The 576,716-nt window shown below is 41.0% G+C and overlaps 1 protein-coding gene across 4 annotated transcripts; it reads right to left on the reverse strand.

Moving 5' to 3' along the window:
- Positions 1–78,811: 78,811 nt before the first annotated feature.
- Positions 78,812–478,410, reverse strand: FAT3 (FAT atypical cadherin 3). 4 transcript variants are annotated; one of them, XM_064719053.1, is made up of 30 exons: positions 413,084–413,335; positions 411,922–412,081; positions 388,164–391,475; positions 294,951–295,265; positions 212,712–212,773; positions 186,882–187,196; positions 184,780–184,990; positions 184,267–184,335; positions 175,371–175,510; positions 165,675–165,950; positions 163,937–164,147; positions 156,226–160,299; positions 148,791–148,987; positions 147,554–147,707; positions 146,467–146,700; positions 132,648–133,037; positions 130,192–130,406; positions 129,291–129,428; positions 126,527–126,670; positions 125,783–125,980; positions 122,156–122,954; positions 114,811–114,945; positions 113,634–113,791; positions 105,569–106,037; positions 96,218–96,371; positions 94,334–94,989; positions 91,519–91,632; positions 88,545–88,604; positions 85,945–85,980; positions 78,812–85,346 (listed from the first exon to the last, which is right to left on the reverse strand). In XM_064719053.1, the coding sequence occupies exons 3-30, from the start codon at positions 391,456–391,458 to the stop codon at positions 84,727–84,729; spliced, it is 13,839 nt and encodes a 4,612-aa protein (XP_064575123.1). In that variant the 5' UTR covers positions 391,459–391,475; positions 411,922–412,081; positions 413,084–413,335; the 3' UTR covers positions 78,812–84,726. The 4 variants fall into 4 exon arrangements, with proteins under 4 accessions (XP_064575123.1, XP_064575132.1, XP_064575142.1 ...); XM_064719062.1 differs by lacking the exon at positions 413,084–413,335 and adding an exon at positions 412,729–412,749; XM_064719072.1 differs by lacking the exons at positions 411,922–412,081; positions 413,084–413,335 and adding an exon at positions 478,278–478,410.
- Positions 478,411–576,716: the final 98,306 nt, after the last annotated feature.

Here is a 576,716-nt window from a genome sequence, read left to right on the forward strand (position 1 = left end):
AGCCTTGTTACAGGTTGTTACAGACATTTCCTATGACCTGTGTCAATTTAATTTTAACAGATCTAAAATCTCAGCATTCTGTTTAACCCATCTCAACACTGCATTTCAGGAGCTGGCTGTCCTATATACTCTGAGTACTGAAACCACAAAGTGGGGTCCTCACTGGGGTGGTGAACTCCCTGGACTTTTCTCTGGAAGCTAAGAAGAAATACCAGTGACCTACAACTGGGCTTATGAAACTTTGGAAATGGACAAAAAATATAGATATATGTTGGAAACCTCTGAGAGGTAAGCATTGTCTGAAGAACTGAGAAGAAGATAACCAGGTATTTTCACTTTGGATATTATCTCTGTCCATACTTCTAAATTATTTTCTAGTGACATCAGACTGCCTATCATTCCTCTATTTTTTTTTTTAATGAATAAGTTGTAAAGAATTACTGGTGTCTTTTTCTGCATCCTAATGCTCCTACCCTTTTACAATGGGAATGGTAAAATGTGGACTAAGGCTTCCCCACTGTAGTGAAAACCTTTATGGAACAAAGGCAGTTTATAAGTATCTTCTCCAAGAAAGTGTAGGATTCTCATGAGACCCAGGGGAGCTGAAGCGGAGGTATGGCATACATAGAAAAGTACATGTAGAAAAGTATAGTGTGTGTTTCCAAACCAATGGATACAGCTTTACAATGTGCTGGTATTAACTCCAGTACTGAAGAGGATTTTAGTCATGTTTGGCCTTTCTATGATCAAAATAGCTAGTTCTCTTAAAGTCTGAGATGCCTGTATAGTACTAGTAAAACTATTACATGTTCCAGAAGAGTAGCTAAAAACAGTGATTATCTTGTCAGAAATAAAGGTTTCAGAGAAATGAGTGCCAGTATATATTGATTCTGATGGAAAATATCTAAAATCTACCATGCAATTGCTACAACAACAGGCAGCTTGGAAGAAAGGCATCATGAGCTTATGACTCATCTGTGTCCTTTGAGAGGTCAGAGAGTGTGGGACATAACTGTCTGTGGGCATTGTTTCCTCCTGGCAGCCATGGAGCCACAGGACGTGGTCAGCTGATGCAAAAACACAAATAATCTCCCCGACTTTATTAACAATTGCATACTACAAAGAGACAATGTCAGTATAGATGAAAACCCACTGAAACCTGGAAGAGGCAGATCATCAAAGCTGGCACACAAATGTGCTTGTAGCTTTCTGCACCAGCTTGATTTGCTGTATTTCACTAGTATTACAGCATTTTCAAAAGGGAACATGCTGATGAATATCTGGACAATGAAGCAGATTTTATGGCTCTGTTGATATGCTAATGTAGGACAGATATGCCAAGAAAGTAAAAAAGAGATGATGAACATTTACCACTTGTCTAAAAGTATGGATGCAGCCAAAGTGTGGTCTGAAGTATCTTAGATATAGGACATAATTTAGAGATTTCTTTGGTAAGAGCTGAGAACATGGTTGATGCTGTCGACTTGACCAGACACCCTGCAAAATCTTTTGGCTTCAAAGAGCAATTCTGCTAATCATCTTTCTCAGTGTGACTTTACTGAGCTTATCTGAAATTCCCCATTTGAACATGACACATTTTGTATTCTTTAACAGTCTTTCACACAATACCACCCTGCAATGGGAAGGCCACAAATCAAGCATCAGTGGCTGTCTCCTTTTTCTTCAAATCACTACCTGAAATGCGGGAGGCTCATATGAACTATAAGCTCAGGAAATAACTCTGGGTGATTAATTTTATAGAATGTTGTTACAATTAACATTTATCACATCCTGGTGATAAAGCTGCAAGGACTGAGCTGAACATTTGACAGCTTTGCTGATTGTCATGTTGGCTTTATCATTAATGAGCAAAAACTCTGCAAAGATCCAACTGAGTCACTGTAAAGAAAAGAGCATTAGAAACTTCTTGATGAACTTCTAGTGCATTCTCAGCATGAGGAGTCCTTAAGTGATATACAAATTTTCTGCACAAGTAGAAAATTCTGAAGAAAATAAAGCAGCAACTTTTATTTTTCCTGAATTATTTAATGCACTTATTCATTATGTTAGAAAAAAGCTTCTGAAAAACTTTGTATACTTGTAAGGCTTGGTACAAGCCATCAAAAAATGTTAGTCCTGGCTAAGGATTTAAGTTTGCTGTTACCAAAATTATACTATACTTATTTATTTTCCCCCTAGCTTTTCCTTGGTGCGGTTTTCTTTTTGTTTGGTTTAGTTTGGTTTTGTTTAGTTTCATTTAGTTTAGTTTAGTTTTGTTTTGTTTCATTGTGGTTTTTTGTTTGTTTTGTTCATTGCTGTTGTTTGGATTTTTGTTGCTGTCGTTGTTGGTTTGGTTTTTTTTGTTTTTTTTTTTTTTTGGTTTTTTAATTCATTTTCCCTTCTGATGATATCTGAAGACATTGGAGTCCTCATCCAGACTTTTATGAGACTAAATTCTCAGTTTTATTTTTACTTTTGACCAAAACTTGATATGGAGGCTTTGGCCCCCTGAGATCTATGTGAAATTCTGCCCAGACTGACATAACATAACAACAAAAAGCCTGAGAAAAGGGGATAGCTGAGTAAATCACATCCCTCTAAAGAAGGATGGAGACAATTAAAGATTGCCCAGTTTTTTATTACACTAGTAGCTATCAGGATGACTAATTGCATTGTTGTACGCCCTCCTGGCTGTTTTCTAGTCCTGTGGTTATCTTGCAAATGCTCCTGGTCTGTCAAGGCAGGACTCATCTGACCACCTCCAAGTGTTTGCATTGCAGGGATTCACATCTGAGTTAGTCACCCTGATTCCCCTCTATAGTCATGATTCATCTTGTTCTGGTTTGATGTCTGCAAGATGGGTCACATGAATGCTTCTATGGAAACACCTGGAAACACCTCTCCATTGTCAACTGAGATGTGAGAGTCTCTAGCTGGGTAAGATTTATGCTAAACTGGATCCTAGATGTTGTACAGGGTTAGATCCAGAATCAGGGCCCTATAACTCTTAATCAGTATTAGAAATTAGTTGTCAGGGTCATACAATAACTCTAAGTAGTTTAGGCTTACTTTAATGCTTGAAGCACTCAGTCAGCATTTCTTTTCTATATACACAGTATTGGGTCATATCTGTGGTCTCTGGGGTTTTGCTGACCATAGACTGCAAAACTCTCTGCTTTTAATTATAAAGGAGGTAAGGAGAGATTCCAGACCTCCTATTCCTGCACCAGATCATTCTATGTTGGACGGTGTTCTCTTCTTCCTTCCTTAGAGGACCCTGTCCCAGTTTAAATTTGCAACTACAGCATCACTATGGCAAGCCAGCAGTCTCCCTTCAAACATAAAACTGAAAATAATGTGCAGTCAGTACGAAGTTATAGGAGACTGCACCCTGACTAGATAGTACACAAACACATTTTTGTGTGTGTATGGATTTATGACATGCTCAGCCTTATAATGTGAACCTTGCAGTTTAAGGGAAGGGATTCTGCCCTTTTAATCCCCTCTCCAGGTGAGACCCCACCTGGAATACTGGGTCCAGCTCTGGAGCCATCAGTACAGGAAGGATATGGACATGTTGGAGTGAGTCCTGAGGAGGGTCATGAAGATGATCAGGGGGCTGGAGTACCTCTGTGAAGAAGACAAACTGAGAGAGCTGGAATTGTTTAACCTGGATAAGAGAATGCTCCAGGGAGACCTTATAGATAATTCCAGTACCCAAAGGGGGCCACAAGGTCATGTAGTGATAGGGCAAGGTAGAATGGCCTCAAATTGAAAGAGCATAGATTTAGACAAGATAAAAGAAAAAGAAATATAGTGAGAGTGTTGCAGCCCCTGCGGCCTCTGGACAGGTTGTCCAGAGAAGTTGTGGATGTTCCATTCATGAGTGTTCAAGGTCAGGTTGGATGGGGGTTTGAGCAGCGTGATATAGGGGAAGGTATGCTTGTCCCTGACATGGAAATTGGAAACTTAATGGTCTTTAAGGTCCCTTCCAACTAAAACTATTATGTGAATCTGTGAACATGAAAATTTTAGTCCCCATTGAATGAAGAAGCAATTTTCAGGCTGTACAATTCTTTCTGTAGTAATTTTTCTCTCTTTCTCTTTGTTGTCATACCCAGTGAAAAAAAAAAACTAAAAAAAAGATTTCCTGAAAACTAGGGTAACAAAATTGTTATGTTATTTTAATAATAGTAGGAAATAGCAAGAGTCTTTCAGCAAAAGTTGATAGAAGTGCAATTAGGAAGGAAAGTGCTTAATTTTCCCATTATATCAAATTTTATGTTCTGTTTCCTCCTTTAATTTAAGGAACTGAACCATGACATCATGATAAAAGTAGAGCATGTTTCAGCATAGAATCATACTGAAGTTTTTATTCCTCACATTCATCACATCTACAAAGATCTGAGAAATTTTTCTCAAGCTGCATGCTGTGTTTGCATGGGAAGCATTATCCAGTTGACCATAAGTCATGGTGATATCCTAATTTAGGGTAGGGTTGTGTGTAACTGTGCATACTTCCTCAATTTAGCTGTCCAAGCACCTGACGTTTGCAGGAAATTGGAAATTGAAATTGGAAAACTGGGTAGCTTGGGGGACTGCCAGGTCCATCCCCATCCAAGCCCAAGAAGGAGATTCTAGACACTTGTATGTGTTACAGACATAGGTACCTCATCCTATAAAAGCTCAGAGAGCTTTTGAACAGTGAAATTACTGAATGCAAGCTGCCTAAATCAGTTGTGTTCTTCAGCTGCTCGTGGTGCGGCACTCACAGTACCTTGACAGCTCTGCTTCTGATGTGCTAATGAATGTTCCCCACAGTGGCACCAATAAAGATCACCTATTACTATCCTCATTTGTGTTTGGGAAATGAAATATAGAAACTCAGTAGGATGCACATCCAGAGGCAGAGATCTACATGTAGGTGTTTGGAGATGAGACAAGAGTCTGAGCTCCCACAGCAATTGAAGATCAGAGAACAGTGAAAATCACCCCACAGCAGGCGTCTCTAAAGTGCTCAGTACCTTACATTCACTGCACTACTCATACACTGATTAATAGTAATATTATTAGTAGTAGTTCATCCATTGGTTAAAATGGAAACTAGACACTAAAAACAATTCAGTTATTTCAACATGGGTGTCTAGGGTAGTGTGAGACCATCTTTGACATTCAGATGCTTTGCCAGAGGTATATGTGCGGTACAGGTCAATTCTGATTCTGTGCACATGTGTCAGGTGCCCCACAGATGGTGAAGAGTCCTACCTGGGGCCAGAAGGGTCAGGGCCAACAGAAGTAGACTGGGCATGTCATTTGGATGTTGGAAATAAAATCACTGCAAACTGATGTATTTTTTTGTAGAAGGAGGCCTCACTGCATTAGGAATCAGTTTGGCTCCCTAAACATCAACTTGTGGCGCTTGAGATGCTGTAGAGGCTGCTGGTTATGAGCCTTTTCTAAGTTCTGTGACAGCCTTGGGTGTCTGTACCAGGCACAATGGCACACCCTAAATGACATTAGATGTCTCTGTGTGGGCAATTGAATCACGCCTTTCTTTTTGCCCAAGACACTGGTTTGTCCTTTTTGTTGATAAACACACTGGTAATCACATATCGTGAGGCTTACACCAGATCCCTGAGGTCCCTCTGCACTCTTCACACTCATTAAATATAATCTTATTTTTCTACTCTGGATATTAAATATATAATAAATGGGTTTAAGGTGAAGCATTTCAATCGGAAGCACATTATTTTTTCTTTCTTCTCTGGCTGGTGCATTTATACAGAACTGAGTTGGCTGAGCAGAAGAGAAGTAACTTCTCCGTGTTTGTGAAATGTCACTGTAACATCCTGAGCATGGGCTATTGCAGTGTCAGAAGAAGCTGAGTGCAGTGAGTAACTCCATTTTGTCCACAAGTGGAGCTGCAGCCATTGGTGAGCTGTGTATGACGCACTACTGACATGCCTTACTTGCGTGCTTTTGTGTGTGATGGGGCAAAAATGACTCACTGCTGTGTGGGCTGGCTATCAGCTCAGCTGAGCTTTCTAACTTCAATGCGACTTCGTAATTGACTCTGACAAGTCCCTATCTATCTTTTATATAATATTTTATAACACTACACCCTAAGGTCAAAATAAAGTTCTGCTCCTCTTGTTTAACCTTCTTTAACAGAACATAAAAAAAAGTGGACTAAACCAGCTGGAACTAAATATTATTTAGATGAATGTACTGTAAAGTAACATTTTTCTTCTTTGTTGACAATAAACTTCTTGTTTCAACTTTGTTGACAAATAAACTCTGTAATAAATGAAATAATAAACTCTGTAAATATCAGAAGATCCTTGCTTGTTAGGGAATATAAAGCTGGTCAAATGTTATTACTGAAGTGGGTGGCAGGTGCTTTTATTGTTAGCTAGAGGAGTCACTGTGAATTTGACTGTGAAACAACCAAAGCTAAACTTCACTGTTCTGTAGTGCAGGGTTGCCCTTATATCATGGTGTACCACAGCTACTAAGAATGCTAATGTTTAGAGTCAGGAAGCAAACAAAGAGATAATGACTTTGAAATAAAGTCTTCTTTATTCATAGAATATCAGAATGGTTTAGGTTGGAATAGACCTTAAAGATCATCCAGTTACAATCCCCCTGCCATGGGCAGGGACACCTTCCAATATACCATGTTGTTCAAAGTCCCATGCAAGCTGGTCTTAGACACTGACAGGGACACAGCACCCACAACTCCTCTGGGCAACCTATGCCAGTAGCTACCACAGTCACAGTAAGGAATTTCTTACTTATATCTTATCTAAACCTACCCTCTTTCAGTTTAAAGTCATTACCCTTTGCTCTATCACTACATGTTCCTCTAAAAGCTCCTTCCCCAGCTCTCCAGTAGCCCACCTTTAGTTGCTAGAACATCCTATAAGGTCTCAGAACCTTCTCTTCTCCAGGCTTAACAATCCCAACACTCTCAGCCTGTCTCCATAGAAGAGATGCTGCAGCCTCCTGATCATTTTCATGACCCTCTTCTTGGTGTCACTCCAACAGGTCCATATCTTTCCTGTCCTGGAGGTCTTCAGAGCTGGACAAAGCACTCTAGGGAGGGGTCTAACCAGAGCAGAGCAGAGCAGAGCAGAGCAGAGCAGAGCAGAGCAGAGAAGCAGAATCTTGCCTGCTGCCTACACTGCTTTTGATGCAGACCAGGATACATTTGGCTGTCTGGGATGTAAGCACACATAGAAATGGGAACATGAGGCCATGTCAATTGAGGACATGGTTTAGTGGTGAACATGATTGTGGTGTTTGGTTGATGGTTGGATTTGATGATGTTAGAGGTCTTTTCCTACCTTAACTACTCTATGATTCTGTGGTTGTCAAGTTGTGAAGAGCTGTTCATCAACCAATACCCCCAGGTCCTGGTCCTTAGGGTTGCTCTCAATCCATTCTCTGCTCAGCCTGTATTTGTGCTTGGGTTGTTCTGTATTTGTTCTGTGCTTGTTCTGTTCTGGGTGCAGAACCTTGTACTTGTTGAACTTGAGGTTTGCACAGTCCCATCTCTCAAGCCTGTCCAGATTCCTCTGGATGGCATCCCTTTCTTCCAGCACGTCAAGTGCACCACACAGCTGGGTGTCACCTGCAAAGTTGCTGAGGGGGCCCTCAGTCCACCTTCCATGTTGGTGACAAGGACATTAAACAGCACCAGTCCCAGTACAAAACCTGAGGAATGTCTCTCGTTGCTGGTCTCTCCTTGTGGACATGGAGTCATTGACCACAAAAGTTTTGATTGTGACCAATTCCTTAATGCACCAAGTGGTCCACCTATCAAATCCATGTCTCTTCAGTTTAGACACAAGGATGTATGGCAGGCACTGTAAAATGCCAATGCTGTAACCTCATCATTGAAGGCCACCAGATTTGCAAGGCATCATTTCCCCTTAGTAAAGCCATATTGTCTGTCACAAATTGCCTCCTTATTTTCCATGTGCCTAAACATGGTTTCCAGGCAGATCTGCTCCTCATCTTGCTGGGCATTACGGTGAGATTGATTGGCCTGTCAATTGAAAAACGGAAGCTGTGTTTCCCCTTATCCAGACACTGGGAACCTCAGGAGACTGTCACAGTTTTTCAAACATGGTAGATAGTGGCTTATCCACTTCCTCCAGCAGTTCCCTCAGGATCTGTGGGTGCATCTCATCAGGTCCCAAGGACTCGTGTCCCTTCAGGTACCGTAGATTTTCTTGAACTTGACCTCCTATAGTGTATGGTTTTTCCAAGTCCCTGACTTTGCTCTCTGTGACTTCAGCTGTGGCTGGAACAGTTGCTGGTGAAGATTGAGGCAAAAAATTCCTTGAGTTCCTTAGGCATTTCCATATCCTCAGTAACCAAGTCTCATTTCCTTCCAGAGAGGGCACACATTTCCCGAAGCCTTCCTTCTCTCCCTTATGTACCTGTAGAAGCTTTTTGTGTTGCTCTTGATGTCCCTGGCCAGATGGAATTCTCTCAGTGTTTTAGCTTTCCTAACCTGATCCCTAAATGCTGGAAAATCTCTGGGACTTTTCTTCCCAGGCTACCTGTGCTTCCTTCCATCCATGCTCTGTGGGCTTCCTTTTTGGGTTTGAGTTTTTCTAGGAGCTCCTTTTTCATCCACACAAATCTCCTGACATTTTCGCCTGATTTCCTTCTTACTGGGACAAATCATTCCTGACCTTAGAGGAGGCGATCCTTGAATAGTTCTTGGGCCCCACTTCTCTTGAGGGCTTTGACCCTGAAGATGCATAAGTCTGCTCTTCTGAAGGCCAGTGCAAGGAGCTGGCTGTGTGCCCTCCTCACTGCACTAAGGATCTTGAAGCCCACAATTTCACAGTCCCTGCAGCCAAGGCTGCCCTTGAGCTTCACATTGCCTGCCAGCCCCTCCTGGTTGGTGAGAACAATGTTCAGCATAGCATCACGGAACAAGGTCTAGCATAACACCTCCCCTTGTTGGTTCCTGTATTAACTGGGGAGGGACGCTGTCATCAGCACATTCCTCTTTGTCGTGGTTTGACCAGGAAGGAGTGGGAATTCTGGGAAGCTGTGGTCAAACCAATGAAGGTTTTGGGTTTGAGACTGGCGTCCGGTGTGGCCAGTGGGGTTTGGACACACCTCCGAGAATACACAGGGGTTAAAAGCAGGGCACTGCCCTTGGCACTCCCTCTTGGGACATCGGCGGCGAGGAGGTCAGATCTCCCCCCCCGTCCAGCCTTGCTGCTGGGCGGGGGAGGGACGGCCATGCGGTAGGCCCGGGGCCTGGACAGAGGTGGGGGTTGAGGGGGCTTCGGGGGGGCTTCGAGGATGGAAGGGTGGAAGATCCCAGAGGGTCAGCCCTCGGGCAGCCCCCCCCCCCCTCCCCCCAGGAGAGCAGCCAGCCAGGAGGAGAAGGAGGGAGAGTGCCCGGCCGGAGCGGCAGCGTGTGGGCAGCGTGCGTGGGAGTCGCTCCGGACCGACAGAGACTGAAAACTTTTAACCCTTTCTTGCATGATTGGGGCCTTGCAAAAATGCTAATCCTCCTCGAAGCTGAATAAGAAGGGAGATAAGAGATGAGATAAGACAAAGACCTGGCCCGAAGAATGTGGAGATGATTGGATGGGGAGAGATGATTTGGAGTGGCCTTTTGGCTGGACTTTTCTCGTGGCTATGGACTCAGTTGTTCCTGTGACACAGACTGCATTTAGGGGGAGGCAGTGCCTCAAAACCAGGAAGGTTTCTTCGTGAGGACCCCCCGGCCCCAGGGGGTTGGAAAAATATGGGGGGGACAGATGTCCCAAAGCAGAGACTGTGCCTTTTTGGAGTGAGACAAGGCATCCTTGAAAGACAACCCTAAAAGCAGCTCTGATCCATGCACGGTGGTGAGAGCACTGGGCATGGAAGGAAAATGTCACAAGCGGCAAAAGGACTTTTTTTTTCCGGGCGGTGCCGAAGTGACAGAGAAGCACACGAGGTTTCAGTGTGTTTCCAGGAGAAGCCTATGGAACGAGAAGGACTCCTTTCCTCTTCATGAACTGAAGTTTGAGTATACTAAAGTGTGGGGCCAAGGCTGGGCAGTTGTTTTGGGAGAATGTATTGGATTGGGAAAGTCAGGTGGTGGGGAGGAGGAAAATGGTTTTTTGTAAGGTTTTCAATTTTTTTTTTCTTTTCCTTATAGTCTTTCTCTATTTTCCTGTAGTTTAAGTAATAAAGTGTTTTTTATGTTTAAGTTGGAGCCTGTTTTGCTTATTCCTGGTCACATCTCACAGCAGACACCAGGGTGAGGCATTTTCATGGGGGGCACTGGCTCTGTGCCAGGCTCAAACCATGACACTCTTGGATTGCTTGTGCCCTGTTGTGCTCAAGATGTCAGATTCCCAGACACCTGAGACATTGTTCATCCATTTAACTTTACCCATCCTGGTCTTGAGTCCTCTAGTAATCTATTATCCTTTGGTAAGGCTAAATTCTCTTTTACTACCTTAGTTTGGGACTTAACGTTTAGAATGAGTAAAGTTAGAGAAGATAAATCCCATCATTAGGTGCTATTTTGAGGAGGCAGGTAGGTGCTAGGTTTTTTTGAGGTGTTTGTGCAGTGACTAGCGACTGTATTCCACAAGAAGACCATGGTTTATGACAGAAATTCTCCAGTACTACTGCAACCTCCTCCAGTTTTTAACACACCTTACTAATGTCATTTGGTATTATTACAGTTCAGTTTCTTTCAGCTGATATTAAGTACTGCTTAGCCCAAAAGGAGGATGTGGATAGATCAGAAAGATAAAAATCAGACTGAAATAATGAAGATGCATATATGTTATTCGCTGCAACATAGACAGGTAGACAGATAGATAAAGAATGGAGAATAAAAGTATTTTTTTTGGTTTATCTGTGCATATTTATCCTATGTCTCTGTTGCTGCAACTCAAAAAAACAATACACTTATATTAAAAGTAATGTGATAACATCTGAAAATTATGTCTGAGAAAGTGAAGACAATTAGATTCAGTGAGATTAGAGTGACTTATAAATTTGAATGAGGAGAGGGAAACAGATCTGCTTCTAGGAGTATCCCAGTGGCTTAGTTGAAAACTAACGATGTCATGCAGGCACTGAAATCATAAAGGTTGTTTATTATGACTGTGCCGCTAAAATGATATAAAGCTTGAGACTGTGACTGATTAATAGCTGGGTAATGAAGAGTTGCCTGCAGCCCATTAAAGAAATGATGAAAGACTGAAGTCTGCCACAAGGTTTCTGCAGCCTGACATAGATGAGGTGAAGACTGGGAGATATCCTGATCAGACTAACAGATAACTGGCAAAAACTGAACACATGGCTCTTGCATGCATATGTAGCCCAGGGCTAAAGATACTCACCAATTAAAAATGGTGTGATGAAAAATGGTAAGGGAAGAGGAAAAATGCTTGAGATAAGTACAGGGAGCAGTGTAAGTGGCTGAGAATGTGCCAAAGATCATGAAAAATTATTGCACCAGCATTAGTGGGAGGTGAGAAGAGGCCCAGAGGAGCTAGAATAAAGGCATCAGACCAGTGAGACAGTGCAAACATAGGGGCAGGGCAGGAAAGAGAGTAGGGAGTATGGCTTTTAGTTCAGCAGAAGGGAGCTGCAATGCAAGGAAAGTGAGCAGCCGTATGTGCTGGAGAGTTTATCAGCCTTGGGGCTTGCTGTACCTTCCCATCTGTACATCACCGTCTGTGCAGCTTAGGTGGTCTAATTCTGCTAAGAGTCAGGATGATCTAACAAGATGGGAAGGAGCATGGAAAAGGACATTGGAGGGTTGGTGATACTCATGAGTCAGCGGGAGAAATTATAAGTTTCAGCTGCAGGATGAAAAGAAGGCAGGATAGTTTTGATCAAGAACTTTGAATTCTGATGAGAGTGGAGGAGGGAGAATGATGTAGCGCAGTCCAGAGGCTCAATGATAGAACATATGGTAGGGAGCATGGAGACTCTTATGTTCACATGAGCACAAGCTGCTTGCCCTCTCTCCTCCCCTCTGCCCCCCTTCCATCCCACCCCCTCACCTTTCCGTCTAATCTCCAAACACAGATCTTCAGCCACTGCATCCCACCCATTTTTTGACCTATTTGCATTGTCTGAACACACAGAGGGAATTTATTCTTAACTGTGTGGGAAGACTGCTCTAACCATACAACCCTTTCTCAGGGTTTACTAGGTTTACCCAACCCAATTTGAAGTGATAATTCGCCTGCCACAGCTTTTCAGAGCTTCTCCCATGGGAAATGGGGATTGCTGTTTAGTTCTTAGACCCCTTAAGTGGTTTCCTCAGGTCTCCAAGCATCCCTGCAGGCCTGTGAGATACTGTGCTGACACCAGTGAGGAGTATGAGAAAGGCTTGAGGATCTTCCCACTTGGAACTTCAGGATCTTGAACAGGGCACATAGAACTATTCCTTTATGGTACATATGGATATAATGTAGCTGTACCATTCCATTTATGGCGCATATGAAAATTACATAATTTTTTTGCCAAAGTATTCTAGCATTTTGTTGATTTTTCTAACTGTATCAAAAGGGTGAGAAGACAAATTTGTGATAGATGAAGTCTTTTGCTAAATATGAATCCTCTAATATGAAGCTGACTGCCCCTGACTGACTGCTCCTTCTTGTGGCAAAAGCTTTGCTCTTGGTTCAAATTTACAATTTCCTCTAGTTAATTTCACAAAATTCTAATTACAGACAGAGATTTTACAATCTTTTAAGAAACCCTGATTTTATGGACTGCTTCATAATATAAACTGTCTCTCCACAGTGATAGACACATAAAGTCTGTAATTTGAATATCTGATGTCTTAATACTCTCTTTGGAAGAATTTTAAATCTCAAGTTGATTACAGTCATTCTTCCCATAGGGCAATAAAATCACTGTTCCACTTTTTAATACATCTGCTAATCAAACACTAAATATTCTCTCCAAACAAATCAGTGAGGGTCAGGAGAACATGAGAGTAGGTAGTCCAAGGGGTATTTAAAACGTCAGATGACTGTATGAGATAAGAAGGCTTGTGTGGGCTGACAAGTTTAATAAGCACTGCAATATTTAGTAAGTCTCCCTGCTTAATAGCAGTTTCTCTAATGGAATAAGGTATCCAGGAAAGTCTGTCATTACTTTGAAGTACACATTTATTTTAATCCAATTCCACCCAGTTACTTGTTCTACTCAGACTGGTCTGAAAATTTACTCTTTTATAAGATGCCTCTTCCCAAACATCTGTGATCATTGCATCTTCAGCAATTTCAGTGTGGCATCTTATGGTCTACTACAATACCAATGCCCTTTCAAAACCTGAGAGGAATTTGATTTTTTTCCTATACATATTAATAAATACGCCTACATGGATTTGACTATAATTAAAATGTCCCATAAACCTCTTTGCACTTTTTTATTGATTTAAAATATACATTAAGATAATGGCTGTCCTAAACCTAAGACAAGTTTTCATCCTGACTTTGTCTGAAATCTAACTTCAATATGACTAAAGCAGAAAAGAGGAAAAAATAATGATTATTGTAGTCTTTTCCTTGCCTTTCATGCAGTATGTAAATCTACATATATTTTCCTCCTTGAAAGAATCAAAAATTCCAGGAGAAATTTGCAGTGTGTACGTAGTTTGCAGAATAAATACTTAGAAAGAGGAACTTCTGTGCTCACCCTAAAATCTGATACAAATCATTAAAATTTTTGTTGGCCATGTGTCTTGAGCAGTTCAGCCACTTCTCAGAAAAGGATGATGGAGAAAGTAAATACTGATAAGGCTGACAGGAATGTCAAAAAATCTATTTCTAACAAATTTCAGTGAAAAGTAAGTTCAACATTGATGGATTATGAGTACAGGCTTGTACTTTGAAATTGCAGAATAAAAATTAATGCTAGATAATTTTATTAGGGTTCCAAAGCAGTAATGACTGTGATCACCCTAAGAAGCCCCTGCACATTATTGTCCAAGAATGCTTAGTGACACCAATATCTCTATCAGTTGTTTTGTCTTTCTTTCTCTTTTTCTCTTTCTTTTTCTCCTTCTTCCTTCCTTCCTTCCTTCCTTCCTTCCTTCCTTCCTTCCTTCCTTCCTTCCTTCCTTCCTTCCTTCCTTCCTTCCTTCCTTCCTTCCTTCCTTCCTTCCTTCCTTCCTTCCTTCCTTCCTTCCTTCCTTCCTTCCTTCCTTCCTTCCTTCCTTCCTTCCTTCCTTCCCTTCCTTCCTTCCTTCCTTCCTTCCTTCTTCCTTCCTTCCTTCCTTCCTTCCTTCCTTCCTTCCTTCCTTCCTTCCTTCCTTCCTTCCTTCCTTCCTTCCTTCCTTCCTTCCTTCCTTCCTTCCTTCCTTCCTTCCTTCCCTTTCTTCCCTTTCTTCCCTTTCTTCCCTTTCTTTCCTTTCTCTCTCTGTCTCTCTCTCTTTATCTGTCTTTCTCTCTTTCCTGTAATTGAGATTAAATGCTTGGTTTCTTTATCCTCTTCTCTTCTGCAAAATGGTGCTCTTCAGACTTCAGTGAGTCACTGAGGATTTTCTGACCAGCATGACACTGCAAAAAACCATAAAGAGTTTGAAAAATGTCCACAGGCAGGACTATTCTTCATAATGTACAAGATGGTAAATTATCCTTTGTCAGTGTCTTGGTAGTCCTCACTACCCAACTCACTCAGTGCTGGCCATTGTCAGGGACAGGATGATGGACATCTCAGCATGTTAATTTCCATTAGCCCAGTTTACTGTGGATCTCAGGTCATTATTTCCAGTCTCCTTCCTCACTTTGATTCCTCAAGGCTGGGATGAAGCTAACCTTGAAGCTAGTGGTAGTGAAGAAAAAGGAAAAAAATGGGTTATTTATACCCTAATTGGCTTCAGAATAAAGAGCAAAACCAGTTGGTTTGCAAGGATAGAAGCAAAGGTAAGATCAGGAATTTCACAAAATCACAGAATTTTCTTAGTTGGAAGCGACCCACAAGGATGATTGAGTCCAACTCTTAAGTTAAGGGCCCACACAGCAATCAAACCCACAATCATTTGTAGCTTTTTCTACTTTTTGCCAATGTGAGCACCCAAAATCTTGCTTATGAGTGAAGAGGAAGCACATCTTTTATCAATATGTGTATATCCAATAATTTCATTTTAGTATACTCGAAATCTTATCATTCTTATCATTGTTAGTCCAGAGAGAATCTGCACATGGTAGCTCTTCCATCATTTCATGTCCTTAAGTCAAAGCTGAATAATCTTCTATAAATATTATACAGGAAGGAAGGAGAAGGAAGGAGATAAGACCTGATGCCAAAATGGCATGGTAAAACCATAGAAGTTTCAGTTCTTCAGGAAGGTAAACAAAAGTGTCAGTGAAAACCGTGCTCCCCCCAGAAGCAGGAGCAGCTGATAGTCATTTGTGGCGAGTGGAAGATGTCCTCAGTGGCAGGCTAAGGAGGATTCCTGCACATCCCCTCTCCTCAGAGATGAATTGGGATGGGCACACAGAGTCTTACAGACAGCTTTCATCCTCTTGTGCTTCCCTTAAAATGCCAGTACCCATCTCATGTCCTGACCACTTATCCTCCCCTCCAGCCTGAACTCCATCTTCATCACTGTCTGCTTTACTTGCCTCACCTTTCAAGCAGGGATCCTGTATTACTATCCCACACCTTATTTCCCCTCTCCCTGAACAGCTGTGATCTCTGTCCCAGCCAGAGCAAAACTGCTGCCCACCAGCATCCTCACAGTAGCTCTCCAGGCAAAAAGCCTCCCTACCTATCTTTCCAGGGATAGGACTTCCTTCCTGCCATCAGAAAAGCAATTCTCTGTGTCACTTGAAGCTTGGATGAGGCCCTGGATATCCCATTTAGTCACTACTACTGATATTTAGATATTCTGTACATGTCTACCTGCTCTGTCACCACTTCCTATGTACCCTTTAATACCTGTGTGGGACTATAACACTGCTGGCTTTTAGAGGAGATCAGGAGGCAATGGGAGAGTCCATGTGATGTTCTGGTTCAGCTGTAACTTGCTTATACAGATTCTCTGGTACTCCAGCAGTTTGTCAGATTTAATTTTTAGAAATGCAGTGCATTTCAAATAAATACAAACTTCAAACCCAGCATCACAGAGCAAAATTTCCAGTTCACGAGAATATCTATGGGATGCAATAAATGAAGTTAGATTTTTCAAATTATTATTATTATTTTAAATTGCTCTGACATGTGGAGAGAAAAGAGTTTAGAGGATAGTAGTTTTGTAAAGGAAAAGTTACAAAGTTATACACTGAAGAAAAGAGAAGGAAATTCTTTTCCCTCTAGAAATAAAGTAACTGACATAGAGTGTACACTTTTCACTGTTGTTTAGGCAATGCATTTTTTATTCCTTTGATTATTTCTCCTCCATCTTTCCCATGCATCCAGGATGTTTGATAGGTCCCTGTGAGTAGTGAAACCACCCACTAATTCTATGGATTTTCATAGTCAATCAGGCATGAGTCCTGGAATTTCTGAGCAATAAATTTTCGCAGATTAGATAGCATTTGCTGTGTTCTCTTCCAATTTGGACCCATTTCCAAATTATCCTCTTCCACTGCTAAGAATCTCACTTGAGTGAGATTTGACACTTCAGTCCTCAGTGTTTCAGAGATGAACTCACAGCTGGTATAAATCTAGAAGCTTGTTCTGTTTATTTCTGTGCAACAAATGTCTGCAATAGCAGCAAACTAAACCAAGGACTAAATGTCTCTGCTGCTGCCATATTCACACTGGTATGAATGGAGCACAATAAATGAAACATCCACCTCACCCTAACCAGCTTATTTCTGTCAGCTTAGCCAAAGCAGTTCATTCCAACTATCAACATGGTACAAACCCAATTCAAAGAGATCAGGTTATACTGCAACTCAAGTTGCTTTTTAGCTACTTTGTTATCCATCTACATTGTGGCATTCAAGTTACTTGAACACAGATACGCCAGTGATTATGCTGCACCTTCTCTCGACACTCATGGGTTCTGCTCTTTTATTTAAAATCCTAAGTTTTGGAGTCAGATGAATGCCACAGAATCTTAGTTTCTTCATCAGCAGTCTTATAGGTGAAAAAAGCAAGAAAGCAAACAAAACCCCCTAATACATAACCCTATTATTTTCAAAAGTAAGAAATCAAGTAAAAAAAAATGAATACATTGTTTTTAAATGTAAAGATTTTCATCCATTCTCAAGATTTCAGGATGCTTTAATTAGATGTCACCCAGATGTCTTATCTCCATGGCTTTTTGTACTTTGAAAAGCTGTAAAATCAAAACAGCAAGGAAAAGTTATGTGACAGATATTAATCCCATCACTCAGGTACATTGGATCTGCTTATGCTTCTCTATTCATGCAAGCTGATCATGCCCAAAAGCAAACACTAAAGGGATTATAGTATCAGTGATTTAGAGCAGCGTGGGTTGGAAGGGATCACAAAGATTATCTCATTCCAACTCCCCTGGCCATGGGCAGGGACATCTCCCACTAGATCAGGTTGCCCAGAGCCCTGCCCAACCTGGTCTTGAAAACTTCCAGGGATGGGGCACCCCCAACTTCTCTGGGAGACCTGTTTCAGTGCCTCACTAGTGCTTTTGCCCTAGGAAAAACCTGCTGTCCCCCAGAACAAAGACTTGTCAGAGGAAAGGACAATGAACTAAGCCTGGCAGAAATATGCTAGATGCAATAGCTCCCCTCAGAGCTTTTCAGTGTGCAGTGGATGGAACTGAGATTACTCATTTCATGCATATTTTCCTGCAAAATCTTCCTTTTCATCAGAACTGCGCAGGAAACTCTGCACACTGCCTAAGAGATTTCCTCGTAAGGGATAATCCTCTTCACAAAGTGTAGGAGCACGATGTACTTTATGGTCTCTGCCCATTCTTATTCTTTCCCTGCCAACAATTCCTTCAGCACAGCTATAAATCCCATTAGGTGAGGTCACCAGCTCAAATAAACAGAAACATGTTCTTATGTACATTTCCCAGTGTCACCCCAGGCATTTATTTTTATGGCAGGTATTTGGGTGATCCCCAGGAACAGAAACTATGTCAGTCATAAATACTTTTGCAAAAAACCCCAAACCTGTCAGAACATTACAGGCCAGAGTTGTACTCTACCATTGCAGCAGAGCTACCAGGTGTGATAATAGCAGCCATTAGTTGCTGTTGCCAAAATTCAACCTAATTGTCACTTTGTTGATAATTTTTGGAGCCAGAGGCAAGTCTTGAGCAGGTGCCACATGAAGAAAGGTAAAACACTAATGTAAAAATTGTTTTTTTCTGGAAAGAATGTACCTGGAAAATTATGGGCAAACAAATAATTTTCACTGAAAGAAATGCCACTTGTTTCTTTAGAAACATCAGAGAGAGAGACTTTACTTAAAAGTACCCTTTTAAAATGCAATACTACTTATCCTACTTTCACCTTCTTCTGATAAACCAATGAAATAGAACATATCTGAATAGTCAGTCTTTGAAAAATGACACACCTTTAACTTTTTTGCATTGTTGATGTTTGTGGTATCCAGCTTCAGATTGTTTCTGTCTTTTGAAAATAACACGCAGCTGGGAACCCCCTCCCAGTACATACCCACTTAGTAGTGGAGGCAGCTTTTGGTTTGAGTGGTAACTATTGACAAGGTTGAAGAATTTGCATAAATGCTTTTGGATTTTTTTCACTGCTTCTGTAGAAAGTTGTCTAAGACAACAAAGGCTCATTACATTGAAATATCTGTAAGATAATACCTGTATCTGTGTGTTCTGTAAGCCCTTATGATACTTTTCTCCTGTGTTTTTAATGCATTGTAAGGCTGCCAACAGTGCATTTAATACGTAGCAGTTTCTTGCTCTTTTTTTATTGGAAATTGTTCACTATGTGCCTGTGTTACTTTCTTTCTTTGATGGAGCTCCACAAGGAATCTTCCTAGACCAGACAACAAAAGTAGAGGAAATCTTTAAAGTGCCACAACAGCAGGAACTTTCCAAGAAAAATTAGCAGACACATGTCAAATAGAAAAATTACATTCCCTTTGATTCCAGTCATGTTTCCTTGCTAATCCATTTCTTTTCTGATATTCCAGTCTTCTGGGCAGAATAAAACCCAGCCTTTTAAAAACTCTTTCTGTTAGAAAAAGGTGTTCTGTTTGTCCTTGTGGATAAATGAGTTCTCCCTACTGTGAATTATTCTTTTGATCAGCTTTGTTGCAAGTTGATTAACACTCATTTCTGGGCCAGTAACATGTCTCCAGTATACCAGTTTCAAGGTCTGAAGACTCATTGTCCTGTAAAGCTGGAGAATGTTCTGCATGCTGAATCAGAGACCCTGAGTTGCTAAAGGGGACATATTATATTTGTTAGAAGCTGAAATTATCAGGCTATCATCCTGGAAAGTCATGTTTTCAATATAGAAACACCACTTTTGTGGAGGGTTTATGCAGCCTATTAAGCTTAATTTCTTGGATTAATTTAAAACTGAGGCATCTAGCTACATGTCTGAAAGGGCACAAAGTCTGAATATTTTAAGGACAAAAAATATCTGTAAAGCATTCAAAATACTTTTCCTGTAACCTATGTAGCATATGTGTAACAGCTAAATTTATTTGGCAGACTGAGATTTGCTTCATACGCTTCAAAGCTTTGTTTCCAAAACATTTGAATTTAACATTTCTCAGTGTGTGCTTATTTGGCAAAATTTCTGAAAGCTTCAGCTATCATCTACTATGACAAAATTCTAACCTTGCCTAACATAAATGGAGTTCTACATGCAAAGAAGACAAGAAAGGAAGACCCATAACAATGAGAAGCAAATACACTGGACAGATATTTTCAAATGTGGCATGTATGGTATTCACTTCATTGTGAATACATTGTTTTAGGTAAAAACCAGCAATTATGCACACAGAAGGTAATGTAGAGAATGTCTGATAAAAAGAGTACAACTGTCATAAAAGTAATTTGCTTTCAAAATCATGCACTATAGGCTTTTTTTTAATCAGAACAACTCTGAAATTATTTTAATATTTTTCTATTTTTAATTCTAGTTAAAGCTTTTGGTCATGTTAATATTTACTTTATGTATTCAATACATGAGTGATTCAAGCCCCAGGGAAAGTGCTAATTACACCTAGCCACATCACATTGTGGTGGAAGAAGATATTGTGGGAGCTTAAACTGAGATTTATGCCTTTATAAATGTAGGGTTTACATAATACATAAAATTAGATACATTCTTATTGGACATTCTTATTATAAAAAAATCTGTAAAACAATCTTGGCTATCCGTCTGCAGGACAACTTCGTTAATGACATCCCACAGAAGAGGAATGCTGTTACTGAAAGGATGTCATTTCAAATGAATTTTCCCAGCAGAAGCTACTGCTGAATCATCTTATTTCCTGTATATTGAAACAAATTGAGAGCAAGGACCTTCCCAGTCACAACATGCTACTGGAAATTCAGTATTGGAAGCTATTCTGTGCTTTAAAAGTGCAAATAGTGAAAGATGCCTTGAGTGAAGATACTGCATGTGCTGCTCCCTTTTCAGATGAGATGTACAGGAAGGCAAGAAAGCCTTCAGATAAGTACAGTCTTTTGGAACTCAAGTGCATTAAAATGCACGAAGTCTGGAAGAGCATTTTGAAATACACCTTTAAGTAACCTAAGGAGGAAACTGGAAGTTTGCTGAATTAAACACTTGACAAGAAAACGAAGTTGTAAAGCCAGCTCTGCTATCCTCATTATGTGTGGGATGTGTGGGATCCTGGAGCATAACTGGCTTTCGGTAAGCTGCAGTGCAGCTCTCTCCAAGCGCTGTGCTGGGAAGCTGTCCAAGGGATATTGACTTCTGCTTTTCTGGATCCAGGAAACAGTACTGTCAAGTCCTGAGGGTAAAACTAATCCTTATTTAATTAAGACTTTTGATTAACTGAGTTTGGGTAAACAGGATGGTAAAGTAACCAAAATATTTTGAAAACAAATACAGGAATTGAGAGGCAGGTGCTCGTCCAGCTACTTGTCAGTAAAGATACACTCTTAGGCTCTCTGCTCCTGCAGCTTCTGGGGATAAAAATGCAGACTCCTGGCTGCAAAGGGATCAGCTTGAGCAGATATGGGAGAACACTTTGGGAGAATAGGTGTAAGGCGTCTATCAGCAGTGTTTCATAGCATTAGCTGTGCTACCAACTGTGTTAGAAGAAAAAAAATGAACCTTTCTACTGGGTCTGCTTGAGATAAAGTTAATTTCATGGCAGCCTTGAGAACACAGTTTTGGATCTGTGACCAAATCACTGATGATCATTAGCTATTGCTGAAAAGTGTTTTTCCAGTGTCAAAGCCTTTTCTTTTCCCTGCTCTCCCTTCCCCAGTAGGCTGGCAGTGGGCAAGAAGTTTGGAGGAAATAAAACCAGGGCAGATGACTCAAGCCAGCCAAAGGGCTGTTCCAACCCTATGTTGACATGCTCAGCTATGAAATCTCAGAGAAAGACAAAGAAAGTGGGATGTCTGACATTTGTCTTCCCAAATGATCATTGCATGCAATGAAACTCTGTGTTCTAGAAATGGCTGAACATTCGCCTGCTGATGGGAAGTAGTGAATGAATGCTTCGTTTTGCTTTGCTTGCATGTGCTGCTTTGCCTTTTACTTACTAAACTGTCTTAATCTCAATCCATAATTGTTTATTTGCTGACTCTACCATCACTCTTGGGAGGGAACTCCCAAGTCTGGAGCTTACCTGCTAGCTTGGGTCAACCCACCACAATCTTGCAACAAGGCCCTAAAAAGTTCTTCTCTCTGCCTCTCCCTCCAAACCCTCGCATTTAAACATTTTTCCCTTTCAATTTATACAGAATACATTCAAGAGATACTCAGTAATGGACCATAATAAGAAATATGTAATTATGCAGTTGCATACTTAATTCAGGTGCACAGCTGTGAGGACACATGCAAAGGAGGCGTTCAGAAATTAAGACTAGCATTTTTTGAGTGAGCTGCTCCTTTGATTCTGAATTGTCTAAATGTTATTTAGTACACGTGATGTAACTGCTCTGTTTGTGTGACTGACCTCTTTGGAAGGCTGTGCCAAGGGCTGTTCTCAGTGGTAGCCATGCAACCACATTGATTTCTATGCGATCACACAGGCGTGCTTGCAGACAGATCACCTCAGTGGTGTGCCCTCCTCCACTGCAGAATCACCCACTTTTTAGGTCTTTTTTTGTCACCAGAGTTGGTTGCTTCTTGCATAACTAATATGTCAGTGCATGAGTGATTCTGTTTTCCATTCTGTACAAAGGCACGTTGTCCTTAGCCCACAGCAGGTCATCCCAGGAGAGCTTCCTCCTAAATCACTTCCTTTGCCTCCTCACTCATTAGCTTATCAGAATCCTCTTTCCAATTCATCAGATAAAATTTGATTATTTTACTTTACAACAAAACAGAATTAATTTAAAATGGAAATTATGGAGAAATGCTTTGAGGCACTACCAAAGTTCCTTGACAAAAGTTTTGGAAGAGCTTAGTGTTCAGATCATTCTGAACTGTCATGTTCCACAGGTAGAAAGGCCCTACGGGCACATGTGGGGTAAATAGGCCCTTGATCCAAGAAACATGTTGATTCTTAAGGAGGGTAACAAAGGTTCCTGCTCTAGGAAAAAAGCATGCATTTATTCCCTCAGAGGACTGAACAGACCCCTGCACTCCACAGACAACAAGGTGCTATGTGCTAACTCGCACTGAATAGGTGCTTGTCCTAATGAATGACACGTAATGCATTACCCCAGCTCTGGGGTTCTCAGCACAGGACAAGACTTGGATCTGTTACAGAAGGTCCAGATGAGGGTCACAAAGACCATGAGAGAGCCAGCCCATCTCTCCTGTGAAGAAAGGCTGAAAGAGTCAGGACTGTTCAGCCTGGAGAAGAGAAGGCTCTGGGGATACCTTTTAACAGCATTCCAGTACCTAAAAAGGGCCTATAGGAAAGATGGGGACAGACTTTTAAACAGGGTGATAGGACAAGAGGTAATAGTTTTAATATGAAAGAGGGCAGATTTAAGGAAGATGCAAGGAAAAAAAATGTGGGTGGTGAAACACTGGAACAGGTTTCTCAGAGAGGTGGCATCCCTGGAATCATTCAAGGTCAGACTGGATGAGGCTCTGAGCAACATGGTCTAGTGAAAGGTGCCTCTGCCCATGGCAGGGAGCTTGGACTAGATGACTTTTAATGGTCCCTCCTAACCCAAACAATTCTTTGATTCTCTCCTTTCCCAGGAGTGGCTAAACAGGCCTGTGCTCCCAGGACTGACACACACTGATTTTTCAGGAGGGTTAGAGAGGTCCTCACCACCAGTTATTGTTATCACAGTATGTCACCACTCTCAGACTCTGTCTCTTCCTCTGTCTGTAATTTCCTGATCCTTGACAAGTAATTTGTGCCATTACTGTATCCAGCCATCTCCCCAAAATGTCTTTTCAAAATATACCTGAATGCTTTATGTTCAGTCTGAAAATGAAGGAAAATTTTATAAATACCTTGATTTCTTCAGCAATTATCTGCCAAACTATATGTCCTCAGCAGCTTTAGTGACCTGTTGGAAACAGAAAGATAAAAAACAGCAGTGAGGAGAAAATTTTAATAAACACCCATTAGCATCTAAGCATCCACCTTATAACCCATGAGACACAATTTAAATGATGGATGCTTCTGCCTCAGTCCTCATGGCCAGACTCGTACCTCACCCAGCTATGCAGAGCTGCAGGGATCAGTGTTGCCAGGGAGCCAGCTAACAGTGTCTTGGTACAGTCAGAGCCTGGGACATGAGTGCAGCAGGCTGCAGGCTGCTTTCATAGGCTCACAGCACATTGTACCTACATGGCAGCAGCTGCTCCAGCCGCTTGTCAGCCCTGCCAGTTACTGCAGCAGCTATCAGGACCAGGAGAATGCTGGCACTGGCAGGGCTGACCGTATGCATCAGAGCAAGCAGCACCAGCAGCACCTTATGGCCTTTTACCTGAGAGAAGCTATGGGATCCTCTGGATAATGAGATGTTAAAGATGAGATATAGCTTTGTCACTATGTCATCAAATCACTTAGATGGGATTTTAATGGGTTTTTTACTGGCTTTCTGCCTGCAGGGTTCCTCAAGGGCATTCTCTTCCATTCTTTGCCCCTTTATGAACAAGCTGGATTTCTACATCCTAGCTTGAGTCTTGAAGAAATTAGATGCTGATTTGCAGAGGAAGTTGCTGTTGTCTAGGCCCAAGTCACTTTTCTCAGAGAACAACGTGAACTGAGACCATATGAAAGTGATGGAATAAGGGAAATAAGCAGGAGACAAAAATAATTCCATTAGGTTCATTTTTCTAAAAGGCTTGATGTTTTGGATCAGTTCAATCAACATCAACTGTTTGAAATATGGATATATACTCCTCGAAAAACATACATGCTAGATACCAAATTAGGTGTAGAACTCACTTTTAGGAAATAGCTCTAAGATGGAAAGAAATCTATTTTTGTAGGACAGTAACTCCAGAATAACTTTAGAGAACCTGCTCTAGACTGAGTTAGGAAGACAAATCTTAAATGGTAAAGGTCAGGTAGCAGATATTGTCTGTGTTTCCCTCAGACTATGCTTAGCATCTGTGTATAATAGGCAACAAAAGTCCAAACTGCTCCAAGCTAATTTATGTCAATAAATGAAGTATAGGCATCCAGCACATGACCCAGATGAAGCAGCTCTCCAAGGATAGTGCTAAGAGCTGGTTACTGGCTCCTGCCATCAACATTCCCCAGCCTAGGAAAGAACTGCTGTCCTTTGTCTCTCCCTGTCCATCACCACACATGCCAGTTCACTCCTTTCTGTGGATTTACATGGTAATAAAATTGCCTCCACTTGGAAGTGTTAAATAATCCTGGTCATAAATTCTAAGAGAGTTGTTTTCCAAAACAAAGATAATTTCCTAGAAATGAGAATGAATGGGTGGGGATGGGTTGAGAGTGGGAAACACCTGAGCCAGGTGCAATAAATAGAATTGGCTTTCTTCTGTACTCTAGTCTTTTTCTTTGAACTGAGACCTTGCCAGAGTGAGCAGCTGGGTTTCCTGTAAGAACACAGTCCTGTTGAAGATACTGAGATAGGGTATTTTCCTAGGATAAATTAAAAAGGAAAATTTCCTAGGATAAATAAAAAAGGAAAAAATTCTTGACTTTATTTGCTATTCGTATTATGTGGCTGGGTATATAGAAACAGCAAAAAGAAAGGCTCCTGTCCCTGAACAGGAATTTGCAAGGCCAATACCAAAGTAATCTTGGGAGGTACATTTCACACGGCTGTCATTCTGTTGCCTGAATAGCTGTTCAGGGACTTACTAGTCACAACGGGCTATTTTGCTTGTCTTCCAGTTGCTCAATGGGTCTTGTGTAAGGTTTATAGCATGGGTCTTGTGTAAGGTTTATACTACATTTGCTGTGTTGGTACAGCAAATATGCTGCAGCTCTGATATCCTATTTGCAACCTATTAGTAAGGTGAAAATAAAATATGAGTCATCAATGTGCGCTTGCAGCCCAGAAGGCCAATTGTCTACTGGACTGCATAAAAAGGATTGTGACCAGCAACTGAGGGAGGGGATTCTATCCCTCTGCTTTGCTCTTGTGAGACCCCGCCTGGGTGCTGTGTCCAGTTCTGGGACCCCCAGCACAAGAAAGACATGGGTCTGTTAGAGCAGATCCAGAGAGGAGCCACAAAAATGATTAGAGAACTGGAGCACCTCTCTTGTGGAAACAGACAGAAGAACTGGAATTGTTCAGTCTGGAGAAGAGAAGGGAGCCTACAAGAAAGAGCATGAGAAACTTTTCACAAAGATATGTAGTGACAGGACAAGGGGCTCTTAACCTGGAGGAGGATAAGTATATATTGGACATGAGAATTTTTTTTAATGAGGGTAGTGAAATACTGGCGCGGGTTGTCCACAGAAGTTATGGATGCCCCATCAGATCCAGGTTGGATGGGGCTTAGAGCAACCTGCTGTAGTGGAAGATGTCGTTAGCCATGGCATTGGACTTGGACAGGATGACCTTCAATGCTACCTTCCAGTACAAATAATTCTTATGATTCTATGATTCTAGTTCACTTCTCTTCAGGCAACAAATCCTGTCTCCAGTCTAGCTCTTCATTGTTTTGATGGGGGAAATGACTTAACCATAATTTAAGTCTTGGTAGAGGTAGGAACACTGCAAAGGTAAAGATTTGAGCACATATGAAAGGAAAAGAATATCTATGAATTATGTTTTCTGTGGATGAATATGATGTGGTTTCAATCTCACATAAAGCAGATCCTGTCCTACCTATGGCACAGTTCAGCTGCCCCTCCATTCAATGCAACCCCTTGAGAAACTGCCCCAGTTTACCCCAGAAGAAAATCAGCATGCAGTTGCATCAGCCCAATGCATGGGGCAGTAAGTTGTGACTCAGAGGCAAGAAAAAATGACTAGAGAAGAAACTTCATTTTATCTATAACCTTGGAGAAAAATCTGTGCTAGATTTCTTTAGATAAGTTCAGAAACGGGAAATCCTTTATCCTGAAGTGGACTTACATGAAGGCTGCCACTGCATTTAAGAAAAGTGGCATACCAATGATCCTAAGGAATGGGGAAATCAACTTGCATTTTACAATAAGAAAAAGCTCTTCATTTGCTGTCTCAAGAAGGCCAGTGGAGCAATTCTTAGAGCAAACCCTTATACCTCTCAAGCTCTATCATACAGGCATTTTACTGCTATTCATTACATGTAAATGTCTCTTTGTCCCAACACAAACTTGCAGCTGTCAACACAGCCAACACTAACTACCAGGAAATGAATCTGTCTGAGAAGGAAACGTTGCAAGCTATCAAGTCCCCGCAATGTGCTAAAACATCCGTAGAGGCAGGCTGCCAGGAGTTTATTATAAACTATGGACCATATGTTCTTTTTGGCTTCCATAGTTTTGAACAAGGAAATGTGTCATCAAATAATCCCGAAGGGAAGGGAGAATGAACTGTGCAGGGGAAAAATCATAATGATACTTCACTGGGATGGCACCCCAACGTCTGCTTTCCTGAAGAGTGTGAAGGCTTAAAAGACCAATAGAGATATAAAAAGGGGGTTGTTACTAGAGCGTGGATAGGAATAAACTTGGCAGGAACTCCAGCATATGGCAACCTCAGGAGATGTGATGGGTGTCTGAGGAAAAGCTGTTATCATTCATGCTGGTTCAAGAAACAATAACTTTCTAATGCATGTGCCACCCCTGGATCTAGTCAAGAGAATATGTCCAGACATGTATGTATCCCAAATTTTAAGATGAAGTAGACAGGTGATCCCACTATCCAGGTTTGCTGACCATGCTGTTGAATAAGCTCCACATATACACAGTGTAGATACAATTGGTGCTGTAAAATAAATAAGTCTGATAAAATAGATCCACATAAAAAGGAGACTGAAGTGAGCCTATATTGATTTTCAGCGTGTCAAGCTGGTAACGTTTCTTTACAGGCTAATGTTTTCTATGCTGATACTGGACAGTGCAGGTATCTTTGCCTCATCCACCCCAAATTCTGCTGTTGAAGAACACTGAACACCATGGGTTCTGGCATATTTTTCTTCATTTACCTGACAGCTCATGTCACTGCTACCCAGAATTACTCTCACAGTTCAGTGCAGTGCCCTTCAGAGCTTGAACACATGTTGACAAGCAGACACTAAGGGTGAATCAACAGTGCCTCAGGTGAGGAAAGCAATGAAAAAAGAGATTGTGGGACATGGTAGGAAGCTTCAAAGCATAGGCAAGGTTAGGACAGAAGCTGTGTTCTTGCAAAGATGAGTTTGGCCAGCTGATGACAAACAGAAGCACAGTTATAAAAGACAAATAAACCAAAATATATTTCACTGAAGCACGACCTAACCAACAGGAGATAGATTTAGACTAGATATAAAGAAGAGACTTTTTACAATAAGGGTAGTGAAACACTGGAACAGATTGCTCAGAGGTGCCTTGTCCCTGGAAATATTCAAGGTCAGGCTGGATAGGGTTTTGAGCAACTTTATCTAGTTGAAGGTGTTTATGCTCATTGTAGGTAGTTTTGACTATATGATCTTTAAAGGTCCTTTCCAACCCCAACTATTTCATGACTCTGATTCTGTCTGAATCTCATCTTTTTCATATCTGCTTCATAGGATTTTGCTCTAGTCTTGGCTGAGAGAGCAGAGGGAACAGATTCTGCAGCACCTCCTCCTCTGGGGTGAATTAATTTAATTTTCCCGAAATTGAATATGTTTAGTTCACAGCAGTAATTAGTAAGCAATCCTTCTGTCTTTATCTTGGTCCACAGGCTTTTTTATTCCTTTCTTCTTATTTTTCATCCTTTTCCCCTTCTGTCCTAGGGAGGTGGGAAGTGAGCAAGCAGCTGGGGGGAGAGTTAAACTGTTAGCCGTGGCCAACCCACCACAGTTTAGCATCCCTACATGGCATACACATGAAAGACTTAACAGACTGTGTGTTTTATCTACCTTAGTTCACTGTTGCAGCTTTCAATATTTTTGGATTATTTTCTGACTTTTAGATTCTTAAAATTATGTCAAACTTAAGACCTGGTCTGAAACCTCAGTTCTATGTGTTCACCTCTGGCATTTTGTAATAAATATCAGCAGTCCTAACAAAAAAAAATCTGCTTTAGTATAAACGCTCTTAAAAATTCATTCATTAAGAACATCCAGCAAGTCCGTGCTTTGAGTCTGTGCCTATAATTTAACTGGAGGTCTCACAACAAAGTTTTGCTGTTTGAAATCTCTCCAAATACCTCTTCAGCTTTGACCAGCTGAAATAGCATTGGAGCTTCGTTTTTTGTGTGTGCTTTTGAGACCAGGATCAGGGATTGCTGTTCATTTCTCCTGTGTGTGTGTGGTGCACGATCAGTCTCTGTGATGCTACCAGGACTTCCCTTGTCCTTCAGAGCACACATAGAAGGCACAGATGGAGCATTATGCCATGGCCTTGAAGGGCCATGTACACCTTGTATTGTTCAAACTTATAACATTCCTCTTTCCTACACATGAATATCTCATATGAATGCTGCATGGGGACAGTTCAACATGATGCTTTTATTTCAAACTTAAATGCCACAAGAATCTTCTAACTAAGCATGATCATTCTAGGAAATTCCTTTCTGTGTCTTGACTCCCATGTACTCTACCTCAGAAATGTGCTACTTCTTTGTTTTCCTGTATTGGAACTAATAGAATCAACATGGTGCAGCTGTGAGAGTGACTCAGCAGAATAGCTGTGAATCTTCATACACATGACATCCTGTGACAAAAAGAATCTCACATTTTGAAGATTTAAAATGTCTTATTTTCACTAATTTTTTCCTCAAGGGAAGTTAACATTATTTTGAATAGGAAACAGTAAAACTGAAATTCGACTACACTAATCTGTCAAGATGGCAAACATGAAAATTATATCAAGAATAAGTTGCACTTCAAATTTTATTGAATTCATAATTATTTTCATACTTCCCAGGCAAGATTGAGGAGTTTCTAAAGCAAGGCTTAAATGCGAAACATATGGCAGATGAAGTGATGCTAATAACAATGGGGACTAATGAGAAGAGAAATGAATTGCTAACAAGAGTATTTTAGTTTGTAGGTTTTTCCTGAGGATTAAGGAAGAAACTTGGAATTTGAGATCTGGTGGAGAAAAATGATAGAACTCCTTCAGGATTTGAGTATTTAACCTCTAAAATCCCAGGGTGAATGGACTGCCTTTTACATTTTCTACGAGAAAACAAAACAATGATTATTGGAATTATTGGCTCTGGTTGGGCTTTTTGTTTGCTTTGTTTGGGTTTTTTTGTTTGTTTGTTTTGTTGGGTTTTTCATTTTTTTCAGAGGGCCTTGAGAGTTTGACAAAAGGCCCGACAAAACCAGTAAGATTAGCCAGCTTGAAAATATGTCTGGAGTAGCATTGGTTAAGTTTTTATCTGCAACTCTGTCTTGCTGCCTCTACAGCAATGCTCAAGGGGTTCTAGATGTTTAACAGACTTCTTTCACATATGTTCCCTCGTATCACCTCAAAGAAAGACATACAACTTCCACTCTACTTTGTGGCACCAAAGTTGCCAATTTCCAGATATTTAACTTCCATACTGACTGTGGCAGAGCAAAAAGACAGCCTGCAAACAAGCTCTGCTACAAATTTATTCTGACTTTGAGTTAGCTAGCAATCTGTGCTGAAAGAAAGAGACACCAGTAAGAAGAGATGTTTTCTCAGACCTTTCACGTTAGGTTATTTTGGCTCTTGGGGCTTTAGCATTTGGATAGGCACTAGGCTAAGGATGGAATATATCATTAGATTGGGAAGGGGCCAGCTGAGAATTCAGCTTGGGAGGCAGAACACAGTGCATAGCTGCCATGTGCAAAACCTGAGGATTTTCAGCTGCTATGTGTACCCTAATCTTCCCTATCTCTGATGTTCCCATGACTGTTTTCCAGGAGGAAGACTGATGTGTACAATCATTGCCTGTCATTCAAAAAATTTGGGAGGATCCTGGGCTCTTGCTGAGGCCAGTACCACTCAGATTGGTTATTGCTTAAGAGAATGCTCATTGGTCAGGCCCAGACCTCTCACAGTCCGAAGGTCCAGGGCCCCATCATATTCCTACCTATTGTTTAAATCACTCTAAGTAGACTCAGCCAGTGAGTTCCCTTTGGGGAGTGCCCTTGCCTCTCACCACTTAGGAGGGTAACCCTGTGCCGGTGATAATTTCTGAACTCCTGTTCACACTCCCACTTCTTAGGCTTCATGGGCAAGCTGCATCAAACTCCAGGATAAAGACAAATACCATCCAATACTCATGTGACTTCCTTAGAAAAGTGTACCTCTGACTAGTCCAAGCAAAGCCACCATTGTCCCTGCATGCCAGCAGCCCAAGCTCCTTTTAGCACCAACTATCTAGTCAATGGTTTTTGAATTTCTGGAGTACCTCATCAATATTTGCCAGATTATATTTCTTCTACCTTTGATATTCCATTCCATCATGAACTTAAACTTTATCCTCACCAAGTGCAAAGTCCTGCACCTGGGGAGAACTCCATGTACCAGTATATGCTGGAAAGCATCTTGACAGGAAAGAACCTTGGGGTCCTGGTGGACACCAAGTTGTGCATGAGCCAGCAATATGTCATTGCTGCAAAGGCAGATGGAATCCTGCCTTAGGCCAAGTATTGCCAGCCTGTCTCCTGTACTCAGCCCCACCTGCAGTATTGTGTCCAGTTCTGAGCTCCTCAGTACTAGAGAGTCGTGGGCACACTGGAGAAAGGTGAACAAGGCCACAAGGAAGACTTAGGGGCTGGGGCACCTCACATATAAGGAAAGGCTGGAACTGCTGGAACTGTCAAGCTTGGAGAAGGCTCAAGGGATGCCTTAAAGGAAGGTGCAAGGAGAGCAGAGGCAGGGTCTTTTCAATGCTGTCCACTGATCAGAGGCGATTGGCACAAACTGAAACACAGGTTCCCTCTGAATATCAGGAAACACGTTTTTTACTGTGACAGTAACTGACCACTGACAGATTGCCCAGTGAGGTTGTGGAATCCTCATTCCTGGAATTATTCAGAAGCTCACTGTATCTGAGTGACTTGGAAAACTAGCTGTAGTTAGTCCTGCTGTAGTGTGGGGGTTGAACCAGGTGATCTCCAGAGATCTCTTCCAGTCTCAACTATTCTGCAATTCTGTGGACATCTGGAAGCCTTTCCTTCAAAATGCTACCATATAAAGGCCCCACAGAGTTGCTGCCTATGGACATATGGGGTTAATTCCATGGTTATTTGTACCAAATTCTGATCATGTCATAGTGATTTTTTTCAGATTCAAAGGCTTTATCCACAATGAAAAAACCCATGTTTTCTGAAAGACTGTATTTTAGCTGCTCAGAGGATGCTTAATCACAGTGTTAGACTTATCTTGTAGTGAAAAATCCTCTTTTTGTCTGCTAGTGACATTCATTTGAGGTTTAGGCACTGAAAGTTAGTTATAGGGTAGGTACTTAAAATACTGCTGTAGGGGTGATTTGCCTCAACATAGTGTGTAATGTCATTGGAATTTCCTAGGAAAGACACCTGCACAAGGCTGGTTACCATGATAAACAGCCTGTAGGAAACCCATGTCTTTTAAAGAGGTGGTTGAAGGCTCAAATGGGTCTGCAGGTGTCAGGGTATGTGAATCCCTACACTAATCAAGACTGCAGTAGAAGACAGTCCGGTAGAGATCAGAGGAGGGCAGTCCAGATATTCACATCTAGACTTGAGTGCCTACAGCTAGTGCCAGCTGCAGTGTGCACACATTGTGTTCATGGAGGTGGTAGCTCTGTCATGGTACCTATAGCATAGCTACATATTCCTGAAAGGCTGCCTAAAGACCAGGAAGAATATCGTGACTTCTTTATCTAGGATTGGTATCTGTCATAGTAGTCAGGGCAGTTAGGTTTCTGGCTGTAAGTAACGGCATTGCAATTCCCATCCAAAATGCAGTTTGGGAGAGGGTTCACCAACCTTTATGAGGTTTCTGTTAACAAGGATATAGCCTTTTTTAGGGAACAACAGTTTTCAGGAGTCAGGGATAGCACAGCTTGTTATACCTGCTCATTGCAAATGTGTGCATAAAAGCATTCTTGAATTACAAATACATCTTCCAAAAGGTGAAGATCCGACTCTGTGTATCCTCACAGCGAAAGCTGAGCACAGGCCGAAGCAAAAGCATTTGCTTTGTGTGGGAGGAAACTTAGGCCAGTGATACAGAATTACCTCCCACACTTTGGTTGGTATGTGTCACACTTTGAAAAGGGTATTAAACATTTGATGAGACAACAAAGAAACTTCCAGTCAACTAGCATTTTGTTCTGCTCTGTCTGCACCCCCTACACTTCTCTGAATGCCATTCCAGTATTCCCCTTTTGGCAAAATTCTGAGTTTGTTAAATCTTCCATTGATCCAGTGAAGTTCCTGCAGGTCTCCTTGTTCTGCAGGTGATGCCTATACCTCTCTGTCAGGGTTGTGTGAGAGCGCTGCTCTCCCCATTCCACAGCTTCCTTCCAATGCCTGGCCTTCCCCCTGCCATGAGCCATCTAGGTGGTGTCCCACAGGTATGCTGATAGCCTGTGATTATTAGATTAAGAATGCAGGAGAGCTCAGCCTTGAAACTGTGATCAGTAAGGTGCAGAAGGTAAGGATCTGTTCTACCTTGTGCTGTTGTTCATCTGACCTAATCCTGCATCTCAAGAGAGAATGTGAGCTTGGCCTGTGTAGTCAGTGGTTTAAAGGTATTGGTGATAAATCCCTGTGTTTTTCTTTTACTATCTCTTTATGTGCTTGCTTTCCAAGAACTTACCTATTAGCCTTTTGGACCTGCCGTATTTCTACCTGCAGGGTAGAGCATATGCATGAAGTCTAAGGACAGAATAATTTTCAGGTCAGCTAGCCCACTAAAGATAAAAAATTGAACCGATTCCTTGCCCTCCTTGTTAAGTCCAAATCTGTGTATTACAAGAAGCTACTTCATTGCTCAGAAAAAAAAAAAATGTATATGCTATCACACAGGGAGAAAATTAACACACCCATCATCCTTGCAACATATTCTGTAAATCCACATCAGAATACTGACCACACTCTATGGCTTTCCTTTCCTGGCTTTGGCTGGTCCTTGGTTTTTAAGAGAAAAGCAACAGAAAAATCTAGGCCTTCTGAAGGCAAGTACTACTGGGGTAAAAAATCATTTATGCTAGTGTAACTGAAAACAAAATTTATCCCATTCTTATCCGTTTTCTCCCATCAGCCTCCTACTTCTGTGTTTCATTTATTGTCTCCCTCCTGCTGCAAGGTTTTCCTTAAATCATATCTTCCCTCAAGGCTCTGCTATGTGTCTTTTCCAAAAACATTTTGTGTTTGAATTCCTCTGGTGCATTATAATTGTCTGAATGAGGTAGCTCATTTATCATGACCCAGACCCTGTCTTTTAACTTGGAGTGGAGAAGTGGGAAAATTTATAATACTATAGATTTATTTACAAGTTTAAGCTCTGTGCCTTTTTTTCCCCCTCTGATAAATATGATTTTTGTTCTCATTAATGATCATGGCAGCATGTCACAGTTATAAGCAGTTATTTTACCTTCTGGTTACAGCAGCTCCTCTTAGCTATGGATCTCAAAAAGGTTTGCAGTCTTGTAGAACTCCATTTAAGAGACAGGTAGTTCATTATTGCTTTCTGAAAGACACTGAACTTCAATGTTTTACTGAAAATTTGTCAACAAACATACTAAAACCTTACCCAAACATTCCTTGTTTCTTTATGAGCAACATTTATGAGTGAGATTCAGCTCAGAAGTAATTTTAGGATTAGGAGGTGCTATTGAGTGCAGAGAGTTGCTGATTTAGACCAAAGCCTTGTGTTTATATAATAGAAGTCAGGTCAAATGAATCACAGTGTTGGTTGCCATGTCATTACTGAAACTTCCCAAGTTTCAGTAAGGCAGAAAGAAGACTTAAAAATGGTTATGCTTCTCTTTCCAAAGTGTTCCAAGTCAGAGGACCAGTGCTGCATTGCCAGAGTAGCCACAGCCTGGGCTGGTGCTGTGTGTGTGACTGCCTCTGTTTGACCAGCTGAGCACGACTGCTTCAGCTTTGCTGCCCTCTGCCCTGCACAGACTCCACCTGTGCCCCTGACTCCCCCTCAGGGTGTCCAACACAAACCCTGGGCTTCCCCCTGTGGAAACAGCTTCCTACTGGGCTGAGACCCACAGCCTCACATCTACTATGGATCTGACCAGGGGAAAAACCCCAGGTGAACTAAGAATGGTGGCTTTGGGTCTTCAAGGGACTAATCTCATTGAGCTTGGAAGGGACCCAGAGCCTAGGTCTGTGTAGCCTTTCTCCCTGGCTTCATGGCAAGATACTCTCTCACCAAGATGCTTCCTCAGTTTTATACAGCAAGGCAGATGTGTTCTGTGATGCAGATGCAGTCAGACAAGAGTATATAAGCAAAGCACGGGATTTTGTGTATTGATTTACATATCCTAAACATTGCAGCACTTTAGAGAAAGGCCATATGAAGGTTTCTCGACCCAGCTCTGCTCTGCTCCAAAGCTGCTGAAGATGACTAATATTTAATCAACTCAGAGAGCAAAACTATTGGGATGAGAAGAAAAATATTATTACATTTTTAGAAGAATAAGGATGTGTTTTTAACTGAGATACTGTACTTTCATGCTTTCTGAGCTTTTCTTGCAATTTAAAAGGCATTTTCAGCCCATGCAAATGTGATGTGGCCACTTAACCAAGAGTACAACCCTCAACAGTTTGAACTGAAATAATACCAGCTAAGTCAGTTGCCTTAAGCAACTAAAATTAGTATAAATCTAGTCCAAAAACCACAAAAATATGATCAAATTCTGACTGAAATTGTGGGGACTGATAACTCACTGAACAGCATTTCATATTGTTAGGTCAGCGTCAGCTGCAAGGCAAGTGAAATTGCAGGGTTCTTTTGAAATCATATTAATGAATAAATGAAGGATGTTTTTATCTGACACATGAATGATAATTTCATGGTGAGGGAAAATTGTACATCCTATCCCTCTGCCTCACACTGCTGGCTAATCAGTCCTGATGACATTGGGGATTCCCATCCACCAGCAGCAGATGAACTTAAATGGAAGGACAAGGTCTGGGTTATTTCAGGAGGATTTCCTTTTTCAGCTAAATTCCAGCTTTGCTGAAATTCTTACAGGTCAAATCTTGTTTTCTGATGAGCCAAATGCAGATTGCTGTGGTTGTCACAGCAGTACAAAACTGTCCAGGCCCATCCTTTGCTCCACATGAGATCTGAGTGAAAGAAAGCCTCAATAAACTGTTAATGTATTCACTCTCCAGACAGGTCAAATCATAACTAACCTCATGCTCACTGCTGTTACTTTGAGAGCTAACTCAGTGTGTACCATGCAACTATAATTTGATCTGATAGCTACCATACAGAGGAGGTGATAAAGGCCTGCAGAGAGTCACAGGAGCTGCAAAAGGAAGGGCTCAGGCTAAATAGAGCCCTCTTTGAGAAGGGTGGACCCCATCACAGGAAAGGCTCTGTGCACTGTGGGCACTGAGGACAGACAGGGCAGTCTAACATTGTCTGCACTCCTGGGAGCCTGGCTGTGCAGGGACTGTCAGCCAGCCCTCCGGATGTGCTGGTTCAACCTTGCCTAATGGATGAGGGGTTCAGAGGCAGCTCTGCTGATGGATGTAGAACGCGAAATAAAACACTTATTTGCCAGGAAAAGTTTCATTACACCCATGGTAGCACTCCCACTGTAGGTTTTAGTTTGGAGATCTTTTCTGCAAAGGCTGGACTTGCCAGTGTGTTTTCTGCAGGATTTCTTCTCTCTGGCAGAGACATAGATATCATTGGGAAGTACTTTTGTTCCCAGTGAATATCCTTTTGTGCATTAAACATCTTCTCTTTTATGTAGTTTTGCTATTAATGCTGTAGTTGCAATTGTTCTTTTAGTAAATTGTTATTTCAACTCATAACCCCTCACTTATTGCCCCTTCTTACTGAAAGTGGTGGGGGAAGGGGAGTGGCTTATTTGGAGTTCAATTTCCCTGCTGGGGCTAAACCAAACATATTTAATTGGTGCCCAATGTAGGGCTCAAGGGAGAAGTTGAAATAACATTTTGATTGAAGTATTTGTGTATTGGGTACAGAACTCCCTGGTTACAGTGCTTGATCTGTTCATGTGGATGCAGTACCTAGCCCAGTATATATTCCTGTGTATGCTTCTGCTGATAAAATTTGTCAAGGTGGGGAGAGGTATTAGGATTGTTTTGGTGATGTACTGTGTGACCTTAGTTTATGACATTGTGACACCAAGGACAATGAGGGCTGTTTGGGATGTGAATTCAGTGTTGTTTTCCTGTCCTGGCCTTGGCCGCTACCTTTGGCAGTTCATTAATAATAGTATCCAGCTGGTGGGGAGAACAGGAGAGGATGGCTTTACCCAGCCCTTCACCCTCTTAATCCTCGTTCAGGTCTGCTACAACAGCTTTTGAGAATTTCAAATTCCCTTTGGATGTTAAGGACAGCATAACCTTGCTGCTAAATCGGCAGTGTCTCTCTGAATGGTCTATACTGTCTTTAGAGTCAGGACAGACATTTCTAGGGAAGTTGTTCAGAGATGTGCCCCAGGGGTACATAATCCCGAGTAGCATGAAAGGTGAGAGAAAATGGGTCAGGTTTTGAAGAAGTATTCTGCTCCAATGATTCGGAAGTTCACACCTGAGCAAGTATGGGACCCTGATAAAATGGCAGAATATTTGAAAGAAAATTGCAATGGCAGTTCCAGATAGGCATGAAGCTGTGCTGGGCCCTGGCTACTGCCTACCACACACTGTTACTGTACAGCACCTTCAGGGGAGGGGAAGGAAAGCAGACCAACAAGCACCATGGCCACCAACACTGCAGCTGGACCAGAGTGACAACCCATGCCAGCAGCAGTCACTCCTGTTAAGAGGAAGAAATCCAAGACAGAATGAATTTTTTCAGGTAGTGATAAAAGGAAGCAGGATCTTCAAAACCAGTGGAAGAAACAGGACCAGAGAAAATCACCCTATCCCTATCCCTGAGGGAGGTCCTATTGATCTGTCTTCTCCAGTGCTGGGATATCATGGCCAATGGTGTGGCACTGGATGGTAGTGAAGCCAAACGACTGGAATCCCTCTACTGGGATGCTGGTATTGACCAGTGAATCAGGAGAAGACCAGAAACTTTCAGCCTCTGCAGAGAACTCTTGTCAAGTGTGAAGGAAAGATACCCATGCAAAGATGAGCTGTTAGTGCACCACAAAGGGTGGAACGACATGGCACAAGGTGTCTGGTACCTTAGGGAATTAGCTGTGCCAGAGATAATATTTTCAGATAATGAACAATTCCCTAATAATCCAGAAAGTGTTCAGTGCACATAAAACATGAGACAGAAATTCACATGGAATGTGCCAGCATCATAAGCCACCTCATTGGGAGTGATGTCATTGAAGGAAGGAGAAGGAAGGAGAACAAAAAGTGGAAACTTTGGTTGGCACAGTCCAGATATGTGAAGAAATATCTCTGCCTCGTTAAGGGCCTGTTGTAATCTTCACTGCAGTGTTGTTCTTGCCTCTCTGCTGGGGCTCTTCTCCATTCTCTGCAGCACAGTCCTTCCTGTCTTCTCAGGGGCTCCTCCTGGGCTCTTGACCCACCCCTATTTATTTCAGTTATCTTCACGAGCTACAGCTGCTGCCCAACTAAGGACCCTGCAGCTGCAGCTCGTTTGGAGTAACTCGGACCCACACAGATCTTACAATACAGCATATATTCAGGCCCCCACATTGACACACACAGATCTTACAATACAGCATATATTCAGGCCCCCACATTGACACACACAGATCTTACAATACAGCATATATTCAGGCCCCCACATTTCCGCCTTTCTTTAACATATACAATTACAATACACATACAGTTCCAGCTCTCAGGCTGCCACAGCTCTCGGCTGTCTTTAGATACATACATAGAATATATACATATCCCTATACAGTCCCAGCTCTCTGGCTGCCACAGCTCTCGGCTGTCTTTAGATGTTCCAAGGCTCTTTTCTTTAAAGGCCATATTCTTCCAGCTTTCTGCTGCTACAGCTCCTTAATTCAAAGGCCATATTATATTCTACAGTCCCAGCTCTCAGGCTGCCACAGCTCTCAGCTGTCCTATCTTCTATAGTCCCAGCTCTCTGGCTGATATTCCAAAGTCCCAGCTCTCAGGCTGCCACAGCTCTCGGCTGTCCGGGGGATTCCATACCTTCTCTAGTCCCAGCTCACTCACGGCTGTCCATTCCAAAGTCCAGCTCTCAGGCTGCCACAGCTCTCGGCTGTCCGGGGAATTCCATACCTTCTCTAGTCCCAGCTCTCAGGCTGCCACAGCTCTCGGCTGTCCGGGGGATTCCATACCTTCTCTAGTCCCAGCTCTCAAGCTGCCACAGCTCTCGGCTGTCCTTAGATGTTCCAAGGCTCTTTTCTTTAAAGGCCATATTCTTCCAGCTTTCTGCTGCTACAGCTCCTTAATTCAAAGGCCATATTATAATCCAAAGTCCCAGCTCTCAGGCTGCCACAGCTCTTGGCTGTCCGGGGGATTCCATACCTTCTCTAGTCCCAGCTCTCAGGGCTGATATTCCAAAGTCCCAGCTCTCAGGCTGCCACAGCTCTCGGCTGTCCGGGGGATTCCATACCTTCTTTCAATGTTTGGTTGTGTTTTCTTCATCACACGGGGTCACCAGTTGTTGTAACCTTCGCTGCAGCGTTGTTCTCGCCTCTCTGCTGGGGCTCTTCTCCATTCTCTGCAGCACAGTCCTTCCTGTCTTCTCAGGGGCTCCTCCTGGGCTCTTGACCCACCCCTATTTATTTCAGTTACCTTCACGAGCTACAGCTGCTGCCCAACTAAGGACCCTGCAGCTGCAGCTCGTTTGGAGTAACTCGGACCCACACAGATCTTACAATACAGCATATATTCAGGCCCCCACAAGGGCCTACATCTCTTCTGTAGAAAGACTGATCAAGGCTTCTCTTTTATTTTCTGAAAAGTTAACAATGAAAAAAATGGAACAGTAGATGCAATAACAGACTCTCCTTCTCCCTGCTCTTGATACAATCCGGCAGTCTGGAAGGGGACTGATGGAACAGGTTAGGTTATTGCAAATAATCCCACCATATATTTGGTCTGGATTCTGAGATCAGGGATTCTTCTGAAGCACAAGCATTGAGGACCAGAATTAGATACTGATGATACAACTTGTACTAGAGGGGACCAAGCCGTGACTCTGATGACACTGAAGCCCACAGGTTTGATCTGAATTCTTTATGCCTACAGAACTTCCCTAAAGAAGGCAAGACAATAATGAAGTAGCTTATGGTGGCTAATGAGCCCTCATCTTCCAAACCACCAAATGTAGCCATTCACTGGATATTTGAAATGCAAGACATGTGAGTAGAGAACATTTCATAATAAAGTGGCAAGTGGATTTTCCAGCCTTTCTTCACTACCACAGGTAGGTAATATGTCCAGTATGACACATCAAATAATGAGAATTGTTTATCTCCTCATTTTCTCTGCTCAGCGCTTGGTTTTCCTATAACTTCTGAGACATGACAGTGGTCAAAGTGGGTTTAATACAACAAAGCAAAGGTAGATCTCAGGAGTTTGCATTCAGGTTTAACATGAGGCCTTGTTCCAGGAGAAGGCCACAGCGCTGGGATGCAGGACACATCTCAGCATGTTTCCTGCAATTAGGGAGGGAGCTGTACCGAGCCGCTGAGGATCAGCCGGGCTGTGCCCTCGCTTTGCTGCTGCTCCCGGGAAGAGCAATGATAATGTTCTGAGGCCACCTACTGTTTGCTTTCAACACCTACATGTTATTGTGTAGGATGCTGTCCAAGACAGCAGGCTTATCCTGATGACCAGAAAGTATTCCCAATAGTCCTTAGGAATGTCAAGATACATCAGAAATAGAACTTGCTCTACTTTAATTTAAGTAGCTGTATAAGTATAATCATACCCGGCTTGTTAAGATGATTTTTCAAGGAAAGTAAATATTACTATCTTGATAATTTTTTACTTCATTAATATCCTCTGTAATCTTTCTCTGTAAGAATACCCTTAAAAGTGCCAAACACTCCCAGAGCTCCCACTTTCAAGTACTCAGGAGGAGTCTGGATGCACAGAATGAAATCCTAGCTCCACTGACTCACAAGCAATTATTCCCCTTTGCATGAATAGAGCTAAGTTAGGGTTTTTCACTCTCTCAGTTCATCATAATAGGAATTTGCTGATCCCATGCTGTTAAATCCATCTGCTGCCTCAAGCTTTGACTTGAAGCACAATGAATAAAAGAAGGAGAGAAAAAGGGAGGAGGAGAATCAGAAACTGTTATCCACAAAATAGCCTAGACTGAAAGCCTCAAACTGAGCCTGTGGAGGCCAGCTACTGCTGTACAAATGGAAAGAAAGCTGAAACTCCAGGCACTACAATCTTCTGCCTATTAGTAATAGGAGGATTCAGCTGACTCTCATACACAGGGACTCCCTTCCATTTACACATCCGTTACACATCCTCAGCTGTTATTTAGGCATTGACTCCCAGTTCCTGTTGTAACACAGGTCCCACTTTTCTTCCTTTTAAATGGGGTCAATTGGATGCTGAGTCCTCTTCTTTCAGTCTCAACTAGTGTGCAATGAGACATTTTGGCCTGTTCACACCAGTCCCTCTCACCAACACCAGGCTTGTAAAGGCTTCAATGCATCAATCAATCAAGCAATCAGTCAATCAGTCATCAGTCAAAGCATAAATGGCTTATTCTTTTTTGTCAATTCTGCTCCACTAAAGCACCCTTCTATTAAAACCACAGTCTCCAGAGACCTTTAGGAATCCATTTTCCCTAAGTTCTCTCTCCTCTGTTTGCTGTACCTTGGCTGGATAGCAGGTCCAGTTGTGTAGAAGCACTGCTGCTGGGTGCAGCCTCCAGATCCTAACAGAGAAGTCACCTAGCATGCTCTGCAGAGCTCCAGTCACCCATTTCCAAGGAAAATTAAACAACTCGGAGCATATATAAGCTCATATTCTTTTTAACACATTTAAAATATTATAGATAGGGAAAAATATGGAAAAATATTATTTTAAACCTCATTGTAATGAATGACCATGAAGTGCAAAAAAGCCACTTTCAGGGACTGAGAATCATAAATTCTTTATTGGTTTCTTTACTCATTGTTAAAGAATACCTTAAGAGTTGGTGGTGCATTAGTGGCTGGGAAATTTGATGTATGCACTGCCTTTCCTCAGCATCAATGCAAGATAATTAGAAGTAGCTTGCCTTGATTTTTTTTTCTTAAAGTAAAAAATGTAACAACTTTCTTCCCTATATTCACCTTGGAGATTTACAGGAAGGACCATGCTGAATTTAGAAAATGAAATAATTTCTGAAATGAATGCTAAATCCTACCTGGATACCTGCGACAATGACCTGATTGTTCTGAACTTGTAAAGACGGAGATGGCCTGAACTGTAAGACACATATTTTCTGTTTTGTAGGGACCATAGTTTTCATTCTAAGGAAAATTATCAGGAGAACAGTGTGGCCATGAGAAAGCAGACTAAATGGAAGAAGAGTGTTAGAGTTACACTGCAGGATGAGGCAGTGCTCAGAGGTGGCATAGAAAATGACAGCTTGGTGGCTTAGGCAGTGTGATGCTCTTCAGTGGTGGGCACCAAACTGAATATGCCTTAGTGATCGTGTATAAAAATTGTCAACATTAACCCTGCACAGTGCTGCCACATGCCGCAGACAGGAGCCCTTAAGCAATCAGGATACTAAAATCCCACAGTGTTGGGCTCAAGTCCCTTCTCTAGCAGAGGGAAGAGGTCAGCCAGTGGACATGAATAATGAAAACTAAAAATGTGAAAATGGGAAAATAGAACCATGTAAAATGTAAACTATGCATAAAACTAAAGACATGAAAGGGACAAAATATAAGAGTGCTAGCAGTAATGAAACCCTAGCAATGGCAAAGTCCTATTATTAGGTGATGCAATGTAAAGCTGATGTGTTAAAGGTTACGTGTATGGAAGGAAATGTTAGGAATATTTCCATTCTAATGGAAATCTAGATTTCCATTCTACTGCTATAGATAGTGATATCTCTTACTTGAACTCTTTAGAGCATTTAATTTACTTTGGCATTCCTGTTAAAAGTCAGTAGTGTATTGCAGAACATGAACTGAATGGATAAATCCTTTAGTGAATTACAGATGTGCTATCATTTCAGAGTCAACAGACTTAAAACTACTGGAGAACATTTCACTCACTTGTCTACTTCTGCAGTTACTGTGAAGCCACAAAGCCTCTAAAATGGAGCATGTGTGGAGCATGGAGCCAGATCATAGAGCCAGAGTATCCACTCTGCTTTAAGGCAGTCTGAGAGAAAGCTGTCTACCCAATTAATGCATTTTGGCAGCAAAGAATGTGAGACCCCTCCAGGAAAGACTTGCAAAATGCCCCAAGATTTACTTCATGACTGTCCTTGATATGGACCCAAGCAGGAAGGCAGATTACAGGTCCGAATCAGAAAGGAGGGTATCCCATACTCTGTGTAAAACTGTTAAATATAACATGAATCACACCTCAAAGTGAATGACTGATTCCATCAAGCATAAGCCCATTAGAAGTTTAAGCCATTGAATTTCTTCATTTAATCTCTAAATTTATTGCAGATCAAACTACAGACCAATACAGTCCCCACAACAAACAGGAATGTGCAGACAGAATGACTGATTAGGGCTGCTTGGTATTCTTAGTCCATCCAAGCTTTGTTTTAATACAGCCAACAACAAAGGTACACATGTAAGTACCAGTGCAAAGTGGTAACAGCATATAGAGAATACCAAGAACGGCAGAGTAACTCCTAAGCAGCAGTGGTTGTGAAAGCAATCCCCAGACTGTGCTGGACAAACAGATGTGGTGGTAAAAAGAACTAGTACTACTGAATCTGTAATCAGGGCAATAATTGGTAAACATAATCAGACCGCTCTTTCCATTGTGTATTTGGGATATTTAATAAACCCAGCACTGCAGCAATGCATCCTTTCAGGAGTGCTTAAAAATATCTGGAGATGATCAATAGAGGGACACAGAAATATTTGAGGGCTGAAGGAAGTTCTTCTCTGGGACCAAATCAATGAGCTTAATGTTTTTACTTTGTTAGAGCAAAATCTTACAAATTACTTCAGTCTATAAGACCATTACAGACTGTGCTCTCATGACACAGAGGAATGATGAAATTTAAAGAATTAGTGAGAAAGGAATAAAAATCAATACCAGAAGATGGAAGCAACCATTTGCAAATAAGAAATTAGGCAGAATTTTTTCTATTGGAAGCAATTGACAAAAGGAACAAGCCAGCAAGGGAAGGATTCCTTGTTCCCTGATACCTTCCTTTTTGGACTAGAAGTCAATCTGGAAGTTTTCCTTTAGTTTAGCACAAGGCCTGTCTGTGCCTAGCTGGGTGAAATGCAGTGGCTTGTGTATCACTGCAGGGCTCAGAGTGTCACTGAGTGTTTTGCCTTATACCCCTACAGTTGTGTCTACTCTTGCCTCTGTCTCCAGCTTGCCTGCATAAACACTGAGCACAGGAAACCTGGGCAGAGCCATCACTATTTATCTTGTCCACAGGCCCTCTCCTTGGATGCAAGCTGCAGGGATCCATTCAATCACCAGCACACAACTATACGTTGATCTGACATGCTACTTTCACATGTTACCAATGTACTGTTACCAATGTACAGGCATTGCTGCAGACCGAAAGAGAAACAAAATTGTCAATGCACATTTAATTGGAATAGAATAGAATAGAATAGAATAGAATAGAATAGAATAGAATAGAATAGAATAGACAATTTTAGTTGAGAAGACCTACAACAATCTTCTAGTCCCTGTGCCTGACTAATACAGTTGAAGAACTATGTCCAAATGGTTCTTAAACACTGACAGGCCTGGGGAATGGACCATCTCTCTAGATAGCCTGTTCCAGTGTGTTTCTCTCATAAAGAAATGCTTGCTCATGTGTAGCCTAAATCTCCCCTAGCGCAGTTTTGAATCATTCCTAAGCATCTAATCACTGGATATCAGGGGGAAGAGATAAGCACCTCTCTCTCTACTTCCCCTCCTCCAGAAGCTGTAGTGGCCAGCTGGTGATGCTGTGTCGGATGGGCCCCAGGATGGGATGTGCCCCTTGGCTGCCTGGGCTCACTGCTGGCTCCCACTGAGCTGCTGCCACCCAGCACCCCCAGATCCCAGTCTGCAGCATTGCCCCCACCAGGCAGGTCTTCTGCACCACTTACTTGACTTAGGACACCCCAGAATTGCCTGCTCCTGCGCTTGTAAAAGATGTTTCTTAAAGACTGACCAGCCTTGAAAAGTGAAAATGCTTCACTAAATATCTCCCTGAATAACTCAAAGCTTGCTCCTCTGAAGGCCAGGGTAGCAACTTTGCTGTCCTTTATTCTTATCTCACTGAAAATTTTAAACTCAACTGTTCGGTCATCACTATGCTCAACACAGTCTCCTACTATCACATTCTTGAATCCTTACCCAGAAACTCAACCACATCACCACTAATTGTAAGGAATGTGCAATCAAACCTCTCCCTCCCATATAGTGTCACCCCTCCTACCTCGCCTGTTCTGTCTATCCTTCCTGCAACCCTCTATCTTCTCCAACAGGATGAAAATTTACCCAGTTTTCTTTATCCCACTAGCCCCAGAAGGAAGGCAGAAAGAAGGTTACATCCAGTGTACTTATTTAAATGCTTATACAAATATAACAAAAATTATGTGTACGTACAGCCATGCAATTTAAGTGCATCTGTAACAGAAGGTGCAAATAAACTGTAATACCTGCAGTTTTATTAGCAGTCAAAATTTCTAATTAACACAAGTATAAATCATAAAGTTCTGTAATTGTGAGTTCCACGCCTTGAAAGTCACCTGGGATTCATGAATACTGTCAAGTTATGTGAAATTCGTCAGACTTATTGACATAGGAACAACTGCTGTTAATGAGCACTACCTGGTGTCTCCTCATAATTAATACTCCTCAGTCACTAGCAGTAGCACACTCCCATTCAGAATGACATTTCATTTAACCCATTTCCAAATTATTTTTACCTATGGTAACTGCATCTACAGAAAAAATCCTGCACAGAACTAACCATGTGCAGTATGCATGTACTATTTTACTCAAGACATCACCAAACTAAGGGAAAAGGACCAAACAATAAAATATTAGTTGCTAATTTATCATGCCCCTGTTCATTTTTTCCCAAGTGTTTTAGTTGCTATTATAAGAAGTCTAAAGTTAAAAATAACTGTCAATGCTAGTTCTTCTCCAGGGAGGAATACTGGCTAGGAATCTCATTTGTTTCTTAATCAATTTTCTTCTTTTTCAGAACATTCCCTAGGAAGCATTCAGAGACTGTGTGCTTGCATATACACACTGTGGCCTTTCAGTATAAAAAGGAGACTTACAAGAAAGATGGAGACTTTTCACCATGGCATGCTGTGACAGGACAAGGGGCATCACTTTTAAATTGAAATGGGGTGGAGTTAGATTGGACATAAGAAAGAAATGGTTTTACAATGTGGGTGATGTGACACTGGAACAGGTTGTCATGAGTTCTGAATGCCACATCACTGGAAGTGTTCACGATGAAGTTGGATGGGCTTTAAGCAACCTGCCCTAGTGAAAGATACCCCTGCCCATGGCAGGACGGGTGGAATTAGAAGATATAAGGTCACTTTTAACCCAAACCATTTCACAATTCTATGACTCTTTGATTCCAATGCAAAGAGGAGAAAGACTAGGAGGACATAATCTGCGTTTATGAACAGGCTGATAAAAGCACTTGCCTCGGGAAGTGGTTGACTCACCATCCTTGGAGGTATTTAAAGGCATGCAGATGTGACACTGATGGACATGGTTTACTGGTGGACTTGTCAGTGCTATATGATTGGAATCAATGATCTTAAAGGTCTTTTCCAACCTAAATGATTCTATGATTCTATGTGATTCTCTGTATGTGGAACAAAAAGACAGTGAGGCATTACTTATCCTCTAAGGAAAGGACAGTGCCTATAAATGTGGGAGTGGTTATGTGTGACTCATTAATTCATCACTTCTTTTAGCTGTTGTGCAAGTTTATTTCAACTTCTTGTTAGTGTGACAAAGTTCTCTTTGAGGGGAGTTGCTCAATTTGTATTCCATGGTCATCATTATAGCAATTTCTTGCCTGGTGCTAGGATTTCAATGCAGAATGTCAAAATAGCTAGCAGTTGCATCCTGGGCAACTCCTTTGACTTCAGTAAGATTGCATGGACAACTAATTAGTGCAAAAATTGGTCCAACTTCTGTAGTCTTTTGGGAGCATATAACTCATGCACCAATACAAGAAAAAAAAGCTGTTATTTGATAGAACAGCCACCTGGACTCCTTAATAGCAATATGAACACAACAAACCACTTGAAAAAGCGGTGTCCTTGAATTTTATTTCACAATTGAACATGTCATTTTAAGTGTCATGATTCATAGCTACTCAAATTCTGTACTTTTACAAAGAGCATTTATGCACTAACTTGTAATACAGGTAGTTAAAAATGAAGAAGTAGTGCTTAGGGTTGTTTTTATTACGATAGATAACATTAATTAGCCCTGGTATGGAGGGGAGGAGAAGCTTCTCTTGAATGCTCTACTCTGCAGTGCATTATTAATTTTCTCATTCATTCCTTTTTAGCTCATTAGCTTTTAAATGTTATAGTCTAATGGTGAGGTGAAGTTTCAAGTGTCTGTTCCCTCTGCCACCCATTTCAAGCCATCTCACAATCATTGTCATTATGGTTACTTTATATTGCGGTGGTACCCAGTCTAGGGTAGGGATGCTATCATCACAGCTTGTGGTGATGACAAAATAGAACTCTTAAAGAATTCTTTCCATATTGTTTTAGGACATTTTCGGGATAAACTGAATTAAAGAATGAATTAAACCTCAAGTAATTCTCCCTTTGTAAAAAAAAAAAAAATATTTAGCAGGTAGGACTAAGCATTACTCTTTATAGGGAGCAAGCCCAAGAAAGAAGACTATCAAAATACTAATGCAAGAATTGTGGACTGACATCCACAATGTCAGATAGCCTTTAAGGACCTTTGACCTGCCAGCTTAATTTTACAGGATATCCCTTTGATGAAGGAATTCACTAAGCCCACAGTTTTGGAAGAGATTTCCCATATGAGATTTGTACAACATTTTATGGCCTGAGGCTGTAAACAATTAATTTGCACTATTTTATTTTCTTTTATGCACCATGTAGCGAATGTCATAGTGTTCTAGTCAACTGACCTACAATATGTTAGGTATAATTGTTCAATGTACCTGTAATTCTCCCTTTGTCAGTGGTGCCTCTGTTAGGTACACTGCAGAAAGCAGCTCCTTCCAGCACTGTACTAAGGAATAAAAGTACCAGGAGTTGGTGTTTTTAGGAGGCAACTGAAATATGTGAGTTTTCTGAGAGCACTGTGACCCTGCTTTTATGTGTTAGAGTGTACTACTGAAAGGATTATATGGAATGAGAAGGGATTATTTTCAAGCAGGTATGGTTTCTCCCACACTGTGAAAAACATATGACTCACTTTGTGCTAATCACACAGTATTTCTGTGGCAGTACGTGATAGCAATTTCTTCAGTTCTTGTCAGTAATTTACCTTCCTAATAAGGTGGAGCTGCTGAAAGGGAACCAAGAATCAATAGAAGTTGAAAGTCAGTGAAATCTGAAATGTGAACCTAATGATGAATCTCTTTCAGCTTTACACCTTCTCCCATGCTTCACCCACCCCTTCAAATTCGTTTTAAAATCTCCAATTATTTTAGTTCCTCCTTAATGCAAGTCTCAGAAGAGTATCTCTGCCACATCTACCTTGCTCAGAAAGCCCAAGGAGTCCAGCTATGCAAAGCATGGCCCATTTAATGTGTGAGAGAACTTCTGGATAGCCATCACTGTGCTGAGTGTCCTGCACAGCACAGAAACACTTTTCCCATCAAGACATACCCTTTACATGCCCTGCATTGCACTATTAAAGAATAAAACTTATCTCAGGTCTTGCCAAAATCTACGCAAAGTCACAAAAAGTTGACATTTTCGAAAAAGTGTGGGGAAAAGGCCTAATGCTCTTCTGATCTTTACCTTTCACTCCTCTTCGTGTCTCCACAATAGCATTGCCATCAGCAAAGCTCCTCTTTTCTATGCTCTGTTATTTGAAAAAAATTAATATGTTTATAAAATAGCTTATCTCTCGTTTTCCCGATTCCAAACATATTTGAAGTCCACTCTACAAGCCATAATGCACAACCTGACACAAAATCTGCTCTCTATCCCTTTTACCCCCAACATCTGAAAGCTTTGTAACCACTCCTTTGGAGAACTAATGATACAGGTCGTGAGTCTGGCTGCACCTGCTGGAAGCACCGTGGCCTGGAGTGCTAGAGCATTGCATTTCAGATCTGTATCCCTGTTGGAAACTGACCTGCAAGTCTGGATTGTGGGTCTGTTGCTGGAGACTTTCCTTACATTTTTATAAACCATACCTGTTTATTGTTATCCTCTCTTTTCATCTACAACTGCTTCAGCCTCATGGGTGAGTTTTGAACAGAGCTGTTTGCACCAAACATAACAGCTGCCAAAAAAGGAAGAGTCACAGTTCTCCCTCCTTGGAGCACATTTTTTCTCTCATCTTCTGCCAGCCTTTTCTGTTGTTCTTTAAGCTTTTAATCACTCAGTAAAAATGGTGGATATTCTTCTGCTCTCTTGGCAAGCCAGGTGGATCACAGTGTGCTCCAGTGAGCAAACTAACACTGTGCTCATTCACAAGAGTGAGTGCATGGTTTGGAGGAGACAAGGGAGGATCCTTAGTGCTTTATTTGAGGGATGGGATTGAATCAGCTTGGACATCTGCTGGATGCCTTGACACTGGTTTATGATCTATCTTGGGGGCACCTTATCACATGCCTTTGAGTCCACTGCCTGGAGATAAATGGCAGTCACAAGTTCTCTATGGACATGTCCTCACTAGGACCTGGAATGCAATGCAGAGATACTAAACTAGTGAACACCTGAGGCAGTGAAGCTACATGATGTGGTACAAGGACTTGTCTGGTAACAGCAAGGCCCTGCTTCCATAATGCTGTGTGCAGGACAGGGTACCTTTCTCCCTTAGAGTGACAACACATCTGTTTGGAAAGCAACTGGCCCCAAACAACACAGCTGCAGAGAGAACTAACTGCCTCAGATGTACCAGGTCTGGACTAATCCTCATGGACAATGAGGACACTTGGAGAAGAAAACACTATACCTATTACAGTGTTTCGAGTAACACCGTGTTAGTTTGTTTAAAAATTACTTTGTTAACACAATTCTTGAAGAATAATTATTCTCTTGCGTTGAAATTGTTTTGCCTCTTTGTTGTGGTAATAATTTCAGTGAATTTCGTTCCAGCTTATTAGAAATTAAAAGTTTTCTGACTCCAGAAATGAAAAGTTCATCAGGTTCATTTGAGAAATGCAGACTGCTACATCCCAGAAAAAAAATATTGACCATGACTTCATACTGTTACTACTGCTACTCTTTAAATAAAGAAAATCACCATTTTACTTGTAAGTTTGAGCAGTGGAGGCATTTTTGTGTCAGCAGCTAATTTAACAGGTTATAAAGAAATGATAAATGTTCTAAGGGAGCTGGACCTGATGATCCTGACGGGTCCCTTCCAACTCAGCATATTCTATGATTCTATGATTCTATGATTCTATGATTCTATGATTAAGAATATTGATGCAACAAAGACCTTCAATGTATGTCTGTGAACTCTCTCCCAGATCAGAAAGCTTCTTAGTTCTAAAGGTTCTTTTATTCCCTTCCTGGAAATATCAGCTTTGTTTCTGAGTCAGCCAAGACCACCCAGGCTGATTTAATCCCCAACCCAATGCATCTTACTGACAATTTCCACGGCACAGAAGGAGGCCAGGCAGGTTCCTTTATCGGGCCAATTACTGCATCCCCAGGAGCAAGATTTGGAAGGTGAGAGCTCATCTCAAAATCAGCAATCTGGATGGTTGTCTTAATTATACAGAAAATAAACCACATCCATGCAATTCATACAGCCCAGTACTTAATATATAACTGCTGTGGTTTAAACCAAGCTCGCAACTAGGCCCCCACAGAGCCATTTGCTTTTGCATGACATTGGCATGAATTCTTCCTTTTTCCCTCTGCCCTCAAATCAGTTATAATTTTGATGCATTTGTTTGTTTGTTTGGGGGGGTTTTGAGTGTTTCTGGTTTGGGTTGATTTGGGTTGGGTTTTTGGTTTTATTTTTCATTGTGGTTTTTTTTTTTTTAATTTTTTTTTCCATCTGTGTTTTTTTGTTTTTGTTGTTGTTGTTGTTGTGTTGTTTTTTTTTTTTTGTTTTTTTTTTTTTTTGCCAGAAACCAATTGCTGAATTATAGCAGACAGGGAAAAGATAAACTTCTTGGCTGGAGAGTCAAATTTACATAACACATTTCTTCCAGACTTTTCCTTGATTGTGTTTAAAAGTCATTCTTTCTATTTGCCAGCATATCCTATCTGACTCTTATTCAGTAGCAATAATTGCCAAACATGTCTTTTTTTCTCTTGATTTAGAAAAGAGGTAGAAAGTACCCCAAAGAAAGAAACACTGCCTTTGTAATAGAGATATGGAAACTTCTGGGTTGTACAGCTGACAGGGCATTTGAGAGGTTTGGTTCATCTTGCTTGTGAACTGTGGCTTATTAGTGTTAATTGATGAACAAGCTGACAAAGAATTAGCATGAAAATCCCTCCTTCTCCTTTTCTTTCAAGCTCTTTCCCAAAATTTTTCTTTTATCTTCTGTTATATGGAAGCCTTGTCAGAGATACACACTCTGAGTCAAGGTTCATGTTAGTCATCACATTACCCACACTACATGGCAGTAGTGGAAGTGGAAAAGTGGAAGAGAAGTCTTCAGAAACTGGAGTAGAAGTTAGAAACCCCAAGGCACCTCAAACACTCCAGAATTCCTGCCAACTGGAAACATCAATGGCAAGGATTTTGTGTATTCATGAATGAAAATGGACCTTCTGGAAAAGAAGACACATCAAAGGTAACTATTTTTATTTTCATATTAATGGATTGGACACACTAGGCTTAATAGCTATATTTAAATGAAGATGAGTATGACAGCTAGACAGACACAGACATCTGAAAAGTACTGTGCTCTAAAAAGAATGATGCATTTGAAAAGCATCAACTTGATAGGAGAAGTCAAAAGAAAGGAAGGGACTGCTGCATCATTTATAACAGATTTGAAACTGCAGAGCTGAATACGCAGTTTTAGATGGTTTGCACAGTCTGAGTCCAGATGGGATATCAGGGACTCAAAGGAGAAACAGAAATGCTAAAGTTCCTTTTTTTAAGTTAAAGAAAAGCAATCAGAGTTTGTCAGGCTGCAAAAAATAACTGTTCAGAGGGAAAACAGAATAGTGCATAGTGGACTGCAAGATCAGCAAGATCGTAGAGACTGTGAAAAGGAAAAACAAACCCACATATCCTGAGAAAGGATTTTAAAAGTACAAGTTGAGTATATTTGCATGAAGAAAAAAAGAGAATTTATTTTGAGGAGAGTCACCATTACTCTGAGAAGCTGCTATTTTGCAAAAGTCTTCAAGAAGGGGATGTACATAAATAGTATTTCCAGTCAACTTAGAGAATCAGAAATCTTTGTGAGAGCTGGTCAAGATACTGGTGCTTCCAGTCCATAGAAACTACTTTGAGGTCAAATGCAGCTCTCACAAATAGGCAGCTGGGGCTCCAATCCATGGCGCATTATACAGAGAGAACTGTATCTGTACCAAAGAGGTAAATCTTACAATGGGGCATAATTCTTTGAAATTCTTTCTGCAAACAGATTACATTCTATTTAAGGGGAGCAAAGCCCATATCAGGGTTATGGATAGTCTCACCTAACCTGCGGTGTCTGCAGTGCACACATCCACACCTAAACTGGCCCACTGGGTCCCCTTCTGTGAAATGGAGAGGAAGAAAAACTTTTGTAATTCAACCAATTCACTTATTTTATGTGTCAGCACCAGGACACAGTGATTTTTTTCCTTGAATTGTCTCTGCCTGTTTGGACATTGAGGGAGGGTGGCTGGCTCAAGGATAAGCACGTGAAGTCTGATAAACCTCTCTGAAGGTCTCAATGGCAGTGTTTGTTCTTTAGAAGCACTGAAGCCCAGAAGGTTTCAATCACCCTGTCTTCTCTATTATCATCTTACTGTCCCATACAAAGATATTTTAAGGGAAACATTACATTAAACTAGTTTTTATCCACTGAGAGAAAAAGTAGTATATTATATCAAAAATAATGATGGATTAATCAGGCCATTTTCTGTGTGAATATAAATTTACTATCAATGGAGACAAGGAATACCATGGCTGTTAATGAGATGATCATCACAATCAGATTACTGTCCTTGTATTCCTGGGAAGGTTAGATTTGCACTGCAGAAAAACAGCTTTTGTGTTTGGGAGGGCATAGTGGGGCTGCTTCTTACAGGATACTTTGCATTTTTCAGGGTAAAGCTGACAAGCAAGGATTTATTGTATATCATTGGAAAAGGTGAGTTTTCCTTACAGCAATGAATTGATAAATCTGTTTCTGGTAACAGGGGAAAATGAATTACCACATAAAGAGCAGAATCAGCCATTTTGTAATGTGTCATGTTTTTGAGCAAAAATTATTTTCCCAAGTAAGAATCTTGCAATCATCTTTTCTATGACTGACTGTCCCCAGGAGTGCATGAATTTGAACATGCTGGGTACAAAGCTAGAATTTTCCTATCGTGTGCTAATCCTTCCAGCGAAGATATTTTTGTGAATATTACTGGCAGACATACAGACAGACATTGTCTTTCTACAAAGGTCTCCTTCATTTACCATGCATTTTGAAGTGTGCAAGTGGGAAGGATGGACATCAGCTCTATTGCTTCATTCTAAAAGGCTTGAAAAAGCTACGCTTGCAAATGGGTGTAAGCCCAGACTGCCAGGTAAAGCTGGCCTAGCAAACAGCTGTGGTGGTGTCAGGACTTGCTGTATTTTTTGAGGGTTTCTAGCACCTTTTTCCCCATTGGCGTGGGTGCCACTGGCCGTGTGCCTCAGTTCTCAGTTTGCTTGCCATGGCTGTGGGGCAGCAGGGCAGTCAGGGGCCTGGGCGGGGTTGTTGAGCAAGTCCCAGGAGAAAGGTCAAGGAGGCAGCTGGAGACATCAGCAGCACCACAGTAAAATTCACATCAAGTTGTACAAAAGCCCCTGGCAAGTCTGTGTAAGAACCAGGACTAATGTTGGTTAGAGGTGTTGGTTAGAGGGATCTCTGCAGGTGTTTCTCCAGCCTCCTCCCTGAAGATCACCAGCATTCAAGCAGTGTGGCTTTACTAGCTGACTTGAAAATTTTGAAATGGATAATTTTCAGACTTCTTGGACAACCTGTTCCAGTGTTGACAAAAAACCAATGTCCAACCTGAACCTCTCATATCCCGGTCTGTGACTGTTAATTTTTTATATATTCTCTTTCTGCTGTTGCTGAAAGGAGTTTCTATCTCTCCCCTAAGTCCTACAGACTGCAGTTAGGTCTCTGTTTAAGTTCCTCTGCACAGTACCAAACAATCCCAGATCCCTTAACATCTCATTATTGGAATTCTAGGTACTGGTCATTTGTATAGCCATCCTTTGGACTATTTCCAGTTTCTCCACAACCGTCTTGGTCTGGAAAACCCAAAACCAGACTGAGTTTCACAAGGTGTTTTTTCACCAGGGCCAAGGAGCTGATTTTTCCTGTTGGCCTTGCTCCTCCATGTATAACTCTGCTCTGCAGCTTGTCTTATTTGTGAGGAGAGCACAGTCTAGGTTGATACTGAGCCTTGTGTCCATCCTAACTCTCTGATCCTGTTCAACAGAGAACCAGTCTGTTTCCCATGTGTATTAATGTTTGTAACAGTGGAGTTACTCTGCCTCAGATGGAGCACATTGTATTTCTTGCAGAACTTCTTGAAATTTCTATTGGTCCCATCCCTGAATTTACCAAGGTCCCCTTGAATTAAATCTCTACTGCTTTGCATATCAAGTGCCTCCAATTTTACTTAACCCACAAATTTGCTGCAGCTTTGTTCTGCCTCATTGCCCAAGTAACTGATGAAGATAATCAACCCCTGACATATTCCATCCATTAGTGGTTGCCCACTGAGCACTGAGCCACTGATTACTGCCCTCTGATTCTGGCAGTCCAGCCTGTTTTTAATACATCTAATAACCTGTCCATGCAGCCTGTGGTTTGGAACAGTCCCAGCCAGCACTCTGCCCTGCAATGCCCAGGCACGGCCTGGCAGACACAGCAAGTGGTGGACCCTTCCCAAAAGGCCTCTGGGCAGGAAACAGTTGCATGCTAGTTGGACATAGCATTAGATATTCACATTTTTAGTTTGTTATTCAAAAGGAGAAACTGTCTCATAAAATAATTAAGGCTATAGTCAGGTCTTAATTAAGGGCAATTTTAAAGGAGGAAATTGTGGTTTTACTAAATGTTGCATTCAAGCATGGAAGTCAAGAAGGTTCAGATGAGATCTGACTAAAAATTTTCAGCGGTTCCCTGAAAAGAGAATTATTCTTTCTCAAGAGGCTTTCTTGCAACTATTTAGGTCTTATTTCTCTAAAAAGCCCCAGAGTAAGAAGACATATCTTTGTTCCTTGATATGACTGTCTATAAATCTATTCTATACTGAAAGGACAATCTAAGTGTTAAGATGCTGCCATTTCTGTCTCAAAAATGTTTCAGCATGTAGAAAACAGCAATTAGGTTTAAATTTGAATAAAAATTCAAGATATACCATTTTCTTTGGGAGGAGAAATTATGAAGATATTTTGGTTTAAGTCTTAATCATTTAGTGGGTTTTACCCACATTTTAATCCTAATTTTAATTTTTATTCATATTTAATTTAATTGAAATGAAACCTCTAAAACTTTTTTTTTTCCCCTGAAGAAAACCAAATCCAACAACATTGAAATTGGATACTTAGACAGATTAACGTTATCTAGATCTTCTTCTACAAGAAAAAAAGTTTGGCCTCACTGGAAGTGCACTTATTGAGAAAAATCCAATAATTTTTCTGGCAATTTATATTTGCTTTCATGAGCAAAGTACTATGTATTTTCTCAAGCATAACCATCTCAGATGTGTTGGTAGAGAGAATGGAGTGATGCTAACCAGAGAGGGACCTGGCTAGCCTAACTTCCCCATCAGTGTCTTTAGGAATCAGCATCTGGACATTTTGGCTCAGTCCCAAAAGGAAAGCAAAGAATGCAAAAGTGCAAAATCATTGAAGTTTATGGTAAAATTGTTATTGTATGTCTGCACAGCATCATGTCCAAATAAGTTTACTCTCATCAGGGTCTTGAAGCAGAACTCTGATAATAAAAGATAACAATCCACTGGAAAGGAAGGAAAGGAGAAACACAAAATTTGAGACTATGGGGTCTCTTGGTCTGCTACACTAATGGAGGTGATTACCTGCTGTATATATTTTTTTTCAAATATGTTTTTAAAACCTAAAAGTTTTCAGATAAAGACATCTAACTTGTAAACAGTCAGTAAGTTTTATGTTGGATAACAACACATTCCAAAATACATGGATGTCTTGGGAGTGTCTGAGGGAGAGCTGGTGAATTTTAAATGGAAAGACTTTCATCCCAAATCTGTCCTTTCAATGACTGAAATGTTCATTAAAAGTTCATTCATAAACATTTGGACTTGCTCTGAAACTAGGTGTTTTTTACAAAGAGGTTCATCAAAGGACAGCTTGTACCTGTGCATTTTTGTCTCCAGCATAAGAGATTCAATCAATAGCAGTTGCTCCAGTTTGGGTAAACTATTTGAAAATGAATCTGTACAAATGCAGAGCATTCCCAACTGCTCCAGGCTAAGCAGTCACATGGGAGTAGCTGTTCTGGCATAATGATTCTGGAAAAAATTATCTGAGTAAAGATGTTTACTTGGGAGTAAGTATTCAAGCATGAAATGGATGCTGTCCTTTACCTTCATAGCATATATTTTTCTGACTTCACTGCTGGGTGTAGCTGGATACACTATAAAACTCTCATCCAAAGATTGAATATAGGGTGGAGACACAGTAATGGGATTAGTGAGAAAAGCAAAGCTTTGACTAAAACTGAGCCGCTGCATCAGGTGCATCATGTGGCTTGTCCTTAGCTCACACATATGATGGTGAGTTACCCTTTGCAGTCCTTTTTAGTCACTGCATGATCTTGGCCATTTCTGCTTTGAACTTTCTAGTGGTCTGGGCAGCAATATCATCCCCTTTTGAAGTATGTGCTACAGTCGTAGGGTAGAGCTCCAAAGTGTTTTTCATATCTTCAGAGTGGCCAATAAAATTGTTTGGAGGTTTTTTTGGCTTTTTTTTTATCTTGCCTTTTTTAATCCCAAACCAAAGCATACTACAGTTCCTCCTCATCCTTTATACCTTTGCTGGCTCAGTGACAGAAAAGGAATTGTGATGCTCAGAAAACTTCACCATGAGTGAGAGTAGATTTGAAATTAGTAGGAATTTGAACCCCTATAATCTTTTAAATAATTTAGTCTCTTTGTTCAAGAGATATCCATGTTCCATACACTGCAGTTCCTACATGGCTCATTGCTTTTTAGCCTGAGAATGAAAATGATCCCACTAATAGAAAGTTATATTAATTTTATTAGATTGTTATTCAAGAACATTAGAAAATATTAATGTCTTTTTATAGTTCTGTTTTTAAGACACTTTCTATTTTATGTAAAAAGGATCATTAACACTAAGAGAACAGCTCTGTTTTCTTGTGCATGTTATTAAACATGTCATAATATTTCAGGTGTATTACACAGAACATTGAAATGAAAGATCTCACCTTTAAAAGCTCTTTGTACCCACATCATTATGCATGTCCAAATTTTTATACTCTTACTTACAATAAATATGAATTGAAAATATTATTCTGGAAGCTGCACAGTTAAGAATAATGGAGTAATTTACACAGCAATATACTGCTTGCCAGGAATAAGGATACCTGCACTAGTCCCTGTGTGTTAGTGATAAAATAAAATAGGAATACTAATGTAGACTTATGCTAAAATAAAATGTGCCACCAGACATTATGCATCACAGGAGATAAGCCTGTTTTCCATGCTTCCAGACTGCTCTTAACCTCATCTTACAGGTCTAGCACATTTCTCCTCATCTTTCCTTGCATTTACCACAGAGGTCACACTCTATTATGTTGTTCATTCAAGCAAGGATGGTAGAAGTCAGAGGGGTATTTAGGGCTAGGAATGGATCTAAACAGAGGTAAGTGGACATTATGATCAGAAGCTTCCTGCTCTAGGCACACAGGTACCAGCCCATCACTCCTCTGTGTGAATAAAAGAACCATAATTGGCAGCCCTTTATATAATGGACTGTTTTTGTCCTGCCTTCAGCTGCTGAGACATTAATTTGCTAAAGCTGCAGTGATTCAACAGAGCTTTGCACTTAGGTGAGACTGAAGTACTCTAGAGGCTGAGATCACCAGGAAGCATATTGCCACTCTCCATTTCTCCTTCTTAGGCATGCAGGAGTCATAGGCATATTATTATCCCTCATTCCCTCCCCACCACTGCCTGCTTCTCATACTGCCTTGAAGTTTGTTCCAGTCCTGTGATGCATTCAGCAGGTCTCTGCACAGGTTCATGTGTCATCACCAGGAGACCCAAACGTCCTCTGGCTTGGGAGAGCTGTACTTTAGCAAACCCCTGAAAGATGCAGGGTTTTTGAAACTATGCCCCAGAAACCTGTGACGAGACCTGTGCATGACTCCCATACTTCAGAAAGAAATGGAGCTCATGGTTAAAGCGAAAAATGTTTTGGGGACAAAACTCTGCTATAGCAAGAACAGTCAGAATGGGACTGCAGTGAGAAATGGGAACTGATACCTGATAGAAAACTGGTTATTAGTCCTTACTATGGCCAAGGTAAAAACCACGACCTGATTCCCCAAGGCAATCAGTAGAATGGCTTTTTTTCCTGGTTTGATATATTTTGAATTCAACAGTAGAGGCTTAAACCCTGTTTTGTTATGATTCATCCCCACATTCCCCTTCCCTTGGTTCAATACAATTGCCTCCCTCCAGTAGTCCCTCCCTGCCCAGCCAGCCTGGAAGAACAGCACCCCACACCTGTGTGGTGTGTGAGGGGGCCAGCCCAAACACCCTATGCAGCAGCTGAGCTGCCTTTCCCTGCTCCTTTAACCATGCACATGATATTCAGCCCAGCTGTGTGCATTTGGCTCTTTTCCTCCAGGTGAGTGGGTTTTTGAACATGAGCAGGAGGTGACCTGACCTTTGATAAAGAGATCTGAGCGCTGTGTTTGCCAGCGGGACGCAGGGTGACACATATGGTATTTTTACTCTGTGCTATGTCTGGTTTCTTTCTCTCCATATGTATATAAAAGAAGGGGAACTCATGTATTTGACAGATGTGCTTGATAATTCTTTTCAGTCAGAACACACCAATGTAGATATGTATTAAAAACAAACAACACCCCCCTCCCCAGCCCCTACTGGTAAACACACCTCCATGTCTACATTGTTCCCATTGCCAAGCCCCAGTGCTTCCATGGTGCTGGCAGTCTGTGCTGGAGGAGGCATCCCACCCCAGCTTTCTTTTGTCACAGGTTCATGGCCCGCAGATACTGCTGGCAGGTTCTCAGGCTTTGGATTGGCTTTCTTTTAGGCACTGGAAACAGCAGCAGCTGCTGAATGCTGAGCATTGCTGATAAAATCGTCAAACTTGCTAGCATTTTGGTAAATATTGCTCTTGGTGGAGACAATCAAGCACAGAGACAAACCCGGTTTGCAGGTGCCATCCATCCTCTCCGGCAGAGAGCACAGAAGGCAGCCCATGCCGTGGACTGGATACTAGAAGGGCTTTTGGGAAGCCCTTGCCAGGGAATGGACTACAGACTGTATGAGATCCAGGGTGGACCACCAGCTATCCTTTTGGCAGGAGTCAACACTGATGGACAGCTTCATGTCTGAGCCACAGCCCTGTCATAAACTCCAAAGGAGAAATGAGGGCCAAAAGAATCCACATTTAAAAGAATAGAGCAGTAAAGAAAGTAGAGTGTTGGACACACGGAAAAGAGAACAAGTAAGGCCTGGGAAAAGAAGGGATGTGTAGGGAAATGGAGATAAGCATCCAAGCAGCCATATCAACTTTTACTTCAATCCCCTTAGTCATATGCCCTGCCTCTTTACCAGCCTTTTTTCCTCATTTTGGCTCTTGAAAGAGCTTTAGCTATTTAGCTAGGGTGTCACCAAACAGGATGAAGAAACTTATCCAACACTAATTCGATGCAAATAAGCAGACACTTCCTTTTTAGGGTGCTGGGGACAGGGAGCATAACTCCTCTGAAATGTGTCCCACTCAACAAACAAAACCCACCCTTTTATATACTTTTTCTGCTAAAACATTGTTACGTAAGTTCTTAAACATACTATACATATTATGCCTACTCCTAAATTTAATCTTTGTACTGATTGGTTCTACTGGTTGATAAGTACATTAAGATCCTAAAACAATCATGGGCTATTTCTATTGAGGTCTACTCACTTCAATCCTTGATATTAAAATCAAGATGGGAAAGGAAAGGAAGGGTTTCCAAGCAGTATAACTGGTGAACGTGATCATCTCCACAGTTTCTTGTCTGAAACATAAGGGTCCTGTAACTTCTTGGTGGGATTTCTATGGTTACCCAGCACTCTGGATATTTCTATGCCTTATGCTTCACAATTTTCTACTTGCAATCATAGCTAACCCGTTAATATTATTTAATTGATATTTTGATAAAAATATTCATAACAAGGGAATTAGGAAAATATGGTGAATCCATGAGTGAAACGTTCCAGGGGAAGGTTTTCCCTCTTATTTTTTTCGTACGTTTTGATATCAAAAGAAAGACTTCATCAGAAGATTAAAGTGTTAGTTTAATGACATAAGAAGGGATTCCTATTGGAAAATAGAATTTGATAAGGAACTGATGCTCTAACAAGTCTGTGAGCTGCTGACAACAGTATTGCCTAAGGCACTTCTATAAACCATGTGCTGTCCATGGCAGACATACTATTAGAAGATAAAATTCTCACTTGCCTGATGAACTGGACTAGATAGAAGTCTATCTAAAAAGACAGGCTTCTAAGACTTTACATTAAAAGTTAACTGCAATTTTCCACTCCCCAAGCCCACACGGAAAAAGAAAAAAGGAAAACACAAAGTCTAGGATTTATTCCTTGCACCCAGAGATTGTCCCTAAATGTAACACTTTCAGAGGTCTGCTCAAAATTACATATTGGGTAGCCTGACTTGGAGCCATTCATGGGAGCCCTGTATAAGTAGTGAAGTACCACAGCCTTTTTCCATAAAAAATAATGAGGCAGAAGTTTCTACTGTGAGGGACCCACAGGGCCTCTCTCCTGGCCCAAGTGAAGCAGCTTATCTACTCTTTCCTGTTGAGGATTCCTTCATCAAGGAGTCTCATGGTCACCTGTGCAGTTGACAGACTGCTCTTCATGCATATGCCATGCCCTGAGGCTGTAGCAAAGAACTGTAGTCCTTACACAAGTCAGGCAGCACAGGCAGAAGTACTTAGCATTTGGCTCTTCACCTTAGGTTAGTTTCTTCTACTGTCTGAGATGGATCACTTAAGTGCCTGTGATCCATTCATATCCTGTTTGGGACCTCTCAGCCTGTGCATTCTTGGTGATCCTCCATGCCTATGTTTCTCTTTTGCTTTTGCAATGAGTCTTGGAAATGCATTTGGACAACATACAAAACCAGCTTTGTGTTGTGATATGAATGAGGGTTTGACTGTTTGTTGTATGAAAATTACATCCACAGAATAAAGTCCAAACTGTCAGGACAGACCACAGGCAATGTGTTAAAAGTGATATATTTTTCTGTTTCCATATGCAGGGAATGAACATCTCATTAATTCAGGTTCCCCCAAGAAATAGGAAAGACAAATATCATTTACAGTAATAATAAGAATTTAATGCAGGAGTAAACAAAATGCTTGTTTTTTCTTCAAGGAGTCATTTCATCCTGGCAGAAGGCCTAAACTGGTATTCTGGGAGATCCTTTCCTTGTGTATCATAAACAGCATTAATCTATGTATGCCTGTGTCTTCTTGTCTGCTGCAAGCACCCCACGGGTTATGCACTTGAATGTAGGGTTGGATCTTGAACCAACTGCCTCTCTGTTAGGGATGCTTCTGCAGAGAAATTTCTCCATTCAGAGGTGCCATTGTAGTACATTTATTTTTCTCTCCACCATATTATTTAGTAGACCCTTAGCAATTGTAACTGCCCAATGCAGATTTACCATTTAACTGGCCATGATCTGGTCGTGACTCAATTGTGATAATTGTGTCCATTTCCAAGGAAAATGCACAAATTCATTGCAAGAAACCTGAGACTGTTGTTCTGAAAATAGCACACATAAAGACACTTTGGTTCTTGAAACATTTTGCTCCTTTCCCTGCAATGGCCCCTTAGATACCCTCCAGTAACCTCTCATTCTCACAAGGGTGCTTATCAGTGTACAAACCAGAGCTGTAGTTTGTGCAGTTTACTGTGAAAATAAGGCATAGTTTTGTTTTTCTCTGGGACTTGTTAGCTGTGGCAGATCAGGGTACCAACATAATGCTCTGGGAATTTTTCATCTCCATATTAGTATATGTGTGGTGCTGAAGTCAATCACAGCAATATCTTCATTTATTCTATCTTGGATTTACTTCCAGGGCACTTTCCAGTGGACAGGGAAGGCCTTTGTTATAAACTGCTATTGTCACCCTCAGGGCAATAGCCTGGAAATGCCATCTACTCAAACAGAGTCCCCACAAGTTTTGCTGGAGGGTTTTCTGCAATGTGGTGGTTTGCTTTGGTTTGGATCCCAGTGTTTTCTGCTTCTCTTTCTTTTTGTCCAAAGTGTGTGGCGAGGAAGCTGCTTGGTTTATCTAGAATTACCAATATTTTTCTCTAACATCCTGCACTGAGAGGTTTTGTTTTTTTTTTTTTTTACCTACAGGAGTCATCCTGAGTTAGTGGAGGGCATTTAGCCTTAATGTTTTCCAGGTCACAGACTCGGTTTATTTAGTAAAAGTGACTGCTTTCCACATTTGTTGGGTTACTCTGTGCAGCAGGTGGAACACCTCTGAGTCATTCATACCTTTTAAGATACAATATATTTAGACAGTATCTCTCAAACAAGTCTTGGCAATCTCTTAGCAGTTCAGCCGTAGAGGAGCCAAAATTCTTAGTGTGCTTTGATATCTTTTTGTGTTCTATTTGTCCTACACAAATCTGTTCCATACCATAGTTTAGGCATTAGGCTCAGGTGATCTGTAGCTGAAGGAAAGGAATCCCTCTTAGCCTTCTGCCTGAGCCTCTGTGCAGCAAGACTAAATCCAGGTTATTTAATGTTCTGCTGTGGGTATGTAACCATGCCCTCCTGCTGTCCAACTCCACCTTTGCCTGGCTGATGTTGTCCAAGAACCTTGTGAAAGTTTCTGCCTCTTCCTCTTGCTTCATAATGAAACACAGCAACAAATCTTACATCTAGAACTTTCTAGTTGGGGAGTTTTCTCCTTACTCCCACTGTTATTTCAAGTTGGTGCAAGCCATCATAATTTTTATTATTTCTAGAATAGAAATTGATTTACTGGCATAGCTATTTTTCTCTCCATGCTTTCCCACTCCTTTCTGCCTTCTTCCCTATTTGCCATCCCACCCAATATGCTTATGACATGAAGTTGAGAGAGTCTTCTTCCACTGCGTATTCAACATTCTTCCTTTAAGTGCTTCCTGAAAGTAAAGTTTTTGTTTCCTCTTAGCAGTTTACTTAGAGAGAAATGGGGATGAAATGGATGTGCAAGTACCACCTAAGAGAAGAAATGAGAATTTTGTCTGATGGTAGCGACAGCATTATTCTTTGAGGAGTCAAAATGTCAAGTAAGTGGTTGAGTTCAGCCATGAGCATATCCTGCTATACTATGAAACTCCTAGTTTTACATCTGTGAGTCAATAATCAGCTGTAAGCCACCTGTTGTGTCTGAATTCTGAAATCTGCACATTTGCCCCTTCTTACCTTCTCCACTCCTGAGTACTGCAGAAGTACAAGCACATACAATGTCAGCTTCAGTTCAGTTTTTCAGCTGTCTCGGTCAAACATTTTGGAATTGGGGTTCACATTATTTGGAAAAAAATTAGCAATTGCTGAAGAGAATCTGTTTCTGATCAAAGAAGATGGTGAGGTAACTCAAGGGTCTCACTTTATGAACTTCTCACAAACAAACTTGGAAAAGAAAGATCTGGTTTTGTTTTTAAATAAGCAGGATCCACTGACGCAAAGTCTTGAAACATCCTTATAGTTTAGAATAAAGTGTACTGCTAGCAGAAAAAAACAATGAAGTGCATCCCTGCCTCCAGGTAGTCGTTGCATTTAATGATTCATCTGCTTAAATGTCAAAGCAGATGCTTGAAATCAGACTCCACTCGAACGCGGAGCAGTGGCCTTCTTGTACCCATCACCAATAGCACAGTGACTGGATTTGGTAGTTGCAGTGTCTAAAATTTCTTTTTTTTTCCTTGTCTTTTGTTTAGTCCTTTTATTTATCTTAATGCGGAACTTTAAAGGCCTCACAGAGAAATATTCTTATCCTAGGGAACAAAGAAATTAGAAGTTTGTGCTGAATCCACATTTTTAGGAAAAACTTGAAGAGAGATTATAGACAGCTGGCCTCCTAAATAATACTGCACTTTTTTTTTTTTAAAGAAATCCTCAGGTTTAAATTTAATTTCTTTTTCTTTTTGAATGACCATAGGCACTTAGGATTTGGCACTCATATATGAGACATAAGAAAACGGTGTGAGATTGCAGTTAATTTTGTTCTTATTTATCAAGAATTGTTGTCTATATATAATATTTACTTCAGAATTAGCTTTGCACTTCATGGAAAAATTTACCAGAAATTCAGCAATAGCTTAAACATCATTATTGTTTGCTGACACACACTTGCACTCATACAAACACAGAGCAGACTTGTTCCCTCAGGAGTGGATAGGGAGGAAATACACATGCTTTTATTCTCCCCTTGACCCATATGTTAACAAGAAACGTGTAAAAGGGAAGTGGGAGCTGTTTCCAGACCTGAATACCTGTGGTACCTAACTTAGCTATTGCATTGTTCAAAAATCTAGAGTGCCAAAGGCAGGCACTCAGCTGCCCTGTACACTCACTGAAAATATTCTGGTACTTCTCAAGAGTGTCAAAGCATTCCCTCCACTGACTAAATAAGGTGCCTCAGTATTTCATACCTCTGCAGACTGGTTCATCACATCTTGACACTGAGAAACAAAGATAGCAAGAACCAAGAACCAAGAAAAACTAACCACAGAGGATGCCTTAAAACAGGCCTGAATTGGACATGCTTTATGGACTTTGCTGACTACAAAGGAAACAATGAGACCTTTCAGAGATTGTTAACAGAAGAGGCTAAGGAAGGCACAGTGATGCAGTTGTCTAATAAGCAGAACTGTCCCCAGTACTGACTGAGTCCTGGGCAACCCTGCTTGTGACCAGCTGGATGTAACTCCAGCCACCACCACCCTTTGGGTTCCAACAACCAGCCAGTTTTTCACCCAGCAGAATGCCCCTGTCCAAGCCGTGAGCACCTGTCCAAGCCAATTTCTCCAGGAGAATGCTGCTAGAGACATTTTCAAGGACTTCAATAAAGTCTAGGTAGACAACATCCCCAGCATTTCCCTCATTCCCTAGGCAGGTCCCACTGTCACAGAAGGAAAGAGATCAGATTGGTTTGCTGCATAGGATGCGTGAAAGTCCCACTCCATGCAAACAAAAAAAATAAAATTCTGTTCCCAGAGACTGAGATTGCCACTCACAGTGTAAAGGCTAGAAACACAATATTCACGGGTTTGATGTCATAGCTATGAATTATGAATATTTCTTAGTCATCGCCTCCAGATTGGAATGCTAGTAAGGAAGTGCAATTTGTCCTATTCATTTACTGTGGGTGTTAATACAGAAAGGCCTTTAAACACATTTTTAGCTATCAATGCAGAGAAGATTTTCATCCACAAGCAGAAATCTGTAAAATTCCTTACTATGCTTTAAGCAGCTATTATGATGGTTTTAGTTTCTTTAAAAAAACCATTCACTTTGGCTGCTTGTGTTTAGGATGCCTGACTTTAAATTTGGTTTTCTGGGCTCTCAGCATGGCTAGAAAGTCTTTGTAATGGCATTATGCTTCAGAGGTAGCTTCAGAAAGTCTGGAGAATAATCTGCACGCACATTTTTCTGGCCACACAGGTAACTACTGGACAGGTATTCATGGGCTCAGGGTATAAAGCAGCAAACCAAGCCCCTAAGCTTGGAGAGGAGGTGGAGGGGGGGAGGCAATTTGAAGGTGTTTTTTTGGGTTTTTTTTCCATTGGTAGATGAAAGTTTATTTGCATGCAGTTTTAACTAGCCTCTTCTGTAAAGACACATGTTATTCCAAATCCTGATGTGCACACGTTTACATGAATACGTGTATATGTGGATGGGGATACAGATAACACATACAGATAGCATCCAGTAAGCTGTATCCGATCCTTTTTCCCTGAATAATAATAGCTTCAGCAGGCCAGACCTCCTCCTCTGCTGAGTGCCTGGTTCAGACCCACCCTGCTGTGTGTCTGTAGCTAAGCAGCCTGATGTTCCCTTTCTTCCTTCAAAAAGCAATCCCTTCCCTTTGCACAAGTGCATGTAGCTGACATCCAGCCCCCTCAATGACCTGATGTTTCAGCAGCTCTGGCAGCTCAGACAGCTGCACTTGAATCCATTTAGTCAGTGAAAGCTGTAATTTATTTTGGCAGCATGCCAGCCAGGTCAGTCACACCCAGGAACTCTATGTCTGAACTTCAGATGAACCTTTCCCAAAAACATGATGGCAGATGAAGACAGTAATGGAAATTTATGTAAATGAACATCAATACAAACAGTTTTACAGGGCCTAATAGATCAGAGCTGATCACCCAGACAATTGTTATACACCTTAAAACGCTTAGTTGAACACAGAGCGTATGAGCCTCTGATTCCAAGAGCATGGTTCAAAAATAGGGTTGGGATTTCAACTGTAGTGATGTAATTGATCTTGCGTGAGACAAATGTCATCTGACAGAAGGTAACCTGAAGTCAGATCACTTAGCTAAACCAAAAATCTGGTGCTTCTTGAAGAGAAATTGATACAAATTAAGTGAATACTGCCAACTTACATGCAATTTACACAGCAAATTTAGAATACAAGAACACAGGGTGACACTAACAGCCCATATGTCCTGTCTATGAAGGTGACTAGCACAAGATGCTTAGAGAAAGAACGTAAGAAATAGAATAACTCAAAGTATGTAGTGATCCTTACTGGCAAAGATGGCTGGGGAAGTCTCCTAGGGAACATCTGAACCAGAGATTTTCTTTAAACAATCTCATTAAAATAGCCATCAAGGGATCTACGAAACATTTGCTTTATAAACTTCATATGATTCTATTTTTAGCACCATTTACATTTTGGACTCCTCAACTTACCCCAAGTTAACTCTATATAAATAAAGAACTGGTTTCCATTTATTTCAAAATCATTGCTTAGGAATTTCAGAGTCCCTCTAATTCTGTATTAGGAAAAGGGGTTAATGATTGTTTACCAGGCATGTTCTCTGCACAAGTGTTCAATGTTTCCAGTACTTCCAGGTCTTTATCATAAAACATTTTGGTGTTTCTCTCTAAGATGTAATATCCTAATATATGTCTTCCTCTGTGGTGGAATGCTGCTACTGCTGTCCTTTTCTGCCCTTTCTGCAGTTCAGCTATGCCCTATGTGAGATGGAAGATCACAAAAATACACCAATTTGAAGATAAGGGTGCTTTATTGATGAGAAAGAAGTATATTTTTACCTGTATTTTCAATTACTTTCCTTAGAGTTCCCAATACAAATTCCATTTGAACAACATCTAAGAATGTAGCTGATATTTTCAGAGGAAATCTCATTTCCACAATGACTGCTGATGACTCTTAGATTTCTTTTCTGAATAAAAATGCTGAGGCCTATAAAAATATAGGCCTATATTTTAACCCAATATACACAATTAGAGCTATTTTTTGGAATGTGGAGTAGCTATCACTAACAAACATAAAATTTAATCTAACATTTTTGTAAGTGTTTGTAGTCATCTTGACTTCTGACTATCCTGAATAATTTTATAATTATTTGCACACTTTGGTACAACACTTTTGTGAAAAATTTGTGGATATCTTGAACTGCCCAGATTCTATCACAGAGCCTTCTGAAATTATTCTTTTAACTGTGATATTAAAACTCATGGCCTCCTATCTTTTATTTCTGATGTTGCAACCAAGTATTCCCTCTGAGGGACCTCTGATTTTGCACATTAGCCTATTTTCTTTGATGATTTTTTCTTGTAGGACCATATAGAAAGTTGTTTTAAGGACCCTAAGTACACCATGCTTACCAGACACCCATTACAGCGTCCTCATTGACTTCTCCAAAGAATTCGAGTAGATTTGTGACTACCAACCAATTCTCTGTCACTGTTTTGAGTTATTTGCTTAGTGCAGTGGTCAATCTTTTGGATCTGTAGTTACCTGGAGCTACCTATAAAAATTGGCGTAATACTTGCTGTCTTCCATTTTCTTGGTGTTTTATTAACTAAAGCTATAAGCTCATCACTTAGAAGTGCAGCAAATTTAAAACTGTAGAACTCCTGGGGAAATTCTAGGAAATTCAGAAACTGATTCATAATGGGGCAATCCTGGCCCACTAAAAAACATGTATACCTTTAAAGGAAACACATTTTCACTTATTGATCATATCCAGGGTCATGAGAAATCACTTCAGGAAACCTGAGATGTTTAAAGCCCTGATTAAATGTGTAGTTTCACCCCATGGTTTGGTTTGAGCACGTTCAATAAAGTGGCACAAAGGAGCTTCAGTTTTAATCCATGTTCCTCTTAGTATTTGTTACCAAGTTCTTCTTGTAAGTAGATTGAGCCAGATATTTGAGAGTTAAGTATTTCCATACTGAGCTACATTCTAATTATCCCTTCTACTGTAAGTACTTCATTTATTTGGGGAGACAATGGTATGTAACTTAGCAAAAGGGCAGCAAAATTATTGCAATATTAATAAAAATGCTCACAACAGTTGTGGAATAAACTGTTAGGCTTTAAATCAGAGAAGTAATTATAGGCCTATTATCCAATATGACTACAGCTGCTCTGTGTATTTATACACACAATTGCTTTCACATATACACCAGGAGGATTAGAATGAAATAAAATCCATGAAAGAAAGTATTTATCCAGGGAGCTGGAGTAAAAGCAAAGATTTCATTTCCATACCAAGAAAAATGGAACCAAGCAGCTGTTCAGTTATTTTGGATTCTTGTTCTTGCTTGACAATGATTAAAGATATTAAGAGCACCAGAATGACATGTCAAGATAATAAATGAGGTATTCTTGGTGATCAGCATCTGTCATCAGAACTCCTATTGCTCTCAGCAGTATTTCTGTACTTATCAGAAATTGCTCTTTCCAATAAAGATTACATTTTATTTTCAGTTTCACATTTTTTTTTCCTTTTTCCCTGAATACTGAACTTTTGCATTGCGAAAGTCTAGCTATCCAAAGAGGAAAATGAGAAAAATGATTGGTAATAAGGGACCTCACAAATTGTCCATTTTGACTGAAAGAAAATCCAAAGTCCATGTGTGCAAAATGTTTACAGGTTTTCAGGAAATCACTACCAATACAGTTATGAAGCCCATGTGGGTCTGGCATCCAAATTCCTGCATTTCTGACATGGCCATGCACAAAAATTTCTGCCATTCTTCTTCTCTCCAATGGGATATTCAATTGCATTCTAATCTTATTCACAAATTATATTTTCAAATGCCACTTATTTAGTGCTCGCATTTCACTTTGGATTGGGGTAGTTTCTGTGGGCACTGGAGGGTGCTTTAGTGACTCTAATCTGCTTTCAGAGAAAGTTAAAAACATCCAAACAACAGTAATTTTTTCTGAGGAGTAAAATTTTTATATTTCAGCCAGGAACTGGGAGAGGGCAGCAGATGAAACGCGCCCGTACACCCAGCGGCAGTTCCATAATCCGCCCCACTGCAGAGTTACCCAGCTTTTGCCTGCCCTGCATTCGCAGGACAGAGGCACTGCCACCCCATGCTTTGGGAAATAATCCAACGTATTCATCCGGAATAACAAGCCACATGATCTCCTCAGGCAAAAAGAGCACAGAGAGGAGGAATGCCTCTGCTTATCACAGTCACCACAGGCATGCTGGCTCCTGATAGCACCATCTTATCATGTCCAGAGCAGCGTCTCCCAGGCAATTTGCTCCTCTCTGTGCTCAGACAATCAAAGTAGCTTAGCTTTGAAAATAGTTTATAGGACAAAAGCAGGTGTCCTGGGATCCTGCCCTGGCAGAAAGCCAGGCTATAATTGACACCATAAGTCTGAAGACTAGAAGAATCCACTTGGTGTGAGCAACAGAAATGACATTGCAATAGGTGGTGGTGCAGAGGCTGTTCATTAGAGGGACCTGCACAGATGGAAGCATGTGGGAGGGAACCGGGCATTAGGATGCAAAGGAGAGGGCATATACAGGCAGTTGGCTGCTGAGACAACTTCTGTTTCAGCACTGGACTCACACCAACGCCAGCATCACTACCCTGGCTGGTAGAGCAGCCCACACTACTGTGACTCACCCAGGTCATGGCCAGAATATCCAACCAGCCAAAAGACTGCAGAGAAAACAGCTGCTTCAACTTGACTGTTGTTTCCTCCTGGAAACTTTTTTTAGTTAAAGCTGCCTTTTCATACACAGCCTCAATGTGGTTTCCCTGAGCTACTTTTTCCATGTATCTTGTTGTACTTTGTTTATATATTCTTCTGCCTCTTCATCCAGAGAGAAAAGCAAAGGTTAGAAAAAGGACAACAATTCAAGTAGACATTGATGCAAGGACCAGCCTTTCAGGGGAAAAATATAGAAGAATATTGATTATTCAAGAAAAAAAGAGACCCAACTAAGCATGGAGATGTCTGACTGCTGGGCAGAATGGACACCTTCTGCCTTGCTGCTCCCCGGGCTGGTGGAGACCTGTTTGCCTGCCAGCTTGCTCAGTGCTCTAGCTAGGAGAGCAGGAAAATAAGACAGCTTAGTGATTTGTGCCTTTCCTGACAAATAAGGAAAGAAGGAGCACAATTTACTCATCTTTGGCCTTTGATGTGATTCTATTACATGGAGGAGAATTCAGAAGGGCCCTAAACCAATAGGCAGAAGGATTGATACTTTAATTGCCACTGAAGCAGCTACCCAGCAGAAAAACATTTCATGGGAAAGGTTGTTTTGCCTAGGTAAATATGAGGTGATTAAATCAATGAATATTATTTCAGTGTTGCCTATCACATACTAGGAACTTGACAAAACTTTTGTAAGAGTTTTAAATTACTGCACATTGCTTCCCAACTAGAAAGGGACGTTGACGACATGAAAGACAGCTGAAAGGTCAGCTGAGATATGCTGACATGTTCACAGTCCATTAAAATGCATAACTTGGATTTTGTTCAATTTTTCAGGACCATCATAGAACAAGGATCGGTATCTCTGCATCATTTGCAAACCTTCAAATGCTTACCAAGGCATACATGCTAAATTATCTTCTTCCAAATCCTGAAAGCTTGTATTGACACTGACTTCAAGATGCACAACCCTGAAATTCGGTGAAACATATGTCCCTAACTTGCTGCAGGCCCATGCAAAACTCGGTCCCTGGTTTCTGCTGTTGAGGAGCAAGAGGCTGTGACAGTGTCTAGGTAAGCACTCACACAGCAGGTACCACAGTAGTCCTGTGGGATGCAGCAGGAACACCCAACACAGCAGTTTTCCCTATAATAAATCTTAGGATGTCATTGCTCTATCACTACTAATTCTAATTTGATGACCTAGTTGAAAGCCCTGAAAGCTGCTACAGCTGATGTCTTGTGTCCTGCCAAAAGTGTATCCATTATCCTTTCTAATATATCTGTGCAGGAACATGGAAGACCCCTTTCAGTTATCTAAAACATTTGTAGTTTGAGTTTCTAGTGAGTGCTTTTGGCAATTTGAAGTTTTTCTCTTTTGCTTAGTTTTTCTAAGCAATGAGTAATTCTCCTTCACATGATAAACTCTATTGTCCCCTAAAATTAGTCCCCTGTGAAGAAACCACGTCAAAGCAATGATCTAATGTCAAAAACACCTCTGGATCTTGAAATCAGAGCAAACAAGAAAGAAGGAAAAGAAAAATTAAAAACACCTTCATTGGCAATTTGGAAGAGAATTTATTTCTTCCTACAGGGTGTATGATGAGTAATTCCTTTGCAAATGCTAAATTCCCTCAGAAAGTGTACTGGAGAAATATTGTTCAAGTCTCATGCTTTCAGTATTGCAGTCAATAAAATGAAACTGTCCCTTGATTAAAAATATGACTTAAGAAAGGAAAAAAGCAGGTGGTAAAATAAGAAATAAATATTATAAATTATGGATTAGTGCTTATAAATTACCCACTTCTCCCTCAGTGGTTCCTAGCAAAGTTGACCAGGGCAGGAGTCCTGCCATGGTGCTCATTAGGCAGACACACTGCAGGAAGTTTCCAGACAGGATCTGCTCAACACCAAGAGGCATTTTGTATCTCTCAGGCTTTTAATTTCTTCTCTACATGAATAATACATATATTTTTTTTAAATCATAGAAGGGATTAATTTCACCACATTGTCTGGCTTTTGTTTACCATCAACCAAACAACTTTCCTGGGTGTACTGTCAGTCCTGTATCTTCAACCTGAATGACAGCTTATTTTTCAGAGATATAGATGGAGTCCTGTTTAAGAACAGACAAATTTAAGGTCAGAGTGATCTAAAGACATCCAGTGATGAGCACTCAATCCAAGCTCCAAGTAATTTCTCAATGTCAGTTCCCTGCCTTGCTACAGAACTAGCCTGAGATAGACAAAGCTTTGTTTTCTCTGGTAATTTTTAACAATCTTTGGATAGCTAAATTAGTAAGAGTCACTACAAAGTTTGAATCTCAACTCTTATTTCAGCTTTGCAGATTTTCTGAATGCTTTCCAGCTTCTCAACATTCTTTTTGCAATTTGAATGAGTCTTAATATAGCTGGCAATATCATCTACCTACTATCAGTCTTACACAGCTAGATTGCTTCTCAGCCATAGATCAAACTCCTACCATCACACTTAAAGCACTTATTCAAAGGATTATCTACTACACCATTTCCTAGCTCACTGAGACACAATACCAATGCACAGGTGCCAAAAAACTCATGCTAAAAACTATTTAAGGAGGGAGCTGCAAGGGTTAAGAAATAGGAGAAGAGACAGTAAGGGAAGCATGTGGAAGGAAACGTTGGGAAAATGGTTGGAGTACTCTTGGAAATAGGTGCTCCATGCCAGAGAAGGCACACCCAAGGGGACTGCAGCTGTAGGTGACCCATGCTGGGGCATGATCCCCTCAGAGGAATTGTGGCCCTGGGCTACTCATGCAAGGGCAAGGACAACCCAGAGGGACTGCATCTTGTAGAACAGCTTTTCTCCTAGCTTTTTGTGCAATTTGCTGTGTTTTTATCTTCTTTTCTTACCTTGTTATCTGAATCAATAATCAAGTTACTTTTAAAAAGCAATGAATTATATCAAACAAAATTCTTAAAGTAGAGACTGCTTTGAAGATCACAACCTCTCCTGTAGCACCAGCTGGAGCAAGGCAGTTCTCTGGGCTCTCATATGGGGAGTGCTGCTCCCACACTTACCTACGTCCAGCACAAGGGAACAACATGACAGGGGGTCAGAGGCTGTAGTTTCTTTGAAGAGGGTGGCCAAACCACAGCCCCCCACACTCCAATTCACCAGGCCTTTGGGTAATTTTAGAGGGGAATTATGTTGGTCTTCTGATCTTATTTCAGTTTGCTATTACTCATAAGTAATTTTTCAATAAATGGCTCAAACTTATCACTGAGCATAACAATCTGATTACCTCTGGCCTAGGAGAAATGATACTGTTTTCCAAAAGGAGAGGGCTGTAAAGCACAGACAAAGCCAGGCACTTGGCAGCATTACAGGGCTGTATTTTCCTGCAATCTTGGAGCACTGCTCTTCTCCTGGCACCTCTTGCTCTGACTCTGCTGTGTGCTGAAGAAGTCCTGCATCTCCAGGTATCTACTTGGTTCACAGCTCTAGACCATGGAAACTGCAACAATCCTAAACATCAAGTTTTTAAAGGATGGAAGGAGGAAAAATGGGTTTCTGGTCGAGCTGGCTAATGCTGAGTGCTGACTAGGTCTCTCTGCCTCACCAGCTGCACTGATGCACAGCTCAAGGGCTGCTGGCTCCATCGGGCTACGTGTGGGTGCATTCCAAAACAGGCAGCATGTGATGGCAAAACTTTGAAATGGGAAAAGGACTTGATCAGAGCATTGTCTTTTTTCTTCAGGGGTAAATTTTTCCATGTCCTGTAGAGTAACATGGTTTTTGAGGTTTGCATTAATTAATTAGTACTATTAAAAGTTAACAGTAAGTAGGGATAATGTAAAGTGATATTTCCTGAAGACCTACTAAATTAGATTTACACATAATAATTAATGAAAGGAAAATAATATTTATACATAGCAATGGAGAAATTTCAGTAGAATAGAAAACATTTTATTTCTTAGGACAGAAAGCACAGAAATAGATAGGATCACAGAAGGAGGTAAGTTGAAACCTTTATATTCTTCCCATATGTCATATATTCCAGGCCCTGGTCCTCTTAATGGCTGTCTTCTACCTCTCTCCAGTTTGCTAATCTATCTCTCTCTTGTAGGAGTAAATTCAAAATATTTATATTCAATTAAATAGTAAAGCAATTAAATTTTAATTAAATATTAAAGCAAATACATGAAACAACAATAGGAAATTATGCCCTGGAGGCAAAATCCATAGGATCTAAATAGAAGTTTATGGCTAAGATGATTATCATCTGGAGTCCTTAATGGTCACTGAAGACAAATAATCTGTTCCCAGAAGATGTCCTAAAGTCGATACTACCATTAGGTTAGATGACTTTACATCTGAGATCTCTTCACTGAACACAGAGCATCCAAGGATGACTGGCTCAGAGGGAAGCACCACCACTGCAGATATCTGAGGGTAGACAACAGCAATCCTCCCCCTGTGGCTGTATTTCGGTCTGTGCTGGAAGGCACAGATTTGCACTGGAAGCTCTGCAGGCAGCAGCTCCACAACTCCAGGTATTAATCTTCAACCCCAAATGCACAGAAACTGTTAACTCTGCTTTGCTTTTAGCAGGATGGAGAGTGACAGGAACTTGGTCTCCTTGCAACAAATCAATTCACAACTACCTTTAAATAGCATATTTAGGTTTTCCTAGGAAATAATTCCCAGGAGAAATCCTTCCTGTTTGTATTAAGGCATTGCTAATGCCCCAACAGGCGATTGCAAACACCATTCTCAGGGAGACTGCTGAAGTTACTGAAGACAACTAGAGTGACCTAGCAGAATTAATAAAATCACCATATTACCTTTTATGTGCATTAAGGCTTAAATACTCATGCTGCTTCAATCCTCTCGTGCTGTTCTGTAGAGATATGATCACCTTCTATCATTGTGTTAACACTTAATGCATTTAATTTTCTGTTATTTGAAATAAATGCCTTAAACTGACTTAGAAAAATTATATTCACAGTTTCTCTCTCTTTTTTTTTTTTTTTTAATATATATTTGCCATATAAATGACCTTAGAAACACTGCCATGTAACTGCTCAGTAGGCTGCAGCAGGCAGCTGCTCTCTCTGCTTGGCCTGAATACAGCAGCATTTTTCCCTGGAGGGCAATCTGTGACATGTCTGAGCAAGCCAAGAACTAGCCAAGTGGGACAGCTGGAAGTGGCTTCTGTGCAGCTGGTTCTTTGTACTTTCTGTCTTCACTGGGCAATAGCCTCAGAGCAGCAGTGTCCACTGATTCACCCAGTGGAATTCCGTGGATTCACCCTGGCTTTTAAAATCCATCTCTGCAGGAGGTGCTGGTGGCTGTCCAATGGCTCCTGGAAGCTCAGGTTATGTGTGCTGCAGAAAGTTATTCCAAAGGTAGTGGAAGATGCAAGTCACATCAAAACAGTGGCAGAATTACAACTCACATGCCTGTGGATAGAGACTCCCTTAACTGGCCTGCATTTGCTCATCCCTGATAAACCAACATGGACTCACAGAATCACAGAATGGTTTGGGTTGGAAGGGACCTTAAATATCATCCAGTTTCCAACGCCCTGCCATGGGCAGGGATGCCTCCCACTATCCCAGGTTGCTCCAAGCACCATCCAACCTGGCCTTGGACACTTCCAGGGATGGGGCAGCCACAGCTGCTCTGGGCAATCTGTGCCAGTGCCTCACCATCCTCTCAGTTAAGGCTTCATCTATGGCAGTGGCCCAAGGGACACTGCAAGGTTCCACTGCCCGGGCTGGTCACCACATCTTTGCGTGTCTGGCTCATTAAATCCTGTAAGGAGCCATTCTGCACACCAGGACGGGCATGGTTTCAGGTGCTGGAAGAAATTTATGTAGTATCTGGAAGCCTAGAAAAGCAAGTTTAAGTGAGGATGTGAGTTAAATATATGCAAAGAAAGACCCTTGGTACCACTGGGGAAAATACAACATCTGAAGAAGTTAAATTAGGGAGGAAGAACTTGACATTCACCTGCTGTTACAATTTCCTTGTCTGCTCTCCTATGAAACCACGCATTTCTCTCCACAGCCAGGAGTCCTCCCTGCAACTGAAGGCTGACATGCCTTCTGCAAAATGCTTTCTTCTCTGTGGCTGTGACTCCTGTCTGAGAAGAGGTAGGGGGTCTCTAAATTGCTTTCTTTGAACGTTAGAGAAGTCACCGTCATTGCACTGATGTTTTGTCCCCCACTGCATGACAGAATGGGGGCTAGGCAGAACAAAAACTGCAAGTAGGAAAGTTTTTACCAGCACAGAAAATCTGTCTTTGATCTGAAAATGAAGATTCTTAGTAAGTGTTCAGATAGGATGGATTGTCTCCTTCTTAACCTGACTCATCCCTAGACTCCTGCAGAAGCCCTCCAAGCTTTTCTGAAGGGCTGGAAATGCCACAGCCAGACACTTATCTCTGATTTTCATGTTGTTTTGTACTACAAATGTTTCTGTGCAAATAGAGGAAAAAATTCTGTGCAAAAAACTTCAGGATCATTGAAATGATTAGAGCTGTCATTTTAGTGTCTTCTTTTTGTACTTTCTCATGAGGTGTTCCCCCCTTAGATTTTAGACCACAAAGGCTTTTGGAGGAAGATGGGTGTTTTGCAGCCACTCTTCTGGTGAGACTTCATGCACCAGCAGCACTGCAGTGTTAACGAGGGGAGGGTTTCCACTGTGATGGACAGGATACACTGCATATTTAAAAACCTGTTACCAAAACACATGGAAGGAAGAAATAACTTATTTTTGATGTGAAGGGGAAAATCATTGGCGCTAGTTCTGTTTTGACAGAACACTTAGGTGCATTTTGACCTGTTTGCCATCTTCTCATCTTTTCCATCCTAAGAGACATACTGATGTAATTTCATATCTCTAGCTTTGAACATGAAACTGATGCAAGAATTTTACATCATTTAATCTTAAATATTCTCTGAACTATACTCACTTTCTCCTATAATGCTCTGCTTCATCTCACTGTAACAGTGAGCCTCGCTGGACTGCCAAGCTACTTCTGCTGCTGTAAGTATTTCCCTGACATTCTGTCAAGATCTACTGGTAATGGTGGAGAAGAAAAAAAAGAGATCCTCTACAAGCAGAAATAGAAATTTAAATAGGAAACTGACTAAAATAAGGTAGTCATCCATGCTAGGAAAAAAAGAAAAGGGTATTGAGGGAAGAGAAACTTCTAATGTTGACTTGGTATTTTTCCTTTCCACAGCTTGAACTTCTGTTTCAAGATTGCTGAGAAGGAATATTTCTGTGCTGACTGGTGGTGACTGAAACACTGCTCTGAGTCCTTTAAAGGGACACACAACGCAGGCAGCATCCCTCCTCCCCAGCAGCACGAGGGGTGATCTTGGCTGTGTCACGGCACAGTGCTCAAAGAGCTCAGGAAGGTCTGTCCTCCCTCCTTCCTTCACTGAAGCCATGCTTCACTCCATCCTGCTAGGGCAGCGTGGGCTGTGGAGCTGGAAGGTGCGATGAAGGAGGAATAGATGGGGCATCCCTGAATGCAAGGCCTGGCCACACTGAGTACCATGCCCAGCACAAGGACATCTCTTTCCAGGGGCAGTGCCAACACATATGAACTTGTCCCAGCTGTCCCACCTGCCAGTGCCATGGTGCTGGAGCACAGAGATGCCCATGGCAGGCACATTGTGGAGTGGGATGCTGCTTTACACACCCACTCCATCCAGCCCCACTAAGCAACAGATGGCTGCACTGTCCCCTGAAATTTGTCTCCATTGATGGGGTTCACTCTCTAGATGGCTACATGATGCAATGATGCCTTTTGCAGTCTTTGAAGATGTGGTTTTAATCAGGGATCTGCCTTAGCTTAAACACATCAGCTAAGCAACTCTTGGCAAGGGTGCTCTGCAGTGCAAGCAGGGGCCCCTATGGAGGGATTTCCATGTAATAATGAATTAATTTAAAGAGTTTAAAAAAGTAGCATTTTCTGCAACACAGAGAGGGAATGAAATGCTACATTCCTTCAAGAACTGGTGTGTTTTATCTTGCTCCCTCCTTTGAAAGTAGGAGAAAAATCAAAAAGCAGTCAACACAGCTGGGCTTTTCTTTTTGTTTACTTGGAAAACTTATTTTAACCATCAACTTTAGCAAATTTTGGCAGTTACAAACCTGTACACTTTTTTTTTTTTTGTTGTTTTGTTTTTATAGCAAAAGAACACAAGACAATACTGCCAACAGCAATTATGAAGGAACAATTAGTTTTCAGATGAAGAACTATACCCACTCAAAGTGATAAACCTTCCCTTTTGCATAAGGTTGAATTTGTTGTCATTGGAAAAATGACATTTCTTAATACCTACTTGAAATGGAATAAAAATCATACCTCTAGTTTTTTTGTGCAAAACACATTCATTTAAAAAAGTCAATAAAAAAATCTTCTTAAAACCAGAAAGAAGTTAAACAAAAAGAGCTGAACCCAAAGGAAAATTACAGTACATCTTGAAATTATTAAAAAGCTTTCAGATCTACAATTTTTTTCCTGTTATCTTAGAAGTTTAAACCAACTTTGATGACTCTTTAGAATTATATCAATCAAACAAACAAACAAACAAACAAAAGAAATTAAAGCAACCTGATTGGCATCAAATATCTACAAAAGCCTGGCAATTTGAAACCATTATATACATTATTTTATAAACTTCTTTTTAAACACCAAAACATACATCTTTTACAAACCAGCCTGCTTGAGACAGGTAAAATTTACAAGACAATCTTTTCCAATACAGTGCTTTAAAGAGAACTGCTTTCACTCCTAAACATCTTTGTCATCTCCTGAAAATCGGCAGTATGGGCTCATTGCATTGCTGATTAATAGTGTTTCAGGTATTCCTATGACAAAAGAATGCTACAGTTCTGAGGGCTCCAATCTCTTCCCATAATACAGTTCAAGTGCACTCTTAACACTGGTAAAGATTACTTATGGCCTTTGTGTAATACGACATATTTGCAATTATTGCTTTTCATTATTACATAAAGAAACAAATTTAATTTCATTTCCTCCCCATCCGCTCGTCCCTTGGATGATGCAGCTAATTTACCAACTGGATGGCCCTTCTGATAATGGAGATGTTAAATGTCAAGTTCATGAAACACAGGCTAAAAACCATGGGCCCATGGGTAATGGGCAATGGTCTAAATTTCTAAGGCTCAAATCACATTTTGGTGTATCAAGAGCAGCAGAGATGCAAACAGGCAAAAAGCAGTTTTTACCACATGGTAAATGATGGTAAACCATTAGGGAATGAAACTGAAGATGTAACTCTCTCGCTGGAAATCAATGAAATGCCCATTATTACTAAGTGAGTAGCTCCAAATATTGTCTACAAAGCACAAATGTACTTTCATACTGGTTCTGAAGAGCTGGCTTCCTCCATTATTAGGGATGCTTCATTTTCAAATTAAGCTTAGCAGAACTGGCCCAGGGCACCTCTACCTCCCTCTCCCATTGCTGCAGTTATTGACTGTAAGGATAGATATACTTACTATAGCATCCATTTAGCTTTTTCGATGAGGAGTAAAGTGTGTTCTCAGCCATTTGTCCTGTTCAGCCCACGTTTTTCTTTATGATGGAATTTATAGGAGACCAGAGCAACAGCTTTTATGTCATGTTCTCAAAATGTCTCTGCCTGGCTCACAGAGACAACAGACTGCTGCCTCCCCATTGATCAGCATTTCATGACATGCTTTTATTCACTCTGCTGCAGCCACACTGAGAAGGTACCGATGCATCAAGGCTCTCACTACTTCAGACTACACTACAGAATTTAGAGAAGGGGAGAAAAAATTCCAAGGACCAAAATTTAAGTTCTTTGTGGGACATGCAGAGGTGGAGATCCTGCTTGACAGATGGCAAACACAACTTTCAGATTCAGGAAAACAGTGGCAGTGAGAAGCCTTTGACTCCATCCAGCCTTTCACTAGAATTATATGTTAAAGAAACCCCTGGGATAGTTTGGGATGAAAGACATCACTAGGCTTAAGGAGAAGAGCTCTATTGACAGGAAATTATGGTTCTGTAGTCAATCTCTGCATTCCAAAGTTCTCCTGGTTGCCTAATATGCTGTATCCTATAGGAGGGTCCTAGAGGAAGGCAACTTTATGCACATCTTCAAGTGAGGTTGTCCATTTTCTCCCATGGGAGGGAAGTGATTCTACAGCTCCATGGTGTCACATTTGGCCCTTTATTCCACTTTAAGATACTGGTCAAGGACAGCAACTACATTCAGTTTCTATAGTGTTGGAGGGGGTTGCCCTATATTTTTTTTTTTTGAATATTTATAATACAAAGGTAAAGTAATTAACATACTTAAGAATGGTACATAAGCCTAATTTTTCCTTTTACACAGGGATACCTAATGTGGTATTGGCAGAATAAATCACGTTGTAGTCACTGTAAGGCTCTTCCCACTGCCAGCATTATTAAAAAGGCCAGCACTGTGCATGGCATTCTCAACTTGATCAAAATGCAGAGAACGAGCACCCTTTTGCTTAGACTCATACACCCCCGGAAAAGATCATGATTTTTGATATAAATGTGTATTTGCATTTTAACAAGTTGCTTTTTTCTCCTTCTGCTTCTTTCCAAAAAGGAAAAACTTTCTTGATCTTAAGTTATAAGCCAGTGATACTCAAAAGTACTTCATTAAGCCCATGAAATCATCTGCTACAGATAATTCTGAGAGAAAATATCGGATAGTGGAGCCACCTACAGGGATGTAGTTTGAAATACAGACACACAGGATAAGCAGAGATGTGCAGGGTAGCTCTTGCAGAACCAGGGACCTGACAGCAGCAGTGATGCAAAAATTATCAAATGGCAGAAAAAGGAAATATATTTTAGAAGCCATAATATGAACAGTAATTCTTACATTATGTTATGAATGTGTTCTCAGGTTCCAGATTAGAAGATTTTGACTTGTTTGTGTGGAGTAGTAATTAAAAAGAGAAAACAAAATGGCTTGGTTTTACAAGGGATGTTAATATGAAAATCTTACTCCCTAAGAGGTATTTTACCTTTAGAGCTGCATTTGGGTCTCATCATTAGCAAAATAGCCTGAAAAAAACCAGAAAGGCCACAGAAGTACCAATATTCACAGAGGGGAATCTGGAGATGGATTTGGAGGGGAGGAGATACTGAGGTATAGAAATCATGAATAGGACAGAGAAGGCTGAACGGGTGATCCTTGGCACCTTCCCAACAGCACTTTAATAAGTAGGCGTTCAGTGAAATGAAATGGCAACAACATCAAACAGAAAAAGTACTATACATTGTATTTATGCATATTTTACTATTAAAACTCACTACCAACAATATATTACTGAGGCAACAAGCTTGGTAAGAAACATTGATTTCTTTGCTTTTTTTTTTTTTTTTTTGTATGGCAATCACTAGGCTCCCATCGTGCTGTCCCTCATGACACTTTTGATATGTTCCAGTAAATTTTGATACTGGTGTCTCATGCTTACGCAAGAACTTTCACTACAGAAGACAGGTGACAAGTACACCTAATAACTATCTGGGGGCTTGAACAGAATTACTTGCATAATGGATAAAAATGTCTCAAACCAAAGCTGAGTAGGAGCAAACCTCATGTAAACTGCAGCCCGATGCTAAGAGAGCATCGCATTCTCAGGTCATACAAGCTCTAAAAGTGCAGCTAAATTTGCAGAATTGCTTTGCCAACTCTGATGCTCCTAACTCTTGAAGAGACATCAATCTAATTGCATTTCCATTCCTGTAACACAGACTTCATGAACAATATGAGTTATCCTCTATCCGTGCCTCTAGGTGTGCCAAACCATTTTATGGCCTTCTGGCAAATCCCTCAGTTCCTTGCAATCACAATACAAATTTCTGCATTTTTTTCTTCTCAAAAACACAGGAATAATATCAGGGGAAAGGGGTTGAAACGCACCATGAGCACATTCAGAATATATCACTGTTACAGAAGCATCTTTACGTTGAGAAGACCAAGTGGCGTTCATAAATTCAATGGACAGGACCTATTTGCAGACAAGTGATTGATAATACTTGTATGTGCAGTACATTCTCTCTACAAGTTCACTCATTTTATTCATATACCTGCATAATGAGCTGTTTTCTACTGAAGAAGTGCTGCATCATCCCAAAGAAAATATCCACACCAATCTTTCACAGCTATACAAGCTATTGGAGGGAAGCAGCAACACACTGTACCTACTCCAAGAATTATAGAAATCCTGTTTTATTAAAAGTGTTACAAGCTGCAATTATTTAAATTTCTGAATAAACCCTTCCTGTATGCCAAGAAAGGGCCTGCAATTTAATTTTGTGTGAAATTCCTGTCAGACAAGAACATGCCCCGACATACAACTGTTGAAACTATCCAGTTAAGGCGACTGATCAAGGGACAGGACAAGGAAAGCAGCACAGGAAACCTGCTAATGAATCTGTTCATTTATCAAAATGATTTAGGTATTCAATAGCTTTTCAGAATGACAGAATTATGCCATAGCAGAAATGGATGAAAACCCAACAGTAATGCAGGCTGTAGACTCACATTCACTGGTAAGGTACAGAGACGCTGTAAATGTAGTGGGGTAAAAACATTTTCAGAGCACCAAGCAACAGGTGTGTATACTCTGCTTTAAAACATTGAGTGAAAATCCAGTATTTCCAGATTGCACTTGACTACTCTGACCTCATCAATGTGAATGACCATTTACTCCAATCGGGCTGAGGGAAGCATAAAAGCATACAGATGCCATGGTTTTCTTGAATCCACAACAATATTCTGAAGTCTGCAAACAGCCTTTGGATGCACTCAAATCCTACAAAATCACGCATCCAGTGGAAAATCTGGTGACAGATCTTTGGCTACAATCCATTCATGCAGTTCCACCGACTGAGTCAGTCTACAGCAGCTGAGAACTCATACTGTGAACTCTAGGGATGGACATTTGCCAAAAGATGTTTAACTAATGATGTGAGGTTACAGCAGCCTTAAATGTAACTTAATTGCAACTAATTTTACTTCAGTAACTGCAGCATGAGGACTGCTGTTAAAGTGCTGATTGCCCAAGCAAGAAATTTAAAAAAAATTATCAGCTGGGTAGGGTATCTCAAGTTTTCAGATCCATGTTCATGTTCCATACACATTAAGAGAGGCTGTGTGTACACAGCTAGGGCAAAACCAGGCCACTCCTGAGCCAAACTCTGACATTTTGGGAAGTCCTCATGGGGAAAGCTATGCACATGCACCTGACATCAGGTTTTAAAAATGACAACCAAAGTAAGCCAACTTGGAGTAGACATAAACTGTGTGTATGTGTTTTGTTCTACACAAAGCAGAATGAAATGCTATGTAATGAACAAAAGTATAGATAAATATTTATGGACAAATAATTGGTCACTTGTCTTTGATAGGTCAATTTGTAAATGTTGCTTTTTTTAGCCATCTGATGTGTTGTATGCAGCAGCCCCAGCAATCAATTGCTTTCACTCTTTGCTGACATAAAATTTCATGCAACAGTGCATTCCAGAATGATCCATACTCATTCCTTAATACTGTGGGGAGATCATAACACTGTAACACTTTTAATAACACAATGCCAAAAAAAACCCCAAAACAACCCAACTTTGTAAGAGAGAAAGAAATTATTTAGCAGTTATTTTTCCCCCTGCCTCAAAAGCTGAGTTTTACTCTTGGTAATAAATAGAAGGTACACTTTCTCCAGATTGTCTGTAACAATTTTGTGATGTATAACACTTAAAACAATTGGTCTCTTCGTGTCTGCACATACAGTACCATTTCTGAACAAGTTAATAATGGGTTATACTGAACTTTTCTTTGCCCAATATATATATAGACACACCTTCAGCGAAATTTCTTCTCAATATTTATACTATTAATTGGACCAAATGACAAAATTAAAAAAAAAAGAAGAGGAGGAGGAAAAAGAAAGGAGCTTCCTTTACACTTGTGTCTGCTGCTGGGTCTCCACAAATGGAATGTGAACATTTTCTAGACTGAGTTCCTCCACGCTTTCAAAGTCACTCATGGCTACTTCGGAGTCATCAAAGCCGCATCCGGCTGAGACGTCAGAGGAGGAGGCGTTGAGGGAGTTGTGCAAGGGTAAGGGCACCTTACCTGCACTAGCATTTTCTGTGTTCTGGCCTGGGCCAACAGCAAAAGTACTAAATTCGTTCCCAGTCTGAGATCCCGTGGTGTCCGTCTCGTTGGGGAACGGGTGGGGAGGGAGGTATTGGCTCGGGTGGAAGTGCGGCCGTCTCCTGCAGTCAGGGCTGAGAGTACTTGCCATCGAGACTGGCTGCGAGGGCGGGAGGGCTTCGTATTGGTCTGGGTAATCCTCTGGAAGAGGAGGTGGTAACTGGTCCTGGCTCAAAAACTCCTCTTCATGAGGGGGAGGGTAGTCACTGTCGATGTCGTAGCCACCAAGGTAGTAATCTGTTTCCAGTTCTCTGGTGCTGCTGTGATGAGCCGAGCCTCCATCGGCCGTCTCAAAATTGGGCACTTCCTCAATGTCGGACAAGCGAGCGCTGGGCATCCAGTCAGAGGTATCCCAATGATACGCTGCAGCAGGGAAGAGAACCACAGCACTCTGTTAGGATGGGAACACGGAGGGGAGCAGAGTGTCCTGCATGCACCTGCCTGAGTCCTCACAGCACATTCAAATCACAGCATGCCCCACAGGCCACGGACACGGGTCAGCCATGCTCTGACCAGAGGGGTAGAGGAGGAGAATAAATTGCATTATGATGCTAACGCAAACAAGCAAAGATACAAAACACGGCCACTCTCAGGCGTTTTGCTTTTTAAGATGCTACTGTGTTGTATTAGAAACTACGAGTCCAAGAAATCAAAATGGTTGAATTACTGTTTTTCACAGCTACTTGAAAAAAAATCTTTAAATGCAGTCAGCATGCCTACAGAATCTGATCTCCCCTTCCACCTCCAATGACTTCAAGAAAGAAAGTGTGCAAGCAAATAATCTGATTGACTGAAAACTGAATTTTAAAACAAAAAAAGTGGCTGACCATTCTCATGCATCTTTTGAAGAGAATTCAAACAAAAGAGTACACATGAAGCAGTTCAAGAAAAAAACCAAATAGATCAAGTCAGTGCTCTGCCCACCCCGGCCCACAGGCAGAAGGTGCCCCAGAAAAATCACCTCTGTTGTAGTTCTGTCCTTGATCCATAACAGACACTGTCAGATACAAAGTAAAAAGCAAAAACTGGTAACTTGGAGCTTGTCACCAGCATTGTATTACATGTGAAAATACAAAACTCTGCATGCATATTTCTAAAGTACAGCTGCCATGGTGTCATTTTAGTAGGATTTTAAATTATTTATTTTAACGTACAAGATAAGCTTGCCTGCCAAATGCAGACATAGCTAAAGAAATGTTTATGTCGTGTATTATACTCCTTTTCTATCATATCTTAATTATTTACCCTCACTGAACAGATATAGAATTTCATTAGAGTTGTAATTCTTAGCACAAAAATGGGCTATCCACTATCGACACGGCTTAAAATTGCAAAGTACATTTTTCTCTCACTTGTTCACTTTGAAACAGAAAAATAAGAATCTACCATTCTCAGGGCCGGTTCAAACAAATCTGGGCCCACCTGGGCTCAGATACCATGGTGATGGGCACGGTATAAGAACCTGAATAGAATAGAATACAAAGCCATTTAATGGGGCTATCAGCTACAATGCTCCCCAACCCCACACCCACCTCCCACCTGCACTGCCATGCTAGCTGGTGGGGAGGGAGGCATTCCAGTATGGAGAGGGTGCAGGGGTGGGGGAGAGAGCAAGGAAGGAGGTTTTATGTGAGACAAGAGCGGGGAAGAAGCTGCAGCGTTTTCTAGATGGATATGCTCTTGTTCAGCCGCATGTTATTTGGCTTCATGCAAGAAGTCATCGGGCAAAGTCTCGGGACGACATCGCTGGAGGAGGTCTGCCAGGAGAAACAGGCCTCTGAGGCATCACAGCTCGTAACCTCTGTGGCTCAGACACAGGCAAGGGAAGACTTATCCAGCCCTTCACCTACTCAGACCACACTTGCCCTTGCTCATCACCACATGGTGCATGGGGTGATGGTGATTGCTCCCTTAGCTGGATAGCCAGGCAGGAATTCTCCCCCTGCTCTGCCATGTCCTGGGGTGAGGAGGGCTGGGGCTACTGCAGGTTTAGCAGCAGTGTCTGAACCGGCCCTAACCTCTCTTCTGCACTTCTCTCTTCTTTGTACAGTGGATTTTGCTGTGTTGGGGTCAGTGTGATGGCACTGCATCTCAGTTGCGTGGATCAGGATCCAGGAGAACCTCACTAATCTGCTGGCTTGCACAACCCCGGGCAGGTCCCTGGGGCAGGAGCCCCATCCTCCCATGACTCTGTGGCAGCAATTCTGCCCAGAGCTCCAGTGTGGCCAATTATTCACCACTTCCAACAGCTCTGCTGCAGAGCAGGCAATCCTAAGAATCCTAACCTGAGTTTCATATAAGGAACTGGGAAGTGGGCAAAGCATTTTCAGTGACAGTCTCTTGAAACTACTGCCAGACTGGCTTTTTCTGACCTGTAAAGGATGATAATGAGCCAGTGTGTTTGCTTAAGCTTTCTCTTAGGAAGGCAAGGTCATTTTCAGTGCCTGTGGTTTCTTTTCAAGGTTATTTTTTTATTTTTTGAATGGGACTTTCTTTTGAATTAACCTTGACTAGTTAATTTCTGGTTTTTTGACAGTGAGAAGAATGGCACTCTTACACTTCAGGATATCAATAAATGCACTATTAACAAATACTCTAGTGGCATCACTAGCTAGCAGTAAAAGTGTTTTTCAAAATTACTGTGACACTGGCTCAAGAAAAAAATCAGTAGTTTCACAAAAATAATTTACTTAATCATCTTAATGTATTATGCAGACTAGATTAGCTAAAGTATGTAAAATCTGCCTTAAATTCGCTAAGGACAGATGAAATTTTTGACTTGTGGATAACCTGAGTTGATGCTGAGTTGACATTTGCCCAAGGGTAGGAAAAATGTTGGAAAATAAATAAAAGTAATGTTTATCTATGATAACAAGACATTTCCTCAGTGCTTTATGGAAAAAAGAAAACAGTGATATCCCCGCATTACAGGTTCACTTGTAACATGAGATGCCTGAGGTTACCCAGGAGGTCAGTGGAAGAGGTGAGTGCTGGTCCTTGGAGCACACTGCCATGCTCTGTGCAACGGGCACACCAACGCCACGGGAGAGCCACGGCATCCCTGGAGCTGTGCCCACACATCCGCTGCTTGGCAGGGTTTCCTAGGAGAAACCAGCCACCAGCCAGCCACCCCTGTGCTCCCCTCTGTGGGACACCACTGGGGTGCATAGCCCAGCTCTGCTGCAGCATGGGACACGCGACAGACTTCCCGTGTCATCTCCTGCTTCCCAGTCTCTGCAGCCAGGATCATCTCAATGATATGGCTCCATTATCAGTCTATTATTTTCTCTGAAGGCAATGAGAATAAACAAGCAGAAACATTGACTTGAACAGAAGAGGATGAAGGCTTGACACCTTTTCTACCGCCTCCAGTTAGCCACAGATATTTTGTGGTACATTCCTCTGGCATTTTCATGTTTGCTGGTGAACATGCTGATCTGCAAAACCCAATCCCTGCCACAGGATTGCTGGTCAGTGTAGATTAGTGAGGTTCTGCTGGAATGTTTCACAATGAAAATAGGAAGCATTGTTGTATAACAAGAAAGAAAAAAATTTAAATACCTTCATTTTCTATAGTGTCAACTACATTGTTGACAAGCTGTATGACAGTCACTATGGAAGCTTGCAGGGGAGGGAAAGCAGAAAATAAAGGGAGGGGAAGGACAGCTTCAGGTTAGTATTTAAAACACACATCATAGGTTACCACAATAAATTCTCTCAAAAGACAGAACTGACATTAAAAGAAAAAAAAAAAAAAAGCTGCTGACCAATGCATGATTTATGCAGCTGGTTACAGGACATTTCATTTCAGATAATCCCATATATCTTCAGAGTGCTGATAAATTCCAAACCAGCATTTCCAGAAAGGCATATGGGATGATGTGTATCACCTCATAAATTCAAGCAGACTGGTCAGCTGATTCAATTAACCGAAGCAGTATCTTGTCTACCTGACACTAATTTCTAATTCATTCTTGCTTAGAGGTCTCCAGAGATGGTGCTATGTAGTCCAAGGATCATTATCTTTTAGACCATCACACCATCAGAAATGGTGTTAAGCTCAATCTACTTCCTAAGAGGAATGTTTTACTTATTTACTGTCTGTGCCATGCCATGCAATACCTCAGGGAGGTTAAGCAGCACAGCTGTAATTAGGAGGACACAGCCATGTAGGTGTGGTTCAAATTTTGACCCATGTTTGACAGAATAGTTTCACAAATGCTTTGTGTGCTCTCTGCAGGTGTTCCAAAAAACCACACTTTTCCCTTGAAACCATTAATATAGACTGTGCTGCTGTTTAATGTGGAGGCCTGTAATGTGTGGTCTTTCAGATGATCTGCATTTTGCACCACCCAACCCCCCTGCCTCTGAGAACATAAAATAAACCCAAAAATCAAAATTGAAGAGAAAGCTCTGCATGAGAGTGCAATGAATCCTTCCCTTTTCCTCTGTCTTTAGTTTTGAGAAAACCAATTGCTTGGAGCAATGTGGGGCAAAACATACTTTTTTGTTTCACACAGCCAACAGACTTGGAGATCACAAGAAATGTGTTAACAGTGCAGACATATGTTGAATATTTTCACATTTTTGCTAAATTTTGGGCATGGGATCAGGTATATCATCCAATATCCTCAGTTCTAGTGAGGGCTTAGCAAAAAGAGCCTTGATAAACCAAAGGACCCCTGTCCTGCGTCTATGATGAGCATATTTATGCCATCAACAGCAATAGTAATTATACAAAGGATACTTGCACTGGCTAATGCAAAATAAACATGATAGAAAAATAAGGGGCTCCATGCAGTTAGTGCTGCATGGCTGGGAAAAAAGATGGAGGGCAGCTGCAAGTTATTGTGTAACACAAGCCTGTCTCCTGTGCTAGCCTGAGAACCCAGCAGCATTGCTCTTGGATTTGGAGGAAGGAGTTTGGAGAAGGAGCCACTGTCCTGTCTCATCAAAGAGCGTGGATGCTGAACTGTATTTGTTGTGTTTTCACTGACAACAAATACAACAGTTGTGTTTCTAACCTCTGCAGGAACATGAGGTACAAAAAATTAAAATGACAAGAAGAGCAAAGATTCATGGCTTCAGGAGGCATATCCATTAGCCCCAAAGTACAGGCATGTGAGTATGTATATGCTTACTTATGCTTGGCTTTGCCCTTTAGGCTCTTTCACTGCAAACCTTCCCTGCTGCTTCAAGCAAACCAGAGCGTGTGGTCGTGCATCGATCTCTGCAAATGACTCAGATGATTTAGGTTTCTTCCCTTGTTCTCCCTGAGGATATGGATTTGTTTGAACCCTGAACTAGAAATGTTATCTCTAAAGGCCATATTTTAAATGCAGCCTTCACAAAAAATGAGTGGGCACAGAAGGTCCAATCCAGCCTCTATGGGTACTGTGTCAATGATTTCAATGGAGACAGGATCAGGAGTTTGAAATGTCTAATCAGAATTTGTGAGACACAAAAAGTAACAATGCTCAATAAATGACCACTTGAATAATTATTCCAAAGGTAACTATAATGTAAATATATATCATTAAATAACACTTATCCTAAAAAAAGGCTAAAGGGGTCTTTTTGGTGCAGGGGCAGAAAAGCACTGGTAAGCCTGACAAAAATAATTGTAATGCTTCAGGCACAGCAGACCAAAAGGAACTGCAAGTGTACTTTGCTATCAGTGCTTTTTCCAACATTTCAGAGTTCCCAGAGAACAGCTGCACGACATGACTGAGAAACTGAGTCTACAGACAGTTCATTAACTGGTGGCTGAGGAAACCAAGTATGATTCCTTTGTGAAAATCTTCTTCTGTGTGTCTAAACGAGGCTTCCCAGACATACACCATCCCTCCCCAGCAGAAACATCTTGACTTTTCTCAGACCCGCTGCTCAACATTCGTGGGCTGCAGGAACAAAGGTTTACTCTGAATCTGTGGACCTTTTAGTGGGCTGTGTATGGCCCTGCCTGTGTCACCCAGGGAGATAATGATGCAGGACATGAGAGGCAGGCACTGAGTATGCACTGAACAAGGATTTAATGGTGCTGTATTGTTTGCTGAGCTGTGATTGCCAGGGAGAGGCCAGGATGCTGGGGACTGGCTCATCTGCTCACTGTTGCAGCTGAGCACCCAGCAGAGTTTTGTTGGGACCGTGAATGAGACCTGGCAAATAGCACGGAAATCCCTTTAATTCGACTGGTGAAACATGAAAGTCATGCTCTTCCCAGAAGGAAAATTATATAAATTCTACAGTTTCACTTGCAACCTATTAGTCAACTTACATCTTGGCAGTGTGACTCTGCTGTATCATAGCTCTAATTCACTGTAAAGCTCAGTCCTTATACAACAGCCTCAAGCATCAAGATTATACGTTCCTATAATTTAGTAAGTGGAACACAAAGTCAGGGTTTGAACCCACGACTTTCTTACTTTTGGCACTGCTAAAGGGTTTCAAGATGTCACATAAATCTTTTAATAATATTAGAGAGAGAGATAAATAGTTTTTCCCCCAGCATAATAAAGATGAAATCATTTCTTACCATTATCATCACCGGAATCAGACTGGAAGGAGCTGAGGGACTGTACTTCAGAGTTGCTGCCTTTATTACTTCCTGAAAAACAGGTCACCTCTTCAGCGTCATCAACCCCTTTACCTTCATTGACAGCAAAGACAAAGCAAAATGGTACTCTCTAGGTATGAACATTTATCTATTTATACCACGGACACATTCAAATCCTGCCTTCTATTATGAGTCAGAATAAAATTATTTCCTTCACACAGAGGACATGACCTATTCGTCAAGAAGGCTGCTGGTGAAGATACCTAGACTTCTGAAGTGTTTGAAGCCCAAGGAGTCTTTCAAGTGGCTGACAACACTGTAATCAAGGAAGAAACATCTGTATTCAATATTGTCTTTTTAGATGGCATGTAGTCTCAAAAGCAATGAAAATGATGACTTAAGGAATGTGGTATAAACAGCTTATACAAGAGATTACAGTTACATTTATCTTTACTGTTCATTTCCTAATTTGAGAGCCTCATTAAAGGCTCATTCAATGCTCAGTAAAGTTACTATGCATCTTGTTATTCAGATCAGTGGCCCTTGGATCAGATTTTAATAGCTCCATGACTGACATATAATAGATTATGCTTCAATTTACATTGCTTTTCATCAGGGACATTCAGTCTTCACAACTGCACTGTTTAGAAATGTAACTGCAACCTACGGTATAAATTCTCCTGTAATTAAGCATATATAAATAAACACATTCAAATACACATTATATGGGCAATAATCAGGAACACAAAACATTATTCTCCATTTTAAGCACTAAGCTACCTGAGCCAATTACAAATGAAGAAGGTCAGGTGCTATCAACATGCAAGCACAGCTCTTTAACGGCCAGCTGTATGTATTTCTACCCAGCATGGCACACCTCCACACAGTAAGAGCTGATTTGCTCCTGCTGAGCAGCAGGGTATGGAGCTGATGAAGTGAGTGCTGCAGTAACAAAACTGCACTGCTTCCCACTCCATGACAGCTGAGGTCTGTCCCCCTGGTATGGCCTCATGGTGTGCTGGTAGGAATTTCTATTCCTTCCAGTATCAGCAGTGTCTGTGGCACAAACCCACGGGAGCATATAGAACAGAGCACGTGTGGGAGCTGGCGTGATGATGCTTTCAATCAGCTTAACTATATTTAAAGTTTAAAAGGTCAGACACAACACAACCCTGAAATACAGCCCAAATAAATGAAAACTAGTTCAATTTTTCACTACATGACCTTAGCCAGTGTGCTGCCTTGGATGAAAATGTGCAGATCAGGGCACAGCTATAGAATCATAAACTCCGTAAGGCTGGAAAAGACTTCCAAGATCATTGAGCCCAACCTTTGACTGAACATCACTATGCTAACCAAACCACAGCATTAACTGCCAGGCCCAATCATTTCTTGAACACTTCCAGGAATGGTGACTTTACCACCTCCCTGGGTAGCCAGTTCCAATGCTTGACCACTCTTCCAGAGCAAAACTTCTTCCTGATGTCCATCCCAAACCTCCTCTGGCACAACATAATGCTGTCCTCTTGACCTGTTGCTTAATTCCTCTCTCCATTCCTCAGTTCCCATTGCTTTCAACAATAGGGCTGGATTGTGCAGTTTTATGTGACAGTTTTGGTAAGGGCTGTGCTGCAATAGAGTTGATGATCATAGAATCATGGAACACTTTGAGGTGGAAGGGATCTTAAAGATCATTTGGTTTCAATTTCCCTGCCATGGACTGGGAACCTTTCACTAGACCAGGTTACTCAGAGCCCCAACCCATTCAGCCTTGAATACTTCCAGGGATGGGACATCCATCCCTTCTCTGAGCAATCTGTTTCATTGTCTCACCACCCTCACAATCAAGCATTTCTTCCTAACAGCTAATCCAAACCTACCCTTCTTCAGCTTAAGGCCATTCATCACTACAACAAGCTCTTGTGTCCCTCTCCAGCTTTCTTGTAAGCCCCCTCCAACAGGTACTGGAAGATGCATTAGGAAAAGTCCCTAATAAGAGAAAACACCTTTAAAAACATCATATATGGTGACGTAAACATCTCCCAGTCCAAATGACATGGTCTGACTTGCAAGGATAGATGATGCAGGACTGCAACTCTTTCCCAGAAAACTGGTATTTCCTGCCATGACAGACTATGTGAAATTGGCTTCATCTCCAGTTGAGGAATGGAGGGAGCGCTGTGTTATCAGGTGAGGAACCATCACAGCACAAATAGGGTAAGCATGGGGATTGAAAATTCCATGATGACTCTGATACTGAAAGCAGAGGGGAATGCAATGGCCTGAGAAGGTGATCCTATATATTAAGCCATATGTGACTTTCTGCTTCAGCTCACAGACACTGAAAGTAAGGAATATTAGTTCATTTCTCCCTGATGCAAAACAGGATTGCTTCTTGAAGAAGGTTTAAATATTTTTAACTCCCTTGGGAAACAAACAGCCTGAACCTAACAGAATTTATATTTAAGAATTCTACCCCAAATTGTTTTTTTCCAATAGAAAGATGATTGCATTATATCACTGAAAAAAGCTCAGAGCACTTACTCATATATGCTTTCTCAACAAGTGAAATAAATGCTTTTAGTCATACTCCATGCATAGAAGGAAAGGCATTGTATGCCTGGTTTAATTATAACCTTTCAAAATTAAACCAGATCACTTCTTGCAGAGATTTACCAATTCACATGTATTAGGCTGGAGCACTAAGAGCACCTGTGCCACTGTACCTGCTGCACCCTGAAGCAACCCTTACTGCTGGCAGGGAAGAACGAGGCCGGCACGCAGTGCTACTTACTTTCTGTGCCAGCATCCCATGTGCTCTTCCTGATGGAGTCACAGTCCGAGCGGCAGGGAGACACAGCAGGCAGGTTTGGAGCTACACTGCACACCACCACCCCCCTCCTGGCTGTCAGTATTCGAGGGGACTCCGGATGAAATGTTGTCATCTCCTGGTGCTCCACACCAAGCCCATCCACTATCTTGTCCAGGTTATTCCGTGAGTCACTCTGGAAGCATGGGGTATAGGCCATTGGCCTCACTGGCACCTGTGGAGGCCCAACCTCCTGGTAGATATTCCTGCTGTCTCCACTGTTCCTGATGTTCTTGAATTGGATGCCATTGCTCTTGTTGAGCAGGGCTGCAGTAGCTGGATCCTGTACAAGCGTGATGTTGTTGCGGGAATAATTCTTCCTGAAAACCTTCTTGCGAAAAATGATGAAAAGAACAATTAACACAACTATGACAAACAGGACCACGGCTATTCCTATCAGCTCCTCCTTGCCAACGTAGGAATGCCCAGCTTGTATATTGGGGACCACCACGGGGCGCAGGCCACAGTATTGACCCACGTAGCCAGGGGTGCAGTTACACAGAAATGAACCAAAGATGTTGACACAGGAGCCACCATTTTCACATTCTTCTCTTTCACACTCATCAATGTCTTCTTCACACCTTTAAAGAAGAAAAGGAGAGTCTCAAAAACATCTAAGAGGCAGTCCAGGCTGTGCATGATGCCTTATCTTGTCAAAGTGGTGCCATTAGTTAACACCTTGTGGTACTTTGCAAATTATCATATTATTATCATATTATTTAATGGCATTTAATTTTTTTCTACAGCTATTCCATGGGTTTTTTAAAGACAGGAAATATCCAGAAGGAAATAAGAGTTTAAAGCATCTGATAGATATCAAGAAGGAAATAATGTATCTGATAGGAAAAGGCACCTTGACCCTAATGAGGCTTACTGAATGTAATACAGAATCTGCTTCTTTACACTGTTTTTGGACTACCCTGTGGGTTTCAATACAAAATATTAGAGGGGGATTCAAGGAGAAGATAGTTGAGAAAAAATATAGTAAAAACCTCGGGATATTTATTGAAGGGAGAGGAGAGGAGAGGAGAGGAGAGGAGAGGAGAGGAGAGGAGAGGAGAGGAGAGGAGAGGAGAGGAGAGGAGAGGAGAGGAGAGGAGAGGAGAGGAGAGGAGAGGAGAGAGAGAGGAGAGGAGAGGAGAGGAGAGGAGAGGAGAGGAGAGGAGAGGAGAGGCAAAAGGATATACTGACTATGTAATATTTTTTAGGTCAGGAGATAAAATAAACAAATATTAGAGGTGGGGGGAAAAAAGGAACAGGAACCATAAAGAGAGGGGAGAATTGGAAAAAATAAGATGTAGCAAAATGCAGAGGAAAAAGTACAAACAGTAGACAAACCAGATAAGGGAAAAGCATGTTGATGGGCAAGACAGGATTTTCTATGTCTACACCAAGTCTATGATCAAGGCAAGGATTTAAGAAAATGACTGCAATAAATTACCCTTTTATGTCAGGGCTAAGGTGACTAAATAATTGATCCCTTTTCAAAACAAAGATTACATAGCAGCTTCCGCAGGTTTTACAAGATTGTTCAAAAAGCTGGCAACAGACAGGTGTATCTCAGAGAAAACTGTCTTGAGATAACATCCTGAATCAACAGCTTAGGAGGGTAAGTTAGAAAAAACATTTCTGAGCATGCAAGTCTCAGGGATTTCTCAGCTGTCATTAGCTCTGACTTGGAATAAGTGCTAAGGTTGTGGTTATTTTTTGTGAGGTGAGTCATAGCTTTTGGGTACAAAATGCCTGATCAAAAAGCCCACCATCACTGAGTCAAAATCTCCCATTGCCCACCTGGGGAGGGACACTTACGTTACTCCTGTCAGGCCATTTTTGCAGTTGCAGATGAAAGCATTGCCGATGGGATCACATGAGCCTCCATTCCGGCAAGGATTTGGGAAGCAGGCTGTGATCTCTGACTCACAATTCCTTCCTGTAAACTGGGAGAGGCAATTGCAATGGTACCCTGGGAGGTGAGGGACAGAGAGACGGAAATTAGACTCCTACCACTGAGTCTGTCTAAAAGTGACAGGATCCATTTGGGTGCTTTACACCGAAAAATAAATTGCACTGTGGGGGCAAGAGGATGTTCACACTCATTCTGGTCTGTCCATGTGGCCCACACTAATGCTAGTCAAGAGTTTGTCCATCTGAGATGCCCAGGCAACCAGAGCTCATGTCTACAACCAGAGGCTGAGGCCCAGACCATCCTAATCATCATGATTCAGGTAAGAATAAACGTCATTTGTGAACACCTTTAAAGAAGGGTATTTCAGGAAATACATTCTAGATCAAGGATGTATTTCCCAACTTTTTCAAAATGTTTGCTGATAGAGGCAATCTACTCTCCTTTTGGGGCTTCACCGATGTACAAATACATCAGCTGAGAGCTTTTCCATCTCTGCCCTTTAAAAGAGCAACACAATGGGGATGTGACTAATAAAACACCAGTTTTATAAAGTGCATCATCAAGGCACAAACTATAAACTTCAAAATACCAGCTGACCTGGGCAATACCAGCCCTAATCAGAGCTGATTATGTTCAGTACTAGTGTGCTATCAAATTCTGATTAATCACTCACATCAGTTCATCAGGCATAACAACATTCATGTGGAGGGGGACTCTGTTGGGGATTGAAGTCCCATTTCTATGTTTTTTGCCAACACAGGGCAACACCAGAATTTAAAAAAAAAAGAGATTTTAAACACATCAGTTCACCCTGCCAAGTATCAAATGACAAATATATTTTTTATTTTTCTCTACTTGTGAGTTCATATGGCTCAGTGCCATTAATAAAAGCTTTATTTAAGGTCACAAAGAAATCCAGTGAGGCAGCGCATCTCTTAAAGTTGTGAACTGCATATGGAAATCTGACGACTTTTTTGCTGGAAAAGAGCATGGAACATGTAGGCTGTGAAAGCCATGAGATGTCTAAGACATCCCTGGAAGTGGAAGACTCCTAGGTTAGAGCTGTTGAGCCAGCAAAATTTTCCTGGACATCTGTAAAAAAACTTTGGCTGATCTTTTAGAAAGTTCCTTATATAATCCAAATGTCCTAAACAGATATGTAGGCAAGGTTCAAGCTCCAGTTATGGGGTTCACATACCTACTGAATATAGCATAATAACCAACTAAAACAAGAAACCTTCCTGCCATTAAAACAGCTGCAGTTAGAGCTGAAATGGTTGAGTGCAACTCAATTCAGTGTCAAAATTACTGGCAATCAAGTTGATGTAGTGGAAATATCATCTCTCAGTGGTGAGCCTTTTAAATGTATTTTTAAAAACTTTCTATATCTATACATCTGGAAAAAACCACAAATACTTGTTTTAAAAGTTCTTCTTTCTGCAAATAAGGCAAGAATATCCAGCACAGTTACAAGGAAAAGAATTTCATGGAAACAGTATGGAAAAACCCAGCGGAGGCATAAGAAAAAAGCAATTCTGCATCAAGACTCCCACATCTTTTATGTCCTATATGGTTCAATTCGCCTTGTTCAGCTACTCTAATTGAATTCTTTCATGAGGACAGGCTTTTGAGAATAAACTTGGAACCAGACTTGATGGCATACTCATTCAAGAGTCCAATACTATTTAACTGAAGATAAATGAAACAGATACTCAAATATCATGCTGTTCTGTTGTCCTGCTACAAGAAGGGAGACAGACACACTGATCGCTCCAAGGTTACAGAGTTAAGAAGATAAATTATTCAACTTCTGGGCTTCCCAAAAGGCATGTTTAGTAAGCATCAGCAAGATGGCCTTATTTCTTTTTGTGTCTTACAAATATCTCACTCAGACAATGTGAACATTTTTCTGTACCTATAGTGATCTGTGTCTGAAGAACTACAAACCTGTGACTGTAGGTAGAATTCACAGCATGAATAAATAAGGCTGTTTCAGCACTTCCTTTTTATGACTGAACAGTGACATCTATAGTTCAAAAATTTACACTAATGTTTTTTTAAGTTTTTTACAGACTCAATGAGTTTAAGCAAAAGGAGAACATTCAATTAAAATATAAACCACTTCATTTAAAATCAGTTCTGTTGCCTTATGTAACAGCAGAATATATATGTTATTCTATTTGTTATCTGATATTTGATAAATGTCCATAACTCTAAAGTGATGTTAAAAGCCAAGTTTCTGCTGTTTTTAAACGAAGTTTTCAGGTGCCAATCGTTTGTAAGACAAAGGCCTTGAATCGCTTTCTTTTCATGTCTTTTGTTTGTTTCAGCTAAGCTCTAAGTCCTGTAATATAATCTGTTTACATTTGTTCATTATAGAAAACTTGAAGAGTATTGATCTGATTTAAAAAAAAAAAAATTACCACCAACTATAAAAGAAACATGGAATGCATTTTATACTAAGAGATGAAACTGAATTACTAGATGGGTCAGAGCCCTGTTCAGCAGTGTAAGAACAGGACCAAAATAAAAATCTGCTTCTGAAAGCCCACATTTTTCACACAATTTGATTTAATGATAGTGGAACACACATCAGATATTAGAAGACTGCAATATTCACTATGGATTCTAAGTCTAAGGATCAAAGTTAGAAATCAAGAAGGCACTAAAACAAAGCAGTATTGAATTACCATATTTATCACAGGTGCTTCCCCTCGTTGGATTGACTGCCATACACCTGCCAAGTCCAATCCACTGGCAACAGACACAGAACTTTTCTGTGACACACATGCTCAGAGCTGCAGAGCACTCACCCGGGAGGTGTCCAACACAGCAAAGCATATGTCAAAATTCATGGAGTAGGGAAGAGGAGAGCTGATATGACGGCTCAGTAGACAGCATATAGCACTCAGCCAGAAGACCTGCCAGACCTTTAATCCTTCTCCAAACCTCCCAGCAGAGGCTGCAATTTTGCAGGCTACTGAATATTTTAGCCACATGGCTGTGGACAAAGGCAAATTGTGAAGAAAACCCCTCTGGTTGGGAGTGCATCTTGGGTCCAATAAAGGCTTTTTATTATACTTTACATTTAATATCCTGCTACTGTACCATTCATTTCTTCCCTCTGGTTTAGAACAAGAATAACAAGCAAATTTCTCACATTCAAGGATGAGAAAAGGCTCAGTGTCCTGTCCTCTCAGCAAGGGATGAAAAATCTCTTTTAAACAATGTGGGACTTGATCCTGTTCACAATGAAAACACTGAAGTTTTGGAAATTCATCAGCGTTTAAGATCATACAGTCCATCTGAGCTACTTCCACAAGGAATGAGTATTTAATTCCTAGAAATGTTGATCTGCATTCTCCAAGGCAGCAAATTTTGTGATATCACCACAGTGTTTCTTCAGAGGGATACAGTGGAAAAAGGAAGCTCAGGAAAACACCTCTGAAAAGCTTTAGGTTGGGACCACAACATTCTCAGCATGTGCCATAGTAGCATGTACCCAATGGCTGACCTAAGAGCAACAAGAAGCTATGAACCACAATAGAGCCTTTTTAGGCTGTATCTATGCTAACAAGTCCTGCAGAGAAGCAGCAGTGGCTCTGTGGAGCCAAACTGGTGCTGAGGAGCCACCCTGTGTGCAGCTCAGGGCTTTGGGACAAGCTGTCCCCCAGTTCAGCCTGGGCCTGCCCTCCCAGACCTTGCCTCTCCAGTGGGAAGTGAAGCCCAGGGAGAGATGATGATCAGAAGATGTGCATCAAATACCATTCATGACCTGAAACATTATGTATACATAGGTCTACACATTGTCTCGGGCTTACTGGTTGTTTTATAAGGCTTCTCTCATGCTCCTTCATCAATCTGAGTCCCCTCTGCATAGTTAAATCTCACCTCCTCCCTGTGACTCAAACAGCTGCCCTTACTGCTCTCTTGGTGTGTCCCTACCTAGAGGAAGAGGTGTTTTTCACCCCAGACCTCACTGAAGAGCAACATGCAGTGAGACAGGACACTACCCAGCTCCCTGCCTACACCTGTGTTTGCCTGGCACTTGAGAAGCAGAGGCAGCGGCACAAGGCAGGCACAGTGCCATCAGCAGATGGGGTGTTGTTATGTAGTGAACATCTCTGCTGGTAGCATTCCCAGCCTGAGCATCTGAATGTCTGTCTATCCCAAGGTTTACTTGGCTTTATTAAAGAGGATGCTCCAAACTGCTGCCAATTTTTTTTTTTAACATGTGTACGCTCCTGTTTCTATCTATCCCATGCAAGACAGGCTGGTTTTTATCTGTTAATGTGCTTTGGCTTTTCCATTTCTCTCTCTGTGTAGTTTCTCTCCCTGCTGTGCAGCTAGATCTGACAAACTCAAGGTCCAGAAATTGCCCTGACCAGGACATTGACCACACTGTGTTACACACCAAGTTAACTGGTAAGAACTACTGAAGGTGAAGAGGATCTCTCCCAGCATTTGTATTTTGGTAGGTCTATAGTCAAACCAGGCCACCTTCAAGTACTGTGTGTTCAGCCATCCACAGTCCTGCCAGTCTGGATTTCACTTATCTGTCTTCAAAGAGATCACTGCCCCTTGCCACTTGCCGGTATGAAAATGAACCTCAGTCTTTGCTGAACCAGTGCTATGAGAAGATTGGCATGCATACACTTTTAAAGTGAGAATTCAAGAACAGATGCCTATATTCACTACATATTAAAAACATTAAGCGCCCCTAGAATTTCTAAAAAAGCTTAAAAAAAATAACTGAAGTGCATTTGGTATACTCACATCACAGTATGCTGGGTTGTTTACATGTGTGAAAAAGCAAAATCAAGAACATTAATAAGACCAAGTCAGTTCTTGTGGTATTATTACACTAATTTTTCCCTTATTTCTTTTTTATGAATTACCTGATTCTCAAAACCAGTCGTGAGTAATGTTGCCAACAACATTTAAAGCACGTGTTAAACCCACCACCCAAGTGCCATGTTGCATTCTCCTCCCTTTGGATTTTAGCTCTGTTCATGAAAAAAAGAGAAAAAATAATAGAAGAAAAGTGGAAAGTGGAGAAAGCAAAATGACTTTATGTCCCCATACTCTGCCCACAGTACTTGACTCAGAAAATATTTCCACTCAAATGCTTCATGTTCAAGTAAAATCGCCTACTCATATAAGCCATTTACTTTAATCAAAGCCAGATGTATACAGGACTGATCAAATTAAAAGGAAGTAACTATACTTATAATTGCAGGCTTTACAAGCATGAGGTTTCTCTCTGTGGTTGAAAACCTTGGTGCAGTCTTTGCATGCGATTACAGTAAAGCTTTCTATTGCTGAGATTGCTCATACTGTTACTCATGCAGATAAACATACATTTACTATTGGCAGCCCTGCAAGTGCCACACTATTATTAAGGTTGTGTGACATTTCCCATTTTAAGACCTCATATTCAGCATCTTATACCTTAACCACACTTTAAACACTTGGTTGAATTTTCTTGGGAAATTTCAGTTCAAAGAGCCAAGCTGTTTCTGAAAGTCATGTTGTTCATCAGGTTTCAAAATGCTAACTTTCTTTAAAAATAGATTTACTGACCCATACTTATGGATAGGGACTGAAAAGTCTGGCAGAATGTGGCCTGTACTTCAGGGCTGTGGTTTCCACTGTCTCCCAAGAAAATTGTCCTGAGTATGTCTCTTTCTGCTAGGAGTCTCCTCAGCTGTCAGATCCAGTGAGTGCTCATCCCCCTCTGCCAGCCCCTATTTAAGCATGCACTGGATCTCCCCATGGGGTCTCTGGACACACAGTCTCCCCTCTTGTACCACTGACAGCACTTGGCCAACACTGCTGCCTAAGAGCAAGCAGAGATTCATGCCCCTGGTCACTTTCTGCTGGCTCAGAAACCAGAGTTTGAAAGCAGAGAGGCTTTTATGTACTCTTGGAGTTCCCATCTGAGCTGTCTGTGCTCTCTCATGCAGGCTGAGATCCCCGTTCTGCTCTGTTCCATATGCAGAGAGGTCAGGCAGAAAGAGGCACTGTGGGTCAGCTTAGCCCTGTGCCAGCCCTGCTCTGGGGCAACACTTCTGTGGTCAGTCCTGAGCTCTGTGCAGCCCAGGCACAGCCCTGCCCTGCGCCAGGAGCTGGGAATGTGTCCATCCATACCCTAACAGCAGCAGCATGGACACACTCCCAGTGCATACACAGCACTTTCCCAAACAGGGCTGTGGTATATCCCTATTCCCAACCACAGTGTGAAGTGAAAGGCAATTGAGGCAGCTTTTTATTAATGGGGAACAGGGCAGTGGGTATTTCTACTCAAAGGAAGATCTCAGGAACAGAGACAGAATAGAGAATCTTAGATTCTCTATAACAGGAACACTGTTATGGAGGTTTGCGTCGTAGATGCTCAAATTATGTAAATTCTATGCAAATTAGACACGGCCTCTTTGACTTCTGGTATGTAGCCAGCAACTATTTCATGTTATAATGTTGGGTAACCTTTGCTTGACTGTTTTTTTCTTAAGTTAGCTATAGATCCCAGCTTTCTTTTTCTCTCTCCTAATTTTCTTGTAAAGCCCAGTGGGTTGTCCATAACTACAAGGATGCTAACAGTATATGAAATCTGCTTTGTAAAATTAGAACTAGAGGGTTTATTTATTTAAAAAAATCTTAAAATACTCTCTGTTTAGGAAAAGGAACAATATTTTCCGAACACTGACATAGGAGGATAATATCATAAAAAATATTAGTCAAGAGATCCTGCAGCTACTGAATGCCCTGTGATTGGGAAAAGGACCTTTGCATGGTATATTTTTGCATTCTTCCCTTCACCACAAAAGAAAAAAGCTGCCATTTTCATTCTTAAGAAAATTCTTAAAAAATTGAGTCTTTTATTTTTTTTCTTTTTTGAATGGAAGTCAGCTGCTAACATCTATGTCAGCAAGTGCAATGGTTGACGGTTCTTAAAAGCACATTGCAATCTGTGGCTCTGCTACTAGGACTTGCAATGCTGATGGGCTCTTGTGCTATTAGAATTTAATTATGTGGCCTTTCAGCACATGGAGGACACTAACAACAGAACTGCTTTGCCTAGTGGAGGCAAAAATGCCCATGCCCTCTCCTTAAGGGCTGGGCTGTAGAACCACCGACATACAGTCAGGGCCCATTGCACTGGAATTATGGCTTTATAACAATCCTTTATTTACACACACTGCTGAGACAGTAAAAACAGCAAACAGATTTTTTGACGGCAGGCAGCCAAAACATCCCTTCAGGGCACATGCCCCTCGCCGAGGCAGGAACACAGGCAAGTTAAATCAGTTCTGTGCCTGCTTTCCAGCAGCGAATTTTGTTGATGTGAAAATGGTATTTGCCATTCCAGTTATAAGATGGGTCCAAACTTCAGGGCCGCTTGTTTCTCCCTTACCCCGTGTCTCCCCTCAGTTTGAGTTGGCATGCACATGGTGCTGGGAAAAAAAAGAATTACTGTAAGGAGTTCTGTTAGAAAGGTTTCAATTTACTCATCATGAGATTGCTGAGCAATACGGTAAATAGACTCAAATAAAATCAATAGAAGGAACTGTTCTCATGCTTCCTAGGATGTGAGGCGAATGGTTAAGCTAATTTCTTAAGCAGAGACTCCGAATCAAAGCCATCATACAGACATTCCTGTACATACTACAGCCATATTTCCTACGAATTTCAAAAATCATGCTCAGCAATTCTTCCAGTGGCTGCAGCATCCTTCTGTCTCAGAATTATTTTCTTTTGCCCTTTTTATGCAGCCCTCCTTTTCTCTCCTTCCCCTGGTAAATAAAGACCCTTAAGGACAAACACACACACAGCAGCTTCTCTCCTCATGTCCCACATGAATTGCCAGGGCTGTGCTTCATTCCTTCTAACTGTCCTCCCATTTCTTTCCATCAACAGCGCAGCTGACAGCATCCCTGATGCATCATGGGAGAAGAGGTGGCTGAATCAAAACCAAAGACCCAGACGGAATGCTAGCTGAGACAGCCCAGCATGGACAAATCCACATTTTCAGGATTTACTTTATAGGAGTGGGGCTATCCAACTGAGAAAATTATCACAGTTTTGCTCAGATCTCACCGCATGTTGGTCTTGAACTGATCTGAAGTTTCGGCCTAAAAACTCTGTGTGGTGGAGGGGACTCAGAAAAGAAATATGAGAGTCAGGCTTAAACTAATGAAAACCAGAAATAATAACTATAGGTGCAAGGGAATTGCAGTGACACATTAAAGCAGAAATCCCTGGGACAGTGGTTAAATGATCCATAAAATAAGAGTTTAGGCGGGAACTTCCCTACAGACCCATGACCAAAACTCACTGACAGTAAGTGGATGGAAAGCTCTGAACTTGCAGAAAACCTCTCTGTTGAGCAACCTCCTTTTCAGAGGAAGTTTTATCCTGCCAGAAAAGGTGTGCAATGCTGCATGCTAATACAGTATGGGGAATTGGAAGGGAAACTCCTACACTGCCGAAAGAGAACTGCCTGAGAGGCAATGTTATACATGTGGGCCATTTGCTTTTCTCTTGCTAACATGCTGACTGTTCTGGTAACTGGCGCACTGCAGTAAGTCACTGGTATCAAATGACACAAACCACCACATAACCACTGGATAGGAAACTCCACCACAAGCACAGTCTAAATCGATGCCCTATAAAATCTGGATAATATTACTTAGACCTTAGAGCAATCAGGCCTCTGAGAAAGCTGTAAAATACAGTTCAGGGGGTTTATAATGGGCCCAACTTGCTATTTTCCATGCAGACATGTAATGAAATAACTCACTTCCAAAAGGACGAAGGTGTTTGAGGACAGCTCAGTAATTATTTGTGACAGCTTTGGAAACAGAGTAAGGCAACACTGCTGTTACATCTGTGATGGACATTTCAAATCACCATCTTTGTGTACAGCCCTCAATGCTGTAAGGATGCTGTAAATGGATTCTGAAAAATCCAGCTGAACATTACAGTAATTGTAATTCCATTGGTTTCTATAGAAATAGGATTATACTAACAGCCAATAAATCAATTTCCTCCTGGAACACTAATGCAATAAGAAGGGGCACCATTTCACTGTTATTTATAGAGCAAACAGCTTTTACCCAATTTGCAATACCTATCAGAGTTTTATAGAGTTCATGAGATTTTTCAAGCATGTTGCTGCATAAAACTATCTCTGGCAATAAATTACAGAGGAAAACGGGGAGGGGGGAAGCCCATAAAGTAATGAAAGCATTTACCACCAGATGGCACGGCAGTACAGGTGCCGCCGTTCTGGCAGGGGTGTCTCTCACAGGCATCGGGATACAGGACGCAGCCCAGCTTCAATTCCGTCAGGCCGACCACTTCTGCGAAGCTGCTGCGCTTGTTCTGGAGTGGCAGCTCGTTGTTGTTTAGGACCACCGAGTCCAGGCAGCCCTGGAAGCCGCTCAGGACCTGCGTTGTCCTCTTGTCAGTCAGGCTGCGGACGTTATCCACCTGGACCTGGGCGCCGAAGTAGACGGAGCTGTCCGTGCTGAGCGTCTGGAAGTAGAGGGGGGCCTTGCGGCGCTCCACGTAGCTGTCGTCCAGGGACAGGCTGGTGAAATTGCGGTTCAGCTCCAGGAAGACAGAATGCCAGCTTCCATCGTTAACGGCCCTTCCAGAAATTCCCAGGATTCCTGGACCACTACCGCAATCCAACTGGAACCAGAGTTTGCCATCAACGATCTGAAGGAAGAAAACAGAAATCAAACCACTTCAGGCGCTCAGCTGTCTTGTAATACACTCTCACAGAGAAAATGGAAGCACAGAGAACTTCTAGACTGTCTCTGCACGCTGTTAAAGCTGCTCTCCTACATGACACTAAAAAAGCAAAAAGCTGTGCCTTTATCACAAGCAAAAAAATACAAGGTGGAAAATATCAGCTTACTTTGAATTTGCCTGAAGTCAATTACTGCAGGAAAACTAAAAATACAGAAAATCATATGGGTGCAGAACACAGGTGAAAACTGGAATAATTAGATGTTTTTTACTGAACAGGATATGGACTCGAGGACCCTTGTTCTGCTCTTGGCTCTGCTGTCGAGCAGCTGTGCCTCTCTCAGCAAGTCTGAGAGCTGGTCTGAGAGCTGTGATTCTGCTCTCACTGGCTGATGTTATCAAAAGGGCAGTCAGGGCACAGGATCACCTCTTAGTGTTTGAGAGGCTTGTGGCAAAGCCAGTGGCCACACTTTCAGCTGGTGATGTTAGGTACTCTGCTCATGCAGACAATCCTGTGCTTCTATAACTTCAAGGAGCATCTCAACGAGGTGTGGATTTTCCCTTAAGCATCATAAGTTTACTATCACTAATTACAACGGTAAGATACTAGTTGACCAAAAGTTAGTTATTTCCCAAAGATGCAACACAACCTGCTCTGTGCATACCTCACAGATGGCATAAGATGCATCTTGATTTTCTTTCTTTCCTAATATTTATGCTGGACTCATGGATTTAGAGAGTTTGTAGGGGATTTGTCACTCTTCCTCCCGTCCCTCACTCATCCCAAGTCCTCGTAAAGAGTAAATCTGTGCTATCCTACTGGGGCAGGCAAAGTGCAGAATGAGGGAATGGATATGAAGTTCTGCTTTCCTGATTAGCAGTTTACCCCAAGATTTCAGGCTTCACTAACAGATGGCATATAAATTTAAAATGGCTGACAAGGTTGGAAATAATGTCTTATGGCACATTAATTGGATTCAAGTTCTCTGAAAGCCCTTCCAAGTATTTTACCTTTATGTCATGCACTAGGAAGTATTTATTTCTGTAAACCCCATTTCAAGACAGTTCTGTCCCATTATTTATCCCCCTGAAAAGTTCAGGTGCTGTATCATTTTTCATCCTTCCAGGCAGCTCACATGGTCCTCTCACTGGTGTATCTGTTACAGAGACGGACTGCTCCCCCCAGTGAGAGCAGAATTTCCACAGATGTCAATGCAAGAACCCCATAGAGCTTTGGTGGCCTGCTGAACTAGAATGGAAAATGCAGATGTGAGGATGCTGCAGTGTGTCCATCTGCCTTTGGCCATTTTTGGCCATTTCTAGTATGAACAGTCACGTTAGATGAAGACATCTCTTGGCATGTGACTGTGTGCTCAAACTCTTCTCAGACAGTTTCCCTGATATGGCTTGAAGGTAAACAGGAAAGTTTTAATGTTCAGGAGCAGACCGTGTTGTCTGCCATTATCAGCATTTTTGGTCCTTAGAGGTTGAGAAAACTACCAGGAGAAAAGCTAAAGGCAAAATCTTGAGATCTGTAGATCTCTGGATTTCCTTCTCCTTTGCAAATCCTTGGTTTCTTGACTGGCTGACTCTGAACTGGAGCTCAAGCCAAAACACACTGGGCAATCGGGATAAAACCACACCAGTCCTCTGCTCGGTGACTGCTCGGCAGCATGGACACAGAGGTGCCAGCATGGGGCAAACTCCTCACAGATTCCAGCTGCCCACTTACTCTGCATGGTATGAGCGGGTGTAGAGGAATGAATACACGTAGAAGGAGCCAAGGGAAGGAGCTAGAATTAGCTCCTGCTATGAACAACCGGCTGTTTTGCAGTCCCGTATCTGTAGGATGTAATGAAACTGAGAAGAAATCAAATCTATGACTGTAATACATGCTCAAGGGAGGGATGTTGCTTGATACTCCTACAGCTCAATCAAATAAGGCTAATGGATGTATAGAATAATGAGTCTGGATCATTTTTCATTAAAAAACGTTTTCTTAAAGGACTCAAAACTCAGCTGTAAACAGTTTCTGTAGATTGAAATTGGGTCTGTTAAAGCATATTCTCAGGAGGAATCTTGGTAAACAAGATGTCCTGATAAACAGAATTTTTTCTCTCTAGAGATGGAGCATTAGTTTCTTTCCTCCCTGTGCAACAAAACAGTCCATAAACATTGAAGGTGCTGCTCAAAAATTGTGGTCTGTCTCACTAGGAATACAAATCAAACAGAAAAATGCACGCCAATATATTACACTTTGAAAAACAGCCATCACTGGATAAGCAGATAACTTGCTGCTTACTTAAACGGCTTTTTCCTATGGAAACTCTTCTACTGATTGTGTATAATATACATACACCTCCCCTATGACTACTTATGCCCTGAAGGACCTACTGCCTGCATGTCTATTACTCTTACTCACAGAACATGTTTTTCCAATTATCTTTATAAATACAACACCACATTTAAGCACCTGGGATAAATATTACACCATTTGTATACAGGAAACTATGACCTGAAAGATTTGCCATTAAAATATGCTTTATACATCTTTCTCATCCACTTTTATTTCTCTTTACCAGCAGATGATCTGACATGCACAGTAAATATATATTGTCTGAAGGGTTAAGTTTCCTTCCTGTTATTGAAGAAACATGAGTAACCTCTAACTAGAGTGAAAGATGGAAAGGATGGTCTGATGCTTACAGTACTGGCCTAAGACATGACAGATCTGCATGGGAACCCACACTCTGCAACATTCTTCCTCTGAGATCTCAGGCAAGCCATTAGTTTCAGGTCTCCATCAGTAAAAGAGGGGTAACGTCATTTCCCTACCTCACACCACTGCTTTACAGATACATACATTAAAGACTCTGTGACATGCCCAGATATCCCTAGCAATGGGACCATAAAAGCACCTCCATTAATCAGATGGTCATGGGCCTTGCTGTAGAGGAGCTAGGAGGACGTATTTGTCCCCTGATGGACCTTGAGGAGGAGTAGGGAGAGCAGGAAGAGCTGGCAAGGAGCAGCTGCTGCAAAGGGCTCCACTCCTGAGTACTCAGCAGCTGGACTGGCCATGCAGGGAGGAGAAGGTTTTTCCACCTAACAGGTAAAATTGCTCTCCCCACTCCTAAGCACAGAGAATTCAACCATCACTCAGCAATTAATCCCTGGTGCTCCTGTGATTCCTTGTAGCCACTGAGATGTCTGGGTCACTGCTCAGTCCTCAGAGAGGGTTCTTTGATTATAGCCTGGACCTCGGGACCAAGAAAAGCTGAACTTCAAGCTAACTGAGGGACATTCAAGGAAATAATATGGGCATCCAATGAAAACCCAGGCTTTTGTTCAGGCTCAGCAATTATCCAGACAATAACCTCAGTGGCATGGTTGGTCTGGTTGAGAGCTGGTAGCGTCAGACTGTCAGTCAAGCACTGAATGTGTGCTATTGCTTTTTTCATCTATCTGTGTAGTGCAACACTGCAGAAAGCCTGAGTTATTCTATATCACAGCAGAGACATGCAAACTTTGCAACCCCTCACCAGTGCAGCCCATGGCACCAGCAGAGACTCTCTGCACCATGAAAGCAGAGAGATACTGCTTCATCCTAGCTGGGCAGAAAATTCCCACAAAGCTTCCACTTCCCAGAGCTTTCTAGACTCAGGGTTTAGTTAATCTCAGTTATAACAATTATGACAGGGAGGTTAGTGTACACTTAAGCATACATGCCACAAGATCTCACCTGTAGAGAAGTTAAAAGAACAGTGAAGACTCCAAAAGCTGATGCAATCTGTTACATTTCAATAATTTCATTCAACGGGCAGAATGGAGCCAAACACATACTGTAAATTATATTAGAATATTAGTCTGGCTAAGATGTTTGGCTAACATCCCTATTTGTGTATGTATCAACATAGGTAATAAAATGATCAAATGGTTCTTCTGAGACCACCTCCAGCTCACACAGTCCATCTGCAGTCAAACACCATGGATACAGCATGCTGCCTCCTAATCTATCTGGGGAAATATTTCGTTAGCCGAATTGCATTTCAGGTTTGTTTGTGTAAAACGGTGTGTTTAATTAAAGCATTACTCGTTTCAACTCCAGCCACAAATGGGATCATATCCAAACTTCAGCCCTATCCAGCATAAGCCATGCAGCAGTAATGCATTAAAATGTGTAATGCACACTTAGCTAAGCCACACAAAGTTTCACATTAACTGCCTGGACCAAAGAACATATGCTTGCCCTTCACTGTTTAGCTGCTACATTTATGCCATGATGGGAAAGTCTTTCTTTACCTATTTTTAATCCTTAAAATTTCACAAAACAAGATGAATCTCCATTATATTCCTTGGGGGAAAAAAAGGAATTCTCTTCTGCTATGGCCTTGTAATGCTTTAGATGGTTAAATCTTACTTTTCTGAATTAGTTGCTACACAGGTAAAAAGGAAAGAGTGGTACTGGTTTTGGAACATGCAATCTTTCCAAAGGAAAAAAAGCCAACATTTACCTGCATCTCATTTTACTCCAATTGTCTTAAAAGCAAGAGCATAGAAAAAACAAAACAAAACAAATAACCAAACCAAAACAAAACAAAACAGGCCAACCTCTCAGAATCGATGGATGAGTTGCTTTATTTGAAACAGCTGAATAAATAACACCCTTATTTTATGATATCAATAGAGTGTAGCTGGTAGGCTTTCAGCAAAATAGTAGACAAGCAGTTTGCTCTATGGAATTGATTATTCATCCAGGAAGGACACTGTCTTAAGATTATGAAATATTTGCATCCCTGGAGTTATCACAAATGTATGAGTTTCCAAAATTAAGCTGGTCATTTAAACACCAAAAGCATATTGCAGCATTAATTTTTAAACAGACTGCAATGGCAGAGACTTGCTTCAAAACAATCAATGCCACTCTGTGCCCCAACAGCACAGGTGTTTCTGCCTGTCCTCCCATGGGCTCATACCTTGTGGGTCTAAATTTCTTCCACCTCTGCCTTTATTTGAAGCTCAGTGATGGTGCTGAGCCCTCTGATGCTAATCCAGTAGATACTTAAGTAGATGCTTAAAATTAAGGTATGTGAATAGTTCCAATTGGTTTCAAACACAGGAAGTTAAGCAAGTGATTAAGTGCTTTGCTGGAGTGATGCCAGAGTGCTCAAAAGAACACAGGATTTCAACCTTTATCCTCTATTTGGAAAGCTTCTCCTCATGTTTAATTTAATTGAAAGCAATGCTCAAATGATAACAACTTCACATTTATAGACCTCTAATTAATCTGCTTAATGGCCTCATTTTTGAGTGCTTCCCTACCTCCCAACATATGTACCTGGTTAAAGGTAGCCTTACCTCTGGTTTACAAATGAAAAAATGTGTGTTTAGGAGGTCTAAGCATAACTTCCTTAAAAACACCTGAGTCAGGGGTCCCCAAAGTGCAGTCCATGAGCCAGCTGCCATCCCTGAAGAGACCTGACAGGGTCGAATCCCTTGAGCATGATGCCATTTGTCTGCCACAGAGCACGTTTTTTGAGAACTTACCCTGATATTTCTCAGTTGAAAGACATTCGCAAACTAAACTCTGACAATTCCTGATCTTTTAAGTGACACCATTTCTTAAAAAAACCTATGCTGAATGTAATGATTTTGTTTCCTTTAAACCCCATGCATGCAGAAGCCTAGTGCCAGACCTCGGAAAAGGACATACTCACTGCAAAAGTGAATCCTGCCCTACAGAAAAGCAGAGCAGGAGGCTTTGAGAAGGTAATTCCCTATGTCCTCTCCATATCAATGCACAGGACAAAGCAGAGGCTTTGCATCCATACACAACCATGGACCTCACTCATCAGATCTGTCAGGTAGCAGCCGCATTTGAAGCTCTCTACTTTCTCTGTCTTTGTTTCTTAGACTTAGAGAGCAAACCAGCTTGACACGGAGGCTGCTGACTGAGATTGGAGCACAATAACCATAGCACTTGTCGCTGCTCCTTGAAGCATTATTTTTAACTCTGCACCTTTCAAAGAAAAATAATTAGGTGATTATGTGAAGTGGGGACTGAAAACATGATTCCTACCTCACAACTAAATACTCAATTCAGTCAATTCAGGTGATTGTAAATGTGGTTCTCTTACTGGTTTGGATTTTTTTTGTTGTTTTTTTTTTTCCTGGTTTGGGTTTTTTTGTGTGTGAGGTTTTGTTTTCTTTTGTGGTTTTTTTTTCTTTTTTTTAACAATAGTATTAGCATCAACTTTTCTATTTTGGTGGCAAAATTTCCCTGCTTCAGCTGGATATTTTCACTCAGTTGTCTATGACGTGGATATGCTGTGCTCCTTAATGATGAGAGCTTTATACACAGAACTCTAGCAAAATGAATTCTCCTATTACCATTCTAACTCCAATTCAGGCCATCTCTGTATCTTCTCCTATTGTTTTCAAGTGGCACCTTCCACCAGGGCCATTTCTTTTTTCTTTTTTGGTAATTTTCTGAAATTACCAAATTGCAAACATTACCTACTGACAGATGCTAAGAGCAAGCATGATGAGGACTTCAAAGAAGGTTTTCCAACCTGCAGTTTTGCTTGTTTTGTTTTTTTAAACAAAAACACATGCTTGAAAGTTCAAACTGCATTTCTACGTGTCTCAAAGTAGAAGCTGTCTTGTGCAAATCTGAACAATGCTGACAGTTCCTGGTGAATGACAGACAGTACTCTTGCTCATGAAATACTTCTGTCGAACAACTATAAAATTATTTGCTACCCATTAATAACTCATCTAGCCACTTTAACATTACCTAAGCATTCAGCCAAAAGTACACTAAAGATTGCAAATACAGAAACAAAAGGCTCTGTGCCATTTCTTCCACTGCTGAATTATAGAATGTGGCTGAATTACAAATGTCAGTGTTTTCATTTGGTACCTTAGAGGCTATAGCAGAAATACTATATGTGCAGGCTCTTGGATGAGCCTAATACTCCCTCTCCACCCAGCATTTGCCATTCCACAGAAACAAAAGAGAATAAAAATGCATGGAAAGCTTATCAATTAAATATTGATTTGGTATCAATCTCCACTGACCCCATGACTCTCTTAAAAAAGAATCTTAATCCACAGAGTGCAGAGATTTTCATATTCAGCAGGAGACACGTTCCAAGCAGCTGGTTCCTGGAATTACCTCACTAACAGTGAGGGCATATCCTCTAACCACAGACAGGACAGAAGGGAAGAACAGCAATTCCAGCAGGCTTCGTTTTGACTACATAGTCATATAAATGGCCAAATCTTACATCTCGTGCAAACTGGCTCCTGCACACAGACACACATAATGCGCTTATAATGAACAGCGCCCAGTGGGGAATTTTCCAAGTAAAGTACCACTAACAAGCTGCTTTTCTGATCGTTGCTGCTGCTGCTGTTGTTGAAATTGTTTTCCCTGTTAGAATCAGACTTCATCTTCTCCATCTACAGCTGAAATAAGAAAAGCATTCCCAAAATCAAGAGCCAAGAGAAAATACAGAATTGAGAAAAACAACTGCAGAAAAGATAAGTTATTTTAATTACCTTCAGAATTATACAGGGATTCGCTCTGGTGTACATTATAATCCCGTTGCTTTGCAGGGTTCGCAGTCGGAGAGCCAACTTGAATTCCTCTTTCTTGCTATTTTCAGAAACACGGTATTTAATGTAGCTATTCCCAGCAAAGCTAAGGGAAGTGTGGCCTGAAACAACCATTTTGAAAAGACACATGTGCTTTTAGTGATACATAAAACAATTCCTCAACTGTTAAGTAATTAAAGAATTTATAAAGTTTATGAGAATGACTCAGAAGAAGTAAATAAAACTCATTTTTGATGAGAGAAAACAAAGCTGGCATCTACTACAAAATATTTCTGCATTTCCTTTTTTTAAACTATTTTTCAGGGGATAGAGGAAAGTTCTATTTCTCCATATTTAGAAATAAAAAAAAGGGGTTTCTCCAAGTATTCAGCACTTTTCAGCTTATACACTCCTGGAGGCACCAGTCTTGCCTAACTGATAACAGAGGGAATCAAAGATGACCACACCTGTACATCAGACAGCTGAGTTATGGGTGTCAAGTTATATGTGGGCAGATATCAGCCAAACCCTTGCAATGAGTCCCCTGCAACTGCTGCCCAGTACCACAGCTCAGAATCTGCTGTGCTTTCATCAGGCAACCAGCACAAATCCTCTGTCCTGCAGCCTGGCATTCACTGAAGTCAACAGAAAGCTCTGCTTCACTGCCTGTCCACCTGGCTCTTCATATCCCAGGGAACAACACAGATGCAGAGAACTAGCAGATGTCCTCAAACTTTCTTTTTGGGATAGCATAGTGTTTTCATTAATAAAGGCTGGAATTTTGGTAATCTAAATAGTAAGCAGAAGAGTTAATTATAGAGCTTTGCCCATGGGCAGGAAAACATCTGGCATAACATTCTCAAGGAAAAATCCTGTTTTCTCAGCAGCCTGTTTTACTGAGCTGGTATTTGAGCAAGCCAGTGGGAATTTCCAAACAGAAACTAGATCACAGCCTACATACAGCCCCTTAGCCATAAAGACAAGTATTTATAGGGCTTATAACACACACCCCCAGTGCCCGTGCTGAGATGGGTTAAGCAGTACATTTTCTGTTAACTTCACTGCTGCCTCTGCCTGACAAAATGAGAATGGCAGCACTTTACTGTCCAAGTATCTCCCCCTTTATGGCTGTGACATGCACCTGAACACTCGCCAAGCTTTCCCGGCGGGCACTGGCAGATGAACGGTCTCCGGTTGGCTTCGTAGCCCACACACTGCATGTCCCCTGGGCACGGCTTCTCCAGGCACGGATCCGTGGAGCCTGGGCACAGTGCTCCTGCAACAAGGTAAAACACTGTCAGGGATCCACAGTGTACAGCATCATCTGCTGCAACACAAGAGTAATGAAAGACCATTACTGATCGCACAATTCAGTACAAGCAAAAAATGGCTTAGTAATAATAACAACAACAAAAAAGCCCCAGCAAACCTTCATAGAAAGGAACAGCTTTTGGGCAAGTACACAGCAGAACTGCAATAGTTCTTTTCCAAAGACTGCCCTAAACCCCATGGGAACATATTATAAAAACAAACCATTATGAGCAGTAACTGGTTTATAACTGTGTGTGATAACTCTCAAGCCATTCTTTCCCACAAAGCTTCCTGCATGAGGGCTTTAGAGATACAAGTGAAAAAAATTGCTTGAAGCTAAGCACTCCTCTTCCTCCAGCACACCCATGAGAAGCAAATCTAAGGAGGTAGAAATGGTCACAGCACCAAGCCTGCCAGAGTTTAAGAAGCATTTGGACAATGCTCTCTTGGCACATGAGGTGATTCTTGGTGGTCCTGTGCAGGGCCAGCACTTGGACTTCGATGATCCCTGTGGATCCCTTCCAGCTCAGGATATTCTGTGATTCTAAGCCATGCTTGGGCTACAGTGACACCTGGATTTTTCATTCTCATACTACACAGGACATGCTGCCAGCTTTACCATACAGCACAGGCAAATTTGCCCTCTCCCTATGTTCCTTCTGACATTTCTGAGATCTTACCTCCTATCCAGCTTGCCCAGGCTACCAAAACCTGCTGTCCTTTTTTCTAATCTGCAGGGACAGAACTGTACTGACTTTTCAGTTTGCTTAAAATACTTGAGAGACACAATTATATGTAGCTTTTTCAGAACCCCCTAAATTCTTTACATCTATCATGCTGAGCATATCAAGGATTTACTATTTAAAGTCTATCAATGTCAAAAGAATTTTTTGCATTTCATGGGGTATAGCTAAAACTTCAATCTAACTTTTCGAATTGTCTAATTAAATCTCTTTTGATTGCCCTAATCTTAAAAGATTTGCACACACTGTCTATAAAAATACAAAACATGATACAACTATTGCTGCTTAACAGATGAATTTTCAGAAGTATGTGACTTCCACAACAGCTAGCCCCTTCTGGGTTGCAATAAGGTACTTGGGAGATGCAGGGTCAGTTTCTACATTTGGGCATCTGTGTATGGAAGTATGAAGACTACTTATGAAAGTAGTCTTCAAGTGCAGAAAAAAAGGCACTCCTGCCCTTGCTTTTGTTGATTTGCAGCCCCAGCATGAATGGAGGCAAAGGCAGTTGCTGGGAATGAACAGACACCTTTTCTTTTGTTTATCAAGTTAATTTATTTAAGACATGCAGGTGATGAATTCAATGACAAAAAACACCTTCCTACCTATTGCTTTCTGAATATTGGCAGTTCTTGTATATTGCAGGATCCATATTGTAGAATTCTTATCAGATTCAAAAACTAGTTTATTTTTTGAGCACATTATTTTATTTACAGTTTATAAAGGAAGGAGTCAACCTGCCATAGAGTACATCTCCAAAAGTAATGAAATAAAGAATCTTACTGCTCTCACATTTTTGTACAAGCCAAGCAGGGCTCATAGTAAGCATAGCTGAAATTACCTGACAGTGTAAGTATTTTCTGGGAGAAGAAAAATTACTACTGTAGCTTTCAGAGTGGACATGGGCTGACTACAAATATGGCAATTACTGTAAATGTCCTCCTTGATGTACAGCACAGTCAATTTAATGTTTAACATCCTCTCCTCCTTTATCAAACATTTGTTTGAGAGGTCTATGGAGTAAAAGATTTACAGTACTGCCTGTAGCACTGTTAGAAAATGATGCATGGCAATCTTTATTAATCACATTAGTAGGTAACATTAACAGGAGTAACAGCTGCAATACACAGTCACACTTTAGGCCTTATAGAATCAAGAAAAAACTGTCATAGGGTTCTGGACTACAGATTATTATTTTATGTACATGTAAGATCTGTAGAATTTAACAGAGAATGTGATGTTTGCTATACTTTGCTTTGTTTGGCTTTTTTCTTTTTAGAATAAAACTCCTAATTTCTTAGAATTCAAAGGCAAGCAACATTTATTTCTGAAATTATAATGGGTTGTTAAAAATTCTACTGCTTTTTATTTTCGCCTTGGTTGTTTTAGCTATTTTAACTCATTCTTATGTGACAAATACACAGCCTTCTAGTGTCAGCAGAGTATATCTCTTCTTTGAACAAACTTAAAACTTTAGTGAGGCTGCAATTCAAGTGAGCCTCTGTGTAGCTGACAGACATGCCATTTGGACTAAAGCCCCACAGCTCGTCACTGTGCAGCAGAAAGAGACACTGAGATTTCCAAATGTGGCTCTGCAAATTTTCACATCCCCTAACCTATGACTGTATCCTTGACATGAAGCAATAAAGGAACAGCTTCTTTTGTTATTCACCTCTGCCAGGTTTTTTTAACCTGATTCAAATTCTGATTTGTACTTTGGAGACATCCTTTCACATTCAGAAAATATATGGAAAAGATCTAACGTACTCTGTGCAACGGTGGAAAGAACTGTTTATCCTGAACGGCCAAGAATACTGCTTCTGGTAAACTACAAGGAAACCAACTTTTTATTCATCCTGCTGCAGCAGGATTTCATAGCTGTCACAAAACTTTAAAATATTCAGACTTGCTAGAAGTGCTTTATGCCTGTCTGTATGGTTATAAGTACATAAGCCACAAATCTGCATTATTGCATTGCCCCAGCTAACACACATTTTCAGGCTGATTTCACAACTATGAGGAGCAAAATTGTAAAATTGTTCAAGGTTACGTTGTCCACATCAAAGATTTACAGCCTGAGTTTAAATAAAATTATTCTAATGTTGCATTTCCACTCCAAAGAGCAGTCTATTTTCCATCCAATAAAAGATTTAAGAAATACAGGTTCAAATTGATCTTTTTTTTTCTAGGCAGGTCCAGACAATCTCGAGCATTCTCTTGAAACTCACATTAGTATTAATAAAAACTGTTCTTTACAAGGTACCACAGAAACACACGAGCTAGCATCAAGCAGTGCGTGGCAGGAAAAGGTGGAATAGACCCACTTGATTTTGACAGATCATCTTCAGTTAAATTCTCTAAAAGAAGATAAAAGTATTTCAATCTTCTAACCAATATACTGAGGCAGAAAACACTGTTCCATTAAAAGACGAGAGATTTATTTAATTCCTATTCCTTCCAAAAAGGAGCACTTCTAGGATTGTAAATATATTTTGAAAATTGAGTGCTTCAAGAATTTTAACTTCAGCCTTGTGATATTAGGTGGTTTTCCATCAGCCCAGTCTCCTGAATCTGTATGAGTACTACAAAGACTCTGCTTTTTCACTTATATGAAAAAAGCTTGAAAGGAAGGAGATTCCTGAAAGCTGGAGCTGCAGGAACACAGGGACAAAACCTTCCTTGGACAAAGGTGACATAAAACAGACTACATCCAGATCTAACCAAGTTATGTGCAGTTCTCTGTTCCCAGCACAGACCTTTTCCTTCAATTTTCCTTGCCAGGAGAATTCCAGGCTCATTAATATGCATGTGTGTGCTTCCTGAAAATGGGAAAAGCACTGTTGTACACATAAGAACTGGGTTGCTGATGTCCAGTCCTTCAAAGCATCCAGGACTCTTTGAGAGGCAATGTGTGCTCTGTGGAGCTGAGGCCAAAAATCACCTCTGAAGAACAGGTCCTGTATTAACAACAGATCCTCACAGTCTATGATTTCCTTCTGTCAGAGCATTCACAAAATACTAAAAGTGGCTTCATAAAGTCTGGATTACCTTGTTTCATGAGAAAGTGGTCCAAGGCCCTGTTCTCTTGATTAAATAATGTGGATGTGTCTGCATTTTTGCTGAACACTCTTGGGGCAATTAGAAAAATTCTTTCAAACTATTAGGCCAGAACCATATTAAACATTTTGAAATAGAATTCATCTCATCTAACTTTAGGGTATCCTACTGATTTTAGACATCTAGGGGGAGATGTATCACAATATTAAAAATACCTCCTTCTTCCCACTATCTGCAAATGGGGCCTGGAGTGACCTGGACAGATGTAGATATAGGTCCATATTTGTCAAGACTACTTCAATCCATTCTTTGCTCTGGAACTTATAAGCATACCAACACTTTTGTAAGATCATAATGCAGAACAACTCTAGAGCAAAGCAGTTCCAACAAAACCTGCTTTGCCCCTGCACCTTTGTCTCAACACAAAAGAATTACTTTGCATCATGAAAAAATACGGAATAGATTTTTGCCTCTGAAAAATGAGAATGCTGTGAGAAATGTTTTACAGGAATATATTTATCCCATTCCTCCTACATTTATTTCTCCCTGACAGATGTTTGCATACCTCATGCCATGTGATGGGAGGTTGGTAATTGCAGAGCCCCTCTGGTCACGCTGACACAAACCCCAGTTTGTGACAATATTTTTCATACAAACACAAACAGATGAGCAAAAAATCTAAGGAGAAACTGTGTTATTGGAAAACTCTTTAGTTCAATTTTATTGATTTAAAAGCTAAGATTGATGCATGTGAACTTTTGAACTTACTCTTCCAGAGATGAGCTGCTGAAACTCCAACGTTCACCCACTGCCTACTTTACAGTCTCCCTGCATTTTCACATTAGATAACTCTGTTTGCTCACAAAGGTAATCTAGGTAAGTTATGCACAGCTGGCATGCATAAATTGTGCATATCTGTGACATCTGCCAGTGGACAAAAACACTCCAAGTATGATACATATTTCAAGAATGAGTGAATTAGTTCAAACTCAAGCTTTCTGGGCCATAATTGAATCAGATCTCTGGAAACATATGCAGTATTTTAATGGCTTTTTCATAATACAAGGTATTAATATTTACTGGATGTGGAACTATTTTAGCAACAAAGGAAGTGTAATACTTTTATTACACTGCTAATATCTTGCTAATGCTGTCTTGTTAAATAAGCCAAAACAAATTGTGCACTTTTTCCAGAATTGCTGCATCTGTGCATTTATTTATAAGAACTACTGATGGAAGAAGTACTGCATTTTTCCAACTCTCTTACTCTAGTCTTTAGCTTTCATGGAAGCAAAACTACCCATACATGCTCTATTATGCTCTCACAGGTCTCTGTCATCTCCTATGTGAGAAAATACAGTGTGTTTGCCTAAATACCAAAATATTTACTGTGGCTCCTTTAATTAAAAACAGTAGAAGAGGATTAAGCATTAACTAACGAGGAGAAGGCCCAAAGCATGAATTTTTGCTTCCCAACAAGGTGTATTATTTCTGTGCAAGTGATAGACACCAAGGTGTTTACCTCTTTGGCAACTCTACCTAACTCAGCAGCTCTGGACATTTTTTTACTACAGGCTGTATGGCAGGCTGGATGTGCTCAACCCCACCCCAAATCGTGGGGATCCCCCATGGGAAATCCCCACATAGTGCCTCAGACAGGAGCAGTGGGAACCCCTCTGGCTTTTCAGCAGGACCAGGACAAGCTGCCTGCTACAAGTGTTCCCTCACAGCAGTCTTCAAGGCCATGACAAATGGCCCAGAGGCTGAGGGCCACAGTCGCTCTCAGAACCACACTGCCTCTCCAGCAGCCTGTCATCCATTTTGAGGATTGACTGGTACATGACAGAAAAATTTGGAAATCGCTGTCCCAGCTGAATTTCTGTGCTTCCATTGAAAGCTCGCTGCGCCAGGAGAGCTGCTGGGTCAGAACTGTGCTGCACTGCAAAGTCCCTTTTTTGGAGTTAAGCTAAGAGATTATGAGGCAGAGGGAATAATACATCATTATTGACTTTAATAGGTAGTGAAATGAAATTATAAACAGTGAAAATTTTGGCTGCCAGAAAACCAATTTCTGACTGTGAGGACTATCACTATCCCCATGGAGATGAGGATTTGTGATTTCTTGATACAAAAGTGAGACTAAGTTTTAATTTAGAGAATATAAAGAAGTTTGGCAGACAGTGCTCCCGCAGTGGCTCCTGGACCTGACTGGAGGATATTGCAGCATTGTCCTTTTTAAATCTGTGAAAATCCTTTACTTCAGAGCCTTTCATGTGTAACAAAATGCTGACTATTGTTATGATAGATATGTCTATTTGAAACTTATAAGACTCTTCGTTAAAAAGTGGACAGATAGTCTGCTCTTGAATGTACCTCAGATAGAGATCATGGTATTTTTTCAGAATTGAGCTTCTTTGCCACTATTATCCAAGTGCCACAGGAAGAAAAATGATTTCTGGTTAAGTTTTATGCAATTTATTCCTATTTTCATCCCCACCGAGGTCAGTGGTAAAACATGAAGACCTGCTGACTGCTGCAGAAACAAAGGTCGGTTATTGAGGGCTATGGCTGCTGAATTCTTGTATTGCTCTGTGTGTGTGCGCATGTGTGCTTAAGATGAGGGAGACTTAGATGTATTGATTTTACAGCAGCTTTTTTCTCTGCTCTTAAATGAAGTGGAATGAGGAGCAAATAGTCTGGCAAACAAAAGAAATAGAGCCAGTATTACACTGCCCGAGGTTTTAAAATCCAAGCACAGAATCATACAGAAGCTTGGCTTGTGAGTCTGTCATATGCCCATGTGAAATCTCTGCCAAAATGTGGAGCAGCCTGAAACCCACTCTGTCCCCTACTGCAGCATTAAAGGTCAGGAAAAGTGCTTGCTAATAAAATACTTCATTGGTTTCTGTGGCTGTCTGCAACAATGGGACTGAGAAAGGCCTTTCCACCTGCCCGGCTTAGGTCAGGGGTGCTTTTCCTTGGATACTGCTGGTGCATTGCTGGAGAGCAGGCTGCTCTGCTGCAGTCACAATCCAGGTTTATTCCAATGGTGGCACCAACTGATTGGGAAACTACATCCCTCCCTCTCCTGGTCCTTCCTCTCCCACTCCTTCCCCTCCCCTGGAAGCTGGCTGATTGCAGAGCCTCCAGGAAAGCAGTCATTGTCGTAAAAGGCCAAAGTTCATAAACTTCCATTTACATCAGTAAACACGAACAATTCTTCCCGAGCCTGAGAAATCAATTCCCACAAGGCATCAGCCAGTCGTGCTTTAGTGGACTGAATTGAAATGCCCCTTCTAATCTGCATCAGAGGAATAAAAAGGATCCTATCACATAATGTGCAGCGATGGGAGGGGAAGAGGGGGCAGTACTCACCATTGCACATGCAGCGCACATTCCTGTAAAAGCGGGGGCACACAAAACTAATTCGCGCCGTGCTGTAAGTCATCAGGGAATGTGAATCAATAGACAGACTTTGCTCACAGTGCTGTTCCTGACAATCCAGTCCGGAGCAATTCTTCTCCAAGATAGCAGAAATACGAATCACATTTTCCAAGTGTCTCCTCGCATTGCTAAGCTTCTGGATCAAATAGGCAGGCTTATAGAAGCCGCCGCTGTGCATCTGAACGGCGAACAGCATGTCGAGCTGGCTGCTGCCCGCCACTGGCTGAATGCTGATGATGTGCAGGCTGTCCTGCTTCTGGGAGAGCACCGCGTTGCGCAGGGTGCGCCTGAACCCGTGCATGTGCAGGCCCACAAAGTCTTCCGGGGAAACGTTCTCGAAGCGGATGGTGACCGTGTTCTGCAGCATTTCCTGCAGCAGCTGCTCCACGTGCACCACAACATCGATGGGCACCTGGAAGCGGCCGTCGCTCACGGAGACATTCAGGACGTACTTGCCGTTATCCAGCCCTCCGAGGGCGATGATCTTCCCGTCATGGCTGTTGACCTTGAACAAGCTTTTCTGCTCTGATTTTAGGGTGTATGTGAGGACATCGTACACATCCTGATCTGTGGCATGTATTTTCCCAATGACTCCCCCAGGAAAATCATCTTCCATGGTGACAATGAAAATCTCCAGTGGAATGGCAGTTGGTTTATGAATGCTCTCTTCAATAACCCTCACCTGAACATAGGTATGGGAAACCTGCTGAGGCTTCCCAGAGTCCTTTGCCTAATGTAATTTAGAAAAAAAAAAGAAAAGAAAAAATAAGAAATAAAACCACACACGGAACACAGCCTGCAACCGTAACTTCTTGCTATGTATATTCTCACAGAATCAGTAATTCTGGAAAGAAGTTCTCAAAAGAACGCTCAAATGCATTTGCCAAATACGTATGTAAAGAAGTGTCTCAGCCGTTTCTAGCAGTGGAACTTACAAACTCTTTAGGGAAGCACTGATCTCTAAGTGGATTGAAGAGAGAAATGTGTCAGTAGAATGTCTCATTACTCAAACTGCAATGTTCCCAGGATCCCACAGCTATCACTTGTCATCTTTACAACAGAGAATGTACCAACAACGTGGTACATTCAGCTCCAAACACAGTTTGGGCTCACTTCTACCCTGGAGAAGAGACTGAATTCCAGTGAAATATCAGCCTTCTGCATTGCTTGGTGTGCTCCAAAGCATTCCACACTCTGCTTAGTTTGTGTGGATGTGAGGGAGTTCAGAATTTTTCTACAGCATTCTGTCCTTCTTTACCTGAAGCAACCAAGAAACATGCTTGACATAAATAAAATTTATCACCCTCCAAAAATGAAATAGGTGCTTGTGCTGTTACTAATGATAAAATATGAGAGCAGCACTGCAGTTGGAAAGATGACTGGATGACCCAGAGCAGGTATTATAGCATCATTTGCACTATTTTTATAGAGAGCAAAAGAGCAAGTCTGACAAAAAACCCAAGGCCATCTTGACAGAAAGGTGTGCAAACTTGAATCAGGGTCCTTTCCTACAATAAGAAAAATGTTTTGTTGAAGTCCCTATTACGATATACTGCTCCACACATTTATTTGCTTCAGAGAAGAACAGAAGACTAAACTGCCACTAGGCAGAGATGTGGGACGCGTTCAAAGATCTTTGTATTTGGACACAGGAGGAAAACTTACAAGCTGAAGGAAAAAATGGGAGGATGACAACAGTAATACGGACACTACTACAAGCACATTAGAAACTCTAAGACACTCTAAAATTTATTCATCTTCACTCATAAAAGTGCTGTGAGGAGTATTTAAAAATATTTTATATATGTGTGCAGACAAAAGCCCAGGTACATAGAGAAGAGATTAGGTCTCATTCCATTTTCTATTTTAACATTAATTCTTAATAAACCTCATACAGTGGAGAAATCTGATAGTGGAAAAGAGAAAGCAGCACTCTGGCACATATGGATGGAAAGAAACACTTCTATGGTCTAAATACAACAGGAAACTATAAAATATGTTTTCACTGCAGAAATCCCTGAAGAAAATAATACTGGGAGAAATTATGCCTCCACAATCCGACAGCATGGTTTTCTGAGCATGTTGGTGCATCTCAGACATGGTGGTGTGTCTAATATTTCACTTATATGAAATACATGGATCTCTAAACCTGGTGGATGCTGCTCAAATTTAACTCTCATGCCCAGTTTTGGCTACACTAGAACTCTGGCTAGCAAATGACTCAGAAAGCAGGATATTTTACTGTTAAGGCATAGAAAGAAAAGAGAGAAAGAGAGAAAGAGAGAAAGAGAGAAAGAGAGAGAGAGAGAGAGAGAGAGAAAGAAAGAAAGAAAGAAAGAAAGAAAGAAAGAAAGAAAGAAAGAAAGAAAGAAAGAAAGAAAGAAAGAAAGAAAGAAAGAAAGAAAGAAAGAAAGAAAGAAAGAAAGAAAGAAAGAAAGAAAGAAAGAAAGAAAGAAAGAAAGAAAGAAAGAAAGAAAGAAAGAAAGGAAAGAAAGAAAGAAAGAAAGAAAGAAAGAAAGAAAGAAAGAAAGAAAGAAAGAAAGAAAGAAAGAAAGAAAGAAAGAAAGAAAGAAAGAAAGAAAGAAAGAAAGAAAGAAAGGTAGGTGATGATTTTTTATTTCCCTATAAGGCTAAAAATAGGTTTCAAGAATATTAAATGGCAAACTAGTAAAACTTTGATTTGAACTGTTAGTTAGCATCAGAGCCTGTATTTTGTGAATTGTAACCAACAATTGCCTCTAAGGATGCTACTGCTGTGAACATCATTAAATGTGCTTGTAAAGGAACAGACAGGCTGTGCTTAGAGAGATACACACCAGCAAAGAAAGTAGAGGAAGCAAGAATTTCCAGACACAGCTTATGGGACCATGACTCGTTTCAGTGAAGAGGTTCATTCCCTAGACCTGCATATTTATTGAACCCTAATACATCTTCTCTGCCAGACCTGAGAAATGTGGACAAATTACTTTTGGATTTACAGTTTTTGGCAATCAAAATTACCCTGGTTACAAAGCTTCTCAACAATTATTCTAAAGCTAAGTTTGAGCTGAACTTCTATTGCATGTCTTATTTTGACATTCTTTAAAAGCTAAGTTGACCTTGGAAATGTGATTTCATGAATTCTTGGAAGGCTTCCAAAAATTTATGATTAAATTTATGACTTAAAAGCAGAAATTATTTTCCTTCCTAAAGCAGTATTTTGCAGTGACTTGTTCTGGGGTGTATTTATATGTATATAATGCATTTTTCTCATTTTACTTCCTTAGCCACAGAAAAAAATGATGAAAATCTTAAACCATAACGGTTGCTGCTCAGAAAATTCATTTCATGCCAAGGAAATTGGAAAGGTGGCTGGCTACCTATTTATATTTATATAAAACCAGGTTTAAGAACATCAAAGAAAATATTCTGCACTGTGCATTTGCAAACTGGGATGTGTGGTATTTACTTGTAGAATACAGTGCATTAAAAACAACCCATACAGGGAAAGTACAGGCTGCCTACCACGAAGAGGTTTTTGTTTCAGTGTAGAATGCAGATGTAAAAATCAAGCCTTACCTGCACGCAGAGCACATACTCAGTTGAGACCATGTGCTTGAAGATGACTGCAGACCTCAAAACGCCATGAGGGTCCAGTGTAAACTCCTCCTCTTCATTTCCAGTGAGGATGGTGAAGGTAAAAGGGGGGCCATTGTGAAAAGAGTCTTTGTCTGTCACTACCAGCTGCAAAATGCTTGTGCCCACTGGTTTATTTTCCTTTACACATATACACAGCGTATAAAGAAAAGGATTAAAATGATACATATTGCAAGCATGAAATAGCACATTTTTCTATCCTGAATATTCAACTGAATGCTCTTTGCTGGCATTTCACAAGCTGAGCTTTGTTGACACCGCTTACGCCCCATGGACCAGGGGCAGAGATGAAGGAACCTGCCACACCTCCAGGGCCTGCTGGGCTCTCTCTGATACTCTGTCAGATCAGGACTGACTAAAAGTCAAGACTCACACCCAGAGCAAGGTACAAAGAAGTGTGAACTTATCCCAGAGCAAACATTTTGAGGTTGGAGTACCTGGTGCAGCAGGGATGAATGTTAAAATGCGTGCCAGATGCTGTGGTTAAGGAGCCTCAGCAAACAGAAACTTATCAAAAGACTCAAGAAAGATTTGTTTATATTTTCCTTTAGATAAGATCACTTGATACATGTTTTGCAGATAGATCATCAAAAGGTACTTAACTGAAACCAAATGCCCATGCACTTTAAAAGTCAGAGAAGTTTTTGATGTGCAGGAGAAACTTACTTGAATTACAGCTGTGTAGTTAGCTGGAGTAAACACAGGGCTGTTATCGTTCACATCAGAAATGTCCACATTGACTGTCACAGATGAAGACAAAGGAGGGGTACCACTGTCTCTTGCCTGGACAACTAATGAATAACCAGATATCTGAAAAAAGGTGAAAACATTAAATCATTGTGAAAACGGCCCTAAATTTTAACCCAGGTTCTTTACATTCAATGCACCACAATCCATATTCTAAGGAAAGCTGTTTGGCCTCATTACCTTCCTGCCCTTAGTATAACATTATCCTGTTTATCACCATATTGTGCCCCTACTTCTGTTTTAAAAGGCTACCAATAAACATAACAGCTTCATTGTACTAAAATAGCTGCATCAGATAAAGCATTCCTGAAACAAAGGGGCAGACAGAAAATAAGTGACAGATAATATCTGAACTCAGCCATTAGTCCTGTAAGCTTACATTTCCATCTCTCCTAGGTGTCCGCTAGGATAAGTGACCTGATTCTATTTATCTTACAGTTGGTTTCCAAGATATTATATAAATTGCTTATTAGAGCCAGCATCAGTTTGACACATACTGTTTCTAAAGCAGTGATGGAGAGCCAAGAAAAAGTTCACAGGCAGTTGGCTTAAACACACTGGAAAACATTTGGGAGTACGAGGGACAACAGTCTCTGTAGCAACAGAATATTATCCACCACTCTGCAGAAGATAAGTGGGCTTGAGTCTGCTTTTTTGCAACAGACACAAAACAGTGCAGTGCAGGCAGTTCAGTGCATCATCCACAGGCCCTCCACACACATATGTGCCCGTGTGTGAGGTGTGAGCATATGTGACAACTTGCAAAAGCTCTGTCTATGCACAGTTTATGGATGACAGTTGGATTTTCCGAACTGCATCCTTATGTTGGCTTCCTTAGGTCTTACAACTGCTTTTTACTGTACATTGCTCCTTGCTCTGCAGAGAAAGCTGCTGACACGTCTGCCCCTGAATCCTCCCACAGCGGAGCAAGAGAAGGGCAAAAACATGCTGCTCCACCCTCTCAGTGTCGGGCTGGAAAGGGGAAAAGCATGGCCCTGCAGAGGGGAACAAGACAACGTTAAAAGGGCTTTATTGAGAAGGGCATGTGAGGGAAGGAAATCCAAATAAATTTGAAAAATGGCAGCTTTTTTTGCGGTAGGGAGGAGCTCAGACCTAGCACACAAAATAAGGGGGCTCTTCTGGGATGGAGGACAAAGCAAAAGGCAACATGATTTGGGGGGTTGTATGGAAGAGATACACTGTGATTTGGGGGGGGCAAAGTGACACAGGAGGAAGAGCAATCCTGAGCTATGGAAAGTCGAGTAACTTGAGTAAGAGAATTAGAATCTGTTTTTTAACTGTAATTTCCACTGCTAGCTAAAACCAGAGAGTTTTGTAGAATCTCTCCCAGTTTTTTTTTTACTGTGTTCACTTTCATTTCAATGTATCCCAGAAAGGCAGATGGCAAAAGTCATGGTCTCTGTGTGGTTACAGCTCTGGAAATAAGTTCTCTTAAACCACTGAATCCTGGGAGTCAGCACTACCTTTGGGGATCTACAGCAGATGGGGCATCATACATAATTTTCCCTGAAGGGGTCAGAAACACCTGTGTCTAGGAAATGTGCCAAGGAAGCAAAGAAAAAGACAATATCACAGCTTATTTTAACTGATGAAACTTTGGAAAATGCAGACCTAACACAGCTGGCATTACACATGCACACTCTTGTGAGGGTAAGTGTGTGTATCTGAATGCAGCTGCACATCAGAAACTAGAAAAAGTCATATTAAGGAACTCAGCCTGTGCTTCTATTACAGCCAACTTGTAACACGCACAGCCATTGTTACTCCCCTGTTTTAGACAGTCATTGGTAAAGTCATTCTACCACCAAACACGAACAATTTCATCCTGCTTTTGTCATAATACAGAAAGAGATTTTTGCCACTGTTTTAAGAAGCAAGATTTGCTTCCAGTTGAAGAGCTTCTTCAACTGAGCCCAAATTCTGAAGGTAGCAATCTGCTTCCCCAGTTTTGTGGGTGCATTGCTGAGAGGCAGGAGGCACAGATTTCCTTATGTGCTGTAAGGTTTCTGAAGCCATGCAGCACTCTTCTGCCCTGCTAGCAGCACAGGCAACTGCATTTGTTTGTTTCTTTTCCCAAAAGCTGCTAATTGCTAGCTATGGCAAAATGGTGATAAATAATCCTGAATGAATAATGGAGTGAGCAAACAAAGCAGCAGAACCTATTTAATGAAGCACTCTTTCACTTTTGGTACAGCCTGACCACTTCACAACATCTCCTCCCCAGTGGCATGTTTTGCAGAGCGCTAATTAATGGCTGAGGTCTCAGCTCGGCGCTCGGTGCCACAATCTGGAGCATTTTGTAACCACTCTGTTGCACACACGGCTGCACGTGTGCGCTTGCACGCACAAGGGAGAGGAGGCAGCTCATTAACACAGCAGCAGCTCCTGCTGGCACCACGGGGCAAATCCAGGGCTGCTGCTCTCCCCTGATGCAGCTGATGTGTGGGTGCATGGTGGGAGGGGCAGCAGAGCAGTGGGCGTGTAGAAACACTGCGGACAGGGCTGGCATGGAAGTGGGGAAGCATCAGAAAGACCTGTTGGAGCATCTCAGGTTGATTGCTGCAGAGTATAAAAGAAACTCCTTCCACACAAGCTAGCAGCAGACTGGAGATTGATGCACATCTGTAAGTCATTGCAAGTTAAGAAGTCCCACATGTCTTACCCTTTCTCTATCCAATTTCTTTTTAACCTTCACGAGTCCCAAAACAGGATCAACTGAAAATTCATTGTCTTGATCCCCATTCACTATGGAAAAATGAATCTGACCATTGGGAGGGCTGTCCAGATCTTCTGCTATCAACTTTTCATGAGAGAAGAATAAAAAATTAGAAAAACAAATATCAAGTGATCTGTATGATACATTAATTGCTCAACACACCAAAAAAGTAAACTTCACATTCCATCAGACTAGTTATACCTGAACTGTACACCTCTAAAGCATCAATCCAATAGGTTTTTGTTAGGAGGCTTCACTTGGACCTTTTCAAAATTCTAGTCTGAAAACATACAGAATATTTTAATCTTAATATTCCATACAACACTCTCTCTCTGGATCTACAAGTTGCAAGATGATAATATTGTGAGGTTTGGGGATGGCACACTGCATGCCAGACTACACAAATACTATGTATTTGGAGCTCTGAGCAACTTGGTGCAGTGGAAGGTGTCCCTATGCACACCATGGAGGTTGGAACTAGATGATCTTTAAGATCTCACCCAACCCTATGACTCTGATTGCATTTCACTGAAAAGTAGAATTCTGCCTTTCTATTAAAATCTGTTTCTTTCTAGCTGACTCATGTAATGTAACAAAATGCAACGCCTAAAATATGCTATTGCTCTCTGACAGCATAACAGGGTTAAAAAGAAAGGCTCAGTACTACCACTACTTTCTTTTGGGGAGAAGCTGCCAGCAGCTTGGGGAGCAGTAGCAGACACAGAGTACTGTCTATAAAACGTTTTGGGGGCCTCAAGACGTAGTAATTATCATAATTAGGCAGTGCAGCAGTTTTTTAGGGGCAGGGGGCTTCACCCCACCAAAATGGCACCCTGGCCCCGCTCACCATGAGCACGGAGTCGCCGACGGCCGCGTCCTCGCTGATGACGGCGCTGTAGACGGCCTGGCTGAAGGTGGGCGCGTTGTCGTTGACGTCCGTCACATTCACGTTCACCGTCGTCACCGCGCTCAGCGCCGGCGTTCCCCCGTCCTTCGCCTCCACTACTAAGTAGAAGTCCTTGCACGATTCAAAATCCAAAGCTTCGACAATGGAAATCACTCCTTCGAATCAAAGTAGGGAATGTCAACAGCCGGCAAAAAGTAAATGATGCCACAGAGCAAGGGATTTGACTGTAGTAAACAGTACAGCATGCTATTTATCACCATGGCACACATACAACACTAACTGTAAGACTGCCCAATCCAATAAAAATGTTTATTCAGGTTTCTACTGCTGTCATTTGATTGGAGAATGATGCCAATTGCACTTGGGTTACCTCTGCAGAAAGGACCTTTACAAGGCATGCGGCAATGAATGGTTCCTCATGAAAATAGCTCTCATTATGTGAGGATCATAGATGAAGAAGTGGGGGCCATATTCACCCATTTACCATCTCATTCACAGAGCCTTTGGGAGAACTGGATGCCGACTCTGGAAATAAGCCCTGACAAGTCAACAGAAATTCACTCCCACACAATTAACTTCCCATGAATTAAATACAAATGAATAGGATATGAATACCTCTGAGAAATCAGTTGTCTATCATTTAAGTGATTAAACAGAGACTTCCCCACTAAACTAGGTTTATAATATTTATGTTACTTCACCACACAACCAAAATTAAGACTCTCTGTAACTTGATTCACTGCATACACCCAGATTCCCTCTAGGACAGAAATGATGCGATTTCTAGTGTTCTTACAAACCTCCAACAATATCAGCTTCCTAACCTTCTTAGGAAATGCATTTCAGGCCTTAATATACATTATAGCTAGGAATTTCTTCCTATAATTTTACCAAAGTAATCCAAATGTAATTTAAAGCCATTCCCTCTTCTTCACAGGTAATTTCTATAGGCATGAAAACTAACAGCATGTGTTCTCTTTTCTAGCCTAAACAGCCTTAATTCCTTCAGTCTTTCCTGTTAAGTCACATTTTACAGACCTCAGATTATTCGTCTTAATCTTGTCTGGGCTCTCTCCAAATGAATTCCACCTTTCAGCATGACTTGCTGAAAGCAGAAGCCCCAAAGAGAAGCTTCCAAGGGGCTAGCAGAGAGTTAGGTCCCACTGATAAATGGTGTGAAGTACATTATTTTTCAAGCTCTGATCAGGCATGCTACATCACCACTCTGCTGTCTAGAAACTGATCTCCTGCCTCTAAATGGATAATAATGGAGCTGTCACACATTAATGAATAATATATCGTTTTAGTTTTGGTGTTTTTTTTTTTTTTACTGTGTGATTAAGCTTCATTATGGGTTTTTATTGATTTATTTCCTTGATTTCATTGTCAAATGTGAAGTTAAGTATCCCTGCCTAGGCATATTTATGTTTAAATTTTTCTAGCTCTAATCAACATGATGAAGATGACAGACAACACACAGTTATGTTAAGTCCCTCACATGAGAGGCAGCAGCCTCTGCAGAGGGGAGAGCCATTTTTGCACACAATTCTAGAAATGATAAAATGCATAATTTTGAGATTTTTCATGTTACTGGCTATTACAGTTGCACCCAAAGAAGTGTTCTCTTCAGCATTTATAATCAAGACTGCTTTGCTCTCAGACTCAGGTGTCAGATTTGTACTGGTCATCCTGAATGCTATGAGAAGAAGGGGATCCACTACAGGAAGCCCAGAATAAACAGGTTACAGTTGATGAAATAAAAAACTCAGTAAGGATGAAGAATATATCCCGCTAAGGAAATCTGGAGAAAAGGAGCCATTTACACCAAATGTGATACCTCTGTTTGGTATTTATCATAGAGAAGCAGTGGTGGACTTCTAAAATTTGTGATGTATAACCAAAAAGATCTCAACCCAAGCCATGGCTGAAGTCAAAAGGACAAATCAGAACAACCTAAGTCAGGGAAGCTGCATATAGCTACATAAATGGCAATCATGTATTAGGACTGAACTGGTCCTAACAGGTCCTGGTAGCACTGGGTGATGCTTTCTAAGGGGCAGACAGTTGAGGCTGTACTCAGCTGGTAAGCAAGTGAACACTGCAAATGTTCAGAAGTGTTTTGCACAGTTGGCTAATAGGTTGTCACATCTATATTGGTTTCGACAGACTTACTAATGGAGAAAAGTATTCTCCACTTGAGCTGGGGCAGCCATGTGCGACCGTAGCTGACATCACTCTCCAACCTAAAATTGCTTTTTAACTGTGTAGTTAATTACACAATGACAAGATGTGAGTCTCTGGCCTTAGGAGTCTTTTGGTCCAAGAGCCTTCCCCAGAGCATTCAAGTTTTTCTGATGCTTTAATTTAGCACTGCAAGTAAGAGCCACTTTACAAACCTGTTTTTGAGTTAATCCTGAACTTCCCTTTCTCATTTCCTGATCTGATGAGATAGGCAATCTCAGCATTTGTACCAATGTCTTGGCTTGTAGCAAAAACAGAAAGGACCTCGGTGCCAGGTGAGGTGTCTTCAGGTACTGTCACAAGATAATCTCTTCTTTCGAACACGGGAGGGTTGTCATTAATGTCCAGCACTGTAATGGTAACGGTGGCAAACGAGGATAAGGTGAGCACAATGCTTTGATCTGAGGCCTTTACAGTGATATTATAGGAGGACTGAAGCTCCCTATCAAGTGGATGCTCCAAAATAATGATTCCTGATGACCGGTCAACTGAGAAGTAACCATCTGCAGAGTCTGACAGGGAATAGGTGACTTTTCTGTTCACACCTGAAAGAGAAGCAAATGGGAAAATGAAAATGAGAAATAAAGAGAAGAAAAATCTCTCCCCATCTAACAGAAACCCTAAGCAAAATCTGCTATCACACCGAGCATTCCCAGTGGGGGTAGAGGTAGGAGTGCCTGTAGGTACAGTATTGTGGAAAGTTGGGAGGTCAGGGCATGCTCTTCTCACATGACAAATCCCTGTGGATAAGTTAAGTTCCTTCCCTCATCATTTGATACTTTTTTTTTAAGATTACTGTGCAAAACTTAGATATTGAAACTTGAAAGCAGAACCCAGATATGGTCCTTGCCCAGAAGAGTTTATAGTTGAATTAGATGAGACAAGCAGAATGGTGAAATTGGAAATGTCTCAGAGCACATCTTGAAGGAATAGAAATGTACATAAGGGGAAAATAAACCCGTAGAAATACATCAGGTGGCACAGAATGTACTTGCTACCAGTGCTGCCTTGATTCCACTGTTGAGCAGAAAAATATTATCATAAGATGATATCTGTTAAACAAAAGCTGCATCAAAAAACTCCTGCCAGAATATGAACATTTTAAAAAGGAAAGTCCCTCTGTTCCCAAGCCTAAGAGCAAAAATTGAGTTGTAAAAAAGGTATCCTGTGTTTTTAAAATCCTGCCCGTATTTCCCAATACAAAGCACCTATGCACTCAACTGCTGAATATGCAGATCTATGCTAAGGTTGTTGTCAGTAATAAGGCCTGAGGGGATGGTACTGACTTGGTTTCTGCACTACAGTGGGATAGCCATTTCAAATCTAATTAAAAGTGAACACAGATATAAGCTAATTCAACTCCCTTGATGCTAGTTGATTTTGTGATTTTGTCCTGGGTGCTTCAGTAAGAGATTATAACTAAAACACAATGATCCACTAAAATTGAGAATCTCTGTTTTCAACATCTCTCACTTGAGCATTTGCTGCTGTTTTTGTGGGAGAACAGGCTTTACAAGCCTGACATTAATCAGATGAACAAGAGCTACCAATCCCTTCCAGGCATATTTTGTTAATTTAAAATTTGTGACAGTATTATTCTGCTTTCCAGCAGCAAAGCATTGTAGAAATGTCTGATCAAAAGCAGCACAAATCACAGTTGTTTTCTGCTTGATGTAGCAGGAGTTGAGCATCCACACAAGGGGGAGCTGGGAGACTCTTTGTTCAATCACACGCACATAAAAGCTAGAGCAACTACAAAGTCTCAGACCCTACTTGAAGGACATTAGGAATTATTATTTGGCTCTTCAGAGAACAAAGTTTTTATGCAGCGCTTGAGACACCAGAGCAAATTTAAAAGGTTGAAATGCCTTTAAAATACGGAACAAATCAAATGGCAAAATTGCAGTGAACTAGGCTCTTAGGGTTTTTGTGTTGTTTTAGTTTGGTTTTTTAATCACAGCAAAGCCTCTCTATTCACCATGGCATCACAAATGTGAAAAATAAAATGTCCCACCTTCAGCAAAACAGCAAGGCAATCAAGGAACTGACTCCTGTCCTATAGGGGAGGAACTGAGCCCAAAAACTCACAGGAAATTTCTTCATGTTAAAACACGAAGTCTTTGAATACCCTACAGCTGCTGGAGAGCACACTCACACCCTTTCCTTAGTCTCTTGATACATATATCCAAATACTCTGCCAGCTGACAGTCAAACTGACAAACACTAAAAGGTAGTAAAACCCTCTAGAAAGTGGATGACTTTCAGAGTGTGAATGGTTGGAGGTATCTACGTTTCCAACTGGGGAGGATCTCCTTTAGCTACACATTCCCCATGAACTTCTACTTACAAAAAAAGGACAGACATGACTATAACAATTAATGAGTTAGTAATAACAGCTGATCCTGAGGGATGCTGGAGAATGGGGTATTTTTTCCCTTGATTCAGAGCATACCACTGAGCACCCAACCTACACATGAGTTTTAAGTGTAAAACTATTTAGTATTCAGCACCAGCCACTCTTGGTGCCTGCCAGTTTGTACACAGTATCAAACACTCCTCCGAGGCAGGGGCCCTAACACACACCTTCTACTCATCTGTAACTGCACGACAGCCTTAGTCTGGTTTGCAGCTTTCTCTGGCACAAACTCCCTTTTTGATACTCACTACAGCACACCTGGGCACACGACAGAAGATTCATATACCACAGTCCTTGAGAGCACAAACAGCCAGAAAGGGAATGGCCAATGGATGCCTTGTGCCTTGAAACACCAGGAAACTTCAGCAAGTGTATCTTGCAATGGGGAGAGGGGAGAGAGAATCTGGTGCATGCGACACCACAGAGGGCAATTTTATGTACAGGAGGTAGTAACTCCAGTAAAGGCAATCTGACAAATAATACAGCCCCTCTTCTTGTATTCTACCTCCTAAAAGTGATGTCCATCAATTAACAAAATATTAATAGTGTTTTTTGTAAGCCATTACTGGTGTTCCTACAATGGAGACAGATCAGACATAGTGTGGTGTTGTGGTTGCTCACTCTAATACACAGGATTTTTAGGCAGAAATAGAGACAGTAAAATCTTGATATTAAGTGCTTTTATTTTTCCATCCTGGAAAATGAGAGAGGAACACAGAAGTTCCAGAGACATAGGTTATCTTGTACCAGTCTGGTATGATGAAGAGAACAGTCTTATTTTTCCCATGGGACATGAAAGAAAAAAAGAAAGTGCCATTTTATGCAAGAAGAGACAGAAGATTAGGTCAGAAGACCTGAGTGGGTATACAGATACCAACTCTTGGTGGCTTTTGGCCCAAATGCCAAAAAGAGAAAAAAAGGAGACATACAGAGGGAGATCTTAGCTGTGTGCTGACCCTCTCATACAGTGTTTTGAGGGGCGGAATTTAATACTTACTTTTTAAGAGTAATATAATTGAAAAACTGTGGCAGAAACAGCACTCGAAAGAAAGTGTTTGTTACATCAATAGCTGTTTCTACCGAGCTTTCTGACCCAAGGCTGGCAGAGAAATGGGCATGAGGGAAAGGTGAAGTAGGAAGCTATTTCTATTGAAATTCAAAAGCTTTAGTCCAGGGGCTACCCTCTCCTGAGAGTGAAGTGTCCACCAGTGCATGTAATGTCATCCCTGCCACAGAGGTGATGGTAGATTCTGCTATAAAGGAGATGCTTTCTGTGGAAAGGAAACAGCTGCTTCAATGCCATGGCTCCTGCAGTGGTAAAGAGAGCAATCCTCCCACACTGCTTGCCTACAGCTCTTGGGGGGGTTAATGTTTGCAAACTGTTTTGTGTCAACTCACTCACTCAAACTTCTCAGATTTCTAAGGTGCCAATCATGAACATGAGCTATTTGAACAAGGAAAGCCTTTGCAGGAATCATTATTACAATAAGAAAATAGCAGTACATTTCTTTTTAAATAAAGGAATAAGGTAACACCTTTTCTATTTAGACTTGTATTAGCATATGATAGAATATTGCCCTTTGCCAAATCTCAGGTGTGAGGAGCTTGTAAAACACACACCCGCCTAGTACCTCAAACACCATTCTTCAAACAGGCTTTTATTCTTGGTTTCTTCTGTACTAAAACAAAGGGGCACACACTGAATGTCACATCATGACAACTCCTATGTCATTAGTACTCTAAATAGCATCAGGAATATGTAATAACTTTGCTTCACAATTCAGCACTATCATTATCCTCCTTGTATAAAGCACAGAATCACAGAATCATTCCGGCTGGAAATGACCTTTGAGATCATCGTCACATCTGCACATCTTTTAAATACTGCCCAAGGTTGTAACTCAACTGCTTCATTGGGCAGCCTGTTCCAGTGCTTGACAATGCTCTCAGAGAAGAAATTTTTCCTTTTCCCCAATCTAAACCTCCCGTGGCCTAACTTGCTGCCATTTCTTATTGTCCTACAGCTTGTTACTCAGGAAAAGAGTCCCACCCTCAACTCACTACAACCTTCTTTCAAGTGGCTGTAGAGAGAGAGGAGGTCCCCCTGAGCCTCCTTTTCTCCAGACTAAACACCCCCAGCTCCCTCAGCTGCTCCTCACCAGTTTTGTGCTCCAGACCCTTCCCCAGCTCTGTTGCCCTTCTCTGGACACGCTCCAGCCCCTCAATGTCCTTCTTGCAGGGAGGGGCCCAGAACTGGACACAGGATTGGAGGTGCAGCTCAACTGAAAATGGTGGAGTTACAACACATTTTGATCCAGACTGACACCAATTAAAAGGCTGAGCATTAACCCAACAGGCACAATCCCCGTGTGACAGTAAGTTTCTGCACTGGGCAATACCTTTATGCATCACGCATAAAGTAAAAGTTACACATATTAAAAGGCACACATAGTGTTTCTCCTTTCAGTTTTCATCTGTCACCCTGAACTCATTTAATGTGCTTCCCCAAATACAGCTAAACCACTCATTTTAGTTTATGTCTGAAAAATGACATTAACTTTTGTCATCTACTCATTTTCATTTTGAAAAACCGATGAAAAGAAATGTAATGTCAAGTATTAAAAATAAACAAGATGTAGACCAGAAAACAAGCTGAAAAAAAATATTTTTCAGTTTAGCAGTGGTTTGCAGACATATAAAGCAAGCTATCTGATTATTGTGCTTCCTCTTGCCTCTTTTATGATGTGATGATTAACACTGGTGTGTACTTATGACCCTTCCCAACTACCCAAATGTTAACCCACAAGGCCAATTACTAGAAAATAAAAGTCCACAACTTCGTTAACAGCAAACAAGACAAAAGATGAATTCTAAAGCAGATTTTATAGTACTGTACTCCATCATTTTGAGATGAAAGAGAAACCTTGCCTGAAGTACCTTGTTGAACTGTAGAAGAATATATAGCCCCACAGGGAAAATATTTCAAGTGATTTTTACAGCTTAAGCAGAAAACCTGGCTGAGTTCAGTCCATAACACTGCTACCAAGATAGACTTCCACTATTCTTCCTTTTTCTGAGGGAAAAAAATAGCCCTAACCCCAAAGGCCTGTGTTCACACCACTGCTTCAATGGAGTCAGGGTACCATGGGGTGAGAGCAGGGCAGACCTGAAGATAATCAGCCCCTTACTGAAGGGAAATACTTGACAGAAATGGGAGGTACAAACTGTTAGCAGTATGGGACCATTAATGGGTGTCTAAAACCCTGCTTTCCATTTCAGCTGGGACAGGAGTTGTCTTTTTGGTGGGAAGTCAAGATCTGGATAGTTGGCTCACCCTCCATCTCTTTCCTCCCAGGGATTTTCATATTCCTGGGTACTGGTTTACATCACTTGACATATATACTTGTTTTCTTCAGTGAGCCTGAGTCAATTTTTCTGAAGCTGGGATTTTGAAGATACCTGATTTAGGGTTACACATTGCAGCTGGCAACACAGGGAAACATAACCAGAAGCAGTGGAATGCACACAGAGAGAAAGATAAAAAACACATATATACATATGTAAGCATGACTAGAACCATTAAGGTAGAAAAAAACCTCTAAGACCACTGAGTCCAACTGTTAACCCAGCTCCAAACCATACCCTCAACCAGCACATCCACGCACATTTAAAACACTTCCAGGGGTAGTAATTCCACCCTGGACAGCCTATTCCAATGCCTGTAAAGAAATTTTTCCTAATATTCTATCTAAACCTTTCCTGGCACAACTTGAGGCCATTTCCTCTCGTCCTTTCATTTGCTACCTGGGAGATGAGACCAACCCCTACCTCACTACAAGCTCCTTTTAGGTAGTTATTAAGAGCAAGAAGGTCTTCTCTGAGTCTCCTTTTCTCCAGGCTAAACAACCCCAGCTCCCTCAGCCTCTCTTCATCAGACACGTGATCAGATAGTTTGTATATTATATTTTATATATTTGTGTATGTGTATATACATAGAGACTATTCATGTACATATATATTTAAGTGTTCCAGTTTAAAGACAGAGTTTATTAACTCAATATAATCCAAGAGATACAATTCTCCCTTTTCTACTTCTTTGCCTCTATGTTGTTAAAAATGTCTTGGAAAGCTCAAAAATTAAAGAAACTACTAGAAATGAGAAAGTGTGAAGAGAGCCAGAATCCTGAAAGGTCATCTAATTTATCCCTGCACAAAGACAAGATGGATGCAATTCACCCCCAAACAGAGGCCTCTCCTTTGATCAGGAACTTGCAGAAGCTCCTTGGACCCCCCAGAGTCTCACTTTTCTTACAACTAAAAATCTTGCTCTTTTTGCTGAGATTGAATAAAATTAATAAAAGACAAGGGAAAAGAAAAAAGAACTAGGGTCAGCTTCCTTCCTCAGAGCTACTTATCTGAAAGCTGAAGACTGTTATATTTTATCATCTCAACTCTTTTTTCCCTGGCAGACCCTCTCAACTGTTTCAATATTTCCTGACTTTTCTTCCAGACTTGTGATCTCTTTTGTCAATCTCCTACATCTTCCTGGAAAATGTAGCCCACACCTTCTTGGAAGTGTTGCACCCGAAACAATACAGCCTTTAAGGTCAGGATTTGCCAACACCAATTAAACAGAAAGAATGACTTATTTTTTCCAGAGTTACTCTGGTTCACCCATCTCATAGAATATTTGCTTTTTCATAACAGTATGAAAGAATAAATACCTTCAGCCTGTGGGTCACAGCTGCACCTCTGCAGTTCTGCTGCCCAGGCAGCCACCAGCCAGACAACACCAGTGCACTTGGTTCTCTTGCCTAAACGTGGACGTCACATTTATCTTGATGTCTTGCACTGGGCTTTTTCATACCACTTTGCCAACTGTTATATACCACAGCTGCAGCTTTGGCACTATCCAGGGTAACTTGCAGCACCACTCTGCTTTCTGACATTTAGCAATACAGTCCTTATGCCCATTTATGCATTCAGGAATCAAAACAGCAATGCTGCACCCAGCACCTTTCTTTAACTTACTCCTCCAATATAAAGGTTACTACAAACTCCCCTGATAACAGTTTGGCGCAGACCATGTTTCCCTGGCTTACACATAAAAATATGGTGCAGTACAATGCCATAAAACTCACTAAATCTAAGTCATAACACTCATAATATTTATTTCAATATGGCCTCCTCACATGTTGCAGAAGGAAATGAGACTGGTTTGATGACTTCCAGTTCCTGAACACAGACTAGCTTTTAGTCATCTTGATACACACATCTCATTATTTTAATACAAGGAGGGTTACTGCAATCCCCTGACTACCCCAAAGCTTTAAAAATATGGCACTGTGAGGGATTCAACAGGGTCGTGCTGAATGTTTTGTCAGAGGTTTTCAAAATCCCCGAATACCTTGTTTATTTACCTCCTAACAATAAGTCAAGTCTAAACTCCTAAGACCCTATTATTTTTTAATTTGGTAATTTTTCAGGGCTCCAGTGTGCTGTATCTCTGCATTCCTATTAGTGTTTTTGCCTTTACTAGGAAGGCAAAATCTAGGTCTTCTCCTGAACAGCTCACTGAGTGAATTTGGACTTGCAAGTGTCTGTAGAACTGGCCAGACAACTGGGGAACGTTGGGCTTTGCCCTTCCACTCTCCTTATGGAAGACTCGACAGAAGTGCAATGGTAAAGACACCTTTCCAGGAAGAAGGAGTATAAGGAAGGATACATCATCATGGACTATTGCTATTCATTGAATAAGCTCTGAGGAACAGAGCCCAGAACCAAATCAACCACCAGGCTACGGAGCAATGCTCACTCATTCATGCCTTTTGTTTTGTGATCTTTTTTTTATCTTTTTTTTTTTTTTTCGTTGATTGGTTTGTTGGTTGGTTTTTTCTTCCATGGCTGATTCCCAAATTCTTTCTGCAAACAGCTCCAGTGACAGTGGACAGGCCTCCCTACTTAAACTATACCTCTGCACTGTTTTGGATTGCTAGAGTAAAGGGAATTAATAATTCACATCTCTTTCATATTCTGCATTAGAGACCTAACCCGGGCACTATTTTAAAAGTCTGTGAGGCAACGATGCGGGTGAAGATATGGGAAGCACCATGCATATTTTAAAGAGAATGAGTCATCCTCTGTAAAGTATCTTGTAATATTTATTTTATAAAAACCCAAACAATACCTAGAAATGCCATCTAGCTGGCCTCATTACCAAAGTTAACTACCTATTAGTTGTTGAGTTTTAGTACATCTTCTGTCCTATTATCTCTGTTATTCTTTTTATTCATGTTTCGATCCCTGCCTTCATCTTTTTCAGATCCTGAACACTCCAAAAGTTTCTAGATCCATTATATGGGACATGCCCAACATTAACAAACAGGCAAAGCAAAGGTTTGCTGTGTACTGGTTCTGCCAGAAAATGCCAAAATCAGTACCTACTTCAGCATTTCTATTATTTTGTTACTCACCATTACATGTAATTCAGAGAGCTGCTCTCTAATCAAGCTGTGACTGTCTTACACTTCTCTCTGACCCTCCTGCAATCTCACCTGGCAACACTTCACACTTCCCTGAGCCCAGCTGTGAGGCAGCTGTGACTGCAACACGCTCAGTTGCCCTAATTCCTTCAAGAGAAAATCCCACCATTGATGAGGCTGAAGTTTGTACTCAAGAATACACATGTGTATTCTTGAAAGTGGGGACCCATTGAACAGCCTGAGTGATTTTTTCCATGCTAGGCTAACCAGCATCCTGATGCCACTTTTTAAAAACCAGTGATAAACCTTAGAGAACTATCTATATTCTGGTCACTACTTTGGCAGGTACTTCATTTTTATTGTTTTAATAATTTCTTCTTTTTTCTCATTGACGCAAAGAGAGGACAGGAAGAAAAAGAAGACAAAATACACCTGCTTCCCCATCCTCTTGGAGGGAGGTACACACTAAATTGGACTGGCTGAAACCTGAAGAAGAAGTCAGATTTATCCCTAGTCAAGAAATTTATTATTTTCTGCGCAGGTGCCTTGTGAGCAACACATGGTAAGGGTAAGGGTTTGGGTGTGTGCTTTTTTTGACGAAGTCTTTATTGAAACATCAAAATCCATGAGGTCAAACCTTGCAGAAAAAATATAATTTCTTGACACAGATTTCTTTGAAATCCAACATAAAATTTTCCATCAGAATTTGAAAGAAAATGGCACTCCTTCCCTCAGTTTACCAGCTTCCCTATCAATTCTTGTTGGAGAAGTTTGGGTTTAGGAAGCAGATGTCTCATGCTAAGAAGGTCAAACCACTTCCCCCAGAAGGGCTGAGTCTCTTCTGCTGCAGCTCTTCCACTTTGTGTGAAAAGGTGAGTAATTAGCTCCACATGCCAAGAATCAGACTGATTACAGACTTGATTTATTTAAACTCTCCAGATTAAACACAAATGCACTAATCAGCTGACAACAGAATCCTTCTCATAAATCCTGGTCCAAATAACATTTAACTCTATAAAACTGCTTAAAGAACAGAGTCAAATTCAACCACAATTAACCGATATAATCTGACTGTATAAACACATCTGTGGGAGGATCTCAAATCTTATTCTGGCTTCCTGAATTAGGCTTTCAACACCCATAACTTCTCTCATATCCACCTAAGTACCAAAGCATCAAATACCAGGAACAAAGAATAGAAATCCAGGCTCATAATTCAAATCTACTGACCCCAAAACTAGCTGGATGGTTTTTTTTCAGAACTGGTGAAAAAATCTCAGACCAATCTGCTCGTGAGGCTACAAGCCCTGCAGAAACTGGGACACATCCAAAAGTCTGGGCAACCTATGCACAAAAGTGAGAAAATGCTTTGAATAAGGTAGCAGACTGCTCATTGTTTTTCCAGGTTGAATTACTCAATGTCATTAAATCTTCTGTAAGATATGGGAGGGTACTTCCTGAAATAACACTTTTTTTCATGTACAACAGATCATGGTGAGCATGTTACACTTTTATCTGTATCCACAATGCAGGTCTCTGGTTATTCCCAGAGGACCTCTGAGGTGCTCATGCTGCATAGCAGCCAACCACATCACCCTCTGCCCTTGGAGGTAGCCAAAAGTCATGTGGACTGAGTCCTAGATAACCTGCAGTAGACATCCCTGCTTGTGCAGGAGGGTTGGACGAGATGCCTGCTATTCAAAGAAGAAGCAGACCAGTCACACCAGTGACTCTGAGAAGCACTCAGATTTGCCTTCCCAAACCAAAACACGGATACCAGCTGGCTCCTAGCAGCATGCATGTTACCACATCTCCTGTGGGATGCACTGGCACGGGCCCTGGGCTGGGGAAGGGCTGTGAGGTGGGGGGGCAGCTGAGAACAGAGCAGGGCAGCCTGCACACTGCATGAACTCTGCAACCAAATAAAGGCCGCTCCTGCCAATTTTTTACCTACATGCCTGTGTTTTCCTGCACGTTGGCTGCATGCAATACAAGGTGCTGGCTTAAAGATGGCCCAGTCCATCTGTACTGGCTGGTTGTGCACGGGATGATTTGCCACAGATTTAAACATCCACTAATGGAGAGAGAGGCTGGAAGGCAGCAGTGGCAGGCAGGAGAGAGCTGCCTGACAAGGCAATTCCCATTGTGAGCCAAATTAGAATCTCATATTCATCATAAACCCAGAAAAAAATCAACTGGTCATTGAAATCACTAAACTGACTACAGATCTGGATGGCTGATGCCCCAGTGGTGATGAAGAAGACTGCAGAAGGATGGATAATGCACTATTCATTTTAGTACAATAAGTGCTCCTGCCTTTGGTAGACTACACCATTAATCATCATGGAAACAGGCCTGAGCAGGGAGGTCATTCACAAAGCACAGCATCTGCAAGTGAGGCAGGATTTAACCATCACTTAAAGCACTGCTGAGCCTGGATGATACTGTCATTCATTCTTGTACTCTGTGAGCAAGGCCACAACACCCTGTGCATGCAGAAAACACGAGCAGCCCTGGAAATGAGTATGTGCCTGCACCTCAGCTTTGGGCTCCACGTTTATCCTGAAGTTTGTTGCAAGTATGATGTTAAAAAATTGATAAAGTCCCATGTAAGTTTCCTCAGAGTTGCTGCCCTAGAATGACCCTAATTCCTTTGAAACAGGCTGATATTGCAGTTGTGTGATGGGTTTGCTCATGTAATTACACCTCAGCATTCATTCCAGCTCTTCTAGTGCCTTAATTTGAACAAAATGGAGTAATTTGGCTCTTTGCTTTGGAGACAGTGGGAGGTGAAAAATTCACTGCCTTCTGTAAACCTCTTGAAAAAATGTAGAACCAGCATTTCACTTTCATTTCTTAGTTCGAACATTTCCAAACCTGCTGGTGGTGAATAAGTCTCAAATACCATATTGTGGAAATACTAAAACTTTCCAATCACAGCAGTATAGGAGAAAGAATTGTTTTCAATTAAAACCATAAAATATCCTAACAAATAGACTTATGTATATTCTCTCTCCTTCAGGAGATCATGTAATTTAAGATCCGCAGCTGTATGTAGAGGTAATGGAAAATGAGCTTGTGTGCTACTAAACAGTTAAAACTGTTTTCTTCTGTTGAATACTGTGAAGGAGGATCACAATTTTCCCTCTGTGTGTCCAGCTGGTACAGCTAGTTTCTAAGTATGTATCCAAATTATAAATATATTAAACAGCAATTTATGGTCCAGTCCTATAATTTCACAGGATATTAAGAGATCAGGAGCTTCAACAGATTTCAAAGGCACAAGGCAGATATAACTCTATTTTTCTCTTAAATGGACTTTTTTTTAAATTATCCAGCAGTGTCTGAACACAGTATTCTCAGGATTCTGTTGTGTTTAGTTGTGGACCATAAAAGGACTTCTCTCAAGTCTTCTCTCAATGGCCTCAATATTCATGCTCCTGCCCTTACAGTACACAGCCCTTCAAGCCCAAAGCAGAGCAGGCAAATTCTAAGTCTGATCACAAGATTTTTCTTCAATGTTAAAAAATTATTTGTATGATTACTGCCTCCACTGATGTTTTCAGGATACCACTTCAAAAAGCCTTAGAGGACTATCACAGCCCATCAGGAATATCAATAATAAATTTTTTCTCTCATGGGAACATTACACTACCTGAACTCATTCCTTATCTAGCAATAGGGAATCAGTGATTTTAGTAGGTACTAACGGAACAGTAACTAGAACAAAATCCAGTTTTAGGGACTTTTTAGTAATTTACTTATGGTACACAGTATGGTTTGATTTTCAGGTCCAAGCATTAATGAAGTACATAGCCCCTTCTCATTCACCATATCCATCCCTCCCTTTAACTTCTCTAGTTTCAGAAGGAAGGTACAGCAACTTGCTCATATTTTGTGGGTTTTTTTAATTGTTAACTATCTTGTTATGTAAAGCTGGCGCTAGCGAGAACTTTCCTGACAACTTTTTATTCTAATTGTGTCCCCTCTCTCCTTGAATGTCATCCCACATACAAGAAAAATGGCAATTAATACAACAGTGGAAAATAACAACACTGTCTCTTCAGATGGTTCAGTAGTTTACCAGCAGTAATTGGCTCTTCACTGCAGGACAATATCATAACTTTAATTGCAAGTTTTCAACCATGGCACATAATGTGGCTCTTCATAGATACATTAATGAATGTTTGCTGCTCCTTTATAAATTCCTGTATATCTAAACTATCAGCCCCACAAATAACTGAGACTTCCAGCATGCACTCTACTCAGCAAAATTATTTTTTTAATTCACTTAATGAAAGATCTGCTTTTTGCATGAAACTACTCAGGCCATAGGTTTTACAAAACACCTTCAAAACATAGGAAGAAAAAAAAAAACCAAACAAAGTTATTTCAACTCAAGTGAATGACCTAAAATTTTTTCTAACATTCAGTAGGTTTTACCACTGTATTATGCAAAATGATTCCCCTTTAAATATTTATAATTGGGCCCACATTTCAAGGCTGAGGTCCTTATGTAATAAAAGATTACACTTTCAAAGAGTGTGCAGTTAAGTAACCAGAACATTTATAATGTACATTCACATTGTGAAATAGTTTTATGCTAAGGTAACCAGCTGGAACAAATGGGAGCTATTGCAGTATAAAACTCTAGAAAAGCTGTGATTAATCAGGTATAGGTCCCTGTAGCATGTAACTATATTATTTGCATAAATAGATGCATGGGTGCTCAAAATCATGGCTCAAGAAAAGAGGCAAGACCACTGAAAGAAGAAAGTTGCAATTTAGCCCCAAAAAGATCTTTCCCCCCCTATTGCTGATCAAGAGAAGAAGAGAAGACTACATGTTTCTGTGGCTGCTGCAACGCCTTTCTGTTTGTAACACCATTATGTCAAGAGCAGACACAAGCATTTTGAAGTGAAAAAGAGAAGAGAAAGAAATGTGGAGGGTAAAGAAGAATGAGGAGGAGAAAATGGAAGAAATTTAGCAATAGAAAAGCAAATCTGCTCTGCTATTCCACCAACCCACAGAATTTTCATACAATTTTTTTTTTTTTTTGCAATGTTATTCACTTACCAACATCAGGATCAGTTGCCTGGACTCTTGTTAACAAAGCTTTTGTGGCTGTGTTCTCGTAGACACAAGCAGTGTAGTGGTCAGATGAAAACACTGGTGGATTATCATTAACATCTTCTAAAATAAGATGGATTTCTGACTGGCAAAACCTGCCACCACCATCAGTGGCTCGGGCAACCAAGTTGTATGCTGGGATTTTTTCTCGGTCAAGAGGGGCCAGAGATTTCAGCTCACCTGAAATTATTTAAAAGCAGAAGTTGTCATTATTATTGTAGCAACATCATTAATTCTAAGCAGCCTGAGTGTCTCAAAATCATGTGTTCCAAAGGAATAGGAAAGAGAAAACAAAACCAACATTGCTTATTCTAACAAACAGATTAAAAACTCACAGCAGTGTCACTTCCCCTTCCTCTTTACCCAAAAAAGTGACGTGCCAATATGAGTACAGAGATGACAAGCCATTCATGGTGGCTTTAACAGCAGCCTACAGCTTTACCCAGATGAACACCACCAAGTTTTTCCAAGCCTTTGTGTCACTCCCAAGATTTATAGACTCCTTAACACAGAAACATTTCCTTTTTACCAGCATCTGCTGTGATACGACAAAGGGTAATAGTTTTAAATTAAAAGAGGGTAGATTTCGACTAGATATAAGGGAAGACATTTTATATGATTAGGGTGGTGAAATAGTGGCACTGGCACAGCCCTAGAAACCTTAACTGGATGGCTCTCGGATTAACATGATCTATTTAAAGATGAATCTCCATATGGAAAGGAGTCTGGCCTAGATGACCTTCTAAGTTCTCTTCCTACCCAAAATATCCTGTGGTTCTATAATAAATCTCTGATTTAACTTGAAATCTGCAGGGAAACAAAAGGATGGATATCCACTGTTCTGGTTATGACATCCAACCTGGCCAACAAAGATGTCCCTCTTTCTCCCTCCTGTCACCACCGTTCAAATGGTCACCCACATCTGCCAGAACTGGAACAATTGGCTGATAGCCACGTGTAACGTAACTCTGTTTAATGAAACCAGTACCCAGAGGGGTTAAGGCTATTCAGAAACATTTGGTGGTATTCTTACCATTTTCTGGATCTAAGAAAAATTTATTGTTTCCTGAACCATAAAGAGAATAGCGAATTTCACCATTGGCCCCGATGTCAGCATCTTTAGCACTGATTTTGAGAATTACTTTGTTTGGTGGAATGTCTTCAGGAAACAATGCTGTGTAGGCAACCTAGAGTCAAAAACAGACATGTAAGTTATGCTGTAGCAGTATTTTACAGTCTTTGAACAACCTTTTTGTAAAAACTATTTGTAGTGCATCTTTCTATACAGGAAACAATTTTCCTTTACACAACACATTCCTAGAAATTCAAATTACTGTTAAGTTCTGAGGTGTCACAGAAACAATGCCAGATTATGACTGTGAATAGGGCTCATCTTAGGTGCTTAATGCGATGCCATTTTATATCTTCTATTTATTCCATTGACACCTATGAAATGAAAATCTCAATGAGTGTGCTAACAGAAACAATTGTTTTTATCACCTCATCCAGCAGTTTTGAGGGAAATACAGATTGTGATTCCCCAGAGTGGTAAAGTGGTTCTTGCAAAGAGACTAATCCAACAGTGAATGATAATGTAACGATGGGAATTATATGAGTATGTGCATGCACACATACACACACATACATATATATATATATATATTTATAAATTTTCTGTGAGTAGTACCATTAAGGAACTGGGTTTTATCATGTTTTTTCTTTCACACAGACTTTTCTATTGCACTAACATCAGTTCCCTGGACAGCCTTTCCACAGAATACAAGACAGTTCGCACTCTGAAAGCTGTGGTCAGGCCACACTACGTGCATTCCAGACAACAGGATAGCAAGCTACAACCGTCTTTTCCACTGGATGGCTGGTATCTGGAAAGTTGAGGAAAGCTGGAGTTAAACTAGACTGATGACATTTCCACATGGATTGTGAAAGGAGAGCTCATTCTTCTTTGCAGGGGAGGAGTAGCTGCCCAATGCCACCTCACAACACATCATTTGCTGTAAAGCCAACTAAGGCCACTGCGTACAAGACTCCTTTGCAAGCTTTACGAGACCATTATCCTTCAATCTTGGCTTCACAGGAATGCTTTATCTTGCTTTCTCTCAGAACACTGCAGATTCCTCAACTAAGACCATAAGGATGAAAATCAGCATTGCCTATGAATGCTTTGAATACTTGCAAACAGCGAGAGACTCCCGTAGGGAGAGCATGGCTCTCAACACAGTGGCCACTTGCCATGGGTGGTGTTAACTCACCTGCTCACAAACTGGATTATTATCATTGACATCAGTGACAGTCACTTCCACAGCAGCTTGTGTCACAAAGAGGCCATCTGTGGCAGTGATGTTCAGATAATAAATGTCCTGCTCTTCCCGATCCAGAGGCCTTTTAACATAAACTTTCCACTCGTTCTGAACCAGTCCCAGAGCGAACTTCCCTTTGGGATTCCCTCCTGCAATAAGACAAGCAACACACAATGAGCTGTGGTGTCCCTTCAGAGCTCTGTTTAAACACAGAGACACATCACTAAGCAGCCATCATTTATTTCACAGCTTTTGTTGCTTCCAAACTTGCAGACTCAGGAAATGTGTAATGAAATCACACTCCCTGTGTTTATTGCCCCCTGATTGCCCTGTATGAAAGTGAACCGATAACTTTCAGTGGAAAAAAAATCCATTTAGCAGAGCTGAAGATGATCTCTTGTTCAGTTCTCCGTAAGGGTAATCAAATTCACACTGTGAACAATCAATAGTCCTCTCGGGCTGGTACAATTGTCTTTCCACTTAGTCTCGGGAGAGGATGTAATACACCGTAGCTCTTGTTACCAAGACAATTTCATTAGCTGTTGATTATGCAATCAAGGACTGGAAGTGGGTTCTATTAAGGAATCCTCTAATGAAAGCTCTGTCATACAACTGTGCCATTCTGGTGCTTATTAAAATTCCTGTTTTTAAAAAGTTTACATGACACAGGAAGACACATTAGTATTAAACAGTCCTAACAAGAGGTCATTTGAGAAACAGTTGGAAGATAAACAGTACAAATAGATTAAATGTATCCAAGAGTGAAAGCTGGTGAAAGGTGCGCAGGAGATAAAGCAGAAGAGATTTTTACTATGTCATAACACTGACACTGAACCTGGCAATGTTGCTCTTCCACATCATTAAATTGCCTGGTGTCAAAAACAGGTTGGGAGAGGGAAAGTTTTGGTCCACATCATCCTCAGGAAGAAGGGAAGGGGAAGGAGAAGGGAAGGACATGTCACATACAGAAGTGTGCAGTAATTAGGGTGGGCACAATCCTTAATGTTTCAAACAGTTATTCAGTTATTTACTCTTTTATCTGAAATGATACGGTCTCCTGCCTGGTCCATGAAGAAATCATCTTCAATCATCTTTCTGCGTGTCTGATCCAAACCTCCTGTCAGACCAGACAGTAAAATCTTTTAAACCAATGTTATGACTTTACTTTGCTAGTCAGCTAAGGCCCATACAGCTGCTTGCTCATTTCCTCCCCAGTGGGAATGGGAGGTGAATCTGAAGGGTAAATGTAAGAAAACTCATGGGTTGAGACAAAGACAGTTTAATATGTAAAGCAAAAGCTCTGTGTATAAGCAAAAGAAAAAAGAATTCATGGCAGGTGTTCAGCCATCTCCAGGAAAGCAGGGCTTTGTCACCCTGACAGTTACTTGGGAAGATAAATGCCATTAACTCTGAACATCTCCCCACTTCCTCCTTCCCTCAGCTTTTATATGCTGAGCATGCTGCCATATGGAGTGGGATATCCCTGTGGTCAGTTGGGTCAGCTGTCCCAGCTGTGTCTCCTCCCAACTCCTTGTGCACTCCCTCTCCTCATTGGTGGGTTGCCTCAGGATCAGAAAAGGGCTTGACTCTGTGTAAGCTCTGCTCAGCCCTAACTAAAACATCCCTGTGACATCACAAATCCAAATCACAGCTCCATAGCAGATTCTTCTAGAAAATTAATTCTACCCTTGCCGAAGCCAGTAAAGCCAACTACCCAGTCTTCTGTGCCCAGCTTGGTCTGTAAAAATCTATCTGCACATTTAATAATTGAGGAGAGAGCACTACACTCATAGAAAACTCATGTGCTACAGAAACTGAGTGAGGAAATATTAAAAAGCATCATGATGCTCCACTGGCTGAAGTATAATTGCAGCCAACCTGCTACTAGCTCTCTGCCCACCATATTAAGCTTTCTCCTATGGGCTCCATGCAGGAATTCAATCTTAGAACTGCTTTCTATGTTGCTCATGTTTAAAAGTGCTATAAAACTATAAAGGGAATGCTTATTCTTTCTTGTAACACGTTCAAGAATGTCAAACATGTTAGTGTGTATTTGCTTACAAATTAATCAGGGTTCTGACATGTGTCATGGGATATGTTCAAGCCGAATGGAAAGACCAGGTTCTTAAATCTTCCCCTCTAGAACTTCCACTGAATGACTGCGTAAGTAAGTAAAAAAAAAATAAAAATCCAAGGCTGAACTTAGTTCTGTTGACTCTGTTATCAGGCAATTCGTCTCTCTGATGTGCTGCTTGTGTTGTCACAATTCTGCCAGTTCTCAGGGACCTTGTCAAAATATCAACACAGAGGAGGTCTGAACTTGAAGTTGAGCTTGAAACCAATCAAAAAAGTCAAATGTCCATTCCATACCTTCTTTCTACATCAAAAAGCAGGAAAGAGGTCACAGAAAGCTGTAATTTATGCCTTCTTCATTAGCTACCAATGACAAGATAGACTGGTTTCTATTTAATATGAAAACTAAGTCATTTGAGTCAGGCTGAGCAAATCTTTCTTGTTAAGAGTCACCATTTGTGCTAGCTGTGACTGTGCCAAAAAAAGCAAGTTGTAATGAATAGGATTTCCAGAAAATTAGTCAGATAGGCATTATAATTATAAAAGGCTTTTGAATCATACAGAGCACTAAACTCATGTATCAAATACAGATATTTTCTGTTGATAGAAAGCCACCCTTTTTGATCACAAAACTAAGCAGTTTTCCCATTGATTTCTGTGATAGTCTGGAATAATCACCATTGTTTAATCTGTTGTGTCATACAAACACACATTTCTCCTAAAGAGGGTTACACAGTGTTGATGTATACTACTGGCCAGATCTGAATACAATCCAAGGAAATGAGAATCTGTCCACTGACTTGAGCCTGAATATGACTTCAAAGAAAGCAGACCCCTGCTGATTGACATTAAATTCCTTCTATTCAATTCAATGCCAGCATAAAAAAAAGCTTAACTCTCCTTTATAAAAGGCTGTAATCTTGTCATAGTGAGTTTAATGTTGTAAACCATTAATAAAAGTAGTCTTAAATATTCTTATTTTGCTTCATGATATTAATCAGGGCTTTCCTGCATATTAGTCCTTTTGTAAAAGGAAATTATTAACTGTCCTGACCAACTAGGAAGCAATAGACTCAAGGTATGGGCATCCCATTGCTAAGAAAAGAGGAAAGGTAAAATCTAATTAAAATCAGCTGGTGGCTTTTATGGTTAGCAGAAACACTACCTTGGAGCAATTCTAAAATCAGTGTTGTTTTGTTGCTAATGGAATGGCTTTTAAATCATACCTAGGAATTTGGGGAATATGTATAAAAAATGGTCCTTGGGATCTCTTTTCCCCCTTTTTACTCCACTAGAAAAGAAGCAATCTGATTGACCAAGAAACCTGTGCAATAAGCAGGAATAGTGGTTTATCTGAATGTCTTTTTTATGAGAACATTTTTTTAATTTTTTTTTTCTTCTCAGGACTGGCTGTATCTTTCACTGGTGGAAGGCAAAGGCAGACTGTAAAGTGTAAGAGATATAATGAGATATAAAACTAAAACACCACCAGGAAAATATTCTTAAAAATGGAAAGGCAAAAAAAATCCACACTGTGGCCCAGGAAACCATTTCCTAGTACTTATACATATGTCTTGATGCAGATCTCGTTCTGCAGTGATTAATTAACTTTTTCACTAATATATGCAAGCAGATTCAGTTTCCTAGGGGCATTCTAATTAATTAGTTTTTCACTCTGAATAATGTAGCTTTTCTAAACGGAAGCCTCCTGACTACATGTATTAATGGATTCTTTAAAATCTTTTGGCAGTTTTCTTATGTTCTACTTTGAATGTCACAACAGTGAAGTGCTAGCTACAAAAAACACTCCAGTAACTTTTTAGAAAGGCTTTGAGGCTAAAAGAATCAGCAGTATCTTTTATCTTTTGTTACTTGAAGTTTAAATAATGCTCTCCCTCCCTCCCTAGTCAGCAAATACTACAAAGCCAAATCAAGCTCAAGTTGAAGGAAAGAAAGAAAACAGCCAGATACAAATGAAATGCAGAGACACAGTGGTCCAAAATAAACAAATCCTGACACACATCATTACTAAAGCACACACAGAGGCCATTATAGCAACTAAAAGGGAATGGAAAACTAGAAGCCAACTGTATCATTTTTCACTGCAATGTCCCCATCTGGGAGGGGGAACTGAATATTTACTAACTTATTTATTTAGCTTCTGTCTTACATTTACGCATTTATTTAAGTACTTTCAATTCCCAGTTAGAACTCTAGGCATCTGCATTACACAAAATCAATACGTTTATCCTCCACTCCCAGTTTAAGATGTTGCATGTTTACTCAGCTTCTGAAATTATAAATCCAATTTTCCTAGCTTTACTACCATAAAATTGTAGAAACTGTTATTCATCGGGCAACACAAGGCCTTCCCAAACACTGAAATATCCATTTCTCCAGAATTCCAGTATCTCAAATACAAGATAAAAAACTAACAAAAGCCACACCTTTGCTCATGCTGGGCAATCAACCCAGCAAATGACCTCCAGTGTACAACACCACTTCTTTCTTCCAAAACACATGGTCCATCTTCCTTGTATTCAGCTGAACCAAGCTTAAAGACTGTTGACTCCCTAGCTTTATGTGTCTGAGGAAGCTTAATTAGCATCACTGAGGAACACAAAACACTTTACTGTACCTATGTCTTGGCAGCTGACATTTTTTTGGTGGCTTTTCATGGTTTGCCATTCTTAAATCTCAGTAATATCTGGCTGGGTATAGATTGGCTAGACATCAGAAGAACCCTGGTTTTAGGCAAACTGCCCCAAATGATATAGGCAATGACCTCAAATGAGCCTTCAAAAGAAAACTGCTTTGCTTCCTAAGTGCATTTGTGTCGTCTGCACTTCATATTGATTTTCTATTAAGATTTATGTATAGTGCTTTTGCTTTGTGAACATCGCCAGCTGCTACTGAACTACAAATAACCAAGAGTAAGTGCAAAATTTTTTTCCCTCACCATCAAATGCAAATGAAAGTGGACTTGACAATGGCAACTACTTGCCAGTAATCATGAAAAACAATCATAAACTGAAGGAATCCAAGCAGAAAATTTATTTATCCACACAAATGTATCTACCCCTTTTCAAGACTGACGAGAAGACTGCAATAGGCATTTGTACTTCTTAAAAGGGCACAAAGGACTCTTCAGTGATCACATCTGCCCCAGAATATTTATTTCTCTTATCTTATAAATAATGATTTCTTCTACCTATCTTCTGTGTGCTGCTTTTCTCCAGATGCATTTTCACAAAGCTGTTTTTGGTGGACACACATGACAGTCTCATAGTTTGTCTTCTTCTTCCTTTTTGTTAATGTATCATTTTTACTCAGTTTACACAGAAGTTTCTACAATTCAAAATGCCTCCAGAAAGCCACAGCTTTTGAATTATCATCTAGCTAATCTGATTCCATGAAATACACAAGTGCGCTTCCTGAGATCAACTTGAGGTAAAGTGTGAATAGACTATTTTGTAAGTGAAACTATATTTTAACATGTTTTGACATTTTAATCAAAAGAATCTAATTATTTTTTGTGCATTTCCCAAGCTCAAATGATATATTCAAAGGAAGTGGAATTTCTGAGCCCATTCTGTGCTTTAGTAATTGTATAGTAAGAAAGCTTTGGGCTTTGCCATCTAATGTTTTCAGAAGCTAACAGAACAGCAAAATATCTGTCATATTTTGAACTGTGGCAGAAACTAAGGTACAGAATGATCTATAATTTATGAGTCATATCTGACAGTTGTTATTCAAAAGTCCAGTTTTTGCTAAATTAACAGCAGTAGTATGTGAAGAAAAAACACTACCTAACTAAAGGCATAATGCATTGTATGAGATGACTGCCAGACTTCACAACAAAGTCAATGATCACAGCACACTAACATATCTTTCATTTCCCATTGTACTTTCTAGACTGTGATCCCCAAACTCTTTCAAATATCCCAAAATCTCTAGTATGAGAAATAAATCTACTGATTTATTTTTACATATGCGGGAACTGGGCCACCAGCAGCTAATGTACCTTGCCCAGAGCCTCTAAATCCTGACATTTACACACAGGACTGCTTTTGACCCTACTTCTAATATCATACAGCACATTACACTATTAACACATAGTCTCTGCAAATCTTTAAAGTGAATCCAAAATTTCAAGGTACAATTAATCAATGAATTTCTTCCGGTTGCTTTGAAAATGGTGCCACTTGTGATGTGTAACACAGGCAGTCTGTGGCTAACTGGGGTGTCACACCTCTCTCTACACACCATCTCACAGCCATTTTCATTGTGGTAGCTAACAAAAGGGTAAGAGCTTTACCCTCCAGAGCAAAATACACAAACTATTTTCCCATTAGTTAAGCAATTTTTGCCCACAGCCTGCTTCCTACATGCAGTCTTATATATGTTGAATCCCATCCAGTGTAAAAAATGTGGACTTTTCCAATAGTTTGGTTATTACTAGGTAGTAAATATTAGCTCTTGAATTGCTAAGATTGGGGGGAGTTAAAAAGTAGTTCCCTAACAAAAGCTATTGGACAATGCAAGATGGAAGGAGAAAAATAACTGTAGTACCCATCACTCTCAACATACTCACACAAAAGCTAGGCTGAATCTAGGTGAAAAGAATGATAATAAATACACAATGGGAAAGAGTAACGTTACCATGCTTTGAAAAATGTATTAGTAATGTAATCAAAATTTCCTTATGCTGTATATAACAATGCATGGCAGCTAACCAGGGCTTCTAAGTATATTACTATTTCCCTGGCCAGAAATCTGTGCTGATAATAAATGGCATCCCTCATTCCATGTAATGTAAAATTCATTTGTACCCCCCCTCCCCGCTCCCTATTCCAAATAGTGGTATTTCAAAACAGCTCTGGCATCCACTTTCCCATCTCAAAAAGAAAAATGTTATTTCAAAAGAAATTTAAATGGTTCGAAGTAAAAGGATTTTCTCTGTAAGAAGAAAATTTTCCTTCTCCCTTGTTTGAAACATTAATTCATGATGGTTTTCAAGCTGACATATCAATTATGATGGGTTGATGGCTACACTACATTGCACTGCAGCAAATCAGGAAGCATTCATCTTGGAAAATTTGGAGAGCAACACAGACACACACACACACACATTCCTCTCCCTCTTTTCAGCTTTGCTGCAAATTCTGTAAAAAAAAAAAAAAAAGGAATGTAATTGACTCATTCACAGTGATAATTTACCTGAAACCCTGCTAAACATTCACGTAAAACTGGACACATGCACAGTTCTTCAGTAAGCTGGTTATAGGAAGAAAGCATGCAAGCTGTTTCTCACCTGTAATATGGTAGCTAACCTGCCGATTGACATCAGACGTGTCTTCATCCCAGGTGCTAAGAACAGCCACAACTTCCCCTGGAGGGTCACTCTCCTTCACAGACCCTCTGTACACCTCGTGCTCAAAGACAGGCGCGTTATCGTTTATATCTGTCACAGTAACTGAGACCAAGGTGGTTGAGGACAAGGACAAAGCCTCCCCCAGGTCCGAGGCCACCACTGCAAAGGTGAAAGCAGAATCCTTTTCGTGGTCCAGATCCTTCAGGGTACTGATCCAACCACTGTTGCTATCAATGGTGAATGCTTCTGTGATCTTCTGCAGCTCCGATTCCACCGCAAGCGTGTATGTGACCTGCCCGTTCGCACTCGAGTCTGCATCGACCGCTTTGACTTGCATGAGTTTTGTTCCTATAGGCATGCCTTCCATTATTACAGCATCATAGCTAGCTGCTTCAAACACAGGCTTGTTGTCATTGACATCCAACACCTTCACCTCCACATCCACAGTCAGCACAATGTCTACTTTGTCTAACTGAATTGTAGCCGCAACTTTGAAGTGGAAGGCGGAATTTATTTCGTGATCAAGCCTCTTATCCAATTTTATGAGCCCTGTGTCCTTCTCTATGATGAAAACCCCGTCTTTGTTGTTTGCAGATAGCTCACCATTAACTGTGCTATACAAAGCACCCTGATTGGGCAAAACATGCAGAATGTCAATAGTACTGCCTATGAGGGTGTCTTCTGCCACGGTGAAAGAATACTGGGGTTGAGAAAAAGAAGGCAAAATGGTCTCTGGCGGTAAAACATGGATGTAGACAGGAATGAGGGAATGTTTTACAGGAATGCCACCATCGACTGCTTTGACAAAGAATGACAGAACAGTGTTTTTCAGTTGGTTAAAGCTACCCTTGGTGACCATCCATCCATTATCTGGATCAATTTCAAGCAGATCAGCCACTGAAACAGATGCTTCACTATACAGAGAATAGGTAATTCTGGAATTGGCTCCATCATCTGGATCTACTGCCTGCACTTGGGTCACCAGGTAACCTTTCCCAACATCTGCTTTGACACTTGCTCGGTATTCAACTGTCATAAATTTTGGAGCATTGTCATTTTCATCCACTACTATCACTCTCACAGTGCAAAACGTAGTCCTGCCACCTCCATCAAGGGCTCTCAAGAATATATCAATGTCACTTTCCAGCGGGTTCTCACGGTCTAACCTCTCAGTTGTCAGAATCTGCCCATTTGCATCAATCAAAAATCGGTCCTTGGCGAAGTCATTTATTATGGAGTAGCTGATCTGGCCATATACACCTGAATCCCCGTCTGTTGCCTTCACATGGATTACCTTCGTTCCAGGAGCAGCGTTTTCTCTAACCTCTGCAACATAAATGCTCTGTGAGAACACAGGGCTGTAGAGGTTGGCCCCAAGGATCTGAATGTGCACCTGAGCCGTGCTGGTGAACAGCCCGTCGGACACAGAGACATTCAGGCTGTACATGGGCTCCATCCTCTGCTTGCGGTGGTTGGAAAGAGTGATAACACCGCTCTTGCTGTCCATAATGAAACTGGTCCGATCATTTCCTGATAGGATGCTGTACTCCAGTCTGTCAAAATCAGAGCTGTCAGCATCAGAAGCCTGTACACAAGTCACAAAATGACCCCGAGGCGCCAGTTCGCTCACGTATGATTCATATATTAACTGGTTAAAAACTGGAGGGTTGTCATTCATATCTGTTATTGAGATACTAACAAGAACCTCGCTGCTCAGAGGTGGGAACCCATTATCAGTTGCTCTGACTTTCAAGCTGCACTGCTGTATGAGTTCATGATCCAGCATTCGGGCTGTCAAAATAAGGCCACTGCTGCTGTCTATATGGAAATAGTCAGTGCTGTTAAAGGTGTCCTGCACTATCTGGTACTGTACAATCTTGTTATTGTCAGAGTCAGCATCAGTAGCAACAACCTGCAGCACAGGAGTCCCAATCAAAGAAGCTTCGGACAGGGTAGCATTATAAGCTGACTGATCAAAAACAGGAGGATTATCATTAACATCATTAACAATCAAGTCCACGGTCACCTCAGCGCGAGCACCAGTGAGAGCATCGCTGGCTCGCACCATCAGCTTGAAAAGAGAATTTATTTCATAGTCCAGTGGGCTGATGACACTCAGAACTCCAGTATCAAAGTCGATATTAAACTGGTTGTAGGGATCTCCATCAACAATGATATAAATGATACCCTGGCCTTCTGGACTGGTTGCATTTATGCTTAAAATTGGCATGTGCATTTCTACATCTTCATTCACGGAAGCTGTATAGAAGGGCTTGTCAAACACAGGCATTGCTTTGTTTACAATAGTAATGGGGAGCTCTACCGATGCAGACAGTGATGGGTTACCACCATCTTTGGCAAGAATGACAACCACGTACTCTATATTAGACAAATCAGAATTGAAGGCTTCCTTTAAAGTGACACTGCCAGATCCTCTATCAATTTCAAAATGTCCATAGTCTTCCTTCAGCAGGTACGACACCTCGCCATTGTCACCCTTGTCTTTATCAATAGCTGTCACTCGATATATCAGGGTGCCAGGCTCAGCATCGACCTGCACAGCAGCGTAGTATGGAAGCCCTACAAACACCGGGGCGTTGTCATTTATGTCCTCAATGTAAACTCTCACCACGACTCGAGCAACACGGAGGTGATCTAGCTCACGGCTTGCTTCCACCACCAGCTCATACAGCTCCTGCTCCTCTCGGTCAAAGGGGATACCAGTGGTCTGAATTACTCCTGAGGTGGATTTGATTTTAAATTTGTTTCCTGGGTTTAATATGCTGTATTTCAAAGGCTCGTTGAGGCGGTTGCCAACAGCATTCACCACAGCGATCTTTGTGATATTGGTGCTGTTTTCTGATATAGAAGTGGAATAAAAATTTTGTGTGAAATGGAGTCCACTATCCATCGCTTCTTTTACCATTATTGTCACCATAGCAGTACTATAAAATTTTCCATCAGATACTCTTACTATTAGCATATAATGGTCTTTGGAGAGACTATTGTTTTTAATGGTGAGTACGCCTGTGCTTGAGTCAATTAAAAAATGGTCCATATTGCCTTCAATTATACTAAATGTTAATTCTGGAGGGATCTCTGAATCTGGGTCTGAAGCTTTGACTTTGAGAACCTCAACACCAGTATACGTGGGCAGGAGCAAGACTGTCTCAAACACGGCCTGGCTGAAGACTGGTGGGTTGTCATTGACATCAGTTACCTCAATGGTCACTTCAACTGGGCTCTCTGCTGTAAGCTGGGGATTCCCACTGTCCCTAACATGAACATGGAAGTGGAAGTGGGCTATTGTTTCATGATCTAAATTTGCAATTGTTCTGATAGCACCTGTGCTGGAATCTACCGTGAAATACTTTTTTGCAGTTGATTCCACAATCTGGTAGACAAGCAAAGCGTTCTGGTTGCTGTCAGCATCGGTGGCACGTATCACCAGGGGACTATTATTCGCACTGCGGACCACGCTGTTCACAGGAGCAGCCTCGCTTATGCTGCCCGAGTACTGAGAGAAGAGAAAAACTGGAGGGTTGTCATTTTCATCAACAATCTGAATGTTCACAGTGGCATTTGATGCCATGCCTGCCATATTTGTTGCCTGTACGATGAGCTGATAGGAGGAAGCACGTTCATAATCAAGGGACTTTTGACTGGTGATCACTCCAGAATATGGGTTTATAGTGAAGACTCCATCAACATTGCCATCTTTAACCTCATAAACTAACGTGGACTGGCTGATTGCAGAGAGAGAAATGACAGAAGTACCAATATCCACATTTTCATTGACCTCTGCTTGGTATTCTTTTAGAGTGAACTTAGGGTGGGAGTTATCTGCCATCGTCACAGTTATCCGCACAATTGCTGTTGCAGACAGCGCTGGAGAGCCTTGATCAGTCACTTTGACTGACAAGACAAACTGTCCCATTGTGGTTAAGTCTGGCTCCTTGAGTAATGTAATGATGCCTAAAACTGGTTCAATCTTGAATGTGTTTCCCGTGTTTCCTAAAACAAAGATATTGAATGAGATTAGAAATGAAATATGACTCACTTTATGATAACCTAAACCAGAAGCAACAAGCTGCATTTTTAAAGGTTACCTAAATAAAAAAAAAAAACAAAACACCTCCAATGTAACAGAACTTTGAAGGCCCTTTCATCCTTTCTTTCTGTTAATTAGAGAGCTCAGTAGATGGTATAGGTATTCAAGGCGTCAGAAACTCAGGTGTTGCTACCTCTATGTCTTGATTCTCAGTACCAGCACCAGAGCAAGAACTGCATGCACATTACTCCTACTGAAGTAAGGAAAAGCATCCCTAAATTACAGAAATTAGTCAAATACATGTACACCTAAGGCAAAGAAATGAGATCAGAGGCTAATAAGCCAATTACATGACTAATGGATAACAACTCAGGCTCCTAATTGAATGGGATATTAAGAAACCATACAGGAGATTACAGTAGTTCAAGACTCAAAGAACTGAATATAAAAAGGTTAAAGTGGCATTTAGAAAAAATACAACAGAGCAAATAGCATAGAAAAGAGATTCAAGCGTCTTGTGGCGCAGAGTTTTATCATATAATCTCTGAGGAGGATGAATCCAGATGAATGAGATTTAGTAGAAAATGCCATGAAATGTCTGTTACAACATGAAAGCACAGATATCACTGATAGCATGAAGGTGAAAACAGTAAGTTTGGATCACAGAACTTTTGGGGGCCTTTATTTCTTTCTGGTCTTTTTGCCAATCTCTTCCTCAGCAAAACAGATTTAAAACTTTCTGCATGTATTCCTACCATGTAATTAGAGATCACCTTTAATTGGCAATTCTTATTTTGCTGTTTTACTGAGTGCTTGCTTGAAGTAAGTGCTGCAAATATAAATGGCATATATAAGCATACAGACTCTTTTCCTGATTTTGATTCTGAATACAAACAGCATATTGAGTTACAGCAATCTCAATCACTATACCATGTTCCCTCTATTGTAATTCACATCTTCAAATCTAGAACTGTTTCCAATCTACAGTCAAGCATCCATTCAAGGCTGAGAGAAAAATATATCTCAGGTGATACACAAGAGAGGGTTTTTAAAGTGATTGTTACGGGTGCTGCACACAGAGCAATAAACATGTAAGCTGTAGCTGGAATGCGTAAATACATGAAATCCTAAATGAAGTGAGGTAATGTGAACTATTTTTAAGATATGATTCACTATGTGATGTAAATTCAGGAGGCTAATTTAAGCTACATACTACTCTATATAGTTCAATACTGGTAGTGGTTTTCTATTTATATCCTTTGCTTCAGATCAGTAAAGTTTACTAGCTAAACCAAAGTTGTGCTATTCACCCAGCAGGTGAGATTCTTCCAGAGCTACAAATTCTCATAAAAATAATGGCATCTGTCACATTTACAGACACTACAAATGCTGCTGCTGTTATTTTGTCAGTGCTTGCTAATACAAATAATTTTGAGCCACTGACTGCCTCCTGCAAGGCAAGAGCTGGTTCTTCTCCTTTAGGAATTTCTTATGAAATTACACAAAAACTACTTTCTTTACCAATTCCTCTCTTCAGAGTACTGTAAGATGTGATGAGTAATCCCCCTGAATCAAAGGGCTGTGTACAATTTGAATTCTGCAGTTAAAATCAATATCCTCAACTTTTATGGATCATATTCAGCAGCAGAATACTGAATTTTGAGTCACCTGAGATTGGGACATCTATGGATAATGAAACTGAAGGAGCGTGAGGCTTACAGTAAATGGAAGTTTGAGGTCTGACATTGCAGAAAGAGCTCATGATGAAACAGAAACAGGATGTAATGAAAAAGAGAGTCTCTAGAAATCATCTAATAGCTAAAGCATCTTTTCTAATAATAATATTTTCCTTCCTGCATCATGTAGGATTCTATTACCAGTGTAATTGGAAAAATACTCCTTAGATGTCAGGATGCTCTTTACATTGTGGTGGCACCTCTAGATGATTGGGAACCCATAATAGTAATAAGGTGTCAGGAAAAAACTAGGAATAGTCTTGAAAAACATTGCCCCAGGAACTTGATCTAGTCTGCTCACAATTTGTTCCATAAGGACAGTGTTTTCCTGTCTGGGCACGTGTAAGATTGCCCCTAATTTAAGTTAAAGGCCGCTTGAGAATACTGAGAAATAACTGCTAAGAACAAATGCAGTGCATAAAGGAAATATTTGCTTTGGAGTGCTAACATCTTCCTCATTCTAAGTTCAACACTTTCAGCTGCAAAAGACTTCACCTTCTGGTTTGCTGAAGGTAATCTCCTTTCACAGAGCATACAAGATAATGACAGAAAAAATCTTCCTTGGGTCTTCTCTAAACTTCAGGTTATAACATCCTAATTTAAGGTGAGCTTGAATTATATAAAGCTAAATCAGTATGAGATGGTGTAGATATTCTTGTGTCATTAGTTATTTGTCATTTAGCCTGTTCCTAATTGACATGAGCCATCCTAGCTGGGAACAAGTCTTTATATTAATATAGGAATAAATAATGATCCAGTAGGATCAGAGCCTAATGCTGGTAAAGGCTTGTGATCTGCCTAATGTGAGTATAATCTGAAGTGCCTGTGACTTCTTTTTATGGAAATATAAGTTTCAAGTTTTGCTAGTGCTACAGTGTAAAGATTCATATTATGAGTAAAGCCCCCTAAGTAGAAATAAAACATTACAAAATTCTAAGGTCACAAATTTCTAATTCTTTCTCTCTTTTCCCAGGCATCTCCCTCATATATCTGTCAACGGTTTCTCTCAAAGATAATTCTTAACTTCAGGCTCATGTGACCCAGAGAAATTTACATTCCTTCTCATGTGTGTCAGAGATATACTGTTCTGTTGCACCAGCAGAAGAATGCTTTTGCTGGTATAGATTATGTGCTGAATGTAAATATACAGCATTTAACTGCAAAAGCAATTTTCACCTGGTATCATCATGCCCTCTCTTAGTTTCAAAGAGACCTTGTGTCATTAAAATGCTATGGCAAAAGTTTTATCATAGCCCTGTTCTCAGTCTGTGCTTCTCTGGTCTGAACACTGGCAAAGATATCAGGACATACCAGCTGTTGTGGCATTTTTTTTATGGAGGATCCACTGTACACTAGTCTGAAATCAGAACCCTGAAAACAAGTCACTGGCTGCAGTTTTGAATAACTATCTTCTGTGATGGCTTTGAATCAATGACTTAGAGGTAACAGGCTCTGCAGCCATCTGGTGAAAATGAAACAGCCACAGAATAGCAGAATGACTAGACTAGAAAGGGACCACTGGAGAGCATCTGGTCCAACCGTCCAGCTAAAGCAGGTTCACCTACAGCAGGTTGCACAAGATCCTGTGGGGTTCTGAACATCTCCAGAGAAGGAGACTCCCTCTCTCGGGCAACCTGTTCCAGAATGAAATTGTTCTGAAAGGTTTTGGGTATAGTAGCTTCAGAATAAAATTAAAAAAAAAAAAAAACAACAAAACAACAAGAACAAGGTGTCTCCTTTGCCCGTCTGTACACGAGAAAGTAGACCAAAGAAGCTGAACTGTGTGTCAAGACAGATGACCATTACATCACTGCTGTCTGTCTGGCATAATCCATGATACTTCATTTTTGGGCTCGGTCCTAACCTGCTTCAATAGTATAGATAAGCTCTGCATTTTCTCCTTTGTCTTTGTCCAGAGCTGTGACCTGCAACACAGCTGATCCAACTGCTGCTGACTCAAACACTGAGGCTTCATACAATGGGCTGGTGAAGTAGGGACTGTGGTCATTGGAGTCTTCCACATTTATGATGACTCTGGCCAGGTTTCTTCTGTAAGGGAATTCTTGATCTCGGACCTATTGAACAAGTGCATAACACACAATTTGATAGTCATCTAGTAAAACTTCCCAAATATTACTCATCTGAGTGAATACTACTTTTAGTTCTATTTAATACAGTAAAAAAGTCCATTTGTCCCAAAGAGCAGTCTGAAATACATTCACACACTGGATGACAGATACTAAAATCAAAGAAACAGGAAAGAAGTTAGCGACATTTTTTTTCACTTGTGAGAAAATGCATTGCAACTAACTCATCATGACATGAATTTTTGAAGCGGCAACCACATGAGATCTTAAATTTTGGTAGAGATTTTCAAGAATTTCCTTTTTTATCAATATTTGCTGAATGATCATGCCTTTATCTTGCTATTGCCTTCTTTACAGCATATAAGCATGTCTGCCTAGTGCTTGTAGCTGCCAATGGACTTATATACATAGATGATCATATCAACAGTAAACAGAGCAGGAATCATTTTATGAAATGCTGGTAACTGTCAACAGAGGTGTAAGTTACCACACCTGTCTCAATCCCACTCAAAATACCTCAGCACTGCTCCACTGATAATCCTGCCACCACTATCTCCTGAAAATTTTGGTTCTTAAACAGAGGAAAAGACCTATTGTATAAGGTGGAGATCAAAACCAAGCACCAGAGAATTACCTCTCTTGGCCATGTGTTTCTGTGATTCAGTTTATAGCTATTTCTTAGTTTATAGCTATTTCTTAGTCTGCTTGCCAAAGGACTTGCAACATTTTATTTTGTGAGCAGAGACCACACTCAGCTGCTCCTCGCTGCATCTCACAGCAGCTTTTTGCTTCCTAGGTGCCCTGCCAAAGCTGCCCCGTACCTAACACACCATGAGCAATTTCTTAGAAGGCCTCTGCTGCAGAAGTCTTAAGTAGTTAAAGAAAATAGTGGACTCCAACGTTTAAACTAACATAATCTTTTTGGTTTGGTTTTTTTTTTGTTTGCCTTTTTAAAGATTATGTCCATGATATACAATCTCCACTTGAAAACAGACAGATTTATGTTCTGTAGTCTAGACACACCAAGCAAAAATTGGCAATTAACTTTTTTCTGTATACCCAAAGATTTGGAAATGTAGATAAAGGAAAGCTATTTTGTATATCAACAGTTTATGTACTGAAATAAGTCTATAAAAGTAATATATAAATGAGGCTTGTACTCAGAAAGGCTGTAGCATTCTCCATGGCAAGAAAGCAGTTATCTCCCAGTGAATAACTTCTCAAATAACTTTCAGCCTCACTTCAGAAACTCTGAAAATTACCTTGAGGGAGAGGACCAGATGCCAAGAGATTAAATAATTACCTGCTTGCTCTCCCTTGAGATAGAGAATCATATCACATTCCATACAATGGATTCACAATAAAGTTTCCCAAAAAGCCGAAATAAAAACTGCGAAATAAATACACAGCAGGGCAGGCAAGATTAAATTAGTGGCTACTTATTGCACTGAGTCCTTCACTCAAGAGAAGCCTACTCCATGCATGTCCCTGAAGCAGCCATGACAGCATTCTTACCATGACATTAAGGATGTGCTTATCTTGAGCTTCGTGGTCTAATCTCTCAGCCGTATAGAGAACCCCGGTGTTGGGATCAATTCTGAATTTCCTCATGCTGACTGTGTCGATGCTGCTGTGAATAGTGTAGCTCAGCTTGTGCTTTTCATCTCTGTCTATAGCTTCAATTTGCAGAATTTCAGTATCAGGGAGGATGTCCTCTGAAATGGTGACATCGTAGCTTGGCTGAGAGAATTCTGGGCCATTATCATTGTTATCCAACACTTTGATAAGAACCTACAGTTAATAAAAAAAAGGACATTTGAAATTATTGAAGTCCAGTCAGACTACTGAATAAGCACCTAGAGAAATGCAATTTACTTTGAATGGCTGAAGATGTTATGCTACTGCATGGTGGGAGTGAGAAACATTACTTAATATTAAATTCTTATTTTTCAGATCAAAAGAAATGGAAAGGATTTGACTTTGGAAGTAAAATGTTCCTAACTGTAAGACCTACTCAGAGCTCGATGAAGAAGCCCATATTTTCACAATCTGTAGATTGGAAAGCACTTCTACAATGGTCACAATGAAAGGTTTTGTCCTCCCTTGTAACTGCCTTGGTTACAAGGAACTTCTAGAACCATTATATAATTTCCTTTCCCCTTCACTACTAATAAAGCTATAAAATAATCCTTTTCATGTTGCTTAAATCTGCTTTTTACACAATCAAGATTCAGCTAAATCCTCTCTTTTCTGCCCAGTATATTGCATTGGGGCTTACTGGCAACGTCAAATTGTGACAGCAGGGGAGATTTCAAGTTGCTGAGACCCCTCAGATTGCTCTTACCCCACTTGAGGTGGGCACAGGAAACCCAACCTCACTACTACACCAGCACACCCCACACAGATCAATGCGTACCATCCAGGACAGCTGATCTCAGGGCACTGGTGACACAGAAGGATTAGTTTTTCTGTTACATCCTTGCTTTTCCTTCGCCAGTGATGGCTGTCTTTATTGCCAACTAATTCACTTCCCCCTCCAACATCTATTTGTCTCCTTTTTGTTGAGGTTCATGAATGGCAGAACACTAAAAATGTGAATGAATGCTGTGCTCTTTGCCTCAAATCTGTCATTAAAGCTTCTGTATTGATCCTTAAGGAAGCTAGGAGGGGGCAGAGCAGGCCATGGGGATGCTCTTGCTGCCTATTACACCCATTTCAGTATATCACAAGCTGACTCTGGTAAATACTAGGAATAACTATTTTCCAAGCTTTGCTTTTCAAAGTTATGTTATGCATGTGTTGCTCTGATGACATTTTGTGGGCTTTGCCACTGGAGAAGTCACTCCCTGGGGAAAATGTGCTTTCCACACTTTGTATGCCATAGATTGCTGTGGGTAGTGTGGCAGCAAAACCTTTGACAAACTGTGTAAAACTGAAAGCTGAAATCTGAAGAGTTGACTCTTATACAGTGCTAGAAACAAAAAGTATTTTTTGCAGAATATGCCTGTGAGAGCACAACCTAATTTTACAGCAAGTAAAACGGAACAATCTTTTTATTCAAAGGCTTTGAAATAAGAAATGGTCCAATTAATGACTTGGGAAAGGCAACACACAGGACTCTTTGGCCGGACTAGGAGACCTGATCCATCACTCATTATATCTTCTTTGTTGCTTTGTTACTTGGCTCTCTCTTAAGCAAGTACTTTATTGTTTTGCTTGATCCAGCCCTGTTCACCCCTACTTTCTTAACAGAAAAAAAATACAGCTATACTTTGACTGCAATATTGCACAAACAGATGTTGGCCTCAGAGAGAAATGAAACTTTAGATTTCCATGATATGTGGGAGGGTTTGCAGAATACTTTACCAGAAGGAACATAAGCAGTTGTAAGAAGCAGTTGTAATGAACTAGCCTGGGAACTGTTCAAAAGACAGCTGAAATAAAATGCTCAGTAAGTTAAATGGCATAAGACTTGCATTCCATACAATTTCATTTTCACCAGATTATGGCACGCCAGAGTGAAGCCTATATTAAGTTATGCTTCAGTCTTGGACAGATAGCAATAAAATTGGGGGGAAATACACATTGCTAGGCCTATAATAAAGATGAAGAGTTACTTAGCTTTTTATACTTTTATTGTCGCTGTAATATATCAAACATGTTTCTGATCTGACTGAGGAAAAAAACCCACCCAAATCTGTGTTTTAAAAATTTGTGAAGAAACCAGTTGTAACATATGAAAGAAAGCCTGTGGAGAAGATTAAAGTCTTGAACTCTAATATAATGGGACACAGAGCCAATGCTGAATCACTTTTTTAGTGTAAGCAATAGAGTTGGGGATAATCAGTATTTGATAATTAGAGAAATTTTCTTGAGTAGTTTCGATATTCTCAGTCCTTGACAGGTACCACTATAACATGACTGGTAATCAACACAGATAATTTATTTTGTTTTTCATTCATGACCAAAAACTTTGTCAAGTATCATTTTAGGCAGTCCAACAGAGAAGTAAAAACTTTTCAAATGCATTGAAAACACCAAGAGTGCTTGACTCTGCTGATGCTAGTACAGCACAGGCTAATGTGAACAAGGAAGCTTCCATGTGAGAGACAGGCTTATATCTGTGAATTTATTTTTAAAATTGGTGTGTGCAAGCTGAAGCTGCTCTGGAAGGTGATAAAAAAAAATGTACAGAAACAATGCATCTTAAAAGTATTGCCACAGAAGTGACACGCTATTTTGTTTGCATGGTATATAATCATTCCAGAGCAGTGATTCACTTCCTATAATATCTAATGCCTTTTGGGATCCCTGGCAAACTGAGAAAGCAGAAGAGGACATAAAGGTTTATCCATCCCAAGTTTTCCACTACGACTGTCCAAGCCATGGCTCCATGATTTTTGCCTTTAGTAGAGTGCACAAACTGACCAGGGTGGGACAGGATCAGCATCAGAGACCAAGGGTAATCCATGAGACCATGCAAATTAAGCCTGGATTCTCAGAGCAGCATTTCTTCCCACTGAAAAAGGTGTAAGCTACTGCCCTCACACACATACGGACATAATCATGCTTGGGGAGTGCAAGGCATGGAGGGAGAAGATAAAAAAATTGAGGCCCTCATTCACTGTCATCAAATTTACAGGGAGCTATGCACTTAAAATTGCTTTGATCATTGCCAAAAAAACCCTAATTTTTCTTTCTTTTTCTTTTCTCTCTTTCACTTCAAATCTACTGTAAGACTGATCAAGTGCCTGTTTAAGTGGCAGGCATCTTCCTCCCTAGAGATGTCAGTATTTTAATGATTTGTCAAGTGATCTACATTGAAATACACATTATTTATTACATACTTTGCACTTCAACAGCCACTTCCATCTGGAGACGGAAGGCGATGGGTTAGAGATGCTAATGAATAAAGAAGTCATTATTGATTCACAATTTCTTCTATTTAAGCAGTTAAGAGTATTTCTAATTTTTCTCAGCTGTCCCTCAAAATCCCTGAGAGTCAAATGTAATTTTAACATTTCTCTCCTTTAATAGAGGGGGTTGTATTTTCCTTGCAACAAAAGAAAGTTAAGTTATATATGGGAATACTGATTATACAGAGCTTTGTTAAACCTATAAATGGAATTCTTTAATGTTCTTAAAAATTGAGCTATCTTGGGAGTTACTTTAAACAAAACCAGGTAAAAGAAAATGGAGTTTTAGTCCCATTTAGAATAGCTATTAGTCCCTTAGTTCTTCCAACACTTCTGACGAGCAAGTGACTATCATCCCTGTTTTTTGCCCAGGAAAACAATGCCCTGCAACAAGGTTACCAAATCCCAGGTGAAGTGCAGTGGTAAAGCTGGAGAAGGTGTTTTCAGCTTATTTTTGAGCCCTTTTATTGGGTCACCTTAAAATGCCATTCTTCCTATGCAGATTTGCTACTCCAGCAGGATAACTTCTAGTAAGATGCTACTTAAAAAGACAGGAAGGAAAATGTGACACTGACATGAACACCAGGCTCACAGAAAACCTGAACCTACAAACATACATGAAGCTAAGTAAACTGAGTGCCACCAGACTGTTAATATGAGGAAAGTTTCTCAAATTCATTTCATGGCTGCCAACCTCAGGCATAAAATTGTGGAACTATTGGCAAATTTTCATAGACTTTAAAAGGGTCAGCAAAAGGGTCCTTGAAGTCTTATGCTTTAGCCAGCTGGTAGCACATCTTTCACCTCAAATCAAGAGCCACACTACTGAAGTGACGCAAAGACTCCCAATGCCTATGTAATTCAATATTTTCTACATATTTATTCCCAAATGGAAGATATGGCAAGAATGAGTTGTGTGGCATAAATATACTTTATTACTGCTTAGGTGCCCAGGGTGTTAAGCTGTGACACTACCCATTGTGCACAATCAAAGCCAGGCTTTAAAAGTTTCCCAACACATCTCCAAAAGGTGACGAATGGAAATGTTTACTATTTGTTGGCTGCTATGTAGGGATTCCTCTTTGCTGACAACTGCTCAAGACTGCTGACTGAACTACTTTTCATTGACAAACATTAGCTGCAAGTCTTTTTTTCCACGCTCATAAAGCCAACATGCAGCAAACCTGTCTCTGCCTGGTTCTCCTTGAAAGCCCATATCTTTTCCAGTGCATTGTGGGCTTCAGAAAGGCAGGCTTGCCTCCTTCTGTGGCCATTGTGTGGAGCCTAATTTATAGTCTGAACAAGCTCCTCACTATAAAAGATTTGCTTCTCCCTGCTCACTTCCTATTTCCCACAGTAAAAACAAGTTTCAAATAAAGGAATCACAGCCCTCCAAGATTACAAATTAGGCAAAGTAACACTCAGAGCATTAGCAAAGACTTTGTACTCAAAATGGTAAGTGAAAGGCCTACAGAAATACAATCAAATCAAAGCAGGACAAAATCTAATGCAGGAAGTGTCTCCAAAGCTGTTTTTAATGTTGCCCATAACAAATACCTTTGGTTTAGGCACAGACATATTTGAGTGAAAGCTGGGTAAATGCCAGCAGCTGCTTTACAGACATTTGAAGCTGGAAGAATCTGCTTGGCTAATTGCTTGGTCTGGGCACTGTGTTGTAGTACAACCTATTAAGTGCTTGAATTATTTAAACTGAGGTTACCCTTCTGCATAGGTTTTGAAACCTATTTTAATACTGCTTTCAACAGTGATACCACATAGCTTTATTTTCTACTTCCTGACAAGTTTTTCTTTCCTCCAAACTCCAACTTTAACACAAAAATTCAGCTTCCCTACCAACATCAGTGGCTACTTATTTTTATTTTACTGTGTTCTTTGTGTTATGTTAAAATTGAAAGAAAAATCTTTTGCTTCACAGGCAAGGCAGCGTTGAGATTACTAGATGTAAAAAAAAACAAAAAAAAACAAACAAACAAACAAAAAAAAAAACAAAAAAAAAAAAAACAAGGAGTGGTTACAGTTTGGAGGAAATGTTCAACAGAGCAAAAGTGAAAAATTGAATTGAATCTCCATGTCTCTTTTTCTGCCCTAGAAGAATTCACAGCCCAGAACTGCTCCTGGCAGGCTCTAATGTCTTATCTATGTTTTGGCCATGGTCCTCAAAGAAGAGCATTTCGCCATTCATTTAAGAGAACCACCCTCACTCAGAGTGACTGATCAGCTCCTCTTAAGAAAATGTTGCAAAGAAAAGGTGAGACAGAAACTCAGAGTTAAAAGTCAATCCTCAGCACAAGAATAAATTAAATTCCAAAACCTTCCGCAAGGGGAGACAGAAAGGGGCAATGAGCAGTAACTTCTGTCTGTTCTTCCAGTCTGGCTGGCTTCAGCAGAGGGTATTGTAAGCAAACATCTCTGGATCTGCAAAAACTCTTCAGAGGGAAGTGCATGTTACCCCCTGAGTGCCCACTCTACTGGTTTTGCAATAAGTGAAACTGAAGTGCCTTTTGCCTCCCAGCTTGCAGGCAACAGCCTTCATGCTCTAACACATCTTTTCTATAGCAGTTACAATGAAGAGAAAGAAGAAGAAGGAGGCAGGAAAATAAGGACTAAAATAATCTTTTTCATATAGTAGAACAGCCTCATTCCAGAGGCTGTTCTTACAAAAATATAATTATCTGCTAGGACAACATTCTCAATAAAAGTGAAACATTATAATAACTCAAATGATAGTTCAATGATCCCCCCACCCCCCACCCCGTACTCTGCTTCTGTGGGTATTTTAACAAAGCTCAAGAGTATGCACTACAAATAAGCAAATAAATGTGATTCTATTCCTCTGTTGTGCCTGTGTGTAAAAGATCTGAGTTGTTCAGTAAAAAAAGAGATTTCGGATAAACCTGACTCATGACCAGGAGAATTTCTCATATTTCAGAGTCACAATTGTGGCAGGAGTAGGCATTTAAATGCCATTAAAACGATTCCTTGTGGGGAATCTCTGCTCAAGCAAGGGCACCAAACTCTTTTGCAGGCCAAAGGGAGGTGATGGCCATGGCAGGGAGCAGAGTCACTGCACAGAGCCACTGCCCCAGCTCTCTCCAGCACAGGGGATACAGAAGCCCCAACCCCTCTGCAAGGCCAACAGCAGCTGCAGGAGTTGTGTTTCGTGGGAATTTGGAGCAAATGTATTCCTTCAGCCTTTAATAAATGACTGCATGGCCTCAAGCAATGATGGATAAAAGAAAGGGAAAAAGCAAAAGCTCTCCGTGGCTAAGTCAGGAGACTTAGCCATTCTAGAAGTTAATCACCGTGACTGAAGTTTTATACCTACACTTCAAATATATAAATCAAACAAGTCAAAATTTCTTTGTATTTTTCCTTCTCCATCCCTTCCCATCCCAACTGCTGGATGTTTCAGGCTTACATGGATGGGCAGCATGGTGAGCGGCAGTGGCTCAACAAGTCCTGGCACTTTGGTTCTCACTTTGGAGAATGTATTTCTTTTGGAAACCTTGATCATGCCCAAAACAAGTAGGCTTTTAGTGACAAAGAAAATTTGCAACTTTTTTTTTTTTTTGGTTAGTACTCCTTATGTTCTTTTTGCCTCTTTTCGCAACAGTGAACCATTATTAAAACAGATGTAACTTTTAAATCAAAATTATTTCCTTCCTCTCATGGTACAGTAATGAACCATGGCACAGTAAGGCATGAAGGAAGTGAACAGTTCATTGGAGTTTAAGGCATGCAGGAACACTGCTGAAGAAACTTCACCAAGTCCATGCCAGGGATCACGTTACCCAAACAAAAATCTTCGGCATTTTTATGCTGTATTTTACCATCTCCAACTGTATAATAGACAAAAGAAGAGATAAAGGAAAACAGCTGGGGTGAAATAAAAAGCAAGAGTGTTTCATTGCACATGGTGATCATCAGCTGTTTCATAATAAACCATCATACTTTGAGGGGGCCTTTGAATTATTTTATTGTTATTCAAAATTGCTTTATACCTGCTTCGTCTTCTACCATAACGTCCTGCAGCTACAGTCAAAAATGCAGGTGGAACTATGTACATAGAACAAAATAGTTAAAATGTTGTTTTGTCAAAACTCAGAATAAGGCCACTGAGAGCTATCAATAAATGATCTATTCTATGACATTTTTAAATTAAACCAAGCAGTATTATATTTTTTTTATTATTTTCCTAAGAGAAAATTAAGATGAGGAAGCTAATCAAAGGCTCCAAAGTACAGCCAAAAATAAAGTAGGAAACCTTTGCAAAATGGAGCAATAAATACGAAGGCCATCATTCTGTCAGTTTTCAGATAACAATCACTTTTGAAATCTCTGCTGTGAAGACCAAAAGAAACACACGCTCAGATGCCTTGGTCACCATTAAAAATTAAACAGTATCCACACAGAGAGAAGGTGGGGGAGGGAAGGGTCTGTACACACCAGTGATTATTAATGCCACACTCTTGCAATCTGAGACTATCTTACATTCCTAAATGGGTCACATCGCTGTTAAAAAGAATGCTCAGGCTTCTTTTAGAATGCAACAGCTTTACTGAAATATGTTTTTACCATATGTTTTAATTAAAAATGTAAGAGTTTCATCCAACTAGGTTTTGAGGACTGTTATATAGGTCAATTTATTAAATCAAAAGCAGCAGAAACAATAAACGCAATATCCATGAAAAGAGAAATTACTTTAATCCAGCATGTTTGAAATTCCCTAAGCTTTTTAATATTTTTTGGCTGAAATGTTTGCAAGAAAGAAAAAAGGTCACATTAGGCATTCAACACCATCTAAAATGTGGACTAAGAGTGTAGCCAAGACTGAAAAACAGCATAAAAACCCCCAAAAAACCTACTCAAGAGTTGAAGAAAATGGAAAGGGAACATAAAGAGGTCAGCCATTCTCCTTTGCCTGTCTACCAGAAGACTGGGAGGTGATTTGAGTATTGTGAGTAAGTGCCTTCCTGGGGAGAAAATAGTGTTTTTTAAAGAGTTCCTTAATTGAGCAGAGAAAGGCATAACAGGGAACATGGGCCAAATATAATCAAGCTTAAAGTTAAGGGATGTTTTTAGCAGAGATGCAATTAATTCTGGAACTGACAGGGAAAACACTGGATTTCCTACCACCTAACTTACTATCAGCTGATGTTTTCTTACCAAGGGGGGATTACTGGGAGAAAATATCAGACCTTTTAGGGCTGGGGTGTAAACAGTATGAATTCAGACTGAGAAAGCACTCAATATTTAACAATTTCTTAGGAAAGCTGGTGTTGTGGCTCACTGAATACACATTTACATCCAAAGCATTTGAGCAAAAAGGCAAGTTACCACAGAAGCATCTGCATGTGCATGCATATATGTAAACATAAAAATGTTCAGGCTTTCCTTCTGAATTATAAAAAAGGAAATAACATAAGAAACATATTTTTTTCATTTACACTTGGGGAGTAACTCAGATGTAGAATTTCAGGCCCTAAGTAATGCACAGCCCACAACTCTACCTCATATCAAACGATTTTGCTGTTTGAAGTCTTCCTGGCGTCCCTGGGACCTCAGAGTCCCTGTCCTTGTGCCATGACCCAATTCCAGACCGGTTCCCACTGAACAGACACCTGGGCTCTGTGTCAGGGTGTCTCCTACAAAGAGGTGTCAGAGCCAGCACTGCCCCAGCCCATCATGTTTATCTGACCCAACTTTAAAGGCAAGGAGCCTGATAAGCATGCCCGGTTTTAAAAGGTTCAGCGGGGCTGCTTGGCAGAAGACAGTGTAATCACAGGCAGTGACACTAAAGGAAGGATTCTTTGAATTTTAAGTTTTGCCTCTGAACAATTTCTTTTCTGAACAATTGATCTTGTGTCCCACTTTTGGGTCTTCGGAGGATGAGAGGTATAAACTCCATTTAACACAATCAATAGCAATATTCCCTGACACCATGGAAGCACTATTGTATTTTGGACCATTATGGGGAGATGCAATTGTCAAAATCTAGGCTTTGCTGCCTGTGATAGGGACTCCCTCAGCTGGAGGAAGGCAAATTACTTTCATGTGAGCAGGAAGAGAACAAAAGGAGGAATAATGCTTTGAAACATTCAACAGCCGATTCTTTACAGCCAGATGGAAATGCTCTGAAAAATATCCCCTCCATTAGTTATTGGTGCTCTCAAAGGATGAGGTTTCACCTGAATGGAAAAATTAATAACTTTTATAGCATATACATTCCAGCAACAAATGAATAACTTGCCAAGAAAGGAATGTGATATTCTACCTGAGTTGTGGCAATGTTTGTTCCATCGGTGACCTCCACAGTCATGTTATACATTGACCTCTGCTCTGCATCCAAGGGCTTTGCAATGACAATCGTGCCCACTCCCTTATAGGCGTCGAAAGAACTATCGTAATTCCCTCCTAATTGTTGCACAAAAACACAATCAAATTAGCCATTTCTTGAAAACTTCCATTGCAAGTATTCCTAAAAGTGGGCGTGTCATCCATCTTAATGGCCTCTCTTAGCACACACAGCACATCTAGTGATACCTCTTTGTTCATAAGTCATTTATATTTCAAAGCACAGTTTGTATATTGAAAAGCAGATATCACTGGAATGCACTGCCAAAAAGAAAGAATAAAAATCTAGCAGTACATTTAAGTAAACTATAGCTGAATCTATAAAAATAATCAAATGGCTATACGCCCCTAAGATGTGTGCCCTTGTGGTTTAAATAATGAACAAGAATAATTATCTTTTTGCATAAAAGTCATTTCAAGAGGGTTTTATTCTACAAATTTTATTTTCAGGAAATTATCACTGATACTTCTGGGTGCAAATACCATCATCTGAGTTTTTAAAAATTACAATTATAATCAATTTTAGAAATGCAAATAGAGATTTTTTATGGTAATACCAAGGACAACGATATTACTGGCAGCAAAGGTCAAATCCTTCCAGTGTTTTAAGAATTATTCAAATAGATCTGAAAGGATACACAACCTAAATTCTTTCCAGTGCAAAAAACCTCTCACAAAGCACTGTTCTAATACCAACATCCCCCTTTCCTGTCACACACTGAATGCTGTAGCAGTGGGAAAACCCTCCTGAGTACTGAGTGAAAGAAAGAAAAGAAAAAAATCTATTAACAAGTAAAATAAGGCTATAAATAATATAACCTCAAATATAATTTCAGATTGAAGGGTTACAAGATTTGTCAGCCACAGCTACAGTTTATAAATTTGAACCACTCATTATTTTCAAAAGCACAGCACACACTCCCTGCTGATAAGCTGTTTTCTTGCTTACTCATCTATGAAGTGTAATTTAGTATTAGTTGAGTCTGAAATTTTTGGAGGCTAGGGACAGGGAGAGGTGGGACACAACACTGCTGACAGACAAACTCTTAAGCTATATTCATAACACAGCAATTCAATGCCAGCCCTACTCCACAGAGACAAAAAGCCTTTCAAACCCCACTGGTTATGAGACTTGTGTGACAGCTGCTGAAAGCTCTTGAGATGAAGTCCACAGGTAGAAAAATATCCATCCTATTGACTTAGCTCTGGTGAAATATATATAAAGAGAGATACATGTGAATGGCTGGTAGTGTCACAAAATGGCTCTGAAAATTTTAGGGCTGGGGACTGAATAGGGAAGAGAAGAGTCTTCCATGCTCTCCCATCTGCATGGTTTGCTGAACAGGAACTGGCATTATTCTCAGAAGCAATCATGCATTCACTGAGAGAAGAATGTTTTGGCATTTAAAGAAGCTGAAGATTAGGAGGTAACACAGCAAAATCACAGCCCCTGAATTCCTTAATGTGAAGGAAGCTTCACTTCTACCTCTTGCACAGGCTATTGCAAAGAAAGAGGAAGGTGGAAGAAGCACTGCTCTGTCCATTTTTGCCTTGAAAGACATTCAGAGATGGATAAAAGAAAATGGAAGGAAAAATAATAATGCAGGTGATTGCTGCAGAGGAAAGGAAGTATTGGTGAACTTCTGGCCACTGAAGTGATCTAAATGTAGTAATTTCAGATGTGCCATCAGATTTCCATATGTTAAACAGATGTATGTACATACATATATCTAAGCCTAATAGATGAAGTTGTGGTTTTCCAGGAAAACATTGCCACTGGTCCTGTTGTCATTTATGGCAGATAGAAACATTGCTTACTCCTTGCCCTCATTCTGCAAGCTGTCCTTGATATTTAAGTAATAGCAAGGTATTTGGACATTGATTATATCTTCAGTGCTCTTTTTTTTTTTTTTAAAAGTTAGTCTGGAAGAAAAAGTTTCTTTCTCCCAATTAATGTTTTAAATTGATTTACTTGAGAAAAATTGAGAAAAATTGCACCATGAAAACCTCCTTTGAAGAAAAGAGCTTGAGATTCATGCAAGGAAATCTCAGCTGAAATGAAACTAGCCTTGGGACAGTAGGCACTTCACAAAGGGAATGTTTCATACTGATAACCATGAAAACAAAGTGCAAGTCTATACTTTGAGATGCTTAATAACCATCTTAATGAGCAATCAAAAATTATATGCTATCAACTGGCACACACTTCCAAAAAAACCTGCCTTTAAAACTTCCAAGAAGTAACATGGAAGGATTAGCAAAAACTGTTTTAAATGACTTTCTGCTGCCTCAGAGCTGGGTTTTCAGGGCACCACATAGTCTGTTGCAAATACACCAACTTCTTCAAGCCACTTCCATTAAGTGAAGCATACTCTTCCCCTAAAAGAAGAACTGAATCCATCATGTGAATTTTTTATACATCATTCACATCTTCCAAAACAGTCTAGTGACAAACAAATTAATCTTGGTTGCCAGCTACCCCAGCCTGTAACTAACCAGGCAATGCAGTTCATTTTACATTGAATCGTTTTCTATTAAACAAGGCAGAGGTTGCATCAAACACTGAGGCAGAGATGGATCAGAGAACATCCTGCTGTGAGATTTGTGATTATAATCTATTTTGGAGTGAAACCCTGAATTATTCATGATTCAGTCTTCTACATTTTAACAGACCATGGTCAGATGAAGAACCACGCAGCTGGATGAACTTCTGGGAATACTGCCTGAGACATTGGGTCCTGCCTCTCATCTGCAGTACGAGAAGCAGTCTGCAAATGGTTTGTGCTGCTCCTCGGCCTCTGTATACACTCCAAAAAGGACCTCATACGATAAATGTTTCTGAAGCTGCACTAAACACTGATGAATTAATGAATTACATTAAAATGCTATAGAAGTTAAACATTTAGAGTCTTACAGATGTGTTAAGTCTGTACAAGGCCTACTATGAAGTTAAGTCTATGCAAGGCCTATTAGAAGCATTCACCACAATAATTTTGAAAGACAGGTGCTGACTTGCAGTAAGAGAGAGGTATCATTCTCATGTAAAAACAAACAGGAGTCTTCTCTTTAAAACTCTTGCAGCTGGGAACTCCACATGAAACCACTTCCATCCGAAGGTGCCCATGGAGAGGTTGGAGGCTGAGGCCCTGGGAGGTGTCAGCTGAGAAGGTGCTGGCTTCTGGGGTGCTGGAGGCTGTTTCTGAAAGCTTGACATTTTGTCTGTACCAATCTTTTGGAAGGGAACTTGTCTGCAGTGCCATAAGCTGCCACAGCATCAGTTTTAATGATTTTACTATTGTCCATTTAATAGTTTCTTTGATCACAATCTTCAGATGAAAGAGGGCTAAGGACGATGGCATTTTGTTCAGCCACTCAGTTTTATTAATGTGAATTTTCTTTACTTATTCCACTTTCCAGCATTTGGCACATGCTTTCCTTTTTACTGTCTACTAAACCCTGCTTTCAGATACAAGATACGTAGAAGCTGTCTTTGCTAATGTGCTTGCAATTGCATTAGGAAAGAAATATTTCAAATTAAGATAATACATTGTGAGTTACTCAGGCACTTTGGGAAAATCAGTGACAAAGAAAGCAAGATGATTGCACTGACAATCTGGCTAGACAGGTTGTCCTGAGAAAGCATTTTAATACTGAATAACCCCAGAGAGATGTGGATTAGCTGTTGTCTCTGGTATCATTTCAGGCTAAAATGTAATGCTGATACATCTTCAATACAGTTTAAAGACTTCCCTTAAAATAATCTGATTAGACTGAAGCACATTGAATAAGATTTTATGGAAAGTCCACATCTACTTTAAATGCTGTCGTTGGATGAGAAGACTTATCATGTTGGAATGGTAAAAATTCATTCAGAAAAAAATTCATCTACTTTTTCTCTCCAATTGATTGTTAAGATTCCCAAAATCAGCTAGCAGATAGTTACGTCTACACTTCAGACACCTAAACTTCAGTGAGATGACTTCCACCCTTACTTTCTCGAGGTTGATCTTAATGCTTTTTCAAAAGCATTACATTTTTAGAATTAGTAACTTTTAGAACTAGCAATTTTAATGTCATCTAATACTGTGTTATAGTTTATATACAATTTTCCAATTCCAGCTGCTTTTGGTACAGCTGTAGAAACAGCCCCTGGTACAAAAGATCTTATTAACTGGCCCTCACTACAACTCTCTAAAAGAGTCTTTATTTTCAGTTTAACAGATGGTATAGTACAGTTAAGTAAGAGATTTCAGGAAATTGAACTGAGACACCTCTGAGCCAATAGACTCTAAATTGTGTACTTGGTATAGAGTTGGTTACATTTTCTGTCTGAACCTGGACTTTTACCTTTGTTCTTAGCTTATTTTTTGGCTTCAGAGTCACTATGAAAAATTTTTCTTCTGACAAAATCCCGTATACTTTAGAAAGAACTGATTTTCCTTCTTATAAAAAAGATACCTAAAAAGCCCCAAACCACTGAACTTTGTGAGGCTAACAAGAGAGGTGCAATGGAAAGGCCAAGGAAAACTTGAACTGTCAAAAGGGATTTCTGGGGGTCGGCTGAATAATTTGCCTAAGGCAAGACACAATCCAGATCTTGCATTCCCAGAGGACATGGGCTCCTCTGCATCTCTGTCCCTTTCTAATTTCAGTGTTGGGTTTTTAATTTTCAAGCATATTCTTCTTATATTGCATTTTGCTGCAAGCAGGTAATTTTTTTTCGTAGGGCTTTTCCTAAATGTGGTTCCTTTTTGGTACGATGCGGAGCGTCCCCATGTTCCTATTAGTTGCTGATACACACTTTAGGATGATCATGCTGCTGGGAAAAATAATTTTCTCCTCTGAGAAGAAAACATGTCAGCAAATCTGGAGGATCTGTAGGCAAACGAGTCCCATATGAGGACCTTTTTCTATATTTTCCAGTGGGATGATCAAAGAGGCTGGGATTGAATACTACCTCAGAAATATCGAAGATGGCAGAGAATCAGACTTGTTCAGTCTTAGATGCAAAGATGGATCACACTGAGCTCTGGAGGACATCCCCAATACAAACACTGCTAAAACCTAGTCTTCCTTCACTGGCAGGTAGCAAACAGCCCACAATATTTTGTGTTCAAACTTAATAGAGCCACGATATATGGCTATCCTCACACAAGACTCATTTGGCCCACCATGCCATTATGAACAAATGGAGAAAAGAAATAGAGGAAATGATCTGATTTAGAGAACAGTCCTCTAAGCCACATTTTCTCACTGCAGAGAAGATTCTTACTTGTCTTGTCCCAAAAAAGCTGACAGCAGTGAACAGTGATGATAAATGGGACCAATTGCTACAATTGTCACATTGCTCAGGGAAGAGAGTCAGAGCAAACACAGGAAACTAATTCACCCTTAAACTCAGAGGTGAGGCTAAAGTACCTCTAGAATTTTCAGAAAAAGAAGAAAAGCCAAAATTTTCATTTCTTTTGTTTCAAAGAAGATGAAATAAACTTAAAGACTGCCTCAAAAAGCAAAATTTCAACAACAGATTTTTTTAATCATAACATAATAAATATTAGTAAAATGACAGGCAAATATTTATTCTTTTATGTACTATATAATGTTAAGAAGAAAGTAATGCAGACTCTGAATTTTAGATAAAACTACTGTAAAGAGACTCAAAGCCTTGAGTTTGCTGTTAAGAAGCTGAAAGCAAGGGCATAAAAAGCAAGAAAGAAATCAGGAAAGTATTTTAGATAGGTCTCAGAGAATATTATTCAAAGAAGGCTAAGGAGATACATGTTTTTGACTTTAATGAAAACTTGTAGCACTATGAATTAAATGGACGATTAACTAAAATTAATAGACATTAAAATTATTGGCACTTTAGCACGCTTGGTAAAAAGTGCTGATGTGGTTTCAAAGCTTGGCTGCTGTTATAAAGGCACAGGCTGGGGGAGGAAGCAAAGATAGAGGGAGGACTGTTTGGGGAACCAGAGAGATGTTGTGCAACATGCCAATTAAGCAAGGACTAGCACCATGCAGCTTAGCTCCAGTGTTAAAACTATTCATCCCACCATTCCCATCAGTAACAAAGGAAAAAACAGAAAGGGCTCAATTTACCAGGTACAAATAAAGGTCTCTGACTTATTTGGGAGTTCCCATTGAAAATTAGTTTCTTATTAATGACTAAATAAATTGTAAACTGATAGATAAACTTATGCTTATGTCTTTCACACAGTGGGAAGTGCCTGAATTGAGAATGGTATTGAATGCAGTCTGAAAAGAGAAACCAGGTATGACATCTCAACTATTCCCAATTAAAGAAACAAACAATCACCCAAGTATCCTGTTCCTCTCCAGCCCGTCAGTGGAAGATGACTTTCCTGCCTCTGTGGCATCTTCCTCCCTTGGATCTGATTAACTCAAGAACTTAAACAGCTACCTAAAGCATATATAATTAAGGTGCAAAGTTAGGCAGACAGGACACTATAGCCAAACCTTTCCCTCTCTTTTTTTTTGTCTGGGAGAGAGTGGATGTTATGCATTAAAAAAGAGATCGTCTGGAATTCCAATGCCCATTTATTTTGAAAAGGTCATAAAGATAAAGGTCAAGCAGCAAACTCTATATTAAATCACATCTCTACATAAGCCTTCAGGGGTTTTGTTGACATTACTGTGAACTATGCACAGAGGTTCAGAATCACGATATACCAGATGGAGCAGGATCAGGTCTGGTTTTACAGCAGCACAGAAACCATCTCGTGCATCAGCACTCACATACAGCTTTCTATATATGACAATTAACTTCTACAAATAGCCCATGTCTTTCATTGGGCTTTTCAGCACTAGACCTCAATGCAGATGATGTCAAGGAACAATGAAAATAAGTGGGGTCTGACACTGGCTAAAGGCAGAAATGGTTATCTAAATATGCAGCGTTCTGTCTGTAAAACTCTCAGGATGGGTTTTGTCGACGCTCCTTGTATGCTGTGTGTCTGGAACAACAAGGTCTTCTGCATGCCCAGAATTGCTGGCTATTCCTGTTGCAGAAACTGCTGCTGTTGGGAGTGCAATTATTTGTAACAGCAGCAATATTTAATGAGAACATTCATATGGTAGCAGAATGAAAGTGGAAGGTCAGGGTCACAGATTTCTCATTAAATTGAGGAAAGCTCTCTCTCAGTGACCTCTGCAATGATGCAGCATCTTGCAACTTCAGAAGCTACAGCCTGTAGGGAAACCATTAGAATTGTTTAAATAGGGAAAATCTTCTGAAATCTCACATCAAAACCATTTGAACTAGTTTAGGCATAAAGGCCACATTATATGACAGAGGCTAAAATTTCCTAATGTTCTTCCTACAATTTCTAAAATTTCCTAATGTTCTTCCTAACAATCATCTCTGTTTGGTAGGCAAAAAATCAAATACCATTACAAGGTGTTGCTTGATTGAAAGTGACTCTTAATGAAAAAGAATTTAGCAGAAGAGCAGGGATTTCCCTCAGGGCAGCATTTTAATGAGAGTTGGTCAAGCTGCCATGGACAGGACCAGAAGTCCAGCAAAAGGTTCAAATAGGAAAAAAGCTGTCAATAACATCAATAAAGATGGATTTGTCTTGGGAGGAAAGGGTCAGTGAGGAAGGGAATGGAAATATGAACATTAGCTTATAAACTGCATGTAGGATACCGAAGCAACCAAGCAAATGGCAGGAAAACTGTAGGAAACATATGCTGTCCTCCCCCAGGGACTAGCAGGAACCTCAGAACATGGTAGTAGCTTTGGGTTTAATTTTAATATGATTGGCACATCAGAAACCATGCTACAAATTCAGAGAGGAAATGGTGCTGCTTCTGTCTTTCATCTGCACAAACTGGCAATAAAAGGTGGATGAAAATGACTCTGACAGACCCTTTCTCCTGTGGTCCCTGTCCTTCCTGTTGGCTAAACCCATCTGCAAATAACTATGTTGAAATGGGAGCCAGGCTCAATCCCTGTAAATAAAGACTGCTGATGCACACTTTTCGCTAAGTCCACGGCAAAGGCTTTTTGTTTCTCTAATCTTTCATATAGCATTTGCTTTATAACCCTTCATTTAAATAACTACACTTTGTGCAGATGAACTGTTTTACATCCAAAGGTATGCAAACACTACATAGAAGCATCTGCAAATATTAAGAAGCACAATAATTTTCTAGGGGAATTCCTCACTTTTGAGATGTTAAATGAGTTATTTTAAACAACATTAACTGAATCAGCAGCAGAAGTGGGAAAGAAATGCTTAGGAACATCAACTCCCATTTCTTTACTTCAACCAAGTGAAACCCTTTACTCCCTGTAATTTTGGCATCTAAGACATTTCCCTGCGACTTTAAGACTTCTATGGCTTTTCCTCCTTTTTACTAAAGATGCTTCTCCCTCCTTATTTTTATAAGCAATTTTATGTAAGGCAATTTTGTGGTTGAAATCTCACATCAAAACACATTTCTCTGTTTCAGCTTGCATTCAAGACAAACTTTTGGTGTCTCCATTTGTAACCCATATGTTGAGGCATCCCATTCTGTTTCACAGTTAAATGGATAGCACTGGACTGTGAAAAGTTTGAATTAATTATTTGTGATAAACTGTGGAAAATCCGTGAATAAAATGATAATAATTGGACACAAATATGGTAAAAGCTGTCATAGAAAGAAATGCAGCACATCCATGTGTCGCATCGCATCCTGTCACAGGCACTTATGAAAGATGTAATATAAATTGTCTCAAAAAAACTTGCAAAAAATAAAAGGCAGCCTGGATAGTTGTATTTTAGCAAATGTGTTTGCACTAAGGGTACCTTCTGTTGAACAGTTCTGCCCACAAGCTGTCTGTAGAATATAGAACATCTCTCGAGCATGCTTGCCACCTTGAAGCAGGGCAGTCGGAAGCAGAAAAAAAAGAACAGAATGCAGAAAAAAAGGTGAAGAAAGAGAGAAATGAGGGACAGCAAGTCTAAGTACCATAAATACATTTAGAAATGAGATTAGCAAAGTATGACAATAGAATTTAAATGACAGACAACATTAAGATTGCAGTAAATAACATAGTACGAAAAAAAACCAATTCAGCCATACAGCGCTGTTTTTTTAAGCTTAGCTAAGGAGTCATAACAAAAGCAGGAATATTATTATTAATATTACTACTGTTATCACTATATTGAAACAGCATTTTCATTAGGAAAATGGATTTAACTGGGGGTGGAGGGGGAGGTGGGGAGGCAATTCAGGGTTAGTTTTCTTGCTCTCAAAACTGCACAGCCGAATGCTTTGCTTCTGGGGCGCCCTCCTGGCACCACTGGCTCCCGACTTACCGACGATGTCGAACCACAGGGGGATGTTGGAGGGCTGCACAGAGACCACCCCCACAATCTCGGTCACTTTGTCGCTCTCCATGACAGTGAAGTTGTAAAAGGGCTCATCAAAAGTCAGGGGCACGGGCGAGGGCACAGGCTTTTTTATCCACTCGATGTGGAGACGCGCAGTGGAAGATTTTTGGGGCCGGCCATTGTCCACTGCTTTTATCTGGCAGGCACAAAGAAAAGAGGGCTCAGGCTGAGCATCCCAGCTTGGCAATTCAGAACTACTTCTACTGCAGTGTGATGACTGCTTGGAAAATGGCCTTGTAACCTTTTATGTAAAATCTCACAAAAAAACAGGACAACAAATGCTTATTTCTCAATTCTCACACTTTTTTTTTTTTTTTAATAATGCTTTGACTTTTAACTGAAAAAGGTGATTTTAAACTGAAATGTTTTATTTAAGAAATTCTGGTGTGAGGCCTTCTTCAGATGCAATTCGAACCCTCCCCACACAGATCCTCCTCTCCAGAACCAGCTTCCAAGTCTGATTTCATCTTGCACCCAGCTCTGTCTTGTAGCAAAGCTGGAAGCTTTGTAACGACCCTTTGCAAGACCATACTTTGCTAAACATGCTCACCCAGAGCATATTTGACTGCTTTCAAGTGGCATCTGTGTTGCAGATAAGTATGCCTATATTGCCTTCCTCAGGATCTTTAATTGAATTAAATAAGTTTCAGGTCATTTCCCTCATTCTCCATAAAAAAAATAATTCAAAATTTTGTCATGTTTTCTTTCTCTTCTCTGTCAAGTTCATTAAGAATTGCTTTGCTTGGTGCTATTTCTTTTTATTATAAAGTCTTCCAGAAAGATGGATAGGCTTGATCTTTGTGTGACATGCTTTATGGATTTAGCATAGCAAAGACAAAATGAGCAGCAACAAACACTGGGCTTAAGAAAAGGCTGAATGCAGGTTACAAAATGGGTGCTTTGGTGGATAACATCAATGTTAACAAAATGTTAACTTTTTTTTTAAAAAGGTAATGTTTCGGCTGTATAGGTCCACTGGTATAAATATGCCATTAGAATACTTTTTAAAAATGGGGAATACTTTATTTTTCTGAGAAATCATGCCCTACTTCTTCCTCTGGAAATGTGTTAAGTGTATTTGATACTAACACTTATCACTCTGCTCCATTCCAGGGAGGCCCTTTGTGAAAAGATACTGAGGGTGTGATGAGCAGTTTCTAGTCAGAAAATATTCAGTTGTTGCATTATAAGAAAGCTCAGATCTCAAACAGGACTTTGAGGTCACCAGAGGGAAAAGTACTCACTCACTAGAAGGCTGCTTTACTCTGATTCCTAGGTATTTCTCAACATTTTGTTATTTATTCATTTTCCAACATTATGAAGGCAACCCACTTCTGTAAGATACATCATTTCCAGATGTCAGACCATGGATCTCTGACATTTTTATTTCAGCTCCTTAACTACAACTTGTTGGCTTATTCCTGCACATGAAGAGTGCACATTCCAGTCTTATATGGCTTTTATATCAACTCAACCATATTTAATTCCCCCTTACCTTCACTGTACAGTTAGAGTTCTGAAAGAAAAATTTTGACTGAGCTTTCTTTTAACTGAAATTGCTTTCACAACACAGAGTACACAGTACTCCTTCTCTCTTAGATGCAGCCACCTAACTGGGACAGGAGGTGCCCTCTGTGAGGGCAAACAATTGAGTCCACACCAAAAGTAAGTACCCATCCTTTTGTAGCTGTATGTGACCAGGCCAACATGATACAACTTTGGGAGCAGACAAGTACTTGGTCTTCATTTCTGCATATCCAAGGGAATGGCTTATGCTAACAATTTGCAGGCTGACTTAACAGTCTGAGAATACTTCATGACCTGCAACAGCGTGAATGATCTCTCACACTCAATTTTTTGGCAGTAGTTGCATATGAATATTAAATTTCTTAATTTCGGTCTTACATACAGGGCATAAACACAGTCATACATTCCTCTTTACACAGGAGGGCCTATTTCTTAACAAAAAAAAAGAATAAAGAAGTCAGGCAAATCATGGGTTTGTATGTCAGTGAAAGAGTGCTTACCGTTAAGATGTCATAACTCCCCGCTGTGAACTGCTTTCTGGAAGAAACCATCCCTGTTTTGGGATCAATGAAGAACTTCCCATCATCGTTCCCATCCACAATGCTGTACGAGATTTCTGCATTAGGGCCTTCGTCTTTGTCAAAAGCAAAGGCTCTGTAGATGGGCTCCCCTCTTTTCTTTCGGTCCCTCTCCGGCAGCTTGATCTGATAGACTTTCTCTGGGAACTGCGGTTTGTTGTCATTCTCGTCCAGGACCTGCACCACCACCCAAACAGAGGATTGCTTGGGGGATGTGCCCCCATCTGAGACGGTTACCTGAAAAACAGCACGGCAAGTTATTCCCAACAGCTACAGCGGGATTTCAGGAATCGGAGAAAAACATAAAACATAAGGAAACTCCCTGCCTTCCCCAAATCTAACTGCAGCTTGCAACATCTTCTGTGTACACAATACATAGTTACTGTAAACATGCTCAGTGCTTAACTCAATTTGTCCACAATGGCAAATCCAGGAATCCAAAAGATTTTTTATTTCTGAGATAAACGTGGAATATGGAACCTGCAGATTAGGAAGCTATTTCTCAAAACATTAAATCCTTTTATCTCAAATTCTTCAAGTTTGTCTCAGAAGAGAGAACTGGAATTAACCCATTAATCAGGGATCTCAGCATTTTTTGCATACATATTTTAAAGTTTCTTCTGTCATTGAAGGAATTTGAAAGATGCATTTCTTCTTAAACCCTAAAAGAACCTCTGTCATTTTTTTTCCCATTAATTATTTGGAAATTCTTAAACAACAAAAGGATTTCTGTCAGCCTTTTTCATTCATTACCCAAGATGTGACAGCTCATTAATTCCAAACCTGCTTTATAAGATTATAAGGAGCACAGAGAGGCAGGTAACAAAAAATTTCTGCTGCATTGTGTGGAGAGTGCACTGTGCTGCCAGGGACATGTAAGAAATAAAATCTTTGAGATGAAAGTTAATTAGTAATTTAGCTGCAACTTAAACAGAATTACTAATAATTTTCAATCTGAAACACTATGAAAATAAAATGATTCAAGATCAACAAGCCCTCAAGAGATTTAATAATATGCCTTCAAAATGAAATCAATATGTTTCAAACTTCTCCCTCAATATTTCGATTGCATTTTTAATGAGAAAGAAATAAGGCAGAAAGTTATTTTTGTTTGCATGAAAGAAGTTCAAATTTCATTTTCAGCTACATATGGTAACATGCCAAATCCCACAGTAGCAATTTCTGATGATAGTGAGCCAAGATATTACATAGCCTTCTCTGCTCATACTGATCACTGTACATTGATTGGTTTGCTGGTAACTTCTCGATGTTTTATTTTTCCTTAAAAGTTCGTGTGTTCCTTGCAAATCCTATAGTCCTGATGTCCAGTCATTAGGCAAAGCAAAAGTTTTTGGGAATGATACCGCTTGGCATTTTCCCATCCTTGTGTAAAGTTTAAACCTAGGGTAACCCCAGTTTAACACTGAGATCAGCAGAAAAATTGTGTTTTCTATGAGAAAGGTAAAAGACTTTATCCCTTTCCTGTATTAACTATGTGTTTAAAAACTGATGCAGTGGAAGGGAGCAGACTGACAGCCTCGGGGACTGAAACAGCTCATTTACAGAAAAGTGAGGAGCTCGGCAACGTACAGTGGCAATGTAAATTCCCCAAAACAGCCCAAAACCCACTTGGAGAGTAGAACCATCCTCCCAACACCACATACCAGTCTCAGGCCTCTTTCTCCCAAGACTGGGGTAGAGTTTCCTAAGTGCTGAGTCGCTTTGGCAATTATCAGTCGTTGGGATCACCACTCCTGTGATGGGGACAGTTGTTTGCAGAGTGCCGGATGGGGATCAGACCCACCCTGCAACGTGACATCTGCCAGTCACCAGCACAGGGGTGTGGGAAGAAGACCCACACCATTGTCAGGGTGCTGAGCCATCCAGTTCCCACTGCCAACACTCTCCAAAACAGCATTTCTAGTGCTGGAAGGCTGTCACACAGCTGCGAATCTGCCTTTCCACACAGTGAGAGCCACACCACCACGTGGAATCTCAGCCTCTCCATTTCAGTGATGATGCCCTCTATTTCTACTCTGTTGCAACTGGCCAAGATCTAGGCAAGACCACAAGTTAATGAAGGAAAACCTTTTTTGGGTTTCTCCACAGATAAAATGACCACTGATGACAAGCAGTACAGGCTGCATTGCATAGAAATAATCAGAGACACACTAACTCAAAAAATATCAACAAAATGCTTTTTCAGGGAGTAATGTTTTTGCATTAAAAAATACTAGCAAGATTCTGGAAACTCTTGTTCTCTGAACAAATTAAACTTTTTTTTTTTGAAGACATTTTCTTCAGCCTGCTAGCACTAATCAACAGAAAAGGTGTGTGGGTGAGATAAAGGGTTTACAACCAGCTATGTCAATAAAATCTATGAAAACCACAGTGGCATAAACAGTCAAACAACTATGATGAAAAAACCCTACCTGAGTCAAAAAACTGCGCAAGAAGTGAAGCATCCTTCTGTCTTACCAGCACATTCTCGCAGTTTGTCACGTTACTGCTGAAATCTTGACTAGCATGGTGCTGTGGCAGCAAATGTTTGCATGCATTTGTTTGGTTTGTAAACACAAACTTGGGGGGAATCTACTTGGTAAAAGAAATGTTGCACTGAAAATATTTGCTGACAGCTAACAGGAAGAAGTAATGGCAATAACACAAAATGACAGCTAATTAATAAAAATAATGAAAACTGGCCTGAAGTTAGTAAGTTCTACTTGGGCTAAAACTTTACATCACTGGAGAGGAAAATGTTAGGCACCAGCTAAGTCTTTTTCTCTGAGTGACACTCAAAACTTTTCAAAATTACAGGATGAAGTTCCTCAAAACTTCAAAAAGCTCTGAATGCCAGACACAGGAGCTATAGTTCTCTCTTTGCAGGCATATAAATTAATTAAGCCTCCGTCACACCAGTGATGTGATTATTCTCCCAACTGTAGATCTGCACCCTGGCTGATCCCTTTTCTGCGCTCTGTCATCCTGACCCCAGCCTGGCCATTCAGGTTCCAGCCATAAACAAGGTAAAAGATCTGCAAAAATTTCCTCTGCCCCTCCAGAAAAAAATCCACCATGACAACACATTAAAACAAACCAAGAAATTGCTGCCAGTTCAGAACTGTTCCCAGACAAAACCAGGGAGAAGCAGAGAGGTCAGTCAGCACATCACTCTGCAAATACCATTTCCATCAGGACACAGCATCACACCAGCACTTAGGGGCCCCTCTAGCCAAGGCAATTTCAATTCAAACATTACCACAGTTCTTAGCTAAACTCTTGAACAGCTGGAAATTACAGTAAAAAGTAACCAGGGAGGGGAGGGAGGTTAGGATGTTCATAGGACAAAGCTAATTCACAGCTGGTATCTCTGGAAATGCAAAAGGCAGATGCACAAGGCACAGGAGAGCTTGCAGGAGAGAAGCTGTAATTTAGGACCAGCGAGGTTCTTTTGTTTAGAAACCTGCAGGTAGCATGGTAGGAAAAAGAACACAGAGATGAAAGGTAATGCAGATGAATGACATCTGAGTGACATCTGTCATTCATCTGTCAGTCTGACACAGACTGTCTCAATACATACTTGTCAAAGTCTGCCATCGAAAACCCAACAAGAGGAGACTCTCACAGTAATCAGTACGGGAAAAGGGTAAGGACAAAATCACAGCTTTCCCAGCAGAGATGGGGAGCAGCTGCTTGGTCAGCATGTGCTTTCCTAAATGGTGAACACCTCCTGTCTGTGTGATGAGTATCCAGATGCAACTGCTGCAGACAAGCTGCTGCTTGACCATGTGCAGATGAGATGGACCAGGACAGTGCCTGTCCCCTCTGCTGCACTGGTTAGATATTGCTGCTCATGCTGTGTCAGGACAGCCTAAACAGAGGATACAAGCTCCCAAAGCTGGGATACAGCCATGAAAGCAGCGGAATTTGCACTCTGTGACTAATCAGACAAAGGCTGGTCCATTCAGTAAAGGTGGAATGTCTTAAAAAGAATATGATTACATATTTAATAGGGCCTGAATGCAAAAGACAACAAAATTAATATGAACTATTATAGATATTCATGGTGAAATCCTAAGCATTGCTGCTGTTTTCTCACAACCAGTTCCACTACAGTTTTCTCCTCAAAATGAGCATTTTCCTCTAGGAACCTGTATCTACCCATTAGATTTAATGCTTATGACTTAACTGAAATATGTCTGTCAATAAACATACAGATACTGGTTACCTGGGAATTTCTTTTCTAAAGTAACAATAGCCACACCTCCCTTACAATGTTTCCTTTAGCTGGATGCACCAGGACAAGGCCTCCTCAAATTCCCTCTACTTCTATCAGACATGTATTTTTTGAGAAAAATGCATTAAAATATTTCCTTCTGCAGCATATGACAAATTCCGTGTAATAACAGAACTTGCTCTCCAAGTAAAACAATTTCCAACAATTTCCACTTCTTCTGCAGGATCTACTTCAGCAGGTTGGGTCTATAGGCATTAACACTCCCTTCCCTACAGGACTGAGAGATATTCATGTTTATGTTCATGTATACAGAACAACTACAAAGGGATTTCCATAGAAGTGAACCTTCTCAGTGAAAATGAAGACTGACACTGAATGTTAACATACCACAGCTGGAATGTTAGATGTGAGAAGTTCTTCTTTTTATGACTATGGAGAAGGCATGGAGGAGACCTCTACTGTGGAAGTACTGCCTAATCCAGCCTAATCCATCCTAGCAGAGCCCAGCGATGGTCACAAAAGGCATTTTGCCTTGAGACAGTCACTTCTCCTATGAGTCAGACTGTGACACTCAGTTGGAGAAGGTGTAGTTCTTGAATCTTTCAGAATACAGATACAACTGTGAGGACCACCCTCCTGAATTAACAGTACTATATGGAGTCTCATTAACAAAAGCTCAAGACTTCCAAGGTAATTATTAACTCAGCTAGAGGGAATAGCTAGCAGGGATGTTACTTCAACAAGTACAGGACAATTAGCAGGTGTTTAATGTGAGTCATCAAGCCTTGAGGAGAACAAGTATCTTTTTCCATATCATTCCTTGGCAGGAAGAAGTACTTAGCCTACCCAATATTTAAGCTATGAGGAACTGTCACACCACTGTCATTAGCATTGCAAAAAGCTGAAGATGCCATATTTGCTTGTTTATTTTTTTAGTGTGATAACTGCTTAATGCAAAATGAAGTGAGCTGAGATGCTTGTGCCTCATCAAAGGAGCGTGCACAAGGAGATTTTCAGGTAAAAGTCACTCCCTTCCCCCAGCAAGAAATGCTAATTTTGCTTCAGAAAACCGTAGAAAAGAGAATCTGGTTGAGCTACTGAAGGCAGAAAAATGATCAAAGGGAGCGGGAGAGTTAAGGCATACCCCTGCTGTTAGTGACTAATGGGTTTGTTTCTTCTGCCAGTGTGTAAACGAGCTGCAGTACCTATTGTAAGTCTCTGGAATTCAGCCCGAGTGGGAGAAGTGAAAGATTATAAAGGAGAGCTCATCGAGGGATGAATACAACTTTAAAGTCAAACGCACTGAATTACTATCTCTGCCGACTTCAGAGAGAGACTAAACTCGTGGCTAAATTCTTACAAGGAGATATTTTTCTGAAATGCATGCTGTTACTGAACTTCATGTCAGATTATTGCTACAAAGTGAAAGCAGAGTAGCTCAAAGATATACAGAATATGAGAGAAAAATAAATGTATTTTTTCTTTTTTCTTCATAACGAATACTGAGTTAGCTGTAGCAAACTAGATACTTTATCTTTCTAATCCCTTATCTAGCAACTGTGGGAAAGAAATGGGTAAGTGCTTATTTCACTTATTCTAATAGGATGTGGTGCTGTCCCAAAAGACAAATCATAATTCTTGTCCAAAAGAGTTCCAATCATATCGATATGATCCATCTTTCTTTTCCTTTGCTAATCTGGGAAATCTTTGTTTGTAAAAAATATTACTACATTCACTCTGGCCAGGTATGAGAAATAAATAATTTAGAGTACATTTTAAATAGGGATTATTACTGACATAAACACTCTAGGTGTTTGATTAGGAATGTCAATGGCTTCCAGCCACACTCAAGCTTGAAAACGATGCATAATGGTCTGTTAAACCATTTGAGAATTAACGATGACATCAGGTAATTTCAGCGCTGTATTGCCAAAAGACAGGAAGAAAGGAAGGAAGGCAGGCTTTTTCATTTAGAGTTAAATGCTCCCTGTAGTATTTGCAAACCTAAATATTAGAAGAGTGTACTGAAGAAAGCCTTAGAGGCTTCAAATCTTAACTTCTGTCAGACTTAGATTGCTGAGACCAGTAGATGGTAACCAAAGGACCTGGCAGAATGCAGTATCAGAATGGGTGATTTAAAAGTCCAAAAACACTGCTACTACATCTATTACATTTATCCTGTGTCACACTTTATTCTACAAGCTTTTTGGAAACAGAAACAGTAAACAAGTCCTTGTAAAGAAACTGAGGACCTATATTTCAGATTTAGTAGCAATAAAAGGAAGAATCTGCTTAGCTCTTGACCGTCTAAAAGAAAAATAACAGTTTTCCACAAGCACTGCTTTTAAAGTTCATTAGAGTCTGGAGATCCTGACGACCTTTGTGCATCAGCCTTTATTTACAGTGTTCTTCAATCAATACATGCTAAATGCAGAACCAACCATTGCTCCATTAGATTCCCAGAAAACAGAGCAGCCTGCCATGCGTTAAAGGAAACTCCTCCAGGCAGCCTCAGAAAGCACCTTCCCATTCCTTTTCCTGAATAAAAAGACAACTACAATCCTTATGAATGCTTAGTTCATAATTTCATCATGCATTTGATGAAATATAGATTAAATTTTGTTTAGAAGTGACTCTAAGGCAGTCACTTTCCAGAAGTCCCTCTTACTTCTACAAGTGGAATTAAATACAGAAAAGTTTTACCTCTACTGCTTAAATGTAATACAGTCAACTAAGATTCAGCAGAAATCTTCTGGTAAGAAAAAGCATTGCTCAACCAGGACTTTTTCTGACCTTCTAGGTGATAACAGCACCTTGAAACTGCACATACCATATCTCATGTTGAGCAGTTTGCAAAGTTTGCAACAAGAAGATTGGCAAATTTGAGATGATCACAGTAAGAACATCAACCTCAGTCTCCAAACAATGATTGTAAAAGTCTTTTGAGTACATTATCAGCTTCCTCTTTGCTCATGAATCTACAGTAATGAGTCTTGCTAAATATATAATGAAGAAAGACTTGAAAAGCAGAACACACTCCAAACTGTCCCCTGATAATACCTGTCGAAGAACATTTACTCACCGTCAGACTGGCACCTTTCAAACAAGATAAAGTATGATATGCAATTGCTTAAAAATTATTTTTTTAGGCATATGAAACCTCTTGAGAAACAACCTATCACTAAACAGAACTACCATCACGGCCCTTAAATGAGAAAGAAGATGAAAGTTGCCTATTGATCTTCACAGTAAACTTTGAAGAAGGTGTTTAGCTCCTGCTGAAAGTGAAGATTACAATCTGAGAGTTTTGTGAACAGAAAATGAATAGTCCAATGTGAGAATATTTCACTTCAAGCAGATTTAAGTAACACAAAGCTTGCAAATCAAGATATGCATGCAGTTTAATGTCAGTAGTACTCTCTATGCCAATTTTAATCTGATTCATACCTCAATATCTACTTCAGCCATTTGTGGATTTTGCTTTTCTTGTGAAAAGAAACACCTGTGATTAAATAGATAAGTTCCCCTCTATCAGATCTACCTCTACAGATAATGCCATTCTCCAAAAATCTTATCTTAGCACTCAGAAAATACAGTAGCTCTCAGTTTTTGTGCTTCAAAAGAGGTGTGCATCAACTTGTAAGCTCACCACAGTGATGTTTTCGCAAAGATTCAATTACTCTTCATTTTCTATCCACAAATGATACTTGATAAGAAGGAACCAAACACCTTCTTCAGTTTCCCCAAAATTATGAAGATTGTTACACATCTCCAAACTTACATTTTTTTCATATGTGTAATCATGTAAGAAAACCATTCTGGCTATTAATAAAGACAGAATATGCTATGCATACTTCCAAGATATTTCTCTTCTATTAATAATTTATAACTATTAACAGCTAAAAAAATACGTGCTGATTTATTGCCAAAATTTAATCAAGCTATTTAATCAAGCTACTAGTCACTATGGAGTTAACTAATCAACAGTATTTACTTTACACCCTTGTTTGGGTGTGCAGCCGTGTCAGCTTGTAGCACAGATCCCCAGATACCAAAACTGACTGGGAATTAACTCCCAGCTCCTTTAGCAGAAACTCTTGAATTCAGAGCAGTGTGGGGCAATAGCCCTCCATTTGTCTGGCACTAAATCAGCAGCACTGCCTCATGCTAATGTGGCACAAGCTGCTCAAGGTCCTCCAGGAGAAGGCATAGTGTGACAGAGCTTGCTCTGTACACCCTTAAAAATATTGTGGCAGAAGCTTCTGTTACAACAAAGCAATAACTTCAACTGAGACTTTCAGTCTTCAAAGGGAATAATCATCTTGTGTCCCAAACTGTAATATAAAAACCTACTTCTAAACAGTTTTTGTCACGCTGACATCCACTGCCCTCTGATGTTGGATGAAGCATACTCAGGTGAGGCTCTGTGATGGTCAATTTCAAAACAATATTGCTGTTCCTGAGGAGGTAAAAATCTTTATTTGGCCAGCAATGAGATGAAAGATATACACAGTAGTTCCTTAGATTTATTTACTTTATAGGAACACTGCATATATTGCATATATTATTTATTTACTTTATAGGAACACTGCATATACTGCATATATTATTTATTTACATTATAGGAACACTGCACATAATCCATATATTATTTATGTACTTTATAGGAAAACTTTATAGCAACATGTCAAATTCTATGCTTCTATATAAAGCAGAACCAGGGATTTTCAAAAGACAGGCAGCAGTTTCTTTTTTTTTTCTCCTCAGCAGCACTTGGTTGTGCTAACAGGGGATGACACCACCTTGTCTCTGGCCAAAACCAGATTAAGCCAAATCCAGCCCCATCTCCAGCTCCTCCTCCAGACATTCCTCTCCTGTCACCCACTTGCAGCCACCTCCACCCACCAATAAACTGTTTGTGCATCTGTGCTACAAACAGGCTACAGAAATACCCAGGGTTTAAAATGAACTGCCAAAAGAAAACAAATCCCCACAAAAGGCAGATAGCAGGGAGCAATGGCAATGAGAAAGCAAAAGGAGGAGAGGCATTCCAGCTCCCCTAGTCAGGCAGGGGCAAGTTTACTAAGATGTTTGGGCACTGAAGAACATGCACTGTACAACTGCAATTTTAGTGATTAATTCTCCAATTTAACTACAGATAGAAACTTAGAGTTCACCCCCCAAACTCCCCTCTCCCAAAAATCTCTGTCTTTGAACTCATCACTCACCAACAAGCCTTTGATCAATACCAAAGCAGGCAAAGCCAAAACCATTAATGTTAATGTAAAAGCCTTCGCGTCCTATCAGTAATGTTGAAAATACCCAATTTTCATCTTACACTGTTTTTCCACAATATGCAAGAAAAGAGTGCTATCCATCCACACACACAGGTAAAAAAGTTTCAAAGACAGTTTTACAGCTGACAGACTGATGAGCAGCCTCTGACATTTACATACAATTTAGTTTTTTCTCACTAAAAATGAAGCTTCCACAGTTTTATGTTCAAAATAAAGCTTACCCATTAGAAAACTGATAAATAAAAAATTGATTTTGTAGCTGGGTAGAAGATATATAAATCAGATTTTTAAGTGATACAGGTTTTTCCCAATTTTTGAATATCCTTTAGAGATATTTTAAATTGCAAAAAGCAAAAATGTATGGTTTGGGCCTCAGAAATTTATCTGTGTTTACTGAATAGTCACCCAGGAAGACTGCACTGACTGTTTTCATTAATAATAAAGGAAAAAAAAAGAAGATATGATTTTTTTTTTGTGATATTCAAGTTATTTGACAGTAATTTCTTTGGTTATCAAGGAGGTGCAAAGTAAAATTTTAATCAAATTAGAAGACACTATATTCATGCATATCTGAATAAAGTAAATTTTGGAGTCAGATGAGGATTCCATCCTAAAATATCTTACAAAATAGTATAAAAATTCTCAGAAAATCAGTATGAAAAATAATTAAAATAAGGTGAAGGAGATAAGCATGAATAAGGAGCCTTGTTGTTGGAGTTCTTCCCAAGGCAGATTTTTTAAATCACAGTATCATCCTCTTTTTGTCAGACCAGGTTAAAGTAAATCACATCAATAGTTGCTTTGACTTTAGTAATAAAAAGTTATACTTGACTTCTTGATGCCTACTTCACAACTTTCTGTTACAAATCAATTTTGGACAGATAAAAGGCATTAATTGGGCCATATTTAATCACACTTTCATCTAACAGGCAACACAGACAAGCCTTATTATCTCAACCTCTACTCGTCTTTGATTTTATATGTCCTGTAAATATCTACTAGCTAATTTTTATTGGCATGGGGTCAAATTTACAAGCTGGTTGGAGAATCAATCAGCATGGGAAAAAAAAAGAAGATTCCAATTTTGAAGTAAAACTCACATTCTTGGACCATTTTTACTTTTCTCACATTGATTTCCCAGCTTGGAAAACTCAACCTGGCAAACAGGCTCAGATGTTGCGTCCAGTACAAAGATGTGAAACTGAAATTCAGGAAACTGTTCTGGTGATCAAGAATGAGAGCTATCATCCCTTTCTCTGATGGGTGCAGCAGGACCCTGTTTCACCAGACACACTACAAACCTTGCTCCTTCTCACTATACAAGACTGACACAAGCTAAGTGTACCTTTAGGGGCAGGTTTACTGCAATCCCCTTTTTCACTAAGTCAGTTTAGCTCTTTTCTCAGCTCTGCTGAATCTCTAAAAATCACTACAGACACCTGAGACCAGTCTCAGCCTCCCCAGCCATGCTGTGGCCAGTGGGGTACACAGATACTGCACAACTGGAGACAGAGCTAGTGTGAAGACAAAAATCACCCTCATGCTGTCTGAGCAGCCAAATAATTACAGGCACCCTCTTGGTAGGGAAGCGCGGGCCAGCTGTGAAACCCTCAGACTTGGAAATCAATGGGGATTTTCCCATTGACTTTGGTGAGAACAGGGTGGCATCCAGAGCTCAACAACCTCATTTCAGTAGTTTTAATTCTCATTGAGCTTTTGCCCAGCCTTCAGGATGAGCACCCAAAAGCTGTGAGGGCACTCATCCTGAAGTACTCAGCTAAAGGGCAGGGAAGGTGTGCACCACTGCAGCATCACCACTGCATACCTGATAACTGACTGGCAACAATCTTATTTAGCACCCAGGCAAACGTGGGATTTCCTTTTTGCTTTAAAGAAACAGCAATTTCACAGGCAATTATTTTCTTCAGCACAATGTTTTTTCCTGTTCAATCTGTTACACACATAGCCAGTGATCCTGTGAACAGCGATGTACACGAAAATTTTTCAGAATGTGTCAAGACTGTACTGCCAACATAAATAACTAGGTGTGTGTATGGGAACAAAGTCATTTTGGGGCAACGATACAACAGGAAAAGCTGTCCCCAAGTTATAATATCCCAAATGTGTTGAAAAGAAAAAATTCTGTCCCAAAACCTTAATTTCCCAGAGTAACACTTGGAACACATTAAAATGTTCAGGTTATTAATATTAATTAATCAATTAATACTGTTATAATTAATTAATTGCATAGTGCCTGGAGTCCTGGAAAGGGAACTTTATGTGTTGGAATAATAATAAGATGGTATTCCACTCCTGCAGTGCAGAAGGAATTTTAAAAGAACACAACTTTTAAAATACTCTTAGCGCTTCAATTCTTCTGCAGAATTAGTTTTTAACATGCATTTGGGTTTTGTAGCCACAGGATGGCATTCACTGCTGTGCAAAGGGTCAAGAAAATATAAAATGTGAGTAGAGCTTAGGAAGCATACTTTTTATCTGCAGAAAGGAAATATTTAATCAAGAATGATTAATATAAATTTACTGCCTTCTACTGATGACAGCCATCGATTCAAGAATGTAATACAGAAATCTTAACATGCATAGCCCTTAAGGTTCATTTTCTTACTGCATGGGCACCATGGCCCTCAATAGATAGATATCTTGCCTGACACCAGTAAGCTGTGCCACTCTAAAAACACAGAGCAGCAATTCCAGCCTGGGATACCAGCGACTGCTTAGAACACCTCAGCTTCACTTCCATGGTTTATGGAGTCAAAGTCACTCTTTATTGGATTTTTACAGGCTCTTAATTTACTGTTTATTTTCCCATTAGGGCACTGTATGGGGTAGGTGTTGACACACAGCATACCAATGGGAGGACAGCTGGACTGAATGGATGGCCAAGGTGACCAATAATTGGACTGCAAATGTCAAAGAGTAGGGTTGAAAAGACAGGTATATCAACCCACACATACTTTTCCCAGTTGTGAAATGAAAGTTAAGAGTAGGGACAATCAGCTACTAGTAGTTACAATTTATAGAACTGAGTTTGAAGTCAGTGGGAAGCAGCACCCAATTAACGGCAGCAGAGGCATCTAAAGCGACTGGTGAAACAACTGGATTTGGAGTGATGAGCAGGAATGTCAGATGGAGACACAGCCAAGTAATGCCATTAACCTCTGTGAGACTGCCTCCCTGATAATGTGGTCTGGGGGACAATAAAACACTGCATGAGACAATATGCCCAATTTGGGAGTGCAGGACTGATATATGGGAGAAAGTGGTGAATTTCCCTGGACTCATTTTATGGGCCTCCAATTAGCCCTCACTAGGTGAAGGAAGCAAAAGGAGGAAGCAGAAAGAAGGAACCTCTAATGAGTTGCTTTGTTGGCTTTTAGCAGGAAAGATTGAAAAAGTAAAGTTTCAGGGGCTGCTTTGCTTTTGAGACTGTCTCAGGAGGTGTTAAAGGGGCAGGGTATAGAAATAGCTGTGTTGGAAACAGCTGTGAGGAAGCTCCTGATTTATGGGAGGTCTTGAACAGCAGAAGTACATCCTGTCAGGAGCAGTGCAGGAGGTGGGATCCCTTGGCACAGGCAAATCAGATGTGCCAGCCCCAGACACCAATCCCTATGGTCAGTGCTGGGTCACTGCTGCAGATGTTCACTCATGGTGTGGAGCCCTGGCTGACACTACCTAGAGAGGCTGCCACTGCTCCCTCTGAGAAATCCCATACAAAATATACACAAAGTTGCTCTCCAAAAGTGCATCCAGTTTTAGAAATGGAGTATTAGGAGCAGATCTAATTCACAGATTACTCATACGACAAAACATGTAAAACTGATTTACAGGCTTAGTGAGGCAGTTTGTCAATCAAGTGAAGTTCAAGTGCAGTTCCTGTTTTGGTGAATGTGCTCTCAATAACCTCTAGAAAATAGAGCACAAATGTGTAATTTATTCACCTACTACCTTTTAGGCATTCAAGGGCTAGTGGAGCTTATTGACTCCAGAGAAACCAGGGATGTGTCTCAAGTTAGGAAGTCATGAGGTAGCTCTCAGCGATAGCTTAGAGAGGGAAGGGGACACCAAATTAACTCTGCAAGAACTGAATGAGCTGAAAAACAGCCCACAGCCCTGAGCTGGGTAATGTGCTTTGTCAGGAAGCTGGATAAATGACTGCCTCATGCTGAGCACAGTGCTGCAGCAGCAAGGATTTCTTTTGGGACCTGAGCAGCTTGCTGGAAGTTGGGCATCCGATCACCACTGTGATCCATCATCAGGCACCCTCCCAGGGCTGCAGAAATAACACATCTTCTGTACACTTCAGACTTCCTTTTATTAAAAAAGCCACAGCTTTCAATTGATACTTTCACACTGAGAGTCAGATATTATGAGGATTGAATGCCTGAAGAGAAGGCATTCAAAGAAAGTATTATTTTACTTTTTAAATGTCATTCCCCAGCAGAGGTGCTGCAGAGAAGACTGCACTCAGGCAGTATTTAGTGCATTGCAACAAAAATAGTGAAAGATCCTTAACTGTACACACACTTGGTAAATGCCAGTGGGAAGGACAGAACAGGCTTTAGTATTCAATTCAATCCCACAAACATATGTCCAAAGCTACACAGAGAGAGTTTGTGCAGGTCCATTTGAACAACAGGGTTTTGGTGAGGAGGATAAGGAGTAAATGCAAATTAATCTCACATGTCAGTTAATATTTTGATTCCTTCTGCTACAAATTATGGTCTACTGAGACCATGGTAACAGACATCCCTCACTGCCTTCTGTCCCTCTCAGTCATCAGATATCATGCCATTTTGGCATACTTTGTTGTACCAGATAATAAAGCTCTGCTTAGCTAAAATGTGTGGTCTAAAATTTATGATTTTGTGGAAATTTTCCAAGTGTTTTTTAAACTGTGGTCAAGTGTTAGGGTTTTAAATTAGTATGGCAATATAAAAAATCCATGTTTTTATATTCTCCCCGTTTTTTTTTCCCAATGAAGTCTTTAAAATCTGAGAGTTAAGAACACTTCTTTTAGTTTATACAACACTTCAATAACTATCTGGAAGGATAGTGGAAGACAAAAAAGTACAATGGAAAAACAAGATCTATTTGAGGTTGTCGAAGAAAATATGAACTTATTTACTGGTATCTGGATTAAAGATAACATGCTGGATCTCAGAAAAGTCAAAGCCATGAATTGGACTGCTATTAGCAATATTTGTATTTTTTACTTTCCCAGGGAATGTGAGGAAAAATAACTCCCTATTTTGATTCTGACATTTTTGCTCTGAAGTGCTCATGTTAATCCTTGCTTTTGAATATTTAGAACATTCCTTGCCAAAGAAAGTATTATTTTTTTTGCCAAACCATAAAATGTACTTTAGGACTGCTATGATAACATTTTCAGTGTCTCCGTATCATGAGAGATTAGCAAACAGCAATATTACATTTGAGAATGATGAGATTAATCTGTTTCTTGACAAATGAAATTTGTTAGGCTGTGAAAAGAAAATTACTGGTTTTGAGGGCCGATTTCTTTGCATTTGATGCTTCAGGGCCTTTGTACTTTTCTGTTTAAATCATATCTTCATAAAAAGTAAAATAACAGTTTGGTCTCTGATTATTATCAAGCTCAAATCAGATAAGAAAAACATTAGGATTCTTATGTGCTGTGATAATATATTTAGGGAGAAAAAAAGTGTCAATTATGCTTAGTAAACTGATTCTCAACCCGATTAGAGGTTTTATTATCTCTAGGTATCTTGTAAATACCTTAATTTGTGTCATGTTACAAATTATGCTGAGAACTCCAATCTTATTTCAGCACATTTCACACAATGATGCCCTTTTACCATAACAAATTACTTTTAAAATGAAAAAAGAAAACCCCAAATGGCACAATTTTTTCAAATCACCACTATTTTGCTTGACATTTTCCTATCCCGTCCAGTATATCCTTCTTGATCAATATGAATGTTTAAGGATTATATGGTGGAAGGACAGTGTGGTCATGTGGGAAAGATCTGAAAGATCAGAAAAAGAGGGAAACTACATTATATTGAAGGGCATTACAGGCTACAGTGAGAAGACTCTGAGAAGTGATGAGGTTCAAAGAAAATGTTGTGCATTCACTGTGTACTGGGAAAAGGTTCTCATCAAGTGCATGGACTGGACTGGTGGGCAGTTTTGTGAAATGCTGAGCTTTTAATGTATGAAAATGATAAACCCATGAAAAAGAAAAGCACTAAAAAGGGGAAGACAAGAAAAAAAAATGCAGAGGACAGAGCACTGACAAACCACACATGTGTCAAATCAACCCAAGGGTCACTCAAGACAGCAGAATTGGAGAGTTAGTGCTGGGATCCCTGCACAGGGTATTGCAGGGTGGTTGGATTTGGTGCATATAAATGGTGGTGGCAAGCGAAGTTGCTGCGAAAAAATTGCAGAATCAACTTTTTTTAGCAATAACAAGCCTGAATTTGGAACAGCTGAGAACAGATCACCCAGGGAGAAAGAACAAATGGATGCAAATCTTGTTTAAGGGCATTTTTCTAAATGATGGATTAATTAAAAGGCATACTAGGATTTCCTATGCCCAGAAAGGATTTTAGTACAGATGCAATGCATTCCTAACTGAGGAAGAAGATGCTCCCCTGCCCTAAATTCGACTCTCAGCTTGGTATTAGCTGAGAAGGCAGGAAAATGAGACCTCTCCAAAATGCATGTACGTGCATTCATGTTTGTGTGCTCAAACATTACAGACATAAATTAACAGTCTGGCAGCTGATGGGTATTACCCATGCTACAAAAAACATGATATTGCACTAAAGCAGACAATTCACATAACACAAAGGCTCTGTATATCTAAAATAGATTTGAATCATGTGAAAGATTTCCTGTGGCTTCTGCAGAAGATTAAAACATTGGTACATTCATATAAAAATGTGAAGATTTAGCAAAGCTGTGCACCCTGCACAATGAGTCTTTGTTTCACCAAGCACAGAGCCTGGCAAGAGAGACACCCTGAAAGAATATATGAGACCAATTTGGGCATAGTAGGTGGGCTTCAGCCCATAAAAAAGGGAGCTACAGATCTTAAGAAACATACAATGAAGAAAAAACCTGTTAGCCCTGAGCTAATCTGTGAGCTAATCCCTCAATGAGAAAGCAACATTAGACTAAACTTCTTAATCCTGACTGAAAAGAAAAGCTTGATATAGATTAACCACAGAATTTGCCTGCACAAGCTGAGCATGAGGAATGATTTATAAAACAAGAAGGAAAACCACTAATACATCCCTCTCTGTTTCAACAGCATTTAACACAAGTGCAGACCTAATTTTCAAAGCATGCAATAAAACTTGATGTTTTAATAATACTTTTCCACCCATTTGCAGTGATCTAATGCTCTGCTATCTCGTAGTTCTGCAAAGAGAGAGGTATTGAGTATATTTTAAATTGCATTTCTCTCATGTATTCACTCATCCATTTCCAACACACCTGAGGAAAAATGCAGCCATGGGCACCAACGTCTAATTCTTTCATCCTCGGATTATTAGGGATAAGTTTAGGAAAATCATTGCTACTGAAGCCAGACTAAGCACACCACTCAGGATACACAAAGAAATTGAACTAGCCCCTAGCATAATACTTTCCCCTCTCCACAGTGACATCACACATGTCTTAATACTATGCCAGTTAGTATCATAAGGTAACTTTGTTGCACTACACCACGATGCTGAGTCCAGTACGATTTTAATTAGGTCCAGAGGGTCAAGGAAGTGCTGATACACCCCTAGGCTCCCAGGAGATGCTCAGAACCTTGCAGGGTGACTGACTGCAGGCTGGATTTCCTTCCTGGCACAATTCTATCTTTTCTGCTATGCCTTTAAAAGTTTTGCAAAACGCCTGATAAGATAGCATGCAAAGTCTGTAAGCTGAATATCTCCTTCCATGCTGAGGTGCTTATAGCCATGACCTACTGCTAGAATGCTGTGGGTCTACAAGGAAAATCCTAAAAGAGGCATTTGGATACCCAGCATGAAAAAGCCAACAGAGCTGCGCTTTGAGGAGATTCATTTCGTGACCCAACAGTTCAGGTCAGTGATTCATGAAATCTGTAAAACAACCTCCCTCCCTCTGCAAATGTCAGATATATGCAAATCATTCCCTGACTAAAGCAAAACTGTAGGCAATCAGAAATGTGATTTTTCTAATGAGACACAACCACCATGGCAGACAGCAGTGTATGAACCAAAGCCTCAGCCCTGGGTGACTGATTTTGCCAAGCTCTTCCAAACATGAACTTGAATGAGTACCTGCAAAATTATCTCTATCTTGATACTGGGCTAGATTTTCATCTAAATAGGTAATTAATTAGTTTTTTATCCTGGATGATAATACCAATTGCTCCCTGCCCATTTCTAGCAGACTCACTGTCCAATGAAACATGGTTTAGTAAAAAATGTCTTTGGGGCAGTATTCCACTATAGATGGTACATCTCTCATCATATGTCAATGAACTGGGAAAATCAAATCTTTTCTATGAGCTGAGGAGGGAATAAATAAAATATGAGCTATGCTTTTTTATTTTAATACCAAATAAATTAACACAAGCTTACACTACACCTGTAGAAGTCTGTAAGCTCTGGCTCATTCCTGTAATCATCAAGCATTCACAACAAAACCCCACAGTTTTGCGTATTGAGTTATGAAGATTTTTTACTTAGGAAGCTCATTAAAGATAGAAAAGATGAATGCTTTTCTTCCTTATTATTGGTATTTGGTATCAATAAAATAGATTACCAAACAAACGTGAGATTTTTATTGCTGGATTAAAATCCTGCCATGTAAGAACTTCCACACAGTGTCAGATTAGCTGGATGGCTTAAACACTCTCGAAGAGAGGCCAGAGCCAGGTACTCTGATATAAATGATGCACTCATGGAACTGTCAGTAGTGTATCTGTCCTTAACACCATCCTGGCATTAGCATGTGCAAAACAATTTTAAGAGAACCAAACTAATAATGAGAAAGTTAAAGGAATGAGATTATTATTATTATTATTATTATTATTATTATTATTTTAAAAATAAAGATTTAAATCAGCCATTAGCATAAGGTTAAAAAGCAAACAGAGCATCCTCAGGGTTGACTTAGAAGTCAACACATTTTATGGAAATGTCACAGACATTCTTTGCACACCCAGTCTTTCAAGGCTATTGGTATTTCATTGAGTAAGTAAAATGAGCTGAGGGTCACTGCTATATCACTCTTCAATATACACAGACCCATTCTTGCCCTTTCCCTTTGGTACATATATTGTGTCATCAGAGTTGTGGGCATATTTTCCAGTGGCTACCTGAATTTAACATGGAATACTAAGGACTTTAAACACATAATTCTTTTTTGTTTTTCAATCCAAGTGTAATTTGCACCATTATTATAAATTTATAAGGAGATATTTTTTCTTATTTAATAAGAAAACATAATTAAGATTCCATGTGCATGAAGAAAAGTGTTATTAAATTCAGTCTTCCCAATGCTTAGGCTCTGTTACTTGTGTTACTTCTCAAGGCATTATCTAAAATAATAGGACATTTGGGAGCTATTGAAATTTGTAATAATAAAAGAGACACATCTGTAAAAACACAATACCTTAATTCTTTTGCTGTTTAAAACTCCTGTTCATATCTCTTGCACAGAGACCACTCGCTTACCAATGGAATTAGTAATATTTTCAGTGATGCACTTGATAATTACTCATCTTACCAGATCACGTAAGTCAGGAGAGGAGACCACTTGTCACTGCAGACAGATGGATCACACCAGGACTCTTCCCTCATTTTGCTGTGTAAGACTTTCTGCCCCAATACACATGAGAGGCAGTGTGCAATGTCATATGTAAATCTGCCTCTGAAGGACAGGTTTAACCTCCAGTCACCCCCTGCCTTTGGAAAGCTGTTGGCTATTTCTGAAGGGAGCAGCAGAAGAACACGGGGGGCAGGAAGGAAACCTGCATCATCTCGGGGTCAGCGAGCTCAGTTTGTGCCCCTAAGCCCAGACCTCCTCTCTGCTAGATCCAACACCACGCTGGCCAGGTGGATTTCCCCTCTGGAGAGGTAATATGAGATCAACATGGTTTTGGTTTTCTTTAGAACTGTTTGTTTTCTTCCCTTTCTTTCCTCCCCACCCTCTTTCTCTTCTTTTGTGCTTCCTTTCCTTTTTTTTTCCTTTTTTTTTCCCCCTTAACTTTGAAGTTGACATTAAAGTTCAGTGTCACTATTTGAAGATGACATTGATACATCTTCCATTGTCCTTTCAGAAGGCTGCCTCTACAAACAAACTGTCCAACTAGAAATACTTTAAGGTGTTTCAAAAATAGTTAAAATAGTTTTCTTATTTCCAGAAAGCACAGCCAGTAATACTTTTTGAACTCAAGCTGGAAAGAAGAGGCTGTTTACCTATATTTTAAACTTCCCCTGCATTTTCTGATAAGCTTCAGTGTTAAAAAGGGAAAGGCATGTGCCTTTGGACCCATTTAAACCTCAGACAAAATGTTCAATCAGACACACTGCCTCATTTTTACACCATCACCAGCATGTCACGGAGAAAAAATGCAGCTTTCTCTGCCAAATGTGGGCAATGCTAAAGAACCATGAAACAAATGCTTACACAGACTTGTAATCCAGGATTTAAGCAATCAATGTGCTGTAGAGCACTATTCAGCTACATAAACCCAATGAACTCCAGCTTTTGTAATTCTCCTGTAAAAATATACATGAGCATATTGCCACACAGCTGCCTATATTCTTCAGAAAATGTTGCAGCTTCTCACAAAGGACCACTGACTTCAGGCATCACCACTAGCAAAGGCTACAGCCCAAGTGAGCAGGCTCAACAACAAAACAAAGTTAAATTTGTCAAGTTCTTGTGTGGGAGATGCTGCAGGAAAAGAGGAGGCTGGTGGAGAACACAGGCTGGTCCAATGCTGAGCCTCCAGTGTGGTGTTTGTGGGAAGAACTGAGAGGTAGTGCTATTTTTAAATGCCACTTAGCAAGTTTTCAAACTCCTCCTCCCCTGCAAACTGTGGCCATAAACTTCACGGCAGCAACTTCCACAGTGATATTCTGTACCAAATTCTAAGTGGAATAAAATTATAATCCCTCTATCAACATTCCCCTCACATTTACAGCTCGCCATTAAATGAGTGGAAATTTGAATTCTTTTTAGAAGGCTTCAATTACAGCAGATTATCATGTTTCCCTCTAATTACTGCATATAAATACATGCCATGTAACACAGTTTATTGTACCCTTAGTGTACCTACAGTAAATAGAAACCAATGTGTTTCACTCAGCCCATGTATTTTGACACTCACATCAGATTTAGCAATTTGTCTTCATTACGACCCCTTGCACTGTTACTGCCATCCTCCCCAGCGCTGTGCTGAAGCTTCGCAGCAGGAAGATTGATGAAGCCTGTGTATACTGATTTGTGACAAAAGCAGGGCACTTGAGAGGCACTCTTACCATTCTGATAGCACTAAGAGGGCTAAAAATTAGCTGCAGTAAGCCAATACTCTGCTCCCACTTCTCCTCCTCTTCAATTAGGGTACATGACTTGGACCTTGAAAGGCTAAAGCTGCTGTAACACTATTTTTAAACCTATTGCCTTCAGTTGCTTTGTCACTTCTGAAGAGATTTAAAGTTCTGACCATGCTTATTAACAGCTACTTTTATTCTTTAGAGACACTTTGAATAGTCAGGTTTTTTACTGTGACAAATGTTAAAAGATATTTTGTGAATGAATCTGCAGTGGTAAATTTAAATAGCTATTTTAGTGTTTTGGACCGACAGATACTACGGATATAATTTTCAAAATTGGCTAAATGTCTGAAGAGCCCACACTGCATGTGCTCATCAGGGAGAGACTAAACAGCCTCAGCACTTTAAAAGCACCAACTATTATATACCATTATCAAGAGGATGGAGAGGTCATCTCTCACTACAGTCAATTCACCCCTTCAATCATGAAGTTTCAAAGACTGTTGCTAGAATTGCACACTGAAGCCTGTAACTCTTCTGGCTCATTCTTTTGCTAAACACAGGTCTTGACACAGCAATTCCCAACAAGCTGAACTGCTCAGTGGTGGGTGCATTTTGCAGAGGCTTTGTTGGAAGCAGAGTAACAAAGGCTCTGTAACAGAGTGTTTAGAAACTGCTCAGGGCGAGAAAATGTGCTCAGATCCATTTTCTGGGCTGAATGTGCAAGTTAATGAATTGTAGCCTGGATTCAACAATCCTCTCCCACCAAGGTGCCCATGTACACTGGAAGGCAGACCAGGAACTATTCATGTTCTGGATATCTCAGAATCAGCTGACACCACACAAGGGTGCAGATCCTGCATGAAATGCTTTAATTTTTATGCTTATTATAGGACCTCCACCACTCCTGCAGCTGTTTCAATAAAATCACACAGCAAAATCACTAGAGTTTGTAAAACTGTCAACCGGCATTAGGAGGCATCTGCAAAAACTGAGGGCAGAAAAAAACTGACAGACTATTTTTGTGAGGTTTTTTATTTTTTTTCCACAGCTCAAACTCCAACTCTAGTTTCTTCTTTTTAGTAAATGAGCATAATATGAGAAGAGAATGTGAAGTATTAACACAGAAATTATTAGAAGACAACATATATGCTGAAGAAGGAGGAGTAAAAGAAGGAAAGAAGAGAATGATGTATTCAATTATTGAAGGAGAATAAAGCCAAATCACTTGAAACTTGCATCTCACTTGAAAATACATCACTATTCTCATTCACTTGAAAAGCAAGCAGGTAGCTCTCAGAATTACCTTTCCTCCTTCAGACTGTTATTTAAATACTTCATCCTAATGACAAAATATTTGAGAAAGTCTGTGAAATAGAACAAATGCTTTTGTCTTGCTTCATGTGAGAAAGTAATATAATCAAGTGGTCATTTTCCTCCCATTTCAGGCAGAACCAGTCCATTAATAAGAATTCACTAAAGCAAGAGACCATCCTGTATAAAATCCAGTGACATCCAATTTAAACCTTAGCAGTAAAATTCTACCTGATAACAAGCACTGAATACAAGTTGCAGCTTTGCAAGGCATTCTAAATGTGTCAGAAAAAAAATTAAGCCCTCAACTTGGGAGCTAAAAACATTGTCACAATCAATGTAAAACCTGAGAGAAGCAATTCTTTTTCTACCCCTTCACTCCAAAATGACAAAACAAACAAACAATACTCAAAATATATCACCAGAGCAAACAGAGAATCCCAATGATTTTAAAGAGGAGCCAAATTCTGACTTTGTGCATCTTTTGGCTCAGGGTCTAGACATGTTTCTGAACTCACTTTGGAACATACTCTTAGTAAGTCCTGTGACAGCAGCCTGAGTTACCATTAAAAAAATCCTTGTGGACACAGGTCCAGACATCTAAAGACAATTAAAGGAGGAACGAAGAAGAAATGCTCATCTGACCTCGGCCTCAGTACTTACTTTGCAACAGAATTCTCATGCAACTTAGAAGGAAAATCACCTTTCCTAAGCATGGAAGCCTTAAAAATACACATCCAGTCCTTGCTGATAATTCCTGTTTCCTCTGGTACAGACAGGGACAGACAACTCCAGAAGAACAACTCTATGCACTCACAAGTGGTGGTCTGGAGACAAGCAGTGGCACTACACACATCCTCAGTAACTAACATCTGCTCCCCTGTATCGCTTCATTTTCCTAACAGCTTCTGTGAAACAGGTGGAAATACTGTTAACAATGAAATTTGCTAAGTAAATGCAGGCAGGTACTTACAGGGTATAGCATCTCTGTCAAAGACAGGCTTATTAAAAATAATTAAAAATTTTTATCTTGGAAAGGTCTCTCAGTGGCTCACACAGACACTGGGCAAAGGGCAGCAAGGGTTGCTAGATCAAGTACTAATCAGAGCTTTTCAAAGGGAGCCAAGTTTGCGCTCCTTTACACCAGACCGACTCCTGGAAGCAGGGCATGAAATGAAGCCGGAAGGGAAGCACTGCACTACAGGGAAACCATGGCTGTCTTGGCAATTACGGCCTCCCCAGGGGGTTAATTACACACAGACAGACAGGCATTTCAGAAAACGTTTCTCAGTTTGCCATAAGAACAAGCACAGCCCGGCCAGCCCGGCTCTGGATCCCAGCCTAGGCGCGGATGTGCGGCCGAACGCGCCTCCCAGGAGGCAGCGATGGGCAGCGATTCAGCACCAGCTCAAAGGGGCAACCTGACCACCGGGGCTGGGGCTCCACCAGAGTCCAATTCCCTTTCCCACTCACTGTTTCCAGGTGGGCTTTACAATGTGGTCACATCTGCACTTCTGCAGGACACCCTGCTCCTGTTTCTCCTCTACGTAGCCTGCTCTCCACCGCACTCCCCATTCACAAGCCTTGGAGCAGTGTCAGACACAAATTTCTCTCTACTGCATCTTCAGCCCCCAAAATCTTGCAGAATGTTATTTTTTCAAGCAAGATACAATTCAGGGGAAAGAACAGATTAACTTGTATTGATGACTAAAGCCAAATTCCTGTAAGTAACTAATTTTTCTTTTTACTATTAATAGTAGCACTCCCCATCTGTATGGGAATCCCTTGGAAAATGTGTATGTGGCATGTTTCGCTGAGATCGCTGAGGCAAACACATAAATCACAGAATCACTGATGTTGGAAGGGACCTGTGGAGCTCATCTAGACCAAGCCCTGCTAAAGCAGGTTCATCTACAGCTGGCTGGGCAGGATCACGTCCAGGCAGGTTTTCAGTATCTCCAGAGGGAGAGACTCCACAACCTCCCTGTGCAACCTGTTCTAGTGCTTTGTCACCCTCAAAGGAAAGAAGTTTTTTCCTGATATTCAGATGGAACCTCCTGTGTTTCATTTTGTGCTATCTTGTTGTCCACCAGGATTACCTGGTCCTTCTCTGCAGAGCAAAGCAGACTTACAAACCCAAGATTCTCATCAACAGACACACTTCAAATCAATGCCCTTTTCATTCTATTTTTTCTTTGACAGTATAAACTGGGAAACTTGAAGTTATTGGAATGCATGACTGCATTACTAACTTTACAACTTAAATCCTAAAAAGGGAAAAATCCTTGTATTTCCCTCCTTTTATTTATGATATGGAATGTGTAAAAATCAACAGTGAATTATCAAGAAAAAAAACCCAACCCAAACATGTATAGTAATAATCAACCCTTCTCTCCTGTGTTCTGCACTAACCAAAACAATTTGGGATTTCTAGCAAATAAAAAACCTAATGAGTATGCTAATATATATTTTACTGCATTTTGCTGTCAAAAAGTGATTGTACTGGGAACTGCTGTGACCAGATGTTTTTTAGCTTGTATGGATTTGAAGAGCATTTCCTAGTAAAGGTGATTGATTATGTGGGACAATATGGTTCTTTTTAGTTGTACCAACAGGAATCAAGAATTCCTTACTTCACAAACAGACAAAAGAACAGAGTCAAGGAACTTTTACCCAAAGGAAAGATCCCCACAGCATGGTGTACAGCAGTGTGAAAGAAAACACATGTGGCAAAACCAGTAGTTTTACAAGTATATCACTCCATATACAACACATGTGAGCTCCTTATAAAGAGAAACATTCATCACAAGGACCAAGGGAATGGTTTAGATACTCAGTTTTAGAAGGCAATTTTTAACCTGAAAATTGTTGCTAACAGTCCCAATAAGCGAAAGCTTAAAAAAAAATTCTGATAATTCAGTGAATGTCAAAAAGTCCAAAGTTTGCTTTCATCCAAATTATCAGGTTGCACACTAGATCCAACATGCAAAATTTAAACCAGTTAAACCTGGGAGACTAAAAGTCTTGGCAGGCTTAGGGTCATTCTACGTAATTTTTAAAAATATTTTGCTCTGGATATTCTGCCACAAAAAAAATTTAAGAGCTACAATAAAGGACTTAACTGAAGTAGATTAGAGGTGGAAAACAAGTGTTCAAGTTTTTTAAATTTTTTTTCCTGTGCTTGCAAAGTGCAAAATATTTTATTTCTTCTGTATAATCACGCAATTCCCAGCTTTGTGTGATTCTGTTATAAATGAGGAGAAAGGAAAATACCACTCTCCTGGAATAGCAAGAAGTGATTTTAAACTACAAAAATCAGCTACCCTCTTAACATATATTTTCCACTTAAACTTACCTCTAAAAAATGTTCTGCTTGCTGTTCCCGATCCAATTTTCTAGATGTTGTGGTAATCAGACCTGTGAAAAAAACGATGATATTTAATTGTCAATATCATTGAAAAATATATATTTTTATCAACCTGAATACAAATTAATTTTTAAAACAGTCAAAGGGGAAAAAAATCTATTTGAAGCTATATCAGACACAGATCTCTTGACAGCTGTCAAGCATTTTATTTCTCAGCCCAACCATTATCACTTTCTGACCAGCAATGAATCTTTTAAAAAAATGCTGTGAGAAAAATAACTGAGAAACAGTCTACAGTTAACATGCTACATTTATTACAGTGAATGTAAAAAACTCACTAATGAATCACTATTTGTCTTATGATTAAGAGTTTCAATGAATCATTTGCATATGACTGAAATTCTTCTGTAAAAAACCTCATTAAAGATTTCAGAGTTCTCAAACAATTAATGGGATAGGATGCTGATTACTTCCACACCAAGAACACTTGACAAAGAAGGTTATTTCTGTAATAATGGTTTCCATATATAATAATTCTAATGTATTGAAAGTTTTGTTCTACAATTTCATCAATTTGTTCCATGCTCAAACTGAGTCTTTAAAATAAAGTACCTTTTTACATGAGGATGATCAAGATATCTTTTTTAAGGCAATGTACTTCCATGAATGATTAAACTGTTGTGAGATTTATACCATGGAAAGAAAAGGAAACACTTCCAAATTCCCTTAAGAAAAGGGATGCATACCTTCTAGGAACGTAGCTTAGTTTTTTATTTTGTTCTTACTCAAGTTTTAAAGGGCAGATTTGGGTCTTCCCTTGTAGAAAACATTTCTTTGGATGGGAAAATGCATTATGTTCTTGTTCTTTTCCTAGACATAAAGCTGATTTTGGAGACAACTCCATTGGGCCGACTTGTTCTCAAGAATTTGTCATCTTAAAGATTACCAAGGGAAACAAGAAAATAAATTCTTCCTGGATGAACTATTCTACTTATTGAATTAATCAGACCAGCCAAGCATCGAAACACAAATCCATGATGACAATGAATCCTTAAAACACCCCATCAGCAACATCTACATAAGACTTCTAGTCCCAGAAGTCTTCTAGAGCTACAACTCCTCATATGCTATTACCTTCTCCTTGGAGAAATCCATTTACCTATTTTGGTGAGAACGGGAGAAATATTACTTGTAGTAATGGGATGAAATGAACAAAGGGAAGTGCACTCTGCCTCCAGGATTTCAGACTGAAATCTGTTACAAGATACATCAGACCACAGAAGTGACACCCAAGGGGAGGTCACAGAAATTAAGAGCGGATTGTTATAATTACGTGGAAGAAGCTGGTGCTGGCAAAAAGCTGAAAAAACAAAACTGGTATTGCCTGCATCAAGTAGTTGTAAGTATTCAAAACTGTTACACCATATGGGAGACATCTATCTACTCACTGCATCAGTTTAAACAGAAATGACAGCACAGATGATAAATTGGTGTCATTCACACAAGATCCCCCCATGTCTAAAAAGAACTCAAAGACACAGGCATGTAGCTCCTAATTATGAAAGAAGTTCAACCCCAATAAATATAAAGATTTAAAATTTGAAATATCCCTATTCATCATATGCATGGCCACTATGGATATTTACCAAGCACAGCCCAATCACAGTACGGGGTATGATAATTTTTATATTATCTTCCACTTCCTTCATTCCTAATGCGCCACTGTGAACTCTACCTTAGTTTATTGTTAAAAAAGAGATCTCTAGTATGGGGTCAAAGGGTAGATATAGGTCCAATTGTGCCAGGAACCCACGTTTTAAAAAGGAACCCACTTGCCGCGGCAGAATGTCCAAATATGGACAACACTGGACAAATCAGACCAGTGAAGAGCTTTTTGCTTTTATTTCCAGCACATCAGTCTCAAGACATACAATGGAGACATGATGTTAACATCATGTTACAAAAACCCTCTAACTTTAGGGATTCCAACATCTAGCTGTAAATAATAGATCCCTGTCCTCACCATCCTCTTCAGGCAGAGAAATTCACATTCCTTTTGAAGACCAAGAGCTGACACTTGAAACTGAACATCATGAACTCTTAGTACTTGTCTTATAGTGGTAAAACTAAAACTACTACTACTGCTGCTCCTCCTCACAAAACTACTGCTATCACAAAGGAGGTATCTGTGTTTAATGCAGAGCCTTTTTGACTGCAATAATTCTCAGAGTGCCTTTAGACCTGAATTTTCTTCCAAAAGAGATATATATGAACGCATAGCAAGTCTCTACAACAGAATTGCCAGTATTTTAAATGTAGCAAATCTCAGAGGATTTATCACTCAGATTTAACAGCTGATCCTAAAGGAGGCAGGTAGCAGACCATCACCCTCAGTTCTGCAGACCTGACTGTGAAGCACGTTGATTGTGAGCCATCACAACTGCTTGTTTTTGCTTTAAAGGCAGCATACCACACCTATTCTGGGAAGTTTCATCAGGCTGCTAAATTAATGTGTAGAAATTATTTAATTACTGTTCCTATGTGTGTGCAGTTATGAGGCTTTAGTTTCCTCTCCTGTTCTCTGTCCCACCTGGCACCACGATGGCCTCACTGCAGTGTCCTGGCTGCTCACTGGTGTCACTCACATTCCTGGGGTCAGGGACAGGTCACACTGTCACACACTACTGCTCAAAATACAACTGCACATAAAATCAGGGCACAGTTACTTGATGTTAATATTTATTGAATAATTGTAATGTATCGGTATGGATATGAATCTGGTTCTTTCAGGCTACAAAACTGTATTTCAAGAAATTATGAAGAGTAATCATCAAAACTGAAAAAATAAATATGCCAGTTATGTCTAAGACTACCCACAGCTTTACCAGTCCAGTCTCAAAGAAATTAATTTCCTGGGTTTTATGAAAACCTTACTGTGTTCCACCCTCTTGTGTTCACTACTCCACGCCACAGATACATAATAATAGCAATATTTAGCAGGATGTAGAACTTTATTTTTCAGACACTGGGGCAACTGAGAAAAACTTGCCTTTGCACAAGAGACAATATCCCAGTGTTAGCTCTTATCTAACTGCATTAAATTGTCATACTCTGTTATGGTGTAAAGGTATTATCTAAAGAAAACAACTCAGAGAAAAATAAACCTCAGGAAATTATGTTAGGCTCTGCTCCCTGCCTAATGTCACAAGGGACAATGATAAAAAAATGACCCTTCCTTTTTTCCTTATCTTCAATATGTGCTGTAGCCCTTATGGACACCACCATATGGACAACCCTCCAAAGCCAGCTGGGAAATACAGCACACATTTATAAAAAAATAGTCAAAACCATTAACAACCTTCAGAAGTTGTTGCACACCTCTCAAACAGTTTTTCTCAAATATGCAGGGAAGCATCATGGTCCTGCTAAGGGCAGGGGATATTTATAACTGTGATCTTTAAGAACATCCACAAAAGTGGAGAGGAAAATTGTATTCACTAGAGAAGTTATTCACAGTAACACCATCCACCAACAAACAAGGTTATGTCATTCTCCTCACAGAATTTCATACTTTTCTTTGATTTTGTGAGTTAAAACGTCTTTCCCCTCATCCTGGCACATTTGTTCCTCAGACCACATAAATGAGCTGTTTTGTGAAATTCCAAAACATTGTTTGACCAAATATTTCAGCTTTGAGACAACTTGCTATATAACAGCTTGGAGATCTTATACAACTTGCTTTTCTATGATACCTTCCACTTTTGCTGTTGGAGTATTTTTCCTGTCTTAACAAATAATAATTATTGTTCTGTTCCTGTTACAGAGTTTGGAAATGCTGGAAGGTGAACACAACATGTCCCCTAACATTGCAGGACACAGTCACAAGTCCCAGTTGAAACTGACAGGGGAACATTCTACCAAAACCTCACTGGATAAGACAATTTACAGTGTCCCTGTAAAAGTAAATTCAAGATGGAGAAGAAACAACAATGTTCTTCATCTCATCACTTTAAAATGTGGATGGGGAAACCAGAGATGTAGGGTGGGTAAAAAAGCAGACTTGCCTTAGTGCTTAGAAGCAGCTTTAGTGGCACACAAGAAAGAACTGGAGCAACAAAGAAATCCTGAAAATTTGGCCAATACATCAGCCTATACAATCTTCAGCCAACACATCATCTTACAAACCACCAGTTATAAGGGCTCAGATGTGTGATCGAGACATTTGAACACTCACCACTGATGCCTGGGGTAATGCTTTCAGCACACTGAGATGTGCTAAAGAAGGGAAAAGTTCAGTGAAAGATCAAAACCCCCCTGAGATACTCTGCACTTGCAATTAGTGAAGCCTGCAGTTACTAGAGTGCAAATGAAGAAATATAACTTATCAACGAACAGTAGCTTGGGGTAGGTTTGATGTCATAGGAGTAATGCCAGGCACGTGTGTGGATGAATGCACACGTGTGTCTGTATCATTGAATATGACATAAAACCAGGAATAGTTACAAATTCCACAGTATGACTAATGCTTTATAATTTTAAAAGTTTTTTTTTTAGAATTCGATAAAAGTGAAGGATTTAATCCATGCTCTACATTCAGTTAGCTCTCATTTCCCAGAAGGGTGCTCACAGAAATAAAACCTCTGTGTGCCTGTGTGTGCTGAAGTAGCCAGGCAGTGCTATGCAAATACATACATATATACTGTATGTACAGTCAAATATTAGACTATGTATATGCATGTGTGTGACATTTTGCATCTACCCCAAAAGCTGAATATTAAAAGTTACCCTAAAACGCACATATTTACAGAGGAATATTTAGCTCTAAGGTTTACTGATGTTCTTTCTTTCCATATATATGCATTATTTGAAGTATTTTTGTTGTAAACAAATTAATTAATCCACATTTCCTCTGTGGACTTAGCCACAGAAGAAAAATTCACAAAGGGCTGTTAAGTGTAAAGGCTATGGCAGAGGAAATCTTAAAGCACTGGAGAGTTTGAACAGTGTTACACAGACAGAAGCACTGCTCTGGGTTTGCTTCTTCTGATGCTTATTCTCTGCACATCCAGAACAGCCCATGGCTGTAGGTGTGATACTAACTAAACTGACCCTTGACTTAGAAGAAATTCACATATTTTTCAGTACTATGGCACTTAGGGACCAAAAATTAGTTTGCTACAGGCTATATTCGGACAGAGATTGAATTTCCCTAATATGGCTGTGAAGCCAAGGAGAGTTCAATAGCTTTCTCCTTATGAAATTAAATTATTTTCATTCAACCTGTGGATGGATACCTTACCTGAGCTGTTTCCTGAAGTACTGCACAAAAGATAACAGAATCTGGTATGGAGAGACAGCATATTTTACTGCTGTCTCTGGAAGTGCTGCAAATTTTAGAGTATAAGGAACATTTATTTAAAAAAAAAATGAAATTCTGAAGAACTCCTTTATTGATTTTTCATTCTGAAACTTTGTTCAGGTGAAATATGAAAAAAATGTAGGACAGGTAATAAGCAGGCTAAAGTAAAAGAAACCGAATAAATTTCTCTTTTAAGATGAAGGCTGAGCGTCTTTACAGAGATAGGAAGCTCAGAAAGAAAGCAACATCATTCTTTTCCCTGGCAAAAGATTAATAGGATACATTTACTGCATGTTTTACTGTCCATTAATTTTTTTTCTTGCTCTGCATATTCATTAAAAAACATTTATTAAGAAAATACAAGTGGGGCATGGATGGATTGGAAGTCTAATAGGGGACTCCAGGTTATTATTCAGCGTTTAAACACAAGCTCAGAACATACTGCCTGGCTCCAAGTCATAGCAATAGATGCTTTACACCTTTGCCACTCATTGTGGAGTCAGGAGCTTTGCCTGGGACTTCCAGGCAGCTCAGGATCATGGATGTCCCACAACAAACACACACGGATGGTCTGGATGGATTAGCCGAGGTCTGATCTGAAAGATTTCCAGTCCCTAGGTAATGAGGGACACTTTCTCCTCATTCAGACACTGATTCTCATTTTCAAAGAGAAAAGTTTTGAAATGGAAACAGGAATATAAAATTAGACACCTTTCTCAATGGAGTTCTTGTTCCCTGTGAGATGCTCTGAGCATCCTGCAAACACTGCTCCTATCCTGTCACAGTCCAAAGTGGATGCACTTCCCCGTTTGCCCTTCTCAAATACCGCAAGGAACAAGTATACAGAAAGAAAACCACGAGAAGATATCAAAAGAAACATTCTGTAGAGTTACCCTTGAAAGCTCTGCTTGGAAAAATAATGCCTTGGGATTGTTTGCTGGAAGTACAGCCCTTTTAACCCAACCAGTTAAACAGACAAGAGGAATAAGTAAAACAAACACTGTTTTTTACAAAAATGTTCCATAAATTCAGTGACTGGTTATACACGCTGCTCATTCACCAAAGCCCTAGGGCTGAATCGCAGAAATTCATATGGGAGTTTATGGGTTTACTAGAAATCTGCAATATTTATTAACATTACACACAAAGGTATGAAACAGCATTTCCAAGCTTTTATGAACACAGAAGAGAGTACACAGCTGCTGAGAAATACAGCCATCAGTTGTCAGCTGTCCCACTACTCTTTGAAAGTAAATTTAAGTCTTTAGATGGATTAAAGGAAAAAAAAAGAGCAGCCACAATAAATAGCATCAGGATTTTCACCATATATTCAGGAACATAAAACTATTGCACATTCCTGACCATAGAAATGTCGAAATGAATAGCAATAACCAGGGTAATTCTATTATCCACAGGCAGCGAGAGGCATTGTAAACACTCTAACAGCACATTCATCTCCTGCAATAAATTAGGGATCGACAAAGCAAAATTGAATTTCCAAGATAAATGATAGAAAACGACGTACATTTTACTTGGAGATGTAAACAAACATATCATTTTATATAATTACACATGTAAACCTCTAATTTAGAAAGACTGTATTCTGATCTAAATGAATGATACTTCATTGAACAAGAAAGAGAACCCACCAGGCGAGCCTGTGCAATTACGTGGAGGACTGCTGCTTTATTGTTTTTCCTGAGGTGACGATGAAAGTGGAACGACCTTTCTGAAACAAGCTAGGTATAAAAAATGATTGCTTTTTAAAAACAGTTACATTTTCTAATGCATTGTTATGCCTAAAAATAAAAAAATAAAGAGAAAAAAAAAGGAGAAGCTGAAACAAAACCTTTTTGTTCTTCCTTCGTTGTCCCTTCTGTCTCTCGTTAAGAGTTCCGTCAGCTTATTGCTGAAAATATCAAAACTCTGAACAAAATGCACAGCAAACATTCACTTCAATGAAGATTTTGGATTCTGCTCTCCTTTAAAGGCAGATTCTGGCTTATTTTTTGTTCCTAGAATATGTTTAATGTGACAATATGGTGTGCCAGTCTGTTCTGCCTGTAAAACAGGGGACTTTGAGGGACTCCCTTTCATTCTTTAAAACTCAGCCAGTGCAGTCCCAAGGAACTGCAGGCAAAGCCACTAATTTTCTAAATATTCTTCTCCTCTTGTGGAGTGGCCAGGTTTTCTGTTCTGTGTACTCTTCCTGGATGGTTACATGCACTCCTGACTGCTGAATACCCCGGTTTCCAGACTGCATTTATGAATAATTTGCACCTTCATTTTGATCAACTAAACAAGACAAGCTGTATTGGCTCTTGCTGATAAATTTGCTGTTACCTTTCCTGCATTACAGTTTCAGCTTTCATCCCTCCTAAGCCTGATGGATGGAGAACACTGTGCTCCAGATGAAGTCTACACATCCACACTAAAGCAGCCTAACTACTGATTCCTGTGGAAGCATCTAACAGGGAGCAGCAATCTCATATTAGTCCTCAAGGACACTGTTTAGTTGACTCCATTAATGAATTGCTACTCTTCAAACTCCTAGAGATCCTTTCTTTGGTTTTTGACTTTTTTTCTCCTTTCTTTTTTTTTTTTTCCCCAAACCCTCCAGTGTGGATGATGCCTTCCAACCATGGATGAGAGCAAAATCCCTCTTTTGAAGCCAGCATCACTGAAGAAACCACCACGTAAGATCATTTGTCTAGCCAATGCTTGAGATAATCTGTTAACGTATGCCCTTCAGCATGCAAATTCCTTATTCAAGACTCATAATTTTTATTTCCTCCTCAGCCAGGCCCATATGCAATATCAATTCAACAATTAATCTCCGCGTCCTCGTGCCTCATAAATTCTGCAGTGCAACCGTATCAAATGCATTACTGAAGTCCACGTAGATGACACACAAAGTATTTCTTAGAACATCATTTATCTTATCCATGACATCAAGATAGGCCGATACGATTTACTTCTGGTAAACCCATGAGCACTTTTATCCCATTTTCTATTTATTTTCATGTTTTTAATTATACTGTCCTTCAAAATACTTTTGAAAGCCTTGCGGTTGACAGAGGTCAGACAAATAGTTCTGTGACTGCGAGGCTTATTTCTTCACCCTGTCTTCCTGCTCTTTGCTGCTGACATTTTATTTGTTATCTCCCAGCTGCATGGCTTAAATCTCAAATTTTATAATACCCCTCAGTATTTACTTGCTACAGGAGTCGTATCTAGGTGCAAACTCTTTCACATTTCTGGAGCAGAAATTACTATCATTATTCTTACTTGATATAAGAGTGATGGCAGTGAGTTGTGCTTCGCCAGGAAGAAGCCAAATCCAAACTCGCTGTGGACAGCAGGAAAAGGTCTGCAAAGGCTGCTATGCCAAACCACAGTCACCACCTGACTGTGGTCACTTTGGACTGCAAATGGCTTCAGGCATCTCACAGTGATGTGCTTCTTGGACTCAGGTGGGATGAAGCTCAAAGTGCAACCCAAAATGCCTGCCCACTAAAATGATCCCTCAGGACCTACCCTTAACATTGCAAACAGTCTGCAGTCCATATCTGCAATATTTATATGATAATATTCAATGTGCCCAAGCTGCATTAGCCCCTGTAGCACAACTGATGAGCAATTTCTCCGTGCTATCATTGTCGCCTGAGTCATCTCTTGGGGCTGTGATGCTCTGGAACAACCGAGCAAATGCCCTTGAGGGACCGTCCCACAGGGGCTTAGCTCTTCTAAAACACTTCAGAGATAAGTTCAGGCTTTGTAGGATAAGAAGGTTTTCAAGTTCAAATGCTTTATTTAGGCTCAAAGAAATATGTAAGGATAGAAATAGCAGTCATATCTTCTTTTGCTTTCTTCCCTTCAGAAGCACAGTGCCACCTAAAAACGTAATTGCTAATATGATGCTTCAGCACAGATTCTAACATCTCCTTTGCATCGCTTCCATTTTCAGGGAGAAATTACAGAATTCTATTTGGGCTATAATTAGCATATCATTATTAGAGGCAAAAATAGCTATAAATATATCTAACTGGTGGCTAGCTTAGTAACCAGCACACATCATCATTAAACAATTTTCTTTAATTTTTTTGTGCACAAAGGCCTCATAAATCCGCAAAAGCAGCAGCTAAGCCTAACTAGACTCTGGATATAGCTTATGCTGATTAACTTCACTGTTTGCAGGAATGAAGACATATAATATCTGCAGCAAGGGTGGTGGTGCTGGTGTCACTTTCACTGGAAAGGAGCTATGCAAATATTCTGTACCTAGGACCTGGATACATAATGACTTCTTGTTCAATCTCTTTCTTCTGTCATATTATAACAAAAGAAGAGAAAAAGAATAATGTAAGAGTCTCCAATGCAGGCTTTTGTATAAGACATGCAGAGGTCACAGCATGATGAAGTCCTGTTATTTTCCCTTCTCAATAGTGAAGGAGGGGCAGAGGGTGCCCAGGGCGCAGCTGCCAGTTTCCCCCCAAGTCTACACACCCCCATTACCTCTTAAAGAGAAGTGATTCTGCATTTTTCCCTCAACCAAGCACTGTTCTCACCAACAGAAAAACACCACCAGCTTTTTCCCAAAATGTGTAAAACAAAAGATGCCAATCCCTCATGACCATCAATTGTCTCCAGCTCAGTGAAGCACAGTGGTGAGAGTGGTGCCCTGTGCTACCTGCAGATCCCCCAGGTCAAGTCAATCTCATCTTCATCTCTAATAAGAAAATGATTCATTGGCGAGGTGATCTTGCTGATTTGGAGGCAGAACACAGAGCGGTGGAAAGAAGCCTCACAGAAAAGATATACGACCCTCTTTCATGACATGCAACTCCCACTCAGCACAGTCAAGATCCACTGCCTTTCCCAAGGTGGTCTCTCCTGCCTGAGAAAGCATACTGAGACACCTCTGTTAGATTTCCAGCTCACCCTCTGTCTTGGTCTGTAACCTTACATGGGACATTTTATGTCTCTGTGCTTCAGCTTTCCCTTCCATAAAACTGGGATAATGGGTATGTTTCTTTCTAAAGTGCCTTGTGCTTTGAGGAAAAAAATTACTTCTTGTAAGATATTATTAACTAACAATATCATAAAGCTCAGTGATAACAGCACTAAGCATTTTCTAAAATTTGTCCTTTTTTTGCTTCTCTGAGCACAGATTTATAAACTGTTATCAAAGGCTAAAATACAGGGTTAGGTGTGACCCCCACTTTGGTGGCTCAGCACATAACAAATAGCAAAAATGCACAGCAAAACCAGAACAGAGACAGTAGCTGCTTTTTTCTGTGAAGCCGGCCCAGTGCCCCAGCCTTGTGAAACAGCTCAGTCCTTTGAGTAAATCCAAGTTCCTTCGATGTCTCCCTCTTGCACAGGCTCCTTTTAGAAATATGATGGGTATGGATGAAACAGGAATGGAAACATGTATGCGTGAAAGCACTCAAAACAACAGTCAGGTTTAAAGGAACTGCTCACCAAGGAGATGTCTGGGGAACATGCTGATTACATCAGGGCACATTGCTAAGGTCCCAGCATTGACCTGTCAGCAGGAGATCGGTGGTTTGGTAACAGGAGAAGGGCAACAAGGCACCAGCACATCACCTATAATATCATGCTAAGAAAAGGACAGATGATGGCCTTAAAGAGATCCAGGATGAGACAAAGTCAGTCAGCAATGAGTTACAGAAGCAGAAATACGCCAAATTGCAATGCAAAGTCCTGTTAAGCCCTAAATGTTTTGGAAGACCTGTTTAAAACAAGACCTGTTCAGTTCCTTTTAAGTCAAGAAGAACCCAAGAGACACAGTGAGGACTTCAATTTCCCACAAGAGTCATCTTTGCCATAGCACTTGGATACCTACACCTTGGTGTGCAGAGTATGAGAGAATAAGAAAAAACAAGTTTCAGATCAAGTTAAATAAAATAAAATGGCCTTCTCCCTTCACAAGGTCTCACACTGAGTTTGTTACAATTAACACTGACACTCTTATTTCAGCTAGTTTTAATCTAGGCAACTTCTCACTGAAATGGATGCCATGTTTAACTACCCTGCTGACCACAAGCTGAGGAGAACCATGAGGATAATACACACACCCATTGTGAAACCTATTCTGTGCTAGCCTATCATGACTCAAAAGCTGGTTGTTATTGCACTACTGGATACAAAGGCTCCAAGGCAGAGTGGGATGCTTGGTGTGCTCATTTGCATCTCATTACCCAGCATGCTCTTCCTCCTCAGTGCTATTTTCATAGTGGCATTGTTGTCCGAGCCCTGGGAACAAGTGAAAAGATTTGGTGACTTTGGATGCATGCAGTTCTTTTCTACTTGCTTTGCCCTCCCTTTATAATGAAAAGCTTTCCAAAGTGGTGAAAATGAATTGATTTTTCATTTTTAAGGCTGTATGGGAGTGGGTTTGTTGTTTTTTTTTTTTTTTTTCTTTTTTTTTTTTTTCTTTTGGGGTTTTTTTTTCCAGCAATTTAAGCTATCAGGAGCAAATCTTGAATAACAAATAAGATTACAGAAATGTGAGCCTAATGTTCCTCTCTACAATGCACTCAAGCATGAAGGTTTTGATCGAAGAGTAAGAAATGAGATTTAACTTCCTTCTGATTTAAGTTTCATTTGTACAAAGAACCTGTTTCAGCAAAATGTGATTGCAAGCTCATTATTCAGTGAAGGGCAAATATCTTCAATCGCAATCTAGTGCGATCAGCAGCTTTTTCTGTGTTACAAGCCTCAGTGAAGAGAACTGAACATACTGGCTTCTGTCATTGTCTACATCTGACTGTGATGATTTCACCCTGTCCAATTCATTTCAAAAGCTGTATCTTCCAATTAAATGTATAAGTTGTCAGCCAGCGTAAGTGTCTATCATTTGAGCCAGATCAGTTTTGGTTTCTGGCAGTTTCACTGCATCAAAGGGTTGATTTACAGATCAGTTACATTTTTTTTATTCAGTACTGAAGGGAATAAAACTGCCTCAAACATGGGACTCAAAACAACACTGAGTTACCTGTTTTCCATAGTTTTCAGTATGTTTTAACAAGTTGGAAATAAAACTTCATTCCTCAATGACTTGATAGTTTGAACATGCACTTAAAAATCATTAAAAAAAATAAACTCCAGGTAAATATAAGAATCTCAAAATCATGTTCTTTAACAACATCTAGCACACAAAGATTACATTGTACTCTATAACTGTCAACAAATTCAGCACCAAAAGCTTGTGTGAGGTATGAGGTTAGCCCCTTCTCAAGTTAAAAAGACTTCTCCCATTTTACAGATAAGGGATCTTAGCTATAAAATTAAAACTATGTGTTGAAGACTGGTGCTGTGCATAGCAGAGGCATATTTAAAACACTTCAGTCTCTCAGGTTCATGTTTTAAGAATCTGAGCAATTTTGAGTCCTTTTTGAAGTAAAAAATAGGTAAATGTAGGTTAAAAAAATGCAAAAATACTTAAGTCTCTATGCCAGGAAAAACTATGAGTTTTGGGCGTTTTAAGGCTAAGGCTCAGTACCTCCTTAAAACATGCAGAGCATTTGCTCTTTGGGATCCTTGTGGCAGGAGGCTGAGTGGCATTTCACAGCAGGATCCTGTGATGATGCTTTGAAGTGTTTGTGCTGTATAACCCTTGATGAATCAATTAGGTCTCCTCATTCACCCAAATTATTCTTTTTACATGCAGTATTGTTTTTACAGCAATAGCACAGCCCTAAATCTAAAAACTGGTCCTGTAGGATCCAAAAGGATCAGGTTGTAACTACTATAGGTGGTGGTTGGTGAAATTGAAACACCCAGAAGTAAAAGGTAGATGGATCAGGTTTTAAAAACATTTAAGATATATTAAAATCTTAAATCACTATCAGGTAGCTTCTTAACAGTCTGCATCTACTGAGGCACACTGAGCTAAGAGCCACTGTGTGGGGAATCAGGGAGACATGGCAGGAGTTGGGAACAGGGACTGGAGACTGCATGGCAGCTGGGATGGGGCTACATCAGTCAGGGCACCCACAGATCTACTCCCAGGAACTAAACCACCTGCACTAAACTGAACACCCACTACTTCCAGATCTACTCCCAGGAACTAAACCCCACGTTTTCAAAAGGGCCATGATGTCTGGTAACAGTGACAGACAGCTGAGTGAACTGCTGAGGACCTGGACAATTCTACTTAAAGAGTGGTGATGGTGGTCCAATACCAGGGGTGCAGAGAGCTACAGTGGCGCTTTCTCTTCCAGAAGAAATGCGTGTATGAGCAAACAGAAATGATTCAAGGTAGCCACAGTGCAAAGTAGCAAAATAATGAACAAGATTTCATTAAAAAGTGAAATGAGCAAACGGTTAATTAAAAGTTCACTAAGACACTCAATGCCCCAAACTAGTTTTGCTTTGTCAGTTTAAGTAAAATGAAAGTAAACACATTTATAGTAGATGGATTTTTCCAAGAGTCAGTAATATTTCTGCAGCCACACCACCAAAACCTCTCTCAAAGCCATGGACCAGCATAGGGGCCTTGGAACAGAACAGGATCCTGCTTAATCGGGACATGCAGGACTCACTGTACCTGCATCCTATCCAGCTGACAAACATCATTGTACAGTCAAAGCAGAGAAGCAGGCACCTATTAAGCATGATTTATATGGGGTTTTTAGATATTCAAGCTAAGAAGAGATAAAATGTAGTTTAGAGGTATCTCTCTCTCTCCAGTCACTATAAAGGCATTTTACAGATGGTGCAGATCCCTACAGTTTGGGAGGGGGAGTCACAGCCTTTATGTCCTAAGAAAAAGCACCATGAGGCAGATGAGGGAGGTAAAATGGGATTGTCTCTTACCCCTGCAGGTCCTACTGGATTTGGGGCCACAGAGCCAGAAAGAGCAGCCCCAGGAAGCTGTGAATCAGCTCTCCACCTCCTGCTTTAGGCTACATCCCTCCCTTTCCCATCACTGATATTTCTCCGGCAGTGTCTGCAGGCTGGCCTTGTGCAGGAAGGGCCTCTCCCATGCCGTGGCTCAGATGGTTCCTTCATCCCCCAGCCACTGGAGTTCAAGGAGGGAAGATAGCACCTGCGACCCCTATTTCTGCTGCAGCCATAAATTCAACTTTCCATTAAATTTTTATTTCTAGGTCAAGACAAGAATGATAGATTAAAAACAAAAATAGCTGAGCATTCAGTATGGAAGCTGCTGCAGCACAGCACTTCCAGCCTGCCAGACCCCAGACAGCCTCCAAGTATGCCAGTTATTGATTTTTGTACCAAAACATTTACACTGGCACAACCCCCAGTGAGTGCAATTATATGGGTATAAAGGTGCTTTATACTAGCATAGATTATGAGATAAACAAGCCCATTTATACTGCTGTAACTGCATTCACTTCTGGGTATTTGTACTGCTTTAATGATACCAGTGTAGTTAAAGCAATGCAACTTGTGTCTACAGACAAGCCCTCACCCTGATGGTAATTAACACGGGCATTTCCAGCCACCCTCAGCAGCTGAGGTTAGTGTTGGAAATAGCAACTGACCCATAACAATTTGCAACAGCCTCAGAAGCCTCTGTAAAATAGCTCCACCTTCAATTGCTTTTCCACATTTGCGGGAAGGATGTTTATTGTGCCCTTTCTACCAGGCAGCCCCAAGAGCTAAAAGTTGCTTGTGGCCACTTTTCTCTTGTATCTGGCCAGCAAAACAAAACAAAAAAATAATCAATTCACCCAGTGACATTTTGCTGTGAAAGAGCGAAGGCAGCACAAAAACGCTGATAGAAGTGGTGGTTAACCCTGTGCTACCCTTATTGTTCCTTATTCAGCAGCCCCGAGTGCTGGAGCGGCCCGCGGAGCACGGGAAAAGGGGCTCTGCCATCTGTTGCTAGGGCTGACATCAGCCCTGTTTGCTCAGGCACTGCTCCTCGGGGCTGTGTTGGCATCATTAATCAGCAGCAGCCCTGCCTGGCCCATTCAGCAGCGCCTCACTCGGCTGTCAGCTCTGGAGAACCTCACTGCGGAAAGGAGCTGCCAAAGTGCCTGGCCTCGCTCAGAGAGAGCCTTGGATATACATCAAGATTGCTTTGGACACAGTATTTGTCAACTCATCCTGGGAGAAAGTGAGCCCTGCACAGTACACAACTTGACAAAGGGAGGAAAAACAATCCCAGAAAACCACCCCCATCTCCCATATGCAATCTCCACAGGTTAAACTTCAAGCCACAGAAAACCAAATTGTTCTTTCCCTGAAACCAGGCTTGCCAAGAGGCTGCTTAAACCATCAAAGTGATAATGATACACATCACTTAATTTTTTTTCCCCTGAACAGTACTAGCACAATCTCACAGGAAACAAGAAGAAATTCCTTAATCTGAAAAAAATAAAAGGAGATTTTATAAAAAAAATGGGCTGCCAATGCAGGGAACAATGTTTCCATAGGAAACACTGGGGAACAGAGGCACAGAGGGGCTTACTGATTTCCTCAAGGTCAAACACATAGAAATGCACAAGCAAGGAAAGACTGAAGCACTAGCTACAAATACTGCAGCAGCAAAGACACCAACTACACATATGGATCCCCCATTTCCAATTATCTTCTATTTTCCCAAATGTCTGAGTGGAGCATGTAATACCAGCATAAACACAGGGCATAAACATGGAAAATGCTGAACAGAACTGCCATATATTGAACAGGTTTCTGGAAATCCTCAAATGTCTGTAAGGAGGTGTTTCACGTTCTTTTCTTGGGGAAGAAGAGGGGAACACAAAGAGAAATTTCTTTTACAGGCTTAGGCAGCAGATCTGTTTGAAAAATTAGTAATTGCTTAAACATAAAACATCAGATGAGAGTCATCTTGAGACTAAGATACTTGAATTTAGGTGTCTGCAAGTGATTCAGAGAGCTCATCAGTGCGTGTTCAACTCGGTTTCCTACACATAAGCATCTATGGCTTTGTGTACATGTGGCTCCTAGCCATAGCACCCTCAGGACTTCTCATTTAGTACTCCATGCCCACATCCAGAGTGCTTTTCTCCCAGTCTGAAGGATAGAAAGAAAATGTTACATTTCACACATGCTCCTGCAACATAGTGATGGGGACAAATCCTTTAAAGAACAACTTTGGCTCCTAGTTTCAGTGGTTTTAATTTAATTTTCATCTTATATGGCTGTTTTCCAGACCCTACCTGGAATCAAGCTAATTCATACCTTCCTACACAGCTCAGCACTAGTGAGAGACTCTTTCCCAAGTGGTTTTGACAAAATTGAGCATCAAAGGAAGTACTTTTCTCACTTTCCAGCAGTTGTGAAGAGTTTTTTGTTTTTTGTTAAAAGAAACCCAAGCAAAACCTACTCACACCTTTTCATTACAGTGTTTTTAATTTCAATATTTTTTCTCAAAAACTGGGCGTTTGGATTTGAGGATCCCACTGTGCTGTCTAACAGTCTCTCTTCATGCCTTGATGCAATCCAAGTTCTCAGGAAATCTCAGAGACAAAACCTACTGCTCAGAGGAAGCTGTCTCAGTGGGTCATGCATCCCAGAGGAGTGGAAGCTGTAGTAAAGGCATTTAGACTGCTTCTCAGAAAGAACAAAGAAGTATTTTAATTGTTGATTTTTGAGCACCCAAAAATCAAACTTGTATTTTTTAATGGGAAAAGAAACCCCAAAAAAACCACTCAGTCTCTCCTTTCTTTATACAGTGATATATTGGACAACGCTCTCAGGCACATGGTGTGATTTTTGGGGGTGTCCTGTGCAGGGTCAGGAGCTGGATTTTGGTGACCTCTGTGGGTCCATTCCAACTCGGTATTCTACAATTCTGCCATTCTTTATAACTTTGAGGCATGTCACCAACTAATGTTTGGTTTTGTTATCCCCTGACAAACAGGTCCAACCTTGAAGGATAAAGAAGCCAAGTTAGACCCCAACTCACACTTGAATGAGTGTGTGCTCAGGGCTGCAATCAGATGTCTCTTTTTTCTTTGCTTTTCTTTGCTTTTTTTGCTTTTGTATCTTTTTTTTTTTTGCTTTTCTCTGTACTCAGCCACCATGGCAGCAGCTTCTGAGTACCAACAGCTCACTTCTTCTCTGTCATCTTATCCTTAAAGAGGAAGCAACGGGATCGTCCAAGGGTCTGCAAGAGTGTACTGTGTCTCCATTCTTGCTCCACACTGCCCTTTCCACAGGAATGAAGCCACCAGAATATACAAGGGGAGTTGTGGAGTTGTGTAAGTGGAGTTGTTTGATACCTCTGCATTAAGACTTCCAAGAGTGAAAAAAATCACACTCAGTAATTTCATGAGACCTACATCATGGCAGCACCATTCTGTCACAGGAACAGTATTAATATTTCAGTTGGTATGATTCCAAACACCCCAGAGAACGAAAGCCATCTTGTCTGGTTTTGGCCAAGTAAATCTGGGTATCCTGCCTAAGCCTGTAATCCAGATTTCTGCTGTAAAACACACAGAAGGGCCTGCTGGGCAGTCTGGACTGCCTCTCCAGTATCTACAGATCAGCCTGCATGCCTGGCATAGCACAGAAGCCTAATTCTGAAAAAAATGACACTAAATAAGAGGAGACTGAGGGGTGACCTTGTGGCAGTCTACAGCCTCCTCACCAGGGGAAGCAAAAGACAGGCACTGATCTCTTCTCTCTGGGGACCAATGGCAGGACCCAAGGGAATGGCCTGAAGCTGTGTCAGGGCAGGTTTAGGTTGGATATCAGAAAAAGGTTCTTCATCCAGAGGGTGGCTGGGCACTGGAACAGGCTCCCCAGGAAACTGGTCACAGCCCCAAGTCTGACAGAGTTCAGTAAGTGTTTCGACAATGCTCTCAGGCACATGGTGTGACTCTTGGGGTGTCCTGTGCAGGGCCAGGAGCTGGACTTGACAATCCTTTGTGAGTCCTTTGCAATTCAGCATGTTCTGTGATTAATCCCATCCTTCAGTGCCAGCACCATCACCACAAAAGCTGTCCTCATCAATCTCTGCTCTCCTCTCTCCCCCCATATATTTAGTAGACACCCTGGGCAGCAGTATGCTGGCATTCAGAAGTCTTGATTTCTTTTTGGCAATTTAGCCCTGAGTTTTAGCTGTTTATACAGGAAGACTTAATGAGTACAGTTACTTGTGTGAAAACACAAGCATCTGTGGTTGTGATTACGGCTAAATTCAGCCTGCATCCTCAGCTGTCAATAGTTTATTATCTTAAAAAAAATATAATAAAACTAAATTACATCCTCTAATTATAAAGGGACCATTCTGAGAAGCCTGAAAGAGGTGACCTGCACCTTCTGGGCGGGAGAGCGCTTGCTGTGCGACCTTCCTGTCACCCGAAGCCTAACGAAGCAGAAATAATTGGGAAATTCCCTGGGATGTCACCTCTCGGGCTGCGCCCGGCGCTCCTGGCGGCTGTCATCACGCTGCCTGCTCGCAGCAATCGCTGCTGGCACGGGATGCGCTGGCACCACGCTGCATTATTAGCGGGCTGTCAGACACCCGCACCGCGGAGCCCCCGCGCCAGCACGCACGGAGCTGCGGGGGTAATAATGCTCTCTGCTAGGTAAAAATAACTGAACTCCCCGAGCAAAAATAAAACCACAACACTAAACTTTAGTCTTTCCTTGAATGCTATTTTCTTTCTTCCCCTTAAACCCAGGAATGGGTTTATGAAGTGGGTACAAGCTGATGTTGAAGAGCAGTGATTTATTTGCTGAGCTCTCTCTGCAAGCCCACAGGGGTTGCTAGGGGCAAATAATTTCTATGTTATAATTGCTTTTTATAGGCCAGATAGTGCCCTGAGTTAGGACTTGAACACAACCTCCACCACAGGAAGAGCAGCTCCAGGATGCACCAAGGCTCAGACACACACTCCCGGGTCCCGCTTCCCACACAGTTCCCTGCCACGTCCCCAGGGCAGTCACCCACCATGGACCCATGACAGTAACACATCGTGGCACAGCTCCCTAGGCCCTGGCTCCCTGCGAAGCCCAGAGGCACAAGGAGAGGGACCCCAGAGAATCCTCATTCCCCTGCTCCCAGCACAGGAATGGAACAGTGAACAGCGACCCTCTGCACACTACACCCTGTGTTTGGAGTAGCTGAAAAAGGAGCAGGGGGATTCGCACTCTCCCGTAAAAAAAATCCATCAAAAGTCAAAGTCCAGCTGTCAAACAGTTAATTCCTTTATACCATCTTCCCCTTCATAAGGAACAGCCTCTCAGTTCAGTTTTCAACCTAACACCTCATTCAAATCTCTCCTGGAGCCCATAAAAAATCTGTGAAAGGCAGTAAATATTTCAGGAAGAACAAGTCCAAGTTCCTTTCCTTTTACCAGCTCCTCAACACACATTCTCTTCTGCTTCTTCTGTTTCAGTTGTAAACCCAGGATACAGGAATACTATCAATTTGCAACAATGATGACTGTTGAAGTATCACAAAGACAACAGGATAATAAAACAATTTACAACTAAGTTGAAACACTTAGCAGCTGATTTCCTCTCTGTGCCCATGATATCAATAACTAAAATTTCCCCTTCTAGAATACCGTAGTTTAGGAGCTTGGATCCTGGATCCTGTACCTCACTGCACTGTGCCTGTAACTGTGCATGTAGCATGTGATGGTATTTTTCCAAAGGATATGCTTTATATTAAATGGAAATAAAATATGACCGTACACTTCCTACCCTCTCCAAATGAAAGAATTTAAGATTCATTTACAGACACAACTCACAAAACCGGACAAAATCTGTGTCATTTCCAGGACAAACTGAGAAACAGGCACTTGGTGTGTTTCTTGGGGTATACTGCACAGGGCCAGGAGTTGGACTCGATGATCCCGATGGGTCCTGTCCCACTCAGCACATTCTGTGTGATTCTGTGATATTTTTCTGAAACATTCATTTGTTGCTTATACAAACAGTCAATACCTGACCTCAAAGCAGCATTTAAATCACCATGGTTTTTTAAACTGGCATTGAGGAGAACAGCTTCACACATGTCCATCCTGACACTGAAGACCTATTTTACTAATATATGCAGAAGTTGGGCATATGCTGGATCTGTGATAATAATATTTCTTGTTCCAAAAACATCTCTGAGAAGAATATGGTGAACAGTAAACTGGACTTAGGAGTTTGGCTCTGTCTTATCAACTCACTGGCTCCTTGACAAAGAGATAAATGATCAGTCACCTGCATCCATTCTGTCAAATCTCATCATGTTTCTTAACATAGGAGTAGGAATTCATGTGCTGCTGATGTTGCTACCTTTGCAAACCAGTGCCCAAATCTAAAAGGAGTGATCACCAATAACCAGGGCTTGCATCTGCTGAGCTGCTCCATTCTGTCCCACACCCATGCAAGATCCACAGAAACATCTAGATCACTGTTGTCAGAAACCAGGAAAGGCTGCAGCCCTGAATAGCAGCAGTGCATCGGAATGCTGGCAATGTCTCCCTCTGAGCCAGCTTACTAAGCAAACAAGTTTGCATCTGAAAGAATTGTAACTGATATTAAGGCCCAGCAGGAGAATTACGAAATTACGCGTTATTGTGCTCTTAAGCATAAGGGTAAAACAGTATTTCAACAACTACTTTTAATTTTCAGATAATAATCTGAGGTGCCGCAACTGAAGGTACCTTAAAAATGTTTTTAGAACACTGAAAAGCTACATCTTTTGAAATCAGATCATTGCTTCATTTTGGGTGCCCCTAAACTGAAGTAACTGTATCTCCAAATGAACTCTTTTCATAATTGGTCTGAATTTAACTAATGACTTTAAATTAAGGAAAGAAAATACCTTTGTGTTAATATGTGGCACATGGGCACAACTCCTAGGAATCAGTCCTATCTGCTAAACTCCTCTTTTCACAGCGAGGTCAGGCATAAATGTTACCATATCCAGTGCCCCTCCTTTCCATCAATGAATGTAAATTTGTCCTTTCTGTCTGATGACTTGATGATCTTAGAGGTGTTCTCAGCCTGAATGATTCTGTGATTCTCTGCTTACCCACAATGGTTACATCTCTGGCTACAGATCTCTGGTCCACAGGGAAGGACAATCTGCAGCTGAAGCCACCTACTGCAGCAGAGCAGGCTTACGGCTTGAGCCACTTCTTCCCAACCACTGCTTGGGAATGCTGCTGGGAGAGGTCTGGGCAAAAATGTCCACCTCTGCTGGCAATGGAAAAAAGATATCCACAAAGAGATAAAAAGCTGAAAGTTCTTGAGTGATCTTTATGCACATTGAGGCAATATGAGAATCTTGGCTGCTGCTGCTTTTTAGACAACCTGGGGAGCATGTAAAATGGGGCAGAGTGGAGCAGAACAGCTAAAACTACTGCTCCTCTTTGGGTAGAAAAGCAGCAGAACCCAGACAAGAAAGATATGAACATATCTGTATACACACACAAATAATGAATGCAAGAACAGAGCTCTGAGGCTACAACCTTTACAGGGCTTGTGGAGAATATATCAGGCTTCTCTGTTGAACAAGGATGGGAGGAAAACAAGAAGCAGTGATGATGGTGGCCTCTCTACATGTGAGGCAGCTGATGGGTAAGACAGATTTGTTTGACTCTCCTATTAAAAAAAATTTACAAACATCTGTACCTGATACACTTGTCAGAACATGATGTGTCCAGATAGTCAGTGATCAGGCTGACAACTGCATCAGTTCCTCTTTTCCAAGGAGCAATCAAAGCTGCTGTCAACTAGAAGTCATTATTTAAATTTGGGGATCAAGCACATCTTTTCTCAGTAGCTCCACAACCATCCAGTTCTGTGCCTGCTCGCAAATGAGACAGTATTTTCTCAGCATAAATTTATCTGAGATATACACTTGTATATCTCAGATAAATTGAGATATACACTTGTGCTTATTCATCTGGTCTTATGGGATAATTCTTGGACATTTTTTTCTCCTTATTCCTAATGCATTCTTTGCTTATTTAGTTAACTTGAGGAGTACAGCAATTTATTTTGCCCTTACAATTAAGCATTACAGAAACCTACTTCCTTTGAAGATGCTACGCTGTCACTTCAATAGACAAGGATTATCAAGATCATGAAAAATCCCTATGCCATGAATATATCTTCACATGTTAACAGCAAAATTAGGAGGCTAATGTGTCATTTTGACTGCAGTGGTTTTTCGTGGACAGTACCATTGTGTCCCATGATCTCTTTTTCTACTAAACCACTGGACCATCAAGAAAAGTTACATAAAGCTTATCCTCAACCCAGGGAAGACAGCTTTCCATATCTGTGGATAAGATGCAGTTTACAATAAGGATAGGAATGGCATATATACTGTACAGTGAACTACCAACACTTTCAAGACACCACAGCAGCAATTCAGTGAAATCTGAAATCCATGATGAACCAACAGGAAGGATTTACACAAATTTGACTTCAAGCTTCCATTACTACAAATCTTGGTTTTCAGCTTTTGCACAGAAAATTTTTCTTCTGTCTTGTACACACACATAAGGATGTAAAAGTGTGAGTAACCTGTAGCTGCATAGACCAACTTTTTTTGCTTTTTTGTTTTTCAAAGAGGTTTTCAAGAGGACATACTTTATGCTTGCACCTATGAAAATAAAGGATCTGTCATGGCCACACAACATAGCTAGCAATCAGCAGCTCACTAGATCTCTATTCAAAGTTGTAATCATATTTGCATCTGCCTTGACAGTATGGAAAAGGTGAAGAGAAGCAAAAAGGCAGACTGATAACATAAGTTATGGCTGTTGTGCAGATCTTCCCTTCTGCAACCCTCTAAGGGTGCCTTTGTGCTGGGGCCACTGAGATCTGGAAAGATCCACAGAATCACAGAATTGTTTGGGCTGGAAGGAACCTTAAAGACATCCGGTTCCAAGCCTCCTGCCATGGACAGGGACAGCTTCCACTAAATGAGGTTGCTCAAAGTCCCATCCAGCCTGGCCTCGAGCACTTGCAGGATGGGAACTGTGAACAAAGGGGACAAAAGCAGGGGTTAGGAGGCACTTCTCTCTTCCTCTTGCTGAAGATCTCTTAATGCTTGCATAATGCAGAATACACTGTAAGAAATCTTTATTGATTCAGGTCCAAAACATGAGATACAAGTTTGAGAAAACTGTAGGGGGGTCAGCATATCTCAAGACCAGACCCTGGGGCATTAAATATAAATACAGTAAGTTTAGTAATAAAAACATTGGAAAAGTGAACAGACAAAAATGTTAGTGTCAATTTGTTAGGTTTTGTAGAGAAAAATCTTGTATAAGATTTACTATCTGGCAATGAAACTGAAGACAAAAGCCCTCATTCTCCAATTTTACACTACCCTAACTCTGCTGAGTCCTCTGCGGCCACTTCCCATTCATGCTATTGTAATTTGGATAAGAATTAGACCAAGCACCCTCATGAAATTTTAATTAAACACTCAGCACAGCACTCAAGAACATTTTTAAAACTGCAGCAAGTGGAGACAAGTACAGAGCAACCAGTTGGGAATGCTGCTGTAACGCCACGACAGAGATGCTGCGTCAAGCCTTGCTCTTGAAAGACTGAAGCAGCCCCAAAGAATACATCACTGACACAGAAAATTACCAAACATTTATAAATAATACAGTATGCTCAAAACCTATCACACTGCAAACAAAACAGATCAGCAAGCTATCGAGCAGCTGATGAGAGGGGAAGGCACAAAGTCAGCCAGCCTGAAGTCAGCCAACTGATGACAACGGGTGTCAGCGACAGGGCAGGTGAACAAAGGTTTTAACAAGGGCTGCAGCAAGGGGGGCTGCAATGCTGCAAGGTGCCTTCATGGTCCTGACTCTTCCTATAACTGCTCCAGGCTCCCAAAGCTACAGCCGTGGCTGACACCCCTCAGCCGCCGGCAAATTCCGCAACAAAACTCGAGGTAGAGGGAGTGGGGTATGAAGAGTGAAAGCAAAGTGTGATGCCAGAGATTATCTCCAGCAGCAGAGTGGAAGTGACATTGAAAGCAAGCTTCACAGACAAAAGGCAAATGCAGTCAAGGAATCTTAAGTACTATTAAAAGGCTCTGCAAACGGATATGCCTATTGTGAGAAGCAGTGTAATTGGCTCTCTTTAAGTCTTCAAGTCACTCAAAGAGTTTAGCAAGATGCAATAAATTATATCTGCAAGGAGATTCTTTGCCTGAACCACTGCTTCACAGTAATGTTAGATAATAGGTCATAATGCTACAACTGACTGCTCCTGTCAGGCAGAAATTTAGGTAAACTCACATTGCTTTATTTACAGGATTTGACCGCCAAGGTCAAATCATCACATCAAATCAAAATTGGTAATGAAACTTAATGGATTCTAGCTATAGTAACTAAGCCATGATGTAAAATCCACCTCCCTTGTCTTGCTGACATCCAAGTGCCACAGGCAGACTGATGTTCACTCATAATGTACCCTTAGTTCAGCCTTTTTTTCTGAGGTAACAAGATGACAAGATTGCGGTGCCTGACAAAAAGCCCATGATAATTTTTGTCCTGCCTGGTAAAAGCCCTCAATTATATCTATATAGATGATTTAAAAAAAAAAAAAAGTTAACAGAGAAGTACAGGTCTCAATTATATTAATTTCATATAACTTGTTATAGAATTCAGAAAAAACCCCAGCTGTAGACAGGTGAGGTACAGCAAGTTGAGGCCAGTGCTGGTGGATCTACCCGTGACAGCAGGTCAAAGCCTCAGTCCTAGGGGACTCCAGAAGGGATGGCCAGTCCTGAGCTCCTGACTCTGGGGTGTGAAGCCAGAAACCTTACATTCCCCCTCCTCAGAGAACACCCAACTCAAACCTCGAGGCACATGTGTGGAACCACAATGAAACAAATGATCTGGTTTCCCCTATAGGTACTGCTCCAAAGCAAAACAAAATACCTAAAATTAACTGGCTTTGAGAGAAAGCTTAAACTGATCACCAGTCTTTGGTGGAGCTCTTTTGTGGAGAATCTCACCTTGGAAATTCTCCACTATTATGTTGGCTTTGTTAATTCAACTGATGTTCATCAAGAAACACCAGGGCTGCCTCAGCAGCAGAGTGTTTGAACATTCCCTTTCAGGTAAATACTCAGAGCCCTGTAACAGAACCTGGTATTTTCTCTTGCTCCCACTGTAAAGCTTACTGTGCTTTACTTCTCTCTTTCCATTACAGAAAATCATTAATTCTTTTTTTGCACTGAGAGTCAGCATAAAAGAAAGGATACCAAAGGTATCATTAAAGTGCATCTATCTAACTTAGTACACTCCTGGAAGAGGAGAAATGCCATCTTGAATCTTTGGGATGAGAGAACATTAAGCTTCCTGGGGAAGTGCTATAGCTCCTGCACTATTTCATCAAAGACAGAGCCCCTCCACCCATCTTACACCCCTCAAAAATAGCTTGTCAATGACAAGATGCAGGCTGCCTAACCCATCCACTATGCTTTCCTTTCCTAAACCTTCATGGATCCAGCTCTTTCAGTTTATATGTGAATTACAATCCAGGCTGATTACAATCCAGTCCTGTGTGGACCACAGTGGACTCCAGGACCCTGGGGCAGGATGAATGTTCACTATTAACACAAATGAACTGAAAAAGTGAAGAGACATCAGGGTTGTGTGCAAGTAATTATGGCTTTGGGACTGCAATATTAGATTTATGTCTTTAAATTCTAAGTATCATTTTAGGCAACCAATGTTTTCTGGATCTAGCCCCTTGTGACCAGTTAGCTGAAGTAGATTTCCTGTTGCCTAAGCGTATAATACTGATGTTTCACCAGAGTAACCAGCCAAGTGTCCCTTCACAGGTTTTGGAACCTGGCGTTAGAAATGCTGACTTTTTAGAGGTCCATATTCAGTTAAGCAAACCTCATGCCAGGTGTTAATTTCACATTCAAAAGACCAAAACTAAACCACATCTTCTGTGGCCTGGAGGAAGCGCACACAGATCTGGGGGATTATGTTCAGAGGGAAGCAGATGCTGGATGCTCAGATGCCTGCTGGGAGAGCTGGAGTGACCACAGGAGGAGGAAGGGGACAGCACAAGGGAAGTTTTGCCACACAGTCTGGATGCTCCTTCCCTGCCCCAGCCCAGCCCCAGGCACGCTGCACGCACTGTGCTCAGCTGCGCACGCCACAGGTCCATGGGTCCGTGCACAACTCTGCTCCCAAGGCTAATCCCAAGCAATTTCCTACAGACACTTATAACACTCAAACAGGATGATTCCACAAAAATCTCCAAAGCAATTTTGGTAGTAAAACAGTGTTATGATTTTCCTTTCAGTCTATATTAGAAAGCAAGCTCACCCTCTGTGGCTCCTGCTGTACATCTTAACCTTTTGGGTGCCACAGGAGGTGGCAGGGCTGAATGAAGTCTAGGTTTGAGAATTCATATGCTTCTGTGCTATAAAATTGTTATTTTCTCCAGCTACAGCCTCTACCTACAGACTCTGGGTGAGGTCCAGGAGCTATCTGTTTCCTACTTATCCTTTACAAAAACACACAGAAGTGGTGTGAGCAGGCTTCAATGTCTGGAAGATCTGGGTCCTCCTGGTTTTGCAGTAGAAAGTAGATGCTTCTCACATGAAAACATGAGATTAGACATGAAAGTTTTAGGACAGTGGGTGGCATTTACTTAAGGAACACTGTCTACTTCAAATATGTTTAAAAAAGGAAAAAAGAGATAGCTTGTAGCTATTATACAAAGCCTGCCACCAGTGTGTTTCAAAGCAGTTAAAAAAAAGAAATAAACAATACACCCACCTAAGACTTCTTCCAAACACACTCATTTTCTAGTTACATTATGCTACTTAAATACAAATGAACTCCTATGCAGATACAGATCTTCATCTTCTTTAGCCAAACCCAATTTTCATGCTGTGATCACGTAAAGGTTCCTTCAACCCAGGCTAAAACAGGGTTCTCCTGCCTGGGTTGTGAGGACAGGTAGAACCTGATGCCCCGGCCAGGGAAGGCTCATCCACCTTGGTATGGAGCTGAGAGGCTGATGGTACACAAGGTGTATGAGTCTGGACACCAGGATTGCACTGGAGGGCCAATGGGTGAAGCCTTGCACAAACAGAGTGACATCTACAGAACCCACACAGGCCAGGCTTTCCAAGACAAAAGACCATGTAAGCGTGGAAAAACCATGGAAAGTAACAGGGCATACATATATAACAGTCCTGCTCACACTGCTTGTATCGTGCCTTTCCTACTCTGTCCTTTCAAATCAGAAAGCTCTCACAGGCCCCAGTCTGGTTAGAGATTCTGTGCACTGCTAAATGAGATGATGCAATTATAAGGAAACAGACTCTAAAACACCGGAGATGCTAGATTCCAAACTTGGTGAGTAACAGAAAAATATTTGGAAAGAAAATCCCTTAAATAAAGAGAAGTAAAGGCATCTGGCATCAAGCAATTTTCTACACAAGATTCAATTTCAGGACAATTTGTTACTTTAAACACTTAATTCTTGTCAGATTTTAGGATTTGGACTGATGCAGGGCCCCAGACAGCATTTAGGCGATGAGCTGATTAGGAGGTATCTGGAATGAAGAGAACTAGGAGTGGATTAAAACACTTCTAATTTCAGTGAAACAGATACTGAACTTCATGCTAAGTGTCCGATTTGCACTTGGATTTGCACAGGCAGATCCCTGAAGCCTGGGTGGGCCCCTGAGCAGCACCTGCAGGATTGACTTAGTCCTTGTTTGACTGAGGAGAGCTGTCAGAAGGCATCAAATCAGTGACAATTTTCATAAATAAGGAATTGATTAAAATTCTGCACAAGAATTTTCCTCTTAGAGAAAAGCTCAGAGAACCCTCAAGATGCCACAGAAAGCAGCTGGCAGCGTCTCTCTCTGTATCTCTGCTAAATCACTCACACTGAATCACATTCAACACCTCCCCAAGGCTTGGAGCCAGTCCTGCCTCCCTGTGTTTTGCAGGGCCTGACTAAAGCTTTCCACGGGATCTGTGGCCACTCCTGAAGCACAGCACCCACCTGCAGCCTGGGACAGGTCCTGCTGGGACATGGCATGGAGGTGTGGAGAGCCATCCCTACAGCACAGAAGGGACTAAACACAACTTCACAGTTATACCAAGGGACTTTTACAAGGCCACACATGAACCTGATGTTGGAGCAAAAGCATAGGCAGCTCTGGACAGCAAGCACTAAACCTGGAACGAGGGCACTGGAACTAGTCCCTATATTGCTGTGGAACTACTTATTCACAGCCTGAAAAAGCCTTATCATCATATTCACAAATTATTTTTGACCCCCAGAATGCTGGAATAAGCAGATGGAACAATTTAGATTAAAACCTCACAATCTAACTCAGTTTAAAACACTGACCCATTTGCAGTGTAAATGATTGAACTCCAGATTGCTTCACTGCACTCCTAGAGTCAGACCATGTCTTCAAACACAGGAGAAAACCCCAAACCCACCAACAACCAAAAAAGCATTTACAGGTTATTCCCTAACCATGGCTAGATGTATTGCATCATAAAATGTCAACATCAAAACAATATAGAAAAAATAATTACAGACAGTGTTAGTGTTGTAAGCTGATAAGGACCAGATGGTCTTTTGTATTTATGGTTTGCCTTGCGCATACAAATGCTTTTGGGATCTAATTAGCCTTCTACAAAACTCAAACTGGGTAATTACTATCATTATCCCCTTTTCAAATAAATCTGAAGTCTAAACTGCAATTAAGTTTTTTATCTTACAATTCATAACCACGTATTTTAAGGATTGTTCCTTACTATCTTTTCACAAATCTTCTTCCAGTGATTGACGTAAATAAAATGGAAGAGCTTAAAATAATTTTTAAGAGGATGATTTTGTACAAAGGAGAATTTTTTGGTTAGTGGAGTTAAAGCCTTCCTGAGAAATGTCATATCTGGAGTGAAAAGGTTGCTGATTTCCCAACCATTTAAACCTGGCACCTTCATGGTCATTGCATGTCCCACATTCCTACTGACAGCAATGATTAAAAACAAAGAATGGGGCACAAGTGGCAGAGCTGCTGACAGACACGTATAAGGAGGTGCATAACTCTCCTGTACATACAATAATCATCTTTCATGAGACATGAAGTGGCAGTCATTCTAATTAACTTTGAACTTAGGCAACACATAGGCTGATGATGGGCTTTCAAAGGGTAGTGGTGCAAATAATAAGCAAGAATGTCATTTTTATTGGTTTCTTGCCCTCAGGACAGCTCATCACATGACACAGGTAGCATGCTACAGAAAAGTATGATACTATAATAATGCACACCACTAAATTTGCTTAATATGGAATTAATCAAAATCTGTCCAAAAATAGATAGCAGATGAGATTACTGTGTTATGAGCTAATCTTTACCCACCCCCATCCCCAAGAAATGATTATAGGTTACAAACTGCACTGCCATTTCCTTCTTGTAAGAAAGAAAGTACTAGGTTAAAAGCTGATACTAAAAGAGTAAAAAACCCCACCACAATTCTGGCAACTAAGGGAGGACATACTAACTGTTTAAAGTTTTGATGCAAATTTCTATTTTCCTGATGAAGTATTTTTATTTTATTTTACTGCTTCCATAAGGATCATTAGTAGAGTATCAGAATCAGCACTAAAATCAGAGTAAATGATGTTTCTATCTGAATTGGCTTTCTGATGGTAATAACAGTGATTTATTGAGATAAACTTCTGCAAACATTACCTTCTTTTTCATGTGCACTGAGTGGGAAAAACAAAAAAACACTTAAGTTGGACTCTTCTGTGAGCAAGGGTTTAACCATTTTTAACCCCCCTGAGACTATGTCAGGTATTTCAGATGTAGGACCACAGCAGGTAATTCAGGCTGGAGGGGACCTCAGAAAGTCCATTTTGTCACACTCACCACAGGACTGCTTCTTGATGTTCAATGCATGCCTTTGTGCAAATCAGGGCCAGTTTTTATTAAACTATTTCTTTTTGCAACACCAAACAGTGAAGCATTGAACTCAGCAGACAAACACAGGCTCCTATGCTGATACAAAGAGATTCCCAATACTCCTGCTCCATTTGCACTCAGACAAATTCCCATCAATGCCTGCATTCCTAAGCCCACATCTGTCTGTGGTGTGAGGAGCAAACAGTTTCACGCCTGGCTGAGTTTGATGCTGCTAGAATTAGTCACGTGCTTGTCTATCAGCTCATTTAGCTGCAGCAGGGATGGGTGTGTGCGCTTACAGCTTGCCCAAGCACCCGGGCAAGGACAGGTAAGTGTGGCCATCCTGCCTCTCCCACTCCTCATTCAGAGATTAATTCCTTCTGCTAACACATGCAAAATAGAAATTCAACCCTTCCCTTCTCTTGCTGCTAGGTGAGGACAAGAGTCTGAATCCAGGCCAGAAGAAATGCTGCAGTTGCCTGGCAGGAGTTTTCTGGGATATCCCCTCCTAGTGCATCTGCTTCATTAGCAAAGAAGTAATTGTACGTTCATGGGAGCAGGGACAGAAAAATAGATTTCTCTTTTCCCAGATGAGTGCCTGTATCACCTGGCTACTGAGTCACTGTCACTCTTTGTGGCCTAATTCTGTAATGATTTCCATGACAACAGAGCTGTATGCAATTTGAATATTGTGGAGCCTGAAAAAAAAATCTTTACAGATAAAAAATCCAAAGAAATATCACAGATAATATTAATAACAAAAGAATAAATGGAAAAACCAGTCACTACTCAGGAAGCAATATCTGTCTCTGACTTCAGTAGACAATTTCTCTGTGTTTTAAGGTAGCAAGAGAGACTGTTTATGGGCATAACAATTTCTGCCACGGTGAGATAAATACCTGCTTAGTTGCTGATTTTCTAATCTTCAATTAAGACAAAAACACCAAACCATAAAACACTGTATCTGGCAGACCTTAATCTTTCCCTAGATGATACATCTGTTAAACAGACAGGCCCTGTCTTGGAATGTTCTATTTCTTTGTAATGATTATAGGTTCATAGAAATTCAGTATAATTCAGGCTGTGAATTATAGGAAAGCATGTGAATGGCATCTAGAGCATTTCATTGCACAAATCAGGAGGAAAAGATCAGGTGGTTCAAGGACTGGCTGAATTCTGAGTATCTCCAAATACAAAAACTCCATAACCTCTCTGGGCACCTGTTCCAGCATCCTCAGAGTGAAAAAGTCTCTTCTGATTTATATCTGAAATTTCCTTTATTTCAAACTGTAAGCCTGGAGTGACAAGGATAGGTAGACTGCAGATGCCTAAGAGCAGGGAAGGTGAATGCTACTCCAATTCTTCTGCAGGTAGAGCAAACAATATTCCTTCCAGACCGTCATGACTTCCCAATTGCACATGTCCTGCCTCTGCAGGAACTATTATCTCAAAAAACCAACCAAGTTTCCTGGTATCTTGGCATTGCAATTCAACACCAAAACAACACAATCCTGGGTTGGGGTTGTTTTGTGGGCTTTAAAAAAAATTCTCTTGCCCTTTTTCCCCCATTCTTCCAGTTTCATCCTTATCTTTACAATGCTACACTACAGTCTCATGCTTCTTTTGGCCATGGGAACCACTGAAAGAAAAGTGGTGAGAAAGAGGTCCAGAGCCTTGTAAAGGGCTTGCCAGACTTCTGCTTGTGCAAGTCATGAGTGGCAGACTGCCTGTTCTTGTGCTTGTTCTCCAATGAGAGGATGGGACTAACTGGGATGAGGGTGCAAACATATGTATCCCTGAGTTCACATGTAAGCTTCTTTAATCCCTCCATGGGAATCTGTAAAACTGGACTTCTTCATGCCTCCCTGCATGCCTCCAGAGATAGCCACCTGTTACACTGATGGAGTGATGACTATTCCTCCCAGGAGGAAGATGAGTCAGACAATGTGCCCAGCAGATCAGAAACTCATCTCGTTCTACACTGATGGAACATAAAAACCAAGTGAGGGAGGGCTTAAAACGTGAAGCCAATACATCCTTGGTGGTGTGATGTGCTTATGGAGTCAAATCTAAAGTGGAAGGAGGGCCCACAGCCAAAAGAGTCATTTTAAGGCAAAGGATGTGTCCAGAGCCAGAACACTAGGAAGGGTGAGCTGGTGGCAGGCAGGCTCAAAGGCTCAGGAACCTAACTTTCAGGGCGCTCCCATGGCTTCTGTGAGAGATGCTCAAATCTGCAGGAGTTATCAGCATCATACGGGGCATTCTAATGGAGTAGGAAGGAGAAAGAGTTTCCAACTAGATTTGGAAAGATGAGGTTAATGTAGTTAATGCTTCTGGACCATCATGAAACTTTAGTGGTGCAATTGCAGCTACGTGATTTGCGACCAGAGTTCTGTGAAATGAAGGGACACCTCCAAATTCATCAGTTCTGATGGAGAAATGTGGGCAGAAGCCTACTGGTATGGAACACCACCAATATTCACAGTGCAAGGCTGCAGAGCCATGCTGGTCTCAAACAACTGTGAAACCATGCTCTGGCCCTGGGTTTCAGTACAAGTTTGTGCCCCCCCAAGCTACTGGATGCAGCTCAGTGCTCTGCTACAGAAACAGAGGATGACTCCACTAGGAAAACTGCAATCAGTTCTTCACATGCTCTTTTCTGACCAAAAAGTGGACAATAAACAGACGGCACAATTCCCATAGACACGAGAGTCTGTGGAAATGGACTCATAAACCTCTTATCAGGCTGAGTTCAGGAGAACCATGACAGTGACCAAAGGAGGGTTTGAGTAAGTCAGGAGAAGATGAAGGCATCCTTATTTACAGAAGCCCCTTGATACCTGATGGAAACAAACCACATCTGAATGCTGACCTATAGTTGCCCCTAAAGTTTCTTGAATAAGTTGGGCTAGAGGACTTTGAGGTTCCTTTCACATAAGCTTTCCTGTGATTCCATAGATGAAAACAAACAAATTTAAAAGTGGAGATGAAAAGAACAGAAAGGAACTCATCCACAGGACACAGGCAGGCTGGGAATGCTCTCTCTCAAAAAACAGCGTTGAGAAGAGCAGGAATTATGTAGTACCTTTCATGCCCCTTTGCATGGGGTCTTTGAAGCATCTGGGCAGACCCATGACAGACAGATACACTAGGAAAACAGTCTTGGCACTTGCGTGCTGGGTGTGCGGAGGTCTGCGGCGCAGCGTGCACACAGACAGGCACTCTTAAGGATAACTGTATTTTATTCCCCAGCATAAAACTCAATTGTCCTAATAATGGCATGGCTTGCAGCCAACTGCACTGTTGTGTTTTGCTCCAAACAATAATTGAGTTGACAGTCCATTTTTTCAGTGGAGGTTGAAATATCAGATTTGATCTGGTATTAGCACTGATGCTGCTGCATTTTGCCAGCTTGACAGTTTTTCTGGATGACAGGGGGATTTGCGATCACAGCACCATGACTTGAGAGCCACAGCTGTGGCAGGAAATTGCCTTGGTCATGGGTTTGGAACGTGTGCAGCAGAATATAACACAGTGCAGGAGTGGGAAAATGGGTCAGACAGAACTCAGACCCATGAGTGACAGGTGACTGTGAATTCACTGAGTCATTGAAAATGCTGTGGTCTGAGATGCCTTTCCTGCAATTTTCCAATCAAAATCCTACCTCTTCTGGACTTTGGATGTATTTCTAACAAGAGGGAAACACAACACACATAATGAAAATTACAATATGTGTCTTTTCTGCAGCTCTGTTAAACTTGAAGTTGGTGATTATATTTAAACCTTTGCAGCCATTGGTTTTCAGATTTTTTTCAAGCTTTTATTCAGGGAAACACACTGTGCATATGGTTTTGTCTCCTTGTTTTCAAGAACATGCTTAGCTTTAGAAGTGTGCTTAAATGCCTTCTCAAACTGCTTTGTGATATCTGCCTTAACGCAGGCTGGCATAAGTGCTTAGCCACGTAGCAGCTCACCCAAAAAGTTCTTACTACCCATATGGCTCATTACACCTCTCTCCTGCAATCTCTGCTGGATGCCAAATGGCTCCTGTGTGAACCTTAAGCAGTGCTACTCGACCTTCTAATGCCACATGTAGCTGGTGCTGCTTGGCAAGGCACCCTTCCTCCCCTTGATAAAGCCAGGCAATCAGACTCTCCTGATGCAGTGGTGGTGAACTAAGTTACTCAGCACAAAAGCTTCATGACTTGCAAAGAATGGGGGCAGGTAGGGAGTTCCTAAATATGTGCATCTTAAAGAGGCATCGTGCACTGTGAAATTCAGCTTTGCCCATCAGAAGCTGCACCTGCTGCCATGCTGTGAGCCTCAGACAAACCCCGCTCCCCAAGAACTGAAAGTTAAGTGAACACATTATGTGTGCCTGTCATTCTTTACCCATAATGTTTTTTTTTTCTCCTGTCTTAGCTGATTTTCACCTTCATTTGACAAGAAGAGAGAATTCTCTATCCATGTTCCCGAGAGTCTGTTAAAAAACAGGCAACTGAAGGACAGAGGGCCATTTTAATGCCTCCTTCTACTCATGCTGAGCTTAGCTGTGGTCAGAGAATCCACATGTCTAAAAATGAATTATGAATGGAGGAGTAATAGGGAAAAAGTAACTTATGAAGCCCCAGCAACACAGGATTATTTTTTCCCTGATGACCACAGTATGCATAATCATGTTTCATGCACTTGCTGCATCCTTGATCCTCTTGTGTTTTTTAAACTTTTTGGATGGCATTGGCTAACCATGGCAGAGGAGCAGCTAGAAAAAGGAGAAAAATACCCAAGCATTTCTTTCAGTTGACTTCCAAAATCCTATCTGTTAATCTCCACAGCTCTATGAGGGAGCCTCTATGTCACTCTCAGAATACTCTGAGAATGGAAAAGTAAAGGAGAACTTTAGAGATGTAAGGAGAGAGAAAATTCTGTTTTCCAAATTTCAATTTAAAAGAATCTTTAGATATTTTTAAGTATGATTTAAATGATGAGAACCACCTCTATTAGCTGTGGATCTTCCCGCTACCTAACTTCTTTTGAGGAAATCTCCTCTAAGAAGCAAGTTCCCAGATGATGTTTATAGGCTTATGGCCCTTTCTGGACTGGAAATGTATTTAAGCCTGCAATCTGGGAAGAGGTCCCTGGCCAAACTCTCAGCATGTGCTCTTGATGCTGGCACAGAGCCAAGTCAACAGCTTTTCCAGGTATTTAAAGACTCTCTCTTGTTACAGTGCCCAAATCATTCACATACAGGAATGCAGCAAGGTGCAGTTTGCAATACTTCCCCCCAACCTCAAGATATTTGCCCCCCCTGGCCTAACAAAGTAACCAAATGTAAGCAGAATCTTAAACTGATCTTAAACAGGAAAAATGAACACTAAATCCTTTTCCTTCTGTCAACACTAAGGGATAAACTTAGTGCATGCCCTACTGGCTCCTGTAGTGCTTAAGGAAAAAACTGGGTTTGCATTCCAAACAATGGTACATTCACAAACATTTGCTCCAAGAGATCTCTTCGGAGGAGAGATGATGACACAGTTATTACAAAGACTCCTGCTTTGTTTGCCAAGTTGATTTGCTTCAGAGAAATGACAGAGAGATAAACTCAGTAGAGTTTCCACAGGACTTTGAGCTCAAGAGGAGACAGGGAGGCCAAGCTGTGCCTCAAATGGAGCATGCTGCTAATCCAAAACTACCAGTGCTGGCTTTCCAGTGGCTCAGAGCATGGGTGGTTCTCAACAAATTGGAAATGAAAAATGAGATTTAGTGCAAATTTAAGGGGAATAGAGTATTGATTAGGAGCCAGGGTACCACATAAACTTTAGTACTAATACAAATTACTTTGGGGTTCAGTCTCTGCTCCCTATGTACAACATATCCCACATTTTTGTTTCTGCCTGACCAAGGGGTCCTTGACACCTCAACACAGGATACTTCATGTTATGCAACTCTGCCAAGTCTCCAGGATTTTCCATTCATATGTCAATCTACCATTTACCTACTTACTCCAAATTTCTCCAAGAATTCAAAATTAGTGCTGAGGTCAGAGATTTGGCAGGCAGAATTCAGCTCTGCTTCAGTGAAATCTCTCATCAAACCAAGTTGTAATACAGCAGATCGACTACACAGCTCTGGTCAGAAGGGGACCATCTCTAACGCTCCTCCTCACTCAGCCCATACTCCCTTCCAACTGTTTGTTACAAGCCTGATGGCATCTGCTGCCACCGGTCTGAGAGCAGTTTTATTTCTGTCCTCCAGTTACACGCTGGTTTTAGGCTATTTTATGACCATCCACACCCTGTCAACAACCATCCCCATTTCAGTACTGGACCTGGAACATTAACTGGAAGGACGAGGCTGCCTGTGCTCATTCCCTACCCACAGACTGTCTCTCTTGAAGACCAGCTCTCCCGAGGAAGCAGGAGGTGTCCCTTGAGTTGAAGCCAAAAGACAAACAGAGGACTAGTGCTACACAAGCCTCTCCAAACATTTTCCACTAAAAATGCCTGGCAATATGCAGGGAAGCCCAGAAGAGTGAAATAACACTGTGTGCTTCAAGCATGAAAGTATAATGTGAAAAGACTTTCAACTGAGAATTGTCTAAGACAGAACCAGGGGCTGCCAAAGAATTTAGGTTCCTAGTGGTCCTTCTCTTTCATGACAGTGTCATCTCAAACGAACATCTGTATTTTATTAGATTATATAGTAAGCAATCTGTGTGCAACAACTTTAAGACAATAGACCTTTGTAATTGAAAGTGCTCCAAGCATGAAAGCATACAACCACGGGTAGCCTGCTACTCAGAGCATGTTGTCTGCACTCCAGCTTCAGGAGCTTTCAATCTGTTAAAATACCACAGAATGTATGTCAATATATCCATGGAAAGGGGCCATAATCCTTTCTATTACCCTTCCTGCTTCATTGCCAGTCACTTTTGGAGCCAGCGAAGGACATTTCTTTGAACATTTGTGTTTCACCGTGCCTTCATTTCCATCAAGACCCCCATAACACATATTGCAGTCTGTTGCAGGCTTCTTTATGCCCTGAGGGAAGAGAGGGGTGTGAGCTGTTCAGATCCAAATCCTCGAACAAACATGATGCAGTCTCAGCAACTGAGGCCCTGCTGCCAGTGGGAAAGCTGCTTCTTTCCCACACCCAGCACCATTGGCTGAGGGAGATTGGGTCAGTAAGGAAACCCTGTGTTTGATGCTGCTGGAGGAGCCTCTGCCTGGATTTAGCACAGCGAGAGCCATGGACTAACGTGGGACACAGCTTGGTGGCCAGGATGCTGCCCGGGAGCAAGAAGACCTTGCAGGCACAGGAGAGAACCGAACCTGGTTTTCCCTAAGGGAGGATTTCTTTAGGAATCAATAAATCAAGCTGCACAGGGGTAATACCGTCATCTCTTTCTTGCAAATGTTTTTGTTTCAGATCAATTCTTCCCAAAGTCTCCTCCCTGCAATCCTGGGAATGGCAGGGTTCAGATTACCACAGACAGGATCCCCACGGCCCAGCCAAAGCCCTGGTGGTAAATGCTGGAGCTTGTACCACATCTCATGCTTTACAACGATAACTAAATGTATGAGCTATATATGACTACCAACCCTGTAAAACCTTGTCTGGTCTTGCATTGTTTTTAGTTTGGTGTTTGCTGCACCTACAAAAGTCAAGGAATATTTGCCTACCATCACATGCCTACTGCCTCATTTGACCAGCTGTAAAGTAAAATTTGCCTGTGTTTATTTGCCTGTTCACTGCCTTTTGGTTTGGAAGTTTAGTTGCATCATTGCCTAATTTACTAATTTACTTTTACTTACTTCAGTTCTGCTTAGCTTTGTGCAATTGCAGATTCTTTTCCTGCTTTTGTTTGTACAGAAGACTGGCAAAAGTAAGTAACTGTGGTTCAAGTAAACTCGTGAACCAGCGGGAAAGCACAACCTGTGAACCACTGTGATATTGAACTATGGAGACAAAATAATTTTGAGTGAAACAAAAACTCAGGAGAAGGAAATACGCATTACCAACATCATACTCCTCTTGCAAAGAGTATGTGATGCTGACAGCTCCACCTACTAATTAGAGAATGCAAATATAAAATGGGACAGATACCTGGGAACACAATTTTACTGTACTACTAATGACCCTTTAAAGAAATTTGGTGACCTAGATTCTTGTTATAATTGGTGTAATGATAAGCAGCTGTTGTTGCATTTGGTTGCACTGAAAAAACATTAATTAAAATTTTAAAGATTCTGAGATTTGCATTCTTGTATTATATGTGCTCTTTTGGTTGCCCATAACTTGTATGAACACATTTGGAATTCTATATATAAAAAGATGCACATGCATATATACATACACAATGATTTACAGAACACTTTTATTACACATGAATGCAACTGTGGAAACTATCACAAGGCTGATTCATGGAATTTAAAGTAAATCAGACCAAGTGAATTGCTGGAAGATCTGTATGCTGCTATGAACAGCCATAGATAAAGTGCATAAAATATCTGTGAAAGTGATCCCACAAATCCCAGAGTTAATATATTTTATTTAAGTGGACTATAAGGAATTATATTTTTTCCATTGCTTAAAAATAATTCACTATAATTTGCATTGCCAAGATCACATCTCCTTCTCTGAAGAGATGATACAGGACAAAGCAGAGGCAAACATCTGCTTTTATAGAAAAAAGGGACCAAACCAATCAGCTCAGCACCGTTCTGAAAAACAGCTAAGCTATGAATCTAGGCCTTGCCCCACCCAAAATACCTAAACTAAAAGTCTGTCATTTATGTTACTTACAAGAGTCACAAGCAAAGGGATGCTAGTTAAATGAAAATTCTTAATGCAATTTTCACTGCTGACCCTTCCAATGCTCTTAATTTTTTGTGTCGCATCAATCTCACTCTCATCATAACTATTATCATCAAGCAAAGATGAATACTCTCTATCAGCAATCAAAAGAGGCTTCTGAGGGTTGCCAGCCAAGAACACTTAAGGGAAAACTTTCCCAATTAATAGACTATTTTCCTTTTCCTCCTGAAGTCAAAAGGTTATAAGATTTCCTTTAAAAAAATAGATTAAGGTAAAAAGAAGTCATTGTGATTATGGGACAAATTTCATTTGAGATGAGGTCAATGAGTGCCTTCTCAATTCATTATTAGGCTGTGCAGCAGAGGACCGGATGGTCAGCCCCCAGCTCTAGCCACAATCATCTATCACAAGGTAAAATCAAGTCTTTCATTTCCCCTGCTGTTTCATGTTGCTCAGAGGGCAACCTAACAACAGTTCAATCCTCTGCAGTTTTGTTCCAGGCCACCTCTTGCCCTGATACGTGATTACTAGAATTATCACAGAGATACTCTGCTGAAGGATTTATTCAGGCTGGTAAAGTGCATCCATTTAACCAATGCTTTAATCACCAACTAAAACCCATGCTGCTGCTATCAACTCACTACAGGTTTATCTAAAGTGAAGAAAACCATCAGCTTTTTCCTGCCTTACAAACAGGAACAGGAATGAACAGCACAGGACTGGATGAATAAGCTAAATACTAGCTCTGCTTTTATGAAGATAACTAACCATGTCAAGGGCTGGATAGAAAGCATCTAGCTTTCAGGGACTAGACAAATTGCTTCTAAATGCTTCCAGGTAAAAAATCTTTTAAAATACCTTTCAGCCTATCTCGTGATGTGGCAGGTACCATAGACAATTATGAGGCAATACTGAATTCATGATCTATGCAGACATAATGATGAGCTGAAATCCTAAACCACTAGGGTTATTTAACAGTATATGGTACAGCTGGTTTCATTACAGCTTCTTTCTTTGTGTGTCCTGCTTCCTATTTTATTTATATCCTGACAACTATTACATCTGTTGGTTTAAGCATGTATCTGATTTTCTGCTTCCAGTCCTATACCATCTATTTTTCACATATTTTTTCCCCAAGGAAAGGGAGTCGTTCCTCCACTGACTAATTAGGAAAACTCATATCCACATATAAAACTAATGCTCCATATAGCTGCCAAATAATGTGCAATTGGCATCCTCATCTTTAAATTTATGATATCTGACTGGTGCCCCCAGCAATTCTTATTTCTATCACCTTCACTTTAACAGGGATGAGTACCAGATGTTCCTGAAAAAGTTGCAAGAAGACATCAAAATACTTACCCTGTGCACTGTGGGAGTTTCTTCATACCTCCTTCCCAATTAAAGGCTGGCTCTAAAGCGTGAGGGTTTATAATTCTTGGGTATTTTTCTCCTTATCCTACCTAGTACAACTGTGGATATTCTCATTAGCTGGTTTCCTATCAAGTTCCATACCTTAAGGCCACAAGCAGCACAGGCTCAATTATCTCACATTACTTCTAATTCTGATTGTTCAGTGCCTGAAAGAATGAATAGTAAAAACTTCTAAATGCCTAAATGGCAAGAGATTCACTAAGGTTGCTTCTAATGGGAAATAAAGCCACCTTTTTCACAAGGAATAAAGTACCAAAGGTGGAATAAAGCTTACCATGATCAGTGAACGTGACTTAGAAGCCATACAAATGCTTTTACATTCTTGAGTTTCACACTAAACATTTATTATGTGGATACAGCTCCTCATCCTACATCCTTGCTGAATGTATTTAAAAATCACTTAAAGCCCTAACAGCTTTAGTTTCTTCTTTTTCTAGTTCTGCAAACATAGCAGCAATTTAAGTCCATATAACAGACACAACAGATTTGTATTAAAAATATGTGACTTGACTTGAAGACAAAAAACAAGGAGCCTTTTGACAAGCTTACTCTACAGACTGATGAATATGCTGTACCTAACTGTGATTAAATATTTAATACTATAGACTGTTCGCAGTTCACTTATAAAAAGCCGCTGACAACTCCGAGGAAACTGTGAAAAGCACACTGAAGAATTCTGCTGATGAACTACATTTTCAGAGGGAACAGTTATTCTTCTATTTTCCTAACCAACAAGGTTAGCATTAAGAAACTGCTTATTGTGACTTCAACAATACCCTCCTGTGGTTTCATCCTCACCTGTCTTTGTAAACTGTGTGCTTGTGACTGTGCAATCCCAAGTACTGCACTGGGAACAAAGAATCCCAGACATCTGAGCAAAAAGTAGCAGAACATTTGCTGCAGACAAGGCCTACAAAGAGTACTTGTTCAGAGTAGCCTTATCTCCCATATATCCAAACACAATATGAGTTTCTTTCAGTGTTATAGCTCCAAATTAAATGACAAATGTGACACTGGGAGAAGAAGCTGGAAATGACAGAGGCAGAAATAAAGGGCTTGGGATAGATAAGCAGAAAGAAGAAAGCTGTCTCTTAGAGAATATCTAAAGTGAAGCAGAACAGCCAAGATGTTTTAGCAGAAGAGACCTAGAAAGGGAGCCCAAATGAGAAGCTGGACTGCAGGACAAGGTTTGCATCATGGTTCACGAGAGACAGAGGGCAGAAGCCCTCTGTCAAAAGCAGGCACGTTCAGTGCAGATCTCCACAGCTTGCTTAGCAACCCCACGTAAGTTTGCAGTCAATGAGGAATATTCTCCTACAGATGACTCAATTGGGTCTTGTTTGTTTTCAGTAAGCATTTAGGGAATCCTGGGGAACAAGCTCAAACGTAAATACCACTATTACTACATTTCAAAAACTAGGTGACATTAATTCTGCAATAGGCTCAGCAACAAAGCTGTTCTGAAAACAGATGCTTGGGAAGCTGCTGGATACAAAATCTGGAAATTTGGAAACGGTTTCCAACTAAGAGGAGTTTTTAGGAAATGTCAGTGAATTATTAAATTTAAGAGGTCTCACAATTTGTGTTCAGAGTTAGAATTGCAGATTCCTATTAAATAAAATTCCCAGGAATAATCAGAATGTTCATGTAGATCAAGAAAATATAAACCAAAACTTTATAGTGATAAAGCAAAATTAATCCAAATGCTAATACCTGAAGTCTACAAACACCTGCTAAGAGCACAACCTTACCACAAGGCACGATCACATGAAATGCAGATTTAATCATTCTCACTGTTACTGACCTGGACATACAGCCTGGATATAATGACTTGAGTACTGTAATCTGTCAGTGCCTTCAAACCACTGACCTGATTTACCTTGTCACATGCCTCATTCCATTGCAGCTGGAACTCAGAGCTGTGAATGCTGTCATAACAAACTTGTCACCCGTAACTGCTTAAGAGCTGTATCAAAGTGGGGCATCAGACCTTCCCTTGAGCCCAAATTAATTTCATATCCAAACTACGACCAAGGGCAGATGAAAACACTCAACATCTGGAGAGTGGCAGGGATGAAAGTTCGTGCTCCCAGCAGGACCTGGATGGAAATGGAGGCTTGCAGACCAGACAACCAGGTGGAACACTGCCCAAGCACATGAACTCAGTCTAACACCAGGCAGCCCACAACAACTTGCAGCCACAGTGTCTACAGAAGGCAACCAAACTGACATGGGATCTCTTCCTAGGGAGCCAAGACTGCAGCAAAGCGTTACATGATGTGCAGGCCCCCAAGCCATGAACATCCTGGGGCCATAGGGATCCCAGCAGGGATTTCCTGACACCAGTCCAAGGGTTTTACTCTCACTCAGGCCTCTCATATGGCTTGTGCTACTTTCTGTAATGCAAAACAGTCACTGAGGACAAGAAACTTGTCATCTGGAACTGGACACCTTACTCCAGTGAAACTACCCTTCTGCTTGAGTAAAAACACCCTCACGGAAGTCAGAATTTCAGTAAACTATCTGTGCTGCACAACACACATCCTTACAGAAGAATGATGAGGAGATTTCATTGTAGGGATTGTGAAAAGTTATCTTAAATCAACAACTTTCCAGATCTGACAATCAGTACTGGGGAGGGAAAGGCCATACTACAGAGATAGACAGTTTTATTTATATAATCCAACTACATATTTATGTGAAAACAGCAAACAAAAATAAAGAAACAAAAATAATATTAAAAATTAACACATCTGAACAAAGCTGCCAGTGTCACTTTCAAATATTGTTTGTAAATTCTAGCCATGGGCACTTCAACACAAGCACAGAAACATCACTGATTATAAAGTCGGAGATGGTTTCCCAGGAATAAAAGCAAATTTAATAATGCACTTGAGTATTCACTTCTACCAAGAATAGAACCAGCAAACTTAATACTTACACAGGATCAACTGCATGACTGCTGATACTCAGTGGCCTACAAATGTTCCATGCTTGGGAATATTTGTTATTTATTGATCTCTATTTTTATAATTTCACAACAAAAGGCTTGCTAGCTGTGTGGGAGTTATTAATTTATATACTGCATTTCAGAATGTCTGGACTCACTTCTTACCACCAAAAAAATTAAAGATGCCCTATCTGCTGGGCCTGTAGAAATACAGAAGATTCCAGTGTCTGGCAGCAAGCAAGTCAGTAGCAAGACTGTTCTCTCTCGACAGGCTTTAGAGATGCTGGCAAGGCTGGATTCTCTCTAAGTCTTCCTAGAAGCTCCTTTACTAAACAAAAATGGCCATTTCTCTTTGGAAATCTCTAGTGTCTTTCTCAAGGTCTATTAATAACACCTTTAAAAACTCCCCATTCCAGTTACTCTTATCTTTGAAAATTCACAGATTCAGATATTCATCACCCTAGCAGCTGTAAAAGCACTGTGCTTATGACACAGCTTAGGTCAGGTATTTTCTCAGTCATCCTAAAAAATCCTTGCTGAAATCCTCTTCCCAAGCATCAGGCAGAATAAAAAGCCTTGCATCTGTATGAGTTTGAGGTTCAATTTGCATGCCTGGTCTACTGAGCCCAGAGAAAGGGACAGACAGATGGATAGATAGGTGGATAGATAGGTGGGTGGATAGGTGGATAGGTGGATAGATAGATAGATAGATAGATAGATAGATAGATAGATAGATAGATAGATAGATAGCCAGCCCTCCCTGATCTCATATTTGCAAAATTCATCACTGCCTCTTAAAGCACACCTTACAATGACCTCCTTTATATTACACATTTCATTGCTCAGACACCCACATCCAGGGCACACAGTATGTTCAGAACAATCCATTAATTAACAAATTTAATAAGAGAGTATGAAGACAGGACCAGAACAACTTTAAGCAGTTTTGTCCATCTCAGGGCCCCAAAGACAGATCAGGAATATCTAATCCTTTCCCAACAGAAATTCTCTTTACCACTTTTATTACTGCAGATATTCTCTAACTACTCAACTGCTCCTGAGGAAGTTTTATGGCACTTCACATTTCATCACTGAAATGGACAGCTTAGCTGTCCTTATGGTTAAAACGTTTCCCCTAAAGTTTAGCCTAGATATCTCTTATTACCATGACACTTGCTGAGAAAATGAGCCTGACATTTTCTTTTGATCACAAGTCCAATGAAAAGGTGTCACATAAAAATTGATGTAAGAAAATCCCTTGGAAACCCCCAGCCTGAATATCAAGTAGAAGAGAAGAGCAGGAGTGATAGGAGCTGTTGAGGCAGAGCACATTTACAGATGGGGCAGCAGCATCACCATCTGCTGGAAGAAGCGAATTTAGCTAATGTACTAGTTGCCACCAAAGGAGGAGTGAGAAATGCCTTTGGCAGATATGCAGCATAACGAGAGGAACAGAGAGGTGCCACGCACTGCCCAGTTCACAGCAAGTGAAAAGTCAAATAGCCTTCCCACGCCACGGAGCAGAACGAGTCCACCCTGACAGTCTAAAGTAGTTTCAGATGTTTTATCTATTAAGCACAATTTAGATTGAAAGCCTAGCCTTTTTAAAATTCACCTCCCTTCTGGAGGAGGTCATCTGCTGTGATGGAGGATTCCTGATCTCCATAGCCCAAGCAGAGCTGGGGCAAACCTCCCCTCACTGAGACGGAGGGTCAGCTCCAAGGGATGAAACTAGCAGGCATGTCGGTGCTCTGGGATCTGCCCATCCGCTTGTGAGGAGCCAACACCAAAGGGAGTATGAAAAGCTGATAATTGTCTCGGGAACAGATTGGGCTCCTGACGAAGAGGAATTTCACACTTCTCCACAGGCACCGCCTGGTCAGATGGTGTTTCTTTGTGCTGTCTGTGTGTGGCCAGGCAGTGAAGGCTTACAGGTTCTTGCTAATATCTGTTCTCCCCTTCACAAGGGCTGAAATAGCTCCAGGAGCTCTGCAAGAGTGGGAGCAGGAGGCGTCCGTGCACAGCCGGCCGTGGGACACCCTACAGCGGAGCGTAGGGGAGTTGCCTCCAGTGCTCCTGCGGGAGCGCAAGGCAGCATGGCGCTCTCCACAGGGACTCACGGCACCACTGGTGACTTCAAAGAATACCAGGGAGACAGCAGCGTCCCAGGGCACTTGGCTGCTAGATTTCACAGGAACAGACTGGCTCCCAGGGCTGCTGGTTGAGCCTTTCCAAGGGCTCACACTGACAGGGCAACGGAAGCAAATTTCTACTGTGCTGATTTCAGTAGCCTGTGGTGTCACTTTTGATGATGAGTCCAGGCTTGGAGAAGTGTTGAAGATGGTTACCACATGAATTAATGTCACCTTTCACCACTGATGAATGGTGTTGAGAGGTGTAGTGAGAGGAAAGCCTGCAGACATTACACAGGAACAGCTATTGGGGCTCCAGAAGACACTTTCTGTTGGGTTTATCAGTAGATAAAGCTGGGAATTGACGGTAGGATGTAAATCACTCTAAGTCATTCATGTGACACTGCTCATCCCTGACCCCCAGTTCATACTCTTGAACCTTTCCAAAGCTGTTGTCAGGGAACCCCTGCACTAAGCACCAATGACAATAAGCCAGGAAGGCATATATTTTATCTGCAGGACAACCTGTGTAATTTATCCCTGTGCAGCACTGGTGACAAGGTCGTTTGGCTGCTGTGTAGGTACAGGGGGTGACTACTGGTTAGAGTGCTAACAAGCAGTGCAGGGAGGTTGTCACCAGAGATGCTTTCACAGCAAAGAAACCACTGTATGATGGCTGCCTCTGGGGAAAAATAAAAGAACACCTTTGTGACAGTGGAGATGGCCTGGTGTCTCCACAGTCCTGCCAAAGCAGTGTAGGTTTGCAGCATTGTCTCCATATGTTCTGGTGAACTGCCCAAACCCACAGCCCCACCGAGCTCCAAACCAAGCCCTAACACACTGACACTGCCCTTCTGACAAACCTATCACAACTGCTTTCCTACTCTTACCAGGGCAGAGTGTGTCAAGGAGCTCACTCCTGCCCTTGAGATCTACCTATGACATTGCATTTAAAGAATCTTTGTGGTATTGAAAAGCTGTAGCTGTCAGCAGCCCGCATTCTGCAGCCTGCTGAAAGCTGCCTTTGCACTTCACCAATATTTGATGTTGGAGTTATTTTTAAGACACATTTGTTTCTCGCTGAAAGAAAAGAGCAAAACCTCACCACTTAATGCCTCCTCAGAGCCCACAAGCAAAAGCTATTATCACCACGTGTCTGAAATTGCTACCTTTTATTAAGCTGGCATGTCATATCCAAAGAACTGCAGCAAGCAGTCTGCCTCATGGATGTTATTACAGTGGAATCGCAAGTGTGAGCACGGCCCTGCTCCACACACTGCTAGGAAAGGAAGATTGATCAGATTTCACATCTAATAAAAGGTGGGAGACTGAACTCCTCTTAGCTCTCATAGCTAACTGCAAAATGGTGCTAACTGAGGAACAAGTACTGAAGTTTTCAGTCCTGAGACTGTTATAAACATGAACTCAAACCCATATTCATAGAAATATCAATAATGTCATCACCACCTTGATGTGCTCTGTTATTGTCCAAGAAGCAATATCATGTAAATCAAAATGTAGTCCTGCACCATACACATTTTAGGTGATACCTCTACATCCATATTGTCAACTGTTGTTGGTGTTACCCTTTTGTGACCCGCACTGTCACAGTCTCCTGAGCTGGACTGGACTGAATGGGTGCTCTGAGAGCGGAGGTGAGATGTGACAGTGCCCAGAAGTGCATCACTAACACTGTGATGTGTTACAGTGATGCCACATGGCTGCGGCAATGTTTTGCTTATTTGGCAGCTCCCAGTTAGATCCAGGAGTACCAGAACTAAGTGTGCAGACTTCAGTGCATAGGCTGGCATCCAGTGCCTAAGACTGCACCATCAAGCACGAAGCAACACCTTTGAAAATGCTGATTTTAGGCTCTCCTGAGACTTCTGCTCACTATCCCTTTAGTTGAGCACAGTAATGAACTGCAAAAGAAAAACCTCTCCTGGGGAGGTATCACCAATTTTCAAATAAAAACTCTGCCCTCTTCCGGGGGCTGTCTGCTGCTCACTGTAACATGACAACATCATACAATAAGGACAATACTATGGTAAACAGGCTGCCAAATTATCATGTTCTTATTGCAATGGTTTTCAGTATAGATCTCTACTGATATTACTGCATTCAGACAATACAAGCATGTATTGTTACCCTAGTCACACCAAGGAACCAGTGATTTCAGGGTCGCCACATATCTGGGAAAGAGATTTCAAGAGTGGAAAAAACCAGAGATTTTTTCATATATATTCCAGCAGATATATCAGCTGGAAAGGAGAAACTCAAAAACCATGCAGCTGTTTACGCATTCAAGAAATATCAAATATCTGCTACAGAGGAAACTTCCTTACATAGGGTAAGACTAACCCAGCCTTTCTAGAGCAGGCCCCTAGAAGGTGAGCTAATTCAGTGCTGGAAAGCTGAGGTTTCAGCTCTTCCAATGGCCAAAACTGAACCTTGTAGTCTGGTGTCCACCAACTGATAGAAGAACCTGTCAGTGCAACTACAGATTTCTCCATCATTTTTCATAAAAATAAATAAACCTCCAACCCTAAACTTCTGTCCAAGAGGAGCTTTTCCTACAAAAAGGAAAAATGTCAAAGAGTTTGTGACAACCACTTAGGTCTTTGGCTTGTGAAGGAGTTTCAATAGAAATTGTGGTGATATCTACAACGGAGGTACCTGTAATGGCATCAGATTTGGAAAGTGATGACCAAGACCTCTGGATCTATGGTTCTGGAGTGCCAGACAACAGTTACCTGCACGGCCCAGGACAACCAGTGGGTGCAGCACCTGAGGGAAGCTTTCAGAGCTCTGGCTTGAATACAGCCCTCAGCATAAACCTGTGGATCAGCAGCCTCACTCAACAAACTACTTGGATTTTTAATCACTCTTGAATTCAGACATGAGAGCAGGTTACTGAGTTTGACACAGTAAATCAGCTGAATATGAGCTATGTAATTGCTTCTGACTTTAAACAGAAAAAGCTTGGATAATGTTGATAAGGCTATCAGAGACATTTGAATAATGTTGTGTTAAAGCAAGTGAAGCTCATAAGCAACAGAAAGCAATGCTCACAGAAAGGAAAATGTGCACTAGTGTCGGGGGAACCTCTTCACCAGAGAGTTCACCAAGTCCCATTTGATTCAGAAACCATTACCCTGCATCTGTATGTTAACGAAGCAGTTGTTCCACTGCTAATTGCTGCTCCAACAAATTGCTTTTGCAATTACAATTTTATTATCAGATTTATCACTGCAAACTGAAATAGATGCATTTCAATTTTAGAAAGACAACAGAATGGTGCAATTAACCACAAGTCCTCCAGAAAGGCAAAAATCAGAGTCTATAATTCCAAGGCTTTCCAAGTTCTTTAGAAGCTGAGCAGATATCTAGGTACACATCTTCTGTGAATGTCTGCTTCCACAGGCATGCCTATATTAGCCTCTAGTAATTGGGTTGCCTGGATAAAATCCAGACATTTTAAGCCTTATCTAGGCATTTAGGTAAATGGCTTGATTTTTAGAAATGCTAATACAAACCCCATATTCATTTCAGTTCAGTAGTCTTGCACATTTGAGGCCAAAAGGTGAACTAATCTTTAAGTAGCATTACAGTTTTCCTAAAGAGCCCTCTACTATAAGGTTCTACTATCAATGACGTAACTACACTTTCAAATTAAAATTAACAGAGTTTTAAAGAGTTATTACCCCGAATTCATCACTACTTTAGACATATAAGACCTGAAGGACCTTTTAGTAAGCATGGACACCAAAGTTCCTGCGATGGCCCACCATGGCTGGAAGAACACTTTGCTGGTTACTATTTCTAAAGGTAGTGATTAATAGAAAGACAACAAACACTGTATTAATCACAGCAGCAGTGTAAGTTTGGTTTTCTTGGACAGGAGGCAGCGGCTGCACAAGCCTTTCTCCAGTTCATGCAGGTGCTGTGGTTTGCAAAGAGCCCAAATGAAGACAGTATAAAAGCTTGACAAATAAAAGTAAAAAGTGCTGGACAAGAACACAACTTTGCTGCACTGCTGTCCACAGATACTTGGGACTCTGAGGGACAAAACAAAAAGAAAGGAGACTAAAATGTTAAGACAGAAAAAAAATTATGAATCTGGCAACTTCATAGACTCAGGCACGTGGTTTTGGGAGGATAACATATATAACAACTCTGAGGTGCTCTCAGGAGGACAGAAGAAGAAAATTTCTAAGACATCTATTTTTTCTACTGTAGAAAAGAAACTGTGCTTTATAAACGTGTCCCTAGGTTGCAGAGATGGCAAAGAAAGTTCATGCAATACAGGGAATTGATACCAAGCATCTGTTCTTTTGTTGTATACTGTATTTTTCTAAATATTGCCACCAGGCCCTAAAATTGTATTTTCTCTTCAGAGAAAAGTCAAATGACTACCACAAAAATAAAGCATTTATCATCCTTGCAGAAAGATCTGAAAAACAACATCCAGTTCAGAAGTGGGGTGCAAACGAAACAAATTTCAAGGACACATCTGATTCCCACTACTCCTTACAGCAAACATCTCTCTGAGAGGGCAGAAGCAACCACCTATAGTACTACTCTATTTTCACTACTTTACTGCTACTAAAACTACACTAAGGACAGCCAGTGCCACACAACTGCCATGACCATCAGTGATTAGGGAAGATTTTGGCTGTATTTAGAAAAGTCGAATCACTTAGGACCTCTAAGATCATTGAGTTCAAGCATTAACCCAGCACTGCCAAGTCCATCACTAAATCATGTCCTCAAGCATCACACCTATATGTCTTTTAAATAAAAACAGAATTGTTAATCTTCATATTAATTGTTTTTTTTCTTATTCTTTTCATGAACATAGAACAGATTTTGTATTTTAATATTTCAAAACACTCCATTTTCTAAAAAGGTTAGGCTAGCTTTTCAGAAGCTGGAAATAACTCTGACAGCAAATTTATAACAAGAGAAATAACTGCTTTAAATACAAACAGGGCAATAACCATCCATCTATCAAACATCAGCTTAGAGTAATGGATTACACAGAAGAGCCACTTTAGTTAATCAGGTTGGACTTTGAAATACTTCTGTGTTCCATAAATAATATTCCAACAGGAGCTTTACTGTTGGAGACCACTTTGAGCAAATGGTGGAAATGAGTCTGCCCTTTTCCAGAAAGCATCAAATGAGAAGACACACTGATGGCTATCTCTGCCCTTTGAAGCAAACTTTCAGAAAATTCATCTTGTTGAAGATGACCTAAACCAGCCCTAGCAAAAACCTAGCAGCTTCAAAATCACATACTGACAGTCTGAAATAGCAAGGCTAAAAGGGCTAAGTCACAGACATGCAAATGGGGTTATTTCCTCTACTTAAAAAAAAAAAACACTAAAAACCCACATCAAAACTTTCAAGGTCTCAGAGACAATTACTTGGAAATACAACATTCACCAAGGAACTTTGCTGGAGACTACAAGAGATATGACTAAGTGGTCATGTAAGACCAGCATGCTGAGGTCCTTTTATATATTTGTTTTCACCAAAATTGCCTCTAATGCAGAAGTATGAAGTATGACAAGGCTGACAATTTCCTAGACACTCTAGAAAGAAAGTTCTCCTAAACAGACAAAACCTTTGACTCCCAAGGGATATTTTCTTGAGCTTCCTTTAGGAAATCTATCAATAATGTAACAAAGTTAAAGTGAAGAATCCATTTATGGCAGAGGAATCCAGAAAGCTTGGAAACTGCATGTAGTCCTGACACCCTCAAGCATGTCCTTCAGAAGGAGGGAGCCTGCAGCGATGATCAGAACCTCAGTGTCACTCAGTGGGATCTGTTCTGCCAAAGAGGCATTCCCCTGATGGATGGCTACTACAGCACTGAAGGCTGCAGGCAATTAGTAAGCAGCACATCGTGCAAGACAAAATTCTGTCTAAAGTGATTTGGCAAATTTCCACTGCTACAGAAAGTGGCAATGGAATGTAATGGCTACGTATATCAGATTGGGTCTCAGTCATTAAGATCTCATTCTGAGAGAATAAAACACAATAAAATGGGTAGTCTTTCATCTACATAAAAGGAATGCATAAACACTGAGATGATTCTGCCAAGATTTGTGGTTCCAGGAAATCAAGGTATTTTTGGTTTAATGCTTAAGGTTAACAATCAATCTCATGCAGCTATTCATGTATCATCTTTCATCTTGAAGTATTCCATAGCACTTAAAAAATAATATACAAATCAGAATCCCTACTCACAGGAGCATTCATTTTTACTCGTCACATTTTAAGAGCTCCTAGCACATGCAACAGATAAGTAATGGGCAGAAGCAACTTGATGTGCTAAGGCCAGAACAGTTCAATTTCTGCCACTGGAACTATTAAATAAACATACAGACATCCAAGCTCCTCCACTAACAAGCAAACGAAACTCCATCTGGCTCTTGGGTTTCTGCAGCCTTCTTTCTCTTGCTTGAACTGCAGGCAATAATCAAAATGGAAACACACTGAGATTAGGCATAAATAAAAAGACAATGCTTGATGAAAGAGTTGGGTGAACACATACATTCGTGTCCCACTTTCTGGAATGTGAAACATTAGCCACTGCCACAGAAAAATGGCAGCTACTCCAATAGATCTACTATGAAAGCAACTGAGGTTGCATGGAAAAGTCCATGATGTATGGTTATAACTTCCAACAGTAAAGCAGGATTAAAAAACTCCCCAATCCCTCTCTTCTATGCAATTGGTTTCTATTTCACAAACTAATGTTTTTGTGATCACTGTTGGGCATGAGCCACAAGGACTTCTAAATATCCACAGCCAAAAGCCATGAGGGTGTATATATTTTATAATGAATGAGCCCTGCATTCCAAAGTAAGTACATTTTAAATTTAAATAACCCATATGATGAAATCCTTCATTATTTTTCCCCTCTTAGTTTACCTGCTTTGCTGGACATTATCTCCCTCATATCATTTTTAGACAGTAACACGGTTATTTGAAAGAAATGAGTGGTTGACTGAAAATAATCTGGTATTCTACTTCCAACAAAGCCCAGTGCTGCATCCCTATGGAGATGCAAACACCTATAGATGGAAGACTTGCCTCTACAGAGGAAAATAGTAGTTTTAACTTTTTATCAGAAGAATGGAATTATTTTCCATTCTAAGCATAGAACCTGATATCACTTATAACTTTTATCTTACCAAATGTAACAGTGATAGTAACAACAAATACCTTTTTTTTTTTCCCCCTAACAGTTCTACTTCACATCACTAGAATTTCTGAACAAGGTCATGGGAAACTAGTCCACTAGGGGTGTATGAGAGGATACACAAGTTCTTGAGCTGAAGGAAAATGACACAATCCCTTCTGATCATAATGTAAAAATCCTTTAAAGCGTAGGTCAGTCAGTTGGTTAATTTATGGACACTGACAACATATTTGTTCTTCGAGCTCCAAGTCTGGATTTGCTTCCTTTTTCCTTTAAAAAATCCCCTTTCCTTGAGGAGACTCCATTTGTTACTTACTAGGGCACAATCCCACTAAAAGACTTCTAGGATCAAACTCCAGCTTTTCTAAGAAACTGCCCTACATAATTATAATATGTGATGAGAGGACAACATTCTGAACATTCTTAACCCCAGGAGTGCCATTTCTGCTCTTTGAAACAGAAGTACAAAGAGAAGAGGACACTGCATTTACATTCCCTTTTGCATTACACATCATCAAATTTACTTATCAGAAGAATTATGAATGTTTCAAAAAGGAAAAAAATAACCTTGGATGTTTGAGTGAACAAAATCTGCACATCTTCTCCCTCTTTAAAATCAGTTAGAGAGCTTCTCACATTTATTCCTTCAGGCTTTAGGCAAGTGATATTCAAAAAAACCTAAAGATTTCATTATGATCTCTTGTATTTTGTGTAATGGTGTGATGGAGATTAACCTCCAGGTTACAGGGAAAGCTTTCATGCCTTCTGTTTGCCATGACTACAGCTACTGTCCAGCTGCACAAGACTATTCCCTGAAAAGAAATGGAAAAGCTCACACAAAAGTCTTATCATAGAAAGTCACACCATACCATACTAAGGCACACTTAACCTCCAGACACACAAACAGCCAGCCACAGGCAAGGTCAGTGCAATCAAAATCACTGCACTTTACAGATTTATCATGAGGAACTGTGCGCATGCTCCTACCCTGCTGCCAATGCAAAGGAAATCATGCAAGCTTTAAACTACCCCATGGTGATTTTTGTGTTGTCATCAGTCAGGAGCATCTGACATCCACCACCAGGGTCTGCTGATGAGAGCAAGTCCTTAAGCCCGGCAGTTCCAGCACTAGCATCTATCCATATCTATCCATACTGTCCTGTTCCAAGTGCTGGCAAGAGTTGTCAAAGAGGGTGTCATTGCAGTGGGCAAGGACAAGAAAACAAGAGAAATTTCAGACAAAAAAACCCCCAAACCCAACAGTATGTAGGCTGCATAATGAGGCCAAGGGAAACAATAATTAAGCAACTTGTGATATCACAAGTTGTGACTGTTTAAGTAGAAGGAGAAGAAAAAAATTCCTGAACTAGTGGAGATGAGGACTCCAAACCGTAATTGTGGTTTACTAGAGGCAGTTCTGTGATTCTGGAATAGGAAATAACATCTCCGGACTTGGATTGCAAGTCTCCACACTGCACAATATGATATAAATAAAAGAGACTTAAATCACACCTTCTAATCATGATTTAAATCAGCAAGCAGGAAACATTAATTTATTTAATCAATTCTAATCTTGCTTTGCAGCTGTACTTTTTAGTTATTTTTCTAAAGTAAGTTTCACTCCAATGGTTGGTAATCATTAAAACACACTGAATTGTAACTAAACACTAAACTGGAAACCTGTTTTTAACCAGGACAGTACATTAAATCTGCACACACTTTAAAGAAGTTCTGTGCTTTCCTATGGTACATTTATAATTTTCTTTTTCCAGATTACTTTTATTACTTTTTTTTGTATTTTATTCCAGCCTCATGTTGCCCTGGGAGGCTAACTAGAATTCAATTACAAAGTTCATAAATAATATTTTTTAAATTAGGTATTGCTTACTATGAAATGACAGATTAAGTATAGAAAAAATATAATACTAGCTAATTTCTTAAATTAATGAAATGCTAGTCAGAGAACTGAACTGCTGATTTCTAGCCACTATGTGAAAACTACAGATTTTGTGAACTTCCCAGTGCCTGAGCAAGTGGCTTATCACAGGTTTTGGTAGTTTTGGGATGGATGAACTAATTTGGTTTTCTAATAAATTTATGGACAAATCACTATTTCAAAAGGTCTGCTGCTATACAAATATCACTGGATTGCTCTAGGAGACAGCAAGAAGAAACTGGCAGTGAGATCAATGTATAAACAGATTCATTATTCCAGAAACAGTTGTCCTTTTGTGACTGTGCTTCTACATAAGGCATAGATAAGATACTGGCTCTTAGGCATTCGGAAAGAGGGATGTTACAGAACATCACATAAATTTACTACTCATCTTACAAAAAGCTGGCTGAATCCATACAATATTGACTATCACTACATCATTTTCATGGATTGCAAATAGATTGGGATCACGCTGAACACCAGAGTGACACCATGTATAAAGCATATTACTCGCACAAATTTGTTCTTGCTTGCACCCAGCGTATCTTCGCTTAGAGACAGCCTCAGCCAGGAGCAAACACCTCACCAGCACAGGGCAAGATGCAGCCCAGGGGACCCTCCCAGCCTCCCCCACCGTGCAGCAAAGGGCTGTGCTGAGACAGAAATCATCCTCCTCATGGCTAGACAGCACCAACACGCAAATGCACCCATTTAAAATGCAAAAGCCATTAATTTTAATTAATGATGCACCATGCTTCACTTTGAATATTTACCATTTGAGCTCAGCTTAGTATTTTATGCCCCTGCTCTGAGCACTCAGAAAATACAAGCAGTGAAACATGTGAAGGGGCACAGAGGTTACACAGGCTTGCTTAATACGTGCTACTGAACAAATGTGACATAATTACTACTACCAAAAGAATTAACTAGCTTACTATGAAAAAAAGCGCCATTTTTTGACACATTAGTTTAATGCTGGAAATTTCAAGTGTTTTTTTGTCCTCCCCCCCACATATATGCATAAGGTTTTGACTGCAGTATGCAATGGAGGAGGATTGAAAATAGCTCTACAACCTTTTGTGAAAGAATATACAAACTACACCTTGTCTTCAGCTTCTGCAGAGAAAAATGACTGATGTGAGGAAAACAACAACACCATAACAACAGGATTTAACAACCCCATGTTTCATGAAAGATGGATTCTCCTCCAAGTTTGGAACTGGGCTGCAAAAAAACCCTCCAACAACACAAAATAGAGCACAGTTGCAGAGCATCACCTCAAAATAAAGATTTCATATAGCTCTCTGCCTACTAACCTATAAATTAAGCGTGTGCAGAAGCAAAGCAATCAGAAGCAGTCTCTAGGGCTTTTAAACACGATCCCATGGAGAAAGGGCTCTTTGGAGAATGCAACATATGCTCAGGAACACATTTCATAATTCTAACAGCAGAATATCATAATTATCCACATTCTGAAAGGCTGTGATAACTGCCACCTCTCATTTTGGTGTGGGACTACTTGACATTTTGAATTGTGTTGGATCTAAACCTCCGTGTGGGTTGCGAACCATAAACCTCAAGAGACATGGTAGGATACTGGAACACTGCTGCTGCTTTCAGGGTTTTAATGTCATCACCTTGGTTATTTCCAGCACAAAATGTGGTCAAATTAAACATAAGGTTTTGGTTCTGCTAATTCAAAAGCCACTCTCAGGATGGCAGTTCTAAGTTTTAATAAAGGAAAATATTCAGGTCACACTTATCTTCAGTTATTAACTATACTTAGCAGTGTTCTTTTATATCTGCACTTTCTATAGAACACTGCATTATTAATGGAATAGAGAATTGTCTTTATAAGGTACTGACAATATGGAGTGCTTTTTGCATACATTTAGAATTACTTATCTATGATTCTAAACACAAAATAAAATACTACATGAGACAGAAATCTGCCAAAGCACACGTCTTTCCCAGCTCTCCTGGCTGTAACTCTTTCCCAACTCTTGTGCATGGGACACTACAAGTCCTCGACTCAGGGTAAGCACTTAACTTAAGCAGGAACTTAAACATCAACGTGTAATCAACACTATTCTTATACTAAATCCAAAACACAGCACTGTACCATCTAATAAGATGAAAATTAACTCTATACCAGCTGAAACCAGGACTGAAATCAAAGTAACAAGTGAGACCTTGAGGTCCTGTCTTCCACCAGATGCATAACACTTAATTCAAAGAACTTCTCTCTGTCTATCCGAACTTTTGCAGTTGATAAATATTTTGGATGGGAGGAGTAGTCGCTTTAAAAAAAATTAAAGTTTATGACACTGAGGCTAGTAGAACAGGTACCATGCACAACAGTAGGAAAAGCTGTAAATGCCACTTCTGGTTGACTGCCTTTGTGAGTAAATGCATTAGTGAATTTTGGTTCAAATAGTCCAATAACACCAGCACAGAAAAAAGATGCTGTCGGTGAAAAGATTTCCCTTTAATCAGAACCCAAAGCAAATCTAAAATAATTCCACCATGTAGCTGCCTTGTTAAAATAGAGTCTCAGTGATGTCTCTGTTTTGTACTGATGCCCACTTTTATTTAAAGAAAAAATAAAGCTGCTTAACCTTTGTGTGGATTGTATAGGGAACAAGTAACGTGATTAAACAGCAAAATACATTGTCTATCTTGTCTTGTACTGAAGAAGTGACTGGAATTCCTAATGAAGCTCAGCACACCTTCTCTTTCATATGCTCAAAATGCCCTACTTTCCTCATGGTGCCTCCTGCACTAGAAATGTCATCCATGCAACCCAGCTTCTTGCATCCAGCACTCTGCACTCCCTTCCAAAAAACTCATCTACAGCCACAGACACTGCTCCATTCACTTGACTGTATTTACTGCATCCTTCTCTCCTTTATCTCCATGCAAACTTGAGATGAGAATAATGCACATTTGTACTCTGATCCAATGCACACGTCTCACCAGGAGTCACTGGTATTTTCTATGTGCTGGCACCTGAGTAATATTTTGGAAGCCTCAGGCAAACTCTCGCTTAGATTTAGACATTCCTTATTTGTTGAAGATGTGCCTCTCCTGGAACAGCTCAATAACTGCACTAAAAAGTGTTCCTTCAGCTGTTGCCTCGTAACAATTAATAAAAGTAGAAATAGAAAACGTAGACAAATGTAAGAAGACGGATTAAAATAACAACAAATAAGAAAAGGTGTGCTATACCTTTTCAGTGTGTATGGCAGTGAATTCAGGTATGGTGACCCTTTATCCATATAGAAATAATCCTCTATAGTGAGGTCTCTCACTGAACAATGAATTTTACAAAGCTGTTTCTCACAAATGAGAAGGGCTAAAAGTTGTTCTCTAGTGACATTTTGGCACCAGATTACCAGAATATCTTTAATGTAAAACAATTCTAACCTTCCATCTTACACTTGCAAATATCCTACTTTTTTTTTTTTTTTTTTTTTTTTTTTTTTTTTTTTTTTTGCTGGCAACACTAAATCAAATAGTTTTAATATATGACATCCCTTTCATGCATGCTGTATTTTCTGCACTGAATCTCATTTGTGAGTCCTAGCACTTCAGAACGTATTTAGCTGGCTGTGTAAAAGCGATGACCTAGAAAGTTTGCTCTCCAAACCCAGATCCCCACAGAGCGACAGCATACACTAGAATAAGGCAGAAAATAGGAAAAGTACTATATATATTGTGACACAATGATTTTTTTGAGTGCCAGCAGTTGGGCTTGATGATCTTAAGGATCTTTTCCAGGTTAAACCATTCTATGAGTCTCTGACATAACTGACTTTTCACAAAATCAATGTCTTTTAACATGAAATGCCTAATTTTCTCTCATTCAGATTTTGTTACAGAACGCTAAAAAAACCTGGTTTGTTAAGGAACCCTAAAGTTTACACTGGGTGTTAAAAGACTGTCCATAAATAAATTGTTTTCAATTGAAAGGTCATAGAAATTGAGGTTTCCTTCTGTTATTTGAAATAAAAGAGGGGAAATACTTTGACACCTCCAACCCCCTCCACACATGCTATCTTTCTGCAACAAAGAACAGACCACCTACTTTTTATGACTGCTAGTACAACTGCGAGGATCTTCACATCCAGATGTCTTAGCAGAAAAAACCTCTAAAGCATACTTAAAGTGGAGGAAAACAAAGTAGGCATGCTGCTTGTGGTGTGTGCATGTGTGGCAAGCACCACACTGACAGACGCAGCTGCAGTCTGCTGTGAACCTCCTTCACCTTGCTGCTGAGACATTAATCAGGCACTTGAGCACGTTTTGGTCAGTGTCAATGCTGGGAAAATGAGAAGCCTGCCCTTTTGTCAAACTTCTTGCCTTGAGAGACATCTTCACCAATTATATCCAGGGGCTGTTCTGAAGAAAGCTCGAACTGTGCATGATTTGTACGAAGCTACTTGACAGCATAAAAAATGACCAATAACTCACAGAGTTCCCTTCCCTGTGGTTTACTGTCTCTTTATATCTTGTTCAAAAGTACTATGCAAAGCTGTAGTGTTCATCATTATTCCACTTCCTAACAGGTTACTGTGGCACTGAAGAAAGCTGCCCAGCATGATCTGAAGCTGTGCACTTTGTTCTTTATAGCCCCAGAAGTAATTCTGATCAAGAGGAGTATGATGCTGGGACTCCAGATCTAGGAAGTCATTTTAGGCTTCAATAGAATGAAAGGACTGTTCCCAGCAGGCCAAGGCAGAGCAGGTGAAAACCACAAAGGACATTGCTCCACTGATACCAGCACAGCCAACCCAGAGAATTCAGAAACCTTGAGGTTGCTCTGATCAGAATGAGATTTATCAACGAATGTAAGCAACAAAGAGATGGAGTGGGCACATAAACTGTCTTCTCCTTTTGATTTCTGATCTCCTGGACCTCACAACATGAAGTTCAGCAGATGTTCCCCATACCACTTTTCAGGCCCTTGTCCACCACTAACTTCCTTCTGCACCAAAACGGGGGTGAACTGAGCCTGGGCTGGATCTCTTACACTGCGTCCACTGCAAGTTCCCAGTGCTGGTGAGTGCTGCCATGCTGTTTGTGGACAGTTTGGAAGGTAAAAAGCTTCTCATCTCCCATAATGAGCCTTCACCATCACCAAGTCTTAAGACCCATGCCCCATCCTCTGGCCTTCCCTCCATGCCTGTGCACTCAGCCAAAGCTGGGGCACTTCCCATGTGACACCTCTGAAAATGCTGAACTGTGGTTTCAGGAGCCTGAGGAACAGCAGTTTGTGCAGTGCTTGGCTTTCAGCCTATCTACCTGATGCCTCCAGAGCTGAATTTATCCAGGCTCTGCAGTGTTCCCCATAGAAGCAGCTAAGTGCTGACTACCTGGGTGAGGTTTAAAATTCTGACACACACTTCATGTGAGAATAGCAGAAGATGCATTAATGAAATCATGTGGCTATAGCCCAGAAGTGAAGATGGCACATATAACATGAAGCTATTTGTTTTGTTGCTAGAAAACTACTGTGAGATGCCTGACAAAGTTGAGGCTGAGATGCAAGACAGGTGCCAAGCAGGACTGAAGCTTTATGTAGAGTGCCTCCTTGGGCTGCTACAGATATTCTCCCTTGTTAGACAAGCCCCTGCTGTGGAGACCTCAGGGAATTCAGATGAAGGCTGAGGCCAACATGATCTACAAGAGTGTCAGCAGCACAGAGCCCTGGAGAAGCCCACAGCCTATTTATACACCAACAGCTGCAGCAGAGGCAGAGCAGGCTGAACAGTCGCAGACTCAGGAAAACCACTCAGCCTCATTTCAGGAGATCATTGTGATATAAAAAATGTACAGTGCTTTTTGTTCACCTTCAAAGAAAGAGATTAGGCTAATCAATCTGTTCTTAGAAATGGCTAAATGTTCCTCTTTAATGCCTGCTGAATAGTGAGCACTTGCTAGAGCCCAGAGCATCTGGGGAGAAAAAAATATTGAGACCCTGATTTTAAAAAAATGCCTGGCAATTTTGTCTGCTTCAATACCCAAGTGGTGTATGTTTGCAGTCGATTAGTCATTACAGATCACTTTTCAGCCCACATGGCAACAGTTGCTTTTTTCATTAATCTGAGAACAAGGCAAATCAGTCCTGAATGGTGAAATTGAGCCCTAAGTTTTTGATGTCCTTACAAATATGAAACTGTTTACTTGTTAAAAAATGCAGCTATATATATCTAGACTATTATGATAAAAGTTAGAAGTGGTGATTGAAATAGTACTTTAAATCTTTATTAATATTCTTTTAACACAGGAAAAGAAAAAAACAGTAAAAGGCCAACTAAAACCCCCACCAATTCCTGTCACTGTATTCCTCTCAGTTTTCAAGTCTTATCATTATGTAGTGTCAGAACAATATTCTTTCTCTGGACAGTGTCTTACTGTGTTCTGATAAAAAATGCAAGTAATAACCAGATTTGCTATGTAAATGAAACCTTGGTAAGTCACACAACCATTTTTCTCCTCTGTAACCTCTTCGGAAAGATGGATGCTCGATTTTACATTTTTCATTAATGCACCAAATCACAGGAGGTTGAAAAGGTTAAAGATGTTTAATTGTTACTAGATGATAATCAGTCAGAAATTGTAGCTGGCTGGTAAAGATGTCGTATTTTCAGACACATCCCTCCTAATTCTTCCTTTCCCTTTGGAATTTATCATTAAACTGCATTTATCTGTCTCACATGATACATCCAGGCAGGAATCAATCTGAAAAGTCAGATCTGAAAGCTCCTTGCCATTTCTCATTTTCTGTGACCAAATAAGGAAGAAACCTGCATGACTCTGGTGGCAGAGACCAGCTTTTCTGCTTACATCATTTATACTATAACAGCCCTAAATGTGAACCAAGACTAATTGTTCCAGACTCAGGACAAGCAAAAAACAAAAGCCAGATGCCAAAAAGAAATATAATTTCTCACCTCTCTTTTCTGAGAGTGTTGCTAAACTGGGTCTAGAGGGGAAAAGGAAGGAAGGGTAAAGAGATTTCTCGTGCTACTTGTCCTGTGATGCCCAGAAGTGGTGGGAGACAGGAGACAGACGGAGGGCAATAGAGATGAAGTTTTGGCAATTCCTACCCCAAAATCTCTCCCTGCTTTTTATCTTCTCCTAGTCTGGAGCCACAGATCCTACCTCCCATACTGGCAGTGAGTTTCCAAACAGCTAAGTTCTTTTTCTAGAACCTTCAAAGACCCACTCACACCCTCCAACTGAAGTCAGAATAGGAAGATCTGCCCTCTCTGTCCTTTCATTACAGAGGCATTCTGAAGAGGTTTTGAAAGTTTCTGGCTAATATATGCTTTAATGCAACTTGAGAATTGAACAGTTTATTAGTATTTCTTATAAGGAACAAGTCTGTAACTTATTGGAAATGTTAAATGGATTGGTTAATGCATTTTTGAAAGGTATTTAAATGCTGTGGCATAAAAGATTAATGTAAAAATCTAAATACAGAACAAACTGTGAGACGCTACAGTACAGACGCCACAGTAATTCAGGCACCAATTTAAGTGGTAAATGGCATTTTTCGATTACCTTACATCTGCCTTTGTTAACAAAAAAAAAAGGAGATAATAGGCACAAGAGCACACTAGCTCTGAAAGCCGAAAAAATACATAAAAGGTCACATAACTGGATGGGAAAAGGATGTTTTGAAATTTCCTTTTCTCCAGATACTGAGAAATACTGCAACATCTGCAAAACCCTCTGTGACTGGGCATGAGCTCAGGTCCTTGGGCAGACTGGCAGCAGGGGGGAAAGCTTGGGAGCTGGCACAGCACCCTGATGGCACATCCCCATAGAGACAGGAGTGCCTCAGAGGTGCCAGCTCAGCTAACAGTACCAGGAAACCTGTCCTGTACAAAATCCCCATGCTCCCTCTAAAAACAGGGAAGATGACTGGTTGTCTCAAACCACAACAGCTCTTTCTGGTGTTGAAGCCTGTGATAGCAGGGATTGCTTCCTTCTCAAAAGCCAGCAGACCAAGCTGCAAGAGGTGATCACCACATAAGAGTAAAGTCACAGTGAAACCTGAGAAGGCAATCACAAAAATCTCTGTCTGGAGTCAGGTGCAGGGATAATCCAAAGAGTATCACAGCAGCCTCTTGGCATGGAGCAATAGAAAACCAGGCAATGGTGGAAACCAGAGGAGCAGGACAGGTGTCCTGAGGCAAATCCCCTTGTCCCAAACTGGAGAGCTCTAAATGCAAAGATCTCAATGAGAACAGAGGATAGGTGAGAACAACCTTTCCTGTCAGAGAGCCGGGGACTGGAAGATGACCAGGCTGCACTTTGAGCTCCCCAAAATCTGGGGATGGAGCAGCAGCAATGCCAAGTGTGACTTTGACTCTGGGAGCTGACTTTGGTGATGGAGAACATTTCCACTGAATGCAGATTGTGTTTCCATGAAAGCCAGTGCCGCAGAGTACTACATCCTTCTAAACAGTATTATTAAACTACCATAATAATTACCCTGCTCTTCAATCCAAGGTCTCAAAGCACATTACAGGCAGTAATGAAATAACTCACACAAGAGCACTGTGAGGAAGAAGGGGATCATTACTGCTGCTGCTCACAGTCATAAAGTCGTGCTTTCAGACACAGAATTTCATTGCGAGGACTGAGCACACAAGTGTCACCACATACTTCACTGCCAGTTATGGGTCCTGTCAAGGATTTGTCATTGCTTCCCCAATGTTATGTATTTAGCCAGTCTTGAGACTCTTGGTAATTATACAAGAGACTCAGCTTTCATTTACGAGAAACAAAATGAAAACAATCCCCAGAAAAAAGCTGTATTTGTGGATCTGAAGTTTGAAATCTGTTCAGTCTGCCCTAAACCAGAAGGCAAATGAAAACAACAAAAATGTATTTTCTTTTTGTGCTTCAGATATTCCCATTCTCTGAGGGGCTGCAACTCCTTCTGGGGGCTGAATCAAGCTTTCTGTCCGTGTGGGGGCACCAGCCTTGCACTGCCAGCATGAAGTCAGCTGGATGGGGCAAATCCTGACCTCTGTGCAGGGGAAGCTGCTCCAAGAGACACTTCCAGATCATGCACAAGCCTTATGGCAGAGCTAAGGAGGGAATCCAGGTCTTAATTACCCCACATTTCAGGTTAACAAGGAAGTGTTAATACACAAGTGAGTGAACTGCCAGCCTGCTAGAGCAAACACTGCTGCATCTTGTGGTTCCGACTCGTAACTGGAGTTCAGAGGAGAAAAGTTCTACTTTGTGACTCTCCCCCCACCTTCCTTCACCCAACTAAAGCCAACCCCTCACCCATGATACCTTGTTTTCCAAAAAGACAATCACCTATGATCTGCTGGCTCCTGTGCCATTAGCAAGGTCTTGCCAGGGGGTAAGGAAGCCAGCCCCATCCTGTTTGTAGGACAGTGGCCATGAACTGGATGGGAGAGCACCAAGGGACAGCAGGGACACCAGTGCCTGCCACTTGGGTGAGCAAACGTGCTGGCTATGCTTAGGTGATGGCTCACACTGGACCTCTTCTGTGCTATCATCTGCAGCTGATAAACCCACATTGGTTGGGCTCACAATGGGCATGAATCTGTGGTCAGTGGCAGCGGAGCAGAAACAAATTGGAGTTTGTAAGCGCATCCTCTATACATTCTGGAAATATCAAAACTTAGGCCTACATCTTTTTTTTTTTTTCATTAAATATACACTGTGATGTTTAGAAAGCTTACATCTGTCTAGACTCCTTACCCCAAAGATGCTTTCGACATATATGGAGACAACACCAGATTTTCCAACTTTTGACCACAAAGGAAGCACTAAAGGGGATAAATGCCCCCAAGCCAAGAACCTTCCATCTCTAGCCATAAATACAGTGGGGTGATTTGTCTTTGAAGAAGGGGGGGATAGCCATGGTGGGTGACAAATGGCTAAGCCATATGCATTTACTTCCTATCTACAGCAAAAAGAAATTAAGCATCTATCAGCTTACTGTGGGAGCCAGCGCCACGAGCAATAATTTTTGTGAACAATAAGCTGGAACACCTTTGCTTTATTGGCAGCTGCTGCTGCTCATGTTGAGAAGGTCCTCAGAGCTACTTCATACCCTCCTCTGCACCTGACCCTGGCTTTTCCTGCATGCTTCAGACTTGAGCAGGGAGGACTCTGAAAGTCACGTTTAGACTGTGACCACAAATGGCTTTATGGAGGCAGAACAGTCTGCATTTTTCTACATGTCATTTTCAATGACAATATGGCACCAATTAAATCAGTGCTTCTTTTCCTCTCTGCATTAAAAACTATATTGTTGTTAATTAATTAATAATTGGATTAATGCGTAGAAGCACTTTCACAGTGAGAAATTACCAGGGAGTAAAGGGTTTTTTATTCCAGCAGACAAAAGTACAATGAAATCTAATGGTGGAGAGAAAAGACAGATAAATTCAATGAAAAATAAACAAGACATTTCAAACAATGCAAGAGATAAGCATCAGGGGAAAAAGAGGTTTTATAGCCTTTAAATCGGTATCTTCCTGGAATACAGGCTTTAGTCAAACACCAGTTAGATACCTCAGTGTAGGAGCAATTAGGTGATTTTCTATTATGTCTGCCATGAATGGGTCAGAGCAGGTGATATAATACCCCTCTGACCTAAAGCCTATGAATCTGTTTATTCACTGTCCTGTAACACTGCAAAACCTCTGCAAACACTCTACTTCCATCTCTAAACCAGAAAACATCATAAGCGGGAAAAATGGAGGAGCCCTCATGCACTATGCTGCAAGGTCTAGGAAAAAAAATCACATTCATCAAGAAATACATAAATAGAATTAATTATATTACAACAATGAAGAGAACAATAGCAGAACTATAGTAAAAAAATGGAAAATAACTATCATAAACTACTTATTTTTTCCTAAAGTCAAATAAGTAATCCAGTAAACTGGATCCAGTAAACTGCCCCTTCAGTGGCAGAGATTTTAAATATTTTTCCTATGTTAAACTATAATCCCTTTAAATGGAGGAGGTACGTATGGGGGGAAGGGGCTATTTAATACTCATGACATGATTTATGGTCAATATGCTGAAAGGCCACGGAAATCAGCTCCAACTGTTACCTTAGATGAGAATTTGTCTCTAATAATTTCAAATGAACCTGGCTAAATATATTTTCTCATTTCACACTCAGACAATCACTGAGGGTTCAATCCCACACCCATCTGCAGCAATGGCAAGAATCCCACTGACTTCACTGAAAGCAGGATGAACCTCTTTCCTCAAGGGTGTTACATTTATAGCCCATTTTTTCCAAAGTATTCATGAGACAAGAGTGGGTTTGTTTTTGTTTTTTGGAGTTTTTTTGTTTGGTTGGTTTTTTTAAATTATTAAATTAAAAGAGAAAATGAAGTAGGGGATCTTCTACACCAGCTCTGATGTAGACAGCCTGGAGCATGTACCACATGCACAGCACCAAAGCATTCAATCCAGGAGCCGTGTGAGGAGGCCACGCCAAAATCAGGGAAGAATGTGTTTGCACAGGCATCTAAAATGGATTCTCAAAAGTCACTTCTAAAAATCATTTCCAGGTATTTCTGGTGATTTCACTGGGGGTTGCAGTGTCATCTATCCTACAAATCAGTTTTGACCGAATGAAAGATTGCAACACAATTCAAGGTAGGGAAAGGATAAACTCTAAAGTAATAAGATCAGACTGTTATTCATTTAGAGTACTTTCACATCTTGACAGCTCCACAATTTCTGGAAAAGATTTATCTTGTCCTAACAAAGTAATTTCTCAAGTGCCATGGCTCAAGTGGACCTCTAGCAAAGGCAGGGCTGAGGACTGGGTGCCAGGCAGAGTCAGCACCCTGCGTTTCACACCACCAACACCATGGACACCGTGATGCTGGGGGGATGCCTCTCTTTGGAGGCTGGAAAAAGTGATCCTGCAGTGATTCTGAAACCACGACAGCATGGAAAAACTAGCGAATCTGAACAATTCAGTCTTATCTTAGGAAAAAAGAAGGACATGCAATTTGAAATTGGAATTAAATTAATATTTTTGGTAAAGACCCACTTATGAAGGGCACTTAATGGGCTCTAGAAATAATTTCTAATACAATCACAGTTTTATCTATACCTTTTCTCTTTTTAAGGTAACTGAATATTCAAATGCACGTTTGTATTTTAAGTGCAGTTTCTAATTGCATGCACAATTTCTAATCCATCTGTTTACTACATACTGTAAATGCCTGTTGTTCTATATGCTTGAGTAATTATTGAAAATTAAATATTGTAAGCAGTCAAATTAATTTCTCTCAGCATACCAAATTGCAAGAAGGCTGCAAGATGATAAAATATTACATGCCCCCAGAAATGGAACAAGTCACTCCTACCCCACACCTCACTGAATGTGCTTACTGATGTTTTGTAACAGATAGGAAACTTTTTAATCCAAAAATTTGTAACAACAGTGTGAAAAGCTCCATCACACCTTGCTATCAGTGAGACAGTGTTTTAAAAGGAATATGGCCTGCAATGTTGTAAGCTCTGACAGAGCAAGAAAATCATGCTTCTTATGTGAGGCAAGTTGGTGCTAAAGTTTTCTTATTTTTGTCCTGTTAGAATCAATATAGAAATACATATAACATTTTTTTTCTTTCATTGATTTATTTATAACATTTCACAGCAATAATGGTATTCAAGTAGCCCAAAGGAGAAAAACATGGGACAACACTGTATTTGAATAAATATTATCCATTCCCAGAAGAGACATGGCCTCCCCTCCTAGCTTTTTTCTGCAAAACAGAGCTGTGCCATAAAGCCCCTCTACTACTATAGTAATTTTTGGCTTAAACTGTGTTCATTATGCATTAATAGGTTTTTAGGCCAGATCAGATAATCTGTTTTGTGCTCCTGGATAATAATGGTCAGGCAATTTTGTCACTTGGTTTCTGTGTCTGGACCATAACCTTGGGAAAGCACCTTTACATCTAGAACTATCCTGAGCCAGAAAAATAGAATTCTTTTTAGTCTGAATTTCTCTAACTTCACTGTCTTTTATGACTTTTATCTGTTAGATGAAAGAAAACCTTCATCATAAATTTTGTCTCCATGCAGGCACATACAAACTATGAAGCCACAACCTCTTCAATTTTTCTTGACAAATTACACAGACTGAAATTCTTCAGCTCCCCATGGTACGGTAGCGCAAATTTTAGATTTAAAAAAATGCACTTGAGCACCCCAGTGATATGATCCTTTTAAGTACATGGATTGACACAGGATCCAGCCATGCTTAAAAAGAGATGAGAATTTTGCTCTAGATGTCTGATTGTCATTTAACACTGAGTCCCTCTGTCCACACAGGTAGGCAGGTGAAGAAAAAGTAGGATTTTAACCCTGGTACGCCTGTCTACATGCACATCAACACCAATGAGAAATCAAGTATTCAGAGACCTTCCTGGATTCTACTCTGCTTGTAGACAGCAAATACCTCTATAAATCCCCACGTCAGAACCCTGAGATCTCCAGTGTAGGAGGAAGGGATGGGGATGCTCCATTAGGCATTTTTTTTTAACTATGGTGAGGTCAGCTTTTCCAGACTATAACGGAATTTTGCCTTGCAGGAGCACAGCTGGGCATCATGTTTGAAAACTTCAGCCTTTCCAGGAGACAGTGCCCTCATGTCCCACTCAAAGGGCACTTAAACCCTTTTGTTGTAAGAATGCCTCTGTCTTTCTTTTCTCATGAAAAGAGAGAAACAGAACAGGGAAAAAAGACCTCTAAACTTACAGACATTCCAATAAAGAGAAAAAAAAAATCCACTTTGAATCCAGTTTTTTTACTGAAAATTCCTTTAATTACAAAAAAAGAAAACAACCCCAAACATAACCAAAAACAAGGAAGGAAGGAAGTGGCAGAAGGAAAAGAAAGAAGTAAGTAAGGGAAAGAAAGAGAATGAAAGAGAGAGAGAAAGACAGAGAGAGAGAAAGAAAGACAAAGAGAGAGAGAGAGAGAGAAAGAACGAAAGAAAGAAAAAGAACGAAAGAAAGAAAGAAGGAAGGGAGGGAGAAAGAGAGAGAGAGAAAGAGAGAGAGAGAGAGAGAGAAAGAGAGAGAGAGAGAGAGAGAGAAAGAAAGAAAGAAAGAAAAAGAACGAAAGAAAGAAAGAAGGAAGGGAGGGAGAAAGAGAGAGAGAGAAAGAGAGAGAGAGAAAGAGAGAGAGAGAGAGAAAGAGAGAGAGAGAGAGAGAGAGAGAAGAAAGAAAGAAAGAAAGAAAGAAAGAAAGAAAGAAAGAAAGAAAGAAAGAAAGAAAGAAAGAAAGAAAGAAAGAAAGAAAGAAAGAAAGAAAGAAAGAAAGAAAGAAAGAAAGAAAGAAAGAAGCCAAAACTGAAACCCACCAGAAGCAACCCTTTGCAATCTGTGTTAAATTTTGGAAGAAAAATAATCTATATATCTATATATACACACCTCAGAGAGAGAGAGAGAGGGAAATCTTTCCACAGATACAGATGCAGAACCTATATATATCCTCTATCCTATCCGGAGCCAATCCCTTGCAGCCCCTCAGTGCAAGCTCTGCAAGAGGCTGGGAGCTGCAGCCCCAGGATGAAGCCTGTGGCACACAAGGGCGCCCTGCCAGCCTGTGTCCAAACTGGCCCATGCTCCTCTTTCCACAAGCCGGCTCTGCACTCCTCCGCACACCGAGAGTGCCCAGCAACAAACTTAGCACTGATCAATCCCGCCTTGGTTTTTCTGATGCATCTCCATCTGCTTTTCCCCATCTGTTGTCTCAGGCTCCCCCCAAACTGCGAGCTTTTTCGGTGTAGCAACCATCTTTTACTCCCCTCATCCTGCCAAGCATGGCAGGGTGCTGCCGCGTGGCTGCAGCTACGAAGGTGCCACAAAATTGTAAATAAATATTTAAAAAATAAGACACCGTTTCAGCTTACCAAAAGGCAGCACAGGTTTTGCTTTTCCTGACTGAGTTCTTAGCTATGAATTATTTTTAATTACTAAATGATTGAAATAGAAGCACTAAAGAAAATCCACAAAAACTTGTGCAAAAAAACTCCAAATCAGTAACAAAAACACAAAACCAAACCCAACCTGAACCCCCACAATTTTTCTTACTTTTCTTGCAGGACTCAATATGCAGAAATTAAGGTATCTTGAGTATATGATTCTGGGTTGCTGAGGAACTATTAGAGGTGAGGGTGGACATTCATGATGACAAAAGCCAAGTCCATACTCCAAGTTTTGGACATGCAATATTTTCTGTGTCATGCAGCTGTCTTCATACAATCTCTTCAACAAAACATTTACTACTTTCTTCATGTTTTCATCTCCTTTCCTCATGTTTGTTTATAAGGAAAAATAATGTCTCTCTACATAGGAATTTTCCCTTCTCTGAAATTTCTGCCTTCCCATTAAATCTTAATTACGTTCTCAGTGCTGCACTTCTGTTGTTAATAAGGGAGTAAAGTGATTAGACTAATGCTTTGCAGGGTGTTTGTAAAATCACAGCCATTTTGCACAATGACTTCAAGCAGAAAGCAGAGACAGAAGTTTTGGAGGTGGAGAGGAAAGCTCCTCATACAGGCTGAATACAATAACAAGTCCGTGAGATCGTGCCTGCTCAACATCAGGCTGCAGAAGGAGAGATGCACCAACAGATCAGAGCTAAGCTTGGGAGAGGGGCATGAAGCCCCCTCATGCAGCTGACCAAACAAGGACTGCATCCAATTCCTGCCAATTTGCTTCTCTGATGCTGAGCTGTGCATCCTTCTTAAAGGACTCTGTCCTCTGCAAGTGAATCCAACCCAAGCCGAGGGGTTTTCACGCATACAAATGCGGGGCACGGGCGTATTATTGAGTCAAACCTGCAGCTCACCCAATAGACTACACAGGTTAATTCTTAAGCATGTGTTAGCCTTATTTTTCTTCCCTCTAATGCATAGCATTCCCTTAATCAGTTTGGATTACATTAAGTGTTAGAAGAAAGAAATAAAAAACCCGAGAGAAATCCCCTAAGAAATTACAGACTCACATGAAAAATATCTTAGCATCATGTACATCTAAGCTTTTAATACAGTCTAACATTTTTCCATCCATGCAGCTACTTCGGATAATCTTGTATGTGTTTATTCTCTGTTTAATTAATCTAATTCACACCTACTCGATAAATTAAATTTAGCAGCAATTATTCCTTGTGTCATTTGCAGCGCATTCCCAGGTCATGTCTCAAGAACTGCCTCAGACACAGAATAATAAGGACAAAGAGAAGATTCTTCATCTGTTTGCATCACCTGAAGGATCTGCGTGGGCTTACGGCATTTCTTCAAAGATTTAAAAAAACTAATCTCATTCTTCTATTAACAAAAACCCTCCAATATCTTTGAGCAACAGCAGCACCTTTCCACAGTAATAACTTCTTAAGGATATGATGGTCAAATTCCCAGGTGGCACAAACCACCTAATTCAGCTGAAGATGTGGCACCACAAGCACTTGTGCTGCTTAAAGCAACTTTTGTTTTAATACTGCACATTTTATTACACAGAGTCTGAGAATAAAATGGAGGTCAGAAAACACAAGCATATGGTAAATGGAGCAAAATTAATAATAGCCAAAATATTCTCTTGCAGAGCAGACTTACATTTATCTATTGAATATTGTGGTTACATTAAAAAAAAAAAGTGCATATGCTGTTCATACACTGTGGCTAAGTTAAAATTCAGGAAATAATACTTAGTTTTCAAACCAAATCCCTTTAAGAGCTGCAAAGCTACTTGCTAATTACCATATAAATAGATCACTGCAGCACAGATTCCTTGCATGCAACTCGTCCGACACAAATATTAAATTTCTCTTAGAAGGCAACAAACCCAAGGCATGTCATGACATTGACTTATGTACACAGGAAGCAATGAGGAAATATTCCTACACAGAAAGTACAAGCAAATGTAGTATAGACAAAGAAAGAACATGATTATTGGAGGTATTGGGAGACTTGAGTGCTCTGGGTTTGCTTCCTTGCTCCATGACAGCACCAGCACAAACGCTTAGGCTTGTGCCTGCATTAGGCTGATGGAGAAGGGGGCTCCTTCATCCACCCAAAAGACAAGAGTCAGCTCTGCCCTTATATGCACAGGCTCCAACAGAGCCATCTGAGACTCCTTGTCCCTGTGCAAACTCTAATTCTTTCTCTCCTGTGGGCAACCCAGGCTTGCTTGTGGCCAGAGAGAAAGAAAGGCCAGGAAGGACTGAAAGGCAGGGATGGGAAGTAGTGGGCTAGCTGGGAGCAGGATAGGAAATAGATCCTGCTGGGGCTCCAACATGCCCAGAAATCACTGGTGCCAGGGTTGCCTTGCATTTAGCAGGGTAGGACAGGCTGGACCCATGCCATAAGGCTTTGCACTACATGTGGCCATTGGCTTTGAAGGCAAATTAAGACCAAACTTTTATTTCTGGCATTGAATGAGTTACCTGCTTCCTTTGCATCAGTTCCTTGTTTGTAAAAAATTTAAAATGGTCCTATTCTACCTTACCAAGCAGCATGAAGGACTTAGCTACCACAGGGGGAGAAACCAAGTAGGAACAACACGCAAGGAAGTAGGGGCACAGTAGAATCCACATGACGATCAACGTAAAAACAAGATTACAAGAGCATGGTCCCATGCAAAGAGTGTTTTTTAAAGATTTAACTTCAGAGCTCTTCAAGCTCTGTAAAAAGCTGCATATAATGTGAAAGCTGTGATTAGGGGGCTCTTCTGATATTTAACCCCCAGATACTGCTTTATTTTTACACATGTATGGCTCTGGTTAAATTAAGCTCTGTGCATGGAGACATATGGCAGCGCGATCTGTACAATTACACAGATAAGGTCACATACTTAACTGGCAACAACACTACTAATTTCAAAGAAGTTGTGTCAGTCTTCCCAGCAAACGAAAAACACTCTCATTAACATAGGGGGAAAGGGAAAGGAGGAGAGAGTAATTTCACAGAAAATAATTATGTTTGGTTATAACAGCGTAACTCTGACGGAAACAGAGTTGAAAAAAAAAAGGGGGAAAAATAACACAATTCACTGTTAAGCCTAATTTTTGAACAGACTAGTTTAGCTGAACTGTGAGGTCATGAGACTTTGGGAGTATAAGAGGTGCTGACACAATCTCTCTCTGCGTGATGGAAGACAAAGAAGAATTAATAGCTGGTGATTACTGACATCGTTATGGCTTATGCAAACACACCTGCCTTCCCAGTTGCCTTCTCTTCTTATTTCCATTTCCAAGCTTTGTTATTTTTTTTAATATCCACATGCAGCATAGGTCAGTCTAATTCTCCAAACAGGAAATATCAGTATTTGTACCAAGGATCACATGTTAACTAAGAGTAAACCAGAACTACATTCCTTGCCTCTAACTTCCAGTCCACTAAGAGATTTTAGAAATTCCTCACAAGAGGTGAAACACTACTCAAGCCACAAAAAGTGCCCGATCTAAGAAGACAGTATGACTGTATTCACTGCACCTGAGCGAAAGGGGAAAAAGCTGGTTTAATATTGTCTGCATGGGATTTGCAGTGTCCAACACCACAGACACCAGCACTAACTTTGACTGTTGAGCAAAAGATAAAAACAAGATACTTGATTGATTAAAAAGCAGCAGGAAATAAAAAGGAAAAAAGAATGCCCTCAACTACCCCCATCCCAAGCCTTCACCTCTTCTGGGCTAACATCACAGCTTTATTTTCCTCCCTGGCAGCTCCCTCTTCTCTGCTCCTGCACAAATGCCATGCTCACAGGTTCCATACCTCACCATCCCTAACTCACCAACCTAATTCCTCCTGCCAGAGGTCAGACTTGGCCCACAAGCAATTACTGCAACACAGGGACATTAGCTGATGTTATCATAATAATGTATGGCAGGATATGACAAGCATCTAGAGCATATGCATTGTGCATACATTTAACAGGGCTGTTACTCAGTACTTGTGGTACAATTTCACCCATGTGGTGGTTTGACCAGGAAGGAGTGGGAATTCTGGGATGCTGTGGTCAAACCAATGGATGTTCTGAGTTCCATACTGACACCTGGTGTAGCCAGTGGGGTTTGGACACACCTCCGAGAATACACAGGGGTTAAAAGCAGGGCTTTGGCCTTGGGAGGCTCTCTTGGGACGTCGCGGCGAAGAGGTCAGATCACCCTCCCCTGTCCAGTCGCTGCTGCTGGGCGGGGGAGGGGCAGCCACGTGGTAGGCCCTGGGCCTGGACAGAGATGGGAGGTGAGGGGGCTTCGAGGATGGAAGGGTGGAAGATCCCAGGGAGTCAGCCCTCGGGCAGCCATCTCCCCCCCAGGAGAGAGAGAGAGGGAGAGTTGGCGAGACGGAATGTGATAGCAGCCGGCCCAGGAGGAGAAAGGGGGGAGAAGGGTGCAGCCCGGCCGGCTGCAGCAGCAGCACGTGTGGGAGTATCATCGTTCCGGGACAGACAGAGACTGAAAGTTTTAACCCCTTTCTTTCATGATTGGGGCCTTGCAAAAATGCTAATCCTCCTCGAAGCTGAATAAGAAAGGAGATAAGAGATGAGATGAGACAAGGACCTGGCCCGAAGAACGTGGAGATGATTGAATGGGAAGAGATGATTTGGAGTGGCCTTTTGGCTGGACTTTTCTTGTGGCCATGGACTCAGTTGTTCCTGTGACACAGACTGCACTTAGGGGGAAGCAGTGGCTCAAAACCAGGAGGTTCTTCGTGAGGACCCCCGGCCCCAGGGGGTTGGAAAAATATGGGGGGGACAGATGTCCCAAAGCAGAGACTGTGCCTTTTTGGAGTGAGACAAGGCATCCTTGAAAGACAACCCTAAAAGCAGCTCTGGTCCATGCGTCAGTGGTGAGAGCACTGGGCATGGAAGGAAGATGTCACAAGCGGCAAAAGGACTTTTTTTTTTCCCGGGCGGTGCCGAAGTGACAGGGAAGCACACGAGGTTTCAGTGTGTTTCCAGGGGAAGCCTATGGAACAAGAAGGACTCCTTTCCTCTTCATGAACTGCAGTTTGAGTATACTAAAGTGTGGGGCCAAGGCTGGGCAGTTGGTGATTTGGGAGAATGTATCGGATTGGGAAAGTCAGGTAGTGGGGAGGGGGAAAGTGGTTTTTGTAAGGTTTTCAATTTTTTTTCTTTTCCTTATGGTCTTTCCCTATTTTCCTGTAGTTTAGGTAATAAAGTGTTCTTTATGTTCAAGCTAAAGCCTGTTTTGCTTATTCCTGGTCACATCTCACAGCAGACACCAGGGTGAGGGCATTTTCATGGGGGGCACTGGCTCTGTGCCAGGCTCAAACCATGACAACCCAGTAAGCAAAACTCTGCTTCTGCCACTGATAATAATTCCAACAAGAGAATTTGGCTACCTGGAAGTGAATGGAACAGCCCTGTTTAAAAATTAGTGCAGGAATAGCTCAGCCTATTAAAAAGGCGATATCTTAAAGAGTTCTGCCTAGCCATGACTTCTGGAAATTTACAAAAAGAGAAACTGAACTGACAGACAAGGCAGAAAAATGAGCTTCACAGCTAAGCTGATAGGTGAAGTTACTTCTGAATAGGCAGAAGATACGCTCTGCTGATGTTTGTAACAATAATAAATGATTGATGTAATGCACAACAACGTTGATTCATGAGATCAGTGGCAAAACTGTTGCTGTTCCAGAATTGGGGCTGGGACAGGAAAGAAGGGAGCTGCCTGGTTACTGGGCAGCAACTTCTTCCATCAGAAAAAAACTTTGTCCCACTGGCCCTTGCCATGCTTATGCCCTTCAGACTTAAGTCCCTACTGAAGCAAACAGGGAGTTCAGATTAAAAACTGGTACTGCATTAAGTGAGGACACAATTGCCCAGTTAAGGCAACGGGAATACTCTTTAAACTTACTGTGAAAGAGGGCTAAAGAAGTCATCATGGGCATCTAAAGAAAGGTTTAAATTTCTATAAGCCGAGTATAAATCTGCTGATTACAAAGAAATTGCATTTATAAGAAATATTGTATCTTTAAATGTCATTTTAAAAGAGGCACTTGATACCAGAGAGATCCAGCAATCTCAACCATATTCAGTGCTTCATGAATAAAAACCCACTGCCAGCAGAAATCAGGTCTGTTCAAGAGAAATGATAAAAATGGATTTATTTTTTTATTAATAGCAGCATTACTGTAGCTGCAGCTGAGGTGGCATAGCTCACACCTTTATCCTCTTCACAGATAACATACACAGATTGTGAAGGAAATCGCTGCCAGGGAGGAAGGGAGGAGGGAAGAGACATGCTGGCTGAGCCCAAATTTTGTCATTTTCAGTGGAATTAGTGGTCTGGCCATTAGACAATACTTACTTAGTCTAAAATTCTTTTATACTTTTCTTCATCCTACTAGAAGCGATGCTTCACTTTTTTTTTCTTTTTTTTTTTGTGTGCCTATGAATACATGGCTGTGAATTCATGTCTATTAATGCCAATATGCCTGAAAAATCAATAGCTTGCATTTCCAGAGAATATCTGATCCCCAAACTGTCTACTATTCTAGAGGCATCACATAAGGCAAGAAAATACTTCCACTTACCAAGAAAAAAGAAAAACCATGAGGTGAGGTGACTCAAAGACAAAAGATGAGTTTGTGTCCCTGCCATGCTGCAGTTCAGGATCTAATTGAAAATTTCCTCTGGGGAATAAACATGCCATGGCAAGCAGATGGACTTGATTTATGTCCTTCTCCCTAATTTTTTCATGTCCTCCTTTTTCTTAATTATTATTATTATTATTGTTATTATGACAAACTCCTTAACGCAGTAACTTTGTCTAATATGCTGTACAGTGCCTAGCACACTTATAGGTCCCACTGTGATTAAGCACTCAACTCAAACATCCACGGTCCTTTGATTTTCCAGCTGTTAACCCTGGGCTCAAACCACTGGATATATGGTGTCTAGTAAAGAATAAGCATGCCAAAGGAGAAATTAAAGCTTTTAAAATGCTCCAAAGCTCCATTTTTAACAGTGAGTACATAACAAAGAAGTCATTAAAAGCCACACTTTTAAATAATAGAGAAGTGAAAGCAAAGAAAGTAGATCATTTAGCGTGTGTTGAGACAACATAAATTACAGAGGATGGAAGCCAGCTTATGTAGTAGGGGAATTACATTATAAAATTCTGTATTAGTCATGGTCACACATCAGTGATGGATATATCAGGCTGGACTCTGCAACTGCTGGTGAACTCAGCATTTGTAAAAACAGCGTTAAAGAGTATGCAGGGAAAGGGAGACCAATTCCTCAAATTCACCATTAATTGGAGAGCCCCACAATCAATGTTTTTCGCCCCTGCAAGGTCCCCTCTGCTCTTCAACAGGGCAAGGACACTTACAGGCTCAATAGCATTGAGCTATTCATGCTATGACATGATCTGCAGAGCTGATTTTCATCACACACATGAGATGCCAAAAACAGCTCCATGGCCAACACACATGAGGGAGACATCCTTCAGGAGGAGCACCCAGTGGGAGGGAGCTGACCTGCAATGCCATCAAAATCCAAAGTACATTTTCTGGACATGGCACTTGGTGCTACAGTCTAGTTGAGGTGTTAGGGCATAGGTTGAACTTGATGAAGTTAGAGGTCTCTGCCAACCTCATTGTTCTGTGATTGTATGATTTCTGGGCTGAAAAGAGGCACTGGGTACTCAGCATCTGTACTGCTGGCAGCCATCAGGATGTGGAGCAGAAGCAAACCAGTGGATTTGTCCCAGTCTGTGAGAGCAAAGACGTGTGGGGATTTCTCAGGACACGCCAAAGAAAAGCAGCTATAAAAATCAGGATGCATGACAGGAGGGTGAAGCACAGTTTTAGTATGGCAGAGCAAACGTGGCTTTCAGACCCAGCAGGATTCTACGCCAGCTGGCTTTGTGAGTGCAAAAGAAAGCAAAGCCCAGCCTGCTGAGAAGAGGAGCATTCGTACCAATTAAATTCTGACATTCACTAACCCCGCATTAGCTTATATAAATATTAATACTACTTCAGTGTGAAAATATCCAGAGTCTTTCCAAATCTAGGTGCAGATGTGACAGTTCAGAGACAGCTTCCAGAGGCAGAGTGTTGCTGCTCTGCAAAGATGTACTGACCTACATGCACTATTTCTAAACCTACAAGTGCATCCTGCCTTAACCACTGCAGCAAATACTATTTCAGGGGTGCCAGGGGTCTGCCTCTGTTTAAATGGTGCCAGCAAAAGGCTAAGCAAGGTGTAAGCAGATTTTCCAGACACATAAGAATAATTTTAGAGTAAATTAATTGAGAAGAATGTGCACAAGAGTGAAATTTGGTCTGCTGGCGTGTTAGTCAAAGAATCTCTTAAGTAATCTACATCAGACTGAAGAAAAGCTTATTGGGTTTGTTCAAAATACGTTAACAATAAACAAAGTAATGCAATGGTTTGAATTAAAATTCATTTTTTCCAGAGCGCAGAAACATAATAAATCAACGCAGTAAATTACCCCTGTGCTGTGGAATTAACACCCATATACATGAAACAGAAGTAAGAATTTACAGCTCTGATCAATCAGTTTTTTTATTAACTCCATCTTCTGTTTTATTTACCTTCCTGCACATGCCCCTCACCCAGGAGTGACTCGGCTTGGGCTGAATGTGGCGCTCCTGGGAGCAGGTCAGCCCAGCAGCCCTGCCATCCTCCCCATCTCACACCACCCACAAAGGAGCACAGCCCCGTGACCCTGTGCTCTGACAAAGCAACCCTAAGCCCTCCCGAGCACAAAAGTCAAGCTATGAGGAAAAGGCCTGGCTCTCCCAGCAGCCACATCAGGGTTTTGGCTGACTTGCAGCTGCTGAAGATGCTGGGCTCCAGGAATGCCTCCCTTGCTGCTGTGTGTATACACAGCTGGGAAACAAATGCCCAGGGGAATGCCCTTCCCTGTAGTCATGTAACCCCTAGAGTCACCTCAACTTTTTGAAAAACACGTTTCCTACTCCCCTCACAAAACTGGGCTTTTGCAATATATTCCTCCTGCCCACTGTAAAGGAAAACCCCATCTTCCTCTCTTGGACCTGCTACACTCAGCCTGCAGTGGCCACCAGTTAGCAGAACAAGGCTGTCTTGTTCTCCAGTGTAAATGATTTATGGTTTCACACGTGCTCATGTGCTTCATTATTCACTTAGTGCTTGTACCTCTGAATATCAGCTCACAAGATAAAAGTGCGTACCAAGGCGCAAACTGATGCTTGGCTGTATTTCAATAAAAATATCAAGGTGAGAAAAAAAAAGGCCTTCATGGGAGGTTGCCCACACTGCCTTTCCACTCCTGACACACATGGGTGGGCTGCTCATGTTCCTGTCCTCTTCCCTGGAGCACCCATATAAACCCAAGCCCAGAGTGGAGGGCCCTTGCCACTTGTGCCCCCACAGCAGAGTCAGCCCCCAGTAAGAATATGCCCAGGGTGACTTCAGTGCCCAAATCTTGCTATCAGTGGCTTTTTAGCAGCTCCTCATTCCTGCAGGAGCAATTCTTCATCTCTCTAAAACCCACAGAGCAAACAGCAGGTAATAATTCTGAAAAGTCTGAAGCCTGCCTTCAAAGAGATCCAAAGGCACGCGATACATTTGCAGTTGGACTGCCTAAAATAGCCACCACGAGCTGTGCCAGTCTATAAAAATGTAGGAAGTGACAACTTGTCTATTAAGAGGTTTCTCCTATCTACAGATAAGGCATACAAGGAGTAATGTTGCTTCTGCTATCCAGATAATCAATCATGAGTGTAAGAATTGGCTGCAATTATGATCCTGAATTAGAACCAGGAACAAAACCTGGACTCCCTGTGTCTCTGCTGGATCAGACATGTAGTGGTCCATGTGCCTCCAGAAACCTGCCCGACTTGCATGAGCTACAAGGCAGCTGAAAGTGAGCTCCAGAGTAAGGCAAACACGGTCACTGCTGACCTCCAAAGATAACTGAGAACATCCCTATGCTCCAGCAAACTCCCCATCTCTTCTGTCGCTTCCCACCAAAAGATGTAAAAAATGCAGGATGCTGCCCTCATGTTGACTCTCAGCAGTGGATTACTCACAGGAGTGAGATGCCAGTTTGCTGGCAGTGTTGAAACTTCCCAAGTGACACAGAAAATAAAAGATCCCCTTTCTCAAATGACTGCTCTCTCCCAACAGCAGGAGCATGCTCATTCAGCCCACGTATACAGCAATCGCAGCATATTTGGGTTCACATTAAACCTTTTCATCTTGATTATACAGCATGCTGTCGCATTTAGGGCTGCTGTGCAACGCTCTACGTGACTTACTGCTGTGCTGAATCCCAGCAAGAGCAGGGGGCTGGCAGGCTACGAACCTCTCCTGTGTGTGCACAAGTCTCCTGTACAAAACAACTGGAGTGTAAATTACAGTCTTAGAGAAAACCAGTGCACTGCAGGGAGACGGCTGAAAGGAGCCTTGTCAGAGACCCCCAGGGACACTCTCTAGGAAAACCCATTATGCTTTTATTTCTCGGACATCAGCATCCCATCAGGAGAAAGGCTTCTGATGTGAAGGCCTGGTGCTCCCCTTTGGGAAAGGGATCTCTGCACACACACTCTCTGTCAGCCTCATCGTTTTCAAAACAAACTCCAAGAGGCCACCTCACCCAGCTCTCACTGCTCTGCATTTGGCACTGAATTGGATAGAAAAGGGATGATTTATCCTCTCTATAACAAATCACAGCCAGTTAGTAGCAAGGATGCCCACTGAGTGTAAGGGGGGCCCTTTGGGAGTTGCCCAAGCAGCAAAGTTACTCATCCTGAAGCCTTTAAGCTCTCAGACAGCAATTTCCACAGCGCAAATGAAGATTAACCACTGTCAGTGTTAACTGTGACAATAAGATCTCACTGTTAGGGGAAAGTGTCCTGCCTGCTCTGCAGAGGGACAAAGAGCCAACCCACAGGGTGTGCCACCAGGCCAGGGTGCTGCAGGACTGCCACATGCCCTGCTCCAGTCCTTGTCACAGGCTCACCCTGTGATAAGCAGGGCTGTGCTGAGCAGATTGCTCTGCGGGAGGAGCTGATGGAAGGGAAGCACAAGCATTAAACACTGTGAGTCCTAACTCTGCTACTTTGCCCAGATGGGATTTATGGGGTGGGGAGGGGGAGAAGGGATGCAGATGGAAGAGCATCTTCGGCCATTCCAAGTGTTAAAAATAAGTGAGATATGCGCCTTAGGGCTCAGCAGATTGAACACAGTGATTATATATTCTCCATAATTCTTCACCTGGGATTATGCCTGAGAAGATCCTGACCTCTTCTTATGCCACATATTGCAATAGGAATGCCCAACCAAATGTTGAAAGCCTATTTAGTGAACATCATTTCCATACACAAAATTAAAAATGCTCCCTCGCATATCTATTCCTTCTAGTTTTTTAGCTGTTTAGAAATCTGCAGGATATAAATAAACTTAAATAAAAAATCAAAACCCCAGAACAAAACTAGGAGCACGAAAAGAAGCGGGAGCACTGTGTGAATTGTGTGAAAACTGAACTACCTTCATAAAGATCAGCATATTGCTCTGAAAGATCCCCTCGACTCTCTAGCTCCAGATCATGCTGGAGGGTCCCCAGAAGCCCAGTGAGTGAGAAAAGCTGGGTACATGCAGGAATGAGGAATACCAGCTGCCAGGCACAGGTGGGCACCCGGCAGGTGCCCACCCATCCAAGACCTCAGGCTACATCTCCTGGGGCAATTTCTTCATCATCCTCATTCAGCAAAGGCACCTGGGGTACAGATATGTGCACAGCTGCTCTGCATGGGTGCCATGCCCCCCTGCCAGCTAACAACAGTATTTTAACTCAAAACAATCGCCATCTCTGCCATGCTGCACCCACAGGCTACATCCCCAGCACTTATAAATCAATGCAAACACATGGATTTTTTTTTTTTTTTAAAGGCCAGAGGGATGTTTAGGTCACCTAAACTGTCTTTTTGTGTAAAACAAGCTGTAGAATTAAATCCACCTACTTGAACGTGGAGCCTGATTACATGTGCTGGCCAGCCATCATGTCACTCACTCCAGTGGTGCTACACCAGCTAATAAGGAGTGAAACAGTGCTCTGTAACCTGCAACAGCTTGAATCTGCTTCCTAGCACGGCTCTGCAGACTCAGGGCAGCAAAGTCTCATCCCTGCAGACGCAGGGAAGAGGCAACAGCCAGCAGTGATTCGGTGACCCAGCACATCTGCAGCACATCATCTGCCAGCGCCTTCACACACCGATGCAAAGCAGAATGCTTCAGTCACATACAAGATGCTTTAGACACAGAAGCCACCAGAAAACAGAGGTTTGGAAAGCAAACCAGTGCACCCTGAAGGGGTGAAAGCAAATAAATATGTAAATTGCATTCTCCCACTGCCTTGAGGCAACAGGGTTTTGTTACCTGTTTTGGAGTTGATTACAAAGAAGTTCTGGGGATTTCCACTTGTAATCCGGTAAGTCAGCTTTTCATTAGTGCTGGAGTCAGGGTCCTGGGCTTGGATCTGAATGACAGATACATCCTTTGGGGAGTTTTCCATGATGACTGGGTAATAGATAGGCTCAGAGGTGAGAGGGGCATTGTCATTCACGTCCTCCACTTCAATGTAGACTTCAATAGTAGTGTAGAGTGGGACAACACCATGATCAGTCGCGTACACCGTCAACCAGTAGGACTTGGTTGTCTCCCGGTCAAGAATATCTGCTGTGTAGATAACTCCTGTAGAAGAACAGCAAGGAGAGGATGTCACAAATAGGATCAATAAGACATCACATCTATTTTCATGTGACTGTAATACAGAGTTCAGCATATAACAAAGGCTCCACCCATAGAAAAATTCAAGTTGTCCAACAAATGAAAACAGAAGTCTGAGCGCAGGAATTGTTTTGTGAACTCAGCTCAACAACTCAATCCCTTGTTCCAACAAATTGAGAGGGAGGGAAGGTAAAAGGATGGCTCTTCATAAATGCCCTAATGCCACAGCCATTTCTTTGCTAGAACTGCAGCTGGCAGAGTAACAGAAGAAACATGATTGTTTTCTGCTTTGTGATGCAAACTTGTATAAACTTTGGTAGGGAGGGATACAACCACTGACAATGAATTGCACAAAAAAAAAAAAAAAGTGGCTTTTCTTTTCTAGTTCCTGCCTGCACTCTTGCTAAAGAAGAAAACCTAGGAGGCAATTTAAAATAAATCCATCCAAGTTCAGAAAATAGGCAGTAAATTTAAAACTGAGCTCACTCATTGCACAATGCCAAAATCCTGGATAACAAGCAATCAAAAGCTCCCACAGTAGCCCTTAGACAATGAATATAACAAATATATTTCTATCCTCTTTTATCACAGAGGAAGGAAAGGCTTGGCCACTTTACCTACTGGTGTAAGAAAACAACAGTTACTTTTCCACCTGGTCCTAAGAAACAAAAGAGAAAGTCTGTCTGTGTATAAGGAGATGAAAAGGTTCTTGATATACGTGTCACAGAAGTGGTGAGGAAGGGCATTTTCTTATTTTGATGCTGGTGTGATTCTGGCTCAGAGCCACAGGGAGGGATTGAATCACCAGCCCTGTGCCTGAACTGTCCTGGCACGAAGGGCTTCCACCCACCTCATTTCTGCCTGAAGTGCTTTAAAAATCCATCTTCCTCCTGACATGAACACTTGGTTTGTGTCTGGTTGGAACCAGATGACCCTCCAGGTCCCTTCTAAACCAAGTCATTCTCTGATTCTGTGATAAAGCAGAAATTCTGCCACTCTAACACTTGCTTGTATTGGCATAGTCCAAACCTTTAGTGGCTTAAGCACTGACCATGAGTGCAGAGAGGACCAAATACACCAGTACCACACACAACATCACACCAGCATCAAAACAAGCAAATGCAATTCCTCACCATTTCTATGACACATGTATCAAGAACATGTTCACCTCCTAATACAGCATTATTAAATCTTGAGAGGCACACTAATGCAGTGGATCTCAAGCTTAAGGAATACTCAAATGGACTGTTTGCAAACCACCAAATCATGTCATTAGTAGATGGCAAATGATGGAGAAATTGCAGGGCAAAACAGGAACACAAGAAACCTGAATTCAGTCTCAGATGTGTTTGATGCTATTTAGAACGAAATAACCAGTTAATCATTGAGGACAGAGCTGCTCTAAGGTCAGGACTAATAAAAGATATGAGTGTCTTTTTGGTTTTGGGGTTTTTTAAGGATCCGACTGCACTGTTTCCATGACAGTGCAGCCTCTAAGCTTCAAGTCTTATAAAAGTTATCAAGGTAGCACAAAACCCAACCACACAGTCACAGAGATGCCACATGCTCTTGCCTTATAAGATATATATATTTTTTTAATACTACAATTTTTTTTCAAGTTTTGGATTTTATTTAAAAATCTCTTTTAATGCTAGTTTGAACTTACAAGTATACTCCTAACATTTGATCAGCCATATAATAGAGGGAGGGGAAAGGAGCAGCACTGATTCTGGTCATGTGTGGGTTTAGGTCATTTCATAGTAACATCAGATCCATGTCCTTCTCACTCAGGCATATTATTCACCCGTCCTAGATGAGCAGGGCAGCACTGGAGGACAAAAACAGAGTGTATTCTAAATATTCTTGTTGGCATCAGCCTGTGCTATGTAATGAGTTTCTGTAGAAACATAGGTGAAATATATGGTGAACTGTGATGAAAAAAGCCTGCAAGTCCAGAAGAGAAATTGCACTGCTAGAATGAGAAGTGCCCATAACAACCCATAGAAATAAATAAAATAAATCCACATAGGAAATAATAAAAAAAAAAAGGATGAATATTAGTGATACTAGAGATGATGATTTATTCAGAAGACAAGAAGAATTATTTTACATCTTTGAACAAAATTTGAAATAAATAAGGTTCTCCCCTAGTGAGAGCACAGAAGGTTTTAGCAGATTAACCTATGTTTATGAAGCTGAATTTCACTGATACTGAGGTGATAATAAATCTATCTTCTGAGTCATTCCTTCATTTTATAACTCCTGGCAACAGTTCACTTTTCATTTCTGTATTTCAGAAGGGAAGGATCATTGAACAAGCATTAGCTACTGCCAACAAGTCTGCTACACTGGTTCTTACTTCTACTTTTGATTTATTAAAAGGTCCCAGATACAATTAATTCCTTTTCCTCAATAAGTCTTGTCGTTTCACCTGTCAACACCACACAGTAGCTTGATGAATAAGAAGACTTTTGTTCACTTTCAGGTTTTCCACATGGAAATCCTTTCATCATTCTGGGAATACTTTCTACCATGCTCTTCAACGTTCTGTACAAAATACCTCCTTGCTGTACACCCATATATAGATATAAAGGTAGTACCCACAAGAATACACAAGCTGCCCAAATATTTAATGGATTACTCCACACAGGTGTGGATGACATTCTTCCAGAGGAATGTCAAATGCCAGCTTCACATGAGGTGTTAACCCTTGAGAGTAATGATGATATTTGGTCATCAGCACTACTTTTTCATCACTATGGGATGAATGCAAAGTGGCTGACAGAGCTGAGATCAGGAGCTGCAAAATATTCCCTGGGCAGTCCACAGATAGGCTCTCACTCACTTCAGTTGAGAGAAAGGAGGGGAATATCCTTGGATAAAATCACAATAAATTCATAAACACATCACTTACTTCAAAGCTCATATATATTAACAGGTAATATCTCCTGCTATTATAGGAGCAGAAAGAGGGACAGGCCTTTGGGCACAGCTCTAAGGGCTTTTCTTGGATGGGTTTTTGTGGTGCACTCTTACAGCTGCTTGCCAATTAGAAGATAAATGTGAACAAAGTAATGATGCCTGAACTAAAAAAATCAAGAAGAAACAACTGCAGAAATCATGAAAATTTCATGAGGACTAAAACCCAAAAAGTTCCAAGATTTTGCAGACACATTTCTGAACAAGACAGATAAAACAGATGTTCTCATCCACTGGGATGCTAGACCATGAAGGCACCACAGAGTGTTTTTACATGAGACAGCTGAAATCCAAGCACACATCTGTGAGCCAGCTCTTTATGTCACCCTCAGCTGGATTTTGCAGTATCCCTGGAGGCCTGGAGCCAGCACTACCTGAGGCCCCAGGCAGCCTCAGAAATAAAGCCAGCCAACAATCCAAAGAGCAGTGCCACTAATATGCTTGCCACTGCTCTCCTCCAAGTACATATGCCCCACGCAATTTGCCAACCACCACGTGCATTACAAACACTGTAAGTGAAAAATAACAACAGAGTGCATTAGTTGCTGAATAAAATCCTCAGCACATTTATAATGTAAATTAAGTGCAGCCCTTGGGCTCGGCAATGTGCCAGCAATGTGAAGGTTGTGTGCTTGTTTCTCTTTAAGGCTTGTTTTCCCTCCTTCCCTGAGAAATAATGGGATAATAATGTTTTCTGTACTGTTCCTGCAATTGGACACAATGAGACATAGCATTATGAAGGACGAAGGTTAAAAAAAAAAAAGAAACTACTAAAGAGGATGAAGAATCGGGGTTTCCCTTTTTCTTCTCCCACTGATTTGCTGTACATCTGTCACCAGACCACTTCAAATGATGCGGTCCACCCAAAAAATATCTGAAAGTCATGTATTTACTATCACGATGAGAAACCTGAGAGGCTCTTAAAACAAAAAGGGATCAGAGAAAAGCATTATTTCTTTCATCGCCTCGTTTTTGCCCCCTGTTTGTTTACTTTACATATTTGACAGTACTGTGTATATAGGTAGTGTGATGGATGGACCTGCCACAGCTCTTAAGGAGAATGTTTACTGGAGCTGTCAGCTTGGCTGTTTACATAGGTGCCCATCGCCATGGATATCTGCTACACACATACGTTCCTCCTAAAAGTCAGATCATCCTTCATGAATACCCTCAATAGCACAAACATTGAAAGGAGTTCAATTCTGTTTAGTTTTTTCAAGGCAAGATTAAAAGACAACTTGGTGGTCTGTAAGAAGCTGTGCATGGAAAAGTCAAAAGAGAGTAACAAAGCTCTTTAATCTAGCTGAGAAAAGCAAACTGAGGTCTGATGGCTGGAAGTCAACGGCAGAAAAAGGAGAGTGCAAATATTCAACAAGGAGGATATCCAGCAGGAGCAACTGTTTGTCAGGGACAGGCCAGAATCTCCCATCATCTGGCACCTTGGTACTGAGACAAGACAATAGAACCTATTCTTCTACCCAAGTTATTGGCTGAGCTGCAGAAACTAATACAGAATGTGATTTTGCTGAGTGGCTCAGTAGCCCATGTTGCAAAAGTTGCCACTAGAAGTAGCCATGCATTCAGTAAACGATGAACAAGATATGGGGAAAGAAGACTGACTATGAAGTATCTGCTACTCTTCCAAAAACTACCACACAGAAACGCCACATAAAAACACTTAGTTCTCTCCTTTTCAAAATATTGCAGTAGTTTTGTAGGGACACATATTGCATCAATTATCAATTGAGAAGAGTCTCAGTGACACAAGATGTTGCTTATTTTCCTCAACCCTTTTCAGGAGTCTGAGCTAATTGCACAAATGTGCATCTCAGACTGGGAAATCAGGAAAGGTTAGATAAGGTGAATGGCCCCCTTATTTTCAGAGCGTGGTCCGGGAGCAGCTGTAGAGGCGGGGAGGAGGGATGGGAGGCAGCAAAGGCAGAACATGCCCTCATCACAAGCTGCAGCACAGGATGGAAGTGACACCACACTAACACAATCCCAGACACTCCCAGCTACCAGAGTGCAACATGCCCATTCCTACCCAAACCAATTCCTTGCTAGTACAAATGCAAGGTTTAGTGGTTAAAGTCACTATAAAAATACATAACCTTCAGGGTGACTGAAGCGCTAAGGGTACCACATGCACCTTCCTGACTCCAGACTCAGGATACCAGCAAACTGCCTCCATAGGCCCAAGAGCCACATCAGTTTCTGCCATGAAATGCTAGAAAAAAATATTTCCAGAGCCCCCATCTGCCTCTCCCTCCTCCAGCTTCCAAACAAAGGGGCTCAGTGCAAACCAGCTACAAAGCAGAATGTGGTTTGTCCCCAAATTAAAATGACAGAAATTAGGCCGTCGGGAATGCCGACTAACAGTGAAGTACTCAGGGCTGTTACAGCCCTCAAAGGAAGAAAGAGAAAAATCACTGATTCCAAAATGCTACTAATTATTCATGATCCTTTATCAAAGACTCTGTGAGTCTCCTGGAAGTAAACACAACACCTTGATTGTCACTGAGCTGTCAGCCAAAGGTCCTCGTTTACATTGCCTTGCTGGGAAAGAAGCAATAAATAAAAGTAGCTTGAGAAGAAAACAGTTGCATAATGAATTTTTAAAATTTTTTTTCTGTCTAAAATACAGAGGGGGAAGAAAAAATTTACCTACCTCATCCGGCTGCACCAAGGTGAAGACTTTATATTCACCTACCCATGCTCCTACCCCCAAGATCTGGCTGGATCCCCCCATCACACATCAGCACACACTGGAGCCACGGAAAGATTTGTGAGCGCAAATGCAAATGTCAGAGCTAATTCAGATTCCTTGCATTGAGCAGAGATATGATTTTTGAAGGACACTTAGTGGAGAGCTATTGTAAGCAGGAAAAGTTTAAAAAATGTTGCAAGCCCATTATTCATCAAACCAGTGAATGTAAAATCAACCAGAATGTCATGATTTGCAGACAGGAATTTCACACCCAATCAAGGGAGAATATGTATGATTTCAAGAAAACTAACATTATACCTAACTGATTGTTTGGGGTTTTTTTATTTAGGTCCTTCACACAGAACAGTTCTGTGTGCATGAAAGCAGAGTGCATACATCTTTTGGGAGATATTTTATTCATTAAAGGGTAAATTGTAAATATAACCCAAAGGATTAAACAGTTTTAGCATAAGAAAGACATGAACCCGAGCGCCAGTGCCATACCGATTCAGCACACTGGGGCCACCGAAGCCAGTGGGAATCAGAATGAACCACAGATTATATTGACCCCTTTTTAAAGCCTTCTCAAGCCATAAATAACCAGGGTCAGTTCTGCATACGGGCAGTGGTGGTATCACATCAGCCACAAACTCAAGCGGAGCATGAAGGAGACCTATCGTTCATCCCCCCCCGGCTCGCAGCCGGCAGCTTGGAAAACCTGCCTCCTTTCTCTGGTGATTAAACGCAATTCCAAGGCCTTCATTTACGGCCCCCCACTGAGCAAAGTGTGCCCTCCTGTTTTTACTTTATTGCACAAATTTTGTAGGCTTTACTGCATATTAAAACACAAACTCAATTCCTATTGAAGCAAGAAGAAAAATCTCCGCTGACTTAAATGGAGATTAGATCATGCCCAGGAACGAGTCCAAAAGCAATATTAACTTTGTGAGGCTATACATACCTACAACTTCCTAATATTCTTATGTCTGGTTGAAATACAAAACATATTTCATAAACAGCTCTTGTTAGATAAGGAAAGGCAGGTTACATTCCTGTCAAGGGCTTAACTTCTGATTTTCTCTTTTTTACTGATGTTTTGAATGTACAAATTTACTGTAACCTCAAAGTGCAGTTTCTGTGGTGAATATCACATCTGAGTTCCCAGAGCATTAAAAGAGACTTAGAAAGCCAATCCTCAGCAACGTTATTTCCAACACTGAATTAGTCTGCACATAAACCTTTTACCATGATATTACAGATGATATCATGACCATCACAACCAGCCAGAATCATCACAAGGACATTCACTGTGTCAATAAATGCAATATATCTGCATTCAATAGATGAGTAGGTAAATAATATACACTTTACAACTCAGGCTGGACCCAACATGCTACCATGTGTTTCAGAGGCAAGTTCAAGTTGCTGGCTCCTCCCAAAGGAGGGAGCACTGTGAGCAGAGCACCAGCACACAGAGGGGCTGTAAACCACTGATACTCAGAGAGGAAACCACCAGCAGGCAACGCTTTAGATCAAACACAACCAGCTGGACTGAAATCCAGCTCAGGTACATTGGGAAACTCCCAAATTTTAACAGCCGGAGCTGATGGTCTTTTCCAACCTTAATGAATCTGCGAGTCTTCTGACCTCTGAGGTGCTGGTCCAGCCCCGGTTAGGGAGGGATACTCATGTGACTTAAATGCAAAGTGCAGCTGCAGTTGTGTTCTGTCAGGGCCATTAAATCAGGTACAGCCCATCAGCACAGCTTAAACTGGCAGGACCTCAACACCAGGCTGGGAATGGTGTCCTGGCCGAGCAGGAATTCTGGCCAGCCCTGCCTCAGGCTGCAAAACATAAAAGTAACGTAATTTACTACAGGTAGAGGGGACATTAACAAACTAAAAGCAATAGTCAAGTGTAGGTCTGGCCACTGCCCTCTCAAACAAAAATAATTCTTTTTAAAGGTATTTTATTTTTTCAGTATTCATATATGAACACATTAATATTTATGAAGACATTAGTATAAATACATATATATAGGAGCAATGTGATTCCAAGGGTGAATGTTGCATACTGAACTGGCAGTGCCACCCATTATAAGGACTGAGTTTTCTCTGGAGTCCTGTCACATCCAGGTGTCCCAAGGCTGACACCAGGGTTGGGGGACTGCTGCCACAAGGGCAAACTTCCCAGTGAAGCAGCATTTTAACAGCACTGAAACAGAGGCACATCTCAGATTAGGTGCTTGACCTTCCAGGCTATTTATATTTTGAGTTTTGAGGAGAGTTTCTTCCCTCTTTACCTTGAAATTACTTAAATTCAATGCTGAGTTCCTTTGCTTGCTTTATTTGAGGCCAAGGGGGAGGCTTACAACCTCACATCAAAATGAGCTATCACTTAAATACGACATCTTCAAGGTCACTTACACATCAATTTCAGAGCAATTTTCCAAACATATCATCAAGACACTGAACCAGAGGCTTAGTCAAATAAATTCTCTATCTTCTTCCACTTATGAATTAAATGAAATAAGATGTGCCAACATTTTTACCTGACTAGGCTTTATTACCATTTTTGTGTGTTCCATCACATCCCTCTACTTATTTTAAGAAATATCCATATTCATCTTGCTTTAATATCTTTTGCTTGGGGAAAAATTATTTAAAAAAAATCTTATATGGATGAACAAAAATTACAGCATGGACAACTCTGGAACAAACTGCCTTCAAAAGCACAAATATAGGAAAGAAACCGCTCATTTATGAATAACCTCTATCAAAGCTTAACACACTCCATCACTGCCAGACAATGCAATAAAACTCAGCAATAAAATCAGGCTGAGGAGTCATGAAGCCCCACTGAAGACTAAACTGCTGCCACGTCCCATTCTATACCTGCGCCAAGTGCTTGATAACAACAGGGCAAACCATGATGCTGCTCTGACAAAAGGGATTTCTTGCCACCCTGCATGGCTTGAGCCATACTGTTCAACTTTTAGGAATCTGAGTTGCTACTGGCATCCCTTAGTGTGGTAGATGCACCTTTCCCTTTGGTCTCAGAAGCACAGCAAAATACAATGCCAGTGCACGGAGTGAACTTTGTGCTATTCCCTGGATATGCACAGACTCAACTTGTCAGCCAAATGGGCAAGAAAAACAAACAAAAAGCACAATTTTGTGGCTGTAGCAGATGTAATGTAAAATTCAGATATCTCAAACTTTCACAAAACCTTGCAGGAAGAACTACTGTAGGAATACATTCTTATTGTATTTCAGAAAAACAACAGTTGATGGTGTAATTTCACTCTACTGACCAAGCCCCATTTTTTTTCTTTTTTTTTTTTTTTTAAGCAGTTGTGGGTACAGCATTTCTAGCCACACATGAATTCCATACAACTCTCTTCATTATTATAGCCTCTCTGTATGTATTTTTCCCCCTGGATCTGATTTTACCTACTGCAAATGACAACTTCTGCCCTATTTTCTGAGCACTTCTGGAATTTCCAAACCCTTGCATGCCTTGTGCCCACCTCCGCAGCCTTCCCAACGAAACCAAATGTGGCAATGGCACCAGCAGAAATCCTCACCAAGGATGAAAGCTATTAATTCTCAATAATAATCTGTTTCAATGGGGGCATTTTTTCTCAAAGGTTCTGGCTAATGCCCAGAGTAACCCAGATTTTTCACACATCCTCTTTAGTAGATTAATAAAGAGATCAAAGTCCGACCCATGTGTCCTCTGCCTGCAGGACTGGGAAGCTATTTTAAAAAGAAGGGTTTGCTCCTGGTTATTTTAGAAATAAGATCATAAGTGCAGCAAAGTTGAAGCAGAAAGAAAAGATGGAGAAAAAAGGCAAAGCATGCTCAAAAGGATTCTGATGAAAGTCCTGGCAAGGGACTTCTGTACCAGATCCTCTTCCTTTACAGAAAGATCTGCATCTTTTGTAGTCCCTGCAGTGCAAGACATTGCTTTGGGAGCCCTTGTGCAAAATCTGTGCCAATCTGCTTCAGGTGTTTTGCAGCAGTAGTGATGGAGGAGGAGGGAAGCAGGGGCAGCTCTGCAGGGAGCCTGGTGCTGGGGAAGGCTGCCCTGGAGAGCAAGTAATCCTGCATTCCAAGCAGTGCCAGCCCAGGGTGGCTGGCCAGAGCTGACAAGGAGATATTGGGATATTCCAGCTAGAAAATGCCTTTCCCTTTTCAGTTAAATATATTATACTGAAATCAGAGTATGTATATTTTACTGGAAAAAGAATAATTTTCCCACTCACTCCCCTGCTCTTCTTACTTGTTTCTCTTGGCCCAAAGCAAAAGAGCAACCCTATGAAAAAGTAACATTACTCTGGAATCTGCCTTTATCTCTCTATCCAAACATTAACCCAGAGAAGCAGTCAAAAAAGGAGAGAAAGAGTACCTCCCAAATAGCTTCACAGCCATGCTGCCCCTGAACATGAACAGAGCAGGAAAGAGGAGTGTGATGCACAAAGCCAGCACAGGAGCATCATTTAACCTGTCCATGTTTCCTTTCCGCAGACACACCACACACGGCTCTGGAGTCTGTTTTACAAAGCATGTAAAAAAAAATTGGAGAAGATGAATAAAAAAAGGCTCCAAAAACAGTCTGAGGAGCTGAGACAATGATTTATAGTAAGGGAGTCTAGGATTTCAATCTGCAAAGCTTATTAAAAAGAAGATGAAGAGGCAACTTGATTAGAAAAATCCATGTAAGGTTCATGGGGAAATATTACTGGGAAGCAAAGGGCTCTTTAATCTAACAAAATAAGGTGGAGCGACTTCTAATGATTGGAAACTGAAGCCAGGAAAAATAAAATTAGCAATCAGCTTGATGCTCTTTATTTTTATTTTTTTTTAAGCAGATGATTAATTCCTGGAATAATCTCAGACATCTGCAAATGAGAGCTACAAACTGTTGAGGGAAAAATATTTCACAGCAAATATATGCTATGGTATAGTTAGAAAAGGATCATTTAGTAAAGATGTATAAAAGTAATATAGAATAGACAGAGATATAAAAGGGATGAGACCAAATTATCTGATTTTTTTTCTTGTTTTAAGCACTACAGATCTGCTAACAATGTCCAGCTGTTTTCTCCAAGGAGCTTGGTAAAGAAGAATTTCACTTGTGATGCTGGGCTGCTGCACTGCTCCCTGTTGGGATGCCCAACATCCAATGGTCATTTTATGCTGTCCCAACAGCTTCATTGCCAGCACCACAATGGGGAGAAAACACATTTAATTTCACTATATCATCCTGGTTTTGTGTACCAGGCACCAAGGTACTCCACGGTAAGCATGTCAAAAAAAAAAAAAAAAAAAAAAGTGACTTGTTTTGGATCAGTACTACAGCTTTAAATTGCCCAGAAGTAAAGCATTTCAGTTTTTCTTAAGCATGCTTTTAGGTGTACTCTAGCCTCCCTTCTCTAGAGAGGCTGAGCAGGAGACTCACTGCCTTTCATCCTTCTTACCCAGAGCATGTAAAAACACCTCAAGCTGCTGCCTCTGCCCTGGGCAGAAGTTTCAGTGACTGCAGCAGAAAAATATTCAAGAGGGTTGCCTGGAGGCCAAAATTTTGTTCAGATCACCTGCTGACATTGAGAACATTAGGAGCATTTCTTTTGTTTGCTTCAGAAAGGACAAGAGATCCATCTCCCTTGTTGAACATACACAAACTCTCTCTGGTAGCATTTCTAAGAACAAGAATGGTTCCAACACCCCAGACCTTTTACACGAATGGGAACTCAACCTCCACAAAGCAGTCCTCATGAGGTACCTTCTGCAGAGATGCTGAACATCTGCAGGGAAACCACACTAACATGATGTCTTCACTCACAATGTCATTCTGGATTTAACTAAGTTAAATACTAAGCCATGTAAGTATTAACTTAGCATTAACTAGTTTAATACTAATCCACAAGCCCCTGTGGGTAGCTGGTAACTGATAGCTGAAAAGCTGATACCCACCAAATCATACCAAAACCCACCTTCCTTAAAAGTTTGTGGGGTTTTTTGGGGTTTTCTTTAATGTTCTTATTTTGTGTGAAGATGGCATGATGACCTCTCAACTCTCCTGAAGCTCCTTTTCTCATTTCCTAGTAACTACCCCACCAGCATTTACCTTTCACCAAAAACTCCCATCAGTCTTCAAAGGCCTCTCACAATTAAGCTGGCTCTCTCTTAGTATCGAATAAAGATCTACAAAAATTGCCAAGTGAAGCATCCCTGATGCTTCTAAGTGTCTTTCTAATAATAAAGTCTTAGAGACAGCTACAAGCTTTGTATGGAAGGCACCTCACCCACAGCCCTATCTGTGACTGCAAAAAGTGAATTAAGTAGGATACATTTCCATGCTGGATTTTTTCCAAATCCCCTTGAGCAACCTCACAGTACCTCCACAGGAAAAACTGCACATGATCACTGAGATAGTCAGAAGTTTAATTTTCTACCTTTCATACAGGAAATGGAGCAGCAGCTATAACATCAAACCTAGCACAGACCCTGCACAAGCAGACCATAATTACACTTCTGTTTCACTCTCCATACTCGGTGTGGTAATAAATCAAAGGTTCAAAGAGTATATGGGAATATGACAGAGTATACTGGTGGTAAGCACCAGTTTTTTAATCTTGGAGAAGCACTAGTCTTATAATTATCTTAAAAAACCTTCCACAGGTAGGATATTCTTCTTTGGAGAAGGAAACAGAAGGGAGAAGAAAGCTGAGATACACAAGGGACTGTGGCAAATGAGAGCCATACACTAAAAACTTTGACTCAGACAACTCTATCGTGATTACTGACTGGGAACAGTGCCAGTGACTCTGTGGGTGCTTCCTTTTGGCTGAAGAGAGAGAAGCAAATAGATGTGCTCTGGCTGCTGCACTCAAAAGGATAACCTTTCCTGTAAGACATAAAGGTCAGCCCTTATGCCACTAGAGTCTTCTGAAGTCATGACACTTCCTACCAGCTTTACCTGTTCGCAGTTCCAGGAGATGTTTTGGCTCTACTCACATCACCGGGAAGCAAAGTGGGCAGCCTGGCACTAAAGGGGTGCTGAGACTTCAGCATCCACCCAGATGTTCCCTTGCTATTCAGGACAAGGCTCAGATGCAGTCTGTAGGAGTTAGCATTGCCTTCCCCAGGGAGTGCATATATACATGCACATCAACTGCAGCAGCTCAATTTTAAAGTGTTTTATGATGAGACGAACTAAGGTCCCTAAAGAGACAAGGCAAGTGAGCATCCTGATAAAGTAAATAATGAAATGTTCCAGTACCAATATACACTGTGTGATCCCTTGGGGGAAACCACAAGCATGAGCCCTAATGAAATCAGACACAGAAAATAAGGACTTTGCTGTGGACACAACACTTACGTGCTCATTATGCACTGCAGCGACTTCTATCACTTTATCAAACTTAATCATCATGATGAAATGTTGTATATATGTAGAGACAGGTACGATATGTATAAAAATGCATGTACATACACACTCACAGACATATATATTTCAAAAGAAAAGGATGAAAAGGAAAGGTGATTTATTTTCTTTTCTGTAAATGACCAGACATAAATGCATAGGATGCTTTCTCCGCATGGATTGCCTTGCAAATCTAGCACTGTATGCAGTTAAATATATCATTGTAAGAGTTCATAAACAGTTAGCATCTGAATCTGATTTGTGAGTATTTCAGCTTTAAAAATATACTTGTATATTATGCTTTAAGTTCTTAAACATTCAGTAATACCAGTGTGGGCTTTTGCCTAGGGCTAATTGATAGGCCGCACTTACGAAAAGTCTATTTGTCTATTTACACACCATTCTGAAATGGAGATTATATTTTCACTGTTTGAAATGCATCAGTTTGAGGAAATCATAAAATAGAATGTAATTATTTATTCATAATGCAACTTTGCTGACTGCGAAAGCAATAAACCCTATCAAACAAAACTGAGGAAATTATCCCTGATCCAAGAGAGGAAGCATGGTTCCCTCTAATTGAGTTTCCTTTGCTCTTATCTTCTCAAGATCCCTTAGATTGTTTTCCAATTTTCATTTCCATTTCTTCCATTAAATGCTTCTAACCCATGACCTCCATTTACTGCCATCCATTTATCTTCCATTCTTAATTGAGATGCAGCATGTCCACTTGTCCAGCACTGAACACTAAAACTCTGACAGCACACTTGATAGGTGCTGGCTTCCTCAGGAAAGCTTACTTGGGAAAGTGCAGTTCAAGACTTGATTCTTGAACAGGTAAATCTGTTCCATTAAACTTGAGTTTACCTTATAAACATACTGTGGTGAGGACCAAAACCCCAATAAAAATAATAATATCTTTGGTTTCATTTGCCTTTACTGCTACAGGATGGAATTATATTTGTCTTGACCCTGGGAAGGTACAGCATAACAGGGCCAATGGGAAGCAAATATATAAAGCAGCTTTCAGCAGTCAGTCATTTTTTTACTTTCAGTTTCAAATGTGATGGTTTGCAATCAAACTCTCTCCCTCAAGACCCAGTGTACAGGAATTTTTGAAGGATGGCATTCTTTAGAAAATGGTTAAACTTTATACAACATCACTTCAGGAGGTCTTGACAAACAATAATAAACTACCAGTAGCCAGGTGCTTCTGCACCTGCTTAATGGAGGGGTAAGCCCAGCATTAGTCAGAAATACAACACAAAGTGAAGAGTAAAGCTCCAGCTACCAAGCAGTCACCATAATCTCACAGAGCACTGCTAAGCTAAAGCACGAGAGAACCAAACAGCCATATCTTAAGCCTCTTGGAGCAGTAAAGTAAAATTAATACAGCACCCCAGGCTACTATTAAATTGTAAAATGTAAGAAAACATACTATGGTCAGGCATTCAACCTCTCAAAATAAATAGATGAATCACTTCGTACTTATTCTAAACGATTTAATGTTTGCACCAGTGATACTGAGTAAAACAAAAATTCACTGAGATCCTGAAGGCGAACAAGAGGAAAATTTGTCATTCAAAACCTCATATCAGGAAAGCTCCATAGTCAAAATGCCCGAGTGGAACACACTCTTTCTTCATACTCCAGGGGTGCGAGTAAGAGCCTGAGTAAGAGATGTGGGACTCCAGGCGGCTCTTCAAAACTCAGTTTATTGTATCTAAGACCTTACAGCAGTCCAGGGTCATGGGTGACAGAGCCTGGGCCTACAGCTGTCAGTTCCAGCTGCAGGCAGGCCTGAAGACCCTTTAGTTTAGATTACATTATATACTTTACTCTGCTGAGCATATTAATACAGAAGAACCAATCTATACCTTAACTTTTACCTATAGCCTATCATAATGACTATAATTTATATTACTATTCTCCAATCACTTTAAGTTAGTATGTTACAGTTTAAGCTAGAAGTTGTTTTTCGGTTTTCTTGCAGTGGAAAATTCTGAGACCTTTTTTCCACTTGCAACATCGGCAGTCTTGTTTGCCTGTGGTATCTTTTTACTTGGTAAAAACATCATCTTGTTTGAGGTGGGTTTATCCTTTGCTCTAAGCCATAAAAACCCCTTCTAACTAACATACCCTTTGCCTTCTTAGTTATCCAGTAAGACTGGCTCAGCAAACCTTTTCCTCTATATCAAAACTCGCTTCCATCTCTATTTCATTCTCAGGTTCTACATTCAGAGATCTTTCTGCCAAGCATACATATCTGTGAGACTTTCTTGTCAAGCTTTCATCTTTCCCAACAGGTGTGAACTGCAAATGGTGCTGACATAGCCAGACGTCCTTAATTCCAGGTCAATGCTTGGCACTGACAGACTGGTACCAGTGCCAGTCATGCCAGGACAGGGTAACTGGACAGCACTAGGCTGGCTGTGCCCAAAGGCTGCCCAGCAGCAGCACTGCCATGCTGCTGCATGAGTGAGTGCCAGGCATCTCCCCAGACATTCCCAGGGTCAATCCAGAGTTGAAAAGGAGAGATTACAGCATTTCAAGGAATGTCTAGAAGTAGCTAAGGGCAAGAAATATGGGCTGCTCTTACTATTTGAAAGAAGATGACAGCCAAACTTCTCCGTTTTGCAGTAGAGTCTTCCCAAACAGAACCGAGGAGTACTTTGCTATGTACAGGTGCCATTTCCACACAGAATAACAATCAGGTATCTGTATGGCTCCCAGCTGAGCAGAATATTAAACTTTATATTACAGCCATTTATAAGATACACACTATGCTGGAATTACTGCTGCTGTCTCCTTGTACCTGGATGTTTGATGGCCACAATGAATCCTACCTCAAGCTATGTCACCCACTGCCTGTATGCCCAAAGTGACACCCAAAAGCTTATGTCTGAATAGCTGCTGTCACAGGAACAAGCTGCCTGGATTGATCTCTGGAATTGCTAACTGGAACTGTGACCATGCCACTGAAAGGCAGCACAGACTTTCCTTTAATCTCAATTTGTAATGCCAAGAGGAACTGTGGTATCAAGGTTTCTGATCCCGAATGCTGCCAGAGAAGGTCCTGGGAAGACACAAAAGCATTACTCTGGCTGGTCAGCAAGTTTTAAGCAATGCACTGTGGCATGCAAACCAAGCTCTGAAGCCCTTCCTTGCAAGGGACTTGAAGGCACAACCTGGAAGTAAAGCAGAGGCAGAGAATGAGGAGAGACTGGAGATGTTCACTGCAGAAGGAACCACTTTGAGGATGAGAGGGGAAGCAGCAATGCTACTGCAATGACATTGGCATTCCCAGCATGAGCGTGCCTCCACTCACTCACTACCAACAAGCATCTGGTGCCACCTAATTAAAACACCAGTTCCAGGACGTGACATCCAGCATCATGAATCAAATGAAACATCTGCTAATTCTTACAACAGCCAGACAAAACAAGCCTAAAAAAGGCAATACAAACACGCACACACATTACTAACTTTGGCACTGACATCCCGACTGAACATAAGAACCGTATAAAATTCCCACATTATTAACCAGTGCATCTTCAGTTTAACTGACTGACTGTGCAAATTTACTACAACACATGTTCAGCTGCTCAATGGGCAAAAGTGGATCAAGTTTTACAAAGTGGGCAAACACGCCTCACTGCACAGCACTGCTCTGTGGAGGGGAAGCCTCCCTCGAGCTCACGCAGTCTGATGGTGCAGGCTATTAACTCAGGTGATTAAAGGACTGGGGACTGCAGAAATCTCAATACATGGATGGCCTATTGTAGCACAGTGCAGAGAATGTTTTCCCCAGTGACAAACAGATGCTTCGTTTTTATTTCTGCTATAAATAATTCCGGGGGTTTTTAATAGGTATACATAATCAGGCATTTACATGGTTTCCAGCAGAGAAGCAATATTAAGCTACTACATTACAACCATTCATATACTGAACACAATGCTGAAATTACTTTTTATTGTCATTATTATCCAACAATCTCTACAATATGCATTGTTACCGCAGCAGTAAAATTATTAGATTCTGAGAATTGCTGGAAGTCTGTAAGTAACACCATGGAGGTGAACCCTTGGCAAAATGAAGCATTTAAGAAGAATTTCAGATGGTCCCATTTTCTGAACACAATGGGCTCCTGAAAACAGAACAGGGACACAGTTCATGGACTCAGTTCTGTCATCTTTTACATGATTTTTTTATATCAGGAACATTTCATGTACATGGTTTAACCCTACCAGTGAGTGTAACCTAACCTACACGTGCGTGATGACATTTCTTGAAGTGCTCCACCTCAATACTATAATAAATCCCATTAGCAATTTCGTTTATCTTTGCCTTCTTTCTTGCACAAGCTTGATGTCCATCTTGCTTGGAATTTATCTTTCCTACTAATTCTCTACTGTAAGATTCTGCTCACAAAGGCATCTGGAAGTGCTGCAGAAGGAAAATCCTACAGTAACCCTTAATGACCTATTTATTCTCAGTCAAAGAGAAAGTCAGTTTTTGCTTCCCCCTCCCACCACCCCCATGATGAAAGAAATAGGGATTTCATGAAGGGATAATACACAAGCTGATTGCAGCAACTTGCAAATGAACTAGCAGGGGGTGTCTGGGAATAGACAGCAATTTTCATTCCAACCGGAATGGAAATTTCTATGTTAAAGGGTATTACTTCTGATCTGCCAGCATGGAGGGGGAAGCAATAAAAAATGTGAAATTTCTAAGTGACTGGGACCAGGAAAAGAGAGAAGGGAAGCGACTGAAGCTGCAGCCTTGCTAAATGCTAAGATGAGAGGGATATGGAGAAGATGTAGCTGCCAAGGCAGTCACTGAACAACACACTTCAGAGATAAGAGACACCAGCCATTCTTCGAAGTAATTGTAGCTGCCAAGAGCTATTGAGAAAAGAGTGAATCGAAGGGGATAGAGGGGTCAACTGCAGTGAATATGAAAACAAGTCAAGGCCAAGGACAGGCATGACGCTTTGGGATTTGGCCAGAAGTGATAATTTGCGGGTTTAGTCAACTGCAATCTCAGTGGAGTAGAGAGGGCAAAAATTCTGAGAGAGCTGGCAGTGGGAAGATGAAGGCAGCCAGAACACAGAGGAGGAATAAGGAGCTCGGGTAGGAGAGAAAAGGCGAAGGGGCGCCTGGCAGCAGCAGATATGCTTGGAGAATTGTGGGGTTTTCCCTGTGCAGGGACACAAAGGCGGAACTGAAAGTTGATGGGATGCCAAGAAAGAAAATAGGGTTAAGTGAGGTGGCACAAAAACAGTGAATAAAGGTCACTAGGGATTGAAGGAGGAGCAAGAGAAGAGCAGGAAGAATGAGGATTGTCCATTGTGGGTCTCACTTGAAAGAGTTAAAAATAAGGATTTCTATCCCAAGGCACCAGCAGTCCCTGCTCCTTGGCCATGAGGAAGAGTTGTGCCCTCCCACTGCTTCCTCCTCAGCTGGTACTCTGAGGCTCCTGTGAGCCTGCAGGTTGGGAGAAGGGGTACCAGAATCTGTCAAAGAGAAATGGCATCCTTTCACATCTTCTGTTTTAAAATATGAACTAGATTCATACAGCATCTGAGTTAAATGAGGTACAGTATATGCTTATCTCCCTATCCCCTCTAGCTGAGGCTCTGTCAGGCTGTAAGAAGCAATGACTTCGATTCACTTTCATCTGCACCTACTACACTCACAGAGGCGTAACACGTACCAGTCCTGAGAAGTCTATTTACCTCATTTTCCATTAAGACCACAGCAATAACCTCTAAGCAAATGTTGCATGAAATCACAACACCATTCATATCAATGCTGAATCTCTTGTGCCTCTGAAAAAAAGTCCAGATCTTACCCTCTAGTTTTAAAAGTATCCTGTAAGGACAGTTATAAAACTTCTCCACTGCTCATACCATCATATGTGTGTCAACCAGATCCCTGTTTTCAATGGACATATTTATTATCAACCTTGGGATACAATTTCTTATGCAATTTACAGAATGGAAAAATATGTCCTGACAGTTTATAGGGGAAAAGGAGTGTTATGATTAGACAAGGACAACACCATTACAACCACAATTACAACAAAGCTGCACTTACTGACCCCAGCAACAAAGGAAGAGTTGGAGGGAAATTCTGTGTAATATTTTACATCCGGAACTAATTAAAGATCTCATTCCCCAAACAACCAGATAGAAAACATAAGCAGTGCCTCCAGATGAAGGCTTCCTATTTTGATGGTTACTGTAATGAGCACATTCCCAAAGGAAAGAGCCAATAAAAAGCATCTCCTATCTGGAGAATGCTGAATGAAAGTTGGACTTTTCTTAATTTTACTGCAATTCCTTATTGCATCGTATCAGCCTCCACCAAAGGTCTCAGTTCAATTCTTCTGTAATGAATTTGGAGACTCAAAAGAAAAATTCCATCCCATCTCAACTAGCTAGATTTCTCTCCTTGAGTTAGAGCTGACAATGACTACGACTAAAACATCATTTTTTACATCACTCTATGAAGCTTTAATTAAAATTTATTAACTTGAGAGAAATTATCTCCTTATCACCAACAGACACTTAGAACAAAAATGCCTTTTTTTCTGTTATTAAACAGTTTCAGACAGAACCATCACTACAGCATACTATAGTTCAGCTCCCTAGTGGCAAATCAGACTGATCTTTTTCCCTGCCTCACCTTTCTGTTCACATGAAGTGGGCCTCAGACAAAAACAAAAAAAGTCACACTACTGCCTTCTGCAAAATTTTGTACATACACTGATAAAAAGCCACCTATGTACCTTGGCCACTTCTAGTAATTAAAAAAAGCAAATAGCAGGGGCCAGGCTGTGATGCACAAATCCCTGGATCATGTGTGCTTTGAAAGGATCTCTGAAGTCACTTACAGAAACAATAGCTGCGGCTAAGATAGTCAGAGGGAAAGCACACAGAAGTAAAAACACTTTAAAAAAAAGCTTTTAGAAAAAGAGAATATTTAAATTGCCATTGAGTATTATGACAGGGAGTTAGGCAATAAGGAATGATGAAGGGAGAAACTGCAAACCAGGAGAACACCAGATTCCGAAATCCAAACAGGAAGAGATGAACATGTTGGGTAGATTAGCAAGATGCTACTTGAGATGAGGGATGAAGGGAAGAGTTATTAGTGACCTGACTAGTACCTTCAGTGACAAGGAAGAGACAGAAGAAACTAAGAAAATCCCTCACCTATTTGAGGGACTTGAAGGGATGTGCTAGATATCTGATTACAAATGAAACTCAACCCAGTGTAAGAGTGGTGAAATGAAGTATGTCACCAGAGAAGGAATCAGGCAGGAAAGAGAGACATGATGGGAAAGGAGGAGAAAACACTAACAGAGATTTCCCAGGTTAGATGTCAGAAGGGAGCTGTGGGACCAAAGGTTGCTCAGCCAGAATAGGCACACAATGTGACACAGCTAAAAGTATGATTAAAACAGAATCAACACTGTAACTTTTAAAATACGATTTTACATGTGGGGTTCCCTCATAATGTCCCTCTTGCACTGCATGGAGAGGAATGGGGACCACAGACAGAAATTTAACCATCGTGACCACTTACATGCTTTGGGGTTTTTTTAAGGAGTAAAATTGAAAAAAAAGAGGCAGAATTGTCAGAGAGATAAGGAGAAAGTTTTTCTCTTTGGGGGTGAAGAGATACTACGTACTGGGTAAAGCACAGATAAGCAAAAAAAGGTTTCCCAAAGAGGGGAGGCTCACTGGGCTGAAGTGGTTAAGATTATCAAGAAAAGCAGAGCCAGGAACCAAATTGCTTCAGTGAGAGAGAACATTCAAGGTGAGAGACAATACACTGGAATAGGTATTTACCGTGGCAGACTGAGTGGAGAGGGATCATTTACGAGAGCTTTGAAAAACAGTACAAACACAGCAAGCAATTACATCACAATAAATAAACCAGCAGCACACGTGCAAATGAGGCACCTAACAGAGTGTGCACAGCAGATACAGCAATTGCCAGGAGAGTCGATATTTGAGGGGCCCTGAGGGGGCACGAGGGATGCTGTCCCCAGCACAGGCAGACCGAAGCAAGTGCTGCCCTGCACAGCCCTTCCTCTGCTAATCTGCTGCATGCAGATAAAAGTGTCAAATGCCTGAACTGGGAACAAAAAAAGATGTTTTCAATTCTCTTTCTCACTGCCTTGAAGATACCCTGCAAAGTTATGCAAACACTTAGTTAGTTCAGGTTGCTGATCATACAAATCAATCTACTTCCATTTAATGGGATTTAGCAATTAGTCACATCCTGGTTCCAGTAATTTTGCATGGTTTTCTAAGCATCTCCCAAACATTATTGTAAAAGCACAAATATCTGCAATATCATAAACCTACCTTCTGCAATGTAGTCCTTGTCTCACTCTTTATAACTAGAACAGACTCTAGATGACCTGTGTCCTATACATGGATTCTTGTCTATGTATGCGCTACCAGCCACAGTTAAACATCTCTTGAGTTTGACCTCATGGAATATGGCTACTTTCATACATTATCTAATATTACCAGATCTTAAATCACATTTTTTGCTGGATTCAAAATCCCCACAACACTCCTGGCAATCTCATCACCTGCCCTGCCTGGCAGCACTGCACAGCTCACCTTTCTGAGGCCTCACCTCTTCCACCAAGAGCACACTTGTAGCCTGGATAAGTTGAAAGTTGATAAAAACAACCATCCTCTTTCGGTAAAACCTAGGCACAAACCCACAGCAACATGACCAAAAAAACCTGCTATCTGTATCTCTATCTCCAGTTCAGGATGTCTCAGGTCAGGGCTGAAGTTAAGGATGATCCCAGGTACTCTAGACAAAATTTCCCAGTGAGAAAATGAAGCTTAGAGAATTAATAATTATTAAGAATACTTATTTTTTTCAGAATCCATCATGTCAATCATTTTTGGCATGGCTGATCATGGAAAGGCAATCTGAAAGCATTCTTAACTTCATGGCTTCCCTGGAAGTTGCTAAACAAGTCTGAAAATCTCTTTTATTTCCCTACTCATTTACATCTCTTCTTTATGTACTGGCTCTTCCTTTGGCTGCTTAGTGTCTGGGAGATAAAACAGGATAGCTCATGCCTAGCAGAAAAGAAATCAAGTTGGACTGAACAGGTGGCAGTCAAAGTAACAATCCCTCAACCCGCACTGCCCCTCTCCAAGCCCTGGCGAAATTGCAGCTGTCCGGTTGTGCCAGAGCTTTGGCAAACACTGCTCACCTGCTGGAGTCAGGTGTGCAGCATTCCCCCCTCACTGCCTGCCCCCAGCACCACTCCTCCTCAGGACCTGCCATTTCCACGTGCACGAAGCACCCACCCTCACAGCATCTCTGGGGCTCCCACATTTCATGCTGCACTGCCAGGTGTCTCTAGAAATCCTGTCTCCTAAATTAACAGCATAAATGAGTATTTGATATAAACAGGGTATCTTCTACCTACTTTTTGCCCATTTATGATGAGGCTAGTGAGGGGAACCTACCTTCTCCAATGTAAAGCTTATATGCAGCTTCACGGACTGAGCTAGAGAAAAGCCTCTGTCTTCTTTACTCACAACCATCATTACTTTGTCAAACTGTCTGTCTCAACTGAAAACAATCCTCGTATTGATTGGCACTGAGATTTTTTAAGGGGTTTAAGGCTGGCAGGAGGATAAGCACTTCCCCACCTTAAGCTCAGTGATTTTGACAATGAAATGTGCTTGGACAGTTACAAGTCTCCTTTTACGAAGTCAGTTTTCAGAATAAAATAACCCAGTAAAGGCTCTTCACTGACAGTCACAAATAGTTCCAGCAGCATAGTTATAAAGTGTCTAAAAGATGTTTTAACCTGTCTTGAAGAACCTGTATGACATCTTTGGCTGTCATGAGAAGGACAAGGAATAAAAACATAAGTCACAAGCATGAGGGGTTACTCTCAGAAACTGGAATAGCAGGCAGTCTAAAAAAGATATACAGGAAAAAGCAGAAAAACAAAAAAACCCCACAGCTAGGGGAGCCTGTCATGATGAAGCAGAGGCTACAGCAATACACTTCTCCAACCCAGGAGTTGGGTGCTACTCATTGTCCCCAGGACAGAGAAATCCCACAAGAAACAAGGCTGATGTTGTCCCCACATCAGCCATGTACTGTCAAGAAGTGAGCACAGCATTAAACTTTTCTACCCTGAATACGGCTGGGGAGAGGCATGCTATAAGTGAACTGAAAATGAGCCAGGCAGTCCTAAAAACAGTAATTTCAAGTTTTCATTAATCAACCCCTCAGCTCCTCCAGCTCTAAAAGCCTCTCACAGTCTTGTATTCACCCCTCAAAACACACGACTCCATGCTGGCCACTAACAGGCCACAGCCACCAAGCTGCACTGAGCCTGGAACACAGAACACAACCATCCAAATCACAAGCACAGGGAGAGCCTGCACTCAGGCTTATCATCGTTACTTAATCACATGTTAAACAAGCTAAGAATTAACAGTTAACACAAGAAAAAAGTTGGCTTTCCATCAAAAGCAATTATAATTAATTCCTAGGAAACGTATTTCTGGATGCCAAATCAGATGGAGGAATCAACTGGGGGATAGATACGCTCCTTCCATAGCTCCACTCGAAATTCTAATTAAGAACAGAAATACAAAAGTGGTTGTGGTGGAAAGGTTAATAGAAGAGGAGGGAATCTCTAGAGACACCATGCCAGATACTCAGTCTCTCTTTTTGGCTCTTCTACACTTTTCCCTTAATAGACAGTCCCTAGAGACACAGCTATGCAAACAGACACAAACATACTCTACCACATGGATATTTTAGCAAAAATAAGATGACCACAAGGTCATGTGCTCCGCCATACCAGAGATCTTGTGGACAATGTGGCTTTGAAAACATGGACTCTGCTGTAGAAATAATCAGCTGCGTCAGAAAAGTTGAGCTGCTGGGGAAAGGAGAGAAAGGAGAGATCTGTAACTCTGAGGATGCTGAGTGTGCAACCTACTCCCCAAACAACAGCAGCACTGAACAATTACAGCTCAGACAATAGGAAGACGGTGTGCAGCTCAGAAGAGCAAAGAATGCTTTCCAGCTAAAAAGCCCCTTTCTTTTGCACAGATTCTGCTGAAATATTCATAAGATAAAGAGAACCTGCACAGAAGAAAAAGCTTTCTTGATGAAACCTCCCCAGACAAGGAGCAAAAATAAGAGGTAAGTGCTTCCAGCAATGTTTTTCAAAGCTAATGGTCTCTCAACAAGCATGCAGAAAGAAAGTTTTGAGATATGGGAGAGGAGAAGATTTTCCTGACCTCCCTAAGACATGTTACCCTTATAAAACCTTCAAGAGTGAGCTGGATGTCCTCCGTTTGCAATTCCTGGCAAGGTTTGCAATAAACCTGACTGCAGTACCTCTGAGCCATGAACTACCCCTTGTATTTGAACTGCAGTTATTCCAAATACTAAGAAAAATACTTTCAATATCACCGCTATGAAAATCTGGGATTGCTCACCATAAGTAAAAACAGTCAGATATTTTTGAGGACAACAAAAAGAAGTTTTGGGGGAAGCTATCAGAAAGATTTTTTTTTTTTTAATTTTTTGGTTTTTAATCAGTTCTCCCATTCCTCACTGATGCAGAAGACAAACTAAAGAATCCAAATCAACCTCTACTGCCATCTTCCAAATCCTTGCACATATGCTGCACAGTCGGGAATTCTGAGGGAAGATAAAGCTCACAAATACCTATGAAACACTGCTTTGTGAGAAAGAATCATAAAGCAAAGGTATTTTTATAAACTTCCACTTAAGATATTTTCATCTGATGAAGAACCTACCCTGAAAAATCACACCACCATAGTCACTCAGACCCACCCGTGAATGGTGTAGTGGTCACCTAACAGCTTAAATTAGTCTAGTAAAAAAACACCCTTGTTTAGTATTCTTATTTGTCTCAAATGTCATTCATCTGGAAGTAAAGCAGCATGGAAATCCCACTGCCTGTCACTTCCATAAATATTTAGGCTGTTTAACCAAAGTATTGTGCATAAAGATATGTTAAGGTTTATTCTATACTTGTCATCAGAAGAAATGCTTTCCTTCCTAGTATTTATCTTCTATAAAATAAGCTATTGTGCTGGGTTGTTTTTTGCTATTTTAAGATTAATTTATTGGAAATTCTCTTTCTGCATTAAGATTAATTCAAGACCACTAAAACCAATAAACTGTTGTTATTGGCCTCAATCCACACTACCTTTTAAATCTTTGGATTTTCATTCTAGGGCTCTGATGAAAGATTCATTCCAAGTACCTAAAGTAATCTTTGCTTTCTACTCTCTCTCCTACACACCACATTTTTCCTGTAAAATCCATTTTATGCTTTCAGTTATAAATACATAGTTCTGTGTACCTGGCACTTCAGATAACAGAGGTCCCCACATAGCAGAGTCTGCCCAGACCATGTTCAGTGTCAATCACGAGCACCTGCTCTCTTACTGATGCTGGTCATCTCACCCGTGCTGTAAAGCCAGAGTGATGAAGCATTTCCATATTCAAGGCAGGAAGACAGAAGTCACAACTCCATCAGGTTTCCACACCTCAGTAAAACACCATAAATAAAATATTATTAATCTAGCAGTTTGGGGATCAAACCCAGTAAAAGCTGACATCCAGAAAAACCGGATAAACTTTACACAAACTGATGTCATTTCATGCTTTATTTCTACTATTTCAACTAACTGAAACAGGTAAACCAAGTGATAAATAGGGAACTGGCTGCCACAGAAAGCTGTGAAACCAGGTGGAGGGCTTTTGTAAAGCCACATTTTCAACTATATGATTCTTTTTTATTTTTTAATTTAAAATCTCATCATTCTGGAGTATTTCTGATGCCATGGAAAGCAATAATCTGCGAACAAAAAGTCTGCCCAACCTGTAGTGCACACACACACTGGTGCACAAAAACCAACATAGTATCACACTGAGAGTTTCAACTTCATGAGGTGTATAGTTGAATTACAGCACACACAGGTACATAACGTTACACCACACAGGCACTAAACCTAAACTAATATTTAGCATTCTATGATGTAGGGCAACAAAAACCAGGCCACAAATGTAGAAACTTCCTAATGCAGTATTTATACCAATCAACTTTATTTTTTATGACACCTTGCAAGACATAAAATGCTTTAGAGGGTTAAATAATAAATGATAGGAGAGAAATGAGAGGGAGAACATTGTAAGGACTTAAATTTATATCGTCTGATGAAATATAAACCGACAGGAACTCATCGAGGGAGGAAAATACAAAGAGGCTGGCCCAGATAGGGAAAACTGCAGAGGCCCTTTAGTCTTAATAGAGCCTGTTTCTTTGTTTTTATCTTGAATCTTATTTTCATTCTACGATAATGCAGTATTCAGAGGCCAGATGAAGGGTAAGAGCTTTGTCAAAGGACAGCATTTATTAAGATATTATCAAATATTCTCCTATTCATGTTCTGTGGCGTTTTCAAATCTTGAATCAAATTTTGTGCTTTTTAAAGAAGCTTTGCAGCTGGCAGGTTGTTTGTTCACTGTCAGTGCACACAACAGAGAACAATGGCACACGGGCACCACCTGACTTTACTGGAGAATGGTGGCTCAGACACACTGCTTACAGCTATCATCATAACATAATTTATTGTTATAGCATTGGTGCTATGTTATTGATTATTTTATTTGATTAAGCATTATATAATTGCTTTTACTGTTATATCACTGATTGCCACCTGCGCCCTCAGGATCACATGCTCCAGTGATGCTGAAATATCACCTCCACAGTCTCCATTTCACTGATATTCAAACTCAAAAAAACACCGTGACCAGATCCAGTGAATTACTGCTTTACAAAAATCACAAAATACTAAGTTTCCTACCTGTGAGTGTATTAAAACTTCTCAGTGATGCCACAACAGGCTGGTTACACCACTCCTGCTGTGCTACCACACACAGCACTCACAAGGTGATACTGCATAAATAACAAGTATTTTCTTAACTGGGTCTTTCAATTATTTAGAGATACTTGGTGAATGCATTGCTAACAGCTGTTTTATAACAGATTTCATGGTACCACACACCTGGTGCTAATGCTTCAGCATGTCTAAATGGTTTTCTAAAGATTACACAATCAAACATCGTAAGATAAAATCACTGTAATTGGAGCCCTCATCAAAGAAGAAATTACCATTACACTTTACAAACCGAACACACGACTTTCCAAGGCTGAGCAAAAGGTAATGTTATGATGGCCACAGAGCTAAAAAGTCTCTCCTAACCTTACCCCAAATATAGGGATCCCATTTCTTGCTGTGGTTCTATAACAGACTTACAGGGTCTACCTGATATGAAACATAAAACCTATCTCTGATTCACCTGCTTGATTTTAAGCTAAATAAATATTCTGGCTCAATATCCAAAGCAGAGTAATATTTCAAACACTATGTCACAGACCCATTTCGCTTTTCTGCAGGAAACTCTAAGACTCAAAATTTATTAGTGACCTCAGAGTCATACCTTAAAAATGGATTTTCTCAGCACTGGTACTATGCTGAAAGCAATTATTCTGATCCCTAAATACTACATAAATAAGTGAATATTTTTTAGATGCTGAATAGTGAATCGATGCCAGATAACTGTTAGTTTCCCACAAGTGTTTTCAATAAAACAAGCTGGATAAAAGTAATGCAACACAAACTTGCTGAATCTGGTGATGGCTTTAGGGAATTTGCTATTAAAACAACACACAGGAATTGCACGTGTATATCCAGGTTTATAATCTACCAGGAAACCCACGAACAGGAAGAGAATTTATAACTATGTTAATTTTTGCATGTGCTTGAATGCTGCAGGATTACTGTGACTGTGATTTGCACAGGAATGGTGCCTGCAGGTGTTTAGGTGTGCAAATATCCACACTGGGAGAAATCTTAGGTTGACTGAAATTAACACTAATCTTGCTACTAACTTCAACTGGGATTCTGAACACAAATAGATTACGTTGGATGAGATCACATTAGATCATGGCAGATCAAAGACCACAATGAGCTGAATAAAACAGAAAGGAGATAATTGATGGGCAAAGCCATGGACACACAGCCACGTGGGCAGCTTCTTCTGAAATCCCACAGGATCAGCTGTGAGAAGTCACCCTTCTCCACAATTAACTCCTGGGAAAAAGACCCTGACATTGGCCCAAAAGTAGCCTCCTCCCAAGGGTCATTCCACAGGGGACCTGCAGAATGGAGCAGCCACCTCAGTGCAGACCTTTCCACCACCACCAAGATTAAACACAGAGTCTGAGGTTGGTGTGAGTGAAACTGAATACCCACTGGCTCCTTGGAGTGATTCAGTTAACATTGACTGAGTTAAAAGAAAAGTTGTTCTGATTAACCCCCCGCAGTTGTCTTCTATTCAGGGAGCTGTGCGCCCACTCCAAAAGGCTGGAAATTCACTGCTTTTATTAAATCACATCCAATTACAATGGTATTTATTAAAACCAATAACTGCATCTGGTAAGAATCCCCCCGTGCTTGTTTCTAGGTATTTAAATTAAGTTAAATGCACAATAAAATTTGCATTGTTTCAATTTACATGACCCCTGAGTTTTTAGACATCCCGTAGGCAAAATTCACAGACTTATAAACTTCTATTAAACATGAACATATGGTGGACTCGGCATCCTCTGCTGTTTCTGCTCTTACTGAAGGGTTATGAAGTGCCTTGCTGCTGCTAAATCCACTAAAGCCTTACACCAAGCCAAAATCCTCTTTCATCCCAAGGAAAGGTGCTTTACTTCCAGCAACAGCTCTGGTGAAACGGTGACAGTCCCAGCAGTGGGACATTTGCTTCCTCTATGTCCTGGCACATGCCAGGCTCTGGATACACCTCTGGACCTGCATTTTATGCAGCTGATATGCCAATGTTCTGGTTCCTGGGCCACTGCACATTTCACAGACCTCAGAATCCACCAGGGACATGGATTTGCACAGGCTCAGTAACACGAGAAAGTCTCCTTACAGAGAGATATCCCCTCAGCTGCAGCTGAGGAGGTGTTTGCCGTGGCTTCTCTCCAGCACTGTCTCACTGAAGGCTCTCAGAGTGGTACGCAGGCTCTCTCAGCCACCCAACAAACTGCTTGTATTCAAGGAGAGACTCCTCGCCCTCTCCTGGCAACCACTCAGCCCTGTGTGAGCCTCCACTCTGCACCAGCTTTCCCTGCATTGGCATTCAGGGTAGAAGCAAATCACTGCATCTCTCTGGCCAATTCTTGATGTAGCTCTTCTTTCTGCCCTCCTTTTTTCTAATATCATTGCAGGGTTCAAGTCAGTATCACATTCAGACAAATACCTATTTTCATTCCATTCCCTTGGTAATTCTGTCTATTACATTTTTCTCATGTTCAGAGTTTCCCATAGTCACTTCTTCAACGTTTTACACATCTTTCACAGCAAAAGTGCCCCTTATTTCCCCTGAACTAGTTTGAGTCCTGCACTGAAAGCAAAGACTGCACTACACACAATGTAGCACATCTTCCCTGTACAACAGACAGCTCAGACTGTACTTTCTGAGAACTCACAAATAGGGTCATTTGTCATTTTGTGAACAAAAATGTGAAAATACATTGGTAGTAACCTTCCTCAGGCATTACTCTTAATCATATCTTCATCCCTCAGGCACAACTTAGGAGGAAAACATAATTTAAAAGACTAATTTAATCTGTTTCAAGACTTTAAAAATAACAAAACCCCATTATTCACTCACAATAATTATATAGCTATTACATGACCTCAGTACAGAACAAAGTGAGGATTCTTTGGGTGAAGTGGCTGTGCATTTCTATTGCTGAACATTTTTGATTTAAGGTTAACCTTAATTCTACATACATTGCATCTATTAGGTTTATTTTAGAATATTTGCAGTATGCCAGTAATGTGCCCAGCCCTAAATTGCTTTCAGACACTCTTAAACCTTATCTGCATTTTAATACAACTTTTATTTCGTAATATGTTTTAAATTATCCCTTTGCAGAACACAAAGGAATATCACGTTTATTTTGACTCCGTGTCTCCGAGGAAGCTTTTGTTAGAAGCTGAAACATTGTTCAATGTGCCCATTCATGTCTGTTTTGCTTTGCTGAGTCCCCACCTCAATCCAACAGTTTAAGAGCATCTAACCCAACTAATTTCTTCTGCTCAAAACTACTGTTCCTGCTTATGCCATCTGCTTCCTATGCAGTTTTCCCTTTCCTACATATATCCTGATATACGATACCTTGCAAAAAAACTCATTCTACTTCCAGCAACTGAACTGAACACCACAATATTTGTGCAATACCCTGGTAAATAAAGAACAACTCTATTTATTCAGCCGTCTATATAATCAGCCGTAGTACCTGGATTCATCACTAATGGGCTCTCCCCAAGTGCTGATTAAGTCACATAGTGCTTATCTTCTGACAGCAGGCATTACATGGCAAAACTCAGGGAAAATAATAATCTTAGCCCCTCTCACAAGAATTTTAAAATGTCCTTGCCATTAATCACTACGCTCCTTTCAACAAACTTTATGTGGCAGCAAGACAAATCACCAAAGCCAGAGCCTGTATCAATATTAGAAATAAAAGACTAAGGGAAATTTCCCCAAAGATTTCTGGTGCAAAGACATAAAACTCAGATTCGACTTAACAATTCTGACATTTTTTCTTCAGAAAAATAGTATCATAACTATGAACTGTGTGTAACAGATGTGGGTTATCCATATGTAAAATAGAAAATGGCACACAATATTAGCTTTTAAGGTAAAAAGGAATCACAAGATCATGTAATCTGACCTCCCATATACAGACATCATAATTTCACTGATCTGAGCCTTGACTGGACTTTAAAATCTGCACTGTGCTGCTTACATATTTGCTGAAGGCTTATTTTCCTGACGACGTGGGGAGATGGGCAGTAGGTTTTTGAAGTGGTGGCTCTGACATTCAAGTGCAACCCTCCCTCTCTGGGGTCCTTCCCTTCTTTCTGTGATGCACTGAAGAGTCTCTGGGTGAAGGCTTCTATCAGGCCAATCAATACCTCATCTGTCTAGATAAACTAAGCAGAAAACATTCTACAATTATAAGACTTCTCACTGAAAAACAGTCTCCATTATTTCTATGGCTCCAGTCATTTTTCTGTCTCCTTACCAGGTTTCTGACTCAGGTGAGGGCACAGATATCCCCTCCTAGTCTTTGTGGACCAGGGAACAAGTCACTGAATTTGCTTTTTTCGCGTCTCCTTAGGCAGTCAGCCAAAGACAAATTATTTCATTAGGGTTTTAATCAAGCCAAAACTTAAAACATTTGGTTCTGACCTTTATAGAACCAGTCACAATGTAAGACTATGTCTAGAGAAACAATAAGTGAGCTTAAACTCCTGTGAGAACTTGAGACAAAAAGGCTGAACTCCTTCCACATGCCCAACACCACACTGGGTGCTGCCAGCATTCATGCTTGTAAAATTCACTGTCCCTTTTGAGTCCTAATCACCAACCAACCAACCAACCAACCAACAGCAGTGCTCTGCAGCTGGGAAATGCATGGGAAGACATAGGAAAGTGTGCTGCTGTAAACTGATGTATTTGATGTCAGTGTTGAACACTCTATCAGTAATTGTCAGTAGAGAAGGATAAATTTACAAAGGTAAATTTATACTTATGACATGTTGCTTCCTTTTAAGCTGTAAATGTAGAATTATACATGAATCTTATTTCAGATAGTCTTAATAGTCTGGGGCGTTTATTTTCTGACCCTCTGCTACTGAAACCTCTTTATGCCACCCACCATCTGCTTCCAAAAGTCCATTCCAGCCCTTCCTTGGGCTGAGAAGTAGTCTCCTGCTCTGGCAGGCCTTACTTTTCAGACAAAATCTAAACCAAAACAATATAAAAAATTCCCTGGCTAGCCATAATGCTGAGGTGAAGAAAAACCATCTGCAAGCTTTAAAAAGCCCATGTGCATGCACTCACACGATAAAATAAAGAAACCATTTGAAAGCTATAATAAGAGCAGCTTTTATTAAAGTCAGTAAAAAACGTGGCAGAGGCTTGGAAGAGCCAACAGCAAAGGAAAAAGTATACTCTTAATTTTTTTCTTTGGATACCTTAAGATTCAAATACATATTTCTTATATATTTATTAAAAAAAAAAAAAAAAAAAAAAGGGGGTAGCAGTTGCTAGCTGCTGGGCGCAGCCATAAATCCAAGGGAGTACACTGACATCAGAAGCAGCATTTTCCTTTGGTCTTGCTTCCCCGAGGAAGGAAGGTGATGCTGCTCATTTAGTTTCCAATTGCTGGAGGGAAAGAAATTCAATGACTGGACCAAAAGCAAGATTACTTTTGGGGTGTTGCAGCACATGCCCATTTTTCAGCCTTTTTATTAAATTTGTTTTTCAAAATTGGGGAAGTTAGTGAACTTGATTATGTGTATAGATTGACAAACATCATCTGTGAACTGACACACTGACTGTGGAGACTTGTTACAGTAAAACTAAAATAAATAATCGTATCTGTTGATGTCTGTGTGTAGTATACACAAGTATTTTGCTGTTTGCTCACTGCCAGCCTGGTGGGACAGTGGGGGAGAGAGCCCAACCTGCTCTGCAATCCCCTGGGGTGAGCACCAATCCCACATCCTGCCTGGGCTCACCCCATGATTTCCCAACCATGCAAAACCCAATTACTGCACAACAAGGAACTCCCAGCTCTCCACACATGGCTTTAAAATATCCTAGCACCCTCCACGCAGACTGAGTCTTTTATTTGGGATATTTTTTTTTTACTGGGAAGGTTTTCTGAACTTTAAGTCTCCCATTAAAGACCGTGAGGATGACTTAGAAATACAGTCACAGATAATTTCCAGTGACTCACCTCATGTGAGATAAATGATTAATATTAGCCCAATTATATCTTACAAATTTTTATCTTCTGCTTCTTTGCTTTGCCAAGGAAAGGCAGATGGTAAGTCAGCCTACAACTAAGACATGAGAAAAGGAAAAAAAAAACCCCTTCAAGACAAGTAAGTGCAAAGTGACCTACTTCTAAAAGAGAGTTTTAAAGAGTTCTGGGGTTTAATTACAGTTATATTAAAGCAGTGCCTTTTCAGAAACTTCCAAAAATATTAAAAAGGACTATTTTAAAAGCTCAGCAAAACAACAGGCACAAAGAAGTCTGGACTGAACCAAACCATGAGCTCATTTTTGCTGTTGCTTGGAGCCAGATGTAAGCCTATGCCATGAGAACAGGGGGACCTCCCTGGGCAGGCCTTGCAAGCTTCTGGCAACCTAAAATTAGGAGGATTCCTGAGCTGTGAGGAATAACTGTTCCTTGGTTAGCAAGAGCTCCATCAAGGCTTTTTTTCTGTAGACCTTTTGTGTGCCCACTTTGGCCCTGGCAGAGCAGCGAGGAGCGCAGAGCCATACAACCCCAACACATGGTGCTGGGGAAAATGGCGTCCCCCTTTTTTGCTCTGAGCTTGCTGTCCAGTTACTTCATCTGACACATCTACACCTTTTAGCAGGCATACCCGTGAAAAATCATTTCTTTCTGCCTTCTCTCTGCCCCTTGGAAATGGCATCTCCACACGCCACAGTCGCTCTCTGTTTAATTTCCTCTCGCACAAAAGCCGTTTGACGAACACGAGCGTCACTATCGCCTCGCTGCAGCTTCCCCGTGGCACATCCTTTTGATCTAGCAACGGGGATATTTTTACATGCATTTCTCATTTTTCCAGTCTCCATGCCTTGGCAAACGGTGATACTGATGACTCAGCCTCGCACGGAGCAGACACAGACGTATGCATTTGCTCACATGCTACAGAAGGGGAATGTGCACTTCAAGCTCATTCACCAGCAATGCAGAAGCTTTTGGCTCTGGGACCCTGCTCCTCCACACTTTGCCAAACTTAAATGACTCAGTATTTAAATTTTCACACTGGAGATCTGTGTCATCAGATTAATTACCATCACTCTTTATTGCAGGCCAGAGCAAATCCAGCTACCAGTTTTCTGACTGGAACGCTTTGGTTTGTAAATGTGGTGAGGTGAGGCTATGTCTGGTCTCCTAGCTTTCATGGGATGGGTAGATATACATTTGTGCTTCACTCTTTGGAATGCTTTTGGTGTATGAGCTGCAGATCCAGGGTGAGATGTCCCTGTAGCTGCTGCTCTGGCTGCAGCAGTGCTGGTCACTGTGCAGAGGAGCAGTGATATTTTTATATGGTATGTTAAGAGCTGCATGATCATAGAACCATGGAATTCTTTACGTTGGAAAAGACTTCTAAGACTGAACTGTTGAACTGTTAACCCAGCACTGCCAAGCTACCAATAAATCATATCCAAGAGCCTTATCTACACATCTTTTGAATACCTCCAGGGATGGCAACTTCCCTGCTCCGCTGATAGACCAGGAAAAGGAAAACTTGGGAGCAGATCAGGAAATTGAAAACTTGGGAGCATTGGATTGGGTAGAGATGGACTAGGACAGACAAATGAGATTGGGACAGTGAATGATTGTGACAAGCTCTCTCCCCACACCTGAGATGGAATATGGAAATCTCAAACTCACCACTCCAGAGTTTCTGCACGTATCTGCAAAACCCACAGGCAGGCCTTACCCCACTGCCAGCCCTGTGGGGCTTTCCAACAGCAACAACAACAACCATCATCACCATCACCGTCATCAATGTTAAGAATTACAACCGCAAAATCAAGCAGTATAACTTAGAAAATACCAGAAGCTGTAATCCCCATTGAAACTTTTTATTTTCTTGGGGTTTTTTCCCCTTAGCAGTTTGTATCTTGTATTAGAGATCAGAAGTTGCATCTGTTCCTTGACTTGGGTCCCACAGTATCATTCCACCATAAACATACAAATTTCCCCACCACACACAAACTTAGTTGAAATTACCAGCACAGAAAATTATCCCCTAGTTTACTGCCTAGCACACAAAGGCATCATGGCTCCTATTCCTACTGTAAGAAAAAAATACCCAAAAGAAATCCAAACAAAACCAAACCAAAATCCCAGGAAGAACAACATAAAAACCCTATAAATGCTTTAAGCAGTGCCTCCATGTAAGAAATTATCAGTGTGGTGCTCTGCAAGGAGGCGTATATAGGAAAGGGGATAAGTATGAACACACACACAGAGCTCTAGATAAAGGCTTGCACACAGGCTCAAGCTGAAGAAAAGGAAAGCAGGCCCAGAAAAGTCACTCCTTACAAAACAAACCCTACCAGCAGTAATGCATCATTTCTTCAATAGCACTAAAATTTTGTTGTTTCTCATGTTCTGAGCTTTTTAACTTCTGTTTTGAAACGGAGGGAATAGATGAGGGACCTTTCTATAAAATGCTTCTATGTACTATGTTAAGAAGCTCATTTGCACTTTAAAAATCCTGTTAGTGTTACTGGGTTTGCTTGAACTTTGTGGTGCAAAGCAAACAGAAGTCTCTCTAGACTTTCAAAACTCAAACATAATTCCATTAATTTTCAATTAGCAGTTGGTCCACGTACATGCAAAATAAATGATTTAGCACCTGAGTCCTGAGATACCAAAATCTAAATGGAGGGGTTTTTCTTTCTCTATTGTATCCTGTCTGCAAATATTAGTTACCATAACAGAATATCACGTAAATCAAATAACTGCCTCTTTTTCATAATCGTGCTGGCAGCTGCAAGTGCCATGTTTCAATGGCTATCCACTGGAACTCATTAAGAAAGCATTATGTATAGTAAATTAAAATGCAGGGTCTATGATCTGCAGACAAAAGAATGACAAAGCTTATCAAATGTGTGCTGTGGACTTCTCATTAACTCACGGCTTTAACAGCATTGTCCTCTCCGAGTGGGCTGCAGTGCTCGAGCGTCTCTCTGTTTGCAATGAACAGTCTATATCTTATAGAAATTACTCTGAAGAAAAGTCTGTGTTCCTTATTCAAAAATAAGATGAAATTTTGATTCGGATGAGATTGCACCCTGCACCAGCTATTAGAAATATCCACGCATGTGCATAGCCCCAGCACAGAGTCTGACTTAAGGCAATGGATGCCAAGTAGAGATGAGCAGAATTTGTAAGGACTTGTTTTTGCAATCTCTGGTAACTTTAGGGAAGCAAGAACCATGGCCTGGCAGCAAATGCAAGGACAGCCGAGAGACTGGTCCCACTGAAACCTCCAGTGAACCTCCAGCCCCACCAACACCATGGTCAGGGCAGAACAAGTGGCAGGAGGTGCTCCAGGCACCAGAGCTGAGATCCCCTGCAGCCTATGGGGGTCACAGACTGAGCACATATCCGCCTGCAGCCCCTGGGGATCCCATTCCAGAGCAGGGGGATGCCCAAACGAGGCTGTGACCGTGTGGAAAGCCTAAAATGGAGCAGGGTCCTGGCAGGACCTGTGGGACTTGGGAGAGAGGAGCTCACACTGGAGCAGGTTTGCAGGCAGGACTTGTGATCCCACAGGGGATCCATGCTGGAGCAGCCTGTTTCTGAAGGACTGGAGCCCATGAAGGGACTCATGCTGGAGCAGTTCATGGAGAACTGCAGCCAATGGGCAGGACTCATATTGGATAAATTCATGGAGGACTCCCTCCAGTGGGAAGGACCCCAGGCTGAAGGAGAAACGTGTGAGGAGTCCTGGTGAGGAGGAAGGAGTGGCAGAAACAGAGTGATGAACTGACTGTAGCCACCCTTCCCTGTCCCTCTGTGCCACTGGGAGTGAAGCTGAGCCCAGGAAGAAGGGAGAGGCAGAGGGAAGGGGTTCTAAGATTTTGGTTTTATCATTATCCTACTCTGATTTGATTGGTAATAAATTACAGTAATTCCCCCAGCTTAGTCTGTTTCCCACATGATGGTAACAGTTAGTGATCTCTCCCTGTCCTTACCCTTGACCCTCAAGAATTTTGTTATATTTCCTCTGTCCATCTGAGGAAAGGAGTAATAGAACAGCTTTGGTGAGCATTTGGGGTCCAGGCAGCATCAGCGCACCAACTCTTGATTTCGTGTTACAGATCGTTCTGTTTTACATTACAGATGGTGCACAAAGAAACTACACCTCACAACAAGGTATGATATTGTGAAAGAAACCTCAAATCCAAACAGCTGACACAAATTTTCACACGTTTAACACAGGGATGCAAAGAGCATTTATCAGTCATCTGACAGATGCATGCATAGCTATCTCTGCCCATAAGCTTTGCCATAATACTGCTGGACTTGCACTGAACGTGACAACACTGGTTGTCACTTCAGTAAGCTCTGATTTCCCCAATGACCGCTATTCAAAGAACATCACTCACTTGCCAGAAAATTAAAAACACATCAACAAACTGCCCAGACCCTCACAAGTGCTTAATTATCTACAGTCTCCTTAATACAAATCAGGGCATTGACATTGATGCTCCTTGACTCAGCTTCAGAAAGAGAAAGAAATAATTTATTAAAAAACAGTCATTCAGTATTCAACTGGGCTGTAAAATTTGCAAGCAGAAAAATGTAAAGAAGTGGTAAGGGACAAAAAGGTTAATAGCTGCTGTTTAAACACTAAGAAATGAACACATCTTAGACCTTAGTAATTGAAAGAGAAAATTAACTATTTTTAACTGATGTTTCTATCTATTTTCAAAGCATCTGACTAATTTCTTTTTGTTACTTCCCGATGCTAGGCACACTGATAGGCAGGGCTACTTAAATACAGCACAGCAGCAGGAGAAATAACACACGGCAGTGTCGTGTCCTGAAACAGCACAAGGCTTCGGCGCCTGTTCAGACACCAACACAAACAGAGGTTTCCTGTTACAGGCAGCCACCACAATGACAGTGAAGCAATCTTCAGGAGTCCCAGTTCCAGCTCTGCAGCCTTCACAGAACCAGGTTAAGACACCAGCACAAAGGTACCCCTGTAGCTGTCCCACTCCATGAGCTAACAACATCTCCCTCCTGTAGGCTCTGCACCACAGGTAGGTCATCAGCTCATCAATCCAACTGGATGCCACCTGAGTTCTCCTTAATTTCCACTGCTGGCTCTTCCAAAGACCCTGACCAGGCCTGATGCTGTTGAGAGCCACAGCCAGATGCCCTCACATCAACCCAGCCTCTCTGCAACTCTGCCCATGGAGCATGATGACAGGTCCACATGATGGACCTCCCAAAGCTTCTGACACCAAACCTTCAGCACTTAAAATGTGGAGGTGGAAGTGAATTCCCGAATTATTTAAATTTGTTCCTAATTCCATGGTGTCAGTATTTAGAAAGGATTTCTGTTCAGCAAAAAGGCATCAGAGGCTTTCACGTGGAAGATGCTGAACAGATGCTCCCTTGCCCCAGCCTACATAACACACAAGGTGTGGGAGATGGCATTTACAGCCCATTTAGAACCCAACTCCTCTTCACCACAGCCAACACTGTCCTTTAAAGCAGTTATCAAGAGTCCTCCCAGAGCCAAACTCTTGTAAAACTCTACTGCATGGACAAAGACTGAATTTGAGCCTGTCAGCCCACCCCAGGGTAAAGGTCTTGGGCCAGACCACACTGGCTCAGCACATGGATTAGGCTCCTGCTTCATCTTGAAACAGAGCCCTATAAAATCCACCTCCTCAGGGACATCTAAAATATGTATGATTTTCACTACTCCTTTTCCCTCATCTCTTGGCTATCTTCTACTATGAGACTGAGAAGGTCTTTGTATCTATTCCTATTTAAGTGAGATATCAACATAGCTGGAGAAGTAAAAAGAAAACTATTATTAAAGCCCCAACCTTTGCCAAATGAGTGAAGCTTATACAAGCACGATAGTTTTCAGCCCTGTGCACAGATGTGACTGAGGATATGGGGTTATCATTACTTTTCTTATATACTGGCAAGGCTGAGAGCTAGGAGACCCCTTGGCCAGCCCCTGAGTCTGAACAGGCTAGCAGGTACTACGCATCCCTGTGATCATCCTGCTTGGCACTTCACTGGCATTTGATGTAGTGGTCAACTCTTGCATCCAGGGCTTGCAGTGGAGATAGTGACCTGCTCCCTGCATGATCCAGCTGCACAGGAGCCTGCTCAAGCTGCTCCCTGGGGAGGACCAGAGGCTGCAAACATGCAGCCCAAACATGACACGCCTGCCTGGCACAACATTCTTCTGAAGATTAAAGAAGAGGAAAGAAACAGCTTTGGAAGAAGGGATGAGATGAACTCATGGACACTGTAAGACCTGCATTTGAAGATTTCACATATGTTTTTTCAAGACTCTGCATTTGAAGACTTGGTTGGCTGTGTGCCTCCCCATGGACAGGGCACTGCTGCTCAGTTCTGCTTCCCAGATGTACGGAACAGGGCCCCTATGAGGTTAATCACCAGGCAAAGGTTCAGCTGTCTTGGCAGAGTAAATACTAAAAACAGTAAAAAACTTTGTGGTTTCAATCTGCATGGATCTCCTGGCAGGCCCAAGGAGGCCAAAGCTAGACTGAGCTGAGCCATGCCATCAGACAATGGCAACACCACTGTGCCTGAGTCATTCTGCTGGTTTACCAGTCATAGCAAGAAGGTTTCAAAAATAATCATAGGAGGGCTTTGGCTTCTTTTTGCTAACATTTCATTTCTTCTTGTGGGTGTCACTAGATGGCAGAGCCCATCACAGGACTCCTACAGCTACATTCCAACAGCTCTCAATATTTGGATTTCAATTAAGCAGTGCATTCTTGGGGTTTTCAGTGGCTATCTCTAGCGTAATTACAAAATCAATGTCCTTTAAAACAAACAAAGAAAGATTACAAATTAACGATATGAACGATTGACCTATTTTAATATACTCCATGTTTAGGATGATGACCTAAATTTAACCTTTGACTCAAAAATTATTTGAAATATCATGCCTGAAGACTGAGTAGCCTCTAAGAAGGCACTACTTGGTGCTGCAAGTGGCTCTAACGTCTGAATCTCTGTGACACTCTGTGGAGCAAAGGCAGCCAGAGAGTTCAAGCTCCTCATGCTGGGAATCTGCATTTCAAATGCAAAGCAAAACGTCCCAGCCTGGATGGTTAATCTGCAGTTCATTTATGCACTGAAGTTACTGACAGCAAAAGATGAAAAGGACAAGTCACAGAGAAGCAGATAACCTGGGAAGTAGCCTGCACAAATCCCAGCATGAAAAGCTTACAGCAGCTGTGTCCTGCTATTATTTAAACTACCTGGGCTGAAAACAGGCTTTAACAAACTGCTACTCATTAGTGTTAGACTCATTTAAAATATTAATAATACAGAATCTACTTTGTCAAGAGACTGAACCACATTCTCAGCAGCAACTGGCATTTGCTGGGAACCACTCATCACTTGGGGAAGGATCTTCATTGTGAGACTGAGTGTATCCAACACGGGCCCACGAGTGGCAGTCACCACCATTCCAACACAGAGACACACAGAGAGGGAGGTCTGTGCCCTGGTTCCAGCCAGGACAGGGTTAATTGTTGCAGTAGCCAGGAGGGGGTATGGGCAGGACCTGGAGGTAAATTCTATACATCATTTTCCAGGGGTAGGGCTCCCCTCTGGGTGACACAACATAGCAGAGGGAGCAGCCAGGCAGTGTGGGGGGATTTCCACATGAATCATTTGTCTCTTTCTTGCACCCTCTGTCATTAGTATTGTTGTCATTACTATTTGTTCTGTCATCTCATTGCTGTGTCCAGTAAATTGTTATTTCCCCAAGCTGGGATTTTTACCTTTTGTGCTTCCATACCCTCTCCATCCCCCTGCACGGGAGGAGTGTGCTCAAGGGTGGGAGTGAGTGAGTGAGTGGCAGTGTGCTTTGGAGTGGTTTCAGTGGGAACTATAAATTGGAGAATACCATTCCTAAACAACAACAATATGACATATATAGATATATATACACACACTACACATGTAGAAGCAGAAGAAAACAACTTAGTCACCAATTACTGCTATGAACAATGGATCGCTCAAAATGGCAAAATCCTGCTGCACACATCTCCAAGCTGTTTATTTTCACCTGTTTTTTAGTAAAGGCTTTACAATATAATTTACTGTAGGAAGCTATATATATCAGCTAGTGGTTAAAGATCTCAGAAAGCAAGACAGAGACAATCTTTATGTCAATCAGTGTTCAGCTGGAAAATTTTGGCTTTTCCCTAAAAGCACAGAAACCAAAGTGTTTCATACAGCTTTGGAAAATCTAGGAAATTTGGAAAACTGTTCTCCAGGAAATTAAATCTCTGCAACACCTTCATCCAATTAGTCTACTTGACAATTACTTCCCTCCCCAGGACCGTGATGCTCTCAGAGAAATGAACAAGCTGGAAATATGACATGCACCTTTTATATGTGATTGACTGTCATTACCCTGCTCCTGACAAGACAAAGCCCTCATGTTTCAAGAGCTGCTCTTTATTTTTTTTTTTTTTAAGTGCTACCTATGGGGACAATCAAGCAGACCAAACCCTCCTTGTTCACAGTACTGCAGGTGGTCAAGGGGAACTGCAGGATTATATTCTCCTTCCTCCCCTAGGATGCCTAGGGGTGCTGGGAAGTGTGGGTGCGGGGTGTTCCCACAATGCCAGTCCTTCTTTCTCCCCAGCAAAAGAGTACAAAGGAATACAATTTATCCCTTAAAAATCCATCAATTTTAATTAACATTTCTGGTGTCAGAGTAGCTCCATAGTCAAGTTCAGGGATTATAGATTCAGCCCCAAGTAGCCCAGCAATGCCACAACAGAAGACCAAGAAGCCTCAAGAGACATTTGGGGTAGAAGATGCATCTTTGAAGATCAATCTTACATGGCCCCTTAAGGATGAGGCCTACACTGAAACCTTCAGGATGTGAACTGAATCATCTAGTAGTCAGCACCAGAGGTGCCCGTGTCAATACCCATAGGAAAAAAAAGGCAATTTCGGAAAATAAAATACGGCAGATGTGTTACTTGACTTAGTCTCTCTCTTTCTAGAAAGTTGCTTTTCCAGGGTATTGCTTTATTTACTCCTAAGTGCTGGCTTTCAATTTCATTTACCCCAGGATTTCTTTTGTTTTGAGGAAAGGCAGCATTGATGACTAAATGCATCCACAGCTGTTGTCTGGTTATCTCCTGGAGAGAATCATGTATCTTTAACCTTTCTCCTCTTTTTCTTTTTGAGCTCCTTCATGAGGCTCATCAGAAAAGCCTACTAGGGATAATTAAGTACATAAAATGCCTTAGCTAACCAAAATGAAAGAGCTCCTTTAATATGCACAATACACAACCACAGGTGGAGTTTTGAAGGACATGAGGACAGCTGACAGTATCTTTTGCGTGTGCTGTGGAAAAAAACACAAAACAACAAAACCGCGAGCACTTGAAAATGCATTTTCACCATTAAACCTCATCAGAACAAGAAAGAGCAGGAGCATTTTTTAGCCAGCTCTGGGGGGAATGAGTGAATGTGAAATGTTCACCCCATGAAATGTGTGAAGGTATTACTATCAGCCTTTCATCTTCCAGCCCGCTAGTTTGAACCCCAGGTTAGCAGCAACAGGAAACACAGTTCTCACAGGGCACAGGTGGTAAAGGCCTAAGCTGAATTAGTATAAAGAAATACTGTGCTTTCTCCAGGCTACCCTGTCATGCCCAGTTTTTTTAAGGAAGCAATAAAAACATTTGTTCCGCATTGATGACATGGGCCTGTCTATGGGAGGGAAATTCTGTGAGCTGAAGTGTCCTTTTCCATTTGATTACAAATTTCCTTTTAAACATAAATCGAAGAACAGAAGGAAATTGCACACACAACGAAATGCCTACAACCTGCACCCAGATATACATGCATTTTCTATGCATTTTCTCAACAGATGCCTTTGTCAATCATTTTTCGGAATATCACTTGCCATCCCTATTTCAAACACTTTAAGGAATGATTTTACCACAAAGGCTTTCAAGAGACCTCATGTTACTCTTTGTGGCTTCTCCCTGCCATGCCCCTTCCCCAGTCTGTGTCCAGTACCCGATCAGCCTTTTAGCTGTCCTTCTGATATCCTTAAACCAAATAATTTAATTTTCGCTACACCTATGTGTAAAAAGAGTCTTTAAGTAATGTTTTTATACAGTCTGGATTTTAGTATTTGTATCAATGTGGTACTCAGCAAGCAATACCTCCCAGTATTTGGAAGTGAGGATAACGGCATCAAAGTTATTGATAGCAACAAGGTTCCTTCCTTTCACCAGTGCATCACTCTACACCGCCATGCAGGGAAGCCTCTGCAAAAAGGCTAAGACTCTGAAATCTGCCATTAAACTGATGTCTCAGCTGCTCACCTGGCACAAGTACCTTCATAAATCTCCCTGGGGCTGCTAAAGTAGGTTATTTATGGATGTGAGGGGATTTTTTTTTTTCCTTTTTTTTGTTGTTGGTTGTTCATGTTTGGGGTTTTTTGTTTGTTTGTTTCTTGTTTAATTTTTTTCCCCCTGCAGGTTTGGAGGTTGTTTCAGGCTTGCAAGGTTCACTGCTTCCCAGGGAATGAGCCCAAAGGGCAGGCAGCACGGGTATCATCAGCCAAGCAGAGTGCAGCTGGAGCACAAGCACAGCTTATGATGATAATGGCTCAGATCTCCCCACCTCGACAGTGGCTCAGATATCACTGTTCCACTGGCTCAATCTACCAGTTCCATACTGGTGTAGAAAATACTTGTTAAAGATTTCTGTGCAAGTGGCAAGACTTCTTTGTAAGCAGGAAGGAGGACTGTTGAAAGATGCTAAGACACACACATTTCATGTGATGTTAGAAACACGAAACAGCTCAGGTTGGAAGGACCTCAAAAGACCATCTGGTCCAATCTTTCATGTGAAAGAGCGCTTAGCTGAAAAATGTGGTTTGAAATCTAATGTCATCCACAACCAGATAATCAGTTGTACACATCTTTCAATTGTTACACATTTAAACACTATAAAGACTGTTGAGAAAAGGAATAAGAGTACTACTAATAATTCTTTTATTTACCTAATGATCATCTCTTGATGTATTCCTGATGATACACTTACTCATCCAGTAAAAATAAGCAAATGTCCAGCTAAAATCTGAAAAATTTCAAAATATAAATTTCACCCAAAGAAAAAAGCATCGATACAGTAAAAAACAATCAAAAGTATAAGCAGAACAGTATCCCATCCTACCAGTTCACTAACAGATCTTTCCATGATTTTTAAATTGGATTGAATATAGAAAAATTATCTGAAGGCCTAGAATACATTGTCTAATTTCATCTCCTGGAAGAATATTCAATCAAGATCTACTTTTGGCTCTTTAGGCAATGCTGCTGCCTCCACTGACCTCAGGTCTGGACATACACATCTTCAGCCATGCCAGTTCTTCATTGCCTCTGCAGGCCTCCCTTAATTCTCAGCTGCTGCACAGGATCAGGAAGACGGAGGAAAAGCCTGGGCTCATACACTCTTGCTAAGGTTTTCACATTTTCTTTGGGGTTGCAATTTAATTCAAATATGAAGATTGTAGAAAAAAATTTTAACTCTCAGTTATATACTCCAGTGGTCTCCTGGACTAACTCCTTCCTGCCCCTGCAGAGGCACAGCTCCTCCTGTGCACATGGCTGATGCTCCAGGCAGCTCTGGCCATATCCTGGCTGGAGGGTTCCAGGTGACACCCACAGCACCATCCGCTGACATTATTAAAAATTAAGGACTTGATGAAGCTGTATTTAATGAAATTTTATTTAAATGGTATCGTACGGCCTCTTCCTCTATTGTTCCAACTTTCTGTTAACTCACAAGCACTGATGTTCACATGCTGGCAGCAATTTTAGAGATTTTGTGTCATTTCATATACCAAGACAGAACTTTCATTTAGTTTAACAAAGTTCAGCTGTACAAGGTGCCTGAGTGTGTTGCCTGTGCCATAACCATCTGCCTCAGAGGTTTTCACAGGTCAGCAGCAAATGCATTTCAGGAATTGCAGTCACTGGCATCATCTGACAAGTGCCCAACTGCTGGACAAAAAAGGACAAAGGTCATTTTTAGGAATGAAAAACATTCTTCTGCATTAATTTTTCTAATGTTGATGTAACAGTTCATAACCATAAGGTAAAATTAAGGAAGACAAATTATTCTTACAGGAAACCAGTATTCTTACAAACTTCCACAGCCAGATGGTTGTGAGGGTTATTACAGAGCATGTGCACTTCTCCCTAAATCCCAGAACATTTGTAGGAAGAGGCATTAAACCCAGTGGAGGTGCTTGGCCAATTCCAGTCTCCCTTGGGGTCCCTGCAGAGACCACAAACCCTTCTTCCCTCCACACCAACAGCCCATGAGGCAAGACCTGCACCTAGTGGCAGGGGATGCAAGGCACCAGCTCTCCCAGCCACAGCTGAAATGAAGCCTGGCCAGACAGAAGCACACAGAACTCCTCAGCTTTGTTCATGGGGCACCTTCCCAAGATGCCACATCACTAAGTGATGAGCTTGCCAGGGTGCTGGCCAGCGATGATTTAAGGTGAGGTGCAACCCATGACTGGTGTTGAACACCTTTAAGCATTGTTTACTGTCTCTGGGTGATGATTTACAGGGTTTGATTACCCATTTTTCAAAACAACCAAAAGTGAGATTAAAATGTTTTGGAGGCAACTGCTCATATTAATCTCTGCAGCAGGGGCTGGGAGCAGAGCTGTCACTCAGGGACAGGAGGGCATCCCAGCTGCCAGCATTGCTACAAGGCAAGAATCATTAAAAGCAAACACCTCCTCATAACATAGACTGGCAAAACCACAGCCAGGCAATGAGGGTTTCTGAAAGGCAGCCAACACACACACAACAGCAGTCAGAATTCACTGGCCATCCTCTGCTGACTACATCTCAGAAAGGTTGAAAAAAAAAATGCGCCACAACACTGCCAACATTTTTAGAAGCATAACGCAGACATTTTAAATATCTGTATTTGAATTATCTGCTCCTTTGCACCTAACTAGGAGCAAGAATCAAAGCCCAGGCAGGAGCAATAAACTCGGTTGAAGGGAGTTGCTTTGGTGATGGCCCCAGAATGGGATGGAAACTCCAATTATGGAACGCTGAGATGTGAACAGGAGCAGACAAGCAGGAGGCAACCTCCCTGTTCCCCCCCAGTCTGAGCCCTCTCTAGCTGGGACTGGTGAAAATTTCTCTTGGCTTTCAAGGGGGAAGAAACAGGGACAAAGAGGGAGAGAGAACATCAATGTAACTTTTTACAAGACTTCAAACTCCACAATAATATCCTCTCTATGAAGGAGAAAATATATTAAGAAAACCCCAAACAAGCCCACCAACCTACAAGCCAATATGCTGTTTTCAAGGGGTTTTGCAAATACCTGACCAATCACAATCATTAACAGTAGCTACATTTTTGTACCTGATCCACAGAAGCAAGAAATGCAGAGAGGGAAGTTCAGTGTGCTGCACATCAAAACTAAATAAATCATAATTATAGACTGCTCTATTCCATCACAAGGAGGGACAAACATTACTTTCTTGGCTGGTCTGCCCACCCCCCTGCCTGCACCACCTTTATTTTCATTCCTGAAAATAAAATTTAAAAAAAACCAAAAAACCCAAGAGCATCTACTGTAATAATTTGCTGCTGAGGTCAAGAACACACTCCAGGGGTGGTAGTGGCAAACAGGAACTACAGTGGGAATACAAACAGATACTTTCCTCCTAAACTGCTTTGATGTGCCATTCCTGGATGACTGGCTTTCTTCCCTTTTTAGCTTTGGGCCTGTGAAGACTTTGCACTTTTTCTTTTCTTTCTTTTTTTTTTTTTTTTTTTCTCCCAGATATCCTTAACACAGGACCTTTTCCCGACCTCACAGTAATAACAAACAGGAGATGAAAAATCTATGTGCCACCTTATCAAAGCCATCTGCAGAATTTAAGCTTTCATTTAAAAAGAAAAATTAAACTTCTAGTCTTTAAAGGTTGCAGAGATAACCTTCTCTATGTGAACTGATCCACAGCCATCCTCTATTTCTATCCTCCTTTGTCAGACTTTCCTGCGGTCCATAACTGTTCCCCATGATCAAATGGACTATTTGGGAAAAACTATTTCACAGATAATGGCTGTCTTGTCTTTCCCAAGCAAAATACCATTGGTTTCTCACTGCTGATAAGTAAAGCCGATAAGCAGACACAAAGCAAGTCTTCTGCTGTACCTTCCACAGATCCACAGCACCAAAACAGACACCTATAACACTCGCAGGTACCTTAGCTAAATGCTCCTGAGGCTCATTATAGCTCACCAAGAGGAAAGCCCACTGTTGGGTGGGATTCATCATGCCAGGCTGGCAGGGAGAGGCAGGCCCTGCTGGGTGTGACTCCTCAGGCACATCACAGACCCTGGCCTGTGCATTGCTCACAGGCCGCCTGCCTCTGCAGGCAAACAACGGCCTTGGTGCTCACAGCTCCTGCTAGAGACATGGCAAGGAAATTGTTAGAGAAGATAAAGGCAAAAATTACTGCCCCAGATGATGGATGAGCCCTGCTGCAGAGATGAATTTTTTCCAAGATCTCTGTTAATCATGCGGCAAAAAAAAAAAAAAAAATCTCCTCCCTTCAAAGAGCTATTGCTGTGATCTTGACCACAGAAACAACCCTCCCTGGCCAAACTGGTAGGACTAAGCATTGGTTCATCATGTTCAGTTTCTTATCTCCAAATGAGGTCCCTCTTTCTCGAAGGAACAGAAAAGAAGAGAAAAAAAAACAAAAACCCTCAACCTAACAAAGAGAAAAACAGACAGAGATGCAACACATCCCCAGTTAATTATCTACCGACAAAACAGTGATTCATCCATTCTGAACCTAGTGGACAAGTCTGAGAGAAGAAACACAGATTTTATTTATCAGCTGCACAGAAAGCCTGAAGTACTTGAAATTTCCTGAAGACAACATTAGTAATCTTCATTCTCGTCAAGGGTGATAAAGGGTCAGCATGAGCAGGTGGAGTTGGTGTGTGTATATATACATATGCTCTTCTTTTTCAAAGTAACTCTTTTTAGATTTTCCAAGCCATGGGACTATCACCTTCCTTTGCAACCATTCTGGTACCTACTGACTTTCATTAAGTAAGCAGCAGCTCTAATTCAAAATAAAAGATTTCTCACAAGGACTTTCAGTCATTGGATCTGGTAATGAGCTCACCAGGAGACCGACAAAGATGCTGGCCTTCAGTAAGTGTTCTCTGTGCAACCACATGGAGGGATGAAGACACCAAACAATGTTTTCTTGGAAAAAAACAATTACATTGAGCTCCTTGCTTTTGTATCTCCTTGCAATGACTGAAGTCTCCAATTGTCTCTGTTGATTACTTCACTACCAGCATCAAAATGATGCCTTTATTTTATTTTGTTCTGGCCAGTGTATTTCTTTTATGCTTCAGGAATTAGCTGGTTTTAACCCACACTGACAAAGAGCCTCCTCATCTTTAGCCCCCTCACCTATCTTTATCACATCTGTAAATATTTCAGACCATTTTCTAGGTTGCTGCCCAAAATACTGAGTAGCATCAGGACAGCAACAGCTCCCAGGAGTATATAGTGAGTAGTAACCTCCTCACTGATACCCTCTCCCTAACAATATCATTTTGATACACATCATTAAACTCATTTTTAATCCATCTAGCATGTACTGTTATGCTTACACAAGCCAAAACAAAAGATCTGGTGGTACCAAGTCCAAGGCCTCGTAGAAACGCAAGTACACTCTAACAGATTTTATGTTAGAACATGTCTCTCAATCCCAGACTGTCAGAAATCATCTTTACAGACAGAGCAGCCTCATAATGAAGTGACATCAAAACTTTCTTCTTTACTTAATGAAAGACAAGTATGAAAGAATATGCAGAAAATGAAGTAATAGACCCCCAAAACAGTGTCAAAAAAGCAGGTATCAATGAATATCGGAATGAAGAATTAAATGTCAGCAAATTCAGAGTAGAACTGAGTATTTTATTCCCAGTAAGAATAAAAAGAATCCAGCATATAATTCTGTAAATTATTCCACTCTTTCCTAGACCAAAGCTGCCTAAGCTACATATGCTATCTGGCAAAAACAGAGTAATATATTGTTTCCATTATTCAAAAATATGAGTAATGATCCTTTCAGGTCTTAAATTCCCTGCCTCTTAACATACAGAATAAACCTTGCCAATGCCAGCAACAGTATAATGCCACTGTAGCACGTCTGCACAGCAAAGCAATGGGTTCTGAGGAGCCCAAACCCCATACTCTGCATCGGGGGGTGCTCCAGCCTGCCCCCATGGCTGCACACCCATGCAACTGGAGTGCACCAGGTGCTGATCTCCCAGTTCAGTTTCCCAAAAAGGCAGCACATTTGGGCCCTGTGAGACCTTCACCCAATCTGGATCAAAGCCCAGTACATGGGGACAAACGGATTTGCTTCCAAAAATCCCTCAATCCAAACATACCCAGCAAGACACTGGACAGATCCCAAACTGCAGCCTGGGTGCAGAAGGGGATCAGGAATCATTTAAAATTAGCAGAATGCATTTCTTTACTAGTGTGACATTTTGGGGCTGACTCCACACTGATAAAATTAGTAACAGATGTGAGCAGAGGAACATCATCAATAAGCTTACTGAAAACAAAAATGCCTGTAGGACACAACTGGGACTGGGTCCTACCACAGCCACCACTGCAGGAATGGAGGGATGCTGCCTCAAAGGGAGCAAACAGTTTGGTGATCTAACCTCAGGATAACAAATTACATACACCTCTGCCTGGATCTGGGGGAATAACAGTTATTTTTGTGTCATGCACATCCCCCAGAATGCGCCCGAGCACTTACTCCCACCGCTCACCCCCTCCTGTAACCACTGTGTAGGAGAGGAATGTGGTCTCACCACGAAGCCCTCCATGTGGATGAGAATGAAGCATAAGGCACTTGGACTCCCACTAAATATCACAGTATTTCCAAACACTTTCCCCCCCCCCAACTTTAAGACAATTTTCTGAGCTTTAACCAATGTATTTGATTAGTTCTAATTTTACCACAAACAAAAAAGACATGATCCACAGACTGGGGTGCACCCCCCAGCTTTCTTCCTTTTTTTTTTTTTTTTTTTGGGTTTCAAAGCAGACGTTTTCCCCATTAGATCGTATTTGTTTGCTTTAGACTTCAGAAATAAATAGCAGATTACATTATGCAGCAGTTACTGTATGTGTTTGCTTTATCTGTTTTTGTATTTATTGAAATGAAAATTTCCATGCATGAATTTCTCCCCAACTGATAACACCCTCCCGCACATGTTCCTATTTATTTCACACCCTGGAAATGACGTTTCTGGAGATAACCCCACACCCTTCCCAACCACTGTGGCTAACAGTATATAATGCCCTTAAAGTACTAGGGGGTCTGTCTTTATTTTATCTTGTTTTAATTAAAAAGATTTTTTGAATCTGAAGCTGTTACTTTAACCCTGTCCTCCTTAAGGAATGAAAAGGAAAGAGGCCTGGGTTAGTATCAGATGAAATATTGTATTTAAACAATTCTCAAAGAATCCAACTGGAAAACAAAACAATAAAGTCCCCAAAAAAATAAAGCTCAGGCTTTCCCTGCTTCTAGTGTTCTTTGCTGATCTGTGACACAGCACACTCTAGAAATGGGCATAACCCCCCAAAACAAATCACAAGAAGCAAAAAAATTCCATCACAGAACAACAGCCCTGAGAATCCTACTGCTGAAAACAGGACCTGTTTTTTGGCCACAGCAGGTCTGAAGGCTTTGGCCCAGGGTCTGAAGCCTGGGAAGAACCGAGGGCCAGCTGATGGGCAAATCCTCAAGCAACTTTCCAGCAGCCAAACACCCGCGACCTGCAGGGCAGACTGCTATGTGTGGTGAGGAGGTGGCAGCACCTTCTTCACCTACCCCCCCCCCGCACAGCATCCTGCTCCTCACTGCAGGCTCCAAGGGCTGGGCTTGTCCTTAGGGAAAAGAGGAATACACGTCCTCTTTTTCTCTGTAACGATAAAGCAGGACTGTACAAGGAGGAACCCAAGACAGATGTCTCTCTTCCATCCCGCTTTTGCCCCACCAGCAGAGGAGCCATGTCTACCATGAGAGTTAAATCAGTGAGCGCCACAGTAAAAGCATTCTTGTGGCCCAAGACCACAAATTTTTAATTCCTCCAGGAATACAGACACGGAGCAGGCATGCATATTTAAAAACAAAAAGCAAGAACTCTACCAAGCAAAACATCTTCCTGCACGCACACACTGCTCCACGCAGGCAGGGAATAAACCACAGAAGAGAAATCCTGGCCATCCCACTTAATGCCCAAGATGATAGTTACGAAAGGGAGGCAGCTGAGCCAGATGAGGCAATCCCACATTACAGCATCATCACTAAGGCCTTGAGCAAAGACAAGAGGACTGCATATCAGATGTGCACTTTGATAGGACAGAAAGCACTACAGGAAACCTAAGAAATACAATGGGTAACCTAAGAAATACAATGGGTAACATGCCATGGAGCTGTACTTTCTGCAATATGTATTTGCATGCCACATGACCAGACTAATATCACCTTGCAGACAATGTACAAATTGAGGGGGCTGTGGGGGAGGAAAGGGTTTCACTCATTTTTCTTTAGATGTCTAATTTCTTTTGGTGTTTGGAGATATATAAATAGCTATATCATCACAAGGCAGAGATTAGAGCTAAAATATCCCTTGGAATGCAAAAAACAGATTCTTAGAAAGCTCTTCTCTTTTGAAGCATGTGGAATAAGGCCATCATTTGATACACTGCCCAAAGAAGTGGCATTTCATGGAGGAAAGATTCATGTGAGCATTCCTTTTTGAGACAGCAAAGACAATGCTTTGTTCCTCAAGAAAAGAAACCTATTACTGTCTCATCTGGAGCAAGAGTGATTTCACTCTTTAATATTCATGTGAGAAGGCAAACAGTTCATCCTTTAAGGTTTGCTTGTTTATCCATGTAATGAATGTCATGCATCACAGAAAATATTAGTTTGGTGATGGTGCAATTTCTTTGTATGCTAGTTTTAGTTTTCCCTTTTTTTTTTTTTTTTTTTAAGAAAAACCCTTGAACACTAATATTAATTTTCTGCTAAGTGATCAGTGATCCATTTAATATCATCTGTTACAGAACAAAGCAGCCTTAGGATGGGCTTGCTGAACTTTAGCAGATTCAGTACCGAAGTCCCTGTTGATTTCTTTCTCACTTCCTCCAGTGCATCTCAGAGCAGGATAACTGGCAAGTTCTTGAGCACTTAAACTGTTTTTCCCAGGATGATGAGTCACACTAAATATACTTACAGTGAAAGCCCTGATTAACATTTTCTTTAGAAATCCTGACCAGTGCATTAGTAAGTCTTTTAAAACCTTGAGAACTGTGGGTGCCCTGTCCCACCTCAGTGGAAAAGCAATGTCACCCCGAGTAGGAGGATGTCCAAACCCTGTTTTTAGAAGCAAAGAATCCCAGTTGGACAGTGTGGCCAAGCCTGTCATTCGTGTGCAGGAGTGAAGGCACACAGGAGCCTCAACTAATGAATACCTACCACAAAAAAGCACATTAACTCTGCACTGCTATACCTGGGATCAACATCACAGTTGTTGACATCTGCTGCTCCCCTTCTTTCTGCCGATCCATACAATGACAGAGAGTCAATTCTGAAAGCTCATCAACCCCTACAGTTATGACAAAGGACACCCAGGAGAAAGGCTGAATTTGCATGAGTATTCCCCAGGGAAGCTGATGTTTCATTGTCCCAGCCAATTGACTACAATGGAAACATCATCAAGCCTCAAGAGTACTCTTGTCCTGAGAGGGCTCTCATCTCCCTGGTACTAGAGGAGTTTATGAAAGCTAATGTATTTACCACCAGCATGGCTTCTCTTAAAGAATGCTGTTATCCCTGCTCACAGAGAGAGGCACAAATCCATGGAAATACTCCACACCAAACTGCAACCAAGATCAGGAGGAACCGCCTATATACTTGCCAGGGAATCTGAATCTACAGATTTGCTGGAAATCCTCCAACGTATAATTTTCAGGTAAGCAAAGGGACTTGAAGCCCCCACCCTGTAGCACCCCATCCTTTCCAGAGGATCCACAGTGCTATGAGCAGGAGGCTAAAGGTGACTCGCAGGGTGCAGTCCCCAGGTTCTGAGCACTGTTCACATCACATCAATCTACCTCAATCAGTCCAAAGATGCTCTCCACCATGCCCATGAATTGTGAAAAGAATAGAGGCATCAAAGAAGCCTGTGACAGGCATGTCATCACAAAAGGCACAGATGTGTTGGGTCCACCCACTTTTCCAGCTTAGCTGGAAACTGCCTTATTTATTTGGAGAACACATGACTGTCTTCCTTCCCCATGCGTAGGCTGGAGGACTTCAGATTGGAACAGTATTCCAGCTGAGGAGTGAAGGAGTCCAGAATGAAATGTGGGCAGTTTGCTTAGTTACCCCCAGCTCAGTCCTAACCAGCCTTGCCAGCGCAGCACACACTTTAAAATCACTAAAAGGTATAAAAATAAAACAACAAATACAATCTTCGTAAGTTGAAACAGAGTTATAAATATATATGGACATATAAATGTCCATCAAGCACACTGAAAGCTGACTGGCAGAAATGGGTTACCCAGGTCCTCTATATGTGAGGCTCAGTTTCTGCCCAGCTTTTGTGCAATACTGTTGCCTTTAAGCTGCTCTCACTTTCACAAGCTGAGGACCACCAGATCCTTGGGTATAACAATGTACACGCAGGACACACAGAGCTGGACAGACACAGGTGCACAGTGAGGTTTTGTCCCTCTCACCTCTGGTTCACACTCCTTCAGCACCACAGCTCTATCTAGTGCAAACAAGGCCATGGCAGAAGAAATCTGAGCGCTGAGATCTCTTCTTAATGCAGAAGTACTAATTCTCTGTTGAACAGGTCGCAGTTTTGAGAGGAAAACATGCATTTTTGAGGCAAACACAGAAATATCAGATACCACAACTAAAACCCCTTATCTGGCATAGGTTGTTTACTCCATTATCTGTTTACTCATAATAACCAAGAAAAGTTTAAAAAAAACAGTAAGACCACGAACAGAAACTGTCTGTGGGTACCAAGATACCTATAAATGTCATTAAGTCTGGAACATGCTACAGCTTTCTTTATTTGCAGAAGGACCTAGCAGGTTATCAGTTCTCCATCAATAAAAAATAACTGTTTATACTGCACCTCTATGGGACTGTCAGATCTCAGGCTTCCTCTAAACTGAAAATACCATTCATTTAAAGCATGCAGTCAACTGAAATATCACATATCAACTCTGCGTGATACCCAGACAGGATCCCAACCCCAGTCTTGCAAGCAATTTATGGAGAACTCAAAGTTTCTGTTCCCAGTGCTGCTGGGAGACCTTTCCAACAAGGAGAAGTGTGGAAAGCACATTATTTTTATTGTGTAAATCTAATGATATAAAGTAGCATGATTGATGAAGCCACTGTAAAACCAGCCCCCAAAAATAGAGTTGATGCATGGTTTTTTTCCCCTCTGAGTGAGTTCCAACAGACTATTCAGCTGGTTTCTCAGTCCCCCCTTCAATTTTCTTCCTTTTTTTTTTTTAAATCCCTTGGGGCAGAGCCAAGAATCTCAATGTGCCACAATAACCAAGTTTACTTATTTCCAACTCCTGTCTGTAGTATCATATCATATCAGCTCAACCTGGCATCAACATGGTGCTCTTCACTGACGAGCCCAGTAAGGAATCCAATCTGTTCCTCATTATGTGATGTTTGGGAGATATAGGAGGGTGGGAAAACAAAAACAAAAACCATAAAGGAGAGAAGGGGGAGCTAACCAGGGCAGCAGTGGATGGAATGAGAAATAGAAAGCAAGTAATGACTGACAAAAGTGCAAAGGAAGAACATGACACAGGTAGAAAGAATGAAAAAAATAAAAACATGAAGCAATGAGGGAATGGAACAGGTGGGAAGGAGAAAAGCAACAAGACAGAGTCAAAGTAAGGGTAAGTGAGAAATCCTAAAGAAAACAAACACTCCTGGAACAGAGTTCCATTGCTTCTTAAAGCAAAGGCTTTCTGAATAATTCTTCCCAGAACTTAATTCACTGATGGAATTGAAAAAAAACCAAAAAGCCCCAAATTCTAAGGCCTGTAAAAAGTGATCCCACACTAACCCACTACCAACTGGCTGTGATTTCTTCTAATTGCAAGTGAATAATCAGGTTCCCCCCAGGCAAACCATTAGTGAAAAAAGGAGAGCAGAGTGAGCGAGGAAACACCTGCTTAATTGAGTGGATTTGCCTTTCCAGAAAGGCTGGTGTAGTGGTGCATTATGGAGAGCCACAGCAGAGTTAGGTGTGGGTGTGAGCTTACACAGTCTATTAAGCATAATTTAATTGCATTTAAATAATTAATAATGACGCATAATTTAATTGCATATAATTTCTTTGTTGTGCAGTACTGTGCACCTTGCAAAGCCCAAATCACAAACACTCAGCAATGCCAGATCTCAGCATGCCCAGGCTGTCTGCAGTCACTGTACCCATGCCTTGAGACCTGAGGCACAATTAGCCCAACACCTGTAATTCCTTCCTCCACAGCCCTGACTCCCCCGTGGGCCACAGAATGGGAAGGAGCTCCCAAAATAAAACATATCAACATATCTCTGCTATCCAGAAGGGCTTGGACATGCTGGAGAGGTGGTCCAACATGAATCGCATCAAGTTCAACAAGGCTAAGCAGCCTTGAGGACAAGGACCTGGGCATGCTGGTGGATGAGCGGCTCAACATGGCCCAGCAATGAGCACTCATGGTCCAGAAAGGCAACTGTGTCCTGGGCTGGTGATCCTGCACCTTCCCTCCCCTCTTGTGAGACCCTGTCTGGGGTGCTGTGTCCAGCTCTGGGGCCCCCAACATAGGAAGAACATGGACCTGTTGGAGTGAGGCCAGAGGTGGCCATGAAGATGACAATTGGGCTGGGGCACCTCTCCTGTAACGACAGCCTGAGAGCGTTGCCATTTTTCAGCCTGTAGAAGAGAAGGCTCCAGGGAGAACTTCTAACAGCCTTCCACTACTTAAAGGGACTACAAGAGATTTGGAGAGGGACTTTTCATAAAGGCATGTAGTGAGAAAACGAGGAGGAATGGCTTTCAGTGGAAAAATGGTAGGTTTAGATAAGGTATTAGTAAGAAATTCTTTACTGTGAGAAAAAGCACAGAGAATCTGAGGATGCCCCATCCCTGCATGTGCTCAAGGCCAGGCTGGATGGGGCCCTGAGCAACCTGATCTAGTGAACGGCATCCCAGCTCACAGCAGAAGGGGTGAAACTAGAGGATCTTTCAGCTCCCTTCCAACCCAAACCATTCTCTGATACTATTCACATCTGACATTGTGCCACCTAAAAGCTGAAGGCAGAGGCAACAAGATCTTGACTTTCTGTGTAAACTGAGCTTAAACAGGCAGTCAGGTAAGTGCATGCATGTCATCCCAAAAGCCTGCTCCCTGGTATTATCTAAAACTAGAGGTAGCTCCCAAGAGTTTCCTTCTCAGTCCCCCAACAAGGCTCCCTGCTCAGCCTATGTATTCTGTGATCATTTATTCTTTAGTCATAAACACTTCTCCCCCTCTTTTTTGGAGGGATACATTAAGGGAATCCAGATGCTCCATTTCATTTTTCTGCTGGAGCTTCACACTTAGGCTTTATTTAGCTATCAAAAGTATGTAAGTATGGCTCTTGTCCCTATGCTTTAAAGTCTCCCAAGGATTTCCAAGGCAGCTGCTTACTCAGTTTGCCATATATGGTTTGCATGATGGCGTGATTAATATGGGTCTCCTTGGAACTGGCTCAGGTTGGTTTCCCCATCTCACAGCCAATTAATCAACAAGCAAAAGAAGCCCTTTCAGGCCAGAGGCTGATACAGAGTGCATGATAAGGACACTGAGAGATGCCTGAGGTATCTGCATTACAGGGAAGCAGTTATTTCCTTCCTTTCAGAAAACATCACACTTAGGCCTGCTATGCTCGGACACTGTGAGGACCCAGATAAACTGAATTGTGTCAAAACCCACTAAAAAAAAACAAAAAAGCATGTCTGTGCATCAACATGCATGTACAAGTTACTTAGAAATCAAGGGAAGAGACATGGCAGACACCTTGGAAAGAAGTACAGACAAGGGTTTGCCACTAAATTCACAACACAAGTTCAGAAAACTCCATCAAATCATGTAACTTGATCTTTACATTACAGCTAAACATACATCTCCCAGCTACTCTCCCACAGACTCCAGCACTTTCTGTTTTACTGAAGATCAGTTTTGCTGGGCTAAAACAAGACTTAATTTGAAAACAGAAAGAAAAATCTAACATTTCTAAGGATAATTTGTTCCAATGGATTGCAACTCTGTCAAAAATGTGTCTCACTTTCTGTGCAAATTTGTCTGCCCCAGCTTTCAGACACCTCCTTGTGCTCTTCTCTACTAGGCTGAAGAGCCTTTTAGTGCTGTATGTTTTCTCTCCCTGAATGTACTTAATGCTTGCAGTGAAGAACTCACCATTTCAGACAATTTTCCTTTCAAAGCCTGTTATTTCAGAGTAACTGCATACCGAAGTTAAAACTCACAAAAAGTGTCTAGACTAGTGTATTCCTCCTGATGATATGCTTAGTAAGCAGGATTACTGGCTAAAGCTCAACTTAGCTGGTCAACTGTATAATAATGTCTTGTTTATTTAATACTATTTCCAAAGGCTTTACAAATTGCTTGTATAAAGAAGTCTGCACGTCACTGAAATGGTCTTATTCTTCAGCACAAATTGGTGGGTGGCTGAGCCTGAGCAATGCAAAAGGGAGTGAACTGGCTCTGCCCAACATGCTGTGGACACCTATGCCTTGCTTTTCTACACTGCTTCCAGAATAGCCATTAACTATCACAGGGCTTGCAGTATTCCAGTGTAACAGCTATCCAAAACCAAGCTGGTATTCTGATCTTCATTCATAGCACTACACACAAGAAAGTATCTTGTTGATTGCCAGCTGCAGTAACTGCTACATAGAAAAAACTGGTTGTGCTATGAAGATGCATGAACAGACCCACATGGCTTAGCTGCTGGTACCAACACCTGGGGTTATGGCTGCCTGAAAATGCCTTCCACAAACACTGTTTTTGATGGCTTACTCGCTACTCATCCAGACCACAATCTGTAACTGCCTGAGGTTTTCCAGCACTGCACCACAGTGAGTACCTGTGAAACTTACTGAAGACAGAACAAGTCCTTTGTTATGACTCATAATAAATCAGAGCTGTCTGAAGACTTCTACTGTCGGTGCCATTTGCAAGATGGACTTTGAATTGGCATGGGAGCAGCCTTCAAGTCCCAGTATCTTATTTCTTCTCTCTGTTAAATGCTGCCTATTTTCTCTCCCAAATTACATGACCTCAAAAAACTGTCACTGACAAATAGTTGCTGCTCATTTCCTACAGGATCAGAGGTGGTCTGTGCAATGTCCCTGCAAACCAGATGCAATCCACTCCCCATCAAAGCATGTCACATGACTGAATGTAGAAAATACAACAAAAATACATCTCTGTTTCCCCGGAAATGGCATTATTACAGCCTCCAGTAGTGCAAAGTACAAGAGGATTACTTTCCTCCTCAGGGTTATGATTAAATGCTAATTTGGGAAAATGTGCCATAAAAAACCCCAAACCTTAAGACTTGAGAAAAGATTTCTATGGTCTTAAATCCAATGCCAAATCCCCTACGATTGCTGACACTGGCTGTACCTGGCTTTGCAACCTGCTTGTCCCAGAGATCAGTGTGCTTGTCAGTGCTCTTGGCAATCTCCCAAGGCAGGAAGGAAGAAGGATGGAAAAAGTGACACCAAGGACAGGCAGAAAAAGCCTGTGCCTAATAAACTCTCATCCAAAGCCTACAGTGAGAAAACTGCACCTCAATATTTCAAAGAAAACCACTGCAAAATCCTACAGAAAAGTGGGCTGCATGCATGTCTAATGACGGCTGATGATAGACAGTCTGTTACTAAATGGGTCTGCCATCTTTCACTGCCATACAAGGATAATTTATATTTATCTTTCCCAACCAAGGAGTTACGTGAAACAACAATTGCTATTGTGTGCGCCCAGGAGCAGCCCAAGCTCTTTTTCCCACTGTCTCCTCCCCTGCAGGCAATGAGGCTGCTCTCAGGTAAATCAGGACCACAGAGCTGTGAGAGTTTCTTGATCATGAGCGTGCTCATGCCATCTGCTGCAGGAGCTGGAAGGCAGGCAGGAGGACAAAAGGGCCTTAGGAGAACAGAAGCTCAACTGAAGGCTCCATGGGCAACTGCCTCCCAACCCTTCTGTCACAGACACTAAACAAAGGCCTCATGGGCGGCTTCTACTTGCACACACCACACCTCCACCAACCCTGGACCCTCCAGGTGTAATGGTCCTTAGCAGATCCAGCTTTTTCCAGCATACATCTGGTACCTTCTAGGGATATGTGTTCAGACAAGTCAGACACCCAAAATCGTCTACAGAAAGATGCCTTTTGAGTTGTTGATCATTCTCTATTCAAATGCTGCTCTACAAACTCAGTTGGACTTTGGAAGAGAAAGTTGAACAGTCACTCAAAGCCCAAGCACCCCTCAGGAAGGGAACAGAATAAGGTAATTGGTTTGCAGTAACGGCAACTGCTCGATCCTTGAAATTCAAACCAGGGGATACCACAGGGCACGGTGGGGAAGGAAGGGCACCACTGGCAGCCTTCACCCTGAAACCACTTAAGCCTGAATGCTTGCCTTCTCTGCCTTATTAACCTTCTTTTAACACAACTCTTTGCAAAGAGTTTCTTTGCAAAGATTAAGCAAAGACACGGTCTATTCTTCTAGTGACAGAAAATGTGATTCCTTTATGACTGTGACACCTTTCTCTGTATTTTATTTAAACAAAATAATAAATGCTTATCATTGGTTTACCTGCTCAAACCTAGGGCTGTGTTTGCTTTTACTATGAGACATTGTTTCCTAACAGGAAGGCAGAATTATCCGATAGAAAACACAGTTAATGTAGCACAAACAAGTTATTAACTGGAGTCCAACAGGGCACACGATGAGCAAGCCTAAAATCACAATTCAGTGGGGTAAAACACCACCATGCAAAGGAGCAAAATAACCTGGTTCCAAGGCTTTGAGACTGCGTGGGATAGAAATAATTTTAAATCAATTGAGTTACTGTTTCTTGGCAATTTGATAGAAAGGAGAAACAGTGTAATTGGCAATCAAGTACTCCTTTGGGAGCTTCCAAACACAGCCAGCTGGATTTGTAAATGCATGTTAATCTGCCAGGGCCAAATCCTGCAAGATGCTGAGAGCAGTGGGGTAAACTGCAAGCCGGGTAGATGTTACAAGCAGGGATGTAAGCAGTAAAAGAGTACAACTTGAATGTTAAAGCAATGCTGCTTTTGTCCCTAAAAGTAAATATAAACCTGCTTTTACTCCCTTGCCAACACAGAGAGTTCTTGCAATGTAATCAAGCACAGATCTACTCACCCTTTACTTGCTAAGCAATAGCCAAATATAGCTCAGGGACAAATATGCAGTCTGCATGATTAATTAGCTGGTGTCTTTATCTAACTTTCCTTCAACCTTTATATGCTAAATAATATCTATTTATTAAATCAATGAGCTTGTGTATAAAACTGAACCCATTAGTTTATTTTAAGTTACTATAAATAGACAGGTTTTCATTGCAGGAGCAAACACTATGGGCAAACTACTGGAGTGTGAGGGGGGACACAGATAATGACCTCAACTCAAAGGCACAGTTTTTAGAGTCATTCAAGGACTGTTTCAGGGCTTGCATGGAAAGGAAGAGCATTCCAACTGAACTAATAATCTTCTTGCATTCCTTGAAATAATTTCCTTCTAGTATTGCTAGTTCATATCTGAAAACTATGAAGTTTTCCTGATACCCTGTGCTGAGAAGGAAGATGAACTGGAAGTGACCTTTTTTGCTCACCAACCAGACTATTCAGATAAATAAATTCAAAGACAAATTCCCTTCACAGTGATATGCTCCTTGCCCATGACTGCATCTCTAAACCATCCAACCAACATACCAATCATCTTAGGTATTCCACTTGGGAGAGGTGGCACAGTGTCAGGCAGAGGGCTCTCTCTAGAAATACTCATAATTCCAGGTGGCTGAAGTCAGGTGAGATGAATCCCACCTCACTCTGGCCATGTGTCTTAAGAAATGGCTGGCATTCTGTAGAGCATCTCCAAAGAACTTCACTTTAGAATCATAGAACAGAGTCATATTCTGAGTTGGAAAGGATCTACAAAGATCATCAAGCCCAGCTTCTGACCCTGCACAGGACAGCCCAAAGAGTCACACTGAGTGCCTGAGAGTATTGTCCAAATTCTTCTTGAACTCTGTCAGGCTTGATACTGTGACCACCTCCCTGGGCATCCTGTTCCAGTGCCCAGCCACTCTGTGGATAAAGAAGCATTTTCTAATATCCAACTCAAACCATGGCCAACACAGTTCATGCCATTCCCTCAGGTCCTATCACCAGTCAGCCCAGAATAGACATCAGTGACTGTTCCTCTACGTCCCCATGTGAGGAGCTTCCATTGATTTCTTACAAAACCTTCACTTTTACATAAAATTTGTGATGGTTTCTTCTGTGTTTTTTGTCCTATATGTCCTCCAAAAGTACTGAAAAGGAGATGGTGCTGAATCCTAGTCCTATGCTGTCCCCCCTGGGAGGTGTTTGAAATCATTTATAAAACCAGCCCTTGTAGCTACAGGGACAGGCGAGCTGCAAATAAATCCTTCAAGGTTGCTGGGAGAGGCCAGGCCAGCATCTTCTGGATGTCCCAGGCAGTCTCATTTCCCACCAACTCCTGCACTGAACACCAGTCATTTCTGAGGGATTTGCAAGCCAGTGTGTGTTAAACATGAGCAGTTTGGGGAATGAAAACTACTTTGGGACTGGTACTTCATAACCAACACATAAGGTGTGGAAGAATAAATTCTTCCCATGTGAAGAATAAATACAATTATATCATGCTCCTTGCATTTCTCCCCTGGTAAAGAACAGACACTTCAAGAGGCCAAATTTTCTCTGACCCATTAACATGCAGCCCTTCACATTAAACAAAGCAAACTGAAATTGTGCAACTGAAAGGTAATTCCTGAGAGGGCGGGGGGGGGGGGAAATTAAAACCAAAACCACAAATAAAATCCACCAAAGGTTCCCAGGTTTCACATGCTCTGAGGAAGCAAATTCGTGATATCCACATCAGTTCCAAAGGTACAGAGTGAAATTGGATGCCTCAAGGCACAGTAATTCAGCAACATGAAGATGTATTTTGTTATTCCTGTGACATTTCAGAAAGACCACACTATTCTGCATCTGGCCTGCAATAATTATCTGAATGCACCTCAAGGAAAAGTGCTGTGACATGTACAACAAGGAAGTGTTTTAGAACTAAACCAGACTGAACAGTAGAAAATACAACAAAAATACATCTCTGTTTCCCCGGAGATGGCTCTATTACAGCCTCCAGTAGTGCAAAGTACCAGAGGATTACTTCTTTCCTCCTGGTTATGATTAAATGCTAATTTGGGAAAATGTGCCATAAAAATACCCCAAACCTTAAGACTTGAGAAAAGACTCCTATGGTCTTAAACCCAATGCCAAATCCCCAACACAATCTATGCAAGCTGCTGCCTTTCTTCATTTACACGTTCTTTTTTCATTTCCTCCTCATACCTTTGATGTCTTGTGAAGGCTGACCTAGAACAGAGACTAGACTGAGTTAAAGAATAAAGTAGGTATTTATTAAAAGGACTCAATGAATACACCTTGGACAGCACAAGAACATGGCCAGGGCTACACCCAAAATGGCAATAAAATGGATGACCAGCTACGGGATCTCTCACTTTTACAAGTTCTGGTCCATTAGCATATAGGAGCTAATTATCCAATTATGGCCTTAGGGTATGAATTCCCATCCTTCTTGCTTTTCTCTCTTCAATCCACCCTTGTTTATTCTCTTGGGCCTGAAATTTGGATCATTTGTCCTTGGTTGCCAGCTAGAGAAGGAATTGTTTTGTCTACCTACTCTGTGAAGAGAACTTACTATCCCCTAATATGAAGCTCAGAACTACACACTAAAGCAGTACAGAATCTGAGAAATACAACAGCTAAAAACTGAGGCATCACCTTTTTGTAAGTTACTTTGCTGGCAAGCCTCCAAATTGTTCCTTCTGAGCCCAGAGCTTGCTGGAAGACCTCTGGCTGCTCTTGCTGTACGTCACCCACCCTGCAGCCAAAAGGTCAGGTCAGTAAATCTGCCTTGGCAGGAGCAGGGCTGCAGGAGCAGCACCCTGGGGCTCCGCAGAGGGATGCAGAGGTCAGTGCTCAGGAGCAGCCTGGCCAGTCCCACTGCTGGGTGACCACTGGCATGACTCAAGCAGGCACCTCAGAGGGATGCAGCCAATGCACAGATGCCAGGATGCATCCCCTGGCCTCTGTCAAGCACAGTGTAAACCAGCAGGCATTGGTGGTTTGGGATGGAAAGTAAGGAAATCCACTTTTTTTCTCATATGAGGGACAGGAATTTGCTAAAGACTGAACTGCAGCAAGCCACCAGGCAGCGGTGCTGTACCATGGGTCTATCACAGAAACATGAAATCCACCAATCTCCTGAGATAAGGAGCAAGAGAAGAACTCCCCAAAAGACATGAGAGGAAAAGGAGCAGGATATGAGAGCTTATTTTTGGCTATGACGAATAGAGCATTCAAATTAAGTGCTTCACACCCAACTTGAAAGAGGAAGAAAAAAAGTAATTTCTCACTATTAACAACACTAAATACAGTACTTCACTAACTACAGTTACTCTTTGACTACCACTGTGATTAAAAAGTATATAAAAGGGGCAAGGATTTTGCATTAGAACTTGAACAGCAGGGATGAAAGTCATCCTATTTTCACTGTATAAAGATTAGGAAGTCTATTGTAAAGTAATAATTTCATTTCAATTATAATTCCTGAAGAAAGCAGCCCCCTATGCATGCCTCCAAAACACAGCTCTTTAACTTCAAGCATTAAAATCCTAAGAATACTGTTTTTGCAAACCTAAGAGAGACAATGTGAAACAGTCAAAGACTCTCCTCTCAGTATGGCAGCTACTTTCTCTCCATTTACTTATAGGAAGATTTTCTTAGTGGAAAAACTGGAAATATGTTGGAATTTTATCCAGAACTGTGGTGCAACTGGACACACCTTTTCCCTTGTTTCCTTCTCATTTCCTTCTTTTTTTTTCTGTTCTAAAACTACAACTAAGAAAATTAATTTAGAACTGAGAAGGTAAAACTACAAGAATTTTGTACTTTGAGAAACTCAGAATGAAAAATTTCATCTCCATTTACTGTAAAAGCTTAAAACCAGCTTAAAATCTAATGTAAACTAGAATTTAAATACTGAACTAAATTAGTTGACAATCTTGACTTAGATTTGCTGGATTCTTAGTTTGTGATAATGTTCAGTTTGGCCTTTTTGGATCAATTCAAGAAAGAACCTTCAAAATACAGAAGATACTCATGGATTAAATCATTCCTACCAAGGCAACACATCAGTAGATGCTAGTCCCTAAATATTTGGAGCAAAAGTAAATGCAGACCACCAATTTTCTTGTTAGTTGCTTGGCATTCCACTTCTAGAAACTTCAGAGGGAAAAGATAAAAATAAAAACTACCAGAGCTCCCTCCCTTGTCTTACAGGGTGTACCAGAGTTATCTCTGAACTCAGCCCTTCATTGTACAACGCCAAATGGACTGTGAAATTGTTTACCTTAATGGACAGCGCTACTTTCTCTTGGAAATAGAATGAAATTTATGGAGTAATTTAAAGCAAAACCACCAGATTTTTTTCCCTTACAGTCAAATTGCTTCTGTTCCTTCTCTGCTCACAGGGCCACTAACTCAGCTGAGAAGGTGAAACTCCAGCAGTGACATCTGTGCCTCGGTCACACACAGACAGCACCAACACCAAACCCTTGGCCCTGGCACCTGCTAATGTGGGCAACACATCCTGCTAGATGGAACACTGGGAATAGCCTCTGGACCTTAATTTCTGAGTCAAGAATTGCCATTTTTCAGTGGCCACACAATTTTATATACTTAAATCTTCAGCCATTAAAATAAAATCTGAAGGAATGTATACACAAAATGAAAAATAAGAACTGAAAAAACACTGTTTTCATCTCAACAGGACCAAACCCAAAATACTTCCAGTTTACCGACCTTCCTCAATGATTATATATCAGCAGGCACCTATAGAAACATATGGAATAATCACTTTTTAAATACTGTGTCTGGACAGCAGAAGTCAGGCATTGGTTTAACCCAGAGCCTAGGAAGCACAAGCAGGTTATGACAGTGACAAATGGGGTTACAAGCCATCCAGACTTCAATCTCATTTGATATTTAGGTTATTATTAAAGTAACTCAAGGCCACAACTGAAGATAATTCAGAAACTGGATGAAACTCTGAAGCACAAGATCTAATATCCTTCCCAAAATTCTTAACATCAATAATGATAAATCTTCAAAAATCTGGTTAAAATACAGGATACCTTCAAATTACTTTTTGCAAGTTATCAAGCAGACATCAGACAGCAATGTTATCAGCCCAGGGCTATAAATCAGTAAGTCTATTTCTACCAACAATGTCAAAAAGGCCAATGCCTTTACAAATTTCTTCAAATTTCTCATTGGAAATTCTGCCAGAAGTAATCCTGTGACACAAGAGTAGTACATGGCGTGCGAGGAGGAGATCTCCATAAATCCAAGCACCTTCCTTGAATCTCAGGAAGTGCAGTAAATCTAAGTGCAAGGAGCTGCAGACCTGAGCACAGACTGCAAGAACTCACTGAGAGCAGCCCTGTGGTGAAGGACTTGGGGGGTTCTCATGGATGGACAGCTGGACATGAGCCAACAGTGTGTGCTCACAGCCCAGAAGGCCAACCTCATCCTGGGCTACATCCAAAGCCCCGTGGGCAGCAGGGCCAGGGAGGGGATTCTGCCCCTCTGCTCTGCTCTGGAGAGACCCCACCTGCAGGGCTGTGTCCAGCTCTGGGGTCCTCACCAAAAAAAAAGGACACAGACCTGTTGGAGCAGTCCAGATGAGGGCCATGAAGGTGATCAGAGAACTGGATCACCTCTCCTTTGAAGACAGGCTGAGAAAGCTGGGGCTGCTCAGCCTGGAGAAGAAAAGGCACCAGGGAGAATTTCTAATAGCCTTCCACTTCCTAAAGAGACTACAAAAGAGCTGGAGAAGGACTTCTCACAAGGGCATGTACTGCTAGGACAAGGGGGAACAGCTTTCAGTGGAAAAAGAGCAGGCGTTATGAAGAAATTAGATTAGGTGTTATGAAGAAATTCTTTACTGTGAGGTTGGTGCAGCACTGGCACAGGTTGCACAGAGAATCTGAGGATGCCCCATCCCTGCATGTGCTCAAGGCCAGGCTGGACAGGGCCCTGGGCAACCTGATCCAGTGAATGGCACCCCAGCTCACAGCAGAGGGGGTGGAACTAAAGGATCTTCCAATCTTTCCCTTCCAACCCAAACCATTCCCTGATTCTATGATTCTAAAGCTGCAAGCTGTGGCATCTGCACTCCTCTTTATTACATTTTACTGTCTGAGGAAATGTAAGAGGGAAAGAAATTCGAAATTGCTAAAACTGCTATAAATACCAGATGGACAAAATACAGCAAGCTGTAAAAATGAAGGGTAGAGAAAGAAAATGGGGAACACTCCAGGATAAAGGATTCTCAGATTCTCCATCTGCCCTGCCTGTCCAACTCCATGGAAATAAAGGAACCCAGGAACCTCACAGCATGAAAAATAATGAAAATGGAGAGCAGATGATTTTCAGTATAATGTAAATGCCACAAACGATACTCTCTAACTTCTGAATAAACAAGTTCGAATCCAGGGAAAATTAGAAGGGAAGAGTTAAAGCTCTCAGCTATTTATTCTCATATAATTTATACAAACAATTTACAGAACATACCCAAGCAGTCCTATAAGCTTTGCTTTTAAATCCATCTTCCTTTCAAATTAAAAGGAAATAACATACTTTGATTTCAAATGCATTTAAATTAGCGTCTTAACCTGAAATCTGCTATGGAAGAAAATGCAAGACCTTATCTTGAAATCTTCAGGAATAAAAGCTCCTTTTTTGAGCTCACAAAATTCTAACATGATTCTGGGTGAAATACAAGGAGAGGGAAATTTTATTTTTCTTTTTCTGTAATCTCAGAAATGTAAAACTGTAGTCATGTTTTGCCAAGACTAACAATAAAACAAAGACCTTATAATGCATCTAAAATTGCAGCAAGGAAAAATACAGTGAACAAGAAGAGGTGAAGTTTATTCAAATCAGATGGCAGCACAACAGGAATCCTCACCAAACCTGGACATGGTGGGAGACACAGCTGACCCTCGATCACTCGGGGCTGACTGATTGATATGCATCATCCCTGAATCTCTCTTGGTGGGTCCAGATGGGTAAGAAATTCCTGGACAGCATTTCAGTTACTCCCATCATTTTTGCCAGCACATCAGCTCCACTGCATGTACTGCCCATCCTGCCTCCACACCAGGGCTCAGCTGGGCACTGCTCCGTGGAATGGAGACATTTTACCCAACTGATGTGATTTGGCCACAGCTCAATAAACTGAGTAGCTAAAGCTACAGATCATGGAGCCTACAAGCACAAATCAAAAGGTTTCTAGGTCAGGCTTTCTAATGAAAAAGGCAGATGTTAAGCAACAAAACTGGTGTCATTTCCCACCATTCTTGAAGTCAGTTTATATTTTATTTAAGGATACAACTTGTCTACAACTATCCTGACGTGTCTAAAAGTTTGGTGTCTGGTGCAATCTGGTCTGAGAGACTCATTGTGCATTCAGAGTAGAGAGAGAGCCATTTCCAGAGGGCAAACCATCCTCAGAAGAGCCTTATTACAGAGGAAGCTCAAGGGATTGGACACAACGTGCAATTTCCAGACAAATGACATCAGGTGAACATGTGCTACACCATCTGACCGGCAAAACACAGCATCAATAAGTGTATCAAATACCTAATCCAGACTAGGCTGCAAATAAACTTCTTGATGCACTCTGGCTCCCACAGCTTGGCCCCTCCGACCCCACGGGGCTAAGATCAAGTTTGTACTCCACAGAGATGCTAATACCACATATTAGAAGTTTATCAGGGATAAAACCAAAGTGTGCTGACACTTATCCTTATACCACTGTGAAGAAGTTTCCTAGTAAATATGACTATTTCAAGTAACATCTAATAAGAAAGAATACATCTGCTGATTAATAATCAAAACTCTCATTGCCAACATCACAAGTCACCTTTTCAGTTCAATATTATCTTTGCAGCCACGTCTGCTTTCCCTTTGCAATCATTACATTTCACAGCCATCAGAGAAAGCAGTTTATTTCTACACATAACTTAGGGAAATCACCAGTTTGTGAAACTTGAAGTCCTCACATTTGGCATTGCTCTCACATCATAAAGTAAGTGAACACATGCCATTTTACAAACACATTTTATTAGCTTGGCTAAAATAGTTGGGCTGCAGTGTTGACATTAAAATTGCTTGAAATTAATTTTACAAGTATCTCTCTTCATTTGTTTGAAAGTTTACCCTATTACTAAGCATTTCTTCACTAAGCCTTTTATGCCACATACCTGCCTACAACTCAACCTTTTCCTACAGTTCAGCTTAAATTAATAACACATTCAAGAATTGCATTGGTGAAAACAATTTTGAAATGTTTAAAAAAAGTTAAAATCATTTCTATGAGAGATCATAGCATTTCCATGATTCACACAGGAAAAGGGGTCAGAAGCAGCAGGCAGGAATACAGATGCAACTAAAGATTCTGAAGAGCTTGGTCCAGGCTGCTGCTCCCCATGGTGGAGCCCAGTCAAGAAAGGAGGATGAGGGAGCATCTGACAAATTGAGCCAATTCTGCTCAGCAAAAGGCACTGTAAGGAGTTGCCAGCCAATAAAAAAGTTCTACAAGGGGTAAAACAGCCTCTATTGGCCTTCCCACCCAACCAGGAGCATGCAGGGATGTACTAATGGGATGTGCCAGTAGGATCCAGGATTGGAGGTGTTGGCATGGCTGCCAGCTGAGCCTGTAGTGCTAGATCTGCATGGAGGCACCATCTGCAACAGGCTGTCCTCTAAAAAAACCATGAGGTGGGTGGAGCTCTCTTTCAGCTGGAAGACAGCCAAAGTCATAGTTTTGGTACTCAAGTGTTCAATCAAGTGGATTGAACAGTGGCCAAATCAAAGCTTTACTTCAGACACAACTCAGTATGGTTTTCTGCAGCCTTTGCAGCATAATTTAGGGGATTTGGACTGGATGAGTGGACAAGGTGAAGTAACTGGCTGGAGAGCTGGACACAAATAACAGAGGTGTGTAGTTACAAGTGTTCTTGCTCATCACACATCCATGGGTTCAATGTGACAAGGGATCCTAAAAGGTCAGGAGTGGAACTGTTGCTGTTCAGCCAAAACCTGAGTGGTGAATAAAAGCCAGCCCCACCCAATTCAAAAATGACACCAATTTAGAAGGAACAATGGATATTGTTGAGAGCAGGGCTTCTCTTCAGAGGCACTGCAGTAATATTGAATATTGACTGATATGAAAGCAATTGACAAGAACCACCCAAAACTGCAATGAATAAAATCCTGCAATGGGATTTGCTGTTCATCCACTGGAGCCCAACGGGAGCAGGTCAGAGGAAAATATCATGGTGATTCTGGTGGGTAACACAGAATGAGCCAGCAGTGTCTCCATGCAGTGGCAATGGAAGAGCAGGCTCTCTCCAGTAAGACTGTCAGAGGACCCAAGCATGCAGTGGAGGAGAAGAAGATAAGGGAATTGGGTCTGTATAGATTGGGAAGAAAAGGCTAGCAGTGACAGAGGGAAATCTCATTGCAGTCTTCCCACCTAAAGAAGCTGCAGAGAAGATAAAGTACAGAGAGGAAACTGTCATGAGTGACAGCAAAACAAACCTCTGTTGCTAGTAAGTAAAAACTCATTGCCAGAAGGTTAGTTAAGCAGTGGAACAGCCTTCTCAGAGACATTTGCTCAACCAATTTGGACAAGGCCTCCCTGGGGTAACTGGACGCAGCACTGACGTTAGATGAAGCTAGAGCAAGAGGACCAAGAGGACCTTCTAATCTAAAAGGTTCTGCCATTTTTCTGATGTGCTTTGAAATACAGATCATTGTATTTTCTGAAAAAATCAGGCCATAAAATTTCTGTGTATTTTCAGTTTTAACTTCTCTGTGCCTCTGTTTCTCATCTGCAGTGTGTTATTAACATTATTACCAAGGATGGAGTCCAAGTCCAGATTCAGATTCTTAAATGTAGGTGTCTTGACGTGAGCCAAACACCTACGCTCCCCTCACGCTCAACGAACATATGAAAAATCAGTTCCCTTCCACACTGTCATTTTTGCCATTTAAGGTTCCTCAGCATATTACCTGAGGCATCCTAAAGGGGCTGACAGATATGACAGAAATGATGCATGGATTGATGCCCCTCTGCAACTCAAGCAGGGGACTGGGTAGGCAACGCTGGGACACACGAAATGGCCTCATCAGCCCCTCAGCTGGACAAATGCAGGCTCACATTCAGAAATGCCTGACACTGTGCCCACTGGTCTCTACTTTCAAGTCTCAACTCCACCTGAATCCTGACCATGATTTCCACAGCCAGGCAGAGTCGTCTTGAAAAAAAATTTAAGATATAAGATACAGTAGGGAGTGAAGAGCTTCATGGGAATTTGAGTTAAATACAATGGAATTTATCTTGTTAAAAATATATTAAAAATTAGCAAACTGGGCTACAATAAATAAAAGACAAAGGAAAAGCAAAGTAATGAACAGTCCCCAAAATATTGTGCTTTGAATAATAAAGACCATGCAAAAATAATCTTGCTACCACTAAAGACACTATAATTAAAGAGTACCTGATAATGCAGAGAATCAACAGACTAGATTCACACAGGTATTTCCCTAACTTGCAAGTTTTCTGACTTTCTCACCTTAATCCTATTATTTTAATGCACTTTCAGTGTGCAGTGTTCCAGACACAGTCAAGAGTACATGAATACTAAAGGGTGAAGTTTTCAAAGACACTCAATGTTGGATTAACATTTCTCTCCCTGAAGACCAGGGTAATTTCTTTATCCTTCTGACATCTTCCTCCCCCTCCTCCCCTCCCCAGCTTAAGATTTATAATGTAATTTTATACAGCCTTACTTTTTCTTCTTGAAATCATTCTTGCTGCTTTATGAATTACATCCGTAATATCATGTTCTGAATACCTATTTTAAGGAGTTTCTTTTGTCCTAATAGTTCATACAGAAAGTAGGCTGAGGCTGGCAACACTCCAGTAAAATCCACATTCAGTTTCTCCATTAAGGAAAGAGTGAATCTTTTGCATATGCACTTAACCTAAAATATAAACTAGCACATGGCTGTGAAATAAAGCCATTATTTTACAGCACCAATATTGTTTTCTACCAAATGCCCTAAAATGAAGGGTTTCTTCAGGGTACAAAATAAAAGCACTTAACCTTAAAATCATAATTTGCCAGCAATTAAATGTTTAAAAATAATATTTTATTTCCTACCATATTAAATAACAAAAATTGACAACAGCTCTCCATGGTGAAAGCATCCAGATGCATTTCCTGACTGTGAAGAGTCAGCAATGTAATGTAGCAAGAGAGTGGTATTGTGCTCATTAGATCACTAAGCAGCAGTGCTTACAGAATATTTAACTACACTCTACAAAGATATTCAAATGTAGCTGTCAGAATGTGCTTGGAAAATTTCCACCTAACGCAAAAATGCAGAAGACGAGAAATTATCTCCCTTTAAGGGAAAAAGTTCAAGGTGAATGTTACCTGATTAGCTCACTTTGTTATTAATTAAATTCAATAAAAATCCCAAATATGGCATGCCATCTTTCATTAGTATTTCTGCAGAAATAAGAGCTATGCTTATAATTTAAGAAAATTTAGTCAGAATTAATGAAATATCAAAGAATAATAACACAGAAGATGAAGGATTTAAGTTCAAAACATGACACTGAAGGGAGAAAATTTAGTATCTCCTAGAGAGATTTCTAAAAACCCCTATGAATATTAGTGCTATGCAATTTGCATATATTTATTATATACTCCATATGTACTGCATGCTGCAGAAACAGCAATTTCTTTAAAAGTGCTTAAAATATTTTAAGGGGGAAAATGCTCACCTAAGAGCAACATGACACTGGAAAACGGTTCCTTACTCTCCTTTGTGTCTCAACTGTTTTTTGCCTTTTTTTTTTAATCTCTTGCCATATGGCACAAAGGCTTATTTATTTGTAATATGAATTTGCCAAGAAATGGCCTGAGCAGAATTTGTCTGTGAAGTCACTCCAGTTTCAGCATTCACATCAGCCTAACACCTAACCAAGCACACCCTTCCAGTAGAGAAGACAGATCTGCTTTAGCATGGAAAATGGGCAGCATTGCCCCATTCATTCTGGACATGAACAATGAGGATTAGCCTGGGGAACTCTGTATCTCTGTTGCTCTGCTGAGCTTTTCGGGTATAAACACAGAAGTAGCTGTCTTCTTCCAACAATACAGAAATGAACACTATAAATATTCCATACAAACCTGTATTTCCACATAAAGGGAATTTTAATTAGTTTAAAATATTCTTTTAATCTCAAAATACGTATTCTCCGAGAAGGCATATTCCCAGTCGAAAGAACTTTCCATGGTAGAGCCTTCTAGCACTAGGACAAAAAAGGAAATCTCCAGGTATCTGATCAGTAGCAGTAATACAGAAAGACTCACTTCATAGTTAGCAAGAATTAAAGCCCACTTAATCAAAAAACTGGTAAATCTGTGGCTTAGCAGAAAGCTCTAACGGGTATTAATTGATGTCATCTGTACACAAGGAAGGATCCATTTGTGACCCAAATGTCATGAAAATCAGCATAATTACACACTTTATAGTGCAGGTGATTTTTTTCATTAAATTAGGATTTCAAAGTGTGACTGGAGTTTCATCATTTGATTAGGTTCATCTCATGGAGAGCATTTCCTTCCAGCTAAACCCAGAGAGCAATGCTGAGAGCTAAAGATGTATGTGCCAACTGTTAAACCCACAAAGGACAATGAAAGTTGAAATACAACATTTTTCAAGTTAAGGAACTGGTAGTCAACCAGAAGGTAACAAAAAGCTACAGAATGATACTACATTGCTGGAATTTAAGAAATAACCAGCTCAAACAAGGAGAATGGGACTCTTAAAGGATTAAGGAGACCATGAGGAGAAACATTAGGAAACCCCACCCCATGCCTTCTCAAGGAATGAGACAGTGATAGCCTTCAAAAAAGAGAAACTTAAAAAAAAAAATGTGATATTTGATTCAAAACATAAACATGCCTCAAGCTAAGAAGTTATGAAAAACGTTCTCAGTACATTTTTCTGTGAGACAAATCCATCACTCCCATGAAGCACAAAACAGATTGCATTTGGGAGACAGAGAACTGTATTTCCTCATGGTGCAAGTAATTTGGGAGGCACCACAGTATTTACTTAGGGAATGACTAATTAGGTATGAAGACAATGGGGGAAAAAAAAGAGGAGGCCTCCTAATGTGGTGGAAATATAATTATTTTTTAAAATGCAGGAACTGTAGCTCAAACATGGTCTTAGGGAGGGACTCGGCACATTTCAGGATTCAGTTTAAGCTCTCTGAGGCAGCTGAGTGCTAGAAAGGTTTATCTGTCACCATGCCAGACACTGGGACACCACTGAAGTAATGATGAGGCTGAGGAAGAAGGGACCAAAGTGGCAAAAAGGAAACCCTCCTTTATCAGGCCAGCATGCACTGTGTGAGAGGGGGGCAGTCTCCGGGCATGAAGTCAGCCCCAAGATGGATGATGAAAAGGGAGAAGGCTTCCTGTGACAGGGAGAGGAGAAGCACTCTGCATACTAACTGTGTCCAAAAATATTTGTAAGAAAAAGTAGCATGAATTTCTACCTGCTGTCCAAGCACAGCCACAGATCCCTGCACTAATAAAAATCTTCCAGAATAAAAATCTTCCAGAATAAATGTCCCCACACCTGGGACATTTAAAATGAGGGCCTAAGGTCATAATGCAAGGGGTCAGGAAGATCATTAAATTACCTGCAAGGTCAAAGTAATTATGACTGAAACTTATCACTTCATCATCTACTCAAAATAACTCAGGAACTGAATTGTTGCTATTAAAAAAATTCACCATTCAGCAGGCTTCTATACACCCACACATGTACTTATCCAATGCACCACTACCCAAACAGAACAAAAATATATTTTAACAAATCTTGCAGAAAGTCAAAACATAATTTCTTTCACAGACATGTTAGTCCACAAATCTGCTTTTTCATTCAGCTTATACTGCTAGCATCACTTATGGACATCTATTACAGAGATCTGCCAAATCCATAATTTGCTTCTTGACATTAAGTAATAAATACATAATGCAGACACGCATTTGTCCTTTTCAAAATTCAGCCAAAATCCATTTCTTTAGATAAGAGTATGACCTGTCCAAGTCACCTTCCAAAATTCAGAAAATCTTCCTCCACTGAGGCATGCACGCCAATCTTCATATCCTGGCTCCCACTTGAAAGAGGAGCTATGTACATCCAAGCATTTGACATTAAAATAGGAATTTATGACAGCTTTGAGTGCCATTGGCATGTGGAAGTGCCATTCATAAAGCAGACACTCATGGCAGTGCTCACTGTTCAGGCAGAACCAGAGGACATCAAGATCCATAATTAAAATTTTCACATGGAAAACCCCATTGCTGGCTGCTCCTAAGCCTGCAAAGTATTTCACTTTAATCTGTTCAACCTTACGTGATACCTATTAGCCTGGGTTAAATTAGTGGTGAACTTTGTCTTTTGCAAACAGTTACACACAAATTGTCTTCTTAAATTTGCTTTTAAGAAGGGACGATGCTGAGACCAAAGCTCATATCAAAAAGTATCTGGCTCTGTATTGCTTAAAAGTGCTGCCTTTTGGTGGCTAATGTAGCTGGAAAGGGGTCTATACTATACAACACTGACAAAACCTCCTGGATACCAGCCCTGCTGATTAGTGCTTCAATTTCATAGTCAAATGGAGGTCACTGCAGTAGGTGTTTTTCAAAGGAAATTATTAGGATGGAGAAGGATGTAGGGAGGATTTGCTAGAGATGAAAACAAATGACACTAGCCTTGCAATAAAAATTCTGAGTGCAGCAGGGAGGGGAAGATGTATCATCATTAGCTCATTTACCGGTTGTGAACTAGCAAGGGCTCATATCCATGAATCTTTTCATGCTGCATGCACAATTTTAAGAAGGCAGCAAGCTCTAGCACACACAAGTGAGATCAGACCAAGTGATCACACAAGTAATGTGCATCCAGAGAGAAAAATAACAGTAGAAGTATTCTAGCTGGAATACTGCTGAAGTCTGTCATACTGCAAGCAGAGCAAGAGCCGTGGCAGACACCTCTGAAAAAATGAGCTGTGCTCTACTGGGGGAATTCTCACAGTGGAAGAGACAGAGCCTTCATCAGCTACTGCCAGGCAGAATTAGAATCACAGGATCATAGAATGGCTCAGATCAGCAGGCACCTTAAAGATGTTTTATTTAACTAAAGACCTGCTTCCAACTCTCCCACCATGGGCAGCTGTACTGAGTTTGCATGGCCAGGTTTTGGATGCAGGGTGGGCTACAAGAGTGGCTTCTGTGAGACAGGGCCAGAAAGTTCCCCGGTGTCTATCAGAGCCAGTGTCAGGCAACTCCAAGATGGATGTGCCCCTGGCCAAGCCTGGGCCAGTTTGAAATGGTTGCAACAGCTCTGATAACATACTGAAGAAGATAGAAAAAATAAAAAGTACATTTTCTTGTTAGATTATGTGAATTAAAATATTGGCATTTATGACAAGGCAAAGCTGACTGTTAACTTCTTCCCTCATGTCCAGTGACAACTTCTCCTTAGGTATGAAGGTTGTGCTGATGAAGTGGAGAAGGACCCAGCAGGATGGACCACTCTTGTGACTCATTCACTGGATTTGAGTTCTGGAAATAGGCATTTGGACTTCTGGATAAATTTAAAAGCCTAAACCATACAAACAGAAAACTCTTCAACATTCAGAGGCTGCAAACTGACTGCAAGCACACCTTAATTCTCAGTGTTTTCTTATCTCCAGCTCAAATCTTCATCTACACAACTGGAGATATAGACTGAAACATTGCTTTCATAATAAAGGGCTGTAAAGCTAATCCCCTTCCAAAACACTCAGACAGGTATTTAAATCCTACTGGCTTCTTGGGTTAAAAGCACTCAGCTAAATGGGAGGCCAGTGCTGTTGGCAGAGAATAAAAATACATGACAGGCAGACAGGAAGAGAGGACATACCAGGGTAAGCACAAATTTGCTAGAGAAGGCTTTGGAAGAAAATAAAAGACGGAATTAAAAAATGGGAGAAAGCTTTCTACTTAATTGAAGATTAAGAAAAAGTAGAAATAGGAAGTGCCACTCAACTGAAGGTACAACAGGTTGACAGAAGAAGGCAGGAGATTACTTATAGTTTTACACAATTAAATTAATTCCTTTTAATCTTTTCATACATATTGTAAACAAGATCTCTCTATCCCGTGAAAATTACCTTTTGAAGGCTGGGTAAATACATTAACTAATCCTAAAATCCCAAAAATCCAAATTTTTTTTTTTAAATTTTGTGAAAGCAAAAGCGAAGAAGGGAAGAGTGCTATAAACAGTTCTGACCTTCAGACAGCCTGGCTTTCTCCTTAATTATTCCAAAAAAGAAACACTGCTTCAAGCAGCTAAAGAAAAAAAAGTCATTTAAATAGAAATATACACTATACACTATACACTTCATTTGAAGTAGCCAGGAGGACACACCCTAAACATTCACAATATTACACAAAACCAAAATAGCAGACAAGTGGTACCAGTAATTCTCACTTTTTTTTTTTTTTTTTTTTTTGGAAACAGTTTAAAAGCAGTCTAAAGCATCTAGCAAGACACAGGACTAAAAGGAATTTTGATGATGGCTCTGAGCTTAGTATTGAGAGTTACTGAATTGCTACTATTCCTTCACGTGCTCATTTCCAAATAGTGCAATTCCTGCTGGCATCTTGCACTTGTGCCCCTGGTAAAAGAGCAGAACCCTGCACCAGCATGGGGGCAGACCCAATGGGTGCTTGCACGCCAACTTCAGACACCATGGAGGAACCACGGCCACCTTCAAGGCCCATCACTGCCACAGGCTGAGCCCACAGCATGGCACAACCCAACTCCATGCGGATGGAAAGCGACCTTGCCACTACCATGACACGTCATTTGAAATGCATAATTTCATTTTCAAAGACTGATTTTTTCAGAACTGAATATCCCAATGAATAATACAAATAGACCACATTATTTTCTTCTGCTCACTCTGTATACAGATATACAAGAATTTTGATTACAGCCTACACAGTTCCTGTTTCACCCTAATATCAAGGGTACAACCCATCATGCTCAGCAATATGGAAATCTCAGTTAACAACAAAACAGAAATGTTAATTCATGTAGGAGCTGCTTCATGAGAACAGAGATATCCATCTACTGCTTACTGCTCCATGCTCATTCAAGAGAGAAATCACATCTAAATAAATGACGAGAGACGAAAATGCCAATGCCTCCCAGAGTAAAGAGATCTCAAGGCAAATTGCAGGAAGCCTACAGGATACAAATACTGCATTAAGGAGAAACGTGGTCTGGAGGATTTTGTGTTGAAGTTTCAGGACAATAAAACTCAAATTCAGCAGCTGCTGTCATGCTATAACAACTGGCAAGACAAATACTTTTTTTTTATACATTTCTTTTTCATTTGTGGCACTATACATTTTGTTGCCATGACAACTAAATGTTTTCTGCCCATCTGTATGGTGACAGAATAGACGCATACATCTGTTCACAGATCTTGTTTTTAAAAGACAGATAATATTTTCCCAACTTCTGTATGTTTTTAAAGCTCTCTTTAGTAAGGAGCAGAATACTGCAGTTTCTCTAAAACAGTGGACCATAAATCACACCACTCAGGCAGTATGTTGCCCAGGAGACACTCTTAACATCACTCATTGCCAGCACAAATGAAAAAGTCAAAATGGAGGCTGGTGACAAGGACCAGGGAACACTGCTTTCAGCATGACTTTTCCTGAGTTGCATTTGCTTATCACCATTAGCAATTTCACTACCAAGAGACCAACTTCCTTTCTGGCTGATTAGAAACACAAAGCCATTTTCACACAAAAAAGACAATATATGAATGATTAGGGATAGGGTAATCTTTTTTTATTGCCATGTAGTCTAATAACTCTCTAAAGTCTTTGTAATATTATCTATTCTAAAGATTCTACATCTTTTGAACACATAATTCAATAAATAATTTAATAAATAAACTTCAGTGACATCAAGCAACTCAACCAAGGTTGTAAAATTAATAATATTTGTGTTTGCCTAAACCTTAGGTACCTTCACTAAATAAAAAAAAAATTCTTTCCTGCATTACCTAGCCCTGTTTATGCAGATGCCAGGCTGTGACACTGGCAAACAAAATTATTCCCAATCACTATAGATTCCTGAAATCTTTAGGAATATTTCCAGTCCAGCTCCAGTTAGTAAAAAACAGAAAAAACCCACCCAACTGATTCTGCAGCTAAAGCAGTGCAAGGCAGAGACAACAGAGGTTTGATCAGGAATTGCTTGGAATTTAGATTGTACTGGCAAGAGAGATACTCCCACAAGAAGATAAAAACATAAAGAGCCAGGAAAAACAGAGAAGGTCAAGCATCTCATGAAAGGAAGGAGAGGTCTGCAACTCTGCTTGTGGGGTAGAAGTCACAAGTTTAACCAAACTGGGAGGAATACGAGATGGCAGAGCACACCTCCCTAAAACAACTACTACCCTCTATGCCACACAACACAGCAAATGTTTTGGCAAGGCAGCAAAGCCAGGGTAGACACATCTTCCTTCAGCACATTTTTGAGCCAAAATACCATGAGCTGCAGGCAGCACTAATCTGCTTCCCCAGCTTCTGCATGCTGCCTCAAACTTCCTTGCCCCAAACCCAAAAATGGGAATTAGTAGCTCAGATTAATTTCTGTCACTTCTGGTGAGCCTCATACTGGATTTAAAATGAGGACACCACGGCACTGCTCCTTATTGACATGGAAAATACTCTTAGCAGGCAAGTTAGCTAGCAGCTGCCAGAACTATTTATTTAGGTAAATAGAGAGAATCTTCAAAGGAGTTTCTGCTGCACTTTGTTTTCATCTACAGCTTTCCTTTCCCCCTTGCTATGCTTACATTGCACCCATCATATGGGTACAAAACCTGCATGTTTCTGGTATGCTTTGCTGTCTGCTGTCCCGCACATGAGTATGCTGGGCTGGAGGTGCTCCTGCTTTCTGGGGGATAATATGGCGCAAAAATCCATGTTCTGGATAATAGCAGAGCCCCATCTTAGCATGTTCCCTCAATAAATTATGTATGGTATCACTAAAAGGTATTACCTGTATCAGGAATACTGAAATGGACTCCTCCCATGGCACCTGAAAGCCAGAAACATAACTCCAAGAAATTCTGACTCCACCAAAACAATCTCCCCTTATGTGTTAAAAGGAATGCTTTCCCAAGGCAAAAGTGCAACAGCTCTATCCACCTACGGCTATCAGCTCCACAACTGGGAAAAATGGCTAAAACATTACTGTAGCTTCATTTTTTTTTATCCATTTAAACTGATGCATCATAGGATTACTCGCTACACAAAATCACAGCCAGACCCCCGGCCAGGGCAAACAGAGACACAGCAATTATGACATCCAGGGAGCAACAGTAAGGATTTGTCTCATTTCATCCTGAAATTTATTTAGCATTTCTTTCCACCCACTGCGCTGCAGTGAGCCAGGATCTGAAGCACCCCTGGAAGGCTGAAAGGAATGACTGAGCAGCCTGAGCACACGGCTGTTGCCTATGTCCAGGGCAGTCAGTGTAACGTTTCCATTGTTAATTATTTGGAATAAATGTACTGGCTTAAATAGGTCACTGGGATTCTACAGTTCTCCTGGGAAATCAAACTGGGAAGAAGCTACTCCTGAAGGGACTTCTCTTTTAACACCCTCCAAATACCAAGTGACTGCTTTACCCAGTTGTTGCATTGCATTTTGAAACATGTTTCCATCAAAATCACTCACAGCATTTTAAAGCCATTAATCACGCAAGCATCACAACTGGCACAAAACTGCCTTTGACAATGTGATGATCATTAGACTTATTGCACAGACAGGTAAAGCGAGGCATGAAAAGGTTAGTTACACTGCCAGAGGGAGTCTGTCTCTCTCTGTGACATGCAGTAAGCAGCTTCAGCCATCTGATAGTTGTTCTGACTTGTGATTTCAGCTCAAGGCCCAGGGACCCACACCACAACCACCATGTAGCAAATAAGCACCCTAATCAGCTAACAAACCAAACCCCTATGTTAGCACACATCTTGCTCACTCCATCCCAACTGGCTCTTCCACACCAAAGCCAGGACAAAGCAGTAGCTCTTGCATGTGTTACTTCCAAGCCACTCCTCCATCCTGCTAAATTCACTTCTGGTTTAGCAGGCCAACTCTCCCCCAAGCAACTTCTACAAAACAGGAAATTAAAAAATTCCCATATTGACAAGTAAATGTCTACTGTGTCTCAGTAAGAATTGCAACGACATGAATTACACCACTGCAGCTGTGTGCACGGATGTTCACAAACCCACAGGACCACAAGCATCAGAAAGGGCATGCAATACTCTGCTTTGCACCTGATCTCCGCCTCTGGGTCAACCCAAATGGCTTGTGTTTGCAAGACCTGTAAATGCAACCAGGGAGCTGATCTCCCCACTCTTTTCCTCAAAAAATGAGTTATTCCTTCATGGCTTTCTTGAGCTGGTTCACCAGTGGCTGTGGAAAAAACAGAGCCACTGAAGGGAGGCAGTAGGAAACAGCACTCAGCTCCAGGAATGGGCTTCCCCCGTTGCTTTCCGAACTGATAAATGTCAGGTATAAAGGGAGTGGAAATCACAGCCTTTTTTAACTGAAAACATGGGATTCTTCAGAAGCAATTCAAGTTGCAAAAGCTTGCTGTTGTAGTTTGCTTGGCTGGGGGATTTTTTGTGTATACATCAACCCTTTAGGAACCCTGCCAGAAAGTTTGTCTCTCCTAGATTCAGGTGACCAGGGAAAGGGGATCCATGGCCCCTTTACCAGAGGTTCCCATACCCTCCTGGGACTTGCCAGCAAAGTCCAAACCCTCCTGTTGAAATGGACTGGATTATGATTGACACTGTGACCACACAGTTATTTCTGACCACATTCAATGTCTAGATAGAGTGTCCAACAGTTATCAGATGAGTTTTAATTTGTGGGTACAGAGAAAGAAAAACAGATTTTCCGAGAATTAGCTGGATTTTATCTTTGCCAGTGACAGATTAATGTTCATTATGAAAGATTAAGCAATTAAAAGAAAACCCCATGAAAGAGCAGAAGCATATGCAAAAAGTTTTAAACACTGGTATGTTCACACAAAGACAACAGGAACCCTTCTGTGCTCCTAACAATATAGGAGTAGAGCACTTTGCAATGCAGCAATGACTACACCCAGCAACATCCAACAGTTAAATGGTTTTTTCCACCTCCACCATCAACAAATTCAATCTTGACAGTTGAGAAAATTCCAACATTATTTAGGTATTACCTTCATTTTTAGAGAGAAGCTGCTACAGGTTTTGACAATTAACTGATGGAGGGACAAACTTTAGAATCAGCAGTTATAAATTCATTAGGTCACATTTATGAAACAGATTTTGCTATTTACCCTTTAGCCAGCACAGCTAAACGCTAGTCCTGGCCCTGTCTCATAAACAGCTCCCATCCCCTTTACCAATGTCACTATGGGCACAATCTTCCTTTTTTCATTATTTTGCTTGTCTCCAGCATGACACTGTGTACCTCAGAAGCAGCTTGCTGCCCACACTGAACTACTGCCCACACTGAATGTTCCAAAAGGGAAGATTCCTCATTAAAGGCAGACCCACACTGGGTTGCAGAGGAGCCACACACTCACAAAAAGCATCTCATCTCATTAACAAATGGCTGGGTGCAACTGCTCCTCGTGGAGATGAAGACACACCACTAATTTGAAGTACAGAAGGCACAGAACAGACTGCCCTATCCTGCTACTGTGGGAGTGAAAATAGCACATTAAATGTTTGTTATGTTTCCAATGGAGCTGTACTGAGCTCACAGGGGCTCAATCTGCCGTTTTCAGGATTTCCTCAAAGAGAGGAATGAGGCAAGTGTCTCTGAAGGGCAGTGCTGCACTGAGAGGGTAAAGTGAGGGAGGCTGCTCCATACTGGGAAGTCTGCCCCACACTGGGAAGGCCCCCACAGCCCCTCAGTGCCACTCAGAACAATCAGCCCCAAAGGCAGCTGAGGTTTACATTCAGCTGCCAGCCCTGTGGGCAGCCCAGGGACTCTGGTCATCCCTGCATTGACCCTCACTGCTGGTACTTGTAGCTATTCCCTGCTCCTTCCCCCACGGCAAAACACAAGGTTATCACCCCAGAGGAAGCTGCATTCATCATTGACAATGATTACACTACAACCTGCCATCATCAAAGGGTTACTGTTAAATGAGAATTATCGCACAGTAAAAAAACAAACTAACATATCCAGTGGAAGCAGAGCAAAGCAAAGCAAACCAGTTCATCCTTACGAACTATCTCAAAAAGAAACCCAACCCTTTTTAAAAAGGTTGGTAAAATCCATCCCTTTTAAAACCAGCCCCAAGATCCTGTACAGTGTAAGTAGCATGGACTCACATGGAACAACAGGCTGGGACGCAGAAGAATCTGTTCCATCCACCCCTATTTGCTGTGGCTAAGTACAGCTTCATCACAAAGGTGCCAACCACCTCAAGTTCCCATGGCTTTTAATGAATTTGTGCATTGTCATTCCCCCCCTCCCAAAAAATGAGAAAAACATCCCAAACTATTAACTTATCTACACCTTTCAGTAAAATGGAAACTACATAAGCACTGTACATCAAAGAGCTTCCTTCATTAAAATGTGGAAAATAATTTTTGTACTTTAGATGAAAGGTGTTCTGGGACTGTGAAGTATTCTGGCAAATTTAATTAAATTCCATAGTTATTCTCTTGCAAAAATAAAGTTTTTGGGCAAAAAAAATTAACTGATTCACAGTATCAGTTTGTTTCCTTCTTTTTGCCAAATCTTTACCCCATAGAATGAACCACTGAAGGAAAGTCATTTTTAATGACTCATACATAAGGTTACATTTCCAGAACACAAATTCTCAGTAAAATTTTCAAATGAAGATGAAAAATTCCCAAATAAAGATGCAAATAATTCATTATGGGGTGCCAAGATCTAAAATCAGAAATTCATTTGCTATGCATATTTTAGCAAAACTGAAAAACCAAAAGCTTCAGCTGTGAAAGATAGGCAAACCTTGCCATCACAGTGGAAGCAGAGAGCTGCTGAAACCACACACAATGAGATTACTCTCACCTTTCTGGTCCTTCACCTTGAAGAATTGTTGCTCGTGTACAGTGAGCACAATTTGCTCAACTCCAAGATTGTCATCAAAGTAATTGAAAAACATTTTCTAAGAGAAGTAGCTTCAGGCTGCCTCCCTCTCAAGGAGGGTTGCAGAAACCAGGCTGTCCCCATTGGGTAACAGCTGCAAAGCTGAGATACCTAAGACCAAAAAGGTCACATATTTATCTCAATGAAGGGGTGGGTAAGTGCCACAGCATGCCCTGATACTCCCAGCCATTTAGGTGGGATGTACTGGCACGTACCACAGCTCTCAGCACGGAGGAGACAAAGCACAGTCCTGCACCTTCACACACTTCCCGCTCTGATGGAACACTGCAGCAACACTTGGGACAAACTGCTTGCCATAACTGAATGGACCCACCCCTTCTGTTGACCATGGACAAAATGACCAGGTCAATGCCAGCAGACAGCTTCACTCTGAGATACACAGAGATGTATTAGTGCAAGCACCTAATGCAAACCAACTGCAATGGAAACCCCCTCCCCACGTGCATTCTGGTTTTCTCTCAGTTATTTCTTACTGGCAACACTTCAATGCTAATAAGACACCATAAGTGTATAAAATGCAATAAAGATGTTTACATTAAACAGCAGACTACAGATTGAAATAATCTGTTCCACGAGCCACAGAAGCTCATCTCCAAACATCTATTTTCAGGTAAACATGTATATGCTAATTCAATGAGATCTGAGAGTGGAAGGGCTTTTTAATTTTATTTTATTTTTACCTTGTTGGCAAACACCTAACAAGTTCCAAGACTTGAACACTGAAATTAGCCAAACAGCCTTACAATATGATACAATTTTTAGCAATGAGAGCAACGAAAGCTTGGAAAAGCTTTCCAAGCAACTGACTGATTAACCATTACTTGTAGTCCTTGAACTGCAAACAGCTTTATAAAAAGTACCCTTTAATCCAGTTTCCAAGGTAAATCCTTGAGCCTACCTACATATTAAAGCAGTGGAAGAGATACATGATCAGCTCAGTGTTATCGCTCCAAACCAGCTCTACAAACTCCTGATTAACTCTGTCCAGTTCTACTGCTCCCTAAAAAGCCACACTACCTGCTGCAAGGTCAGACAGCAAAACGTGTCCTCAGTTTTATTGACCAGCGGAGATTTCTCTCTCCTGGAACTTGTTACAGAAAAGGATTAGGCAGTGCAACAAAATGGCTCCATGTAATCTTAGACACTGTCCAAACATTCTCCTCTGTATACCCCTGGAAGAGGATATTGCCCTCCATATGCTCATAAGCTCCCATTTCTGTGTGAATGACATGGCTTCTCAGGGCCCTTGGCTTCCACTGGTGCTTTGGAACAGCCAAAGTTGATTTTTCTCCAGTTTCCTCTGAACTATCATGAACTGCTGCACATGGTCTGAAGTGAAGCCAGGATAAAGCTGGTGCTCATGCGCTCAGACTGAACACCAGACACTGAAAGTAGATTTTCCTCTAACATCATCAAACTCACTACCTTGTGGCTTGGCCCCTTTGCTGGCACCTTAGACATGACAGGATAAAGCGGGTGCTCTTTGTTGGCACCTTGGACATGACAGGATAAAGCGGGTGCTCTTTGCTGGCACCTTGGAGATGCCGGGATTAAGATGGTGCTCGTGTGCTCAGACCGAACACAAGACACTGGAAGTTAATTCTCCTCTAACATCATCAAACTCACTACCTTGTGGCTTGGCCCCTTTGCTGGCACCTTGGAGATCAGCTTTCTGCAGGAGCACCTGGGTATAATTTAATGGATGATGATGCATGAGCTAATGCAGAGGTCACTTCTGGGATTATACACTAACAGAAGATATAATACAGAATGCTCTTGGAAACATCTTTCAAGGGTAATAAAGGTGACAGAAGGAAATACAGACTACATATTTCTTTATTAATAAATAAACTACTCGGAGATTGAGACAAAAACGTCCTATCACCAGGAGCATCCTGAATTATAAAGATATTCTCCAAACATTTGCCAAAGAAGGGAAAGCATGCAAATTACAGCTAGCTATAAAAATTCTATGTTGTGAGCTGTTTTATGGGGTATAAAGCCTAGAGAGCTGAACAGCTTGAAGAAAACAATTCTGAATGACTGGCCTCACTTTGGAAACTTTGAAAGTATGTCAGAATGATACTCAGAGCCTTTTAAAGCAAATATGTTCATAGGCTGATGCATTGTTTTAAGGTTCATATTAGTAAAAAAAAGTTAGACAAATTTGCTCCAGTGAAACTAAGACAAGCCTTGTTCCTTACTAATTAAATGATGGGGAAATTATAAACACACAGACACAGAATCTGTACAAAAATTATTGGTTTTCTACCACAAGTAATTTTAAAGAAAAAGAAAAGTGTTAGTGATTGTTGTCCTAAAAGCAAAAATTTCATATGAAGGAACACTCCCACTGTTAAAAGCTGCCAGAGATAACCCACAGAACAGCAATAACACAGTACCACAGGCTCAGAAATAGCTGCTCTCAGGAATCTCTGACTCAGATACAGGCTGACAGACCAGATTTTGGCCAGGGCTGTGCTCTGTGATCCATCTGACACACTCCTCACCAAAGAGGCAGCTCAGCAGAGACACCAAGGGCAGGCTGAGGGCTGATGACCTTGTCATGAGTACCTGCCCCATGTGTCTGCCCTGTGAGCAGCTCTTTTCCCAAGCCACCTCCCTGCAGCACCCACTGGCACTTCTCCTGTGCTATGGCCTGAAGTCACCTCGAAAACTGTGTTTAGAAGCCTGGGATAATAAAGAGGTTCCAAAATACTGTCTCTGGGTAATGAAATTTGCCTCCACTGTCCAGAAAGATGAATAACATCTGTAATACTAGTGCCTCCAAACTCTGTGGTGAATTAAATTCTGCCAGTGAGTCCACCCAGATCCACTCACTAGCTCCTACATGCCTCCATAAAATTAAACAACTGAGAGGGAGAAAAACATGTATCACAAATGATTTTCATTTTACTTGACTTTGTTTCAGGGAAACACCAGAAATGGTCCCACATAAATATTTATCAAACCACTCAAATTGTAGTAAATGAAAATATCCTTCAACCTGCATACAAAATAACTGAAAACTATTTTAAGAGACAGCAAGAAGATGCAAGGAGTCTGAAGCAGAAAATTCATTCCTTTCTGCCAAATAAATAGAACAGTGCAGGCAGGTCTGGTGTGTTGTAAACTATGTCATCTGGTGTTTCTAGTTTCCATTATGAGTCCTTTGAAGCCATGATTAGGGCTTTCCAGCACCAACTGCCTTCTCTAGCCACAGTTTGCTAGGAATTTCTATCACTTTTGAGGTATCCAAATAAAAGATCAGACCATTATCCTTAGCACCATAAATAAACCCTTGGAGTCTGCAATAATCTGAACTCTACCTCCATTTAATAGTACCTTTAAGCTTTCAGCACTGTGAAAGAAAGGACTAGCTCGTTAATGTGAATTTCAGGGCTGAAACACCTAAAGATATTAAGTTAACAGTCATCTACAAATTGCATTTTTATCAGAGGTCCTCTACAGGGTTAGAAATTCATGTCAGCAAATGTCTAAATTTAAAGTTCTAATGAAAGCTAGGAGACTCAGGTTCCTGAATAACCCTAGGAAATAAAGAAAGCATTTTTTAAAAGCATTCTTTAAGACCATGCTCATGGGCTTTGCAAGAACATTGAAGATCCCATAAGTATTTAATTAATACCACTGTTTTATCTTTGTGTTCAATTTCAGTGGGACTTAAAATGTTTCTATGCTTTCCTGAGAACAAGCAAAAAACTTTTTTGCTTCCGTTTCCCCACCTGTGCAGTGACGTTAGTAACTCCTTACATGTCAGGATGTTGCTCCACCAACTCCGACAAACCCTACAGAAGCTGCTGATTTTGTCCCATCTCTCTGCTTCCCTAGAACTCACTTTGATCATTTCCTATTACCAATATGTCCATGGGTAGCGTAAGGGTAAATACAGAAACTCTTTGTGTGCCAGGCTGTTACATTAACATGTAGAAGCAGATACCAGACTAAAAAGTGGAGCCAGAGTAAAAATCATCAAAAAAGAAGGAGGATTCCAGCATTTAGGCCTGATCTCACCTAACTCAACCTTTCAAGAAATCAGAATCTCCCACTAGTTGTTCAGATCACTGCAGCCAGAAAAGAGGTTCTGATAGATGGTATTCAGTCTCCCAAGGTGGGTGATATCATTAACCCTTATGCATTTGTTGGACCCACAACCAACTCCTGAAACACCACAAATACACCACTTTGCTCTGGTGTCAGCACTATGAGGGTGTACACAGCAGAGCTAAGAAAATCCAGGTTTTTATTAAGACAGTGTAGGTCCTCTGACAGAGACCATTTCCACAAGAGTAGTCATAACTATTAGAGCTAACCTGTGATGGAAACCCAGAGTATACCCTCATCCCACAATTTTTTTTTACCACATCTCTGCTCATTTGTGTCACAACAATATGGGGATAAAAGAGTGCATTTTACAGAATTTTCTTCTAAGAAACTGCAATTAGCAGACTGGCAAAGAGAGTGGTGATGCACACCAGGCAGAAAGGAGTACTAAAGATGAGAAAATGGTTCCAGCTTCTCTTTAGCATGAGAGTTGCACAAGGAGAATGTTACTAGTCACTTCCGCAAGACCCAAATACAATAGACTGATCAATTTCTGTAGCTAGAAAAGAGGGTCGGACACTTTAACACTGCGTTGTCAGAAAATGATTATAAACTATTAGTTACATTACTCTCACCTCTACACAATTAAATTTTTTTCCAATTCTTTTTTCTAGACGTGCACTTATGTGTGGGTTTCTGAATGAAAGCTAATCCCCAGGAACTAGATTAAAACCATGAATTTGGTAGAGAGGAGTCATAACAAATTACCCAGTAGTGAGGCTGACAGTAAATCCTCTTGTTCACAGTTAACAAGGATGGGCTACATCTGACCAGAGCAAGGCACTCAGTATAGACGTCTACCTGAGCTACTCTCACAAGGACCTTCGCACATTTTTTCATTCACCCAACTTATTTCATATTTTTATGTTAGGGTGAAATGAATCATGTTTCTCAGTGGCTTGTTTCCTTCTGTTGACTTGAGGAAGCTTGCAGTGACTAGTTCTCATTGTAGACAACCATATTTTATAACAGATTACATATCTGGATACCAAAAAAATGACGGGAAATGAACATGACGGGAAAAAGAAAAAAAAAAGGCAGTTTTTAACAGGAGACAGAAGGATCACATTACATGTTCCTCAGTGCAAGGTTTTTAAATGGCATGTTTCTGACATTTATATCAACAGTCAATAAATAAAAAAAAGTTCCTCCATTTTTTAACCTCAAGAAAAGTCTGAAACCAGATTTTTTAGTTATAAATCATGACTGACTTCTAAACCCATGAGAAATTTCATTTTCTATCTAAGGTAGTGGGAAACCACAGATGGAGTTGAAAGGTCAGGAGCTGCAGCAATCCACTTGAAGAGAATTTCTATTTATTTACAGATTTGTACTGGCTCTGACTCCTGGAAATGGAAAGTAAATCCACTAAAGCAAATTTGGAAGTGATTCACACTTCTATCTGGCAAATACTTGCTATGCTTCTGGTTACCACTATGTGTGAACTGGCATATTTAGCAGTGAATGCTGCAACAACAATATGCTTCAATCTACCAATTCTATATGATATGAGGCAAAGAGCAGCACTGTAGGAAGGGACTAGCAGGCTCACCCCCATGGTACAACTCTTACCAAGCCACAACAGCATACAGATTTGCACATTTACACTGTGCAGAAGGATCTGTAAGGACCAATTCAGAGAAGACTCCCAAGCTCTCTGACTGCAATCCACTGTTCTGACCTGAATGGAGAAAAGTCTCTTGTGAAAAGCCAAAAACTAGATCAAGCCTGCTGGAGATAGATCATAGAATCATTTAACTTTCAACTGAAAGATCATTGAGTCCAACCATTAACCCAGCACTGCAAAGTTGATCACTAAGCCATAGCCATGAGTACAACATCCACACATTTTTCCAACACTTTCAGAAACAGTGATTCCACCACATCCCTGGGCAGCCTGTTCCAATGGCTCACAACTCTTTCAATGAATAAATTTTCCCTAACAGCCAATCTAAACCTCTCCTGGCCATTTCTTCTTGTCCTGACACTTGTTACTTGGAGAACAGACTGACCCCCACCTCACTACAAGCTCCTTTCAGGCAGCTGTGGAGAGCGAGAAGATCTCCCCAGAGCCTCATTTTTTCCAGATGCACCATTGTGCACCTATTTACATCCGTAGTGGAAGAAGACACCATGAGAACAAATGCACAGCTGCATGGCGCAGTGTGTATCCATCACGAAGGCCTGCTTCTCCTCATTATCCATGTGCCTCAGGAAGCAAAAGCACATCTCACTCAACACAAAGGGCAACACCACTAACATGTAATATTTCAGAAAAATAAAAACAATGCATTTGAGCAGAATTTTGCTGAAAGCACAGACTTGCCTGCAGTCCAGCCTGCTCATATATCAGGATGAATTTGGCCCAGTTTATATCCTAATGATTATAATGGATGCTGCAGTCATCTTTTCATTAAGGCAGCAGCCAAAAATATTGATTTGTTGTACTTCACACTCCTGCTTACCTTCACAAATTTCAGGAGAGTCGGTACATAAGCCAATAGAGTTGGTCAGTTTAAAAGTGACAAATGAACTACACTAAAGTAAATAAACAGCTATCTCTATATAAATTAATTCAATATGTGACTTAAGCCCTTTTCTACAGCTAGAAAGCTGATTCATCATTCAGCAGCATTTAAGTTGCCACCAGTTCAATAGCAGAGTATTAATGTTGCATTTTATTTGACACAGAAGGTCAAATCCTGCATTCAGCTTACAACAGCATGACCTAGAGTAACCCTGAAGCCCTGCCCTCCACATCACCCTGGCTGCAGCTCAGCACCCAAAGTGTTCTCCAAACTGCTTTCAATAAGGCATATATGGCATTGAACATAAGGCGAAATCAGAAACAAGAATCCAAAACCTCTTGTCTGCTATATTATCTTCTGCATTACCTTCTGGAATGATTAAGTGAAATCGCACAAGTTGGCTCATTTTTACATAACACTCATGAAAGAGTGAAAGGCAGAAAAATCTTTGCATCTTGGGAGATTTGGGGCGTTTTTGCCTCCACAAAATATATTTCAATTTTAGAAAGAAAGTATATTTGGAACACTGAGTACCATTTCCATTACCATTAAAACACGATTTGTGCTTTACCCAACAAGGGACCTAACTTATTCTAAGCCATCACCTCTACTAGGGTAGGCTCAGGGTAAAAAACTGCTTATTTCACTTAAGAGTGACACGCAGTGAGTTACTTTCCATACCAGCTCCTTTAAGTTCAATAAATGTCGAATGCTGAGATTTCTGTATCAATATTGCAGCACTGGCACCAACCTCCCCATACTTTATAAAGAGCCCATTGAGATTAGGTTGATACAACTCAATAAATAGGTAGGATGACATTTTCAAATGCAGGAGTTTAATATTTAAACACATGTCCAAATGTCTAAATAATGTTGCCTGAATGCGTTCCGCTACTATCAGCACTGTAGGATATGTGAGTTTCTAACATTCCTGGAAATTACACTAGTTGCCCTCTTGACTTCTGACACTCAAGTCTGATGTTTCCGGACATAAGGTTTTGACTGCAATCATCTGTGTACAGCTGTAGCAGCAAGGCTGTAGCAAAAATAGAATAAAAATATTTTTCTCTGCTTATACTATGAGAGTCACAGCACTTGTGATGTCGTCTGTTTTTCATAATGTTCAGTTTAGAAAGTTGACATTTGATTAAACAGTTTGAATCTGCCAAAACATACATTTTAATCTTATGTTTAATACCACATTCTCAATTAAAAGCTTCAGAAGAAGACATGCAAACCACAGTAAACCCACAGCCCTAACATATTTAATATAATTTCTGAAACTGTTGACTAATATTTTCTAATTTCCTCACTACTTCTAGTGGTGCACAGCTGCACCATTACTTCCAACAACCATCAGACATTTAAACAGCCAGTTTTTAAGTGTTTTACTAAACAAACTTTTATATTTAGTATTTTGAACATTTTCCAATAGGGTGGTATGGTAATAAAGTTCGGCATCTGAAGAAGCTTCACCATATTAACAATGGTTTCCAACATGAATATTCATAATGCTACTGGCTCCAAAGGAAAACTAGCACAGGTCATTTACAGCTATGAACATTTCCCTGGATTTTTACCTTTTACGTAAGCACACCAACACTGATAAACACAAGAAAGCGTATAACAGAGGATGGTGTGCCATTTCAGAATAACTCCCATGAAAAATTACTCCCAGCAACAAGAACAAGGCCAAAAATAGGTTTTAGGACAAAATAATCTTTCTTTCATGTCCCTTATTTCGTTGGGTTTAACACTGGATCTAAAATCATGAGTACTGTGATGTTGTGGAGGGGGCCTGAGTAATTTACAGTGATCAACAGATAATGCAGTGACTGTAAGCGAGTCATTCTGTAACTATCACTGCCTTCTAAATGGAGTCCTCACATAGCTGCTGAAAAGAAATGCGTATAATTTCACATCCACAGAGTGATGAATGTAACCAGGTAATTAAATCATGTCCTTTCTGTGCCTGGAAAATCCTTACTTATAATTTTATCTTGCCTGTTAAGAAGAACTGAATTTCTCATTAAGGGTAGAAAACAATTATGCCTCAGCTTTGCTTTTGAAAAAAACCTCTATGAAGGGAAAATTAGAAACAAAACTCACCAGTTTCTTCATCGATGCTAAATCTCCCCAGTCCACTGCCATCCCTGATGGAATACTGGATCTCCCCATCTCTTCCAGAGTCCTCATCTCGAGCAACAACTTGCAAAACACTTGTTCCAATGCGGGAGTTTTCCTTTACAGATCCAATGACAGCAAAGTCAGGAAAATAAGGGGTATAAAGATTTTCGTTGACATCCACCACTTCAACTTCCACAAAAGAAAGAGAAGAGAGAGAAACCGGGCGCCCCTTGTCCTTGGCACGCACGGTCAGGTTGTAGAACTGCTGCTTCTCGTAGTCGAGCTCCTTGTTGAGGCGGATGGCGCCGCTGGCCTTGTCGATCTCAAAGCGCCCGTTGTAATCGTTCACCAGCGAGTAGCGCACTTGGCCACCCAGGCCCAGGTCTGGATCGTGAGTTTCCAACCAAGCTATGACAGTGCCAACTGGCAGGTCCTCAAGGACCTTCACGTTGTAGCTGGATGGGATAAAGGCTGGAGAGCAATCGTTAACGTCATCCAAAAAAACCTTCAGAGGCACAACGGAAAACTGCTGATGGCCACTCTCTGCTCTGTCCCGAGCCTCAATCTTCAGGGTGTAGTTTGCTTTTGCTTCCCGGTCTAGTTGATCTGAAACATACACCACTCCTGTGGAACTGTTGATAGCAAATTGATGGGTGTCTGTCAGTACTGAGTAAGTCACTTCACCATTAGGTCCCAAGTCTTTATCTCTGGCTTCTACCTGGATAATCTCTGTACCAAGACTTGTACTTTCTAAAATATTAACCGAATAACTGTCCTGTAGAAAAACAGGCTTGTTATCATTTGCGTCCTCCACAGTGACAGTCAGCAGTCTCCATGCAGATTTCTGTGGGTTACCTAAATCATAAATTGTAATATTAAGGAGATAGAGTTCTGTTTTTTCACGGTCCAAGGGCATGAGAACACTAAGTATCCCCATCTCCATGTCAATGTTGAAACAACTATCTACATTACCATCAGAAATTGTATAAAGTACTCTTCCATTAAAGCCTGAGTCAGCATCATAGGCTTTTATTCTCAGGATGGTGGCACCAACTGGCAGATCTTCCGAAACCTTCACATCAGTAGGAAAGGATTTATCAAAATGAGGTGCCTGCCTGTTGACCGAATAAAAATCAAGAAAACCATCTTCCAAATTCAGCTTCACATTTGCTTTTGCCTTTTTGAGCAATTTTTCTGCTAGCTTCTGAGCAACTCTAGTTTCTCTACAGCTAAAGGTCTTTGAAGACACTTTCCCATGAACTACTGAAATATTAACAAACATAGCATCAGCAAAGTTCTCTCCATCAGTTGCCGTTATCTTAAGGCCAAAATTGCTATTCTTTATGCCAGAGTTAACAAGAGATTTTTTAAGCTGCAGGACACCGGAGTCTGGACTTAAATAAAAAAGGCCAAGTTCATTTCCAGAGATTATTTTGTACTTCACAAGCTCTAACTCATCTATGTCTATTGCAGAAACAGCAGTGATGTGACCACCAACAGGAAAATCAGATGAAATCACTCCCTGACAGGCCACTTTTTCAAAGAGGGGCTTGTTGTCATTGACATTGCCAATGTATATGGTGACATTCACCTCACTCTCGTGGCGGTAGGGAGAACCCCAGTCGGATGCTCTCACAATGAACCTGTAACTTTCTGGTGAGGACTCAAAATCCAGTTCTTCAGATGTGCTGATGACACCTGTAAACTGGTTTATCGTAAAAGGCAGTGAGTTCAGACTGGCAATACTGTAGGTGATGTATCCGTTCTCTCCCCTGTCTTCATCAACTGCTGACACTGCCAAAACGCTGGACCCCACTGGGACACTTTCATTGACAAATGAGCTGTAGGAGAGCTGCTGGAACTCTGGAGTGTGATCGTTGGCATCCTCTAACCTGACAGTAACCTGGGCTTTTAAATCGCCACCTTTGTTTGCATATACTTCTAATTCATACAGGTCCTTCTCAATGATTCTCAAAGGACGAGCAGTAGTAATAAGGCCTGTGTTGGGATTGATCTTAAAATACTCAGCGTCCTCACTTGGAGATATTCTGTATTCCACACCCTGTGGCTCAGGCATCAGCTTAACTACTGCAACCACCACACCAGGAGGTGAAAATTCACTGATGTAAATATCATATGCTTCCTTTTCAAACTTCAGGGGGATACTTTCTTTCTTGGGACTAGCAATGTGGACCAGTTTGACCGCAGAAAATTTCTGAGGAGATCCTTTGTCCTTAGCTTGGAGAGTGAGGTTGTAACCATAAGGGAAGCTGTCCCAGTCAATGGGCTTTCTTTCCTTGATTTTGTACTCATTCATCCATTTCCCTTCTTTAGTCAGAAAGAATTGTTCTAGAGGATCTCCAGCAACAATAGAAACAGATTCAATTTCTCCATTGGCTCCTTCATCTAGGTCATCAACATTAACAACTGCATAGGTAGGTTCCTTGTCTGATGGGGAGGGAATGTGGGTTACTACACTTATTGTTGGGGCATGTTCGTTTATACGTTCAATGTGAACATAAAGCTTGGCAGTGCTGCTTACACCATTGTTTCCATACAGCTTCATCCCACGGTCCACTGCCAGAATCTCAAGGTCATATCTGTTTTTCTCATCATAATTTAACCGGCCACTTAAGGAGATAACACCACTTGTAGGATGAACTGAGAAGAGATCAACTTTACCTTTAAAGTAATAATAAAATTCACCGTTGGACCCAATATCCGCATCCGTTGCGGTCACCTGTGCAATGCTAGTCCTTAAGGGAGTGCTTTCTGCTATTGTGACAGAGTACGTGGTTGGTGAAAACAAAGGTCTTAGGTCATTCATATCCAAAACCTGGATGTTCACTTTTGTCCATGTTTCCAAGTCCTCTCCTCTGACAGACCCTTTTACCATCAATAAATAGTTGTCCTGGATTTCTCTGTTCAATATCGCAGAATTCCCACCTTTAGTCCTTATTCTGAGGAAGCAGAAGTCAGCAATGATGACTTCCTCTGCTTTAAAAAAACCCTCATCATCACCAGACACTATTTTGTACTTGATATCCCAGGAAAGGTCAGCCATGGTAATGCCCATCCTCGTCTGACTGTTGACATAGGTCCTGGCTGCAGAATTCTCGTACACTGTGGCATTGTAAGTGGAATGTGTGAAGTGAAAGCCAGGTGGGGCAGTCCCCTGAGCCACCTGGCAAACCAAGGCCAGGAACTTGACAATCAGGAGGGCAAGGCATGACGGAGGTAGCCGTGAGCCTGACCAGCGGCCCATATTCACGTCCATCACATCATTCTTTCACCCTGTGACAGAGAGGAAAAATAGGAAATAGTTGAACAAGAGATAAAAACTGTACTGTGAAGTGACATCTCAAAATTACTTACTAAATTTCTAACTGAAAGTAAAATCTATGTAATATCAATTCACCACATCTTTAACAAAACAGAAAGAGAGAACACTATACACACGCAGACATATAATCACACCAGCTCTGGGTATTTTCACACCTGAGTAGTATATATGCATGTCCACATATATATATATAACTACATATATGTATGTATGCACACATTTTAAAAACACTCTACCACATCCATATACACATGCATACAGTCCAGAATAATAATCACAGTAAAAAAAAAAAATAAAATCCACTATACGTACTTGTATAAATTTATATTGAAAGATGAACCACATACAGAAATTATTTTTTCTTATTTATCAGCAGCTCCAACTAAGCCTAAACTTGTTTGCATTCAGAGCATATTGGAAAATTCACTTTCAGTCCCAGCATTTGGAAGAGAGACAGGACTTTCATGCATGTATTACTATCATAGTAAAATGCTACTTTTTTTTATGATCAGTTAAGAATGATGAAATTTGAGCCATCAAGAACAAGTAGAATAAGAAGGCCATTATGCAGTCATTACTTTAAATACAAATACCTTCAGAAAAGGCCCAGTGCCTGACTTCAAGAATCTGAATTGTGAGGTTAAGCAGAGACAGAGTAAGTGGAAGCACTGGCTGAAGGTTGCTGGAGGCTACTGTAGAAGGTGGGAGCCAAGTCCTGCTTATCTATGGCTTCCCCCTTGAAAGCAGAGGAAAGGAGCCTGAGCAAACTAGGCAGGTGCTATCATGAGGCAATGGGAATAAGTATCTTTGTTACCGAGTACATGCACTGCTACTAGTGAAAAATCATAAAAATCGATTTTAAAAGGCAACTATTGAATGACCCCCTGCGCACACACGTTGTTCTCATTGTCATTTAAAAGCTACTTGAAAATGTAGTTTTCTCCAAGCTAGAACACAGGGAGGAAAAGGATAGGAAAAGTTGTCAATGACACAGGTTAATTTAAACTTCCAACAAGATTTCAGCTTCCCCAAGGAGATTCATAAATTGCATGAAAGTTTTGGAATATGAATTCATATTATTTGTCACCTACAATGTAACGGAGGAACTACTGCAGTTTCAGTACTAACAACAAACAATTTATCATACTGATGTTGCAATGTCCACACACGACACTTTACTTCCTGATCCCACAGTCTATATCCCATTGTTTAACATGCTGATCAATTTGGTCAATTCTCCCAAGTGTTTGTCAAAGCACTCATCTTGCAATCACTTATTTTCACATGCAGTTCTACCCACCTTTGTTTCTTTTTTATTTTCTTTTCTATTATTAAAAAAAAAAAGGAAATAAACTTCTTAAAAAGAGAATAAAAATGTAAAATTATTATCACCTTCTGGAATTGCATTCCCCCCAGAAGCCAGCGAATTTCATTTGTGGCAGTTCCTTTTCTGAATATGCCCACTCAATTCCTATGCACATAGCATGTGAGTCCTATGATCAACATCTTTTTCCATACAGTTCATACATCAAATAAGCACAATTCTCCAAAATGCTTAGAGTACATGAGGGAACAGGTTGACTTCCAGAAGTCCTAGGATGGAATTTGTCTACTTCATATAGGCAAGATTATTTTATTGTTGTTACCACTTCATTCAGCTGAAAGACCAGCAGTGGCACCTTATTCTTCAGCACAAGAAACATTCATCAATTTAATCCACCAGTATGAAAATATCAAAGTCCCTTATTTTCATGGGGCTTTATGGGATCACTTTTGAGTACTGAAACTAAAAGCTGTTGCCTCAGACTAGTGTGGGAGATGATGCCAGTTGTATTTATACTATACATATATACACACACACATATTTACACAACATACAATAAACTGCTGAGGAAATTCGGCCAATGAAATTGGAAATTCTAATGAGACAGCTCTCATGGGAAAATAAAGGGTTGGACCTTTTCTGTGATGTGCATTATTAAAACAATCAACAGACAATCACTGCATTGCTGCCTTTCGTGAAGAGCACTTCAGCATCCTTTGTCTACACCACAATACTCGTCTCTCCCTCTGCTAAGAGAGAGAATTTTTGCTGGCTTACAAAAGACACTGATGTTACATTTCATATGAGCATCTAGACTTCTTTCACCACAGTTCAGCAACTTCCTAGAAATTCATTTTCCAATTCTCTGAAGTAAGGAAATGAATTGTCTTATCCTATTTGTCGCATTTGGTGGTCTAGTTTCTCCTGCCCATGCCATAGTTCAGCATGAGCAGGTTTCTCTCTACCTTTCAGGGTCATCAACAACAGGTTTCTAAGTCCAGCATAACTGGAAACCAGTTTCCCTGAGAATATCACTGTTAAAAAAAAAAACCAAACTATTTGAAACTTGACTTTCAGCCCTACCCAATGTCACAGACTGCTGTGGCAGACAGGCATCAAAGGAGATACTTACAAAGCTCTGCAATTAGGGGAAAGGAAAAAGTTGTGTGTATCCTCAGCAATAAAACACAACAACCTTATACTCCTATTCCATTTATCTTATAATTTTTAAAGAAAGCTGGGGCTAAGACCTTATCTCAAACACACTGTTGCAAGCTCAGTCATGTCAATAGTCCACCAATTTTTTCGAGGTTCAGTGCAATCAATATCAGTCCTGAAACACTGAATTCCACCTAAAAGCAGCAGATGTATATGTGTGCTACTGAAAGCATGTTTTAGTTATGTGTACATATGTATACACAGACACACAGATTATGCATTTTTAGGTAGAATTTAATGGTTGGCACTGGAAAAACTGGACTTTCACATCAGGCAGCACTTTCAGGGTTTGATTTCATCTCAAATGTGGTATGCAGAGTTGTAACAAGCTCCCCATTGAAGTTATTCATCTATCCATATATTTATATGGCTATCACAACTATATTATATGAAAGTCCCAATGGATGAGCTATTAAGCTGCCACTTGGGCAACCCAAGAATGTTTTATTCATTTACTGAATTCCTTTCTTCTGGGATATTTGTTTTTAAGAGTTCATAACACATACATACTTAACACACAGGAAATGTAATGAGATAGGTTACAGAAACAAAGTACAAAGCAACCACAGTAAATTAGGAGGCATTTCTTTAAAGGCACTTCTTGTCAAAAAATGTTATGTTTAAAGTGAAGAGAAAGGTTGTGACTATTTTTGCTTGATTTTAAAATGTTTGGGCAGGAGCTACTAAAAAAAAAATTCCCTAGTACTGCTCAGCATGGTTAGTATGAAGGGGGAAAAAAGGGGAAAAACACAAAGGAAATTAAATAAAAAGGGAACAGGGAAAAATGTAAAACCTTTCTGAGAAAGGAAAATTGCTCTACAATAGCAGCAGAAACTTAAACAAATGCCATCTAACTACCCAACAAAGTGAAAAAACCAACACAATATAGGAGTCCAGAATCTTCCCACTCTACCGCTCATAAAATTCTCTGGCCTTGAAGTGGGAAGGAAAAAATGGAAAAACAGAACAGTGTGTCTTGATTTTTAATACTCTTTAAAATAAATCTGAATATCATGGAGAGCTCTATGATTTTAAATTCAATTAATCATTTGAGTAATTTTCCTTTGTTCCTTGAACAAAGTTGGCTAACTATATGAACCAAACTTTGCAGAATAGCTGCAAGGACCTGTAGGTGGCTGGTGCTCCTTAGAGGAATTGAGAGAGGTATGATCATCACTCCTTTATCTCATCTTGGCTCTGGCAACCTCCAGTCTGGGCTGCATCCAAACATAACACCCCAGCAGACAGAGAAGGAAGGCTGAAGTCCCAGGAACTTCCAGGATTCCTGCACACCAAAAATGTGGTTCTAACTCAGTGTCTAGATATGAAAGAAGTGCTATCTGTTCCCTGGTTTGACTCCTTCTCCCTAGGCTAATTTTTCTAATTCCAAAGACTTCCACATCATAAAATACTCAGAAAAGAAAACAGTGCATATATCTCTTGGGTAAACAAAAGCCAAAAGGTCTTTTATAGAATATAAGGAATATAGCAGGCAAATTTCTTCAGCAAACAGGAGGAATAAGCTTATAGTAGGCAACAGAAGGGATAACAAAAGTGCCTTCCCCTCTCTCCCTACTTTGCCTCCAAGCCCAGTTATACTCTGAGAGCATGTTTCCAGTTGGCCATTAGGCAAATTAATTCAGGCAATGTAACTAGCTAATACAAAATAACCATTAAAGACTTTTTTTACATGTCCTTTGAAGACAGAAGAAACTCATTTGTGCTTTAACTTCCACTTTCAATGAAGGGTGAAGAACCCAATGGAGCTCATCTATAGGTCCTCTGGGCTATGAGAAGGAAAAAAGTTTCTTGACTTCAGATAAACTTCTGAGAGTCGAGGTATTTACGCACCTATGTGTATGGCAAAAAAAAAAAAAAAGGGGGGGTCAAGAAACCTTGACTGAAAGATTTTCATCTTAATTTGCACTTTCTCTTGGTGAAACTGGGAAAGGACGCATGTCTCCTCACACAGGACAGGACTAGAGACCTCATGGTATGAACAAATACTACAATTTGGAATTACTGTTGCTTCCTTGAGAGAGTTGCCACAATTCTCTAAGCAGCTTTACAGCAAAAACGGTATATTTGAAAATGTAAAGGTATTTTTGGGAAGCAGAAGAACAGTAACATCATGTGCACATGAAATCTAAGTAGCATGTAGAGAAGTCATGCATCTGCTCCAGAACAGAAGCTCTTGATTTCTTTGGACGTGGCCTCAATCTTTCAAGGTAACTCCTGTCATTAAAACATCAACAACAGCTAATCTATTCTCATGGTCTAACCATCAAAACACAAGGCATGAAACCCCTTCTCAGTGCTCTTTTCTATCAACAACAGCAATTTGACTACACAAAACCTTCTGTATGACCAGGCCATTAGGAGCTACAAAAAGGATACAAGGAAGACTGCAAAGCATTGGGGTAGGTTTGCAGTTGTCACCTACGAAAAGCTTGCATCAAGCTGCATCAGTGAAAGAAAAAGAACTGTCAACAAATCCACTGTCAATATTGCAACCAGGAGGTGAGAGTCCAGGTATGTCAGTGCCCTCTTGGAAGAATGATCTTCCATAGCACAGAACCATTGAAAACTCTTCTGAACTCATGGGAATTATTATTTAGGCATTTGGAAGATACCAATTGAGGAGTTTAAAGACCAAGGTGTCATTCTACCAGCAAAGCTGAAATACAGACTAGAGAGACATGGATTTTTTTAACTCTCCTCTCATTACACAGGCAATATCATTCACATGTTGTCAAATTAATAGTGAGTAAGGGAAAAAAGCATGTTTGAACAACACTTCCCCTAGCCAGACAGCTTCCTTGTACTCCCCAGTAATTCACCCAGCTAGGAAAGACTAGCAACTTACTGACCTGGAAAAGAAGTCAGAATACAGAATAGGAATTTAGAACATGTGCCATACAGAAATGAATTAAAGATTTGTGTTCAAGTCTAGGCAGGAGGCAAAAAAAACCTTAGTGACACTGACAGATTTACAACAGGAGATATATTCATGGAGCTACCTGCTCCCCGATGAGCACGAAGATCTGCTTTTCCATATATATGATTATATCATGATGTGTTTATCCCCAGAAGAGAAGGTAGAAGACAAAATGATCATTTCTGCAGAGTAAGCCCTTGCAAGAGACAGCCCTATAAATCCTAACCTTTCTCAGAGCTGCAAATCCTCCTGCTGCCTGCATGTCATTCCACACAGGAGACAGGCCGCTCAGCGTGTAGCAAGTGTAATTCAGGCCGTCCCTAGGAAGTGAAGATTTAGCCACCCAGCCGTATGTTATGAATAACTTTGTTTTGCTAGCAGGTGCTGGGGATTTTTTCCATACAACACCAATTTTTGCCAAGTATCAGCTCATCAGCAAATGCTTCCACCTGTGAGCAGGGGCTGAGCATCATTTTTCTTCCCAAATAAAGGGTGCAAAGGGTCTGCTGGACTCTCCCTTTCCCAATGAGGATGAAACGTGGCTGGAGGAAAATGTAGAAGGGGGGAGGAATAATTGGCCGCCATGCGAGATCCGTCAAAAGTGAATTCCTGGGAGCCACCTTACAAAGGACTTGAGCTTGTCCCTTGGTGGTCTGCCTCCAGGGAAACAAAGGCTGCTATCCAGTTTTCACGCTTTGTCTATCTCAAATCCCCCCGGGTCCTGCTTCTTACTCACTGTAAAACAGGGATGCTTTGGGGCAGTTTCAAAATGAGCCAGTTATTTTCATGGGGGCTTCCTTATGGAACACATTCAATGATACTATTTCTTGCTTATCTGCCTTTCTTTTTTTTCCCCTTATGTATTATTCATAAATCTACTTTGACCTCTGTTGGAGGAGTTCTAGCTTGAAAGTTCTTTCAAGGTGTAATGTCAGCAGCAAAAACCCAGCATTGATGAGTCCCACTCCTGTCACTGCTGCTCTTTCCCCAGCTCTCTCTTCACCACAAGTAAATCTGGATCCCCTCCAAGCAGACAGCTTTTTACCACACTGCACCTCTGATCCTTAGGGGCAAGAGCTCTACTCAAGCACCCAGAGGCTGCTGAGCATGGGGAGCAAGACCACAGCCTGCCATGGGGCACATTCCAGCTGCATACAGTGGGACTTGAGCAGTGATTTGACTGGGCTTTTTGCAATTCTGCTCTTACCATAATGAAAATAATAATGCTAATAATGCTAAATAATATCAATACAACAATTGAGATGAGATAGTGTTTGTACTAAACCCTAGAGCAACCCGAATGTCAGCTTTTTTACAGTATCTGGTAAAACACAGCAATGAAATAAACACTTTTTTAGCTGCAGCACTGATGTGAAGATGATGTACCTGCAGCTTAAAAAGCATATTCCACCTCTGCCACACAAGGCTCAGTTCCCACCATGAACTCTCATTCAAGACTGTTTTTCTGCAAACTCACGCCCACTAGTCCCAGCTGCTGCTGGTGGCTGCCTCTGGTCTGCTCTGTGTTTGGGATACTGCACATACTCCTTCTGACAGCTTGCAGAGGCTTGTATAAACTATTTGGATACGGTTTATAGTAAGAAAGAAGTCCATGAGATTTACAACTACTGTTTCCAGGGCCATAAATAGGTATGTAGGTATAAGGACAGCAGAAAGCTGTTACTCTCAGAGGAAAAAAATATTATATATCTCCCTCAGACACTCTGTGTGGGGAGGCAGGGCAGCTCAAATGGTCCAGACCTTTATAGATGGGCAAACGAAGGGAGATTGAAAATAGAGATGCATATACAAAAGCTTCTTCACTGCTGACACCTCAATACAAAACACATGACATAAAATGGAGATTAAGGAAAAACACTGTCAGGTTGGACTAGATGATATTTAAAGATCTCTCCCAACCCTAACCATTATATGGACCTATGATTATGAGATGTCAAATCAAAATCATGATAGTCCAGTAAGGACTTTACAAAGACACTGTAGGATAAAGCTTTTCACTCTACACCAAACAAGACATATGAGTGTAGCCAGGTACCTTTAAATAAAAACATAATTAAACAGAACAATCACTTGTGAACTAGCTAGATCTTACTAACCTAGTCAGGAAGAAAGAAAGAAAACAAAACCTTGAGGCTAGGAATTGGATTATTGGTTTTGCAGTGCCATATCTCTTCAAGAGAGCTGTGACACGCAGCAACAGAAAGCGATCATGATGGAAGTGGAAGGAGAAAATATTTTGATTGAGATTCTCAACAAGTTTGAGATTTGAGAACAAAATCCAGATTTAGCAATGAACATTTATCTTTTGGTAGGGCAGGAATCTGCAGGGTGCTGGCACTTCCCGCTGTGTCACAGGCTGACACGGAGCTGCTTCTGGAGCAACACACCAGAGTTGTCTAAACCACCTAGAGATCTCTACATGGGCCTGGCTGCTAGGCACTGCAGAGCAGCCCCCTTCCTGAAAGCCAGCTCTCCAAAATCTGCCTCTCAGTGGCCCTCTGATGAAAACAGTCTCTGAAAACTTGGACAAAATGTAAAAGCCCACAACTGCTCACAAGAAGAAAGAAACAAACAAACGGAAAAAGTGATTGTTGACAAATACAGTGGCTGCTCTCCAACTTCTTCTGAAAACAAAAAAAAAACCAGAAAGTTTGTCACTTCTTTTTAAGGGGCAGTATTTGGAGAGACGGCTCTTGCCATTACTTTTTAAAACTACATCCAGCTCTGGCCATAATAGTTGGTTAACCTGCCTAAGTAAAAAGCAATGCACAGCTACATCAGGTGAAATAAATCATACTTTCTTTCAGATAAGTGAAATACATACTGCAGACATCACGTGGGAAATAGGTTTAAGGCTGATTGCATCTACTTTTCTAACAGTTCTGAGAGAAAGCTAGAAATTTCCTTCCAGCTCATGTGTTGAGGTTCAAGCACTGCAAGAAGAAAAGCTCTCCAAAAAGCTGGCCTTGGACAGCTATCTGCATTAGAAATGCCCAAATCCATACAAGGTGCTAAATCCAATTATTTTGAAGGGAATATAACAACACGCTATTTTGGATGCACACAAGGGCGTGCTTGTGGCACTCAGAGAGACAGATCTGTCTTGGCTGTGTGGAAGAGCCGCTGGTGCCACCTCCACCAGTCACCAGAACCCAGAGAGCAGCCCTCAAGGGAAAAGCACAGCACTGGAAGCCTTCAGCATCCTGGAACTCCTTCCACATTCAAACATTTCATCTGTACTGAAACCACGACTCTGCCCCCCTCCAATGGTCGGCTCATGCACAGATATTTGAGATGACAACCACTTTTCAGCTAACCATACATTAACTCAAACCACCACAGCTTCAGCTTTCCAACTCGGCCAGTTCAGCCACCACAGCTGGGAGTCCCCCAAAGCCAGTTGCGTGTTTGGAAAGGTTCAGCTCTGCAGACACGGCTCAATTAAAAGCTCAGCAGAGCACAGATCATTATTTAAAGCTGAACTGTTCGCTTTTGTTTATTTATAGCAAAACCATTAATTGCTAATCACATATTTGTTTGCTGGAAAACCAAGGCTCCAAAATAAACACCAAGTTTAAAGACTGTTCACAGAACACTGAATGGTATCAGGAACAGTGCTAAAAATGTAAATCAGAAACATCAAAACACATCAGGACTTCAACTGAAGGAACAAACAACCCATTATTTCTGTGCCAGAAAAGAGGTTACCCATAAGCCGCCAGTTACCCACAGAGTCATCTACAGTCCAGCAGTTATTTATGTCCTGAAGAATAACACAGACCATGGCAGAGTATCTGTTGAAAATATCTTCATGGCAATCAGCATATGTGAGATTAAATGAGGGAACTCTTAATGCAGATTTTTGATAATCACCCTGGAAAAGTGCCTTTAAAATATTTGGCAGAAGAGGCAGAACCTCAGAAAAAGTGTATTTTCATTTACAATCCAGTTTCAAATGTCAAAATCATACAAAATTTGAAAAAGGAGAAAAAAGGAACTCAGCTTTCTTTTAGCTCTTCTCACTAGCAGAGCTCCACAACTCCCTCTGGAGAAGCATGTTCCTCAAATATCTACAGGAGCAGTGCATGGAAAACCAGGGGAAACAGCCACACAGAGCTACTATCTGCCCTTTCTCTATGAAAGGGCACAGCAGCCCAGGCTTCATGGAGAGCCTCACAATCAGGAACACTGGGAAGCAGGAACAAACTTCAATGGCAGGCTGCTATCTACCTCCTGAAATCCCTGTGGGTACTGGACTTCTCTGAGGCTGTCACAACAGCTTCCACTGCAAAGTGCCTCCACCTGCCCTGACAGAACTGCCCTTCAGGTCCCTGATTTTCGTGCATACTTGAAGGTGAGGTTAGTGCAAACACTTAGCCCATTTCCAGCTTGGGAAACAGGCACAGTGTCTCAAGCCCCTTGCTCCAGGGTGCACAGGAGAACCCTCCCACCTACTCCAGCTCTCAGTGCCTTGCTATGCTGCCCTCGATACCTGCAAAATCTAGGGCAGGAAGGTTTCCCTACAAAGCAATACTTGCCAGCATTTATGGCCTAAATTCCCAGAACAGAGGGTCATAGAGTTGTGTTTCTCACTGCCACAGCTACCATTCAAGACTCACCATTTATTCACAGGAGCTTGGGCTTGGTGAGGAGTTTGGGTTTAGTCTTCACAATTACATGCAGATCTTGCAAAGTTAAATGGACACTGATCATGAAATGGAGTCCAGTAAGGCAGAGGTAATAATAATAATAGTAACACCAACAATAGGGTTGTGACTCCATTATGTTGCTTACAATGGCAGCCACCAAGAAAAACAGCTGGATCTCAATGTCTCATCCTTTTCTATCTGTTCTCCTGGAGTCAGGATCACATGCAGCCAAAGGTCAAGTTGCAAAGCCTATGCTCCAAAATCCCAGGCACACCATACACTGCCTGGAGTAAATCACCTAAACATGCAAGGCAAGGTCAGGCCCAGTCCCCCCGACCATGAATTCATCATCTCTCCCTCCTGTGCATCAGTTTGCTGTCAGACTCCTTGGTCTGGCTATTCCCTGCCTGCTGGTGCCACACCAAGTCCCTGGGGATAAGTCTTCCTAATAGAGCCATCCCATCCCTTAGACACTTTGACAATCAGAGAAATTGCTAGTAAAGCAACCACATCACATGCTAAACATCCATCCTCATGCTTGCCAAGAAATGGTGCAGATCCCACGTCCCCAAGCTGCTGACACATGTTCTAAAACACAGCCAGTCACTAGCTCTACACCTTCTGTTTGCTCACCCAGAGTGGAGTAATCAGTGCTAGCACACCCATACCATCCCACCTGTTCCCTCACAACCCAGGCACGGCTTTGCCATGCTGCTCCATCACTCCTGCCTCATCCCAAAGGTGCTGTGATGGTGTGCAGCTCCCAGGAGATGTGCTAGGGTAGTGCTTCTTACAGCATTTCACAGAAGAAAGCTTAGGCCATATAGTCACGATTTTCTTACCCTTTTTCTTTTGACAAGAGACAGGGAAAACTGCTCAGATGAAATAAAAAGGACTCCAGCCTAAATAACAACTCTTTACTCATGCCCAGTGAGGCACTCTGCTCCTTAATTTGAAACCTCAATTCAAATAGAAGTTCCACATAACAAGGCATTACTTGCAAATAGCTCCTCCTCAGGCTCCACCATGCATTGACTGAAAGTCAGTTACCACTTCAAGCTGATCCCTGTAAATCTCCAGAAAGGTAAAATACCAAAAGAAGTTGTTTCAGAGAGCATCAGGTCAACAATCAACATCATTGGGAATAATTTAACCTGTTTCCTATGTATTTTTAAGATGGAACTATGCAGGGGGAAAAAAAAGTTATATAAAATAGCAGTGCATAAGCTTTCAAAGCAAACTTACAGATCCAAAACTAGGGGGAAAAAAAAGCAGCATGCCTCACTTGTGAAAGAAACTATTACGGGTAAGGACAAAATATCTGTATATAATATTGTTCTGTACCACTTTGATGGGAAAAGACTGCCAATAGCTTTTGGCATATAAAAGCTGCTGTGAGGACTTCAATAAAACTGAGTATACTGTTAAAAAACCTTCTCATATGCATCCCTAGAATTTATCTTCAAATGCCATTTTATTAAATTTTGTATTCTCTGGCTTTTGGAAAACTGCTTTTATTTTATTAAATAAAACTACACAATATATTGTTTCTCTAAAGAAACAATATCAGTAGGAATACAAAGTAGTTCTTTCAACACTAAAAGACACACAACGTTTTGAACTTGAAACCAGCTTCCAGTGAGAGAGCACACTTCTAGTTTGACTGAGGGTGTACACACACACAAAGCATTTCATCACAGCTGCCCTCATACCTCATGTAAGTACACAGCCTGTGACAGTTACAGACATTTCAGAGTTTAAACCCTTGTTGCTGTGTTTCTAGGGAATATCCCAAGGTCTAACGGGGTCTTGAAGAACACGAAAGCATTAATTCTTTTTTTTGACATGCAAAAATACTGCTCCCAAGCAGATGTTCCTCAAGTACATATGAAAGCATCCTCTGCAGCCAGCGGAACAATGAGGTAAAAACCATGGAGGTAACACACGCAGAGCTTCATGCCCACATGCAGGATCAGTGACGGGCCATGACAGACGGTGCATCGCTGTGTGAGCCTGGGCACCACAGCCTAGAGGCTCCTACCAACTTCTTTGCAAGAGTTACAGACACTCTGCACAACTAAACCTAATTATATTCAGGCATAATCCTTTAATGCCACAGCTTGGTGATCACTTTACAGCAGGATAAGCCACCGTGGCCACCAAAGCAGCTGTCCCAGGCTCAAGCCCCCTGCTTTTCCCTGTTGTTTCTTTTTTCATTTTTATTTTTTGTTGCTTTTGTGTGTATGCATGGTTTTGGCACTGGTTTTGTCTTTGTTATTGTTGTTTTGGTTTAGTTTGGGTTTTGTTTATTTGTTTTCCGTTGATTTTGTTCTCAGTGGGGATTGAGCTGCCCTATTGCAAATATGCCTGCGAACAAAAGGGAGGGAGGGAGATGGGAATGGGTGCCTGGGGCAGGCAGGATCCTTTCCATGACCATGGCAGCTCAAACTGTTTGTTAAACAACAGCCGGAGTTGAGGCAACCAAGATGGTGTGTAAAGAGCAGAAAGTACCTTTGAGAGACATACTGAACACTATCAAAATACCCAAGGCTGAAATAGACACATGAAGTATTTAAATGCTTTCACACCCATAACAAGTTTTGTTTACTGCCCAGCATTTAAACAGCTTTTTCGTTACTATTGTAAAATTGTTCCCAAACAGTGTGAACTCCATGTTACAATGAATAGTAGCGCTCTAACCCCTATTTACAACCCATTCAGCAACATAATTCCAGAAATAGCATGCAGGATTTCCACACTCTAAAAAATAAAACCTGTTCTTGGCTCAAAAGAACTTGTGCAAATTAGCTGACAAGAATCACTTCCTTTTGTTCTTCCTCTCAAGTACAGAATATTAAAGGAAAAAGAGAATCACTAACCAGGCAATATGAAAAACTTTTATTAAAGCCATTAGAACCACGAAGCATTGTTAACGTCCCTCTCGTAATTATATGCAAAATGTTCAGTAACCAAGGAAACAGCGTAGTAATGAAGTTGGGGACTACTGTATAAATGCACCTTCTAAATCACCACCAAGAATGTCTATTCTGGAGGAACTGGCCAGTTTATTAGTGTGTGACACCCCTGATCGCTTAGACATGCTACAGCTTGAAAACAAAAAGCTAACAAGCTACTTTTACATAAAGGGCCCTTTTGTTTCCCATGTATGAACAGCCCCTTCTTAGCATCTAGTTACAGAGTTCCTCTGCAGAGCTGAAGATTTCTCTAAGCCTGTATTCACCTTCATGGGAGTTGTTCAGTAATGATGGGCACTAATTAAACTGCATAGCCAGAGTCCTTTGCCCCAGGTTCTCAGCTAACTGAAATGTGCAATAGGAGAAATACAGAAACTGTGCTCTCCTCTGGACCCCATTGGTCTGAAATCCATTTCATTGGCACCAAGCACTACTGCATATTGACTCATTTCCACATTATTAAAATTAATTCAAAAATGAATACTTATGCTCCAATATCAACAGCTCATGCTCCGGGATATTTCGTAGGAAGGCAGGCTACAGTAAGGAAGCCAATGCAAAATTAACTCCTGCTTTTTGGTGTTAGCACTCAGAGCATCATGCCAAACCCCAGTATTCTCAACTCAATTTCAGCAAGCATTCATTTATTCTCCTCATTTCTGTGGCAGCTTATTCCCCCACACAACCACTGAACAGAAAGCAGTCCCAGTGGGTTCAACCACTGTCATGCTAAGGATGAATTTTGGTATACTTCTCTTCCAGTACTCATGACAGTTTATAGGAGCACATACCTCAACATCCCAGCTTCTCCAGATGCCCCCAAAGTCTTTCTATGTGACCTTTACATTCCTTTTTGGCTCATTTTTTTTCCATGTCTGACTGATAACACACACAGTAACAGAACTCTGTCACTATCCTGGATGCTTTCAGAGATGCTGATTTTGTAAAAGAGAGTCCACCAATACCTTCATGCTCCCTCTTCTTTCAGGCCTTGTCACTTACATTTTCCCAAACTTTATTCCTTTCTCCCAGTGTAACCCTTGTCACCTCTGTAAGATCTAAAGACAGCTTTTCTGGCCTGCTCTTTCTACTCACACTGTTAGTTTTTGGGTTCGTTGGTTTTGTTTGGTTTTTTTTTTTTTTTTTTGGAGGGGGGGTGTCTTTCACAGCTTCTTATTCTGTTACTTTTTTTTACACTTCTCCTCTTCCAGACCGTGTAGGGTTGATCCTCATTCTTACACCCTGAACAGCTTCATCTCCTGGAACATCTCACTGCTGCTTTCTCTTCTCAAGCTCCAAAGCTCATTTTCACATACCACAAAAAAGATCTTGCCCAATTAACCTTTTAACTGGCTCCTATGCCTAAAATGCTTTCTTAAAAGGCTGTACAGGTTAGGGCCATACTCTGTCAGTATATCCCAGTTGTACAGCATGTCCTAATGGGAATTTCAGCATTCTATCAGTATACCTAAAAATCTGGCTTATAGCACCATAATTATCTGATTAGCAGACGGGCTAAACCCTTTATTTTCTAAAGGCATCACCCTGTACCCTCGTACTTGAAGCAGCTGTGCCCTCAAAGCATTTAAGCGAGTGAACTGTTTCATTCCCATTACATTTTACTGTATGGTCAGCTCAATCACTTATTCAGCATTGGATTTTTATTTTGCTTATGACCAACAGCCATGACAGCAGCAATGCCAAGAGAATCAAGCCTCTCCTAAAAGCCACATCAAAGATGGAATACCTAGAAACACCACATCAATGAAGTCAGAACCCAGTAAGGGTCACAACCTGTCACTGTTGTGAGAGCTGGCACACCTCTGTCAGGCACTTCTACTTAATGCAAAAAGTTACTATTCCAATTAAGGCTGCTTAATTCAGAAAACTCTGAATTAAAAAAAAAAAGCCTAGAAGGGCATAAGGGCATTTCAGCAACATCCCAAGACGATACTGCTTATGCAGAGTCACCAAGAACTCAGCAGCAAGGAAATGCTAAGGCAATTTGAATTAATTAAATCTTTAATAGGCAGGTGCTAGGTTCAAGACTGTAAATATTAACTACCTCCACAAAAACCACTGCCAAAAGGGCAGCTCTTCCAGCCAAGTCAACAGCACTCTCATTTTCAGAGGCACATGGCACCTAGAGCCTGGTTCAGTGGGAATGTCACTGTTCACTACCATGGGAAACTTGAGTTCTTCACCTCTTCCTGTTTTAGTTTACTTATTGTGGTTTATGCTTATCTGTCTGCCATGAATGTCATGAGGTTTAATTAGTTTTGGTCTGCAAAACACCCTGAGTTCCCCTGGAAAAGCTGTATGTGCAATCACAGTACGATCCCTGAAAGATAAAATTTTCTTGGCATCCCCAGAGGATCCAGCACAAGCAGCCAGAGGACAACTCCAAAGACAAGGTACCCAAAACACAAAATTCTGCAATCTCCATCCGTAGCTCAAGAATCAAAAGTTTCAGGGGCAGTATTTTGGTACAACATACAACAGAGCTGCTGTAGGAGTTTCAGAAAAGTGCTGGCAAAAACATTATCAACAGCATCTTTCAGCATAAATAAGGCAAGTAAAAAAAAAATAAAAAACAACACAACAAAAACCTTAAAATGGAAATATTAGGGGGGAAAATTGAAATAAAAAATACTAACAAAAGCACCATGTGGGTTTCTTAAATATCCGAAACAGCTTAAAGTTGCCCAGACTCCTGCATTCATTAACTGTTCAGGACACAGATTTATTTATTTATGGCTCAGAAAAGAATTCCCAGCTCAGAAGTTTTCCAAAGAACAACCCTCCCCAGTTCTGCATGGGCACCTCAGCCAACTTGCCCTGCCATTTCTTATTCTGATGCTAATGCAGTTCAAACAACCCAACCCTGCATTTTTTATCTATGCAATAAGCCTATCTTTAGGTCACTTAGTTGTGTCAGTTTAAATCACAACATTCTCACAGAGAAAAATCTCATCTTTTTTTTTTTTTTTTTTTTTACTTCTGCAGACAGAGAAGGCAGAAGGAAAAAAAAGCAGTTTTTTATAAAAACACTATTTTTTGTTTGTGGTGGCTAATTCAAGCCCCTCTGAAACCTGTGTGAATTTAAACAGCAGTTGAACCACAAAAAACAACAAATTTTAATTAAGATTTGCAGTTACTTTCAAGACAAGGTACCCTGAGAAAACCCAACCATACACAGGCCTATCCATATAATCATATAATATTATTGGGTCTTATCAAAGTCTGCTGGAATAAAGGCCAAGATTCTATTGATCTCTGTGGGCTCCAGTTCTCTCTCCTTTGTAAAATAAGCCTGGATTCTGCTACTCCAGTTTTCACTAGCATCCACACAGGAATAGTCACAAGGCTTCTCACAAGAGGGAAAAACCGTGAAGTTGAAGCCATCCATAAAAGGTACTGGATTTATTCCAGATGTGGAACTGTTTTTAATTAATTTGGAAGCATTTGAAGTATTCCCTCATTAAATATGCTTTGCATTTTACACATGTACATAAGAGAGCAAGAAAACCCAAAACTGAAGCCAAAATCATAATGTCTTATTAAAAAGACTCTGACACCACTTTTAGCAAAATTAGGCTCATATGAAGACAAGACTTATAGCAGTGCCATAACTCACACCACCATCCAAAGCAAGTTCCTGCACTGCCCATCCATCCCTAAGCAACCTCACCTTGACCTGCAGCACTCACTGGTTGGGAGCTTTCCTCTCTCCACCCAGCCCTGCACCTCGCCACACAGGACACTTCCCACTGTGCCCATCCCCAGAACACAGAGCAGTCTTTGAAGTTCAAGTTACCAGTTCTTATCACAGCACAGTCAAGAGGGCCACCAGGCACAGAATATCACCACCATATCAGAAGCTTCAACCCATACAGAGTAACACAACACCTCATCATAAGGCTGCAAGCATCTGCTCTACTTGTTCTTTAGCCCAGCCTTTTATACCCTGCCTGTTCATGCATTGCACCTGTGTGCCCTCTGTGATTGGCCAGAGCACCAGGTCTTGTTACCTCCAGTGCTGCTCACCTGCCCTGCACAGCTGCACCCACTGGGGATCAGGATCAGTGCACTCCGTGTTTCATTACCTCCAATGCTGCTCACCTGCATTTCACACCTGTACCCATTGGGGATGAGGCTCAGTGCCTGGGCACTCCAGGTCTCATTACCCTCAATGCTGCTCACCTGCCCTGCACAGCTGTAGCCCATTGGGGATGAGGCTTGGCTGCAGCCCCACTCCCAATTACGACAAACTCTGTGCCTACAAGTTCTCTACAGAAGGATGAAACAACCTATGGTAAATCTATGTACCAAATCATCATTAATGGTAAAAGTCATAGGATATCCTGAGTTGGAAGGGACCCAGAGGGATCAGTGAAGTTTAACTCCTGGCCCTGCACAGGACAGCCCACTAAGAATATGACCACATGCCTGAGAGTGCTGTCCAAATGCTCCTTGAACTCTGTCAGGTTTGGTGCTGTGACCACGTTCCTGCGGAGCCTGTTCCAGTGCCCAACCACCCTCTGGGTGAAGAATCTTTTCCTGATATCCAGCCTAAACTCTGCCCAACACGGCTTCATGCCATTCCCTTGTTTCCTGTCACTGGTACCAGAGAGGAGAGACCCGTGCCTGCCCCTCTGCTTCCTCTCTTGAGGATGCTGAAGACCACAATGAGCTCTCCCTTCAGTATCCTTTTCTGCAGGCTGGAGCCCGGCGGGAGGGAAACTGTGCACGGAGGCAGGTCCACAGGCAGAACTCCAGCTCACGCAAAACCTGGGCACGTTTCTGCTCCGTCTAAACTCGTCTCAGGACACCACCCGCCTCAGCAGCGGGATGCTCCGTGAGAAGCGCACCCGTATGAGCGCACTCTATGCCCCAGCGAGCAGCGCTGGGTGCTGGCGGCACCCAGGGGATGCCGGCTGTGTCCGTGCTCGGCGCACAGGCACCCGCGGCCAAGCGGCTCCCGGTGTTCCCGGCGGTGCCAGGCACCGGGATAAGCGGCTCTCGCCTCCCCTCTAGCGGCTGACCCGCTGCGGTCCCGCCGGCGCGGCCACGGGCGGCACGGAGCCGTGTCCTGTCCGGACTGGCACCGCCACTGTCACCGCTCCGTGCCACGGCCCCACAGCACCACTGCTGCTGCACTGGGAGAACGCACAGAGCGCAGCTGGGCACGGCTGGGCAGAAGCGCAGCAATCCTGCTCCCACGAAAGCCCAAGACTTCCAGTTTGGAGAGGAGGTGAGCCAAACTGCCATACATTATGAAGAACCACCACTAAGTTCAGAAGAGTTCTATTTTTAATTGTCTCTCTTAGGCATCCAAAATAATCGTGTATTTAGTGACAACAAAACTCTCCACCTTCTCCTGCCCTAAGACTAAGCTTTATATCAGACAACAATGGTTTTGTCTCCAAGGGTCAAATTTCATTCTAGTGATCACCAAGCAGGTCAGTTTCTCAGGGATCACAATTCTGCCAAGTGCTACCAAACTGTGTATGATGTTCTGTTCACAACCAGCACAGAAACATTAACTTCACACTTCTTCACAAGTCACTTTTTTTTTTTTTTTTCCTAAAAAAAAACCCCAAGCAGGAACATTCCAATTTCTTTCCTTTGGTTGCCAGTGCTAAAATATGCTAACAGCATTAAGGCAAGGGACGACTTGAAGAGCTCACAATCTGTATTCAGCATAATTAGCAGATGCCAATTTAACTTATTACTGCTTCTTATACTGCTTTCTATGTTATAAAAAGGATATCAATGAAAACCTGTTATCTAAATGACTGTTTTCTCAATGCAACAATAACGGGAAAATAAGAGTCACAAAGCATGTGTTAGGCAATACCTAATAACGTTTATAAACAGCCACAGTACAGAAAGAAATGAATTCCTGCAGACAGGACTTTCTCTCTTCCTTCACACTTTGTATTTTTAGACTGTTTTCAAAGTAATTGCATATTTGACGGCATTCCTGGTTATTCAAATAAGCAATGCAACATTCCTGGTAAAGCGACACCACTAAATCAGGTTGCTCAACTGTCTCAGCCACTTATGATTGCAAAGCATGAGAAATGAGCACACTTAAGATATATTTTCCATGCAGAGAACTAACAGCTAAGAAGTAAGAACACAAATAACTGAAAGAAAGCAAAGCAAGCCCTAAAATCAGCCCTTTCCAAAATGCCAAATAACGGGCTGTGTCACAGCTAAGGGGACAGTTACAGAGCACTTCTGCCTGCCTGCAAAGCAGAAACACATTAACACATTTTATAAAACAATGCCCTCTTGAACTTAGAGGCTGTTGAAAGATGCATCCAGCACACACGCACAAAAAAGCAGTGCACACCAAGGTTGTGGATTAAACAGGTTTCTAACACATAAATGACATAATGATCCAGTCCAGGCATCATTCCCTGCTAATTCTTCTTGGTGAAGATGCCTTCCTGCATACAATACTGCATATTACAATGCAGAGCAAAAAAATATTTTAATAAAGTATCTTCTGACTCTCAGGCTAAGTTGAAGAGCCTTGTAAGGCTATGCTTCTCCACAGCTTTAATCGATTTCAGCTATAACTTCATTTGCTATGCCTAACAGACAGTGTAAACTTCACCCTTCCCAAGAATTAAGAAGAAAATAACATTTCATACTCCCCCACAAGTAGTGTATGGAAAGCACAAAACAGAACCGCTGCACACATACCCCCCAATTAAACTGGTCTCTGTGGAAACTAATAACTTTCCACAGTATGCACTGTAATCCAAGTAATAATTTTAAACAGGCATAAGCTGCAGTGTGCTGAACTAAGGCATTCTTACCTTGAGAGGGGTGCTTGAAGACATTTAGTTACAGTTAAGAGAGGAGAAGGTGCACGTTGCCAAGGGTTTGTCATGCACCAGGGCTATGCCTTGCCCCACATCTGTGCACACACACACAAACCAACTGGGTGCGTGAGCTCCCCAGGTAGAGAAAGAGCACCAGAAAAGATAAGCAGCAGTGATAATGCCCCAGCTTTATGTCTCAATCAGTAGCAAGCTAAGCTGGAGAAACCATTTGAGATGAAAAGGGAAACAATTCCAAGAAACAAGATCTTTTTTTCTCCTCTGGATGCAGAGCTTTGCTTGGGTGACCTATAATACCTTAACACAAAAATCTTCACAACCCACCTCCCTCCTGAGCCACGGAGTTGCACATGTCAAATGACACCACAAAAACAATGCACAAAGACTTTAACAAAAAAACTAAAGAACTCCTTACCTTTTAGTCAGAATAAGTGACAGATAACAGTCATGAGAAACTCACTTGGCACAGCTGCTGTACGTATTTCTCTGCAGACTTCTTTTTTGTGGTCCCAAAAGCACTGAACATAAAAAACCTCCAGCCTGCCTGCTTCATTCTTCAGCAACAGAGATACATGCTGTCACGGTAACGCAAAAAAAAAAAAAGGCAAAAGGAACTATAGATCTTAGTTTTTAAAGCCTTTGTGCTTATAGGGAAGAAAAAGAGAGAGTAGGGAAAAGAAGGAACAGAACAAACACTTTTTCTAAGAGAAATGTGGTCTTGGCTATATAAGTAACCACAGCACAGAGACATTCAGTTTGAATTTCCCTGTTTGCATCTCCTTTGGAAAAATTAAAAAAAAAAAATCGGTCTTTAGGGGGAAAAAATCAAATGCATGGTTGGGGGGAAGGGAGAGGAGGAGGGTACTGCTCCTATGTGACATACATATGGAATGAGCATTAGAACAATGCTGACAGGACAGCTAAGCAACTGCACTCTGGGGCAGCAGTTTTCAAAGCAGAGCTTTTGCAGCTTTGCAGAAAGGAGAGGAAAACAATTCAAATAAAAAAAAAAAAAGCCCTCCGCAAATGGGGAGGGGGGAAGAAAAAGCAAAGAAAAATAAAAGAAAGGAGCTGCTAATTCAAGAACAACTACCAGACTTAAAAAAAAAATAAATAAAAAGAACAAAAATAGTTGGCTAATTTCTGAAAGGGGGGCGGGTGGGAACCGCCGCGACTGCTTCCCAGCGATGCAAGCAGAAGCCTTGATGTCTAGTGCACTTACATTTTATGCTGCGCACAGTGGGTCCCCTCCTCCCTGCCTGCCTCCCTCCTCCTCTCCCTCCCTCCTTCCCTCCGCCCTCCCTGCCTAGGAAGCTCTCTCTCCCAGGGGACGAGAATTCCAGTGGACCCAATTAACACTGTACTTTGCTGGCTCCTTGGTATGATCGATATTAAATAAGAGGACTTTTAGCAGCGTTGAAAAATAAAGCAGCCATATAATGTGTGGCTGATGGAGACTGCATTTTTCCTCCTACGTCTCTACTCCCCCAGTCTCGAAACGATCCAACGCAGCAGGAAAAAAAAAAAAAAACAAAAAAAACAAAAAAAAAAACAATTTCAAAAGCATGTGCCAGTACCAGTGATCCAAGCTGCATCAGATTTTTGTTAGGAACTTGATGGGAGCCCTTGGCTGCTCATTTCACTAGCTTCGGCAGTACTTTAATAAAGTGGATTTACAAATCAATGGAAGGAATCCAAAGGTTCACAAACAGGCTCTTTCATCAGGTCCGCTGCCTGACCGTACAGGAAGTTTGCTGAAGGGGTCTGGGGACTGTTTCGCCAGCACACTTGTTTTCAATGGACTCCCAACAACACGACTTGTTTGGTTTGGTGAAAGAAAGGCAGTAAGAGGTTCACTGCTTTAAGGGAACGCAGCCTAGTGTGTTTACTGCTTCATTCCTGAAGCACGTGTGGCAAGGCATCCTACAAATTGCAAATTATTTCAATTTGAAGAGGGAAGTTGTTGGGAGGCAGTAACCTTCTTTGGTCCTGTTTTCCCTGATCTATCAATCACAGATTGCCATTTAAAACAACCTACTGCAGGCTCTCTCTATAGAGGAAAAGCAATTACTAGCGTTAACTCTTGCAGTTGCAAATTAATACAATACAGTCCACAACTGATAGAGTCTGCCTGCAAACCATTAATCTAAGAATAAATGGGTGGTTTGCTTAAATCCAGCTGGACTGAAATTCACAGGTTAAGTGGTCCCCTTTCCATATTTCTATTTGTATTTGTAAAACTCAGTGGAAAGGGAATAAAGCCATTTTTATTTGCTGTGGCCAGTACAATTCTTAGCTGAGAGTATCCATCAGTGAAAACTGCCTACAACTACAGGATTTCAGCACCAGTAGCAGCTATTCCTTTTTTGTTTCTGGGGTGGCCATAACCTTCAAATTAAACCCAAAAAATAGCACTGAGCAATATCCTTGATTGAGCAGCAGGGTTGACCACTGATTTGAATCCATCTTGTTAAATTAATGTTAGATTACATTTCCATACAAATAAGATCAATTAAAAATACTCATAAAACCATGCGATCAAAGGCAGTGAAGAGTTAAATTAATTAACTCAAAAGGCCTCCAATTAAATACTGTTAAGGTTATGATTCTCCCTCTAGCTAACAGAGGGAAAAAACCCAGCAGCAGGACAAATTTCTGTTAGAGACTACAAGAGTAGATCCAAGTATCACACTATTTGTTACTAGTACTTTACAATGCCAAGTAACATCCTCCATAGTTAGATAAACGTGGGGCATGCAGAAATCTCAAGAAGTGGTCAACTATCCCAAGAAATATCACAAATTAAAGGTTTATTCACATGGGAAGATCCAAAAGAGTATAGCTATACTGCTTATTGACATGAAGGCATGTTTCTTGAGCTATGGTAATTCCAGGCTCATGTACTTGCACCTGTATTTGTGGTGAAGATACTGCACTTCACAAGTATCCTCTAGCTGACATGGGGTTTTTTTGAGCAAAAAGAGTCAGTGAAGAAGTACCCCTGATTAACAGGCACTAAGCAGGACAACACCGGGTGACAATTTGAAAGAGAGGAAAATAAAAAATCTTCACTGGAAATCACAGGAATTTATGTAGATCATCAATCTTCACAGTTGTTACTGATCCAGCAACACAGCATGGCAAACTGAGTTTGAAATGTGATACAGAGATCACTGGTAATGCCAACCTGATAGTCAGAGTTGGCAAAATGACATTTCTGTTTCAGTGCCCTACCCTGAATTAGGGGGCAATGCTAATTGGCTGAAGTGCCCCTGAAAGTGGCCTTGGACAAAATGCTTCTCCAGCAAAGGGATCAAATCACTTTGCAATTGCTGTGGGACAACATCAGAGTGAATGAACACATATATGCCCTCAACCTGGCAATCAAATTGCTTACACAAAAAACCACTTTAGTAAGGATACAATGCACTGAATCTACACTGGCTATGGAGACCCAGTGGGTAGCTGCATTTTGGGACAGGTTGAGGTTTACAGCCCCAGAGGGGCACATAAGGGCTCTTGGAACCCATAAATGACCTATCAGCTGGTCTGTCATCTCAACACTCCCAGGGTCTAAGAATGTCTTTATTATCCCGGTTTTGGAGATGATGATTTGATGACTGAAAGCCTAAATTGCCTCCCCAAGGAGATACAAAATGTGTTGGAGAATGGCAGGAAACTGATTCCAGGCTTTTCAAGTCCCTTACTTGCAAAGACTGTTCTTCTTTCAAACACAATCAACTGAATTTGACATATTTCTAAAGTAAAGCTTTGTTCCTTAAAAAAATACCAATACCATTCTAGACTACTCAAGTTTGAATCACAGCACTATTCATGGTATTACAGGAACACCTGTGCTCCTTAAAAATTCTGATTTGTATTCACTACCAAATTTTATTGTAAATAAAATTTCACACTGTTTTGCTAGAAAATAATTTAATGATTGTTGGACAGTAAGAATTACAGTCCCTGTTTGGTAGGACATTTCAAGCCAGTGGGGAATTCAGTGAATGGACACCTCTTTTGAGTGAAGAAAAAGGGATAGAGAACATTTCTCAAAATAAGCCAGTATGCCAGGATCAGACCAAGTTATTGGTCAATGTCCTGTTAATTGAATGTCACAGCGAAGGTCCCAGTCCCTGGCTGTCAACAAAACAAGCCCTTCTGTTGCTGGAGGCAGGGAAAGAGGGATGTGCTGTGGTCCTGACCCAGGCAAGAGGCTTCTGAAAATCATCTGCCATGCACAGAGCTCCTGGTGAGCTGCCTGTGCTGCCTTGTTCAGCTGGACAGCCTCTGCACACCCCACCTGACAGGAACAGCCCCTGCAGACCAGCACCACCCCACACACAGCCACCACTGCTGCCACCATCAGACATGGGGCCCCGATAATCACACAAACTGCACCCACAGAACAGGACGTGTTTAGCCTAAAATTATTTGGAAGAAGAAGCACTGTGCTCAGAATTTGCTTTATTCACTTGAAAGGCAACTGCTGTAAGGAATACCTAGCAGAAGACCAAGATGGAAAGATGCAAGAAAAAGAGTTGCTACCAAAAGACAAAGAAGTCAGTATTACTACCTTGGGGCAGGAATTAATGACTGCTAAGGGGGCAATATTATGTGATACAGAGGAAAAGCTATGAATTTTTTTTCTCTTGTCTCCTTTGGAAACTACACTGGGAAGTGCCAGCATTTTGGACAACCAAAATGTGCCCTTTTTTTTTTTTGGTCGACCACAATCTATCTGGGTACCCCCAAGCTGTATGACTGAAATTGCAAGCATAGAAGATTAACTAAGTAAAGATAAATGGTGTAACAGAATTTCTAACAGCTAATCCACTTTATTACAGGCATCATCAACTCTGTTCATTATATAAACCTCTCAATTCAACTGTTCTCAAAGACTACAGCCTTTGGCACTATTTAAAGTTGCTTACACTTTCTTTCTAATATACTCATTTTGATTTATTAAAAGCAAAATAAATTGGTAGGCTTTTCTCTATTTGTATCTGCTTTCATAATAGTACAATAGATACTAGAAATTACAAAAGAAGAGAAAACATTTAACACACCTCAGCTCCATAACATCAATACTCAAAAACAGAAACAAGGCTGAACACGTGGTGATGAGGTCTTTGCTCAAGAATGTAAAAAAATGTCTGCAGATATTTTAAATATTTACCAAATGAAGGGGATGTATATCAGGTTGCAGAGCTCTGGATTAAACACACTTTCAAGAGATGATGATTCATGTTAATGTACATCAGTAGGGTTGGAGGTTTGCTTTGTTCTTTTTAATTTCTAATTACATTTTAGTATCAGAATAAACAGTGAGAAGACATAAAGGCAGAAACTAAACCTAAACTAAAACAAAGGAAAAACAACCTTTTAAGGCACTTAACATCAGAGAAGGTTAGTCAGCCAATTACAATTTACAACCAGGCAGTAAACCATGGTGAGGTTCAGCTGACTAATGCTCTGCACCATTATGTAGCAAGTACCAAAGATAAAAGGCCAATTTACCATTTGAAAATTGGGTTTCAGTAATGTGCAGCTGCCAGGCTGTGGGGCTGGGTGATTATCTCTGCAATGGCATCCACCACAGAGGTCCAACAATCCCAAAGGGAGCTGCAGTGCCCATGGCATCCCTCCCATGCCCCAGCTCTTCAAAAGGTGCTCATACTTCCCAGCTAGGCACGAGGGGCTCACTGTACTCCATGCCAAACCAACCATGCTTTGGTGAACTGGGAATTGGGAACCCCTGTTTCTGTACTCATGATGCTAACAAACTCTCTAAAGGCACTTTATTACAAGTGGCCAGACAATCTTGACTAGTTCTAATTTTCACATTTTTGAAGCCCTTATTCAATGGGTCTGCAAAACACACCCTCCTGAGAAAGGTCCTACAAAATATGATAGAACACAAACTTGGAAAACAATAGTTATTTCTTACCATTCCCACCAGAGATGTTCTCGCTCTGCATGAGCAGGGTGGTAAATGACACTGTACCCAAAATCTGGCTGCAGCACAGAGAACCAAACCTAACCTAACTTTAAACATGACTGAACAGCATTGTTGTTCATGACAGTGAAGCTACAAGTATCAGCACAGACCACATAAATCTAATCAGGGTCCAAGCAGCTCTGACCACTGACCATACCACGATAAAGCATCTGTTACTGAGGCTCCATGGCAGACACAGCCATTCAGGCAAGCTTGGTTAAAGCAGCTGGCACATTTCTCATGCTTCTGACTGTAGCATTAGAAAGATCTGTAATTTACAGGGGAAGATGGAGCTTCTTCTAGAATGAAGTGAAATGAAAACAGAATTAAAAATAACGTTGGAAGGAATTCATACTGTTCAGCTGTAAGGGCTTGGTTGGTCCCAAGGCAGCCATAGGTAGTGCAGAACAGCTCCTGGGGCATCTGCCTGCCCCACTGAGTCAGCCTGGACTGAAGCTGCTGCCAGCTTCATGCAGTCAATCTTACCAGGTGTTTAGGGTTCCATGATGTATGTCTCATCCCTATCCCTATTCCATGCTCACTCTGAACATGAACACAGGACAGAGCTCTTCTCAAGCAGTTTTTTTTGTACAACACCTCCAATCCCTTCTCTCAATTCAGACTGAGTTACCAAGCTTTGGTTCCTTCTCTGCAGCAAGGAAACCTTCCCCCACTGCTACGGTTTGGCAGCATAGGGACAGAGCTGGCTCAAAAGCAGAGAGAGACTTGTATCTTAACAGAGCCAAGAGAGCCTGCAGGGATGGTTAGGACACACCAGCCAAAGTCTACCGAAGAAGCAGCTACGTGGGATAGTGGGAAGGGAAAATAAGTATGCATAAGACCATTACAAGTACCTAAGAAAATTGCTATGTAGTGGTCTGTGATTTCACTGAGAAGATTACATGACAGTATGGCTCCACTGCTAATTTTGGTTACTGATACATCAGGCCTTCCTATAGGATACTGGCATAGAACATGGAATATATTTTAAGTGTCACTTTGCTTGAATATATATCCTCAACACATGCTAATAACAGTTCAAATGAAAAACTCTGCCACATCACAGATGCTCACATTCTATTACCTTCGAAGACAGAAAGTAACTGCTAAGCATCATTCCTCAGAAATGGAGAGAGAATGTGGGAAAAGAAATGGATAAATTTGGCAAGAGATCGCAAACGCCTAGGATATCTGTCTTCCGCTCACTGCAAGCTTGCATCCTCTACTCCTTCTCCAGTTTTATTTTAGCAGCAACTGTTCTAAGCACCTTTTGCAAGCCAGCTCAAGAGAACTCAAAGTGTGTTGGCACATCCCACCACCACCACCCTGTCACTGTGGTCAAGCAGTCAAAACCTTCATCAGCATATTTTCAGGATATGCGTTGCACCAGAGTAGTCAAAACCACTCCTTGTTTAAGTGGACACTTCTTCTGAGAGTCTCCTGGGAAGATTCTGGAAAGATACAACTTGTGGGGGATCTGCAGGCACACCAGGATGGGATGATTATTGAGCTCACCCTCCCATTTGATGGACATCCCTGAAGGTCAAACTGGAGCTCAAACATGTTAGTTCCAGAGTAATAGGTAAAAAGACAATTTTTTTCCTCTGATGGTTCTCCACTGATTTGGTAATGCTCTTCTCTCCAAAGCTCTTCCCCTACCCACCCTCCCCCCAGAAATGCCTCATATTCTAGGGTTTGCCTATATAGGTCTCAGTTACCATTTAGAGAGGAAGAAAGAGAAACAGAGATATTACTCTGAAAAACCATAGATTTCTAACAGGCTTCCAGCACAGCCAAACTGATGTCCCCATTATTAAGAGAGGTTGCATTAGTGTAATTGTCTTACAATTTTGACAGCTTCTGTCATTCTCAGAACAAATGTTCTAGAAGTTCTGCCCTATTTCCTAAATGTCATCAAGTCACAATTTCCCTCAATTTTGGGGAGATCTTCTGAAGCAAAGTGAATGGGTCTTTAAAGTGCCTTATGCTCAGGACTACTTCTTCAAAGAATACAAGTCTGGTTGCTATGGTTGCTGAAGGTTAAAACTCTCAGGGCTGATGCCTTTAGCAAAGCCAAGCACCAGTTGTGGGAATGAGTCCTGAAGGTTGTGGATACTCTACAAAAGCAGTTTTAGGGCTAGAGGTCCTGGCAAAGGGAGCTGGAAGTGAGCAAATTAAAAAAATGCAGCACCCTGTAAGAAAAAGGGAGCTGGGATGGTCTAACCTTGGTGGATTGGTAGAAGAGAGAACACCCCAGTAAGAAGATAAAATAATAAAGGTTCACGTCTCCCCTTTCAACTTAGTTTCAATGTACATGACTCCAAGTCTGGCACAGTAATAGGTATGTATCAGCCCTCTGGTAATTCTGGGACATTCATCAACATGGGCTTCAAATCCCAAAGGCAGGGAGGACAGTAACTCAGCAGGTACAGTCTACTTTTCAAGGCAAACCTCAGCCTGCCTCAGGAGGAGCTCCAAACTCTTGGTTTACTATCTCCAGCAAAGATGAAAAAACAAAGCTCAGAATAATCCATTTTCCTTAGATTCTATAGTATTGTCATGAGAAGAAAATTCACAGCTTTCTCATAGCCTGTCTTCAACTCCCTAAACCAACGCAAGGAAGAGGGGAGGAGCAGGGGTGAATAAATTTACATTGCCCTGGTTGCCACTTTCTTAACTCATTTTGAACTCATCCTTCCTCAACACGTAGAAAGGTCAGGAGCAGTGCTGGACATCCAGGCCAAGAGACTCAATGAGAAGAAGGCAGAGGAGCACCATCTCCACCATGTGTGTTGTGATTCAATTGGGCTAGGGCTCAAAGACCTCCACTCCAAAACTCAGGCTGGGGTCTTTAGCTTAAACACTGTTATTACAGTCCAAATGAGGACTTCACAGCTCCTCAACTTCTGGTATTTTACACAGAATAAAAGTGTCAGAGTAAAGGACACCCATGCCACTTGCACTGAGCAATCTCCCACCCCATCCGAAGGTGGTAAACCAAGTGAAAATGTGACAAAAGTCAGAACTGCAGCCCATAATATCCAGCACCATTAAAAAAATGAGGGCAGAAGAAGAAAAATGGGATAAAATACAGCATATCCTTTGAGGTTCAGGTTGTGGCAAACGATGGAGACAACAGGTCATGGTTCAGCACATAGAAAGCAAAGGCTGCAGTTTAATTGTTACTAAGCTACGTGGTACATGAATAATAGGGTTTATGGATGTTCCTGGCAGACACAGAGGGAAACCCATCCTCTTGGGGCAGCTAAGTGCTTGACTTCTGTGTATTTTTATGTGTTTGTCAAACACTTAGACACTATAGGCACTTAGAATCCTTTAAATAAATAAAATGCATTGTGCTAGTTCAGTGCAAAAAGCCACTGTATCACTGCATGTTAACTACTTTCAATGGAAATTATAACAGGGTAGGGGCCTAAGTGCAGCCAAAAGAAAAGACTAATAAAAATAAGGTAGCAAGGAGAGAAAGGAGGAAATGTAAGGCTGGCAGAATTGCAGCTTAAAACAAAACCAAAAAAAAAAAATAAAAATCAGAACAGTAGACCTGAGAATAGCTCAGATCATAAGACAGGGAGGGAAAGAAGGCATCTCCTGTTTTACTGCGATTGGACCAGCTTACATTTCATTAGAGGGAATCCAGGATAGGCAATTGTGTAATCAAGAGCCAGACAGCTTTACTCATTTATAATTAATTCAGAGTACTTTGAAAGTGAGCTCAGAAAATAGCCAAGTGCTTCCCTTTAAGGAAACCTCTTGTAATGTTTCTGCAGGGCACCGCAAGCAAAGCAGAAGTTGTTCAGCTGAAGACAAAAGGTTTTCTCCCGACATGAATGAATAAAGTGTTACCACAGGCAGTGAAGCAGAGAACATGGCCCATCTTGAAGGAAGGCTTTCATCCAAGCACTGTATTTTTACAGCAAGAAACACCATTCTGAACTGTTTTACACCATTTTAAAGGTCAAGAGAAATCTCAATACATTATGGACTGAGATGCAAACTATTCAGTCTTCTATTTACTGTACACAGACAACTGCTCCTTAGAGGCAAGCACAACTTTTGGCTCCAAAACCACAAGCAGCACTTCCACCTACCCCTAGCACTTTCCAGAAGAGTGGGCCTTAAACCCCAGCAGGACTGCATTGCCCCCATAGCGCCCATCTTCCACAGCCACCACGCTGTGAACCGTGTCGACAGTGGAGCCCTGCACACTGGCACTGCCTGTTTTGTTCAGATGCTCAGGTATTAATTAGCTGTCCTGTGCCCACACAAATAATTCACAAAGTTAAATGCCGCCTTCCGTTTCGTGTACTTACTAATTTATCCACACTTAGCCTCTCATCTGTAATTCACATTGACATTAATGAAGAGACAAATATGTGCGTAACAGAAGAGGCAGTCCAAAATAAATGAGAAGAAAATGTGGTCACCAGTAACCAATTATACATTCAAAACTGTATTGTGGAAATCACCAGAGTGTTGAAATCAAGTGAGAAGGAAAACGTACCAAAACCACACACTTGGACTGGGGGAAGAAGGGGGGGCAGGGATGAAGTTGCTAGCACATACAATCAGTCTCAGCCTCATGGAAAAGAATATAAATATTTAGACATGAACAGACCTCTTAAAATACAGTTGCAGAGTCTGCTGGCACATGGACAAACATACAATAAGCCCACCAATGTGGAGACACAAATCAGGTAAATCAGACATGAAATTGGCAGGCAACATGCGCAAGATGCATTTTGTAGAGGCAAAAATGTGTTCACCACCAAATACAAAGATGATTTTTCCAAGACAATCTGAATCTGCACTTGTAAGAGAAATAAATATTAAATATTTACGGCTGTGCACCTAAATGCTATAAACTGAAGCGCACGGTGGTGGCCTTTTCCTCCACCAGCACTCTTCTTCACACAACCAGAAATGCAGGATTTAAAGAGAAATAATTGAACAGTCTTGCTAGTTGGAAATCTGAACATCTTCAGAGATGGCCCTGAAAGAGTTAACTCTTTTAGAGCTCAGATATTCTCCTTCCCATGTCTCACGGTAAGTATTAGAAGATTTATGTGAAATGAATTTCCAATTACTGATCTGCACCAGCTGAGCTGTCAATCAGCCTGCCTATACAGCGCAAGCCTTCACCTCACCACGTTACCCTTGAATGTAGAAGCACACACAAAAGCACATGATTCCTGTATTCCTACCAACTGGAGTAGGTGAAATGTTGTTTTGGACTTTCCTTGCTACTCCAGTCTAAGACAGGCATTATCTTCTCACCATGGTGTCCAGCAGAACAATTCCAGTAACGACTTTGAAACATCAAAACAGTATTTCAAAAGTAGAGTGACATTTCCTCCAAGGCTATTCCCATTAGCAGTCCTTTGCAGCGAATACAAGTTATGAGGGAAATCTGGGAGGGATGCCCTAGGATCAGGACAAAAAATCCTCCTGCACTGTTATATGAGGTCCAGATAGAAGGATTAAAGAAAAGAAAAAACTCACTACCCTGTGGAAGTCTTTAATTATGATTTTGCCTAGATAAAAAAGTACAAAGTTGCCATACAACCATATATGTGCTAACTTCAGGATATCCAAAAAGCTCATCAGATTTCACTTAAAAGGTATTATCTCTCAATAAATACTGAATTCCTTCAGGGGTGTGTCACAATTTTAGCTCAGAATACATGAAAAGATCATGAAAACAGGTGCCCTACTCAAGGTCATCAACAAACCCATTTTAATTGATTATCATTTCTTTCTTTAATACCTGGAGTTGTTCTTAGTACCACCACACATTCTTTATTTAACTTCTCAGCCACATGACTAAGGGAAATGCTTGAGTCAATAAACCTTCACAGAACAACAGTAAGCAATATAACTAGTGATTAAATCTTGGTTTTGATGTAGAATTCAGCCTGAAGAAACATAATTAAAAAAAATAAGAAACCTAACCACAAAGCTCAGAAAAAAAAATATTTTCCTCTCCTGTTTTCTAAGATTTCACTAAGCCATATCCCTGAAATAAAAAAACCCAAAATATCATAGACATGGCATCATCCTTGAGACTCTGCCTGTTACAACATGATATTACCCCAGGTTGTTGTTTTTGCACCTGCATTTCACTTCCTAACCTGGGTTACAGGGAACATGATTCCTGAAATGTTAATAAGCAGCTATGTAACCAGCACATCCTCGCTATGTATCAGAGTGAGTGTGCTTTACTGCAAAGGTTGAGCATCCTGCGAAGGGCAGGACTTTGAGATAAGGCACCAGATCCTTTAGCAGGACCCCTAAGTTTTTTGTGCCCGTAGAGGCCTTACCAGAGCATTCTGGAAATTTTCATCCAGGCTGGGCTGCCTACAAATAGAGCTGCAGCTCCCTGGGGCTGTGTGGTTGCGTGCTGCTGGTGCGCTCCGAGTTGCTAAGGAGATGGCAGAGCGAAGGCACAAACCGCGTGGGGAAACCGAGAGGAAAGCAGCACCGCTGCGGGGTCTGGCTGGGAGCCAGGGAGGGATCCTCCTGCGGCTACCCTCTGGATCAGAAGGGATAAAAAAAAGAGAAAAAAAACGAATGGAGCTTCCCTCTCAGCCTGACACAGGCCAGATGCTGGGAACGCCAGGACAGGCATTCCCATCAACAGACTCCTGAATAATTATAACAAACCATCAACCTTCTGGGCTCTCGCAGCATCCCTGTTTCCTGAATTCAGACCTGAGTTCTTTAAAACACAGGAAAGTAATTATAGCTTATATTACAAAGCTCCAACTAGGGGAATTGGAATTTTTGAATCCTTTTATTATTTTGCATGTAGACCAGTAAACAAGACGGAGAGGCCAAAAGTCAAGCTTTGAATTGTAGCTGTGGAACAAACTACCTAAAGGAACTGAGACGAGCATGACTTCGCAGTCAGAGTTTTCAGATCTGAGCCAATTCATTTATCTTTGACTAGAGGATGCCTGACTGCACATGGAGTCTGACTCAAGACAATGAAGGAAAACAAGGGTTGTCCTGATTTAAGATTGGATGCAGATACCACTGTCCATTTTAGCTGGTGAAACTAGATTCTGAAACAGGAGATGACTTAAATCACTGTGATGGTAGCAACCATCAGCAAGACTGAGTGCACATACTGACAAGAGAAGGTTTTGCATTTTCAGCATGAATGGAATTACAATTTTACAGGCATGTATCAGGCTTACTTGACACTTATGCAGAAGCAACTTTACAAGTCCTTCTGGTACCTGTCAAGTTGGAAAAAAAGTTGGTGGACTGGAAAACTGCTTGAAGATAACTACAAGAAAAATGTAGAAGTGATTCCCAAGAACAAAACCCTTAGGAAAACAAATATGACAAAGAAAGGTGTAGGAAGTCCTCAAAAGAAACAGGCAGATAGAAAAAGAGGCAAGGTTGTTTCTGCAAATGCAGCAGAAATACTTTGTGGTGTTAGCTGTAGTTTCTCACAAGATCACTCGGTTGGGACAGAAAATTAAATGCTTTTGTTTCCCAAGACTCATCCACAGCTAGAATGATACATCTTAGCAGAACAAAGGCAGTCTCTCTTGCCAACAGTATAAGCTCACCTCTCACTGGAAAATACAAAGACCTAGCAGGAAAGGTGTATTTTTCTTTGTGGTCACCGCTGTTTCAAGCCATGGAAGTATCAAAGTGTGTCTGACAGTTTCTCAGTTTTAGGTGAAAGAGAAAACTGATTTTTTTTTTTTTTTCCTGAGACAGCAGTGAAACCACACTAAGAATTCTTGAAATAAAAAGCACGTAGAGCACGACTGATGTGAACTCTTACTGTCTTCCATTTTTCACAGATGCTAATGCTAACAGTAACTTGCTAGCAACAAATTGATGGAAAGAGAATGAACGTATGATCACGGCTTATTTCCCAGTGTACATATTTCTTAATATAGAAAAGTGTCTGATAGATCTGCCACCATCTGATCTTGATTGTTGTAAAACCAGTCATTCTGCCTTCATCTGCCAAAAGAGTCTGAGAATTACTGGGGATATTTTTGGCAGCCTTAAGAACACAGAAGCACTAAGGCATATTCCCAGAGGACAGCTGAAAGTTTCTTAATAATTTCTATCTATGAAATGCCACTTTTGCACATTACTTGAGGATTGTCCAGTGCAATTTTAAGTTAATTAAGGAACAGGAAAGTGGGGAAAAAGCTTCAGATCTTACTGTGTTACTGCCTTTCTTTTTTCCCCACAGAAGTTTCATTTTTTATGACACTCTTAAAAAATCAGAAATCTGATCTTGTATCTAATAAATTTTATGACATAATACATCCACTGAAGAGGCAACTTATAATAAAGATCTTATAAAATATTATTGGCTCATAAATATAACCCTTAATGGGATGGTGGGGGATCAACAACCCTATCACATATAAAAATGGGGGTGTGGGGGGGGCAGGCAGAAAGGGGTAAGAGTTCTTATTCAATGATATACAGTAGTTTTTGAAGACCCAACTTCCCATTTTGATTTCTGGAAAAAGATATTTCTCCCCTGATTCAGCCACATTCTCTATGAAAAAAAATATTATTTTTTTCAGGAAATTAGAATGATGAATGAGCCAATATAATTTAACAAAGGCTGAATACAAATTATTTACATGAGGAATATTACTGTGGCCAAGATACAATGGGAACAAACTGAAATACAGGAAACTCTTTTTAAATGTAAGAGAAAACCACAAAATCACTTTTCCACCATGAGGGTGGTCAGGCACTGGCACAGGTTACCCAGAGAGATTATAAAACCTCCCTCCATGCAATGTTCCAAGTTCAACTGCTCATGGCTGTGAGCAACCTGCTCTCACTCGCCCTGCTCTGAGCAGAGACTGGGACTAGACAGCCTGCAGAGGCGCCTCTCCACCTCAATCAGTCTGTGATTCTCTGGCTATTAAGAACAAAGATCCAAACTGACCAATTGTGTTAAGGATGAATATAAAATTTAATCTAATAACAGCTATGCAAATAAAGAATTTAATTTTGGAAACTTAAGTCATAAACCTGGTAATAAAGTGTCCTTTTAAATGAACAGAAGTCATAAGTAACCATATTTCACATTTTCTAGCCCACATAAGAGTGTATAAAAAAGAAAAATATCATTTCTCTTTACATATCTTATACTTCCAACACTTTAAGTATGTGCCAAGAAATTCTCCATTTTCCAATTAAAGGAACAGTTTTGCAATAGGGATTCTGGATTTATCTCTGCACATTGCTATTATAGTGTTGATGGCTATGACCTCTTTTCCTGTCAATCTTTATTTCCATATGCTATCTGTTTGACTGTCACATTTCCTGTATTTCCCTTTATATTCTCTCCATTTCCTAAGCTTTAAACTCATGTAAAGTTATTCAAAACCAAAACCACAGAAAGCTAACAAACCACGCAGCCCTTTGCAAGTGTATGAGAGCTAGTAATGAAACACATTTCACATCACTAAATGATGCTCTGTCCAGCACTCACCGTGTAAGTCTTCAGTTATTACTTCTCCATCACTGCCAAAGCTGGAATTAAGTGGCACTAGCAGTTCTGCCATCAGTGCCACACATTCAGCACAGGTAGATTCACAGCTCTCTCAGGCAGGTGCAAGAGGGACAGAAAAAAGCTGCAGGAGCTTAACCTCTGCTATGAGCAGAGGGCTGGGGCATGAACAGGCAACCAGAATTTGAAAAGCTAAGCTGAACAGCAACAGCTGAACAAGCAATATCTAGGGGCACACAAATCTGGAAGATAAGAGCGAGCACAGCAAACACAATGGTGCAAGTCACTAGAGTGCAGTGTTAGCGAAGGCAAGTATTTAAGGGCCAGCAAATTAAATTCATAATCATCTGAATTCAGGTATTTCTAGCCTGCCAGACAAAGAAACTTTTCATTCTTCCTTTAGAATACAGATGTTAGAAATAATAAAAAATGGTGAGTGGGGGTGGGGAAGTGTCCAGTTAAAATATACTCAAGATAGTAACATCCTCACATACACTGCAGAAACTCTCAACTCTCACTGTGCTGGTTTACTCTGCACATTTCTCTCAGCAAGGCTTTTGGGAGAGGAGGGAACTCTGGGCAATACAACTTACACGTTTGTGTGCATTAGCACTGTTAAAACATCCAAGCTGATGAGATTTAAAGGGTTTATTTCTCTGCTGAAGCAAAGCCTTTCACTGGGTCAAAACAGAATAAAATTTGCATAAATGTGTGGATTCATACAAGCCTGTTTGATAAAAAGGCTACACTGACAAGCCTGGGCTCCTTCTGAGCATTCACTGCCATCTCTCCAGAGGTTCAAATTCCCTCGACTGCCCTGATAAAGAGACAGGGGAAAAACAGGAGCAGCAAATACCACTTGGCTGAAAATCGGCTCACAAAGCTTTCATAGCTTACTGCGGTGAGTGCAAAGAGTTAAACTCCACAAGGCATGCTCTGATCTCACACATCAGTGAAAAAACAGCAGCAGCTCTACCCAAAGCAATGCTGCAAAATAAACACGAGGCTGAATCAGACCCATAAGCTCTTAAAGAGAACAGGGAGCTAGATATAGATATGAATTTCCCAAGGTGAACCACTTTTTGCCAATGCAACCTCCAGACAATATTTTTCAACCTTCTTCAAGAGTTAGGTTTTATTTCAGGCTAACAACAACAAGTTGGAACAGCCATATGAAGTAAAGCTGAAGAGTACTTAGAAGAGGTGAGACAATCCACCTGAAACCAACATTTGGTCAAACCTTGGGGCTGAAAAATAAAACTGAGGTCAGCACAGTCAAATCAACTTCAGTTACGCTCTTAATGATAACACTGAATTATCCACTTACCACCTGAAGTTGATACAAACTAAGAAATTAAATGATGAAACCTTATAGGTGCACTTTCCCTATCTAGGCTGGGGAAAGGGTGCCAGGGGTGGGAGGAAGTGCTGCATTTAAGTTACATATTTAAGCTACAAATAAAACTCTTAGACGTTCTCACAGTATTAACACTGCCCCCCTGCAGTCCCCACAGGGTTAAAGTTGGAGAGCTCAATCCTGCTTCTCAGATTGGAGCTTTCTACCACTGTCACCAGCTGTTAGAGCTTAGGCATTCCATCAGGAATGCAGTGACACAGCAAAGGTCTGAATGCACACATACAAATGCACACATACATTTGTGACTCCTCGTAAGCTGAAAGCTGACCAAAAAATTATGCCCGTGACTAGTAAGTCCCATCATGCCTTTTAAGCTGCTTCAGTATAAGCTGATATGAGAATGCAACGTTCATCAAAGACAACAGCTTTTACTTAGCATACCTTCCTGTTTATGTCAAAGGGGAAAATTTATGCTTTTTATTTTGTTGAAAGTATCAGAGATACCCAACTGTGATAGAGACACAACCATTTGCAAATCAGATCCTGTTCTGAATATTAGAAATACAACTAATTTTGTTTCCTGCATTGCTCTAAGGAGTCAGAAAGAAGTCAGAAGTCAATCACTGGTGCGAGCTGTTGTCCGGTTATCTCGGCTGTTTGAGGGGCCTGGAAAGGCCCGGGGTGGCCTTGGGGCAGCCCGCGTATTGAAGGACGAGAAGAGGCTTCAGTTCTTCTTTCGGTTTTTATGTTTATTAATTGTTTATCTAAAAGATGTTCTTTCAGCCGAACAAAGATCTGCTCAGCAGTCAGCCATGAGCACACTGTCTGCCCTCCCGGGCAGCCACGTATCTTTATACCCATTGTTACGTGTACAATATTTATCATTTTTCCCCAATACCATTTATTCTTATAACTCGGTGCACTCTCAGTAATAACCAATCCAAGAGTGCCACCATGGCCAAAGAAGATGGAGGAGAAGAGGAAGAAGAAGAAGGACAGGACACACCCCAATTCCTCCATCTTACTCCTCTAAACCCCCCTGTACATAAATCCTAAACCCTGTGTCTCACCCTCTAATTAACTAATCTCTTCACCATTCACCCTGGTGAAGCCCTCATCCTTGTCGTCTCCTGTGTAGGACCAAAGTCCAGCCACCAGACACTTCTGGCAACATTCCAGGACTCCCGAGCCCCCCAAGGTGGTCTCGGTGGCTCAGCATCTCAGTCCTGAGATCTTGAGATCCGACAAGCTGTAGCACATTTCTCTCTCCAAAATAGCTGTGAGCCGGGGGGCACGAGGCATGGCTCAGCCAGCCGGCTCTGTGAAGCGAGTCAATCTCCAGGCACAACTCCTGTGCTGGAGCTTCTTCATCCACCAGGCATGGGAAAGGTGTGACACAAAAGCAAGAGGACAGAACTGGCGGGGGATGGAAACATGAATGAAGATTAGAATCAGGGAATTAATGTCAAGCAAGAGGCAAATATTTCCCTTTTTTCCTCTGCTTTAATTTAACTTTCAAAACACTGCCAAGAGAAGGAAGGAGAAAAAGTTAGTGAGCATGACAGCATCGCTGGAAGACTCAGACTGGGAAACTGGCAGCTCAGATGTGCTAGGGCATGGCCCAGGCAGGGACACAGCAGCGGGTTGTGGTCCCAGCCACTGGCCATGCAGGAACACCATATAGGAGCTGACAGGGTTTCCCCGCAGAGCTGGGCCAGGCTACTCCACAAATGACAAATAAAATCGGGTTTAGAAAGTGAAAAGTGGGTCATAGCTACAGAGAGGAGGATGAGCCCAGTGCAAGGGCTGTTTGAAGCAATCAGCAGGGACCTCAAGGCCTTTATTAGTGGTGCTATTATGCAAATGTGGCAGCACCCATCAGCCTGTCAGTCTGGTAGCAGTGAGCTGCCCCAGGCAAATGCCATTAAATGCCCCTTCTCTAGTCTAATCTTGCTTTACCCAACAAGGCCATGGCTCTACTCTCCCAGCACTGTCACTCCCATCCTGCCTGCCCTGTGCTGCCCTAGACCTCTGCACCAGCATTCCAGCCAATCTACTCCTTCCATGAGGGCTCATTTTAAATCCCACATCCCCACACATCCCTGGCACTGGGCAGAGGGGTGGCCTGGGGCAGAGGACACTTGGTCCCCATCATTTCCCCCCTGGGCTTTCACTCTTGCAAAGCCAAAGCACAGGGGGGCTGGCAAGCATAAGTCTGAACTCTATAATTTTAAGCATTCCATTTTTCCCCCACAAGGCTGAAGTCCCCAGAAGCACGTGGGGAAGGGAAAAGCACACAGGCATCCATCTCCCTCCTCCCACCACTGGGAAGGACACAAGCACTGAGGCTGAGCACAACAGCCCTGGCCACACTCTTCCAGTCCTCCCCTCAGTTATCATTATAATCTCCACAGGAAAAAAATCTGGACTTTTTAAACAGTGCTTAAATGATTCTCTCCCCCAAAGAATTAAATTACCATTTATAGCCTGTTCTTCTTATTAAAAATTTATCAATTTATTCATCACTTCTAGGACTGAAACCTTTCATTTGTTTTACAATGAAGAAACCTTTGATCTGCAATTCTCCAAGGCTACCATTTTTTATTCTTTAGTTCTTCTCATTAAAAATAAAACACCTCTATTCTCCAAAATGCCTTGATGGTACTCTCAAAATGCCTATTTTAACAACGAGAAACGTTTTTTATCCTTGGCCAGTGATAGGCACTTCGGAAGTTTATGTGAGGTTTTAGGGGGTGGTTTTTCCATCCTAACAGCACATACTAGGGAAAAAAAAAAAAAAAAAAAAAAGAGAGTTTACATTCATGATCACCTCCTCTAAAAGACACAGAAGTAAATAGCTAAAACAGGAGTTTCACAATACTTCTTCATCTGGCATGCTGCTTTAGGCTAACGTGAAATGAGTTTGCCCTGAGCCTCTGCAGCACACCTGAGCCCTGCCAGCCTGTCTCCAAGGGGCAAGTCTCAAATGGAGCCTAAGCCAGAGTATGCATGAAGACTCAGAAGCACAAGCTGCAGAAGAACATTTGGAAACCCTATTTTAGCATTTTTTGTTCATCCTGTTTTCCACAGCTGGACACACAGAGACCGCTTTCAGCAAAACACTCATTAGCAGTTGGGTGTGACTAGGACTACAGAAAGCAGATTTACCCCTACCCAAGCTGCTAAATATGTGTTTCACATCAGTGGCTCTTGGGATGCTCCCACCAGGAGCAGGACAAAATGTCAAAGTGGATTTGCCTTCCGGCATTCCTGCTGCAACTCACATCTTACCTACTGCAAGGACCACACACATTGCACTGCTTTACTGCATAAGGTCTTCTTATGCTCTTCTAACTAGAGTTATTAGAGGCAACAAGGTTACACACTACTGATCAGTAGAACAGGGCCAAGGAGCTTCCACCCAGCTTCAAGTCGTGCGGCACAGCCTGGCCGTATCCATAACATAAAACCTTGCCATCATATAGGACACAGCTACTATTTGGCTGTTGAGTTTCAGATCAGAAACCTGAAATGACCCAAGTTTTATCTCTGTTGGTTGGCAGAGGCTTCTTCCCATGCTGGAGAAGGCAGCAGAGAACCCCAGGGTGCAAAGTCATGAGCAGGGAACTGGGCCCGATGCCATGCCATAGAGCCTCTGGTGAATGGCCCATGGGATGCAGGACAGCCCTGGCTGCTGTGGGCCCAGGCAGTCAGCTATCACATCTTTGAGCTTCTCCCTCCATGGGTGAGATCCTGCAATAAGGGTTCCACTTTGAGCTATTCCCTGGAACAGGAGCATCTCGTGGACTCCTGCTGGTCCACCACACACAGTTCTGCTCCATGTCTCAGTGCAACACAGACTGAACCAAAAGTTTGAGATACAGTACTTTCAATAGACCTAATCAAGAATTTTCCTTTAAAAGCACCTTTTCAGGAAAAAATGGATTTTTACCCCAAACACACATTTTCCTACATTCACTCGCCAGAGAAACTCTGACGCCTGTCAGGAAGAGGAGTGCTTGAAAAGCAAAATGTGCTGCTTGCACTTTGGTTTTTAACCTAGAAGCATTTTCTGTAGAATTATATGCTACTTTCTGCACACCTCTGTCACAGACAGCTGAAGAACAAGCTAAGTTCTCCTAAGAGAACTCCCAACCCATTCAAAACCCAAATTCAGCTTGGATGCAATGCAGGATCAAACCCAGAGTCATCTTCTGAGGTAAAAAAAAAAAAAAAAAAACCTAATTGCCAACACTTGTCTTCAGCAACACCAAAGCAGAACAACCTACTAACTTGGTAGAGAAACAAGAATATACTCCACTACTGAAGAAGAGCATATCAGAGGATCAAAAACCACTTAGTGTCCAAGCCTCTGTTTAGTGCAATGTAAGCTCTCCAGCTGCTGGAGGGAGGAACGAGCCATCTTTTGCCAGCAGACACATTTTTTCATAGCCCCAGTTACGATTACAGGAAACTGCCAAATATACCTGTGCTCCCTCCTCCTCATCACAACAGCTGCAGGGATGAGGAGGGAGCAGAGGAGGAGCAGAGCCAGTAAGAAGCACAGAAATCTGGAAAACTGCTCCATAAAATAGCACATGGCTGGCTAAGTGCAGTTAATTACACTTTTGTCACCAAATACAAGATGGACCAAAAATATTAGTCTTGAAAATCACTGGCATATGCCAGAATATTTCCACTTTGCATAAGTGGATTCCATTCAAATATTGTGAAAATGAATTCATCCCCAAAAAACATGACAGGCCTAACTGCATGTCACCAGATGTCACCCAGGCTATGATGAAGCCACTTGAGTATGCTCTTCACCAGCCCTGCCTAAGAGCCCTGAATGTCTGATGAGCCCCAGGAACATGGGTTTGCCAAGCACTTGTCAATCTCCAGTGCATGTTACTCCTCTCCAGTACTCCAACGCCGGCATCTTGTTCCTGTGTATGGGAAAGCTTGCTCAGCGTGTTCAAACTGCTGCAATTCTGACAGTCTAATCATTTGCAGAAATGCCACCATATTAACAGATAACAGCTTGCCCTCTCTGCAAACAGGAGGCTCCTACTCTGCATCATTTGTTTCAAGGAAGATGATGGATGAAGGAATTTCAACTCCTGTTCCCCCTGGATAATTGGTGGGATAATAGTATCTATACTTAATGCCCACTAGCCCCAAAGCAGTGCTCAAATATATCCTGGGGGGGCTAGTTTTTTTAGATGAAATAACACACAATTAGAGAAGAGCCATTATTTGTGTTTTACAGAGTGCTTCACAAAGACAGAAAAGAACTTCATGTGACAAAGGAAACATGTGGACCAAGATGGAAAACTTAATTAATCCCACCCAGATGTAGTCCAAGTAACCATAATATTACTGAATTAGGGCTCTGTTAAAGATGAGTGGGGATTGGAGGTTCCCAAAGTCTGGTTTGTAGCTGACCTTTGCTCCATGAGTCACAGGAATGACTGACAGAGGTCAGGCCAAAGGTTTTCCTAACCCAAATACTGCCCGATAGTGGTCCACAACAAAATGTGAATGGTAGAGTAAAACCAGGCGAAATCCATTGTAGTAACTAAAGACAGACACAGAGTGATTTGCAGCTCCCACATTTGAGGAACTAGAGGGGATTTTTCTGTTTTTAAGAGCATCTGACAGATTTCTCTTTCATGCATTTGTACAGATGCTATCTGATGGCACAAAAACTTCTGGCATCCACAAGATCCAGTGGCAGAAAACTGCACAGCTTCATTACAGGTCTCTAGCAGGTCACTTCAAGCCCGATGCCTCACACGTGAAAGAGTTGGGACAAAAAGTAAATAATCCTTCACCTTCCAGCTAAGCAAGTTTGCCTTTCTAATAATAGTTATTTTAGATCCCATTACTGTGCATACAAAGTTAAGGCTATTCTTTGCATAACTCTGCATTCAGGTCCACCCTGAGGAACATGCTAAATGTTTGCACCAAAATGCAGCCAAGTTTTAAGGCAGACCGTAAATTTTGGAGGCTTTTTTTTGTTTTGTTGGTTTCTTTTACTATTAATGTCTTCTCCTTCCACAGGGTATGTATGACCAGTCAGAAACAATTCCTATTACAGGACTCTTGCAGCAGATCTTCCCAGTACAGTAAGCAAAATGTTTGGTTATTTAGGCCAATGGTTCCCAAATTATCTCTTCTAAGTTTGAACAACCTTCACTCCATTGCACTTCTTTCCACCGAAACCCCTCCAAGCATTCTTCCCTTAAATAGGTGATCAACTCCATCCTCTTGTTTCTTTTTTGCATTTTCTCCAGACTGGATACCCATGTTAGTGCTCACAATACTGCTGTTAAATCCAAGGCCGCTCAAAGAGACCAGTAAAGGGAATGAATACCTTCACTATATCAACAATGCATTGATCAATGTATAAGTTGGTTTGTACAGGAAATAAACAACCTCCATCCTGATCAAAGGTCCTGAACATGGAGCCTGACAGACTATAAGGAAGTGTTTTAAACACTGCAGGGCACTGTGTTTGCATTTAATCTTTTCTTTTTTATTACTTTCCTTTTTTAAAAAAACACTTTTCCCCAACCTGTCAGTGTTTGCTTTCCAATATTTGTTTATGCTATGTAAGCTGTAGGTTATTTCTGTTAGAGACCCTAATTTCCTCCTCTGCTGGGACTGTGGCGATAGCCCCAAGGAAGTTTACACTGAGAGAAGAGCATGACAGGCAATGAATTAAGTGGTTCAGAAAGCAATACAATTAGCTTTCTCAGTGGAGGAAAATGAAGATAAAAAAGAAATTCTTGGCAGTTCTACTCTCCTGTCTCCGTCTCAACTTCAGAAAATGGACATCAAGGGACAGTCAAAGAAAATAATCATCAATATTTGAAACTTGATATGACGTGATTTATTGACACAGGACTAATACCAAGATCTCTCTTTTTTTTCCTTTTTATTTTTTGGTAGCCAATTCCTTTGCTGACTGAGCTCAACTCATTTGCTTCTACTAACTGTTTGCTTTTCAAGCTGCCCTAAAATTAGATGGCAGGAAGCCTAGAGCTCCTGTGTAGGCATCCTCCTTACCAACTCCTAAGCTGTGAAGCACAGAAATGGTGTGTTTGTTCCAGTGAAGAAAGCCTGGCCAACATTTCCACAAGACTTAGAGATGCTTTGAAACCCAGCATTGCTTTCAAAGCTCCTGGACTGATCAGGATTCACATGCTGCAGGAAAAAAACCCACCCTAACAAAACAGTACCACTAATATTGAGGAGACAGACCCTGAGAGGCATTCAAGTCCTAATTTTTGAAAATGGCAGATATTTCTACCTCTGATGACTAAACTACTAAGCTTTCCCATCAGGCATTGGTGGAAGTACTTACTATTATTTTTAATACATGCTGCCTCCAGGCAGAGGCAAATAAAACAAAAGAGAAATGACAACTGTCCCTTCAAATAAGAAAGCTGTATGTACAGTTCAGACTTTGCATTATCAAATGCACGTGGCACCTATAAAGAGAGTCAAAGCTTTACAATCGTGCTATTTGTGAGCCCAATCATTTATTTGCATTTATAAATACACAGAATGCCATGAACATTATTAGTCTTTAATGGCACATTTTGGCCTGGAGAAACGAATGCAGGAATATTAAAGACATGGGTTGCTACTGAAAATTGAAGGCTTCTCATTAAAAGTTTATAAAAAGAAATGTGGAGTAGTTAGGAGAAAATGTCCACTTTTAAGTCCCTTTTTTTCTTCCTCCCCAACTGCGCTCCGGACCATGAAGATTAAGAAAGTATTAAGAATGCTTAATAAAGGATGTTTCTTAACAGCAGATTGCAAAAAGTGTAAAGGAAGCTTAATTTGATTAAAATAATCATGATATTTACTAAAGCAGAGACTGTTTTGCAATAAGGAAATCTACATGCAAACCAGTAATTTTCATACTTTCATGAACAGAAGGCTATTCTATGACCGACTATAAAAGGCTGTGTTCAGCTGTCCTTGGGATTTACAAGGCGCTAATAACATCTCCCATAAATTGTTTACCACACCAGCAACACATTCAGATAAATGCCACCATGGTGGGTGAGTGATGCCACTCTGAGAGGGCTCAAAGCACCATGGAGTCAATGTACAACCTTTTCACCATCTGCCTTGGTGATGCTGTATCTGAAACAGGACAGGCATAAAACCTGGATTTTTTTTTAGCTGGAGCATGTTAGAAACAAAGGCATGACTCATGGGACATCTACTTTATGAAGACTAATCTGTGAAGAAACAGTAAGTTATTCCATAGTCCACCTGCTCTGAGCACCACAGAGTTCTGCACAAGCAGTGTGCTGCACAAACCTCTAGGACTGATCCCAAACACTCCAGCAGAAATGCCCAAAGCTGGACCTTGTAGCATTCTATGGACTCTGCAAAAGGCAGCAGCTCGCAGCTTCCACAAAGCTTCATACTTTGCACATGCAAACTCTAATTTAGGAGAAAAAGGGTACAGGGCAGCACACCCTCACTTAAAAAGTGCCAGCACCCACTTTACAATAGCCCTTTTAAATTCCAGGATCTTTTCCAGCCAGTTTTATCTAACTTCCGCCTCATTTTACTTCTACAGTCAACAGCCTCTTTGCTCAAAAATCTTTTAAGCCATTATTTCCTGAAGTGAAAGATAATGCATCATTATCCTATATCACAAGAAAACACAATACAATACTAGATCGATATCTTTGTCTGCTCAGCCAGCCACAAATCTTCCTGTCCTTATCACTCAAATGGTGAAATACCTCATAGGATTATAGAACCATTTGGCTTGGAAGAGATCTTAGAGATCTTCTAGTTCCAATCCACTCACCATGCATGGGCAGAGACACCTTCCACTAAACCAAGTTGTTTAAAACCTCATCCAGCCTGGCCTTGGTAGAAATATACCTAAGGTTCTTTTTCACAAAAAAACTCTCTACTATTTCTTATCTTTCCCACTTAGTGGCTTTTTTCCTTGAAGTCCAGTTGCACATATTTGAATGATGCATTTCCTCTGTCACCTCCCCATCTGCAACTTATGCATTTTTATGAATTTAACTCTGGTGAACAGTAAATTCAGAGCCAGAAGAAACAGCAAGCAGTCATCATACAAACTTCTTCAACTGCACCTGCCTTCGTTTTGGTACAAGAGCAGTCAAACATCTAGTGCTCAGTGGGGATCCATCTTCTGTTCCAGCTGACATACCAGAGAGTCTCTGATGACGAGGCCAGTGAGAACAAACCTTCATTTTTCTTTTAGGAAAAGGATCTCAAACTTTTTTCTGCTCCACACATCTCATGTTGGTCAGAACTGCCATCCCACGATAGCAAGTTTGATCCAGTGCTTTCCTAACCAGACCTGAAGTGGCCAGCAAGGACTGAGTTGTCCTACAAAGACTGTATCATTAACATGAAATCACAACCTGGTAGGGGATGCTCCAGACTTCATTTTATATACAGCTCACTTGGAGAATGGGGTTCCTTTGGAAAGGAAATGTACAGAGGACATTTGCTATCATAATACTACTACAATAGTGTATTAAAAATTGAAAACAGTGGTCATAAGATATGATTCCTCACCATTTTAGAAGTTTTCAAATATTGAACCTCTTTTATTAAAATAAAAAATAAAAAAAAAGACTCCTACAGACAAACTGCAATTGTTCTGTTTTGTTTCAAATAAAACCACATCTGCTTTCCAAGCACATGCATTTCTTTCTAATCTGAAGAGTTTTACCAGTCCTGGCCTTTGGTTGGTTGGTTGGTTGGTTTAGCTTGCTTTTTGCCCAGCTGATTAAAAAAAAGATTATAAACACAGGGAAAGGTTGACAAAGAATGACAGAAAGTGATATCCCAAGTCACCAGGTCATGAACTTTTCTACTACATGGTCCCAGTAAAGCACAGTCTTAATGTATCTTTAGAAAATCTTCACAGCTTACCTACTGACAGCGCAGGACAACTAGTGCTGGAGAGCTTATATCTAGAAATAATAATAAACAAACAGACAAACTTCAAACCCAAAAAACACCCACTTAGTTTGGATAAAATTATTGAAAGGTATTTTTAAGAGAATGGGACTATGGACAGGGTAGGGGGGTGGGAATAGCAAAAAGAGGCCTTCCTCTTCCTGGTAACTTTCAGCCAGAGATGTCCAGGGGGGAGGGCTCATGGACAGAAACTTCCAGCTGACAGTGCCAAGCTCTCACTGTGGCCAGAACAGCCATAGCATATGGAATCCATCCATCTCTCATGAGGGACTTTAGGAGGACTCACATCTGAACTAGAGAGGGTCACCCACACAAAATTTCCAAGCACTTGAAGAGGACAAGCTCCAGCCATGTAGGGAATATCGTTAATAAGCAGGAATGGCTCAGATGGCTCCCTCAAACCTGCAGGAGGCTCTGTGGGATCCTGCTACCAACAGCAGTAGGCACAGAGGGAAAAGGAAAGAAGAAGAGGAGGTCTGTGGTCTCTGGTGGGTGGGTGTCAGTCACCTAGAGGCCTGTACCTCCTCACAGGCACCAGTGAGCTCCTGCCAGCTTCTCATCTCTGGGGAATGGTGCAAAACCTCAGCTTGCTCTCAGCAAAACACCACTGTTCTGCATGGATTCAATGCAGTATGCGTTCCCTGCCTCCCAGGAGAGCACATCAGGGGACAGGTCTCCCTCCTCAGGCTGTGGGGCAGCCTATGGCTGTGACCTGCCCCAGCCATGGCTGAGACCTGCCCTGGCATTTCTGCACACGCTCCTCTGGATTCTGGAGATGGGAGTGAAAGAGACACACAACTTCAGCAATCAGGTCTTGATCCTGCTCACCAAAATTACAGGATTTCTCTTTGACAAAGATCCACCACTTCAATTGTGTCTACAGCTACCTGGAAGAAGGCTACAGGCAGGTGGAGATAGTCTTTTTTCCCAAGGAACAAGTGATAAGATAAACTGGTCTCAAGCTCCATCAGGGAGGGTTTAGATCAGATATTAGGAAAAAATTTCTTCACTGAAAAGGCTGTCAGGCATTGGAGCATGACCAGAAACACCATGAAAAAAATGCAGCAGTATCAGTAAAGAGTCTTACACCATGCAAATGATCAGATTACTTAGTCTTGGAGCGCCCATGGGGCCCTCCAGGGGCAGTGGGCAGATCCAGAGCCTCCTGCCCTCCCGTCCCAGCTGTCCCTTGCCGAGCCCAGGCACTGCCAGCAACATAGCATGGGCTCCACAGCTGACTGGCACCTTCCCAGGAAGAAAAAGTTCAGTTTGGTTTCAATTAAAGAAACTATTCTGAAGACAATTTACTCCCATTTCTAGACACAGTGATTTCTAGCTCCCCCTTTTAGAAAACTCCTCTCCAAATACTGCCAGTCTCTGGCCGCTCCATAAGCAGTGCTCTTTTTAGGCTGTGGACGTTAATCAAGCTGCTCTTTATTTTTAGATTTTCTTCATATGACTTTATGCCACAAACTCTATTAACATTATGCCTTGGAACATCAGGGTTATTCACAGATCAATCAAAGTGACAGAAAATGTTCCTCCTGCCTTGGGAGAACTGAACTCAGCTGGCTTTTTAAGAGCAAAGCTGAGAGAAGGGAAAAAAATTAAAAATACACCCCTCACACCATAAATCAACCAATTGGACATCTTGGCTGTGAATGAAATTTCTCTGAGGAGGTGGGGAGAGAGGGAACAGAGCACTGATTTTTCCCCCCCCGTGCCTGTGTGCACAGATTAAACACCCATCTGCACAGAGGCTTGACTTCAGGGCAGTGCCCAGTACAGGCAGAGGAGTAAGGACCCACCTCTTAAGGTGCAAGGAAATACCTCTCTGTATTTTTAGTCAATTTCAAAATAAATGCTCTCACATTCCTGTTTCGTTACTCTGTCTGTCTCGATACACTGAAGGGTATTGCAGCTGCAAGAAAACTCAACCCCTGATCTCACCCCAGCCTAATAGGAACCTTCTAATTCACCCAGCTCAAAAGAGAAACATTCAGACCGAGGGCTGCTGCAGGTAGGGTTAGCCCTGCTGCAGGGATTAGGGAAGGACAGCAACACCACACTGCACTCCAGCCACTTCTCTAACCCATGCCTAATCAAATTATTCACTCTCCCTTTCCCCAAGCACAAGAGAGACTGAAAATAAAAAAATATAATCACTTCAAACCCTCTCTATTCTGTATGCTGTTCTGAGGCTGGCTCTTGAAAGCATCCCCCTCCCCCTCTTCAAAAACAGAAAGAAGTCACAGGTCAGCAGCACACCCTGTACAAGAGGCTGAATTTTATGTAGATTTCCTCACCAACACTCAAAAGGGCTTGGTAAACTTCTGCAATGTAGATTTTTGTTGACACTTGGAGGCACAGAGGTAAACCATTAATCAGGAACATAAACTACTGCATATCTCAACTGATGAAAGAGTAAAAAACATGCCAAATCTGTAGATGCAAATAAAGACTAAAGGTATGCTTCACCATTTCTGATTGGCAAATTCAGATCTGCCGCTGTGACCAGTGAAACCTTAGATTATGCAGAAGGAACAAATTATACACTTATTTTTTCCTCCACGTGTTTACACTGAGCACAGCAGCATAGCCAGTGAATCTCACGAGCCCCATGGAAGTGCTCAGAGTGCCACAGGCAGACGGGGAGAGACCCAAAGCAAGGAGTGAAGTTCCAGCTCCTCCAGGTACCAACAGCTGCAGGACCATCAGATAGGCAGGGAAGTGTCAGCAGCTACACACCCTCTGCTCAGAGCCAGCAATACAAAACCAGCCTGGGAGTAACAGCACACTTTTTCCCCCTTTCAAAGCAAAAATCCATGGCTTACTGAATGTTCCTCTGTACATGAGTTTCTTTACATTCACTGGAAAGTGCTGAGTACTTTTGCCTGGTTTGTGCCTTCAATGTGAAACACACAGCTTGTGCTCTGCTACCATTTGAAAAAAAAAAACACCTAAAACAAACAAGCCCCAAACACAAAACAGTAGAAGACAGTAAGTATTAAAGACTTTTCCCAATCCCTTGCCAAATTAATGCACACTAAAATTCCACAGAAGAAAAAGGATAGAAAAGTTTGGCTGTGGAAACATTCCTCTGGAATTCCCTGCACTGACACAAAACTGGTTTAGTCTTAAGACTGCAGGGACTTCAGTAACAACTTTTGTAAAAGCTGAAAACTTTGGGAAAACCCTGTCACAGGGCAAAGCAAGGTAACATTGCCAAACACTTCCCCTTTTTCACATTTATAATGAAGGGGATTGCTCTCAAAATTTTTCACCATGAATGACTTCACAAGACAAACCACGGTCCAGAACAATGCATTCCTATTCCAAAAGTGTTTCAATTGATCTGTGAGCTATCCTCCAAGCCATGGAAATGAACAAAAAAGCACCAAGCAATAAGCTGTATGTTCACACAGGCAGCTCCCAGAAGACACAAGTTTCTCCTCTGAATGTTTTTTGTTCTGTTACCAGTCACGAATTACTGGTTCTGCCATGTCAAAACAAACAGGCCTCTTGTTATGTTTTCTGAAGTGTTATATTTACCCATCTTGGCTATATTTTTTCTTTTGGCTGCTCATCTGATGCTTAAGGAATGATAAGGATTCCTCACTGCATTAAGGAGGTTTAAAATGCAGTGCACAGCCAAGCAATTTGGAAGCAATTGCTATGTTTCTAAAGTGAACTTTAATCTAGAAATGCTCATAAAAATCATATTATGGCAAACGGAAACAATAATGTTAATTAAATAATTTGCATTTGCATAGCAATCGGTCCCGAGGGCCAAGCATATAGTAGCACAACTCACATGAAGTACACCACGTGCTCAGCAGCAACAGATTTTTAAGGTTTGACCTGAAGAAATCCAAGCACATGCAACACCTGCTTCCTCTTGAACCTTCTGCCCTCAGCCCTTGCATAGGCAATGGCAGCCACCAGTTTTTGGCCGCCTCAGATTATACAGCAGGACTTCCATGCCTGGTGGTTAGCTGTCTGAGAAGCATCCACTCCCCTGGGCCGTTCTGTTTTGTTTTGCTAAGCCACAGTACACAAGCAGCAACAGGTTTTTGTTTAGCAAGATGCTCTAGCCAAGGACAGGCACCTTGCTTAACTCGTCATGCCAGGTCCTCTTCAGCCAGCTGGGCGCAGGACAGATCCTCTCCAGGAAACACAAACACAGGCAGCACCTTCCACCCTTAAGCCTTCTTTCCTTTCTTCATCAAAAGCAAAGGTATCAGTGGAGACACTTAACACCCACAGCCAGCTCTAATTCAGTATTCCTGGTCAGTGGGGGTTTCGAACATGACAGAAATAGAAATAACTGTGTTACAAGAGAAATTTATTCTTTCCAAGATCCTGCCCATTTAAAGAGCAATGCCAAGCTCCTTATATTTTTGTGGGTCTCTTAACAACTTAGGAAAAGAATTTGCAGTTGCAAGAACCAGAAACTCCAAAAGCACACAATTGTTTTTAAATGACACTGTCAAGAATCAAAAAAATAAATTACATTTATATATAGAGAAACAGAAATAGAATATATATACACACACAAACACATATATATATATATATATATATTACACAGAGAGTGTCTCAAAAAAAAGCACGGACAATCCTGTCTTCATTTGTGGTTTTTGTTATATTTTCTGCCCCATTTATTAGCTCTGTCAGGGAAGCAGCACTAGCTAATTTCATTATTTGTTCTCAGCCAATTTGACTTTTTGGCTTCCTTCCTATGCCCTAACAGAGTTGCTCTGTTTCCAAAGAAGGGAAAACAGTCATTGCATTACTGGAGATCAGACAACTTCCTCAAGTCCACTCTAGCTCCATGGGAGGAAAGCTCCAAGGCATTGCTGGGAGAACATATCCAGTCCTCATCTTCTTTTGGCTTCTTCTGGCTACACAAACACACCACAAGGACAGAGGTGCAAAATGAAACACCTGCAGGCTTTCCACCTAAGTGAGCACTTGACACTGCATTAATGCAAAAGACTTCAGGTAGATCCACACAGGAGTAGCTTTAATCTACACCACCTAGTGAAAGTCCATTAAAACAAAAGGATGCTTTAAGTAAGAAAGATCTTCATAAGCAGGGAAGATCCAGATGTTTTGTAACACACCCCTTCAGCAGGCCTATCCTGACTCTTTGTTTCTGGAAAAAGTAAAAAAGCCAAAGAATCCTAAAAAACCCTAAAAAATCTGAACAAAAACAAACAAAAAACCCAACCAAACAAAAAGCAAGCAAACAAGACAAACAAACAAACAAAACTAATAAAAGACAGGCCTAATCGAAGTCCCACAAGTTTAAAAGGGATTTGCATATGGCCCAGCGCTGCCATAGCATTCTTCACTTCTGTTGGGCATTAAAGGAAATAACCAAATCTTGAAATTAGAGTTGAGTGTTCCTTGTGGCAGTGTTGAGGAACTGAGCTTTTTTCCTTGCCCCTTCATTTTCTTTTCATCTTCAATTTTGTTTGCGGCTGCTAACGTAATATACAGAAGTTAATTTCTTTCCTGACTCGAGGTATCACTAGGGGAATATTGAGTGTTACTGTGGCAGCTGGAAGTCATTACCTTTATACAAAAATTAACCTGTGGCACTAATCTCTTTACTTTTTTCCTCTTCTTTTTTTCATTTTTTATTTATACAAAAGCACCTGCTTTATTAATACTGGAGGTGAAGCAATTGCTAATGCAAATAACTGAAATTCTAACTACATTAAATATGCAAATGTAACCCCCTAAGCTTTTTCTTAAATCAATACAAATAAAATCTTGTTTCTTGAACTGCAGAAGTTCAAGTTATCCTAACGTAATGCTGTGTACACCATGAAGAGAATGGTTTTCCATCCCACCCATCTTTATAACAAACCTTTTATATGAAATTTGCCCTCTTCTTTGGGACAGCCTAAAAGGAAAAAAGGGAAACAAATATTTATATTTTAGAAATGGGTATTAGACTAAACCCTTAAGAAACTAAATAAATGGACTGAAAAAGAGGAAATGATGGACAGAAAACAACCAAAATTGTTGAATACACTGATTATAGTGTTTATATAAATTTAAGACATTCAACCCATTAATCCTAATTTCTGAAATGAACTCTTCCATGCCCAAGCACATACCAGGTGTAAACATTCAAGGGGAGAATAACCACCACTCCCAAAGACAGCTAATTACTGTAATTTTATATATAACACTCTTCTTCCATAAGTGCTACAAGTATGTCTGTACTATTTTCAAAGATGTTTGGTGCACATAAGCAGCAGGGAAAATGAGCTTGTGCTGAGCTCCGTGCTGCCTTTGCTCGATTGCAGCCAGCTCTGAATATATCATTAAAGCAAGCTGAGGTGTTTCTACACTGCAGTGTATTTTGGGGACTGCTGTACTCATACCAGTGAGGTCATCCAGTAAAGCAACAAAACTTTCAGGCATGTGCTCATCCCAGAACTGTATAAAAAACTATCCACCTATGTATTTATTCGCCATTCGAAATCATTTAAACAGAGAGTAGATTTAGATTAGACATTGCAATGAAATTCTTCACTGTGTGGGAGGGGAGGCACTGGAACAAGTTGGCCAGCGAAGACGTAGAATATTTGAGACCAGGTTGGATGAGGCCCTGAACAACCTGGTCTAGTGGAATGTGTCTCTGCCCACAGAGGGGAATTGGAACTATATGATCTTTCAGGTCCCTTCACACCCAAACAATTCTACAATTCTGTGATTCTATGAAGTATTTTCAAACCAACACAAAGGAACTGAACAGTTTTTAACCAGAGATTAACTACTCTCACTTAAAAACCACCCCATGTAAATGTTTGTCCTGGGGAACGCTCCCACTCTCATCATGGAAAAGCAACCAGCACCTCAGCAAGACAATGCATCCCACCTCAAAAAAATGCCTCAAAAGAATGGACAAAACACTGCTGGGTACCAAATTTCATTCTCCACAAGGGAGAGAGGGGATGCTGGTGTGCCTGGCTCATGCCATGCTGCCATCTCACAAATACTGATGTTGAGCCAGATGAAGCGTAGCCTGCTGGACAGCCCACACAGCTCAGCAGGACAGCAGTACTTTCCATATAGTTAGTATTGATTCAGGTTAGAAAAATTAATCCCTGGGTCACTCAGGGGCAGCTAAATGTTTTCAAAAGAAGCCAGACATAATTAAAAGCATATCTGTGCAAGAATGTGGGGTGGGGAATTAGAGTGTGTTTCTAACTGCTCTTGTGTATTTTGCTATATTGAGATTAAAGGGCAGGTCACTCCCCTGCCAGCTCTCAGAGAGAGGGATATGTATTTACTAAACAGAGCAAGTTACAGCTGGGAAAGTAACGCACTACCAGGCACCACCTTGATTTACCCTCCGAAAGGCTGCGAGTTTACCTGACACTCAGAAACTGCAACACACACACTTGCCAACCCCGCACGCCCTTCTCCTGCATCCTCCTTCACCGTTCACTGAGCTCACCTGCAGAGACTTGTAATCCTCTTTAACTGGGAACTCCTCCAGCCTGGGGCACATCCCCTTCCTCTGAGCATGGAGTGACTCACACCCCCAGTAACAGTGCCCAGGACACACATTTAAGCGCAACCCAAGAGGACATCTCCACATAGATCTGCAGGGAGACATGAGATGCAGCCCCAGGCAGCCAGGAGAAAGCTCTTCATCGTGTGCCAAGCAGAGATGGGGCTGTCAGGTCCTGGGGAGGGACAGAGCATTCTGGCCAGGACTATTAGCCATGCCTGTGATCCATGTCCTTCCCTCTGGTTTGGCACACAGCTACAAGGGAGCCTTCAGCAGCCTGCCAGCCATCAGGAGCCTTCAACAGTCCCAAATGCTGTTCTTCTCTAAAGCAATGGTGTTACTGTTATCACTCATAAATGAAAGTTATCAGGCAACCATTCAACATATAGAGTTTTAAACTTTTTTCTTAATTTCACAGGACCAAGACCTTACAGTCTTTTTCAGCTAAAGCTCTGACTCATTCTGTGCCCTGGCTATCTGTCCTGCAGCAGATGAGAAATCAAACATTGCAGCACCTAAGCAGCTTGAAGCTAGAGTCTGAACTTGAACGTCACTGCTCTCTCCTAAAACTATTTGCAAAGCAGCTTAACAAGTGAGAATTTTTAAACATATTTAATTTTCTGCATCTTTTCCAAGTCTACCTTTCTTCAAAAATATGTTCCTTTGAAAAAAAAAAAACCTCCAGAGATCCCACCTTTTGATTTTCTGGGATAATACTGTAGTGAAAAAGCATAGGGTCAAAGTCTGAGGACGTAAAAAGTGATACAACTTCTCTGGACTCCTCTAAGGTAATAAGACTGCTTTCTTCTCACTATCCTAACTGCTTCGTACCCACCCACAAAACATTAACTAGGTAACTCTTTACTGATGTTTTTTTGGCATCTTTCACAGTGGCATAAAATTTATGAATTCCAATGCATTTCTTAAGTTTCATCACTCAAGCTGCAATTAGCATAATTTTGATGATCACATAAATTTTCTGTTTATTTATTTTTGCTAGATCAGGTTCAGCTATGGCACTCATTACAGTTAATCTAAGGCAGCAAGGTTGCTACTCCTTGGACCGAGCAAATCTGCCAAATAAGGGAAGCAAGGACCATCGTGAACAGTGCGGAAGACAATTTTTACTTTGGGTTTACTTAGGGATGACGTTTAACCAACAAATAGTTTATTAACTCATAACTCTATTTTCAAAGGTATGGAAAATCAATTTCTCCATAACTTTATTGCAATCTGTTGTTCTTATCATCTCAGAATAGGAGGCCATAAGATTCAACATACCCTATCCAAAAAATGTAGTGCAGGCTATGGCATCCATATTATGAAATTCTACTTTTGACAGCTTACAGGAAGCTAGGATAAAGCCTCTGTCTTTCCCCCGCACTGGTTTTGACACAAGCTGAAGATTTCTGACACTGGGCTTCAAAATGATGTTGTCCTGTTTCGTATTTAGATAATGGGAGCCTATGTTCAGGTGCCATGTTCAGATTTTTGCTTAGTAGTTGTTAAAGTTTAGTTCAGCTAGAACAGGGCTAAGAGAAGGAGCAGCTGGCAAGCAGCCTGGGGAAGGGGTTTAGTTTGTAGGAAGACTGTCTGGCCCAGCCTAGTTGAGATAAGAGATTAAGTTAGAGCCTGTTACTTTTTTTTTACTAACTAGAAAAGAATGAGAGAGTTTTTGGGGGTTTTTAACCTTGAACATGTGTGTTTCACAGAGACATGTTTAGTTTCTTAGTAGCTTAACAAACTGTCAGTTACACAAAAAAACTTTTTATCAGTTTTCTAAATTTCTTCTTATTTTAAACTACAACACCTGCTCAGAACATGACCTAGCAGAACAAGAGACACAAGTGCAGATTATGGGCTTAATCTACCTCAGAAGCATTACTGAAAGCTAAGCAAACCAAAAGAAGTTCGACTTTGAGTTCTTAGTGCATCAGTACTTATAATTTCAATTAAACATGCAATGCAGGATGGACTAACTTCCTCCTTGTCTCTAAAAATGACCTGCCAGTCTCATAAAAACAGTACTTATAATTCAGGTCTACCTTTCAGAACATGAGAAGCTGAAAAAGGAAAAAAAAAATTAAAAACACATCACAGACTGCCTTTCTCTCTGCAAAATCCCACAGAGCTCCCTCGAGGTCATGAAGACAGAAGTTTGTGAAGCCAGTGACCCCAACACTGAAGAGTACTTGCCCATGGATTGCAGGGAAGAACCTCTGAAACTTTCTGGACACAAGAACCACCAAACCAAGCAATGCCTGGGCCATGACTGAAGGAGTGCCACACTGCTTGCCACATGTGGTTTGTTTGCCGCTCTGACCCAAATGCCAGAGAAGGTTGGTATACTCAGCTTTGACTCCCTGCAGAAAGGCACCAAAATTCCACAGAGAAACCAACTGGAAGGCAATTACAGCTCCGAAACGAAAGAATTCACAGCTTACATTTAAGACAGAATCCCACTAACTATCACTCAAAATTTCTGATGGTTTTGTCAAACGCTCTGTTACAACTACCTGCACAGATACTCTAGAAAGGTGAGGGTCAATCTTTTCTTCGATGTAACAAGTGATAGGAGAAGAGAAAAAAGCCTCAAGTTCCAGAGAGATTAGACAGGACAAATTTCTCCACTGAAAGGGTGGAACAGGCTGTCTAGGGCAGCTGTGGCAGAGTCACCATTTCTGGAGGGATTTAACACTTGTAACTGGAGCTTAGGGACATGGTTTAATGGTGGACATGGGTCAATGGTTGGAGCCAGATGATCTTAGACGTCTTTACCAATCTTAATGATTCAATTATTTTGTGATTCTATGAAATCATGCATAAAATGCAGGAGCTCCTGGCAGGAACAGAAAACACTGAGTTCAGGGTAATGACTTTGGGTGTTCTGTGCTCTTTCCTTTTCAGCCTGGAGGCTCACAACATCATTTCTGTTGGAAAAGGTCATTGCCAAGGGGTAGCTAGGCAACAGCTGAAGAGTTGTGGTGGTCAAAAAGAGCCACAATGTTTTAAGTTGCCTTTTTAGTAAGTGATGGACAGTCTTCAGAACACTCAGTGACATCCCTCACAAGAAGCCAGTTAAGGGGACTTCTTTTTATTTCTTAAGCAGTTTCCATATTTGAGCTAAATTAAAAAAATGGAAAATACTAAATAAACATAGCAGAGGTACTTGAATTGCTCCCTGGCCCTGTTTTGTATTACACCAAAAATTCCAACTTCCCTGAGAAAATACTGGGAGGCCAGCACTCAGAGGAGAACCTGATATGTGCTCCTTTTTGTGCCACTTTGGAGCCCCCACACGCTCCAGCTAGGGCAAGGAAAAACAGTCTGTCCACTTCTACTCTGCATAGGTGGAGGAGTATCCAGGGGCACCAGCCCCAAACTCTCCCACATCATGGAGCACAGGTCAGTGTGGCTGGAGATCCTCCACTCTTCTGAGCTCCAACTGCTGATGCATGAATGCAATCTCAGTCCCAGCTGTGCATCCAAGGGTTTGCCAGACAGTTCTCTGGTTATCTGTACACCAACTGCACTGACCCAGTCTTTGCAAAACTCTGGTCATATTAAAGCTTCAAGCTATACAACCTTGAATTAAAGAGTTGGGTCCCCACTTTGTCTGTTTCTCTCCCAACCCTCAGATCACTGGCTTACCACAGATTTAAAGGAAGTGCAGGGCATGTGCACTCACTATGCAGCATCACTGCTGAAATGCAGGTGCTGCTCTGCTGTCACTGCCTCTGGGCTGCAAGGCCTTCCGTTGGCATCCTGAAGAACTTTCTGCAATTCAGGCACATAGATACTAAGCACACACTTCAACAACCAAAACTTTAAATATTATCTGCGCTGTAGCTCATCCACGATGCTGAAGGATTTCCTTTTTGGCACACGGGCAATCTGACCAGCCTGCACAATGCTTGGTGCCCAGTCACACCAAAAACCCCTGGGGCCTACTGAAACGGTAGTGAAACGGTACTAAAAATAGCAGGCAAGTCAACCAAACCTTCCAGCATCTCTTCCCCAGTCAACTCCCATGCCAGAGCCAGAGACAAAGGAAAGGGGTGAGAAACACAACACATTCTGTCTGTTGGATCCTCAATGCCTCCAGCTCGGCCCTCCAGCCGTACAAACAAATGCCAGCAGGGCAGTCTGTGACCTACTTTCCCTCCCTGCACGGGGAGCTGTGCCATTGTGAAACTGCCACTGAATTTCAGCTGCACAACGATGACAAGAGGGAGCTGAGGCAGCCACACGCTGTGTGACTAACACTGACACAGCGGCTACTGCCCTGGCATCCATGTCCTCTACCGGGGAGCCTCCGCCGTGCCAGGCTCCAGCTGCTGCAAGGGGCTGAGGTACAGCTCTCCAGGGCAGCATGGCAGCAACCCACACACCTGCTCAAAAGCTCTGTTTCTCCCTCTTTCCCCTCACAACTGCCTGGAAAACTATCCCTAAGTCACTGCTCTGAAGTTTCTTCCCCACCCTCTCTGCCTTTGAAGACCTATACAGTGCTGAGACCATTGCTGCCTGCCTGCTGTCTGGCATGGAAATGACCACGCCATTACATTTGTGCCACAGCCAACTCAGAGAGCCAACTGTATCCAGGCTTGCATCAAAAGAAGCATGACCAGCAGGTTGACAAGACAATTCTCCCTTTCTACTCTGTCCTCGTGAGACCCCACCTGAAGTACCTCATCCAGCTCTGGGATTTGACCAGAAGAAGGATGTGGATCTGTTGAAGTAAGAGCACAGGAGGGTCACAAAAATGATCAGAGGTCTGGAGCATGTCTGCTATGAAGAGAGGCTTAGAGAGTTGGAATTGTTCAGCTTCAAAAAGAGAAGCCTCTTGTGAGACCTCATTGTAGACTTCCAGTACCTAAAGGGGGCTTATAAAAAAGAGGGAGAATAACTTTCTGCATGGATAGACAGTGATCAGACAAAGGCGAACTGTTTTACACAAAAAGAGGAGAGATTTGGGTTGTGTCAGGTTGGGTTAGGAAGAAATTCTTCACCCTGAGAGCAGTGAAGAACTGGAAGATGTTGCCATTGTAGAGAAGCTATGACCATTGTTGGTAAGCACAGTTTTGAAACAACCTAATGGGTGCCCAAGTATGGATTTGAGCCTAACTTGAAGCATACAAATTTGACTAAGCAGGCTGAGAGCTCACATTAGGATCTCCAACCCATCTGTGCAGCATCTGCACCTCAGAGTTCACTCCAGACAGCTGAGCCTCCTCCAGGCAGCAGGAAGCTGGTCCTACAACAGGAGCTGCCTGGCCCACTATGCCCATATCATCTGTGAGTGTGGCATTTTTGGGCATGTATAGGCCACTGCTATGCCAGTGACACATCCTGCAGACCAGAGCAAGTCCACTGGCTGAAGAGGGTGAGCTCACCCCATCTGCACAGACACGCTCCTGCCACAACACCTTCTGAATAGCAAAAATGCCTCTCCTTTGTCCGGGCAGGTCTGAACTCAGGCTCTCAGAGACCTGGCCATTTTCAGTTCCCAAATCTCACCTATCTTTGGGAAGGATGAGCTGGTCAGGCAGTCTTTCCTGAGGGCTCATGACAGTACTTCCCTGCTTTACCATTTACCACTGAGCCTTGCAGCCCAGGGGGAAATTTCAAGTCTATACAGACTTAAACAAATGGGGGTCTATTACGTTAACTCCAAGGCAAGTCTCATCCAGCGCCTCCATATAATATTAAATTAAATGAAAGGGGAATAAGAAAGGAAGTCTCCTCCCAGTTTTACAAGAATAGATTGATCTTTAGATGTTTTCTTTTACCTCCCATGACTTCAGAATAAGAAACAGTCATTAACTCCCACTAAACATTGCGCCTAACTATCCTGGTCCACAGGCACTGAAAGCTATTTTAATATTTTGATAGTTTGATACCTACTGAGGGTAGCAGAGGCCCTGAAGAACTCCTCCTCCCTCTCCCGCATAGGAACGTGCTGTGCAATACTAACTTGGTATTCCACAATCCTTTTCTTAAAAAGAACACTGTGCTATTAACGTAATTATCTGATTAATCTTTCAGCCTCACTTTGCATTAAATAAACACCTGGATGCAAAATGCTTTTTTCTCAGAGAGTGCACCTCAAGTGTTTATCCAGCACACTAATGAAAGGGATACCACCAGCAGTCCAACTGGTGGTCAAGGAGGAAAGCAAGTACTCCTGAGCACACTGGGGACAAGCAGGCATTAAAAAATACTTCAAAGGAAAACCACAATATTCATCACTTTATACTTACCACCTCCTCAGGATGAGACAACTCCCATTTTAGAACTATTAAAAAAACTTTAAATGAATATGTTGAAAATACACACACACGCAAGTTATTTGAATGCCTTTCAGAATTTAAGGTCAACAGCACACTGCTTGACTACTCAGTTCAGGTCAAATGGTTCCTGGATTTAGTGCACCATTTTGAACTGAGCCACACCACCTCTCAGAGAGGCACCCAGTTGTGAAAGCAGCTGACAGCCATTATTTGCATTTTTGGATGAGTTTTTCCTAATCATTAACTGCACTCACGGTGAAAAGAAAAATTTGAGTGTGCCTTATTTTCTTCAGTGCTGCTAGTACCACCTACTCTGAGTAATATTCTCCCTATGCTGATACAAACAGACCATGAACAAATACCTTTTTCATTACTACTTTCAATTCCATCTGAGAGTGGGATGTAGGGTTGTGGGGTTTCTTGGGTTGTCTGAAAAACAACGCCTACTTTCTGGCTTGCAGAATTACAGGGTTTGGTCATCAGGTGCAATTTCCTTAAGCTCCTAATTTTCATTCACATTACCTCCTCCAAAGCTTTTGCTTTTAAATCATTTGCTCAAAAATGGTGTAAACAATATGAGATGCTGAGATGTTCCTCCCACTTCCCATCCAGAAAAGGTGAGCAGAACAGACACAGCAATCAGGAGGATATGGAGCAATGTGTGCTATTCACCCTTAATAAAATGCTGGGTTTGTAAAGGTCTTCAGAGAAACAAAACCTCTGATTTCTCAACTGAAAGATTTCCCTGAATCCATGGTCAGGATAGGCCCTGCTGCAATGTTTTAAAACTTACTATGAAGCTATTAAAAAAAAAAAATCTGTCAAAACACAAGACAGCTAGCAAGCATACACATTCATTCCTCAGACTTCACTAAGACAGGATAGTTCAAGATAATTATTGCCAGTAATATGCTACCAGCACCTTCTGCTGTTCTCCACTCCTGGATGAGGCTGCAAGGCAGCTCAAATGGCTCTTGTAACCTTAAAACAATTCTGCTTTCCACTTTTGAAAGACTTTTAATAAGACAGTCAATATTTTATAGAAGGAAGCTCATCTTGTTTCTCCTTTCAAATCCACCAAGTGCAAAGGAATAAAATGAAGCGGGAGTTAAGTATCCTGCCACCAGGACAGGCACCACAGGGCACCCAGAGGACTCACACACCTCTCTCCTCACTCAATGCAGTGTCCATTATCAACATTTTCTTTAGTTATATAATTAATGTAGCAATGCACAATAGGCCAGTATCTTTGGAGCAGAATGTCCCTGTCACACATACAGGGGAAGAAAAAAAATTCACATTGATTTTATTAGTGTGTTTACAAAGTAATACGCACCAGAGTGAAAGAAAAAGGCTTTAGTTCTCCTGAAGCAACAATCTGCCCCTCCATCTTCAGTACTTCAAGCAAAACACACAAACAAAATCACATTCTCCATCTTGTACCTTGCTTTTGTTGTTGCTGTCGTTGATAAGTTTCAGCAAAATCCCTTCAGGCACATCAGAATGCTGCAAAGGCATAATTAAACCTTCAACAGCCATGAATGATATTACCTTTCACAACAGGAATAAGTAAGGAAGTTCTATACATCTGTAAGGACCAGATCTGCTAGGCAGCAAGTATCAGCCCCTCACTTGATCTTTCATTTGTGAACATGATTAATACTAAGCATAAGAGATGCAATGGAAACTCTCCTGTAACAGCAACATTGGGACAACAGTGAACCCCAAAAGACTGCCAAGGTGTGCTACCATCTATCCATTATTCTCTCAGACTCCTTGCAGAAATCTCACAAGCGGGGCAGAAGTCCCTCTGCCCTCTGAGAGATTACTTCCTACCCAGAACAGTTGAATGGCTCAAAGAATCACAAAGTGTCAAAGAATCACAGTCTCAGTTTTGTAGTCAGCACTGAGCTGCAGACTCAGCCTGGACACTTTAGCTATTTTCCTCCCTCTTTCCCATGTCCATTATCACCTAAGGTGAATGGTCTTATCCTACACTGATGATGTTTTCCTGCAATCTCAGGAACCTGCCAGGCACCTTTCCATCCAGCTAAACATCCATCCTCAGCACCAGAAATGGAGAAATACAAACCAAAGACAACTTATCATGCATCTTTCCATACAGTGAATCCATTAACTTGCAGAACTAAAGAGAACTCGATTTGTAATGAAGTAAAACAGCAACATGGAAGCCTGCTCAGGTGAAAATCGCTCCAGATACAGCTGTGCTGAAAAGATTCAGTTCACTCACTCAGAAGAGCTCTCACGCCCTGACCAGTGCTGACTGATATGCAATGCAAACTGATACGCAGTCTGGTGCCCAAAATTTAAAATCCTTTTATTTTATTCACCTCCTTAGCTACTGTTTTGTTTTAAATGAATTCCTCAATCACAGTCTCTCACCATACTTGTAAATTCCATCTGCATTTATCAAGATTCAGGCTTTAACCAACATATTTAATACCTATGCCTATTTGTTACCATCACTAATGCTGAAATCCTTGTAGCCCTACATGCTTATTTGTCAGACTAGTTTAGTCAGCACGGTGGATATAATGAGGCACAGGGCACTCCAGGTTCATCTTAACATTAGAGAGAGCCTCTGTCCCATGTAATCACAGCAGCACATAGGCACATCTTCAATGAAGGAAGATCTAAAGGCTGAAACTCAACACATCCCCAGCTTCCATTTATACTATCAACATAATCATCTGGTCACCCCTCCCTTCTTTTGACAGCTGTAATATCTGCAATTAAAATCTGAATCAGTGGGGGCTATTTTAAGAACAAATAAGGTATTTCAGCTCAGTAGAACACTGCCAGATTGGGTAGGATATGCTACAATTGGCATTCCAGCTCATTAAAACAGCTTTTCCGTGGACTATTGGTTCTGAAAGCGTTCTGCAACTTTATATACACAACACAAGCAGCACTCAGCACCAGCGCTTGCTGAAACTCAGCCAGCTTCACGTTGCCCTTGCACATGAAGGAACTTGTCGCAACAGTCCTGTAGGGTCAGATGAAGGACTGAAGCAAAGGGGAATTCAAGGGAAGCACAATTCCTCTCTGAGGGCTGGGAATGGCAATAACACCCCCTTCTGCACGAGGCATCCCAGGCATACTGTTGTAGTAACCAAACTGGTCAGGAATTAGCTCCACGCTGCAACTGGGAGTCACCCTATGAGCTTCTCCTGCTTCTCCTTTCTCCATGGCAATGACAACTAGTGCTTTCCTTCTCAAAAACCCCCCACACCACACAGAATTCCATCAATAACTGAATCCCCCCCCAAAAGAATAAAGGCAGAAAATAATTTAGGTTTTAAGATCATCATGCTCAGCCATTTACTTTGAAACTGGTTTTAAATGCTACAGTACTTTCTGTCTGTAAAGATAGTTATAAATGTGGGGAGGGGGGGAAGCACAGATCTCAGGTAAGATCCATAGTCTTGCTTGGAAATGTTTTTAAAATGGCATTTGGAAGAACACACATTCCCAATCAGGACGGGTGAAAACAGGTATATCCTCTGAGCTGAAGGAGTTTTGTGAAGTTGAGGAAAACAGAAAAAAAACAAAAATAGGCTTAGCTCCACTCACTCCAGGAATCCTAGACAGTTAAAGAATCCAAGTCAGTATTTGCATTTATTTGCAAATTCTACCTGTTTAGAAATGGGTTCTCATGGGGCCAGATGCAAAATGCCTACTATAGTTCCAGATTTAGGTAGACAGGTTTTTTAACATTTTTCAAAAGAGGGAAAGAAAAATCAAATTAAAAAACCCACAACCCTATGGAAAGTTGGATTCTGTTTTCATTTCGTTTTTGAGCTCCTTTCATTTATTTTTTTCCCCTTCCCTTTCCTGAGATTTACTTTAACAATATCCAGTTATTAAACGCACCAGATAGCATGAGAGGAGAGATAAGTTTGCAAGACATGACAGTGAAGCAAATTAAAATAGTGGAACCTGTCAGTGCATGCCTAATGCCAGTGTAATGCCAACCCCCAGTCCTGCTGTGATGGTACACTACTGAAAAGCTAGATACAAGCACATCCCAATGAAATTTATCACAATGAATTTGTTTTAATACGTTGCAACTTTTAACTTGTCTTTACTGCACTTTCTCCTAAAAAAAATAAAACAACAATAGTCTAACTTCCTTAAAAAATGGATATTGCTAATGTTGGATAGGTTGCTCAGACAAGTTCTGGATTTCCCATTCCTGGAAGTGTTCAAGGCCAGGCTGGATGGGGCTCTGAGCACCATGGTCCAGTGGAAGGTGTCCTTGCCCACGGCAGGGGAAAGTTAGACCTAGATGGTCTTTCAATGTCCCTCCCAACCCAAGCCATTCTATGATTCTATCATATATTGAACCAGCAAAATCAATCAAATAAATTACTGTTTTATCAGGAAAGTATAAAAATTTCTGAAGCATCACACTGCTTATCCCCCTTCGCACAGCAAGTTATCACTTAATTAACAGAAGCCTACAAGAGTTTATCTGCCCAGTCACCAGGGCACGGTGGCACCCGAGAGGCACCTTGGAAGCTGAGAGATCCACGGCCTTTTGAACCAACAGCGATGTACTACCCTGCAGCTCCTAGCATGGCAGCAGATATCTCTGTTTAGGCAACACAACTCCAGCCTTCATGCCTATTTGAGCATTGCAGTGCTCACTGAGCATTGCACCAGCTGGCTTTGGGCCTCAGTCATTTGCGTGCCCTCCAAAAGGAGCCCATGAACGCTGCCAGTACAATGGATACCAGTCAGAAGCTTTTAAAAGGAGTCGAGATGGAAGAAGAATACAGACTGCATCAGACACTGTCAGCATCCAGACACTCTCAGAATGACAGACAGCTGATCAGATAATTCCTTAACCCAAAGCAAAATAAAATCCTCATGAATTTTCATAATGCATAAAGTCATTACAAAGAGCAAGGATGGGATGACGTGCTCTCTGCCAGTGTGGGAGTACTGTTTGGGTCCCTGTATTTGGCACCATCTACTGCACCCATCACTTGTCTTCCAGGAAGAGATTAAAAACTGAAGCTCTGAGGACAGGCTTTCACTAGATTAGCTCACCAATTCTCTTTTGCTTGCAGATCACATCAATTAAGCACAGAGCAAAGACAAATGTGCTGACCTGGTATGAGGACAGCCCAAGTTCAAGCCCCTGCACAATTTGATTCAAAGTAAGCCGGCTGAGAAAATGGGCTCGAGTCAAAATTCACATCTGCATTGCAATACCCTGACACTTGTGGTTTTATGGAAAGGAAGGAGAGCAGAACACATCTGTACTGTTACAGATTAAAGTCTGATTTCAATCTTTGCAAGTTACTGAAAACCCAACTGCATTTCTCCCATTAGCTTGATACTCCTCAGCAGAGACAGCACAGGTAAGAGCACCTGGGACTAACCTGGTCCTGCCAAGTTGCCAACATTCACAATGACCATATGCCTATATAATCTTTTATAGTTTCCTTTGCCTTTCATGTCCCTGAGTGAATAGCCACGAGGACTTTGTCACTGCTGGGTCAAACTAGGAAGTTCATTCGCTCTTTCACGTGTCCAGGGAAAAATGCAGGAAAGCTCTGGAGAGCTTAGTGGTACTCCATGAAAAGTGGGAGGGTTACCAGCTTGAGTGAAAGCAGAACATGGGCACTGAGCCACCACCAGCACAGCCAGCTTGAAAACACCACTGCATGCAAGGAGGGGTTTTCTGTGTGGGCACAGGAGGAGTGAGACAAGCAAGCAGGAGGCAGAACATATTCTGGATTTTACCAGTGAGCTGGGCCAACCTGCTGCTTCCCAGAAGTGGTCACAGAGAAGCTGCTTATGCTTGGTCAGCACAAGCAGTACTGCTGAGTGCCTCATCTCAGTATTAGAACTCAAACCCAGAAAATCTGATCCTAGTCCTCATCTCTGCAGCAGCAATAGTTTAATCACAGCAGCCATTTCTCTCACAGAAGGATAAATAATTGGCACCAGTGATGCAGCACTGACCACTAGAAAGCCACTAGAAGTGCCAACATCATAATTTAGATTGTTTCTGTTCTTGGGCAATTTCTAAAAAAAAAAAAAAAAAAAAAAAAAACCCTCAAGGAATAAGGTTTAAAGAATAAAAACAGCAAGAAACAGAACTGGTTTGTTTAGCTGTTTTTTCCCCAGATATCCTTAGCTGATGTCAGGCAAATCTTACTGTTTCCCTGCCTTAAGGAGACACTTTCTCACCTCCAGTGCTATTTATCCCCTCAGGTGGTGCTTAAAAATGAGGAATTAAGGTCACAGTGACAATGTTGGTAACAGATCAGGCACTGTAACAGAAAATGTGTAATGTAAAATGAAGACTCTCTTGCATTACCTCATCTCAGGTTTAATACTGTAAGAATTTATTCTTAAGGACACTATAGGTAAACTGGATTTGCCTGAATAGCCTGTGTGTGGTATCCACTTATGTGGAGGCTTCGAGCTTCCTGGCTCATTGCTCTATCACCCTATGGTGGTTAAAAGAACAATTAAAAAAAAAAAGAAGCTATTAATGATCAAGCAGACAGAACAGTCAGGGTGCAGAGGAGGAGAGGTAAACCTCTGGAGACACAAGTTCACACTCTCCCAAAAGCCACTTGCTGTCAATCCACGCAAAGCGATAACCACTCTGTTTTCTGCGTTTCATCAGATTCAGAAACCAGTGTTTTTAACCACACTTCATCAATGGACTAGAGGAGTTCAGACAGTTTTGAAACCTTTTGCTGCCTCATACAAACAGGAGCCAACCCTTGTCTATTCAAAGACAATATTTTCATTTTCATTCACCTGTGGCATGTGGAGACTTGCCAGGCACGTCCTGAAAAAATTCACCAGACTCCCTATCTCTATAGTCTCCCCTGCTGGCTTCAGCTTCTCCTAGAGAAAGGAAATAGTTAACTCTTGCATTTGTTCTTAGCAAGTGTTTTGGACTACACTTAGCTATGGCAGGCAATAGCTGCCCTCTCCTCATCTCATTAAGGCTGTACTGATGTACCACACTGTGATGAAATAGGTCTTGCTTTATTTTCATTCAATGCTATGCCAAGTTCAAATTTAAGACAGTCACAATGGTTTTTCCAGCACAAGCAGAAATGAAGAATAATTTAAAAATAAACTACAAACCCAAAATGTTATTTCAGTTTTCCTCTCTCAAGTCTAGCACTGTAGAGTAAAAATGCCTGGATCATTTCCACAATGAAAATATGCAAATTAATTACCCTCTTATGTAGATTGATGCAAGTTATTTTGGTTGAGAACAATGCAAGTCACCCACAGTTTACAAAACAATATGTCAATAAAATGAGCTAGACCTGCTGAAAAAAAAGCATTTGTTATAGCTATTTCTGCACATGCATAACCTTGAATTACCGTTTTTAGAAAAAAAATACAACTTTCATGTTCTGATCAGCAACTAGGAAGTTGAAACTTGCTTTTCTTCACGTTTAATGAAGCTATTAATGTTCCAGACAAAAATACATGTAAGAAGGTTATACAGAGCATATTACCACCCTTCGTCATCCCAGCAAATGACAAGTGATAAAATCAAAAAATTTACAGAAAAAGCTTTTTTACCATCAAGGAAAAAATGCTTCAAGGCAGCCAGCATTACTCTCTCGGTGAGCTTTCTCATCCTCCAACCCCCCTGCACATTTGCATGAAGAAAATAAACCTGTGTAAACAAAATGTCACTCCAGATGAAGCCTCACTTTCCATTAGAGCTCTGCAACACTTCATAGGACCTTCTGTAAGGGCCAGAGCTGCTTGGTGCTGCAGCCTGACCTGAGGCACCAACACCCACCCACCCTGGCAAGAATCAAGACACAATGCCACAATACCACAGCCATGCTGTGCAAGAGGGACTCAGCACTGGTGTGGGCAGAAAACAGGTTCAGGGCTGGAGATGATGAGACAGTGATGGTTAAAGACACTTCACACAGTCTGAGGTGTGACTACAGCTATCCATAAGATGCCAGTGGTTAGGATCTGCAGGTATATCACCCTCCCAGCATGCCCAGCTCAGGGCATGCCTCTCAAAGCCCTTACACAGCAATCCCACAAAAATTAAGGGCCTTGCTAGTTTGCTCTTTTTAAAATTTCGGCAAACTAAAATGAGTCATAAGTACCAGAAATCTTCAAATATGCAAATATATGCTGCAAGGAATCAAAACATTTACCCGACACCTGCTTGCTGGAGGATTTAACTCAGTCAACAAAATTTTCGGGCAACTCTCTGCTGAGTACCCAGCTTCCTATCACCATCTCAGTTTCTGGGGATGAAGAATCTGGGATTCCTGTCAGAAAACTGTCTCCCACTCCTATCCCTTGTGTTAACTTTCAAGAGCAAGATGGGAGAAAACTGTGAAGTTTCACATTCCTCCGCAATCCAAGTTTCTGGAGAAAGCTCACTTCATCACCTCCTCCCTACTCTGAAAGCTCCTACTGAGCCAGAGGTATAAGAAATGTGATTTTATTCACTGCCCTGAACCTGCAGATCCTACATTACCACCTCTCTTGAGGACAGCTCCGGTATCACTCGGTGCTGCTTGCTGCTCCGCAGAGTGACACCAGCTATGAAGGGCAGCTCGGGGACAATCCCCACCAGCCACAAAGCTCCCAGCATCAGCTGCAGAACAGACCGTGGGTCCTGCTAACTCCACTCCACAGCTGCTGGGAGAAGTATTTCAGCTGCTGATCTGCATTACATGAAGCTGTTGCCCTAGAAACCTAAGTGAAATTACAAATTCAAGCTAAAAAAAAATAAAATTGTTTTTGCAAAAACTTTGTACTTCTTGCTATTCCTTTTCTGCTCCCCATATCTTCTGAAAAGGTCTAAAATCCAATAAATGCAAATAAAATCAAAGAAACACATGAAGAAGCCTTCCAATTACAGACAGGGAGCAATTTCCAAGCACCAATATTACCTGCATCTTCTTGGACATCATATTGAGACTTGGCAAACCAAAACAGTTATTGCAATGGGGTTATATTACTCAGGTCCAATTAACAGTGGATGCAGAAGTGAAATGAGATAAACACTACTTTATGCTAGCAGTCTTACTGAGTCTGTGACATTACCAAAGATCAAAAGAAGCATCTTAAGCAAGATATTTTCACTGCAAAATAAATAAATACATTTTAATGAGAAGGAAAATATTCTGTGTGTCAAGAATTAGCAACTTGAATGTGGAGCAAGACTCCCTGACTGCAGTGGAAAACAGACCTTAAAAACATCAGATTAACCAGAAGCCTGCAACAACAGCTCGCCCTATCACTTCTTAAAGCTGAAAGTACAGAAGGAAATGTAAACTAATACATATTCTATTTCTGCAGGATACGTATTTTTCCCTACTCACCTCCATACAGACGGATATTACTTCTCCATAGGTGTATTATCTCTCTGTATTTCTATTTCCAGAAAGTAATAAAATAAAAATGTATTTATCTGAGGCCACCATAGAAACAGGAAAAAAGTTCCAAAAGTCACCTCCCTGCCTCCTCAAAAACTTAGACCAGATATATCAAATTGAAGATGCTACAACAGAAAACCCAAACTAAAAACAAATCTGAAACAATCTAAAAATCTAAATCTAAATAACTAAACAAACAAACAAACAAAAAAAACTAAATAACTAAATGAACAAGAAATAAAGTAAATAAATCAATCAGAAAATCCAAATAAAGAAAATCCAACAGAAAATTTTAAAAGGTGGATGTGACCTGGTTTTTCATATCTTTTATAAAATAGGCAAAGAGAAAAACCTTCAATCTCTTAAAAAATTCTTGAAAAATTAATTTCAAAGATGACTGAATAAGATCACAAATTATGAGTTATACTTTTACTGTACAAAAAGCAACACAGAAAAAAATATCCAAAATATATTCCAGATTTCTTTTCAACCACTGACTTGCTAAAGCTACAAGAGGCAATATCATGCAACCAGCACAGGAAGGAATACTCCAGCCTAACTGCAACCTGGACTAGCATTAGAAAAAGCCATACTTCATCAAAATAAAATCCAGACCAAACCATATAATATTATGATTTTTATCGATTGGTTTGATGCCTCCTGAAGTGAAACACAGCTCTGGAGCTGTGCTATAAAACCAACGATATCACAGACTCCAGTTTCACATGCTTCGTTTTCATGAACATGCCAAGGACTTCTTCCTTTCAATGTTAGACTTAGATTTTATAGCAAAGCTAAAAAGTTCTCTCAGACAGCTACATCTCATACTAGAGATTTTATTAGGCCGGTTTTTCACTTGTATTTGCACACTATCATGTGAAATCCATAGTTCTGCAAAAACATAATTCCATGCTTACAACAGGGAATACCCAAGGACCTGATGCAGGAGTGCCACACCTAAAGAAGCTCATGCCACGTCAGACGAGAGATGTTTCCAATTGGCTGGTAGCGGAAGCCTGAAGACAAAGCACCAGTGAAGAGGAATACAGGGGAGAGAAGGAAAAGGCACTGCCCTTTTATTGTAAATTCACTGTGATACTTCCAAAGTCACTGAGACACAAAAATATGGCACTCCAAAATACCAGGTTTACTTTGAGAGACAGCAGTGCAATGAGGCTGTCCTAAAATCCCCTGTAGGATGGGCTGCAGAGACAAGACTCTATGGCAGAGATAGACTTCCACCTCCCTCTGGAGACAAGAGAGCCACATCCATGTCTCTAATAATTTCTTTAATTTATATCTTACATTAATGTATCCTAACCCTTCTATGGATTCACTTGATACTTTGAAGAAGACTGGACTCACCTTTTTGTCCCAGTCATTTGGCAGGTTTGACTTTCATTACTCCTGCAACTGGTTCCACCACACAGCTGTGCATTAAAGAAAGAATAATTTCTTCTCAGAAACTCCCCAAATATAAACCTGTTACACACCAAGAAATTATTTTAATATCTCATATGCCTTTAGTACTGTATCACTACTTTTACAAACCTCTAGAAGACTCCAGAAACTGTCTGTATAACTTCCTTAGCCTGCAAAGTAACAAGATGACTCAGTTAATTTATTTACATTTTCTTTAATTTGGCATGTTAGCCCTCAGAGACATTACTTTGTTGTCATCTTCACTAAAATTCTGCCTTGTTAGCGTCTAGAGAAATCAATGCCATGAAGCAGTTCATTTTTATAACTTCATCTTCTTTCAACCTAGAGCTTCATTAATGTGATAACTGAACAGGTACACAGCTCGCTGCCTCTCTATGTGTTAAGTAAATTTATACAAAAATAAAAAGAGAAAAATTAGATGAGGAAGCTTTTTACTTCTGTGCATGCACACGCTTATTTTTTATAAAGCATCTCATTAAAGTTTCTGAAAGTTTTTTAAACTGTTTGGAGAATACCTAGTGGGTTTCAAGGTGCAATAACCACCTCTTGTTCTTTTCCACCTTGTTGCCTAAACAATGGAAAAAATTTTGGAAGAGATGGAAAATGGGAGAACTACACTTTCGATTTTAAAAGTCTTCCTAAACAACTCTGTTTGGGTGAAAATCCTTTTTTGTCAAAGCCAAAGCAACCAAACAAACATAAGTAAAGATTCAGGGGTTCCAAAGCATTTCCAGAACAATGGGTTGTTCATGATTGCTCACCATATTTTCCACTGAAGCAGCAGATTTGGCTTCCCAGGGTGCTGACAGGTCTACGGCTGCAGCTTTGTACCCACCAGCCAGCCCCAGAGCAGTCCTGGCTCACCAGTACCAGTGCATACCCCACCCATTGCTGTCACTGCACCAGCGTCCCATCCCCAGTTCAGCTCGTCCAGTTTAGATGGAAATGCCATTATTCGAACCCCTCATTCAATAAACATGAGTCTGCATGAAGTCAGGTTTGAAACTTCCCTTCCTTAAAGAAATTAAAATAAGTAATGGTTAATACTAATATACTTGGTCCTGTTTTGTATTGACATGTCTATATTCTGACCCATGAATTAATGAATTACTCCTCCATCACCCCCAGGATGTTCCCAAAACATGCTAAGTTACATGGTCACAGCCTCTTTCCTACTCTACCTTACATGATCCCCAGATATACCACGACAATCACAACATCCTTTCAATAACTTCAAACCTCAAGAGCCAGAACTACAACCATAATCACGCAACTAAATAATGAGGCTTCCCAGTGCAAAATGGAAACAAGAGAGCATTCCCATTTTGCCTTGCCAAACTCCAGTCCTTCTTTCAGTGGCCTCCTCATTATGTACAAAATAATTGGACTCCTATCCTCACGCTCATTGGGGAGCAGGAATAGTGTCGTCACTTGCTCATCACACAAATGGCTTTCTGAATCAGGGCACCACGGCTCCTGCACACCCTCTGTGACAGCAGCCCTGAGCAGGGGGATCCCACAGTCCCTCTGCCACCCACGCCGTGGCATGGGACACAAAAGGAGACAGTGCCTCGCACCAAGGTCAGCAATCACATGTGCAACACAATAATCTTGCATGGCCTCAATTAATCTGCTTTTGTCCCTCCATCCATAAAACCCAAAGACAATGGGTTTGGCTATCCCTGCATGGGAATGCAAGGCTGACACAAGTTTTATCTTTATTTTTAACAACCAAAATAAAACATATTTTCTGCAATTCTGACTACTCTTTGCTTTATGCAACCAACCCCTGATTAAACTGCTATCTCATCTTCCTTACTGTGTGAGGACTGCAAGTCTGTTTAGGGTCTTTTTCAGCTCACTGACCTACTTGCTACCAAAAAGACAGGCATTAATAAGATTTCCTCTCTTTTAATTTCTGCTACTGCCTTCTTCCTAGTTGCTGTTTCCCAAATAGAGTTCCTGTAAGTTAAGCATGCTTACCTCCATCAAAAACTTTCATCCAGAATTTCCACAAAACACAATGCCCAAATGCCCTCATGCTCTCAACAGCAGATATCTACAGAAAGCATTTTATCAATTTCTAATCATCCTGGATCTTCAAATCAAGAGAAGCCCAGTAGTAACACAGTCTCTCTCTCTCTAAATATCTTTCATTATTCTTTTCTCTCACCAACACAGTTCTCTAACAGATACTAGTGTGGTAGCATTACTGGAGGTCACTAAACTCACTCCAGATGATAAGAGGGGAACTTTTCTCATCCAATTCAGCCAGCTAAAATTTATGAATCTAATCTAAATGAGTCAACTTCACTGCCATGGTAATCAGTGTAAGCAGCATGAATCACCCACCCTGAGTTCCTGGCCAGATACATGGGAAGGAAGGAATGAAACCCACCTGGAAGCGCTTATCATTAACCATAGAGGGAGGCTGTGTTACTAAGCTGGGGTGACCTTTCATGCATGGAATTCCTTTATCTCTGGCTCTGCTGGTGATAAGGAGGGCAGGGGACCTGTCTTCTTTGGTGGGGAGGCCATCAGTTCCCAGGACTCAGACAAACCACAGCTCATGGGTGATATTTGACTACTTCAATGTCTGAACCAGTTTTCTTTAGAAAAATACAACTTCAATGCTGTCCTCAATAGTCTCTTACAGGAAAGGGAAAAGGAGGAAGGAAACCTGAAGTCAAATCAACATCCACAGTGCCCAAACCAACATGAGTGACTTTTTAAAGCACTGCAGTGCTAGATCAAGCCTATGTGTTTTCTTCCTCCTGGGCAGAATTGCTGAGCATAGTCTGCTGCTCATCAAAAATCTGAGGACAGCTGGGTCCCAGATCTCACTCAACCTCTAGTACTTGTGAGGCCGTGGAGCAAGTCAGTTCACCTGCCTCTGCCTTGATTCCTTAATTTCTAAAATGGGAGCAAGCCAGGATCTTGTCCTCACTCATGAAGCCTTTTGATATGTGTCAGTGAAACAAACTACAGGTTTGTGGGCTGGAGCTGCGTCTCCAAAGCGCAGACACAAGCTTCCAGAAGGGGCTGGCTGGGATGACCAGTGAGACCACACCAGATAGCAGCAGCTCAGGGCTGCTCAGCAGCATTTTCACTTGTTATCAGTCATTCCTATCGAACTGTTCCATCATCTCCCTGCTTCTAAAGGTTCATCTTACGCAACACTAAATACCAAGATATAGCAGATATTTTCTGGGAGCTCATTAAAGAAAGCAATGGCTAGAACAAATCAGGATCCCTGTGCGGTCTGTGCAGTACTACTACTGCAGGTGGAGCACAGGTCTGTCCATTTAAATAGTGAGGGCTTGGTACTAACCCCTTCCCAGGAGACAGAGCTTTGGGACTTACGGCTAGGAATGAGACAAGCTAACATTGGCACTGAAACCTTGACCATCAGAGATTCTGCAGGCTTGTACAATACAAGACAATGCAAGACCTGAAGGTAATAGGTAATAACACTTCTCTACAAATGAATTTGGGAAATATTCCCTAATGTGTCAGAGTTTCAGGATTTCCACTTTTCCCTCCAGTTTTGTTTTTCAGTGAAAAAAAAAAAAAACGGGCGTGCGGGGACAAGGATGGTAAAATGGTTTCCTTGGAGGGATTGTTGGTCTGTAGACTTATTTCTTCATTCCGTAACCAGTAACTGACTATGTTGGGGCAGATTTCCAAGTCTGGTTATTATAACAGATCCCAAACCTTCATATGTTCACAGCAAAATCAGCCATGAAGTCTGCTCCAACTCAGGGTCCACTCTCAGGAAGAAAAGAGTTACCGGTTTTGCAAATGGTGGCAAACCCCACACACACCTCATTCCTGTTTTTGTCCCAATGACATAATTAAGAGCTAAAAAAGAATCAGTACAAGAAAGCAAGCTAGAAAAAAGGTTTTTCTTTTAAATTAACAGACTGATTGATACCTGCAAAATACACAGTCTGGTGTGTTTTAACTTAATGGTGTGGTTTTGTTTGGGTCATGATAAAATAACATTACTGAGAATGAAGTGCTCCTGCTGGCAATGGCAAAGAGGAGATGAGTTCAGTCTACAGCATTCCTGCATGTGGATCTCAAGAGCCACCTGATTCCTCCAGCGTCACCTGGGGTTTACCTGCTGGAATAAGCAGGCTGAAGTACCTCCATTTGCAAGGGATGACATGCAACTCGGCACGATGGTTGGTTTAAAAGTCCTGCTCTGCAAACAGCAGGTGCTCAGCAAGCACTCTGCAAAGGGCTCTGCTCCCATCTCCACCCACCACATCAGCTTCAGCCTTATGCTCATTGCCCAAAGAAAGGAAGGAAAGAGCAAACCAACCAGTGACATCTCCCTCAGGAAACACACCCAAAATTAATCCAACTTTGCCATTTCCACAGAATCTCACCCCTAGGACTTCCTAGCAGGTATATATGAAAAGAAGATATATTCAAACACTTCATTTTTTCTTTTGGATAGGAAACCTGGCACTGACTTTATTAAGGCATATTTGAGCAAATGCCATGCCACAGGCAGCTCTGGCTTTAGAAGGCTGTTTTGATAGACCCAGAGCTGAGTATTACTGCAGATAAAGCTATCCTAAAAATCCAGCCCTGAGCTGTCATTTCATTACACTCAGAACTGTATAACCAAGAAAGGTTTTCAATTACAACTCGGGCTTATATTTTTAAATATTTGTTATAGTTAGCCCTGGATATTTTGATGTGAAACTTGATCAACATGTTGATATATGCAGAGATTAAGTCATCCAGCTTCTACTGGCAAGGAAACAAACATTCACGAGAAGTCACTATTCCTTTTGTCTGAAATCCAAAGAATCACATTCTAACCTCTGCTTCACTCTGGTGGATGGAAAATGACTCCAAAACCGCCAAGATGTACTTAAGCAAGAGGACAGCAGAAACTAGGACTTCTGCTAACCTTCAGCAATAAACACAGTTACACTGTCAGTACAATAAAGACAGCCCACGCATAAAGTGCACCCTGAAGGTGGCCAACCCTATTAGGAACAGCCTTAAAACACGTAAGAGCAACATTATTTAAATCCAGTAAGGACATACCACAATAACAGCCACAATCCTCAACATACACACACACCGCACAAGAACTCCCACTCCCCACAGGATAATGACCTACATAATTTCTGCTTAATGACGCCTATTAGAGCCAGTGCATATCTCCATACAGCCCCTGAAGGGCATTAGCAAGGATGGCCGTGAGCACGGCATGCTCTGTGGCCATGACAAGCTCCCTGCCCAGCCTGCCTGCTGTGCAAGCCCCAGCTGCCCCGGAGCACCTGCCCTTGGGTTCATCAGCTCCGGAGAGGGCTTCACCTCCTGCTGCAGTTTTGGTCCTGGTGGCAAGGCGTGAACAACCCTCAAGATGCAGGGCTGAGTGAGTAACAGCGCTCCTACAGCTCCAGCAGCACATCCATCAGGAGAGAAATTACTTTTAATGTAAAAAGCTAAGCTCTCTTTTGCACTGGTATATGGAACTGCAGCTGGGCATGGTAGAAGAGCGCACAGGAGATAAAAAAGCAACAAAAGTGAGAAAGGCAAATTATATGCACAAAGGATCACTGCAGGATACTTCAATTTCCCTCCTTTTGCCAAAACCATCTTAATGTGGATGCAAGCCAGGCCAGTCCACACTGCAGGTGAATTCTGTGCAGGGCATACACTGCAAGCTGTGATAGACTGTTATATCTGCAGGAATCGTGGAATGCTAAATTAATCTTCAATTTGGGTTGAGGAGAAGTTGTGCATCACAGCAATTGGAAAGCCAAAAGAAAATCTCGTAGAAGAATCAGTGAGAAAAGTGATGTGAATTTCTTCAAAAAATGCATTCCTTTAGCTCATCTGCCTATCACAGTAATGCCTTAATTAAAGTTTCTGGGAACAGATAGAAACACTGCTTTTATTATTACTACCAGCTTCATTTCTATATACAAAACAACAAACCAGTACTGTAAGGGATGAAGCATTCCCAAAGTTACCAAATTTTGAGAAGTCAAATTTGATTCAATCTCAGCCAGATTCTCTGTACATCACTGTCTCTCAGAATCTATGTCCAGACACATCTTCCACTTGCATGTGGTTAGATAACGAAAAACTAAGTCTGAAAGCCCATTTCAGGTTTGTCAATCTAAGAACACCAAATAAAGATATCAGCCATGTTGTTCTAGCCATGCTGAAAGTCTCAGGTATTTAAGACAGTTAAAAAAAAAAAGCCAGTAAAAGGCTAATATAGCTGCAGTTCCCTATCCATCTTTCTCCTATAGTCCAGGATCCCAAAACTTCCATGTTCCTTTTCTGAGTCACCATCATCAGAAAACTGCATCCACCCAGTGTTTCTTTTCCCCACCCTTTACTCCTCCACATGCATTAACTCAGAAAGAGCAGTACATTCTACTCACAGAAGATTACCTTGCAATCTTCTTCCTTTCACTTTTTCCTTAGTCCTTCCATACACACAGTCTACACATGAACAAGTCAGCTGTGGATCAGCTGATATTTGTTAATTCTCAAGAATCATTTCAGCTGTCACTAATCCACTGCAGAGAGAAACAGCTCTTGGAAGGGTGTTTCAGAATGCAGCTTCTCAAAACAGCTGAGGAAGCAGAGAGAAAGGAACAGAACTCTGCATCCTGATGCTTTAACACGGGATGCAGGTCTTTTCCCTACTCCATGATAATCCATAGGGAACCACCTATGGTTCCAGCAGGGCCCTTCAGGCTCTCGCTGTCAGTGTGACCTGCTGGTTTACTCCAGAGCAGAACTCAAGCATGCACTGTGCAAGCTCAGAGGAGCAGGGCCCAGCATGAGTCCAGCTACACCCCACCACGTCAGTCCACCCAAAGACAACCCACAGCCAAACATGGATTGGCAAAGGACAATGCTCAAAGCCCCGAAAGCAGCATACACGTGCCTCACCATTTACTCCTGACCTCACGACATGGATGCAAAGCACACAGAAAATTTACTTATAGTCCTAATGATCTGAATCACTGTGGTTTTTACTCATGCAGTAAACCATACCAAAGGAGCCTTGTGGGCATCTTTAAACATTCCCTGCACCAAATATGCTGGGTAGAGAACCTCCCAAAGAGATGCTGCCATGCAAAGCTGAGGGAAGTGAGCCAGCAGCCTGCATGGCTCAGGGCTGGAAAAGCCTCATCCAACGCACAGCAGGCAAGGAAAAGCCTCATCCAAGGCACCAAAGGTGATCCAAAGCTCACACATAATTTGGAGAGAACTGTGTTCACACATGGAAGGTCAACAGCAAGACTTTAAAACCAGTCTGCTCCCTGAAGACTCACAAAAACCTCAGAATTATTCAGCCCCCTGGGTCCAGGCAAGTGACAGAAGTGTCAAAAGGCTTCACCATCACAACTATTCAGTATCTGACAACATGGAAGGCTTTGGCTACTGGAAAGCAACATTTGCCTTTTCACTCTGTTTGCATCCAGGCCCTAAATGAAAAACCCCAGCTTAAAATAACAATAGTAACAATTACTCCTGCTGTTCTACCCCGTCCTCTAGCTTCTCTGCTAGAGGATCACTTCCTTCTGGATAGGGCTTGTCAAACCCTAGACTTGTCTAGGTTTGGACTACTACAATATTATGAACACCCTCTACCAAGGGCAAAGCAGAAGCAACTTTTTTTTTTTTTTACAAAGTGCAAGAACAAAGAAAAAGGCTGTTCTTCTCTAAAAGAAACCAGCAATTATGCTTCCTTGAAAATCACAGCAGTGAATAGTGGTGTCTCAATTTTGACTAAAAAATATCACAGCAAACCTCTGGAAAAAAATGTCTATGTAAAACCTCAGCTCTGAGTTTATTGACTACCAGTGTATCCATCACTGCACTACAGCAAAAATCCATAAAGCTAGGTCATCCCAACACATGCTGGCAACACTATCTCACTTGCAGTCACACCACAAAGATGCAGCCAGGCAAGCAGTGACTTCACTCACCTGGACTGCAGCAAGAGCTGCCATTACCTAATTGCCACACAGAGGATGAATGAAACGCTTTCCAACACCAGCTTTCAAAAAGAACTCAAAAACCAAACCTGAACAACCAACCTAACCAAACCCACCCCACACATACATATCTCAAAATTGTTAACTGCTTATTTAAATATAGACACATGGATAGACAAGAAGCTTCTGGACAAACTCAAACTCAAAAAGGAAGCTTCCAGAGGATGGCAGCAAGGACAGCAGTCTGAAAAAAATACAGAGAGACTGTCTAAGCAGACAGGAAGCAGGTTAGAAAAGCCAGAGAACTAACAGAATTAATTCAGGCCAGGAATGTAAAGGGCAACAAGAAAAGATTCCATAGCTACAGCAGTGAACGTTTTCCATGTAGTGATAGAATAAGGGGTAATGTATTAAATCTGAAAGCAGCCAGGTTTAGATTAGATATTAGAAAGAAATTATTTACTGTGATAGTGGTGAGACACTGAAACAGGTTACCCAGCAAAATTGCAGCTTCTTCATCCCTGGAAGTGCTCAAGGCCATTTTGGATAGGGCTTTGAGCAACATGACCCAGTGGAACGTGTCCATCCCCAGGGAAGGAGAGTTGGAACTACCTATCTTTAAGGTCCTTTCCAACCCAAACCATTGTAGGATTCCATGAAATGTGACGAGTCATCAAAAAAATTCACTCTGTAACAGAATACAAAGACATCCTCTTAAGACTCTGGGTGCCATGATTTGTTTAAGCAATGTGGGACATAATCATGTTTCATATTAAGAAAACACTAGTGCTACACATCTGATAGCAAAACGGACATTTATAATGTCACTATATGCACTTACCAAGAAATATAACCTGCACAATCATGTTAAGTGCTCAGATGGTTTAAAGGCAAAAATCACCTATGTTCAATGTTATTTAGGAATATTAATAAGCTCCTTTATTTTTAGATTTAAAACATTAATAGCTGCTCTGAAGAGGGCTCACTTTTAACCTTTGACAACATTCAAGTGTCTGTAATTTTTATCAGATTGTTTGGATTTTGATTGAGCTCAAGTCCTGAAGCTACAATTAAACTTGCAGCTACCTTCTCTCAATAGGCTTCCTGCAACAGCTGGAAGACTCTTTGAAGTCTGCAAAGACATGGAAGAAACATTATTTATGGCTGGTTTGCACAGTGCAAGCAGAAACAAGTTGCGTTTCTGGTGCATTTCCAGTGCTGGTGACAGACGATTTCTCACCAGCACCTTCTACCCAGATGCTCTACAGGACCAAGCTAAGAAGCTGGAAATGCTGCAGGGCAGGATTTCAAGAGCTCTGAATGGTCCAAAAGCAATTCCTACTACAGTCAGCACTGAATCCCACCACCAGCTCCACTGCAGACAGAAGGGGCCTAACTCAGACTGTTGATGGCTACCTGCCTAGAAAGCCCAGAACATTTCAGGATGCTCTGCTAAACTCATTTAATTTTTTTTTTAATTAGGGATGTATTTTAAAAAAAGGAGAGAAATCAGCTTAGACAGTAGAACAGGAAGGAGGATTTCAGCCCAGAGAAGTCACTCCACATACTGCCACATCTGTCAGGGCAGCTCTGCAGCCAAGGGACAGAGCTGTGCACTCTGCAGGAGCAGGGAGAAAGCACCAGTGAAGCCCTGCAGCAGGGGCTGCACTGTGGTGGCACATGTGTAATGACCAAGCCAACATGCACTGATGTCAAAGGAAGTTACATTCACATGATGGAAGCCATACAATTAGTAGTGTCATCATCTAGGAGAAAGAAATAAAATATTGTTTTCTCCCAGGCAAAGCCACTGGTGTTTTTCATTTGTGTTAACCTGCTTTAAGTGCCTGCAGGGTCCATGCCTTTGATTTACTGTGGATGATGGGCAGTACAGGCATAGACATATTTAGGTGTAATTATTATGGTAACCAGGCTCACACACCAAGAACAGCAGCAAAATCAACAACAGCTCAATAAGATGATGGAGAATTTTCCAACACAAAACCCTACATCTCTCTACATCCCTGCAACCCTACTCAAGGTCTGCTCTTGATTCTTTCAAGAAAACAAATGAGTGAAATCAGCAAGTTTTCATATCAGGGGTAGCACTGCTACTAATCCCATGCAACACCAATTTCACCCAAAACCCCCTATATTTTGTAGTTTAGATTTTAGTCTAATCATACAATCATTTATGTTGGAAAATACATCTAAGACCAGCCAGTCCAACCACTAACCCAGCATCACCAAGTTCACCACTAAACCATGTCCCTAAGTCTCCATCTACACATCCTTAAATCCCTCCAGGGATGGCGACACTTCCCTTGGCAGCCTCTTCCAATGATTGACAGCCCTTTCAATGAGCAAATTTTTCCTAATATCCAATCTTAAAATGCCCTGACAGAACTTGACACCATTTCCTCATGTCCTATGGCTTTCTACATTGCAGAAGAGATGGACCTCCACTAGTTACACACTCCTTTCAAGCAGTCTTGAGAGTGATCAGATCGCCCCTGAGCCTCCTTTTCTCCAGGCTAAACATCCCCAGGTCCCTCAGCTGTTCCTCACCAGATTTGTGCTCCAGACCGTTCCCCAACTCCGTTGCCCTCCTCTAGACACTCAATGTCCTTCTTGCAGTGAGGGGCCCAGAACTGGACACAGGATTTGAGGTGAGGCCTCACCAGTGCCCAGTACAGGGGACAGTCCCTGCCCTGCTCCTGCTGGCCGCACCATTGCTGATCCAGGCCAGGATGCCATCGGCATTCTTGGCCACCTGGGCACAGCCTGGCTCATGTTCAGCCACTGCTAACCAGCACTCCCAGATCCTGTTCCACTGGGAAGCTTTCAAGCCACTCCTCTCCTAGCCTGAAGCACTGCACAAGTTAAGAAAAACAAGCAAGCTAAGAACAGCATCTCTCCTCTCACACTGCATCACTTGATCCATATTCTAGTCCAGCACCCACAAGTCCTGTCTCCAGCTCAGCCTTCAAGTTCAAGCACTGAAGAGAACACATTACTTAGGGCTTAGAAACACAGCAAAGATACAATGATGGTTATCATCAACTCTTTGATTTGCACTTATGTAAAAAAAAAAAAAAATCAAACCGCAAACCCAGAAGCTGGAGGTCTGCGCAGATCCCAGAGCAGAGGTTAGAACAACAGCCCAGCAGGGTTTGCTCAGATCCCTCTTCACAGCACTGCCATCTTTTGCTTCCTGACAGTACTAACAGTGCCCAAAACTTGCCTGCATTAATACACACATCCAGATGTTAACCACTAATAAGACTTCAGGGTCTAACACAATGCCTTTTATGACATGTATAGTTTTTTATACTGGGACAAAATGAGGCTCATGCACTTACACAAAGTAAATAAGAATTAGTACTGTTTTGTTTTAGGTGCATAAATCCTCATAGCAAACAAGCTAAGAGATATTAACAAGGTATAATTTATAAATGTTCAACATATTCTCCTTATTTAAGTCTGTTAAAGTAAGGATGCACATGCAAGACAGGCTACTCAGCTTCACATTAATTTATACTTTCATTTCTTTCATCATCAAACAGGAGAAAAATACCCAAAAGTCTGGTGTGAATGCAAGGTAGAAGAATGTACTGTAAAAGAAAACTGTCTACACTGGAATTGAAGACACCACAGTGTTTCCACTAAAAAAAAAAAAAATTAAAAAATCACACATATTCAAATACCTCAATCCTAGTCAATGTTTTTGGTATATATTAAAAAACTGTCTTCTATTCCACTGGATATAATAAACTGAAGCAACACATTCTTGTTGTGATGATCAGTTTTATTACATGGTCATGACCTGGACTAGCTCTCAATCAGCACTGATTAAACACATATTCTGATATTCTGTACCAAATACCTTTCAAGTTGTGGAAAAAAGTGGCAAACACTTCTCATTTGTCACTGTCATGTAACATAAAAATTTATCTAGATGCTGGATATATGAAGTGTCTCTGAGAATAACTCACTAGATCACATACATACAGAAAACTCAGTCAGTGTGCACAGGCTAAGTAGGGATGAATTAATGAATGTACTGTTGCTTCACATATTGAATGTCTGTCACTAAACCAATAATTTGCAAATGCAGAAGCAGGGACTGGGAGATGCACTGGCTGCAGGCATTGACAGATCCCTCCTCTGCAGTTTCAAGAAGCTAATTGTGCTCAGTTCAGAGTTCTTGATCCATGTTCCTGGGAATGACTCAGGACACAAGCAGCAAGACAGACAGCATGTGTCCACATTTGGGGTTTTGTTTCAACTCCTATCTGCCCTGATTTCCTTCCCAAGAATGCTGTGCTCGTGAAAGGCACAGCATGACATCCTAAGAGACTTCTGTCTTCTCTGCCTCACAGACTCAGTCTGGGTGGCAACAGAAAAGCAAAAGCTTCCCTAGAGAACACACCAGGATTACCAACAAGAAGGGAGAACTACTTCTGGATTGAAGTTTTGGCCCATTGTCATCTATGGCAAAACTCCCACTGAAGTCAGCACAGCCAGGATTTCACCTCTGTCGCAGCAATTTTGAGTCCTTGCCCATTCTGTCTTGGAACTTCCAGCCGGCACAGTAAGGGTCTGAACAGTGCCAAGAGCTTTTTGTATTATGTACTGCAGGCAGAAGTCATGAAACCCTTCACATAAGCAAGCAAATACTCATCAAACAGTTAGGAAATTTAAGACACTGCTGAACTGTAGGGGATTCAGACCTGTGTGCAGAAGCATGATGTTTCACACTGGCACATCATTCTAAAACAAACCTTATCCTAACCAACTTTCTGTCCTTCACAAAAACCTGCCTGTAAATACAAGCTGTATGACTGCAGTTGGCATGTGTCTAAGGACATTTTAGAACTCAGCACAGAAATATATCTGTAGTGGAACAGCACCTACAAACTGCTCCTAACAAGCAATGGCTAAACACCCTAACTGTCTCCTAATTGTTCATTTTACTGTATTTGACAGAATTCATCAACTAGAGTACATCAGGTCACAGTAGTGCAACATGGTAGGAGCCAGGACAACATAACCTGCCTGAACAGAAGTCCCTCATGTGAGAAACAGAGCAAGCCAGCAATTTAGGGAAACCTGGGGGGGAGGGGGGGGAAAGCAGGTTTTACCCCATCCGTGTCCAGCACACAGGATAACACAACACAGAAACGTAGCACACAGGTCAAGAACCATCCCAGACCCTACTGGCACGCGGGTATGGAGCACAGTCATTACAATGCCAACAGATGCTTTGTTTAGAATCAAGCTTAAAAATAAACAGGAACAAAAGTAAATAAAACTATGGTTTACTGCATCAAGACAAGCACAGCCAACCTGCTGATTTTCTACAACACTAGCACCACCAAAGGATCAGACAGAGGGATATCTAGAGTTTGCAGTCCTGCAGTACATTGTCTCCTATCTGACTCTCTCAACAAGACTCTAGTGTTTTTTGGAACACAAGGATCACACATGTAAGCTCTTTCTCGGTAACACTCTGCAACAGCAAGCTAAATCCGAGAGAACACTCCTTCTCTCCTTGCACCCACCACCAAGTCCTCTCCAAGCAACAAAAGGAAATTTTTGTTGACTTGAAGGAGCAGCCCTCTGAATGCCACCAGGAAGAGACAGACAAGTACTAGTCAGGCTACTCTGCCTTGTTCTGCTTTGCTTTCATCCTCCCAAAACTGCTCCAGACAAGGAATGATCCTCAGTGAAAGCAGAGCACCTAGGCAGCAAGCAGAATGGTGCAGCAACTCTCTTCTGCATTCCTCATAGTTCATCCTCTCCTGATTTTTAATTCCTTGGCTGAAGACTCGAACCAAATTTCATAAAGCATTTGCTGAATGAGAGACAAGTTATAACACCTGTGCCTGTGGAGAGGGCTTTTTCTTTCTTTCTGTTGGACAGAAGTTGGTTAAGAATACACAAACCCTGATCCAAAGATACACCTCTCCAAACTGTCTGACAGCACTGCAAAGGGAAAGCAGACGGGTATGAACAGAAGCATTCATTTCCTCGAATCCCTTCCTTTTAACCAAACTTGATGCTTTAGTGCCTCTGCCAGGATGCCAGTGCTGACTTTCCTTTATGTCCCGTGTATGTGTATTTATTTTAATTGAATCTGGGACTAAGGACACTCGGCAATGCTTAATCCTCTCGACAACAAAGCAAGGGCACTAAGCCACCATGAAAAATAGTAATAAAAAAAAATTTAAAAAGGTAAAAGACACCCACTGATGCATTCCTTGGGGCACTGCGGCTCTCTTTTCCTCCTGCAAATAATCCAGAGGTATTCAAAAAGTGGGTAGGAGAGGCTGGAATACTTCTTTTAATAGCAGAAGTTAGAGCTGGGAGCAGCACGTTTAACCCATCGCCAGCCGGAGCAGGCTCCCTTCCCAGGGGTGCACATCCCAGCCCTTGCACACACACACGGTGTGAGTTTCGGGGCGCGCAGGGGCTGGGATCCCGCAGCGAGCAGCCCCAGCAGAGCCCGGCAGGGACGAGGGGACACGGCAGCTGCCCCCGCTGTCCCGGACTGAGCGCTCCCCAGCTCCGGAGCCTGCCAACGGGGAGGGCAAGGCGAGCCCTCCCTCCTAAAAACACTGAGGGAAAAAATACATGGACAGAGAGATAGCTAGACAGACAGACAGATAGATAGAACAGGCAGGTCCTCCGGTAACACCCGTCTCTCCCAGTCCAAGCAGCTGCAGCCAGTCCCCAGGCTCAGCCAAGAGCAACTGCAGCTGAAGAGCAGCGACAGACACGCACACACCCTCGCCCTAACTGCCACAAGTTTAAAAGAAAAAAAAAATCAAAAACATCACCACCAAAACGACTACAAAATAAAAGCATTTAAAAGACGGCGAGGAAATTCTTAAAACACGAAAAGCCAGCTCTTGCCTGCTTGCGAAGCGGGAAGCGCACCCGGGGCAGCCGCCCACCGCTGCACCTTGCGGGCAGAGCGGGAGCGGGACCGGCCGCTGTCAGGGAGCGGCGCGGGGATGGCAGCGGGACCCGGCACAGCGCAGGGACGCTGTCGCGGTGGAGCCCCCAAGCCAGAAGTTTCCCCGAGTCGCGGCCGAAGCCCCCGAGCCCCCGCGCACCGCCGAGTTTGCCCGGCGGAAAGTTTCTCCGCCATCGCCTCCGCGCCCCTCCCCGAGCCCCAGGCGGGTACGCACCGGCCGGCTCAGCTCCGGGCGCTGCCCCGCGGCCTCCCGCGCTGGGTCTCCATGCCGCCTCGGGCGCCGCCGGGCTCTGGCGAGAGGCAGGGAAGGAGAGGAGTGGGGCGCTCCCCGCCCGGCGCCGCGCCGAGCTCAGCGCAGCCCAGCGCAGCCTGCCGGGAGCGCGGCCCGCGCCCGCCTCCCGCCCGCGGGGAGGGACCGCGCCGCCGCCGCCCGCCCGGGCCCAGCCCGGCCCCGCCCGCCGCGGGGCTCCCACCGCCCGCAGCCGGCCCACGGGAGGTCGAGGAGGCGCTCGTGGAATGTCTGCCCTCCAGGGGACTCGCCCAAGGTCATCCGCGCCGGGCAGGGCGCCGCACCGCCCCGTGTCCTGCGCTGTCCCCGGGGGTCCCCGCTCCTCTCCTGCCGCCGGGCGGGCGGGCGGGCAGTGCCGGCTCTGCGCTCATCGGCGGCCGCCCTGGCACCTGCGCCCCGAGCCCTGCCGGAGCCGCGGGGCGGGCGGCGGGAGCCTGGTCCCCGCCTGGGTAGCGCCAGCCCGGTGCCCTCCGACACAGATCCCCGGGTGGCGCTGGCTGAGCACGGGGACTCGCTCCGGGGTGACAGCCCGATCGCAACCTGCCTGTGAGCGCAGTTGGGTGGCTGAGCCCGAGGTCTGCAAGCGCCTGTGATTCTGCCGTGAAAGCTACACCTGTCCAAAGAGCTTTCCTGTAGCTTTAGTAGGAAGGAAATATATTTAGTGCCTTCTGCGCTTGTGAGTTGATATCCAAGTTCTCACTCTGCCTGTTTTAATAGGGTGTTGTGCTGAGGCACCTGTTTGATCATCTGTTCAGTTTGTTTCTTTCACTAGCAGTAGAGCTCGGGCCCCTGCCTGATCAGGTATCTCATTCAAGAGAAAAAGAGAGGGATCACTTTAACATCTTTTTCCTTTTTTTTTTTTTTTTTAAATAATGTCTACCTTCAGCTATTCCCTGCTCTGCAAGAGCTCTGAAATGCTGCTGCTTTTGTCTGCTTTCTAGTCTGCTCTCTCACTTTGTCCATGCCTCCCACTGGGCTGCAGGTCACAACTGCTAAAGCCAGGGACAGGTAAGAAGGTCCCTGTGAGGACCGGCAGCCAGTTCCATAAAACACTCGTGCCCCGGGCAATTTGCTGCTGTAATTTAGAGTGAAGGTGAAAAAACAAGTAAGCAAACCAACCAGCAGCTCCGCACTAATCACAGGGACCAGGGCAATAACCACAAAGCAGGAGGGCATGGGCTACACTGTGAAAAAGAGAAGGAAAATAAATACAAAAACTGCTTGTCAAATTTAGCAGCTGAAATAAAAAGTTCTACAGTGGAAGCATGTAGGAAAACCCAGCTTTGTCTGAAATATACAATAGAATTTTATGCCCACCACCTGGTTACACTGGTCGTGGAAGATGATCTTGATGCATTAAAAAGCTATTTAGAAGGTACAAGTTCAGAACCTCTCACTGTGCCACTCACAAAATGAGCACAGCAAGGAGATGTCCTATTCCAAAAGGCCCATAATCCACATCAACAAGACAAATTTAGAGTGGGAGGAAAGTGTATTATGCTGCAGATGGCACTGAGAAAGAAACCGATTTGCCCAAGGTCATGCAGGAAGTCTGTGGCAGAGCCAAGAACTAAACACAACTCTCCTGAAACCCAGACTAAAAATAGTGTTTGATAATTGCACATAAACTCCAGAAAACACACATTACACAGATAATCATCTTTTGACCAGTATTTTGGAGTTATTGGGCTGCATTTCATTATAATTTTCAACTGCACTGATAACTGAATGGTCACTTTCTAAATTTAAACCACATTATTTGAAAGTCCTCTACACAGAAATTCATACTGTGAAACAAAAGGCACTAACAGATAGCATCTGGGCCAGCACAGATGCTTGCTGAGTGTGTCTGCTTTTGCTACCCCATTCCTCAAACGGAACCAGAGCATGTCCAAATCTTAGTCCTGGGAGGGGGAGATGATCCTGCTCCTCACTGTGTTTTCCTGAGGCTCTGGAGGGGCTGTGTAGTCCTTACCTGCACTTTCCGTGGTAGCAGCACCCTGGATTTATTCCTATATTCCACTGTCCCCTGTCTGGCCACATTAGAATGTGCCCTGGCACACAGCTTTCGTGTGCTCTTATGTCAAACCTGTCTCATGTCTCAGAATGTGCCTACAGTGTGTTCTCTTCCTATTCCAGCTCCCTCTTACAGGTTTTTTTAGCCAATGCAGAAACGTATCTTGCAATGCAAAACCCACACAAGCAGAAAACATCATGTGGCACCCTTCAGGCACCTTTAGTTGTCACTTTAGGAAAGTTATTTACACATCTATTTAGTGGATTTTACAATGTATAAATGCTAATGAGTATTAGTAGAAGCTGTTTTCCTAATTAATCAATCCTACCAGCATGGTAATGATTTCTGTTGTTCTTCTGGATCTTCCTCCAGCAGGGAGGGAGCTCTGTTGATTAACAAGACCATTTTGCATGTATATAACATTTTTGTTCATCTATAAAAATCTCATTATGTTTTTTTTTTTCCTCAAGGAGGTGAGCACTTCTCAAATTATGCTTAAGGAATAACTGGGGCAGAAAGAATCATATTGTCTCCCATGTCACCATTTTATAGTTGTGTATCTGTCAGGTTCAGTAAAATTTACACTATTGTGAAAGGTGATTCAGAGCACGTGGAATAAATTCTTTACTCTGAGGGCACTGAGGCGCTGGTACAGTTGCCCAGAGAAGTTTTGGATATCCCTGAAGTTGTTCAGGGACAGGTTGGATGAGGCTCTCTCTGTGTTCTGGTGGAAGGTGCCTGTGGCAGTGCCACTGGAACTAGATGGTCTTTAAGGGTCCTTTCTAATCAAAGCAATCTATGATGTGATATTGGAAAGGTAGTGACATGATTAGTCATGAGAACTGGGGGCTCAGTGGGGACCTGCTCAATCTCTACAGCTACCTGAAAGGAGAACATGGTGAGAGGGGACCTGGTCTCTTTTATCGTGAGAGAACTAGAGGAAATGGCCTTAGGCTGAAACAGGGGAGATTCAGATTAGATATTAGAAAAAAACTTTTTACTGAAAGGGTGCCCAGGGGGGTGGTGGAGTCACCATCCCTGGAGGTGTTTAAAAGTCATCTGGATCTGGCCCTGGGTGGTAGTTTAGTGGTACAGGGGTTGTACTGGTAATTCTGGTTAGACAATTGGACTCGATGGCCTTAAAAGTCTCTTGCAACTCTGACAATTTTATATTCCGTAATTCTATGTCTGATTAATAATGTCAGCATGCTCTACAGATAGAGACGATGAAACAGCTTTTAGATTCTCATATCCTGAGAAGCAGGAATTTCTCTTCATTTTCCTGCCAAGACAATCGGATTCAAAAAGATGTGAGTAAACCACTGTGACAACAGAATATTTCACATTCTTTTAACTCAGTAAATTGCATTGAAATTTTCATAAATAATTCAGATAGTATAAATTAATATAAATCCAAGCAGAAAAAAAAGGTTTTCCCACAGATTCAAGGTTCAGGAGACAGGAAGGCTGGTTTTAGACCTGATGTTAACTGAACCAGTAGTGAGCTATTGAAGCTTAATCTCAGCATAATATCATAAATTATGAAACATCGACATTTCACTTTGAATTAATGCACAGGGCTATTCATAAGCTGGTTTAGAGACAGTTGCTTGTGCAAATTAATACACTTTTTCCATCACCAGGCCAAATGCTAACAACACTGCTATTTTTCAAAGTACCAAACTATTTGCATATTGGAAGTGTTTTAATACAATCTGTCCCTCAAGGCTGCTATGTGAGTTACTTTGAAAAGGTAATCAGTCATAATTCACTGGCTCCTTAATTCATAATCTAACTTGATTCAGTATACTACCAGTGATTTTCAGTGTGAGAGATGGCTTGTCTTCATGGAGTTGCTTTCTGTTTGAGAGCCACAGGCCACCAACGTAGGAAGAGGCACTCAATGGGCTATAATTGCCTTCCTGGGCTTGCTACCAATAAAAGGTGTGGATAGTAGATAGCAGTGTAAGAATGCGGCATGAGCATAAAGCAAAAACATTCCATATTCTTGCCTGAATTTTGAACTTTGATGATGACTACATAGCAAGATGCCATTATTGCTCATATGTATAGACAATGCTTTTATCTTTTTTCCCCCTTTTTTGAAGGGTGAAAAGTATAACTTTTTGTGAAACTGTTTTTTACAGAACGGTGTTTTAGTTGTAATTTCTGTAAAGTATTGATTAAGAAAGAGCTTTAGTACTGGATGGTTAGACTTACAGTGCTTAAATACTTCACTAAACTGGGGTTTAAAATAATTATAACAATTACTTGAAATGTCATCCAAATTATACAGAAATCACTTGTTACCTTTTGCAAATTCCATGAACTTCACTATGAGTCTTGTTCATTATGAAGAAGATAATATAGTATCTCCTGCTCAGAGCCTCTCCTTTATCTTACAGAGAAAATCTCCTGATTCAGAAGTGCCTCAAGACTGATGTGAGTGAATCACATCAGTGAGTCCAATATCCCATACATGGATTTCTCTCTATCTGATTCCCTATAGAGATGCAGCCTCCCAGTCATACCAAAGACTACAAATTTCTTGCGGCTTTTTTGTCTCTTCTCACTTTTCCTGACAGTGAATGGCACTAGCACAGTGTTGGGAAAGTTAACAAGTAGTGACAGCGCTCATAGACTTCTCTAGAAACATGATGTGGCAGCACAAGACAGCTTGATGGTGACGACACCAGAAATTTGCTTCAAGGCCATTCTTCAAATTTCCTCAAGAAGTAACATTCCTACACAAATCTTATTCAAGGGCATTGCAGGAGGGTCAGCAACAGAGGGTTTGCAGGAATAATTAAGGGGATAGGTACAGCACAAAGCTTATCACTAGCTTATGGTGCCATTCAACCAGAAAGATCTGTTAATGCAAGAAAAACTGGATCAGGGTTTTGCCAGATATCTCCATCTCTTTTAGAGGCTGCAATGGGATCACACATCAAAAGATCCATTTTGACAGTGCATATTGAAGTATTGCCTTGTATTATGCTGGATTATGCCTTGCAGCACAAAGTTATTAGTATTTCTAGCAGCTGAATGTCAGAGGTTTGACTTAAACTCACAGAGTGAGATCATCCTATGTAGCAGGGAAACTTTCAATCTGGTGTGTCTGATTTTTTCCATTTAAAGGATACAGTAATGACAGAACCATAGAATATCCTGAATTGAAAGGGACCCACATAGATCAAGTCCAGCTCCTGGCTGTGCATAGGACAACCCCAAGAATCACACCATGTGTCTGAGAGCAGTGTCCAAACCCCTCTTGAGCTCTGTCAGGCTTTGTGCTGTGACCACTTTTTTGGACAGCCTATTTGTGACGGACTGGGTCAGCTCTGACTGTTTAACTTGAATAAAGTATGCTTTTCTCTCTGCTCTACTTTGCTCATCTCAGCCATAACCCTGTCTCATTCAAGCCCAGCAGTGCTCAGCGCTGTCTCAAAGAGGAGTGCATGAAATCCACAGACTTCTTTCCTGGGGAACAGACCTGCCAGTCAGAGAGGGTTGCCATGTCATCAGTGAGCTGAAGGCAAATCACAGGAGGTGATGCTGGAACGCTTACCCTCCATCAGGGTAATAGTGCACTTGATGGCTGGATCTAACAGATCAAATCCTGCTCACAGAAAATTGAGAGCAGGTTTTGTGGCTTTTATTTTTTTACTTTATTTCATTGAAACAGATCTGAGAGAGGAAGGAAGTGCTGTGTGGAGCCAGAAGTTTCCATTCGTCTCAGTTCTGCCAGCAAGTTTCTAGGTAGCTCTTGACCTTTACCTTAACCTCCTTGAGTTTGATTTCCCATTTTGAAAAATTAAATACAGAGTCACTGGAGATCATAAGATAAGAAAAGATATATTTTTGCAAGTTTAGCAGTCAAATTGCAGTTTGATTCCCTGTTTTACTACATGTATCTTGTGAGATTTTAGAGAAACCATGGGTTGTGTCTGTGATACAAACCCAGAAACACTTTTTGTCTGTCACTGTTTTTAGACAAATAAGCATATATATTGTTTTGTATTTTAAAGTGATTGACTAAAGTCCTTTAATTTTATTAACAGTTACAATAATAGTTCTGAGATTTCTCTTTGGAGCACTCTGAGGTCAGTGGAAACATGCACCATGAGAAGTATGTTATACTAGTTAATGCAAGAGACAGAAGTAAATGAAAGCAACTTGATTTTATAAAAATTGTGAAAGGTTATGCAGCCAGACAGTAGAAAGCCATAAGGATCAGGATACCATGCAGCATAAGGGAAGGATTGATCTGACTCAAGATAGCTTTGCACAGCTTTTACTGTTCATTGTACAAAGAACTGACTCCAGTAAACATTTAAACATGTGCTTAACTTGATAGACATGAATGGCTTTTTTACTTACATGCTAATGCACATTTAAGCTTAGTCATGGCTGTTTGTGGGGTGGGGATTTAGTATGGGATTCCCTGATTCTTTGCACACATGATTTCATTAGGTGTTGTCTCTTTCTGTAGCAGCGCCTTAGGGCATGAGCCAAGCCTGGCTGAAGTCAGGGGAATTTCTACAGATTTTGATGGCAGTTGGACTGGACCCTTTATAGGAAATAAAAACAGATTTTGTAGAACATGAAAGCAAAAAAAAATCCTCCTAAATTTGTGGGGATGAAATAGTCATTTCCTGTTTTAGGACTAGAGACTTTATAAATCAAGCTTCTAACCAGAGAAAAATTTTACCAGCTGTACACTGAGCTGCTGAAAATAAAGAGGAGGAATAACACAGACTTAGCAAACCCTTAGTTTTAAGTGAGCAGAAGGAATTGCTTGGCTGTGCATAACAGTTCAGCAGGAGGTAATGATCATGTTTATTTGAGTTCACAGGTTCTTTTGCTGTTGTATGCTTTCATGGTACCTGGTTAAAAAAAAATCTAGAAAGTATATATTTACAAATGCCAGCTTATCTGTGCCATAGCTGTCATCTCACATCAGGTGAGATGGCTTTCAGTTGCCATGCCAAGCAATCCTAGCTTAAATTGTATCACAGCTCCTGTTTCTGCTGTTGGCATCAGCTCATAATAGAGTTACAGGATTAAAAACTTGTCATTCCTAAAAGCCTTCTTGGTAATGAGCAGAGTATGAGATGTGAATTTGAGTCCTGTTTGATTGCATTGTTATTCCCCCTCTTTTGGTGGCCACATTAATGACAGGTTGTCAGGTGCATTTTGTAATTCCAGTGCTGGCTATGCATGCTGCCCTCTGCCCTCTGCTTCCAGCTGAATCATTCCCAAACCACAATCCTTGGTGCTTGCACTCTCTGAGATAGCAAACAGAAATGATTGAAAGCAAGGAGAAAAGAGATGATAGAAAAGAGAGGGGGAAAAAACAGATAAAGGCTGGTCAAATAAGCACATCCAATATGCCAGTGTTGGATGACTTCAGTAAAGACTTCAGGTAAGAATAGTCAGCTGTATAACAGGACACAAAGAGGAAACTAGAGAGTGTAAAAGAACATTGGAAATGAAAGGATAAAATGTGATAAAAATCAATCAAGACAAATATGGCATTGTCATCTCGAGATATCATTGTGTTTTAACTGCTGCTGCCTACTGCATGCTGCTGTCTCACAGCTCCTAAAAGTCCCTAGCAGACCTGGGATGTAAGATGATCCAGCTTGAGAAAGATTCTGGTTTTTACTGAATTTTCCCAGTTTTCTGGAGACAGCTGCAAAGGCTGCTACTCATCATACACCCAGAAGGTTAGTTACTCTCTGGGGGTTAAGGGAAGATCCAAAGGAAGTGCAAGGGCTGAAGATGTTTAATAGTGCCTAGTTACAGATGATGCAAGTTTTGGAGGGCAGTTTGCAACAACTGGAAAGGGACCTGGTTAATTGTTGGCTGTTTAATACCCGCTGAAAATCGGGAAGCTGTATCACTTCCTTCCATCTGGGAAACTGAATCATAGTTGCAACTCTTACCCCGGGGCCACAAGGGCAGAAATGGATTCTCTGGCTTCCATTAAGATGCAAATTGAGATCTTTTCCACTTTAGAGAAGTGATGGTATCTCTTTGTAGAAGGAATTCTTTGGTATCTAGTAAGTCTCTTTCAATCTTTTTCTCCTTTCTTGCAACATATTTTTGTAACTCTTACAGGAATTTAATATCTTATAGATCCCTGCCCTTCTAAACAGGGATTCAGAAGTTTTGGGAGCAGACTGCCTGACAGAGGCAGTAAGGCGCAGTGTGACTGAACAAAGCCTTGTCTCAGCAAACCAGTACACAAGCACAGGAAGCAGAGGATCCATTGAGATGTGAAATAGGGAAACCCTCGGTGTGTTTGACTTTTGTTACTTGCACCTACTGCAGATTGGGCCCTTGACTGATGTCACCTTGCTTTCAGTCCTCAGTGGTAAAATTTGGCATGATCTTCAGTGTGACCAACCTGGCCAAATCAATACTAAATGCAGTGGTACCAAAGGTTCTGCATGACAAACCACACAAACCAGATGCTCTTCACTTTCCGCCTGGGTGAAGTATATCCAAATATACTTCACCCAGCCACCCATAAAAAGACAACAGAATCCAACACTCTTTTTCTACCATAAAGAGATCCCATCCTGTTCCCTCACAAAGCTTTTTTTAGACAGAAAGGTGTTACAATCTGAGCGAGTTGATAGATGAGATTATGGCTATTTCTGTCTTGTGGAAGAGGTAGCAACCTGTGGGAAAGCCATTTCCTGAAAGCAGCATGAGCTTCCTTGCTATATTTAGGAGGCTACCTTACAAAATAACTCAGTAAACTCAATTAAAGAATGTATTTTAATGCAAAGAAAAATCATCTTTCTAGTAGCAAAATTTGAAGCCTTTTTAATGTCTTTATTCCACTCTGCAGTTGCTCCATATATTCCACAAGGCTTCTGGAGCCGTTAGGGTGTGTGACAGTCACACAATAAGGTTGTCAAGTCACTTTTATTTCATACATGTCAATTAGCTGCTGGGATTGACTGCACACTAGGGAGAAGCAGCAAGGACAAAGCTAACATCAGTCTTGGGACAAGAGGAGAGGAGAGGAGAGGAGAGGAGAGGAGAGGAGAGGAGAGGAGAGGAGAGGAGAGGAGAGGAGAGGAGAGGAGAGGAGAGGAGAGGAGAGGAGAGGAGAGGAGAGGAGAGGAGAGGAGAGGAGAGGAGAGGAGAGGAGAGGAGAGGAGAGGAGAGGAGAGGAGAGGAGAGGAGAGGAGAGGAGAGGAGAGGAGAGGAGAGGAGAGGAGAGAGAGGAGAGGAGAGGAGAGGAGAGGAGAGGAGAGGAGAGGAGAGGAGAGGAGAGGAGAGGAGAGGAGAGGAGAGGAGAGGATTAAGAGATTCACTTAGGAGCACTTAGGAGGGAACTGGGGAAAATGAAAAAGAGGAGAGCTTGAGGGACATATGTTGGGCCACCTGGGAAATGATGCTTCTGTGAGAAATACATGAAAACCCTAGAACAAAGTAAAACCTGACAGGAGTGTTTTAGGCACTTGAGGCCTGGCCTTCAAGAGGAGAGCTCAGCGGGTGATTTGGAAAGCTGGAGGCAATTTTTCAGGTTGTGTGTACCATTAAGATTGGTAATGCAGTGTTGTAGTATAAAGAAATCCCAACAGATGTTACTGGAATCCCAAGGCAAAAGCTGACACCGTGTCTCTCTGGACTGAAGGATTCATCATGCTGTTATGATGAATAACACCATCTGAAATGCAGGAGATTATTGTCATTTCATCTGCTACTTGACGGGCTTGAACATAGCAAGGAAATGTCCTGAACTAAACTAATAAAAAGTTGAAAAAAATTTCTATATTTTTGTTTTATCAAGCATGAATTTCATGTGAGAATTCCTGGGTTTGTCTTCACTGGAGATCACTCATTTGATAAAGCCAAGTGCCACACTTCAATTATGCATTGTGACAAGAACTGGGGATTTTCTAGACTGGACCCAACCAGACCCCATTAGGATTCAACAACCTGCCACTGAGCATGACTGTCTCCTGATGTTTTGCAGATGCAGGCAGAAAACAGCCTAGCAGATGATGAGAGAATAGCTTGCAAAGAAGAAAGTTTCTTCTGGTTAACTCGAGAGCCATTGATTGGCTTCTGTCCTGAGGCATTACAGTTTATATCCCTAATATATTTTTATATTGCCTAATAAAACTGTTGGCTGTTGCCATTACATGGGTAATGGACATTTATATAAAACTCTTTATGAGCTGTAGATGGGGATCATCCTCTTCACCACACACGTGAAGCCACCTCTGGCGTACAATGCAGTAGGTGTTTGATAGCATTGGCTCTATAGATAAACTGCAGTTATATCAAAGAAGAAGAATGACTTTTTATCAAGCATGCCTGAGAAGTTTAGAAAACCAGATTTTGCTCCCCCTCGAAGAAATTAGACCAAAACAGGGCCTTTCTGTGCTTCCTGGAAAGCAGTAAGTCCTAGGATTCTGTGTTTTCTAGCTTTTAGAAAGCTAGAAAAAACATAGCGTTTCAAGTGTAGCATGGAAGAGTTCCTTTCCAAGCATCGTCTGCTGCAGTTTGAGAGGGATGGGAGATTCCAGCATCCTCTGAATTAATCCAAACATGTTTCTGTGGTGAGATTTAATGTAGAAAAAAATGCCTGCTTCAACACTTTTGCCTTTTTAGTCATTTGTTATTTTGTACTCCTCATCACTTGAAATAATTTAAATATTTTTCTTTGTTTTTTCTTTTAATTTGGCTTTTATAGATCACAATAAAGTATTCCTCTAGGAATGAAGAGAAGTCATCATTCATCATGAAACTAAAAGTAGTAAGGGATTGCCATTTCCTTTCTCAGAACCATGGTGCAAAAGACAGAGTGAAGTATAGCAACAAAGGCTATGAAGACCTTGTTTTACATAAGGAAAGGACTGTCTGAAAAAGAGATGCAAACAACAAAAATTTATTTTAAAAAATCAATTCAGGCAGTATTTTCAAAGAATCAACATAGCATTTAATACTGTGAGAAAACAACAATTTCTAGATGCAAAAGTCTGTTTCAAAAATATTTTTTTTTCCTGTCATTGCTTTTGTACACCTAATAGTATACAGCACGCATGTTAAGATTTCTATCTTCAAAGGATGGGAGTTATAATCTCTCAAAGATAAATATTCCCTTCCTATGTCATTTGGGAAACTGAGAACAGGGCTTAAGAGAATTGGTGAGGGCTTCCTGTATCTGAGCCGGCATTAGAACAGGAGAGTCCTTGTCTCACGGGTTTTCCATCTAAAACAGTAGAGGGGAGTTATGCCCATACCATTAATTTCCCTGTCTTTCTTAAATACATGCCATCATTATAACATATCTTACCCATTTGAGTTAATCGGATATAAAACATTAACTTTTGCAAAGGTATTAGAGCTTCACCAAAGAGCACTCAGAGATATTACAGGGTAACATCAAAATTAACATGGAAGCAATTTAGTCCTTCAGTTTAAATGCCTTCAGCAAAGGATTAAGACTTTCCCATCACCACTCAAGCACATAGTCCTTGCTTATCATGCTCTCCTCACTTACTGTGCTAGTTACTTTTTTAACACGAAAGTGATGCTGGGAGCCTTTCCTTTCATTCCTGATAGTTTCATCATTCAATTAAAAAGAGCAAGTGACTGTTTTTATCAATGTGTAGCTTATGCTTTTCTCTAGAAATTACCTATAATGTCCAGATGACTTAATATCTGTGAAGCTTCACCCCACTGAGGGCAAAGACTGAAAATAAATGCTCATATGAGAAGGATTATTGGATGGGGAAGGCAGCATGTATTAATATATCCCATTCTTCTGTGAGACCTTTAGGTTAGATTAGCATAGGCAGTGAGAGAGCATAGACTGGGAGCACTGTGATGGCAACTTGGGATGGACTGGCACAAATAACAAGGAAGGTGAAGCCAGGAATATGGTCCTGCATTGCACAGGAGAAGAGATGGCATGATGTCATGGCAGGCAGAGAACAGAAGAGAGAATTGATTCTGGGAGGCTGGAGTCACCTCAAGGAAAAAGAACCTGTATAGGAGAGGAGATGAGGTTTAGTCAGTGCTTGGACAGGCATGTTGATTGGGCAGAGCCCCATCACCTCACTGTTTGAATTGGGCATCATCTGCACCTACAAGTATTTATTGAAATTTGTACACCTTAATTTTGATCTGAATTTTATCCCTCACATCTCAAACACAGAACAGGTGCACAAGTTTGTTAAATTGAGAGGGAGGGTCTTCTCACTTTCAAAAAGGGACATTCACTTGGTGGGTGGCCAAAGCTGGTGGCTCAGTGGAGAGGTAGATACACATTTCTGAACTTCATATTTTCTTGTCTGCAAAGGTAGTGACAAGAGTAGCTCCATGATGTGTTTATTGCAATTCTCTGTGGTTTGGAAGATACCCTTAGTGTCTGGGAAGGGACCTGGAGTTTGGGATTTTCCTACAGGAGAAGAGCAGGAAGTGGGGAAGCAGATTTGGAAGGAGAACTTGCATCAGTGCTAGATGTGTTTGTACTGTCCTATTTCCCAAAATTCTGCCCATTAAAAAAAAAAAGAAAAAGGAAACAAATTGACTATAACAGCTTACATCTGCTTTCCATGGTGGTGTTCTCCAGTGTTGAGGCTGTTATTCAGCCCTGTCTTAGAGTTTATTTAGGCTTAAGAGGCAATTGCAGAATGTCAGGGCACAAAGCTGGGGAGGCCTCCAAGGGACAAGATGAGCTTGATGTAGTTTGGGCTGCTACTAAGGAGATGTCTGATTTTTCTCTTGAGCTGTGCTTGTAAAGATTGTTGAAGCTAGACTGGGGGGGGGGGATTTATATGGATATTTATTTCCCATTTCTTCCTCTCCAGGTGCTTTTCCAAGCTGCACGATATCTCTCACAAAGTCAGGTGATCTGCAGTGGTGCTGACATCAACGTGTGGTACTCACATTTCCCCACAGCATCAGCAGGCTTTGGTCTGGCACTGGGCTTCAGTGCAGAGCATGTGGCATCCTTCCCTCAACACTGGCTGGTGAGATCAGCTGGAGGAGTACTGCTCTGCAGTGCTGGGCTGTCTCCAGACTATTAAACTTTTTTCTTTTTAAACCTTATAAAACTGGGAGGCTGCCACCAAGCTGTCTATTGGCCTTTGATCCATGCTAGCATCTAATCCATGGCTGGAAGAAGGTACTTGGCCTGAGATGTGTGGTGTCAGGGCCTCTGTGACAAGTTAGCAGTCTAAAGGACTGATTTCCAGTGCTTGAGAACATTCCTGGCTCTATTTGTAAGCAGAAGTGTATATAAGCTTACAAGCATATGTGTAAGCATACTCTCTAACTACTGTTTTCCCACAAACCCTGTCATTTTTCAATGATCCTTCATTTATTCAATCCAGATAGGAGCTGGTTCCTTTGATTTAAATTTTTTACACTCTTTCATGCTCCTGCATATTTTATATCTGCAGAGAGTGTTTTTGAACTTCCAGTCTGATTGCCCACGTAACGCTGCATTTCCCCATCAGTCGACAAAAGTGATAGTTAAATGGTTAAGGCGTTCCCTTTATAAGCAAACAACCTGTTCTTTTGGCTCCTTTTGGTGCACTTGGAAGTGTTCACTGATAGATTTAAATTAGCAGGATACCACTTTGAGTGCAACTACACCAGCTTTTAGTCTGCTTTCATTTTGAAGCAGGGCTTCTGTGCTCGTATTCTCTGTGCATCTATCTGTCACTCTCTTCCCCTGGGTTTTTTTGGCTTGTGCAATTTCAATCACATTTAGCAGTGGTCCCAAGGAGATTATTTTTTGACAAGTTCTAATATAACAGAGGGTGGATTGATGAGAGAGATGCTGTTAATATCCCTGGGATAAGGGCCACAACATGAACTCAAGTGTTATTAAGGCACCAAGAGTACATCTGCAAGGCATAGATCCGTAGGAGACCAGGCTGCCTTAGTTTCACTGCCTGCAGATATTACATGTTTTGTCCATGTTTACCAATCTGCCATAATATAGATCTCCTGGATTTTTTCCTAATTTATTTTCAAATTCATTCTCAGTGGAGGTCCTGAATGGGTGAGATTTCTAATTTTTCTACTCCTAAGTAAGTCTGAACAAAATTCCTGGATCTGATTTCAACAGACATTTTTCTTTAAAAAATTACTGATATGAATACAAAAGTAACATTACTAGGCCAGGAAAGCTGAAAACCTTGTTTTTCCTGAGAATAGGTAAGAATCTTTCAGCAGTTTTCAACTTGAATGTCTATTCTGTTTATGGATCACAGCAGAAGGAAAAGAAGGAAGTCGTAAAAATATATTTGGAATTTAATTATAAATGGAAGAGATGTTCCAGAAATCACCTCTGCATCACTCAGTCTCTGGTGCTGACACACTGTGCCTCAGGACTTGCTGCTGGGTTTTTGAACAAAATCTGTAAACTGGAAAAATGAACCAGTTTGCGGCTCCAATTTTGTGATGTCTATGCACTGAACTGGATCCTATCAAGATGGAACAGCCTTCTTCTGTAGCAAGTGTCAGAATATGAAGCAGCTGGTAGCAACAAAAAAAAAAAAAGGCATGAAAAAAAAAAGAAATTAGAAAAGTCTCATGCAAACACTAGAGAATCATCTCCACAGGCTTTCCACTTGCCCAGTATGCTTTCTGAGTGCCAAGACCAAGGAAAATCACACCACTTTATTAAGGTAAGCTGCTTTCCAAAGGCAAGCCTGGCATCTCTAGGCTCTGTCTGAGAGAGCATGTTGCAGCCTTAACACACCATGAAGATGCCCAGATGATGGCAGGTGGTTTTGGGTTTTTTTTAATGAGAAATAGTACCAGATTGATAGCAGAGGGTTTACTGTCCTTCTCAGCCCTACTCTTGATGAAAAGTGGCCTCCTTTTAGATTAACCTATTGAGATCACTCTGCTGTTAGATTGTCAAGAGAGTCTCAGCATGCAGGAAAACCTTGTTTCATAGATTTCTTTTCTTTCTTTCTTTTCTTTCTTTCTTTCTTTCTTTCTTTCTTTCTTTCTTTCTTTCTTTCTTTCTTTCTTTCTTTCTTTTCTTTTTTCTTCTTTCTTTCTTTCTTTCTTTCTTTCTTTCTTTCTTTCTTTCTTTCTTTCTTTCTTTCTTTCTTTCTTTCTTTCTTTCTTTCTTTCTTTCTTTCTTTCTTTCTTTCTTTCTTTCTTTCTTTCTTTCTTTCTTTCTTTCGTGACACTGTGAAAATTCACCCAAATAAACCCACAGGTTTCATAGCTGGCACTCAGTGTAGGACTTGTGGGTTTTCAAGAGCTATTTCATTCATTTTAGGCTAAAAAGAAGATAAGTATCCATGTGCAAGGAGCAGAGAGGGAGGGCTGCCTGGCAAGCAGTATTGCTCTGGAAGGTGCAGGCAATGTTGCTGCAAACCAGTGAAGCCAGGGGAGGACAACTCTGGTTACAAAGTGGATCTGGGACCATATGCTTGCTGCCAGACAGGAGACAGGCTGAACTCAAACCAGGTCAGAAGAGAATCAGAATGGTTTGGTTTGGAAGGGACCTTAAAGATCATCTAGTTTCATCCCCCTGGCATGGTCAGGGACACCTTCCCATAGACCAGGTTGCTGAGAGCCTCATCCTGCCTGGAATTATGCACTTCCAGGGATATGGCATCCATAACCTCTCTGGGCAATCTGTGCCAGTGCCTCACCACCCTCATAGTAAATAATTTCTTCCTAACATGTAATCTAAAACTACCCTCTTTCCATTTAAACCATCCCCCCTTGTCCTGACACTTCTTGCTTTTGTAAATAGTGTCTTTCTTGTAGGCTCCCTAGGTGTTGAAATGTCCCAGTTAGGACACTCTTTTCCAGGCTATACAAGCACCATTCTCTCAGCCTTTCTACTTTGAAGTCAGGTAGAATTTTTTGCCTTTTGTCCCAGTGGAAGTATCTAGAATGAGAAATGACCAAAGTGCATCTGGTCTGTGCTGGGATCAGGATTGCTTGGGAAAAACTAATTTTTACAGGTTCTGTCTCTAAGGCCACTCAACTGGTTGCAAATGCCAAAAGCACAAATGATGATAACTTCAAAAGGCACTCAGAAGGTTAAGTCAGATGGGAGTGGTTAACCCTTGGTTAACTGAGTGAGTGGGCTTTATCACCACTCTGAGGAGTCTGGCATATTTGATGACTTGCTTCAGCTGCTTTGTGTAAGTAGTGGTGCAAGGTCTGGTCAAACATCAACTCTGAAAGATGCTCCTTTTATGAAAGGCATCATGTCTGGTTAAAATGGATGCATGTGTGCTGTGTTTGAGAAAGGTTTATGCTGCTGGTATGCAATGGTGATTGCAGTAGAGTTCAAAATGACAAGTTTCTCCACACAAAATACAGGCTGAGAAAGTAAAGTTCAGATTTTGGGACATGCCTTGTCAACAAATGCTACTCCAGGCACCAGAAACAGGTCCTGGTGATGATTGCCAACACAGTGTAAGTATGGGATGAAACAAATAGCTTTCTTTTGATGTCACTGCAGCTTGCTGGTAAATACATCCTCAGTTTCTTGAAACCAGTAGCTAATTATGCTGAAAAATCATGATTCTTTAAGAGTGTAAATATCTTTAAACAGCAATTAAAATAATTATTACTCAAAATCTATCATGTATTTGAGAGTAAGAATCCACCTAGCTGGATGAGTACATGCTGCAAATTGAGAAAAAAATTGTGCTTTACATTTTGTGATAGTTTTTCTAGTACCAGTTTTGTTCATAGGTGTGGATTGCCTTTTAAATGCCTGCCTGTTGATGATGTTTAAGTGATGCATGTCAGCTGAGAAGGTCTTAGAGTATCCCTGTCCTTTGCAGAATGATGGGAAGCACAGCTGGTTTTCTGGGATTCATGCTTGCATTTTGGGTTGCAGCCCCTCCAGCAGGTTTTAACTTTATCAGTGCTTTTGAGGAAAGTTTTATGGGAAAACATGGGGGTTTTGCCTGTCAGATTTACTGAAATGCTTTTTCAAGAGCTAGGCAGGCTTGAAATTAAAGCAACAAGCAATGAGTTAGCAAGATTACCTGCTTGATATGAAATTGGTTACAGAAAGAAGAAAGTAATGGAAGTTAGCCTTTGATTTTACTTAAATGCATGCTTGTGCTTAGCTCTTCCAGTGCCACAGTAAGACACTAAAATAGGAAGCTGCAACATTGTTGAATGGTGCCCACCACTGTGCTGGCTTGGTTCAGGAGACATAAAGCTTCAATTTCCTGCTTCTTTGATAAAAAATAGGTTTTCTCTTTGATTTTGTTACATGTCTTACTCCTAACTTCTCCTGGTTATTTTCAATAAAATAAAATATTAAAATTTGTGCCAAATATGATCATGATGACTCACAATCCATAGGACTGTGTTTCCCTGCTGTATGCAGTTCTCTTGTAATTGAATTAGAAAATACAGATAAAGCTAGCTGGATATCCTCTCTGTTCTCAAAGTGTTTCTCCAAATTTACTTCTTGGTTCTATTGCACAACTGCACAAATTTTTGCCATACCTTTTAAACCCCACGAGAGTTTCATCTTACAAATAATTTGGCCTCAAACATTTTCCTCCCTTTACATTGGATAATTTTTGTATCCCCAGGCTGTGGTGTGCTGCCTTTCCTCCTGCTGACAGAGCTCTTGTGGGATCATCCCATCAATTGCTTCAGGAAACCAGGTTCCTTTGCTGGTGCATCACCTGGCATTGTGAAACCACATCCTTACATGTTATAAATGGCCATTTCTGGTTGTTTCCTTTAAAAATCACTTGAGAAAAAGATGGGCTAGATTAAACAATGTGTATGTAGCTATAGCGCTAATTTGAAATACATAAACTACAAATGCAGGTGCCTAAACTTTAAAAGTGTCTCTCATTCTCCTTAAAATATGCATGCATAGCTGATTTGTTTTGCGGATGACATGGGTCTCTATGCCTCATACAGCCCCAGACATTGGAGGTAAGGAGGATTCAAGTCCTGCAGAAAACTGATTAATTTTGTCTTATTCTTGAAAAAGTTTTGAAGATGGCCTCTGTCCTGCTGTTTGTCACAAATTGTGAAAGTGGTTGTAAATGGCATTTGAGATCCTTTTCCAGCCCTATTTCCTACCATTTCTATTTTCCTTTTCAAGCAATTTTTCAATTTCACCTTGGCTTTTCTTTGAAAAAACACGTACTGTGTTAATAATACAGATGACAAATAAAGCAGTTTGAGTAATTTTTAAAGTTACCTCCTCTCACTGACAATCACTTTTTGTCAAGTTTGGGTTCTGCCATCACATCCATATAACTTCAATTACACATAAAAAATTGGCTCCCACTTCATCAATAGATGCCCTAAAAATACCCCTGAAGCCCAGACTGTAGATATATGATGCCTGCTCTGCTTTTGTGTCTGCTTCAGTTCAGTCTGTGAGGTTCATTATTATGGACACCTGTGGCCCTAACCTCTGTATGTCTATCTGTCTGTCTCTCTGTAAAAGCCACTCTGTAGTTTAGCCTTACCCTGGCTGTTGGGTACTGAGCAGGCAAAAGTTAAACTGATTTAGCAACATGCAGTGAAAATGTCCATGGCTAGTTAGGCAGCTTGGATCAAGGCTGTTCTGAGAGCAGGCAAAGAAAAACCAAGATTTTCCAAAAGACTGGGAGAAGATATGGGCTTGAAAGTGGCTGTGAAAATAATCACACCTGTGTAGCAGAGCCAAAAAGCAACAAGAAGATGTGAGACGTATAAGATGGTGGGTCCATAAAGGCTGAGAAAGACTGGAAGCAGCAGAAAAAGGTCCAAGGACAGAACTGTGCTGATGAAAGGTGCCTCCATTGGAAAAAACACAACTGTCTGGTTTTGCTATTTCAGCTTTTTGAGAAAACTTTGACCAGAAAGACTTCGTGTTTTCAATATGGCTACAACTATGTTGATTCCACATGCCCTAAAGTCTAATTTACAACCTGGAGCTGAGTCATTTCTTGCATTGGAGAAACATCACTGAAGTGCAGCATCATTGTCTAAAGTCAAGGAAATCCTCAGATTTGTCCCTCAGCCTCAGGCTCATTGCAGCAGAGGAGTTAGAGCATCTGATGCATGAAGGAGTTCCTATAATGAGGGCACCTTGTGCTTCTCCAGGAGGTATGGTTAACCTTGTGCCTTGCTGGATGTGTGCTCCAGGATGAATCCAAGGCCAAGAATTGGGCATAAAAAATAATTTACACTGTGTGTTGCTCTCTTTTACATTGGAAAGGCTGCATGGCTTGAGTGACACAATGCAACTCATCATTCATAGAAAGATGAATTCCTATAGACGTGATACCCACATATACATACAGAAATGTAAAAAAGGAGACTTTTCAACTCAGCATTGGCCCTTAGTAAGCCCTTAGTTATGAGCAGCTGAATACAGGAAGCTGAAGGCAAAGTGGGACCATTAAATCACTGAAATTCCTGCACATAACAGGGTACTTAATTTCATTCAGTTACCCTGCATGAAGCCCAAAACCTGTGTTTGTCCAACACACAAATTCAGGAAAGGTGTAGAGTCCTCTCCAAAGACCCCAAATAGTGGGGAGTTCACCACTTCCTTTAGGAGTTTGTTCAGGATATTAACACTTTCAGTTCTTTAAAAATGTGTGCTTATTTGCACTTTTGTGTCTCTGTTCTTTAATTTCATAGGTTCATATTTTGCTTATTTCTGGTAGGATGATTCATATTGGGAATGTTTAATGGCAAGCTTCACAAATAAAGTAACAAATTAATGTGTCCTAATTAAAAAATGAAGTGAGGAATATAATGACTGGAGAGTCCTTGTTCTTTTTCTAATCCCTGAAGTTACTGCAGCATTGTGCCACCTCTTCCCATGTGGGAGGAAGGAGATTAACCTTATTGAGACCCAGTACACCAAGGCCACTTAGCAGGAGCCTGGCAGAGCCCACTGGTCACACAGCCGCACAGTTACTGGTCCTGTCCATGCTGTGGAGACTGGAAGCAGTATGGTCACTGATGGCAGCTTTGGACCAAAGTGCTTCATGCTGCTTAGTGCAGAGCAGACCTTCTGGCTGAATTACTGTATTGATGTATCTGAGCTACCTCTGCATCTAGAAAGGCTCAGACAGCATTTCCATCCCACCCAGTGCTGTCCCATGGCACAGCATGGGAGGGGATGGGTGGGCCTGGCTCCGGAGCAGCAGATGTACTGGAAATCTTGTGCTTCAGCTGCTCCTTTGGAAGGCCTCCTGGGCATGCTGAAAACCAATGCAAAAGCACTAGGCATAAACTGTGCAGAGCTTTGTGGGCTTACTCCTGCGCTCTGGTGGGCCATGAAACAGTTAACAGTGTTAGCATATGAGCATCTGAGTTAGCATCTTGGATGTGAGGAGTGCAGCAGTTTATATTTCTTGGAGGGATTGTTTCAGGCTGCTCTGCTGTTCCAAGCCCACGCCGTTGCTCTAGTGAAGCTCAGCTTGGATTTTCTTCACAGTTGTGACAGCCAGAGATGACTAAAAATACAGAGTGCTGAGATTCCTCAGAAGAATTGTGAATTTTGTCTTCCCTTTCTTCCCAACTATTCCTTCTGCTTGCCTGGGAGAAAAATTTGGTTTGAGGGGGGAGAGGGTTAATTTCATTCCCTTTGTTCTTGTAAAGGTTGCTTTTACATTAAGGCTCTATGGAAGGAAGTAAGTGTCCTGATAGATGCACCATCTATAAATATACAGTGAGCATGAAACACAAACAGCTTTGGAGATTTATTCCATGTTTCTAAAGATGGGCAAAACCCTTGAATTAATGTGTTGTGTTGGTATGTAGTATAATATATAATTGCACTTCAGTAAATCTGAAGCTTAAAATTATATGGGTCAGATATATTTTAAACTTAGGAGGAAAAAGCAAGAAAGAGATAAATTTTTATTGCAATTCTTTCTTCCAGAGGTGTAATGCCTTCTCAGTCATGGAAGAAATTTTAGATTCTTTTTCTTTGGATTCTAAGTACACCTTTGCTTTGCCTTTTCTTTTTTTTTTTTTTCCTCCTGGGAACCATACTGCCATAAGCTACAAGCTTTGATTTACTGTTAAGAGTGACATATGGTTCCTCGCTTTAAGGAATTTGATAAGCATACCACTTGATCTTTCATGTTTAGCAGGAATTCAAGTAACAAAAGAGATGCCAGGATGCTGGTTGGTAGCAGAGGATCTCTGACTGGATCATTCCTGCCAGTTTATTATATGTGTTGTGCTGTAAAGCGTTCCCAAGGCAAAAACAGAAGAGCAAGAGAGGCACAAAGTAACTGAAGGGGACTGCCCAGACGTTTAGAGGGAGGATGGGTAAAGTTAATTCCCACAGGGTTTAGTCCAAGCACACTGAAGTTCATGCTCTGTCATGATTCCTTAATGTTAATGCTCTAACTGCTTTTGTAGCAATTGTTACTTTTTACATTTCTAAGCCATAAAAAGAGATGCACTTAAAAAAATGGCCACCCTCAAGCAAAAGAATGAACACTTGTTTGCATTTAATAATCACTAAAACTTGAAATTCTAAATTGGATTAATTGTGTCTATTATAAATTGATGGGGGAATAGCTATGCATTAGCCCTGAATTCTGATTACCTGAGAGGTTCCACTTGGAGTATAATTAAGAGCAACTTCATAGTAGTGGTAGGTGTATGATTGAATAATGCATGCATCCCCTGCTGATGAAATTCAAGGCAAAGTGTTCATGGAGAATGAGAGCTTTTTTTTTTCCCCCTTATTCCTGCACTTAAAATGCTGAAGGATTATTGCAATTGCAGCCCATGCTTACAATATTAGCAGAGATACACCAAAGCTCTTGATGCAAACACTTTCAACCTTAAGTAGGATTGGCAAAAGAATCCAAATTTTGCAGCTCAGCCCTTGTTCTGTAAAGCATTGTGTTCCTGTGGTGGCTGGTTTAATTAGGAACATAGATCAGAGCTTGAAAGAGGCACATTTTCCAATAATACAAGGGACACCACTTTGTTGACATTAAGCTCATGGCTTAATACATATGCCCACTAGATGGCTGTAATTGGTGTGGTCATTTATTAATTATGAAATATTAAAATAGTAAATAAAAAATTTACATATGTTGAAAAGTATTAAATTAATTATAAAGTATTTTACACATTCCTGGCTTTGAAACCTTGTTTACTCCTGTTCTTTAATATCTCCTTGTGCTTTCTCAATGTATAAAGATACCTTCTCCATGCATTAAACTCCATCACCTTGCAGCCATGTACCAGACTGAAGCAGAATATTTCTAGGCTCGAGAACTGGACAATCCCCTTGGATGCTGCAGTCTGGCCCCTTGTAAGAGAGTGCATGGGGTTTCACAGCTGCCTACCCACAGACAGAGGTGCTCTACGTCCCCCGTCCCTCCCATGAAGGAGGCAGCACAGACATGTCTGTTCCACCTCAAGTGGCCTGCCTCTGTCTTTGTGAAATTGCTCCTGCTTGCTGAGATTAAAGGATTCAGGAATCACAGCCTGAAGTGAGGGGAGAGGTGAAGAGTGAACCATGAGAAAGGGACAGAGCTGTATGGTGGCATATGGAGGCCGTGCTGGGTGCACCCATAACCCAGGACTGCCCATTCCTCAGTGCTTTGCTCTGAGCTTTTCCTTTTCTACTGTTCTGTCCATAGATGCTTAATTTTGAAATTATGCATTTGTCATGCTTGTCACCTCAGAGGGAAGGCATTCAGCTAATCTCTTAATTCACCATGTATCATTATGGTGAAGAGCTCGTCATTACAGTGAAGGCACATCTAACCATGTTTTACTGATATCAGACTGGGAGAAGTGAGATAATGCTTAGGAGTTTTGAAGCCCCACTCATGAATTTCAGATAGAGAGGCATGGAAAACTTATCTTGACATTGCTGACTTCCAGTCTCAGTGTCAGTATCCATCCTCAGCAGTGAAACAGCAGGTTTTGTGCTGCTTTAATAATTCCAAACTGTGCTGTGGTGACCCAAGGGAAATTGCCCACTGACAGCTTGGGCCATGATTCTGAGCACGATTTAACAAAACTCCTTCAGTCAAAAGCTGAATATAGTGGAATATGATCATCCGCAAGGTCTTCAAAATTCTATTGGTCCAGAAAGATTGAGAAGCACCATGAGTATTTGTAAATATATATTTACTCTTGTCATGCATAGATAACAAGCTATCACAGAAGCCTGCTTAGGTATTTGTGAATTCAGCAGGAAGAAAACTTTCCTCTAGAACCAGCATGTTGTTGGTCACTTGGTGCCCAGTACTTTGAAATGCTGATGACTTTAACCTTTTGTGACCTGGGCATTCAATGGCACTGCTGTCCTGGTGGCACAGTCATGCTGGCAGCACTAAGATCCCTCCTGAGGTACAAAGCCAAACGCCTGCAGGTCCAATAATCTCAGCGCCATCTAACCTAGGTTACCACTGTGGATTTTAGTGCAGGTAAGGTGAAACCTTGGAAGGCTGCTATCAGTATGTGAACCCTGAGCCACGCTGCAGAAGACAAGACACTTAAGAGGAGGTTACTTAAGAGGAGGTTGACAGCCATGCCTGCATCGTCATTGCACCTTCAGTAACTTTGTCAAAGCAGTATCAGGAAATCTCATATTTTCTCACTTGCTCTCCTTAAAAATCTTTCTACATGCTCTCTGCAGGCTGAAATCTTAAATGGCCTGATGGTTTCGGCTCTGTTAGCTCACCTTGGGTTCAAGCATCTTTTTTTCTGTACAATTATAGGATTTTCATAATCCCTGGCAAATATGCTTTTTTTTTTTCTGTATACAAGGTGTCTTTTTCAAAAGTATATTTTCCACTTATCTAAAACTTCGAAGTGATCTGTGCCCTAAGATTACCTTTTAAGTACTTGTCCCTTATGTTGTTGGCCATATATTACAGGTACACAAATGTAATAGAAAACAAAACAGAAACCCCAAATTTGACACATTTCCAGAGGCTAATTATATCATGGCAAAAGCATTCACTTTGTTTTAATAGGCTGAAGTATTTATTCTTTTTTTTCTCTTTTTTTGGCTGGAAATGTGTAATATGCCTGTGACAGATACTTTGACAAAAAGAGCCAGCCAGCACATTTTCTTCAAACTGACTGGTTCATAACCCAGTGGTACATTTTCCAGTGTTTTTGTCTGAGCAGTGAAAGTGGAAATTTGCAAACAAGACTCTCTGTATATGCAGCATATGAGGATAGGAAACAGTAGAGTAAGTCAGCAGCAATTTGTTTGTGAGAGACAACATGCCATCAAAACAATCCTTACCGTCTGTGTGTCTGCAAAATGATGCTTTGTCTTTATGCTTCTTTTACCACAAAAGTAGTATGCAATGAAACAAAACTGTGGAAGAAGAAAGGATCCCCATTAAAAAGAATATCAGGAAAGAATTTTTAAAAAGGTGAAATCTTTTCTTACACATGGTAAAGTCCAGCGATTAATCTTGCATACAGTCACACAAAGTGAATAGAAGAAACCTTGGAATTAGACATCTCATGTGCTGACTCCTATGTTGGTCTCAGTTCTCTGCCTTGGAAATGTTGCATAGCACCTATGCATCATTAAATTTCTCTTAGTCCCATTGTTTTATAGGGGGAAGTTCAGTATCTTCACTTCAGTGGAATTTTTTCAGTTTAGAATACATGCTATTCATTGCATGCAAAATATCTCATGCATTCCAAGGCAAGAATACTGCCATCTTTCCCTAAAAATTGTCATATTCTCCACCCAGCCTCGGTCCACTAAATTTTTACCCAACTCACACTCTCTTTCATAGCCATTTTCATGTTTTCTTGTTCTCCTTGTGAGCAAATCATCCTCTTTTGGTAGATGGGGCTTTGACCATGGACATGTGACTCTGTGAGGATCAGGTTGGCTTTTGAAGTGAAAAGTCTTCTGCAACATTCCCCCCTAGGCATGTTCTTATGGCAGTGAGGAAGCATCACTGGCAAACAAGATGCTCCTTTTCTCCTTAGTCAGCTCTCCTTGCAGCACATGCTATGGCCAGCACAAGCAAGGCTGCAGCTGCAGTCACCGGTGCAGAGCAGCAGGTACTTAGATTTAGAGATTAGTCCTTGAGAATTGACGTATTCCTGCCCATTTTAGGTATGCCAGCATCTAAACAAAGGTCTAGTCTAATAGTGGAGGGGGGACATGAAGATGGGAGGATTCTTCGGCTTATTCCTTACCTAACACATCTGATCTCTTTTGAATATATGTATTGTGGGCTGTTTAATTAATTCTTCTCCCTCCTCAGTGCTGCACATTCTGGACATTCAAAATCCAACATTCACAGACACCTTCCAAATGCATGAGATAAATGCAGGAGACTATCAAAATGCTGAAAAGCCAATTCTTCCTCACACCTCCTACTGTATTCTTGGCTTCCTTTTTTATTTGTCTTCATATTTTTCAAGCTTCAAAATTTCTTCTTTAGCCATAAAAAAATAGAATCATTCTTGAAAAATGGGAATAAAACTGATGTATAGAAGTGTGACCCAAGGAGCTGCAACTTTAAGTAAAACAGTAAATTTCTCAAGCTTCAATAAAACAGCAACAGTTGGCAGCCCTGGAGCACTAACCATGCAACCTTATTTATTTCCTTTTATTTCCTTTTTATGCATGTGTCCAGAAAGCAGCACAGTGTGCTTAGGCAGTGAAAAATCCTTGACTCTTGAACCTTCAGTGTGACCCATAGCAATCCCATTTTCTAATATGCAGCTGAGAGAGAGAGTCACATCACCTATGTACTCTATCTCCATGATGCCTTTACAGGGTATTTGCTATCAAATTTCAAACCATATGCTTTTTTCCTAGCAGGGACAGAGTTAAAGGAAGTTTTGTCCTCTCAGCTCTTCCTTGAACTTTTGCATAAGCATGCATTTCCTCTGGGATCAAGAAGATTTTAGAAGCTACTTTTGTGCTCCCTCTGCTTTGGAGACATGAGGACTTTTCAAGTTTCACATGTTGAAAGGTGATGTATCAATGGTAGAAAATGTCACATCCCTTGACATTTGAATAAGCTAATGGTTGCTTCCCTAGGGCTCTCTAGCATTGGAAAAACCCCAGGAATTCTGACATTCAACTTGCTAGAAGTGGAATTACAGATGGTTGCTGAACTTGTTTCAGAGTATGAAAATTGAAGGCAGAGAGTAAGAAGAATTGCACAACAGCTCTTTATTGCCTGCTAATAAAGTAGAAGTAATTTCCAAACACTATTTAACTTAGAAGTTTAGAATGTAGAATGGAAGAATCCTCCTTCCCTGTCACCCAGAAGATACAAAGTTAAAACTATTTTAGAGGTGGTAAAGAGAGTGGGGAAAGAATATATTTTCTGTGGTAAGCAGGGACAGCTGCAATGCGCTGAACCCTATCTACACAATCCAATCAGTCTTGCTTCTGGGCAAAAGAGTAACAAGTTATTTGAGCAATGACCAGTTTCCAGGAGAAGAGTTTGAAGTAGTTAAAAATACAATTTCTAAGTCTTTATAGAAATGTGGCTGTAGTTTCTCTTCCTGGGGTACACAAAGGCTGTTGACAAAACCATGTAAACTGCCTGTTTTTCACTGCAAGTTGGACCATGCTGGGCTTATTCTTGGGGGATTCACTTCATTTCCTTCAGTTTCCACAAATCTTTCAGTTAAGTCCCTGACCTCCAACTTCTAATGCATGTCTTTGTAAGGGAGAAAAAGATAAAAAGACTTGCTCTATAATAGCTTCTTATAAAATGTTCATGTAATTTTTAAAAGATTGGAAAAGTGGTACCAGGTAAAACAACTACTTCAAGATGTCTGCTGAAAGATGAGCAATTCTGACAGTAGTCAGATAATCTTGGCAGCAATATTAGCTCTACTGCATCTTAGGCAATAGGCACTGACTTCCCTGAGATGAAATTCATACTGCAAAATCTGTTTCTGATCATGTTGCTGGGATTTGTTGGGTTGAGAATACAGCATCAGCCTGCAGTATGCAGAGCATCTTGGCGCTCATCCAGCACAGCATGTGAAAACCATGTTTCTATAAATATGTGTTTAATCCCCATTTTCAGTGGAGAAGAAAGGCCCTCATTATCTCTCAGCACTGGAACTTAAGAGAACAGTCCAACTGCTGTTGAGGACAGTAGCAAAATGCTACATATTTAAGGGTGAGAATGTGGTCCAGGGTCTCACCTTGCTATGTACCAAGTGGCCCCAAATGTCACCAACATAATGGGGTAAAACTATCAATTAAAAGCTTTGCAGTACTTAGTTCTATCCAGCATTTATCTGGAAGGGGCTTAAACTTTCCTATTTAGGCTGGAGATACTGTGAATGTTTATGTGAGGATTCATATGAGGATTCATCTTAGATGAGGGTGGAGATCACGGTTGTATATTCTTTTGCTCCTCAATGGGCACCTTTTCTCAGCTACCCTGAACAAATCCTCCTCATTTCTGGGGCACTGGGGCAAGTTAATGCTGTCAGAATATTCCCAGATGTGAGCTGCCAACCTTTGTTTTGCACCGTCAAGCCTGTCTAAGATCATTAGTTTAAATCCCAATCTAAAAAAAAAAAAAAAAGGAAGTTGGTCCTTCCTTCAATCAATGCTTTTTTTTTTTTTTCTCCAAGGGTAAATGTGAATTGTGTTCATGGGCTGTGTAATTGAAATCTCTTGACTGAAGAACTCATATCGTAGACAGAAATGATCGTTTTGTGGTGAAATGAATGGGTAAATACCCAGGAGACTTGCTGCCTATTCCTGCTTCGGCAACAGATGTCAAGAGTGGTTTGAGATGTGTTACTTAATATCTCTCACCAGCCTGTAATATCCTAAATCCAAGGTGGTGGTGAAAGTGTTTGAAGAGCAGCAGTTATTTAACTCGCTTGTGACAAGAGCTGTAACATGCAAAACGTTATTGCTGCTACTGAATTTATTTTGATATGCTGCTCCAAAGTAAGCCTGTGCAGAAGGAAACTATGTCATGAACTGGAAAGAGCATCTGGACATTTCCTTTTCTTAGTCACTACATATCTGCAATGTCAAGTTCAAGTTACAAATCTTCAATTCAAATTCTGTTTCTATCTTAACATACGGATGAAGGATGGACATTCATCAAAGTTATAACCAGATGCATAAGTGCCATTGAAGGCTGTAGAAAATTATTAGGTGCTAAATAGATTTATAAAAATGTTGAGACTCATTAAAGTGCTCACTAACTTCCTTGTCTTTAAAGTTATCCACCAAATATCCGGGACATGTTAGAAATGAGCCCAGAGTCTCAGCTGTGGGAAATATGTTGTTGCACAATTAAAGTTAGAGGAGAAAAATTAAGAACCAGAGGGAGAGGATTGTAGAACTTCCTTTGATTTCCTCCAGGGAGGAATATAACCACAGTGGTGACTTGCAAGGTGTGTCTTAGCTGTGCCTGGCCCTTCAGCTCTTTCTGTCTAATGCAAACAGACTTCTGGTGAGGCATGATCTGAGCATCAGAAACTTGGATCTCCTTGCCTTTCCTTGTGTTCCTTCTTTCTCCACTCTCAATCTCTTTTCCATGCCAGGTGCCAGGAAATTTTTTCATTTCTAGCACTCATATTAGCCTGAGGTCTCATTTTCTGGGTGTTATCAAAAACCTGCACTGAGGGCTGAGTGTATTTATTCCTACTAATTCCTTCTTTTCCTGTCTCTTCTTACAGTTCCATAAGCAGTACCTTGTTAGGCTGAAGGATACCAATTCCAGGTCTGTGGGAATTTGTCTTTTGGAAACATTGGTAGTGTTGTGATGAATTTATGGAACATGACTGGAGCCATGTTTTTACTTCAGCAAAAACATTTTTTTTGGACATGCATAGGAAGAAATTATTGCAGCCAAAAATAATTTAGTATATCATAAACAACTGTGAAAACTGACATGAAAATGAACCAGAGTTACCTTGCAAAGACCACATAATCCATTGGTGATTTTTCAATTTCACCAGTGGCTGAGAGCCTGTTACAGCCGAAGATGAGTTTCATGAACATAACTTTCCTTGCTAATGAAAATACAGCCCTTGTGTTTGAAGTCTTCTACCTAAACATTTCAGCCAGAGGTGGTTATTCTGACTGTCTATGGCATGAGAGGCTGTTAACAGTGTTTTGTGCGTGCACATGCAAGCAAAGAGCAACTGTCTGATGTTGTGGTCACACTGCTGTGATTACAGACTGTCCAGGTTCCCTTTAATTAGAATCCCCTTTTAATAACTAGACAATTTTGAGATCTAAAAAAATTACCAGCCTGATCATTTAACAAATCATAGTAATTTTCCGGTTTTGTCAGGTTTTTGAGGGTTTTTTTAGATAATGTTTAGTTCTTAACTGTGAAACGCTGAATCTAAACATCCAGAAGCATTTTATGATGCAGTAAGAGGAAGGATTTTTGTTGGTTTCTTTGTTTATTTTAAACAAAATCAACAGTTTTGATGCCATTTGCAAATGATTGTGTCTGGAACTGATTGAAAATTTGCAGTTAGGAAAATCTTTGCGGGAAATCAAGTTTTAGTGAAGCAGATATTTTTATGAGTGTTATCTGCTTTCCATAAAAATCATGCTTGTGTTGTGGTAAGAACTACAACAAACCATTGAAAAGAAATCCTGAAACACTGTGGATCTAATTGCTTTTTCAGTTCCAAAATCTCCTCTCCTCCTGTGTATGCCATGGGCCTGCACTTGGCTGCTTTCTCTGATGCACAAGAGGATGATTTTACTCCTATTGAGACAACCTTTCTCTCCTTAAAAAAATATATAATGGTAATCAGAAGTCAGAGAAAGAGTTTTTTGAGTAGTTCTGCTGCTAAAGAAACAGGGGTAGTTGAGGAAGATGGACAAACCCATGCAAAATGTATCCAGGGTTTGATTTCCTTGCTGGACGCCTGCATGCAAATTATGGTCAGCAGAGTGAGACCAACTCTCTCCAGGGCTTCTGTCTTCCCACTGTGTTTTAAGTGGCACCTCGTGGCTCTTGATATTCCTCACACCCTTAAGGTACTGACAGGCAGGGAATTCCTTGCCTGGAGTGTAGTTATGTGTGGCCTGTACTCAGAGGCAGCAGTGGAGACTTCCCAGATGAGAGACGAGAGGAAAGAACTGGAGGGTGGCATGAGAGGGACAGCTGAGGTTTTGATTCATCCTCTGCTTAAGCACCTATCTGATCATGGCAGTGTGAGGGCAGGGAGGCCTTCATGTGTTTGAATATAGTACTCAGTGGAAGATTTAACACAATCAAGAGAAATGGTGGTGGTATATTGAATAAATTGCACATATGATTTCCTATAAATTATGTATATGTTTTGTGTTTGTAATTTCAATATGTACCCCTTTATCCCATAATTGTTCATGTGTCCTCCAGCCCCACATATGGTTTGTAGTAAAATTCAGGGTTTCTCTTTCTAGGGCACATTTACCCCTCTAGCAAGGCTCTGTGTGCATTTGGCTCTGGACTGAGCGATGCATCTGTTACTCTAATGCTTCATTTCAATTAATTATTTCCCTTGTCATATTCCACATTATGCAGCTGCAGTTTTTTGTCATCCCTTATATCACTTTCCACACACCTGGAAAATAGAACTTCAGCTTTTTCTCCCTCTCCTTTAAATATAACACGATAAACATATAAATAAATAAATACATACATAAAAATTAATTAAAGTGCTTGGGAATCAAAACTGGCATCTGAAGTGTTTTCTCAGTTAAACTTTTTGCAAGCTTGAGTATAAAAGGTCCACTTGTAGCTCCTTTTTGTGTGTTTATTGCTTTATGCAGCCAGATTTTGATAGAGCCAGAACCAGCAAGTTCTCCTGCAATATTCATTAGACATTAACTTCACAAGGAGAACCTTTCTGAGTAGGTACTTGAAGCTGAAAGGATCCAATGGCATTTGCAACCCTTTTGTTTGTTTTTAACTGGGGCACTGACATAGCTGAGAAGTTTCAGCATTTAGCAGGGTTGGGAAACATTTTCTCTTGTTTACTTTGGAGGAGTAATAGGTTTCTTTCCTTGGTCTAAGGATATAGTTGCTACTTCTTTGCTGCATTTGCAGAGATTGGGAGATTAGATGGTTTTATTTTCAGAATGCTAGTCCAAATATCCATCCCAATGAGAACCAGTTGCTCCAAATGAAGAACCAGTACACAACCACAGATAAATTGATAAGCAGATTATGTTTGTGCCCTTTGCAAAGGAAAGTTTAGTACATGTATGCGTGCATTTTTTAAATGTTTCTATAATTTGGAGGTTTGGTTTTTTCCCTGTATGAACAGCGTTATCTTCTTCGTTTAGTGCTGTTTGCATTTAGTCAATATACCCTGCTGCTGAAGGAGGTTAAAGATAAAAAGTACTGCATTTTTTTTGGTGTTAGAAATTCTCAAGTTTTGTGTGGATTGTTTGGTTTTGTTACTGGAAGTTTTTTGGTTTGTTTTGTTTGTTTGTTTTTAGTATTCAGGAACCATAAAAAGAGAAGTAATATTAAAAATAACACAAAATTTCTGCATATTTTATGAATAACAGAGTTGAAGAAGAAATTATTAACTACCATACATGCAATAAATGAAAGACTTTCATGGTATTCGGTATTCTTCATCTGGAGTGACCAGTGATCTCCACATGCTAACAGATGTATTTAAATTGCACATGCAGCCTCTTTTTTCACCACTGAGGGGTAGGTTCTTAAATACTTGTCAATGGTTTTTAATACCATCAGAGATAGATGTTTTAAATAAAAATACAACCGGTAAGTAGGAATATAATCCAACATTAAAATGGAAGTGCATTCTTACATAAAGTGTTCAGGGATCTTCAGGTAAAATTGCCAGAGCTATTATTTTATTATTTCATATTTGAAGAATAGATGTATCTTATCTTGCTTTTTCCTCTCCTGGTGATTTCAAGTTGACCTTAGAAATGCAAAGAAGACCAAGTCAGACAAAACTTCACAGGTGATGAAACAAGAGCACAAAGGTTGTCCTGCTTTATAACCCATCTATCTCACAGCATCATTTACCCCAGTGTAAGATCAGTGCTTAAGCTGGCTGTTCTGATTTAAAGCCCTCTTGCACTAAGCCACTTTGTTGTGACACAGAGAAGGCACAGGACAAAGTAAAGTACAAATTTTCTTGCCCCAAATCACACAGGTATAAGGAGAAAACAATTTAAATAACCCAATTTAAATAATTTAAATCACCCAAATATCTGGTCTTCAAGATGAGGCGCAAAAGCACTGTTCTTTCCTTCTGAGAGACACAGGTACCTAAACACCCATGAAGGATCAGGTAAGTAACAACTTCACCTGATGTAGCCTGGCAGTTAATATAAATAAATAAGAAAGAAGAAACTCTTCTCCCAGTTTGAAACTCTCCTTCAAAGTCCCACAAAAATGTGAACATGTAGTCTAAGTGCAAATCAGAAATTTAATGTGATTTCCTGGTATATCTCTTTGCAGATATAAGTGCAAAGGAGTAAGGGAGAAACTTAAGCTCCTTAAGCTTAAAATTCAAGGACTTCCTGAGCATTCAGACATTTCTCTTTTGTGGGAAGGGGAAGAAGCCATAAGCCTATCAGTGCTGTGGTGGGAAATAATGTCTTGATCCTTGTCTGCTCATATATGAAAGGTGCCATGCAAAAGATCAGTGGAAGAAACCTGGAGCTGAGAGAAGGTGTTACTTTCCATTTGTCATAGGTAATGAGCAGACAGATGGGAAAGAGGAGGCATTTTCTGTGGGCTGATTAAAACTTGTTTTTGCAGAGGTAAAGATATTTCCTTCTCCTATTATCCCTTCCCTCCAATATCTGTGGCTATAATTCATAGGGGTGTGCTGACTTAGGGACCCAGTGCCGTGGCTGATCTCTGTCTCAAGAGCAGCTCAAACCTGTCTCTCAGAGCAGAGAAGCTGCTGTGCTGTGTGCATGTATGTGTGTGCATATGTGCAGTGTGAAATCCAAATTTAAATCAAGTTCACTTCATCCCATCTGTGGCATTAACTTACTTGGATGCTCTTCAAAACCTGCAAAAATGAAAGTCTTGAATAAAGTTTGAAGTATCAGAGTCATTGGCTCTTTTTCAATCCGCAGGACACTCCCTTCCCTGAAAATTGTCCCCAGAATTTCACCCCTGTGGATCACCATTGTCCCCAAGTCAGAGGACTGCAATATGGCCAACCCCTCCAGCTTTCTGGGCTGGCTTTTGCCACCAGCTATTGCCTGTGCAGAGGAGGAGGAGGATGGACACACAGTGCTGTTTGACAGCTGCTGCATCTGCTGCCAGCATGCCCTGTGCTCAGAGCTCCCTGAGGGATCTCTCTGAGTCACGCTTCCACCCACAGGCATGTGCAGGGCTCTCCTTGGGAGAAATGCAGAACACCAATATTTACATACAGGTCTTTTAATTTTGACAAGAGAGAGCTGGGTTTTCTCATCTTCATAGGAGGCTGCAAACACGAATGTTATCCAAAGGTGCACCAAAACATCCACAGTGTGCAAACGTGCGTGTGGATCTCCAAATTATGGGTTCTTTCCTGTGAATCAAGCAATTTAACTGTGCAAGTAAGGGAGTATCCAAAGACTGTCCCCTCTGCAAGACCTCCTTTGCAGATGGGTATCTCCTCTGGGCGCCTTTTACTTCTCAGCTTGCAGACAGCAGTTAGTGGCCATCATCCTGTTTCGAGATCCTGTGTTCTGTGGCACAGGATGCTAGAAGTCACAGAGTGGGAAAGAGGCCCCAGGGTTGTATTTCTGCTCTGTGGGGAGAAATAAAGGGAGGAATAAGGAGGAGCATGGCAGTTCCTCAGCCCAGCTTTGGCAGGACTTCACATGTGTGCTCTGCGTGGCTGTGGCTGCATGTGCCTGCAAGGATTCGCTACTTGGCAGGCAGGATTTAGCTCCCTTCCTCTGAAAATCTGACTCTATTTTTCAATCAAAAAAAAAGAATATTCTTTTTTTCCTTTGGGTTTTGCATTTTATGGGATATTGCTACCAATGCCAGATGACAACATTCCTCCCTGCCACGGTGGAATGAAATGAAGGAGAAAATGTGGAGGCAAAAGGAAAAATTGTTTTGTTTTGGAAGCATTTGTTAATGATTCCCCCTTCAGTTTCAGGCTGGAATGATTTTCTTCCTTCACTTCTTTGTATGTATTTAGGTATGGAGAGACCACATCAGGCAGTCCGAGTGCCAGGGATGCCATAATTTGACAATATTGCAGACATGCCATTAGCATTCATGATTATCAAAGAGATGGTGGAAAAGAAATTGTCTTATGATATGAATATATCTATTTCCCAGCATTTTCAAAGGCAAATACAATGCAATCAGTTGTGAGGCTGGATTTTTAAGTTTTGCAGCCATTCTGCCCTATTTTTATCTGTTGCTTGAGACTTCTTGTCCCTGGAAAATCAAAAGAATTTTAAGATGAAAAAAGATTTCTCCATCACTTTTGAAATGGTCTCATATCTTAGTGTCAGTGGGGATGTTGCATCAGTGGTAAATTCAGGATTTAACATACACATTGTTGCTTGCCCTGGGGAGATGGGAGAGAGAGCAAGTTATTTCATCTGATACTATCAACTGGTGATTTATGGCCTACTATCTTTTCTCTGACATTTATCGAGACTTTTCATTGTTCATAACCTTACAAAATGCCTGTCGGGTTTCTCTTGCTCTTCTATGGGAACAGCAGAATTTTAAATAAGAGCACAATTAAATGGAGAGCTGAATTGTGGCCAGCAGGATGTTCACAACAATCCAGTGAACTGGGGTGCTGGGCAGTATTGATCTCCTGATGTTTCACTGGGGGGTGACTTAAAGCCAAGCTTCTTTATAAAGTTGCAGGTTTCCATTGAAACATCCCTTCCATTATAGTGGTGAATTGTGCCAGGCTCTAAGTTGATATAATTAGTTCTGATGCAAAACAGAAGTTTGAGATTTAAAAAAAAGTCTGTCTGGATTGCTATTTTATCTTTGTTAATGACTGAGCTCTGATGTCTGTGACAATTCCCACTTAACATCACTTTAAAAAAAAGAGAGAGAATGAAGAGCATGACTTTCTTAGATTTAAAAATAATTACTGGCTGCAAAGAGAAAAGAAGTGAGAAATTAATCCAGGCAAAGATGTGTAAGAGTACATGGTTTCATGAGCAACTTACTTTCCACCTCAAAACTAAGAAGCTGCCAAGAAATAAATTTCCTGATGCAAACCTAGTTAACTTTTCTATATAAAGGCACTAAACTCACCTACATACGTTACAGTTTTCACATTTTCTATATTTATACAAAAAATATTGGCATACCCAGTAAAGAAAGAAAAGTACTATGCATCATTCAGTGTAAATCGCACCTAGGACACCTTCTGTTTGATTTTTTCAATATAATAAACCAACCAAACAAAGGGTAGGGCATAATCTTTTATTTTTCAGCTCTGAGGTACAGCTGGGAGATGAGTGTGCATAAAAAAATGGGCTACAGAGATGCAGCATATAAATTGAGTTTTGCCACATATTATTTTTTGGAGAGGAAAAGTAAGGTGGGTAGAAGTTCCCCAGTTTGGATTTAGACCTCTCCAATAGAATTGTCAATGGAAGAAGCAGTCAGTCTTGAATCCTTGTTTATTAAAAGAAGAGGAGCAAGAACTTCTAGAGATTGCTTCATCTCTTTCTCAGGTGGATGGCTAAAACAGATGATGTGAAACATGCCTTAGCAGGCAATTTCTCCCCCACTTCCACCGGGCTCTTCATCTGTTACCAAAGATCCATCCATCCATCCATCCATCCATCCATCCATCCATCCAGTGCATCCTTCGGCACATGACTTTATGATTTTGATGTAGGGTGTCTATTAAGGCAGATGTCAGAACTGTTCATGGGTGTTTAGTTGTGAGACCAATGGCTACAGCAGGGACCTGCCAGCTCTGTCTCAGATGCTGAAGTCAGAACAGCAGAGGAGATAAGTCAGACTAGCAGGCAGATAAATTGCGTCTATGTGCTTTGGGGAAGAAGTCTTAGTTTCAAAGGAAGCAACTATCTTATTTCTGGTAGGTGCAGATCCAGTGAATCATGATGAAGACAGAGGTGAATTTGGCTTCCTTTTTGGAAAAAAAGAAAGAAATATGAGTTTTCCTTGGATTAGTTTTTAAATAAATAAATAAATAAACAAATTGATGACAGTACATGACCTTGTTCTATTCCATGGTGCTGTTGGAATAGAAAATCATTTATGTTCCTTCCATGCTGAGAGTTCACTCAAGACTTTAAATTGCCATTGTCACCTAAGACTTAGAAATTAGGAGAATATTCATCTAAAGGTGCCAAAAAGCAGGAGGGAGATAGGATCCTAAATCTTTTTCTTTCAGCGGCAGCTAAGGAAAAGGAGAGTTCAAAAAATGGGCCACAGTCACACCAGTCTCTTGCAATTTCATCTGAGTATAAAAAAATGAAAAAAGTGATTTTTAATGACAAGCTCAGAAACAGGGTGAGTACATTTCATTATATGGGATCTAATCAGTCATATGGCCAAGGTTATGGTGCTGTGATTAATCACTTGTTGCAGGGTGCTCCTGTCTCTGCCTAGTGCTGATACAGAGCAGCAGCCCCTGTTATTCAGCCACAACTGCCAAGATTCACTTAGAATTCTCAATGTCCCACAGTTTTGGGCTAGAAAAGCAGCTTGGACATCTGTCAGGTTTTATTTAGGAACAAATCATTGGCATGTAAGCTTGTATGTACCATGGCATGGGGAATTTACAGATCAGAAGCCTTTTGTAGGTATCAAGCTTGTCTGTGTACACCTCTGGCAAGCCCCATTTCTCCTGCCCACATTTGTGAATGCTTTTATCTGCCAGAGCGTTCTCTGCAAGGTAAAGTGATCTCAGCCTTGTGGTGCCAAATGCTCTGGAGGAGAGATGCCACATATAAGCTCCTCTAGTACCATTTAAGCTCAGTATTAATTGAGGCTGATCATGTCACATGCCTGGGGCTCAAGGCAGGTGTTTCTCATTCTGCGATGCACAGCAAATCTATGAAATGAGTGCATGTATCAAAATGGTCCATCTTGACCAAATTCTTGCACATTCCTTTAATGAGTGGCAGATTCATGTCCATCACATAACTGGAACTGCTGTCATGTGTCTCTGGACAGGACTGGGTCAGGCCCTGTGAGAGGAAGGGCAGCAGTTCTTGTGCATGTGGTCCAATGTCCACAAGCACTGGTGTGTGCATGGATGGATGGATGGATGGATGGATGGATGGACGGACACACTCCATGTGTTGGTGTTGAGCTCTGAGCAACATGTGCCAACAGACACTTTGGAGGAATGGATGAAGCTACAGTCTGGGAGTTGAAGAGACTCTGAAGACCCCTCAGGAAACAGAAAGATGAGGCCCAGGCTGGTGCCTGACTAAGTAATTAATGTGTTTTGCAGCTCAATCTCAAGTACATACAAGAAGCTGATTAGAAAGTAAGCATCTGGCTTGGGCTCTGGGCGGATGGTTTGGCTCTGGCAGCTTTGTGGTGGTACTACTGGAGGCTGCAACCCTGCTTGAGAATGAAAATTCAAAATGTTGAAGTCCTGGAATGAAGTAGAGAGGTATTTCTGAAATTACTTTGGCAACTGAGTCAGTTATTGATTGATTCTTCAGATACCCAGGGAAAGACCTGCATCAGTAGTTGGGGGCAAGACATAAATCCAAGGACCTGCAGACCTGGAAATATGTCATGAGTCTTTTCTTTTCTTCCTTTCCCCTATTTTAACTCTGAACAATTGATGATCCTACTAGAAATCCTGTTAGAGGCTTGGCTTTACTCATGTTCCTGAGACTTGACAAATTGCTTTACACAGACTATGGAAACTGCAATATCTCAGTCCCCAAGCAGGCAGCAAAATTTCCTGGAGTTAAGGCCAGAACTGGCCAGTTCATCATCTAACCTGACCTCTGCTATACTTATCTCAAGCTAATAAGCTTCATCCAGTTTCCACCACACAGTCCCAGTAACTTGGCTTAGAATAAAGCAGTTATTTCTGGTCTGGAGGTGAATGACTGCTGAGTTAAACTGTGTATGATCAACATTTTCTCTTTTCTCAGTCACTATGCAATGTCGATATATTTTGCTTCATTCCAAAATGGAATGAAAACTATGTGTTTGTTTAAATAATATCCATAAAACTCCTTTTAAAAAAAAACAAACCAACTATCCCAAACTTCAAGAAAACATTTCATATAAAGAAAATGGAAAGGATTTGTTTTGATAACAAAATATAAAGCATTCCATTTTTTAAACTTTCTTCACTTGCCTAATGTATAATACAGAAGTTAAACGGGGAAACAAAATATCATGGAAGGTCAGAATGTCCTCTTCCATTTTTAAAGGGAAGGCGCACCAAAATCAAGATGTAACATTTAGATATAGACAAAGATGACATTTCAGTCTTTTAAATCCAGGTCCCAAAGACAATTAGCTGGCCTCCTGCTGAACTTGAAGTTTTTGGGTAAGAGAAGATGGGCCAGAGATCAGGAGAACCTTTTTTTCTCTGCAGTATAGGTAAAGCTGCAGTGGAAATGATGTAGAGAAGTTGGCCCAAACCTGGATGCTCCGATTACTAACCTTAATGGTATTTTTGGATAGTAACCCAATCACTGGAAAATCCCTCATCAGTCCATCTGCTGAACTCTCACATGAGTAGTTCTCAGAAGTACAGGAGCCTGTGGTCATTTGGCATAAAAATTATGTAGGTGGAGAATCTCCACAGGATTTTGTTGTGGGATGCTTTCCCAATTAATGTGATTTCCTTCATAGGTCAAAATTATGGATCACTTGATGGTTAAGAAGGATGGTGATCCAAGTACATCCAGCACATTTCCATTTGGTCAGTGGCCTGGTCCCTCAGGATGTGCTTTTCTCATCCTGCTGACTCAGCCAAAATGGTCCAACTCTCTTATTGCAGGGAGCTCAAGACTTAGGGCCTGTATCCAAGACGAGTGTGGGTGACAGCCTCTCTTGCCTTCCTTGGTGAACTGCAGATTATTAAGTGTCATGCAAGGAAACTGCAGTGCCCAATGTGTATTAATTAAAATATTGCATGCTACACAGCGTCAGAGGACTGCAAGTGTTTTCAGGAAGGATGTACTTTTTAAAGAATTTACATGTACATAGAATTTTGAGGTCATATCTTCATATTTAGCTTTTACACAGTAAATCTCAACATTATTACAACCAGACAAGAAGTGTCATTATAAGTCAGTGTTTTGTTTGAAGTTCATCTTTCCTGAGGGTTGTTCTAAGTTATTCTTTAAAGGGGTACATCTCACACCAGGAAATCACTCTGAAAAGGCACCCCGGGAAGTTCTGCTGCTCTGTTTCTTGTTGAAATATTGGAATTTATGTAAATTGGATGCTTTATTTCCTACAAATCTGCATTTAAAATTCCAGCTGCCACTAAATTCTGTTCTGACTGCAAAAAAAGTCAGTCCTGAATATGCCTGATGTGTGTTTCCTATGAAACCATTTTAAGCACATTAATGATATTTCAAAGAATTAAATATAATAAACTGGCTGGTCATGAGTCTTGATCAGTCCTGATAGCCAGTGTTTCACTGAGAGCCAGCAGAAACGCACAAAAAATGACATTTGAGCACTATGTTTAAGTTGAAATATTTTTTTACTGTATGAACAAAACCAACAAATGCTCTTGGAGAAATTCCCTTTCATCCAGGTGACTCTGCTGCTGCTCTTTTATTTAGATTCATGTCCAGAGTTAAGCTGTAAACTGGAAATCAGAAACACAGCCCCATGGACACTGATCTGGGCAAATTTGGGTGAAGGAATCATGACCTACTCCCTGATGTTGTTGATCTGTGGTTTTGATCAGTAATTAGACCAGCACAGAGTGTTTTGCTCTGTGTGGTGATGCAGCCCTGTGGCCAGGTAATGATGGGTGAGATTAGACCTGCAGTCCTGCCAGTCCCAGCTGCTCTCCTGGCCCTGGGGAAACACAAGCACCAAGAACATTTTGAGACTGGGGTTCAAGGGGAGCATGAAAGCCTGTCTAAGAAGTGTCTGCCTCTCTGCACGATCTATATGAGGAGTATAGGCTGCCTAGGCAAAGGTTTAATATCTGATTGGGCTGGTTAGAAAGGGGCTTGAATTCTGAGGACATCCCTGACAGCAGTTTTCTCTGGGGCTCTTCAATTACACCCCAATCTTCTAAATATTTTGGACTAGGAACCACCAAAGAAATAGCTGGATGAATGCCAGTGTGCTATTTGCTGATGCAGTCTGTTTTTTAAATTGAATTCCATTCAATGAAACATTACTCCTTTTGTTGTGATAAAGTATCATATTGCTGGGCACATCTATACATATCATTTTCAACTTGTTAATATGACACGAGGATTTCCTGTATGAAGTAAGTGTAAATTAAATTGTTTTAAGTGAAGGAAATCCATTCCCCTACATGAGCTCAGTGCAGAAAAAAATTCACTTCTGACTTTCCATTTATGGTAGCTGGTGAGTGTTTTTAAAGCTTGTCATATGTAGGTCACAGAATAATTTATGTGAGTGAGAATATAATTTTTCCATGCAGAAATGTAAAGCACTATCACAAGCTTACCACCTTAGTAATACTCATTCAGAGAGTAGAGAGCTCACATTTCTGAATTTTAATAAAAGAACCTTGTGTCCTACATGAAGCAAGGCCTCAGGTGGTGCATGGTGATATATGAACCATTTATTGATCTTCCCTAATGGGATGAATTTTGCCTATCAGAATTAGTGAAGAGCAATCCAAATTTTAACTCAGTGTCTCATCTGTGCATCTAATTTTAATTTCATTATTATCAGCAGTTTGGAGTCTGACTTGGTTTGATATTAACAACAAGTTTGAATGGGAGTCTTCCTAATTAAACTGAAATGTCAACTTTATGCCTCTATGTGATTTTATCTTCTAATTTAAAGTTCTGTTCTACAGGCAGTGCTTTAATTTAAATAAATCTCTTGGGAGACATTTATTTATTTTGTGTATTTTTGTCTTTGAAATAAACAAGCCATGCAATGGAACAATATTATCTCAAACATGTGAAATGGAAATTGGAATGTTGCAGAACTGCTGACAAGGGGGTCTCCAGTCCTGACCAAAGGGCTGCTCTCCACATGGGCTGCTGCACACTCCATAGCTCCACAGGCTATGAGATTTTAGGGCTTCCTTGCTTTGCTGCTGAGGAACTGCAGAGATTAGATAGAGAACCCTATCTAATAGATAGATTTCTGTTTTTCAGACAATTTTAAAATATTGGGACCTGTTTTTTTCTGAATTTTGATAGAATTTCGACAGGTCTCCATACCCCTGTGAAATATGGTGACCTTTCAACACAAAGCTCTGATAAGCACATGCTTAACAGTTTTTTGAATCAGGGCTACACAGGGAAAGTCTGAAAGAGCTGAGACTGCTCAGCCTGGAGGAAAAAAGTGCAGAGGAATTTTATCTATAAGTATTTGATGAAGGAGATTAAAAGACAGAGTGGGGCTTTCCTTGGCAGCATCCAGTGTGTGTATGAGGTGATGGGCCTACCTGAAATACAGGAAATTCTTTTTAAACATGAGAAAAGAGCTTTTTCACTGTGAGAGCGGCCAGACTCTGGGACTCTGGCCCAAATTGCAAATTGCCCAGAGAGGTTATTTGGACCATTTGAATTATCAAAAAAAAAAAAAAACCAAACAAACCAAAAAACCCACAAATCAGCTTGACACAGCCCTGAGCTGCCTTCTTTCACTTACTCTGCTTTGACCAGGGAAATGAACTCGTTGATCTCCAGATGTGACTTCCCACTTCCACGATTCTGTGGTGCTGTGTAACTGCAGGGGATTTTAGTCCCTCCTCAGCCATCCCCAGCTGGAGTTGCTGCAGGAAGGGAATTTTTTAATCTGGGAGCTGATGTTCACCCTTCATAGCAATTCCAGCATGATGAAGATGATGCAGTACCACTGCTTTCATGAGGGTTTTGTAGTGGGACTCTGTGCCTTAAACATTAGATCTCCTTTTCACTGGGGGATATTCTTAAATCCTCAATGGTTCTACACTAAAAGAGAACAAATTGCTGAAATACTGGCCCCAGACAGATCAGTGGCAAAATTCCCAGCAATTTTAATGGGTCCGAGAATCCACCAAAGCCAAGGTACTTGTGACAGCAATGCATCTATGTTATGCTTGAATCTTGTTTACAACCTTCTGGAGTATTTATCTTTGAGAAACAATCTTTGCAGAACATCTAACTAGAGTGTCCAACTGCCTTGAAACAGAGTCATTTGCCAGTGATTACTGAGGATTGTATTTAAAAATGAAACAATGCCATTCACAGTGGGACTGTGTTTATAGCTATAGGAAATGCACCAGGCATTAAAAAATTACAAAATTTTTCCTTTTTGAACAACTGAGAGACTTACATAAATAGCTTGGGAAATCTGAAAGAAAACTCCAATATAATCCTAAAAGCTGGATTAATAGTTTCATTTTTATACAGGCAATATTATTAGCTAGTTAATATTACATCTTAGTAGACAAGGGGGGAGTAGATATATTGAAAATTATTGCCTTGAAAAGTTTATCTTTGTTTTCTCTAATTTAATGCCCAGCATTATTATACTAGGTTCTTGCACTACGTATTTCTCAGAAAAATACTATGGGATGTATCAATCTGTTGTTACTGGTGAGATTAGCTGTGTTTTCAAACTGGAAGTACAGAGATGCAGGATTTGCATTCGTGTGGCCATTGCAGGTGCAGCAATACATCACATTTGCACTCATCACAAACAGTTAAATGCAGTGCAAAATCCTGTCTTAATTGGGAGCACTCTTTGGATTTCAGGGTCTTCAGGGCCTAAAAGTGGGGTGCTTAATTCATGCCAAGAGCTGAAAAGTTGTCCTGGAAACACAATAACCCATGCATAACCCAGTTGTACTCTACACTGAAGATTGTCAAACATTTGCTAGATAAAGCTACAGAGAGGATCCTTATTTGAAAAATAGCAAAATTAAGTTGTTTTCTTATATTTTAATTTTGTGGCAGTTATTACCAAAAATTTGTAAGGATATAGTTAAGAATGATTGGCATAAGAATTTGTAAATATAAAAAATGCATAAAAGGTGAAGATTAGAAGCAGTGGAAGTTTAGTCACAATATTTTTTTTCCTGCTTCAATGCAGTGAGCTGATCTGTGGCCTCACAGAGCATCTGCAGTGGGCTGTATCTGCAACCCCAAGTGCAGTCTGTCTCCTTGCCCCTACAGCTCCCCCAACCTGGGCACAGCTCATCCCTGTCTGTGTCATTTCAGCAGCAGAAAGGCTAAATCACAAGCACAATCAGGTGCTTTCTGGTCCATTTAAAGGCATATAATATTTAGAAAACCTTAAATTAAATTATTTGTTTACACAATGTTCAGAGAATTAATCCTGTATTAGAAAATATTTAACCTTTTCCTTTCTGCCTTCTCCATCTCATTGAGAAGTGTTCAAAACACTCCCTCTGGGGTTCTGGGAGATGTGTTTTGATAGATATTTTCTTAAGCAAGATATCAAACATCCATAACAATTCTTCACAGTTATTAGATTTAGCCATTTCCAAAGAACAAAGCAGAGAATTAATTTCCTAGCTAATTTGCCTGCTCTTTACTATATTCTACAAGATTTTTCCAATCCAAATTTTAAAAACAGCCTGCAATCCACCCATGTTCTCTAAGTAATATCTGTAATGTTGTTCCTTTCAAAGAGTGACAATGCCAGCAGTTGTTCCTTGGCTGTATTCCCAGCAAGTATAATTTAACAGGTGAGAAATAAACTATGTGAGTGAGATAACAGTGTGATAGTCTAAATTTAGATGGTATTGAGGGCTTTTTTGTAAATTGTAAATATTCTTGCTGTTTTTTCTCAGTAGACATGGAAAGTCTCAGTATCATCTTAATTAAAAACAAAGAAGGTTCTGGAGTTTGAAAAAAAAGTTCTATCTTTTTGCAAGTTGTTATAAATTACAGAAAAATTTTTGTTTTGATTTGTTTCTTTCACAGCTTTCTTATGAAAAACAATTGCTTTGGAGCTAGTGTTAAGAAAGGTAGCCAGGAGCCAGGGTGTTAAGTAAATTTTGCTTATAGATCATACTTGATTAAATTCACATTTTAGCTGACTGAAGAGTTCATTTCTGCTCTGCAAGAAGTCTGGTGGAGAGTAGTGAAGACATTTAATTTTCTGCTTTGACTCAGCTTGTACAGATCCAAGAACACTAGGTCTGTGCAGTACATTCTGGAAAACCTTGCCACCTAAATACTTCTTTAGTTTTGTTTTTTTTTTACCTTTCTGTGTTTTGATGACATCACTGTCTGTATGCTGGGATTCTGTGTTGATTCTTGCTTTTTTTCAAGACCCAGTAATGGCATTTTGGAAAAGAGGAATTTGGAAAAGCTCAGGGCATGTGTTAGGTTTCTACAGAGGAGTGTATCCATGTCATGCATCCAGTAGGAAATCTTGTTTGGGTGCCTCTTACACAAAGTGTCCCCAAAAGGTCAGATCATTTTCCATGAACACAAAAGCTTCCTTTCATTTAAAAAGGCACATTTTGAGGTACAGCAGAAGACACCATTGTAGCCAAATGATAAGGCTAAAAGTAGATTTAGGTGTGATGGATTTAGGATTCTAGAGCTGCATTCCTAAATAGGCAACAGGGCCACTTACCGTCAGGGCAAAACTTAATGTTAAAACACAAGAACTTACAGTCCTACATCTTGTAGATACTTTTGGAAGTCTTATCCATTGACTTCAAGGCCTATAGTAATGATACCTTGTAGATTCTTTTGAAGGTCCATTGGGTCAATGGCCAAGAATAACTATGTAATAATTGTGATTATCAGATTTTGCCAAAATATTAATGTAGTCTGTTCATAAAAAGACAATGTTCAATGTTTTCCAAGAAAATAGTCTATCTGATCTTACATAAAATGCTATCCAATCCAACATGTAAAATGCTAATTGTCATTGTGCAGGAAAGGAAGTCAAAACTCCAACATTCTGCATCATTCTATCAGTTCTATTACAGGGAAAGAGAGTATGTAGCTCTTTGTGAGGTGTATCTGTTCATTTCCAAAGGCTTTTGTTGCAGAATTGGAAATAAAAAGATTCTCTAAGGGATTTCTTCCTAAACTTGTTTAATGTGTCTACATTTTGTTAATTTATTTGGAAGTAAGTTTTTAAAGCCAAATATTATTACACTATAATGTGCAATACTGAGCTTCTTTGACTAAAGATATGTTATTACTTGGAGCCTATTAAAAAAAAATTAAGCATCTCAACCTTGGATTTTGAATTGAAATACGTAATGATCCATGAATTCTATGCTTTGAGTAGTCTGTTGATCGATATGGATTTCAATACTCTTATATTTTAATAGCTCCCTTTCTTACATTTTGTTAGCATTTGTCATTTTGATAGTCTCCACAGCTATCTTAAAACCTAAGTACCTTCTCAAAATTTTATGCTGAGAGTATAATAATAAAACTCAAACAACAGGAAGTCATAAAACTTATATTCATGTTTTGTTTCCATTTTAATGAGCCAGAGTTTGATATTTTTCTTTCACCACTATCTCTTTACCCCAGGAGTGATCCCAATGGTTCCAGTAAGAATCCTTGGAGAAGAGAGTGGTAGTCAGCCAATAAAATAGAGCCACAGTGGATCTATTTCCCAGTTTTATGTATTCCTATTGTAAGCATCTTTAAAAATAGGAAGAAGGAAAAAGGTAGAGAAAAATTCTGATTCTAAACTTCCCTTTATATTCATGGATAATCCAAAGGACAAGAGAGAGGTTGATCACTAAGACAGTATTTTCAGTATTATCCATCTTTTGACTGAAAAAAAGGAAACAGTTGTTTTAGTTTCAGCTTCTGAACTCTTCTTTCACTGATGGCTGCCAACTTAGTTTAGAATATCAACTACTATGTAGTTATACAATTTGTCACAATTACTGAAATTAGATAGAAGTAGAATTATATGACTAAGCATTTCAGAATCCTTCAGCTGAGTGTTTTATATACAATATCTGGTTATATGCCAGGCTGAGAAGGAGGCTGGATCAGAAACAAACTAATCTGTGAATATCTTTGCAATACTTCTTTATTGCCTTCAAACCCAAAGAAATCAGTCTGTAGATTCTACAGTTTCATGAAAGCGTCATAACTGGAGAATGAGAGAGGACCTGAAGGTCTGAAAATACACAGACAGACACTACTGTGTATTTTGACCATGATGCCCAATGTTGGGGAATATTTTTGTCAGTGGCTTAGAGAACTGTGTTGTAAGCAGCTTGATCAATCTTTGCTCTGACTGTTGCAGCTCTCTGTAGGTGGCTACACTTTATTAGCTGGCAGGACAATGGTATGTTTCGTTGAGTAGGAGCAGAGAATATTAGTCTGCCAGCTGACACTCCACAGTGTTGTCTGAGTGGAAAGCAGGGTGTAACAACTCTGCAGCGCTGGCAATGAAGGGTTGAGATCTATGCTTGTACAGGAACTGGCTGTGAGAATATACTGAGCTGCTTTATTGACCTTATTGCCCTTCTTGTCTTATTGTAAACCTCTGTGTCTTACATCTACATAATTCTGTCACAGTGTGACTCAATTTTGCACATGGTCATGCAAGCAAGTACCGTATAACCATTTTATGCATTAAATAGCTCATCTATTACCTCTGGTGGGTGTCTGACACACCAAGAGGGTTCATCTGGACTCTGGTCTGCTACTGAATTCCATTTAAGGTCTCCCAAAACTGGACAGGTCAAGAAATTTTATTCAAAGCCTTTCAGGAAGAAAATGAGCTGCTGTCCCTGCTGAGATCAACTGCTCACTCTAAATACATGCCATCATATTATTCCTCATGGCAGGAAATTTAGGCTAAGATACGGCAAGACTTTGGGCACTGCTGGCCTCCCACTAGCTGGACAAGCTCTCCTGGTTTCTTCACAATTCATACATTAGTGTCACAGCTCACCACAGATGTGGGTTGGGAGAGTAAATATTCATATTGCTTACCACAGAGAAAGCCAAATCGTCAAAGGAAAGGTTAAACAGGACTTTACCTGAAACTGCAAATATCAGTATGCTAAGTAGCTCCAAAATAAAGTAATATGAGAGATAAGGTGGTTTATCCATGAATGAAATATTCAACCTACTGACAGCAAGAAAGAGAAAAACAAACATTTAATATACAGAGGATTCAAAATTCCTCCTTAGAAACCACTGTCAACTTGGCTCACCTAATAGGTGAAAAAGTAATGCTGTTCAGAGATTGAGGTTCAGAAAAGGTCCTGAGGCAGATGTAGGGGAGACCTTCTGCAAGAGTCTGTTCACTGAAAGCGGAGCAAGCAGTATAAATGTGTTTACTTTGGTGAGTTATTTGTGCACAGGTTTGTTTTCCCAGTCTTGATATTGGAAGGTGTCACCTTATCTCTGACTCTTCATATCTCTGTTCCGATGTTCTCCGGTCATTTTTTGACATAACAAATGTGAGTTGCTCTGGGGACTCAGGCCCCAGCTATCTGCCTTGTGCAGCTCCCCCAAATGGCCAAGCCTGCACTGGCTGCTGTCCTGGGAATGGATTTGGTGTCTCTGCTCCTCAGCACTGCTGCCAGCAGCATTGCTTCCAGGCTTGGCACCCACTGGAAAGGAAAAGTGGAGCTGACAGGAATTTGTAGGCTGGAAAAATGCATAGGTTTCCTGTTGCTAAGCATGCTGTGAAGAAAGTGGGGGGGGAATTTGTGGGTATATTTTTTTGGCAGTCAGCTTTAAGGTGTAAAGAAACATTTAAAAATACTTAGTTTCATTTAAGGTCTCCAGGCTGACTTTCAGGTGTAGGATTTGAAAATGGTGACCTTTTGGGGGTGTCAATCTGCAATAAATCCAATACTGGGGTATAAACCCACTAATGCCACTACTTTAACCAGGGAAGGAGAGGTTAAGTGGCAGAGGAGTTAGAGTGGCTGCAGGCCACCTCTGTAAGGAGCTGGATGTTCCCCTGGTCCTGGGGAGCAGCAGTAGCTAAAGGGCTGAACCTGGTCCCGTTGTGGCTGCAGCTGATGCCATGTGTCCTGCTGGAATGGTGGTGAAGCCTCTCTGTAATGTGCATGTTTTAGTTCTACCATATCTATATTCTTCCTATTTTTCCCCTGTGGGAGTAAACAAACCAAATGTTTCTGTGTGTAAAAGTGGATCAGCTGCAGCCAGGAATGCCTTCTGCACCAATAGCTACAATGAAAAGCAGATTCTTTGCATGAGTGGCAATGTCTGACAAGCGTCACATTTTGGGTAAATTTACAGCAGTTTATATTGTTGTTATGGATATGAAAGACATATCAAGTAAGTTGGTGCTAAATAGAGTTATAAAACAGACAGAAATTTCATGCAAAGGGCTGGCAGCAATACCTCAAAACCCAATCTATCAGGGAGTTTGACACCCAGGCAAGTGGACAGCACATCTAAAGGACAAGGCAAACATCCATCTCCTCCGGGTGATCTCCTGGGGGATGTCAGTTTCTCACAGTCCAAATGCACCAAAATCCTCCACCTGACTCCCTTCCCACCAGCATCTCTTTCCCCACTGAAGAGTGACAGACTGTTGGACAAGGGTCCCTGTCTTTTCTCCCTTCTTCATTCACTTCCACAGTTGCCTTCCTGTGCTCTATGCCAACAGTCCTTTCCTTAAATTGCTAAATTGCTGGAGGGTTTTTAGCTGCCCATGTTCATGGTGCCTGTTGGAAGAGGGTACTGAGCTCTATCTGGAAAGGTCAAGCTCTCTTCCATACTCCCCAAGTGATCTCTCCACCCAGTGCTCCCACTTCCTTCATGCTTTTATTCCTTATATTTGATTGGTGACTCGGAAGAAAAAGTGCTTCTAAAAACATAGGTATTCCAGGCCTATCCTGAAGGGTCCTTGGAGCTGTGGAAGCCGTGGCCTTCAGGAGCTATGGAAACATCTGAAATAACAATTTTTCCAGCTGCAACTGGAAAATGCACAAGTTGCAAATCCTTTTGTTAAGGTGGCTGATCTTAATGCTTGACACACAGCTGACTGGTGAGCAAGCACTGTCTCCTTGGGAGAGCTACTATCTACTGGCAGTGAGAAAACCAATTGTCAGCCAGCTAGCATAAAAAAAAGGAAAAAAAAGACACATGTTTTTTACAGCACAACCTTACACCATTCTGGGGAAAGGAGGGAAGTTATAAATGGGATGCTGAGATTAAGAATATGTTTGAGACCCAGTAGGAAATTCCCTTTTGGTAAGCCAGCTTTTTGTGCATGAGCTGCTGGTAAGTAGGATCCACACTGCACTGAGTTCTCTGCCTCTTGTGCTGGAAGCCAACACAATGCTGGTGGCTGACTTCAAACACAGGTGATTTTCCATAGGCCATAGGAACTGGATATAAAACTGTGGAAAACAGGGAATATCACTGGGAAGCTTCTTTTACTGGAAATAATTGTCAACTGATGTACTCCTCAGCTGCTGTTTGGCTAATGCACACAGGCTTTGAGGGTGCTTATCAGATTGAACTCTTCATGCTTTTCTACGTCTTTATCTGATCCCTTTCATTACTGCAGCTAGCTTACCACAAAATAATAGATAATTCATCATAGTTCATGTTGTTTTTTTTCTTATTTTAAACCCCCCCTTCCCAGAGCAGACTCATTATTAATTTGAGGGAAGAATCTTAAGAATCACACTTTAGATACTCATTCAAAAACATTTACAGTTAATATTATTCAGACACCTTACACACATCATTCTTATTTCTTGTCCAACCTATTTAGTTTTTGTGACCTTCATGTGATGATTAAACTATGCCTGGAAGCTTTCACAGTGAATTGAAGTAGAAGATGTGAAGACCTGTGAACACTTATGGTGGTGCTTCAATGAGAACACATAGACTTCTAATTTTCTTTATTTTTAAAGATCTGGCCCATCATGACTTAACTGAGCATGATTTGTAGGGCTTTTTATTTTATGTGTCAGGTTTGGGTATTTTGTTTTCATAGTTACTATGGGTATGTAGGATGAAATTAGGCAGTCTAGAAACTGCCTAATTTGGGCAACACCATAGTCAGAAAGAGTGATATTGATATATCTGAGTACCTTGTAGGTTGCTCTTCAGTCACAATGCCTCTCTACAGACATGGTTCATTTAAGACTGCTATAAAGCTGGAAATATCTTAAAGGTCGTTAACTAACAGTTTTCAGAGCAAAGATAGACCAAATAAAAATGTATTCACTTAATCAGAGCAAGGAATGAAAACCTGGAAATCCAGAGAGTTGGTTTTGGCTAAATGTCATAAATATGCAAATTGTAAGACTTGGAAATAGAGGGAAGAAAGAGAGAAAATAATCCTTATGGCTCAGACTCTGAAGGAAAATTCTTCCCTTAAATTTGCTATTCCTCTTTGACTGCCAGCTCAGTTAAAGAAACTTGTGACAGGTAGTGGAATGGATTGGTGGCAATAACTATTAACAAATGTGATAGTTGCAATAATATCTAATTGCTCCGGTGTGTGTTCAATGAACATTTACTGTACAGATGCAATGGAAGGAAATATGTCTTGTACAAGACATAAAAAAATATAAATATAGCAGCAGTCCTCAAGAATTGCTTTGAAGCAAAGGCTAATCTGGGGGGAAAAAAAGCTTAAAAACCTTAGGGTGTTGTGGTTTGCTTTTTTGTGCTGTTATTATCGCTGCTGGTTTTTTGGTTGTTTTTCCTTACTTCAGTGTTTAGGTTGGGAAATTCACATTTGAATCTAAAGGAAGGGTTACTCAGTTCAAGTGAAAGAACAGACTCTGGGGTTTACAAGGCTGAGCTATGCCACAGACACTTCTCCACATGGTTAAACACCGCTGCAAATCTTAATAGGTCAGTGACAGTTTTGCAGGAACACCTCTGAAGAACATTGAAAATGTCCTGTCTCCATTTCATCACTAAAAACATTGCATTTTGTTTCTCTTGCAGCTAAAAACTGTTTTTTTTCCCAAGGTACATTGTTGTACTTCCCAGAACATGCTCATTTGTTTACTGGGAGTAAACTGTTGAGGGGAATGAGTGCTCAATGTGATGGGCAGAAATGGGATCAAGTGAGACATCCCATGATTCTGAATGCAGTAAAAGCCGCTCTTTTGCTCTGAGTGAATGTTAATGATGTTTCCATGGTTCCTGAATAACCTCAGTCAGAACATAAAGTTCTCAGGGTAAAAAGAGCAACCTTTCCTATTAAAGAAATATGTCCATGTTGCTATTGAATCAGAAGTCAGCAGCCGCAACAACATTTGCTGAGAGTAAATTAAATTAAAAAAAACCCCAAACCAACAACTTTTTTTTATACCATCAGTTCAAAGTCCTAAAGACATCAATGCAGAAATATCCTAGCTCTGTATGCTGCCAGCGTTTTGTCCAAGCCCATAGCATCAGGATATCAGCCAGCTCAGATCTCTCTTGTGTCAAGATTTCTTGACTTCTCTGGATCCAGCTCAGGGTTTTCCTGGCCATACCATATGCCCAGATTTTCCTTCTGTAGGTAGCAGGGAAATGAGACATACTACAAGGTATTGTGCCAGTATGCAGCCCAGCAGCTAAACTGGAATTTGCCTGAAACCACACCCAACTTCTCATTTCTCTTCTCTCTGCCACTGTGACACCCTTGACCTGCTCAGTCCTTCCCTTTATTTTTTGGTTGTGGAAGTAATGAATGATCTCTTCTACCTGAATGATATTTTCTATCACTGTCCAGGAGCTCTCTAACAAAGATGTATCTGTGCATTTACAGCTTGGAGAAAAATATATTTTGTATGTAATTTGGATTTTGGTGTGACACAGCTGCAGCTTGGAGCTGGTGAAGATTTTGGTATCATAGAGCTTTGGTCAAAGGTCAGACCAGGAAGCTCTGGGGAAGCCACAGCATGCAAATTGAGACCAGCACTTTTTTCAGTTCCTCTGGATTAGAGTGGGAAAAATAAAGATCTCATGAGCTCTCAGAAAGGTGAGTTGTGAGGATTTTTCTGAGTGCAGCTTGATTTTCATGTCTACAATGGAGGTTTCTGAACACTCTAAAATTCAGTGCATAATTCTGACATCAAAGGGGGGATTTCAGTGGTTTTTTCCCTTCCTGGTCTGATGTTGGTGGCAACATAATGCCACTGGCCCTGCTGTTCTTTCTTTGTCATCTCAAGTGGCACCCACGAGGTTCTACAGGCAGTGTGCCACACGTGGATCTCTTTTCTCATCAAGCTCCAGGAGCAGGTAAGATGCACAAAAATGTGACAGCTTGCTGTGATCTATTAAAATTATGATAATTTGTAAATGCTGAATTATTTGGTTATTATATTGTTGAGTCTGCTGTCTGCTTGTCTTTCAGGTCTCAGAATTCTTGGTCATTTCTGAAATACTGCCCCAAATCTGCCTTTAGAGAGCACACTGGAGAGCTGCAGTCTAAAGCTTTAAAGTGCAAAATATTAACTCTAAGTCAAATTTCTCAGATTTCAATTCATGTCCACTGTGATAGAAATATATTTATATAGAATATAATGCATATAAATTCATTATATAAAGAGCCTTGTTTTCTTCCTCTAAAAATTGAGTTTAATTAAGGAAGTATTGAGTAAGAATGAGCTTCTTTAGCTATAATTTACAGGAAAAGCATGCTTCAGGATGAACAGGAGCTAAAAGCTGCCTTACCAGCTTATAACCTAACAGCTTACAACCTAAACAGACAGATAGCATAGCTGGAGACAGGCTCAATCATTCAATAAAGGACCAAAAAAGTGTCTTTTATTGAGTGTGGATTTGATTTTACTCAGTGTATTTTTGTATCTGGAAACCATTCAAGTGTGGGTATTCAGTCTTCTTATCTGAGTTATTGAGTAAGGCAAGTTTTCCTAAACAGACTGCATCAATCCAGGCATTCCAGCTAAAATTCTCAGCACAAAGTCCTGCAAACTGCTGGAAATAATTCATTATTAGACATCCTTTATAATTTCTGAAGCAGAGCAACAGATAGGAAAAGGAACATTGCATAGCATTTTAGTGATGTTTTTATTGGGCAGAAAGAAAATATATGTCTAACTCTTAGTTGAAGGAATTGCTCACAGTTATGTAGTTAACTTCTAATTCATTGCCAAAATTTATTTGTTGTTAGGTGACATTGACTGCATTGACCAATGGCTCAGATTATTTTTTAAGGAACAATTTTATAGCTGAAAAGACCACATATTACAGAGCCATTTATAAAGTTTAAATGTCTTAAGCTAACAGTATGTGATTGCACAGCCAAAAGTGAAAACATTATGGCTTGCTAGGAGAACTCATAACTCTAAAGCATGGTTATGAAATTGGGCTCACGACAATGAAAACACAGCTTATGTCAGCACAGTCTCTGTAATGAAGCAGCAATTGTGATAGAAATCTCAGTGCTTCATCTTACCTAGGTGCTCAGCTTGTGCCTGTTTCCTGATTGTTCTGATTTCATGCAGCCACACTGTGAAGCTTTTGTATGAATATTTAATACCACAATTTGCATTACACTGGTGCAATTGTGCAAGGGACTGTACAAACCACATAGTGAGAGCCAGTCTTTTTGCAATGAGTTTAAATTTTAAATTGACAAGAAGACTGAGAGAGTGGAAGAGGAAAGACGAGTAGACAGAAGAAAAGAGGCGCATCTACCGTTTCCCTGAAAATATGTAGTGGAGAGAGAGACACACACAATACTTCTGAGCCTTGTGTCCTACTCATTCCCTCTCTAGGAAGCTTATTAATGCCCTTGGGTTGTGATAACAACATTAAGTGCACTTGATAATTTACATCTTTACTCATTAATGAGATATTGGCTACTTCAAAGTGATGTCTGTTCCTGTTGTAAGGAACATCTCATCACCAGCAAAAGCAATAAAATATTTCATTCACAAGAGGAAGCCCACAAAGAGCCCAATTTAAAGCCACAGGACTATAATATCTTTTTCTGATTTGTGGAATTTTGTTTATGGTGTAACCCACATTAGCTAAATTTTTGTCTTGTGCTCAACTGCCAATATACAGTGACACCTGCAATTTCACAGCAAGGCAATGAAGCCACTGAAAAATTTAACACTTTTTATATGGATGACACTGATAATGACACCAGTGGTTTCTATGCTGAAGTGATAATCTTTTCTTCACTTCTTTTTAATCAGCGTCATTCATCTATGTCATCATGAGTGCTAGAACTACCTTCAAGAGCAAATTTATTTTGGGAAGTAGGTACAGAAATTTGTAATTTGGTATTCCCAGACCATATTTTATTAATGGCTTAGATGTTGCCAGTGATTACTTCAATAACCTTCTATTCACGCAGTTAAAATGCAGATGATATATTTGTCTCATTATGGTTCTTCTTCAATTAATTGGCAAGGCTGGAGATGCTTTAAGCCAAATGATAGCAAAATGCTCTGATGAGCTGTAAGATTGGAACACAGTCTTACAAGTGACAAGCACTAGTTTGGGATGTATGTGAAGGAAAGTCAACTGAAAGCTACATTTTCTAAAAGAAAAAAACAAATCAGGGTGAAATTTCACAGTGATATAGACAGTAGCTAATTTAGTTTTCTTCAGTGTCTCCTGGTGTTTCTGATGCGTATTCAGAACAGAGGGGAAAATTCACTGAGTATATAGAATGGAACAGAACAGAACAGAATAGGATAGAATATTTCAGTTTGGAGGGACCTAAACTGGACATCTAGTCCAAGAAGCCTGACCAAGAATTAAATCTTATTAGCATGATTTAACACAATTTTATTATTATATTTTGGAACAGGCTTCCTAGGGAGGTGGTCGATACCCCAAGCCTAGTGGGATTTCAGTGACATTTGGACAATGTCTCTAATAACATATTTTAGAGGTACAGAATCTTGCAGAGAAGTGTCTATGCTTTTAAGAGCATGCATGGGTGGATGTAGCTGTCTATCAAGCTGCAGCCTTGTCCTCTGGAGGATTTAAAGGCTGTCTCTTTCCTAGAGGACATGACCACATAAAACTTAACACCAACAGCAAAGGGAATGCTTAATCCATGCACAGCAGTACATCTGCAACACGTGGGTAGATCTAATCCTTCCTAGCACAAGGCAGTGAGACAAATGCTTTGTACTGCTGTTTTTATGTATTGCTATTAAATACATGTTTACACCTGTACATGTGCTTCCATATATAAAAAGAAATGCTTCAGGAAGGCTTTTCAAAGCTCAGTCTAGAGCTGGAGACCATCCTTTATTTGAGGAGAAAAGATTTGTATTTATCTTTTATGCAATTGAAATGAAGTAATTTTAGGGTCCACCCCTGTGGTTCCTTTTTTTTTTCGTTGTTAGCCATGTAGCTTTTAGAAGCATGTTACTACATCATAGGCCAGAATTTTCTCATTTCTTACCCATTCTTCCAGCCATACTTCTAAAATGCCAAGGAAACAAACTTGGGCTTCTTTGTAATAAAGTCCTAGCAGTTAGTGCTAAAGCATTACCCATACAGAGAGTGCAAAGATCAATGTTTAAGCTGAAAAATGAATCATATGTGTCAAGGTAGAACTACTACAGGAATTTTTGTTTTAAAAAATCTGTGAAAATGTGATGCCAAAATTGTAAGCTCTTTCCTGTTCTGGTAGAAGGCACCTAAATTACTGTTCTTTTCTAGCCTTTTATATATTGTTATAACCACTTCTGCATAGCAAACAAATAGTATTATCATCTCCAGGACAAAGAAATTAAAGAAAAAAAAAGGAAAGCCCAACAACAACAGATACTTCTTAATCATCTTGCTTTAAGAGATATGCTAGTTGTGAGCCAACAGTGTGTGCGGAGAGAGATAATTAGAAGAAAAGCAGAGATTAAATGAGAAAATTTAATTTATGTGTAAAAAGGCAAACACTCTAAGATAAATGCTTAATCCAGACTATTTAACTGTTTCGTTGTTCAGCTGGCTAGTTGAAATGGAACTGGATGCAAAGAAACAGAAGCTCATGGTCTCTTTGTGCTTTCCTGACTGGATCCACTTGTGCCTTGTTTTGTTCTGGGATGACAAACTCTAAAGGTAAGGCTCATTTTCTTCACTTTCCCACTACATTAGATGAGGTTTTTTGAATGCCAGTATAGAAATGCATGTGGATATGTCTAAAGATGCAGAGTAGTTGCTCTTCAGCATAGTTTGACACATTACCAATATACTGGCTAGCAAGTCATTTTTTCCAGGCAAATCAGATTCTTAAGGGAAAACCAGCCAGAGAAGAGTCTGGAGAGGCAATATGAAGTGCTTTTAGAGGGATTGACAGCTGCAATATACCCCAAGCCCAGGAAGGCTTTGCACTCCTTGGCTATTGAACTTCATTTTTACTCTTGACCTCGCAGACATTTTTAAATATTTTGTAAAAAAAGGGGCATCTGAAGTTTCAGAGAGACAGAAAAGCTGAAACTATAGCCATAGGGCATGAGTTGAGGCAGCTATTCAGCTGTGCTGCCACCATGTCTGTTGCTGTTCAAAGACCATCCAAGAACTGGGATGCTTCCCTAGAGACTGCTGCCAGATGGACAATAAATAATAGGACAGGTAAGGCCTGGCAGCAGAAGATATTAGTGAGGCAGAGAGAGGTAGCTTTGGAATCCTAAGTAATTAAATGTCTGTTTCCTAAATCAACCCTGTTGCCAAAGAATGAATACTAAAAAAAAAAAAAAAAAAAAAAAAACAAGCTGAAAAGTGTCAAATTAATCCTGAGATACAACCCTAGAATACAGTGACAGCACCATATCTTGGGTTTTATGTATGTTTCAACTTCTGCTATCTGACTGGATGCTAATTCTTAAACTGCCATGCTGCTTTACACTCTTCTGTAATAATTTAGGATTATTCAGTACCCAAAAAATGCACCCATTAAAGTCAAACACTCTGAGACCATAAAAATACTTGCAACACCCAGTGAAATTCAGGATGTTCAGGGCACGTGGGACCTTGTAGCTTTGAGACTGGAGGTTCATATAGCTCCTGTAGAGGTTCCAACATTTTTCTTGACTGCCCTGCTTCTGTGTAACATTATTGACCAGGTCATGATTCATGATTTACAGCAGTGTAATAAAATTGAGAAGCCAGACCTAAGCAAAGCAAAAACAGAAAGGACTTTGACTAGCTCTGAATCTCAACACATCTAATGCTTTGCTGTTAGGATTATTTGAATATTTATTGGGAAAGGGAAACTGCTAATTAAAACCTTAATTTTTGATTAAAATTGATGTGAATTGAAAGTCCACCTGGAACAAAAATTAATGTCCTTGGGTTGTGTGTCTTAGTTCTCCTGTCTGGTCTTGTTAACCTACTACTGAAGTAAAAAACATTGAATTCAAGGAAGATCTAGGTTGGGTTTTTTCTTTTTTTTTTTTTTTGTGTCTTTGTTTTGTTTTGTTGTTGGGTTTTTTGTGTTTTTTTTGTTTGGTTTTTATTTTGGTTTTGGGTTTTTTTGCTTTTTAAAATTGAAATATTTTTCTCTTTTTTATTTAAATGAAATATTTTTTTAAGGCCTGTTAAAATTCAAGCCACGCTGAAGCATTCAAAACTGGAGGGGAAAACAATATCATGAAAACTCACTGAATTGTATTTTTTTATTCCTTGCCCAGAGGAAGGTGACAGGTTCAGCTGCAGATGCTGCAGGTGGAGGCTTGCTCTCAGTCAGAGGAATCTCACCTGAACGTCAGTCAGATCTGGGGCACTTGCTCCTAGTCACGGTAGAGGGGTTAGGGATTTCCAGGTTTCAGTGAATTAAAAATGAAAAATGTGAAAACAAGTCTCAGCAGGGCTGTGAGATGGAGTGATGGGAGAGTGACAGGAGTGCATTGCTACATGTGTTAACAATTACCATCACGTGTAATTTCAGGTAAAAGAAAATGAGAACAAGCAAAGGCTGCTAAAAATCAATACTGATCCCAGGTCCACTTATATTTCTCAGAAGGAATTTTTCTAATCTGACGTGTGTGGTGCAGTCAACACTCTGGAGGGAAGGGATGCCATCCAGAAAAACCTGGATAGGCTTGAGAGGCAGGCCTATGCAAATCTCATGAAAATTCACCAAGGTGAAGTGCAAGGTCCTGCACCCGAGTTGGGACAATCCCAAGTACAAATACAGGCTGGGCAGAGAATTCATCAAGACTAGCATGGAGACAAAGGCTTGGGGTTGCTGGTTGGTAAGAAATTCAGCATGACCCACAATGTGCACTGGCAACTCAGAAAACCAACCATGTCCTGGGCTCCATCCAAAGCAGCATGGGCAGCAGGACCAGGGAGGGGATTCTGCCCCTGTGAGACTCTGCCTGAAATACTGCAGGCTCTGTGGCCCCCAAAATAAGAAAGACATGGACTTGTTGGAGTGAGGCCAGAAGAAACCACATATATGATGAGAGATCTGGGGCACCTCTGTTATGAAAAACAGACCCAGTTGGTCTCTCCCTGGAACTTGGAAGGGTTGGGGTGGTTTAGTCTGGAGAAGAGAAGGCTCCAGGGAGACCTAGAGTACCTGAAGGGAGCTACAAGAAAGCTGGAGAGGCACTTTTCACAAGGGTCTGTTGAGATAGGACAAGGGGGAGTGGCTTTCAATGTTAAGAGAATAAGTTTATATTAGGTATTAGGAAGAAATTCTTTACTATGTGGGTAGTGACACACTGGCACAAGTTGTGCAGAGAATCCATGAGTGCCCCATTCCTGGAAGTGTTCAAAGCCATGTTGGATGGGGCTTTGAGCAAGGCTTTCTAGTAGAAGGTGTCCCTGTCCATGTCAGAGGGATTGGAACTAGATTGTCTTTAATGTCCCTCTTTCAACTCAAACCATTCTATGATTCTGTGCTATTAAGTCTGCTGTTAAAAAAAAAAAAAATCTGCTGATTTCTGCTGAAATCAGCTGCTAGTATGCACACATAAAATATCAATGCAGGTAAAGAAATGGATGTGCACAGGCCATGGCAACTTGTGAAGTGCAGGGTGTGGGTTTGTCTCACCAAACTTTTAATGCCCTCAGTACAGCTTAAATGGCAATGGGCTGAGCACAGGGAGCAGCACTCATCACAGAGTAAATGACTACTTTTGTCTGTCACTATAAACTCTACTCACCATATTGATTCCATTTACTCTGCATAGATCTCGGTTAATAATGCAAGTATATTGGGCATCCATCAGGATAGGACCTATATCTCAGTTGATAATATAGGCTTTCTGTAGATAATGGCACTCTGTCTGCCTTCTGATTGGAAGCAAATCTATGAAACAGGTTTGATCTTTTTTCTCTGCAACTTAGATAATTAAACCAAACATTGCTAATGTGTTGGCGCTGTGCCATGGAAGACCTATCCATTAGGATATGAGCCTCACAGCCCAGCAGGTGTGTGTGTGTGTGTGGATAAGGCAAAACTCAGTTTTGTTCATGCAGGTGCCTTGTGCAGGTGTCCTGAACCCTCCAGAGGGTCACCACCATCTGCAGGTGGTGCTTTATGTGATGTCTGTCAGGAATAGCTCATTCTCTCCCATCCCAGCTTCAGGGCAGAATTACACAATGACTGGCTCATTACATTTTTTTTTTCCTTCTTTTTTATCTTTTTATTTTTTAATATTAGGTAATCTGTTTTTCTATGGTAAAGGAATGCCCAGGCAGCACAGGTGTATTCTCAGTGACTTGAGCATCACAACACCAACACGTAGTGCTCTAAATCATGTGAGACAAAAAGGACTGCTGTGGATTACATGCAATGACAAGGCCCAAAATCAAGTTTCAGAAGCAAAAAATGCCTTTTTCAGGTAAGGGGAATATGGCTCCTGCTGTTTTACAACACCATGGTTTGTCTCCTAGTGCTTTATGCATCCAATACAGCTGGCTCTAAACAGGCTGTGAAACCTGTGAGCTACCAGCCTTGATGCAGAGTCCCAGAGGGAGTTGTGTAGGAGCAAATGCTGGACTACAACTTGATGGAAGATTGATCAGATTTGAGGGCACATCTGTCAGGGATGTGTCTGTGTCTTCCCTCCTGTGCCTTGAGCCATCTGGAGCCCATCCATTTCTGATGTGGAAGCCGTGCACTCACAGTTGATTAGAGAGCACCTGAGCCAGGGCTGGCTTGTGGCCGGCTAGCTCTGAGTTACAAATGAGTGCCATCACCTTCTCGTACATTCCAAATGCTCTTCTACTCAGCTCTTCTTGCTGAATGCAAGCATTGGAGTTGTCTGTGGGTTTCTCTAAGCAAATTTGTTGCAGAGATTTGCATCGCCTTTGTTAAAGCTCCAGTGCCTTCTGACCCAAGATTTCCTCAGGGCTGAACCCTCTGTATCTAAAGGGCTTTCTCTTTAGAGTTTTGGGTGTATAAGTCTGGGTCAATAGAAATTCTGCAGCATTTATGAGTTTGGGTGAACTGACCTTTTTCAGAAAACCACTTTGGGGAAAAGTCAGGGCAGTGAGCTGCCCTCTCCAAGGCCAAATAGCAGTATGGTTCAGCAGCTGTGCTCTAGTCAGGCTTGCTTTGAGTTGTGCAACAACTTCCAAGTCCAAGCAAGTGTACTACCTGCTGTCTATTAGGCCTGTGATAGCCCTTGTCCCTAGGCTTTTAACTGGTATTTGGAATAGGAGGAGAAGAATGATTTTATACTCTTCTGTGTGCCCATGCAAGGATTAAAGCCATGGTGAACTGTTAATTTGGTGCAGAAGGAAGGCCTCGGCTTAGGTGCTTTAGTTGAAGACCTTCAGGGATAAATCCTTTTATTGTGACCCCTCAACCTACCTGTTTGCCAGTCAGTAATGCTAAGTACATGCTGTGGATATGCCCCATTGGTATTGTTCTGTGTTAAGTGCTGACAGTGGCTTTTGCAGCCTATAAAAGCCAGCAGAAGATGCTGCTATCTGGTACTGCCAAGGTCGAGAATGTGGGCATGGAGCATTGGCTGTGCCCTGGGCTCAGCTCTCGTGTTTCTCACAAAAGTGGATGTGGCATCAGCAGCAGGGTCTCTCTGAAGCACTGAACTGCAGAGCACTCCAAGTGCTCTGAAGGAGCCAGTCCTTCAGCTGGGACTTCATGGTGGTGGACTTGAGCATCTGCCCAAAGACTTTGAGGATTGCTTTTGGAACAGGGGCTGCCAAATCCAGCTGGAGGACCTAACTCCTAATTATTATTCCTGTAAAGAACAGTCCATCTGTCACCAAGATTTATTTGGGAATAAATATTAAAATTTTCTTCTGATTTGATGGGATAGTATCTGTCTGGTGTATATTCTCTAAGGATGACAGGCTGACTAGAAGTCAGTGTAGTCTAAACTTGGCCAAAAGGGAGAAAAAGGAGAGTGATATAATTTTGTGTATATATGCATACAAGTATATGTACATATATATCTCTGTATATTAACATATGTGTGAATGTACTAATTAAAGTGCATTTTTGTATACTGCAGGCAAAGTCAGGATTGCTGTCAGTCCGTTAAGTTTTAACATGTGGAGGGTGAAAACATTTGAAATTCTTCTTCCCTGGCCATTTTTTCCCCCCTAAACTCCTCTTCCACCAAACTATTGGAATGACAGTACCATCCAGCTGATTTCAGGAAAATAGATATTTATTTTAAAGAAACAATAATATGCACCTTGAGTTCAGATATGGACTCTGATTTGATATAAAAATATTCTAATAAATAGAGCTTCAATTGCTACAACAATTTACAGTTATGTTGTATTTTCATTTTTATATTATTTGACTTTATTTTGAGCGTCATTAAATTTCAAATCTGTCCCTTTATTCTTTTTGTATTCTTTCCATTGGTGAAAGACATATTTTTAAAAGACTTTACAGGATTAAGCTTTTAGGTATCACAGAAATGAATCTACCAACTTCACTGTACTGAAATGTGACCTTTTCCTTCTGAAAAATCTTAAAATAATTAGGTCAAAGTTTTTATTGTTGGTATTTGTGCTACAGTAATTCATGGCTGATAATTTAATTGAATTTTCATATGTATGAAGCAGATGTTATAGGTTCTCTGCTACATCACTATGGTAGTGTTAGTCATGCAGATTTATAATAAAGCAATCCTTTATTGTTCCTTCCCACATTTATCTACATTTTGTGCTGCAACTGATTTCACAATTGTCTCATTTAATTATGAACATTGACATCATTTACAGGATTTATGCATCTAATTAAGTGGGCTCTAATAGAGAAGCTCCAGAAATAAAGCCAAGAGACTAATATATGCTTGCTAGTGGTTACATTGGTTTCTATTGTTCCTGTTCAGAAGGAGGAATGAGGAAAAAAATAAGGTATTCATCTCCTAATAACAGAAGGAGTCTCAAAGTAAAATATTTTCAGTCTTAGCAGTCACATTATATATGAAGGAATATTTTAAAATGTTAAATTTATTGTTAATATTAAATACTGTGTAAAAGTAACAGAGCAGAATACCAAAAGAGGAGTGGTAGTGAGAACTGAGAAGCCATGGTATACAGGCAATCTGTTGACCAAGGTCAACAACAACTGGTAAACCACTTTTAAAAGTGTACATTTATTCATTGACTATGACTTTATAAACTGTATGTGCATGACACTAATACAAAGTGTGAACCTTTTCATTTTCCAGGCAAAGATACAATGAAAGAGATTTGTTGATTAATGATCCTCTAAACTGGTGGAATGGCCCAGCAAGGTCAGGAATGAGAAAAAAATCAGTTCATTAGTCAGCAAGTTTTCCCCCTCATAGTTTAATTGCTCAAGCTTGCTTATTTATTGGTCAAGAGAAGAGAAAAGAACAAGAAAAGTCCATCTACACTATTTTTGAACACTGCAACAGGCAGATATAGCTTTCTGCCCTTCGGGAGTTTCCATTTCTGCCCATCCCCAAGCCATCAAGTGTTGGTGCTGACATTACTCACTGGAAACCAAAAGTAATATTACTTTAGCCTGACCTCCATCACAGACAGGACAATAACTGTGTTTTTCCATGTTAATAAATCTGTTTAAGCTTGATGGTCCTTCCTGCTTTAAAGCCTTCTGGTGAAGGGACAGTCTACTATGACCATAAATGCTATGTTTGGTCATTTATTCAGGACCAGGCCCATCACCAGGAGCCCTTTCTCATTAAAGATGGCAGTGAGCTAATTGGGATGCCACTGGTGGGAGAAAAGATCTTCTATCTCATGATAACGCCTTGTGTATCTTAGTAAGTCTTGAGGAGGTAATAGGCATTCAAAAAGATTTGAACCTAGAATAGCTCACAACTGATGAATAAGGGTGGCTGGTGAATCACAAAACTGCAGAATTCTACGGGACATCAGTCAACTGCCTCAATTGTTATCCTTCTTTACCTATGATAACCTTCCTCTTCTCTTCCCTCAGTCAGAAAGTTCATCACTCTCTTCCCTCAGTCAGAAAGTTCATCACTCTCTAGGCAGTCTGTTTTCGTGAATAATATTTGTGAAATTCTGTGAGTTAAGAATGATGCTGTATTGTATTGACATAATCCTATCATTTTTGTGTCTACTCCCAGAAAACATGAAAAACAATTTATTGCTTTCTTTTTACATTTTTGAAGGCTCATATATCTCCTTTCAGTCTTCTGTACACTGAACAGGATTAATTTTTTTCTAGTAGGGAATGCAGAGAGGTATTCAATTCCCATGAACTGAATACCCATGTGTAGAAATTTTCAATTACGTAGATGCCATCTGTCTCCCACAACTTTTCAGTGTAATTGCAATGATGAGCATTTCCTTCTATTCTGATCTTTTCAACAAAATCTTAGTGGTTTTTTTGTTTTCATGAAAGGTAGAGATCCAGCAGCCGTGGCATCATTTGAAACTTCCAAATTCTATTAGACAAACTTTTCAGAGAATTATAGCAGGGTGGGAGAAGATGGGGAATTTTTTTCTGGGTCAGTTCTTCTCCCTCCTTATCTCTCTGGATGACTTTTTTTCTCTCTCTTTAGAATTACAGATCAGCAAGAACCGTTCTTTTGCTATTTTGGCAATTTACATGAAAGAACATTAGCTAGCATGCCATACAAGAGGTGTAAAACCTTCCCAGAACCTATGGTCAGGTAGGAAATGACAACTGTACTAGTTGACCAACTGCAGTGTCTTTGAGAACCCCATTACCTCCAGGAGAACTGTGGTATCTTTCTGAGAATGGAGGAAATTTTGATGGCTAGGGTATAGTATTTTTCATCTGCATGATTTCAATTTTAATAAAAACCAGAGGCAGATGTACTAGTTTTCATTCCTCTTAATATTGTCACCCTATGAGCAAGCTGAGCTGACGATGCATTGAAAAACTGTAGCTGGGTGGCCATTACATTTAATCCTCCAGCAGTTATTCTTGCCCTGTTGTTTCTCATCCTTACAAAGACTGCATTACAAATACCCCATGGTTTATCCACTGCCTCCAAACATGTATTTCTGGTGGAGTTGTTGTGTAGTGACACGGAAGGCAGATCAGGCTAGCTGTAAAGTAAAAAATGGATCAGGCTGTGTGAGAACCACAAGGTGACTTTACAAAAAGAATTCTATCAAAGAAGGAGAGGTGTGACTAGAATTAAGCAGAAGACTGTGGCAACAAAGTGCCAAATGACAGGATCGAGTCATCTGTCTGAAAATATCTTAATGTCTGCCACTTAAGCCTACACAAGTGCTTGAATAGGTAATTTATTACAACGTTAGTGTATTGCACTTCTTGTTTCTCCAGGCATTAGAGGAAAAAGTGTGTTTCATCTTAATATGCTGAATGTGTTTTCCTTCTGTCCACAATCCACAGTGAAGTGATTTAATTTTCATATCTGACTTCTATTTCTTCTATGGACCCCGAAATGTTACAACCATAATAGTCTGATGAAAAATCCTTTAGAAGTCAGTGGAAAGTCTTCCGCTGACATTAATGGCCTTTAAATCACACTTCAAATCAAAGTTTTAGAGTGAAGAACTGAATTGGTAGCCTCTGTATTTCTGCAGATTAATTTGTTGATGACATTGGGCTATATTTTTAAGAACTGAATATTCACTTTACCATGAAAAACAGCTAATTTCACTTCTATGTAAAATGTCTGAAAATGAGCCCACTCTTTTTTGAAAACACAGTGGATGACTTTTTTCTCTTTTTTTAATGCATTTTCATTGTGTTGAACCAAAAGAAAAATTAAATCATTCTGTTGCTATAAGCTATTCATATTGTCATAATCTGTGTATCTGTCAACCTTGAATATTCTTTTAGGGATAGTGAGAGTGGGGAATAAACTCATCTGAACTCAGCAGGAAATTAAGGATGCACTTGCAAAATAAAATGAGCTACAAATAGAAATGCTTTCAAAGAGAGAAGCAAGAACTCATGGAGAAAGCATCTAAAAGTATAGAAGAAAGAGTTTATTGGTCCTAAGCTAAGGGACCACGCCCACAGTAAGATGAGAGAGAATAGGTGGGATGTGGGGACTTTGCTTTCTCATGGGATCCAACAATTAGTATGAGAGGGATGCCTGAGGTTACCTTCCTGCATGGTTTAGCGTGCTCTGGTTTTGGAAATGTGTGAATTGCCTGCAGCTGTCAATCTAACAGAGGCTTTTGCATTCCCCTTTTCTGTCTTTTGTGAATGCCCATGAATCCTAGGATTTCTGTTCTTTTGTATGTTTTGTCTTGTCTCTCTGGAAAAGGAATAGAGGGGAAAAAAGGTACTTGAAATATATTTAAAAGAGTCTGGTTGGATCGAGTAGCTGAGAACAGGTGCCCCTGATGCACATCACAGACTCTCAGGTGCTAGTGCTGCCGTGTAGCAGTGATAGCAAGAAAGCAGTTCAAAGCTTTTCGAGCTTCCTTCCTCCATCTGTATTTATACCGTGGGTATTCTCATTCTGCTGAGAGATCTGTATTTAGAGAGGCGATTTTCACACCTGTAATTACCACTCATTGTTCCCACCTTGCAATAGAAATGAGAACACGCGAGGACACAGACTACATTTGGGATTATTTCAGGAGGCTAATGAACCCTTTGGAAACACTTCCAGGCATATTCATATCCTTTACACCTTGCTTACAATGCATACAGTAGGCAAAAGAAATGTTCCAGAAGAAAGTTGTGTCCCCTATCTAAACACAGTAGTATGTCCAGACTAAACTATTTTGTGCATGATTACTGTTTTGTCTAAAAAGCTTTTCTTCCTGAAACAGATCCCAATTTCCTGCTGCCCTTCCAGCCTTCTTCCATCAACAGCAGGAAGATGAGCTAAAAACCAATCTACCAGACAAAGCAAAGCAGTGCCTTGGAAATAGAGTGGCAGAACTTGTTAATTAGACACAAGGCTTTCCACAACGCCCCCCATGCTTCTGTAATGTTGAGTTCAATCATCTTGAGTCTCTAAAAGCAAATGCAGGTGAGCAGCACACCCATAATTCTGTCATCTCTAAGTGATGTGCTGTGCCTTTACCACACGTGTGCTCCCTGCCTTGGAAATGAATAGAGTGGGAAATGCCTGATGTAACATACTTTCTGTGCTCTGTGCTCACACACCTGCTAATATTTAGGGTTCTTCACTTTCATTTGGTAATCCCCTCACCTTTCATATGCAATGCCATTTAACACCCCTCTTTCATTTTCCAAGGATAAAAATCCACAGATTTCACTCATGTCACATTTAATGGATTATAATCCCCAAGACAAAAAGAGAAATTATGCTAAACTCCTGGCATAATCTATTCAGCACACTGCTGAAATGAGGCACCACAGCCCCTGCTGAGGTACATTTGCAGCTCTTCCTTTCTCCACACACACAGAGGATGCCTGAAGCACTTCACAATCACAGCTCGCCTGATTGCTCCATTTCATACCTTCAGCCCTTCAGGACACTTATAGCTCATAAAGAGGGTGCAGCTAAACTTCTGGCAGGTGCTTCTTCCTTTCTATCATTTCAGTCAAGGTCAGGAGAATTACAGTTGTTCGGGTAAATAATGTATACATATGGGTTATTTCTGTTATTTCCTGGTTTTCAGAGGTCCAAGATGTAGGAGTTACAGAAAATACTGTTACTAACTGCAAATACCTCCGGGCTTTGAAGAATTATAGGTCCTGATGACTCTGAGTAATTTTACAAGAAAAGAAAACTTCTCCCTAAGTATTCATCCTGGGCATATTTTAGACTCCAACAGCTAGAAGTGAATCTGTTCCTGGGTGAGTAGTGGGTGGTACCCCTGTCTGCGGTAGGAAGGCTGGAATTAGATGCTCTTAAGGGCTCTATGAACAAAAATCTTGCTGTGATTCCAGAAATTATGATTTTACAATTCTATTTTTCTTCCCTGTCTGAGCTATAGTTGATGTCTGCGTAAGAAACAACATGATTCTTGTGTAAGGTTGTTGTCTTGCCGGTTTCATATGTAGAAGGAAATTATCTTCAAGCTCTTGACCTTCAAATACCAGTTCCAGGCACCGAGTTCTCACATTTCAGACTCTGTGAGTCACTTCACAATGCTGAACGTGTCTTTCAACAGATGTGCACAGCCTGGATTTACTTGCACTTTACTGGACATTAAGGAGCCTTAGCAAGTTCCAGGAGTGCCTGCAGCAGTACTGGGAACCACTGGAATTTCTGTGCCAGGCATGGGCCCAGGAGGAGCTGCTTTTTGTGGTGCTATGTACTGCTCCTGCACAACGCTGCCCCGTGTCCCTGCCCACGGCCTCGGCATGCAGCCTCCTCCTCTGCCATTAGGAAAGCACGGAGGGGATATTTGATAGAGGGGTTGCAATCACAACTATGCCTTTAAGGAAGTGAGGCATACCCTGTCTTTATTTGATTTAATAGGTAACTTATTTTATCACTTTTCACATTAATTACCGAAGTATTTGAGGCCTCTTCTCTTATACCACAGGGAAATCCTATGGAGCTTGTCTAAAGTAAAACAACCTTTCCTGCAAACCTCCTTTTTGGGGAAGAGTTGCTTTTTCATTAACAGATATTCTTAACCTGTAATCAGAGAGTTCTTGATAGAGCTGCACTGAGCAGTACTCAGGAGTTGAATATCTTTTGCATATGCTTTTCAAATCCAGAATGTACTGGTTCTGCTGTGTCCAAGACTGATCTCCCCTTTCACTCAAGGCATACTGAAAGCCAGGAAGATAGGCCACGTCATATTTTCTTATATACCTCAGTATACTTTTTACGGAAATATAATCTGTCCTACTTAACATTTACCAATCTTCCTCTGTATGTTTTGAAGTGAAGAACATTTACCTGACAAGCATCTGGAAATGGAGTTGTACCTCTTCAGACAAATTAAGGATATCATACTGCCTGACTTCCAAGAACCACTGTACTCCCATAGATCACTTGTGTGATGACTGTCTGAAATCATATACAATGACCTAATTCTTTATTTCATAGAAATATTCCTATGGATTTAGCTGCTGCAGTATTTTTTTTTTTCTGGGGAAATTAATTGCTCCAACATATGCAGAATCCTGTCGGTAATATTAATTTAGTCCATGTGAAGCAGAACCATAAAGACCTCAATTTCTAACAGTAGTCACCAAGACTCTGACTTTTGCTACAGCTCTGCTGGACCACTTTTCCAGTCCTTTTGGCTAATCTTTCATATTCATGTCCTGTGTGCTTGCAAAACACTGTTGCAGTTAATTTTGTGTGAGTGGTAATTCCCACAATTCCCATCTCACCCCTATGCTTCTGCAATTACTCTTATTCTTTCACTACTGAGAATTATTCCCACATTTTCATATTACTTTTGAAACATTTTGCACACACAGCTCTGCTTATGGCTGCAGATTTAAGACCTGTTCCAGCTTGTTGTACTTGTCCTGCCCTTGATTTACTATTTGAAATGGTAAATGTGGAACATTTATGTAACACTTTGCCTATGGGGGCTCCAATGTGCAGAGCAAAGGTAACAGGTAACACTATCCTTGTTTTACAAGTGGTAAAATCTGACATAATAGCAGTTTCAGCTGATTCAGGCAGTCCTAAGATGAGGGGAAAACTCTCTTGAGTTGTGCTTCAGCAAAGTAGCGATGAATTAAGCATTTGTAAAACACCAGCCCTGTGATACCTCTTTTCCCTGACACAGGGCTGAAGAACAGGAGTGTTGAAAAGGGGGGAGAAAAAGGGCCAGAGCAAGCACATAGTGCTGGGTATAAGTGTAAACTGGGAGAGGAGTGCCTGGAGAGCAGCTCTGTAGGGAGCAATCTGTGAGTGCAGGTCAGCAGCAGCTCAATGTGAGCCAACAGTGTGCCCCGGCTGCCTAGAGGGCAAACCACATCCTGGGGTGCATCAAACACAGCACATCAGCTGCTCAGAGGAGGTGAGTGTCCTGCTGTATTCAGACAGGTGTTTCACATACCTTTCCCCTGCCCCTTGACCCCCCTGCTATGTGTATTGAGGGCTTAAGCCAGGCTAAAGCAGCTAACTCCATGAAAACCAAATGACGCCACTTAGAGCCAGCTGACAGCCTCCATCATAAGCGACCATCTCCCTCTGTGAAGGGTGAGAGAGCGCCAAGCTTGCTTTTTGGGATGCAGATGGGATATCGATTGAAGAGGAGTTGAAGACCACCATAGTGGAGGATAGTTTTGTTTCTGGTACAAGCATCAGTCTTCATTACAGATTAAAAGCACTGTGCCCATGCAATTGCTCCATTTCCCTCAGCATTTATTTTAATCACTGCTGACTTTCTGGTTTGCCTCCAGTCACTTTCCTGTGACAACAAGGATTAATAAGGATACTTCAGAAAGAAATTCATGGACATGAAAGTAGGATTTAATTTCCTGACAACAACCATATAACTTACCTTTTAAAGGTAGAGGCCTAAAACTAAAATAATTTTTTAAAAATATTGACAATTCTGTAAGCCCTGCTGGAGCTATATGTGACAAGCACACTATCATGTGTGAATCCAATCATGCTAGTGAATCACTATATAGTTTGCACCAAATAATTAGAAAGACATGGGAGACCAAATTAAAAATGAGCAGGGATTTCATTTTGGTTAATCACAGGTTATTTTCAAGACTGAATTCATTCTGCAATTCTATGTGCAAGTCCTGTAAAACTACATTCAACCTGGAAATGAGGCATAAGCAGAGGATTTTAAAAATAATTATTAACAGCCATGGACTAGAAGCCAAAAATCCTTTTCACATTTTATATACTACTGGGTGTGACAAAGAATAGCCACAACCTGCTTTTTATTTCAAGAAACAGATGCAAAGCACGGATTGCAAAGGCTTTGCTCTATTTTGTTTCAGAATTCATTATCCCACTGGCTGAGACTTTTGCAGTTAATATTCAAATAATAAACTTCCTATGCCGCACAAGACCAAATTTTCAGCCACCTTCAAGGTCTGGTAGTGCAGACATGTCAGCCTTGTCTTTTGTTGGCAAATGGGCATTTGTGTTTTCTAAAGTGACTCTGGGAAAAATACAGCCAACATTTAAGACTGTCACACAGAGTTTGGTCAAAATGTCCAAAAGTAGACTTGGTATTATATATATATATATATACATACATATATATATATATATAATATATATAATATATATATAATAATCAGACTTCTCAAACTCTGTACAAATAGAACTAAATTAATTTATATGGACATTAGAACCCTGTCACTGCTCTTGACCTTAGCAGTGCTTGGATACTCCAGGACTGTGAGAATGAAGATACTTTTAGTTGTCTGCTAGATATCAATTTAGCACCTTAACCTGTTTGATCTGTGTGTATCTCACCAGGTTAAGCATGGTGATGAAAGGTGCTGGATGTGGAGGAATATTGCTCTGTTCCCATTTACAGAAGCTTGGTGTTCAAGCCACCAAGAGGGGGTGAAACCAGCTATCTTTTGGGAAGTGTTCCTGGGCAGTTAAACATCATGGATGTACTTGGGAGTTCAGTAAAAGAGATGGGGTGAAAAGCCCATGTGTATATCTAATGGTTTAGTAGCAAAGAGGACTTTGTTTCAGGGTGCAAGCACATTCATGGACATATTTTGATTTATTATCATTAGTGAAGTGTTTTGTATCAAACTTTTGCTTACACCTCTTAAGGGATTCAAGTATAAGGTAGTACATTGGGGTAATCCTGTGGTTTTTCCTCTGTTGAGAAACTTAGCTTTCCAGGAAGGTCATTTTTAGAAAATGAAATCCATCTGGGTACTTCAGGGTTCTCAGCTACCCATTGGTCTAAACATCTCCCATGTTTGTGAAGGAACTTGCTTCAGTCCATGTGATACCCAAGAGGAAGAACTTGTTCAGAAATAAATCATTAATATGGGGAACTTAGCACAAAAGCTGCATGTAAGCAGAAAGGCATAAGAATTTAGGTTGATGTGTTACAAGTGATATTTCCCACACTACACAAGAAACTATCAGGCATCTCACTGCCTTGTCTCCTCCTCCTTTCCAAACACAGTTATGGGCTTCTGGTGTTTGGTGTGGGCCCTGCTATTTGTTGTCTCACACTTCACTGAGTGCCTTTTACTTGTGGGCTGGCAGTGAAAGCAGAGCCTTTTCAGGGAAAGCTGTCTGCTCTGGGCTCCCAAGGTGGTGTGGCAAGGGCAGTTCCTTACCTTGGCTGCGGCTGAACAAGGGTGTGATGGAGCTGCAAGGCAGTGGCTTTCTAAGAAAGTTCTCTTTTATTTTTCTGTTTATTATTTTCTCTCAAGGCAAAGATTGGGGAAACACTGTGAATCTGTAGCAAAGGGAGCAAGCTAACATTCAGGAGCATTTGTTTGGGAAGCCCATATTCTCTATTCTCTCTTCTTAGGCTGAAGTCAAACCTCATACCAGAAACATCTGCTTATCTTGCCCAGGGTGAGGGAGATAAAAGTGAAGATTGCACCCCTTCCCCACCCCTTCTCTCCAGAAGCAGAGCCTCAGAGCTGGAGTGGGAAAACTCTCTAGCTTGTTTCTTCTCAGCCCACAATGTAATGCAACAACAAATTTTGCATAAGAGCAGTAAACAATGCTTGGTGTTTGTACATGCCATTGTACATATGAGTTGGGATATAATGCTACCTCAGATTTTAATTACTCCAAGTGGATTTGTCCCTTTCTTTAAAGGTATATGAATTTTCCGCGTTTTGTTATCAAGTCAGAAATATGCCATTGCCTGAGGACTGTTCAGTGCCAGTTCATCCAATAGCCACAAAAGTTATTAGGTGCCCATCTGAGAAAGAACACGGTAGAACACATTCCACAGTGCTCCAAAGAAGGCAGGCACACTTATCTAAAGTGGATCAAGAGAACACACACATCTATACCACATGTTCTTTTAATTAACAAACACTTTACCAGCACAGTAACTTGTATTCAAAAGATGCATCTGAATGGAAATCTGACTTTAGACTTGAAAACTGCTCTAATGAGAAATTAAAGCTGTGGAATGGTCTTATCGGAAAGGGTTCTGAACACTTTCCTTGGACTGAGAAACAAAATCCCTGAATGCTCTTTTGTGCTCAGAGTCGCTGAATGTTACTGGCTTCTTTAAGGAATGTTTTTAGCTGGCTATTAAATGAGATTGGCACCAATCACACAATCTCTCACTGATGATTTCTGGAATAAAGCATGAAAAGAACTAGATAATTTGATCCCACATTTCCTCTCCTGGTTCTTTCATTTTGTTTAGTGCTTGTTACTGATTAAACAGCATTCAAACGCCAAGAAAGGGAAGGAAGGTGGGATGTGTGTTGAAGGCATTAGCCAAAAAGAAAATTCATTAGGTTTCTTTCCAAAAGCAACTAAAGGCCTCAAGGAGAAATATCTTGTATGTTTTTGAAATGTGGCTCCTTGGAAAAAAAAGAAAACTATTTCCTTGGACATGGCCAGATAGGGCATAGAGAGAGGATTACTACAGGAGCACTTAGGAGAAGAGCTATAGGGGACTGGGCCTGTTCAACTTTCTAAGAATCTTCCTATTCCAGAAAAGGAAAAAAATTTTTAAGTTTTTCCAAATATGAACTAAATAAGAGAACTGTAAAGAACATGCAGAATTACTTTCATTTTTCCAGAGACAAATTTCTGAAGTGGTAATGCATGAGTTTGTCAGAAACTCTATTAAATATGACTTAGAAAGGGTTAATAGACCAGGGTCAAAAGAACACATGTGCAGAAGAAGCCAGAATTTGGATCTGTGGAACTTGCCACAAGCTCCACCAGGGCTGAGGTGTAGCTGGCCTCTAAAATTTTCAGGAGTGTTAGTGAAAGCCTATGAATTCTGAGCTGCAGATTTTTGCTGGTTTTGTAACAATCAGGAGGTATTTCTTCAGGCTAAACAGATGACTTACAGGCCTCTTAGAAGTACCATAAAAATGAATATTAGGAAATAATACACTCCATACTGTGTTGGTTTTGTGTAACACATTGCGTAATGTTTCTATGCACAGTACACTTCCTTTGTTGTGTGAAATATTCACAAGCTTTCTCAGAGAGATATAATTTTTCTACTGTGGCATCAGCTGTGTAATCAATGTTTTATTGGCCAACAAGATTGAAATGCAGCTTGTTCAATATTATGTGATTGAGGTTAGAAATCCCTCCCCCACCTCCAAAATAAAGTATTAGATAACCTTTATTTAACATTCTAGAGGGTAATTCATTTCAACTGAATCCTTACAATTGATACTCTCAGACAGGATATTTTTGTAGCTGTGGAGGCTGGGATGGTGGCACTGCACATATGTTTAATTCCTTGTCATCATGATGATCAGCAATGTTTGTTTGCTAAAGGCAGGTGGAATGAAGCTTGTAGTGGTAGAGATCTGGCAGCAGTGACAAACTGTGCACAGTTTCCACTTCCTTTCAACAACAAGACCCCGGGAAAAACCTGCAAGAGCATCGGATCACTTTGTTTCACTTTTGGATGCCTGCTCTGAATAAATCTCTGTCATCAACAGCCTCCCTCAGTCAGTGGAAAGATTCAGGCATTCAAGAGCACAAACTGGATGCCTTCTTTTAGGTGTCCCATCTTAGATGATCAGTTGAGGGTGAAATAATCTATTCTGTTTCAATGCCTATTTCTTTCCAAAAAATTGTAAGGCAAAGCTAGGAATCTCCCTAGCTTCTGAAGTCTACACTAAAGATGTTTAATCAAATGAAATCCAGTTTATAGAAAGGGCCAAAATTCTACCCAAAAGCTCTTTATAACTGTATAAAATATTGCTAGGGAGTAAAAAATCATCTTACAACAAAGAGCAAGAAGCAAAACATCGATCTTCTAATGGAAATGGCTACTACACAATCCTATTTATGTTTTCTACTTCAATGAGAGATTTTGTCACAAAATATGGTAGAAGGAAAAGAAAGACATTAAAAGCATATACAGTGGAAACAATTTTAATATTGTTATTGTCAATTATACAGCAAGATTTTTGTCCAAAATAGTGCAGAAATACAAAGCTTTACAAGTTTCTGCACATAAAAATAACCAGATTGAGCAAACGCTCATTGCAAATTCTTTCAGTGTAAAATAATTCACAAACAGAAACGCCTTAAGGTTGTAAAACATCTTGTCATGCATCTTGAAACATGTTGATGTGACAAGCTGCAAGATGAATGCAATTTGGCAGGTATACATTAGGACAAGTACTGTATCACATGTAAATACTTCCCTTTTTTCAATGGAATTTAGGTTCCTAATACTCCAAACTGCTTTGGAAAAGCCCACACAGTCCTTTTAGGCAATGTGAGCACAAATTACAGTACTATTCCTGAGAATGAATCTAGAGTTACACATGATGAAGTGTAATCAAGTGAAGAATTCAGAAAGTTACCACCCATCATCTGGTACCACATAGCACTGACTGTATGTACCTTTTTGACATGCAATCAAGAATGATCGAATCATTGTGGCATAAGAAATCAATGCCCAGCAGCTGGGTGGTAATAATTGACTCTTCATGCTTTCCCCCACCATTGGGGAAACATATTTGCTTCCTCTAATATATTCTGTTTCATTATTGGAATAAGCCAGGGGGCACAACTGTCCAGATGTGGGAGCTCAGCTGCATAGTGCTAATTTGTTCACCTGTCATATCTCAGCTGTGTTAGATCATGTGTCCACACCTGCTGTGCTCTATGCTCTGGACCTGGCTCTTTCAAAGGGCAAAGAAAAATGTTGAAAAAATTCCCTTGTGCATCAGTCAAACAGAATTTTTAATTACAGTCTAACCAACACAGACATTTCAGTGACAACATGCACAAATAAATAAATCACTCTATCAGTTCAATCTTTTCGCAAGAGTTGGTTTGGATACTGTAATCTTTCCTTCTAGTAAAAGGTTTCAGAAGAACTAAGAGCAAAAGTTTTAAAAACTAGTACTGTTAAACGGCAATGAAGTCTGTGTGCAATCTTTCTTCAGAGCATCAGTACAGATGAAAGAAGGATCAGAAAGTTCTTTTTTCCCACTGTTACCCCCAGGAGCAGACACTGATATGGAAAATCAGGCTGTCCCACTGTTTTTTACAGAGAGGTGGTCCTGAACACAGTCTCTGAAATAAAAACCTGTAGAAGCTGTCTTCAGTCAGTTTTCCACCTTTTGTTTCAGCAGGCATCTCCAGCAGATTCTTTCTGAAAATCTCAGGGACACTAAAGGTCAAGTAATTCCTTAAGATTATCCTTTGGGACACATCACCATGAAAACAGAGAACAGCGTGAACTGAAGGAAATGGTTTCTATAAAATACATATTGGAGCAGCACAGCAGGATAGGACTCCATGAATAATTGTTTTCTTGATTTGGATGCTAAATGGAAGAGAAAGTTTTTTCCAACGTGCAATTTTTTCTATTTTTTAACTTGTCTAAATAAAAAAACCAAAAAACACTGGAAACATTAAATTTGATTTGTAAATTAAAAATTATTGCAATTTTGGAAATCTTTAGGAAAAAATGATACCAATGGTTCTAGAGGATTTTGTTTAAAGTCTTTTTACAAATACAGGAAGGAAGTGAAATGTGTCCCTTTTAATCAGTCCTTCAATAACAAGTGAGCTGTTTCAGGACTGGAAGACTGGAGTTCATTTCCCTACTTTGCCCAGGGGAAGGAAGACTCACATCTCCTATGGATAGTTCCTTAAATTGCTACAAGCCTTTTTGAGTGGCTTGTTCTCAAATTGTAGTATCATAATTGGTAGAGTCAGACACCCTTTCTGATTAAAGCTACAAGATTACTATCCTCCCACCTTTTCCTTGGATAGCTGTTCTGTTTCCCTTCCTAAGTGCTGCTGCTAACCCTTGTGAAGCCAGGAATATGGCCTGGCTGCAAGCTACATCCATGTGGAAGAAAAAAATACTTCCTTGTTCTTGGATCTGATCCTGTCTCCAGGTTTGCTGCACCACTGTAAAGGTGTGAAAAGAGGAGTGGGACTGCACTGCTGGAGATGGCAATGGAGCATGCAGCCCAGGGTTTTAGCTGCCTGTGACCCACAGCTTGAATTTTGAAACCAAGCTCTCTGATTTCAGCTTAGCTGGAATGAAAAGAGCAGCTGTCGAGCTCCGAGGGAACATAAGCCAAAGCCATGCAAAAGAGGAAAATTCAAAACACAGGCAGAAGGAGAATTAAGTCCTCAGGAGAAAACTACTGACATGTGATGGCACAAAACTCCAAGAAATGAGAGCAATTTGGGAAGGTCGAAGTTCAGTCATTTCCAACAAGGAAGTTGACACTTCCCCATCTGACTGACGGCTGCCTGGACAACAGACACTCACAGGGTGCCTCGGTCATGGGCAGCAAGTGTGCTCCTGCTGGGCCTAGTAGCCTGTTATCCTTCACTGCCTGCTGTGTGCATTAACTGATTAATAATTGTTGTGAGCTCACAGAAGGTTTGTATTCCTGCCTGCAGTGTCTGTGCACCAGGCAGGCCGCAGGGCTACCCACAGCCCTGCTTTTCCGACTCTAAATATGACACTGAAACGGGCATGAGAGAGGCTGGCAGCTACTCATCACATCATCCACTTTGAGGGGTCAATAACTGCAACCAAGGAGACATTTCAATCCCCTCCTACAGAGCAGGGAGCCAAGTCTGGGTCAAAGCCCCAGTCAGTGCGGTCCTGGGTGAAACGGGGCGACCATCAAACCATGCAAACATTTAATTCCCTGTGCTCTGCTGCAGCCCAGCAAGAGCCATCCAGTGTGATGTGTCCTCTCCTCCTGCAAATTAGCACATGGCCGACCAGCAGCAGAGACAGACATCATATTGCTGGTAATTGACATGCATGGAACTGTGCCAGTCCACACCAGCTGAGAATCTGGCTTATGGACAACTTGCATTGAATTTATTGGCAGCTCGGTTTATGCACATAAGCTTTGTCTTCAGTGCAGAGAGGGGGTTTTCTGTAGGATTTACAGCTATCTTCCTGTAAAACACTAGGAGAGGCTGGATGCTGGTAGTTTTTGCCACAAATTAGTAGCCAAAATCAATTGCTGTGGGGGATTGTAGGGCTCAGTTCATTTAGTTTTACTGAGGTTACAATCTGTGCCTTGTCATTAGGATGTTGCAGCAAGAGTCATCTCTGCATAGAAACAACCATCACTGAAGACAAGCCGTAGCTGACGCTCAAACTCATAGAACACATCGTGTTTCCTCCAGTGAAAGAGCACATGCTGGGATCAAGACAAAAAAATTCACCGAAAGATATTGTTTGGTTTAGTAAGAAGACACGTTACATCTCCTTTGCACATTATAACGGTGAGCTAAATTGTTCCTAAAAACGTACTGGTCCGTACAAATGGGAAAGCTGCTGCATTCATATGTACATAATGGGCTCATCCCTGCTGGGGAGCCAGCAATAGGTTATGGGTAGTTGAGAATCGAAATGCCTAATTGCTTCACCTCGGTAATCAGTGACGAAATGTGGGCCGAGGAGCAGGGCTAAGAGTAGCACGGGTGGCTATCAGGCAAGCTGATGCATTATTCAGCTATTTCTTCTCATGAAGCTTCATTTCCAAACTAGTGATCTTCACTGTAACTCCCATTCTCTTTTTCATATGTCTCATTAGACCCACTGGACTCATTTACACCTGTTCAGATGAGTTAGCTTTCAAAGGCGATAAATGAAGGGGGAAATGAAAAAATTGCCTACTCCCCAGGGGTATTTCTGTGCTAACCCATCCATTACTGCTTGACTAATGTCCTGAAGCATGAGATTTTATACCCTTTATGCATTTTATTCTGTTCTGTGTAACTGGCTGATATTATCCCTATGTCTAATTAAGATTCCCACTCCTTAATTCTGAAATAGAAGAGAATTGCTGCTGTATTTCCTCACATAAAACTATTTTATGAGCTGACAAAATGATCTTTGTTCACAACCTGTAAAACTCTGCACTTCATGGGAATGAAAAATGTTAGCGAACTTTTCTGGCATATTCTGACATATGAGTGTGGAAAGGAATATATTGGCATTTAGAGGCTTTTCTGTATTTGGAAATTCAGATGAGGGGATTGAAATCAGTCAATTGTTTTGTAGATTCAGGGCAGATAAATGAATCTGCTACCTCTTTTTTTTTTTTTTTTTTTTTTTTTTTCCCCTGAAGGGAGTTATTCAGATCAAGAAATAATCAGCAAAATTGGCAATCAGCAAATGAGCCAAGTAACATGGTCATTGAGTTAAACCCTGAAGATGAATTGCTCCAAGACTGGAAGCTTAGTTTATGAATCTGTTGCAAAAAAGAATTCACCTTCTTTCATGAGTTTTTACTTTGACATTATTTTCAACTCCTTCTGCGGTTTGAAAATTAACCCCTCCTGCATTTTGAAAATGCAAAGAGAAACAGCAAGTAAATGTTTTCAATGCTATCAATATCAGCTCTATTTTTGCTCAGATGTTCTGAAAGAAGCCTGTTTGTACACACGATGTTTTCTAAAGGTTTTACAGAAATGTATTGAATTTCCAAGTTTCATGTTACAAATTTTGCACTTTTAAGAATTTTTCATGAATGAAGTATTTGCTTATCTATGTTTGAGGCTTCTTCACTTAAATATCATAATGAATGGAGAATTTTGCTCTTATAAGGAACGAGATGAAAAGCGGTAGAAACTTTGAGGAAAAAATCTGGCAATTTTATTGCTGTAATTTTAGGATTCCAGTGCCAGTCTTTTGTCCCAGGTCTTCTCATGCTCCTGTAGTGTACAGATCATTAGTGTCTCCCAAAACGTTTTTCTTTATGAGTGTATTTACTCTACAGATATGCAGATGCTCAGGGCACTGCCCTTTCATTTGATTCCTATTTTTCACTTGTGCAGGCTTATAATCATGCTGTTCCAGAGTATATCTTTGATCTATGTAGGCCCTGACTAATGTTAAAATGTAGATATTAAGCATATCTTTTTGTGTGTCAGGGTTCTCTGGAATCTCCCTTAGCAGGTTTTTGATAGCAGCTTCTGTATAATTTAAAGAGCATACAAGATATGCTAATGAGGCACTGAAGGTATTAACAGAATTTGCAAAACTAATAATTGAAAGTAGTCTCAAAAGAAGCCCTTGGAATTTAACTTACATTTGCAAGGACAAATGTACATATTTTCTGTTAGTGTTTTTCTAAAAATTGCATTCTCTGCTGTTTGCAATGGGATCAGGTTTATATAGCTTTATATAGCTTTAGATAGAAATTTATCAAAATGGCATGGTTGATTTTTTTATAACATTTTGTCTTGGGATATGTTTTCTTGAGAGGACAGGGAATATTTGCAGACATATTTCCATCACTCTGTCTTCTGCTTGCAGAACATAAAAGGCCTGAAGTGCTCTCTAAGAGTAAGACTGATGGATAGCCTTCATCTTTAGTCCCCACAAACAAGCAATTCTTCTGCAAAAAGAGAGAAACAGTAACAGATGTGTTTAATGAGCTCCAAGTGACAAGCAGTGCAGAGCACCCCCTGCTTTTTCCTCTCCCATGCTGCCATCTTTTTCAGGATCAGACCCCTGCCCCTTGGTGACCATCCATGCAGCACCTTGCAGGCAGCACCTGCTCCAGTCCAGGCAGGAAAGGCAGCTGGGAGCACATCTGGGGGCTGAGCCCCTGTCCAGGAGAAGCCAGGGGATATTAGATGCTTTTTTTCCCTCTGTCTGGCCCCACCAATGTCAGTATTTTAATGGGTGAGCACCCCATGTTCATGCCCCTATGTTGTGTAAGAGGAGTTTTCATACAGCTGTGTTGATGTCTAATGACATCTGATGCAGCAACAGCTTTCTGCACTGGGGCAGCCCCTCTGAAGAGAAAGGACACTGCAGGGCATGGCTTTATGCATGCACTTTGTCTCTGAGGCCTTACTGGGCCTGATACTGATCATAATTTGAACAAAGCTGGAGGCTCTCTGGTTTTCAGTGTGTTTTTCCTTGATCTTTCTCAAATGACCATCTATCTTCTATATCACCCAGTTTTCTACAGCATCCATCACTGTTCAATCTACACACTTCCCTGCTAAATCAATTCTATGCTGTGAAGTCCCCGCAGGACTCTGCGGCTGTTTCTGCTCAAGTCCACAGCCTGCTAGGGGAATACTTTGTTTTAAATCATCATCATTCTCAAAACCTTTTAAATTGTGCCAAAGTATGACTGTCTTTCTAGTATGGACAAAAAAGGGCTTAGGACTGTGTGTTTGGAGGGATACAAGATAATTTAAGAGATGTGGTTTTGGTCAAAACGCCAAAATCTTTTTTTGAAATCAATTTATAGGGAAATAATTCTCTTTAAGCAATGTGTATTGAATCTTCACTGCCTTGTGTGGAATTCTTCACTGTTTAAAAAGGGGCTTTGCTGAAGGAAATAAAAGAAATTGAAGAAAAGAGAGATGTGCTGTGGCTTAGAGAATCTGTTTGGCATTGTTGCAAGGTCCTAGAAAAACAGGTTATGAAATACAATACTTGCTGATTTGTATCTGATGCTGTTAGTTGCAAACCCTGGCAAGTTGTAAGAGAGTAAATATATTAGCACAAATGATAAAAATGCACTGCTTCACCACACTGCTAATGCTGTAGTAGTTACTCAGCGATACCCAGTGTTGAGGGTGTTAGTGGAAAGGAATAAAAGATCTGCTGGGTGCCTTGGACCTTGATAAGGTCCTACAGGGTAAGGCATGTCACTTAACCACTCCACTGGCATGAAACATCTGCCCAGGACTTGGTTTCTGTGCTCATCTCATATACACAGCCTTATTGCTGTGACTTTAGTCCTCCTTCACTTCCACTCTGATGCCTGTTTCTCCATCAGCCTCTGCTCAAATTGGCTCTGATTTTTGCACTTGTGGAGGAGAAAACTGCTGTCTCTGCACAGAGCCCCTCTGATAATCGATGGAGAGCCTGCATAGGGAGTGGCATGCTGCCAGTCACCAGGCTTTAGCTTGAACTTGAAAGATTTTGAGTCAGAGCTGTCATTCTGATGTTTGTTTCTTCTGAAAAGGTGTCAAAGAGATGTAGGTCTGAACCTACAGTGTTTTGAGTGCGTGGCCTGGCAGTTGCTTAGGAGAGCCCCAAGAATCAAAGTGAAGCAATACATGCAGCTCATGGGAAATGATGCAGAACCAGCTTTGTTGAGTGCTTTGAGATCTCTGGCTAAGGGAAGAAGAAAGTGCTGCTCATATCAATATCTAATTGGCGTAAAGTAGATTTAAATGGACTTTGGTTTGGTGGGGTAGTTTAGGCTCTTCATGACTAATGATATTCAAATCTAGTTCTCATTCAGATAATGAGAAAAAAATTGATGAGCAAAAGCTTCTATTTCCTTAACTTCCAACACAGCATTTTGTCTGCTCTGCCCAAGCTGTCTGTCTCTGGTCATCTCTCCTCCTATACATGATGATGAAACGATTGGTGTCTATGTCAGGAAAACTCCCAGCCATGCAGCAATACTGGAAGAGAGAGGATGCAGCCCTGTGAGTTGATTTAGGGCTGTCCAAGAACTCACAGCACCAGGAAACTCTATCAGTAACAGAGAGTGCAACAGACGCCTGGAGCAGAGTGGGGTAGTGCCAGGTGATGCACAAAGGCAATGGTCCAGCACGTGAAACAAGATTGTTCTCCCCATTAATTTCCTCTCCTATCTCTTCTTCCCACCTGCTGTCTCATTTCCCTGCTGAATCTGGCCATTCAGCTGTTTCTCTGTGGGAAGGGGCTTCCTCTTGCAGTGGCTGTTGTGCAGCCCAATGGGACCCTGCTTCTCGCCTCTGGCTGTTAATGCCTCCTGCACTGGGAATGAGGAGTGTTAATTCAGGAGGGAGATCAAGAGAAAAGCCTGGGCTATGGGCTGTGAGCTTGCTGCATATTGAGGGGTCTGCCATAACTGTCCCCAGTGATTTGTTCTTTCTACAAGACAAATGTTTCCGTGATAAGAAATGAGAGTCACCTGGCTTCTCTTCCACTCGTAGTTTAAGTACTGGTATATGATGACAGACAAAATCACAGAATCATGGCAAGGTTGGAAGGGACCTTAAAGATCAACTTCCACTGCCTTTGCCATGGGAAGGGATACCTTCTGCTAGACCAGGTTACTCAAAGCCCCATCCAATCTGATCTTCCAAGGATGGGGCAGACAGAGCTTTTCTGGGTGACTTGTTCCAGAGCCTCACCACCCTCAGAGTAAATAATTTCTTCCTAATGTCTAATATAAACCTGTCATCTTTCAGCTTGAAGCCATTACCCCTTGTTTAAACCACTACTGCTTGGTGTCTATAAACATGGACACAGATCAACCTACACTCTTCCCAACAAGTTCACAGCCAAGCTTGTACAAAGGAATCTTTCCATATATCCCTGCTCAAACAAAATATTGCTATGCAGCTGCCTGAATTTCAGTTAATCTTTGGGAGATTCCCAGTAAAGACTGGGACTCCCAGTAAAAACTGGATTCCCTGAATTTCAGTTAATCTTTGGTACATTCCCTTTTTCTCTTGCTGACAGTCAATACTGCATTGTCATTAGTGACTGAGTAATATGTTTGAATTGTACAGAAACAAATACTTAGAACTCATAGAGGTAAAGAAAGCATTAAGGAATAAGATTCTGCTATTGAGGCTTGCTCTAATTATATGCTTCAAATTCATATAGGGTTGTCATTTTTCAGTGTTCAGGGTGAATGAGCCAGTATTTAGTATGGAAACACGATAGAACCATTAGTAAGGTTTTTTTTTTTTTTAAATAAAGGAGAAAAATTTATATGACTTTTTATGGTTACAGCTAGCCAGAGGATATGAAACATCTGCTTTTCTGCAGTAAGTAAAGGATAACTCCAGCTGAGCATCCAATCACAAAATTAATCTGCATTTTATGGTCTATCTAAGAGAAACCAACAATTTATGCTATTTTAGATTACAGAAGGGTATTTTCTAAAGAAATTTTTGTAAACAGTATCAAGCAATTAAATAAACCCAACTAGGGACTAAATAGTATGTCTGTTTTTTTTTCCAGAGGAGTTAGTTTTGTTATTGTTTTTCTGGCAGAACTTTCCCTTTTGATTGGAATTAAAGTTAATTTTGGTCATACCTAGAGAAAAAAAAAAAAGGCAAAATATACATTTATGCAAGCTGAAAGGATGGAAAAGCACAAAATGCTTAATCATTCAATTCAGGCTCTTGTTCATCTAAAGATATTTGAGGCAAAGCCAGTGAGCAGTGTTCCAATAGCAAAGAATATGGAAATGAAACTGACTTCAGACAGAACCAAACAGACAAAAATTGCACCTAATGGAGGGAAAAAGTTCAAAAAAAAAGAAAAAGAAAAATAAAGCTAAATGAAAAAGGAAGCAGGCAAACAACAACAAAAAAGTAGAAGCAAACTAGGTATGGATTTTATCTGGAGAATGTTCTTTTAAACAGGTTATTTTAATTGTATGCCTACTATTTTCTTCCAATTATTTCCACTACATTTTACTTCTAAGTCCAGTTTTGTTCCAAAGCAAAGTTCTTTTCTTTCTTGTTTGTAAGTGTATATTGATTATTTTACTCTGCTTGCAGTGAAGCTTGAAATGAATATTTTTCATAGTTTCCTAGGTTGTGCACCAGCATTATCAATAATCCTGGCAGAATATTAGTAAGAGAAGGTGAAACAGGGCCTGAGCACCTTGATTTGCTTGATATAACTGTAATGACATAAATAAGCTTGGGACTGATTTATACCAGTGAGATTAGAACCAAGCCCTGTGAAAGCAATGTGTAAACACTACATTTGACTTGTCTGACTTTTATTTGCAGGGCCCATTCTTGCTGATGTCCACAGCAAGGGGCTCAGTAATAGCAACACATGCTGGCCTGGATGGGCTTTAATGGGACACATTGCCTTTATACTGGGCTGTAATGGAAGCCCTGCATTTCCATGATCTTCAGTCGATTAGAGCATTGCTATTCCTGCAGGTGGATGCTTTAGACTGATGGGATGGAGTCATTGTGACTTCCATTTAACAGTTTAAAGTTTGACTGGTTGACTACATATACACTGCAGATGAGAGGAGAAATATCACTCCAGGCCAAGACAGGCATCTGCAAAAGTGGCTCCCTTGTTCATCTTACACCACCTGTCTCTCTCCTAGGAACAGAGCAACCCAGACTCTTTGAGACCAGCTCAGTAGTTACATAGTCCCTTCTCTCTTTCCTCCTTAGGTGTACTGCCTGCTTTGTTTTGAGGGATATATGCCATACTGTATGATGGAAAAGATTATTTCTGATATCTGTACTGAGCCTCTCACATGTGCTCTCCTGTCCATCCCGCCCTCCAGACTGCCTGAGGAACATTTTCCTCTGCTGCCTTTTGCTTTCCCAGCCAGGATTCCCCCCGTGCTGCGCTAGCTGTGTGTGCAGTGGGGAGAGATAGCTGTGTGATGCAGAATGGTGAGAGCTGTCAGTCTGATCCATGCTGGCACATGTTGGGTCACAATTTCTCAATTTCAGGAAATCCAGAAGTTTCAATATTGCAGGGTTAAAACTCCTTATGAAAAGTAATTACATTTTTATTTGAGCTGAAGAAATGTCACAATAGATTTGAGATTTTGCATTCAGGCCAGCGACAAGAAGAACAAGGAAGATGGTTATGTGCATATAAGGCAAGCAAATATGTAGCACTGCTGGGATTATAATTGGAATGCAGCAGTCTATTACAAATGTTGTGTTACAAAGACAGCACAGAAAAGTTAGGGAGAGTTCAGAAGAAAAGTAACAAAGTTTTGTCAAAGAAAACTTCTCCGGGTTTTCCAAAGAAGTTCAAGAGCAAGAGGCCTCTGCACACAAGGAAAAAAGTCTGAGGGGAGACAGAGTAGCCAGCCATAAACACAGAAGAAAAATCACACAAGGCTTGGTGTTTTGCCCTCACACTGCACTTGGTATTGCTGTTTCTCCTTATGGCTGGGGCCAGCCTTGTGCAGGGTGTCAGCCAGCAGAGACCTAATATGTCCCTTATGTGTGATCTGCACAAATATAGAAGACAGCCTGGCAACAGCCAAAGTGCTCAGAATTTTTCGCCCATGGACCCTAATGTGTTTATAAACACATAACCAGATGAAAAAGTAATAGAGAGTATTTAATGTCATTACTTGTGTCACCCTCTTTTTTTAAGTTCTTCTAAGCCTTCTGATGTTTACATTCTTGTAACAAACTTTCTCACACGCTTTTCTGTAAATACTTATTGTTTTGCATTCTTTTCTAGAGAAGGAGAAATTTAATAGATTGTTAGTTTGTCCAGTGTCATTGGATAAGTGGCACTGTCATCCTCCAATCCTATGTCACTTTTAGAAATCTATAAATGTTAGAGTCAAAATTAAGTTCCCCTCTTTTTTACCTTAGAAATTCCAGTATCCGTGTCATTTTATTTCATGTCCTAAAGCAACATATTTGCAATTGATTTTGTTTACAGTGGTTCAGAACAGGCCTGGTTTTCATTCTACAACTCACACTGGTAGAAAAAAACAAAGCAAAACACCATGAAAAGACCTCATTTCTTTCAACATTGCCCAAATGAGCTGTACTACAATTAAAAACTAAAAGCCAATTGTGTCCCTATAAATATTTATCTTCACTTCACTCTACATGCGGTTTGCACTAGCGATAAGCTGGAGACAACAGGCATTTCTGGCCTTAGTACATTACCCCCACCCCTTGCACTGAACAGTAGCACCATGCTACCAGCTGTAGCCACCACTTTTCCTGCAGATTTCAGACCTGATGGTCCCATAGAGGATTATGGCTGCTGGTCTGTGGATACAGACCACTGCTGTTTTCCTTGCTTAGAAATTAACTGCACACAATCCTCACTGTCTCTCTGAATATCATAATTGCTTGCTTTATAAGTTAGGAAATTGAAACACTTCTGTCTCAGAGGTTGAAGCATTTCAGGCAAGGAAAAGGCAAAAGAGTCTTATTTTTTCACTGTGGGTTATCTCAGGCTGAAAGAGAAGAAAGCTTCTTTATTTTTCTTCCTAATTATATTTCATAGATGTCCCAGAACAAGCCATTTCATCAAAGCCCCTTGAAAGTGCATGGGGTGATGTGAAATATGGTGTGCTTTCCCAGAAGAGCTATTGGAGTGCCCTTTCTTGGCAATGCAAAGTACACACTTGAGCACTCAAGGGGCAAGTGCTTCCCTTCAAATGCTTCCCAGTTGAAAAGGAGGCACTGAAAGAGAAATTGCTTTCCGTGAGCTTTGACATGCCGTGTAAGGCAAAGAATGATCCCAAAGAGACTAACTGGGCTCCGGCTATACCTGCATTGCCCTCAGAGCAGCTCACCTGGAACAGACACCATATCCTGGGAGAGGACAGCAGCCTAAGCCCCGCTGAGCAGAGCTCGGGCTGCTGCAGCTTGGCCGTCACCGTCCAGGAGGTTTAGAGGGAGTGTCTCTGCACCCTCTGCACACATCTCCCCTTTGCTTGTGGGAGGCAGGTTCAGATCCCTGCAGCATTAAAGCAGAGTCTGTGACCTTGGGAAGAAGACCTCTCTCTGGGAAAGTCACTGATGGAAAGTGAGGGATCCAGGAAAACACCACAGCACTATGGCACTATGGCGTGATGCCTCTACCAGCCAACACATTCAAGAATAAAATATCATTAGATTGAGATGCTCAGTGTGTGACCAGTTAAAGTGAGAGGAAATAAATATGAAATAAATCTTCAGCATCTCTGTAGAGAAAAGGAAACTGCCCTCAGAGGCTTCCTTCTTCCATTTTACCTGCTTTGAGTCAGAAGTATTTGGGTCAAAATTTCTTTTCTTTTCTTTTCTTTTCTTTTCTTTTCTTTTCTTTTCTTTTCTTTTCTTTTCTTTTCTTTTCTTTTCTTTTCTTTTCTTTTCTTTTCTTTTCTTTTCTTTTCTTTTCTTTTCTTTTCTTTTCTTTTCTTTTCTTTTCTTTTCTTTTCTTTTCTTTTCTTTTCTTTTCTTTTCTTTTCTTTTCTTTTCTTTTCTTCTAGAAATCTGATCTTAATAGTCTTTTGAGACTTTCCAGTGGGGACCAAATCTATTTTCTATGTTTTCACAGAAGGTCATGGTCCTTTAGTCTGTCTTCAGGGCACAGACAGACTCAGAAGGATCATACCATAGAAATAGAACTCTCAATAAATCTTTTACTGCTTCAATTTAATATGTGCATCTTCTTGTCATGTTATAAGACAACAATATGTACTTATTTTAAATAGGTTCTTAGAAAGATAAAGTTGATCTTATTTCTCACCTGCACACTTTTGGGGTTACCAGAAGTAGTTAATTTCTTCCATCTTCTGAAGTTAAATTTGATGTAGCTCTAAACTTGGGAAAGCAAGTCATACTGTCGAGCTTAGATATTCAGAGCTGGATAATACATAGTTGAAGGTAGACATCTTTATAAATAGGAACCAATTTTCTTGTTTCCTGAGACCTTATTTTATTTTTAGTGGTAGGTACAAAGATCCCAGGACATTTTATTTTTTTTTTTTTAATTTTTGGTTTAAGGCTAATGTGCGTCAGTTCAGGTACTTAACTAAGTAGGAAACACATCTTTTCAAAATCACTCCAGCTTTTCCTTTGTGAAATAAAGTCTAACCCTGTCCCTCTCAAATCAAAGGTGGGACTTGTACTAATTTCTAAATGGCTGGTGACCATAAGGCCTTCTCCAGATGATCTAAAGGAGGGTTCATTTGCTTCGATGTCATGGTTAATTTGCCACCACTAGTGAGTAGCTGCACTGTCAAGAATTGCACAATTGGGCATTTGGCCCCCAAATTGCTACTTCATTTTAATTTTTAACACTCTATTTGTTGGAATAGAGAAGAAATTAAACAGTAATTAGGGAACCAAATACACAACTGAGCAATTCTTTGGTCCTCTGCTGTGCAGGCCAATGACCACAGGCCTTAAATAGAAATGGCAAGGGAAGCATGGGCACTTCATCATTTTTGTCCTGTTTTTTCACGCCTTTAGAAAAGTATTCAAAGACAACTTGGTTGCTAACATTCCTCCTAATCTATGAATGCTAACAACAATACACTTTTAAAAGGGTGGTGGTTTTTTTTGCATTTTTTATGTGAGGCTGAATCCTTTGATAAATGGTAGGTACCTTGATTTGATTGCTAACAGGGAACTTCTAGTGAAACACAGTGAATTAATTTTTTCCTTGAAAGTGAACACATAATATATGAAAATCCATGACACTTACAAAGTTTGATGGTTTCTGATACTGGTTGTTGAAAATAAATATCCTTTATGCTCAAATACATGTTTGATCCATAGAAGCTTTCATTCTAACTGGTCTAAAACATAGAAAATGAATCACACTCTTCCTGAAGATAACTAAGAATTTGTTGAAAAAGAATAAAAGAATATTCAGAGAAAAAAATAAAACCCCTTTCTGATGAACAAGCCAAGAGAATGACTCAGTTTTTTTCCCCACCCTACTATTTTGCAGCCTCAGGTTAAATCCAACACAGGAGTGCTCCCAGAAAAGAGACTGATAGGTAAACCCCATTAATAGAAGATTATAATGACCTCAAACTGCCCTTGTTCAAGGAGGTAGCATATGGAGAATCCCAAGTGGAAGAAGAAAGCACTTGATATTCCATGGATGCAGCTGGAAATGCTTCCTTTTGACTTCATGAGCATGCATTCAAATAGGCATGACCTTGGATATATTTTTCCCTTGCAGTACACAATTAGCATTGTCCAGAACGATAGTTTATGAGTAATTTTTAATTGTGCAGAAATTGTTGTATTTATAGTGAAAATGGTAGGTCATTGAATTACTATAAAATTTCTAGTTAATGAAATGCTTTATACTTTTAAGTAATTAGGTTTGTGCAGTAACCTGTTGCCATTTACTACATTTATTTTAATATTTAACCACAGATGCTCTGTCAGCAGAGAATTGAGCTCTCTTGCTGGAGAGAGAGGAAGGAGGAAGTGAGTGATAACGAAGGTTTTATTTCATCCTGCAGGTGACATTGAAGACATATTGCCATCTGGCATGATAAACATTATAATATATCAGTGCTTGTTTGCCAGATGTTGCTAGACACAAATAGACGGTGGTTCTGATGCATAGGGATGATTTAGCAAAAAGTATCTTGCTAAATTGAAGCATCTGAGTTGTCACGTTTTATCTTGCTCCCACTGGCTAGGTATAAAACAGGAGGGAAATGAAGTTATTGAAAATAAGGCAAATTCTACAGTAAAACCAATATTCTACTATAGACCAACAGAAATAAGGCCACTGTGTGTAACAGCTAGTTCAAATTGATAGTGTTTGAAATAGGCCAACACGTGATAGTGTGCTCTGCCAACACTTCATGCATTCATGCAAGCATTTTTAAACAGAGATTGCAAGGCAAATAAGTGCACCCATATTTCCTAGTTTTTCAAAGCAGAAGTTTTTAATTTCCATTTTGATAAGAGTGTGCATGTGTCTGGGTGCATGTCTAGGTCCTCACTGTCTAGGAGTTTTTTCATCTTCCCTAGCTGAGACATAGAAAGACATAAACATTAGTATGCCTTTCACACAGAAAATCAGACACTTTCTGTCCCATGTTGCCTATACATCAAATATAGCCCAGGTGGTAGGGAACCCTGGACCCTCTGAAAATTGAAGGTGAGCATCAGTAGGCATTGCAGACACTAGAAGGAAATTTGAGTGGCAAGAATTCCTCATTACCCTGAAGGTAGTCTGCTATTTTCTTCTGTATTGTAGCTAAGACAAGCTGGATAAAAACCCAAGACACAACAACCAACCAGTAAAACCCTGGAAAATTTCTTTCCTCATTTCAGTCTTTTTATAGCAACCCCTTGAGCAGCCTATGGAACACACAAGAATGAAAATATAAAAACGAAACTGGAATAAATAGTGTCTTTATTCTATGATCTTATGTTTATTTTCATTTCTCCCAGAAACACCCTGTCTAGAATAATAGATGGGGGATTAAAACTGGGAGAGTTAGGAAATGGCAAGGAAGATTCCAACCTGATAAAGCATCTATCTAGGTCTAGCTGCCACTTTGACACATTGGTTTTACTGATGCTGTAGACCAAACTGATGAATGGTATCAGAGGAGAAGAAGAAAAGAATAAATAAAACCTTGCTGCAGAGATATCCTCAGGGCAGGGCTTATGTCACATTATTTCATCTCTTGAGAAAAAATGAAATATCTTGCTGGGTAAGGCCAGTGGCCCACACAGGACAGGCTTCTGACATTGCAGAAAATGAGACTGTGAGCGTGAGCCAATCTGCCACCTGCAGTGGGCTTTCCCTCCCCCTGTATCCCCCAGTGTGCCCAGCTGCAGTCAGTAGCTGGCTGTGGATGTGTTACCTGTGGCTAATCTCAGTCTGAATCTGTTGGTCTTGTCTCTTTCCATAGCTTCCCATGGGGACAACTTCCCTGGCTGTGAAAAGCTAAATCCTTTCAACCGTTCTTAGCTCCTACAAACTTCAGTGCTCTAAAGCTATTTCTGAAGTGTTCCAGATAGTTCTATCATTGTGGGATCTGTTGAACAATAATTCTGCATCTTGGTAATCTACCAACTTCATGGTTTTTTTAAAATTCAATCTGACTTTTACTGAGTCTCCTCTCAAAACTGTAAAACAGATATTTTTAATCTTTCCAGTCACTACAGCTCCGTCCTTATCATAATCTTCTTTTCTGTACCTTCTCTATCTGTGCAGTGACCTTCTGGAGGTATTGAGATAAGAATCATGAACAATAATCAAGACGTAGATGTGCCAAGTTTTTATACTGTGGCTATTGTATTTGAGTGCCCCCAGATGAAGGAAGGAATGATGAATCTGACTACATGTTCTCAGAAGGCTAATTTATTGTTTTATGATACTATATTATATAAAAAAATACTAAACTATACTATACTAAAGAATACAGAAAGGATACTTACAGAAGGCTAAAAAGATAATAATGAAAACTCGTGACTCTCTCTCCAGAGTCCCGACACAGCTGGACCCTTATTGGCCATTGAGTCAAAACAATTCACAGAAAGCCAATGAAACAATCACCTGTGGTAAACAATCTCCAAACACATTCTGAAGGAGCAAAACACAGGAGAAGCAAATCAGATAGTTATTGTTTTCCTTTTCTATGAGGCTTCTCATCTTCCTAGGAGAAAAATCCTCGGTGAAGGGATTTTTTCAGAAAATGTGAATGCCACAAGTGGCAACATAAAGTTTTGTGATTTGTTCTCAGAGGCCTTTCTGATGATAGCTGTTGCTTTGTGGTTCCATATAGTAGATTCTTTTTCTCCACTCTGCAAAATGACCATTGACCCCCTGCCTATTGGTTCCCATCCTTTAAACTGTTTCACATCCATAAAAGGGCTTTTTCTTTAACCTCTTATCATTGCTTCTTTGATGGTCTTTCCCAAAAGAACCTTCCTAAAACCTTCCTGGGCAACCAAACCTAGGATGTTTTTTGGATCAGCCTAGAGACACAGCCATTGAACCAAGTCAGGAATTCCCTTCACGGGTGCTGTGCTGAGACTTTCCCAGCAGGCTGCCTTGGGTCTGTGACCTTTCACTGTGTTACAGACTCTCCTGTCATGCTGAGGCTGGAGGTCAGGCTTGGCAGTCTGTGCTTATGAGACCCTGCCTGACCCTTTTCTGTGGACAAATGACCTTGGCACCCCACCATTCCTCTAGCACTCTAGAGGAATTCTAGCTGTGCTGTATTTGACACATACCAGCTGTGGCTCTGCAGTTTCACAGTTTCTTTGGTTCTCTCAGATGAATGCCATCCAGTCTTAGTGATGTCTCAGTTGCCTGTGGGGTTTAAAACACTGCATGTATTTGTCTGTATTGTGTCAAGCCTCTGTGACCTATAGAATACAGAAAAAATTAGATATGAAGGTATTTCCTGTACGTGGGATGGGAAAGGCTTATGGTAAGAATTCACTGAGCTTTTTCACTGTGGAATTATGCTCCCTGAACCTCTTTTTCATACTTTGTTCATCAAGCAGTTCCACTGGTTAACTCACCTGCAAGCCCCTCTTGAAGTATCCAATGAATATGTGACCACCATAAAAAAGCTAGCCTGTGCATGCTCGGCAGTCCTAACCCTCCAAATGACCTGTTTTCCTTTTGACCTGTTTCCCTTATTTGAGCAAGCTTTCAGTTTTTTAACTGTTGACCTTTTCCTTGTGACAGCCTCCTTAACTTTCCCATTGAGCCATGCAGAATGTTATTAGATTGCTTTGTTTTCCTTTTGAATTATTGCACATATTTTATCTGGGATTCTAATACAATATTTCTTCCAAAACCTTCATGATTCTTATATATTTCTTGGGTTTGGACTACTCCTTTTAGGCTATGTTTTTATTTGTTTCTTCTGAATCAATTGCCTAATTTTTCTGCAGTCTCTTTTCTTTTGAATTTTATTTATGAGGAACAAATTCTCCTGAAAAGTTAAAAGAGACTATAAGGTCTTTGCTGGCGGTCTGAGTGGATAGATCTGAACAGCCAAGGGCTTTGAGTCCCTTACAACAGCATGGCAGTTATTGTTACTATTCGTCTACTTTTTATTGTTTTTTGAATAACCCAAACATGTTTGTTTTTTTTTAATATTCTCCTTTCCTCCAGTGTCACGTTATATCTGCTGCTCATTTAGATGCTCCCCACACAGATTTTATTCTTTATATATATATAAATCTTTTGGTTTTACATGGCAATATTTCTTGGCATGCTTTTTCCACTAGAACTCTTGGAAAATTAAAGGTCTTTAATAAAAAAGCTGAAAGTTTATATATTCCTTGACATTTTGATGTTTTTTTTTGTTGATTGTTCTGGTTTTCTGACTTTTCAGTGTTGGTTAGTGAAATGATATGAAGCATGTCTAACCCATTACTCTGAACTTATCTTTTTCTCCTCATGCATTTTTCCTTTTTCAAAACTTCTTCCAGCCAAAATCCTTGGCTCTTTACTTGTGAAAATTTCTGAGCATCAACAGGAAAAAAATGAAATGAAAAAGAGGATGGACCTTCATGTACCCTGAGTAGGATAGGCAACATTTATTATATTTGCTAAATAATAAAGTGAGAGGATGGGTGTGAAGAGGCATATCCAGTGCAACAACATTTCAGCAATAACTTTCAATTTCTTGCAAATCTGCATTGATTTTTTTTTCACTTTCATTTAGCGGTATTTTTATGTCTTCAAAGATGGCTTTTTTCTTGCTCTTGTTTCATTTTTCTTTGATACATCATTGTTAAATTCCATCTCATAGATAGCAAGTGCAGTACCTTTGGATTGCACTGTTGACATTTCCAAAACTAGGAATACCCTACTATAAAACAAAGAAAAGAAAGTATTTCTTTCTTTTATGTTCTTCAAATAAATGGCTATTATACCCTGTTCTTTAACTAACTAAATTTATCAACTTCTGTGTATTTAAAAGAGCCAGTTCATAGAGAGCTACACATATTTCTTCCCTAACATGGAACAGAGGTGAGAGTAATGGGCTTTTCTCTAATAGGACATTACTAGTGTCTGCGTATAAATTAGAAGATAATAGATATTAGAGATTAGATGTTAGAAGTTTATGATGTTATTCTTCCTCTGAGGAAGTGTCATTTAATGGTGCAAAGAGGACTTCAAGGAAACTGAAATGAAGAAGGGACTAGTGGAGTTAGTAAAAGATTTTAAAAAATCAAGGAATGCCATATGGAGAGCTAGAAACTTAGCACAGGGTGGTGGCTTCCACTTGGGTTTTCATGAGAGAATAAGGTCTTCTGTATGTGTTCCTGTAGTATTGTCTGGAAGCCCTTTGACTTGTTTTTAATACTGTAAGTTTCTCTGTAATCATCAATAGATAGATGCAATGAGACAGAGAGATCAAAATTAAAGTATTTCCTATAAACTAACTAGCACAGGACAGTCCATCTTTAGTGAAAACTCTAGAGGAATTCAGTTGCAAGAGCTGATGCTATCTCCCACCTCTTCTGTAGTTAACAGGCTCCTGCTGAACTGACCTGGGTGGCTCTTTGCAGCGGCAAATTGCTCATCATTGGTTTCTCTGAGGTAAAGCAGGGCCATGATTTTTTTGTTTTAGAAACAGATAACTAAAACCAGTCTCAGTTCTGGACTCTTCTCCGTGTATGTGTGTCTCTGCAGGAGGCACAGTTGCAATGCACCACTTTCACTGGTGAGAAATGTGATCAAGGATGCTCTATGCAGTTTAAATCCCACGTGGTTGCAGGAAGAACCATCCTTCCTGCTGACAGAAGAAATTTGCACACACATGAGCTATGAAATGTAGCTTGGTTGTTTGCTGGGTACAGCCACTTACTTTGATTGTTCCTTTTGTGTTTTTCATTCTGGAAAGGACCATCTGGCTTCAGGAAGGCTCATGTAATGAGAATGATAAATGCCTGCTGGAAGACTGGAAATTTTCTATTACTTTGGTAGGTACTTTAGAGATTCTTTAGCCAGAGGGTCTGACAGACATTAAAGTTCCTTCTTTTAATAATGACTGCTAATATTAAATGCCCCACATTAATATTTAACACCTGTAATAAATGGATTGATTTTCATTGTTCTTCAATTAAAAAAAAATCAAGGAAAATTAAGCATGTACAGCACATGAAAAAATGTTGTATTTTGCTTTGACACCCAAATTTAATGCATGCGATCTTGGCATGTAATCCTAAACATTCAGTAGAGGTGGACTGTAGGTAGGATTTGTCATATCCTATTAAGTGAACTCTGCCCATATTCTGAATGAACAAGCTCCTTTGAAAGTGATATAGGAGGGAATCTACTGCCAGGATCATCTTACCATGGTATATAACAAGCAAGAGTCAACCATGTTGAAAACTTGTGATCCATCTGTTTGTCTTAGTCCTCAAACCCTTATCCAGAGTAAGATATGAGTAGCTCAATGATTCATTTTTTATTTAATGCAGAAAATATCGGTTCAAAGGCTATTTTCTGGGGTTGGACACAGTCACTCTACTTTTTTTTAGTTTACCTTGGCAGGTCTGATTATTTTCCCTAGCCATTCAAATGATGGTTAATGCTCACTTGCTGACTTTTGGGGTCAATACTTTTGTGAAACTATGTTGTGCAAAAAGGCTTAGAGGCTTTTGGGATATTGTGCTTAGCTTTTTTTTTTTTTTGTCTTTCCCTGAGTAAAAGGAATAAAAATAGCAATGGTTATCAGTGCATATAAAAAGGAACTATTACTGTGTTGAGATACAGCTACACAACCTCTCTGTCACTTTAATGCAGCTGATTAGTCATAATTCTTGCTACAGATCAGAAGCAATGAGTTTGGATGTTATACGGGATCTCCTGGGAAAGAAAGCCAGCCTGTGTTGCACGTCCATGGGTTGGCTGAGCAGTGACAATGAAGTCTGGACTAGAAACGACTTCTTTACTTCTTTATAACTCTGGGGAAGTAGTAGCTGTTAACAGTTCCTCTCTGTAGAGGCACAGCAAGGTCATTGTAAAAACGTGTTTTTATTATAATCAGTGTGAACCCATAGATTGTTTACAGGAAATAAAAGGGAGAAAGGAAGGGGAAAAGACAGAATGATCAAATCAGAAACATGCTGGTGCTGAATATAAATCTTTCAGGGACAGGGTTTTGGTTGAAAACTCTAATTTGTAATAATAGGTCCCATAGCTCAAAGTTAGAACAGATGGAACAACTGCCAGTCAATTTAAATTCTGGAGAAAAGAATGATTCTGAAACAAAACTGGGCTAGAAACAAAGGTTTTATAATTAGTTGTTGGTCTCTTTGGAATCAGAACGAAATGCTGGGCTTTAGCTCAGGAGAAAACACACAGGAAGTTTCAGTGAGGGCTCTGAGATCCTTCTCTCAAGCATCGAATCTCAGGACACTGGTCAATGGATATGGGGGCAGGGTGAGGGATGTGATGCATGAGTCTGCGCAGAACTGTGTTGTGGAGCATCTGAAATTTTGGAGAGAGGGTTTCAAGGGGTGTACATCATGGACTGGACATCCAAGACCATCTTAGAAAAGTTAAGTTAATTAACAGAGGTAGTAAGCTCCCCTTGGATCCTAGAATCATAGAATTGTGGAATGGTTTGGGTTGGGAGGGACCTTGAAGAAAATTTTGTATCACCTTCTCTGCCATGGAAGGGATGCCACTCACTGGATCAAGTTGCTCAGGGCCTCATCTGTTGTGGCTGTGAACACTTCAAAGAATGGGGCTTCTCCCCAGTGAAGCAATATTTAGTTCTAGATGATTTAAATGATCCCTCTACAAGGTTCTGAAAGATACAGTAGAACAATATATCTTCATAAGTCTAGATAAAAGTGTAGGCTTGAAAGAATGCATGTGATATTTAAATATGGTGCTGGATTCAAACTTCTATGAATTCACTGTTGTGAGCACTTTATATTGTCCTACTCCTATACCATCAAGTGGGTTTTACTAAAAAGCCAAGAAACATTAGAACATACGAGAGATAATTTTTGAAACAAGCCACAGTAAACTCCTATTGACTACTAGTGGAGAGAGACTAAGTTGGGTTGAATTAATTTCTAATAATTATACAATAACTAATTATTTTGCTGGAATGTAAATGAAAGTGGCTAGGAAACATGTTTTTGAATTTCATTTTATTCAACTGTGTAATAACACTCTTATGGGTCCTCTGAATTCTGTGAAATTTTGAGTGGCTGGGTAAAGTCAGAAGGATTGGTAGCATTTTTTATTACATTGGGTTGGGATTTTGGGCTGGGTCCAAAACTAATTTTAGATTGCTTGCAGCTGAGGGTGTTAGAATGAACTGCTTGACCAGGATTGTTCTAGAACAATCACATTCTTTTGGAAGTAAGGCGATAATAACAACTAATATCAAGTCCTTCATAGAATTAATTCAGTCTTTTTGATGTTCATGAATTGTTAATGAGCAGCTTGTGATTTTATTTGAACTTCTAAATAAATTAATTTTCTCAATATTTTTGATAAACACTTTTTTCTTTCTGGATTGTTTATAAACAATTAATTGCAAGTACTCCTCAATCAAAATTTAATTGATGTTCATTAAGTTTTATCACAGCCAATGTTTTCTGTGTTATATGTAGAGCTAGGCAATAAAAATTTCTTTCACCTTTTTAAAAATTATGTTTTATTAAGGTTTAAAAATGACCCCAAACATTTGGAAATTTCCTACCAATGAAGAAGTAGGGTGCCGTAGTACTCAATTATATCCATTTGGGCTATTTAGTACATGCATGGAACAAATCTTTACTCTTTATTTTGAATTACAGTCACTTGGATTATTGCTGCTGCTTTTTTCATGTTTCGGTCTTGTATTTTGATATAGACTCATTCTTTATGGATATTTTATTTGTGCCAAGAAACCTAAAGAAAAAATGTTTTGATTTAGGGCAACAGGATTTTCAGAGGAAAGTGGTTTTGACCAAAAGCCCTCTCTTAGCTCTCACTACAAAACACATTATAAAACAGGTAAACTTCTCAGAATCAGGAATAAACTATCTTCATCTGCTGTTTCTTCAGTTCAGCCTTCAGAGAATAAATCAGCTGAAGTATTTGGCACTGGAGGAAAAAAAACCCAACAACTTTTCTGGTAAACAACTTTCCATTTGCAGCATTTGGAACAGCAATTTTTGTACCCATGAGCAAGCTAGATGAGATGGGGTGAGATTCACCTGGCCAAATAAAGCTGTGTAAACCCAAGTTAGTCAACTTAGATGCCTTCAAAGGACAATATTTCTCTGAAGTTTGAAGTCTACTTTTGATAGACTGTAGGTGGCATGGCAGTATTTTTAACCAAACCCTGCTTGTATTACCTGAAATGGTCATTTATATGTCTTTGCATTAGTGGATAAGCTCCTAAGATTTTTTTCCCAGAATAAATGTTCTCATTTTCAAGCCCCATAATCTC

This window comes from Zonotrichia leucophrys, chromosome 1, assembly GCF_028769735.1.
Source record: "Zonotrichia leucophrys gambelii isolate GWCS_2022_RI chromosome 1, RI_Zleu_2.0, whole genome shotgun sequence".
NCBI lineage: Eukaryota > Metazoa > Chordata > Aves > Passeriformes > Passerellidae > Zonotrichia > Zonotrichia leucophrys.

Coding starts and splice junctions, on each gene's coding strand:
- FAT3 (XM_064719072.1), bottom strand. CDS start 391,458: ATGGACGTGAATATGGGCCGCTGGTCAGGCTCACGGCTACCTCCGTCA. Junction 147,708..148,790: donor ATAATCCAGTTTGTGAGCAG/GTGAGTTAACAC, acceptor TTTTGACTCTAG/GTTGCCTACACAGCATTGTT. Junction 125,981..126,526: donor ACTACACAGCTGTAATTCAA/GTAAGTTTCTCC, acceptor ATATGTGTAAAG/GAAAATAAACCAGTGGGCAC.